The following is a 488,467-nucleotide window of genomic DNA, read 5'->3' as shown; positions in this document are numbered from 1 at the left end:
CACGACCAGGGCCAGTTCTTATTTGAATGGATAATTAATTGTCCACCCTTTTAGTGATGGGATAATGGGATACTTTTAATAATCGAATAACTTCCATCCGATTATTTAAATGATCGAATGAATAATTAATTTAAATAAACGAATGAGTTTCACATATCATTCAGTTATATCACACTGAATAATAGGATGCGTCATGAATATGTTTTTCGGTTTAAGTGTGTCGGGTAGACAATCTATTGAAATAAGCAAATAGATGAACTCTTACGAAAAAATAAAAATACGCCTGTTTTCAAACGAATCTCCACCTGTTGAAACTAAATGAGTGAATTAACTGACTTGATCTTTAATATCTCTAAATAAAATTCGCTGGGCGAGTTGGCCGTGCGGTCAGGGGCGCGCGGCTGTGAGCTTGCATCCGGAAGATAATGGATTCGGATCCCACTGTCGGCAGCCCTAAAGATGGTTTTCCGTGGATTCCCATTTTCACACCAGGCAAATGCTGGGGCTGTACCTTAATTAAGGCCATGGCCGCTTCCTTCAAACTCCTAGGCCTTTCCTTTCCCATCGTGGCCATAAGACCTATCTGTGTCGGTGCGACGTAAAGCCACTAGCAAAAAAAAAAAAAAAAAATCCTTAGTCAAGTAAATGCCGCCTTCTGGCCGCATAATGGAACTAAGCCCCAGCACCATACCTACTTTAATTTTATGTCGTCCGGCTGCATGCATGAATTGTTACCATGCTGGTCTTTGGTCCAAGGGGTCCAGGGTTCGATTTCCGGTCGGGTCGGAGATTTTAACTTTCAATAATGAATTCCTATGGCTTGGCGGCTGGGAGTTCGTGCCGTCTTCAGCATTAGACAGACGTGCAGGTCACCTATACTGCGTCATCTCTAAAGACCTGCACCAGACCTCCCCGGAGGCCACATGTCATTATTATAAATTTATGTGCAAGGTTTTAGCTTTAAGACAAGAGCAAAACTATTTAAATAATAATAATAATAATAATAAATAATTATTATTATAAAATAAATTTATTATTATTATTATTATTATTATTATTATTATTATTATTATTATTATTATTATTATTATTATTATACACCTCGGTCTCTTACATTCACCAGCCATTATTTTTCCCCTGTAGGTTGGTGTGGAAGAATAACATCCACAGTATCCCCTGACTGTCGAAACAGGCGACTAAAAAGGAAAGCATGACTCACCGCGCACCTCATCCCTCCTGCGGCCATCGCAAGCAACTGCTGTCCGGAGTCGTGAATTTTGAGACTCATTAGCATGTTTGCTTTAGATACCAGTTTGTAGTCGTGAGTTTTGATACTATTTGTCACTAATTTTAGCCCGTGAGTTTTGAAACTCGTAAGTTTTGAGACGTAACCTTTCAATCACGCTCGTAATCCTCCGGAAGGAAATGAGCTAAGCACATACGTGCATTTTTCACGTTGATTTCATCGGCACGCTTGCACCGCGATAACCATTCTCTCTGTGTCACTGCATCTTTAGGGAAACGATGATACATTATACCAGTCGTCTTACGGCCATAATTGTTGCAATTTGTAACTGCACAATTACTGTTATTTTTACTCACGGATGACAGCTTCTCTCACAGCGCTTCCTTTTTACTGGTTCCTCACGCACACTCACCAGTTACCTAGTTTTCACTCACTCCTAAGTCTGCCGGGGCCTCAGTTATCCGCCACATTACGTCACAGCGCGCAAAGCAGTGTGGGTAAATTCTCCGCTGAACGGGCGGGAGTGGCCTACCTTATAATAGTCTATTTACCTTGGGTAAAGGCTTCCATGGCATGTGATGGGGTAGAGTGGTTAGCTCTACGCCCGGCCCCCTTTGCCCCCAGGAATTAACCTGGTACTCATTTTGGGTGTAGGCTGAGTGAACCTCACGGCCATATGCACCTCCGGAAGTGGAGATCTCGTTTCTTAAATTTTACGACTTCCTGACGGGGATTCAAACCCATGTCCTTCCGGGCGAACCAAGCACGCCTTTACCGCCTCGGCCAGGCAGCTCCTGGACAGTGGAGTAGATGCTCAAAATTTTGAAACTGACACATTCATTGTTCTGGGTATCTTGGCATTACAGTTCTCACCTCATTAAGGGGTCTGCCAGACAGGTCACGATGTGAAATATGTGGTGCAGTTCCTTCCGTTGGACAATTCCAGTTTGATAGTGTAGACGGTTGCAGCGAGTATAGATTCCGAAGAATGCTTGAAGTGGCTGTAGCTGCCTTGATGTTATTAATAAAATTCTTCTATGACCTGAGACGATCGATCAATCAATCAATCAATCAATCAATCAATCAATCATCTGCATTTAGGGCTGTTTACAGGTGGCACATTCCCTATTATTTGTTTATCTCATCTTTTCTACTTATTTTCAAAGAACTTGGAAATTTATCGAACATTTCCTGTAAAATTATTCCAGTCCCTTATTCCTCATGCTATAAATGAATATGTGCCCCAGTTTGTCCTCTTGAATTTCAAATAATAATTTTAAAAGGTCCACTCAAGCTTATTCGTCTACTCATTCCACGCCATCTCCCTACTGGCAGCTTGGAACTTACTGTTTAGTCAACTAGCTCGTCTCCTTACTCTCAAGTCTTCCCAGTTCAAAGTTTGCGACATTTTTGTAATGCTACTATTTTCTCAGAAGTTACCCAGAACAAAACTATGATGAATTCCTTTGCATATTTCCCACTTCTCAAATCAAGTAATGCTGATGAGGGTTTCATACACTGGAACCGTACTCTAATTGGGGTCTCTCTTATTTGCCTTCTCCTTTAAATCCTTACTACAACCACTGAATACCCTCATAACCACATGAAGAGATCTGTAATCTTTATTTACAGTCCTGTTTGTGATTACCCCAAAAAAGATCTTTCATTATGTTAACACCTAGGTACTTACAGGGATCCCCATCAACACAGTAAAAATAGTTGAAAGGACTTCTCCACTTCATGAAACTAACAAACTGACTATTCACCCTATTTACTATCATACCACTGTCTTATCAATCTCACAAAATTGTTCAGGCCGTTTGGCGGTTGCTCACAATCTTGTAACTTATTTATTACCATATACAGTATAACATTCTTTGCAACAAAAGCTTTTAATCATGTATGTTGGGCATTCAGCCCGAAGGCTAGTTTGATCCTCTACAACTCCACCAACAGCTGGCATAGATAGCCTAGGTGTCACTGAAGAGGCATACTAGGGAAATGAGGAGTGAGGTAGTTTCCCGTTGCTTTCATCACTGAGCCAGAAGTTGCTATTACATATCAGTCTGCCAAGCCCACTGAAATGCATGCACCAACCGACCCTATGAGCGATATTTTTACACCATTCATAACAGGGACTGGCTGCATACGGAATGGCATTACTAGCATCGCTCATACCTCGGTCACTTTCATGTTGTCAAAGTCAAGGATGAGACTGAGACAGGTCAATGAAAGTAACAAATTTATTCTAGCCCATACCAGAGGACATAGTGCACTGTAAACACTACATCCTGCCAGCAAAGGCATCCTTTAATCATATCATTTATATTTACACAATTAAACATAAATGTCCAACTTGTTTATTTAGCATATGGCTACATTACTAAAAAATTAATATTTATAATAATTATTTCATAATGAAATTACGAACTAATATCCAGGCCACGAATGTACTCTATTGATCCCTACGTCAAAACTAGGAACTCTGTTGCATCGCCAGGGAAAGCTCTCAAAGGACATTCTTGGACTACAATGTGAACAGTCTGCTTTTCAGCGCCACAGTCACAACTTGGAGAAGTTATTTTCTTCCACTTGTGCAGGAAATCGGCACACCTGCCAGTGTTGGTTCTTATTCAGTTAAGAACCGACCAGATCTTGCGTGGCAATTCAAAGCCAAGTGGATGATCTGCATAGCATCGTAAGTTGTTACTTGAAATATTTAACAGATACCCTGAGGTTCCACCTATTCAATACAATTCATAATCTTATAGATTACATGTGTTTTATTCTCTTAATATTATAACATGGGACATGTTTCGTCTCATCTTTGAGACACCCTCAGCCGTAAAAGAAATCATTAAGATTAAAATATAATAATAGACTAGCCGTTGAGAGTTTTCTTATTATACATTTAGTATTTGTTTTTTTATCCTCCTTGTAGATTTTTGCCTCTGTGGAAAACGTCATTCTCACTTACTAGCACCTTAAAAACAATTTTAACTACACATACATATTTTAACTAGCAAGATACCCGTGCTTCGCTACGGTATTATACTGAAATTTGTAATTAAATGCTTAACGTTTTATATACAATCCGCCGAAATTCACGATCTGACTCGTTTTCTGAGAGAATCCACCAAAATTCGCGATCTAACTCCTTTTCTGAGAGATTACGGCAAAGTTCCTTCTATTTTTCAATCTTCCTTGCCAGCAATCGATTTCGTACTTCCCGGGCTAGGTCTAGGTATTCCACCCGGCCAGTTGGGTCCCTAAATCTTTGCCATCTTTTCCTATAAGCATTTTTAATCTGGATCAAATCCTTGAGGAGATCCGGCGTGGTGTCGTCTTGGGTGCCTTGGTAGTACTGAACCCGCGGCCGGACTGCATTCGTAGTTCTTGCCCGGCCAGGACCCGTTTCCAGTGCGGTCCGCACATTTTGACGACAGTCCAGAACATTTATTATTATTATTATTATTATTATTATTATTATTATTATTATTATTATTCTGGACTCCACAGCAAGATGCAAGACCACTACATGACGGTAAATTACATCTGCTGCCATTGTCATTGCTGACAATGTGACCAGCACCATTGTAGCGCGTGGGCAAGTGCGATACGAATGATATACTTCCGTGCATTATTAACCTTATTATAGAGGTGAACAATTGCACGCTCAATAGCATTCCTATCTTTTATTTCAAATGTGTTTAAACTGTTATTTCTTTGCCAGGAGAATCTACTGTAATATCTAACTTTAAGTTCTCCAAAGGAAAAGATGGTTCTTGAAAACGAACCCAGGAAAGATTAAAAATGATCGGTTTTTAATCATAATAAGTACATTATGAACAGTCAAATTTTCGTCTCAACTCCTTTTTCACCCCACAGCCGTTAAGTTGATTCCCCCCTCCCTTCCAAGAATAGTGATGATGATGATGCTTGTTTAAAGGGGCCTAACATCGAAGGTCATCGGCCACTTCCAAGAATAAGGAAGGCGTGTTTCTTTATGCTTAAAGTAGATTCCAAATATCAATGTTCCCGCCTGTTACCTTCAGTTTTGAGATATGAGTATCCCCATAAAAATAATTCATTTTTTTTACTTTCACACTCCCCCTCCCCCCGAAGTGAATATTCCGGCAAAAAATACTTGTTTCTTTAATAGTAAAGGATCTTCTAAATACCAATTATCACGACTCTAACATCTTCAGTTTTTGAGATATGTATCCGCATGAAAGGAATTCAACTCCCTTTCACCCTCGCCCCAATATGATTTCCCCCCCCCCCCCAAAACGCGTTTCTCTTTGTTTTTAAAGGCGATCCAAATACTAATTTTCACGTCTGTAACAACAATAGTTTTTATTAGATATAAGTATCCACGTACAATTAATTCAATTAATTTTTCAATTCTTTCGCCTCCGCACCCCCCCCCCCACACACACACATTCATTGGATTTTCCGAGAATACGTATTACGTTACTTTTAAAGCAGATTCCAAATACCAATTTTCACGTCTGCAAAATCTTTCGTTTTTGAGATAATTGTATCTTCATACAAATATTTCAACTAATTTTTCAATATCCCCCCCCCCCCTTAAGTGGATTTCCGAAAACAAAAGCTACGTATTTCTTTATTAAGGAGATTTCAAATACCAAATTTCACGTCTGTAACATCTTCAGTTTTTGAGATATCAGTATCCTAATTAAAAGAATTCCACCCCATTTTCAGTCACTTTTACCCCCCACCCAAGTGGTTTTTCTGAAAACAAAAAGTAAATGTTTCTTTACTTGTAACAGAGATAAAAAATATCATTTTTCACTTCTGTAACATGTTACGTTTTTGAGATAGATTGTAGAAATGCTCAATTTAAAATGTCACCCCCTTTTTAGTTACCCTTAATTGGAGTTTCCAAAAACAAATCACCTATGTTTTCTTACTTTTACAGGGGATTCCAAATACCAATTTTTACGTCTGTAACATTTTACGTTTCTGCGATATACTATAGTTATAATAATAATAATAATAATAATAATAATAATAATAATAATAATAATAATAATAATAATAATAATAATAATAATAATACACTGACTGACAGTGACAATGCAACACCAAGGAGGAGTGGTTCGAAAGGGATGAAAGTTGGGGAAAAAACAGAGACGGCACGGACGAATAATTGATGTTTATTTCAAACCGATATGCAGGTTAGACAATGCGCACGGCATCGACTCAGTAGGATGTAGGACCACCGCGAGCGGCGATGCACGCAGAAACACGTCGAGGTACAGAGTCAATAAGAGTGCGGATGGTGTCCTGAGGGATGGTTCTCCATTCTCTGTCAACCATTTGCCACAGTTGGTCGTCCTTACGAGGCTGGGGCAGAGTTTGCAAACGGCGTCCAATGAGATCCCACACGTGTTCGATTGGTGAGAGATCCGGAGAGTACGCTGGCCACGGAAGCATCTGTACACCTCGTAGAGCCTGTTGGGAGATGCGAGCAGTGTGTGGGCGGGCATTATCCTGCTGAAACAGAGCATTGGGCAGCCCCTGAAGGTACGGGAGTGCCACCGGCCGCAGCACATGCTGTACGTAGCGGTGGGCATTTAACGTGCCTTGAATACGCACTAGAGGTGACGTGGAATCATACGCAATAGCGCCCCAAACCATGATGCCGCGTTGTCTAGCGGTAGGGCGCTCCACAGTTACTGCCGGATTTGACCTTTCTCCACGCCGACGCCACACTCGTCTGCGGTGACTATCACTGACAGAACAGAAGCGTGACTCATCGGAGAACACGACGTTCCGCCATTCCCTCATCCAAGTCGCTCTAGCCCGGCACCATGCCAGGCGTGCACGTCTATGCTGTGGAGTCAATGGTAGTCTTCTGAGCGGACGCCGGCAGTGCAGGCCTCCTTCAACCAATCGACGGGAAATTGTTCTGGTCGATATTGGAACAGCCAGGGTGTCTTGCACATGCTGAAGAATGGCGGTTGACGTGGCGTGCGGGGCTGCCACCGCTTGGCGGCGGATGCGCCGATCCTCGCGTGCTGACGTCACTCGGGCTGCGCCTGGACCCCTCGCACGTGCCACATGTCCCTGCGCCAACCATCTTCGCCACAGGCGCTGCACCGTGGACACATCCCTATGGGTATCGGCTGCGATTTGACGAAGCGACCAACCTGCCCTTCTCAGCCCGATCACCATACCCCTCGTAAAGTCGTCTGTCTGCTGGAAATGCCTCCGTTGACGGCGGCCTGGCATTCTTAGCTATACACGTGTCCTGTGGCACACGACAACACGTTCTACAATGACTGTCGGCTGAGACATCACGGTACGAAGTGGGCCATTCGCCAACGCCGTGTCCCATTTATCGTTCGCTACGTGCGCAGCACAGCGGCGCATTTCACATCATGAGCATACCTCAGTGACGTCAGTCTACCCTGCAATTGGCATAAAGTTCTGACCACTCCTTCTTGGTGTTGCATTTGCTCTGTCAGTCAGTGTAATAATCGTATGGCCTCAGCTACTGTGTGCAGACATTTCAATTTGACGCCATCTGGCTGCCTGCTCGTCAATTTCGACGTTCCGTTTTACTCTAAGCCCATTAGATGACAGACCGAGTAAACCGAAACTCTCTTGGGCGTCTATGACTGAGATTTGACGAATTTTGTCGGGTAAACACCAAATGTGTCACCAGAGATCTTTTACATGCCGACATCGTACGACATGGAGTGTCAAGTGGACTTTTCTCCGCCCTTCAAAAATCCGACTACCTCTGCCGGGTTTGAACCCGCTATCTTGGGATCTGGAGGCCGACACTCTACCACTGATCCACAGAGACAGCTTATTATAGTTATAATCTTTCTAAAAATTCACCCCAATTTATCACTCCCGTTTAACCCCCATTAATTCGATTTTCCAAAAACAAAAAACCCCACATGTTTCTTTATTTTTAAATGAGATCTCAAATATCAATTTTTAGGTGTGTAATATCTTCAGTTTCTGAGATATAAGTATCCTCATTAAAGGCATCAACCTCTTTTTCATCCTTTTTCACCCCTCCTATTGGGATTTTCTGAAAACAAAAATACATGTTTCTTTATTTTTAAAAGAAATTAAACACCAATTTTTACATCTGTATACTTTTAAAGTTTTAGGATAAAGATACACTCATTTTAAAATAATCACCCCCCTTTTCAACCCCCCCCCCCCCTCCCACATTTCGTTCAAAGCAGTGTCCACTTTCTAGGAAATGGCAGGGTTAACCCACAGAGGACCAATATACTTGCCTGCAGAGAAAGAAAGTACCAAGGCAGTAGTTTATGAAGTTGCTTGACCATGTTAGCACGTATCGTAGTCCATTCCTGGCTCTGACCTTCATACTGACAGAAAGACAATGTGCTTTAAAAGTAACATACTAACAGAACTGGCTCAACCTTCTTAGTGCATCATTTAAAATGAGTAGATAGCTATTCAAATCTGATTTTAAGAAGTGGTAACTCCAGTCTGATCAAATTTGCGCAACTGCTCAGTTGACCGTAACTACTGTTAAGTAGAATAGTAGAGGGACTGAAGGTTATTACAGGACTGGATTAAATTAATAAAGAATTTCTTGGATTATCAATAGACTGCAATATATTTCTATACAATGGAAGAAAACAACAATCATAAACCAGATACTCCATATACATACAAAGCTTTAAGTACTAAACAAGGGAGGTACAGTATGCTACTAAAATAGATAAATTCACACTCATGGTCTCAGAATTCCTTCTTGCCACTAAATTGAGAAAACATGGCTTATATTTAGGAATTATTATTCCTGTGAAAGTAAATTTATCCAAACACTTGTGGTTTCAGCAAGGAAGTAACTAAGTCTAAACTACAATTTCAAACTAGTAGTGCATTACAAATTACACAATCACACACATACATACATACAAACAAATTATACATATAGAGAAAACAATACAAATGACATTTACATCGTTTAACATGAAGAACATCTCCAACAAGATTGTACCTTGCTTTGGGTTTACACAAAAGTTGCAAGACTTGTACATCAATTATATCCATTGACTCCAAATGGTCATGTGGTTTCCTTGCATAGTGTGCTAAAAATTAATGGTTGAAACATTATTAATGCACAACCAAATTAAATTTAAATCTTACCTAGATTATAGGTCATTAACATAATCAATAAGAAACAATACTGGATGATATGACTTAGAGTGCTATAACATGAGGTACTGAATGGAACATACTGTACTTCACACAAGGCATAGTTTTGAATAATTTTGAGGACTTATAAGATGATTTGGAAGGGGATTTTCCATTAATAGATTCGTATTTATCCAAATCTTCAATATGGTAGTAAATTCAGACAGTACAATGGTTTTGAAAAGCCACTATTTTACAAATATTACTGTACAAATAAATAAAATAGCATATGGAGATGAGGTGCACTCTGAAACATAACATAGCTCCTTACAGTACTTTGATGACTTGTTTCCTTTAATGAACATGTATGTGTGTTACAAATACATGACTCTATATTTATTCTTTGGATAACATAGATGTGGGTATTTGAGGACAGGGGGGGGGGGGGAAATTTTTCCCCCCTTTAAGAAAGAAACTTGTAAAATTCTTTTCAGGATATGTTGAGAGAAAGTATTGAAAGGATACATGGTAACTAAACTGAAAACATGAACCAAATCCTGGTATTCTAGCTCAGATTATCAGCAAAAGAGATGACCTAAAATAACTATTTGCACAATTTTCTCTAATCCATTAACTTGCTTGAACTTGTATGTTATCGTCTCATTCACTTCTCATAACATAATAATCTCCCAATCTCTGATGAGATATTTGCCAAATAATCCTGAGAGCTATGTTCTGGGTAATAGCAGGACCTCCCAATGTAAGGAGGCTGAAGTTGATGATTCAGATTAAAAGGAATCCTTGATCTTCTAATTTGACCATATGTTTTATAAAACTTTCATTTCCAAAGATTTTAAAAGATTTTAAATTGCAAGTTTTTCACAGCTGTTTTTTAGAATTAAAATCTCTAGGGGTCAAACATGCAGTATTAAATAACATAAACGTAATTATTGACATACACTGCCAGCCAGAAATACATAGCCATGTTTTATAATAATATGAATTTAATGAACCCAAAATTAAGTTATAAAATACAATAAATCATCTGCATATTCCTGTTCTACCTCTTTTCCCACACCCTGAAAGGATCACAGGTGCAAACTATGTCGCGTAAGTGGTCTGGGCTCTGTTTTATGGCTGGGTGCGCTTTCTGACACCAATCCTATGTGGAGGGATGTATTCAGTACTTGCATGTTTCTGTGGGGTCAGGCTCCGTGGCTAAATGGTTAGTGTGCTGGCCTTTGGTCCATTGGGTCCCGGGTTCGATTCCCGGAGGGGTCGGGGATTTCAACCGTCATTGGTTAATTCCAGTGGCTCGGGGGCTGGGTGTTTGTGCTCTTGCCAACATCCCTGCAACTCACACAACATGCATAACACTATCCTCCACCACAATAACACGCAGTTACCTACACGTGGCAGATGCCGCCCACCCTCATCGGAGGGTCTGCCTCACAAGGGTTGCACTTGGCTAGAAACAGCCACACGAAATTATATATATGTTTCTGTGGTGGTTGGTAGTTGGTACATTATTTGTATAGGAACAAGTCCCCAAGTCGGAAGAGTTAACCAGGAGTGGTTAAAATGCCCTATCCGGTTGGGAATCAAAACTGAGACCCTCTGAATCAAAGGGAACAGTGTTGACCATTTCAGACAAGGAGCCAGACATGATTTATAATTAATATAAAAATTAAATCTATATATATCAAGTCCCTATTCTGTCTGTCATTCACAACGATATTGACAAAATAAAATTGTTTCACCAGCTAAAACTGGTACCAGTTATAGATTGTTATGTTATGTCATCTTTACAAGAAAAATACAATGAATCTCTCATGACCACGACTTTTGTACCCTTTTTAAAGGAAAACATGTTTCTATCAATGAAGTCGTTGCATATTCGCCATGATGATGTAGATACACAGCTATATCTATGAGCATGATGTCGAACTGCGTACATCCGGGCTCTGTTGCCTTCCACAGATATATTTGAGAGAGAAACTGGTACCAGTTATGGGTTACAAGAACAAATCAATGATGACCACCACACCTGAACTATTCAGTGAAAAATACTATCTTTCAGTGAAATGAATGTATCTTATTTTCATTCTGGGGTTTATCTCTACCAATAAGCACGAGATAGAGCAGCCCACCTGGTGGCTATGGTTGTTGACACATCATGTCTATATGTTCTGACACCATGGTTAGCCGGTTTGAGACCTGTTCGTTAAAAATATTTTTACCATCAGAATGTTGGCCGGCAGGGTAGGGGTGGTGGTGGTGGTGGTATAGAATTTCTAATCATTAGAATGTGTGCCAAAAGCTTGGATTAAATTCCAAACCTCTCCACAGTGCTCATATGGAGCAAGGGTATATGATGCTACTGATGGTGATTCGTTTTGGACAGTTTTATGTAGCTTTATCAAGAGTACGCAGATTCATGCACATCGAAGTACAACTCCGAGCTACAACTGCACTCATTACCATTTGTATGGAAATGCTACAATATCTGATCCGTTTGAATGCCATATAAAACCTGGAAAGTGTAACTTTTATTCACGAGATGTATTAATAGTCCATTTAGAATTTCCAATTACTTTATAGATAGTAATTTTGACTGTCAAAGACAGGCTTATGTACTAGTAACAGTATAATGAACCTAATTGTAAAATGCATTTCAAAAACTTAATTTTTCCTATGAGTTATGCTTTTTTTTTGCCAACAGTGTATATTTCAGTATATACTCTACAGTTTCTTACTTTTAATCCCTGATCTTCAATGTACCTCAGATTCAGGATATGCAAGTCATTTCTTTTCTATTCCATCAGAATCACCATCCACAGAAGGATCAAGAGTAGCACATAATTATCTTTCTCACTTTACTTCTGCCAGACTTTTATTGTTGATTTTAATACTGCAATTCTTTTGAAGGGAAAGGAATATCTTTGGTCATCAACACTGCAAACTGGTCTGTTTGCAGAAACTGTCTGATAATGTGTGTTATTAATGAATCTGTAGAAAAAAAAAAAAAAAAAAAAAAAAAAAAAAAAAAAAAAAAAAAAAAAAAAAAAAAAAACTACAACCTGTTTCCCAGTCATTGACAGGGTCAGGGATGTAATGAATGAAACATATATAGGCTGTTATTCCAATGGGGTCGCCACTCCCAAGGTGAGTTATTAATGAGTGATAAATGCTATGAAATGATAATGGAGAGTGTTGCTGAAATGAAAGATGACAGGGAAAACCAGAGAGAAATGTATGTAATGGTATGGTAATTACTGTGGCCTGAGAATAGAAATACATTACCCCAGAATTTGAACGAATGTTTGATACTAAAATTTGCCCAGAGATTGAATGGAAGAACCCAGATGCAAACCACACTCTTCACAGCAGCTCAACTTTGGGAGAGTTCTAATTAAAAAAGCTTACAAAAATTTACAAATGTCAATATGTCAGTTTCTATGCCCTATTACACTACTTCATTCCTCAGTCAACAATTGAATAAGAATTACTAAGATTCCGCTGGAGCATTTGGCAAGATTTCTGTATAGCTCTTGCATGGCAAAGGAATAGACCACCATTGTCAATGACCTATGATTTTAATGAAACTTCTATTAGAAAATATTTTGTGCATGGACATATACTTGTTGGTTTATAAAGAACTACATCCATGTCCATTTTTACTTTCACAGCTTGACTAGTTCATATGGATGCAAGTCTTATCAGAAACAGTCAACTTATACCATTATATTTTCAGAATATCTGCTTCGAGCAATACTTTTTTCATAAAATTCAGTATATTTATAACTATATTCCCCATTACAGTGACATAAAGGGAAATAATCATTTTATAAAAACTCATGCAATCATTTAAAGAAGGGGACAATAATACATCAGGGTTCAAATAAGTGTATTCAATTGCTACGATCAGCCACATCTAACAAAGGAGAGAAAGGATAATGGCTATAGCAAAGACACAAAATTTTATTCTTCAACTCTACGAATATACATCAAACTCATGATATGAGTATTACATTTATAGCTTGCATTTTCACTGCATTGCATCACCCATTTAAATAAATTTTATTATACATGTGTACAAAACAAACACAAAAGTAATTAGGGCAAACAAATAAAAAAAGCATCCCTTGAAGAGATGGTACAGATATGTAGCATATACAGCTGCAAAATCACTGCCGTGCTCACATACATTACCTATCTATATCATACCTGCTGTCTGAACACAAAAGGCGGGGTGAAATAATAATGATAATAGATCATCATCATTATCATTGTCATCATTACAACTGCCAATATAAAAACATTCAGAATCATGAAATACAAAAGTACAGTTATGAGAGTAACATCAATGATCCCAGAAGCGACAGTGTAAGTCATATTTGTAAAAAAATAGCTGACAGTTTATTTAACCAGCTACTCCATTAAGAAAGAATAAAGCACAAAATTTGAGAAACTGGCTAACAAGTACCAACAGTAACATAAGAGAAATGGTACAGTGGCAAATGAATAGAACATAAATTTCTGACGGATGTACAGAAATTCAGAGTATAAAGATAAAGTCATTGAGATCAAAGGCTTGTGAAGTTCATAGAGCCTGCAGCAGCTGGTGATGCAAATGTGATGAACTAGGCTTGTCTGCTTAAAGAACTGCAGGTAAACTACTCAAATGTAAACTCTTGTCTTCTTCCTTAGGTGGTGCAGCTCTTTTCAGGTACATTCCCCCCCCCCCCAATGGGAGGTCAGCTGTATGTACCATTTTAACCACATACCAGCCCTCTTACCATTCTTAAATCTCTGGCAATACTTGGAATCAAACCCAGGCCCCCGAGGATGGCAGTTAAGTACAGTTATGAGAGTAACATCAATGATCCCAGAAGCGACAGTGTAAGTCATATTTGTAAAAAAATAGCTGACAGTTTATTTAACCAGCTACTCCATTAAGAAAGAATAAAGCACAAAATTTGAGAAACTGGCTAACAAGTAACAACTGTTACGATATGGAGGCAGAAGGCAAACTACAGATTTAATACATTATGAAAGAGTCCTGGAATTGCTAAGAATACTTGTACAGTACAACCAAGGACAGCTCCAAGAACAATAGGAGAAGAAAAGAAAAAAAAAACTGCTTCCTCAGCTCTGAAGCTCAGGCTTACTAAAAATTTTGGAAAGGGTGAAACAATGAATGAAATTAGGAATGAATTGCAAATAAAATTAGGACTTAATTTACTACTAAACAGAGTGAATCTGTATTTATATCAATGTTAAGATATCTTGTTAAGTGGACCTCACAATAAAACTCGGACTATCGATCTCAAACCATAATTAATCAATGCTTTGGTGTTATTCTATCATGACAAAATCAGGTTTTGTATAACATGCTTTCAGTGATAAATAGGAATAATTTAAATTTTTTTAAAAAAAGGAATAAGTTAGATAAAATAATAGTAAGATAAAACCATTTAAATTATCAAAATGAAAGAACCTTAAAATATAACAATGAACTGGCCTTATTGTCAGATGTATGACAATAGGGTTGCCATCTCTCCCCTACTTCCTGGGATCTCACGTACTTGACTATATTCTTATATGATCTCCCAGTTACCAATTCTCTTTGGGTTACAGGGACGTGAATTGTGCAATCAGACTTTTTAAAAATGTGTTCAAAGATTATGATGCATCCAAAAAATCTGTTGTTGATGAACAAAAGTTGAAATGATTGTAAAGAATATACCTATTAGTTTCAAGAAGTGTAAATGATTTTTTAGAAATGTTAAATGACACCAAGAAGTGTAGCATGTTCTTTTCTCTAGCAACAGATGCCTCCAATCACCTAAACAGGAAAAAGTTTCCAGTTGTGGTAGGATATTTTCACCCCTTTAGTAGAATTGTTGGATTTCATAGAACAGGCATAAGAAACGGCAATTGATGTCTATAGGTTAACTAACTCATTAAAGTCAAATAATATGAGTGTCAGTAATATATTCTCATATGGTGCTGATGGTGCCAATGTAAATTATGGCCATTATAATTCAGTCATGAAACTATTGTATTAAGTCATGAGAATGGAAAAATCCATGAAGCAAAATCCATTTGTAAGGTGTAAAAATAGAGGGGTTTTGTTTTTTGTTTTTTACAACAAACACTGCACTGGCTTTTTGTGAAATTTTGCTATGATCTAAATCTCTTTTAGTGTTGTGAGGAATATATTCCTTCAAAAATAGTTGGCAACCCTGTATGACAATGCAACTAGCACAACATGAGGGGGAAATAGAGCTTCCATGGTTGTTGTAATGAATACTGTAACTGTCAGCCCTTCAGTAAATTATAATACTTCATTATGATAATGATGATGATCATAAAAACGGAGGAAAAGATAAAACTCAAAACATCAGTTCTTCGGTAATGTCTCCTTAAAATACTCTTCTCTACAAGAGAAGTGTGAAAAAATGTTCAACTTTAGAAATAACTTAACAATTGCTCATAGACAAAATATATCTAGATGAGGGACAAAATAAACTTATAACATAGACTTGTACTCGAGGAAATGAAACAATGGGTTGTTGCAGTTCAGTCCTGGTTATTGCGGGAGAAGGGCCAGTGTGATCTAACAGTCCCAGAACCCATGCGTCCCTTACTACCTCCGCCTGAACTGTATGAACGTTCTCGGAATGTAGGCGATGAAGAAGAAGAGGCACAAGAGCTCAGACTTGTAGAAGGAGTCATACCAAAGATTTCTTGCACAGTTGGTCTATGGTACTCTGTGTTCACAGTTTCTGAAAGTAAAAATAAAAATAAATTAGTGCCACACAACTTATGTCAATTCCCATCTTTATCTCTAGAAGCAGATCTTTCAAAATAAGAGAAAATTTCTGTCTAGAGAAGAAAGCTGGTCTCCATTTTAATTCTATTGCTTGGTTTTCCATGAGATTAATGAGGTCAGTCTCACATAACTTCCCTCTGAACTGATGAAATCTTTACTTAAATAGCATAAGAGCACACACTATTCTTGTACAGATTAACTATCCCATGACATATAAAAGTAAGTAAACTCATGTCCTCATACCGAGGTGTTACAGTTTTTTCAGGCACACCATGAATGGAGGTGACTGCATGTACCATTTCAACCACTTACCAGCCCTCCTACCATTCTTACATTTCTGGCAGTACCGGGAATCAAACGTGGGGCCCCGAGGACGGCAGCTGATAACATTAACCGTTACGCTACAGAAGAGGACATTATAAAAGTAAACAAGACTATTACAATGACCTCTTTCTCGAAGGAAAGGAAAATGTTCCTGTCATCTCTCTTTTCCTCTTCACTAGTATCCTGTCTTTGATGTGGTTAGAGGGAGCAATAAAAATGTACAGCTAAGGGCCAGTTCAACCATCTACTGGTAAACAATATGGCAGCTATGCAGGAGGTAAACTACCCAGGGCTGTGAATCAGCTGGTACTTTGGCTCACATGCTACCACCTCCGTGTAAGTGCTATGTAGCTACCTGAAGCTAGACACTGATATATGCGGTTGCCTGGGCTGATTTTCAGCGACTTCCTGCTTTCGACTGAGGTGCTTTCTATCATCACATGTATGATGCTCATTTCGCTTGTCTTATTTTCCTGTGCTTGCACCTGCTAATTGTCACCAACGGGCCTAACAAAGGGAGTCTGTAGAGTTATGGACAATAATTTATGTCAAGCTTTCATGAGGTTAATATATGTATGAGGTTCAAAATCAATACCTACTTGGGCTTAAAATCTCGAGATTTTAACATTTACATTTTCTTACACCGGTCATAAGCTGTCAGGTAAGGCAACATTTTGGAAAGCATTCTCATAGTAGAGTGGTCAAGGGTCACGCTCCAAAACAAAAAGGTACACAGGTTTTCTTTGTCTTTTTATTTAGTTTAAGTTCAAATTTAATTTTGTTACTTGCCATCGTATGACAGGAGGCATGCAACAACAGCTAATTATAAAAATTTTAAAAATTAGCATAATGAGGACTCGCGCCTAGGTACCTCATATTACAAAGCAAGGTCCTTAACCATCATGCTAAGAGAACGCTTGGGGTGATCCAGCTACATACAATAAGTTATACCTGGTGTTTGAAAACTGAAAAATTAAAATTTGCAAATTAAAGCCCACTTGAGATGACTTTCAAATAGGTTTTGATTTCGCATCCTTGTAGAGTTTCTTTGTGAAAGCTTGACATATAATATGAATATGTGTCCCCAGTCCTGTACATGTGAGATGTTGGTGTGACCATTGCAGCACAAGGGATTCATTCATGTATAAAATCCTCCAATACAATACCGAAACATACTAAGCTGTATGTCACCAAAAATACAGCTCTTGAAACTTGCCCAGCAGTATATTACAAGTAATAATAAAGTTTTATCGGACCTTGAAGTGGCCAATAAATTATGTGCCAGGTAACTGCGATTATTGCTACCAATAGCGCTACATGAGAGTGGTCGAATGGAAATGTCCTTTTACGCAGAGGACAAGTTATGCGCTACTTTATCCCTAGGTGATAGAACCGGCCCTAAAACAAACAGAAACACAAAGAAAAACAAGGACACACTCTGCACTTTCACACATTGTGACAGCCTTTTTCTTAATCAGTCCTATATCTTCTAGTCCTTTCTTAACCTCTGATGAACCGAGCTCGACAGCTGCAGTCACTTAAGTGTGGCCAGTATCCAGTAATCGGGAGATAGTGGGTTCAAGCCCCACTATCGGCAGCCCTGAAGATGGTTTTCTGTGGTTTCCCATTTTCACACCAAGCAAATGCTGGCTGGGGCTGTACCTTAAATAAGGCCAAGGCTGCTTCCTTCCCATTCCTATACCTTTCCTATCCCATCATCGCCATAAGACCTATCTCTGTCGGTGCGACGTAAAACAAATAGCAAAAAAAAAAAAAAAAAAAACTCTGATGAGCCAGAATCTGCTTTCCAATTTCATCAGGGTGGGTGGACAAAAGGGAAAAGAAAGGAAAATGACTTCTATTTCCCTCTACGCTAATATCCTGTCTTCAATTAATATTTTAATTCATTCATTTGGTACATTATCTTTGTTTGATATTTAAAGGTAAATTTCTTTAATTTCCAATAATTTTTCTTGATGAAGTTGTCAGTTTGTATTAAGGAATTGTTATTGCAGAAATGGCAACTAGTAAAAAACATTCTTGTTCATTTTGGTCCTCTGGCCCCAGTTGGGATTCGCAGTAACTCCAACAATCAGGCATCATCCATCAACTCAAGATACTAAAGAATAACTAAACTAGTTTGTGATGTATTATTCATACTTGAATCTTCACAGAGAACTGCTATTTCAATACAATGTAGATGTAGTCAGTGCTAAAATTCACAGCTTTTTAAATACAAATGTGACATTCTCTTAAACAGCACGCCCATTCATTCTTCAATTAGTTTAAGATTTGTCCAACAGATGGAATGGTCCACAGCTTTCAGGGAATAAAGAATACAACCAAGGCCCTCTTATTTGTGTTGTACATTCCAATCAAAATGGAAGAAACTCAGACATGAATTAGCTAAAGGAGAGGCATATTAAAGGCTACTTTAACTCGTATACAAAAATTCGTAACCTTAGAACAGAATTCTGCTGACACTGACTTGATTAAAGCAAAACTTGAAAGACTGCTTTCAGTAAATGATGAATTTAAATTAGTACAAACTGAATTAGAAATTAACAATTATGATAATGATGAACACTTCCCACATTGTGCAGAGTTTGAGGATACAACTGATCTTCTCAAAGCCAAATTAAGAAATGCCATTAAACAAAAGGAAATAATAGCAAATGATGGCTCATATTCTTATCTTTCAAAGAAAGCAACAAGAAATAACTAAAGATCTTGATATTTGCATCAAAATCATCCAAACGAAGTCTTATTTTAAGGAAATTCAAAATCTTACTACTGGAAAATGTATTTATCCAGTCAGTAAGCTGAGGAGTTTGGATCCGATTGTGGATCAAAATGGTAACATACGTGTTGGAGGTAGATTATTAAATGCATTGATATGTTATGATGCTATGCATCAACTTATTCTACCACCTGATCATCACTTTACCAAGCTTGTAATAAATAACAAACATCAAAGATTACTTCATGCTGCACCACAGCTATTAATAGCATCCCTGGGCAAAGATACTGGATACCAAGAATATGTCAACTTGTGAAAACGTGTACTCACTCTTGCATTAGCTATTTTAAGTTAAGGGCATCAACTGCTCAGCAAATGATGGGTTCTCTTCCATAAGAACAAGTCATACCAACAGGGCCGTTGCTGTACACCAGTATAGATTATGCAGGACCTTTCCTGATAAAACTTAGGACAAGATGAAGTAAACAAGTGGGAAAGGCCTACATTGCTGTTTTCACATGTTTTTCTACTAGAGCTGCTCATCTCAAGGTAGTAACAGAGCTCGCAACCGAAGCATTTATGTCTGCCCTTCGTCGGTTCACATGACGAAGAGGATGTCCACTGAATATATACAGTGACAACGGCACCATTTTTGTCGGCACTTATAAACAACTGGAAGAAATTCAATCGTTCTTGATCAATCCAGAAGAAAGGAAGAGAATTACTGAAGCTACATCAATGAAAGGGATCACTTCAGCAGTGCTTGGGAATCAGTGGTTAAATCACTCAAGTATCATCTTTGAAGAACAATGGTCAATACAATACTCAAATTTGAAGAGCTAACAACCCTATCTCTCCAAATAGAAACCTGCTTAAATCCTCACCTGTTATCAGGAATCAGTGATGATCATCAGATTCTTCCTACCTTATTCCATCTCATTTTCTAGTTGGTGAACCAATTACTGCTTTACCCGACCATGACCTCGCTCACCATCCTGCCAATAGACTTACCAAATGGCAACACTTACAAAAGATGACATAACACTTTAGGCAGAAATGTTACAGTATAAGGAAGACGTAAGTGGTCTGATGAGCATCCCAATACCTGCCCTGGAGACTTTGTATTCGTCAAAGATGACAACTTATTACCGTTGCATTGGATACGAGGAGTTGTTAATGCGGTGTATCCCAGTGATGATGGTATCGTCCATGTTGATACAGTAAAAACAATCAAGGGTGTGATTAAACATCCTGTTAACCTGTGAGGGGTCGCGTCCAGTCGTTTTAACCATTTCTGTTTATTTTGATCAATCCTTCCGCGAACACTGTTTATAATACTTCCTCCCTCTCAGTACCTTCCCTCAATGGACTCCTCCACACTTCTGTCACACCACTGTTATCCCTCTCCACTCCTTCAGTGAGTGACAAGCTGGCTATCCGATCGTTTCATTCGCACACGACTCCTAACGTTACCTGTCTCTGGTCTATACAACCATACACGACTAATGGAATAGACTTATTTATAATGCGGAAATTGCAATGTTATCAATAATAATTGTTGAGTAGAGGGAGAAGATGCATTGTCTAGATGTGTATTAAATAAAATTAAACATTATTTTAAAAGTATTTTCCATAAACAGAATTTGAATTTTTATTTTCAATTTCATCAGCAAAAGGCAATCTCATTATTATAATTACGGTATTATGTTAAAAAGTGTTTGTCTATGCTTAAATAGTATTGCCTTATATTACTGTAACAACAAATAGCGTATTAAGTAAGCGTTTGGCGTTTTATTCATTTCCGGTCAAAACGACCACACACATCTCCTGGCGTTACACTTCGCACGCAACCCCTCACGGGTTAATAAACTCTGTGCACTTCCAAAACCAGAAGATGAGTAATAGATCATCTGTACAAGCGAAAGTTGACAATTACTAATTTATCTGTTTGTTCTAAAATTGGCAATGCCCCTTTTGGTGAGCAGTATGTTTGATATTTGGAGGTAAATTTCTTTAATTTCCAATAATTTTTCTTTATGAAGTATTAGGGAATTGTTACTGTAAAAATGGCTACTAGTAAACAACATTCTTGTTCAACCTTTGTGTATGAGATGTCAATTTAAACCCACCGCAGATTCTTCTTTTTTCTGCTTTTCCCACAACCATGAGTTTGCAGGTACAAACTGTTTTGCACATGTGAACTTAACCCTGTTTTACAACTTGATGCAAATCCTATATGGAGGGATGTATTCACTACTGTGTGTTTCAGTGGTGGATGGTAGTGTGGTGTGATGTGTGTTGTCTTCTGTGAATATAAAGAGGAGTGTGTTGGAACAAACTCAAACACCCAGTCCCTGAGACAGAGGAATTACGGTAACCAGATGTAATCAAAATTCCTGACATGGCTGGGACTTAAACCTACAGAGTACAGGTCCTTAAATACATTAACTTGAGACATACTGCAATACTGTTAAGAATATAATTAACCCATAAAGGGCCAATGTCCTTTTGAAAGCCCGTTTGGTTTCCGTCTGAAAAATGCCAACGTCCTTTCAAAAGGACGTTCAGTATTTATTTTTTATTATTAAAAGTAACAGTCATTTCCTTTCAGAATTTCCCAATATAGTTAGTGAAAGTAGTGGCAAAAGTGGCCTTGGCGCTCAGCGGTAGGAAAACCGTAATAGCACGCGGCGTTCAAAAGGTTAAACGAACACATGTTCAAATATAAATAATCAAAATTAAGAACTAGTAACGAGGATAAGAACACACAAGAATAAATACAATGACAGTTTAGCATGAAGAGAGAAAGTAACAGAAAGGAAAGAGAAGAATAAGCATGAAAGGACAAGGGCAAACTCCTCATCTTCATACAATGTTTTCACAGATGGTCCCTCTCCTCAACAGTCCCAGTTCTCCTATGTCTATCTTAACTATTTCCTCATACTTTTGCTATTGTTGCTAAATTCATAATAGCGTACTTCTTACCGCACATATAGGGAGCGTATTTGAACTAAGAATCAGCCGCGTGATGATTTTTCTATCGACCATTGTTGGCAGAGTTCAGTGTCAATGTTGCAACCATGCAATAGTATCATGAACTAAACATTAAGAAAAGAGATGCTTAAACTGGCTGCCTTCACTGTTCATACATCTGGCACCTCTTTAAAGAAACTATACATCACTTGCAACAGTCATGTTGCTTTATGTTGTAGATATTTTGTTTCAGTTCTTCTAAGGTGTGCATATTTGTCTAGAATTTAAGATTATATTAAACAACCTCAGAGATAAAAGTTACAGGGCTTAGGTTGGGCAACCAGGGAGGCCACAAACCCATATTAATAACTCTATCCTGCTGGAACACACTTTCAATTCCTCTCATCGAAATATTGGCAGTATAAACTGTAACAGAGTCTTGTTGAAAGAAAGGAAAATCAAGCTTCCTGTCAATTTATTCTCTACAAAGAAATATAGATTAAAGCAGTGTTAACATGTGTTGGAATCAAACATAAAAAATATTCGTCCTATGATTCGCTCACCACTCATATACCATAGTCAATTTAATCACCATGGAGGTGATCTTCATAATACAAATTAGGATTCTCAGTGCTCCAGGTACAATTATTTTGCATATTCACATAACCATGTATGGAACCAGGCCTCGTGTAATAAAGATATAAATTTTGGGGTTAATTTAATTTTGTATATATTCAGAAACCACGGACAAATGTGCACCTATGTATATGATCACCTGGTTAAAGAGCACATGTCTCAGTTATTTTACATAGTTTTAACTTAAAAAAATAAGTAGCCTTTCATGCAGTCACAAGAAATTCCTACTTGTTGTGAAAGATGCCTTAGGGATTTCTTTGGAGAATTTTCCAAATGATGACCAATGTCATCTAATTTTTCTTTGGTGAGAATTCTCTGCTGTCTGGTTTCTTAGGCTGAACACTTTCGTTATCTATAATTTTATTTAGATTGATGCTTTCACAGACCGTAATTGTAGACATGATAATATAGCTTAAGGGCTTTTGCCATGTCAGAATAAAAGGTGAAATTCTTTATATTTTGCAGAGTACTTTGCTTCGCATCTTCAGAAGAAAATCTCATCTGTTCATGACAAAGACTTCTCTAATAATGAAGTTCTGAATTTAAGAATGCTTCACTGTTGTTTTATAGTATTTTCTTTTTTTCTTTTTTTACAATTTGCTTTACATCGCACCGACACAGATAGGTTTTATGGCAATGGGAAGGAAGTGACCATAGCCTTAATTAAGGTACAGCCCCAGCATTTGCCCGGTGTGAAAATGGGAAACCACGGAAAACCATCTTCAGGGCTGCCGACAGTGGGGTTCGAACCCACTATTTCCCAGATTCAAACTCACAGCTGGCGTGGCCCTAACCACATGGCCAACTCGCCCAGTGTTCTATAGTAAGTGGTACTTTCACTCGTCACTTGATGGCTCATTGTGTGTTAGCCTTCTAACTTCCAATTAAGATTTTCTTGTCAGTAGATTCAGAGTGGGTCTCGACCCATAAGTGGCCACGCTGGTCCATGGTCCAACAGCTCTGCATTCTGACCGGTCAACCGAGCAGAAGAGGGGAGGCCACGGCTCTAACGTGGCTTTAGGCCTCTGCATTCGGGAGATGGGACAGGGCTGGCCCCAACCGTCAGCTGTCCCGAGAATGGTTTTCTGTGGTTTTCCATTCTCCTGTACTAAGGCACATGCCAGGACAGTTCCTAGTAGAGGCCACGGTCGCCAACCCCATCACCTTCTCTGAACGTCTCCTTCACTGTAACAAATCTCCCAGCCTGAAAGACGCGTCACCATCCAACAGGTCCGCCTCCCCCTTCAGGGGAGGAATGGAAACATGTTAGAAGTAGTAGTAGTAGTAGTAGTAGTAGTAGTAGTAGTAGTAGTAGTAGTAGTAGTAGTAGTAGTAGTAGTAGTAGTAGATTTGTCCGCCCCCGCGGTGTAGGGGGCAACGCGTCCGCCTGTCACCTGGCAGCCCCGGGAGTTCGATTCCTGGCCGGGTCAGGGTTTTTTAATTGTAAATGGTTAATATCCCTGGCCTGGCGACTGGGTGTTTGTGTCGTCCTTAATGTTCCTTTCCTCACATTCAATACTCTACACTTCTGCAATTACACTTACACGCAGGTTCCTATCATATGGTGAAAGTAGTGGCAAAAGATCTGCAGAGGTCGACACCACGAACAAATATATATATTTTTTAAAGTAGTAAATTTTCTTCTGAAGATGCAGGGCAAAGTTCTCTGCAAAACGTAAAGTCTTTCATCTTGTTTTCTGACACAGCAAAATCCCAAAAGCTTATTATCATGTCTAGAAATTTATTATTAAAAGCATGGATTGTTACATGACCTGAAACTTTTACAGCTGGGAATATTTCTTGAAATCGTGTATGGACTTAATAGGCTAACCGAGTTATCACATATGAATAATAAATAAACACATGTAGTGTAGCAGTAAACATAAACTGAGCTATGATACTCATTATAATTTAATTCTTATAGTGCCAGGCAGCCAATCTATCGGCCATGTGAGCCACTGCTGCCACGTTTTTCTTTCATTTTTACCTTCAATTCCAGCTGCACGATGGCAGCAAAAGTTATACCACCAGAAAGATTGAAGCTTGTACTCTCTAGAAATATCTATAACATTTGATATCAATATCAGTGAAATTTTCTTTCGACGCACTGCAAGTTTTGTGCGTGGTAACCCTGCACTCTGTTGCTTTGTGTCAGTTGCTTATTATCTTGCTTGTTTATACATTTGTTTATTTACCTCCAAGAGAGTAAAGATGGGTAAGTATGTGAAATTATAATATGCAATGTTTTAACATAAAGTGATTAATTAGAGAATAATTTATCGACTGACAAGTGTTCAAAGTAAGCAAGAGGTTGTTGTGTATTTAACATGCGTGTGCATAATTTTGTAAAATTTTGTCATTGTCAAAGTACTACCAAGAATTGCATAAAACTTAAGTTTCTTATTCAAAATTAGCTGAATATTCTCACAAACATACTCATGATAAAATTACACTAGAAAGGTAAAAATTACTTCAAATTTTGAAATACTTTTTTTTGGAAAAATAACCAAAAATTTGTACACTTTTAAATGAAGAAAATTAAACTCTATTACAATTACAGTCCCCTGACATGTTCTCTATTCACCTGTGTGCTACAGATGAAAAGAACAGGGCTTTACTTACAAAAATGTAGGTTAGAGAACGTTTTACCTTAGTATGTGTATTTTCATTAAAATTGTCTTGGCTTTCTTAGCACAACCACTACATTACAGTCTGGCATCAAAAGGATTAATACACAAAACAGAACAGCACACACCTCAAAAAATGCACCTTTAGATAGGTGCTCACACACTAACAAGCTTGTCTTGTCCCTAAGGCCACCACATGATTGCACATTTTCCATGCCTTGAATTCGGCAGACTGCTGTCATATTGCTGATAGGAAAAACATGGCATGGCTGGTTCTTAGTTCAAATACTCGTACTGTACAAGAATAGATGTATCTATAGGAATAAACTCACCAATAAGTGGAGTTTCATCATATAGTGATCCTTGCCGCAGCTGCCTAGTAAAGGAATGTCTGGTTGTGCCAGGAGATGGGATATCCATCAGTTTCTCAGCTGCGTGTTTCCACCTGTTCACAAACAACATACTTGCGGTTAACATGAGGAAAAAAAAGAAATCTGATTTCAAATTCATATTCTACCCTCAGATTAAAACAGACTAAACAAGATTATTATTAATTGTAACTACATACATACATAATCATTATAGACTGTTATGCCTTTCAGCGTTCAGTCTGCAAGCCTCTGTGAATTTACCAAACGTCGCCACAATCCTCGATTTGCAACTAGTGTTGTGGCATCATTTAGTTCTATACCTCTTATCTTTAAATCGTTAGAAACCGAGCCTAACCATCGTCGTCTTGGTCTCCCTCTACTTCTCTTACCCTCCATAGCAGAGCCCATTATTCTCCTAGGCAACCTATCCTCCTCCATTCGCCTCACATGACCCCACCACCGAAGCCGGTTTATGCGTACAGCTTCATCCATCCAGTTCATTCCTAAATTAGCCTTTATCTCCTCATTCCGAGCACCCTCCTGCCATTGTTCCCACCTGTTTGTACCAGCAATCATTCTTGCTACTTTCATGTCTGTTACTTCTAACTTATGAATAAGATATCCAGAGTCCACCCAGCTTTCACTCCCGTAAAGCAAAGTTGGTCTGAAAACAGACCGATGTAAAGATAGTTTCGTCTGGGAGCTGACTTCGTTCTTACAGAATACTGCTGATTGCAACTGCGAGCTCACTGCATTAGCTTTACTACACCTTGATTCAATCTCACTTACTATATTACCATCCTGGGAGAACACACAACCTAAATACTTGAAAGTATCGACCTGCTCTAGCTTTGTATCACCAATCCGACATTCAATTCTGTTGAATTTCTTACCTACTGACATCAATTTAGTCTTCGACAGGCTAATTTTCATACCATACTCATTGCACCTATTTTCAAGTTCCAAGATATTAGACTGCAGGCTTTCGGCACAGTCTGCCATTAAGAAGAAGTCGTCAGCATAGGCCAAACTGCTTACTACGTTTCCACCTAACTGAATCCCTCCCTGCCATTTTATACCTTTCAGCAGATGATCCATATAAACTACGAACAGCAAAGGTGAAAGATTACAGCCTTGTCTAACCCCTGTAGGTACCCTGAACCAAGAACTCATTCTACCATCAATCCTCACTGAAGCCCAATTGTCAACATAAATGCCTTTGATTGATTTTAATAATCCACCTTTAATTCCATAGTCCCCCAGTATAGTGAACATTTTTTTCCCTCGGTACCCTGTCATATGCTTTCTCTAGATCTATGAAACATAAACACAACTGCCTATTCCCCTCGTAGCATTTTTCAATTACCTGGCGCATACTGAAAATCTGATCCTGACAGCCTCTCTGTGGTCTGAAACCACACTGGTTTTCATCCAACTTCCTCTCAACGACTGATCGCACCCTCCCTTCCAAGATGCCAGTGAATACTTTGCCTGGTATACTAATCAATGAGATACCTCGATAGTTGTTGCAATCCTTCCTGTTCCCTTGCTTATAGATAGGTGCAATTACTGCTTTTGTCCAATCTGAAGGTACCTTACCAACACTCCATGCTAATTTTACTACTTTATGAAGCCATTTCATCCCTGCCTTCCCACTATACTTCACCATTTAAGGTCTAATTTCATCTATTCCTGCTGCCTTATGACAATGGAGTTTTTTTTACCATCCTTTCCACTTCCTCAAGCATCATTTCACCAACATCATTTTCCTCCTCCCCATGAGCTTGGCTGTTTGCAACACCACCAGGATGATTTCCTTTTACATTGAGAAGATGTTCAAAATATTCCCTCCACCTCTCCAGTGATTCCCTGGGATCTATTATGAGTTCACCTGAATTACTCAACTGTTCATTTCCTTTTTCCCTCCTTTCCTAAGATTCTTTATTACTGTCCAGAAAGGTTTCCCTGCTGCTTGACCTAGCCTTTCCAGGTTATTACCAAAATCTTCCCATGACTTCTTTTTGGATTCAACAACTATTTGTTTCGCTCTGTTTCTTTCATCTACGTACAAATCCCTGTCTGCCTCGGCCCTTGTTTGGAGCCATTTCTGATAAGCCTTCTTTTTACGTTTACAGGCTGCTCTCACTTCATCATTCCACCAAGATGTTTGCCTTTTCCCATATTTACACACAGTTGTTCCTAGGCATTCCCTTGCTGTTTCTACTACAGCATCCCTGTATGCCACCCATTCACTTTCTATATCCTGAGCCTGCTTACTGTCTACTGTTCGAAACCTCTCACTAATCATATCCATGTACTTCTGTCTAATTTCCTCGTCCTGGAGATTTTCTACCCTTATTCGTTTGCAGGCAGATTTCACTTTCTCTACTCTAGGCCTAGAGATACTTAGTTCACTACAGATCAGATAGTGGTCTGTATCATCGAAAAATCCGCGAAAAACTCGTACATTCCTAACAGATTTCCTGAATTCAAAGTCTGTTAAGATATAGTCTATTATGGATCTGGTACCCCTAGCCTCCCATGTGTAACTAATTCAATTTAAAACAATTAATTAACATAGTACCATAAAATCCAGAAGATAATATAAAGAGGAAAAAGCAGAAGAATAGTAAGGTAGAGGAGAAAAAAGAGGGGAATCGGAGATGGCTAATGTGCTAACAAAAGGACACGGAAGGATTATAGAAAGGCTTATAATACTGAAATGTTTTAAAAACTCTTACAAAGAATTGAAAAAAAGAAAAACGCGGTCGGAGAGAAATAAAGAAAATATATGTACACTCCCATTACAATTTTGACCTTCTGGTCTGGGAGGAAGATTGGATGAGCCTGTGTAGAAGGGGATAAGAAATAAAAACCACAGAAAGGGGAAAAAATAAATAAAAAGAGAGACATCAGGTAGACCGTCATAATAGCTACACAAAAAAATATGAATGAAAAAGAAAGGAAAAAGAAGTGGAAAAGGACGTGTAGAAACTCCATGTTAGTCAGCTCAAAAGATTTCATTCCTCTCAATATGCTTCTTTTCTTCTATATCTTTCTATGTTCTTCATTTTTAACGCCCAAATTGATTGATTAATCCCTTTTCTCATCTGTTATTATGCTCTTTTTTAATTATTGTTTTATCTGGTATTCTTTGTTCTTCCTAGGAAATGTGCAATGCTTCCCATTCTTATATACTATGTAGCATAAGCTTCTCCAATCATCCGCCAAGGTTACAGCCTTTACATCTTCACGTTTATTCCACAGTACCTGTCAGTAAACCGTTGTAACTTCCATAAGAGTGCACTGGCATTTGTTGAACTGAATAATTGAAAATAGCTGGCCGTGCTGTATTGTTGTATTAGCCTGCCTTACCCAATGTAACCACAGCCATAAAACCCATTATCTCCAATACCTTCAACAAAGTGGTGGCACATGACTCAAAAAGGTTTGTGTCGCACTGACACAGATAGGTCTTATGGCAACCATGTGACAGGAAAGGGCTAGGAATGGGAAGGAAGCGGCCTTGGCCTTAATTAAAGAACAGTCCCAGCATTTTCCTGGTTGTGAAAATGGGAGACCAAGGAAAACCATCTTCAGAGCTGCCGACAGTTGCGTTTGAACCCACCATCCCATATGCAAGCTCACACCTGCATGCCCCTAATCACAAGGCCAACTCACCTGGTGCTCACAGCCTGTGTTTCCCTTTTGGGTAAGTCCTAACTATTGATGCCAACATTTTTTCTAAGCTGACATTTTTATTTTCAAGGTTTAATCTTTTGTTCTGAATATATTTAGATTATATTTAGATATTCCTGGTATTGAAACTGAAATGAAATGAAATGGCGTATGGCTTTTAGTGCCGGGAGTGTCCGAGGACAAGTTCGGCTCCCCAGATGCAGGTCTTTTGATTTGACGCCCGTAGGCGACGTGCACGTCGTGATGAGGATGAAATGATGATGAAGACGACACATACACGCAGCCCCCGTGCCAGCGAAATTAACCAATTAAAGTTATAATTCCCGACCCTGCCGAGAATCGAACCCGGGACCCCTGTGGCCAAAGGCCAGCACGCTAACCATTTAGCCATGGAGCCGGACTTCCTGGTATTAATTTGCTAACAAACGTTTTCATTCTTGCTGAGGAAAGGAAATCTCAGAAAATTATATATGAAGCAGTAACAGAAACATAAGGACCTAATATGAGCTCCTTTCCTTTTTAACTAATGAAAAATTCTTCTCTTTAGTCACTGGGCTGATAAAGAAATAAACAACCTCATTTCAAAATGAAGGTAATCAACCTTCCTTATGCATAGTTATCGGGAGCTGCAAGTTCTGGTAATACAATGTTCGTTTACTGTACCTGAGATGATCTTTACAATGCTGAACAAGGTAACGGATCCATTTTTGTTGTTCTTCAGTTGATTTTGTTCGAATAACTGTGAGGTCTTCCTTGCCTTCACACAAGTTGGATATTGTAATTTCCTTTGAACCTGTTTTACTGGGTTGAACTAAGGAGTCCTGAAAAGAAGAAATATAATTGATTATGAATATAATAAGTGCAGTAGTGATTCATGGTAAGTTTTGGAGTACCGTCAAACGGGGCGATTTCGGACACAGAGGTGGTTTCGGACAGTATGGTAGATTTGCCGTATTTTGTCGCATAGCAACGAGCAGCCGGTGCTTTGCACTTCCGCGCACGTTGTAGTTTAATCTTGAGGTTATGTTTTCCGCATCCTATGCTTTTTATTACGAATCGACATCATACTTTGGAAAATTTCCCGTGTGTACTGGCAATGTTGAAAGTTCATGCATTATCATTAAGTGGATACTTTCGATTGTTGCAGTCGGAAGGAATGCGTTATAACTATGGTTTTTAGTGAGTTCAACTGACTGAAGTGTTCATAAACGATTGCTGTGGAATTTTGGTGTAATTTAGTGAAAAATAGTGTTTTACGCACATTTGACTGAAAATTGAAAGCAGTCCGGGTGATTTCGGACAATGCCTAGAAATTATCAGAGGCAGAAAGAAGCTGCTTTGAGGGGTAATTACGAACCAAAATTATTTAAAAAAGCCGTACGTGATATTTAACGTGGCAAGTTGTCTTATAGGAAAGCATTATTGATTTCTATGGTAGGCCTATGCCTTGGTCCACCCTACAAAATAAAGTGCGGAATGTACATCCTAAAAATGGGAAGACAACCTATGCTAAATGAGGAAGAAGGAAATGCTCATGGAAGCTCGTCACCCTCTGGCCATGCTCCAACCAAATACCCAACACAACCTGCTACTTCCCGCCGCCGTCGCAAATGAAATGTTCTACCTGGGAAGCCGATTTTTGGCCGTGACTTCCGTCGAGATGAAAGCAGTGCAGAAACAATTTATGGCGCTGGCAGGAGAAGTGAAAATGAATGCCATGAAGCACACAATGAATGTAATGACGTTCTGGTGGTGCAAGAAGAGGCTTTCCTTGTTGCAGATTATAAATACAAGTTGAGGAACAAAGAACATACAGGCAGTATTTTGGCCTGGCCTGAAATATTCGTTCAAGGGATGTGGATGTCAAATCTTGCGCCCATATAAAAAGAATAGAAAAGTGTTTGTCTTCCCTAACATCCTTGCTGATGATACAATAGCTTAAAGAACAAATTTCGAAAATACTTCCAGTCCAAGTTGAGAAGAGAGGAATGTTTATTTTCAAAGAAAATGTATTTTAGATTTATAGGCCGTGGCAACTACATGTTCATTGTGTCGATTTTTGCTCTGATATTTGTATCTTTTGTAAGAAAAATTATTAAGATTTCTCAGTAGGATCTCTGTACAGTTTATAACTATTAATATTTCAATTTAGACTGGAAAACTTTTACATTTACCTTGCCAGAAAGAAAGATTGATCAGTAACACATTACATTTATCATTACAATGATTTTAACCAGTTAGTCATATTTTGGACACCCTCTGAACACTTTAAATATCACAAAACTAAAGCAAAAAGAACGAGGAATTGAATAATGGACTATTTATGTCCGAAATCACCTAATACGCCTTGAAACTTCGGACAGTGGTTTAAAATGCATGTGAGTCCGAAATCACCCCGAAGTACGGGGTGAATTTGGACACTACGTTTTGTTTTATCAGGAAAACCTGTGTTGGCGTATATTTTTCATTTGTTGGGTATTGCATTAATTGGATATATTCCCCATTATTAGGATGATAAACAATACAATTTAAGATCCCCTTCGTGAGTTAAGACGAAAGTAACCTCAAAACCGTCCGAAATCACCCCGTTTGATGGTATATCCTGAAAATAAAAATCATCAATTATGAATAAACCAATTGCAAACAATACTCAGAGAAAATTTTGGAGTATATTTTGAAGGAAGGGTATCAAAGAAGGGGGTTTTCAAGGATGGCAACAAAGGTTGTGGATGCTCTATGATGGAACTAAGATGAGTTGACAGGCATTAATATCTGGCTTCTATAATGATTTTAATAACGGGTCAGCATTTCATCAAAGAGAACCAAAAAAATTGCAGGTTAGTCAATTTTCTATAGGGGTAATGTTCCTGCTTTTTATCCGGAGGCCCCGGGTTTGGTTCCCGGCCAGATTAGGGATTTTTATCTGGATTTGAGGGCTGGTTTGAGGTTCACTCAACCTATGTAATTAAAATTGAGGACCTATCTGGCGATGAGGTGTCAGCTCCAGTCTAGAAAACCAAGAATAACAGCCAAGACCACACGACACCTCATAATCTACAGGCCTTAGGGCTGAGCGGTGGTTGCATGGTAGGCTATAGGCCTTCGAGGCTGTTGCGCCATGGGGTTTGGTTTTGTTTAGTCAATTTTCACCAGCCACTAAAAAATTAAGAAAGTGAAACTGTTTACGATCTTCATTTTATTGTTGGCATCCTTTATAATGCTTTAAATTGAATGCTGTGATTTGTCACTTCTAATTAATATGCAGGAAATCTGCATCCCTCATATATAATTGCAAAATTCCAGTCAGAGATTAGCCAGGTTAATGGAACAATTTTTCTCTTCTGAGAAGTAGTGAAAAGATTACTACTCTGGTTGCTCATTTACAGCATAACTTCAATTAATTAAATCATGAGTTGAAAACAATAAATTGTAATCAGTTGCCCGACTTGCTACTTTGGACATGTTCTGTCATTGCTTCCCAATGAATGTTTCAGTTTAAAAGTGTTCGAGAAGGTGTTCCTACAGGAGGAAAGACTTGAATAACCTGATTGACAGATAGAAATGCTTCTTCCACAAAACTGTGGTGCTACTAGTGTAGCATTGTTTGCTTCTAAGGTACATGAGAAGAAGTCTATGAGTTAATACCAATAACAATACAGTAAACAAAGGTCCTAAATGTTGTAAATGTTTCAAATTCAGACATGTAGCTAAATACTGTAATGTTAAGAAGAAAGGTGCTGATCGTTAACCCAAACATAAACCTAATAGTACCATAGGTAATGCTTTTGTTATAGGTGAGCAGTCTATTGATCCTTTCAGTGAGTGGATCACTGATAGTAGGACATCTCCACATGACAAGCAACAGCCACTGTTTATGTCATACAAAAGCTTTTCGATGCCGATAGTTCTTTGAGTTGGTAATGAGTCGATCAATTTTATGGTTACGGTACTATTGTAGTTAAGATGTTTTCAGAGGAACTTGGGTAATAAATCATCTAAAGGATGTTTGGAATATCCTGGATGTATGCAGAAATTTATTTTCTGTAGCTCAGACCATATCTAAAGGCTCTGAATTTAAAGTTAAACACAACCAGTGTTTATTTATTGAAGATGGCCATGTAAAAAGTACACACTTAATATTTGGGTGGTGCTTCCAGATAAACCACCTGAAGTTAATGTCACTGAAAGCAGTGATACTTTGCAGTTATGGCATGATCGATTATTGTGAATACAATTCTTTAGCAGAATAAGAGATTCATCACTTGTAACAATGAACGATTATGTCATCAAAGTAAATGAGATATGAAGACTGTACTTCAAAAGCTTGACAATAAAGTAGATGTTTAAGATGAATTCTGCGATGGTTGCATTTATGGAAAGCAGCACAGAAAACCGCACACTGCCTGCTGTGTGATATTGTGGTGTTCCTTAAAATGCTGAATACAAAAGAATTACGATTCCACTCAAACTTACCAAATATGAAACACACTGTAGACGCATCGAAGTGAGTGAAAGTGCAGAAAGCTACCCCTGCACATTCTGGAAGATGCATTCTATCATGAGGTGGATAAATTTTGAATTTAAATTACTCTGCAAACTACTATGTATTTTAATGAAAAGTCTGAATTTTGATAATGGGACCAACATTGTTCTTCAAATTACAAACTATCCATACTTTGAATTAAGCAATTTAAATAACATGCAAAATCTTACCTCATGTTTCCGGGAACAAGGGCTTCTTCGAATTAGGGGGGATTTTGAACTAACCGATTTTGAATTATCAAGATTCTACTGTATTGTATTTGTTTCAAGGATGACTTCTCAAAATATACGCAAGTATTCTTTCTGAAGAATAAATATGACACTGCTGAAGCTTTGGAAACGTTCATTAATGAAGTTAAGGCTACAGGTCATACTACCGGTATTCGTCGGCTATTTTACAATGGAGGAGGTGAGTTTAACAATCAAAAGTTTAACTTGATTCTCAGGAAGAGTGGCATTGTTTATCATATGCCAGCGCCTTACAAACCTGAGCAGGATGGTGCTGAGGAGTGAGAAAATCTAATTTTAATTGAAGCAGCTCGTTCAATGATACATTCCAAGTATTTGCCTATAAAATTATGGGGCCGAAGCTGTGAATACGGCTGCCTTTGTTCTAAACCAAACGGAAAGTCTCTGATTGACTTGTGGTCAAACTGCCCTCCACTTAAAATTAACTATTTTAGGGTATCTGGAAGTGAATGTTCTGTGCATATACCAAAGGTATCAAGAAGAAAATTTTATAAGTAAAATTTTGTTGGTGATCATACTGGGACACCAAAACGAATAAAATAATGATTTCAAGAGATGTAATTTTCAAAGATGAGAAACTTAAACGAAAACTTGAAGTATGGTTTAGTTGAACAAGAGAAAGTACTAAATTACGAGTGGAGGGCAAAGCATCGTCTTCAGCGAATCTTACTCAGGAAAAGAAAACCCAGACAAAATTTAAACTGAAGAAGTGAAACGAAGTTCCAGACCTAAGACGAGTCCTCCATATATGCAGGACAATATTTTAGTTCTAGAAAGTGATGTTTGTTTCAAAAAAAGACAAAATCAAAACAGAAAGATGGAATGGGGTTCCCAGCCAGAAAGTCAAACTAATTTCCTTGACATTTCCCTGACTTTCCCTGACCAAAATACTGTATTTCCCTGACAAAAATTTTGGCATTTGTGCAACTTTTTAAGCCTTCTCCACCCCCATTAGCCATCCAACACACACCTGTACACAATATTTATTACTCAAATAGGAAATACAACCTTTTGAACAGTAAAGTACATAAAATTTAATGATGATCAGCCAGATAATAATAAATGTTAATACATTTTATTTATACATGAATAATGAAAGTATTACTACTGATATTAAAATTACTAATGAACACACAATGTTGGTAAGAATGTAAAAAAAAATGCAGCACAACATTACACACAACTTTTTCTGGTTTCAAGTAGGCAATTTTATCTTCAATTCTGTCTTCACATTATTATGACTGCATTCTTTTAACTTTTTTTTAATCATATATTCTTTGTTTCACAGTTATTTTCTGTCCTCTTCTGTGACGTTCAGGCGTGACTTCTCCAAGTATTCCTGGTATTTCTTATGAGTACATCTCACCAATATCACCATTCTATGATTAATTGGTACCCATCTGACACCTCCATAGTACAAAATGGAATCATACACTTGTCTTTGTGCAATAATTGACTCCTCATTCACGTTTTCTTCCAACATTGATTTATTTATAGAAAATCCACTCTCCAATGTAGCATTTTCATGAGACAGTATAAGACATAGCTTATTACTTGATAAAGCTCATTATACTGTTTGTGTTCTGGTAAAATGTAAGCAAAGAAAATGTATAAATCCACACTATCATCAGATATTGAGATATATTCTTTAAATTTAGTTTCCAAAGCTTCCTTTGATTCACAACACAGAGAAGTGTATTGTGCTTTAGCTCTATCGGCCACATTTTCAGTTATTCTGTTAGCTTCATGCAAAACTTCCAAGACATATTCCATTCGGGTCCGACCAAGACTTGGTTGCTGGTATATTATATGTTGGTTCAAACTCATAAGACCTTTCACTAATGTATACTTTGAAGGACTCTTATCAAAACGTTTTGTCACAACTGCCACTAATATTTTATGACATTCATGTTTAAAACCAAGAATTTCTTTCTCTGACAATTTTAGTTCTTTAAGTATGTTTTTTGTACTAAATCCAACATCAACTTTACCTACCTCAATTAAGTTTGTTGGGTCCTGTAGTTCAAGCAAAATCACACTCCTAATATCAATGGCATTTGCCATTTTACTATGCTTGACAAAGAGATTCATCAACTTAATAGTTCATTCAGATGGGAGTATAAAAATGGAGCAAGCAGTTTGTTACTTTAAAATCGCCTGAGAAAAAAGCTCACATTCCAAAGAAATGGGTTTGAAAAATGCTAATTTGCATTTTATTAAAGGGTCTTGGATTTGTTCTTTAATATTTTTACAGGACTTACTTTCTGACAACTTAGCATTTGCAACATATGCCTTGATATGGTGAAATACTTCTAGGGCTCGTTCCAGACAAAGAACATTTTCAAGCCATTGTACTGTACAATACTTCAGTGGGAACACTGTACTACCAGTCAATGCAGTGAACTGGGCCCGGTAAGCTGGTGGTCTTTGAATAAATAATACATGTTCTGAGGAATGAGTTAAGCTCCCAATTTACAGTATGAATTAGAGACACACAACAAATTTGAGTCAACTTCCCTGACTTTCCCTGACACATGGCAATTTTTAAAAGATTTCCCTGACTTTCCCTGACAATTTTGTAATTCCCTGAAAATCCCTGACTTCACCTGACTTTTTAGGTCGCTGGGAACCCTGTGGAAGCTATCCAAAATGAGCGATGTGATGATGATGATGATGATGATGATGATGATGATGATGATGATGATGACGATGATGATGATGATGATGGTTGTTGTTTAAAGGGGCCCAACATCTAAGGTGATCGGCCCCTTCCAAAGTGAGATTGAATCTCTTAAGGAGAATAACACATGGACCCTGGTAGACCCTCCACCTGATAGGGAGGTTATTACCAATAACTCTGATGCCTTTGTGAACTGTTACAAGGCACAGTTAGTGGCCAAAGGTTTTTAACCAAGAAGCAGGTATTGATTTTAATGAGCTTTTAGCCTGGTGGCTCATTTTGACATGATCGGAGCTCTTATCAATGCTGTTGTTCAGGAATCTCTTTACATAAAGCAATTTGACATCAACACAGCCTTTTTATAAGGTGAGTTGCAAGAAGAGGTGTATATTGTACAATGTATATTGTACAGGCCAGGTTTGCCAGCTGAATGCCAGTTTATATGGACTGAAGCAGGCATCCAGAAGATGGAACAAGAAACTTGTGAATTTCATAAAGAAAAATAATCTCTAGCCTAGTGACACTGATCTGTGCTTATTTTTTAGCACAGACCCTAATGTAAAATTGATGTTCAAAATGTACATTGACGATGGCTTAGCAGCGGGTGACAAATAAGCAGTTAATTTGTAATCTAAAGGAGGAATTTAAAATTACTGTTGGTAGTTTGGACGTCTTATTGGGAATGCAAATAGAGAAGTGTTCTGATCGTTTTAATTTCTTTTGTTGCATCAAGAGGCCTACACTAACAAAATCTTAAAGCGAATTAATATGGATTTAAGTACGGCTGTTGCAACTCCTTAGGAGAAGACAAAGATTAAAGAAGAAAAAAGAGGAATCTTTAGGTAAAAGTGTACCCTATAGAGTGGCTGTTGGATGTCTTATAACACTATCCATGTCATCACATCCAGACATAGTTCACTCAGTGAGCATAGCCTCCGAATTTGTAGATCCACCTAATTTGTCTGACTGGAAAGGTGTGAAGAGGATAAGGAAATATCTGAAAGGTACATCAAATTATGGAAGAAGAATCAGAGTCTGGATATCAAATGTTTCTGTGATGCTGATTTTGCAGCGAGATACTACCAGCGGCTGTTTGCGCACCAGTGTTGGCACACAGTTCGCTGGAGGAACATTGTTGTGGATTAGTAGGAAGCAGAACAATGTGGTATTGTCGACAACTGAAGCTGAATATGTGGCAGCTTCTGATGTCTCTAAGGTGCTTATTTGGATTGAGGGTCTTCTGGGGGAGAAGATATCAATAAAGGGACTTCCGACTTTGCATGTAGACAACACACGCACCATTAAACTTATCAAGAACCCACAGTTTCACAGAAGAACAAAGCACATTCGGGTAGGATCCCATTTCATCCGTGAGAAGTCCATTTCATCCGTGAGAAGTATGAAGAAGGATGTTTCATATCAAGTGTGTTATCACTTTATCTCAGCTGACATCCTAACGAAGGCTTTGAATGCGAAGTCTTTCGTCCACATCATACGTCTGTTGTGTTTATGTGGTCTAGTGAGGAAATTTAGTTTGGGGGAGAGTATAACTAGAAACAAGGGGGCTTTATTTCTTCAGGTTAGGCTAAAGCAGCGGTTCTCAATCTTCGAGAGACTGAAGTCCAGTAAACTGTTTGTCTACGAGACGAGGGCCCAGTCCCCAGAAATAAACTTGTAAATAAGTTTCGGACACAGATATCCTTTTCTTTTCCAGTTTCAAGAACACAGCATTTGCCGCTCCTTCTTATAATCGGCTTCCGGACAATTTTTATGACAAGTCAAGAAAATTCCCAGTGATTTGTTCAGAAAGGATTTTAGAATTTAGAGTTTAGACACGACCCAGATCTTCACTTTCCCACACAATCACGAAAATTATTCTCCTTGGAATATTTCCATATTTGTAGAAAATTCTAAAAATGGGGTAATTATTAAGAACTTCAGACATGCTGATGATACAGTCCTACTTGTTGATAGTGCACAAGGACTGCAAAGAATAGCTGATCAAGTAGTAAGTGTCATAGAAAGATATGAACTGCATCTTAACAAAATGAAAACCAAAATGATGGTCATAAGTAAAAGTTGTGACAAATATAATCTGATCTAGTCAGTGGGAAACAACTAAAAGGAGTACAGAGTAAAGATTATTTAGGCTGTTCACTAAATGATTGATGAGACCATTATCAAGAAATAAAAATCCGAATTCAGAAAGCATGGGTGGTATTCTATCGGATAAAGGAAGTATTATATTATATGAACTTAAACATTCATCTTAGAACCCAAATCCTTAAATGTTACGTCTTCTCCACTTTGTATTACGGTGCGGAAGCTTGGACACTCATGGCCGCAATAATTAAATGGTTAAAATGTCTCTGAGCTCTGGTGTTATCATTGTATGCTCAGAATATCTTGTTTGCATCCTGTAACGAACAATTTGGTTATGCAATGCATGAGAAAACAGCTAGAAATAACAAAGACCATGAAAGAAAGGAAGACAGCATACCTTGACCACATTATGCGTAATGAGTAATACCACCTCCAACAACTTCAAGGAAAAGAAAAAGAAAGAAGAGGCCCTGGGTGACGGCACATTTCCTGGTTGGGAATCCTACGCCAGTGGTCCAATTCATCATCAGCTGGCTTATTTAGAGCAGCTGTTAGTAGGGAGGCCTGGACCAGATTGACCATCAATGTCCATTGAAGATATTGAACTTCCAGAAGAAGAAGAAGAAGAAGAAGAAGAAGAAGAAGAAGAAGAAGAAGAAGAAGAAGAAGAAGAAGAAGAAGAAGAAGAAGATACCAAAATGGCAAATTCCAGAAAAAGATCTTGAGGTCCAGTAAAATTGATGCCAGGAACCATCAGTTGATAAACATTGTACTAAAGATCGTGTTCCTTGTTCTGGTGAGTATTAAAATTCATCCTTGATTCTTTCATACAAATGACCACTAAAATTAAAATTTTCTTCTGTGTTTGTTTCACAGCAACTATGAAGTTCATATAGTTAGTTTATAGTACATATAAAGATGTGCACATATGATTTTAAAAAAGTATATGATATAAACACAATGAATAACTTAAAATAATTTTTAAATGAAATCATTTTTGCATCAAAGAAACTGTTGAACTAACAGGCTTTGGAAGTTTGTAATACATGTTGCAATGTACCACTTCTAGAGTTAAGTATTTTTTTTTATTCAACATACAAGTAACATTGAACACTGAGCATGCATATTAGCATGATTCAAGTAACAATTTCTATAATACTAGAGACATTCAAAAGAAGCTTTACAGTTCCAAACTCCTGCTACAAAAGAGCATAATGAAGATAAAAATACGTATCAATACTACAGGAATCATGACTTATCATACCCTGTCTACGATAATGGATCGCACAGGATCCTGTCCTTGTTCCCAATGGTCACGCTTGTTCCAGAGGTCAAGGCGGAATGCTTGAAGTTGTCCCCACATACTGGTCCAGCTTCTCTCCTTGCCTGGCTCATTCTCTAGAAGATTTAAATCTCCCGAACAACTCTCCTGTGAGACACAGTCTGGCTGGGCAGCTAACCGGCAGCAGAAGTGACCAAACAGAGGAAGCTGATGATTTCGATTCTCTGGAATATTAAAACAGCAAAGTTAATATCCACATACAAAAGTTGACACAACTCAAGATACACAAGGATCACTCAAGATGTACACTGCTAATACATGTTATTCAGACCTGATAAACATTAAATTTAGACAAATGAACATAAAACTCTGTTAGTACTTAGCAACTCTAAATGCAGTATGGTATCACATCCTTTTGCACATTTGAGAGATGTTAATGATATTTCTGAGTGTTTAACCACAACCTTCAATAAAACTCTCAAGTAAGGAATAGTGTTGCCATCTACTTGATTTTCTTATGCATTCCAATATTGCCTGTAGTTTGTGTAAAATGTTACATTCCATAATGTCCTCTCACACTTACTAAATATGTTGCACTATATATGTGACCCATTGTACAGAAAGGGACCTGAAGTTGGCAATGGAAATTTTACAGCATTTCTATATTTTGACTTCTTGTGCTTCCTAAGGGTCTTCTTATGAAGCAGTTTGAGTCTTTGCCACTCAGTGTCATGAAAACTTTGTTCAATAGGTAAGAAAATTAGTGAAAACTGTAAATGTGTTTTTCTCAAAATACAGTTTTCTTAACAGGAACAGTTAATAATTAATATCTTCTGAAGTATTGCACCAAGAAGCATGAACTCTTTTTTAAAATGTTCATTATCTTACGCCAATTTTAGAACCATAAAAGGCTCAAAAATAAAAATTACAACTTTAAGTCCCTTTCCGCACAATGGGTCACATATGGTGATTAAAAGGTACTTAGTAGTAGTAGTAGTAGTAGTAGTAGTAGTAGTAATAATAATAATAATAATGATAAAATAATAATAATAATACTTTTTTTTTTTGCTACTTGTTTAATGTTGTTGAAGGTTTTCAGCAATGGGAGGATGGGAAAGGGCTAGGACTGAGAGGGTAGCAGCTGTGGCCTTAATTAATGTACAGTCCCAGCATTTACCTGGTGTGAAAATAAAATGAAATTAAATGGCGTATGGCTTTTAGTGCCGGGAGTGTCCGAGGACATGTTCGGCTCGCCAGATGCAGGTCTTTTGATTTGACTCCCGTAGGCGACCTGCACGCCGTGATGAGGATGAAATGATGATGAATACAGCAGATACACCTAGCCCCTATGCCAGACAAATGAGCCAATGATGGTTAAAATTCCCGATCCTGCTGGGAATCGAACGTGGGACCCTCGGAACCGAAGGCCAATTCAGCCAACAAGTCACAGACACCTGGTGTGAAAATGGCAAACTATGGAAAACCATCTTCAGGGGTGCTGAAGGTGGGATTCAAACCCGCTTTCTACCACATCCAAGTTCACAACTGCACAACCCTAACCGCACAGCCAACTTGCTTGTTATAATAATAATAATAATAATTGTATGGCCTCAGTTACCGTGTGCAGACATTTTAATCTGATGACACCTGGCTATCAGCTTGTCAATTTCAAGATCGTTTACATGCTGGAATCGTATCACATGGGCTTTCTTCTGCCCTTCAAAAATCTGACTATTTCTGCCAGGTTTGGACCCGCTATTTGGGATTCGGAGGCCAACACTCTACCACTGATCCACAGAGGCTGCTAACAGCTATTTAGATGGTGTAAATCAAAGATTCCTATGATTATATGTACTGCTATATTCACTTTTCTACAGAATGCATACATAAAAGACAATACTACACTCAGGGACACCAAGGGCTTCCTAGAAGTTGAATTTGGCAAGAGAAAGAGTGATACTGGATGTTATGGCTAATGTACCAGTAAATGAAAATATCTGATTGTAATTTTACCCCTTTTGCACTGCAACAAACCTCAACCGTTTCCAGCCGAGCTAAACAAAGCATTCAAAATTTGAATTAAGAAAAAAGGTCCAATAAATAGCTGATTAGCTGTTGTACCCATCTTTGACAGGAGAATCATTTGGCACGTGGATGATCCCATTTTTGTTGACCCCTCGAGTTGCTCCTGAGATTCTAAGGCAAGTACTGTATGTGGTCATATGGCTGTCAGCAGCATGTCATGATGCAGACTATTCACTTCCTGGCTCTCTGTGGCCCTACACAGTTTCATCCTTTTTTGCATTATTGCTATGTTTCATTTGATTCCTTCCTACTGATACAAAAATCAAGATGTATCAGACTAATCTCCAAAATGTGGACTACAGACAGACAAAGCCTCTAAACATTACCAGCATTTCCACAGGAACTCCCCACAGTGTTAGTTATCAGCTCTTGGACTTAAAACTTTCACATGACTGGCACTGATATTTTCCTTCTTTTCCGCTCTATGGGTAAAACATAGAAAAAATAATAAAAATAATAAAAATAATATTCTAAATATATTTTGACATGAGGAAGTGAGAAACATAAATGCATTGTACAATAATGCTTGCAGTAACAGCTGAAGGCAGAAAACTTCCACCATATGTGGTTCTAAAATGAAAAACCATGCCAAAAGTTACATTTTCACGAGGACCCCACATTTGTCAACAAAAGAAGAGGTGGATGGACACGTCGATCATACACAATTGGATATAAATGGTGTGAGGAAACTGACCTGGATCTCTCCTTCGATGTCCAACTCTTGTCTTATTGGACAGCCTTTTGTGGCCACTTGATGGACAATACCAAGACGTTACCGGAAATGATTTGGCAGTGACTGCTGGTGGACTGACCTTCATACTTTAACGCTAGGTCGTTTTAGTAAATAAGCCTTTCAAGGATCACATACAAAAGTTCTATCAGGGCTCAATGGTGCATGAACTTACTCTAGAAGGCCAGAAATGGAAACCATCTGTAGGACTTCTTTTCCAGTGGCTATGAGTGCTTGGGATATGATTTTCTTCAGAGATAATTGGAAACAGTCTCAAGGAAACGAGAATTTCTAACATGTTAGAAGAGAGTGAAGATGATTTGATCTGGAAAGATGCAAGTAGTGATGGCAGCAGATCTACCTGCAATAGCATCGGTGAACACCATATAAAGGTAAGGATTTTCTTCCTTTTACCACTATGCCATTATATGCAGATGCGATTGGTAAATTTGCTAATTTGTATTTATTTTGCTTCAGGTGCTATTATCAGCTTGCAATGGGAAGAATATGTTTGCCATACCCATAGTCTACTTCAAACCCATGTGTTTAAATTGCCAGATATAAACTTATGCTCTTAACCATTCAGAAGAAAACTGACATGGTAATTTTATGCCAAATCACAATCAATTATTATTGTTTAATTGTTGCGTACACTCAAGTGCACAAAAATTGGCTGGCAAAGAAACATTTAATTGTATACATTCTCAAAACACGAGGATGTTCATAAACTGTGGATAGCCGGTGGCCAAAGAGATGCTACCTAAAATCCTACCACCTGCATAATATGTTCATCCTATTTCAAACAAGAGGATTTTGAAAGGAATTCATCTTCTGCATCAGCCAATTTTTGTGGGGTTGAGTGCACATGCTTAATGTATCTACCTTTCTATGTAAATGTTTCTTATTTGTATGTCAGAATCATGCAAATAATTTATGAAGCCTGACTTTCTGCCTATATTTTTAGTCAAAAAAGGGTGTTAATTATGCGAGTATTAACAAACACCTTAAACACAATGCCTGAGTTTCACTTGGCTGCAGAGTTAACTCTTATATACAAAACCAGTTCCTCAACAAATAAATATGTAAATGCAAGTAATGTTTCCATTTACCTTCTCAAAAACAAGAATAGTAACAAAAAGATTTCTTTGAATTGCTAAATTTAACTACCATTAACTGGCCATGTAAGAGGGAAGCTCTTTATTTTCAGTTGTATTCATCATGTTTTTGTGTAGGTTTGCTCTATATTTAAAAAAAACCAATGGTGTGGTTCTTCAACTCTTTTGAACAATATTACAATTAAAGTTGGCTTCCCACCCAGAAGGCCAAGGTTTGAATCCCAGTCGATCCTGTGTCGAGATTTTCATCTCTAGAATCACATAGCAGAAGGAAGGGCATCCGGCCTTAAACCCCCGGCCAAAACCAAAATGGGCCTGGGTAGCTCCAGCGACCCCAAAATTAATTGGGATATAATGAAGAAAGTTTTCTTAAAGTTCATGTTTAAAATTTGTTTTAGCATGCAGAGATAAACAATATACTGTATTTACATTCATTTACAATAGTATTTTGTTGTATATTTTACATCTTGTTACTGAATAGAAAAAGGAAATTTGTATGAGCTGTAAAATGTTGTGCTTCCATCTTACAAATTGGGCAAATTTGAAAATGCAGGTTTTTGAACTAGAGATAAATTTCATTTCCAAAAATTAATAATGGCACTCTTCTAGATTCAAAACTATAGATATTTCTAAGGTTTGGAATGTTCCGGTACATAATACCTAGACAGCTATTCAGTTGTAATATATATAACAGTGTTTACTGTGTTATAAGAGACATTTGATGGTTCTGAAAACCAAATGAAAGCTTTTTCTATATTCATTAAATATAAGCTTGTCATTGTTGACTCTTTAAGCATAAGCACTGATGACATTTAAAATAAATTGCATAAAAGCCTTTAGAAAGAATGAATCTCCTTACCCATATTTTCCACTTGTAGATCATGAGTACGGATGCTATCATGCACATCGTCCAACGTCAGTCGAGCTGTAGCCATCAGCTCGAAGTGTGGACCACTGGAAAACATGAAGGATTATTAGTTTTCTTCAAAGAAATTCAGTGCCAGTTAAATGGTACAAATATGAAGTAGTCTCCTATTATATGAAGTACAGGCTAGGACCATTGTGATTAATGTTCCAATGCATGGAAATTTTGTCTCACAATTGCATTCCAATTACTGCCTAGGATTTACATTAACACAACACTTAAGTATATGCAATAAATTTAATTGCTAGGCCTGTATTGGTGGATGTGACGTACTTTTTTTTACAAATTTTAATTTATTCTTCCACCTAATCAATACATAGTTTATATCATCGAATAGAACTAATTTTGACTGTTCAATGCAGCCACTCAACTATTCACCATAAATTCGCCCTTATGGACGGATACGACTTGCTTTTTGAAACATCAGAATGTCCTTCAATAATTATAACTTAAAGAAGATTGAACCTTTTATTTATATAGTAGTCAGCATGTACCTCAACAAAACATATTTTACCTGTATCAATACTGTGATAATTTCATTCTTAAAATGATGCAGTCTTTTTAATATTCATACTTTTATAATGATTATCTAGCAGGAGAATGATATTTTTAGTCAATTTCATTTGATTAAGTGTCAGTTTGAATGCAGCTACACTGAATTATCTTTAAATATCAAGTCACATGAATTCTGTGACCAACTAGTCTCAATATGGAACTTTTTTTTGCTATTTGTTTGGGGGTTCAACACATGATGTGGATCTTTTGCCCCTACTGGCACCATATTGCATGAACCTGTGTGTAACTGGAATGGTGGTAGTGTGGAATGTTGTGTGTGAGGAAAGGAAGATTAAGGACGTCACATACACCCAGTCCCCAGGCGAGGGATATTAATCATTACAATTAAAAACCCCAGACCCGGCCGGGAATCGAACACGGGGCCGCCGGGTGACAGGCGGACGTGTTGCCCCCCACACTGCGGCACAAGACCATTACTCCAAGTGTTAAATGTTTGAAATTTTTAAATGTGTATAGATGTGTATTTTGTTTATATATTTTATAATCTTAACTTAATAGGATTCACCCCATTTGATTTTAATAATACTGTGTCCTTCTAATAATTTGCGGTGAGTAGCTGAGGATGGCTGTATTGAACAGCCGAAACTAGTACTATTCGGTGATATAAACTGTGTACTGATTAGGTGGAAGAATAAATTAAAATTTGTAGACAAGTAAGTACAACACTTAAGTGCAAATATTATTGATAATTTATATAGAAATACTGTAACAATAACTGAAAAATTGATCACAAGATGTATTTCAATAATTATGAGAAGAAGTTCTTCAGCATATTCTCTTGGTACCTAATATTTCTCACTGAATAATGTAGGACTTTACTTACATTTTGCCAGTATTTAACTCATCTCGAAGTGTAGCAGCCAGTTTCTTGCCTACCGTCCGGCTGATGGAACTGTGGATGGTTTTCTTAATCTTACGAGGCGTGCTTGCAATACTGAGGTCATCCTGAAGTATGTGACTGTAAACTTCCAGCTTGAATTCGAAGTCTGCTGGGATTTGGTTACTGAAAAACAAAGCAAAGTATTAAATTGGTTGTACAATTAAAATATATACTAACATTAGAGTATTGTCCGTCCACCATTCAGCAAAACCGAAATATTCCTACTTTGTATTGTAAGAAACATTCAAACTTCACCATCATCCAGTAGTTGGAAAAACTGTTAATGAATAAAGATTAACAAGGAACTTAATATTGCAATAAATTTTCAGTCTAATTTTAACAGGTCACATTATCAGCTTACATTTACTGTGTCACTCTAATGCCAGGTTTACACGGTGCTTCTTTTCTTGCTACTAGAGGCTAGAAGTAGAATGAAATATGCAGCGCTGCAGGCATCAATCTTGTGTGTATGGCTGAACAAAAGTAGTTGTGATAGCTTTGTGAGTGAAGTTAGGTATGAAGTTTGTTTGCAGTTGAAGTACAAACTTGCATTCGACATTTTTACATCTTACTATGGAGTCTGATATTTTAAACATATATAAGAGAATGATAGAAATCTCCGGTGGCTAAAAATCATAAAGTCGCAGTTAAATGTGTGTTTACTGAAAATGTTCCTCATGTTAGTATCGTGTTTCTTTATGTATGGTTCAATCAGTTGTAGCAGTAGCACCAAATCACTTGCTGACAACAGCTATCAGTTCCAACTTCACAAGGATACTCCATTTTTTATTTCCCAGGAAATCTGACATTTACAGTAATTCATTCACACTAATTGCCTGCCGTGAGTGGAACCTCCTTCCCTAAAGTATCAGACAGTTAAGCGATATTCGCACTTTCAAGGAAGCACTTTGGAGACATTTTATGCACCAGTAAGGATCATCTGTAAACTTGATGCTGCTACTCAACCATTCTATTGTTATGGATGCCATGGTAGAAGATGTTTAAAATTCTTAACTGTTTTGTTTTTCAAAAGTTATTAATTTTTATGTACTGGGCCTACCCCTTTTATACATGTAGGATATTAGTTTCAAGAATTTTTCCTTTTATTGTAACTAATTTATTTCACCTTAATTTAATTTCATCACTCATCATTCCTGTATTATTATCAATTTCATTTGTATTTAATCTATTTAGTGTAAAGTAGTACAGTGTAATACTGTATATGTATATTTTAGTGCCTGGTTAGATGGAAGAGAAGGCCTGAAGGCCTTAATCTTGTCATGTAAATTACATTACTAAACTAAACATCCATCTTTTTTTTTTTTTGTTATTTTAATAACCGCCTGGGCGGGCAGCAGTCGTCCACGGACCTTCATATGCTGTATGGGTCGGTCGGTCGGTCGGTCGGTCAGTCAGTCAGTCAGTCAGTCAGTCAGTCAGTCAGTTTCTCTGTTTTAAGGCTCATCCATTCTGCATTGGATGATCACTCTATGAAAACTTTATGAGCTAAACACTTACAAGACGAGGACATCGGGAAAAGTGAGGTCGGTGAGTGCGCGATCAACAGGACACAGTAGCGTAGTGTCGTAGATTTCGGTGCCGATACGGGCCAAACAGAAGACAGCGAAGCGGCGGTAGTCTCCTTTGTTCTTGAAGTGGTCTGTGTCCCGCCACATAAGCGGCATGCGGAGATCCGACAGCGACACACGGGCAGCACATGGTTGAGCGCTGTATCTGTAACAAGAATTTTGTATTATTCTTCAAGCATACAAAAATTACTACAATCCACAGAAATGTATAACAGTTTTCTAGTTCTACCTTGTAGTACGAACAAAAATATGCTCGCGAAGCCATGCTGTTCCCAATAACACGTTGAAAGTGGTCAAATTTGACAGCTATCGGTCCCAAATTACTTTTCGGAAAATGTGTTATCGACACTGAATATAACAATACAAAACAAAAAATCTTCCATTTAAGCCCTAAACGCTAGAATAAATCTCTCACTGCCGGTTATAAGGTACCTAATACGCTAACCAGGAAAATGAAAAGCAATACCTGAGAACTTTCAAAGTGGTTTATTTTGTTACAAACAAATATGCTTATTGTTACAGTTGCACTTGTAATTCATTTCAAAATAATCATGCAGATCGTCCAGACAGATAGGATACCGTATTTCGTAAGTTCCTTTTTCGGAAGAATCTGAACATTACTTAATAAGAACTTGTCTTTCTTTTCCACACAAAGCCGGTGAATTCCTTCAATTTTTCCTACATCCTTACCAAACTTCCAGCCGCTTCCAAATTGATGTTTTAACCTCCATCCCCTGAGACATAGTCCTAATAAACAACGAAACCTCCTTCTAGGAGAATGCCCTTCCACTGTTCCCTCAGGACTTCCTGCATCTCCTGCAGTCTTTGGATATGACGGTCACCTTCCTATTAAAAAGACTCACTGTTATTTGTTTTACGTCGCACCGACACAGACAAATCTTGTGGGATAGTAAATGGCTACGATTTGGAAGGAAGTGACCGTGAGCCTGATTTGCCTGGTGTGGAAATGGCAAACCACGAAAAAAACATCTTCAGGGTTGCCGAGAGTGGGGGTTTGAACCCCTATCTCCCGAATGCAAGCTCACGGTCACGTGACCAAAACCATGTGGCCAACTTGCTCGGTGATATTATAAAGACACCCATGTTTTCAAGTGGGTTGAGATCCAGACGGCGTTCTCGCAATTGCTTCAGTTCTGTCCCATCCTCATTGAGGTCCTAGAAGACATATAGCGCCTCTATGGACAGGAAATCGCAACCAATGAATGGAACAAAAACAACATGCTCTCCAGTGATTTTTTTAAAAGGTCGATGGGTTCTAAAACGACAACGATTCATTCAGCACAAAGATGAGAGCACCCGAAGAGCCCATACAGCCACTAAGGACCAACTAAATTATGCCTCCAAAGAATAGGTGCATGGAGAATAACTTTCTCTACACCCTTCCTCGTACCGTATATCTATAGATTTGAGAGTCTTCGTAGAACAAAACTGTTCGTCATTGTTCCCATCAAACAAATCAACAACACAATATATAGTAATTTGGTTAAAGTCTTGACATAATATATAAATTATAACTTATGAATATAAAATATAAATGTAGATTATTTGATTCCTTGGAGGTTCGTTTCGTATGATATATTTAATCACAAAGGCTCAGGCCTATGTAATTACAACTTTTATTACAAACTATGTGTTTTATTCGCAATTCCAGAAAATTCGTGTTTCTCTCATACAGGAGTTCAGTGAAGGATCTACAGTTATCTAGGTGCAAAATAAAATAAGTGCATACGTGTTGTGAACGAAGATTGGAAACCATAATATGTCGAACCCAGAGGGTAAAGAGATTACTTAATAGCATGCAGGTTAGTGAGGTACTGTAGACACAATTATGGCCATTGATTTTCTAGTTTTTCAAGCATGTCTCTCGGTCGTGACGACTCAATCGCACTTGGACTCTAGGAGTAATTAAACGTAAACAATGAGTTAGTTAACTCGACGAATGCCGTCAAATGAACTGCACAATGTGCAGATTGTTGTAAATAAAACTTTAAATGAAAACGATGGATTATTATTGTGTGTGTACGTTTAAAGAGCATTTTTGTGAATAAAAATTCGGAGTTGTACAGTATGTTAATGAAATATTAATAAAATACGTCAGAAAGATACGTTGGAGTAAATTTAGAAAAATAATTACAAAATAAATTGTCCAAGTAATGCTCAATTGACTTTTATCCTGAACTCATTGGTGGGTTGAGTATTTCATAATGAAACTAAATAATGCATATCCTGAATGTTCCTTAAACACATCATAACAAAAGGGTTCTGAACGAGTCACAATTGCGCAAGATTATGTCAAACATTGCTTTGAAGATAATTTAACATTCGGAAATCGTTAAAACACGGCAATATCTCGTTACCAATTATGAAACCACCGTCCGCCTTCGTAGCGTAACGGTTAGTGTTATTAGCTGCCGTCCTCGAATTTAAGACTGGCAGGAGGGCTGGTATGTGGTCCAAATGATATATGCAGCTCACCTCCAATGGGTGTGTGCCTGAAAAGAGCTGCACTTTTTACTTTATGAAACCACCAATTGAACAATGGGTGCGTAGTGCTGTAATTGATGCAACCGACCATTTCTTTTCAGTATTTATATTGTACACAAGCAGCATTGTATGCCAAAACTCAATACGAACACACAAACTTCTATTCGTCGTGCCCGAGCTTTACTGGGAAACGTACGTGATTTCGAACAGCCTCAATCTAATATCCATTCATTACAAACGCTCAAAACCTTCGGGACAATTCAATATACATGTAGCATATTATCAAATTACATACGATAAATTTATTCAACAGTGTTTGCAAGATTCGTGACTACTGAAGAACGAATTATAAAACGTCTCTAAAAGGAAGTGTCACCGTAGCCCAAAGTACACTCAAGACAGACAGTCTAATACTTTGAGGGATATTTTCTGGAAGTTGGGAATACATTTACCGGTTTTTATTAATGAATATCTGATTTAAAAGAACCATCTGTGAATCACAAAAACTATTTTTTCCTATTTGCTAATTTTTTATACATCGTGCCGACAGAGACATGTCTTACGGGTTAAGACAAGGCTTGGACTGGGAAGGAAGCGATCGTGGCCTGGTATGGAAATTGGAAACTATGGAAAAACTTCTTCAGGGGCTGCCGACAATGGGGTCCGAACCTACTATCTACCCAATGCAAGTTACCAGCTACGTGGTCCAAACCGCGCAGCCACCTCGCTCGGTCAAAGAGGCTATAATGAGCTCTCTCAACTCCATATGACTGAGTTCTTTAATAGCAACTTTCTAAATCAGAAATTAAAAAATATTGGTGTATGCATGGCAATCATGCGTAAATTTAATGCTGTCTAGAATTATTTTTGTTCCATGTGTGGTGTAAATTGGAAATGAGTGGGACAATGTAGGTTGTCGAGTTTAATGTTAGGCCAGTATTGTGAACAGCTCTTCGTCTCGATCGGCTTGAGTTCACTGACGAAATATCCCTTCCCGAGTGCATACAAATGTTCTTTCCCCGTTTGATAAAGGAAGAGGTTTGGAAATTAAAAATAGGTACTGTGTCTCGTATTACAACTTGTCCACAGGAAAAACAAGGTAAACGCATTGTATTACTCTTCAACTTTAAAGCAAGCAGTCCTTTCATGGGTATATACAGACTTTCAATGGTGCATCGACCATCGACTCCGCTGTCTGGCAGAGATTCTTGGCAACAATTTCGGGACGCTTGTGGAATGAGTCACAGAATCAGAAATGGGCCCAAAGAGAAAATCTGAAGTAGACAATGGAAAGTAATAAAAGACACGTGTAGGATGGTAGACCACACTATTCCTGCAACTTCATGTACTATTTAGAAACATCCTTAACTATTGTAGGCCTACTTGTTTGATAAGAATCTGACCGAACTCGATAGCTGCAGTCGCTTAAGTGCGGCCACTATCCAGGGGTTCGAGCCCCACTGTCGGCAGCCCTGAAGATGGTTTTCCGTGGTTTCCCATTTTCACACCAGGCAAATGCTGGGGCTGTACCTTAATTAAGGCCACGACTGCTTCCTTCCCACTCCTAGCCCTTTCCTGTCCCATCGTCGCGATAAGACACCTGTGTCGGTGCGACGTAAAGCAACTTGTGAAAAAAATAAGAAGAATCTGTGTTACTGAATGCCCTATAAGTAGGACAGATTTATCATAATCGTTCCAGCTGGCAGGCATAAACTGTTCTCATACCCAGAATAGATTTGGAAAATAAATCGGTCTTACCTTGCAAAAAACAATGTTTAGCTAGCAACTTCGGTAGACCTTTCCGTATAAGATCGTTTAACTCACTATTTGTTGTATCACCATGTAAGAAAACAACAAATTGTGTATTCAGATAAATTTTCGATGATAAACACTATGAAATAATTTAACAGAACATTGCTTGGATTGAATGTTAATGTGCGTTAAGCTTCAAACATGGATCACGTCTTCAAAGGGAATAAAAGGACACAAGCAAGTGTCCGTTTATTTATCACTGACATAGTAAAATTTACGTACTTCCCTTAAAACATTTTCTAATCGTACAACTTATAAGGCGCCGAAATGCTGCGCGGAAAATGCTGGCTAACTACAATACTAATAGCCTTGAGAGTCACGATTCTCTTGCATTTAAGCACACTTAGACAGTAAGAATGATATCCTTCTGTGGATCAGTGGAGGAGCATCGAGTTCAGGATCTTATGAACGGGAGCTCAAACCTGATAGAAGTAGTCGGATTTAAGACATCCCATGCCATGCGGTGCTTGCATGTAATATGTCTCCATATTGACACATTCGGTGTTAACTTAGCACAATTTAAAATTCAGAAATAGGTCGTCCATGTGAGCTACGGTTTCTCTGCTATCAGGCAGAGTAAAACTGAACTTGGAAAGTGACACGGAGGAAGCGTAAATGTCTTCAAATCAAAATGCCTGCAAACGGTAGCCGAGGTCATAAATGCTGATGATGATGATGCCATTATTATTATTATTATTATTATTATTGTTGTATGTCCGGCGCTTCCTTCTCGCTCCACCAGCCAGCTGCACGCGCGCCTGTGTATCATTCTGCTAGCTTCGACGCGCAGCCCTCAGTGCGCGTGCCTGACCATCGAGTGTACTATAAATAGGAGCTCCCTGTCTGCTCAATTGCCCACTCGCCCCGGTGTCCAGCTCCAGAATACACCCTACGTCGAGCACGGAGGCTACTCCTCTTGAAAATGTGCTTCGACCAGGTGGACTGAATTTCTGGCAGTACGAGGTTTCACCTCTGGTCACCGCTCCCTTACCTGTTTCCGCTGCCTATGTTCCGTAATTCTTTTACAAGCCATTTTCATTCCCTAATTTACGCAAGCTCCCTTAGTTTCGCTAGGTGGAATTTCTTCAATCAATTGAACTTGCTTTTTAGGAATTCAGGCACTTCAACAAACAAGGACTCTCAAAGACATTCATGTTAGTGTGCCAGATAGTTTTCGACTATCAACGTGTCAATTCACAAAGACTATCTTTTCAAGATAGAAGTGTATATAAAGACTGCAAACCTGTACATATTGTATAAAGACAGACTTTTCTCAAGATTCAATATTCCTTTTTGCTTCAAAATAAATTTCTGTTATTTGTGTAAATATCATAAAGTGAAGCAATAAAAGTTGTGTTTTGTAAACTTCAACCTTGGTTACAACAATTATTATTATTATTATTATTATTATTATTATTATTATTATTATTATTATTATTATTATTTCCTACGAGCTGGTGTATGATCATAATATAGCATTGATCCATTCTGTCAAATTGTCTTGTGAACGACTGAATAGCACTCGATTTCAAGCGGTTAATGGTTAAAAGCTCGCATTCCTACTATTTAAAAAATAAAATACCATATGAGTGTACTCTACCACGTGTACCTCGGAGTGCTACTCAACAATATCACGTTTTCTTCTGGTGCCAGTTGAGTGGTCCATGCAGAGATATATTTTGAAATTCTCTCGTCATCCATCTCGTAAACAGCAGAACTACAGATATTCGGCAGTCCCATTCTGATTTATTGATGAGCTTTGGTTTCAACAAATAATTTTTAGTTACTCTTGTCTCCGCCATATTGAAAATATTAACTCAAACTACGAAACTTCTGTACAGTTAAGCATAAATTGGTACCAGTTCACAGAATAGTAGCTCCGAAAATAAATTTTCTGCTACAACGTCTATCGATAAAGTTATTAATCTACAGGACCTTCTGTTAATCAGTTTAATGAACGTTGGTAATCTAACTCGCGTTTACGTTTAATACAACTATATAAGTTCTTCTGTATCTGTCTTTCAACAAAAGAGCGGAAGAACGGTGCTCCGTCAAGAGAAACGCCACGGAATTACTGTTTTTCCTACAATGACTGTGAATTTTCTCCGCACTCGTCTTACGCACGTTTCTAAATAAATGTACAAACAACATACTGCAACAAACCTGAGTCAGAGATCACCGCCTGGTGGAGGTGTGTATTTATCTTATATACGCATTTCCAGAAAAATGTGTCCTAAATAAAATATGAAGGCTCTCATTCTGACCTGTACACAATGTTTCTTGATGTATTAAATAAGGCCACTTCCATAGAAAAAATACGCTGGAAGAAATGACGCTTCGTTCATATTTCAAATATCAGACTAATTTTGCAATAGACCCCTTTTCACCTATAGAACACACAGTAATAAACAATTTCTTTGAAACTTGGCATAATAATAGAAGTACATAACTTGCTGTTTAAAACTTCCATAACAGGTAAAATAATAATAATAATAATAATAATAATAATAATAATAATAATAATAATAGTAATAGTAATACTGGGCGAGTTGGCCGTGCGGTTAGGGGCGCGCAGTTATGAGCTTGCATCTGAGAAATAGTGGGTTCGAACCCCACTATCGGCAGCCCTGAAGATGGTTTTCCGTGGTTTCCCATTGTCACACCCGCTTCCTTCCCATCCTAGGTCCTTCCTATCCCATCGTCGTTATAAGACCTATCTGTGTTGGTGCGACGTAAATCAAATTGTAATAATAATAATAATAATAATAATAATAATAATAATAATAATAATAATAATAATAATAATAATAATTTATTTATTTATTTCTTAATCCGTTTACCCCCCAGGGTTGGCTTTTCCCCCTGACTCTGCGAGGAATCCCACCTCTACCGCCTCAAGGGCAGTGTCCTGGAGCGTGAGACTTTGGGTCGGGGGATACAGCTGGGGAGGACAATCAGTACCTCGCCCAGGCGACCTCACCTGCTATGCTGAACAGGGGCCTTGTGGGGATACGGAGATTGGAAGGCATAGACAAGGAAGAGGGGAGGAATCGGCCGTAACCTTAAGTTAGGTAACATCCCGGCATTTGCCTGGAGGAGAAGTGGGAAACCACGGAAAACCACTTCCGAGGATGGCTGAGGTGGGAATCGAACCCTCCTCTACTCAGTTGACCTTCCGAGGCTGAGTGGATACCGTTCCAGTCCCGTGCCACTTTTTCAAATTTCGTGACAGAGCCGGAAATCGAACCCGGGCCACCCAGGGGGTGGCTGCTAAACACGCTAACCACTACACCACAGAGGCGGATAATAATAATAATAATAATAATAATAATAATAATAATAATAATAATAATAATATTGGTTGTACGTCCCACTAACTATATTTTATGGTTTTCGGATACTCCGAAGTGCTGGAATTTTGTCCCACGGGAATTCTTTTACGTGCCAATAAATCTACCGACACAAGGCTGACGTATTTGAACACTTTAAAATGCCACATTGGGCCCAGAAGGTCAGTGCTCTACCACCTGAGAAACATTTAAGAAAATGTTAAGTAGACAAGTGACAGGGAATCCTGCCACCTGGGTGGCAGAGTTAAATGCAGATCATTGATTGATTGATTGATTGATTGATTGATTGATTGATTGATTGATTGATTGAAGGTGTTGAAGATATATTCGATCACACTTGGCAACTATCACACAGGAGATATAACTATGGTGAACGGAACTGATGTGAGCTATAAAGACCACATTCGTGAAATACCGGATGCAAAACTCGACTTTCTTGCATTATACGTACTTTGTAGTTAACATTGGCGCGGCTCCATAGGAATTATAAAGAGACGGCAGCACAGTTCTCCATCACAATGCTAATGTTGGCACTAAGCACCGGAACGTCAAGCAATAAAACGTCATACGATACAGACTTCCACTGATTGTTCAATGCTGTCCCACCTTCTTGACGTCGTGACTAGAAAGAGAATGGTTGACACGATATAACGCTCAGGATTCCAGTTCTGTCTCAATACGCCAGTTGGATATTACGGAACAGGTTCGCTCAGTGAGGTGCGCTAGCTCTGTACTGGGGAGACAGGTGGGTTCGAATCCCCCCTTCGGCTATCCTATTGTTCTCTTTCATCTTTTCTATCCGACCTCTTGTTCTCTTCCAATCCCGACAGTATTAGGTTTGCGAGTTGTAGGTTGTGCTTCATTTTCGCGTCCTCCGTTGTTGTTTCCCTTCTGTTCTCAATACCCTCATTCTTTGAAGGATCGGATCTCTTATTTCCTCCTTTGATTAGTGTGAACAGAGGGCGGTTGCCTAGTTGCACTTGCTCTTAAAACAATAATCACCACCACCACCACCACTCGGCCTATGTACCTTGAGATGGAAGCCCTTGAGATTAAAATCAGATGAGTCGTCGAGGATACCTTCCAGTAGGGTAAGTTTCTCGCTCTGCCATGAATTAAAGACTACTCTGAGGGACTAGAACGATATGAACTCGGTTTCAGATAACATATGTGAATAGAGAAGAGGGTAAACTCCTACTTCAACTCCAGCCAAATGGTTTCTAACACCTCGCTCACGTCCGCTTCCTTTCCAACCCAATCTCCACTGAATGCCAAATGCACACACAAATTATAGGCACCACATCGACACAGGTCATTATACAAAAGTTCACACACGAAGGATACTGTAAACATGTTTGGGAAGCTCAAAAAACCTATCAGACGTTAAAAAAGTAGTTCAAGAAGAAGAAATTAATAATAAATTAGATCCCAATTGATGTCCAAGGCGTTTGGACCTATATAAATGCATTTCAGAGTATGCAACAGGGATAACTTTGTATGGTGCCTTACGGCACGTTAATATACTCCTGTGGGACAACATTCCGACATTCCGGCGTCTCTTAACAGCGAGCTAGCGTGGTTGGTGATATCGGAACCTCCACTTTTAAGTGGTATACAAATCACAGGGAGAAAAGGGCGTTTTAAACATGCCTGTGTCGAAATACTAAGTGAACATGCATGAATCATCAAGTTTTGACCTGCAAACATCTCTTCCTACTTCCTCTTCATCATTATTTCCCTCTTCCTTTCAAAGATCTTCTTATTCTTCTTACTAATCTTTCTCTTCACCTCTCAATTGAAGCCGATATCTCGGTATCTTCTTGAAATATATATATATATATATATATATATATATATATATATATATATATATATATATATATCTTGAAACTTTCATTCATATGTAGTACTCATTATTCATATATTTTTAATGTACTCTACGTACGATGTGTATTATATAGGTGATATGATTTGTTTTTATGTATGATATGATTCTTCCTTAATCTCACTACGTGTGAATATTTTTATTAATACTATTACTGTTATTATTGTTAACATTCTTTTCATATTATTGTCATCAGTAGTTATTATTAACAGTGTTCTAGGTTAAGACTGGTTATGTGTAAGGAAGGGAGTTCATTCCTAACTTCGCCAAAATAAAGAAAACGTTTATTATTATTATTATTATTATTATTATTATTATTATTATTATTATTATTATTCCTGTATAGTAAGGGACGTTGAAAAAGTATTTATTATCTATCAATCTATGTGCTTATATTCGTCCACCTACCTATTGACTGAGCAAGGAATCGAAGGAGACTTACTTTTATAACTCTGCATAAGCTCTGTTGGATAGTTAATGCTAGAACTTGGAGAGGAATCTCCTTTGTTAAGGCTGGAAAGAAACAGGTTCAGACTCATCTTTTCATGATTTCGATCAAGTATTATTTTTATTATTTTTCTCCTTTAATTATCTCCAATAATAAACATTCAGATAAGTCATCTTCCAAGTGCTTCTGTGCTACATTCATCACATGGATCCTAGCCGTGCTCGCCGGACTGAATGAGTCTGGATACTGAAATGTTTTTCTACTCTCTCAAGGCTGCACGTAACATGCGAATCCAAAAATAGATTCCTCTTTCCACCCACGCGGCTGCATGACATACGCTAGATCCTGTTTATGTTCATCGCAATGTATGAAAATATCCTTCCCTTTCCAGGGGTCACCGCCATCATTCATGGACATCCTTCCTTTCCTTTTCAATTCTTCAGTTGGCTACACATATGCTGACCAGTACTCTGGAAATATACCTCCGCTGGCGAGACTTAGTGTTTACAGTGCTAGAACAAATTTGTTACTTTCACTGACCTGACTCATTCTCAGCTTTATATTCACTTGAATTTGTACTCTGCAGGTGTAGGGTTTGCCGCAATTCACATATGTGGCGCTAAGAGCAGCGTCATAACCGAGTTGCGTACGAGAATGAAACAAAAATTCTCGAAGTGTCCATAGTTTGATTAATTTGTATGGATTATTGTGATAACAAGTCACAAGACTTAAGACCTGAAAGAGAGATTCATATCCCAGTTGTTCTTCTCAGCTACACCTTAAGATTATTTTTCCACATTACAGAGATGCAAGACTTATTAATCCTTGCATCCGATTTCAAGCTGTACTGTAGTCGTGATAACATTCTTCTGGGATAAAATGACAAACATGTAGGACGTACCTTGAAATATTTGCATATGTGTGGATAGAGGAGATAGTACTCGAAGTACCCATTCTATGAGTCGTATGTTCACAGATAAATAAAAACATAGCAGCAAGCTTTATACAGTAGAAGTCTAATAGTCCGGCACGTTCGGGACCGGCCCGGTGCCGGATTACCGAAAATGCCGGACTATCGGGAGGTACCTCTTACTACGATATAGGTTAAGGCGTACAGCGAAAAGAGCTGTAACACGGCGTTTTGCAGTAAAATGTTGATCGGCACAATCATTAGTTTAATAACACACTCCTCTTTTCAAACGCGTTGTTTCTTATTACCATTCCATAATAATGTCGGAGTTCGTCGATGTTTTTATCTTTAAATCTTCTTTTACCATTTAGCGTCTTTCCATCTACAACTCTTTTCCTTCTGCCCGCTTCAATTTTTGAACGCATATTCCCATCCGTTTTTGAACGCGACCCATACATTCAATTTTTGAAATCTGTTTTTTATCATATGGTTGGCTTTCCAGTACTTAGTGTAGCACACAGCCTTCTAGACTGAATATTTCCAGAGATAGAGATATTTCAGTAAGTCAGTGCATAACAACTGGACTGTATGAGATACATTTGCACTATTAACTTTGAAATAATAAAAAATACACTTCCAAAGGTTTCGACAAACAATGCATTAAATTGTTCAGAAGAGATCATTATTAAGAGATAATATTTTTAAAAATCCCGGAAAGGTGCCGGATCATCGGGCGTTCCGGACTGTCAGATGCCCAACTAATGGAATTCTACTGTACAATGTTAGAAGAGACCAGAGACGTTAACTTCCGTCGTTTCATACCATGATTCAACGTCTCATTGTTTTCATCACACTGGTATCTCGCCAGCATAACAAATTGCAAGGCTACACACATTAGACTACATCAGCTATCAATCAACGCCCCAGTTTTACAAAGTTAGTTAACCAACTCCATGCTACTTTTCTTGCCATTGTCTGTTCAGTGCACATTTCGAACATAGGACCTGCTGAGATACACAACCTGTGGCAATAAAGTTCGGCAAATGAAGTTAGAACGGTCGATCGGGCAACACTGGCGACACGTAACGCTGCACCTGCGTAGCAGCAGGTTTTGACCACCTGCTCCCAACGTTGTTCAGTTGAGCATTGTATGTGTGCTGTGTAAGACCTGTTTGACACAGTGCATGTTTAGCGCATTGGTTCTGAACTGCGAACAGGAACATGGACGACCAAAAGATCAATGACAGTTTTGTTTTAAGCTTGTCAAGGCACCGAAGGAAACGCATGCGATGCTGGTACGTGTTTATGAAGTGTGTGAACGAGTGGTTCGCCCGTTTTCGAGGAGGCCGGGGAAGTGTTTCTGACAACCCCCGTAGCGGAAGATTGGCGACCGCGCAGGGTCCGATTCAAAACTCAAAGTTCCCGGGTTCAATCTCGATTAGGTAGTAGATTTTTGAAGGACGTCAAAAATCGTGAAACTCCATGTCATTGTTGGCATGTTGAAGATCTCTGTTGGCTATACTACGAGGGTTGGGGCATAAGTCATGGGAAGTATTTTTTGGTACGAATGCGGGATCTACCAGACAAATGGAAGAATACATATGGGAGTGGGGAGCATGAGGTGCTATGAAATGTATGAATAATCCTGAGTAGATTGACCAGGTGTAGGATATAAAGCGATGGATACGTCTGCCATGAAATTCTTGTGCTACATAATGTTTATTCTCAGAGAGTACAGTAACCTTTACGGTAAACCCTCAAAGTAGTCCCCTAGAATGTCCACAACACGTTGCCAACAATTCGGGAAAACGTCGGATAGCAGTCGATTCACCATGTGTGAATTTTGTAATATCATATCTCACAGCGTTGGCGATGTCCTCTCATGTCTCAAAACAATGACTCTTGGGGAAAAGGCCAAAGTCGCATACATGGAAAAAGATGACATCATTGAGAAGATCGGGGCGTTTGTCCCTAACGGCACGACGAAACTGCCCCTGAAGGAAGGTTCTGCAGAACGTTGCTGTTACCGTTGTGCCATGTGGAACGAAGTAACAATCAATCACGCCTCAGACGTCGTAAGCCACGATGACCATCAGTTTTATGGGGTAAGGATTTTGTCGGAATTTCTGTCTTCGAGGTACCTCTGTGGGTTGAGGCGGCAGAATAACACCCACGATATCCCCTTCCCGTCGTAAGAGGCGACTAAAAGGGCCCCAGGAGCTCTGAACTTGGGAGCGTGAGTTGGCGACCACGGGGCCCTTAGCTGAGACCTGGCATTGCTTCCGCTTACTTGTGCCAGACTCCTCACTTTCATCTATCCTATCCGACCTCCCTTGGTCGACTCTTGTTCTTTTCCGACCGCGACGGTATTAGGTTTCCGAGGCCTAGGGAGTTTTCCATTTTCACGCCCTTCGTGGCCCTTGTCTTTTTTGAACGATGACTTCATCTTTCGAAGTGCCTGATCCCTTCCATTTTCCCCTCTAATTAGTGTTACTGTATATAGAGGACTGTTACCTACTTGTACTTTCTCTTAAAACAATAATCACCACCACCACTACCTGTCTTCGTGGTGATCCTGCATGTGGCCATTCTGCATATTGGCCTTTTTAACCCTGGCCCCCAAAATCCATTCATCACATCCATTCTGCACGGAGCCTAACTCACTACTGCAGTCCCATCGCCCTGTGCGTGGTACCTGCCCAACGCACCGCCATCTCGCGCTGTGTCCGTTTACTGTGAGTGCCATGTTTTCATATCTGTTCATTGTGCACCGCCATCTCGCGCTGTGTCCGTTTACTGTGAGTGCCATGTTTTCATATCTGTTCATTGTATCGTCCGCGCACTTTTTAGTGATAGATTTTTGTACTCGCTTGAGGAGTAGGTTCCGGTTCCGGTAATACTGCCAACTGAATGGAAATGAAATCTGAATTGAATCGATAATATGATCGATCCATATGAATTTTCTAAACCTTACGCCAACAACTATGTCACACACACAATATACAATACTATATAACATTTCTCGATGCGAAACGTGTTCCTAGCATGAATTCTAGTTTGGCTTTGCTGTGTAAATAACAACAGTACGAGTACGTAAAGTGTACGCCAGATGCCGCACAGCGATCATAAGCGATACAATAAGCGATTCTTAGTTTATGTTTCAATGGTTGCCAATACCGAAGTCGCTAAAAAGTGCGCAGATAATATGGTAGCATCGTTCAAACGCGCGGAAGAGATCGTTTGAATGACTTATGCCCCAACACCTCACACTTATGTTTATTTCAATGGTGCCCTCAGCGTCACCCGACAAAATTAAATTAACTCAGCCATATCAGCCGTCCAATAGAATTCCACTTTCGTTGCTAGACGGCAGCACAATCGGAATGTCGAAATTGGTAAGCAAACAGTCTAGATGGCATCACTTGTAGTTTTGATGTTTTGCCCCCCCCCCCCGTTCGCTTATCGCACAAACCCTTCGTTGTCTGTTCGCCGCTACTGGGTTCCGTAGTTCAGATCCCAGTCACTCCATGTGATGAGATTTGTGCTGGACAAAGCGGGGCCGGACAGGTTCTTCTCCGGGTACTCCGGTTTTCCCCGTCATCTTTCATTCTAGCAACACTCTCCAATATCATTTCATTTCATCTGTCGGTAATTAATCATTGCTCCAGAGGAGTGCGACAGGCTTCGGCAGTCTGCACAATTCCTATCCTCACCGCTAAATGGGGGCTTCATTCATTCCATTCCTGACCTGGTCGAGAAACTGGAAACAGGCTGTTGATTTTCACTTCGGTGGAAGCTACAAAGTCACGGTACGTAATTTGCAAACTCATGATGGTATCAGTTAGCGAAATGTTCACGCTTCAGCTCTCTGGGTTGGGAGTGTTTATTCTTCTCGACTATGAAGTTTACCGATCCCACGGTCTTCACTACTTGGCCCTGAATGTGCTTCAAAATCAAGGTTAAAAGAATAGAAATTAACTTTGTATGGTTACCAAATGAATCCATCGAAACCACTCACAAATTCGGAAAACGCTGAGAAAACTCACAACGATCGAATACTGTCATGCATTACTCACAACCACGAATAATAATAATAATAATAATAATAATAATAATAATAATAATAATAATAATAATAATAATAATAATATGGCGTCAGCTACCGTGTGAAGCTTCTTGATCTGACGCCAAATATGGGTTGCGGTGCGAGTCAATTTCGACATTCCCTTCTACTGTACCAGATGGCGGAAGAAGGGATCTCTGTTCGACAACCCAGAGCTGACTTTATTTAATTTTGTCGACTAAACACTAAAATGTGTCCCCATACATATTTTACATGCCGACATCGTACGCCATGGAATGTCCAATGAACTTTTTTCCTCCCTTTAAAAATCCGATTACCTTTGCCGAGTATGAACATGCTAGCTTTGGATGCGGACGCCAAGACTCTACTACAGTTCCAGAGATGGAGATGATAATAATAATAATAATAATAATAATAATAATAATAATAATAATAATAATAATAATAATAATAATTAGTGGACCCGGGTTGCTCCGCAGCATTCGTTACAAATAAGTGATACAACTCATCTTGATATTCCTGTCGTAGTCGCATTGTTTTGCCTGACCTTTTAATAGTTTTATGAAGATTTAATACCGGTACATACTAACTGATTCATTCGTAATATAGTTTATAACATTTCTTTCAATACAATGTTCACAATGTTTCGACCACTCGGGCGTATCTGGATCTTAGCATTTTCAAACTATCTTACCCGAGATAGTGCAACATACAACTGGCCGTGACTGAATGGGGTTCTGGTAAGTTGACACTCACTTTTCAAGTGGTTGTCTGTCCCCTTTATTACTGGTAATGGCCATACAGAAGGCTAGTCGATTTGATACCTTCCAGTCTACGTGCCTAGCTTCCAAAATGATTAACAACAAATAATCTGATTGAGTGATACAATTTTGCTTTACGTTGCACCCATACAGATAGGTCTTATAGCGACGTTGCGATAGGAAAGGCCTAGGGGTGGGAAGGAAGCGGCCGTGGTCTTCATTAAGGTACAGCCCCCTAGCATCTGCCTGGTGTGAAAGTTGAAAACCACGGAAAAACATCTTCAGGGCTGCCGACAGTGGGGTTCTAACCCACTACCTCCCGGATTCAAGCACACAGATGCGCGCCCCTAACCGCACGCCCAACTCACCCGGTAACAAACAATTTGGTTGCATATTTTGTTGTTGGTAATGATATTCCATAAGCAATCATTTAAAGAGAACTGTTCTCATAGTTTACGAATTACCATAAAAATGACAAACAAGAGTCAATACACTTTCCTATTTCCTTAATGTAGGATGAAATTCATAGCTTTTAAATGTTTCTGCAAGTGTCATACTTATGTCCAGACGATCACAAGCGGCAGACACAAAGTGCGAAAGTTCCTAAGCAATGCTTTATCAAGATCAAACCTTCGAAGAAGCCGTGTTACGAGAGAGAGCATCGCTGCCAAGTACGACCAACTAACTTCTGGAACGTGATAGCCAAACCATTATAGTACGAAAGAGACGGCGCCTGTTACGAGGTACGTGAATGACGTGAACGGGGTAGAGGTCGTATATTTCGGTTGTCTGTTACATCTAGAGCCCCGCACGGACGCATCCGTGGATGTCCGCGAAGTTAGTGTCTTGGCGGATGCAAACTGTATCGCAGTGCGGATAATTTTGCTTATAATTTGTAAATAATGAAGTTTGTTGATATTCACTCAGATATAGCCTACTCTCATTTTTGCTCGTGGTTAGGTGACCCTTGACATTGGTATGGGAGAATGGTGATATATAAATAACCTTGAGTCCATAAAGCCGTAAATCTGACTTAAGCCTAACAGGCTCTTGCCCGAAATTTATGGAAGAAAGGAACAAAGGTCAATACGTCGGTAGTTGTCGCAAGAGAAAATCCCTCATAAACCTGTGACAGTAGGGGTTCTGGTGCCAGGTTTCAGGTATATTTTACTTTGTTAACAGATCTATCCGTTTCAATACCTTGGGTGTAATATACTGTGTTATATATTTACAATATCCGCGGATAACGATCCGCGGATGCGGATAATATTTTGTATATCCGCGAGGGCTCTATAGTTATATCTGTCAAATGACTGACCAACGCTATTCGTTTTGTATTGTGTTTCAGCTCAACTTTAAGCCACATTTCTCACTGGAGTATAATATTTTACTTCGTTTATAGAAATGTTGGGATTTTTTTGACGCATTATCAGTAGAGTGATAGTATCAGAAAGGATAGGGCATAATAACACTGTTAAAACAAGAAATTGTTCTTGAGTTTGTAAATTTATCCTTTCCTTGGAATTTGCACTGTAAGTTTAAAGGTGAAAAGTGACCAAAGGGCACCAAGAAAGATTATTTTATTTTTTATTTTTACAATTGCCTTTACGTCCCACCGACACAGATCGGTCTTATGGCGACGACGAGATCGGAAAGGGCTTGGAGGTTGAACGAAGCGGCCGTGGCCTTAATTAAGGTACAGCATTTTCCTGATGTGAAAATGGGAAACCACGGAAAATAATCTTCAGGGCTGCCGACAGTGAGGTTCGAACCCACTATCTCCTGGATGCAAGCTCAAAGCTGCGCCTCCTTAACCGTAGAACACCTCTATACGCGAACATTAAGAATACATAAACCATGCAGTACTTGTTACGTTGAAGAAGGTAACTTTCCTTTTTCTTTCGTCACTTTTCCCGCAGTCTGGTGGGACCGCGAATGCGAACTTTGTCGCACATGTTCACTTGGTCATGTTATGCGACTCGATGCTCTTCCTGACGCCAACCCTATGCGGAGGGATGTACTCACTATTGCGTGTTTCTGTGGTGATTGGTAATGCGGTGTATTGTGTCTATACGAAGAGGCGTGTATTTAGACAAACGAAAACACCCAAATCCACAAAGAATTAACCAGACGCAGCTAAATTCCCCGTCTCAGCCGGAAATCGAATCTGGGACCCTCTGAACCGAAGACCGTAATGTTGATTATTTAGCCAAGAAGCTGTTCTACTGAAGATGTCAGACTGATTCTCTGAATTAACGGATTTTTCTTATAAAATCATTACAGATTCCTAGGTATTTTAAAAAAGTACGCAGGAATATAGATGGGGTAAAACACAGATAATTTATACGTTTTCAATGAATCAGTGGTCGAGTGTCAGTCTCTGGGTCCCGGGTCCAAACCCGGCAGAGGTAGTCGGAATTTTGAAGGGCGGAAAAAGTCATTTCGACACTCCATATCGTACGATGTTGTTATGTTACATATTTGGTGCTTATTTGATCAAATAAATTAAAACTAAGCGATAGAAGTCATAGACCACCCAACAAAGATCCGTTTCTCTACCATCTTGTGAAGTAAAACGGAACGTCGAAGGTGACACGCAGCAAGCTAGATGGCGTCAAATTAAAATCCCTGCACACGGTAGCTGAGGCCATACGATGATGATGATGATGATTATTATTATTATTATTATTATTATTATTATTATTATTATTATTATTATTATTATATGATGCATTTGCTAGCAGGACCTAGTGTTTACAGTGTACTATGCCTTCTGGTATGGGCTAGAGCAATTTTGTTACTTTCATTGATCCTTGGCTTTGACAATAATGAAAGTGACTGAGGTATGAGCGATGCTAGTAATGCCATTCCCCCTGCAGCCAGTCCCTACTATGAATGGTGTGAAAATGTTGCTCATAGGGTCGGTTGGTGCATGCATTTCACTGGGCTTGGCAGACTGATATGTAATAGCAATTCCTGGCTCAGTGAGGAAAGCAACGGGAAACTACCTCGCTCCTCATTTCCCTAGTACGCCTCTTCAGTAATGCCTAGGCCATCTATAACAGCTGATGGCGGAGCTCAAGACTGAACATACATTCCCATACATTATTATTATTATTATTATTATTATTATTATTATTATTATTATTATTATTATTATTATTATTATTATTATGATTAACACTGTCCTTTTTTTATCCCGTGTTAGAAGTATTGTCGGCAACTGTCTGACGTTTTACAGGAAAAACTGGTGATGAAAGAACATTAAAATACCATTCAGAGCTGCCGATAGGTAGGAATTCAAAGGAGAAAGAATGAAGAAAGCTCAGGAATACATTATTACAATCGTTAACTTCAACTCTTTCGCCCAAGATGACTGTGTTGCCTGTCCTTGGAGGAGACGAAGGAACATGCATATTTCATGGCCGCCTCTGAAGGAAGAGTAGGAAAATACTTCCATCCCTAAACCATTAGCGAAAGCCACCTTGGAAATGTCTATAGATAGGTCGCTTTCATATGCACAACTTTTTCTCTAGAAAATGTCTTACGCAAATAATTTATTTTCTCAATTACATTATGCGCATGTCTCCTAAATATTTACCCTGGAGGCTGGTTCTACACTCAAAAAGTATCACCAAAGGTTATTCGGTTATAGGGAAACGGCAAAAGCCGATCGCAGCGCCATAATGAGTAAGGCTATAATTTTTATGACATTTCATCTTTTTTCTGGTAGCAAAGAAACGTAGATGCTTTAATGTTCACATGTTTTATTATAAACAGATCACCTTAAGCTATATTTGGGGTGGGTTTTTTTAATTGTCTCTTAAGAACATTTTTGTTCATTTCTTTTATTTTTGGGGCATTTTAGTTTCATGTTGTCCAGATCCCCACTAATACTATGTTTTTTTTTTTAAGTGTTCCAATCCGCTGATATTTGTATATACTTGAATCCCTCCTTTTCTACACATTCAATATTTCCATTTAACCATCCAACCCCATGTAAAGGACAAATTCAATCACCCCTTCAATAAAGATTCGGAATGATACACTCCATATCCAATGTTCTATCAGGAGAACCGTTCTCACACTCTAAGCAGGAGAAGACAGTGATTTAGTGAGTGACCAGCCGACAATAGTCGGACAATCGTCCGAGGTCCAATTTTGAAAAATTACATAAAGCAACTCGGCAATGAACTAGTAGGAGTCCGACTCCTTGGTTGAATGGCCAGCGTTGAGGCCTTCGGTTCAGACGATCCCGGGATCAATTCCCGGACGGGTTGGGGATTTTAATCACGTCTGATTAATTCTTCTGGCCCGGGGTCTGAGTGTTTGTATGTGTCCCAACACTTTCGTCTTTGTATTCAGACAACACACCGCACTACCCACCACCACAGAAACACGTAGTACTGAATACACACCTCCATACAGGATTGGTGTAAGTAGGGGCATCCGGCCGCAAAAGAGGGCCAAATCATCATGTGCTACACAGTTCACACCCGCGACCCCACGAATGTGGGAAAAGCGGCAGAAGAAGAAGAAGCAATGAACTATGACTAACTGCTGGAAAATACGTCAGCTAAAAAAATCTGTGCAATCGTTCAGACAAATAATGAATTACCGTATATAATCGTGTGCGTTGGCAAATGAATTAAATTATGAGTATGATAATTTATTAATTACTATACTAGTCTAAAAAAATGCTGGGGCTATACCTTAATTAAGGCCGCGGCCGCTTCCTTTCAATTCCTAGGCCTTTCCTACCCCATCGTCGCCATAAGACTTATTTGTGTCGGTGCGACGTAAAGCAACTAGCAAAGTCTAAAACAATGAACACCTCTTTTTCTAATGAGAAAATTTAGATTTTACGTTTATTTTAGGCCATTTTTAGTAATTTTAGGTCATTTTTGAATGATTTTTAGGTTATAGATGCCCTATTTTTAGGACTTTTTTGATACCGTATAGGCCTACATATTTTACAATCTGCTTTACGTCGCAGCAACACATATTGGTCTTATGGCGTCGATGGGACAGGAAAGGGCTAGGAGTGGGAACGAAACGACCGTGGCCTTAAGTAAAGCCTGGTGTGAAAATGGGAAACCACTGAAAACCATCTTCGGGACTGCCGACAGTGGGATTCGAACCCAATATCTCCCGAATGCAAGGTGATAGCTACATGACCCAAACCGCACATCCAATTGCTCGGTACGTTGTAGTTCATCAAAATGCTAGACCTAATAATGAGGAGTACAAGGTTTCGTGAGGAGTGAGATAGTTTGCCATTGCTTTCCTCACTGGGTAAGAAAGTGCTGTTACAGTACAAATGGCAGATGAGTGGTACCTTTCGTAACTTCTAGACGCATTCCTCGTGCTTCAAATGCCATTACTCAGTACCACCCGTATCACAGCGGCTTCCGTACTGGCATAGCCATAAATGATACTGAGACTTCAGTGGAAGCTATATTTTACTATGGTCTTTACCAAGAAACAGGTGCAAAAATACTTCTATCAAGAACAGGAGGGGCTGCCTGGCCAAGGCGGTAAAGGCGTGCTTGGATCACCCGTAAGGACGTGGGTTCGATTCTCCGCCCGGAAGTCGAAAACATTTAAGAAACGAGATTTCCACTTCCGGAGGTGCATATGGCCCTAAGGTTCACTCAGCCTACACCAAAAATGAGTATCACGTTAATTTCTCAGGGCAAGGGCGGCCGGGGTTAGAGCTAACCACTCTACCCCCCCCCCCAAGTGCCGCGTTTACGAATAGTGGAAGATTTTACCTTCCACCCCTCCCAGGGCCTTCATGGCCTGTACGGAGATGACGTTGCTTCATCGAGGAATAGAAACAGGTATTACGTGCTTAACAAGCTAGAATGAAGCTCTTCGAATATGATGGACATAAGTCATAGTGAATTCCTTCTGTATTCCCAGCAATAAATAATTATAATAATAATTTAATAGTTAACAGTCCTAATTATTTTTTTTTTTGCTACGGGCTTTACGTCGCACCGATACAGATAGGTCTTATGGCGACGATGGGATAGGAAAGGCCTAGGAGTTGGAAGGAAGCGGCCGTGGCCTTAATTAAGGTACAGCCCCAGCATTTGCCTGGTGAGAAAATGGGAAACCACGGAAAACCATCTTCAGGGCTGCCGATAGTGGGATTCGAACCTACTATCTCCCGGATGCAAGCTCACAGCCGCGCGCCTCTACACGCACGGCCAACTCGCCCGGTAGTCCTAATTATTATTATTATTATTATTATTATTATTATTATTATTATTATTATTATTATTATTATTATTATTATTATTATTATTTCCTTTTACAATTTTGCTTTACGTCGCACCAACACAGACAGGTCTTATGGCAACGATGGGATAGATAAGGTCTAGGAGTGGGAAGGAAGAGGCCATGACCTCACTTAAGGTACAGCCCAACATTTGCCTGGTGTGAAAATGGGAAACCACGTAAAACCACCTTCAGTACTGCCGAATGTGGGGTTCGAACCCACTTTTATTAAGGCCACGGTCACTTTCTTCCCACTCCTAGCCCTTTCCCATCCTTCCGTCGCCGAAAACCTTCCAAGCGTTAGTAGGACGTTAAACAAGCAGAAAAATTATTATTATTATTATTATTATTATTATTATTATTATTAATATTATAATATTGTGTGGTTTTGCCTACCAGTGGCAGGCCTTCTGTAGTGGTGCCATGTAAGTGTTTTGAGTATTTCGACGCTCCGGTTCAGTGCTACTTAACAGCGAAGCGGAAATTTATTGGATAATTACCAAGGTTGAATTAATCTTGTCGGGTGAACACAAGAGTGTGTCAACAGTGGAAACATGTCTAGATTTCAGCCCACCTTATAAAACTTCGCTGCCTGGGCTCGGATCGACTCACGGACGTAGAATCACGAGAGGGACACTCGACCTTTGACCCATTGAAACAGCTCTCCTCGACCTCTAAATTAGTGGTCAGCTCTATTCCTGGCTGCCTTTGCCCCCAGAAATTAATATGGCCCACATGGATGTTGTACTGAATCCCAGGACCATATGTCTCTTCAGATATCTCACTACCTGAATCGAACCCACGTCGTTCCAGATGATCTAAGCACGCCTTTAGTGCCTCGATTAGTAATTATTTTTAAAAAGTAATGATTTGTATATAAACATGAAATGTCCTGTAATGTTTAGTTAAGCAAAGTATCAATCAACTTTCCATAAAAATAATATACAGTGAAACCTGCCTAAAGTGGCCACCAGTCGTTCTGCCGTTAGTACAGGTGATCGCTGTAAGTCACTAGAAAATACTGAAATAACGTGAAACCTTCCGTTAACAGTCATCTCAATAAATGGACATTTTTCTCTGTGATAGGAAAGGCCTAGGAATTGGAAGGAAGCGGCCGTGGCCTTAATTAAGGCACAGCCCCAGCATTTGCCTGATGTGAAAATGGGAAACCACGGAAAACCATTTTTAGGGCTGCCGACAGTGGGGTTCGAACCCACTATGTCCCGGATGCGAGCTCACAGCTGCGCGCTCCTAACCGCACGGCCACATCGCCCGGTAGAAGAGGATATCAGCGCAGGTTTTGTGGGAAAATCAATAGGTTCCAGATAAAAATGTCCATTTATTGAGATGAGTGTTAAGGGAAGGTTTCGCGTTAATTCAGTATTTTCCAGTGACTTACAACACTGCCAAGCCAGGATGAGTGTCGCAGACGATAGAGTTGTGGCTTTTTGAGACGAAGTTCGCTCAGTCTGGCGGTATCTGAAGGTGTCCAAACGAGCCAGCCTCATGTCGGCAGATTTACTTGCACGAAGAACTCATGAAGGGTAAAAGTTCTAGTAACTCAACTGCCTTAGACAACCGTAAAAAGAAGTTAAAGTGACGTAAAACCAACATTATTAATTAATTAATTTAATTAATTAATTGAAGGACATTAAACAAATAGCAAAAAGAGAAACATTATGAGGGGCATATAAAGTTGCCCCTGTCCTTATATACGAAATTCCTCCTCACTTACACATCAGATGGATAGAGACTGGTTGGTTTTCAGAAACTAGCTTCAAGCTTTCAAGCTTAAGATGACATTTTGCTTGCATGTTTACAGGAGATTTCTAGCATATTTGTCTTTTACGCGAATGATTTATCTTATATAAAACTCCCACGTGATTCTACTAGAGTAGAAAACTCTCTAACATGAAATATGTGCAAAAATGGAAATGGAAATGAAAAAAAAAACTTTTGCAAATCTTTTGGAATTTATGTACAAAAAACAGTAAGCTCTACTCCTGGCGTTCGCTGTCCATTCACGTGCTATGGAAACATTGCACATGAAGAATAAACCTACTAAGTTGGTTCAAACAAAGGAGTACAGTGTCTGAGCTCATCCAGAGAATAAATGATTCCATTTGACCTGCCGTGACCTCTGAGAGGGTCTCGCTCGCTCTTCCAGGAGCGCTTCTCTTGATAAACTGCGAGCAGCCGTGGGTATGTCACAACTTATCTACCCTTCCACTGGTTCCTGTAATGGCTCACATGATGTACGTTAATTATTCCCAACATTCCCAGACGAGTGATCCCTCCACTCGTGCAGTACACGATGTGAATAGACGCATATGCACCTGCTGTAGCTACTGCTGCTACTACCGCTGCGTTTCTACGAAAGCATTTTCTTTTTTTTTTTTTTTTTACTATAATGTCTAATGTTTCAAGTCATCACCAGTTACTGTAAGTGTTTTCGTTAATTAGTAACTACATTAGCGACTTGAGACAATTTTGATCTCCCCCCGTGAGAGAGAAAGAGAGTAGGGGTGGAGGTATAGTTGATATCCTGCATCTTTTGTGCCAGAATAACAAATTATTTGAGCCTAAGATTAGGACTTGTGCCACTAGCTGAATGGCCAGCGTTGTAGGCTTCGGTTCGATTCCCAGCCGATTCGGGGACTTAAAGTCACGTGTGGTTAATTCCTCTTACTCTAGGACTGGGTTGTGTGATTGTCTCTAGACACATCTCTTCGTAAATATATAACCCACCTCACTACCAACCACCATAGAAACACACCTTAGTGAATACATCCCTCCAAATTGGCTCGGCGCCAGGAAGGGCATCCGGCCATAAAATAGGGTGAAATCCACAAATTGCAGGAAAAGAAGAAGTATGAGGATAGATGCCATGGACTTAGGCTGAGGTATCATCACAACATATATTCTCGGATTGGGTGTCATTGAACTCAAGATAGCCGCTGTTAGAGCAAGGATTCGAAACTCGCATATCAAAGGATTAACACAAGCTCAAATTTTGATTTTTCTGGTTAATATCAGTAACCTAGAATATCATGATGCCGCCCACACGGTGGAGGGGTAGTGTGCCTGCCTCTTACCCGGAGGCGCCGCGTTCGATTTTTAGCTGGATCTGAGGTCCTTTCAACCTAAGTGATTACAATTGAGGAGCCATCTGAGGGTGAGATAGCGGCCCCGGTCTAGAAAGCCAAGAATAACGGCCGAGAGGATTCGTCGTGCCGACCACACGACACCTCGTAATCTGCAGGCCTTCGGGCTGAGCAGCGGCCGCTTGGTGGGTCACGGCACTTCGGGGCTGTTGCGCCATGGGGTTTGGTTTTAGATAATCATGGCCATCATCACCGTGCTGTAGTGTGAATTATTTTTTTTCTGGTAACATGAGTCAATATAGTAGACTATATTATTATTATTATTATTATTATTATTATTATTATTATTATTATTATTATTATTTTAAGAAGAGTGCGACTGGATAACAATCCCCTCGATGTGGTGTTTGTAGTATTGTGTGAACTAGGACTGGGAAGGAAACAGCATATTCAAATACCACTAGAAGAGCCGAATCGAACTTGCCAACTTGGGCTCAGTAGGCCATGTATGTCTGTATACGCTAGGTACAGTACCATCGGCATTCGTCTAGAGGGCGTCGGCCTCCGTACCGTAACGGTTATTGTAATCAGTTGCCGTCCTTGGGGGGGCCGGGTTCGATTCCTGGTACTGCCACTTATTTAAGAATGGCAGGAGGGCTGGTATGTGGTTGAAATGGTACATGAAGCGCGTGTGCCTGAAAATAGTTGCATCGCCTCGGGATAAGGATAGGAGTTTCGCCTCTGCCGTCCGCGGGGGTCCAGGCTCTCTTCCTGTTACATGCAGCTCACCTCCATCGGGGGTGCGCCTGAAAAGAGCTGTACAACCTTTACTATCTAGAGAGCGGGAGACAACGGAAAACTACTACTATGTCGACCGATCTCTCTTCTCAGTGACGATACAAGAGGCTGAGTGCACCCCGTTACAGTCTCTTAGATAAGTCAAATTCGTAGTAGTCTGAAATCGAATTGATCACGCACGGGAAGCAACTATGCTAACCATAGTCGAATTCTGTTATGCAATTCGTGAGGTAATGCATATCAAAATTGATTTTTAGATGTAATATGGTATGATATTAAAGTAATTTCGGGCCGATGACCTAGATGTTATGCTCCTTTAACCAAGCATCATCATTATAAAGTAATTTCAATTACGCATACTTTTAGGACACACTATTGTAACTAGACTGCTCATCTAATAGCTCAGGTGAGTACCAGAACTTTTCTTCCGCGAGGAGTTCTTTCCGAATGTAAAAGGGGTCGAGTAACACATTTCACTCATCTCTTGCACGGGAGGTCAAAAGTACGGGGAGCGTTACACGCCATAGTTCTCATTGGCCACAAGGTCAGAAATAATTCTTGTTATATTAATACAAACTATTCCATTCTGAAAAAAAATCTGACCTGGCTGAATTATCATTTAACCATGAAATGTGATGAATAAATAATTTATTAATTTGTATTTACAGTTTGATATATTTGTTAAGCTGTTCATCACTTCAGTATTTAGTACATACTGATCCATTTGTCAGTCAGATGGTCGTTGGCCTTTTGTTACCATGATCGCGAGTTCGATCTCGGTTGCGGTCAGTGGCATAGATACAGAGGTCAATGGCATAGATATAAAAATGCGAAAACTTCGTGTCGGCTTCTAACACCATAAATAACTCCTCCTGGGACAAAATTCCTATGCTGTCATGGCCGTCAGGAGTTAAAACGGAAGAAACATATTATTATTATTATTATTATTATTATCGAGGTGCCAGAATTTCGTCCTGCAGCAGTTCGTCTTACTCCTACTGTAGTATACGGCATCCGTACAACATCGCCATCCAGTTCTCTTGTTGGTTAGTCTCTTTACCTGGCTCCAGGCCTTTCCCACATTCCTGCATTTTTCTTCCAACGTCCTCTTCCTGGTCTTTCTCTGGAATACCACGCCTTCGAGCACACTGCTGATTCCAACCGACTGCTGATCTTAAGAGCGTCATATACATCGCCGGGCGAGTTGGTCTTGCGGTTAGGGACGCGCAGCTGTGAGCTTGCATCCCGGAGACAGTGGGATCTAATCCCACTGTCGGCTGGTGGTTTTCCATTTTCACACCAGGCAAATGCTGGGGCTGTACCTTAATAAAGGCCACGACCACTTCCTTCCCATCCCTAGGCCTTTCCTATCCCATCGTCGCCATAAGACCTATCTGTGTCGGTGCGACGTAAAGCAAATAAGAACAAAAAGTCATATCCATCGCTATTTCCGGACTTCGATTGGCTGTTGTACTGTTACCTCCCATAGGCCTACTTCTTCGCTAAATAGAACACCGGCCATCTTTTCTTGATAATTCGACAGGGGTTTATGAAGACTTTCAGCTGATTTGTAATCTTATGAGGAACTTTCCAAGTTTCGTTGCCATAAAGGAGACTGTAGTGACTTTACATTGGTACTGAAAAGTCAGATTTAGTTTCTCGATATGTTCTGATTCCTCCACACAGGGTACATTTTAACGTGCGATTATTATTAGTATTATTATTGTTGTTGTTGTTTAAAAGGGCCTGACAAGTAAGTCATCGGCCCCTATTTTAACAAATGTTCCGTTCGTTTTTCTTACCCGACTCTTAATATCCACCTCCGCCCCTTCGTCTGTGGTGACAATGCCACTAAGATTCGAAAAGGACACGTATGACCTGTCCAATATCCTGATCATAATCCCCGCCACCCCATGGCACTACAGCCCTGAAGAGCCTTAGCCTACCAAGCGACCGCTGCTCAGCCCGAAAGCCTGCAGATTACGAGGTGTCGTGTGGTCAACACAACGAATCACTTCGGTCGTTATTCTTGGCTTTCTAGACCGGGCCTAGTCATAATCAAGAACCTTATTTTTAAATAATTGAATTCACCGTTTTGCGTGCAAGTAATCTCTACCGACAAGAGGCTGGCGCACTTGAGCACCTTCGAATAATACTAGAGCCGGTTCGAACTCTGCAATTTGTGCTCAGCGCTGTACCGCCTGAAAAGCACAGACCGACTTCTTCTCCTTCTAATCACTAAACCCTTTCCTTTTTCGGTCACAGTAACAGCCCTGTCTACCGGCAAATATTTTACAAAATCTCCTCATTCCTTCGAGTCGTTCATTGTCTCTACCTGTAACCCCATGCAGAGCTACTGATGGATGAGACAGCCCAAGAGGGTGATTCCCTCACCTAAGCCTCTCCCTTTTTCAATCTGAGCTGAGACAGGGTAGGCAGAAGGCACTGATCAGATCACCGACTTTCAAGAAATGGATATGGGAATGATTTTAACTTCTTTTAGAAAATTTTAGTCTGAAATCCATACAGTGTTGCACGTTCATCCATGTGAGCTATTTCTACTACCTTAATATGGAAATGCCAAGAATGAAAAGAAATAACCCTTGATATTATTGCATGATGACGAAGGATTTGAAAATCTAAATGCTGCTGAAAAAACTGCATGTTCCATTCTTCGGATCAGAAAATTTCCGTCGAATTCCCTAAATTTATATCGGTAAGTACTCTATACAGGTCTTATGTATGAGAATGTACTGTATTTATATTCCTATACAGACTTATTCAAAAAAAAGTATAATCATTTTCCCTTGTGAAAAAGAAGTATGAGGAATTCTAGGAGAGTCAGCATATTACGTTTTTGGGACTGGTAATTTGGATATGAAAACAGCAATGCTCATCAGGAATGTCATCGATAGGACAAGGTTTACACATACGGTAGCCATATGTCACGGATTTTACGGACCATCCGCAATTTTATAGAGTAGGAAGAACGCCCGGGCCGAAAAACAAACGTCCGGTGTATTATAAGTTATTATTCAGAAGTTTTGAAAGTCAACTTCGCGTAACTTGCAAGCGTGACGGGAATCTTCGCTTTGACCCGGTTGTAAAATTGAAATGTATTTTGGTAGGCGAAGGTTACGAACTGTGAGAAAATGCCCAACAAAAAATGAGGAAAACTATTCCGAACTGCTTAAAATTATAGGGTATTCTTTCTCTGTTCCTGGTCAAAATGTGAATACAGAGAGCTTGTTAACCCAATGGACAGAAGAAAGCAATTAACACTAACATCTGTACAGGTAACGCTACAAGTACAACAGAATACGAAACCTGTAAGCTATTATTTCATACGCCCATTCAAATTCAAACCAAGTTTTCTTCTGCTTTTTGCTCTGGGAAGTACGAATAGGTATACAAATCCTTAGTGTATTGTAAAGAACACTTTTGTAATAATACATGTTTTGGTCATTAAATGAAGTTGATACAAACATACTGATGTTATTTTCTTATGATAAATGCTTCCTTATATGGGTAAATTATGCCCTAGTTTTGAACTTTTGGATTGTGTGAAGCGTACTTACCACGGTCCATCACATATTACGCATAACAGATAGGTACTGACCGGAAAAAGAGCCAATCATTACCATTCTTACAGATATTTTGTAAGAAATTGCGTAGTAATCCACTAAATGTATTGTTTCGAACCCCAAGAAATCGACTGGGAATCTCCTGGTATCGAAAGCGCCATGGGTTTTGGGTCTACTGACTGACAGCTGTCTTCTTGGAATGGGTGTCGTATAGTGGATGATGGAGTTGCGGGTGCGATCAGTGTCGGTCTTGGACCTGGTTTACAGGCATACGGCCATCCCGATGCCAAACCTATGTGGACGGATGTATTCACTGGCGCGTGTTCGTATGGTGGTTTGTAGAGTGATGTGGTGTATTGTGTTGATATGACGAGATGTGTATTGATTCAAATACATTCAGCTAGTCTCCGAGCCACAGGAATTAACCACATGCTGCTAAAACCAAAGACCCAACCGGAAATCCAACTCAATACCCTCTGAATAGAAGGTGGCGACGCTGACCACTCAGCCAAGGAAACGGACCTCAAGAGTCTGACAATGAGTGAAACTTATTAAACCAGTTTTAAATTCGGGACCACGACTAGGACTGAATTAGTAACCTCGTGAACGAACAACGCTAACAGTTACATTAGGGAAGAGGTTTTAAACTTCCAGTTATATTTTGATACATTGTCGGATTTGTAACATTAAGGCTTTGGCGTAGTGGAAATGTATTCATTCCAGAGGGTGTTAATATTTAAAGTGTGGAATAATCCTTGTAAATAACAAGCGAGTATGCCGCGTGGCTGTAAACTTGCATTCGGAATATGGTGACTTTGAATTTCTCCATCGGCAACCCTGAAGATTGTTTTTCCATAATTTCCTATTTTCAAACCAGGAAAAATGCTGTGGTTTTCCCTTAGAAATGCCATGACCGCTTCCTTCCCAGTCTTAACCTCTTCCTACCTCACTGTCGCCAAAAACCTATCCGAGTTGCCGCGACGCTAAACCGTTAGTAACAACAAAGGCCTTGTAAATTACAAGTAAGTTGGATTTTTCTTATAACATCTATTCGAGAAACGTAAAGCTGAAGGACTGAGTGACGGAGCTGAGTGCACCTCAAGATTCAAGCAAGTATTGGGACACACATAGAGAAGGCTGTAAACTTGCATTCGGAATATGGTGACTTTGAATTTCTCCATCGGCAACCCTGAAGATTGTTTTTCCATAATTTCCTATTTTCAAACCAGGAAAAATGCTGTGGTTTTCCCTTAGAAATGCCATGACCGCTTCCTTCCCAGTCTTAACCTCTTCCTACCTCACTGTCGCCAAAAACCTATCCGAGTTGCCGCGACGCTAAACCGTTAGTAACAACAAAGGCCTTGTAAATTACAAGTAAGTTGGATTTTTCTTATAACATCTATTCGAGAAACGTAAAGCTGAAGGACTGAGTGACGGAGCTGAGTGCACCTCAAGATTCAAGCAAGTATTGGGACACACATAGAGAAGTCATGTGGCTTACTGCCGAGCGTAGATGAAGAAACAGTGATTCTTAGGAACAATTAATTACACGTTTCTTGTTAAAATGACCTCCCTGAAATGATGACCAAATCAGTGGTGGAATCTGCCGGGCAATTATCGCGAACTCGATATATTGTGCGTCAGACATTTCATGTATTTTCCTCTATTTTTTAATGTTTCTCGGAAAGATTACAGAAAGGATTTTTAAACAAACTTAAGTGCTGGGTTTCTAAAAAAACGTGATGAAGCAGAAGCAGTAGAATCTGTAGTGAAGATATAGATTAAACAGACTTCTTATTACGCAACATTCTATGAACTATAATGAAGCCTTAACCGTGAAACTAGAATCTGGTGGTTACTTGGTTACTGTGAACCCTATTTACTGTTGTAAGTATTAAACAATAAATATTGTGCACTCAATCACACAAAAATTGGCCGGCAAAGAAATATTTAATTGTATAAATTCTCGCAAAGCGAGGATATTCGTAGACTGTGGATAGCCGATGGTAGAAAAGATGATACTTTTGAATACTACCACCTGCACAATATGTTCGTCCTATTTCAAACAAGAAGATTGTGAAAGACAGTCATCTTCTACGACGGCCAATTTTGTGCGGTTGAGTTTACAAAAGAGGTTTCAAGACTTCGTGTTGTTACATACTACCCTCTTACATATTTTATATTTATTTGGTTAAAATAATAATAATGAAATGAAATGGCGTATGGCTTTTAGTGCCGGGAGTGCCCGAGGACAAGTTTGGCTCGCCAGATGCAGGTCTTTTGATTTGACTCCCGTAGGCGACCTGCGCGTCGTGATGAGGATGAAATGATGATGAAGACGACACATACACCCAGCCCCCGTGTCAGCGAAATTAACCAATTATGGTTAAAATTCCCGACCCCGCCAGGAATCGAACCCGAGACTCCTATGACCAAACGCCACCACTCTAACCATTTAGCCATGGAGTCGAGCAATAATAATAATAATTGTACCGGGCGGTACACCTCCACGCCGCGAATTCAAATATTGCGCCAGTTGAAACCTCTCTACAGGAGAAACTCTGAACTTTAAAATCTGTATTAAATCAAAAGTTTCTCGGAAGATGTCTCTACTGTAAATTCTGAAGTGTTCTGAACTATGTCTATTTCGATTTATATTTGTTTGCTCTGTAGCCAGAAGTGTGGACATTCTCTTCTAGATGGCACTACTTAAGAACTATAACTGTGCACCCTAGTGCGAAGTGAAGGAACTGTTTTTTTTTTTTTTGAAGAAATTAGGTATTCATAAGTTTGTTCTTTGTTAAATTTCTTTTAGTCATTTTTTGGGTTGGCAGTATAACCCTTCTCTTTCCGCCAGTTTTGAATTTAACCAATCAGTAATTCCTGTAATTAATTTTCCTCCAATCATAGCCTTCTTCCTCTGGTTTCCATGTGTAATTCCTAGTCTACCAATAAAGTTGAAGGGGCGTGTCTTTTTCATTCTTGAAAGGTCTCGAATTTTCCACGAGGGTATAAAAACTGCTGATTTTCTGGTCTCGGGGCCACTTCAGTAACATCTTTCGCAGTGTGTGAACATATATAGCAGGGGGCGGGAAGCGCCTCTTTCTCCAAGCAGCAGTTCATCTACAAGGTAATGGCCTGTTAACATCTTCATTTCTTGCTAGCTCAGCAGTTTACCTCTCGGGGAGGGTTCGAAACCTTTAGTATGTAAACTACCCTTTTAAAATGTAAATTATTTTCTATCTATAAATTACAAATCTGTAAAGCGGGGATAGAGAGTGCTTCACCCTCTCGAACTCCCCTTCATTTTGAATTTGAGGTGACTATGTTTTCGTAACCGCTTTTCTCTTCCTTCTTAAAGTCTTAAACTTATTTGCCAACTAGTCACCTCCCTAGTATGGGATTAGCCCCTGTATAACTGGCCGAGTGCACCCTAGGTTTTAAGAAGTTTCATGTAGGAGTCCAAGCTACGCCTCCAGTCAATTTGGTGTTTTGGGCCATTTAATTAACCCAGAGTTTGTTTTCTTCATGTGAAGGCCCTGTAGGTAGGGTACAAGATACCCCCGTTTCACTGTTTGTGTGCCTTAATGGCAGTTAGGAATGAAGGTTGTTGTAGCCTTTGATAGGCTTGTAAAATTGAGAGCGGGTCTGCTCTTTTCATCTTAACATTGTAATTAGGAGCAAGTGCTCCTCGTACTTAGGGGTTTTCTGCCCTTTAGCTATTGTGGTGGTGAGCTGACAGCTCAGAAATTAATCTTGGGACTCGAAGCCCAAATCTTGTAACAATTGTAATTTCTTAAATTGTTTTCCTGCTACTTGCTACCTGTTACTCTGTTGTTGTTATCTGTTGATTTTGAAAAGAAAATATAACCTTTGTTAAAGTTTTAAATTAACTTTAATTTCGTAATTTGAGACCTATTCCCGCCCGCACCTTCTTTCACCTCTAACTACCACGGATAACTCCGTATCAATAATAATAATAATAATAATAATAATAATAATAATAATAATAATAATAACATGGCCGCAGTTACTATGTATAGGAATTTTGATTCTGACACCATTTAGCCTGTCTGCGAGTCAATTTCGAAAATTCCGTTTAACTCTACTGTATGACAAAGATACGGATTTCTATTGGGTGATCTACGGCTGCGTTTTAATTCATTTTGTCAGGTAAAACAAAAAATGAGTCGCCAGGCGTCTTTTGTATTCCGGTAGCGTGCAACAAGGAGTGACAAATGGACTTTCTTCTACTCTTCAAAATTAGCCTACTTTTGCCACTTGGCCAGCAGCTTCAAGTGGCAATAGACGAGACTTGCCTTTAATGTTGTCGATAAATTTCACTCTAGGTTTTCCTTTGTTCCTTCTACCTTCCATTTTCCCTTCGAACAGGTTGGTGCACCAGTCAGAATGACGAAGCAAGTGTCAAACGAAGTTATTTCTTCTTTTGCTCAAGGTTTCAACCAAGGTACGTGTCTCATTTGCTCCTTTGATAACGTTCTCGTGAGTGACTGTCAGTTCAAGGTATTCTTAATAGTCGACGCCAACACCACATCTCAAAGGCTTTGAGTTTCATCACTTCCCCTTTTCAAAACGGTCCATGTTTCCCAGCCATAGCTTACAACACTCCATTAAAAAACATTTCACGAAGTGTTTCGTACAATCACTCACTACTGATATGCATTTAGGGTAGTCGCCCAGGTGGCAGATTTCCTATCTATTGTTTTCCTAGCCTTCCCCTCCATGTGGATGGTCTTAGATGTTAGTAGAGGCTTTTTTTTTCTTTTTTTTTCTTTTTTAGAAAGTTCCCTTCGCCTATGCATTTACTTATCTCGTGCATTTTCCGTCAGATGTTATCAGACTTCCTAAATATCTGAATTCCTTTACTTGATCTAGTTTTCTCCATCCATCAGCACATTGGCAATTTGATAATTATCCCTTGTAAAGGTTCGTTCATATGATTTAGTACCTTTACCATATCGTGTTTAATTTTCAGGTATCAGTGCTATATCAACAGCAAATCGTATAGTACTGCACAGTTTGCCATTAACATGTATGCTCACAAGCGACAAAAACCAGCTTACTTTTCTTATTAAACTTATTTAATGCGACAAGCAGACACACTGTATTCTCAGACATGGAATTAAGGTATTAACTGGAATTAACTGAATAAAATAACGTATTCCGGGTTTTCTCTTTTCATCCGCGTTATAACCCAGGTATCGAGTCTGCGTGGTCCGATCCGTAGTAAACCGGTTCGAATCCTGTTGGTGGAATAAAAATCAGAATGTTGCCAGCAAGGTACGAGAGGCGGTGTTTTACAATTTCTCAACACTAGGTTGCGTGTCAAAAGCCAGGGTTTAACTCCGAACCTCTCCAATGTGCTCATATGAAGTGAGGGCACATGACTCTGTTGATGATGATTCATCCGTCGGATGGGAACGTTAAGCTTCGAGCAGACCCTCCGGTGTTATTCGACAGGAGTAGGCTATGTGCCAACACCGTGTTTCATCCTCTCCCACCTCGTTAGAATTACTAGGCCTCCCCGGAGACCACATACCACATCCGCATAATAACACAATTCCTCAACAGACGTGCACTATTGATCGAATATTGCCGTTGAAAGTGGTGTTACATTGTTGTTCTGCATTTTCAAGACGGTAGAGGTAATGTAGGTAATACAACTGCAATTGTTGTTCCTTAGCACCCTTATCTCTTCCACAACAATGCGCTGAGATGTTATGCAGGAACATGACAAATTAATTGTGCATTTTAACATACATTGCAATGCCATCTTCAGCATTTTTTGTATTGGACGCAGCCGCCCGTCAGTTAACTTCGGCTCCACAGCAAGTGACTATGCTACGATTTTCATTAAACAGCAAGTAGTCTATAAGATGAGTTTTCAATACGAAAGGGAACAATAAGTCTAAAACCCTCCCTTTTCAACATACTGGACCGTCAAAAAACAACTGCTAAATACGCCACTCAACAAGAATGATACGTACCCCATGGGCCGACTTGGTGGTTCTTTCTTCCGACGCTGTAACTCCGCCATGTATGCCGACATTCGTTCGTTGGATGTCAGCAGATTTTTGGCAGCCTCCATGGTCTGAGTTTGGTGCCGGCACGCAGCCAAGAGTTTGGTCGTTCCTTCCCTCATCTTGATCTCCAGGTCTATCTTCTGTTCCAAGTCATACTCCTGCAACAAGAAACACAAAAAGCACATGTGAGAAAAGTAGCTTTTTAAATCCTTTCTATATAAATGTCAGTCTAACTATTGAAAAAGATAGGGAATCTCACCATTTGGAAATGTTTTCTGAGGTGAGGTCCCAATAATATTTCGGTTTTCCACAAAGATTATGTTAAAACAAAACCCGTGAGAGTTGAAGATTCCCAACACTGTATATTTGAAACTCCTATATTCAAGATATTCAGAAGAACTACTGAGCGACGGCTTATCTCTTTATTATATAATAAACAGGACAAAAATAGGGAGACCCTAACAGTTTCAAGGCTGGCAAAGATGGACGTCACCCTAACAAACATTTTCGTAACTATCCATCTCTGCACCCAGAAAGATATCATGTTGTTGCTGTTCCCTGGATGATAATCGTGCCGAAGATTTTTTCGTGACTAAGGCTCAAATGAAATAACGAATATTCCATTGATCTGATGTGTATGATTACGTAGATACAGTCGTAGCGTTACCAGAATAAGTAAACGTTGTCTTTAGGTACTGATACTAACTGAACTGAATGGTTTAGATGGAAATAATACTGGCTTTGTGAGTCCAATGTGGTGGGTTCGATCCCGGTTCAGTCTTGTTGTATCTGAAGCTTTCAAATACGCCAGCCTTGTGTCGGTAAATTTACTGGCACGTAAAAGAATTTCTGCGGGAATACAGTATATCCCGGCAACTCAGCATCTCCTAAATCCGTAAAAGTAGTAGTAGCCGGGAAATAATAATAATAATAATAATAATAATAATAATTTAAAAAGGCATTTTATATTTTTATATTTTAAAAATTTAACAAAATTATTTTAAATTATTATTATTATTATTATTATTATTATTATTATTATTATTATTTAGCACTATCTTTAGCTATGAAAGACTAAATGCGAGTTTGTGACTGGAATTTCGCTTGCTATTATTTCCTTAAGACAGTGAATACTGAAGTTCAAGGGGTGAGTGGGGAGAGAAGAGTTAACGAGGTTGTCGAGTGTGTTGTGTTCTTAACAACACACCCACTAAGAACACAAGTTGAGAAGGGAGAATGGAACAAGTTAGCACTAAACTTATGCTTCGTAAGAGATCGCTGTATAGCAGTAAATCAAACTCGCTCTGTCAGATAACGTAAATAATGTATTATTCGAGTACAACGCTTTGTAGAAAGTGAAAGATGCATAACCGCGACTGTTCCCATACAGGGTCTTCATCAGAAAGAAATTTCGGTAAAGTGGAGTAGTGAATTACAAACTGAAATTGTACGATTGAAACATGTATGTCTAATCACTTTCTTGCTCATGTACTGTTTAGAGACAATTTAAGCGAGCATAAATAAGGAAAAAAATAGCAGGAGACACAATCGCTCAGTTAATTTTGCAATACTGACCTAAAGATATATTTCTCTTCATACCGTTCAAGTTCATAGCAAAAAAACAATTTCCCCTACAAGAACTTCGATAACTGATAATCTTACTAATTACACTGCTAACGAGGATTTCAAGACGCAGTAAAGTTCTGCGAAGAATATATCTGGTGCTAGTTCTGATATCTTCTATTCTTCGAAGTACAATAAAGAATAGTTTCATTATATTGCCTTCCCTGCATTAATTAAATCCCACTATAACTTAGGCTTCTGCTTACCAAGAAATTCAAATGACCATCCGGTCATTACAGGAATATTAACAGATATTTTAAGTGGCATTCAGTCCAATAGATAATACAGCCAGTTCTGCCTCGGGAGGTCAACTGAGTAGAGGGGAGTTCAATTCCCTCCTCAGCCGTCCTCGAAGTGGCTTTCCGTGTTTCCCACTTCTCCTCCAGGCAAATGCCGGGATGGTACACGGCCACGACCGCTTCATTTCCTCTTCCTTGTCTATCCCTTCCAATCTTCCCATCCCCCACAAGGCCCCTGTCCAGCATAGCAGCCGAGGCCGCCCGGGCGAGATACTAGTTCTCCTCCCCAGTTGTATGCCCCAACCTACTCACGTTCCAGGACACTGCCCTTGAGAGGACAGAGGCAGTATTCCCCGCTGAGTCCGAGGGAAAAACCAACCCTGGAGGGTAAACAGATTAAGAAAGAAAGAAAGAAAGAAAGAAAGAAAGAAAGAAAGAAAGAAAGAATATTATTATTATTATCGAGCAGAGTGGCCGAGACGAGTGGGTTCGAATCTCACCGTCGGCGTTCCTGAGAATGGTTTTTTGTGGCTTCCCATTTTTTTTAATTTGCTAGCTGCTTTACGTCGCACCGACACAGATAGGTTTTATGGCGACGATGGGACAGGAAAGGCCTAGGAATGGGAAGGAAGGGGTCGTGGCTTTAATTAAGGTACAGCCCCAACATTTTCCTGGTGTGAAAATGGGGAACCACGGAAAATCATTTTCAGGACTGCCGACATTGGGGCTCGAACTCACTATGCAAGCTCACAGCTGCCCGCCTCTAACCGCATAGCCAACTCGCCCGTTATTATTATTGATAGATAGGCCATACATCCTTGGCTGAATGTTCAGCGTAGTGGCCTTCGGATCAGAGGTACCCGGGTTCCATCCTCGACCAGTTTGGAGATTTCAGCCGCGCCTGGTTAATTCCTTTAGCTCGGGAAATATATATAAGAGATGGCACTAGCGGCCAACATAGAAACACGCAATAGTGAATATATTCCCCTACATAGCCTTGGCGTCAGAAAAGACTTCTGGCCGTAAAACTGGGCTTAATCGACATCATATGCCGACCCCAGGCAATTAGCCTTTATCCCACAGGAGTTCTTTAACGTGCCGGAAGGCAACGACATGGAATTGTCGTATTTAAATCCCCTTTCATGCCACCGACCTCAGGAATTAATGTTCATTCTCAGCATTCGACAGGTATGAAAAATCCATCTTCCAGACTGCTGACGGTCTAATACAAGCTTGCAACTACTCGTACCACAGAGTTCAGTAAACACGAATTATTACAAAACCAATGAACGGCAGTATTCCATGAGAATATGTAGCATGTATCTGAGTTCTGAATGGAGATAATCTCAAAGGTTTCTTCAAGCGAGGAACATGACATACGGTCGAGAACCTCCATTATCACACTGGCGTGACATTCTCTGATAAAACTCAACTTCGGTTATAGCTTGTAATAGCATTTGGACCGCTCGACTGCATCTCACTGCAGCTTCCATTGCGCTATTCTATTAGTGAAAACTGAGTGAGAGCAAATACAATCCACCTACACAGAATATCGGGTTGGACAAACACAACACTGTGCTGAGGTTCTCCTCGTTTCCATTCACCTGGTCGGCATTAGAGTAGGCCACCAATATTTAAAGTGGAAGTTATATTTTTAGTACCAGACACTTTTAATTTTTTTTTAACGGAGAACACGTCTCTTGGGAGGACCTACTTGATCAAAACCGACAGACGGACAGCACTATCAACAGCCATAGACAGCAAGCGTATACTCTGTCGTGGTTTTTTTTTTTTTGCTAGTGGTTTTACGTCGCACCGACACATATAGGTCTTACGGCGACGATGGGATAGGAAAGGCCTAGGAGTTGACCACCAGCGGTTGCCGACGGGCCTCCGTTTTTACGTACTGGCTTAGGTTTCAGCATTTTGCGGAGTCTGTTACCTATAGTTTAAACTATTTTCTATCAAATATTTTGGTCCACTTTTACGATCATTGTAACCATGAAAACAACCTATATACTGTACACAATTGTCAAGATGGTGCGCCCATGACTTGAAAAAATTTCTCAACATTTATACTGAGATTCATTATATGATGTGCGACATGAGTGACAAGCCCTGAGAATTATAATTCTCGATAATTATAGCAGTTTCTTTTATGCATCGCGTATTTCCTTGATCATTTGTAATAGTTACGAAGCTTCGGATCAAACAAATACATTCAATAATATTTATATTTGTGGTACTATCTGGCGGAAGTATACTTACACTAAACCTGCAGCTTTGTGAAGGGAGCAGGTATATCTAGGTGGGAATGAAGGGAAAACATGGTAGCAAACGATCTTAGAGGTCGACGCTAATTAGGAACTAATATTTAGAGGCCCCCATGAAGAAAAGAAGAAGATGATACACTATAATTCCAAACATGACAAATAATTTCTATGTACTTAAGTAAATATACCAGTGATATAAATATCTAATGAAGTCAGTCACACCGATAGTTGGAGTAACTAAAGCCAGTTTCTGATAACCCGTACAAAGACGGGGTACTTCCGCTAGTGGCAAATTTAATATGGGAAGGGCAGCTGATTCAGAAGGTGGTGGAACCAACTAGAGGGAAGAATATTCTAGATATGTTGCTGGTGAAACCAGATGGGCTCTATAGAGAAACCGAAGTGATAGATGGTATTAGTGATCATGAAGCTGTTTTTGTCGTAGTTCAAAATAAATGTGAAAGAAAGGAAGATATTAAAATTAGGACTATAGGCAGTACCATATGGCTGATAAAACAGGCATGAGGGAGTTTTTAAAAAGTAACTATGATCGGTGGAAAACGGTAAATAAAAAATGTAAACAGACTCTGGGATGGGTTTAGTACAATTGTTGAGGAATGTAAAAATATCTTTGTACCTTTAAAGGTGGTAAGGAATGGTAAAGATCCACTATAACAGAGAAGTAAAGAGACTAAGAAGGAGGTGCAGGTTGGAAAGAAATAGAAATGGCTGTGGAGTAAGGATAAGTTGAAGGAACTTACTAGGAAATTGAATCTAGCAAAGAAGTCAGCTAAGGATAACATGATTGCAAGCATAATGGGCGGTCATAAAAATTTTAGTGAAATGTGGAAAAGTATGTATACGTACTTTAAGGCAGAAACAGGTTCCAAGAATGACATTCCAGGAATAATTAATGAACAAGGGAAGTGTGTATGTGAGGATCTTTAAAAGGCAGAAGTATTCAGTCAGCAGTATGTACAGATTGTTGGTTACAACGATAATGTCCAGATAGAGGAGGTGACTAATACTAAAGAATTATTAACATTTACCTATGATAACAATGACATTTACAGTAAGGTACAAAAGTTGAAAACTAGAAAAGCGGCTGGAATTGATAAAATTTCTAGGAATATACTAAAGACGATGGGTTGGGATATAGTACTATATCTGAAGTACTAATTTGATCGTTTGCACGAAGGAGCTGTAGCAAATGAATGGAGAGTTGCTATAGTAGCCCCTGTGTATAAAGGAAAGGGTGATAGACAAAGCTGAAAATTACAGACCAGTCAGTTTGACATGTAAATTTTGGAAAAGCATTCTTTCTGATTATATTATACATGTTTGCGAAATTAATAACTGGTTTGATAGAAGACAGTTTGGGTTTAGGAAAGGTTATTCTACTGAAGCTCAACTTGTAGGATTCCAACAAGATATAGCAGATAACCTGGATTCAGGAGGTCAAATGGACTGTATCGCGATTGACCTATCTAAGGCATTTGAAAGGGTCAATTATGGGAGACTACTGGCAAAAATGAGTGCAACTGGACTAGAAAAAAGAGTGAGTGAATGGGTGGCTGTATTTCTAGAAAATGGACCTCAGAGAATCAGAGTAGGCGAAACTTTATCTGTTCCTGTAATAATTAAGAGGGGAATTCCTCAAGGCAGTATTATTGGACCTTTATGTTTTCTTATATATAAATCAATGATACGTGTAAAGAAGTAGAATCAGAGATAAGGTTGTTTGCAGATGATGATATTCTGTACAGAGTAATAAATAATTTACAAGATTGTGAGCAACTGCAAAATGACCTCGATAATGTTGTGAGATGGGCAGTAGGCAATGATGATAAAAGGGGTTAAAAGTCAGGTTGTGAGTTTCACAAATAGGAAAAGTCCTCTCAGTTTTAATTACTGCGTTGATGGGGTGAAAGTTCCTTTTGGGGATCATTGTATCTAGGTCTTAATATAAGTAAAGATCTTCATTGGGGTAAACACATAAATATGATTGTAAATAAAGGGTACAGATCTCTGTACATGGTTTTGAGGGTATTTAGGGGTGGTTGTATGGATGTAAAGGAGAGGGCATATAAGTCTGGTACGAACCCAACCAGTATAAGGTTCCAGATTATAGGATCCTCGCCAGGATTACCCGATTCAAGAACTGGAAAAAGTCCAAAGAAAAGCATTTCGATTTTTTCTGGATGATTTCCGACAAAAGAGTAGCGTTAAAAAAGTGTTGCAAAATTTGGGCTGGGAAGACTTGAGAGAAAGGAGACGAACTGCCCGACAAAGTGATATGTTACGAACTGTCAGTGCAGAGATGGTGTGGAATGACATCAGTAGACGAGTAAGTTTGAGCGGTGTCTTTAAAAGTAGAAAAGATCACAATATGAAGATAAAGCTGGAATTCAAGAGGACAAATTGAGGCAAATATTCGTTTATAGGAAGGGAAGTTAGGGATTGGAATAACTTACCAAAGGAGATGTTCAATAAATTTCCAATTTCTTTGCAATCATTTAAGAAAAGGACAGCAACATACAGGGAATCTGCCACCTGGGCGACTGCCCTAAGTGAAGATCAGGACTGACTGACTGACTGACTGACTGACTGACTGATTTATTTATTAAATTTTATACTAAGGAATATTAAATATCGCCGAGCAAGTGGCTATGCGATTTGGGCGTAGCTGTTAGCCGGGAGATATTAGGTTAGAACCCCACTATCGGCATCCCTGAAGATGGTTTTCCGTGGTTTCCCATTCTCACACTGGGCGAATGTTGGGTCTGTACCTTAATTAAGGCCAAGGCCGTTTCCTTCTCATTCCTAGCCCTTTCCTATTCCATCGTCGCCATAAGCCCTGTATGCGTCGGTGCGACGTCAAAAATAAAATATCTTCTGATTTACGTTGTACGAACGAACGAACAATGCTTTAGAACGTACCAAACTCTATCACATAGGTTATTAAAACACTAAAAAATTACGCTGAGTGAATAATGGAGAAAAAGTTGTTATAATAGTGTTATTAAGAAAGGTACCTTGAAAGTAAACGAACTATTAAGTACGTTGAGTATTTTAACAACCGACTGTGTTCTCTTCCTTCTATATACCTATGTCCAGTTCCAGAAGAACAGGTTATCTGAGGAAAATATTCAACGTTTCTTCCGACATGGATAAGCTTACAACACTTCTGTTGATAAATGACCTTCAATATTCGTTTAGGAACTACTTAACGTTGGAAGTATACTGGTTCTTATGCAGTAAAATGAAGAAAAACTCCCCGGAATCCTTCGAGCAAGATAGTAGACAAGTTGAGATATCGTAGTTCTGTGTTAGAGATCATTTTCCTTAACTATGCTCACATATTTACCTGTTTCCGAACCAAAGTACACGCTTAACAAGTTACACATATTCATCATAAAATCTATCTTATAATTTTCACCATCGCGATTACCTTGTCCTTAGTAGGCTGTCTCCGTGCTACCAGAAACTCTCCTGTTCACACTCATTTACTAAGCTCCATTTCGTGCATCCTGTGACTATGAGTTTAATAGCTAGAGTAATTACTCATCCTACCCCACGCCAGTGGTTCAATAACGGTAATTCGAACCCTATATTTCAATTTTGTACCAATTACTAAGTCACGGATGGAGACTAATTATAACAAATGGTCATAGACCTCCCACGGTACACTGTTCAATAACTCACCTGAGAAATTGGATTCAGGCACTCAGAGTACAGGAAACGTGAATACGTATCACTGCGGTACAACCTGAGGCTTAGTCAAAAGTAGCGGCTCTCGTCATCAGGGGGTTGGTTGTTCTCCATCTGATTATTATTAATTAAAGTGAATTTAAATGTATGTGATAGCACATTATTCTAAATACTTCCTAATTATTTCTTTTAAAGAATACTGAATAAGAATTACTACTGGAAACGAAGGAACGCCGTTCACAGGTGAAGTATCATCATGGAGATGAAGTGAATGTCTACGAACATCAAGACTGAAATGCAACTTCTTTTCCACAGATCTCACGACGATTACTGTACTCTGTTGAGCAAACATCGTACCTTGAAAGAGACACTGAGGAATGATTATCAAACTTCAACTTCAATAGGCTGGTCACGTCGCCTACTTGCCTAACACACGCCCCTCAAAGCAGGTGATGTATTCTTAACTGAAGGATGGACTACTCAAAAGCGAGCATAGCGATACAAGGACGTTGTAAAGACTAAACCAAAGAAGCACCAAACCTACTTCAGCAACTAGGAGGATGCAGCGCCTGATCGGTCGACATGACGGCGCGACGTATCATCCACTGGGACCCTCAACATTTCGAACAACAGCGACGGACGCATCAGTCTAATAAAAGAGATCAAAGAAAGCAACAATAAAATCAGAAGAACTGACTGCCGGGTTCTAGAACAACTAGGAACTTTGCTAGATCTGACGTACCAGCCAGCACTGAGGCAGAGCTTGTGGTTCTACAATATTTCTCTCTTCAGCCATCTAAGAACTCATTGTCGGCAACACTTATAAGCCTACACAGGGAAGACGATACATATATTTGTCAGAGAGTGAATGTGTACGATGATGACTTTGAACGGTTTATATTAGAGCGATCTTGTAATAATTACTAGCAATTTACCAAACATCTGTTTACGGAATTAATGCCCAATAAATAATAATAATAATAATAATAATAATAATAATAATAATAATAATAATAATACCGCTACGTAGCGCGGCTGGTTAGTCGCTTGTCTTCTATGTTCAAGGTTGTGGGATCGAATCTCAGAGTAGCCGATTGTCATTTAAGGGTGACAAAAGCAACATCAAGTATTGTTTGTATGGCTACACTACATTAGTAAAATATAAAGGCCGAAGAATTTTGTTCGCATCGGTTTCTTTTTTCAAAAGATTACTCATGATAATTGTAATAAATACCTTAATACTGATTTTTTAATTATTCTTTAAACCTATTATTGAGAATTACACTTACTTCTGTATTGTGAGTTATCTACGATGGGGCAGGAAAGGGCTAGGAGTGTAAAGGAAGCGGCCGTGGCCTTAATTAAAATACAGTCCCAGCATTTGCCTGGTGTGAAAATGGGGAAACTACGGATAACCATCTTCAGAGCTGCCAACAGTGGGGTTTGAACCCACTATCTCCCGAATACTGGATACTGGCCGCACTTAAACGACTGCAGCTATCGAGCTCGGTGTGAGTTATCTTGAACGAATGTTTACGTAACATAGTAGATTATCGGCTCTTTTCCTATGTTGAAAGTTCCGGGTTCCAACATATTAATGTGAAAGACCTGTGTCTGCTGATTTACTGTGCTTGCGTCTAGGTAAAAAGTTGTATCATAAGATTGTAGTACATTCAGAAAGCAGAAAAAAGGATAAAAATATACACTGGATGACATGTCTCAGTGACGCACTTTGAACCCCCTTATCCCTCACAAGTGCAGATCGTGCAGTGAATCCGTTCTGTATTAAGCTCTCCGGGCGTCTGCTCTGTGTGTTTCTTTTATCATTGTCCAGGTCATGATTCATGCATCCTTACTCTGTTGTCGTGAAATCCAGACCAAGCTTTTAAGAGAAGCATTGGAAGTGAGTGAGTAGACGCCTTTATGAGTTGCAAGCCGCTTCTTGATGTATTGCCGCGAGCTGAAACGAACAAGAAATGCACTGTACTGGGACACGTGGTGTACGGCACACAACAAACACACACTTCACTTGTTTCATATATCCGGGTGGTGAAGTAGTCAGAAGTGTCAGGTGATGTACATTACTGTGTCGTCCCGTTTTCCGAGATCTGTTCGATTTGATACAATACGGTAAATTGTCACCCCTGTTAAGTATCCTAACTTCGTAGGTATAAACACTCGGAACACATGTTCTGTTACGATAAGAACGAAATAACTACAGTAAAGCGATGACTGCGTGTTATTTATTCCTACTTGTTTAACGCTGCACAAGCACATAGATTATCGGCGATGGAAGGATGGGAAAGGGCTAGGATTGGGAGGTACCGGCCGATGCCTTACTTAAGGTACAGCCCCAGCATTTGCCTGGTGTGAAAATGGGAAACCACGGAAAATCATCTTCGAACCCATTATCTCCCGGATGCAAGCTCACAGCTGCGCGACCCTAACCGCACGGCCAACTCACCCGGTTAAAAATACAGTGCAATGTCGGAGGAAATTTGTTCGCAGTAGTTGTTTTGAATATTAGTCCGACTCATTGGCTGAATGGTCAGCGTTGAGGCCTTCGGTTCAGAGGGGGCCGGTTTCGATCCCGGCCGGCTCGGGGATTTTATCGCGTCTGATTCATTCTTCTGGCCCGGGGACTGGGTGTTTGTGTTTGTCCCAACACTTTCCTCTTTATATTCAGACAACACACTACACTACCAACCACCAGAGAAACACGCAATAGTAATTACATCCTTCCATATAGGGTTGGCGTCAGGAAGGGCGTCCTGACGTAAAACATGGCCAAATCAACATGTGCGGCACAGTTCGCACCCGCGACCCCACCGATGTGGAAAAAGCGGAGGAAGAAGTTGTTGTTTTTAATATTAATCATTATAACTACATCTTAATATTCATCATTTGTATTCTTTTTATTGATCAGCGGCTCGTTTCTTATGTTGAATGTTCAGGCATATAATGTAGGATGAAATACAATTTTATACCGCGATCATACAGGTTAGCAGACAAGGATATTTGCAAAGCATACGTGAAAACGATTTTTCGGACATAATGAATGTACTATGACGATACGTTGCAAAACGCAATACCTCCACATAAATACAGTAAGTAAGGACACCAGTCCGTAATTGACGAACAAAGTCACTCGTGTGCAGTGAGTACGTATTTTACAAACATTCGCCACGCGTGCTACTTAAAACAAAATGGGAAACACTGACTTTCGTCCTTCTGGACAATCAAAGGACGTTGCCAACTGTACCACATTGCAGCAAATATACTTCCTATACATCCCTAACGTTTCAGTATAACTTTTCCTTACACCCTGAAGATAATAATAATAATAATAATAATAATAATAATAATAATAATAATAATAATAATAATAATAATAATAATAATAATAATAATAATAATGTACCCGATGCATTTACTGGACGTATTAAAATGGCGCCTACGGAAGGTAGAGGCCAGTCAAGGCAAAGAAATGTATAATAGGATATCGATATTGATGTATGCTAGAAGGCCATGACTAACTTAAACCTACCACTATGAGGGCGGTGTACAATGGTGTAGAATCGATAGAATTGTTTTTAAAAAATAAGAAGGATCAAACAGATTATTATAAAAACTGACTTAAAAGAATTGACGTGGTGAGAACAAGATATCCCGAACATCGCTCTCAAAAATAAGCGAGATTGGCAATATTTAGCGTGAAGTATTAAGCTGAGAGGACGGAAATATTGAACGAATCGAGTAGTTAAACGTTGAAATACTGTAGAGAGGGAATAAAATCCTGAAGCTTTGAAAAATACGTCCAGATACTTAGACGCAAAGTCGTTTGAAAACCAGAACTTGATTGAGACGTGAGAGCTCGAGATTGAGCCACATTTAGTAAAAATAATCGCAAGGAAAACCTAAATAAAGAAGCGATCACCATAATAAAATATATATATTCTACGCAGAACCATGATGAGTTTATATTTTCCAGAATCAACGTATATTGTCTACTGTGTTGCTGAACAGATGATGGCTTGCTAAATCGGCATAGACCAACCTGGAAGGAGATGTCATCCTGGCCGTTAAAACCACCCGACCCGTGTGGAGGAGGTCACACTACCTGAAATACCAGTGGTGGAGATCCTGCCCAGTTCCCGATCCAAGGACTACGACCAGACCGAGGAGCAACTAAGGCCCGAGATATTGAATGGCGAGCTAAGTAATAGTATTAAGTAGTATAATTTCTTATGTAGAGTATTACCAGTATATACAATAGATCTGAATAGCCTAAGCGTGAGATAATTAAGTGTGCTGTGAATATAAGAAAGTGCAGTGTGAAATATTTATCTTGTTACAGAATGGTAACGTGTTTACTACATTATTTTATACAAGGATGAAGGAATACGATTTAAAAATGCGACATAGTGTAACAGCTGTTTTCAAAGAATCCCGGTTAGTCAGAAAGATCCATGAGTAATGTAGTACTAGTCAAACCCAGTTACGTCACAGAGGGACGCATGTTGAATTGGTTAAGTTAAGTTACCATACTCTTTGCTGTGTGATTATATTGAAAGGATAGACACTGAATTTGGGGTTATATACGGAATTGTATGATAAAATGCGTTTTGAGGAACGAATTCTGCGCTATTGATGAGATACGTATCGTTATGTTTAATTAATATTGGAGGTTAAACGCGGTAATTGTGAATGTTAAATGAATTAAATATGGGTTGAATTGAAGGTTAATAGTGAGATAATGGAAGTGTGTATAGTATTTTTAATGATATATTGCGCAGATTAACAGGAAGTATAACGTATATGATATATTTAATGTGTGATGTTGGAGCGCATGTAAAGCGACTACAGGATATAAGTATGCCCCAGGGAGGAACCATAGCAAGGTATGGACAATAAAATTACGCATATTTTAATGAAATGTGAAAGTGGTTTGACAATAATAACAACCGGTGACGGCTAAATGAATACATGATTATATCATATTCTGAATGAATGGTTATTGCATGGAAGATCAAGCTTGTATGCAAGTAGTATGATAATGTAGTGTTGATATATCTTTGTATAGGCATTAGCACACTTATATATGAAAAATGCTTACTGGCTACATGTATATTGAGCTGGAATACGATACATAAGAAATTATCTAGCTAGAGTAGGGAAATTATTTGACATTTACGTAGGATATCATCTATGTTTTGTTAATCTGAAATATTATTAGAGCGAATACTTAGTTAGGAGCCGTAATTTAAATGGCAATCGAACCGAGGAACTTAGTGCGTCATTCAATATTTCATTTTCTTCACTGTAGTCTGCACCAACGAACTCAGATAATTTTCAATGTAACTTAGGTCACTGATATTTGTATTCAGGACACTTTATTCAAATTCAGTTCATTTCAGCGGTAACTTGAACAATGTGATGGTTGTATTTTCAATGTAGGTATATAATTAACACCGTGAATGATGGAATAATTTATTGATATACCGAATTTTGACCGTGATCTGAAGACTGTGATGTAATACACTTAAGTGACCAGCTGTAAATTTTAATGGGAAGATAATTCATTTCAGGAATACGTGACCTAGAATGTTAAGATGTAAACTTAGTTTAGGAATAAGGCAGCGCTGACCTTAAATATTTGATTCAATAATTAAAATATTTATTTATTAGATTGATAATTGGAAACTTATGAACCATATTTGACATTAACCATTTCTTTTGCGAATCTTGAAAGTTTAATAAATGTGTTTCTCGATTAGTTTCTTATATAATGAAATGAGTTTTCATTTATACTGGTAATCAATAATTGTACTTAGTGAGTAAGGTTCTCGTTGTGCGGATATATATATATATTTTTTAAGGTTGACTGAAGTTTACGTTCACAAAAATTACTACTGGGCGTTGAATTACGTAATTCTGAACCGCGTATGATACCGTTATTTCTCTTCGAACACACGTTAAACCAAACATAGAAAAATTAACCATTTTTCTGGAGGCATGAATACCCTGAGATATATATAACTGACTAGTTGGGAATTACTGTGGTTACCCTGACCCGTAGGGTGCAATAATAATAATAATAATAATGATAATAATAATAATAATAATAATAATAATAATAATAATAATAATAATAATAATAATAATAATAATAATAATAGTAGTAGTAATTGTACCGGGAGGTACACCTCAACTCCGCACATTTAAAAGAAGCGTCTTAAGGAACGCTATCTCTCATACAAATCTTGAAACATCTAGTGCATGAAGTTGGAACATTAATCGGAAGATGTCACTCATAAATAACAGAGTATTGTGTTATTTTGATGTTTCCTAAACTGCCTGGATTTATTTTTGTTTTGATGTACAGCAAGAAGTTAGAACTTTTCTCCATAGATATCCTTACAAAAACTGTGGTCATGCACTCTGGTGCACGGTGGAAGAAACTAGTGATTTAAAGAAGTTTTGTGTTCTTATGTTTTCATAACTAAATTAACTTTCATTTATTTTGATATTTCAAGGTTTGCAACACTTCCTTCTCGTCCCGCCAGCTTTGACTCTGGCCAATGGGAAATTTTCTGTAATTATTTTTCAGCCAATGATAGGTTTCTTGTAACTTTTAAACTATCCAAGAAAAATGAGAGGGTGTATCCGGATTTAGTCCAGAGCCTTCTCGAACCATCCCCTCGTGTATATAAGCTGCGGCTCTTTTGAGCTATCTTGTCTTACTGATTGTCGAAGTACTGAGTGTGTGTGTTAAGACAGGAGGCGAGGTGTCTCATCTTTCAGCAGCCAGAACATCAGCCCAGGTAATGGCCACCAGCTTTCTATCTCTGTAGCTATCTCCGCAAACTTGCCCGAGGGTAAGGTTCTAAGCTTTAACTATGTAACCGTTTGGTTTCTAAAATGTAAACTTCTTCCTTTTCATGTAAAATTTCATAAAGTCTTAAACTGAAAATCGGGGATAGAGAGTGCGTTAACCTCTCGAGTTCCCCTTCAGTTTATCTTGAGGTGACTATGATTTTGTTACTGTTTCTTTTCCTGTAATGCATTAATTTATCCTTCCATTCTAGTCACCTCAGCAGTTTGGGAGTAGCCTCTGTATCATCGGGTCGCGAGCCCAATTAGGGTTTTATACTTGGTTTTCAAGGAGCGCAGGGGCACGCCTCCATACATTTTGTGTTTGGGCCAGTAATTTAACCTGTTCTTCTTTTCCGCGAAGGCCCAGTAGTTTGGGCAATAGATACCCCTGTGTACAAAATTGTAAATTGTAGGTTGGGCCTAAAGAGGCCAGGAATTGTAAGATTTTTTTTGTGTAATGTTGCCTTGAGTAGGCTGTAAGAAATTGGGAGCACAGCCTCCTTGGTTGAAGTTGGAGAGCATGTAAGCTCTTTTCTGAGATTGCTGAGATTACTGTAATATTGAGGGGTGCCTCTGGAAGGCTTTAAATTGTAACGGTTGGAGCAAAGTGCTCTGGAACCTTGTGTCGAAGTAAGCGCTACATTGGCGACATTGTAAATTTATAAATTAGGGGCTTGAAGCCCAAAAGTTTTAAATTCACTATTCTGGGGTTTTCTATTCTTATATCAAATATTTTAGAGGTTTATATTAATTTTGATATCGTAGATACACCCATTCAAGCCCGCATCTTCTTTCACGTCTCCGTGATCCACGAAACCCCAGTAACAATAATAATAATAATAATCATAATAATATAGATACCTAAATATTTTCTCCAGGATTACTTTACATGCCACATGTGCAGGCATCGAGAAATGTTTGAAATTTGACACGAATATTTCTCTAATTATATTATTAACAAATACATCTCAAATGCTAAATATCCCGGTAGCAATGGTCACTTACAGTAGTGTAATAAAGTGAAATTAACATAATTACACAACAAAAAACAAACAAACAAACAAACAAACAAAAACAAAGAAACAAACAAAACAAAACAAACAAACAAACAAGAGTACAACAAGCAATTCCACGGATAGAAAATGAAGGGCTAATGACTAGTATATGACTTGCCCGATTTGTCTTACCCGACTACAGCCTTTCTCAACGTTGTAACGAGAAATTGAACGCAGGTCCTTCTCGGTTAATCAACCGGAAGGCAACTGTTGCACCGGTGGTGGTGATTATTGTTTTAACATCGCTGAACTCCGTCGTATTTCAATTGATAATTCTACCTGTATAGTAGCAAAGCCATCACCGTACAAGCTATAAAGGCCTTCAGAGACTCCCACTATCCGTACCCTAGGTACTAAGGGGGATAGAGAGATCAGCTCTACGCGCGACGTCTGTGCTCCCAGGAATTACGCTGTTGCTCGCTTTTGGCGTGGGTGAGTGAACCTCAGGGCCACGTGCCTCTCCTGAAGCGAAAATCTCGGTTATACATTTTTCGACTTATATATCAATTATAGCATACTATTATGAAATTAAATTTGCTTTGGAGAGGTATTCTATAAAATACCTATGGGTCACTTGCTGTTTAGTATGCCGTCACTGTAAATGATAATTTGCATGTGTTCTAATTAAGGGCCTTTTAACGGGCTTTTACAATGTACAACACATACAAGTACCTTGTAATACATATCCTAGTCTGAGTTCCGTGTTCGAGGGAGTGCCACCTAATATCAAATGCGTCATTGTATCCAAATACCCCGTGGGAATTACACGTCCTTGCATCTAGAATCACCTCGGCAGGAGGGAATGAGTGCTCATATTAACGGAAATGACTCGATCCCCTTGTGCTAACGGCCAATGAAGAAGACCTCGTTAACTAGAACATCTTCAGTGGCAGGACACTAACTGTACTTGTCTTCAGTTATTTACAACATATGCGACACACACACACACACACACACACACACACACACACACACACACACACGAGACATACAGCGTAATATTACCTCCACACAAAAAGGCATCTCTAAGCTTACGAGCACTGTGCATTCTTGTGGGTCACGCAATTTGACATACAGGTATTATTACTTTCATACGACAAGCATCAATGTTAGCATCTCTAGGCTTATGATCATGGTATATTCTTGTGGGTATCTCCTCCACAAAGAATGCATCAAATCCACGCTTACGACTAAACCATATGTCCTAATGAGCTTCACACTTGGCATCGAGCATAATGTTACAGCATGTCTCAATTGCTACGGCGCTAGCCTTCCGAATCCAAGTAGGTGGGTGTGATTTGAGTTCAGTCCCGTTGCTCAAATACGCCAGTCTAGTGTCGGCAGATTTACTGGCACATAAAATAACTCTTGTGGAACAAAATTCTGGCATGTCGGCGCCTCCGCAAGCCCTAAAAGTAGTTAATGGGACACACAACCAAGAACATTTCTACTACACACTTTTGCCAGCGTTGGAGCTTCTGGAAGCCATTTTTTTTTTTTTTTTTGCTAGGGGCTTTACGTCGCACCGACACAGATAGGTCTTATGGCGACGATGGGATAGGAAAGGCCTAGGAGTTGGAAGGAAGCGGCCGTAGCCTTAATTAAGGTACAGCCCCAGCATTTACCTGGTGTGAAAATGGGAAACCACGGAAAACCATATTCAGGGCTGCCGATAGTGGGATTCGAACCTACTATCTCCCGGATGCAAGCTCACAGCCGCGCGCCTCTACGCGCACAGCCAACTCGCCCGGTCGTCATCATTGTGCCCCTATATACTGCTATTAGCACTGTGAATGTTTCCGAACGTGTTTCTTCCAAGCGGCGTCAACATTTGTTTCTACATCGTTCTTAAATATGTATATTTTTTAATTCGAAATACGAACACGACTAACAACAGAAAGAACGTAACCGCGACTGTTATCGGGCAAAAGTATGGACGAGAGGGACAGTGGGATGCATCTAAAACACCATTTCTTTAACTGTATGTTCGTGGTTGGTCGAATGAGCGGTGTCCAAACTTTTAAATCCTATTTGTTAGTGATACTTTCACCAAATTACATTCCTAGTAACAGAATAAAGCTATCGACCTCTGAGAAATACCCATACCCCTAACAGAAAACAAGTAATTAAGAGGCAGTTTTGCGATACTTACGAAATCGTAGTTTCCACTACAGACTCAAGCGCATGTGGAGAAGTGGTACATCTGGAAATTGGCTTCACGGCTTCTAACTTAACTTTCTTGCATGCTCACATCCCCTTCCTCAAAAAACGTCAATATGTTCTTCACTCCCGAGGGGTTACCACACCACGGAGACGACACGCAGCTGTTGAGACTCCCAACGCCCTCTCCCAGAGCAATTAGCTCTAGCAGCTAGGATTTCTCCGATAATAATCCACTTACCACAGAATTTCTCAAACAATGTGGTCCACTCAGCGGTTGCATTTCGTCTGGTTCGATGATGATAATTATGATAAACCGAGTCGATCAATGTTTGGTTAGTCAATAGAAATCATGTAAATGATCTGTACTACACTATTGTAATAACCTGCTAAAATGTTTTACGTATGCTTGTGAGTATCTTTTCAAAAATGGTATTATAAAGAATTCTGAGAGTACAAATAATTTATGCCATAGATTTATAAATCGCTGCTGAATATTTAGCAAACAACTGCCGATTTTTTTTCTCGATAAGAGTACCCCAAAGAAAATGTCATAACTTGTACATCTTAAATTGTACGACTGTAATATGTAAGGGAAGGCAGATTGATCAGCTAAAATACTGAATCACTTCAATAAATGAATACCACGGTAAAACTCAACTGTCGATTGCTGTTACTGTGGCCACAATGCTATTGAAAATACTTTTGGAATTGGGCACAACTTTAGGATTATAAATTATAAGATATTTGGTTCACTTCACCGTCTAGATATCGAGCGTGACTGATAGGCGTTGTACTTGACAAAGAGAGTCAGTTCAGTTAACTCCGGTTTTGCAGAACAATTGGCCATAGTGAATTTAAACCATTAGTCTTGGTCCGCTTCGCGTAAAATGTTAAAGCTTCTCAGTGAACCAGCAAATTCGGCTTCGATGAAATTAAAAGCTGAAGAATCCAATGAAATAAGTCCGTGTAAACATTAATAAACGTTCTTGCATAAACAAGACGATTAAGAAAAAGAACCTGAATTCTAATGTCAGTGGTACAGTACACAGAAGTGGGTAAAATTATGGAACCAGGAAATGAAACCATCTCTGAAAAAGTGATCATAGGCGGTGCAGCACAAAAGGAAAGAAGAATGAAGATTAGGAGAGTGTAAGGGATGTGTCACAACAGTGAAAAGGGTGGTGGAGAGTGTCAGGGCGGTACTGGGTAATTTAGAATTTAAGGACAGTGTAGAATTATAAGTACATAGGTGTATAACCGAATATAATATCTACGAAAAAGTTAGAACGATATCAACAGCCACACATAAACCTAAACTCGGCTGCTTTTACAATCATTTCCAACCGCATCATGATGATTGTTATTTTAAGGGGCATAACAACTGAGTCACCGTCCTCTGGTGTTACAAATGCACATCAGCGAAGGGGAAAAATACATTCACAACAGAAACAAGTGTTCGCAAGCTGACTTGAGGGATTAGAACATTGTCTCGTGTCCTGTACTATTTCGTTGCCTTGTGTAACGTAGCTACGCTGCCTTTTGTTTTATGGCGGGGGTGTACAGATACACTAGTTCCAAAACGAAATGAACAACATGAAGATAGCAGAGCTTCCATTCTCCAATATTGTCACAATAACACTACTTCGATCCAAAATATAACAGCCACATTTTGCTTTGTTTAATTTTTTAAAATTATTAACAAAATGGAAATATTTCCAAGAAACGAAAGTGTAGCAAAATTATAGAGCCAAAATGAATGTGCCTGTTCCCGAGAATTGTTATAGAAACTAGTATTGCAGTGTTCACAATGTCCTGAAGTCGTCCATTGTCAAACAGAAGTAAACACAAAGCTGAATAAGGTGTTCGGGTAAGGAACCTCGAGTACCAACTATCAGCTCATTCAAGAAAATATTGCTTTCTAGTAAAATATAGTTGATTTATAAACATATTTTTTCTTCGCATTTAATGTTTAGCGACACTCCAAACGCATTGCTGGATCCAAAATAAATCTGCTTTGGCTAATCCACTAAAATTATTTATTAAGGAACCAGTTTTATAAAATATTTATATGACCGAACATATTTTGCATACTCATTCAATTTGACTAAGCCCTGGTTACAGATTTTCGGATTACAGTAACTGAACCAATTATATCTCACATATCCAAAATGCGCTTACAGCACTGAATTCTCGCCTGGCACATTTCACACTGAATTACTGTAATGGAAATAGCACATTGCCGGGGAGAATTCTACCAGGACATGCAATGCAGGACGTATACTCTATCCTGACGAACTGCAGAGGATCAACGCTTCATCCACTTGGAATAATTAAAAAAAGATGACATTGTGACAGGCAGACGTGATGAGGTAACATGGGATGAGGGGGAGCTGACGGCACGCGAAAGTCTCTTAGTAGACTAGGGAAAAGAGTCATTTAAAAACTTATAACATTGAAACACTAAACCATAAAATGGAATAATATAAGTGATGTTAAAAACTAGTTAAAATACTACGTGGATGGAATGCTCAATAATAATCGTGAAATGGTTTTACGTTCCACTAACTATGTTTACGGTTTTCAAAGACGCCGAGGTGCCGGAATTTTGTACCACAGGAGTTCTTGTGCGTGTCAATAAATCCACAGTTACAAGGTTGATGTTCTTGAACACCTATAGACGGAACCGGGATCGAACCCGCCAAGTTGGGCTCAGAAGGCCAGTGCCCTACCGTCTGAGCAGTCAACCCAGCGCTTAAGACAATGAAGTACCGGAAATTTCCCATTAAAAAGGGCCATTTAATATTTACTGACTCGGTTCTCCCATTCAAATACCCTTTAAGCAAGCTGAGGGGCTGCCTGGCCGAGGCGGTAAAGGCATGCTCGGTTCGCCCTGAAGGACGTGGGTTCGAATCCCTGTCTAAAGTCGTAAAATCTAAGAAACGAGATTCCGGAGGTGTATATGGCCCTGAGGTTCACTAAGCCTGAACCAAAAATGAGTACCAGGTCAATTACTGGGGAAAAAGGCAGCCGGATGTATAGCTAACCACTCTACCCCATCAAATGCCGAGGTTACGAATAGTGAAAGCCTTTACCTTCCACCCCTCCAAGGGCCATCATGGCCTATACGGAGATGACTTTGCTTTTTAATGCAAGCTGACCGCACCGATATTCGATCCGGCAATATGAAAATTGGAAAACAAGAACCTAACAATGTACTTAACGTAACCGGTCAGTGGTTCAAACATGCCCAAACTGTGCATGATGGAATATTTCCTAATACACAATTTACAACAACAAAATATGTAAGAACATCCGTTCCCTGGTTGAAGTTACAAGGATGATTCGATTTCTATAATAATAATAATAATAATAATAATAATAATAATAATAATAATAATAATAATAATAATAATAATAATAATAGGAAGAAGAAGAAATGTGCCTTCTAATAAATAAAATGTACACACAATTGAATCGCAGCTACCTTCGCGAAAAGCAAATGACAATGCAATTCAGTTTTCACCGAGCGAGTTGGCCGCGCAGTTAGCGTCGTGTAGCTGTGAGATTTCATTCGGGATATGGCAGGTTCGAATCCCACTGATGGCAGCCCTAACGATGGTTTTCTGAGGTTTCCCCAGGCAAATGCTGCGGCTGTATCTTAATTAAGCCCATGGTTACTACCTTCCCAATCCTAAACCTTTTCCATCCTTGCATCGCCGAAAACCTTCAATGTGTTAGTGCGACGTTAAAAAAAGTGCGGCCAGTATCCAGTAATCAGGAGATAGTGGGTTTCGAGCCCCACTGTCGGCAGCCCTGAAGATGGTTTTCCGTGGTTTCCCATTTTCACATCAGGCAAATGCCGGGGCTGTACCTTAATTAAGGCCACGACCGCTTCCTTCCAATTCCTACGTCTTTCCTATCCCGCCGTCGCCGTAAGACATATCTGTGTTGGTGCGACGTAAAGCAAATAACAAAAAAAGATATAAAAATGCTGTCATATAGAGCCTACCTGACAAGCGAATCTACCATACAGGGAAGAAGACAGGAGAATCTATAGGAATCAAATTTATTTGACGCCATACTCTATCATCCGTCCTAATGAATCCTCGCCGTCTGCATGAAAATCCATTTGCCATTCAAATTCCTACAATCAGTTCTGGCAGTAAAGTAGAAAAATACCCTATGTGTCGACGCGAACCGCGTACTGTACTCATAAAAAAAAGAGGAGCGTGTGTATTGTATTAGAGGGGTTAGATGCATGTGAAGGTAAGCACAGATCAATACCACTCGCGGTTTAACAAGCAAGGCTATCATTAGAAGGGGTGCAGGGAGAAGTAGGTCATCCAAATAATATTGCATCTATAAAGCGCAAGCTAGGGCTATAAAAAAGGTCAACTGGGTCACCAGCGCCATCTTCCACCTCACCATGAGATAATAAATCAAGTCGATTCCGTCGCGACAAATCACAGGCCACGTATCACTACGCCTGAAGACCCTGCCTCCAGACCGGTCAAAACTGTATAGAACAAAACTGATCCCCTCAAGGCCGACATTGTTGAAGAAAAGTCGTAAAGAAAACCATCTTCAGGTTTTAAATCTGAATCCTCGCGGGCGTGAACCAGGCTGAGTGGCCCAGACGGTAGAGTAGTGTTTTTATGAGGAGCCCCAGATAGTGGATTCGATCCCGGCTCAGTCCACTAGAAGTTTTAAGGTGTTTAGCCTCATGTTAGTACTGCAGATTTATCGGGACGAAAATTAACTTGTGCGCGAAAAATTACGACACCTTGGCATCACAGAAACCCGTAAAGGTAGTTATTGGGACGTAAAACTATTATTATAATCATCATCATCCTGGACTTGTGTCGTTTCATCCGAACGACTACGTCTTAAAAGCCACATCACGACAGCTTAAGAGATATTTCTCACTAAACTTATCTAGAGCGCTCCAAACACAGCCATTCGTACATCATGAGATGGTAAGGTGAGGATTATGTGTATATGGTACCCTTCTCGTGAAATGAGAAGGCGGCCGTTTGGAGAAGCAAAGTCAAACTCACAGGATGACATTAGCAGGAGACGAAAATATATTTTTTACGGGGTGATAACGCATTTTACGATAAAAACAGTGAGAAAGATAATACTAAAAATACTGTAACTACTATTTTCACGTCCCACTAACTACTTTTGGCGGTTTTTTGGAGATGCCGCGGTGCCTGAATTTTGTCTCACAGGAGTTATTTTACATACCAGTAAATCTACCGACACGAGGCTGATACGTCTGAGCACCTTCAAATACCATCGGACTGAGCCAGGATAGAACCTGCCAAGCTGGGGTCAGAAGGCCAGCGCCTCAACCGTCTAAGCCACTCACCCTGGCGAAGGAAGAATGAAGAGGGCGTAAGAAATTATGTTTGTTGTGTTGTATGTTGGGTATTCATCCCGAAGGCTGATTTGATCCTCCGGAGCTCCGCCAACGGCTGTCGTAGATCACCCATATCTTAGAAAAGGAGCACGACATAGAAAGTTGGCAGACCACTGCTGCGACATACACATGGCTTTTACCAATGATGTCGTCAGCTCCTAAATTCAACGATAACATTAATTTCATCCCAAAATATTACCCATCAAAGTGATCAGATAATAATGGGACTATACTCGTAATTAACAAAACTTATTTCAATTTTAACGGAGCTAAAAAATATAAGAGTATAGATCGAGAGCGAAGGGAGAATGTGACTGGTAAAGGAAGCAGATCGCTGGCGAACATTTCGAAATATGATAGGAGATATTAAATATAACGAGCCTGTCCCTCAAGCTGAGGACAAGTGAAAGAGTTGGTGACGGACTAAAAGCGAAAGAAAAGAAAACGCAAGAATTCCACGTTTTCAATAGAAATCGATGCGAGTTAAAACAGACGCCATTAATTCAATTAATGGAATACTATTCGAATCCATACATTACTTCTATTGATTGGCACAGAATTTCCTAAAAAGTATGTGTGGAGAAAGACGACTTTGGATCTAGACTAGGGCTCGCATTTCTTTGGCGTGTCATATTTTTATCTTGGTCTAAGTTATATTAAACACATTTCCAACTTTTGTAAACACGATAACACGGTTTTTATTGGTCATATAGATTAATATTTTACTTATTTTATCACCGAGTCATATTTGATCAATATGGCGTAAAAGCTGCTTTACGGAGCAAGTGGCTGTGTGGTTTGAGTCATGCAGCTATCAGCTTGCATTCCGGAGATTGTGGGTTCGAACACCGGTGTCGGCAGCCCTGAAGATGATTTTCCGTGGTTTCCCATTTTCACACGAGGCAAATGAAACTTTTTCTATCCCATCGTCGCTATAAGACCTATCTGTGTCTGTGCGACGTAAAGTAGATTGTAAAAAAAAACTTTTTGGTCATATTATAACTGTTTTAGCCGTTCTCCAAGCACTACTCAAATGTTTTGTGTCGATAATGCCAAGTGATTTGTTTGTATATTAGTTTTCCTTTCCTTAGAAATATGTTGTGGTTAAATGAAGCCTCATGCGTTTCCCGAGCCTCATGTAACTTACACAAACATTTGAAGATCACAAGATATAAAGGAAAAGAATGTTAGGAATGCGACCAATTTGCTGCTTGTGTAAGCAAATTTTAGACAGTATTTAGGAGTCTTAATATCAATGTTTTTATGCCATATCTTGGTAATATTCAGGACATAATTGCACGCAGATTTACACAGTTTTAGGTGATAGAAATCCTGGCCCTAATACAAACATATCGCGTTCGAGGGAAGAGGTTAAAACGAGTTACCGAATAAATAACAACGTTGTGTCTGGGGTCGCAATAAGAAGTTTAAATTTATTACACGAAATTTTGTTTTTCATAATAGCAACCGATTATCATTATTGTTATTGCAGTAGCTGTTATACACTTTATGACAAATGTTATTGCAGCAGCTGTTATACACTTTATGACAAAAGACAGGGGCATCATCATTCGTGAACACTTCGCAGTAGGAGGATAATGCTTATCGCAGTGTCTGTAATCGGTAAGGATGGGAATAAGATGGTAATATTGCGGCGAAAATCAACACAAGGGGCATCCCAGCATAAATCATAACTGACTGACGAAATTCTGTGGAGAATTGCTCAGGATGGACATTCAACGAGAACGGCAGCGGCACGGCCTCGGTAGCTCCTAGTACTTACCGTGATTATTGACTTAAGAAACACTTCTTCGTAGTAAGCAATGAATACGTTCACCTAGGAAGTGAGAAGACACAGCAACAGCAATGAAGAAGAAGAGCCACTCAACAATCCGAATTACTTTTTTAGTTTACCTTTCCAACTAAGCAATGTAGTGCACCGTTTAACGGCTTGACGCGAGATCGTTTGGACGGGGACGGGGAAACTGATAAAAAAATTCCAGTCCATGTAAATACAGATAAATGTCTTCTTTGATATAAATCAATATATTAAAAGAGTTTACTAAAAAAAGCTTTGGCAAATCCGTCCGTCGATTCTACTGGACCGGTTTGCTTCAATTTTATATTATTCTCTCCGGAATTACCTGCCGGTGAATCATGATACATCGATAGGTCTCTAAGTTCAGCCAACTTTGAGTAATCATAAAATCAAATCATTAAATAATCATTCCAATAAATGCGGGCGAAGGCTTACCCTAACCCGCAATACATTCTGTACTTCGCAGGTTGCTAAGCGACTAACACTTTCATTATATTCTGATATGTGTGATTTTCATCCTTAGTAATGTCATTGTATGAAGCCATGCTTGATAACTACCTGTCAAGCCAGAGAAAACACTTCTTCTGATTACGGAAGAATATTATTCCCTGCTAGATACTTTGATTCTCTAACGTTTCCCAGCTTCCAAATATATTCAACAGATGACAGGGCGTTCCTAATAACTTACATGCTGCTAAGAGAAAAAATGTCTACGTACGAACAGACCCCATCATGACACACTCCTTAGACATTATCTGGGAACACCTCTCGAAGGATAATCTAGCTACACTAGAAAGAGTGAATGCATCTTTGAAAATTCCTCTCCTTCGAGACTAAGCTATGAGCTAACAAGACTACTGTTCTGTATAGGAGAAATGCGATTAAAAATACCATTGCCTTCTAAGACACAATACCAACCTTTACATCAAGAACTGCAGGATTAAGTTACTATATGAATAGATTTTTAACAAACAGACGCCATGATGACGTCATAATGGATTAATTCTGACTACGAACTGTGGCACACCATAACGCGCTTCTTATTAAATGTTCGTAAGACCACTGAAAAGGGCAGTCGAAACAAAATGACTACGACAGGCATAAAAAGACGAGTTATCTGACCTATTTATAACGAATGCTGCGGAGCAGCACGGGTCTTCTAGTTGTTATTATTATTATTATTATTATTATTGTTATTATTATTATAATTATTATTATTATTCCTGGTCTAATCACAATTACTTGGGGTTGGCACTACATATGAATTTAGTCCAATTAAACGGCCGCATTTCCGTCCTGACACCCATTAGCGGCGGCGATTAGGAGAGAGAGGGCGAGGCAGTTGCCCCCCCCCCCACCTACTTTGTGGCGAAAACATTACATTTTTATTCCATTTTAGCCGCCTAAAATTCAGAATTATTTTTAAAAAAAAGCAATTTGTACAAGTACTGTTTTCGTAACAGCTAATTCTTTCCTTTATTTTTTATAATTGTCAACAAAATTATTTGCGAAAATACGCACAAGACGTCATTCATAACGGCTAACCGATTTGTATAGCACCACAGCAAGTAGTGAAGACTCTGCATGTGCTGTGAGGAAGTGTAGCAGAGGTCATGGACAGTGAGGTATGGTACACCCGCTTGCCGCGCCCATTCGTCAGTCTGGCATTCTCTTTAGCGTATGTTAGTTCCTTAGTGTGTAGTGAAATACTAAATGATTTTTAATTTTATAATCTCGGCATACTTATATTTAATTGTAGTACGTTTACTATTGTTCCTTTGGTAAAAGTTTTATTGTATAGTTTTCAAACAAATCTCTACAAAAAAATTAAGACCATTATTACCGCACTTAAGTTGGTAAACTGTCAACCTTAACCTCTGCCGAAATTCGATCAGAGAGCATAATAAACTTACATTTTGTAGGTTCCCCCCCCCCCCTAGTTTTGATGCATACCCCCCTCCCAATAACATACAAACTCGGGTACTTTTGTCTGTACATATTTTTGCCCCGCCCCATTTCTAATTCCCAATCGCTACTGTGTGTGGTGCATGTACAAACAGCCACTCCCCGAGCTGGAGGAATAAACTAGACGCGTCTAAAATCCCCGGTCCAACTGGAAATCGAGACCAGGGCCTTCTGAACCGAAGACCACTACGCTAAACATTCAACCAAGGAGTTGAACAACAAGAATTACATTCGAGATATGGTGGGTTCGAATCCCACCGTCGATAGCCATGAAGAAGGTTTCCCGTGATTTCCTATTTTCACACCGGACAAATGGTGAGTGTACCTTAATTAGGGCCACGGCCGATACCTTCCCAATCTTAACCCTTTCCCATCCTTGCGTCGCCGAAAATCTTCGATATGTTAGTGCGTTAAAAACGACTAAAAATAACGAACTGATAATAATAATAATAATAATAATAATAATAATAATAATAATAATAATAATAATATATTAATGATGATAATATAATAATGATAGGAATAGTCATAAAATTTGCTCAATTCTATTTTATCATTACTCGGCATGACATAGATATCTTCAGGACATCCAAGTATGGATCGGGAAACAGTTTTTTCGATCGAACAATCCATTCTAAAATAGTAGACATTGCATTATCATAATGACAAAAAAGAAAAATTACTTTCCCTAGTCAGCACTTGTCATCCGCTGAAATATTTCCAGCGACCTCCATCCGTCATTCCTAATGCATTGGTCTGCACCGCGCGTCATTTGTATCCAGAGATGAGTTGACACTCCGTCCAGCCAGCTAGCCATCCATCCATCAAGATTGGAGATGTTAACTAGACCTAATTGGCACAAACTGCTTCCTCTCCGGTAATAAAAATCATTACACGTATCGATAACCACATGGTTCAATACTGTTATCTCTTCCTTGATAGCGATCATTAGCCTTTACAGATCGTCTATGTAGCTTAATGGTCTCTGAAGACCAATAGTGGTTGAAACGATGTTAACACACAGTTATTATTATTATTATTATTATTATTATTATTATTGCTGTCGTCCACCTCCTTGGCTGAATGGTCAGCGGTGAGGCCTTTGGTTCAGAGGGATCCCGGGTCCGATTCTCGGTAGGATCAGGGATTTAAATCGAGTCTGGTTCATTCCGCTGACTCGGAGATTGGGTATTTGTGTTTGTCCCAACTCACTCCTCTTCATATTCATATGACACCCCATACTACCAACCACCAGAGAAACACGAAATAATGAGTAGAGAGAGCCCTCCACATACGGTTGGGTTCAGGAAGGACATCCGGCCACCAAATCAACAGGTGTAACACAGATCGAACCGATGACCCCATCATGATGTAGGAAAAGCGGTGTAATAATAATAATAATAATAATAATAATAATAATAATAATAATAATAATAATAATAATAATAATATCATAAAACCCTTAGCCTCAACTACCGCGAGCATGCATTTTGATTAATATACACGCTTCCAATACGAATATTTCACATTAGGCCATGCTTTATACGGTCTCTTAGAAACTACACGAGTCAACTCCACAAGAGCGCCCGACTCATTACAGCATTGAAACTTGAAAGCTACAATTTGCTTTACGTAGCACCGACACAGTTAGGTCTTATGGTGATTGATGATGGGATAAAAAAAAAGGTCTAGGAGTAGGAAGCAAGCGACCATGGCCTTAACTAAAGTACAACCAACCCCAGCATTTGCCTGGTGTTAAAATGGGAAACCACAGAAAACCTTCTTCAGGGCAGCCGACAGTAGGGTGCGAACCCACTATCTCCCAAATGCAAGCTGATGGCTACGTGCCGCAAACCACACAGCCAATTGCGCGGCACCTTATATTGCCTTATTTTTACGTGACTACATTTCTGCATATTTATCTTCATTTTGTTGTTAAGTGCCTACTTACACAAAACTTCAAGTCTGCTTATAACAATAAATTGTTATGCTCAGAACTATGGAATTTATAGAATGCAATATAACATTTCAGTTATCTATTACCTGTAACTGGAAGTTAACTGGGTGTACAAACAACACTCACGTGTTGAAAATATACTGTGATAAGTGAGACTGAAATATCCGCAACTTCGTATTATATGTTTCTCAGTGAATGTTATTTATGTAATGGGTAGAGAAAGGGTAGGCAGTATCATGTGCAAATGACGATTATCTAACTTAGTAGTAAACTACGATACTGACTTCCACCAAAGTTTTTTTTTTTTCTTTTACTAGGGGCTTTATGTCGCACCGACACAGATAGGTCTTATGGCGACGATGGGATAGGAAAGGCCTAGGAGTTGGAAGGAAGCGGCCGTGGCCGTAATTAAGGTTCAGCCCCAGCATTTGCCTGGTGTGAAAATGGGAAACCACGGAAAACCATTTTCAGGGCTCCGATAGTGGGATTCGAACCTACTATCTCCCGGGTGCAAGCTCACAGCCGCGCGCCTCTACACGCACGGCCAACTCGCCCGGTCCCACCAAAGTTAAGAGTTAACTTCACAAAAGGAATACTTTCACATACTTGAATTATTCATATTTTAAACTGATAATCTTGAATAAACTTAGATAATTTATCTAAGAAGTGCAAGGAGATATATAAAAAGTAACACCAAGGTTGTTTTAAAAATAGTAAGTTATCAATATCAGTGCAGGCAGACGGATATTTATGACTTCCTTCTATAAAAGCTCTTCTTTCTGATTCCTAATAATAATCCGGCTCTTTGGTTGATTCCTCGGCGTAGAGACCTTCTGTTTTGAAAAGATTCTGGAGAGACAGTTGGCCTAACGTAGAAGGAGAGCTGAGGGAAGAACAGTGTGGCTTCAACCAGGTAAATCTGCGGTGGATCTCATCTTTGCCGTAAGACATCTACAAGAACAACGTTATGAATATGGATGAAATCGAATGATGGCCTTCTTGAATATTGAAAAGGCATATGATAGTGTATGCGGAAGCAAGATATGGAAGGTTCAGGAAAACTAAGCAGTTGGTAAACATTTATGGAAGGTAAAGGAGATGTAAGCTGTGTGACAGTAGGAGAGAAAACAGATTGGCTAGAACAGAAGAATGGTTTGAATCAAGAATGTGCACGTTCGCCATTAGTTTTCATTGCAGTGATGGATGATATCATGACGAGAGAGGCAAAAGAAAATTGAGAAGAAAAGTTGAAAGCAATGGTGTTCGTGGACGATTTAACGGTGTACGGAAATAGGGAGGGGGCAGTTCACGTTCATTTGGATGCATGGGATGAAACAGTACTACGATAAGGCATAGAATATTAGTATTAAAACAGGTCCTTTTTGCTATTTGCTTTACGTCGCACCGATAAGACGATGGGATAGGAAAGGCCTAGGAATTGGAAGGAAGCGGCCGTGGCCTTAAGGTACAGCCCCGGCATTTGCCTGGTGTGAAAATGGGAAACCACGGAAAACCATCTTCAGGGCTGCCGACAGTAGGGCTCGAACCCACTATCTCCCGATTACTGGATATAAAAGAGTGAGATGGTGCTTACAATCAGGAAGAAGAAGCGACCAATAACTGGAGTAACGAATGATAGGGAACAACTGAAAAAGTTGGAAAGCTTTAAGTACCTGGCAGCTTAATTAATACAGAAGGAAAGAAAGCGGTAAGGAAAGAGGTGAGAAACAAACATTCCCTGGTTTCCCGTGGTTTCTCATTTTTATTTTTACACCAGGCAAATGCCGGGGCTGTAGGCCTGTCTTAAATAAGGCCACGGCCGCTTCCTTCCAACTCCTAGGCCTTTCCTATCCCATCGTTACTATAAGACCTATCTGTGTTGGTGCGACATTCCTAAAGAAAGTTAGGAACTTGGCGTGAAGTAAAGACGTCTCCCAAGAAATCAAAATGAAATATATATATATCATATTCAAATACTGACATATGATTCAGAAATCTGGATAACAAGGGGAAGAGAGAAAAGCAGGATCCAGGCCAGTGAGATGAAACTCTTAAGAAGTAGAATAGGAGTAACAACAATGGATAAGATAGGAAATAAAAAGGTTACACAACTAGTGCAAGTGCAACCATTGCAGGATATAATAGAGGAAGCGAGGCTTAAATAGTACGGATTCGAGAAAAGAATGAAGAAGAGGATATCTACATGCGTGAGATGGGACTGGAAGCCAGGAGACCAAGAAGAAGACCAAAGACCAGATGGCTGTAAGGAATGGATGAGCAGGTGAAGAAAATATGGGAGAACTGCACCGACATGACGACAGAGAGATGGTGGGAAGACAGAACACAATAGAGAAGCGTATGCTTTAAACAGACCCGACCAGTTGTTGGGAGCTGTGCGAGATGATGATGATGATGATGATGATGATGATGATGATGATACAATACTGTCCTTGGAATGAGATCCTTTTAAAAATACTGTAATCAAAATGTTGCTATCACAATTGTGAACACGAGAGCTTAGGTCCCTTATCTTTTATGGAATCAAAGAAGTCATTTTGAGACAATTAGACCGTACTGCGTTAGCCTGTTGCCAGAGAAATATGGCCTGCTATCCGTTTCCTAAAGGAGAGGAATAATTGACGATCGTAAATGTTGTGAGAAGTAATGACGAACTTTTCTTTTTACAGTTTGCTTTACGTCGCACCGACACAGACAGGTCTTATGGCGACGATGGGAAATAAAAGGGCTAGAAGTGGGAAGGAAGCGGTCATGGCCTTAATTAATGTACAGACCCGCATTTGCCCGGTGTGAAAATGGGAAACCACGAAATACCATCTGCAAGTGCCGGCAGTGGGGTTCGAACCCACTATCTCCCGAATGCAAGCTCACAGCTGCGCGCCCCTAACCGCACGGCCAACTCGCTCGGTTCACGAGCAACTAATTCGGTGTTAAGGAAGACGACAGACCCTCTTGAAAACTTATCAGACCATCTGGCTGGGAACAAACAAATCATATGATATAGTGCCAAGTGATTTCCATGTTCCAGCACATGAAGGTGCTCAGTATGTCAACGAAAATTGTTTAGCCTTGAAAACGCGATTTTTATTAGAGTGAAATAACAAAGTAGGTTTCCCTGTACGCTAAGTACCTTAATCGTAGAAAATACTCATGAAGGACGAAGATTTCAACCGTTATAAAATATTTTATTTCCAAATTTTAATGGCTGATCGGTACTTAATGTTCGAGTACGCCCATTCAAGGAAAATGGGTATTTAGTTGGTAGAAAAGCTTCCCTGCTCTTACGAGTGATCAACCCCTCAATCCCCCACCCCCTCCAGCTCACTCTTGATCTGTTTTATCCCGCACAGCTGTATGATTATCACGAAACATTCTGTCATGATCACGCTTCAATAATTACTCCTTTTCTCTTCCTTCTCGTCCCTGTAATCAGGAGCCAGATTAAACACAGACCACGCGTACTCTGGTAAAACAACAATATGGTAACCCATCCATTATGAGCTGCATAATAGGTGCCGGAGACGAAATATACGCCAAAGAGGGTCTGATAATCTCGTCATTTTGTCCTTCCAAACAAAAACAATCACTGCCACCATACGTCCGAGATCACAAACGCTCTTACTTCGCTCCATAAACCAGCTGATTACCTCCACTGTATGCTCTGAAAGCAAAACAATTGTTTCAAAAAGTAAACATTATGATGCCTTTATCCTCTTCCCTACTTGCTGGTATAAATCTCGTAAACCCATAACACAACAGTTCGGTTTTGACAGAGCTAGTATGGAATTTCCATACTTCCTGTTATTTCTGTTGCTTCGTCTTTTTCATGGACACCACCTGCTTATAACTGCCCGTTCCTGTGTGGAATCGGGCTGTAAACCTGCGTTACTGTGGTGACGGGAGTAATTTATTTGTAATACATATTGTAAACAAGGATATGAAGGTAATTCAGGACTTGAAATGTGCAACTCTAGTCGTTTCTTATTGGGGGTAGCTTGGAAGGGAGGATATCTGGTATAAATGGCACACTCAGAGGAGAGGGGGTTTTGATAACATTTACTCTTTGGGGGTTCAGAAAAACTTTTATTCTTATGATTGCTCATGGGTTATGTTCTTCGGGCTTGTTTGCTTGACCTAATATCACTTATGAGCCTCTTGGTAGTCGGAGCATGTTGGTGAGAAAGGGTTTAATGAACTTTATACTTGCTTATCAGTTTTCGGGCGTAGTAAGCATTGGGAGTCACTGCTCGAGGTTGTGCGTTCAGGAGTGCACATTTGTGCAATCAGCGCTGACGTCGATATTTGGAATTTTGGGGGCAGTCTATATTTCAAACCTCTTAAGTAGTTCTGCCACGTAGGGTTGGGCAGACCGGAACATTCAGTTGTTCCGCAACATTAGGAGCTTGGAGGCGGAGCGTTTCGGTACAGAGTGCCGCAACATGGGACGCGGAACTGTGACTGCATAGTAGAGAGAGAGACAGACAACATGACATGCTCCGCGTCAGCTGGAATGTGCCTGTAACGAACGTGCTGTGTCGAAGGCGGCACTAGATAAACTAGTTGGCCTTGGCTGTGTGCAGTGGGCACTTCGGACGCGGGGCTGTAACTACGCACTGCGCAGTAGAGAGAACTTCGAGAGGCAACATTACATGCTCCGGGCCAGCGGGACTATGCCTGTATCAGTGTATCGAACGTACTGTGTGTACTGTGTAGTTTCTAATGGCCATGGCCAGCATAAAGCTGCACGAAACGCGAACGAACAGTTGGAACACTGAAATTCGCGCACAATAATCTCGTTTAAAGGCTGCGTTTAGGTCAAGATTTTTTCGGTCAATACGAAATACAGATAACACAGTTACAATGGCAGTACAGGTGTTTAAAAGTAACTAATCTAAGGATATTTCCACCAGTTGAATGTATCGGCAGGTATTGTAATTAGGGCCAGGATAAAACTTCACGGCACGTGAAAAACCAGTCGAAAATCTGAAATATGCACCCAGAAATATCATGGTCTAAAATATTTTTAGGATAAGAATGTCTTCATTCATTCTGAAATACACCTGTCATAATTACACTGGCTGTAGATGTGTTTACAAATGTCACAATGTTATTTTCACTAATTAAACATATACTCGCACAATTAAAGAGATATTTACCGAGCTCGATAACTGCAGTCGCTTAAGTGCGGCCAGTATCCAGTATTCGGGAGATAGTAGGTTCGAACCCCACTGTCGGCAGCCCTGAAAATGGTTTTCCGTGGTTTCCCATTTTCACACCAGGCTGTACCTTAATTAAGGCCACGACCACTTCCTTCCCACTCTTAGCCCTTCCCTGTCCCATCGTCGCCATAAGACCTATCTATGTCGGTGCGACGTAAAGCCACTATATATTCGTCAGTACCGGTACTCTATTTACGTACACGATATTAAAGCAGAACACTAAAATACAAATTAAACAGTATATACTATACAAGGAGAATACGGAAATAAAAATTAAACACTTTATTATACTGTACTAGGAGAACACGAAAATAAAAATCAAACACTATATTATACTGTACTAGGAGAACACGAAAATAAAAATTAAGTGAAACTACCGACAAATGTTAATCTTCCAATAGGCTACAACACTTTAAATGGTGCTCAAAATGTTCACGGCAAATTTGCATTCAGGAACATGATTTTAGAAACTTTGTCACTTTTCAGACGTGTACGGTTTTCTGTGATGGTCTGTCCCTGCTTTGAGAACACTCGTTCACAGGGAACTGATGTCGCCATAATGCAAAGTCTCTCCTTCATTAAGTCGTAGAGGGCTGGCAAGGTATCCTTGTTGTCATTCCACCATTGAAGAGGATTCTCTAACCTATGCAGAAGAGGCATATTTAAATACTTATCCATCTGTATGATACTTACTGTTTTTGGATTAACAGTTGGCGCTTGAACGAGCTCTTCAACGCCTGCATCAAAGTTTTTCCATAGTATGCTCGAAAATGATACTGTAGACCCATATGCCTGACTCTCATTTGATGAGGGCTCTTGTGTTCCACCTGATGTGTTAACAGCTGTCTGTTGGTGTGCAGTGCCAATAACGGTAGCGGCATCATTAATAAGTTTTTCCTTTATTTCTTTGAGTTTGCTTTCATCCTTCATAAAACCATACGTGGATCTAAAAGTGTTGCTTCCCACATTATATTTATATTGTGGTACTTATTGCAAATTTTACTTGTCAGTTCTTCACATATCTTGCCAAGGAGTCGAGAAATGGCCGGACTGTCATATTCCACCTCTCGCAGCTGTTGGTAATGAGTTCGAAGGTTCCTACTCATCAATCCAATTTTTGAAAGGATAACGTGCTTTTCACTGCTGACTTCCCTCGTCATTTCATCGAAGCACCGAAGAATTTCAACTGATTTCTCAATTATGTACCAGTCTTCATTGTTTAAAACTTCCACAGAATTATTGTTCATTATTGCAAGAGTACTTTGTAGTGGTTCTTTGGTCTGAATCACTCTATTCATCATCTTGTATGTCGAGTTCCACCGTGTTGGACAGTCCTGCTTTAGAGTCAGAACAGGATAACCCATCTGTTTTTAAGTGCTGTGAAGTTTCTCCAAGGATTGTGGGCTCCTTTTAAAGAATTCGACAATACGTTTTACCTTCTCTCCCGTTGGCCTTATTTCTTCCAGGCTTGATTGTGCTACTAGATTCAAACTATGCGCTAAATACGGATCGTGCCACCAGTTGCACTTCTGAACCGCACTAACCATATTTGAAGCATTATCTGTTGTGCAGACCACGTTTTTGTCCTGAAGATCCCATTCTATTACCACTTTCTTGAGTTCTTCGGCAATGTTGTCTGCTGTGTGTCTTCCTACAAACTTTGAGCAGGACAGAAGCTTTGAAGAGAGTGTGCCATCACTTTTACATATGAAATGAGCGGTAACTGCTATATAGTTTTCATTTTTCAATGAAATCCACCCATTTGTTGTAAGGGTACATATGAAGCATTTTCTGACATGTTAGCCTTGACATCTTGCAATGTTGTGTCATAGTTTATTCAAGAGACTATTCGAAAGTGTTTTACGGCTTGGGATACTATAATTAGGATTCAACATCGATAAAAACTTCTGAAACTCCTCAGCCTCAACTATATTGAAAGGTAAAAAATATTTTGCAATCCATTTCAACAACTGTTCGTCAAGTTTCTCTTAGTTGTTGACATAGGCCTGGATGAATAGGCTTGTATTCTATTTTGTTTCAATCTTTGTACCTTCCCTCTGCTTAATGTGCTTAACTCGAGTGTATGATCGGACGTACCTGTTGTAGTAGTAGCAGTAGTAGTGTTGGTGGTAGATGATGATGATGAAACAGCTTGCATTAGCGACGCAGGAAGATAGGTTTGTCCAGTTATTACTTGAACAGATGTGGCAGGCACAGGACTTGAAGCTTCAGTTGTTGCCTTTTCGTCTTCTGAGTCATGATGCACCGATAAGAAACTACTTTCATAAATGTCTGTTGTGGGATGTTTAAGTCTGAAATGTCTCGTCATTGTGCCGGTTAATTTAATTTCGTGTGGCTATTTCTAGCCGAGTGCAGCCCTTGTAAGGCAGACCCTCTGATGAGGGTGGGCGGCATCTGCCATGTGTAAGTAACTGCGTGTTATTGTGGTGGAGGATAGTGTTGTGTGGTGTGTGAGTTGCAGGGATGTTGGGGACAGCACAAACACCCAGCCCCCGGGCCATTGGAATTAACCAATGAAGGTTAAAATCTCTGACCCGGCCGGGAATCGAACCCGGGACCCTCTGAACCGAAGGCCAGTACGTTGACCATTCAGCCAACGTGTCGTACATTGTGCCGGTTGAAGATCCCTTTGCACACAAAATAGAAAAACATATATTGTATTTCACTCTGTCGGGTTTTATTCTAGTAAAAAAGTCCCAAACAGGACTCCGGTGCGTCGTCATGGAAAGTTTACCGTCCTTTGTACGGTGTATATTCCTAGGCTTCAATGAAAACACACTTATAGAACAGTTGAACACATTAAGTTATTCGCATGTACCGATTTACTACCGAAGGCCAGTGGCAGGCTGCAACGGAACTCACAGAACAAAGAGGATATGACAGAACACGGAACACTCCAACACGAGCAGCACATGGCGGGACTGGCGGCGGCACGGGCACACTTGCACTTCCGTCTAGCGCCTGACACTCAGGAGCCGTCATGAGCCGTCATCGGCTATATCCGCTGTCACTTGACTCATGGTGCCGAACGCATCGTGTCGTCACAGGTCCCGCTTACCTTTGATTACTTGCCAATCTCGAAGTGAAACCAATTAAACTAGTGTATTATTTAATTGTAAAATAGCCAAGTATAACTTCGTGTGCCCAGTATGTTGTACCCGTACTTCATTTTATTATACACAAGACTTTCTTTCTTTTCTTTCTTATAGTGTAAGCATTCTCGAAGATCCCGCGTGAAAAGATGCTTCCAATCAGTTAACTGTAGCTTGCGGTAATGAGGTGAAGTTTGTTAAAACGTGAGTTTCTTTCTTTCAGAATGTTCAGTGAAATCATCACTTAAGCTAGTGAAGTGTATTATTTAATTCTCTAATAGTTGTGAATAACTTGGTGGGCTCAGTATGTCAGAATGTTCTACATCCTTTAATTATAGGAAAACTTGAATTGTCATTTTAAGACGAAACATTCAGGTGAAGAAGTGATATTTACAAATCATGTAGATGTAAGTGTTTCAGAATAATATTAGCGACTTAGTTTCTCTTTAAGGTGTTAGAAATAATGAATGTGTACCTAGTAGCATTAGAACCGATTACAAATTGGGCAAGCGATAGCATTGTGAGCGTTCAATTATATCACTGAGCCTGTAATTCTGTTCACAATACACTCTGAACTCGAGGAAAGTGAAAATCATAAGTTCTGAAAAGCTCAAGCAGAGGGAGAGTGTGGTGGCTAAATATCCTGCTACGCGATCATGCACAAACTTAGCCGATAAAAATGAAATGGCGTATGGCTTTTAGTGCCGGGAGATCCCAGGATGGGTTCGGCTCGCCAGGTGCAGGTCTTTTGATTTGAATCCCGTAGGCGACCTGCGCGTCGTGATGAGGATGAAATGATGATGAAGACAACACATACATCCAGCCCCCGTGCCAGAGAAATTAACCAATGATGGTTAAAATTCCCGACCCTGCCGGGAATCGAACGCGGGACCCCTGTGACCAAAGGCCAGCACGCTAACTTAGCCGATGACGGCTCCTGAGTGTCAGGCGCTAGAACAAAGTGCACACGGCCGGTATCGACAGTCAGCTAGTAGGCGAAGGGGAAGGGCGCTTCTGACGGGATAGCAAGTCAATATCTCGGTCTCGCTTGAGAATGTTTCGGAGCAATTGACACTCTGTGTTCCGGAACAGCGGAACATAACGGTGCACCGGCACAGTGTCCCGAAACGGGGACATAGTGCCCAACCCTAGTGCCACGTACATAAGAACTGAACGGACTCTTTCATAAAGGAATCAGCGTCACACTTCTTTATATCTCGCACTTCCAACACCCCGTCCCCCGTCATTTCGAGTTATTTAATATTTACAGACTCAGAATCAACAAGGATGCCATCCACACCGTTGCCTGCACAGCACTAAAGGGACCAACCAAGATCTTGAGATATCTTCTACATGCATCCACATCTTAACCCACTCTAGTGCTGCTGTAATTTCAGGCAGATGAATATTTATAAAAATAGGTAGTGTTCCTTTTTTCAGCTCATTACGCTCCCTTGTCCTTTTATAATATCACCCTACTTATCAGTAAAACTGGAACTGCTTTCTGAACATTAACGGAGTTGCTTTTGATCATATCGTATACACTCATCACTAAATCACTACACGTCATCACCGCTGCTGTCAAATGCTGAACTGCTGTCCTGAGGATTGCTTTGATCACCTGCAGCACATGGATCACCAGGTTTCTTGTTCCACAAGATTTATTTTGATTTCGTTTTTACTGATACATGAAAATCATCCGCGGATCCCTTAATTATAAAAATTAGGGTGCGTGATATACAAGATTGCGAATAAATACTGTATATACCTCGTCCTCGTGCTTCTTTCATAATAAAATATTTCTTATATTATCATTTATTATACAATTATCCTACTTCTTGGCTGAATGGTCAGCGTACTGCCCTTCGGTTAAGAGAGTCCCGCGATTTTAATCTCTTCTGGCTCGGGGACTGGGTGTTCGTGTTTTTCCCAACATTCTCCTCTTCATATTCAGACAAGACATCACATATAGTACGTTTACATGGGGATTGAAATCAATTTGAGTACACTTACTGTATTGAACACGATCCCCGTTTACATGTAGTAGACTTTTTGGGTATCGTATTGAATCCGCCAGGCAAAATCGACGTATTCGAACGATGCAGAATTGTAGTAAAATCGATATCACCTCTTAGAATTTAAAAACGGCAAATGCAGTAGAAGCCCAGGAGATAACTTGCAGTTTTGAAAATGTGTGTGGTATTCCAAATGTAATTGGTGCAATAGATGGCACGCACATTCCAATTTTACCCCCAACAGGAGGTTATCGTGATTTTGTTAATTGCAAGGACTGGCCGTCTTATTATATTTGTTATTTCGACAAAACTTTGATGATGATGATGATGGTGATGATTTCGTCAGAACAAACATGGAGTGTGTGCGCAGTCGTTTTCAATACGATCTCAGTACGATCCGCGTTTACACGGAACTCAATTCGAACCGAGTACGATACGATCCCAGATTTTACCGTCTCGACCTTGAGACTCAATCCGTACTGAGTCCACGTTTACATCGACCTGAATCCTGCATGTAAACGTACTAATTATAAATACACCACCATCACGCCTACATTTACAAAAAACACACACGATATTGTTGTATTTTCTTGAAGAAACTTTCATTTTTGAAAATTTTGAAAATTATACCTACATTTATATAGGGCACGGTTGCTTCATCCTCTGTCCTAAACCCGGGTAATTAATAGTGCACCAAATCCTCAAGGTTGTCGGACTTGACATTACATACACGAGACTGTTGATGGCAATGATTCGAGCTCGGGTTCCAAGAGGAGTTAAAAAAAGAAACTTCCCAAGACTCCAGCCATGTTCTTTTTTCCCCCGTGATGTAACAAGTACTTTCGGTGATTACCTTCAAACCTCTTTACTAATGAATTGGATAGTACTCTCAAAGTTAGCTGTCCTCAGCAGCTGCGAACTTCCATCACCCTCTCTCCTCCTTCTTCGTTACAGCAACAAAGTTCAGAATTCAATCTCTCTCTCAATTTGTAACGACAGACTCAGCCTTCAGATGTATATCTTGCAATCCTCACTAATTTCTCACTGTTCCCTTTTACTAAATCTAATTCACAGACTAGTTTATCGTCTGTTCATGTCAGTCACAACACGCGTTTCCTAACCAATGCTACTCAGAAATACATTGCATAATAGTTTACGTCAAATTTAAAAAGAACTGATTCATTCCCTTGGATGTCTTAATGATTAATTGACAGAATCATCGAGAGAAGCTTATGTTTAAGGAGTCTAACTTAAAGCCCACACATTTCATTCACTGAAAGTTTCTATATGCACATTATGTACAGACTGCCTATGCAGATCAGTGGTAGTGTCGGCCTCCGGATCCAAAGATAACGGGTTAAAACCCGACAGAGGTAGTGGGAATTTTGAAGGGCGGAAAAAAGTTCCATTCGACACTCCATGTCGTACGATGTCGGCATGTAAAAGACACCCGAAAAAATCAATAAAACTCGGTCATAGACGTCTAAGATGGATTCGGTTTACTCTGAACTCTAACGACCTAGAATAAAATGGAACGTCAAAACTGACGAGCGGATAGTCATGTGGCGTCAAATTGAAATGTCTGCATACGGTAGCTGAGGCCACACGGTTATTATTATTATTATTATTATTATTATTATTATTATTATTATTATTATTATTATTATTGTTGTTGTGTGCGTATGGACCAAATGGCTCACGCAAAGCTCTAACGATTCTGTTTTCTGAGTTGCCAAACATCTCTCATCCTTTCTCCGTGGATCTTTTTTCGTTCTTCTGTCCACTTTGCTCCATTCTTCTTTTTCACTTCGTTCTCAGGTCGCACTTTCCATCCATTAATTTTTTTCCTATAGAGGTTTCTGTCCGCGGTGTCATTTGAGTTCATCTGGGCTTTTTCCAGATCCTTCTTCACTTCCAGTACCCATGGAATATTTTTTAGATGTTCTATGTAAGTGAGAATCTTGTGTGTCAGTCTACTTGCCGGCAGTCTGCGGAAGTGCCCATAAAATTTCAGACGTCTATTGCGGATGTCAGCTGCAATCTTGGAAAGCTCTTGTCACTCTGCGTGACCTCAGTCTATATCCATCTTCTGTTTTTCGGGAGCCGAGAATTTTCCTCAGGATTCTTCTTTCTTCTTTTAAAACGTTTTCTAGGTCACATTTCCCATTTAGTGTAAGGGTCTCGCTGGCATATAAGACTTCGGGCTTGATTACTGTATTATAGTGCATCGCGGGACAAGCACTTTTTATTGTATATGTTATGAACCCTACCGTAGGCTTTCCGAAATTTTTGTAGGCGAATTTTCTGGGCAGCCTTCTCTCTTCCCGTTGGTTCAAGCATTTCTCCCAAGTACTTGAAGTGTGGTACTCTGTTGATTTGCCCATATGTCGTGTTCAAATTTTGGACGCCAAGTTTTGAGCAGAAGAATTTGGTCTTTTCAAAGGAAATTTGTAGGCCAACCTTTCCAGCACATTCGCTAAGGGTTTCAGTTTGTTTGACGGCTGTGACTACATCATCTGTCAGTATGGCCAGGTCATCTGCCAAAGCGAGACAGGATATCTCAATACCGTCTTTGAGTCGTCCTAGTCGTATGGGGCGCCAGTATCCCATGTCTTTCAATGCTTTCTCCCACTTGCGATGACTTTGTCTAGGACGAGGTTGAAAAGAAGCGGAGATAAACCGTCACCTTGTCGGACGCCAGTTTTAATCGGGAATGGTTCAGGGATCTCCCCCGTGAAATTAACTTTGGAGATAGCGTCAGTGAGTGTTGCCTTGATCAGTTTACTCTCCAAGGTTGGTTTTTTCCCCGGGCTCAACGAGGGATCCCACCTCCACCGTCTTAAGGGCAGTGTCCTGGAGCGTGACACATTTCTTCGGGGATACAACTGGAAACGAGAAACAGTATCTCGCCAGGCGGCCTTACCTGGTATGCTGAACAGGGGCTTTGTGGGGGATGGGAAGACTGGAAGGGACAGACAAGCAAGAGGGAAGGAAGCAGCCGTGGCTTCCCGGCATTTGCCTCGAGAAAAATAACTGGGAAACGACTTCAAGGATGGCTGAGGTGGGAATCGAACGCCTTCTACTCAGCTGACCTCCCGAGGCTGAGTGGACACCGTTCCAGTCCTCGTACCACTTTTCAAATTTCGTGGCAGAGCCGGGAATTAAATCCGCCCCTCCGAGGATGGCAACTAATTACACTAACCACTAGACCATAGAGGCGGAAATAATAATAATAATAATAATAATAATAATAATAATAATAATAATAATAATATAACCATTATTGGTATGCCTCAGTTGTATTGACGTAATTTAGACTGCCTCCGCGTTGATTTCGACGTTCCGTTTTAGTCCACCAGATGGCAGATTAAACCGGATTTCTGCTGGGCGTTCTACGGTTGAGTTTTTAATTAATTTTGTCGCATGAACAGGAAATGCATCACCAGGGATCTTTTACAAGCCAACATCGTACGACATGGAGTGTAGAATGAACTTTTTTCTGCCCTTCAAAAATCCAGTTACCTCCGCTAGATTTGAACCCGCGATCTTTGAATCCGGAGGCCGACACTCTGTCACTCATCCACATAGGGAACTACATAATTCTGAAACAGGGCATTTGATGAGAATATGGAGTTGAAAATAACACCGTATGCTGCTGTTGCTGTATCACAGTGATTTCAGTTTCTTTCCCTTCGAATAAGTCTGAATACATCATACCGCTTTGAACTAGCTTGCTCCCCCTCGTCCCACAAAACATGTCTGTTCTGAATCATGCAGCGCAAGAGGTTGTCTATTTATAACTCTCATATTTATTTTGAAAATAAATGCATATTTATTCTGCTCTATAATATTCATGCTCTACTACACTTTCATGAAGTTTACGAGTTTCTAAGCGTCACAGCCATAAAACTGCTCCATAAAGTATTATTTTGGGTTCAACACTCAACAAAATCCTCGATAAATGTGGAGTTTGAAAATAACACCAGATGGTGGTGCGTTATATTTAGAACCCGTCCACAAAGTGGCAAATTGTGTGTTTTCAAGATGATTATTTTCAAGTTCCTTTAGGCCGCGCGGACACAGGTAGGTCTTATGGCGACGATGGGATAGGAAAGGGCTAGGAGTGGGAAGGAAGCGGCCGTGACGTTAATTAAGGTACAGCCCCAGTATTTGCCTGGTGTGAAAATGGGTGACCACGGAAAACCATCTTCAGGGCTGCCGATAGTGGGGTTCGAACCCATTATCTCGCGAATGCAAACTCACAGCTGCACCCCCCAAACCGCAAGGCCAACTCGCTCGGTCAAGATGACTGAGGGGTAGAATCTGCCGAATTACAGGAAGAAATCACAGTTCGCAGTAAATATTTTAAGTAAGAGAGTAATATCACTAGGATGGAGGGAGAAATAACTCCGTAATATCGTCACCCCCGGCTTAGTCCGGTGAATTTGAAGGTGCTGGAATACGTCAGCTTCGAGTCTGTAAATTATAAGAGAACTCTTGTGAGACATAATTCCAGCACCTCGACGTCTATTAAAGTAGTAGTAGTAGTAGTAGTAGTAGTAGTAGTCAGTGGGACTCAAAGCCAATTACATTATGATTGATAAAATTACCAGCTTCTCATAATTGCAGTCTTCGTTGGAATTCTGGTCAACGCATGTTAAATGTTGGAAATAAAATGTTATATCCCAGTGGGTAGTTCATACTTCGCATACAGTTGTAGGTCCCACGGCTTACGATCACAGCCAAGTAAAACTCAGGGCTATACTATATGGTCCTAAGTAAAACTACAAGCCTGAGTAAGTTTCTTTTTTTTCATTTTCATAGGGATGATGACTAAATATACAGTAACAGGTATGATGTCCGACTCGTTGGCCGAATGGTCAGCGTACTGGCCTTCGGTTCAGAGGGTTCCGGGCACGATTCTCGCCCGGGTCGGGGATTTTAACCTTAACTGGTTAATTCCAGTGATCCGGGGGCTGGGCGTTTGTACTGTCCCCAACATCCCTGCAACTCACACACCACACATAACACTATCCTCCACCACAATAACACGCAGTTACCTACAAATGGCAGATGCCGCCACCCTCATCGGAGGGTCTGCCTTACAAGGGCTGCACTCGGCTAGAAATAGCCACACGAAATTATTATACAGGTATGATAGAAGAAATATTAGTAACATACAAATTCGAGGTAGGAAAAACTGTACCTGCCTTCAATATGACGAGCTGTAAGAATCGACAAGCTGAATTTGAATGGTTCTACTTCGGGCCACGAATGTTCCCGAGTGTTCTCTCCCCAGGGGTTTCCTACAATCTCGCAAGACAAAAATATTCGGATGGAACTTGTTCTATGTCCCGTGTTGTAGCTGCTTCACTTTAACAACTTGGACAACAGTTCTATGATCATGGTGCGGATGAAGTTTTGTCTGATAACCAATGAGGATGTGGTTTCTATTCTGTTGAGTGTTCTGGAAGTAAATACGTCTGGAGGATTATGAAGGAAACGGCTGTGGCTTCCATGTCCAACAAGAGTGCGAAACCACGCAAAAGCACCTATAGGCCTACGTGTGGTGGCAGAGTGTGGGATAAGAACCAGGAACAAACTACACTCCTTAATTAGCCTCACCTTTCTCTGGCGCTTTTCTTCGTGGTGGTGTCACGGGTGCAATCTGTGTCCAGTTTTACGGCCGAATACCCCATGCGGAGGGATAATTTCACTTATTCCGTGTTCGTATGGTGTCTCATGTGTAAAGACAACATACAGTCTCCGAGCAAGAGCAATCCTCCTCGGCTCAGGACCATTTCTATGGAAGGTCGTTACGCTGATCATTGAGCCCAGGAATTGGATATTGAGGATACAAACTGCATAGTGGGTTGAGCATCCCTGGTGTGGTGAGTCTCGCCCTTCAATGGAACAGTTCTAAACACATGCTGAGAAGAGGGAGAACTTGCTTCTGCTGTTTCATGGTTCGTTTGCGGGAACGCGTCCCAGATGGCAACAACATGTCTTCAACGATCTGGAAGAAACATTAAGCTGAAGAATCGAGCGATTATTTTAAATCTGGCCACGGTCTTACTTGAAAGACATCAAATGAAAGTCTGGAATAGAAAAACTAGAGACCGAGCTATGGGATGCGTGATTCGGATTACGTAGCTATTACGTGATGACATATATGATCATAGCTTTGGCACCTCCAGTTTAGAATTCGAACCACTGATACGTGACTTTTCATTTCACAATTCACAAATGCATTGGCTTGGGTTCGAAACGCTGTCGCATTGGTGAGAAGCCAGCGAAAACGCCATTCGGTTAGCAGGCCATCCACTGAGGTCTATATTATTATTATTATTATTATTCAATATTTCACAACATTACAACTGGTGCTGAGTACCTCTTCGATACTAGTTAAAACGAAGAGGTTCTTTTTACACATTTAGCTTTACGTCGCTCCGACAAAGATAGGTCTTATGGCGACGATGGAATAGGAAAGGGCTAGGAGTGAGAAGAAAGCGGCCGTGGCCTTAATTAAGGTACAGCCCGAGCATTTGCCTGGTGTGAAAATGGGAAACCACGTAAAACCATCTTTGGAGTTCGAACCCGCTATCCAATACGTACATGTATAAACGAACGATCGTAAGAATTGCAATATCGTTAAAGAATGGCCCGAATTAATCCAAACTCGTTGGATGTGCAGAACAGTGTGCCATCAATAATTGATTAGGATTGCAGCGAGATGGGGTACACTTAGACCCACCAGCGGCCCTGTCTCGTGTGACCTACAAGGTAGAGTCACGCCAACTGTAGTCAGTATGAAATGAAATGGCGTATATGCCTTTTAGTGCCGGGAGTGTTCGAGGATATGTTCAGCTCACCAGGTGCAAGTCTTTTTATTTGACACCCGTAGGCGATCTGCGCGTCGTGATCAGGATCAAATGAAATGATGACACGATCCTGCCGGAAATCGAACCCGGGAGCCCTGTGACCAAAGGCCAGCACGCTAACCATTTAAACATGGAGCTGGACAAGTGTAGACAGTTAAGATCTGGCAAACAGGGTGGAAAAGTGAAAGTAAGTGCTAGTGTGCCTCGGCGACATCAAAAGGCGCAATATGGGCATGTAAATTCGAAAGGGATAGAATTATCCATCTCCGGGAAATGGGTTTTTTTATACCGTGATATTTCATCTTTTATAGGGCATGATGCTACGATAGTGATGCATGTGTGGAAGCATTGGAAAGAAGAGCACCATACGCACCAACAAGCGGGTACTGGACCACGCAATTTGACCACAATACGGGATGACTTCCATCTTGTCCGCATGGCAATGACGGGCCGTATAACTTCAGAATTCGACGCTGAAACAATGCAACAGGTGTGAACCTGTCTGCATCAACGGCTCGACACCGTATGGTGCGGACTGCACACATGCCCTGCATCGGCTTCCATTTTCCAGAAACCACAAAGCCTCAGACTGCAGTGGGCTCGTGAACGGAGTCACTGGCGTGATGAGTGGCAAAATGAAGTGTTTTCAGACGAGTTCCGCTTCAACCTGTCCTATAGTGATTGCCGCATACGTGTTCGACGCTACCGCGGTGAGCGCAATCTGGCAGCCTGCACTGTTGAGCGGCATAGCGGACAAACACCACGTGTGATGGTTTGGGGCGCCATTGGGTACAACAACCGATCGCCTCCTACGTACAGAAGGCAATCAGGAGAGCAAGCGGTACATGAGGGAGGTTTTTAGAACCCGAGGTACTTCCCCCTCCTTCCGGCAACTCCACTTGCCACATTTCAACACGGCATAGGCGAGGATTGTGCCTTCTTCGAACAACGACAGGTACCACTGCTTACCTGGCGTGCACGTTCGCCTGACATGTCACCCATCGAACATGTCTGGGGTTTGGTTGGTCGACAACTTGTTCGTCACGGTCCTCCAGCAACTAGAATTGATGATTTGTGGGACTCCATTTATGTATTGTTATGAACTTACTCTCTGGTATAAAGTTCATTTCACTCACGTGTTTCCTTTTTGGTGCTGCAAATCTATAAACGTTAAGTGTACATATTTATATATAAGCTATTTACAAGAAGGGGCTGCCTGCCCGAGGCGGTAAAGGCGTGCTCGGTTCGCCCTGAAGGACTTGGGTTCGAATCCCCGTCAGAAAGTCATAACATTTAAGAGAAATTAAAGAGAAACGAGATTTCCACTTCCAGAGGTGCACATGGCCCTAGGGTTCACTCAGCCTACACCAAAAATGAGTACCAGGTTAATTCCCGGGGGGCAAAGGTGGCCGGGCGTAGACTAACCACTGTACCACGTCAAGTGCGGAGGTTACGGATAGTGGAAGTCCTTACTTTCCACCGCTCCAAGGGCCTTCATGGCCTGTATGAAGATGACTGCTTTTTATTTACAAAAAATGTATACTTACTATTAATAAATAATAATAATAATAATAATAATAATAAGAAGAAGAAGAAGAAGAAGAAGAAGAAGAATCATAATGATAATAATAATAATGGCTTTACGTCCCATTAACTACTTTTACGGTTTTCTCAGACGCCGAGGTGTCTGAATTTAGTCTCGTAGGATTTCTTTTATGTGCCAGTAAAACTACCGACACGAGGCCGACGTATTTGAGCACCTTCAAATACCACCGGACCGAGCCAGGATTGAACCTGCCAAGTTGAGGTCAGAAGGACAGCACCTCAACCGTCTGAGCCACTCAACCCGGCTTACTGATTATATAGTCCGACTCGTTGGCTGAATGGTCAGCGTACTGGCCTTCGGTTCAGAGGATCCCGGGTTCGATTCCCGGCCGGGACGGGGATTTTACCCTTCATTGGTTAATTCCAATGGCCCAGGGGCTGGGTGTTTGTGCTGTCCCCAACATCCCTGCAACTCACACACCACACATAACACTATCCTCCACCACAATTACAAGCAGTTACCTACACATGGCAGATGGCGCCCACCCTCGTCGGAGGGTCTGCCTTACAAGGGCTGCACTCGGCTAGAAATTCCCTCTCCAAGAACTTCCGTACAATACGACAGCTAACTAAGAGCTGACTTTTACAGTTCCATATAGCTGAAGGGGTGCAGATTGAATTTCAGGCTGTTATGCAACGTATCTGTAATAAGTCCATTGCACGCTATTAATATTAGCATTGTGATTGCTTTCTTAACTCTCCACATTGTTTTAATTTCTACTGGATAATGGACGTATTATATATATATTTTTCTTTGTGTGTGTTACGTGCAGGTTGTGGGAGCAAGGATATTTGATATCAGTGATGTAGCAGATTTCTCTGGTCTTTCCAAGTAACGATATTTGGTTTATTGCGTAAGATTATTTTTATTATTTCCTTACCTCAAATCTGGTAAATTATCATAATTGCACGAATGTACAATTATCACGCACAATCATATTTCAATAAAACAATATACTATTTTCTAAATTATCGTTTAATTTTCTTGAGTAACTTGCGCATAATTCTGCAGGTGCCGATGGGACAACAGATTTCTGGATGTCCTCTAACAGACAGAAGAGCAGCGAAAACTTCTTCAAGGATCCTTTACAGTTTAAACAAAATGTATTTATGACTTTCGGCCTGGTGATGACATCATAGATACATATTCTGAAACACAGTAAGATACCCAGAAAATGTACACAAATCCCGGTGCCCTATCACAACTGATGGAATTGTTACTTGGACCATTCGCCAACGATCTTTAACATTCACTGGTAATACTTGATAATTCCGTATTTTCACGCCATAAGTTGACCGAATATTTGAACTACAAAGCACTGCAAAATCGACCGTTCAAAAATATTCGGCAGTGCCGTCCCATAGAGTAATATCTGGTCTGTTGGGATTTTTTTAAATTCGTTATGCCCAACTAAGGAACGCCTGTGAACTTATTTAGCACAACGTTTCTTCTTGTCTTCCCAGAATCTCTTCATCCTTTCGCTGTGCTTCTTTCTGTGTTCTTCCGTCCATCCTGTAGCTTGTCTTTTAGGTTGATCAGCAAATATGTGTTTATGAGATTTCCGATTTTCTTTCTGTCTTGCATGATTTCTTCATTCATACTAATTAGCTGACGATCTTTGTTTATTTCTGTAAACCGGTTATGATTTTTTTTAGTTACTGCGAGATTTAATATTTTCTTTGTTAGCCTATTGTTATCCATCCTGATCAGGTAACCATAGAATTTTAATCTTTTTTTCTAATGGTGTCCGTGATTTTTTCTTTTAGTGATATATTTCCTGTGATTTCCTTTTCATCCAAATGCCATTTTCGCATTTAGGTCCTAGAATTTTCCTGAGAATTTTCCTCTTGTTTTTAGATGTTTTTTTTAGTTGTGGTCTGCCACCAATTATCAGAGTTTCTGATGCATAAAGGGTTTCTGGTTTGATAACTGTGTTGTAGCGGCGTAATATTGCGTTTTGGGATATAGATTTTTTGTTGTATCTGCTCCAGACAATTTTGTATGCTTTTTGTAATTTTGTAATTCTTTCTTTATTTGCTTGCTGATTTATCCCGTTTGGTTGTATAATTTCGCCTAGGTATTTGAATATATCTACTTGGGAGATTTTCCCGTATCTAGTTATTAGAGGATGGCTGTTAAATCCTGATTTTGTACATTCCATACACTTCGTATTTTCATATGAGATTTGCACACCTGTTCTTGCCGCTATTTCATGAAGTTTTTCTACGGACTGGAGCGCTTCTTGTTTGTTGTTGGACAGGATTGCCAAGTCATCTGCAAAGGCGAGGCAATCAATGTGAATTTTGTTTTTGAGAAGTCTACCAATATTGATCCTTTTAGATTCATTCTTCCATTCTCGAGCCACTTTTTCCAGAACTAGATTGAATAGTAGTGGTGAAAATCCATCGCCTTGTCTGAACCCTGTTGTAATATCGAATGGCTCTGAAATTTCTCCTAAAAATTTAACTTTCGCTGTTGTGCCTGTTAGTGTTTGCTTGATCAATTCCCTTGTTTTCCTGTCGACTTGAAATTGCTCAAGTATGTTGAATAGAGTCTGTCGGTCTATTGAATCATAAGCTTTTTTGAAGTCAACAAAGGTAATTGTTTGTTTTGTTTTACGAATTTGTAAAATAGTTTTAAGGTTTAAGATTTGTTCTAGGCATGATCTTCCTTAAAGCCGTAAAGTAGCAGCCAGGAAACATTTTGAGGCAACCTCTAGGTTCAATATCTTAGCTGTATCCCTGAGTTTGACTTCTCACTATCTGCAACTTGTTAGCATGATGGAAATGTCAGTTGACAAAGCAATTACCCCAGGTCCTAATACAAGTACCTACTAGTTTATCTCGGTCGTCGGATTCTGGGGGACCGAGAACATCATGCGGGAATGAATTATTATTATTATTATTATTATTATTATTATTATTATTATTATTATTATTATTATTATTATTATTATTATTATTATTATTATTATTATTGCTATATTTCCAGATGAATATCTTGATGAACGCATCTGACGCCAGACTACGACCAACGGATAGAGATAACCGTACATCCCAGCACAGCAGCTGTAGCAGCACATCCTGAGGGAGGGAGCCAACCAGCCTCGCTCGGGTTCGCAATTTCCTCAATTAGCCATCAGTTTGATGACGGCTTCCTGCCACTGAGGGAACGCTGCGACCACAACTTGTCGCACCTTGTGTCATACAGCAACACTATCCGAAATTACGTTAGGAACACACGGAGTAAAGTACAAGGTTATATAACATTCAATATTGTAATTTTCATAAATTAAATTAACGTTATGTCTCATTATGAAAGTGGTCAGGAAAGTTTCTGTGGTTACAAACGTGAAGTTTTATCAGCTTAGTCGGTATTTAGGAAATATCTGACTGCTTGGCAGCTGCCCAGCATAGCTGCCTTCTGTAGTTTCTCACACATGGTGTAAGGTAGATTCAGCTGTCTGTAGCTGGTTTAGTACGACTCCAGTTGCTGAGACTACAATTTTAACACCAGTAACTTGTCTGTTGTTTCCAGATGCATTTCATTTTTCCTGCCAGGTCCACATACTTTCTGGGTTTATTATTATTATTATTATTATTATTATTATTATTATTATTATTATTATTATTATTATTATTATTATTATTTCCGATGAGGCCTGCTAAGGACGAGGTGCCAATTTCAATTCAGTTCTTCATAGTTCGTTGTTTTCTCTTCCGATCCTTCCAATATTCTTTCATCCTTTCACTATGGTGCTTCCTTCTGTCCTCGGACCACTTCGCACCAGGCTTCTCGTTCAATCTTCCTTGGAATCCTTCCATACTTATGCTCTCTTTCTAAAAATTTCCTGTCCATAGTTTCTTCTTTTCTTACACTCTTTCTAAATCTTTCTTTACTTCTTGAATCCAGTTAGTTGTTACCTTTTTGTCCCAAAGGTACTTGAAAATTAGTTTTATTATTATTATTATTATTATTATTATTATTATTATTATTATTCAATATGTTGAAAAATGTGTGCCTTAGTTTTAAACGCGCGTCCTTAAACCAACTGTGTGCTTTGAATTAGAGGAGGTCTTAGACCTTTGCATCAGACACTAGAGCGCAGACACCCATATCCCAATGGGGACAGAATGAAGGGGAGATGAAACAAATACTGTATGTTGAGGGCCATCAAAAGACAAGCACGTGGCACAATCATCAGCGGAAGTTCAACAGCTGAAGATCACACGGTATCCTTGATGATGCTGACGAATGAATCATGTTGTGTTGGGAGGCCTTGCCAACAGCCACCGGATGCATACTTTGATAGGACAGTGAGGAGCAAGGCCCGGCCCGACGCAAATGCGTTTCCGAATATATAGTGATATTCTTAGTAGAGCTGAAAATACTCACACTTCGTAGGACGGCAGGGACTCTTGGTAAACACAACATCCTGAAGTTCTTTACAATACTCTGTTCTAATGGGCCTACAACCGTACGACACTATACTGAATTTATTTTTTCTCTGAACATCGACATCAAAGTTAACGTGTGCAATTATCATCTACTAGATGTGCATTTATAATCTATGCAAAGCCCCGCGTACGCAGTTTGATTCAAGCGCCCGACTGAATGAGATTATGATCGGCAGTTATTCCATGATTTAAGGGGAAACTACGATATCGATAGTCAGACCAGGCCAGGGCCAGACTTTGATTATTTGGAGCCGAGGCTTTGTACTTTTTCTCAGCTTGCCATTAAAATACCTATTTCAACAGCCTCATCCCTAGCCAGTGCGAGTCATGTACAAAACGAATCAACTAAACAGATATCTTGTATATAAATTCTAATCAATACAAGTACACTGTTCTTTGACACAGCAAATGTAGCAGATGTTATATTTGCAAACATTTTAACTTGATGTGTGTGTGCCTGCAGTAAGAAGTGGTGTGGTTGATGATGATAATCTTGCTCCGCTTATATGACTATAAATCTGGACGTTTATAACAGAAAATTAATTGTTTATAAATTTACGGCTGTTCTTAATTGGAACAAAATGTATAGCCATAGGTATCTTCTGTTTCATAGTTCCCCTGCTGTCAGAAATGACAGTCTCCCATTGTTACGCCAGCCAAATGCTGGGGCTGTACCTTAACTACGGCCACGGCCGCCTCCTTCCTACTCCTACTCCTTTCCTGTCCCATCGTCGCCGCAAGACCTATCTGTGTCGGTGCGACGTAAAGCAATTGTACATCAAAACAAAAAAGACCGTTTGACTACAAAAAGTTTTCGGGTTGTTTCCAAGACTTAGCTCATTTATCGTGTCTAAAGAAGAAATACAGACTTAAAGCAGAGCTGAATAATGATACATTCTAATCTGATCCTCCTCTATCAGATACGGCACTGTCAATTCAAGCTCACTATAAGACTAGGAACAACTGTTTGAAAGATGGCTGAATTGCCGATATTGAGTATCACAAAATCATTCGGACAGTGTTTCATTACATAGCAATATAGGTGGACAAAATTCAAGCGATTGGTTTGTGCAAATGCAGACGTACAATCCACACAAAACCTCTCGAACTGGGTTGGATCGTCTACCAAAGGCATGTTCTAAGGCTTGTTCATTCGATATGAGTTTTAGTTCACCGAGCTCGATAGCCGCAGTCGCTTAAGTGCGGCCAGTATCCAGTATTCGGGAGATAGTAGGTTCGAACCCCACTGTCGGCAGCCCTGAAGATGGTTTTCCGTGGTTTCCCATTTTCACACCAGACAAATGCTGGGGCTGTACCTTAATTAAGGCTACGGGCGCTTCCTTCCCAGTCCTAGCCCTTTCCTGTCCCATCGTCGCCATAAGGCATATGTGTGTCGGTGCGACGTAAAGCAAATAGAAAAAAAAAGTTTTAGTTCAATTTAATCAAGTAGATAAATAAACTGTGTTATGCCAAAGGTGGATACTTGTAGATTTTAGTGGATGTTATACAGGGAGTACCGCTGTGTCAGCGTTTCAGGTTTGCGCTATTAGATGGGAAATTTAACCTAGAATTCGAATCTTCAAAGAGTCTGCGCATGACGTGCTTTGTGATAATTTTCAGAGAACTCGTGGGTTTTATCGAGAGTGGAGATTTTGAATTGTCTACGAGGAAGGAACATCGGAAAAAGGTGGAAACGAATTTTTTGAATACATAAAGTAAATATTAAACTTTGTTGCAGAAGAAGCCGAAATTAAAAACAATATGCCTGAAAAAATTAAAAGTAGCAGATGGCTGGACCGAACCCCTGACAAAAAAGTACACGGACTTGTCTGAAGAAACATCCATGTGTTCCATCTCAGAAGCACTCGAGTTGCTGGATGTTCAAAGTTCTATCTCCATAAATGAAACGGATAAAACCGAAAATGATTACATTACACAGTTCACGACTACGGGCGAGTCAGTTAATGAATGAACCTTGAGCCCTTTGCCCGTTTAAATAAACAGCCCTGGTTAATATTTTGCATAACATTTCGTGCTCCATATTACTATATAAATAATTACAAATTGTCACTTTGTTACCAGATTTCATGAAACGAAGCACGTTTTTTAAAATCATTATGTATTCTGTTTAGAACAAACGGAGGTCAAATAAAATTTCATCTCTGTGTATGGCACTTCTGTCTGCCTCGCCAATGTACCGTGATTTTAAAGTTACGCATATGGAAAAATATTTATTCCCTTCATGTCATAGATGAAGCCAGAAATTAATTCAGCGACTTAGACAACATAACAAACAGTCTTTGTAACGAAACATAGCATCTTTACACAGATTACTTTCTTCCAACTTTATGTTCGATTCGGCACACTGTGCGATGCTCTGATCTTATCAGTGACGTGCACTGAACCCCACTACCCCAGCGCTGTTGGAGTAAATCATTTTGTATTAACATTTTATTATTCCTTAGAACGCTTCCTACAAAGTTTAGAAAGACTGCGAATATCTAAGCCAAGTACAGCTATCTCGACAATCCGCTCGCACTACAGCTTTTCCAGCGAACTGGACTTCCTTGCCGGCGCGAAAGAGAGCTACCCCAGCGAAATTTAAGTCGCTTGGTTGACGCATGCACTTGAACCTTCCTTGTCCTGGGAGCGGAGCGGGGCTGTGGGCCCTCCCCCGACAGCAATTTACGGCGACAGGCCAGCTAGCTTAGGTAAGGGATGTTAGTTTTAATACTTCACACTTGAAGTGTTCAGCGCCTCACATTAGAGACTACAAGAAAAATATCAACATGTTAACAGTATAGCACATCATCTTACTAATAAAAAGAGAGCCAGTTTATGAAATCAATTGTAATATATAGAAGAATTTATTTTATTTTTGGATTTTGGCATGTATAAAGTTTTTTCGAGCAATTCATTGATGGCATGTGTAGAGTATGTTTTGACATAGTCGCAGAAAAATATTTAGGTTGCCCAGCATGAACACAGAGCTAAGCGCGAAGTGAAAGAATTTTGTATAGTGGTATATAGTGAATTTTTGTAGTGCTCCTCTTGGATTATAGGTGAAGTTTCGTGAGTTGAATATAACGTGTGTTACACGTCGTGACGAATATTTTCCCTCGTTTGTCGTTGATGCACATATACTCAGTAAGCGAGTGAAACTACAGAACTTCGGCGACGGTAAAATATCAGTCAAATTTTGCTGCTCAGTTTAGGTTAGGCTTTTTAATTTTAAAACAAATCTTTAGTCCCAGTGTATTTTTATGAAAATCATGACTGTACTATCAGGAAGCTTCACCGGATGAAACTGTAAGTACACTGTTTAAAATCTGCTCTAGGTTAAGTTATGATGGTATCGTCACTGCCGTGAATATCTATTCGGAAATACGTGCGAGTGTGTGGTTGAATATATTCCTGAAAGACCTTTCTCAGGTAGACATTTCCATGAAAAATGCAGCCTTATACAATGGTAATGTTGACAATTTAGAGAGTGTACTGGGGCTACGATTGCTTATATTTAAAGAAACATTTTAGCAGCAGGGATAACGAATGTGTTCACCGCACGCCACTGGATCGTATATTCCTTTTCTGCCGTTTCTTTTCTTCACATTCTAGTGGGGTTGCGGATTCAATGTGTCACGCATGTGGACTTGGCTCAGTTGTACGGCTGGATACCGTAGTCTTTCTGACGCCAACACCATGTGGAGGGGTGTATTCACTATTGCGCGTTTCTAGGGTCGTTAGTAGTGTTACGCGTTCTTTAAAATATTTCCAAAATCTCAGACTCAGCCAGGACTCGAACCCGAGACTATCTAAACAGAAGGCCTCAGTATCGAATATTCAGCCACGGAGCCGGACCGAAAGTCTCCGATAATTATCGATAATTAATCATGTTCTGAAAAGTGAATTCAGTTTGGAAGAACCTTAACATTTTGCATATTCATTTTTATTATTTGCTCCTAAAGCAAAAACAAAAAAACAAAAAAAAACAAGAAAGATCTTTCATATTTAATTGAACGTGGTTCACGCAACCTCGTATGGTTAACTTTTTTTTTACGTCGCACAGACACGACGATGGGACAGGAAAGGGCTTGGAGAGGGAAGGAAGCGACAGTGGCCTTAATTAAGGTACAGCCCCATCATTTCCCTGGTGTGAAAATCGGAAAACACGGAAAACCATCTTGAGTTCTGCCGACAGTGTGTTCGAACCCACTATCTCCCGAATACTGAATACTGACCGCACTTAAGCGACTGAAGCTATCGATTTCTGTCGTGTAGTTAACTGATGAGCCGTCTGGTATAAGAGGAAAGGACACGGTTAAAAAAGTCCAGAAAACAGATGAGGAAGTCATCACACTGATCACGTGCCATTCCAATATCTGCAGGCCGTCTTGGTCAGCAACAATCGTCATGACATTTTTGTTCTCTCTAGTGGTTTAACGTCGCACTAATACATTGAATGTTTTCGGCGACGCAAGGATGGGAAAGGGCTAGGATTGGGAAGGTAGTAGGCGTGGCCTTAATTAAAGTACAGCCCTAGTATTTGCCTATTGTGAAAATGGAGAACCACAGAAAACCATATTCAAGGCAGCCAACGGTCGGCTTCCAACTCTACAGTCCTGAATGATTTACGATGTTCCAACTCCCAGTCCACACGATTAAATTGCTTGGACTAGCCGGGAATCAACTCGAGGACGTACTACTCCTACGCTATGGAGCTGGTGGCCCAGGAACAATGATCAAATAATTGCTATGATTCTGAAATTTGGCTGAAGGCTTTATTCTCTCATACAGCCTACTGGATCTTAAGATAGCCGAACCTAACAAGCATAAAAATAAGAATAGACTAATGTTACTGGTTTTACGTCCCACTAAGTCAATCCGGTTCCATGGCTAAATGGTTAGCATGCTGACCTTTTGTCACAGGGGTTCCGGGTTTGATTCCTGGCATGATCGGAAATTTCAATCACCATTGGTTAATTTCTCTGGCTCAGGGGTGTGTGTGTGTGTGTGTGTGTGTGTGTGTGTGTGTGTGTGTGTGTGTGTGTGTGTGTGACGTCTTCATCATCATTTCATTCTCATCATGACGCACAGGTCGCGTACGGGAGTCAAATCGAAAGACCTGCACCTGGCGAGCTGAACATGTCCTCGGACACTTCTGGCACTAAAAGCCATACGGCATTTCATTTCAAGCAAGAAAACACCATTCATCCCATATTAATCCGTTATATTATCTTCTAAAATAGCAAACCTGCAGTGTCAGAATGTATCCTTCATTTGGTTTCTAAAGGAAACATTTGCCTGCAACCATCGACACACTTTTGCTGACGTATCTTTTGTTATTAGTTTCCATGCATTTCTGCGCGACTGCTGATGTAATTACATTGCTTCAGTGGTGATGAAAAGTGCGTTATCTCACATTATAATCGAACAGTACATCATACGCCTACCCGACAAGATCGGATGATAACACTGTTTTAATGTGAATGGTAGAGAGAAGGTACTGGTGAAATTCTCTTTTGTCTTATTGTTTGTGAAAAAATGGCGCTATCACTTTATTACGTCGGGCCAAGCAAATGTCTATTCAATAGTATTTTAATACACTTTTGTTTTGCCAAATGATTTTCATTTAATTCCTCAATTTAACTGGTTTATTTTCAAAACAAATGAGGAATACACGTTTGTAACTAAAGAACGTCAAACATGATAATGGCTGAAATACCAAGGTCATCGCCCTCTATTAGTATTAACCAACATTAACAGTTACTGAAACCTACCACTCTCACGGATGGATACGAATACCATGATACATTATTTCTTCATGTTTTATTCCAATAAGGATTAAAATCATTCATAGGATGGTTTAAAAGTAGTCTGCATAAGACAATGATACAAAAACAGAGAGAGGTAGTAATATAGTATGAGTCAAAACAAACATGTAAGGTGACAACGGTACAGCAAGTGCTCAAAATGTGCAGCCTCATGTCTCACGCATTGTTGATAACCTTCTCTCGTATGAAATAATCCGTTTTCCAGTCAAATGATCTACGTTGAAATCCTTCCGAACTGCGAGAGAAGACACAGTCATGCTTGTGTCCTTGCGACAACCTGTGTTCATCATGTTCAACAACTTACACGACCGTCCTGAGCGAGGTGTGAGGGTGAACATTTTGAACACATGCTGCACCGACGCAGTAAGATATGCGTGCGTTACAGTCGCCACCTTGCGTATCATAATGACGTATATTGATGTTCAGAGCATGTTTGTAATTTCAGTACTGTTTGCTTTTTCGCATACTGTACTAGTGCAATTAAATAACAACCATAAGAATAATCATTCGTTATTAGTTACATGACGACAGAGCCTCCGTGGCTCAGGTGGCAGCGCACCGGCCTTTCACCGCTGGGTTCCGTGGTTCAAATCCCGGCCACTCCATGTGAGATTAGTGCTGGACAAAGCGGAGGCAGGAAAGGTTTTTCTCCGGGTACTCCGGTTTACCGTGTCATCTTTCATTCCGGCAACACTCTCCAATATCATTTCATTTAATCTGCCATTCATTAATCACTAGCTGAAGTACCCGTGCTTGGCAACGGGACATAAATTACAATGCGAAGGATAGCTTACTCGCACAGGCTGATAGTAGCCAGCTCACTGAACACCTGCCCAACCCAACGACAAGTGCACGGCCGGCAGGTACGCGTGGAGGGGATAGGCGATGTGCCGCGCGGTGGCCGTGTTTTATAGCACAAATTTAGGTTTTACTCGCTAAAAGTTGGAGATACAACGGAAAGTAATAAGGACCTTTCGTATATGAAATTAAATTTTAAACCTCGTATATGCCATCAAAAGTTTGCTATTTATTAGCGTTCTCTTTTTATTTTAAATGGAATTATGAACGTTTGAAACCAAAGGGTGTAGTGACGTCACTAAAATGGTCGCCATCTTTAAATAATGCAAAATATCGAAATCAAAAGCAGCCTATATGTTAACCATGTAAATAAGTTATAATCATGCAAAATTGCATGTAAATCGGACCAGTGGTTCTTGCGTGATAAGGCCAGCCCCGTGGTGTAGGGGTAGCGTGCCTGCCTCTTACCCGGAGGACCCGGGTTCGATTCCCGGCCAGGTCAGGGATTTTTACCTGGACCTGAGGGCTGGTTCGAAGTCCACTCAGCCTATGTGATTAGAATTGAGGAGCTATCTGCCGATGAGGTAGCGGCCCCGGTCTAGAAAGCCAAGAATAACGGCCGAGATGATTCATCGTGCTGACCACACAACACCTCTGCCTTCGGGCTGAGCAGCGGTCGCTTGGTAGGCCAAGGCCCTTCAAGGGCTGTAGTGCCATGGGGTTTTTTTTCTTGCGTGATTGAGTAACACACAGACACACACCATTTCATTTTTATATATTAGTAGAAATATAGAATACCCCAGAGGAGTGCGACGGGCTTCGGCAGCCGGCAAAATTCCTACCCTCGCCGCTAGGTGGGGGTTCATTCATTCCATTCCTGACCCGGTCTAATGACTGAAACAGGGTGTGGATTTTCATTTTCATTCAGTTGCACGACGATCGGCAAAATGTTTGTAAAAAATAATTATCCTCAAAAGTGGTTGGAAACGCTTGAGACAGCCTATCAGTGTTACGATTTATATTTCAAACGAAACAAATCAACATAAAGCAAGGTGCTGAGAGTAGATACATACAGTAACGTCAGGATCGGCTAGAACAGTGTAAAGTTACACTTTTCACTGATGAGAAATTGTAATGCATAGGAAATTATTACAGTGAATCCGTATGAGTGATGGAAACTACAGTATTTACAACAAACAAATAATTAAAATTAATCCACAGAAAAACTTTGAGAGTGGTTATGTAACATCATGATCGGCAAAAAACGCAACTGCTGGAGCCTCCAAGAGGTAGGTCTACAATACCACTAAAACTGAAGTCTCGCAACTTCATATGCAGCGCTAGAGTTGACCGTAGGTGCAGATGTAAGATCTCGATGAAGCATATAATAATAATAATAATAATAATAATAATAATAATAATAATAATAATAATAATAATAATAATAAATCTCGCAGCAAGTGTTCATATGAAGAATTTTACATTGAAGCAATACTTATCAACAACGTTAGCCCCTGTGACATATCGATTTAGAATCCGAAAATTAAAAATTGTAAAGAAAAGTAGTACTGATAGTGGAGGTATTAATAAGAATGCAAATATTTTAGTTCCAGTGGCTTTGCATTACACACAGCGAGCAGAGGACACGAAAGTACTAAATAAACCACAATTGTTAGCAAGAACCTAACACAGTGAACCTGGGCGTGATATCGGTGGCCCTCGAGAGAAATCACTGAACTCTCTGACGATATTCTCGAGATTAAAATATTATTTCTCAGCTTCTACGAAGCGGACTGAGATAAAGTGAGAGTTAGGGAAATTCTGGATGTCTCTACTTTAATAATGGATGATTCATGAAAAATGGGTTAGTAGTTATTGCGGTTATTCCATTTAAACAGAATGATACGACAGACAGATATAACTTTCAAAAATGATGGATAACGTCTCCACACACGGGCAGATACTACATTCATATAATATCAGTAAGATAGTAGGCCTAAAATTACTTCTACTTTCTTCCTCTTAATTATTATTCTTCACATCCTGGTGGTGTCGTGGGTGTGAACTGTGTCACACATGTGGACCTGCACTGTTTTACGACCCGATACCTCTCCCGACGGTGATGCGCGTTTCAGTGGTGGAAAACGAGGACGTGCGTATTTTGAAAAACACAAACATTCAGCCCCTGAGGTAGAAGAATTAACCACACGCGGCTAAAGTAGCCGTCCCGGTCGGGCATCAAACCTGGAATCCTCCGAACCGAAGGCCAAGGCTGACTATTTATTCGTTATGTGAAAACCTACAACCTGTTTTCCAGTCATTGACCGGGTCAAGGAATATGGAATGAATGAATCATATATAGGCTGTTAGTACGATGGGGTCGCCACTCCCAAAGTGATTATTCATGAATGATAGATGCTATGAAATGAGAATGGAGATTGTTGCTGGAATGAAAGATGACAGGGAAAACCGGAGTACCCGGAGAAAAACCTGTCCCGCCTCCGCTTTGTCCAGCACAAACCTCACATGGAGTGACCGGGATTTGAACCACGGTATCCAGCGGTGAGAGGCCGACGCGCTGCCGTCTGAGCCACGGAGGCTCCCCTTATTCGTTATAGTTAAATCAAAATAAGATTGGCCACACTTATATAATTAATAAGGTTTGAATTACATAATTTAGAAGAGTGAATTTAAAATTCTGGCAAAAAGTGATAAAACGTATGACGAGGTCTGCTGACCGCTCGTCATCTCGGAGTATGAGGAACATGGTGTCGTTTAAAATTTTGGCCAGGTTTATGCACTCTGAGAAAATATGTACGATGAGCAGACGAGCGCCGCAGGTGTACATTTGATACATTTGAGGGAGGGGTTCTTCATGTACCAACAAGCAGGAGTGCGTTACTGGGAACCTCGAAAAGAAATCTTCATGCGTTTGTTATCCCTTTTATCGACCTCAGCTCATTAGAGGGAGCTATGGCCTGTCACTCCTCCTGCTAGTAAAACATTAGACCATGTCTTAACTGTGAACGAATGCCATTTGCTAGAACCTTGTTAACGTAATGGGGTCAGTGCGACTGCCTCTCCTGCAGCCTTTTCAGCTATAACCATGTGACTTGGAAGCCCACGAAGGTAATTCAGGTGCTCAAGACATATAACCTAGTCAGCAGGTTATCAATATGAATGAAATAGTGTATATATGCCTAATTTATACGTATTCCTAGAAACAACTGGTAGATGGTCTCAAGTTGCCTTCATTATCATGGTAAATCTTGGAAACAAACAAAAAATGGTCAATGTTGTGTTGAAGCCATGGCCATCGGGCACAGGTCTTCTGGGCATAGAAAGCGTCACGTGGGTGTTGGGTGGACGTTACGAATAAGTAAACGAGCTGAAAAAATGTATTTTTATCTGGGGTCTCTCTTTCGAATGTTGTAAAATCACACACTATTTCCAAACTTCATAGATTCGATTACATCTTCTTAAGTGTTTTCGGGAGTATCTAAGATCACAGGCTAGACAGGAGAAGTAGTCTCGGTTGCGGCGTTCGGCCACCTCGGCTTTCTTACCTTGTATATAGTATGCTTTCTTACGCTCAGCCTCGGATATTCTGAGCATGTTCAAGCAGAGTGCGCTTCGGCTCAACAAAGGCTTGTTTTATTAGCCCGGCAACACTGGATTCGGGAGGCGGAGGGGCTGGACCCCACCGCCGGATGTTCTGAGAACGGTTTTCCGTTGTTTTCTATTCTCCTCCACTAAGGCAAATACCGCGCCGCGGTCACTATCCCCTCACCTTCTCCGCACCTCAAATTACCACTTCAAACCCCCTTGGCCTGAGAGAGGGAGTAACCGTCTAGGAGGCCCGCCGTACCCCTTCAGGTTACGAAATGAAAACACTTTTAGTAGTAGCAGTGTTCGATTCCTTTCGACGTATTCCTTCGTCTTGTTTGTTTGTGGTTGGCTTGAACCTTGACATTACGGAAATGTTCAGAAAGTTTATGAACAATTCTAATATTTTCACGTACCTATTCACGTTTCCTCAGAAATATTATTGCAGGCATGAATAGATCCCGCGTAGATGAAACGAATGACGCCTTACAGTTATCAGGTCGCGGTCCCGAGTTATATTCACTTTGCCGCAGGCTCCGAGCTCCGACTTCTCCACAAAATGGTGGCCCGCTCACTACTGCGCCATTTGATATGGAAAGCCATTAGAGCAGAATCTTTGGACCTTCAATATTTCAAGTCAGTTAGATTTTTGCTAACGCTTATAGTTCTGACTTACTTTAAATCTCACATATAATTTAAATTTTTGGGATACATGGAATTTTACCAAAGAACTCAGTACTGAAACGACAGACTTATTCTACATCAAAAGTGTATAAGTTGGATTTCACCCTAGGTTTTAGGGGATCCTGTCCCACAAAATGACAGGTGTTCCCACATTTCGGTCGACCAAGAGTATGATGATGCTGCTGTCATTAGAAGCCCATCGTGTGATCAATGAAGCCGCACTTAACATGATGAAGTACGCAGCCTGGCTGACAGAGCGAATTACTGTCCAACTGAAAGATAATTACGTCCCATTGTCAGCACCTACCCACACGAGATCTGATCACCATCCTAATTGCACGGCCTCTGAACAGGACTCCCATTGTCACACGTTCTATCAGACTGTTTAAAGCCGTTCATTGCCAGCTGTACCTGCTTATGCTCTGGAAGGAAAGTTCTTGATCCTGAAGAGAGGTAATTATATTGCTGGATCACGAATGAACAAGTATGTGTCACGGCGGGTACATTACAGAGTTGTATTGCTTTGCTTAGAGAGAAGGTTATTAAATAATTGGTGCGCAGGAAATAATTGGTGCGCAGGAAATAATTGGTGCGCAGGCCACATTAGTCCTGTCGATTGGCTTTCACATTTAACATCTGTATTTCCCCTCGCCAGAATCCCCCTGTGGGTGGGAGTTGTAGAATACATCCACCGTATACCCTGTCTGTCGCAGGAGTGTGAGATGGCAACCATAGCTGAGACTGGCATTATTTCCATTTACTTTTACCAGGCTCCACCTCATTTTGATATTTCATGTCCAACCTCCCTTGGTCAACTCTTGTTCTCTTCGGACTCCGGCGGTATAAGGTTTCACTCTCACGGCCTCCGTGGGCCTCCCCTTTCTTTTGCCAATACCCCTATTCTTCGAAGGGTCATAATTTTTCCAGTTTTTCCTCTGATTAGTTACTACATAGGGGACGGTTACCTTGTTGTACTTTCTCTTGAAACAATACCCATCACTACCACCGCAACGAAGTGTATGATTTTTAATGTTTAAACATTTTAACTGAATAAAACAGTCCAGCTCTTTGGCTGAATTGTCAGCGATGCGGTCTTCGTCTCAGAGGGTCTCGAGTTCGACTACCGGCGTCATTGGTGATTTCAGCTACACGTAGTTCTCTGCTTCAGGAACTGATTGTTGGTGTTTGTGTTAATATACACATTTTCCGCCACATTACAATCACAAGTATCTCAGAAACAGGCAATAGTTCAATACACCCTTCCACACAGGGTTGGTGTCAGAAAGGATATCCGGCCATAAAAATGTAAGAAGTCCACATGTGAGACACAGATCGCACCCGTGCCTTTACCAGGGTTTAGGGAAAGAAAGAAAGAAAGAAAGAAAGAAAAAAAGAAAGAAAGAAAAGAAAATATTTTAACCAACTCGCATACAATACAGAAAGGCATGCATGGACAGAAAGAATGGTCGTAAATTTCTGTACATCATTTTAAGGTACATTCCTTGATCAATTCTACATAGATATAACCCAACATACATGTGTACTAATTGTAACAGTTTACGACAACGACGAGCCAAAAGTTAAGGACTTTGGCGGACGATTTCTGAGGAAGGAAATGTTAATCTTATTATCCTTATACAATATTTGCTGTAAAATAAATCGTTCTCGCAAGTCCCCAACTTTTGGCTTGTCTATCTCGTAAACTGTTAGAATTTATACTAAGGGGTGTGTTTTTTATCCTGTTGGTTTAACGCCACCCCAACTGAGCAGACTTTCTGGCGACGACAGGATAGTAAAAGAAATAGGACTAGGAAAGAAGCGAGCGTGGCCTTAATAATTATAGGACAGCCCCCGCATTTGCCTGGTGTGACAATGAGAAATCGCAAGAAAAACATATTCAGGGTTGCCCATAGTGGAGTACTGGAGTTTGCATCCACTGTCTCCCAAATACAAGCTAAAAGCTACATGGCCGAACCGCGCAGCCATTTCACTCCGTGTACTAAAGCATGTTGAGTAGAATCTATGTGAAGTTCAACAAGGAATATGCCCTTAAGATGATGCACAGGTAGTTACGAACAGCCGGTATATCACATGTAAAGAAAACTTCACTCAACTGCAAAAGAAAAAATGCGCACCATCAAGGAGCCATTGCAGGAGCTCGGGAGTGGGTACACGCACAGGAGATGGTAGTATAAAGAAAACTCCAAAATATTGCACCACACCAAGCATCTACTGCAAGGTAAGAAACACTTGCAGAATGCAATTAGTAGGGTGTTAGACCACCCGTAGCACGAAGACAGGCGGCGATGGGCGATACGGTCCGACATGGAGGCATACATACATCTGATGTTCTCCTTGGGAAGATCTTGCCACACCTGTCGCAACTGACCATGCATCTTAGTTGACGCTGTCCGACTCGTTGGCTGAATGGCCAGCGTACTGGCCTTCGGTTCAGAGGGTCCCGGGTTCGATTTCCGACCGGGTGGGGGGTTTAACCTTCATTGGTTAATTCCAGTGGCTCGGTGTTTGTACTGTCCCCAACATCCCTGCAACTCACACACCACAAATAACACTATCCTCCACCACAATAACACGCAGTTACCTACACATGGCAGATGCCGCCCACCCTCATCAGAGGGTCTGCCATACAAGGGCTGCACCCGGCTAGAAACAGCCATACGAAATTATTATTATTAGTTGACGCTGGTCGAAGTTGCCGTCCAATTTGGTCCGAAACGGTCTCGGTGGGCGAAAGCCTGGAACCTAACTGGCGAATGAAGCATGTCGACATCGCGAAGGCAGGCTAGAGATACTCGTGCTATGTGAGACCGGGCATTATCCTGCTGGAAAATGAGGTTGACGAACTGAACCAGGATGGCAAACACACACGGTCGTGGAATTTCCTGAACATATCACCGCGCCATCAGGGCTCCTCATCACCAGCAATTGGAAGCGGGAATCACAGAAAATGGCACCTCACACCATGACACCTCTTACCGGGTCAATGTGCTGCTCTACAGTGAAGAGTGGATCGTTGTGCTGGCCAGGGCGTCTTCACATTCGAATTCAGCGGTCGCCTGTATCCTGACAGAACCGTGTTTCGTCGCTAAACATCACTCACTGCCAATCCGCAAGCTGCCGTGCTGCCTGTTCCTGGCAGATGTTCAAAAATGCTCGGCGATGCACATGCCATAATTGAAGGGACGTCGCGACGACAGATCCTGGTCTGCTAACCGTCTAATTACGGTACCAGCGGACAGAGGCTTATCTCCAGTTGCCGTGATATGTCTCTCTGCCGGTGGAGTACTTACATACAGTCTGTCGCAGGATGAAAGGAGTCTCTCTGCTAGTGGTCCACCGGGGTGGATCCGAGTCTTCTCGATGAGTGTGTGTACCCTAACATCCCCACTGCGTCCAACATGGACGCGCAGTGTAGTCAGAACGGTTCAAATGGCGAACAATGCGGCGAAATGTCCAACCTGTCTCTCTTATTCATCTAGCCGATCCACGATTTGTCAAATGTACCGTTGGGGCATCCTGCATGTTCGCTCAACTTAGCTCTGTGGTTCACACTATTCACATTACTAGTAAGGCCTTATTCGGTGTCTTGCATCTATGAAAACAATCAACATTAAATGCAAGTGGTACTCATGTCAGCAACCTATGAGGATACTGCGTGGCAACCTTCAATGTACTTGCGCAATTTGTTCACTGTGTGCAATTTTTAAATTATTTTATTTTTCAAGTGATTATATTTCAGGAGCTGATTCAATTTTTCTGTTCAATGAAATGTGTACTTATATTACATGCGAAGGAGCATGGCCGTTTACCATATTAAGTATGACCACAGTATTGTTATATGACAATCACTGTACCGTACATCCATGCGCGCAAATGTTGAATTGGAATTAAATCCCATTCGTATTTTATCCTATTCCCAGCTCTGTCGCACTTTGAAACTCATACCGAGTCGCCAGACTGATAGTTTACTTTGTCCTCTTTCGATGATTATTAAAACTTCAACTCACATAACGCTTTATACAGGGTGTTCTGAAACAACGTGAACCTGGTATATGAGCGTTAGAGGGTTGGCCATGCTGATAAATAATTTGAAAGAAATAATTCGATATCTCGCACCGTTGCCATTTTATCAGTTGCTGGAGCTAGCCAATCAGATCACTTCGCGGGCGAATTCAAATGGACTTTGCGAGGCGGTGTTGCTAAATCTGTACGTGGCTTAAGACCGGAATGAGAGCACCAGTCGAAGAATGAAACTCCGCCAGGGGAGGGGTTCGAAAACAGACTTTCGAACTGACAGAATCGCGCCAAATCAAGTAAGCCACGGTCACACTGGCTGAAAACCACGGTGTGTTTGTGTTTGGTGCTGATTTCTTGATATGACTCTAAAGCCGTTCGTAAGTCACGTACACATTTAGCAACATCGCTGCGCAAAGCCCATTCGAATTCGTCCGGAAAGCGATCTGATTGACTAACTTGAGCAGCTGATGAAATGACAACGGTACAGGATATCGAATTATTTATTTAAAATTATTTATCAATATGACCAACGCTCTAACGCTCATATACCCTGTTCACGTTGTTTCCGAACACCCTGTATAAAGGTTTATGTGAGTTGAAGTTTTAATAATCATCCATACAACATCGGACAACGAAATTGTGTGGGGTCTTCATCTTGATCGTTCATAACGCAGTCAAACATGTGATACATTAGGGCATCCTCTCGAAGCGTACACTGTAAGACAGTGTTACAGAATAGTTAGACAGGCGACAGTGTGACGGGGTCGTAAACAGCTCACATAAATCTCAATTAGGTTTCATTCTGACCGCTCTAAGAGTCCAGGCGGCTTTAACTGCACCGCTGTTCTTCATGTTCAATTCGCATGTTCTGTATTGAGATTTTTTTTTTCACTACGAAACAAAATAACTCATGCAATAAGAAACAAGGACGTGTTTACTGTCTATCTGTGGTCTGTGGTTTTGTTTTCCTTTTCACTAAAAGTAGTGTTTTTAGTGTTTGGTTTGGTTCTCTTTCAATTTTGGTAGTTCGATTGGGCAAACCTGGAGAAATATACAGTACTTCTCTCTCTTTTTAGGAATTTTCGCGAATGTTCAGACCAAACAAATATCATATTTTACAAAGGATTCAGGATTATTTACTTCCTTGCAAACTATGTGCGTGCCTGCCTCTTACCCGGAGGCCCCGGATTCGATTCCCGGTCAGGTCAGGGATTTTTACCTGGACCTGAGGGCTGGTTCGAGGTCCACTCAGCCTACGTGATTAGAATTGAGGAGCTATCTGACAGTGAGATACCGGCCCCGGTCTCGAAAGCCAAGAATAACGGGCGAGAGGATTCGTCGTGCTGACCACACGACACCTCGTAATCTGCAGGCCTTCGGGCTCAGCAGCGGTCGCTTGATAGGCCAAGGCCCTTCAAGAGCTGTAGTACCATGGTGTTTGGGGTTTGGTTTGGTTTTGTAAACTATGTATGTAGATGTGACACAGGAGTGAATGCCGTCTAAATTAAATGGAGACATTTGATCTGAACTGTGTTCTAGGAGATGCTCAATCGGTGAACAGCTAGGGCTATGGCTGAGGAAGCCAAACAAGCATGAAATGAATCAGGTTGCTATGGAATGAACTCGCACCACAGAAAAAGGAAGTTCCTAGGGAAAATTTTTGAAAGAAGTAAAAAGAATGTATTTGTAATTAAACCTTCTGTACATAACGTAATTTTATATCCGTGTAAACGTTCAGTATGCACGAGAGGACGGATGGAAGTTTATGTGATCCCTAGTGTGAGATCGTATATGGGTATGAGTGAACTGGCCTAGCTGAAGTATACGTATGTGGGGATTCGCGCGTGTATGTAAGTAGAATTATATGAATGATGAACATATCCTGTGAATATTACGTAAGTACCGATATGTAAATATGGATATTGTATACAAGCACATTCTCTAGCCTGTAATTGTAATTATTTAATATTGTAATTTTAAGTGGGAATGAGGGCACCTTCGTGTATGTGGATCCGTACAATTCACCATTCCTGAATTGTATATACAATTTGTGGAAAATAAATACACAAATACATAAATAATAATAATAATAATAATAATAATAATAATAATAATAATAATAATAATCGTATAAGTACCAGTGTTTCGCCCCAGTACGGGTTGGGCTCATCAGTTGGACACAGTATAGCTTGCAATGGTGTCACCAAGTCTCTAGAATGATAATTTACTTTGTTCTCTTTTGATGACTGTAAACACTTCAACTCACATAGAATCTGGATATCCATATGATATCGGAAAACAAAATTGTGTGGGGATAACTTGCGGTGTGTCTTGAAGATGTGCGGTTTCCAACTAACTGATGAGCCCAAGCCGCACTGGGGTGAAACACTGGCGCTTTTACGATTGACCTACCCGAATTTATTTAATGTTCCCAACAGGAAGCGATTAATATAAGTCTCCTTATCAAGAATGTTTTGATTAAGCACGAAGTAATGTTTGCTAGACTGTAGTGTATTTGAAAAAAATATATAATGAACGAAGAATGATTTTTGTGCACTTTTCCCCTAAAATTAACGCCATCAACAGGGTAATATGCTCTTTCATCGTTGACATTCTCCGATTGTTCAATGCCCTGTTTAAACCAAATCGTACAGTCGATTACTAGTCCATATCTGAAAGTTTTGGAGTAAGTAATTACGTCCACACGACGCGTAGCGTTCGCACTAAGGTCGACGACTTCTTCATGCAAATTGAGAACTTTCTTTCTCAACGCAGAGGCTATCTCGGACCTAAGAGAATGATGATGAGAATTTCAGAGCTACAGTTTACGGTTGCACAATCCTAGAACATGTCCTAGAATTTCAGTCGCCGTGTACCAAGCCGGGACCCGTCAGGTAAACTCTTAACGGTTGCTACATTAACACTCATTTTCAGACAGGTTATTCATTCAGATGTCGAGGGAATTGCTTTACTTGAAATCGAACGGCTCATCCCTTCATTTCCCTGATGTTCCCCAAACAAAGAACGAATATTAGTGTTTGGTACTGAAAGTGTGAGAAGTGTTCTTGGGAATTATGAAAAATAATGTAACTTTCTTCGTTGACGGTGCATTTTATAGTTGTTTGAAAAAATTCAAACAGATATTCATCACCCATATTGATACTGGAAGTTGCCACAAGGAGACCAATGGTGTATGTCCAGTGCTATTTGCACTGATATCCAACAATACAGAAGAACGTACAACCGTGCTTTCTGCTTTCTGAAAAGCATTTACCCTGAATGGAAACCGCATTTAATGAAAGCAGAATTTGAAACTGCTCCCTGAGTAAAGTACTAATACACCGGGCGAGTTGGCCGTGCGTAGAGGCGCGCGGCTGTGAGCTTGCATCCGGGAGATAGTAGGTTCGAATCCCACTATCGGCAGCCCTGAAAATGGTTTTCCGTAGTTTCCCATTTTCGCACCAGGCAAATGCTGGGGCTGTACCTTAATTAAGGCCACGGCCGCTTCCTTCCAACTCCTAGGCCTTTCGAATCCCATCGTCGCCATAAGACCTATCTGTGTCGGTGCGACGTAAAGCCCCTAGCAAAAAAAAAAGTACTAATACATGGCTCTCTGGCTGCAACTTCCATCTCAATCAATGACTATAGAGGAAAATTCAATAAATTGGATTAACCACGGAGAACTGCAGAACTCAGATGTGCGACTTTTGTGCAAGATGTGTGCAATATTGGCTCTAGCACCAGCAGAAGTAGCTGAAGACTCCTGTTGGAAATTATGTCTACAACTCCACAGAACAAAAATTTATCAACATTTTTCGATTACTTTTTAGAGCAGTGGTTGAACAACATAAATATGCCGGCAGAACTCTGGAATGCTCATGGCAAACACCACCGCAAGAACAACGCTGTGAAAGGTTGGAATACAAAGTTAAACAGCATAAATAGAGTAAGAATGCCTAGAAACTGTCTCACTACTCACTTTCGTAGTAAGTCTCGTCAATGACACCTAGGCATCGTATGACAACTGATCATCGCACTGTTGGGGACTCAACCAATCTTCGAGCGGAGGATTTAGCAATAACACCTCTACCTACGTCTTATCGTCAGGAAGAATTTAATTTGAACTTCAATTTCCGAAATGCAAAATAGTCATGGCTAAGTCCACGAATAATCAGCCATAAGGATACCTGAGAACAGTGACCCATTTCCATTCAATGTTTCCACAACAAGCAAATTATAGTTTTACGTGACTGCTGATATCGTGGTCACACCCGCGGAATCTCCAGATTTTCGTGGAATACAAACTACAGAGATGTGACATTGCATTTCAAATATACCACATTCCTTGGATGGGATTCGAACCATGGATGCCTTGGTGAGAAGCCTATGACTGTGGCACTCATATATCACGTCCCCCACTCAATGTTTTTGGCTGCGCAAATGAGGAAAATCACAGCTTATTTCCCACTAGTACAAACTCTGGATGGAAATTAATTTTTAAGTTTCGCCACGTAAATCTGACAGCCACCACGGGTGGTATTAGGATGCAGTCAGATCAGGAAATATCTGAAGGTCAGCAAGAAGTATCTACAAAAATAGCCAGTCCGCATACATCGGCAGTACAATAGCCAGCTATTTTTGTCTCTCCCACGCAAAATCTTAACGACAGTAGCGATTTACAACACAGCCTCGAGAAGGTCAGGTCAGGTCAAGCCTGAAGCGGAGCACCCACACACATTGCTACAAATACACTTTAGAACTTGGTCACAATGTTCGTACTATTTAGCTTACATCACTACTAACTTCACGTTCTGACAGTCAAGTTTTTTCACTGTCTTCAAGGATGTTCTACTGAACCTGTTTCACATAAGGTGGTTTATTAATTCCACGCCTCCACTAGCCAACAGAATACAGTCATCCATCCATGTTCTAACCAGGATCAATGTTGTTTAACTTGGGAGATTTAGCTGGGATACATTTCAGCTTTGTTACGGCATGTTTTTACGAGTCACTAAATCACAGGTCAACAAAACTTGAAGATAGATTTCCTCTTATAAGCGTATTCGATCAACATTAAACGCCATAAGAACACGGTTTTTTCTGGGAATATTATAACCAAAAATGGCAAACCCCATAGCACAACAGCCTTGCAGGGCCATGGACTACCAGGCGACCGCTGCTGAGCCCTAAGGTCTGCAGATTACGAGGTGTCGTGTGGTCAGCATGACGAATCCCCTCGGCCGTTGTACTTGGCTTTCTAGACCGGGGCCGGCATCTCACCGTGAGATAGCTTCTCAATTGTAATCATGTAGGCTGAGTAGGACTCAAAGCAGCCCTCAGATCTAGGTAAAACTCTCTAACCAGGACAAGAATAGAACTCGGGGCTTCCGGGTAAGAGGCGGGGCCGGCGTAGTTTCAACACCAGAATTACATTTAACATTAATGACGCTATTTGAAGAGGATTTCCATTGTGCTACTTTCAATATGTGGATTGGGACATCTCGGTAAGCAGTCCCGTGTAATGATTCGGAACGGACTTGTTGGCTGCATGATACGGGTCGTGTAACCAGAAGCTTACCTGCAAGAGATAGAAGGTTCAAACCCCACTGTCAACAGTCTTGAAGATGGTCTCCATGATTTCCCATTTTCACGCTTGGAATATGCCTGGGCTATACTCGAGTTAACGCCACGGCCTTCTTTCTAGTTCTTTTTCCCAACTCCGGAAGCCCATCAATATTGGTGTCACGTTAAAATGCTAGCGTCAATATATGAATATCACCTGCTTTCAAAGGAAAGAAATAATTCATTATAGCATGAAACCACCAGGGGTTGCCTAGCTGATGCGGAAAAGGTGTACTCGTTCCCCCAGAAGAACGTGGGTTCGATGAGATTTACAATTCCGAAGAAGCACGTGGCCTTGAGGTTTACTCGGAGCAAACAAAAGTCAGTATCACGTTACATCGTGGGGGAAAGAAGCCAACCACTCGAGGTTATGAATAGTCAAAGCCTTTACTTTCCACACCTCCATGGGCCTACATGATCTATATTGAGATAGCTTCACTTTGCTCCACTTTCTACCGCCTATTGAACATTGCTTCAACTATCAAACGGTCCTTAGATATACCGAAATGCGGGCTATTCACCCTGGAAAGATGTTTTCAATCGTAACAATATATTAATAAGAGTCTCTCGTATTTAAGCATCCTTAAAATCCAGCCGGCTGAAACTGGATTCCATTCTACAACCCTGTGAAAAAGAGATGAGAGTCTAACGAATTAAGTTATGCAGACGACCAAAAAGAGAGATGAATGATAAAGCTAGGTTCAGGAAAAACCCTCTGCCCTTATGATAGGAAGAAGGAACAGTATTAAGGTAACAAATTTTTATTTTTGGTAGTGGCTTAGCGTCACATTGTCACTAGAAGATGTTATCGGCAACACAGTGATGGGAAAGAGCTAGAACTGGGAATATAGTAGCCGTGGACTAAATAAAGGCACAGCTCCAACATTTGCTTGCTGTGACAATGGGAAACAACTGGAAAGCATCTTCAGGGCTGCCGATAGTAGGATTCAACTCGAAACCAACACCTCCCGAACGCAAGCTCACAGCGGTGCGACTCAAAGCAGGGTTAGTAAAATAATGAGATTTTGCCAAGGGAAAGAAAAAGGTACTAGAAAGAAAGAAAGAAAGAAAGAAAGAAAGAAAGAAAGACTCCTCAAAAACAAGACGTATAGTCACGTACTGCGATTGAGAAAGGCAGAATGCTACTATACACTATTGGGAGTGGCAAAGAAAGTCAGATTACAGTGAAATCCGAAGGAGGAATGTGGTAGGAAATGAATCCGGAAGTGACCTTTGCTTTTATATGAGGGTGAATACGGTTATGATAGAACCCAATATTAGAAAAAAGACATGTCCACAAATAACAAATATAAATTAATAATAATAATAATAATAATAATAATAATAATAATAATAATAATAATAATTTAATAAAGAATATAAAATAAAGGAAACGGGGTGGTGGTGCTAGTGGTGGTAGTGGTGGTGATTATTTTTTAAGAGGAAGTACAACTAGGCAACCATCCTCTATACAACACTCATCAGAGAGAAAAAAATGGAAGGGATCCGACACTTCGAAAAATGAAGGTATCGGCTAAAGAAAGAGAATGGCCTGGAAGTGCACGAAAATGAAATACTCCCCAGCTCTCGAATGCTCTAATAGCATCAGAGTCGGAAAAGAACAAGAGTCGATCAAGGGAGGTCGGAGAGGTTATTTGCTTTACGTCCCATCTACTTTTACGGTTTTCGGAGACGCCGAGGCGCAAGAATTTGGTCTCGCAGGAGATGTTTTACATGCTAGTAAATCTACCTGACGTATTTCAGCACCTTCAAATACCACCGGATTGAACCAGGATCGAACCTGCTAAGTTGGAGTCAGAAGGCCAGCGTTTCAACCGTCTGATCCACTCAGCTCGGCAAAGATGAAACTGAGGAACCTGGCACGAGTAAGTGGGAACAATGTCAGGACTCAGCTAAAAGCCCCGTGATCGCCAACCCACGCTCTCAAGTTGAGAGAACCCGGGCCCCTTTTAGTGGCCTCTTACGACAGGCAGGGGATACCGTGAGTGTTACTGTACCCCCCCCCCACCCACAGAGGGGAAGGAAACGAAAACCCGCAGTCTCACCAGTTACATTACTGTGGACGTTGCTGAAAGAACTCTCGTCCTCAGGAACACTGCGTTAAGAGCTAAATGAAGTCAAACAGATGAAGAAGCACTTGTCGGTGTCTCTGTACACACTTCCGTAAGTGCCGTAATTATTAATGAGATGACCTCGAGAATGACAAGCTCGACAACAACCCACTCGGGTAAGGACAGGCCAGCAGCTGGGCGAGGCGACTGGCTGTAATATTGGGAGTGTCTGCACCAGCATCCAAGGTTTCAATGACCTCAAGACAATGAACTAATCCGTCATCGCTCATAGCACTAGCGCGACTTGCCCTAGATCACAAACTATGAGGTTAACAGCCTCCACTTGGGACATAGCGAAAAATTTGAAAGGTCATCTTTCAGTGTTGCCTGCAAGCCCTCATAAATTAAGTAGGCACCCCCATAATCCTACATTTGCAAATACAGTAGCTCAGTGGCCTTGTTTGATTCCACACCTGACCGAGCGCGTGGCTGTGCGGTTTGGGTCATATAGCTGTCAGCTTGCATTCGCGGGGTAGTGGGTTCGAATATCAGCGTCGATATTCCTGAAGATGATTTTTCCGTGGTTTCCCATTTTCACACCATGTAAATACCGGGGGTGTACCTTAATTATGGTTACTGGTCACTTTCTTTCCAATTCTAGCTCTTCCCTATCCCATCGTCACCTTAAGATCTGTGTCGATGCGACGCAAAACTAATTCTAAAAGAAGCAACTGCCTCTCTTGCCCTCCAAAACCAGAGTGCATTACTGTCCTAGATAACCCATCCTCCATTCGCCTCACATGACCCCACCGTGAAGCCAGTTCGTGTGTACAGCTTCACTCATAGAGTTCATTCCTAACTTAGCCTTTATCTCCTCATTCCGAGTACTCCCTTGACATTGTTCCCAACTGTTTGTACCAGCAATCATTATCGTTACTTCCAACTTATAACATAAAATCAATTTTATTTTGGATCCGTATTGACTATTATGTTATATAAATTGAAAAATTAGTATAATGGTTCCACCTAGTTAACACTTATAAGTTATTTACTATTTCAAAGTTGTAAAAGCATATTATTAAACTTACAGGACATGTTTCGGCCGCATTAGGCCATCTTCAACTGTTTAAAATAAACTTATAATCAATACACTAATAGTTGCAAAACATGGACAAATTTCAACTTACAAGGTATCCTGAACCTACCCAGTTTTCACTCTCGTACAGTGAAGCTGACTTGAAAACAGATCGACGTAAAGATAGTTTCGTCCAAGAGCTGACGATTTCTTGAGAACTCACTGCATTAGCTTTGTTTCATCTCGATTCATTTTCACTCAGTATAGTGTACTACCATCCTGGGAGAATACACGTCCTAAATACCCACTTGAAATGATCCACCTGTTCCAGTTTTGCCTTTCCGCTTTGATATTAAATCCTCTTAAGTTTATTCCCAACAGACTTCACTTTAAATAATATCATATAACGAACTTGCCAAGTTCGGTTACAATTCTCCACTACTACTACTACATGTTTTCATTCTTGCCCTTTCGTTGCTGGACAGCAGCACAACTGGAATGTCGGAATTTTTAGGCAAACCGCCTAGAGGGACTTCAGAAGGTCTACAACTCGTCACTGACGCTTACAATTGGCTTTACGTCGCACCGACACAGATGGGTCTTATGGCGACGATGGGATAGGAACGGCCTAGGAGTGGGGAAGAAGCAGCCGTGGCCTTAATTAAGATCCAGCCCCTTCATTTGCCTGGTGTGTAAGTGGGAAACCACGGAAAACCATTTTTAGGGCTATCGAATGTGGGATTCGAACCCAATATCTCGCGGATGCAAGCTCACAGCTGCGCGCCGCTCAACGCATGGCCAACTCGCCCGGTATTATTATTATTATTATTATTATTATTATTATTATTATTATTATTATTATTATTATTATTATTCAAATTGCGATGTTATTTATTATCTTTTTAGCCCGGACAACTCCCATCACATGACACTATGCCGGAAGTATCACCATCTTGTTTAATGGAACGAACAACTAGAAATGGGTTCTGACATTTTGTGACCAGGCTGTGAACTACTATGGAGTGTTGCATTGGCATGTCATTCGTTCATGTATCCCTCCGGTCATTCGCCATGTACATGCTCAATAACAACTTTCCTGATCAATCACTTCATGTCTCGCAATGCTGTTCAATTGATAAAAGTTTCAATCTAAAACTTGAATGAAACTAACTTTCTAATCTGCTTGCTATAAATGACCTTTCACACAACCAAATCTAGGTATGGAATAATACTTGTTAGGAATACAATGATCTTACAAATAATATTCAGAGATAACGAACTGCAAATTATATAAATCCCAGTACCAACAAACGATATCTGATAAGTTTGATATAGTCTACTGTATTGTTACGACGTGATATCACAAGCGTCATCCCTATGGAAGCCCACTCTGGTAATTCCTGGAAGGGATGGTTGAGTAGGCCGGCAGGCTTAACAGCCGGCTTAAAGGCATGTGACGGACTCTGCTTGTTTTGTGCTGGTATCTCCCTGGACTTTCCGGAAGACGAAACTAGAACTTTCCTATTCAGGACGCATCTCTAAGATATTAGAACTTCACCTGGAAGTATATGAAAGCAGGATCGCCACGGGCAGAGATAGTCCGTGTTGAGTAGGTGTCGTCGTAGTAGAATTGAGAGTTGTCTTCGTTATTTAGTGGTTAATGTTGAGCAGTGTTGTTTAGTTGTCATGCCAAGTGATCTGCGTTGAGTAATTTAGTGTGCGGAGCAGTCACGAGAGTTGGTTGTCTAAGATCGGTCTTGCCTTGAGTCGAGCACAGTGAACAGCAGTCGTGCGTTGTGATAGTCAACAGACCTATGTTCCAAGCTGTCAGCATGGAGCGGCTGAGAGGTAAGGTTGGTGCGTGCGAAGCCATGTAAAATGTGAAACCTATCGATCAAGATTAAAGAACGACGCCCGTTTCAGGTAAATACCGATCAGCCATAAACCTTCTGTGAGGACCAGATACTTTTATAAATAGCCAATAGCGAAGTGCTGCCATTCATTATCAAGTTTAATTGTGTGCGTGTACTAATTAAGTCATCTAAATTAAATTAGTCCAATACAAGAGAATAATTCATAACAGTATCCGTTACCAACTATTGGGATTGTTGTTATTACTGTCTTAAGAGGAAGTACAACGAGATAATCGTCCTTGCTCAACTCTAAAGTAAAGAATGAGACAGATTATATCATGTTATCGGTTTACGTCCCACGAACTACTTTTACGGTTTTCAAAGACACCGAGGTGCCAGAATGTTGCCACACACGCGTTGTTTTGCGTGTCGGAAATCTACCAACACGAGGCTGGCGCATTTGAGCACCTTCAGATACCAATGGACTGCGCCGTGATCGAAACCCCCAGCTTGGGCTCTACCGTCTAAGCCACCCAGCCAGGCGAAAAATGCAGAAGTACAACCCTCTGGAGACTGAAAGTATCAGCAAACAAAAGGGACAAGGCTTGTAAATGAAAGAGCCTTGGTCAACTCTTCTTTTCCGACCCCGACGGTATTGGGTATCGAGGCCTATGGAGTCTTTCATTTTCAAGCCCTTTTTTTTAAGTAGGTCTTATGGCGACGATGGGACAGGGAAGGGCTAGGAGTGGGAAGGAACCGGCCGTGGCCTTAATTAAGGTACAGCCCCAACATTTGCCTGGTGTGAAAATGGGAAACCACGGAAAACCATTTTCAGGGCTGCCGACAGTGGGGTTCGAACCTACTATCTCCCGAATACTGGATACTGGCCGCACTTAAGCGACTGCAGCTATCGAGCTCGGTTTCAAGCTCTTTGTGGCCCTTGACTTTATTTGGCCGATACCTTCATTTAGCAAAGTGGTGGACCCCTTCAATGTTTTCGTCTGATTAGTGTTAATAGATTATGGTTTCCTAGTTGTACTTCCTCTTAAAACAATAATCACCACCATCACCACCGCCGCCGCTCACGCAAAGTATAGTAAAGCAAACTAATTGCCTCTACCTTGAATATAACTGACTTACGAAATTATCGTAATATAGTACGCCTCTACTTTTAGTGACACGTTCACGGACTCAAATACAATACGTCAGATATAAAATAGTGAACAGCAGCTCCAATTAAATTAGGAGACCTGTGGTCATGCAGATGTTTTCTAAAGGCAGTAATTAGTGTCGGCACAACTCATGAGATTTTAATGAACAGCCAAGTATTTATATTACACGTGACAAATTGCATGAGTAAATCCTGGCAGCACGGTCGCTGCTATCATGACAATAATTTTAAACATCGCAATATTAACTTGCTTTAACGGTGGTGGTAACTGTTCTAAGGCGAAATACAACTAGGCAATCAACGTCCCTAACTCTAATTAAAGAAAATTGGAAGAGGGACGACCCTTGGAAGGATGAGGGTGTCGGTAAAAGAAAGGGAAAGGTCACGAAAGGACCAAAAATGGAAGACCCCCAAGACATCGCAAATCGAATGCCGTCGGGGTTGAAATTTTTCATTTTTTTTCTTTTTGCTAGTTGCTTTACGTCGCACCGACACAGATAGGTCTTATGGCGACGATGGGACAGGAAAGGTCTAGGAATGGGAAGGAAGCGGCCGTGGCCTTAATTAAGGTACAACCCCAGCATTTGCCTGGTGTGAACATGGAAAACCACGGAAAACCATCTTCAGGGCTATCGACAGTAAGGTTCAACCTCACTATCTCCCAGATGCAAGCTCACAGCTGCGCGCTTCTAACCGCACGGCCAACTCGCCCGGTCGGAGTTGAAAAAAGAACAAGAGTTGACTAAGGGAAGTTGTCGGCATAAGTGAACGTGAAAGCAGTGCCACACTCAGCTATGGGCCTCGAGGTAGTTAACCCATGATTCCAAGATGAGAACCTTTGGGGTTCCCCTCTTAATCGCCGCTTTACGATGGGGAGGGTACACCCCGGATACGAAAAAGAAGCAGGAAGTGAGGCAGGAATGTAGTTTGTCTTCCCTGCATTTTAGTGCACATATAGAGTAGGTAACAAAAAAAGAGTCGAAGGAATGTGAAAAGGGTGTCGTTATTCGGAAGAGGCGATTAAAGCTCTCAGATTTGTCGACGGTAGAGTAATATTATCCGAATCAGCAAAACGTTTGAAACAATCTTTGAATGGAACAAGAGTTTTATTTTTTATTTTGAGAATTTGTTTTGCGTCGCACCGACACAGAGAGGTCTTATGGCGACGATGGTATAGGAAAAAGCTAGGAGTGGGAAAGTCTGAAGGAAGCGGTCGTGGCCTTAAAATTATAGTACAGCCCCAGCATTTGCCTGGGAAAACTGGAAACCACGGAAAACCAACTTTAGAGTTGCCGATAGTGGGATTCGAACCCACTATCTCCTGGATGCAAGCTCACAGTTGCGAGCCCGTAACGACACGGCCAACGCGCCCGGTGAACGAGAGTAAAGGAATAGAGTTAGGTCAGGTGAAACATGTATAATAAGACTAGGAAATGAAATCATTAAGAAAGAGAAATTTTGCTACCTAGGATATAAACTAACCAATGACGGATTGAGCAAGCAGGATATAAATTATAGATTCGTATTAGCAAAGAAAGCCTTCATAAAAAAGAAAAGTCTGCTTACTAAAAACATAGATATACATGTCCGATTGTCATTTCTGCTCTGAAGGTACTTGTCTGGAACGTTACACTATATGGGAGTGGATCATTGACAATAACTGCTGTAGAAAGAAAGAGAATAGAGACCTTCAAAATTTGGTGTTACAAAAAAAAATGCTGGGTTAATCGAATCACACACGAAGGAATATTGCACCGAGTCGGTGTGAAGAGAACGATTTGGCGAAATTTTACTCGAAGGAGATACAGGTGGTTTAATCACATTCTGAGACATGAATAAACATGTACGGATTGATGTAGGAAGTTCTAGTTATGAAGCGATGATATTGGCCTAGGATAAGATACTGTAGAGAATTGCGTCAAACCAGGCTAATCGGGCACTATCTTAACATTCATGGTATCTCTTCAGAAGGCCGGGAGGGATGAACTTGGGTGTTACCCACCGGTAAGTCGTAGTGTGTGATAAGCATGACATCGGTGACCACGGAATGTTGATTCAACCTCAATTTCCTCGCTTCATCCCAATCTGACTTCCCTTCGTTAACTCTTCTTTGATTTCGATTCCGATATTATAACGTACTGAACACCTAGGCATTCCTGAGAATGCTTTACTTAGGCGAAGTGGAGAGGCTCAAAGAGTTGGGTACCAATTTAACTTTTAGTAGATCTAGAAACTGTATTGAGTGAAACTTTTTTTGTTTCTATTTGCTTTATGTCGCATCGACACAGATAGGTCTTATGGCGACGATGGGACAGGAAAGGCCTAGGAGTGGGAAGGAAGTGGCCGTGACCTTAATTAAGGTAAATCTCCAGCATTTGCCTGGTGTGAAAATGGGAAACCACGGCAAACCATCTTCCGGGCTACCGACAGTGGGGTTCGAAACCACTATCTCCCAGATGCAAGTACACAGCTGCGCGCCCCTAACCACGCGGCCAACTCGCCCGGTGAGTGAAACCGTCATTGCCTGTAGGCCTTTCAAGCATTGCTAACTCTCAATACCAATGAATTATGTGTAAAGGATGTTTCTACGCTCGTAGTGCGAAACCAGATTTCTCAAGAAGATTGAAGAAGTAGCAGGTTGGCGCCTATTCGTATTGGATTCAAGTATATTACCGAGAAAGTATCAAAAAGCAGAACGAGGTTTCAAATCAGGCTACGGCTGTATTCAGCCACTCTCTCCAGTGTATTTTTCTCTGCATTTTTTCACACTCACCGGAAATAAATGCAAGACAGGTACTATATTTCTAACTCTAAGCTCTAGAAAAGAACCAAAAAAACCCACTTAAACCTACTAATCGAATCTCTATAGTATTGCAGAATACTTAAATACTACAATGAAGGCCTCGATTTACCTTTTTTCTGAAATGGTTCCAGTTATCTTTTCTCTGACTAAATATACTACATTGATGGCTTCGATTTATCTTTACTCTGATAAAAATAACTTCAGAAAATATTCGTCCTTATGTGCTAGGATGTTACAGTCGGCTATGGCATCCAATGCTTTTCATGTGAGCATCTAACAGGGTGTAACGTGTTTCACCTGTATGGGAACGAGTTTCCACTTTTCGTTACTTAATTGTCGAAATGTTTGCCTGGATACTATTATTCCTTGAGTAGTTTTCATTCCAAAAATGTAAACATGAATTAGTCCACGAACTTAGCAACTATTTGTAGTCTAATATTTTGGAAATTATCCTGGAGTGAGTAGGAAGTCCTCAACTGCACACCGCGCACCTGCTATATTGCCTAATTATAGGACTTAGGCACCTATCTAAAGCAGACATACGGGTACCATTTACTTCTGCATGCGAACACCGCCCACAACCTCACAATGGCAAGGGCACCTAATGAAATACGAACCCCTATACTTTGACACAGCAGACAGCCGGTAGAGCGAATGACCTCTTATTTCATTTTGTACTCTAGCCTGCTTTTTCTATGTAAGCATAGTTGTATGCAATGCACGAACCAAAGTGGTGAGAAGTATGAGATAGTCATCATCTTTAAACTACCTTATGAAAAGATTTTAAAAAATGATGGCATCGGCAAAATAAAGAGTATGACCATGAAGGGCGTGTAAATGAAATACTCCCTAGGCTTCGCAAATCTAATACTCTCGGGTTCGGAAGGCAACAAGAATTGTTCAAGAGAGGTCCGATAGGAAAGGAGGTGAAAGTGCGTCACAAGTAAGTGTTAATAATTCCAGACTCAGCTGGAGGGGCAGGCTGAGTGGCTCAGACGGTTGAGGCGCTCAGACTCAGCTGGAGGGGCAGGCTGAGTGGCTCAGACGGTTGAGGCGCTGGCCTCCTGACCCCAATTTGGCAGGTTCGATCCTGGCTCAGTCCGGTGGTATTTAAAGGTGCTCAAATACATCAGTTTCATGTCGGCAGGTTTCCTGTTACGTAAAACAACCCCTGCGGGACTACATTCCGGCACTTCGGCGTCTCCGAAAACCGTAAGAGTAGTTAGTGGGACGTAAAGCAAATAACATTATTTCAGCTGGAGGTCTGGAGATACGCAGTCCACGCTCCCAAGTTAAAATTTTGAGTCGGAGAACTATTAGGGGGTGTGGGGGAAAGGCCCCCTTTCGTAACAAACGTTCCCTTTCAGGGTTTTAATTATGAGTTTCTGGAAATTAATCTCTTTTAGTAGTACGACAGGCAGGCGACACCGTGGATGTAGAGTATTGTGTTCCTCTATCACAGGCGTGAACCAAAAAGGCTGACTCCAAAATAAATTTGACCCTTTGCGCGGAAAAAGGACCCGACGTCGGCAATGGAAATTTTACAGTAGAGCTGTACAAAATTGTGTCTGAGATGTAAAAATTGCATTTCTATGTTTTGACTTCTTTCGCTACCTATTGGTCTTCTTAACAAACTAAAACACGCAAAAGTTCGAGTCTTCACCACTCGATGTCATCAAAACTTTGTACAAATGGTAAGAAAAATACACTTTTCTTAATAGCAGCAGTCAATAATTAATTTCTTCTGAAGTATTGCACCTAAAAGCATGAACTCTTTTTTTTAATTGGCTCAGTAGGCTATCTTATCACGATTTTAGAACCACAAAAATCTCTAAAATGAAACATTTGCCGGGCTGAATGGCTCAGACGGTTGAGGCGCTGGCCTTCTGACCCCAACTTGGCAGGTTCGATTCTGGCTCAGTCCGGTGGTATTTGAAGGTGCTCAAATACATCAGCCTTGTGTCAGTAGATTTACTGGCACGAAAAAGAACTACTGTGGGACTAATTTCCGGCACCTCGGCGCCAACGAAAATCGTAAAAATAATTAGTGGGACGTGAAGTAACCTTTTTAATTATTTAAAATGAAAAATCCGACTTTAGGTGTCGCGCAACGGGTCACACATGTGTTTCATGGGACCTTGGCTTATTAATTGACGGTTGGTTTCCTTGGGACAGTACCAGGTACCGTTTGACAAACCTAACCATACTGGTGATGACGTCAATGTGCGAGATCGTTGTCGCTGCCTTTCACATCCGATATTTTCTCCATTGTCCCCAGGAAGATGACAATGCCGTTCCAGGATCGAACAGGGAATATTCGAACATCAGCCACCACATCAATCGTTCGAATAGCGTGGTTTACACTCACAAAAGGTGTAAATCAGCGTTGCCAACCCACCGACGCAAAACTCTTCTATCATCATATAATTCTGATATGACCGAAACTAGTCTACTGCTTCCTATCAGTTGACTGAATATGAGGTATATGCAACGATAGTTTCAATTCGAGAAATAATTCTCTGACAGACTCCAGAATCCAACCCTTTCCTTTCAAACTGAATTGTTAAAAAAAAATTATTAAAACTACAAGGAACGTTTGCCCCTGACTTTGTAAAGAAAAGAAAAATAGATTGAACAAATGTTTTTCGACGACTGTATCTTTCTTTCTTAATCTGCTTACCCTCCAGGGTTGTGTCCTAGAGCGTGAGACATTGGGTCAGGGGTTACAACTGGGGAGGATGACCAGTACCTCGCCCAGGCGGCCTCACCTGCTATGCTGAACAGGGGCCTTGGTGGAGGATGGGAAGTTTGGAAGGGACAGACAAGAAGAGGGAAGGAAGCAGCCGTCGCCGTAAGTTAGGTACCGTCCCGGCATTTGCCTGGAGGAGAAGCGTGGAACTACGGAAAACCACTTCCAGGATGGCTGAGGTGGGAATCGAACCCACTTCTACTCGGTTGACCTCCCGAGGCTGAGTGGACGCAGTTCCAGCCCTCGTACCACTTTTCAATTCCGTGGCAGAGCCGGGAATCAAACCCGGCCCTCCGGGAGTGGCAGCTAATCACACTAATCAGAGGCGGAATGACGACTGTATCTTCGACTAAAATATTGGTTCGCATCTGGTATATGCAGTCAGTGGACTCAATTCTGGTGTACATGACAGAATTCTGCTACAATTGACAATGCTGATTTGAACCAGCAAACAGCTATAATAATAATAATAATAATAATAATAATAATAATAATAATAATAATAATAATAATAATAATAATAATAATAATCAGGAAGCTAACAAAGAAAGAACTGCTAAACTGCAAAGGGCTTACAAAATCACATGGAACAGATACAACAAAAGATGTATATCAAAAAATGCAAAATTACGACACTACAATACAGTCATCAAACCAGAGGCACTTTATGCATCTGAAACACTGATCATTGGCGGCAGGTCACAAATGAAAAGCATTGAGAAACAAGAGAGGAAAATTCTCAGAAAAATCCTAGGACCAAAGTTCGAAAATGGAATTTGGATGAAAAAGAAACCACACGAAATTTTTCAATTCACAGAAAAAAATCACAGATACCATCAGAAAGAGACGACTAAAATTCTACGGACACCTACACAGAATGGATAACAACAGGCTGACAAAGAAAATTCTAAATCTAGCTCTAACCCTGAAAATCCGCAACAATTGGTTAGCAGAAATACATGAAGATCTACAAGAAATGGGTATCGAGGACGAAACCATTCAAGATAGAATGAAATTTAGAAGCTTAGTAAACAAACATAAATTTGCAGAGAAACCAACAAGAAAAAATACAGGCTGGACAGAAACACGCAGAAAGGAACACAGTGAAAAAATGAAGAGATATTGGGAAGAAAAGAAGAAGAAACATTGTGCAAAATAAGTTCAAACGCGCTCCACAGCTGGGCACAACGAATCAAAATAATAATAATAATAATAATAATAATAATAATAATAATAATAATAATAATAATAATAATAATAATAATAATAATAATAATAATAATAATAATAATAATAATAATAATAATAATAATAATAATAATAATAATAATAATAATAATAATAATAATAATAATAATAATAATAATAATAATAATAATAATAATAATAATAATAATAATAATAATAATAATAATAATAATAATAATAATAATAATAATAATAATAATAATAATAATAATAATAATAATAATAATAATAATAATAATAATAATAATAATAATAATAATAATAATAATAATAATAATAATAATAATAATAATAATAATAATAATAATAATAATAATAATAATAATAATAGGTAAAGCTTCCGTACCCGGTGTGCGAAAGTGAGGTTAGACATCCAACATGCTGTGACACGGGCGACGTCACGTAACACTCGGGAGGCTTGCCAACTTACGCATTCTTAGTGACAAGACCAGAGCATGGCCTGGATTTGCAAAGATAGGTTAGAGCTGCTAAATTACTTTTTTTTTTTTTTTTTCTTGCCGTGCGGGCAGTATGCGCCGCGGCCATAGTTAAGAGCCTCTCGAAGGGAGTGTTCTCATGGCAGAGCTTGGCCCGGATTTGCAAAGATAGGTTACAGCGAGTTAGGAATTCATGGTTCTCTTACTTTTAGCGAATATGGCAGCCCTGTACTTGCACACGATGCGAGCTCTGTCAGAGACATTAGAAAGCTTGTCCGGCGAATAGGAACTCTTCGCGAACATTAGCCGGCCAATAGGAACACAGCACATGGTCGCTATCATATCATTTACACAGTCTCAGTTTTAGTTTTTCAGTAAAGAAAGAATATTTTTTTGGGGCGGGATGGTGGGTTTCTGGCAAGCATGAAGGAAGGATCTCTCCTTTCTGCTACTTAAGGTATCGTTGCACATCATTCTTATATGATTTTTATCATTCCTAAGTCTGCACACCGGGTACGGAAGCGGCACCAATAATAATAATAATAATAATAATAATAATAATAATAATAATAATAATAATAAAATTGGTCTTAAGTCTCACAAACCACCTTTTTTAAATGTTTTCGGAGACGTTAAGGTGGACAAATGTTGTCCAACAGGAATTCTTTTAAGTGCCAGAGTTACCGATAATGTCATGAAGTGACCGAATGGAATTACTTCCAGCTGGAATATTATTTAAAATGTATTAATTTCTACATTTTAAAATAAATAGGCGAGTTTGTACTTTTACGTGACTGCCGATATCGTGATCATAGCCAAGAGACCTCCAGTTTAACATGAAATTCGAAACAAAGGGATTTGTATTTTCACGATTTGTATTTTCACTTCATAAGTCCCGCATGTACTAACCGGGATTCGAATTGCGGCTGCCTTGGCGTGAACCAAAGACGGATACCATCCCCTTCCCCTCCTCGAGTTAAACGATTTATTGGCCCAGAAGCTGCATTTCAAATATATTCCGCAGGAAGAAACGTTTAAATTGGCTGCGAAAGCGTATGAATTCAAGAAGATTAGTTCTTTGGTGGTTTAAGAGGTGATTGTAGTTTGTTTAGGAGCCAAACAATGCAACAAATAGCTTCTCGTAATATTAGTAGTAGGCGATAGAGGAAGAGTTCATACTCCTAAAATATTTTATCACCGAGCTCGATAGCTGCAGTCGCTTAAGTGCGGCCAGTATCCAGTAGTCGGGAGATAGTAGGTTCGAACCCCACTGTCGGCAGCCCTGAAAATGGTTTTCCGTGGTTTCCCATTTTCACACCAGGCAAATGCTGGGGCTGTACCTTAATTAAGGCCACGGCCGCTTCCTTTCCACTCCCAGCCCTTCCCTGTCCCAATGTCGCCATAAGACCTATCTGTGTCGGCGCGACGTAAAGCAACTAGCAGGAAAAAAAAAGTATCAGTTAAATAAAGGGAGGAGTTATGAAAGATGAGAACATAAAACGTTTCCACCATCGGTATCAAACAAGATGTGAGAAGATGATCAAAGGGAGTTGTACATGAACGATGACAGGCGGGTGAGTTCGGCTAAGTGGAGGGAATGTGAGACTGAATTGACGACCTTGGTCTTACCGACATCTAACAAAATGCCATCACCTTGGAAGAGGATTATCTTTAGCGACCGTCAACACAAGTGCATAGAGAAGAGCTGGTCACAATTTCCGTACATTTTCACTGTCGGACTAGTCCATCATTATTCAATCCGAAACTAAAATACGAACCTAGGTGTTCGAGTCACTAGGGAATCACAGAGTTCTGTAATCAGGGAAGTGCATTTGAAGCATGAGCCAGTCTGCCTGTCTGTTGGAAGGGGAGGGGGGGCTTTATTACTAACGCCCTCTGGCGCCATCCGCTATCGATTGCCAAGTTAACTAAGCACGTGTTCAGCAAGAGGAACTGCTCACACAAGGGCTGACCTAAACTATAATTATACTGTAGAGACAGAGCGATAGATATTTCATCTACCTGTATCATATCACAAGAGAACACCCAATATTTCACTAAGTTTCGCACATGAATGAATCCATAAATTTATACCAGCGTTGTTTAATATTTAAGAGACGGCAGAGATTTTCGGATTTCCAATGAAAAAATGGTCCTTAACATGCCAATACCATGCAAACTTTACCACTCGGAAGCGCTCTTCAGTTGGTACCATAAATTGAACAATGGTGATAAAAAATATATTACTTTCAGGGTTTAATCCCCTCGACGTGCATATGAGTTGAAGTTTGTATGTGAATTTCAAGTTCTCAGCATGAATGTCCGCTGTATCCTGAATAGCTCCATCAGTATTCACTGACTGTCTAAGCATCAGTGAAGAGGTATACTAGGGCAAGGAATAGTGAGGTGGTCTCCCGCTGCTTTCCACCTTGCGCCAGAAAGTGCCGTTACATAATCAGTCTGTCAAGCGCACTGAAATGTACACCATCAGTATTCACTGACTGTCTAAGCATCAGTGAAGAGGTATACTAGGGCAAGGATGAGTGAGGTGGTCTCCCGCTGCTTTCCACCTTGCGCCAGAAAGTGCCGTTACATAATCAGTCTGTCAAGCGCACTGAAATGTACACAGTAGCTGAAACTACGAGCAACACATTCACACCATTCATGCCAGGGACTAGCTGCGTAAGGAATGGCTCATACCTCAGTCACTTTCGTAATGTCAAAACGAGGATGAGACTGACACAGGTCAATGAAAGTAACAAATTTGTTCCAGCCCAGCCACAAGACAAAAACAAATTAAGATCAGGTCACACTAGAAGATGTATCTAGGCAAAAGATGAGTTAAAAATCATTCAAAATAAATTTACTGATTTTTTTTGCTATTTGCTTTACGTCGCACAAACACAGGTAGATCTTATGGCAACTATGGGATGGAAAGGCCTAGGAAGGAAGCGTCCGTGGTCTTAATTAAGGTAGAGCCCCAGCATTTGCCTGGTGTGAAAATGGGAAACCACGGAAACCCACATTCAGGGATGCCGGCAGTGGAGTTCGAACCCACTATCTCCCGGATGCAAGCTCACAACTGTGCACCCCTAACCGCACGGCCAACTCGCCCGGTACTGAAAATTTTCGTACATGTTTCCTTACAGTCTGTTCACTGACCAAGCCTTTCGTACCCATCCTTCGATACCGTAAAGCAACTTCACTTCACTTCACTTCACTTCACTTCATGCCAACGAATTTTGAATCGGAGGTCACGGTTGCACTCAATATATTTTTATTTTAGGAACACATTTCTTGCAATGCCGATTCTGCTTTTGATTTATCTATCCAAAGTATATTATTATTATTATTATTATTATTATTATTATTATTATTATTATTATTATTATTCCCGCCCCCTTGGCTCAATGATCATTGAAGTGAACTTCGGTTCAGAGGTCCCAGCTTCTATTTCCGCCTCGGGGACTGTTTGCTTGTGCTGTTCCCAACACCCCTGCATTTCACACACCACACACAACACTATTCTGCACCACAATAAAACGCAGTTTCCTACATACGGCAGATGCCACCCACCCTCACCGAAGGGTCTGGTTTACAAGGGCTGCAAGAGGCTGGTAACAGACACAATAAATTATATTATTATTATTATTATTATTATTATTATTATTATTATTATTATCATTATTATTATTATTATTACTGACTCCATGGGCGAATGATTAGCTTCCTGGCCTTTGGTCCAAGGGATCTCATGTTTGATTTCCGGCCAGGTTGGGGATGTTAACTTTTATTGGTTATTTTCTCTGGCTCGGGGGCTGGGTGTCTGTGGCGTCCTCAATATTAGAATTAATTCATGTTAGGTGGGGCCCTATCCTACAGGGCGTGAAGTCAAAACTATGCTTCTCCAGAAGTCACACGCCATAATAATAATAATAATAATAATAATAATAATAATAATAATAATAATAATAATAATAATAAAATATATTATTATATATTATTCTAATTATATAATGTATTATTATTATTATTATTATTATTATTATTATTATTCATAACTTGGAAATGACCGACATGAAAGCAGTGAGAATTATTGCTGGTACAGACAGGTGGGAAGAATGTCAGGAGGGTACTCGGAATAAGAAGGTAAAGGCTTAGTTAGGAATGAAGTCCGTGGATGAAGCTATGTGTATTAACCTGCTTTGATAGTGGGATCATGCGAAGCGAGTGCAGGACAATAGGTTACCTTAGAGCGCAATGGAGTCGTCCATGGAGGGTAAGAGAAGTAGAGAGATTCCATGAATAAACTCGGCTTTTAATTATTTTATGATAAGAGATGTAGAACTAAATACCTGGAGCGTGAAGCTTGCAGACTGAACGCCGTACATGCCTCGCTCTTTTCTCCGACAAACCGGAGAAACATTTTTCATACCAAAGGGTGATATTCAAGATTTATTTAACTCTCTGGGGCGGACAGGGTGGCTAAGACGGAGATCACCAGTTTTCTGAGACAAAGTTGGAGGATTCGATCACGGCTCACTAAGCAAGCCTCGCTCCCCTTAGCAAATATGATTTTTCGTATTTTTCGGTGCTCAAAATCTTATTTTAGGTACCTAAAATAGATTCTGTCCCAATGAAAAACACGTTTCAAAGAGAAAAGTATGTTTAAAAAAATAGACAACTGTTGTAAATCATCACAAATTATTAAAATGAAATAATGGATTGTGTAATATACATTAGTACAATGCAGGAGAAATAAACATAAAACATCTGCACACTTCTTAATTTTTGTTTCATGTAGTTATATCGAACACAAGCTGATTTATGTTTTAAATTGGCAGAAAAATTACACGCCCACACTACTGTCTACAACCAGTTCACAGTAAAGAATATTTTTTTTAAGATTTTGCGAAGAAAATTACATCTCTCGTCTATTAACGTTAGCCGTAAGCAGAAAATGAGACATCCACATCAACTAATGTCACTAGAGCATAATTAAGTCTTGGTATGCGACGCGGGGGATTATATATGAATGTTGTGCAAATTTCCCATACAATTCATTACCCACAGTACAAAGTGTTCATAATCCTGTGGTTTTTTGAAGCACTGTATAATATTTATCACAAATTTTATCCCCAGGACGGCCAGGGGCCAATTTCTTTTTCTTTATTTCAACTCAGTTGCTTGTAGATAGGTTCTTCAAGATATTCATGTGCAGTAAAAATGTGATTAGATGTACTGTGTCATGGCAAATTGAAGAATTCTTCGATATATCTTTAGCTGAAACAATACATGCAGCATCCTCGTCTAGGCTTAGAAAAATGCCATGCTATAAATTTCCTCCAAATGTTCATTGCAATATTTTACAACCCGAAGTCAAGTTCGCCAGCCGATACGGATGGGTTGTGATGATAATAGTACACGCGGAAGCTTTCCTCAAACTAACTGAACCCTCGCAGGCGCCTCCACAAGATTTTTTAAAATTGTGAAAACAATTTTATTCACTGTAGGAAATTCAAGACGTATCTTCTCAACTACGCGATTCAGGATATGGCAAGACAAAGTATATTACAAGTACTTTATTCTCATCCATGATGTTTGAGAAAAGCACTTTGAGGCCATTATTAACAGAGATGGGGAATCTGTTTTTTATAAGCTCTGCTGCAGATTAACACGTCAGGATTTAATTTTCTGAAAATCGAATTAGCTACGTAACGATCAGGTCTCTCTCAACTCAGATCCAAATGTATGCATCATCTATAGCTTCCCTTATCCTATCCAATGTATCCTCATTTATTTCACTCTCCCGTATTTGAAATCTGGTTAGTTAAGAGTGGCTGAAACACGAATTACTTTGTGTATTCGCCTGATGTTTAACCCCTGTCACGTGTTAACATAAACGTGACCTCCATTCACAGGATACCTAAAACAATAGACTGTAATTAGTTTTATTAAATTCTTGTAATCAAAACTATTTAGAAAATTGTGTGCGCTTTAATAGAACTTCAATGCCGGTTGATGAAAGCACGAGAATTTACTATCTCAATCACATCACCACTATTTTTATCTCAATTCAAACTTCGGAAATAAAGTTAAAATATCAAACTATGAGCTTTCTACTAGTGGCCGTGTATAGATCTGGTAAGCCTACAATCACTCATCACAATCACCAACAATCACTACTAACAAAATAGTGAACATTCATGAAACATTTATATATTTACTAACCTCTTAAATATGTCACAATGGAGAAACCTGACGTCTGTAGACAAATGGGTAATTTCCATATCCACTGTCGAATTGATGATGCTTGTTGTTTAAAGGGGCCTAACATCGAGGTCATCGGCCCCTCACTGTCGAATTAATGACGACTTGGCTGCCGATATTTTCGGCATACGGACAATTTTCACAAATACATAACCGATCTGAAATCCTCTACTAGAACGGATGCGAGACTTAAAAAAATCCCCTTTAAAGCTTTCAACTCGTGGTGTTCACTGCGGGAGGTTAACAATGTATCATAGTCTGTCTGTTAGGTCATCAGCCCAGAGACTGGTTGGATCCTCAAATAACACCACCAAAGGTTATGCGGTTATAAGGAAACCCCAAAAACCAATGGCAGCACCAAAATGAGGCGTACTAGGCAAGATAAGGAGTGAGGTAGTTTGCCATTACTTTCCTCACTGGATCAGAAAGTACTATTGCAGCACGACTGACCCTATGAGCAGCACCTTTCATAAAACTCACATGCACTAGTCATGCTCTGAATGTCATTACTCAGCACTACCCATACCCCAGCAACTTCCATAGTGTCACAGCCATGGATGTTGACTGGGACTTCGGTGGAAGCTACACTTTACTCTGACCTGTGCCAAGAGATGAATGCAAAAGTACTGTATCCATCAAGAAATGACAGCAGGCAGATGTATCACAGAATAGTATTTAAAGACATTACCTGTCACTTCCGGGCCGTGCTCTTTTACTGTTTCCGATTTTTGTTTGCCATCTGCAATTAACTGCCATCCGAGTCGTTTACTGTAGCTTCGGATTGCAGTACAAAACATACTTTGAGTACTGTTGAATTTGAATAATTACTATTGCTAATAAAATGTTTATTTAGTTTTGTAAGATCAAACTGGTCCGCCTCTGTGGTGCAGTGGTTAGCGTGATTAGCTGCCACCCCCGGAGGTCCGGGTTCGATTCCCGGCTCTGCCACGAAATTTGAAAAGTAGTACGAGGGCTGGAACGGGGTCCACTCGGCTTCGGGAGGTCAACTGAGTAGAGGTGGGTTCGATTCCCACCTCAGCCATCCTGGAAGTGGTTTTCCGTGGTTTCCCCACTTCTCCTCCAGGCAAATGCCGGGATGGTACCTAACTTAAGGCCACGGCCGCTTCCTTCCCTCTTCCTTGCCTGTCCCATCCAATCTTCCCATCCCTCCACTACGCCCCGTTCAGCATAGCAGGTGAGGCCGCCTGGGCGAGTTACTGGTCATTCTCCCCAGTTGTATCCCCCGACCCAAAGTCTGAATCTCCAGGACACTGCCCTTGAGGCGGTAGAGGTGGGATCCCTCGCTGAGTCCGAGGGAAAAACCGACCCTGGAGGCTAAACAGATTACGAACGAACGAACGAAGATCAAACTGCATTTTTGTTCAAAATACGTAAAACAGGTAAAACTGGGTTCTAACAACAACTTAGGATCTTTAGGTACTGGTCATATGATTACGTAAGTCGTGTATATATTAATTTATCTTGATGTGTTTCATGATGAACAGAATAGGCTTTTACCTAAAATCCGATGTCTGGCCATGATACAGTACATTAAAATATTATCCCATATTCTGTAGAGTATCCTTTTCTTCTTGCTTTGTTTTTCCGTTTACTTGCAGTCACGAAGTACGTACGGATTTTAAAACAAATTAATTGCAATGCCATCAGAATTTACTGTTGAGAGTTATTGAAATCGGAGTTACTGTAGTACAAAACAATTCACCTACGCCCGATGAGCGGTGTTTTGGAGATAACGACTCGTTCAAAGCGTTGACTGGTGTGTGACTCTAGTCCATGTTGTAGCAATAATATCTCGTCCAGCATTGCAAAGGACTGTCCAATGGCGTTCATTCCGTTTGTGTAATTTAAAAATGGATTACAATAATAGAGTATTAAAATGAAATATGCAACAATAGCACGTCCTAATGGCGGCCGCATTGAGCATTAAAAAACCATAAAGCGGAAAACAAAATATTACTACATTAATGTGGCGTCATGTGCATGAGCAAGGATATCAGAGTGTACAACTGGATGTAAGCCATTCAGATGAAAATAATAATAATAATAATAATAATAATAATAATAATAATAATAATAATAATAATAATAATAATAATAATAATAATAATAATAATAATAATACCAGAGTGAGTGGCTGAACATCCCAGCTCAGTCAGGCGAATTACACAGATATGCCAGCCTCGTGATGGTAGATTTGCTGCCTCGTGAATGAGCTCCTGTTGGAAAAAAATCAGGTGCCTCATTGTCACTGAAAACTGTAAAATTAGTGGGAGAGACGGGCGTATTTGAATTGGGCTCATGAAGCTAACCACTCTGCTCGGCGTGTTTTTTTATAGTAAGTTTTTATCTTTTCGTGCTATTGTTATCTGGATTTCGAAACCGAACTTCTGGACCCCGAGTTGGTTCCCATAAGTTTTGGGCCTTGAATTATATTGTAGTTATATCGAGCGACTGAGTTGGCCACGTGTTTAGGATCGCGTAGCTGTGAGCTTGCATTCGGGAGATGGTGCCGTCGAATGTCATCGTCGGCAGCGCTGGAGAAGGTTTTCCGTGGTTTCCCATTTTCAGACCAGGCAAGTGCTGGGGCTGTACATTAATAAAGGCCACGGTCGCTTCCTTCCCACTCCTAGCAATTTCCTATCCTATCGTCGCCATAAAAAGCCCCCAGACGATTTGATTTGGTAAGGTAGTCAGGCGGTCGGAAGGCGCGGCCACCTGACTGCACCCGACAAGAGTTTTGTCGGACGACACAACTATCACACAACCTGACTTAGCGCCTGATCTGACGAAATCCACCTGACTGACTGACCAAATCACATCGTCTCTAGGGCTCTTATCTCTGTCGGGATGACGTAAAGCAAATTGAGAGAAAAATGTGTAGAAGTGTACTGAGAGATCATCTTTTACACTTTTATCATTCACATTATAAACATAATTTAGGCTTCATTTCATTTTTGTGTGTATATTTGCTTTATCTCGAAATTAGGAAATTAATTCTGATACTGTTGAACAGCATTTTTACCGTACCTACTGCAGTAGCAATAGATAGTTTTCAGTCTATTAGAATTCGGAAGGAAAAATGATGTTTACTGGAGAACCAACTCCTGTACTGACCATTCAACAGTTTGGGAACCAGTTCTAATGTCTTCTCGAAAATGTTGGGAATCAACTCCAGTCCACACTTGATAACGTTAACATTCCCATGGGACCTATAGTTTTACGTAGAATCCGAATCACTGGGACTTAGATGTTCATTTCAAAAGTCCCCCATGCATTCTCTGGATTTTTTATTTTTACAATTTGCTTTACATCGCACCGACACAGATAGGACTTATGGCAACGAAGGGATAGGAAAGGGCTAGGAGTAGGAAGGAAGCGGTTGTGGCCTTCATTGAAGTACAGCCCCAGAATTTGCCTGGTATGAAAATGGAAAACCACGGAAAACCATCTTCAGGGCTGCCGACAGTGGGGTTCGAACCCACTATCTCCAGTATGCAAACTCGCAGCTACCCCTGTAAGCACAGTTCATGGAATATGCTAGCGAAGCTATAACTGCGTTCATTAATCACATTCTGTACCACTGTCATTTCTGTACAATAACTGTCGGGTCCACCCCACGGCCTGCTAGCTCGGTGCATTGTCCGGAATTCGAATCGTGGCCTTCTTCATGAGAAGCAGCTGATGATACTCGGGTATTACTCACCAGACAGCGTTTGCAGTTCACTTTTGCGTTATGCAGCCTATCTATTCGTAATGAATGACAGTACTTTGATCACACTAGGTCTATCTTGTGTTAGATAATGTCGATATAACATGCACCCATATCCGACACACTGGCCCTCCTGTTGCTCCGATAGATGTCGGCCATTCACCTCTGCTTCTCGGCTTCAAATCTCGTTCACTGTTTGTGAAATTTGTGCTGGATAGTTAGTTTTATTTACCGTATGTCTTTCAGTGCCCGGAGTGTCCAAGGACATGTTCGGCTCATCTGTTGCAGGTCTTTCTATTTGATTCCCATGGGCGACCTGAGCGTCTCGCTGCGGGATGATATCAATGAGGTGGAGAGAGGGTAAAACCCGGTGTCGGCACAAAGCCTCCCATCCGACGGACGAATCACCATCATCAGCGTCATATGCCCTCACTCCTCTGCGGAGAGGTTTGGAATTGAATCCAAGCTTTTGGCTCACAATCTAGTGATTAAAAGTGTATAAAAATTGTCAACATTCTGATGGTGAAATTTTTTTCACCAGGCGGGCTGCTGCACAATGATAAGGCAGAGCAAATTTTCTCCTCAATATCAGCTTTACCTTGCCAATATCATTCCAGTAATTCTTAATGAGCACTTCTACGTCATCGCTCCGCACATGTGTCACAGGCCGGTGACTTAATCTGCTTCGCACTAAGGTGGTTGTTGTCGATACATCGTCATCATCCCCTTACAGGTGTATTAAGTTCTAATCAGCCGACTGCAGTTGTAGTGGAGAATAAATACTGAGTTGTATGACATCATACAGGTGTTAATGTCGGCGTATAGTCCAAGACGAACATCTTCATGCACCAGGCAATGAACGAAATCGAACGCGACAATATACGTTTAGAAGTCAATACTGTAAACCTGACCACGATTGGAATAAGTAGATACCGTTAGCAATGACAGAATGATGAATACTTCTGTATTCATGGCCTTGTCCACTGCGAAAACTAACATTCTGAAATTCCAATAACAATTTACTGGAATCCGTGAAAAAGAAATTTCTAACAGTAATGTCAGTAACATTTGGAAAATAACTGTCATTACATTTTTTTTTGTATTTCTTATGCGTGGTGTATGGTAATGAACATTGCAGGCGGTCATCTCATGCGGATATAAAACAATTTCTGCTCCCATAAGCACAGTTCATGGAATATGCTAGCGAAGCTATAGCTGCATTCATCAATCACATTTTGTACCACTGGCATTTCTGTATAATAACTGTAGGGTCAGCTAAAATACAACAGACGTGAAAGTGATCGGTAACATCTCTGGGCCCAGTTATAAAACAAGCCAACATCCGCCTACGTTATGTACTACCCTACTCTCAAGAGTGATGATATAACCCACCACACTTAACAGGCTGGAGCCTTAGTGATAAAGAGGAATCATCATCATCATCATCATCATCATTCGCCACCCTTCTTTCTGGCTTGATTGGGCACTAAGAAGGCTGTCTTTTATGGATAAAGATGGGCGTTTGTCACACAACTTTTGTTCCTCTTCCAGAATCCTTAAGAATACCATTCACCGTTCACATTTCTTGACCAAGTACATACAATTTCATCCAGCGATCTCACAGACGTTACACGAGGTTTCTACTGAATTTTCAATGGAATGTCGCTGGGATACGAACGTAAGACACGAGCTGCAACGTTAGTTCCTAGTCTACTGCGTCACAGCTCCAAGAACAACAAACAAAAATATACTACTACTAACGTCATATGTATCTTATCTTACTTTGGAGTAATGATCTGATGGGATTCAAAATATCAACGATCCGATCCAACATACTCACCTATTGTGTCGGGACAGAAATTTCAACAAAGAACAGCGACTCACCTGGAACAAACAGGAAGAAATCGGTAAAACATTTAATCAGCCAGTAGTACAAATCAATACATTTGGAAAACAAAGAGCTATATGTGCCAAGGCTATATTCTTAAGCAACCCTCGTCGGACGAGGGTTCTAACCAGGTTACAAATAGACACACAAATTTTGTATGTATAGTGACTCACGGTACACCCAGGTATATGTTTACTTTTACTGACGTAAAAGTCCACAGTTCTAACCCTTCGTGCAAACAACTCAATGTTGAAAACATCCTAGGGATATGAGCTACGAATCTTAGATGAAAAAACTATAATAAAGTATGATATTCTTTATTTCTAAAAATTGCAATCCTTTTCTTAATCATCGGTATCCGGTCGATTACATTAGCAGCTTGTCTTTTTCTGCCACTACGAGCGCTAATGTGAGTCATTCCATTGTTTCACTGAAGCACCACTACCAGCGTTAATGTGAGTCAATCCATTGTTTCACTTAAGCACCACTACGAGCGCTAATGTGAGTCAATCCATTGTTTCACTTAAGCACCACTACGAGCGCTAATGTGAGTCAATCCATTGTTTCACTTAAGCACCACTACCAGCGTTAATGTGAGTCAATCCATTGTTTCACTTAAGCACCAATACCAGCGTTAATGTGAGTCAATCCATTGTTTCACTTAAGCACCACTACGAGCGCTAATGTGAGTCAATCCATTGTTTCACTTAAGTATCACTACGAGGGTCAATGCGAGTCATTGCATAGTTTCACTTAAGCCCGTATAACCACATGCGGTGCGGACATTTTTCAAAAATAAAAATAAAAACTCTGAGGGTATTGAACCAATGGACACATTGCAGAAATAATTATATAAATAAATTAAGTTGGCTAGGATTTGAATAAAAAAGGAAACAAGTAAAGAAACAAGCGATTATAAGCTGTTTTCCCGGAACTGCATTTTGGCCGGAAGTGATTTTCGATTATTTTAAAGTTTGATAGAGCTATCCAAGACTCACAATTTGAAAATTTTCAAGGCCCTTTATCCCTCCAACTTTCGACACAATTGAGGAAATTGCTTAATTTTACGTTTTTCGTGGTATGGAGACCACTACTTTGTCTGCTGAGAAATGTTTCCAACATTAAAATTACACTGTATGCAATTTAATAATAATAATAATAATAATAATAATAATAATAATAATAATAATCAAACCCCATGGTGCAACAGTCCCGAAGGGCCTTGGCTTACCAAGATACCGCTGCTCAGCCTGAAGGCCTACAGGTTACGAGGAGTCGTGTGGTCAGCACGACCATTTCTCTCGGCCGTTATTCTTGTCTTTCTAGACCGGGACCGCTATCTCACCGTCAGATGGCTCCTCAATTGTAATCACATTGGCTGAGTGGACCTCAAACCAGCCCCAGGTTCAGGTAAAAATCCCCGACCTGGCCGGGAATCAAATCCACGGCCTCCGGGTGAGGGACAGGCACGCTGCCCCTACACCGCGGGGCCGGCAATTTAGTAATAATAATAATAATAATAATAATAATAATAATAATAATAATAATAATAATAATAATAATAATAATAATAATAATAATATTAATAATAATAATAATCAAACCCCATGGTGCAACAGTCCCGAAGGGCCTTGGCTTACCAAGATACCGCTGCTCAGCCTGAAGGCCTACAGGTTACGAGGAGTCGTGTGGTCAGCACGACCATTTCTCTCGGCCGTTATTCTTGTCTTTCTAGACCGGGACCGCTATCTCACCGTCAGATGGCTCCTCAATTGTAATCACATTGGCTGAGTGGACCTCAAACCAGCCCCAGGTCCAGGTAAAAATCCCCGACCTGGCCGGGAATCAAATCCACGGCCTCCGGGTGAGGGACAGGCACGCTGCCCCTACACCGCGGGGCCGGCAATTTAATAATAATAATAATAATAATAATAATAATAATAATAATAATAATAATAATAGTTTTTCGTCCGGCTAACTATTCTTTTGATTTTCGGAGATGCCGAGGTTTATCCCGTAGGAGTTATTTTACGTGCCAGTAAATCTACCGTGGCTGACGTATTTGAACACCTTCGAATACTACCGGACTGGGCCGGGTTCGAATCCGCCAACTTGAACTCAAGAGGTCAGCGCTCTACCCCCCCGAGCTACTCAGCCCGGCCATAATATAGAATTATGTTCTAACACCTCATCAAATTTCTAACCTGGAATCAGTACGCAAAAAATACACTACTCTAAAAATTCTGACAATTCTGTTTGTGTTTTATCTTCGATCTGGCAACAATGGGTGAGGGTTTCCTAACGAGTGCGAAAAGTAGTCAAGCCCTAAGGCTGGTCAGCTTATCCAGGAGGAGCGTATTTAAAGCAGGCGGGGCAAACAGAGGTACAGGTGCGGCTAGTCGCAGGTAGTGCCTCATTGTCCAAGCGTCATGACGTCATAGTTCCAGTGACTGATGATGAACCACGTGGTGGGAGCGGCTCGTGCTGCCTTTTACCTGCAAGGCAGTCCACCAGGCATACGCACCTTACTCTTCTGCTAGACACAATGTTACGAAGCTCAGATATTCATACAACAGACAAAGTACGAGTGTGTCTTTGCAATTAGAGGGCAGGCTTCTTTGTATTGCCAAACAGATTACTTCTTAAATTTCAAGGTTAACAGCCCAGTAACTAGTCTTTACACACAGCACCAATTACCTAAAATGAAAATCCTCATCCCCTTTCCAGTCATTCGACGGATCAGGTATGGGATGAATGGAGCCCTCCTCCCATCCAGCGGCGAGGATAGAAACTGTGCCGGCCGCCGAAACCTGTTGCACTCCTCTGGGGCAATGATTAATGTGACTGACAGATGAAATGAAATGATAATTGGAGTGTGTTGCTGGAATGCCCGGAGAAAACCCTGTCCCGCCTCCACTTTGTCCAGCACAAATCTCACATGGAATGACCGGAATTTGAACCACGGAACCCAGCGGTGAAAGATTGGTGCGCTGTCGCGGAGAGCCACGAAGATCTACCAATCACCGAATGTACAATATTCTTTCACCTGCTATGAATTCTATGCAGTAAACAGCCTATAGTTACCATGCAATTATAAATTAATACTTTTATCTCTAAGACAATGATAAAATTTTAGTTGCAAAGGCAAAACCTTACACCTGAATTAGGCTATCTTATGGTGAATGCAAATGTACTTTGATCAAACAATCACAAAGGAAAGAGGATCTCCACGAACATTCCAAGAGAACTTCCCTTTTCTAGCAATATTTAATTTTTTGAACTATTCAATTTATAAAACGCATATTAGAACTATATTTATTTAAGGACGTCTTCCTGAAGATAGGATGGTTAATGATTCTGTTGGTTTGGCTCATATTCCTCAACCGGCTCCACCATATTTTAGATTTTTGATATGGAGTGTGTGAGGAAATAATCAATGATATTGGCTTTAAGTCTCACTAACTACTTTTACGGTTTTTGGAGACACCGACGTGCTGAAATTTAGTCCCGCAGGAATTCTTTTACGTGCCAGTAGATCTACCGACACGAGGCTGACGTATTTGAGCACCTTCGAATACCACCGGGCTGAGCTAGGATGGAACATGCCAAGCTGGCGTCAGAACGCCAGCGCCTCAACTGTCTGAGCATCTCAGCCCCGCGAAATAATGTATAACAGTTATGAGGGTTAAGAACATATCTATTGCTCTGATAAGGAACACCTGAGAAAACCCGAATTGTTAATTCCAGCTGCTTGCATTTCTAGAGAGACCAAGATAACACCATCGGGCTATATCAACACTTACAATCTGGTTCTTGAGAGTGGCTACCAAATATTTTCTAACGTTCTACTAACTAATTACGATTGTGGAGGTGTCAGAAACGTTGTCCAGCAGGAGTTCCTTTATGTGCCGACAAATCTACCGACACGATGATGAGGTATTTTAGCATCTTCAAGTACCTCCGGACTAAGTTGAGATCAAACCTCTTGGGCTTAGAAAGCCAGCGATCCATCACCTGAGGCACTCAGTATGGCTATAGGAAAATGAGCAGTGGAGCAAAGTAGTTTCCCGTTACCTTTTTCACTATGCCAGAAGATGCTATTACATATCAGTCACCCAAGCTTAGTGAGACGTACACTCCAAGTAACCCTCCAGAAATAATTTACTACAGGGATAAAGTCACACATTAGACTGAGACAGGTTGATGAAAGTATGCTTCTTGAAGCCCATATCAGAAAATACAGTACACAATTGTATCGGGATGGCAATGAAAAAATGTGCATGTAAATTTTATGCAAAAGTTGTAGCCATAAATGTAGCCACTCCACTAAAGCATTCGTGGCATTTAGAAGACCGCAGCCACAACAATTTCAGTAGAATGAAGGGATCCGTGCACAAGTATAAAATAATACATTGATTTCACAACGTTGCATTCAGTAAAATGAAAGAATGCATATGCTTGTATTTAAAAAATGCTGTTACGATTCTGTTTCATTAACCTCGACGGTTATTGAACTATCGCTTCTATAGATCGCTTACAGTTCTAATAAACTAAGGCTTGAATGCGATAGAGGTTATCTCCGCTACGTTCCTGCTTTATGACCATTTCTTACGATTACAGCCTCTTATAGGCTTCAGTACCACACAGTTTAACTGCTATTTTATTCTTTGCCACAAATACTTTCGCATGAAATAGTTTACAGTCCTCAATGGATTTACTGGCTCACAAATCAGTAACAGAGTAGAGGATAAAACAAGCTATCCTGCCTGAATAGAATGAAGTAACAGAGATGGTAAAGTATAGAGAATCACAAGGACCGTTTTTAATTAAGTTGCAAGTGAGTGAACATAAAAAATTAACGTAACATGATAGAGATTACTAGAATTATATCAAAATTAATGAGGTAAGAAAAAAGTATTATCTGGAAAGTGCGATTACGAAAGACAACATACATGACGGAAGTGAGGAATAACCTCGTAAAACAGGCATTTATGTCAAAGGAAAATATAATCTGCGCACTTTTTAGTGATAGATTTACACCCTAGTGCTGAAGCGGTCGACTTTGGTTATCTTCGAGATTCGTATTGGCAACCTTTGAAACACAAACTAAGAATCGCTTATCATCGCTGTGCGCCATCTGGCGTACACTTTAAGTACTCGTACTGTTGTTGTTTACACAGCAAAGCTAAACTATAGAATTCATGCTAGGAACACTTTTCGTAACGGGAAACGTTATATAGTAATAAATATTGTGTGTGTGACACAGTTGTTTGCTTAAAATAATAAAGGTTTATAAAATTCATATCGATCAATCATATTATCGATTCAATTCAGATTTCATTTCCATTCAGTTGGCAGTATTAACGGAACCCTTCTTACTTCTCCAACGAGTACAAAAATCTATCACTAAAAAGTGCGCGGATAATACTTTGACCGGTAAGCAAATGAACATACAGATTAGGAAATATTTTGCAAAATTATTTGTATGTTGGGAAGTGAAGACGGGACGTTAGGAAAACAAGCGCAGAAGGCTTGAGGCAGCAGTGGATATGGCGCAAAATTCTAGGAACCAGCTGGACTGAAAGGAAAACAAATAAACAGTATTTAGAGAAGTAAATGAGGATGGGAGGTTGTTAAAAGAAATGGAAAGTAGGGAAATTAAATTTACTGCATATATCAGTAAATACAACATCTTCATTACTAGCATTTTATATTTCCGAAGGTGAAGTGTTAGGAAAGAAACACAGAGGCCGACCTAGGAAAATTAATCTAAAGGACATCACAAAGAGAAATATGATGTGAACTAACACGAAGATTATACGAGCAGCAGAAGTCAGAGAACAATGGTTGTACCGACAAGGCGTAGCCTTTAGAACTTTTGAACATGAATGAACAGAGTTAGTGAAAATGTGGAAATATATCTCGAAACTCTGGACGACGGTCGGTCATATAGTTTCGCTTTCAAGTTTTCTTCATTGAAACAAACACATTTCTTTTATTTTCATTTTGAATTAGGACATCACCGCAATGAAAATGAAAATCCACAGCCTGTTTCCAGTCATTCGACTGGGTCAGGAATGGAATGAATGAATGAATGAATGAAGCCCCCATTTAACGGCGAGGATAGGAATTGTGCCGGCTGCCGAAGCCTGTCGCACTCCTCTGGGGCAATGATAAATGAATGACAGATGAAATGAAATGATAATGGCGAGTGTTGCTGGAGTGGAATATGACAGGGAAAACCGTAGTACCCGGAGAAAAACCTGTCCCGCCTCCGCTTTGTCCACCACAAATCTCACATGGAGTGACCGGGATTTGAACCACGGAACCCAGCGGTGAGAGACCGGCGCGCTGCCGCCTGAGCCACGGAGGTTCATTCACCACTGCAATATCAATTTTAAAATGCACTCACCTACTGTCGATGCCAGATGCTCCTAAACTAATACAATATGTGCAAAATAATGCTATTGGTTTTTACGTCTCACTAATCGGATTGATCATTCCAAGTTCATGTTTAAAAAATCTTTATGCGGTGATTATTATTATTATTATTATTATTATCATGGTTTTTTAAAGTTGATTTACGTCACACCGACACAGATAGGTTTCATGGCGACGTTGGGATATGAAAAGCCTGGGAGTGGGAAGGAAGTGGCCGTGACATTAATTAAGGTACTGCCCCAGCTTTTGCCTTGTGTGAAAATGGGAAACCACGGAAAACAATCTTCAGGGCTATCGACAGTGGTTTTAACCCACTATCGCCAGAATACAAGCTCACAGCTGCGCGACCTTAACCGTACAGCCAACTCACTCGGTAGTTGTTTTAAAGCAGCCTAATATCTAGCTCATCATCTCTAGTCTTAACTCGTTAAAATACAAAGCGAGAGTGCAGTGTTACCTTATCAAGCACACTGAATTCAGAACGAGCGTAAATTAACAGAACACGAAATGAATGCCAACGTGGTGGATAGAAATTGATCGTGGCCTAATTAGGATGCTGGAAAATCAAAGAAAACCATCAACAGGGCTTCGGGCAGCGAGATTCCCATCTAAACCATTTCATAACTAAACTCGCTCATGGGAAGGAAAAATCCCACAGAAATTTCTAACATGAGATCAGCAAGGAAAACAAAAATCATTATATGCTAATTCGCGCGCTTTGCTTGTTTACAAAGGTATGTTTTTCCTCCAATAAAACCTATGGACATAAACTGTTTCTTAATCCATAGTCAATACGTTACGCTTTAGAATGAGAAAAAAGACGATCCCCTAATAAAGACCAATCGCTTTGAAATACGTCCTCTCTTTCATATTGCTTCAGTTTGTATTTTCGATAGCTTTGGAGAAAGATTTATGTCTGAAATGAAAAAATAGACATGGTCATAATTCACGGTCATTCACATACTTACCGTGGAGCGTAAAATCTGTTTCGTTGAGCACGACGCGGGCCATTAAAGCAGTGCTCTCTATATGTAAACAGTTAACAATACCACGCGGAAAGGAAAAGCACACGAAGGCTATATTATGAGCAGTGCATTTGACTTCAGTGTTCAGTGAACTCCTCAGGACAAACAGAAGCATATATATATATACAGTGCATAACAGTCTTGTTTGTACACCAACTTATTGCAAAGAAATAACGGTTAAACTTTTGTATACAATTATTGTGTTGTATTTTATTGCCCATATCGTAATAGATACACTAATAAACATTGTAAATAATAAAAAAACTGATCTGTGATCTTACAATTTAACACAAATTCAAGCAATGTACAAAAACCAGGCGTTTCATCATGCAACAATCTTGTTTGTACACTTACAGAAGATAGCAAAATTTTCACACAAAAACACTCGTTAATACCCCGATGAGTATCCTCTGGCCTTGAGAACTGCTTTACACCTTCGCTGCATCGAATGAACCAGTTTCTGACATATTTTTGGGTCGGTTTTACCCCATTCTTCGTTGACTGTACTTCTTAAATGCTCTAGTGATTGAGGTTTCCTTGCATGAACCCTTCTTTTTAGATCGACCCACAAATGTTCTATGGGGTTCAAGTCAGGGGATTGGGCAGGAGTTCGCAGTTGCGATGGTACGTTCCATATCAGCCACTGCTTGCAAATATCAGCTGTGTGTTTGGGATCATTGTCTTGCTGAAATATGTAGTAAGACCCCAACCCCATTTTTACTGCACTCTGTTTGACGCTGTTCTTTAAAAGGTTTAAATAACCCCATCTGTCCATGATGCCACTGATGATTTCCATATTTCCCATTCCACAAGACGACATGCACCCCCAAATGATAATTGATCCACCTCCATGTTTTACGGTGGGTAGCGTATTTGCAGGTTTATTGGCTGTATTAACTTTTCTCCGTACATAACTGTTTCCATCCGAACCGTATAGAGATATTTTAGTCTCATCTGACCAAATAACTTTGTTCCAGAATGTGCAATCCTTGTTTGCATACTCTCTGCAAAATTTCATTCTGGCTTGTCGATTTTTCTTAGTAACAAACGGCCTTTTCCGTGGTCGTCTACCGTGATAATCATATTTCCACAATACCCTACGAATTGTCTGACTTGACATTTTCTTCTTCGTACTTTCTTCCAGCATTACGCGGATCTTAGGTGCACTTAATTGTGGATTCTGCTTTACTTGTTTCACAATATAACGTTCATCTCGCCTATTCAGTATCTTTTCTTTTGCTTTCCTTGACAAATTCTTCGTGGTTCCTCTATATCTGAATTTATTCAACACATAGTGTATTGTGGAATGAGGTTTATTTACTTTGCGTCCAATTTCACGCAAAGAATACCCTTGCAATCCGAGAGATACAATTACATTTTTTAGTTCGTCACTTAACTCTGTTCTTTTACCCATTAGGCCTATGTAACACACGGTCTGGTCCACTAACTGCGAAACTATACACACTAGCACAGCACAGATACACACCAGCTAGCTAGGAGTGTTCCCGAGCGACGAGGTAGCTAACGTGTACAAACAAGACTGTTGCAAGCAAATAGGCCACTACACAACATATATCACTCATATTCTTTTAAAATGGTGTACCGAGACTTTTGATCGCTAACATGAAGTTCTCAACACCTTGTGCAATAACTTATCCATGTCTTGTGCATTGGTTATGTACTATTTAGAAATTATAAAGACATTATATCTGCTAAGTGGGGTGTACAATCAAGACTGTTATGCACTGTATATCGAATGTCGCCACCTGCACTTCCCAATTTCAATTTCAATTTCTTACAGCTAAATCTTGCAGTCCAGGATGTCAGTCGATTGTCGCACATAGTCGAGAAAGATTAATTTCACTACGTCCGACTCGTTGGCTGAACGGTCAGCGTACTGGCCTTCGGTTCAGAGGGTCCCGGTTTCGATTCCCGGTCAGGTCGGGGATTTTAACCTTAATTGATTAATTCCAATGGCACGGGGGCTGGGTGTATGTGTTGTCTTCATCATCATTTCATCCTCATTACGACGCGCAGGTTGCCTACGGGAGTCAAATAGAAAGACCTGCACCTGGCGAGCCGAACCCATCCTGGGATATCCCGGCACTAAAAGCCATACGACATTTCATTTCAATTTCACTACCAAAATAGAACGGCTATATAAAATTAATTTATTGAGGAGGAGTAAGGGATTAGAATAAATATCAAGGGAAATGATTCGATACCTTTCCAAGTTCTTTGAAAGTATTTAAGAAAAGGCTAGGTACATAGTTCAAAAAATTTGGGGAATATAAGATATATTGTAACGTCTGGTATGTGAACTTTAATTGGGTAAATGGGGTTCCTTAGCTATTCAGGGTATGTCAAATCGAAGTTATACTCCATCTGTAGGCGTAGCTATGCATTAAACAGTTAGGTGATCCCTCAAAACAAAAGTGAATAGCGGTGCGTCCGTGTGTCGTGAGGTATACAGACTACTGTAGTCTTCTGAGCACGTTGAACGTCAACCAGCACTTCCAACGAGACATCTTAACGAGGTATAAGTCGCAAGGGCCAGGAAGGCTGGACTTACCGTCGCGTTGCTGTGGATCTCAATGTCTCTCCGTCAGTTATTCACCGCTGGTGGAATCGCTACAATGAGAAAGGCCAGTTCACAAGGAGGGTTGGACATGGACGCATGACAACTCCACAGGATGACCGATATCTGACCATCTGTGCGTTGCGGCGTCGTTCAGCAACTGCCAGAGAACTGCAATATGACCTCAGAAGGGTCACTGGAGATACGATGTCTGACCAGACAGTAAGGAACAGGTTAAGAGAAGTTTCCTCATGACTCAGACGTCCTGTTCGAGTGCCCCGTTTAACGCAGCAACATCGCGCAGCTCGCCTTCTGTTTGCCCGTACCCACGTCAACTAGCAACTTCGCCACTGGAGACCTGTGTTGTTCACGGACGAGTCCAGATTTCCCCTGACACAGCGTGATGGACGTCAACGTGTATGGAGACGCCGTGGTGAGCAGTACATGCCAAATGTTGTCCAGGAAGGCGACCGATTCGGACAAGGTTCTGTGATGATGTGGGGTGGCATCAGTATTGTTGGCCGTATGGATCTTGTTGTCGTCCGTGGTAATCTTACCGCTGCAGGGTACATCGAGCAGATATTGCTACAACATGTGTTGGTTGCTGCATACGGTGTTGGCCCTGAATTCGTACTCTTGCACGAAAATGTCAGGGCCCATGTAGAGCGCATCAGCAGCGCTGTCTTGCTAGAACTGAACATTCAAGAGATGGAATAGCCAGCAGTGAGTACCGACCTTAATCCCATCGAGCATGCGTGAGATAGGCTTGACAGAAGTGTTCGTGGGCGTCCTGTTTCACCACAGAATCTCCAAGATCTCGAACAGACTCGCATTGAAGAATGGGACCTGATAACGCAACGTAGGTGCCAAGCTGTGATATATGCTCGTGGAGGACATACACCATACTGAAGCTCTCCAACTGTGATTAAAAAATCCACCCTGGAGGACTGTTATCACTTTGTTTTCGCCCCTATTTGGACATTTCCGTTAGTGTTTTGAAATTGAACGCGGATCCATCGATGTTCTTTTGTATACTTCAACGATAAAGAACAAAGGTTTAGTTGGTAATATACCTGGGTGTGAGGAATTGTTTTGTGGAGCATGACATGCGTTCAAAACATATTTCCCTAATTTTTCCTCCAATTCTTAAATTTCTGGCAGTACTGGGAATCGAACCAGGGCCCCCGAAGACTGCAGCTAATAACACTAACCGTTACGCTACTGAGGCGGATATTGGTTAATTGACTGACTGACACTGATTGATTGATACAGGTTGTTTAAGCAGTACTACCAGTCCACTAAAATGGGAAACTACCATGTTCGATAGCTGCAGTCGCTCATCTGCGGGCAGTATCCAGTATTCGGGAGATAGTGGGTTCGAACCCCACTGTTGGCAGCCCTGAAGATGGTTTTCCGTGGTTTCCTATTTTCACACCAGGCAAATGCTGGGGCTGTACCATAATTAAAGCCACGGCCGCTTCTTTCCCAGTCCTAACCCTTTCCTTTCCCATCGTTGCCATAAGACATATCTGTGTCGGTGCGACGTAAAGCCAATAACAAAAAAAGGGAAACTTCAAACTTTGGAAAGATAAATTTCAAATCTCATAAAATTCATATTCGAATTCATATTCGATATTCTTCAATAGTGAATTTTTACGAAAATGTAATATGAAGGCTACATTACTATCTTAAGTAAATCAAGCTTGTATTATCACTGCTGTGAGAGGTCTTCTTTGCAATCGGGGTAGCCTAACAGATTAACCTTTTGCAGACACGACTGCGTATCGTAGTTGGTTGAAGCACTCACCCTCAATGCTCTAAGTTTCAGAGTTAAAACTCATAACAGTCGGTTGACATATTATAATAATGCTCAAAATGTCACATGTACCTACCATTAGGCCTTTGTATACTAGCACATTAAAAGATCCCTCGTCAAGGCAAAATTCCAGCACTCCAGCGTCACTTACAGTCTAGAGCAGTCTGTACAGTGTGTCTAAACACACATCAAACTCTCACTCACAGACATTTTAGCAGTCACTTCGACTCCCGACGAATGCCAGGATGGTACTTAACATATAGGCCACAACCTTTTCCTTTCCCATACAATGCGCAATTAAATACGAATACAGATTCGTACTTACACTATAGTCGCGCAGGTTATTCACTATAATTCGCAGACACTAAGTAGGGCCTACACAAAGCTGTTGATTACGATGTCACAAGATTCTACACTGAAACATGAGATTACAACTACAACAGTAGATTATTACTCCAGGATTTGCAACCGATAAGAAGTCAAAACTATTCGAACTCTAAGCGAAGGAGTGTGGCGCCACCACCTGTTGGGTACGTTTTGAAAATAATTAATTGTTCTTTTCACAAGTCCTGAAAATGCAGTCAAACGACCAGATGTTAAATTTACAGCTCGGCCAGGAGTTCATCTAACACTGGTTTATTTCCAGATTTTTCAACTTTAATGTCCACTCCTATTGAAAATGCTTGAATAAAATTTCATTTTCCATAGTGAAAAGAATGATGTAGAACGAATTTGAACAAGGAATTATATTATAGAATATTTAGTTCATTGCTCCAATTACCTTCTTCTTTACCTGTTTACCTTCCAGGATAGGTTTTTCCCTCGGACTCAGCGAGGGATCCCATCTCTACCGCCTCAAGGGCCGTGTCCTGGAGTTTCAGACTCTGGGTCGTGGGATACAACTGGGGAGGATGACTAGTCCCTGGCCCAGGCGGCCTCACTGCTATGCTGAACAGGGGCCTTGCGGGGGAATGGGAAGATTGGAAGGGATGGACAAGGAAGAGGGAAGAAAGCGGCCGTCGCCTTAAGTGAGGTAGCATCCCGGCATTTACCTGGAGGAGAAGTGAGAAACCACGGAAAACCACTTCCAGGATGGCTGAGGTGGGAATCGAACCTACTTCTACTTAGTTGACCTTCCGAGGCTGAGTGGACCCCGTTCCAGCTCTCGTACCACTTTTCAAATTTCGTGGCAGAGCCGGGAATCGAACCCGAGTCTCCGGGGGTGGCAGCTAATCACAGTAACCACTACACCAGAGAGGCGGACGCTCCAATTACCAATCCTGTATAAAATATCAGGAACTTCAACCAATCAACAACTGTCCATCATCACCACATACGTTAACGTTACCAGCCAAACAGTTTAAATGCTTGTACTTCCATGCTGAAGGTTTTGTTCTCTGTCAGGTTATGAATATATATTTGATTTGTTTTACATTTATGTACAGTACTTTCATTGGCACTACTGCAAATAGAGGATTGCAGCGGCGTTTAGTAAATTCACAGAGGCTTTAAAGACTGAACGCTGAAAGGAATAACAGTATATAATGAAGATGTATGTTATTGCTGGGGCTCGGCAGTTGAAGACTATAAAAATACCTAAAAATATCCACTAACAAGCACCTAAACTGGCAAAATAGACGTAAAAATGAGATCCATAATTCATTCGTAACTTTTAAATTATATATTTAATGAAGGAATACAGTACCTTAAAATTTAAAATTCTGGAGGAATGCAACATACAGTGCAAAAATGTGAGTGGAATACCTCTTCTTTCAGCCATTATATATTGTATTTTTAGATTAAAATAATTAAAAAAGGAAATTCCGTGTTTGTTATAGTACTTGCAGAATCTAGAAAGAAATCTTTTTTCCTCCTACAATGAAATCAGCGAGCCCGCAATGGACAACCTGGAGAAAGAAACTGACATCAGTATAACTGGAATCATATTTGGCTTAACCACACGAGGGTTACAGGAAATGGAATTCGGAAGCCTTACCTCAGCTGGCTTTGCAATATACAACAATAGTCACTTACAGGTTCGTAGATGTAAGGGATCGTTCGTTTACAGACAGCACGTTGCAAGACATCGAGAAACTTCTCTCCACATTAACGGCTGTTAAGGGTTCATACTTGAATCAACTGAATCTCCCTCTTCAAAAACACTCACATCAATTTTTTCTCTTTTCAATAATGTAATTAACTTGCATATAACTTCATACCCTGCTTTCTTTCAAGCACATTTCATTTCATCTTCATTTCTCTCTTACTACAGAAAGGATGTTAAAGAGATGATGGATGAACTAACGATGATTCTAATTGAGAATGGGCAGTACAAATGTAGTCGAAACAAGGTGAATTCGCAGAAAAATCCGTTAAGACCTTGAAAAGGCTAAACAGGACCTATAATCCAAAAAAACGCAGAAAAAGGCGTAGAAGGCCTACAATGACCCAGAATGAACAAATATTATGTTGGGCCTCGTCTTCGGACATTCGAGAAGAAAAGGACTTTTCCTCAACTTCCGACCTTAGTTAATAATAATGTTATTGGCTTTAGGCTTTATATCCCACTAACTACTCTTACGGTTTTCGGAGACGCCGAGGTGCCGGAATTTAGTCCCGCAGGAGTTCTTTTACGTGCTAATAAATCTACCGACACGAGGCTGACGTATTTGAGCACCTTCAAATACCACCGGACTGAGCCAGGATCGAACCTGCCAAGTTGGGGTCAAAAGGCCAGCGCCTCCACCGTCTGAACCACTCAGCCCGGCCGAGCCCTAGTTATAAAGATTGATTATTTAATTCTGTAGTTATACGCTAAATAGTCAAAACAAAAATAACGTGAGCACCAGATTCTCTCTAGATAAATTCACTCGCAAACTACGTTGCTCGCGAATATAACAATTTCTGAAGCTCTCGTTGTATTACTACAGATAATACAGTTTGGCGCAAACGCAACAGACTAGGAACCCGGATGTTATGAATAGCCTCAGCTTGCAGATTTAGCAATATTTAAGAACTAGGCGCCTATAAAGAACAAACACGCTCCCCCACTGCCAAAAAAAATTACAAATGTGTACCTATGCATATTTCTGCTCTTTGTTTCTCTTCGTAGGTCTATCTCTTTGCTAGGTCTTATCAATTAAGATTAGAAACATGCATTCTGCAATGAGACGGGGTTATCGCCACGCTTCACGAATGACGGAGAAGTTGCCTACCTATAAGGCGCTGGATGTTTTGATCATAGAATTGATCATTCCGAACCATAGGCTCCCACCTTCAACATTTCTCATGGTCCTCAATATTACCCCTTCAAAATAGTAGAAGTACGATTTTCCCCAACCTGGTCCATAGGAAATGTTCACAATGACCCGTACATAATCAGCAAGTTAATGTGGTTCGTGATGGTTGGGGTTTTGGTAACTCTTTTATATCGGTTTCGTCAATGGGGTTTTTGAAAAAAGATTGGGATTGTAACGACCATAGTCATAATTCATGTACAGTCTGGCATTTTCAAGTACAAAAAGGGAAAATTACATAAACCCATCTTCGGGGTCACCGATGGTGAATTTTCAACTCACTATGTACCAATTGCAAGCTTATAGGTGCCGAATCAGTTCCATATAGGCAACCCTTCCTGTTGAGATATGATAAAATATGATACATGGCATTAGATTCTTAATGAAGCATTATGCTTTTACGTACGTTAGAACACAGAGGCGGGGCCACCTGACTTTGCAACATGTACAATCCCAATATTCTTTTAGAAAAGGAGGAAAAAGGGCTGAGCACGGAACATGTCCGAGAACAAGTTTCGAAACGTACACCACATGCCTAGCAAGAAATTTCCATTAAAACTCTCATTCTTATAACCTGAGGTATCCCAAGATGATGGATAGAAATAACAATGGTATAGAAACAAGCAGAAGTATACGCAGTCGTCCTAGTCTCATTTTAAGGGATACTGAGGCGAACAAACTCGAGTATCCGATTATAACCTGCCTTGATAATGTTCTGCATTAACGTGTGCATAAAATTAAATCACTTAGAATGTTGCGGTATATGCTATCAGAAAACTTTTCATTAGACTGTAATTAGGCTGTAGACGATTCCACTTTTTTCAAAACACGGTTGTCTTAAGACTGATTTTTTCTATCTTTTTTTTTTTTTGCTAGGGGCTTTACGTCGCACCGACACAGATAGGTCTTATGGCGACGATGGGATAGGAAAGGCCTAGGAGTTGGAAGCGGCCGTGCCCTTAAGGTACAGTCCCAGCATTTGCCTGGTGTGAAAATGGGGAAACCACGGAAAACCATCTTCAGGGCTGCTGATAGTGGGATTCGAACCTACTATCTCCCGGATGCAAGCTCACAGCCGCGCGCCTCTACACGCACGGCCAACTCGCCCGGTGATTTTTTTCTATCTATCAGTCATTTTGACTTTACTCGTTGTTCTAACAATTTCGGATCAACAAGGGGCCAATGCCTCATAAGTCACAGGCGATTAGGGCCTACATAGAGATAAGGTAATACAACATTAATAACGCTAAATTGTATGCTGATAGTTTTCATGATGGTTTGTTCAGTCGCTTCCAACCCCTCCCTTCATTATGTTTAGGCTTGGAGGAGGTATTTATTTACACTCTACAGAATATAAACGTCGTCTGCTAGCCAATTCCATCTCTCTCTCTCACTTACATACACACATGCACACGAGATTTCTCCCATTTACATAAAGCGGCAAAATACTGTAGAATTCAAATACTATGTAGGCGTTGTTATGTGCATAGCCGCGAACTGTTTACCGACCTATGTTATCCAGTCTCTTTTACCCAGCATTTGAGATCAGAATTTAGAAGGAAATGTTCGGTTCTATAGATTACTCATAAAGGACTATACTGATCCTATATTTCCTTGCCCTTAATTTCGGATTTAGAAAAAAAACAAAACAAGGAGCACTCCATTTATATACAGAACGTGACTAAGATGTTAATGAAGTACACTTGCGACCGCTCAGGCGCAGATACACTGTATATTTACACTAATATACTCGAATAACGAGCCCACTTTCCATATACAGCTGCTCACTGGCACTCCTTTCCCGTTGGCCTTGTTCGCCGGGTACAAGTGGAAACACATGAGGCGAAACATTTTTCCCCAGCCCAAGACAACACACGACAAGACATGGCTGTTCGCGAAATATTCACAATGGGCTGCAGTCAAGAACCACAGTCATGTTTGCTGGATTGTAAGTTAACTTTAAAAATAAATTTATTTCTTGACCGACGTATTAATTGGACGAACAACTTATTGTTTGTATAATAAGGAGAGAGAGATGTTGCGGTGAACAATTACATGGATCTAGAAGGAGAGAGAGAGAGAGAGAGAGAGAGAGAGAGAGAGAGAGAGAGAGAGAGAGAGAGAGAGATATTTTGTAATTAATTGGGAAGGAAGCAGCTATAATATACATGTTCGGTACCATCCCAGCATTTTCCTCCAGACTGAGAGCTTCTCAACTCAATTACATTTTCACGAATCTAAGTTAAATATTATCCAATCTCACGAACAATTATTAGCAGGGCTGGAAATTTAACTATAGTGGAAATCAAGTTTCTTATTACTAAACTCTAGTGGGAATCAAGTTTATTTCCTTCTTTTTCATCTCACTGACAGTTTTTCAGCTACTCTGGGAGCAGGGTTGGGAATCTTTCAGTCATAGCCTTAATTAAGATGCAGCCCCGTATTTTCCCGACATGAAAATGGGAAACAACGGAAAACCATTCTGAGGACTGCTGAGTATAGCTCGAATTCGCCATCTCCCGAAAGCACGCTCACAGCTACATAGCCAGTATCACAAACTCAACTCGTTTGGTAGACAAGCAAATATGCTACTGTATAAACCACAGTGGCGGAAAACAGCTATAAAATATCAAGCAAGCCATAGGGACGTGACTTTTCATTTCATAAATCCGGCTTCGAATCGCGGCCACCTTGGTGAGAAGCTAGTGATGATGTAGCAAAGATGAAAAATTAATAGTATTCTGAGATCAAGAGCTCCATCCCTCCTACGTTTCTGAATCTTAAAATAGCTAGATCTATAAATAAAAAATAGATGCATAGGAATGGATTGATAATAGGAGGCCCGAGGGACTTGACAGCGCGGTTCGGGCCGGGTAGCTCTTAGTTTGCATTCGAAAAATGGTGGGTTCGAAACTCACTGGCGGAAGCCCTGAAGATGGTTTTCTGCGATTTGCAATGTTCACACCCTTCCCACTCCTAGTCCCTTCCTATCCCAACGTCGCCAAAAGTCCTGCCTGTGTCGGTGCGACGAAAAGGAAACTGTTCAGTATATCCTTCGCTTAGAGTTCGAATCGTTTAAGCTTCTTATCGGCTACAAAAACCTGAAATAATAATATACTTTTGTTGTTGTTGTCGCCTCAGGTTTCAGTGTAGAGTCTTGATACACCATGTCAACGGCTTTGTGTACTTACAATTAGTGTCTGCGAATTACAATTAATAACCTGTGTAACATCCGGCCCCGCGGTGTAGGGGTAGCATGCCTGCCTATTTCCCGGATGCCCCGGGTTCAATTCCCAGCCAGGTCTGTGATTTTTACCTGCATCTGAGGGCTGGTTCGAGGTCTATTCAGCCTAAGTGATTACAATTGAAGAGCCATCTGACGGTGAGATGGCGGCCCCAGGATAGAAAGCCAAAAATAACGGCCGAGAGGATCGTCGTGCCGACCACACGACACCTCGTAATCTGCAGGACTTCGGGCTGAGCAGCGGTCGCTTGGTAGGCCATGACCCTTCGGGGCTGTTGTGCCATGGTGTTTGGTAACCTGCGTGACTATAGTGTAAGTACGAATCTGCATTCGCATCTAATTGGGCCTTATATGGGAAAGGACGAGATCGTGGCCTATATGCTAAGTTCCATCCTGGCATTCGAAGTGACTTTTAGAATGGCTGTGATTGATATGTCTGATGTTATGTTTTACACTGGAAAATGTTTTAAAGAATGCAATTATTTAATCACAGATGTAATAATTTCTTACATTGGCATGTTATTTATATTATAACTTTTGATTTATTTATATACGGTATTCTCAAAATAGTTTCAAAAATATTGCCGGACTGAGTGGCTCAAACGGTTGAGGCGCTGGTCTTCTGATCCCAACTTGGCAGATTCGATCCGACGCAGTCCGGTAGTATTTTAAGGTGTTGTCAGTCTCGAGTCGTTAGATTTACTGGCACGTGAAATAACTCTCGCGGGACTAAATTCCGGCACCTCGGCGTCTCCGAAAACCGTAAAATGTTGTTAGTGGGACGTAAAGCAAAGAACATTATTTATTATTGGTTTCAAAATGGTCTACAGGTTAAAATGAACAATCCGAAAGGGGCGTCGGAATTTGTTCGCAAATATGATCTAGTAGAAAAATACAGTAACCGGAATTTATTAGCAATTCTTATGACCTATTGGCATCAGACATACAGGAGGAAGGCTGTTGTCATTTGAAACAGTGTTAAGTTAATGAATGGAAATAAGTTCCAGCTACATCAGTGGTCGATATTAATCATGTCATCATCTCGCAGACATTTCCGACAACACTAATATGTATATCAGTGGGGGTAATTTCTTGAAGATTCAAAAATTGACTATGTTGAAACCTCATTTAGCCTGCATAGCTATCAGCAATTTTCCTCTTAAACAATGGAAAAACCAAAGACTCTTTGAATAATGGATACTATAGTACGCACGAAGAATCAAGGAGTGGCTGTCTGGAGGCCAAACCACTGGGAAGATTGTGGTAGAACAGAGCGATGAAGTCATTCTCTCATCACGTGCAATGGGACCAAACCACCTCATGTGTGTGGGACGCATTATTCAGAACATAATATGTCTTGAGGTACAGTTGTTACTGCGCTTCGTCCAGACCTGCGAACACTTACCACTTCTGTACATCCACATCGACCGAGGTCACTACACGAAGTATTTACGTGCCTTATCGAAAAGAACAGTGGGATCACTGGTAGGAGAGTTCGGCTCCATGGCTAAATAGCGTGCTGGCCTTTGGTCCAAAATATTTTGGGTTCTATTCCCGGCCGGGTCGGGGATTTTAAACTTATTTGGTTATTTCTGAGTGTGTGCCGCTTTCAGCTTTATAATTCATCACAGCTAGGACCCCACGCTTACAGACAGGCAGGTCGCCTATAGGTGTCAATCGAAAGATCTGCCGCAGGCCATTATTATATTGGCAGAAAAGATGGATGGAATTCAGAGCTCTAGACCAGATTTTCACTGTAGGCCTACAATAAGCAACTGAATAAAAGCATAATAATAATAATAATAATAATAATAATAATAATAATAATAATAATAATAATAATAATGTCATACTTTTGTGTCGGAGATCTAGAGAAGGTGTATGACAGTGAACCCAGGGAAAAGATATTCGCCTAACTGACATCTAGTGAAGGCGCATGACGGAGATGCAAGGGAAAAGGTTTTAGCTCTGCCAAAGATATGACGAGTTCAAGGTTAAGGAGTCAAGGGCAATGATGTTGTCACTCAGGCCACAATGAGAGCTGATGGCAAAATTAGTTCTTGGTTCAGAATACTGTAGTTACAGTTGATCAAGCAGAAGTAGGCCTACCCGTTCTTCGTACGGGTTATCAGAAACTGGCTTTAGTTACTCACACTATCGGTGTGAGCGACTTCATTAGATATTTATATCACTGGTGTATTTACTTAAGTACGTAGAAATTATTTGTCATGTTTGGAATTATAGTGTACCTTCTTTTCTTCATGGGGCCTTCATTCCCACCTAGATATACCTGCTCCCTTCACAAAGCTGCAGGTTTAGTGTAAGTATACTTCCGCTAGATAGTACCACAAATATAAATATTATTGAATGTATTTGTTTGATCCGACATCTCGTAACTATTACAAATGATCAAGGAAATACGTGATGCATAAAATAAACTACTATAATTATCGAGAATAATAATTCTCAGGGTTTGTCACTCATGTCGCACATCATATAATGAATCTGAGTATAAATATTGAGACATTTTTTCAAGTCATGGGCGCACCATCTTGACAATTGTGTACAGTATATAGGTTGTTTTCATGGTTACAATGATCGTAAAATTGGACCAAAATATCGGCACTAATAACATCAGTGGTCCTACTACTCCACGATTTGATAGAAAATACTTTAAACTATAGGTAACAGACTCCGCAAAATGCTGAAACCTAAGCCAGTACGTAAAGATCGAGGCCCGTCGGCAACCGCTGGTCGCTGTACTACGGAGATCTCCGGGGCTATTATTTTTATACTTCACTCCCTTTCCATCCCCGTCCAAAGGAGTGCTATGAGCGTCTTACACAACAGTTTATTTTTTCCAGATAGTAAGTCATATGTGTATCAATTTTGGTTGGCAGCTATGCCCAAACGAACATGCATAATCTAGCTGCTGTAGAATCCTGGAGCTGGCGTTGCTATGGTTACGGCTTTTCGTTTCTTTATCCGATTCCTAGGGCAGGGGTAGTGTGGTTCCAATATCTCCGTAACGGATGGTTTTAGGGCCTTAAAACATCGTTTTCGGGCCCGAAGGGTTTACCGAGTTTTGTTCTTTGCGTCAAGGGGTTTAAAATGAGCTTTGTCTCGTCCTTGTACGACAAATTCGATTTCGCTTATATTAGCCTATTATTTTCATATTTTTATATCTCCCCCCGTCGCCCCCCTCCTCGAATTGTTTTGAAAATAAAATACAGCCCATGTTACTCACTGGCAATGCAGCTTTCTATAGGTGAAGTAATTTTCAAAATTGGTTCAGTAGTTTTGAGTCTATCCGTTACCAACAAATATACAAAATTTTCCTCTTTGTAATATTAGTATAGAAGTATAGATTACGTTGCCGTCAGGAAGGGCATCCAGCCGTAAAACAGGGTCAAATTCACATGTGCGACACAGTTCGCACCCGCAACCCCACAGGTGTGGATGAAGTGATAGAAGAAGAAGATACTCATTTTAAAAATTCACCCGCTTTTTATTCTTTTCACCCCCTTAAGTGGATTTTCCAAAAAGAGTGTGTTCATTTTTAAAGGAGATTCCAAGTACCAATTTTAAAGCCTGTAACATCTTCATTTTTGAGATATATGTATCCTCATTAATTCTCCTTCCTCACTTCGTTTCATCCCCCCCCCCCCCCTTCCCCTTAAGTGGATTTTCTGAAAACAAATATTTGTGTTCTTTTGTTTGTAAAGGGGATTCCAAATATCATTTTTCATGTCTGTAACATGTTAGATTTTTGTGATTTATTGTAGATAATTTCGCTGATGTAGAATCCTGGAGCTGACGTTGCCATGGTTACGGCAGTCCATTACTTTAACCGATTTCTAGAGCAGTGGTAGCGTGGTGCCAATATCTCCGTAACGGTTGGTTTTAGGGCCCGAAGGGCTTACCGAGTTATGTTCTTTGCGTCAAGAGGATTAAATTGAGCTTTGTCTCGTCCTTATACGACAAATTCGATATTTTGCCTATATTAGCCCATAATTTTTATCTCCCTCCCCCCGTGCCCCCCACCTCGAATTGTTTTGAAAATAAAATAGAGCCCATGTTACTCACTGGCAATGTAGCTTTCTATAGGTGAAGTAATTTTTAAAATCATTTCAGTAGTTTTTGAGCCTATTCATTACAAACAAACAAATTTTTCCTCGTTATAATATTAAGTATAGATGAAATCAGAAACATTACAGTGGCAGAACTCACTCGCGTCAGCCAGCATGTGGTTACCAGATACAATGCCTGTATAACCCAGGAAGGACGACACTTCCAGCATCTTTTATAAGGTAAGATTTCATATAATATCGCATACACGCTTAAAGAAGGGCGGCCGCGCACGACATAACTTCAGCTGAGGCAGCTGCCATAGCGCAGAGTACAAACACCGTGCGTTCGGTCTGAGTTTATATGAGAGACCATGTACGGTAACTGTCGACATTAATTTACAGCAGCGGCCCCCGAAGTTGAGGGGGGGGGGGGAGGGGGTTGAGAGTAATGAAAGGGGCGCGGCTATGATCTCACTCTAATTCACCTTTAAAGACTGTTACTGAATACACTTTTATATTGTCCATGTTACCGCGTGTTTTGGCAATATTATTAATATTCATAAGTGATAAGCTTATAAATGTTAGAAACATTCTAATCGATCTAAGCAGCATAGATGTGAATTAGTAAAGAACTAATTAGTGACAAGGTGTCTGAAGTGAAGTGAACCAATTTCTTCATCCCCAGATTATCGTACATGCAATCATTAACATTTCCGAGTTAGCTGAAATATTAAATCGTCGATACCTTCGAGTAATACGAGGGTCGAGTCATAAGTCATGCCAACTATTTTTTTCTCTCGCGAATAGGAGACAAGACAAGATATGCATTTGGAAATATAGGGCATGTACAGTGCCTGAAGACAAATTCTGACTTCAGGAGATTCTCGTAGGAAAGTGACAGAACACGGGCCATTGGTAAACATTGTTTTATTATGGTATAGACAGCAAATACACAAGACTACGTACAAAGGACAGGTCTCCACTGGTTGCAGATCTTCGAAATAATCACACAAGGTTTTCGCTGTGCGTTGCCAGCGGTGGGACAGGCGCTGAATACCATTCGCTGCATGTGTATCGCTAACGTGTGACACCTCTCTCCGAAATGCTGTTACGATGTCCTCTTTGTTAGCAAACCGTTGTGCACGTAATGGCTTCCTGACTTTGGGGATTAGAACATAGTCACATGGGCTCAAATCAGGCGAATAAGATGGGTGTGGAAGAACCTCCCATCCCCACCGTTGTAAGCGACGTTGAACGATGGCTACTGTGTGAGCTGTCGCGTTGTCGTGTAGGATTATGGCGTTGTCCAAAAGATCTGGACGTTTGGTTCGCACTGCACGGCGCAATTGGTACAACAAAAAGGAAATAAACTGCATTGTGCCCCTCACGCACTGGATGACACACACGAACACCTTGAACATCGTATGCCAGGATTACCATAACCTTATTGGGCGACTGATTTTGGTGACCTTGTGTTTCCATGGTGACCCCTGACGACGCCATTCACTTGACTGCCTCTTCAGTTCAGGTTCATAAGCACATGCCCATGTTTCATCGACTGCAATAATGCGATTCAACATGATTTGTCCTTCTTGCTGAAACCTCTCCAGATCGATGCGACATGTTTCGTAACGAGTCCACTTCTGTACCTCAGTTAAGTGACGTGGCACCCAATTGGACCCATGCTTAGACCCACACTGTTCTTTACATACACCATCTAGTGGCATCATACGCAAGCACATACCGTAAGTTTCCAAGTGCATATCTTAGATTTTCCGTGTTATCTCCTGTTCGCGAAAAAAAAATAGCTGCCGTGACTTATGACTTGACCTACGTACAAATACAGAATTATTCTGCTAAAAAATGTTCAACTTTGTTGCGATCAAGGATATTATTTAGTTTTAGTGTAAGTGGATTTGCTCTTTTTTATTTGACGAATACATTGGCTAACTCTGTTTCATGGTCATGCATAAATATACACTGGGTGTTCTTCCTGAGTCCATGTGATTTTTCACGGGAAAATCTCAACCCCGTATCAAAGGTCCTCGAATCTCGGCCGCCGGAATGCGAAAGCTAGCAAAAAAAGCGACTGCGTTACTATGCCTCTCATATTATTATTATTATTATTATTATTATTATTATTATTATTATTATTATTATTATTATTATTATTATTATTATTATTATATTTATAGGAACAAGCAGTAGAGCAGTTTTTGTGCAAAATAAGAATAGTGTGGAGCAAGAAAGAATAAGGGAGGATTTAGCAATTTTATGTTCCCAAAGGGTGCCGGGGAGGGGGGGGGGGCAGGCACGACATAAAAATTGCAGACTATGATTTACACCTTGAACTAATTAATAGACCGTATTTTCGCGCAGTACACATTACGACATACTATATACTACTTTAAACTCATGTCTTGCTGAGCACGGCAGTGGACGGCAAGGTGTAAAAACAACTTTACGTTAGACTACAAAGGGTTCAAACATAATCACCACCCTCAAACGTCACTGACTTAAGTAAGGATCGAACCCACTATCTTGGAAGCAGAAGGTCAGCGACTAACAAACTGTGCTACTGAGGTTAGTACTGGACATATAATGTACGTATTACAGGAGGACCGCTTACCGTTCATTCAAGGGACAAAACAATAAAATTACAAGCCTACGTAAAGTACGGCGGGGATGGGGGGCGTATAACGTCATGTGGAATAAACCTACTTTAACAGAATGTAAGAAAGAAAAAAGACGGTTAAGTACTAGAAATATATCGATACTCTGGAAGTACAGTACAGGGATGCTGTTTCCGAAGCTCCTGTTCCCAAGAGGAAACCTCTTACAATCCTTTCTTTTCTTTCTTCTTTTTTTTTTAACCATCAGTCTTACTTGAAAGCAAGGCCTTTCAACTCATGCCTCTCAGATTTGGAAGATTCAACAGAATGTGTAAAAAGTAGATTAAAGATAATGGGCGCGGAGCAGGCTGCGGGTAATGCAGAAAGATTAGAAAAGTGGAGAAATACAACGGAAAAGTAGATAAAAAGAAGTACCAGACGTGAGAAGGAAGAATGAAAGTTGGAACTCTGGGAGAAAACAGCGAGAAATAATAACCAGATTATGGAGAGAGACAAAAAATGAGCATTATGTAAAAGAGGATAACGTTTTATTTGGTGAAAAATGCAAAGAAACGAAGTAAGGATGGACTATCGCGGCACGTGTTAGTTGAACGGGATTGCCTACGAGATAAGAAACAACTGTTGCCTACATAGAAATGCATGATCATATTTTTAAGTAAATGAGGGACAACCGGTAGGTCACTCATTCGATCTTCCACTCTGTAGCAATTTGTTTATGGATGCAGTATTTTTGCATCTCTTATCACAAACCTGTGTATAAAGGAAAGGGTGATAGACACAAAGCTGAAAATTACAGGCCGGTCAGTTTGACATGTATTGCATGTAAGCTTCGGGAAAGAATTCTTTCTGATTATATTAGACATGTTTGCGAAATTAATAACTGGTTCGATAGTAGGCAGTTCGGGTTTAGGAATGGTTATTGTAGGATTCTAGCAAAGTGTAGTAGATATCTTGGATTCAGGAGGTCAAATGGATTGTATCGCGATTGACCTATCTAAGGCATTTGATAGGGTAGATCATAGTGGACTTCTGGCAAAAAATGACAAAAGAGTGACTGAATGGGTGGCTATATTTCTAGAACTCAGCGAATTAGAGTAGGCGAATCTTTATCTGACCCTGTAATAATTAAGAGGGGAATTCCTCAAGGCAGTATTATTGGACCTTTATGTTTTCTTATATACACTGACTGACAAAGCAAATGCAACACCAAGAAGGAGTGGTCAGAACTTTATGCCGATTGCAGGGTAGACTGACGTCACTGAGGTATGCTCATGATGTGAAATGCGCCGCTGTGCTGCGCACGTAGCGAACGATAAATGGGACACGGCGTTCGCGAATGGCCCACTTCGTACCGTGATTTCTCAGCCGACAGTCATTGTAGAACGTGTTGTCGTGTGCCACAGGACACGTGTATAGCTAAGAATGCCAGGCCGCCGTCAACGGAGGCATTTCCAGCAGACAGACGACTTTACGAGGGGTATGGTGATCGGGCTGACAAGGGCAGGTTGGTCGCTTCGTCAAACCGCAGCCGATACCCATAGGGATGTGTCCACGGTGCAGCGCCTGTGGCGAAGATGGTTGGCGCAGGGACATGTGGCACGTGCGAGGGGTCCAGGCGCAGCCCGAGTGACGTCAGCACGCGAGGATCCTCGCATCCGCTGCCAAGCGATGGCAGCCCCGCACGCCACGTCAACCGCCATTCTTCAGCATGTGCAAGACACCCTGGCTGTTCCAATATCGACCAGAACAATTTCCCGTCGATTGGTTGAAGGAGGCCTGCACTCCCGGCGCGGCGTCCGCTCAGAAGACTACCATTGACTCCACAGCATAGACGTGCACGCCTGGCATGGTGCCGGGCTAGAGCGACTTGGATGAGGGAATGGCGGAACGTCGTGTTCTCCGATGAGTCACGCTTCTGTTCTGTCAGTGATAGTCACCGCAGACGAGTGGTGTGGCGTCGGCGTGGAGAAAGGTCAAATCCGGCAGTAACTGTGGAGCGCCCTACCGCTAGACAACGCAGCATCATGGTTTGGGGCGCTATTGCGTATGATTCCACGTCACCTCTAGTGCGTATTCAAGGCACGTTAAATGCCCACCGCTACGTGCAGCATGTGCTGCGGCCGGTGGCACTCCCGTACCTTCAGGGGCTGCCCAATGCTCTGTTTCAGCAGGATAATGCCCGCCCACACACTGCTCGCATCTCCCAACAGGCTCTACGAGGTGTACAGATGCTTCCGTGGCCAGCGTACTCTCCGGATCTCTCACCAATCGAACACGTGTGGGATCTCATTGGACGCCATTTGCAAACTCTGCCCCAGCCTCGTACGGACGACCAACTGTGGCAAATGGTTGACAGAGAATGGAGAACCATCCCTCAGGACACCATCCGCACTCTTATTGACTCTGTACCTCGACGTGTTTCTGCGTGCATCGCCGCTCGCGGTGGTCCTACATCCTACTGAGTCGATGCCGTGCGCATTGTGTAACCTGCATATCGGTTTGAAATAAACATCAATTATTCGTCCGTGCCGTCTCTGTTTTTTCCCCAACTTTCATCCCTTTCGAACCACTCCTTCTTGGTGTTGCATTTGCTCTGTCAGTCAGTGTACATAAATGATATGAGTAAAGAAGTGGAATAAGAGATAAGGCTGTTTGCAGATGTTATTCTGTACAGAGTGATTAATAAGTTACAATATTGTGAGCAACTGCAAAATGACCTCGATAATGTTGTGAGATGGACAGTAGGCAATGGTATGATGATAATCGGAGCTAAAAGTCAGGTTGTGAGTTTCACAAATAGGAAAAGTCCTCTCAGTTTTAATGACGGCGTTGATGGGGTGAAACTTCCTTTTGGGGATCATTGAAAGTACCTAGGTGTTAATATAAGGAAAGATCTTCATTGGGGAAATCACATAAATATGATTGTAAATAAAGGTTACAGATCTATGTACGTGGTATTGAGGGTAACTAGGGGTATAGTAAGGATGTAGAGGGGAGGGCTTATAAGTCTCTGGTAAGACCCCAACTAGAGTATGGTTCCAGTGTATGGGACCCTCACCAAGATTACTTGATTCAAGAACAGGAAAAAAATTCCAAAAAATAGCAGCTCGGTTTGTTCTGGGTGATTTTAGACAAAAGAGTAGTGTTACAAAAATGTTGCAAAGTTTGGGCTGGGAAACTTGGGAGAAAGGAGACGAGCTGCTCGACTAATTGGTATTTTCCGAGCTGTCAGAGAGATGGCGTGGAATGACATCAGCAGACGAACAGGTTTGAGTGGTGTCCTTAAAAATAGGAAAGATCACAATATGAAGATAAAGGTGGAATTCTAGAGGACAAATTGGGGCAAATATTCGTTTATAGGAAGGGGAGTTCGGAATTGGAATAACTTACCCAGGGAGATGTTCAATAAATATCCAATTTCTTTGCAATCATTTAAGAAAAGGCTAGGAAAACAACAGATAGAGAATCTGCCACCTGGGCGACTGCCCTAAATGAAGATCGGTAATGACTGAACGTAGCTTTCACCAATGTCACAGTCTTGTTCATGGCTGTGACAGTTTGGAAGTTGCTGAGTAACGACTAGACTCCGCATATTTAGGCAGCAGTAGGTTAGAATGCAAACTAATTTGGTTATTAGGAGTCATCGGGCCCATTCTTCCACTGTGTAGGAAGAGTAATATAAATTCTAGGGGTTATGATAGGGCCGTACTCCTAACGTTTACGCAATGCTCATAACACTACCGTTGTGCTGGTAGACTATATTTGTTATTCACTTCAATAAGCCTATAATAGCTTAAAAACCCGGACTCCAGCAATGACCGTACATTCGGAGCACGGTCAGTGAGTCTGGTTGGTGCGAAAGGCGTGAATGATACGGTCAGTACGCTGCAAAAGCACATTTCGGCGCAGTGAGGAAAACAATGGCAAATTACCTCATTCCTCATCATGTCTCATACGCTTCATTATGGCGCCACCATCAGTTATTTGGTGTTTCCCTATAATGGCATTATGTCTGGTGGTGCTGTTCTAGAATCTAACCAGCTTCAGGCTGAAGACTTAACAAACAAACAAACAAACAAAAAACAATCAAACAAACAAAACAAACATTCACAGTTCCAGCCCTTTAGGCAACCAACTCAAAGTCAAAACATCCCAGGGATATGAGCGACGAGTTTTAGGTAAATCTATATATATAAAATAACTTGTCCTGACTGACAGATTCATCATCGCCGAGCCAAAACTACTGGACATAAAGAAATGAAATTTTGGGGATACATTCATATTATCATGTAGGTGCTCGCTAAGGGAGGATTTTTGGATATTCCGTCGCTAAGGGGGGCCAAAAGGGCGGGGGGGGGGGTGAATTATTAAAATGAGGATATCCATATCTCAAAAACCTAAAAGTTTACAGACGTAAAAATTGGTATTTGGAATCTCCTTTAAAACTACGGAAACACGTATTCTTTTGTTTTCGGGAAAACCTTAACCGGGGGGTGAAAGAAATGAAAAAGTAGTTGAATTATTTGTTTAAATATATATAAACCAAAAAATCTAAATATGTTACAAACGTAAAATCTGGTATTTGCAATGCCCTTTAAAAAATAAAGAAACGCGCATTTTATGGGGGGAATCAACTTGGTAGGGGGGATGAAAATGGAGATGAATTCTTTTTACAAGGATACATATATCTCAAAAACTGAAGATGTTACAGTCGTGATAATTGGTATTTGTAAGCTCTTTTAAAGAAACGGGTACTGTTTATTTTTGAAAAATTCACTTGAGTGGGGAGTATGAAAGGAAGTAAAAATGTTCTTTTTTTTAGAAACTTATATCTCAAAACTGCAGGTTACAGACGTGGAAACTGGTATTTGGAATCTCCTTTACAAATAAAGAAACACGCATTTTTTGAGTGGGGGAACCCAACTTAACGGGAGGGGGTGGAGTGAATAAAGAGTTTAATTCTTTTCATGAGGATACTTATATCTCAGAAACTGAGGATGTTACAGACATGGAAATTTGTGTTTGGAATTTTCTTTCAAAGTAAAGACACGTAATCTTTTGTCTTTGGAAAATCTACTGAAAGGGGGTGAATTAATTGAATAATTAGTTGAATACTTTGTATAAGGATATTTATATTTAAAAAACTAAAGATGTTACTGACCTGAAAATTAATATTCGGAATATCCTTTAAAAATAAACATGCATGAGGGGGGGGGAATCAATTTGGGATGGGGCGGTGTAAAAGGAGTTTAATCCCTTTTTATGAGGATACACATAACTCAAAACTGAAGATGTTATAGTCGTGATAATTGGCATTTGGAAGCTCCTTTATAAATAGAGAAACAAGTTTTCTGTTTTTCGGAAAATTCACTTAAGGAGGAAGGTGAAAGGAAGTGAAATAATTTAATTTTTATGGAGAGACTTACATCTCAAAAATTTAAGGTTACACACGTTGACATTTGTATTTGAAATCTCCTTTAAAAATGATGAAACACGCATTTCTCTTTTTTTTTTTTTTTTTTTTTTGGAAAATCGACGTAAGGGGTGTGGGGTTGATAATAAGTAAGCAAGTAGATGAAATATTTTTATCCGGATACTTTATCTTAAAAACGGAAGCTGTTACAGACGTGAAAGTTGGTATTTTGAATTTTCTTTCAAAATAAAACGCATTTTTTTGTTTTCGGAAAGTCCACTTAAGGCGGGAGAGGGGTGGAAAGAAGTGAAGAAGTTGATTTATTCTTATACATTTATCTCAAAAACTGAAGGTGTTACAGACGTACAGGCATGAACACTGGTATTTGGAATCTCCTTTGAAAATAATGATACACGTATTCTTTTGTTTTTGGAAAATCCAGTGAAGGAGCCGAAAAGAATTGGAAAAGTGGGTGAAGTTTTAAAATGAGTAGCGGTTTATCTACATTATATGTCGCCGGGCTGAGTGGCTCAGACGGCAAGGCGCTGGCCTTCTAACCCCAACTTGGCAAGTTCGATCCTGGCTCAGTCCGGTGGTATTTGAAGGTGCTCAAATACGACAGCCCGGTGTCGGTAGATTTATTGGCACGTAAAAGAACTCCTTCGGGACTAAATTCCGGCACCTCGGCGTCTCCGAAGACCTTAAAAAGTAGTTAGTGGGACGTAAAACAAATAACATTATTATTATTACATTATATGTCATAACGTTAACATGTTAATTTGGAAAGTCCTTTAAAAATACAGACACCGAGCAAGTTGGCCGTGCAGTTATGGGCGCGCAGCTGTTAGCTTGCATCCAGGAGATAGTGGGTTCGAACCCCACCGTCAGCAGCCCTGAAGATGGTTTTCCGTGGTCTCCCATTTTCACACCAGGCAAATGCTGGGGCTGTACCTCAATTAAGGCCACGGCCGCTTCCTTCCCATTCCTAGGCCTTTCCTATCCCATTGTTGCCATAAGACCTATCTGTATCGGTGCAACGTAAAGCAAATAGCAAAAAAAAATACAGGAACCTGCACATTTTTGTTTTCGGAGAACTCACTTAACAGGGGGTGAAAGAAGCGAAAAATAGTTGACTTATTTTAATGAGGATACTTACATCCTAGAAACTGAAGATGTTACAAACGTGAAAATTGGTATTTGGAATCTCCTTTAAAAATAAAGAACACGTATTTGTGTTTCCGGAAAATACACTTAGATGGGGGTGAGGGTGGGGTAATGACTGATCAAGGGGTTGAATTGTTTTTATGGGGATACTTATATATATCTCAAAAATAATCTTTGGAATCTCGCATAAAAAACAACATATATTTATTTTCTCGACTTGAAAGAAGACTGTTTCTCACATGTGCAGTTGAATGTCGCATGGTCGTCTTAGCCCGAAAAGGTAATACCACAAACATGGTTTACAAAGAATTTCTGAGGTAAATGATACTCAGTTTCTAGGTGAGTTTATATACTTGAGGAATTTTCAGATAATGTCTTAGTACAATGCCGAAGAACGATTACTTTGATCAAATTACGAAATTCTTTATTCACTCCTAAATATTGCAATCCTTTTCTTAATCATCGTTATCCGGTCGGTTAGATTAGCAGTTTGACTTTTTCTACCCCTGTGAGCACTAATGTGAGTCAATGCAGTTTCACTTAAGCACCACTAAAAGCGCCAATGTGAGTCAAGGCAGAGTTTCACTTAAGCCTTTACGACTAAATTCGGTGTGGACATTTAAAAAAAGCCTTACGGTACTGAACCAAGGAAGGATACATTACAGAAAGGAGTATGTAAATACGTTAATTTGGCTAGGATTTGAATAAAAAAAAGATAACGAGTGGAGAAACAAGCGCTTTTAGGTTGTTTTCCCGGAACTGCATTTTGTCCGGAAGTGATTTTCGAATATTTTTCTAAAGACGCACAATTTGAAACTTTTCCGGGCCCTCTAGCCCTTCAACTTTCGGCACAATTAAGGAAATTGCTTAATTTTACGTTTTTCGTAGTATGAGGACCCTTACGTTGCGTGTTAAGAAATGTTTTCCACATTAACAAACAAACAAACAAACAAACAAACATTTTATCTTACTATTCGCCAATGATTTCAGCAAGGAAAGGACAGGTACAACAGCAAATACTGTACTGTATATTGGCCTTCTCACCTTGAAAACACCAAAAGCTTACGATGTTACTTCAGTGGTTCTTCGGTAACATATCGAGGTCGCAAATATTAAGAGCAGATACTGTATTATGATGATGGTGGTGAACTCAGAGATGATGGGAGAATACAAAACATGAACCTCAAACTACATACAGGACGAGTATCTGTTAGGTCATCAGCCCAGAGGCTGGTTGGATCCTCAAATAACACCACCAAAGGTTATGCGATTATAAGGAAACCCCAAAAACCAATGGCAGCACCAAAATGAGGCATACTAGGCAAGATGAGGAGTGAGGTAGTTTGCCATTGCTTTCCTCACTGGGTCAGAAAGTACTATTGCAGCATGACTGACCCTATGAGCAGCACCTTTCGTAACACTCCGATGCACTAGCCGTGCTCTGAATGTCATTACTCAGCACTACCCATACCCCAGCAGCTTCCATAATGTCACAGCCATGGATGTTGACTGGGACTTCGGTGGAAGCTACACTTTACTCTGACCTGTGTCAAGAGATGGATGCACAAGTACTGTATCCATCAAGAAATGACAGCAGGCACAACAGGACGAGTATGTACAAAAAAAATGTCAAAGCGAATTAGGCACCTAATACAAAAATCGCATATTGAATTTTGGATGAAACACGGGGGTGATAGCCGAACGGTATAGTTACTAGCTTATCAACAGAGTAGCCACGAATCGAATCCTGGCCAATCCATGAGGGACTTTTGAAATGAAACCTCAAGTCCCTGTAGCTCGGATTTTATGTAAAACTGAAGGTCCCGTGGCTATGATGATTTCAACAGTCACGTTTGCTTCCTTCCTTTCGATGAGACAGCAGTGTAATAGCAGTGATTCTCTGTTTTGTTGACTTCGCTTACTGGAGCACTCATTTCACTGACCAAGAATTCAAGAGTGACTGACCGGAACAGCTCAATCGTAGTACTGTGGGTCAAACTGAATAACATCCACAGCTACGAAAACAGATGGTTTAAATTTCATAACAAAGGCAAGTTGGCAGATTTATGCGACTGTTGATATCGTGCTCATAGCTACGGAAGCAATTTTACGATGAATCCGAACCTCGGGAACGAGACCTTTCCTTTTAATGATTCCACCTGACTGCCCAAAATTTGAAGCGCGGCCGCTTTCGAGAGAAGTAGTTACGAACCCACTCCGCTACAACGCCCCACGGTTCAGATGTCACTACTGTCTATCGTTGAAATGGTCCTTTGAGGTTTCAACATCTCCAGGCATATACTAGAATGCTTCGACTCGCATGCTCTTGAAAGCTTAGAGAGAGGGTAGTTACAACCTGGAACATGCTGTTATCAGAATGTTCTTATTTCTGTTTGTCTACATAGTCAAAGAGACTGTTCTTTATAAATTCTCTAACTTACGAGAACAGTGCTAGAGTTCATTTCTACACGAGCTCTGTTTATTTCTGAGGGGAGTGCTTCCTTCCGATTTCACCACAAAGATATTTTCTCAAGACTGCCATTGTCACACTACAAGATGATCCCCACACCCAAACAGTTTGCAGAGAACATCCTTCATGTGTTCGAAGATTCTACATACTGTACCAATCCACATTTAATGAGATTTGAATTTAAAATGTTCACAAATGAGTATTTTTTTCTGTCTGAATGGTCAGCGTTGTGCCCTTCGGTTAAGAGAGGCCCGGGTTCGATTCCTGGCCGGGCCGGAGAATTTAGCCTCATCTGGTTTTAATAATGTTGTTGGTTTTACATCTGGCCAGCAACTTTTGTGGGTTTTGGGGCCGTCGACCCACCGGAATATTGTCCCGGAAGAGTTCAAGCAAGCAAGCAAGCAAGCAAGCAAGCAAGCAAGCAAGTCTTTATTTTAATAATAATAATGTTATTTGCTTTACGTCCCACTAACTACTTTTACGGTCTTCGGAGACCACTGCTTTATTTTAGCTGGCAGGGCGTTCTCTAACCAGGCGCAGGAATATATATATACTGTAGTATTGCAACAATTAGATATATGTGCAGTATGAAGACAGTATTAACATATGGATAATAAAAACAGTCTTGAAAAAGGAAAAATTGCATAAAACTAATATCCTATATGTAAAAAAAAAGGTGGTGTGTGAAATTTAATAACATTTGATGAAAAGGATTAAGAATATTTCTTATACCAGGGCATCCGTGATAACAGAATGGTTGTGCGTATCAGCATAAAATTTACATAGGAACCTTACTCATGCATAAAATGTCTTCAAGAAGCATCTTTGAAGGTGCAGATAGCACGTATTCCTCTGATACTTCCAGGAAGGAGGTTCCACTCACGACAGGCAAGTACTGTGAATGAATGCTCGTAAATAGCAGTTCTATGGGTAGGTAAATCAAGGATGGAATTATTAGTGGATCTCGTGTTAAGACAGGGATAGGATGAGAGGTGATTGAAATATGAAGTAAGGTTATATGGCTGTGAAGAATGAAGGACATTATGGGAGAGGCAGTATTATTATTATTATTATTATTATTATTATTATTATTATTATTATTGGAGGATTCATCGTTTGTTACCATTCGATATGCTTCCATTACAGAGAAACGCACATAACCATGTTCTGATGGAAATAACGACCTTCATATCACCGATATTGTCGAGAACATTGCTTTTGAATTTTCTCTATGGGCCATGTTCCATACTGAATTTCAGTGACCAAAAGTAATGGTATATCAACAAAAATACATTTGTGAGAATTATTTTAATATTATTACGGTAAGAAAAATTTCTCGTAATCGAATCGGTCACTAAAAATATGGACGTGAAAGCAGGCTGGACACAGGATACATTATTAATAACCTAATGTTATTGGTTTTACGTCCCATTAAATACTTTTTTCGGTTTTCGGAAATGCCGAGGTGCAGGAATTTTGTCCCACAGGAGTTATTTTACGTGTCAGTAGATCTACCGGCACGAGGTTGACGTATTTCAGCACCTTCAAAAACCACCGGACTGAGCCAGGATCGAACCTTCTAAGTTGGGCTCAGAAAACCAGCGCTCTACCGTCTGAACTACTTATAAGTTGGAAGTAATAGATGTGAATTAAACTAGAATGATTGTTGGCATACACAGGTGAGAATAATGGCAGAAAGGTACTCAGAATGATGAGACAAAAGCTGTTAGGGATGGACTTGAAGGCGTCGGTGATGGGGTCATGTAAGACAGGTGGACGAAGACAGGTTATCTAGGCTAATAATGAAATCGACCATGGAGGGTAAGAGAAGCAGAGGGAGACTGAGGCGAGGATAGTTGCACTCATTTTTAATAAGGTAAATATATGAGGTGTACAACTACAGTCGAACCTCGATATCTTGAACCTACATTACTCGAACTTTCAGTATCTCAAAGTAACACATTTTTCCCGGCCATTTGTCCTATTCTTCACGTGAATTTATGCCTCTGTTACTAGAAATTCGGTTACACGAATTTCTCGATTTCTCGTAGCAAACATTTTCTCCCTTGAAGCAAAAACATACTCTGTAACTAGAATTTTGTGCAACATTAACTGTGCAATACGGCATTTGTGGTTTGTGAGGAACAGTGAACAAGTAAAGAAAGCGTTACAGTGATGCTGGGAGCTAATATGATGAGAACCGAAGAACTAAAACTTCTAGTGATCGGAAAATCGGTGAAGCCTTGCTGTTTCTCGGGTGTGAATTAATTACCGAAGTCGCGGATAACAAGCTATATTTACGAATCTCGGCTGCGTGGTATTGACGAGAAATTTGAACGTGAAGGTAGGAAAGGTTAACAGTATCAAACGGAAGAGACTAACGGATTTTTTCCAAAGATGTTAACGGAAGTATGTTTCTTGTTTTACTACTGTATCCTGTCTTCTAAAAAGTTACTATAGTAAGGGTTATAATTAAAGTGATGCCGTAAAGCAGAGTTTGTTTGTATATTTTTAAAATACTGTTAAAAATAATGTATTCGGTATAAGCCCGTAGACACTTATGGTGCTCAAAAACGGTGTTCTCTATATCTCGCAATGTCGGTAACTCGAAATAAAATTTAGCTCCCGAAGTGATTAGAGATATCAAGGTTCCAACTGTAAATGAGTCCTCGGAGCCAGTTACAATAATGGTTACTTCGGAGAGACCCGGTGCAGGTCTTTCGAATGACACTCATGGGCCACCTGCTTGTTTGTGAGGATGAAATCTAAGCTCCCGAGCAAGACGAATCAACAAATGGAGGTTAAAATCCTTGCTCCGACCACAAATGGAACTCGGGACCCCTTGGACCGAAGGCCGGCTACGGAGTTAGCTGAAAGTAGAAGATTGTTGAGGCGCGTAGTTAATTCACAGGGACTTACAAACTGAACGCTAAAAAGTTTAACAGTTCTATGATTAGGATGTATGTATAAAAAGGACGTAATCAGAGTACAGGAAGATTTTCAAAAATTTGAAATCTTAAGATTTCACATAACGAAGTATAACAGATTAATTCATTACGAGACGAGGTTTACGTCTTATATGATGGGGAGCAGTGAAGGTGGAATGTTAAGTGACACAATCTGGCTTAAGCAGCTGTAGTGCAAGAGACTAAACTGCTCTCCTGAGAAAGACGAGTCTGTGGTTTGACGAGCCGAGCTTGCAAGTTCGCTAACTTGCACCATTACTTAACTTGTGGTATGCTAACGGTAGTGGAGCGGTTATGAAATAGTACTTGTCATTACCGATCCATCGCCCTCTGTTACATCAGGAAGATGATATTTTACGTTTCATTAGTTACCCTGCAGCTATCCCTTCAGTAAACTACGTGCTTGACGCACTTTGCATGAACCAACACATGCTTTCACAAACGTCAGCAAACAACGAAGGAGCCGTGAAACATCATACGCATAACACTTGAGAAGGTACGAGATTATGAAGCTAGGTTCTTGACTCTTATGTTAAGGTAGCAAGGTCGAATCCTCACATAATCGGTTGGCATCTATGGATGTTTAAATGGGAGAGTCCCGAGTGAACAGATTTAATGTTGTGTTAAGAATATCTTTTGAGCACAAAATTCTGGCACTACGGCGTCCTTTAAAAACGACAGATGTTGAAGGATCGTTAAATAAAGAACATTATTATTATTACTTCATTATATTCAACAGATTCCAGGGCAGTACATTATCAGACTAAACTTTTGTTTTGCACAAATTTTGTTGAGAGTTCCATAGTCTAAAGCGTGTGTTCAAGGTAGTTTAAGGTAAATTAAAATATTCAATTTTATTCATGAATCTCATAAGATAAGTAATGCTACTTGAAATAAAAAGAAAATACGTAGGCCATAATAATTTAACATTTTTAAAATTTCCCATCGTGATCTATATTTTATTCAGGTATCAAATAAATAGCATACCAGAAAAGTCTACATTCTAACGATAAAAAATGTGAAGAAGTAACAGTCATTAGCAATTAATCACCATAGCCATGTATTCATGAAGAACATGTATGCTCCATGAAGACATCTTTGGAAGCGATACGTGAAAGGAAAAGGATGAATGAATCAGAGAGGTGTGCAATCAAAGCACGGTCTTTCCAGTGTAGTTCAGTATTTACAGTCATGTCGAGGCAAATCGAGTTAGACCACTGTCTCACTTAAGGAATGATCATGTATTAGGGGAACTGAACAAGCCTCATCATAGAATTCAATTTCGACGAAGTTGAGGAGTAATATTTAGTAAACGAATAACGTGAGAAGTGAAATCTCGTGGAAGAGAGAGGGATGAAAATGATCTTTATAAAGAAAAGTATTGAAAATCTCAATTTCTACTTTTTCTCAAGAAGATTCAGAGTCGACTCACTTCAAAAGACTGAAAACCACGTGTTTTAAAGTTCAATATTGTGTGAGATATTTCAAAGATTTCTCGCCCTTAATTATGTATGTGCTGCGGGTCAGTATTTCTTCCTTAACATTATCACATAGCGGTTTTCGCAGGCGCGACGACGATTTGTAGAATGCGTCGGACAAAAAGTACGCAAAACTTGGAACAGTGCATTAATCTAACATTTCTGGTCGGAGTTTCTACGTAATTTGTTGTTTAGGCATACACGCAATCATCACCATATGCATGTTAGGCACACCTACATCGTTAAGAACATCCCGAAATGAAAATAACCAATTCGGCGAATATTAACAGTTTAAGAATTGCAGTGATACAAAATTCTCTTTGTTTTCATAAAGCTTCACAAACACTCGGAAATGAAATGGGTCAATTTACTAACTATATGTAACATAGTGTACAAGCGCTGTTATGATGTGCGCAAACTTGATTCATGTGTTGTTAACTTAACGAGTAATTATCTTATGCATTCAGTGTCAACCAGCCATTCAACTTAATCAATATTAATTAATATCAATATCTTTAACACAGTTCATGATGTTTATCAGACAATATTCATAAGAATGAACAGATAACAATACGGGTGATGGTAGTAATTTACGATAATTCTGGCTTAATAATAATGACTCGTTTCTCACTTCTTTTAATTATTATCAAGAGAGCATTAATTAATAATTATATCATCATCGTATTCCTTATGCTGTCATGTGTAGGTATTCTGACTAGGCCTAGTTCAGCTTTTATTTAGCGTATGGCTTCATTTTAGTGCTGGGAGTGTCAAGAGAACATGTTCAGCGCCTGGTGCATGCCTATTTAGCGCCCATGGGCGACCTGAGAGTGAGGATGTGAAATGATGATGATGTAGGGAGAGGGTAACACCCGGTATCGGCACATAGCCTACTCCTGTCGAATAACAGCAACGGGTCGGCTCAAGGCTTAACGTATCCACCCGACGGACGAACAAATATCAACACCGTCATATGCATTCACTCAGTATGAACACTGCAGAGAGTTTGGGATGGAATCCACGCTTTTGGAGCGTAATCTAGCGATTAAAACTCGTATACCAACCACCTCTCCCACCCTGCCTCCAACATTCTGATGTTGACATTTATTTCCACCAACGGGACTCGAACCGGGTAACCACGGTGTCAGACCACAGAGAACAGGCGGGATACTACGGTTAGAGATACCCGGGTTGTCTTACCGACAGATATTCTTGTACATGTTCGTACAGTTTCCATACAAAAGTTCATATGCTGAAACACAGCGTTAAGACATGGGAAGTTGATTCCGTTGGGGCCGTTTTCATGAAGTAAAAATAGTATGTCCTGGCGCAAGTGATATTTAACGCAATAAAATTTTCCGTGGAGTGCACGCATGAATGCAATATAGCAGCAGCTTGACTAGACAATTCCGAGTAGCCCCTCGAGACTAAAAAGCTTCCCATTTGAAATGTATTTTTCTCAACTTCTTATTTATATTAAAAAACGAATTATATGAGATGCAGATATAAATGATAAGAGAAACAATGTGTGATTTAATTACAACAGGTGATCAATGAAGACAGACACACTGTGGTGGCCTTATCTAAACTCTATCGCCCAGCGGTCTCCTGGTGTACAATAGTCGAGGGCGCCGATGAGCGTCTCGCCTCTCAAGACGCCGGGAATAGCGGCGCCGAGTAGCGCCACGTGCCACCAGGAATTTCCGGCTCACATGGGACCAGCATCAGAACTTCGTTACAGTCCCAGATTCCACCTTACATCATTTTACGGCGCTCACAAAAGAGGTCATAAAATCTAACAATAGAGAAGGACAAACAGTAAAATAAATTAAATGTGGATTTTGGAAGTACTCGAGAATATTTATCACCAAGTAATGATATCCAGGATTACTACAGAATGAAATGAAATATATTCGCACTAATCTATCATGAGCAATGTAGTTTAACGAGTGGTAACGGCAATTGTTTTATTTATTTCTGTTTAACATCACGACAGAACACCAACTGAGAGAGGATTTTAGACCCTGATCATGGGGTGGGAAGGCAGTAGCCATAGATAGTACAACACCAGAATTTTCCTAAAACAAAGATGAAAAATACGGAGAACCACTTTCGGGGCTGCCGACGATGGTGGCGAACCTACCATCTCCTGAACTAAAGCTTACAGCTATTGACCGAAAGCGACGACTAAGTGGAAGCAATCTCAGCTATGGACCTTGTCGTCACCACCCTAGGCGAGAATTCCTGAGGGGATAATACATTTCCACAACTTTGTGGCCCTTTCCCTCTGTCATTCTCTGGATTCCAAGACCACAGATGCAAACCAGGCAAAGGTAGTCGAATGTTGAAGGGCGAAAACTAAAATTTTGGACGCTCCATGCCGTACGATGTCGGCATGTAAAAAGATCTCTTGTGACACAATTGGTGTTAACCCGACAAAATTAACTGAAACTCAGCCAAAGACCGCCCAACGGAATTTCCGTTTCTCTGCCATCCGGTGCAATCAACTAAAACGACGAAACTGTCACGCAGGCAGCCTAAATGGCATAAAAATAAAATGCCAGCAACAGGCTATATAATTGCAATAATAATAATAATAATAATAATAATAATAATAATAATAATATACATTATATATAATATAAATGGTTAGAAAGAAAATATATATCATCTCAAGCGACCACACATTCAAGTCAGTAACCCAAAGAGTGGAAAATAAAGGCTTTTGTAACCTGGGTATCAAGAGATCAAGCCCAATATACGACCGTTTTCGCCCCCAGGGATAAACTTGGTACTCAATTTTGTAAGGAACACGTGCCGCCCTCAAAGTAGAAGTCACGTATCTGAACTACTGTATTTCTTGATTTTAAAAATCCCACTCACATCCTGACAGGTGAACCAAACATATCATTACCGCTTCACTGGGTTGTCCTCTAAAAATGCTCGCGATCTCATAAATTTTATAGCTACATAGTTAACATGACAAAAATATTATTGATAATTCGAAACAGGAGGACAGAAGGCATATTTATGAGATGTCTTTCAATGGAAATATCAGGTACAGGTAGGCTACAAAGTGGAGGAAGCGATTTCGTTATACAAACAAATTTAATGTATAGTATTGGTCACCGACCGCAATCGCTATTTCTCATTGGATGCAATATTTTCGCATGTCAATTGGCACAGAAAAGCCTCCCTGGCTTAGGCGGCAGCGCGCCGGCCTCTCACCACTGGATTCCGTGGTTCAAATCCCAGCCACTCAATGTGAGATTTGTGCTGGACAAAGCAGAGGCGGGAAAGGTTTTTCTCCGGGGACTCCTATCATCTTTCATTCCAGCAAAACACTCCAATATCATTCCATTTCATCTGCTGACAGTCACTAACAACTGCCCCAGAGGAGTGCGACAGGCTTCGGCAGCCGGCACAATTCCTATCCTCGCCGCTGGATGGGAGTTTCAATTATTCCATACCTGACCCGGTCAAATGACTGTTAACAAGCTGTAGATTTTAATTTTTCCTGGCCAGATTAAAATATAGTTTCCACCGAAGTCTCAGCCTCATGCATGGCTGTGACAATATGGAAGCTGCTTAAGTATGGGTGGTGCTGCGTACTCAGATTTCTATGTGAATACATATTTGTTTATTCATCAACTACAGTGAAAATGTTGTCATATCTTTACGAATTAGTATATCTGGAGTGATTTAAAACCAGTTTTACATTCTATATTTGTCCATATTTCCAGCTTTAGTACATGTTTTTACATACAGTATTTGAGGAAAACTCTCACATATTTACAAATGTTAACGTTTTATTTTGAATATCATCCATATTTTAAGATTTCGAAGTTATATTCTTCCCAGAAAATAATTTAAAATGTATTTTTTCTAGTATCAATAATTCAAATCTGGATTGTGGTACAGTATTTTTATGAAATATGGAATGAATATTCTGTTCTATGCACATTTTTCCTTTCTTGCTGGCTTTGGCCTTGTCACTCAATCCGCTGTGATCCATATCGAAAAGCTTATATCCTGTGAATTTAATCCATTCATGTGTAAGCAACAAATCTTTAACTCTACCTTTTTTTTTTTTATAAGTATTACATTTTGACACAATATTATTATTATTTACATAAATTTTCACCTAGTTTTTACAAATTAATCCGTATTTCACTCCATATTTTGAAATTTGTATATATATATATAATTTTATTACATATAAATCCTAGCCCTGGTAATGAGTAATGACTATTGGGTCTACATGCTATGAAAGATACAATTCATAGTGCTGGTCGTGCTACAAAAGTATTACTGTGGAAAGCAATAAGATGCCTTGTACGCTTAACTGTGGCGCCACCAATTATTTCCTCTTTTCTTGTTTTATTATTATTATATTATTATTATTATTATTATTATTATTATTATTATTATTATTATTATTATTATTATTATTAAGCTGCTTTAATTCGCACCGACACAGATAGGTCTCATGGCAACGATGGGATGGGAAGGGGCTAGTAGTGGGAAGGAAGCGGCCTTAGCTTTAATTAAGGTACAATTTGGTGTGAACATGGGAAAGCACAGAAAACCAATCTTCAGGTCTGCCGACAGTGGGGTTCGAAACCAATATCTCTCGAATACTGGATACTGGCCGCACTTAAGCGACTGCAGCTACCGAGCTCGGTCAATTTTTATTAATAATAATATTATTAATAATATTATTATAATATTATTATTCGGTTTCCTTATAATTCACATTTGGTGGTGCTATCTGAAAATCCAACTTAGCGTTACGTTCTCTTTCCTTCCAAAGCTTATCTCCAAGGAAGTGTGGAGAGCTCAGTGCCTAAAGTCGGGATCGGGTTTAAAATTGTGTAAAAGCTATTATGTTATTTGTGACAACAAACCTTAATGCCGGAAGGTTTAAAGCTGGAACGACCTGTTGAATACACACCATGTCTAAGTATTACCTGTTGTTTAGCCGGCGGATGTAGTTGTATAAGCATCTTATTAGAATATTAAAATAAAAAGCTCGGAAGTAGCAAGCGGTCGTGGCTGGATCAAAGGGGAACACCTACACCGTATCCCCAATCAGTTCTCTTCACCTTGAGGTGGCCACACACGGTGAAGGAGGCAGCTGGACTACCGCACCTGCAAAAGCTTCCCTCCTGGCTCTGACAACCAGCAGCAACATATGCAGTGCCACAAGGAGTTGCGGGCAATGTTCAGGTTTACTTAAGCTTCTGAGGCGGATTGAGTGGCTCAGGCGGCTGGTTTTCTGAAGCCAAGTTGGCGGGTTCGATTGCAGCTCAGTCCAGTGGTATTTGAAAATGCTTAAATACGCCAACCTCACATCGGAAAAAATACACATGCACGTAAAAAGAAATCGGTGAATTCTATGTCTCCGAAAGCAAAACAAAACAAAAGTATTTAATGGGACGTAAAACCAATAGCTACATTATTATTATTATTATTATTATTATTATTATTATTATTATTATTATTATTATTATTATTCCTGGTATTCTTCCCGATTTCCTGGGATCGAAACTTCGCGTGGATTCGGCCCAGTATAACGGCCGCATCCCACTCCTGACGCCAACACTAGTGTATGTGGAGGAATGAACTGCGTGTTTCTGCAGTGTGTATATAAAGAGGTGTGCAAGGAGACGAACACCAACACCCAATCCCCAAGCAGAGTATTAAACCAAGCACAGTTAAAATCTCCAGCCCGAAAGGAATCGAACCCGGAGCCCTCTCAAGCGAAGATTGCTACCTGACCATTCAGCTGACGAGTTTGACGTAAAACCAGTAGTAGTAGTAGTAGTAGTAGTAGTAGTAGTAGTAGTAGTAGTAGTAGTAGTAGCGAGTTCTCCCAATATTGGAAAACGTTAAGCAAATAAATAAATCAATCAATTCTTCTGTGGGGTTTTTCTTGGGGTTCCAATAGGCTTCCATTCTTTCCGATAAGGCGTGTTTACCTCCTTCCAACCATTTTGTTCTCTACTGGTTTTGTTGTGGTTGCTCTGATATAGCTTCTCAGTTGTTTACTTAGTGTCTAAAGATGTCTTTTTCTAGAATGTCTGTTGAACATATGTTTGCGTTTTCGAGGTCCTTTCGAAGTTCGTTAAGCCAGGATGTTGAGTTCTTAAGTGAGGTTACATAATCGATTATCCTTTTTGCCAATCGATTTTATGGTAATCTAGCGAGATCAGCGAAGAATTTCATTCGTATTTTCCTAATGTCAATTTCGATGTTTGAGAACTTTTCTGTTGTTTTGATTGATTGTAACCTGTAATCGTCTTTATTATTATTATTATTATTATTATTATTATTATTATTATTATTATTATTCATCCGTATCCTCCTGCCCTCAAAAATATGAAAGTTTCACCGCCAATACCATCTAGGGGTTAGCAAAATAGGCTAATTCCTGGCAATTCCACCCTCGTTAAATTTCTAGCTGCACAAGGGAGAGGTAAATATCGTCGCCTGACAAGCATTACCTCGTAAATCACAATGATGCTCTTCCTGTCCATTAGTTCCTTAAGACTAGTTACGCCTCCCAGCTACGTATGGATATGCAGCCCATCAGAACAATTTTCGTTGCGTTCATTTTCCTACGGTTACGTGTAAAAGATAATGAACGTTACCAAACAGCAGGGCCTCTCAAATACCCAACATTTCACGCGTGCAAAGTGCGGCGCAGAGTTCCTGTGCACAGTGCATCGGTCCGACTCGACTCGGCTCGGACCAACGCTTCGTCTCTGGGCTACTCGGCTAAGCTCAGCTCAACTCGGCTCGGATTTGGAGCGCTACGGAGCAAGTGAGGAAAAGGGAGACAGGCGGAGCGAGTGAGATAGGCGTGGGAAAAGAGAGAGAGCGCTATTGCTCCAAATCGAGGAGTGGGGGTCTGCACTCTGGTCAACCAAGCGAAGTCGTCTTTTGCACCGTGCACAGTGCATGCACCCTGAGAGACTCTGCCATACAATACTGTAGGATGCATGTTTGCATGACATTTACGCACTTCTACAGTATATTGTACACAAGGTTCACTTAACTTTATACACAGGCATACCAAAATGAACACAACGGAAATTGTTCTAATTGACTGCATATAAGTATGGGGCTGGGAGGCGTGACCAGTCTTAAGGAAAATAATGGACAGGAAGAGTATTGTGGGATACGAAGAATTGCTTCTTAGGCGACGATATAATACTTTTGGCTAAAGGCGCTTTGGAAACTCTCTCTTCAGCTACCAAGTCCGCAAGACTCTTCTTCGGGACCAACATTTTTGGTCTAGCACCGTACTTTACTATTAATCTGGTAGCAATATTTTCCCTTCTTGTCTCAACAGCATTCGGTTTGCGAGCTGTAGATTCCTTAATTATGTTTCATGGCTATGCGCTCATTTTTGGAAGGGTCCGAACGTTTCCTCTTCTGCTAGTTGTCTTGTCCCTACGGACAACAATCATAGCTACCATTATTAAACGAGTAATACCCGAAATGTGAATTCTTGGTTGGGATCGTGTGCTATCCAAGAAGTCAGGCTGCACCTGGCATTAGAAGGACAGATGTTGCCACAGACAGCGCCCCTTGCTTAAAAGAATCGGCGCAGAAGACTGGGGATAGAATTTAAATAAACATCTGCTCCGAAAAATCAGGACCCCGTTACAAAAGTTATTGATTTCAAAGTTATAGCTTCGATCCTTTATCTTATGGATTTGAAATATCATTATGAGTATTTTTTTTTTTTTTGCTATTTTGCTTTACGTCGCACCGACACAGAAAGGTCTTATGGCGACGATGGGACAGGAAAGGCCTAGGAATGGGAAGGAAGCGGCCGTGGCCTTAATTAAGGTACAGCCTCAGTATTTACCTGGTGTGAAAATGGGAAACCATAGAAAACCATCTTCAGGGCTGCTGACAGTGGGATTCGAACCCACAATCTCCCGGATGCGAGCTCACAGCTGCGCGCTCCTAACCACACGGCTAACTCGCCCGGTAAATGATGAGTATTTATAGTAATTCTATCCTTTATGAGGTGAGACGTATTCAGTATAGCATATTTCTGTGGTGGTTGGTACTGCAGTATGTTGTGTGTTTGTGAGGAGGTGTCTATTAAAAAGAATCCCCGAGCCAGAGAAATGAACCAGATGAGTCTCAATTCTCCGAACAGGGATCGAACTCGTGATTCTCTGAATCGAAGGCCGTAACGCTGACCATTCAACCACGAAGCTCGACTACTATCTACGACCTACGATCATGTTGGTACGGTGGAACTATTAAAAAAAAAGGACAGGTGATCAGTAAATCGCCTAATACAGGCCATCAACAGTACTAAACTATTGAATCTATTTCATGCAGAAGAATTATAATCAAAATATACCTGCAAGAAGAACAAGAAATTCCAACCACCATCAGCCTTTGTGGCTACTCTGACCAATACTCTTATACCTTCATATATTCCACATAATATAAATAACATTTGTTTGAGCGCCAGTTGCTTTTTTAAGAAAAACAACAAAATTCGGTAGAGCATACCTCTTATATCAATTATCTCAAGGCGTGAGGTGATAAACTCACATATCTGGCAATATACAGGGATATGGATCAGGACAATATTAAATTACTGTTGCATTTCCACAATTGAGGATTGTACATGGAACTGGAATCACTTAATTATAATTAAAAATAAAACTGAGTTTATGACTAAATTTACGTCACAATGAACAATCATTTACGTCTTTTACTTTAACAAAAGAAATATATCGTGAGATTTGCGGTACAAAGAAAAGGAAAATTTAATCTAAACAAAAAAAGCTATTGGCATGAACTTGAAGTGAGATGTGATATCGCCGCTGATTACACTCTTCTTCATGTTATGAATGCATAACATGTCTGATGCTTTAATTACCTGTTGTCTGCATACACCGCTGTTGAACTTGAAATTCTTGGGAAAACCTGTGAGCTGAAGTCGGGAGCCGTCTGTTGTAATCTTCTTATATAACAAGGAGTTGGCCTACATACCATGTACGCGTGTAGGGAGCTCCAATGTAATTACGTCCACTCAATATATTTTAAATAATTGGAAAATATTATTGAAACATCTTGTGAAGTCCATCCTCACAAGAAGATGATGTTTCTTTATCAGCATAGTACCCGTCTCTGCTCGGATACAAGCACCACTTGTAGACTTCCTCGATGATTACCTCTTCAAACACAACTCTTAGCTCTGACCATCACACTAAGACCACTTCTTCCATTTGATACATCTGACTGTTACATATGCTCTGCACGATATCAACTGCTTATGAACTGAGTACTATCAACTGATTGATATCATCTGAATCTCTCACTACCGTTGCCTCGACTTATATCACCTCGCGATGACGACTCATCTCCCCACTCACTATTCATCCCTTCCACTTCCACATACAGTAGCTGGCGAATAATGACACTTGGTCGCAATCACGTGTCCACGCACTGATGTCATCAGTCATGTGTCGTCTAAGCGTACCCAAGCGGTCCGAGAATGACTATACCGAATGCGTCACCGGGAAATCTCCTTGTACACAACATTCCCAGTTAAACATAGCCTCGATTGCAAAATACTATGCCAGCTCATCTAGCCAAAGTTACAAGCCACAGCATGACAATATGAAACCAACAAATCTCACTTACTACAATACAGAATAATTACAAATTAATTTCACTTACCTATGATTAAATACAATAATATACGCGATACCTAATTATTACAGTCTAAATGATGAGAAACAGAATATATAAAATCTAATGAATCTGGTTAATAATAATAATAATAATAATAATAATAATAATAATAATAATAATAAATACAGAATGGAGTCTGTAACCCTGTTGTACGGTTACACCTTCTTTTGTGAGAAGCATTTAGAGTTCAGATGCTGAAGTCTTCATCATACGTTGCGCTGTGAGAGCTGAGTGCCTCGTAACAGCCTCAGTTATGCAATTGAACACATCTATCAATTACTGTCGTGACATCACTAACAACACGCTATTCCTGACACTCAAGACAAAGGTGTTCCTTTCTGCGAACACAAAACTCGCGGTTCATTGTCTTCACCTAGGTCAAAACTGGGGGATCATAATCTCTTATAGAAGACAGGGGTTATATGATTAAAAGCGATATTCATAATGGTATTGAACATTCCTTGGGAAGTTGTATTCTCTGATAGTTATACATTGCATTTCACCAACAATTTTATTACGGGAAAGAAGTAGAGGATACGGTTTTGGAACAAGAAGAGGCTATCGATTCTGATGAAATGGAAGGCCCAATTTTGAGGTAAAAACTGACTTTAATTCACTTCTAATGCTGAAACTCAAGTAAACGGGGAAGAGACTGAGATCATAATGATCCACTTCACAGCGGAGTACGAACCAGTAAGAATTTGATGATAAAGGCTGGCATCAAATTTCTTTCAAGTTACTTTACGTCGCACCGACATAGACTGGTCTTATGACGACGATGGGATAGGACAGTGATAGGAGTGGGAAGGAAGCGACCTTGGCCTTAATTAAGGTACAGCGTTTACCTGGTGTGAAAATAGGAAACCACCGAAAACCATCTTCAGGGCTGCCGACACGGATTCGAACCAACTATCTCCCGAATGCTAGTTCAAAGGTGCGCGCCACCTCACACCGAATGGCCAACTCACTCGGTAAGACTGGTATATATATAAAATAAGAGTTAAGAGTTTTGTCTGTACATTGCTCAGAATTTGAAATGAATGGTATTTCTGTATCGGGCATATGCATAGTAACAAGGAAATGCAATTTTTACTTTTCCGTAATTTCTGTCTGTCTGTCTGTCTGTCTGTCTGTCTGTCTGTCTGTCTGTCTGTCTGTCTGTCTGTCTGTACACGCATCACGAGAAAACGGCTGAAGGGAATTTAATGAAAATCGGTATGTGAAGTCGGGGAATGGGCCACTACAAACTAGGCTATAAATAATTTTACTCACGCTGAGTGAAATGGTAGTTTAGGGGAAGAGCTAAAATTGAATTCTAAAATATTTCTATTATTAGTGGCCCTATCGATAAATACTACATAACGAAAGTTATATAGAATTAAATTTCCAATCATTTCTGTCATACGTTGTTACCGTACCGGTTTTGATAACATAGATGTTACTGAATTTGTATTTTTGTTGCCAAGTCCATATCAACGCCGAGCCACGAGAAAACGGATTAACAGAATTTAATGAAAGTCGGTATATAGAGTCGGGGAATAAGAAACTACAGTCTAAGTTATAAACAATTTTATTCGCCCTGGATGAAATTGTAGTTTAGGCGAAGGCGCCTAAAATTTAATTTTTAAATACCAATGTTATTGGTCCTATCGAAAAGTACTACATAACGGAAGTTATAGAGAATACAATTTCCGACCATTTATGTTTTATTCAGTTTTACTACAAACTATAAGAGTGGTATTTCAGAGTCGGAAGAAAACTAAATGTGAACGCCTACAATACTGAAAGCGCATAACATTGATCAACAATAACATTACATTGACCATTGTTTGTTGTGATGTTCTTTGTTTCTTATGCTGCCGCTCAACTCAGATAGATGGGATTACTGCTGCGTACCGAGTATAACAGCCTGACTGAATATTGGCGGGATATAGCTGGGGAGTTGCAGCACTTTCTTATTTAGCATGCTATTCCTCTGGTTATACTTTTTCTGATACTGCCGGTACGTAGCCTAACAGACAGGTTCATCATAGTATTCCAGCTATTCGATACCTACTCCGACGCGCTGTTTTGAATGAGCAGTGTGCACACTTACGCCAGAGGCTCACTTAGTAGTAGTAGTAGTAGTAGTAGTAGTAGTAGTAGTAGTAGTAGTAGTAGTAGTATGAACTGGACCAGAATTCCAATTTAGGACCATAACAAATTATAGCACCACAATTCACTAAATAACTCAAAATTCAACCCTGAAGAGGGCTGTGTCCTAAGCTTCTTCCTCCTCACTTTTCTTAAATTCTACATTCATTTCTTTCCAAATTAGCAGTGAAGAGGCGGTTTCTCCTCTGGCTTGCAGGAAAAATTTTCCTCCAAGTCAGATTTTTTCGCCGCCGAAAACTGTTTGGTCGCACCTTATACCTTGAAAGAGACGAGGTTTTAGTCGATGGGAGGTTTTGGTTTTAATTCCAAGCTCATAATATGTAGTACGAATGTGTTCAGTTGCCACACAGTATCGACATAGACTGACACGTGTCCCGATTGCGTTTAAACCTTACTGCTTGCGCGGAAGTGTCATTAGGGTGCGTACACATCCCTCCCTAAATCACAGATTCAAGATTCCGAATTACGCCTTAGTAGCAGTGTGAACCACAGAGCTAAGTTCAGTGAAAACGCAGCATGCCGTGACGGCACATTCCACGACTTCGACCAGATAGGTCAGTTTGAGAGAGGTTACATCGTGGGACTGAGAGGTAGGTTGGATGTTTCGGCGCATTTCTCTCGCCACTTGAACTGTTCTGACTCCATATGCGTCGATGTTGGGCTCAGTGGGAACGTGAGGGTACCGAGAAGGTTCGGATCAACTCCGGCGGACCTCCGGCAGGGAGGATCTTTTTATCGTGCGGCAGGTTGTAAGCACTGCACAGGCCTCGCTACGCACCATTCCAAGGCATTTCGCGGCAGGTGGGGATACGCCTGTGTCCAACACGACCATATCCACGCGACTAGCAAAGCAGGCTTTATCGTCGCGGCGTCCCTTACGACGTCTACTATTACGACAGAAACATGCAGCATGACAGTTTGCGGGCTGGCGATGAGTAGAATTCAACTACGAACCACGCTTCCGTCTGGATACAAACGATCATCGAATTCGAGTCTAGAGAAGCTGATCTACGCTTCGACACAGAGCGACACATTGCCTCAACGAGAGCTGTCATGGGGTCGGACGCCATTTCCTAGGATTCCCGCTCCCAACTCAAAGAAACCTGAAGGCGCAGCGATAAAAATGAAACTCTGCAGCCTGTTTCCAGTCATGGAATGGAATGAATGAAGCCCCCTCTAGCGGCGTGGAAAACAATTGTGCCGGCTGCCGAAGCCTGCCGCACTCCTCTGGGGCAAAGATGAATGACTTACAGATGAAGTGAAATGATACTGGAGACTGCTTCTGGAATGAAAGATAACAGGGAGAACCGGAGTACCCGGAGAAAACTCGTACCGCCTCCGCTTCGTCCAGCACAAATCTCACATGGGGTGACCGGGATTTGAACTACGGAACCCAGCGGTGAGAGGCCGGCGCGCTGCCGCCTGAGCCACGGAGGCTTAATGCGCAGCGATACCACCAGAAAAGTCTAGGACCACGAGTGCAGCTCGTCAACACCATTTTCCAGCAGGATAATGCCCGGTCGAAGTAACAGCCTGCCTTTGTTTCCAATATTCTGGCATGTCTGCGTAATTGCAGTCGTATGATATCACAGTTGGCTAGTTTCTCTATTGATCTGGAATTTCCCTCTCCTCCCCTTGTCGCCGAGCTCCGCGAATACAGGAAGGGGATGACCTGTGCATTCTATTCACGATTTTGTGGGATCTCATTTGTGGACTTCAGTTTGTGTATACATGCGAGCGCGAGCAGGTAAGTAAGGTTCCCCAAGGGACACCGCGCCGTAGCGCCCTCAGATGGATCACAACTAATGCATTGTGCATGAACCAGAGTGCGTGGAGAGAGGCAATGGCTGGAAAAGTGCTCTTCGTAAATTCTTAACTCGCACCAAGTACACTCACGGGTAAACATAACTTGGCCACTTGTGTTACTATACTGAGAAGTCCGGTTGCTTTATTTCAAGACTAGGGACATCGTGAATACCAGCTATATGTAATTTATCAGTATGAAGTCTGTCTATTAACCTCGTTTTACTGTCTGCATGGAATTTTTTGGAACGAAGATTAGAGAGATATATGGGAACTAACTAGGATATTACCCTAGTACTGAGGAAAGATCTGCACCTAGGATAACCACCTTTAGTCGCCGAGGCCCAGGGCCGATCGAGTTAAGGGGATAAAGTTCGGAGACATAGCATTCATAAAGTAAATAATTTTAAACACCCGGTGATATATAATGAAATCTTGTTTAAAGCTGAACTTCTGAGCAGATACTGCGTCTCCTTTCGTTTCTAATACTGGTGAAGCTAGAGTAAATGAGGCAATCAGCACTGCATATTTTGATAGAAGGGCGGGTTAAGGTTTACAAACACACTTAACTGAAGATATCTTTTGACATTAAACGTCTAGTCGTAATGTCGACGTTAATATCTTGAGGTCAACGGATTAAATTTCTCAAAAAAATTATGGTAAAAGGTTTTACTTGAAAAAACCTTTTCAAATAGAAAGTTAAACATACAACATATACAGTAAAATAATATAATGTTATCTGTTTAAAATTATTTAAATCAAACTGACCTAAAATTACTATAATTCATGTCAGTCTTGTAAATGTGGTTGAGTTCGTGTAATAGTGACCTATATTTAATTAGGTTGAGGATAGTGTGGGTGAACAATAGTTCATAAGTATTTTTATAATATTTTAAAACATACTTAAAAGAAAGCGAAGAAGACCGTAATACAAACTTATCCTAAATAAACAAAAGCTCCTTACTCGAATAAACTACAGTACAACATTAATTGTCACTTTGTATGAAATCAATATGGTTTTATGTGCAGTGGTTGGGTTCCTAATTGTTAAGACAGGTATGAGCACTTGGGACGAGAGCAACAAACTGGCTGGATGGACATACACAAAGCATCATTCAGAACTTAGGAGGTAATATTGAAGTTTACAAACATATAACAATATACAATAAATACAAGACGAAGGAATCTTCAACATCTAATCAAATTAAAGCCATCTCCTTACAGGACATGAAGGTCCTTATTGGAGTGGAAAATAAAGGCTTCCACTGTCCGTAACACCGGTTCTATAAGCGAAAGAGCGGTTAGTCTAATATCTGGCCGCCTTTACCCCCAGGAATGAACCTGGTAGGCTACTCAGTTTTGACGCGAACCTCGGAACTATGTTCCTTTAGGAGTGAATATGTTGTTTCTAAATTTTTTGGCTTTCTGGCGGGGAACTGAACCCAAGTCCTTCCAAGAAAACTGAGTTCACCTTAACCATCTCGGCAAGGTAGTCAGCTGAGCTGAGTGGCTCAGACGGTAAAGCGCTGGCCTTCTGAGTTCAAATTTGTAAATTAAATCCCGGCCCATTTCGGTGGTATCTGAATATGCTCATAAACGTCAGTCTCGTGCCGGTAGATTTACCAGCACGTAAAAGGTCTTTTTCGGGACAAAATTCCGGCACCTCGCCATCCCCGAAAACCACAAGTGTAATTTATGTGATGTAAAACCAATACCCGCTTCTTCATAAGTAAAGAGCATGTTGCAAGTATCAGAAGTCACTATTACCCAGTAATACATTGAGCAAAAACTTCACGAAAGGAATGGAAAAGATACTAATACAGAGTAGGTAGCTGCACTTTTCAATTCTTTGGTAAGTTACAAAATTGTATGAGCTCTCCGTCCCAGTTTTCAAAAGAAGTCTAATCTTACCATAAACCCTGTGAGAATCTCGGCTGTCGACTACGATGATACCCTAGAAGCCTGGAGCAACCGTTGTTCTCCTTTCAGTACAATCCGCTTAACTTGAATGGAAAAAAGGAACATTTCAGATTGTTCCACTATAACTGAGACAGACAGCTCCACATCTCAGAGTTCTATTTTAGTGCCCTCAAGGAAAGACTGTCATCCACTACACTTCTTAAAGAGAACGGACGTACTGAGGTCGTAAGTTCCAACTTCACGGAATTATAGATCTACATCCAGTATTTCCTGCGGAAAACATGCGATTCAACTCTCCTGAGATACTTGTATACAACTACATATTTAACTTTAATAATAATAATAATAATAATAATAATAATAATAATAATAATAATAATAATAATGGTCAGCTCCGTACAGGTCAAGAAGGCCCTTCGAGAGAAGTGGAAGGTAAAGGCTTCCACTGTTCGTAACATAGGTACTATGTGAGATACACTGGTTAGCTCTATGCCCAGCTGCCCTTCCTGGTACTCATGTTTGGTGTAGGTTGAGTGAATCCCAGGAGTGTGTCCCTTTCCGGAAGTGAAAGTTTAGTTTCTAAATTTTCGATTTCATGACTTTCATGCAACTTTTATACCAGTTGTTCAAAGGGAGAAACATAAAATTAAAATATTCGTATACAGTAAGGTCATTATTTTGAGTTCTAGGCTGCCGTTCTGTCGGGCCCAGAACTCGAATAACCTCACGACAGTATTCAGTTATTCGTGGGTTGCATAGCATGTAGTGTAATACAGTACTTCCCGTTTTATAAAGCGATGTGCTAGCTGCGTCGTAATTTTCTCACCAATCCGACCGCAGTTCAAATCCTAGTCAATTAATGTGCGAGTTTTGAAGGTGTTTTTTTTAAACAATTTGTTTTACGTCGCACCGACACAGATAGGTCTTATGGCGACTATGGGGTAGGAAAGGCCTAGGAGAGGGCAGGAGGCGGCCGTGGATTTAATTAAGGTACAGCTCCAGCATTTGCCTGGTGTGAAAATGGTAAACCATCTTCAGGGCTGCCGACAATGGGGTTCGAACCTACTATCTCCCGGATGCAAGCTCACAGCTGCGCGCCTCTAACTGCACGGCCAACTCGCTCGGTGAGTTTCGAAGTGAAAAGTCACATCCCTATGGTTTCGATTCAAAGTATTGCTACTAATTTTCTAACTTGTGATCACAAGGAAAGTCACGAAACTTTGCTCTTGTTTCCCTATTGCATTTATAGCGACTGTAACCCTTACGGGTAATACCCCATATACGTCAATGACAATGTATTATTACTGGCCGAGGCGGTAAAGCCCTGCTCGGTTCGCCCGGAAGGACGTGGGTTCGAATCCCCGTCAGGAAGTCGTAATATTTAAGAAACGAGATTTCCACTTCCGGAGGTGCATATGGCTTGAGGTTCAATCAGCCTACACCAAAATGAGTACTAGGTTAACTAGGTTAACAACAACTATTACTACAAAATGATACCAATAACTGCAAGAATAATTTTAACAGCATTAGCAATCCCAACTAGACAAAGGCGGCCGGCCGTAGAGCTACTCACTCTACCACATCAAGTGCCGAGGTTACGGATAGTGGAAGCCTTTTACCTTCCACCCCTCCAAGGGCCTTCATGGCCTGTACGGAGATTACTTTGCTTCGCTTTTGCTTTATTATTACTGTAAGTACTACACTTACCTCGTTCAGAGGTAATATGTACCAATATACACTACGCATGCGATTCAGCGACATATCCGTGAATATTCATGTAATTCAACATAGTATCCTGCAGTCACACAACCTAACTCGTGACAATGTGCTAATTCTCACACTCCAGCCATTAATAATGAAGAGTTATGACGAAACGTACCCATAGTGCACGTGGTAATTAATTAAATTAAATTCAGCGTGAACTAGTAACGTCCGCGTGCAGTACACCGTGCACCCTAAGATAGGAACTACGGCAAAAACTTTGGTGTAGTTCATGTATACCAATAGTATTCAAACTTTCCTATTCGCGTACACTACCATCGGTCATGATTTTTACTTTACTTTATACTGCCACAGTCCTTAATGCATAATTGACCTTATCTACCTAGGTACATCAGAAAATAACATTACATTCCAACCCAACAAAGAAAATATTTATTAAGTAGACTGCATTTATGAGATCAAATCCGGACAGACAATAAATAATAATAATAATAATAATAATAATAATAATAATAATAATAATAATACCGAGCTCGATAGCTGCAGTCACTTAAGTGGGGCCAGTATCCAGTATTTGTGAGATAGTGTGTTTGAACCCTACTGTCGGCAGCCCTGAAGGTGGTTTTCCGTGGTTTCCCATTTTCATACCAGGAAAATGCTGAGACTGTACTTTAATTAAGGCCACGGCCGCTTCCTTCCAACTCCTAGGCCTTTCCTATCCCATCGTCGCCACAAGACCTATCTGTGCCGATGCGACGTAAAGCCACTGACAATAATAATAATAATAATAATAATAATAATAATAATAATAATAATGGAGCTGTGCCTTAAGGCCACGGCCGCTTCCTTCCCAGTCCTAGCCCTTTCCTGTCCCATCGTCGCCGTAAGACCTATCTGTGTCAATGCGACGTAAAGCCAATAGGAAAATAACAACAACAACAATAATAATAATAATAATAATAATAATAATAATAATAATAATAATATTTGGCTGTACGTCCCACGGACTACTTTAACGACTTTCGAAGACGCTGACTTCACATGAAACGAGGCTGAAGAAATTAGCATCCAAACTCTCGATTTTAAATAACAATGATGGCGAACACTGACACAATTTTGAATCCAGGGTTTTATTTACTTATTTGTCTTGTTTTGCTAGGCCTAGTTAAGGCTAGGAATCCTCCTCTTACACTAAACGAACATTAACAAATACATGAAACAAATACAATTTACAGTAAGTGGAAAATAATTAAAGAACTGACATATAAAACAACAACTACTACTACAAAATGATACCAATAATTGCAAGAATAATTTTAACAGCATTAGCAATCCCAACTAGACAAAACAAAGCAAAGTCATCTCCGTACAGGCCATGAAGGCCCTTAGAGGGGTGGAAGGTAAAGGCTTCCACTATCCGCAACCTCGGCACTTGATGGGGTAGAGTGGTTAGCTCCACGCCCGGCCGCCTTTGCCCCAGGAATTAACCTGGTGCTCATTTTTGGTGTAGGCTGAGTGAACCTCAGGGCCATGTGCACCTCCGAAAGTGGAAATCACATTTCTTAAATTTTACGACTTCCTGGCGGGGATTCGAAACCACGTCCTTCCGGGCGAACCGAGCACGCCTTTACAGCCTCGGCCAGGCAGCTCCTGAACTAGACAGATAACAAATATTTTTTGTACAGGTGTTTGAACGAAGAGCCCGACGTCAGCTTCGTAACTCTTTCAGTACGGAGTTGCAGATCCGCTCTGAGCGTGAAGGAGTGGGTATAGCGTTGGTTGAGTTTTACAACTCAGTGAATTGGAAGCAGACTACGTATGGTTTCTATTCTGCCAAAAAGCCTTGAGCTACATACACTAACCTTTACCCTCTTCAAACATAAGCGTAAATACAAATTCATCTTGGAGTATGATGCTGCAGTATCTTCACCAACATGATCGCCAATGTAATGAATGCCTTGTTCTGATCCAGTACGATAACGAGATAGTATAAATTAGTGGTAAAAATCGGAGGTACACGCACTCCTTCAGGAGTATGCAAAGATATATCTGAGAATGCATACACTTTTCAAATCATTATCGGTAACAGTGCACATCGCCGCACGTACAAATCTCAGCGAGTTTTAGAAAAATGCTGTAACGACAAATGCAAATTACTAACGGAATGGGCTACGGCCTTTGTACTAGGGCCTACTTCAAGTGTCAATGCACGTGTTCCTAAGCACCTTGTTTCAATAAAACTTATACCATATGCATATGTCCGGCTCTATGGTTAAACGATTAGCGTGCTGGACTTTGATCCAAGGGGTCACGGGTTCGATTCCCGCACGGGTCGGGGATTTTAAGTTTGATTGGTTAATTCCTCGCGCTCGGGGACCGGGTATATATGCCATCTTAAACATTAGAATATTCACCACATGCATGGCCCAATCCTCGTTAGACAAGCAGTTCGCCAACAGGCGTCAATTCGAAAGACCTGCACCAGGCCTCTCTGGAAGCCATACGCCATTATGTGCCTGGGTTAGCCCGACATTTACTGATCCAGACAGCACCGACCTCCCAATTAACCCGGAGTAATGATATTTACCGTGTACTGTACTGTCTGTACAGTAGTAGCAGGACTCCTCGCCTGCTGCCAACCTGCAAATGGAGATTTATTTATTCACCAATTATATAGTCTTATTCCGTTAATTAACTTACTACCGGAGCCACTTAGCTGGGCATTTCTAAACATTATTTATTTATTTATTTATTTATTTATTTATTTATTTATTTATTTATTTATTTATTTATTTATTTATACCTTTCTGTACATGGTGGTGCTACTCAAGCTATGAAACCTGATACTATTCCATATCATAAAATTTTACAGTACACCTAAATAAACTGAATGCAGTGTGCTATATAATTATTTAAAATTAACATAAAGTTTAATTTAACTGAAAGTAAAATTAACATAAAACTTTGAAATTATGAAATGAATATAGTTACTAGGATTTTTAAAAATGGACTGTAATATCACTAATCATACATTTTCATTATATTTATATAATAATCTAAATATCGAGGATGTGTCGTAGCCTTTAAGCTTATTTAGTATATCAAGGGCGATGAAAATCGTTAAAGTATGCAGCATTGGGCGAGAGAATTTAGCAGAAAACTTCTAAACTGGCAACAAAGCACAACGATTCCTATGACACCATTAACGACAACATTGTACAGCATGATCTGTATTCTAGAAATGTGCAGCACAGCAAGTGGCACAATAGCTCTCTGGTGGTCACGATGATAAAAGGAAAAGAGCCATATTATGAAGACAATAGAATGAGCCGAAGAGGTAGGTTACTGAGATCTCGAACAACCTCAACAACACGAATATATTGATAATATTTATGAGTTTCTATTAATCAAGCTGAACACGATGAAATGGGGCCAGACATAAATGCTACATTCGCCATAATATCAGAGGAATGAAGGGAAACTCACTCCTGTAAATCTTCCTATACGCAAATCATTTTCGTGTATGAGCTTTATGTAGGTTAGACGATGACAACCTTCCTCCGAGCAACAAGTGCAGCTCTTGGTCAATGTAAATGAAATAAAGCGGAGGCGGAACTGAACCTGTTACCCTTGACCCTTTCATTTCAGAAATATTCATTTCTCACCGTCCACTAGGTAACCATCGGAAGCGAGAATAATGCAACGCCACTATAATACTAGTAATGATCTTTCATCAGATCCAATTTTCAAGCAATCTACATATTTTCTGCAAAAATCTACAATTAAGACACATCTTCCCTCCTTTTCGTCGTTTCGTAGCTTGGTCTATTCAAAATCTTTACTGAATTACAAAGGAAACGGGAATCAGTTCCCATCTATGTTCAACAATATGCGAAGGGTAAAGAACATGTTTGAAAACAACATAATGTAAACCTGGAAGTTTCCTTTCTGACGGTAAAGGTACTGGCCTTCTGAGGTCTCTGGTGGATATTCTCCACACTCTTGCGAATTCTTTGTCCAAGTATTTATATATAGATTAATAAGGTGCTTTAGGCTCCTTGTGCCCATTATTAATTTAATAACTGTCACGAATTCCATAATCACGAGGGCCGATAAAGAGGACTGTATTGCTTGGGGCCAGCTGAAATAGCGAGCTATTTACTTATTACAGTATGTGTCTGTCAACTGATTCATTGGTTAATTAATGAAGTAATTCATAAATAAATAAATAAATGAACGTCAAGTTGAGTAACTGACGGTAGAGGTACTGGCCTTCTGAGGTCCATTTGGTGTTATTGTGAAGGTGCTCAAATATGTCAGCCTCGAGTCGGTAGGTTTATTGCACGTAAAAAGTTCCTGTGGGACAATATTCCGGCACCTCTGCGTTCCCAAAAACCGTACAAGTAATCAGTAGGATGTAAAAATAATAGCATTATTATTATTATTATTATTATACACAAGAAGGCTAAAAAATAGCATGCGGGCAGTAGTAACGACTACACTTTTTAGGGATCATAAGCTGTTTTCTTATTAAGGTGAACTGGTCTCTTTTGACAAATAATTATATAAACAATAAATAAATAAATAAATAAATAAATAAATAAATAAATAAATAAATAAATAAATAAATAAATAACATGTCTTAATTGAAACCGACTTTCAACCTATTAGGTCGTGTTACGTACATTTAGTACGTGTTGAAGAGATGTTAAGTACAGAACAAAAATGGCCAACCAGACACCAGTGGGATCCGAATCCACAACCTCCCGATTTCGTCGGGTGTTCTGTACTTAACATCCCTTCAACACGTACTAAATGTACGTAACACGACCTAATAGGTTGAAAGTCGGTTTCGATTACAATGCGGTCGTGAAAATTCAATATTCAATATCTTAATTATTTAACACTTCATCAATTGCTACAGATTTTAAGAGATGCCATAGAAGACATTTGGCGTTTTATAAGCCAACAACATGCAGCTGTCGCATTCTGACACCATAAAATCCCACCAATCTCATCCGGGATCGAACCCAATATGTTAGAAACAGAACGCCAACGATTAGTAGTTGCTGCGCCAGTAAGGCCTATTTTATGATAGGATCATGCGAGACGAATGAAAGCGAAAACATGAAGAAACTATGGTTAGATTTAGTGTGTAATATGCATTTTAGAGATTCGAGAAAGCAGAAGAAGCCACAGTGCTAGCTATGAATACATCTTCAAAGAAGAGATTGATTTATTCATAGAGACTTGTAGTTACAATAGTGATAGGTTTAACATTTAATAATGACGGTTCTTTAAATTTAAAAAATCTTAGGTGTATTTGCCGGGGTGCGAGCCGCTACGGCCTTGGTGAAAAGCCAGTGACAATACCATTCGATTATCAAGCCCGTTTGTATTTAAGGGCTCTTAGCCTACTCTTACATGTATGTATGTATGTATGTATGTATGTATGTATGTATGTATGTATGTATGTATGTATGTATGTATGTATGTATGTATGTATGTATGTATGTACCAAAACAAAATGACAGCCCGATTAGGATCGTGTTGAATAATTGTATTTTATTATGTCATCGTACTTGAACCGACTTGACCATGAACAATGTGGTCACCCAGTTCACCCTGGTGTCTTAAAACTAGCATGAACCTTTCACTTTATCTCTAGGCCACCGTTACCTACCACTAATCCAGTCCCCCAATTATTCAACAAGGTAATATTGCCGTTCATTCTTGTGGTTTGAGAGCTTCGAGAACATTATAGGCCTACAGCACGCTGACACTCACAGTTGCCACATAGGAACGAGATAACAGAACGGAGCCATCGGGGAAAGAACATGGCTTGTGATTCAAAGCAGATATGCTTTCAGATAAAGAATTATCCATAATATCGGGTCACAAGCATGGGTACAAGATAGTCTGTAATGCATCAAAAATAATAAATTTACTTCTTCCGATTAAACCTTCTACGAAATTCGAAGTAAAAAACTGCTTTTCGTTTTCTGGTAATCAGACGCTCTTTCATAGTAGATAGTTCATTTTGTAAGGTATTGAAATCTTCTGTAGAGAACAGTGCGCTTGAAAAACATAATGGATCAAGAATTTCGTCACTAGTCTAGTAAATTGTGACAGTAGTACTGTCAGATGACTTGTGCAAAATAGGTAACTGCAACAGTAATCATCGGAGCTTATATCGGGATGGTTGCTACCATGGGATTGGAAGTGAAGAAATGAGTGCATATCAGACCGATCGATGATCATATCGTCACTTCCAAATAACAAAATCTGTGAATGTATTCAGATAACAGCGAGTTTAGGCGGAGCCAATGTATATTACAAGCAGGAAGACAGGGTATTCCTTTAATAATATTATAATTATAATTATTATAATAATCATTGGTGGCGGATCTTTAACCAAAGACATTGAGAAACAAGAAAAGAAAGGTTTACGGAAAATTTTTAGCCCAGTTTGTATAGATGGAATGTGGAGAAAAGATCATCCCAGAAGATATATTGTCATTCTGAAAAAAATTCTCATTTTTCGGAAAAGACGATTGAAATTTTATGGACACGTTATCAGAATGAACACGAACAGGCTAACTAAAAGAATTCTCAACCTGGCCCTTTCATTAAAAACCAAGAACAGCTGGCTTCGTGAAATTGAAACAGATCTCCAGGAAATCAACATCTCAGAAGACATTGTACAGGACAGATGTAAATTCAGAACCAAAATCGACAATCACCACTTTGAAGACAAACCCAACACCAGAGCTACTATAACTTGGATAGAAGAACGAAGGAAGAAGCTCAGCGAGAGGATGAAGAGATTTTGGGAGGAAAAGAAGGCCAACACATCAGCTAAGCAAGTTCAACCGTGCTCCTGAGTAGGGCATAACGATGTAAAATAATAATAATAATAATAATAATAATAATAATAATAATAATAATAATAATAATAATAATAATACTTTCCAATCACGAGTTTTATCAAATTAGTTACTCTACTAGACGCTTCAGAGACTTTTCTCCGTCGTCATGTGGTAAAATTGTGACATAATTGCTGTTCTACTTGTATTCCTTGTAGGCCTATACTTGTATCAAGTAGAGCAGTATCATCATTGTAACACATGGTAACAGTTTTTATTATTTGATAAAGAATTAATTCAAGTCAGTGGAAAGACTTGCATTAAAACATGGTTGTTTTTTTAAAAAAAATTTACTTTCCAGTCCGCCGAGCGACTGCGCAATTTTTCCGAATGGGATGCAGTAATTGTATAAGATGAGGTTATCGATGGTACTTGCACCTGAACTGCGGCATCGCCAGATCTTAACTACATAAAGTGAGTATTTTTGCAAGCAGATAAGATAAATTCAGACGGAAGTATGTTGACACAGCTTCAAGGAATTTACAGTAAGAAAATATGAGATATTAACGTGGCGTATGTGGCGTACAGGGACACAACACTAAAACTAGCTAAGTTTCATCTTGAAGCAACAACGTGATAAGGGTATCCATTATCGTGGTGGCAGAATGAAGCGAGGGTAGCATGTAAAAATAACAAATACAAAAAGCATGTCAAAAATGACTTCAGACAAGAAATGGTGTAGATAAGAAACAGGAATATGTATTACAAATTCATGACTGCACTTCGGAAATATCCTGAATAAATTGTCGTTAGGCTGCAGAGAAAGAAACTAGGAGAAAATGAAAATGGACAGCGTTCATTTTGGATAAATCATGTCATCTCATAGTGGACACTGCTGAGGCGCTGGACAGACAGAAGGAATGCTGTGAATACCTAATCAATATAAAACAAAAAAAATCCGGTAATGTTTCGAACAGAGATTTTAGTGGGATAAAATGGAGATCAAAGTAGGCCTGAGCCACGGAGGATCTATGCAAACACTTATGTACATTTATTAAAGGAGAAAGGACAAGGTGCAATATCATCTCGCCAGGACTACAAATTTGGTGATGGTATGGGAAATTAGGCTGGGTGAGTATAGTTCATACAGAGAATACAGAAATTGAATGCAGCACAATGTTACGTTTGCTTCACTTAAATTAGGCTATTGTTTGGTAGCATACATATGAATATCATAGCTGCTTAACAACGACGGAACAGACGTGGAAAGGAGAAATTCCCGTTTTATAAGGGATGGATATAAACCGGTTTCTTGTGATTTATATTTAGTGCATCCTAAAATTGTATGGTTGCTTCTTGATTGGTATTAGAGGGACGTTATTTGCTTTACGTCGCACCGACATAGGTAGGTATTATGGCGACAATAATTGGGGACAATTTGGGGAGTCCAAGACATTGATTCTGAACAGATGGCTGGGGTGAGATGCTTGTCCAAGTCTCATTCTGATAACTGGGGTAATATATCGGCGAGTAAGGGATAGAATATTGAACCATGTTTTCTGTGGGATGTTTTTCCGGATAACAGCGTAATGTTTGTCTTTGATGAGTTGTGTTGTTGTTCAGTGATTTGACCATTCAAGACTGGTTACACACCTGCTCGTAGTAAATAGTTTACCAGACTAAAATAATTCATTTTTAATTTAAATGGAACGATGTTCTGTGATCAGTGCAGTGACTGGTTCATATTCGCTGCCCACTGTGCAATTATGAATCAAGTTTGATCATTTTTTGAACTCTGACGATGAGTATTTTGTGAAATGTAACTCGTACCGGCTATAGAACATCATCTTATTTAGACACATGTGCTTTTCTCACCATCCAACAGAAAACATTCCATCGTTCTCTTGTGAACAATGTTTTCCATTAGCAGCTAACATTACACACACGAACTAGACGCTGCGTGGTGATTTTAACGATGTAACAACATTGTGCTTTTCCGACCTTGATGTGGGATGGGTTTCTTGTATCACCATGTCGCCGTGGTCGGACATTCAGTCACTTAGTTTTGAGTCTCTGGTCCTTTCTTCAAAAAAACAGGACACTGAAGGCATTGAAAAAATAAGCGAGTTTCTCATTCAAGAAGCAATGAATGACACTGTCACAAAAAATATTAAGCTAATGTTTTAAATTAACGTGTCAATTAAGTTTCAGTTCATCATTTAATAGAACGTGGTTGAGAGAAATCAAGAGAGAGTTAAATGTTAGAGACGTAAGGTCGTGCGAACGTAGCCCACAGCATAGCATCCTCTACTATATAACACTTATCTTCTTTCTTGCTCTAGACTAGCCAGCCAAGATTACGTAAAATGTCAAGAGGTTAATTGTTTCTACCAGGACGGACATTGAATGCGTAAGAAGGTTTTGCTCCCGGTTCTGTCAGCAATGCTTAGCCTACCGCAGACTTAGGTTAGATGCAGGGGATAGAAGAAGAAGGAGAAGAATAAGAAAGAGAAAAAAAAGGAAGGAATTTTTCGTGTAGGTGTACGCTTGCATTCGAAGACTGCGGGTTCAAACCTCACCGCTGGTAGCGCTGAAGATGGTTTTCTGTGGTTTTCCATTTTCACACCAGGTAAATTACCTCAATTAAGGCCATGATCACTTCCTTCCCATTCCTAGCCCTTTTCCATTGCAGAATCGTCGAACGTCTGCCTGTGTTAGTGTGACGTTAAACTAACAGAAAAATAGTATTATTAGTAGATACTGGAAGAGAACAAAAACTGATCAAAGGAAGTTGAACAGAAAAGAACGCTACGAAAGAATACAAATACTGTTGTAGAATTTGCCTTACGTCGCACCGACACAGACAGGTCTTGTAGCGACGATGGCATAGGAAAGGCCTAGGAGTGGGAAAGAAGCGGCCGTGTCCTTAATTAAGGTACAGCCCCAGCATGCCTAATGCGAAAATGGGAAACCACGGAAAACCATCTTCAGGGCTGCCGACAGTGGGCCTCGAACCCACTATCTCCCGGGAGCAAGTTTACAGCTGACCAGAGAGACTGTTTCTAGCTAAAGGCTAACGTTGCGCCAACACTGAGAGGCTTTGGGCGACGATGGGATGGGAATGGGCCAGGACTGGGAAAGAATGGCAGAGGGAGATAGAAATTCAGTAACTGCTGTCTAAGTTTTATAGCATTCTAATGGAGTAGATAAATACAAATTTTATGTGGATTACCTTGTAGAAGAGAGATGTAATAAACTTCAGCTTGTTCTATATTGACAATGAACAGTGACAGACAGATATATATGACATATTTTATATCTAATAAAGATATTTGGTATTTAATCAAATGGTAGGCCTATTGAATAGGTGGACCTCCCTTCCTCTGTTTGTCACTAGCTCGTAAGTACAAAAGTTGGCAGCCTTGTGCACCGCGCGATCACATCGCCCATGAGAAATTCGCGAGAAAGAAACAAACGACAGTGAAATCGCACCTAGATGTCTACGCCAAAAAGGCAGCACTTACTGAACTTTTGCCCTGAGGAGTAACATAAACTACAGCAACAGCATTTGCCTGGTGTGAGGGTGGCAACCCGCGGAAAGCCACCTTTACAACTGCCAACGGTTGGGCTCGAACCCACCATCTCCCGAGTGCAAGCTTACAGCTACGTGCCCCGAACTACGCAGACGCCTCAGCCAACGTGCTCGGTGTCGTAATATTTTCCTTTGGTGCTTGTAACTGAATGAATCGTTGAATAAGGACACAAGCTTCTAGAATTGACCGAAGGAACGAAGGGTATTAGAAATTCTCAGATACTCAAAGCGTCGTTTACGGTAAAGAACACTGTGATACGATACTAGTCAATGTAAATGCTGAACAAGCTTTGCGATTTCAATGAGCACAAAACTCATGCATACGATATGCCTTCCAACTGCGACATGACACTCATGTTATATCGTATTTCAAAACATTGGGATGGCTACGCATAAATGAACGAAGGAATTTTCACCTAATGACACTTTTTTACCTACTGCTCTCGACGGACACTCCTGCTTACCTATCATCTAATTTTCGTTTCCTTCCTTCATTCCATGAAATTACTACCCGTTCTGGTTCCCTACGAAATTCCACTAAATCGACCGAATTCCTACAATCATTCCTTTTTAGTTACTGCATTGAAACTCTGGAATACACTCCCAATTGACATTCGGCACGTTACTTCCTCTCATAAATTCAAATCTGCCTGCCGAATTTTTTCCTGGGAACATATAACTGAGTTGTGTGAGTCATCGTGTGTTTGTTGTGTGAATGGGTTTTCTTTCATCTATTATGAACTTCAGTCATTATTATTATTATTATTATTATTATTATTATTATTATTATTATTATTATTATTACTATATTCCTCTTTATATTCTGATTATTAGTATTATGACTAATTGCCGTACTCATTTCTGACCTAGTCTTTGTGTATCTGTCCGTAGTATTATTTCTTTGTAGAATTACTATATCTTACTTTTGTTACATATTTAAATTTCATTGTTTAAACTGGTTAAGTGTAAGAGAGGGCCGTGACCCTAACTTCGCCAGAATGCAAGTCAGAAAAAGAAATAAAACACGTTTTGTCTCATAGCTTGTGAGTCCTTTGCAGAGAGCTTAAATATCACTTCAAGTTGGTTGAACTGTGGTCCCCACTGGATGTGCGTAATTGCTCTACTGACGGCAAAGCGTTAAGCATAAAGGATATAAATGACATTTTCTGAAGTCATGTGTCGTGCTCAAGCTGTAAACGTAGAAAATAAAGAGAGAGCATCAAAGTGAAATAAAAGGTAAAGATAACAGGTAGACGAGCCGAAGGAATGAAACGTGAGGTGGGTGATAAACACAACTTAGCTGGCGCCGTCAGAGAGGTAATAAAGGCGCACTACTCCAAGTTCCTCTCATTTCCAATTTGGATATTACAACAGCGGAGAAATGTATTGCAGCCGGAAGAGATGAGCTGTTGATACCTTGAAGCTGTGGAGTACAATGAAACGACGAGACTGGATCAATTCTGCGAAGGCTGGCTTGGGTAACTGAAACTGAATGGTCGAAGTTACATCCAGTCGGAAAGTGAAAGGAAGATGGGAGAGGAGAAATAAGGGCCCATTTAGACACCAGTGTTTCCAGGTCGTACGATAATTATCGGATAGAACCTATATCTGTGAAGTCTTTGATTTGATCCGTAGTTGTCTCAAGTTTTTAATAAATGTATCCTAATTTCCAGGATGCTGTTAGCCGAAAAGTTGAACTACTGAATTCCAGAAGAATATTCTCTGGGGATAAAGGCCGACCAAGATTTCGTCAGTACGTTGTTTTTCTATCTCGTTCGGCTTCTTGTCTGAATGGTTAGCGTACTGGCCTTAGGTTCAGAGGACCCTGGTGAGAATCGAATCCGCAACCTTCCAACGTCATCAACCCTTTGTTGTTCCATTACCGACGTGTATGTTCAACTGCCGCTCGGTGTCGCGAAAAAAAAAAAGGTTCACCAGAGAGAATCAAATAAGTCGGCTTACAAGGCATAAAAAAATAATTTAGATTAATAAGACAGTGATATAAATGCATACGAAATTGCACATCTAGAGACCATAAAAGAAAAGGAGGGAGGATTTTGGGGAGGCATGTTCCGTTGCGAAGCCCCCGACATCGTATTATCTGTCATCGTAGCTTGTTTGACACGTGATTGTTGTGACAGCGGAATAACGACGTCTGAACAGTAAACTTTACCAACCACGCGAGGGAAAGCTGATAACTGGCCGTAGTTTCCTGCCTCCATTACTCACGCCACTCTTTATCACTATCTCCCGCATTTCCTCCACGTTTTGCGTTCGATACTTCCAGCTGATAGGAGCAAACGCTTCCTTCGTCTGTACAGCAACTGTTGGGGGCCCAAAGCGACCGTAGATTTCACCAATCTAAATTTTAATTTGGCGCGGGCGAATAAGACAATTCTGCTTTCTTCAACAAAATAAGCAGGTTAAAAGAGAGAGAGAGAAAGGAAACTTCTCCATAGAGGCAATGGCGGATCATTTACAGTACGCGAAACTTGGAGTGATACCTGGGCTCCCTGGTGCTGAATCGGTAGGCCTCGGTTATCTTCGAGATTCGTATTGGCAACCTTTGAAACACAAACTATGAATCGATTATGCATCGCTATGGGACATCGGGCGTACACTTTACGTACTAGCACTATTGTCGTTTACACAGCAAAGCCAAAATATAGAATTCATGCTAGGAACAAGATTCGCATCGAGAAATGTTGTATAATTTTATATATCCCACTGTCTCCCGAATACTGGATACTGGTCCCACTTTACTTAATTCTAAACAAATATACACAGCAAGAGTTCCCAATCATTTCCCTCACATTGGAGCTAGAAAAATGCTCGTCCGAGGCAACAGCAGCACGGAACTCACCTTACAACGCTCGGCCGCCTTAAATTTGAGACGCTCTCAATAAGCCATTTGACGCTCGACGTTGGTGATTGAAGACTTTTTGTAATGCCGCACTATTCTCTCGAATGCGCCTTTGATCACTTTAAAATCATTATTATATTGTATTTTTACGTGCCACTAACTACTGTTGATGGCTTTCGGAGACGCCGAGGTGCTGGAATTTTGTCCGTCAGAGTTTTTTTTTACTTGCCACTAAATATATCGATACGGGGCTGACGTATCTGAGCACCTTCAAATACCACCGGACTGAGCCAGGATCGAACCTGCCAATTTGGCGTCAGAAGGCCAGCGCCTCAACCTATGAGCCACTCAGCCCGGCATTTTTCTTTTTTTAATATTGACCATACGCCGCGACATTTCACGGAAGAAACCAATAGTTTGCACTTACACCTTTTCTCAACAAGGTTAATAGGGCTATTGTTTTCTGTTTTCTTCGCCATAAGTTCAAAATTGAAAGTTAGTCTGCTTTTCTTTCGAATTCACTCTACGTTTGCTGTTTTATTTCATGTTTCGCACTGTTTGAAGACAAGTGCGAAAAAAATCTCTTTGTACATCTGTGTGTGTGCGCGCTTAAAACAAGATAAACACAGGAGGTATTTCAACCATAATTTATACACGATGTAGCAGTTACGTACGGTCAAACTTTCAGGACACATTCCTCATACGTAGAAGGAGAAAGTATGTTATAAGAACATGGGTCCGAAAACGCTTTATTTTCATATTAGAATTAATTTTCTACAACTCTATACAGAGTGTCCCCGAAAAACACCGACAAGGTTTAGTATGTTGTGCGGGAAGGCGGACTGATCGGTTTTCAAGGAGCCCCTGTACTGAAATGCACGTGGTGAGCGCTGGCGAGCGTCGAAGTCCAAACGGCTGTGACAATTTGTTCCGACTTGGTGTTTTAATACGGAAGGTATGCAACCCTTTAGCCATCTGTGTAATGCAGATGGACGACTTCTGCGTATTAACGTTCCTGCGCATGTGCTACGTTCCTCCACACAGTCCTTGATGAGCATCGCGCTGCATTACTTGTGTTCTGTAGTCTGCCAGTGCAGTAACGATGTTAAAGGCAGTGCGACGGTACCAGTTCACAGCTACGGAAGTGACCGGCATAGCGCTTGCATACGGCTAAGCGGATTGCAATGGTAGAGCTTCTGCAAGATTGTAAGCGGAACGTTCTCCAAACAGACGTACCCTACATCATTCCACGTTCGTGGCCATCGAGACACGACTAAGATAATTCGGATAGTTCCACGTAGGTAATATGAAGAGTATGGTGTATGAGACTCATGTAACGTCAGCGGAGGCCCTTATTGCGGAACGCACACCCTTCTCACAATTCGATCCGCTACAGCGTCCAAGCCGTGCGTTTCTGGGTATGGGTTCCTTCTTGAAAACGGATCTGTTTGCCTTCCCGTACAACATACTAAGCGTTGTCGATGTTTCTTGAGACACCCTATATAGTACATTAATCATGGGAAACACACTGGTACAGAACTTACCTGCATAACACATGAAAATCTTTCTTACATCAAATGTTCAAATTGATTTTATTTTGAAAATTTCATGAGAGAAAGAGTTCCATGACAGAGCGAGCTGGCTGTTCGGTGAGCTCGCATTCAGACCAGGCAAATGCTAGGACTGTACCTTAATTTAAGCCACGGACGCTAACTTTCCAATCCTAGCATTTTGCTCTGCTTGCGTAGGAAAAAACAAGGAAGTTCTATGTCGTATGCTGGTACGTTCTGTTTCTGTGTATTTCCCATTATTAATGTAGTATGTAGAGTTGCAGAAAATGAGTTCTTAAATGGAAATAAAGCGTTTTTGGACCCATGCTCTTATAACATATTTTCTTCCTGTGCGTGTGAAGAATTTGTCCTGAAAGTTTTACCGTCCCTTCTTGTTACAACCTGTATTTGCTGTAGAACGTACCAATTCAAAGATACGTTTTAGATGCGTATCATTTCAAAATTCCTGAATGCACAGTGGATTTGCAGGAACCATGAAACAAAAACAAAAAAAAATCCCAATATCCCCCGTCGATACTCGGTTTACGAAGGAAAGCCACAGAACAAATTATATTCTTTCTGTCACATAAAAAGTAATTCTCAGCAACTTTTGTCCCCTTATACTGACTACACCTTATGTATGAGTTCAAACAATTACCATTCACAGTCTGCTTTGCGATGACAATAAATAGATCGCAAGGACTAACAGAGATAACTGCAGCCGTTTATCTCCACATTCACTGCTTCTCGCACGGCCAGTTACAGTAGGATATATGTTACCTTCTCGAGGGTGAGCAACGGAAAAAAATGAGCTTTTGTTCGTGCTCCTAAAAATACAACTAAGAATGTTTTATATTCAGCGGTATTGAAATAATTTCATACACGTCAACGACAGGCACATTCTACTGGTAAAAGTTATCTTAGTTTATTGTCCCAGACACTTCTTACTTGGAAATACGCTAAGCTTTATTATTTGCCATGCAACACTGTCGCATTAAACCAGAGTAAAAAGTACAGACGAAACTGGTTATAACGGCTCCAAAGGGACCACCAATTAACGGTCGTTATAGGCGATAGTCGCAAAAACCGGTCGTTTCTTTTCTAAAAATCTGTAATTTTTAAGCTGCACACTGATGCAAGTGTAATGGAATAATGTAACTTGGAAACAATATTCTTTAACCCATGGGTAAATAATGCAAACATCGAGCTCGAATTATTATTATTTACGTAGTTATGTCCGGATTTTATTTGGTATTATCATGATCGTATTATTTGTGAGGTTATGTCATGAAACATCTGCTGTATGTATATTAATATGCGTTCATTTAATGTAAGAACACGTAATTAATAGTATATAATTTATTATTACCTGTATATATAATGTATAATCCGATCCTTCGTGGCTCAGGCGGCAGCGCGCCGGCCTCTCACCGCTGGGTACCGTGGTTCAAATCTCGGTCACTCCATGTGAGATTTGTGGTGGACAAAGCGGAGGCGGACAGGTTTTTCTCCGGGTACTCTGGTTTTTCCTGTCATCTTTCATTCCAGCAACACTCTCCATTAACATTTCATTTCATCTATCAGTCATTTATCATTGCCCCAGAGGAGTGCGACAGGCTTCGGCAGCCGGCACATTTCCTATCCTCGTTGCTAGATGACGGCTTCATTCATTCCATTCCTGACCCAGTCGGATGACTGGAAACAGGCTGTGGATTTTCATATGATCGCACATGATGCAATATCGTGTAACACACGGTAATAGTCCAGTACGACGCATCTTGTCATTAGAATTGTATAGAACATTATTTTCATTGTAAATAGGCTAATGGAGAGACTCAAAATTACGAGAAAACACGTTGTGTCATATTCTTCTAGAAGCCTGGCCAGGCAATGCATATAAGGAGGCAGTCTTGATGGTAGAGTTGAGTTGTTTTAATGAGACTTGTGTGGAAGTCGTGTTAGCCGAGTGTTTGAAGTATGTGAATTGGTTACGTTGGTAGTTCGTTGTGACATGCTACTATAGCCGTAAAATATTTGTCAAGATGGCGGTTCATTAGTGCGTGTGTGTAAAATATGTAAATAACTTGTAAATAAAACAGTGTACACAACTGACAGCATTTTGTGTGCGTCTTTGTGGCTACACCAACACTTACACGGTTACTTAAAAGAATAAAGTTAAAACTTCCAAAAAATAATAATATTGTTTTTGGTTTTACGTCCCACTAACTACTTATACTGTTTTCGGAAATTACCGAGATACCAGAATTTTGTCCCTCAGGAGTTATTTTACGTGCCAGTAAATCTACCGACACGAGGCTGATGTATTTGAGCATCTTCAAATACCACCGGACTGAGCGAGGTTCGAACCTGCCAAGTTGGGGTCAGAATGCCAAGCGCCTCAACCGTCTGAGCCACTCAGCCCGGCAAAACCTCAAAACAAGATAAGTGAAATAAGTACTGTATTTGCAACACAGTATTCTTGGACTGACACTGAGAGGAGTTTTCTTTTAATCTTTACACAGTACGTACAGCAACAATATGTCACAAAAGTATACAATAATAAATGATAAGAGAAGTAACAACAATATAAACTGATCAATAAAATCACTCACGATCCTGGCTAATAAACGAGATGTTCTCTTTGGCCTTCCAAATCGTAGAAATCGTTGAGTGTCGTACAACCAATTTCTCCGGGATGCTAACGTTTGTTTCCCCATTTTCTAATTGGTATATTATGTGCGATTTTTCTTCAATATTAAACACTTCGCTTTCTTTTGCGACATCTTTTCAGCGATGTTCGCCTTGACTATTTAGCAGACAGAATCATCTGAAATCTACACTTTACTGAAAATATAAGTTAGGAAACAAGCTTTACACTGTCAGCAATTTCCAAATACGTAACAAACAAAAATCAACATTGGACGTTATAGCCGATGATTTCTCCGAAAATGTGATAAAATACGTCGTTATATACGCCATGTCGTAATAACCGATGTCGGACTAAGCGATTTTGAAATACACTTTTATATAGTATTTAGACGGGATCGTTTGATTTCGCCGTTATATCCAATGTGTCGTTAAAAGGGATGTCGCAATAAATGTTTTCGACTGTATTCTACTTTGAGTTTGCTGATTCAACAGGAAAACACTTAAATAGAGCATGTGTGCTAATGAATGCTGGGGATAAATTATTAACTGTAACAGGCCCTCAAGTCCGCTATATTTTACTTACTTTTTGCTATTGATTTAATACTGCATTATCTCAGGTTTTCGGTGACGATGGGGTAGGGTTAGGATTGTGAAGCAATTGTAGCCTTTGTTAGGCACAGCCTAGAACGTGCTTGGTGTAAAAATGCGTTTCGAACCTTCGATCTCCTGAATGCAAGCTTACAGCCATATTGCGCGTACCGCTCAGGTAGCTCGCTCGGTAGTCTGATATGATGTTTACGTTTGTGAGATAAGAAACGTGTTGAAAACGAACGCCATCTCCCCTCGAAGCCATGCAAACAAAAATCTATAGATATCACATCAGGATTTGGAGGAGGGACACACGCAATTATTTGAAGCGTGGAAGTTTTAATTTGATCAGTCTAAAGCTTTCCTCATTACAAATAATTGAGTACGGATGAAATGACTCGATTTAACTTATTAGAAAAAAAAACTTAAAATAATTTCCTTGTTGAAAGCAAGAAGGATGCAGATTTTTCTTTTGTTCTTAAAAAGAAAGATCGGCTTGTCACTAACTTGCTACGTTTTAAACTTTTTATCTCGTGAAATCTTTGGGGTTAATCAACTTTAGATTGCCAATTACTTCGAATGGTGCCCAAGTAGTGAAACAGCGAAACAGGCCATACAAACGCTACTAGAAACCTCGTGGACTGGGGTGTAAGCCTAATCCTCTTGAGCAATATGGAAAGGTAATATGTGTGGTGCCAGATCGAACATACTGGTCGAGAAAAGGGTAAAGCAAATAAGCTTGTAGTTTTACACGATTCCTGATGTCGGCATTGTACATGGAAACCACAGGGTCATTACTTTTCATATAAGAACTCCCACACGCATTGACAGGGATTCGAACCACGGCCTTCTTGGTGAAAAATCTATGACTACTACTTGACTATCGCAAGTGTCGAAAATGGATGTAGTGTTTCAAACTTTTAGATGATACTACTTAAAATAACCGAATCCTGTCCTTCGAATTCTGTTGTCATATTTAAGAAGTAATAACACTGTGACATGAAGTAAACACAAAACACACTACTATTTAATGAATAGGCTAATATTTAATTAAGAATTGGCTTAGACGAACGTAAGTTTACAGTAGTAATTATATTATAAAGATAGCTTCTACACTGTATTGTACTGTAATAAATCATTGCAAGTTTGCTGTTATTGGAGTGTGCTACCCTGTTGTACACCAAAAATTAAAATATCCCAGGGACGACAGTTGTCACACTTACAAAACCATCAGTGTTATTATTATTATTATTATTATTATTATTATTATTATTTCTAGCTCCTTGGCTGAATGGTCAACGTAGTCGCCTTCGGTTCAGAGAGCCCCGGGTTCGATTCCCGACCAGGTCGGAGATTTTAACGTTTAATGGTTAATTCCCTTGGCTCGGGGACTATGTTAGTACTGCCGCCCACATCCCTGCAACTCTCACACCACACAAACACTATCCTCCAGTACAATAACACGCAGTTTCCTATACACGGCAGATGCCACCCACCCTCGTCGGAGGGTCTGCCTTACAAGAGCTGTACCAGGCTAGAAATAGCCATAGATTTTTTTTTTGCTAGGGGCTTTACGTCGCGCCGACACAGATAGGTCTTATGGCGGCGATGGGATAGGAAAGGCCTAGGAGTTGGAAGGAAGCGGCCGTGGCCTTAATTAAGGTACAGCCCCAGCATTTGCCTGGTGTGAAAATGGGAAACCACGGAAAACCATTTTCAGGGCTGCCGATAGTGGGATTCGAACCTACTAGCCATAGATTATTATTATTATTATTATTATTATTATTATTATCATCATCATCATCATCATCATCATCATCATCATACAGCATAGTAACTCTGTGATATTGCCGCTAGCTTCTCGCCAAAGCTGCTGAGATCGAATTCTGGTCAGTGCTCGTGAGATTTTTAAAGTCGCACACCGATCTGGCTCGGTGAGGAAAGCAACGGGAAACTACCTCACTCCCCATTTCCCTAGAATACCTCATTAGTGACGCCTAGGCTATGAAAGTTGACAGTGAATCTGTTGGGGAATCAGCAAGCCTTCGGGCTGAGGACTCAATATAAAAAGTAATATTTGTATACAACTTGCACATTGACGTGAACTGTGAACCAATATGTTAGCGGAAGGATATTTTACTCGGGATGTAGCAAGCCAGGGAGTGCCGCATTCTCCACAAATACCGGAAGAAGTGGTAACCGGGAATTCCTATTTCCCAGAACAGGTCATGCTGTCCATTTTCCTTGTAGGCGAGAAAAGTCATGAATCTTCGGCCGGTAACAAATTTAAACACATGATGGAAAAAATCGTGACCTACCTGCAATAAATCGTGAAGGATGTTATGTTACTAAGCCTAATTATTATAGGAACACGTGATGACAATAGATAGATAGATTTATTTATCATCAACAGGTTAACTTGTGGCTACTCCGACCACTACTCTTATACTTTCATATCTTCCACACAATATAAATAACATTTGTTTGAGCGCCAGTTGCTTTTTTAAGAAAAACAACAAAATTCGGTAGAGCATACCTCTTATATCAATTATCTCAAGGCGTGAGGTGATAAACTCACATATCTGGCAATATACAGGGATATGGATCAGGACAATATTAAATTACTGTTGCATTTCCACAATTGAGGATTATACATGGAACTGGAATCACTTATTATAATTAAAAATAAAACTGAGTTTATGACTAAATTTACGTCACAATGAACAATCATTGACGTCTTTTAATTTAACAAAAGAAATATATCGTGAGATTTGCGGTACTAAATAAAAGGAAAAATTTAATCTAAACAAAAAAAGCTATTGGCATGAACTTGAAGTGAGATGTGATATCGCCGCTGATTACACTCTTCTTCATGTTATGAATGCATGACATGTCTGATGCTTTAATTACCTGTTGTCTGCATACACCGCTGTTGAACTTGAAATTCTTGGGAAAACCTGTGAGCTGAAGTCGGGAGCCGTCTGTTGTAATCTTCTTATATAACAAGGAGTTGGCCTACATACCATGTACGCGTGTAGGGAGCTCCGATGTAATTACGTCCACTCAATATATTTTAAATAATTGGAAAATATTATTGAAACATCTTGTGAAGTCCATCCTCACAAGAAGATGATGTTTCTTTATCAGCATAGTACCCGTCTCTGCTCGGATACAACCACCACTTGTAGACCTCCTCGATTATTACTTCTTCAAACACAACTCTTAGCTCTGACCATCACACTAAGACCACTTCTTCCATTCGATACATCTGACTGTTACATATGATCTGCACGATATGAACTGCTTATGAACTGAGTACTATGAACTGAGTACTGTGAACTGAGTGATATCATCTGCCTCTCTCACTACCGTTGCCTCGACTTATATCACCTCGCGATGACGACTCATCTCCCCACTCACTGTTCATCCCTTCCACTTCCACATACAGTAGCTGGCGAATACTGACACTTGGTCGCAATCACGTGTCCACGCACTGATGTCATCAGTCATGTGTCGTCTAAGCGTACCCAAGCGGTCCGAGAATGACTATGCCGAATGCGTCACCGGGAAATCTCCTTGCACAGTTAAACATAGCCTCGATTGCAAAATACTATGCCAGCTCATCTAGCCAAAGTTACAAGCCACAGCATGACAATATGAAACCAACAAATCTCACTTACTACAATACAGAATAATTACAAACATATTCACTTAACCTATGATGAAATACAATATACGTGATACCTAATTATTACAGTCTAATTGATGAGAAACAGAATATATAAAATCTAATGAATCAGGTTAATAATAATAATAATAATAATAATAATAATAATAATAATAATAATAATAAATACAGAATGGAGTCTGTAACCCTGTTGTACGGTTACAAACTTCCCAGTCAAAGATGATTCAATAAAACAGAGATTCCCTGCATATGTAATGTCCTTCACTCTTATTCTTAAATATATAGGGTAGGCCTACCTATCGGTACCCTTTATTTTCCCCACGACAGCCGACTAAAAAAAAGAAAATCTACGACTCTCAGGGTAATGAACATCGCACTAACATGTGGCATTTGGAGGACATTCTTTCGAATCCCAATTGATAATAATAATAATAATAATAATAATAATAATCATAATAATAATAATAATAATAATAATAATAATAATAATAATAATTCTCCATGGCTAAATGGTTAGCGTGCTGGCCTTTGGTCACAGGGGTCCCTTGTTCGATTCCAGGCAGAGGACATAGTGCACAGTAAACACTAGGTCTCGTCAGCAAAGGCGTTATAGCACACATACACTCAACACACACATATACTGAGAAAAAAATTATTAAGACACACAAATATCTTGCATTTGTAGTTAAGCAACATCGGGCTTGGCCACTCACTGGATGGGTGGGCAAACGTCCGCATATTTACTGTTTACTAAAAACCAAGTAAACTGGCTCGAAATTACACAGTAACACACAGCAGTTACACACTGACTACAGACCGACAGAGGAGCGCAGAATAGCGCACCGGTATCGGCACGACACAAACCACCTATCTCCGGATATATCCAGGGACAACACGCTCGGTATGATGATTTATTTACCATGTTATTAACTGGACAACCATTCATATTTAAGGCTACATTTTAAATTTCTAGTGGGCGGATGATCTAGCTGTTAGGCCCCTTTAAACAACAAACATCATTATCATCATAATCATCATCAAATTTCTAGATTTGCACAGAAGTATTTTAATGGTATGAAGGATGTTCGTTCGCTAGAGCTCGGGTACTGAGAACTACGTCGCGTTTGGTGCTGTAGTAGCAGTGGTAGGCCTATTAATAGTATTAGTAGCATTGTGATACAATTTATGGATGGCAGATCCAAAAAGGGTTTTCTAAGAACCTGAGGGGCTATTTTATCAAAAGCAACATTCGAACTACATACGGAAGAAATATCCTTCGGATAATAATAATAATAATAATAATAATAATAATAATAATAATATACGTGTGGACCGTCCGGCTCCTTGGCTGAATGGTCAGCACTGATGCCTTCGGTTCAGAGGGTCCCGGGTTCGATTCCCGGCCGGGTCGGGGATTTTAATCGCATGTGATTAATTCTTCTGGCTCGGAGACGGGTATTTGTGTTCGTCCCAGCAATCTCCTCTTCATATTCATACAACACACCACACTACCAACCACCAAAAGAACACGCAATAGTGATTACATCCCTCCATATAGGGTTGGAGTCAGAAAGGGCATCCGGCCGTAAAACAGGGCCAAGTCCAGATGTGCAACACAGTTCGCACTCGCGACCCCACAAGGTGTGGAAAAAGCGGTAGAAGAAGACGAAGAAGAAGATACGTGTGTACCGTGACATCAATTTAAAATATCACAAGCGAAATACATTAATTAAAAATAGAGCAAGCATTTCCTATTGCATTATAACGGTTATACCTGTCACTGTAGAAAAATGGGTTGAGGAGGCACCGGCGTATAGGGATTTTGTTCTGCAGTTGTTTAACGTACTGGAAGTGAACGACATGAGGTTGTCGTATTTGCATGTCACCGACGTTAGGCATTATCGAACGCCTAAAGATCAGAAAGACAGTGACTAACCAACCGCGTCAATGATGTATTGCTATATTTTTGCTATAATGTGTCTGGGTCTGACCTGTGCTACAGTAGGTGAGTGCCAGGGTAACCAAGGTAACCATTGAGTACAAAACACTCTGAGATCATTTGTCTGGAGTGAATATGTAAACTAAGCTGAGCAGTTCAGATGCTAGAGCACTGACTTTCTGAGCCCAAACGGTAGATTTGATACCAGCTGGAATTTGAAGGTGTTCGAATACGCCTCCTCTGTATCAGTTGATTTACCAGAGCTCATAAGATACAAAATTCCCGCCTCATCGACGCCTTCGAAAATCGTATTATTTAAAAACTGTGCCACAACAACCCATTAAGTGTCTTGCCTGCCAAGAAGACTGCTGTCCAGCCAAATAGCCTGTGAATAGTGGAGTGCCCCCTGGCCACTGTGCAACACACAGCCATACTGCTTGGCTTTCGTAATCGGATCCGTCGCCTTTCATATCAAGAGCTCCTAAATGTCTCACAAGTCTTAGTGAATCGCTTTCTCGTCGCATCGACTCAGACAGGTCTTATGGCGATGATGGGATAGGGCAAGACTAGGACTGAGAAGGAAGCGTCCGTCGCCTTAAAGGAACGACCCCACCTGGAGAGGAAAAGGGAAACAGCGGAAAACCACCTTCACGGATGCCGCCAGTGGGGTTCGAACCCACTATCTCTCGAGTGCAAGCTCAAAGCTACATGACCCAAACCACGTAGCCAACTCGCTCGGTAATAAATACAAATAAACAAACAGATACATAAATAAATAACGATTGATGTCAAGAATGACAGGTGTGCTATACGTCCACCAATATGGCTGCTTTGTATTCATTCGTTTTCTTTTCTGATAGTTACAGTATCTTAGTTACGCGATGTGACGGTGTTGTAAAGCACGCCAATACAACACTTTTTTAAAAATTTGCTTTACGTCACACAGACACAGATAAGTCTTACGGTGACGATGGGATTGGAAAGGGCTAGGTGAGGGAAGGAAGCGACCGTGGCCTTAATTAAGGTATAGCCTGGTGTTAAAATGGGATAACAATATTTTTGAGTGTCCAATGTTACACTTTATGACAATTTAAACAAAAAAATGTTATGGGACTAATAACATCATTTTGGGAGTGGTAATATCATGGTTAATTAATTAATTAATTACGTTCATGATAATCATTACAAGGGCAGGGTTCGAATCTCAGATCTCCAGAGAGAAAGGCTCTCTCTGACAGGGTTACCACATAGCTCTTCCCGTGGGCAAAAGAAATGTGATATCACTGGCGGATATCAGGCTATTTTTTAATGTATTAGTTTTATCTGATGCAGTAGTTGAACCCTTGTCGCGGAGTCTCATCTCGATCCTTAGATTAATCGTGAAAGCACGTCAATAAACCGGTGTCATCAAGGATCATAAATGTCAAAGCAGAATAAAGAATTCTTTCTCGCAGAACTCTCTTTTTGCTTTCCCTATAACTTGTTAACAGACAAGCCTACCGAAAACATCAGCAGACTGCCAACAGCAAGTAGTAAACCCAGCCAGCTGTGGTTTAACATTACAATACGACAGCGGTTTGATGATGCACGCAGAATACATGAACGACAGAACCTCCTTTTCATGAATGGTAAACATCCGAATAGCAATGTAAGAATACAGCAACGGTAGAATGTCTTCTGAGTTTATTTATTCACCTCCCACTAAGATGTACAAGCTGAGTAGTGTTGGCTACTGAATGTATGATTCGAAGCAGTGTATCGATTCATTCAAGTGTCCGAGTGAATCGATTCACAGGAACGGCGAGCTCACGGCACATGATTCAGTTTACTCCCAGCGGACAGTGCTGAGTGGCGCACTCACTGGACGTTGACGGGGAGCCGAGCTTCCGCTGCAGCGAGACAGTGAATCAGTGAATCATGGCACATCGAAAGAATCGTGAACGAGCGCGGCTCAGTGAGACACATGATACACACGGCTCCTTATCGGCTCACTGGACACGCGGAGAGCCGAGCTTCCGCTGCAGCGAGACATACAGTGAGCCATGGCACATCGAAGAATCGTGAACGAGCGCGACTCAGTGAGACACAAGATACACACGGCTCCTTATCGGCTCACTGCAGCGAGGCATACAGTGAGCCATGCTACACTGAAATAATTGTATGCTATAATGGACTCTCGAGCTCAGCTCATTTGAAAATAATACCCATTTGCATTCACTGTCCTCTTCTTACAGGGAGGTTTAAATAATAGATGGATTTATTTGCAGTGTTAAAAAGGTAGTCACAACATAATTCTGAAGTAGCTAGTAAGTAGGTAGGCTATTAGGTTATACTATTTATTAGTTTAATGAATCTTAGTATTATAACTTAGTTGACATTTGACAATTAAACTCGACTCTAGCCTGCCCTATGACTATGAGTCATGCTCATGACCACTCAAAAGTACCTGTTTTATATTGGGAAGAACGGTTCAGTATTCTCTCAGTTCATATGTCACATCGTTGCACAAGACTTCAATCATATGTGGACAGACGCAATAACAGTATGTTGAATCAGAAAACCAGCGGGCTACTGTACATCTCGGGTAGCCTATACAAAATATGACTATTAAAAAAAAATCCTCAGCTGATAGAAAAATATTTTTTTTAAATGACTGAGCGAGTTGTCGTGCGGTTAATATCGCGTGGCTATGCGCTTGCATTCGGGGGATGGTGGGTTCGAAACCCACCGTCGGCAGCCGTTAAGATGGTTTTTCCGTAGTTTCCCCATTTTCACACCAGGAAATGCTGGGACTGTACCTTAATTCAGGTCATGGCTGCTACCTTCCTAATCCTAACCTTTCCCACCCTGCGTCACCGGAAACCTTATTAGAGTAACTAGCATTTTTTCTAAGAAAGGAATTCATAGTATGAAGACCAGATGGCAGCTGCGAGCACTAAATGCTGTTGCTGCTGTCTTACCAGCACATACTACACAGATGCAGTAGGAGCGGTGATCAATGAGCCGTGAATCGGATCACTGTATCGATTCAGTAACGTGAACGGAATCAAATGAATCGATTCAGTAAAATGAATCGAATGTCCCATCACTAAAGCTCAGGAGTTGAGCGCTTGATTTCTCCAAATCCGAACTTCAATCAGAAGTTATCAGCTATTTATTTAATTACATAAACGTCGATGAAGAGTTAAACAAACAACCGCATTCGGTTGCGGAGTATGACTGCTGTTCAGCTGATCCTGGGTTTGATTCCTAGCCGAAACTAGGGCTTTTCTTCGGTATATAGTCTGAAAACAACTGAAAGTTTGCAAGTTGATATTGTAATCAAAAACAATTGATCTCCCAGATTTACAAAGAATTCGAACCAAGATGAATCAACTTCTCATTTTAATTCCACATGGACTGACCGGGACTCGAACACCCGTCACCTTGACTATGTCACTCGGCTATTATGCCTATATGCCATGGACTGACTCTATGCAATGTGCACATAATTGATCAGTTGGAATGACAGGTTCCGACTTCTGCCCCAGAGATCAATATTAACTGCGGTGGAATCCGTAGCACTGATCACATGACACTCAGTTTAGCTCCACGAAAATCAGTCGTTGGCCAACTGGCCATGTCAGTGAGAACTACAGTACCAACCCCTTGTCTGTTGATTCGAAGAAATTATGATAGAGGTGAATACGGTATTATATGCACCTCTGAAAAGCAATGTAATGGTTTATTCATGTAACACAAGAGTTTACAAACGATGAGCATTTGTTCCGGTGATTTTATAGTTTCTCTAACTACTTCGTTTGTGAATTCACAAGCATTCCTCTCAGAACCTCATGGCCCCAGTTTTTAGATTGTCAAGTCGGTCTCATTTACTATAAAAGGCCGTTTGTACTGGCAGAATTAAGAAAGAGTTGGTAGGGCAACCCTACCAGACATCTTCAAAGTAGAACAGAAATCAAAGCAAATGGTCATTAAGGCAAATGAATAGCAGAATACGTTTGGCAATACGATAATTATTAATGGTGTAACGTACGGGAACACAAGAATCGAGCGCTGTTAGAGATACCGTATATTTTTTGTAAACTAGTTTCCATTCTGAGATTGACATTGAAAATAAAGTGCAGTGTTTTCAAAGCGAAGAGTAAATACCAGAAATATCTGCCCTTGTGTCAAATACTGTTGTTGACAGTCTGTATTTAAGTTTTAAATCGCCACTTTCACGAATTTCCTGTCAAATTCAACAAGCTGCATTCGCTAACAGACAGCCTCACCGTAGTTAACTGATGCCAGAATTCCTAGTAATGACGCATAGATATTTACATAAATGGGTTACAACATCCGAGAGAAAATGTTACCGAATGGACACCTGATGTGTTTAACAGCGTTTTTTTTTTTTTTTACATGCTAATCTCTCTACCACAGATCGGTTACTTTAAGCAGAAACTCGGCATTATTTCCACAATTGGAAGTCTAATTCAAATGCTATCAAAATCAGTATCAGTATTTCCTCCACCGGCAGCTTATCTGTTTTGCTGACCGCACTGGCTTCCTCCAGTACTAGATATCAAGGATATGTACACTCGATGTCACAAAAGTTGGCAGCAGTGAAATATTTAATTTTATTCAATCAAGAAAGGCGAGGATATTCGTGAACAGGCCGAAGAGATGATAAATGGAATCCTGCCACCTACAGAATACGTTCATCCCATTTCAAAGAAGTTTTGAAAGAAAGTCATCATCTACTATAACTGATTTTTGTGCCTAACGATCACAAAGGAAATTGAAGCATTTTAATTCCCTTGATTTCCATAAGCAGAGAAAAAAATTACATCTGTTGATTATGATAATATATTGTGAAATATATACATAAATACATAAACATTACGATCAACGATAATTACAAAAAATACAATTAATAATAATAATAATAATAATAATAATAATAATAATAATAATAATAATAATAATAATAATAATAATCCATGGTACTGTACTGTGGCTCGATGGACCTTGTCCTCACAAGCGACCGCTGCTCAGCCCAAAGGCCTGCAGATTACGAGGTGACGCGTGGTCAGAACGACGAATCCTCTCAGTCGTTATTCTTGGCTTTCTATGCCGGGACCACTATGTCAACCTTAGACGGCTTCTCAGTTGTTCTCACGTAGGCTGGGTAGACCTCGAACCAGTCCTCAGATCCACATAAAAATCCCTAACCAGGCCAGGAATCCACCACCAGGAATCCGGGTAACAGGCAGGCTCGCTACTCTTAGACCACGGAACCGGCTATAATAATAATAATAATAATAATAATAATAATAATAATAATAATAATAATAATAATAATAATAATAATAATAATAATAATAATAATATGATATAAAACGTCCCTTCAACTACTATTGGTCTCATGAACCCTTTAGAGTTCCTGAAAAGGCGTTGCTTTAATATAGGAGTTGGTTTACTGACACAGCTCTTTCGCATTTAAGCCCTGTCGAATACAAGCCGACTATATCGCTATATCAGCTGAACTTTGAGCCCTCAGAAAAAAAGTTATTACTCATAACAAGCTGACATCTCACCTACCTTACCCGTAGGCCTACTTGAATATTTATTTAATTTATTTAATTAATTTATTATTTATTTATGCTACTGATTTAACGTCGTACTAATACATCGATGGTTTTCGGCTGCGGAAAGATGGGAAAGAGCGAGGATTGGGTAGGCAGCGGCCGTGGCCTTAATTAAGGTACAGTCCGGCATTTGCCAGGTTTGACAATGGGAAACAACGGAAACCCTTCTGCAGGGCTGCCGAAGGTGAGATTCGAGCCCACCATCTCGCGAACGCAAGATGAAAAGCTGCGCGACTCTAACCGCAAGGCCATCTCGCTCGGTCTTAAATGAAAAAACTGAAAGGAAAGCTCACTATCAAATTTGATTTAACAAGTAGGATAAAATATAATAGAATTGAATATGAGCTAAGATATATTATTATGCTCCAATTATCTGGCAATTACGAGAATTGAACCTACTGAACATCGTTGGTTACAGGAAACATGTGCCATGAAATATTACAGTACTGTAACCATGGCAACAAAAGACGCCTTAAACCGCACCGTTTTTGGGCTTATTGAGAAAATCTACGGGAGGAACAGCGTACAAGTCCCAAGGCAATACACGGAGAGGATGATGTTTACGGACACTCGTGTATTTGCTCTACCCGTATACGTGAGCCAGGCGCACAGTAATTATTATACTATTAGATTGCCTTTGTTAAATGCAAATTACATCGGGTACAAAATCATCCAAAAGCCATTAGCTCAGACCACAAAACGAAATTCGAAATATCCACTGCCATTACATATCTATAGCTACTTTGTGAGAAATCTAGAAAATGAATCTGGGAGGGGCGGGGGGGGGGGGAGAAGTACAGGCACTACAAGCGTAAAGTTGCTCAATTCTTCTGTTTCGTCAATTTATGGATAAAACATAAGATACTTAATCTGTACGACCTCATAAAATTAATCCTAGGTTATCAATATGAAGATACGAAAACACATTAATAAGCGATTAAGTAATTTCAATATTAATTTATTTTCATGCTAAATTATAGAACAACAGAATTCGTAAAAATAAAAAGTAAAAGAGAATGCATACCTCAATATGGACTTCATCGATAAAAATAAATACATTGATTTATATGTGAAAAACGTGATAAAAAGTTATAATTATTTTTAAAATGTATGTTTCGCCATCCAGTGAGACGCACTGGCATGTCTCCTTTTTAATGTTGCCTTGGAGAAGGCGATGAGAGATGCAAACCTCCTGAATAGGGTAAGAATTTTCTACAGATCAGTGCAGATACTTGCTTATGCCGATGATATAGATAAGGTGGCAAGAACTCGAAAGGCAATGGAAGAGACTTTCATCGCCCTTGAACAGGCCAGTAGGAAAATGGGACTGAACATCAAACAGCAGAAAGCTAAATATATGGCTGCTGGGAAAGCACGTAAGGAGAACATGCCAGTCTCAATTACCGTGGGCAATTACACTTTTGAGAGAGTTGAGCAGTTTAAATATCTGGGATCGACAGTCACCTACTCAAATGACACCTCTCATGAAATTAAACGGAGATTAATAGCAGCCAACAGAGCCTATTTTGTTCCAAACTAGGCTTCTCTCCTCAAGGCTCATGACCCGTACCACTAAATTAACCATCAATAAAACACTTATAAGACCTGTGCTTACGTGTGCCTCGGAAACTTGGCCATTAACAGCAAAAGATACTGAAATGCTGGATGCCTTCGAAAGAAAGATACTTCGAAGAATCATCGGCCCAGTCTGTGAAAGACGAACATGGAGGAGGTACAATCATGAATTGTACAACATTTATAAAGACCCACCTATTAAAAGAATAGTGAAATCAGCCAGATTGACGTGGGCCGGGCATGTAGCACGGATGAGTGATACAGAAGTATCCAAAAAGATATTAAATGGAAATCCTAGGGGACAGAGAGGACGAGGTCGACCGAGAACCAGATGGATGGATGGATTTATTGAAGATCTTCTGGAAATGGACTATAGGAATTGGAAAGTTTTAGCGTTGGATCGAGATAAATGGCGGAAGATTGTTTAAGAGGCCAAGGTTCATAATGAACTGTATAGCTATAGAAGAAGAAGATATTTTGCCATGAGAAACGAAATGTAAGAACTGCTGACTAATTAAAGACGATGTAATGTAGATAACGTGTACTCAAGATGCGAATATTCCTCAGGGAGTATAAATATTCTGTAGTATATCAACAGCAACTAGTTATCCGAACGTCTAACAGTCACGGACCTTGGTAACTATGACGGACAAATTTCTAGCCCTGTTGATAACATACCAGCCATTTGGTAGCCCTAGCAGATTACGAGTACCAAGAGACATGTCTAAAACAACAAACTCTTTGGACAGCTGCAGTTTTCTCACGATTTATGTACATTAGTTGGTAAGGGAGAGTAGGAAATTCCCGGAAGAAGAAGGGGTAGGACGGGCCTACCCCTTAGAAATAAAAGAGAGATATATACGAACGAAGAAGGGAGAGGCGGGGTACAGTAGGAGAGCGGTTACAGCCTCACGAGGTAAACCGCTAATGGAATGGTGAGAAAGCTGCAATGTCATCTGGTAGGGATGGTTGGGGGCGTCTTACGGGCCCCACGGATAGGGCCGGTCATGTCATCACGGGAGGGCGGTCTTTTTCTCACCAGGGATGATGACATGGCCGGACAGCAGCAGTTGACGCCGGTCTCTCCCACTAAAGTATTCTTAAATGCCAACTACACCGTAGTTTGATCCCACTAGCTTAAGGGCAGAGATGAACGCCTTTACACGGCTCTCCCAACGCGTTACATTAACAAAGATTGGCGAAAGTATAGCGGGGCTTGAAATTAAGTGCCTTCTCAGTATTCTGGAATTCGAACCTCGCTATCTCCACAACGTGTAATTTCGATGTTATATGCTTTTCAGAGTTTCTACTGTAGGGAGCGCGTTTCTAGGAGTTGAAGCTACCACAGTCTCCTGAACAACTACTATTAGGACTAAGTTATTGGACCGTGTTGTTATTTTATACAGGTGCTGACGTCGCTAGGTAGTTGACGGTCCCACCCGAAGAACGTAACAGTGAACATGTTAATACTTTCTCACATGGATGAGGATGATTATAATGATGATGATAGTTGTTTTAAGGGGTCAAACTTCGAGAGAGGGGGAAGGGGCGAATTTTACGAGCTTTTCAACCATCCAGTAGAATTAACAGCTGCCATCTAATATAATTTAAGAACGGCAGGGGGGTTAATACGTGGCTGAAATGGCACATGCAGCTCACCTCCATTGGGGGTGTGCCTGAAAAGAGCTGCACCACCTCGGGATGAGGACACGAGTTTACTTGTTTACCTAATGTACAAGCTCTGGTGGGATTAAGAACTTCCAGTATACTAGGCCTTCGAATAACCCTAGATCCACCTCCGATTAGACATATTTATATTATAGGCCTGCTATATATTCTGGTAGGGGCAACAAGAAGTTTTACTGATCTGCCTCTGTGTCAGATTTGGCTTTGGCAATATGACAGCGACTAAGGCATACGCGATGCTCACACCATAATTCCTTATACAATCAGTCCATATGATACAAGGACTGAAATTATACCATGTAAATTGTTCGGTGTATACGTGTCATTGGGGTTGGAAGGTGAATATGTAAAATCACATTCTGGATCAGAAAAGGAAGTAACGGGAGACTGGCTCACTCCTCATTTCCCCAGTAAGCCACTTTAGGAACGCCTGGGTTTTCTACAACAGCTGATGGTGGAACTGTTGGGATCTAAGTATCCAAGCAGTCTCCGGGCTAAAGATTTGACATTCATACATCGAAACTACAGAAGGTTCCATGCAAGTATTGCAGAACACATGAGGCGCATTCTATTCTTACTGAGGCCATTTAACATGAATGACCTCGCAAATGCGAGTTCAAGGCGGAGAGCTTCATTAATAAATCATTAGATTTGACGACTCATTCATACGTAAATTAGAATAGTCATCGTACATGCAGCTATGAGAGAAAACGAGACCGTCGAGCTATGTACACAGCATACGGTGCATTTATAAAGCATAAATAAATGTGAGATATCCCGCAATGTACGTTACGTATCCAATTTGAAAATTAAACACATTTATAATTCAAGTACCGGTACATAGCTTCTTTCGTATCGTCGAGTAATACAAATCAAGTGAAAAATAACATGATTTACTCAACCGGCAGTCGGAATAAATGACCTGGATATTTTTGACACTTAAAATAGGTACATGTTGAATAATAATAATAATAATAATAATAATAATAATAATAATAATAATAATAATAATAATAATAATAATAATAAAGCTTTCGCTGGCGACAGTAGTTCAATCCCGGCTGAGCTTGAAGGATTTTTGAGGACAGGGAAATTCAATTGCAGGCCATGTTCATTCATGCTGGCATGTAAAAGAACTCTTGTGATCACATCCGGGGTTCATTCGGCTAAATGTTCTCAGTAATCCAGTAATCTGTGAAATTAAAGAGTTTTATTTTCGCTCACAGGAGCACTAAATATAGTCAACAATCGTGGTGCGGCATGTTGGTGAGACCAGTACTTCAAATCTCACATACTAGACCCCCAATCGAGGTCATTTAGCCAACCAGAGGCTACACGATATTATTATTATTTATTACGTAACAATAATTCTCTGAATAATAAGCCATTTAAGAAGTTGCCTTAAAAACATGCCGAATACAATATAAAGGAATCAGGACAGTTAATTTGATTGCAAGAAGAATACAACTGCGTAAGCTTCGTCCTTGTTCCTTTCAGCTAGCGTAGCAGATGTGTTCTGAATGAGGAGCTATACCTAGATCGCTCAATTATGACCACATGCTAGTTTCAACATGACATCTTTCAATGTTAATCACAGGAGACCTGATGAAACACATGATGACGCATCACATGTTACGATCGGCGATTGTACGACCCGAACAGCTCCATATCATCTTCTACATTAAATAGGAATCTTTGAGGTAGTGTGTTTGCTCACAGCATTTCAGGAAAAAACCCTCTCTTCTTTGTGTTAGTGAAAGAACTTCGGCCTCTGAATTTGAAGATCGAGGATTCAGGCCAGTAGAGATAATCAGAAGAATAGAAAAAGTCCATTCTGCATTTCATGTCATATGACGTCGGCATGTAAAAGATTTTCGGTGGCATATTTAGCGTTAAGCCGAAAAGGAAAAACCTCAACCACAGATCGCCTAATAAATTTCTCTACCATCTGGTAGAGTTCAACAGAAGCTCAATATTGACAGGCAAGTAGCCTAAATGGTGTGAAATTAGTATGTTAGCAACTCGGTAGCCGAGGCCACTTAAAAATTTCTTGTCTTACAAAAATGCTGAATGTAAAATAATCAGGACGGTTAATCTGATTTTTTCCATTTGCTTTACGTCGAACCGACTCGATTCGATGTTATGGCGACGATGGGATAAGAAAGGGCTAGGAGTGGGAACGAAGCGACCGTGGCCTTAATTAAGGTACTGCCCCAGCATTTGCCTGATGTAAAAATGGGAAACCACATAAAATCATCTTAGGGGCTGCCGACAGTGGGGTTCGAACCCAGTATTTTCCGAATTCAAGCTCCATAGCCAAAATATACAGTTATCTGCTTGAGATGAAAAGGTCCTAGCGTCTTGATGCCTGTGTTTCCACAAGAGAACGGCAGGACGCATTACAACTACACTTCCTCTTAATGCCATCGACTTTGTAGAGGACTAACGGCGTCGAAGTTTGTTAGTTATCTGAAGTTAAGACGTACTGAACGTGACCAGTATTTGTGTAAGTGACCATGTCCTGTTGGCTGGCAAAAGAGGGGAAACGACCTATGCACACCACCATAGAAGATTGATTGGCAAAACAGGAAATACATTATAGGCCTATATCAAGCCACCTAAGATCACACGCAATAAGCTTTTCAGGCACGGCATAATGTGAAAATCATTTTAAAAGTTAATAAAGATGGGGGACTATAGGCAATAGCCATGTTAACCCTTCACAATTAGTATTGTTTCTACCCGTCGTTGATGGGCTGCTTTTATACACTTGCAGCAGTAATGTCATCTGGCGGAGGTGAGTGAAAGCGGAAGAGACAGAGCACACGTCAATTAACACTACTCCCTGTGGGCGGGGGCGGTAGAATAACACCCACGGTATCCCCTGCCTGTCGTAAGAGATGACTGAAAGGGGTCCCAAGGGCTCTGAACTTGGGAGCATGGGTTGGCGTCCACGGAGCCCTTAGCTGTGTTCCGGCATTGCTTCAACTTACTTGTGCCAGGTTACTCACTTTCATCTATCCTATCCGACCTCCCTTGGTCAACTCTTGTTATTTTCCGACTGCGACCGTATTAGAGAACTCGACGCCTAAGGAGTCTTTCATTTTCACGCCTTTCGTGGACCTTATCTGTATCTGACCGATTCCTCCATTTTTTCGAAGTGTCGGATCCCTTCTATTTTTCTCTATTAGTGTTATATATAGGATGGTTGCCTACTTATATTTCCTAAAACAATAATCAGCACTACCACCACCGTCAATTAAAACCAGTCAGAGTATTGTTATTATCGATTATTTTCAGGGGTCGGACGTCTTCCAATTTTTCCGCTGGGTATTATTATTATTATTATTATTATTATTATTATTATTATTATTATTATTATTATTATTATTATTATTATTATTATTATATAATTCGCTGGGGCCATCAAGGACCACGTTAAGTCTTGTTGCATTTGACACTGAACTTGGCCTTCTTTAGAGCCCAAATTTCCCTCATTCTTTGTGAGTGGGCCTGCTTACGCTCCCCTGTCCAAGGGGCACCGTGTCTTCTCTTCGGTAGCTCATCTCCGTTTAGCCCGTTCGTCAATATTTTCTTCCGGAAGCGATCTCTGTTAAGGGCGTCTTCAGCTGAGATATGTAGCATTTGCAAGTCTTCTTTGGTATTTCTAAACTAGAGAATTGTGGTTTTGGGGTTTGAATCAAAAAAGTGAATGATCTCTTTAGTTAACTTTCTTCCGTCCATTCTTTTCACATGACCGTCTTTTTGGATTGTATCGGTAATTTTCTCTCTTTTGCTGTACACTTCCTCGTTGGATCTCTGTTGATGGATTCCATTTCTGTACTTTGATCCGAAGATTCCTCTCACAATTTTGCGCTCTTTTTTCCCGGTTCTTCCAGTTGATATTATTATTATTATTATTATTATTATTATTATTATTATTGTTACCGTGTTTTTGCGGTAGTTAGAGGTGAAAGAAGGTGCGGGTGTGAACGGGTCTCAAGCTACGAAATTAGAATTCATGTAAAATTAACAAGGTTATATTTTCTTTTCAAAATAAAGAAATAACAAGCATGGCAGGTACAGAGTAGCAAGGCAACAAAATGTAGTTACAATATTTATCGGATTTGGGCTTCGCGCCCCGACTTCACTATTCATGGGCAATCAGCCCAACCTTACTCCAAAATAAGTTTTAACAGAGGGGCAGAAAACCCCATTCATGCCCAGGAGCACTTGCTCCAAATTACACAGAAAAGCCTCCCCGAGGCATACAACACTCAATTTTCGAGAAAGAGCCACTCGCTCTCAACATTAAGCCTATTAAAGGCCATACCAAACTCCACCTTCAAGTTGTCCTCTGAGGACATAGATACAGGGGTAAAATACCCAACCTACTGAGGTCTATTAAGTAAGAAAAAAGGTTAATTACATGACCTCTAAAATAACCACTTGAGAGGAGGCGACCTGCACTCCTAATACATTTGTTTAAAACCTACTTGGCACTAGGCCATTAATGCAGGGGCTAATCCCATACTAAAGAGGTGACTTTAGAAAGGAACAATTTACAGTACGTTAAAGAAGAATAGGTTGAGAAAAAAATAAGTTCACCTCAAAACAATATGAGTGGGAGCTCGAGAGGGTTAAGCACTCTCTATCCCGATATGCAGTTTAAAGATAGAATAGATACCAAGGGTCTTTACATTTTAAGGAAGGTTACATTATGGAAAAACTTCGGACCCGCCCCGAGAGTTAAACTGCTGAGCTAGCAAAGAAAGAAGTTATTAATCGGCCATTACCTTGTTGTTGACCGCTGCCGAAGAAAGAGGCGCTTCCCGCCCCCTGCTATGTACTTTACACACTAAAAGATGGAACAGAAGTGGCGCAGAGACCCAAAAATCAGCAGTTTATATACTCTCGCGGAAAGTTCGAGGCGTTTTTGGAATGAGAACACCCTCCCACCAAAACTTTATTGGTTAGGGATACGCAGCATATTCAAGTTGGGGGAAGATACATCAGATTGGTCAGAAATTAATTAAAGAAATTCGGGATTGGCTAAATACAAAACAAGGGGAAAGAGAGGGGTATACAGCCAACTTAAACAATAACAGAAAGAAATTTAACAAGAAACAAACTTTTGAAATAAAAATTTCTCCAAAAACAGTTCTTTCACATCGCACTAGGGTGCACCATTGTAGTTTTTCAGTAGTGTCCTCTAGAAGAGAAAGTTCACACTTCTTACTACCGGTAAAACAAAAATACATCAAAAGTGGCACAGTTCAAAAACTCCAAACTTTCCAAGTAGTGACATCTTCTGAGAAACTTGAAAATTAATACCGTCGATAAAGTTCAGACTTCCTCCAGCAGAGGAGTTTCAACTGGCGCACATTTTAAATTAGCGGCGTGGAGGTGTACCGCCCGGTACAATTATTATTATTATTATTATTATTATTATTATTATTATTATTATTATCACGAGAGAATAGTTTCTCAGTTGTACTTCCTCTTAAGACAATACCACCATCATTACTACTAACATGAAGAAATTCGCCTGCGAGAAACCATCTCATTTCCCTACAACACGTCTTCTGTTACTCCTACGCTATCTGTGACAGCTGATAGCGGATCTAATCCAGCTAGCCTTTGGGCTGAGTACTAACAATATATTTAGGTAAAAACATGCGATAGGGTGTAAACTGCTGCCCTTACACGCAACCACGCAATGCCGCAAACTCAACAGATGCCTGAGTGTCAGAGCAGCTCTGAACAGGTTTGAGAGAGTGTTATATACCAATGAGGTAACAGTGGCAGCTGTAGCAGCTGGCCCCATACCACACCTGTCGGGCAGCAAGCCAAGGCCTGGCAGGGCGCACGAGCGAGCCGGCACAACGGAGTGAAAAGACTCTTCTAGGCCACGGACAATAACCTAGCCATCGGTAGTAACAAAGGCCAAGTAGCGCAACCTTTAAACATTACTTTCCCTCCAGATTATATGAAGGATGAATTTATGGACAGCTAACAGAATGGTATATCCCCTGCGTTAGAAAAATCTAATAAATGTATATTTAAATATCAATATCATTAACAAATATCCGTACACAATATTATTAATAATAATAATAATACCGAGCGAGTTGGCCGTGCCGTTAGGGGCGTGCAGCTGTGAGCTTGCATTCGGGAGATAGTGGGTTCGAAACCATTGTCGGTAACCCTCATATCGTGTCCTTGTATCGAGGTGGTGCAGCTCTTTTCAGGCACGCCCAAAATGGAGGTGAGCTGTATGTACCATTGTGACTACATACCAGGCCTCCTGCCATTCTTAAATTCCTGTCAGTACCGGGAATCGAACCCGGGCCCCGATGACGGCAGCTAATAATGCTAACCGTTACACTACGGTGGTGGACGTCGGTAACCCTGAAGATGGTTTTCCGTGATTTCCCATTTTTACACCAGGAAAATGCTGAGGCTGCAACTTAAAGCCAGGGCCGTTTCCTTCCCACTCCTAGCCCTTACCTATCCCATCGTCCCCATAAAACCTATCTGTATCGATGCGACGTAAAGAACATGTAATAGCCTACATAAAATAATAATAATAATAATAATAATAATAATAATAATAATAATAATAATAATAATAATAATAATACTGTAACCTTCGTAGTGCAATCGGTTAGTCGTTGACATAGTGACACTGTGGCCGGGGAAGTCGTGTTTTACTGTCTTTTACTGTGGTGGGTACAGTATTATGAGACTATGTTACCGGACGATTCCGGAGATAGGATTGCATCACATGTTCCTACACGCTAAACTAGAACACACCCTGACAAAATCCAAAATCCGAACGGACTGTTGTACGGAAGAATCAGTGTCAAACATCGTATATCTCGTCCCATGTTATGGTCTTCAGTAATTAAGTACTGTATTTCTTGTCTTACAAGCCTCCGTGGCTCAGGCGGCAGCGCGCCGGCCTCTCACCGCTGGATACCGTGGTTCAAATCCCGGTCACTCTATGTGAGATTTGTGCTGGACAAAGCGGAGGCGGGGCAGGTTTTTCTCCGGGTACTCCAGTTTTCCATGTAATATTTCATTCCAGTAACACACTCCATTATCATTTCATTTCATCTATCAGTCATTTATCATTGCCCCAGAGGAGTGCGACAGGCTTCGACAGATTTCCTATCCTCGCCGCTAGATAGGGGCTTCATTCATGCCATTCCTGATCCGGTCGAATGACTGGAAACAGGCTGTGAATTTTCATTGCTTGTCTAACACTTGAATATACATCTGTCCATTTCACATCTTAGCAACAAACGAGTGTAGTTATATTACGTTAGCAAAATGACCAGCAGCGTTTAGGGCAATTTGAAGGGAATGCTAACATTTGAATTTCTTCTAAAAGGGAAGAAATCACCTTTTTATTGGTAAAATGTAGATGAACCTTGTTGCATTAGTGAGACAAATCTTTACGATAAAGCACTCCTTCCTTCGGTCGAATTTGTGCTCGGGGACTCAAAAAATGTTCAGCCAATCACATTTTGTGTCAGAAAGTGTACCCGTCAAGGATCAGACTGTTATGAAGTGGAACTTTATGGGACTCGAAATGGTGCTGAATTTCGCTTTTGAGAGCGAAGAACTCTGACTCTAGAGCTATACGAATGGAAGATGTCCTTTGTCAGATTGTACCTGTCTATGGATCAACACTATTTACAGGTTTGTATTCACTGTTGCGTTTTTCTGTGGAGGTTGGTAGTGTGTTGTGCGTAAATTAAAAGAAACGCATGAAGACGAACATAAATACTCAGTCTCCTTGCCAGAGGATTACTCATTCAAGTTAAAATTCATAACCTGGGTAGAAATAGAACCCGGGGTCCTCTAAACCATTCAGTCAAGGTGCCAGGCACATTCATAAAAACGACTATAGTTGTAAATACCGAAATGTTGCTAACATGTTGGCCAATACAAATCCGTATGGTGTATGATTTCAGCTGCACAGACAGAACTGTGGACTAATACGTATCGGATCTTTTGAAGAGGCAACATCTGTCACGTCCATAAGCGCGGCGGTAAGGATTCTTTGAAACCAGTTTGGCGGTGTTAGTAAAATACTACGCAAGCAAGTAACAGATACAAAAGGTAAACCGGAACTGAAAGCTCGCAGCTAACAAAGGCGATTATTCAGACTGGTCTTGCAAGAGCGATACAATATAGTAACAGCTGCTTGAGGGCGCACACAGTACAAGTAATGAAAAGTATTTCTCTTATAAACAAATAAAACCTACAAGGCCATATTCATACACAGAATCCGAATTTTTGGACCAAAAGAAGTTCTAAATTATGAACCAAATTAATGAACAGAATATTGCGTACCATGGTGAATGACTAAACATTTCCTAAATGCCTTTTTGTGCTATAATTTCATGGATATTAAAATCGTAGCATCTCATAGTATTAAGGCAGCGCGCATGCCTCTTACGCGGAGGTCTCGGATTCGATTCCTGACACGTCTAAGTATTTCGGAATGGGGTTCTATCAGTGAGAGCGTGTACAGGGTCTCTCATATTAACTAAGTCGAAGCGGCGTTTTTTACTCTCCGATCCGTAAGATGCAGTATGGAAGGTACGCGCATAGTTCTTGACCTTACAAGCAGCCTGCATGTTTTCGACCTGGCAAGCATCAGTCGCCAGTCTAAATCTCAGCTGTTAACATGGTTAGACAGTTATCATTGCAACTATGTATTTTCGGATGTAAAAGTGCTGGTTTCATCATAATGGTCGTGTGAACAGCCACAACTCTCGCTATTGGTGTGCAGAAAATCCTAATTGTGATTTTGGGCCTATTTTTTTCGAGACGACACTAAATGTTGAAAGGTACCAAGATGACATTTTGACACCGTTCTTCCATCAGTTAACGGAATAAGATAACCCGCGTGGGTGGTTTCGACAAGATTCACCCCTGCTCATACAGGAGAAGGCTCCCTTTTTACAATCTCGGAAGTGTTTGCAGATAGAGTGATCAGTGCTGGTGTATTTCCCCCTTATTCTCCAGATCTAACAGTGTGTAAGTTTTACTAGTGGGGTAAACTGAAAGAAAAAAGTACTGACCAAATCTTCACACATTGGAGGAAGTGAAATAAAACATTACGAATGAAATCAGAATTATTACAGTGGCAGAACTCACTCGTATCATCCAGAATGTGGTTACCCGATACAATGCTTGTATAACCCAGGAAGGACGACACTTCCAGGATCTTCGAATCCCGGCTCACTCCAGTGGTCTTTGAAGGTGTTAAAATACACCAGCCTTGTGTCAACTGATTTACCGACATGCAAAAGGACTCCTGAGAGACATTATTTCAGCATCTCGGCGTCTCCGAAAACCGTTAAAGTATTTAGTGGGACAGAAAACCAATAGCATTAATAATCCTCGTGAGCAGGTAAATGAAACCAATTATCATGTTGCTTCAACCTCTTGTATAAGTGTGGGAAGCTGCAAAGAATAATCGGCGAGCTTCATCTGTAGCGGAGAGCCGCAATTATTATTATGTCATGACCCTTTTTATCTAATTATTATTATTATTATTATTATTATTATTATTATTATTATTATTATTATTATTATTATGGATAATATCACGGAAGACAAGATAGTGCAGTAGCGTTGCTACTGGCTTCCCAACTGGACAACCGGGTTTCGAATACCTGTCATATGGGGATGGGATTTTCCCGTGGGAAATCATACATCCTCAGCAAGGGCACCCGGTCTTAAATTCCCGGCCAAGTCCAAACTGAGCAAGACTGGCTGCCCTAGCCTCAGAAATGCCTGAGAACAACATAACGTAAACATTTCTGTTTATAATAATAATCATCATGAAATGGAAGAATTCCCTGCCTGGATTCCACTGTATCGAGAACCTGCGAACAGCAGTAACTGTTCACAAAAGATATGAGATTTGTAACATTACCCGATATGAACTTTTCATCACAGCCGCGTCCCCTTATATTACTTTCGGCACCCCCCCACCCATCAGCACCTGCCTCTTTGCGGACCACATGTCTACAAAACGAAAGACAAGGTACCGTAACACATAATTTTACTCCGGAGTGAAAATGGAAACAATGGAAAAGTGAAAATGGGTCACTTGCCAAACAGTATATTACAACATCATTTCGTACCTGAAAAGTAAGCTGCAATAATAATAATAATAATAATAATAATAATAATAATAATAATAATAATAATAATAATAATAATAATAATAATAATAATAATAATAATGGCGTAAGGCTTTCAGTGCCGGGATGTGCCCGAGGACTTCGGCTCGCCAGGTGCAGGTCTTTTGATTTGACGTCCGTAGGCGACCTGCGCGTCGTGATGAGGATGAAATGATGAAGATGACACATACACCCAGCCACGTGCCAGAGGAATTAACCAATTATGGTTAAAATAACAGACCCTGGCGGAAATCGAACCTGGGAATCAGCAAATCTGATAAGACATTTATTCCACTTGACGATGAAACGGTCAGTCCAATTCTTGATGAAGCTTGTCAATGAGAAATTACAATTCGGGAATGCTTTTTTTATTTAAAAATTATATGCTTGGCAGAGCTTTGTTTGCTCATTTTCAGGAAAAGTAGCAGTATTATTTTTAACATTAATTATGTAAGGCATGTGAATCAGAAGGAAGGAATTAGATTTATGCGACGTATATAGCTTGTAACAACTATTACTCACCGAACGGCCAGCAAAAAATTCAACGACGACTTACCTGAAACAGAACAAAATCGAACGTTAAATATGATCATTGTTACACGTATTATAAAAGGGTAAAGCAAGGTTTGAATTATATAGGACCATCAACTATCCAGTGATGATACAATTTCACTATACACCTTCATGACAGGAAACAAAACAACAAAGGAACTGTCTTGGTTGATAAATATACAGTACATTTTAATGAAATTTGGATGAATACTAAATCAGCATATGATTATAAATTTAGTGGTTATAATTATTTCGCCGTAAAATTAACGGTGGGATTTTAATTAACTGCCGAGAAACAGTTGAACGTATCGGAGCAGATAATTGATGACGGGGAATAACCTTGCGTATGCACTGTAGAAATACTTCAGTTTAAAAAATATAAAAACACGTTATACCGAAAATGAAATTTTGACAACAGGAAAAGAATGTCACGCTCAAAAACCTCCCTTACTAACACGTACAGTAAAATGTATTTATTTATTATTGTTTTTATATTTTTAAAAATATATATTTAATGGAGGTAGCCCCAAAGTACTCAGTGTACGCAAAATACAGTAATAATGAGCACTGAGCAAGTGTTTGCACGGTTTGGGTCAAGTAACTATCAGCTTGCATTCGGGAGATAGTGTTGTAGTTGCAAACCACACCGTCGTGTCGGTAGCCCAGGCAAATGCTAGGGCTGTAGCTTAATTAATGCCACGGCCGTTTCCTTCCCACTCCTAGCGCTTCCCTGTCCCAACGTCGCCGTAACACCTATCTGTATCGGTGCGACGTAAAGCAACTAGCATAATAATAATAATAATAATAATAATAATAATAATAATAATAATAATAATAATAATAATAATAATAATCGTATGGCCTCAGCTACCGTGTGCAGACATTTCAATTTGACGCCATCTGGCTGTCTGCTCGTCAATTTCGACGTTCCGTTTTACTCTAGACCCACTAGATGGCAGACAGAGTAAACCGGATCTCTCTTGGGCGTCTATGGCTGAGATTTAATGAATTTTGTCGGGTAAATACCAAATGTATCACCAGAGATCTTTTACATGCCGACATCGTACGACATGGAGTGTCGAATGGACTTTTTTCCGCCCTTCAAAAATCCGACTACCTCTGCCGGGTTTGAACCCGCTATCTTGGGATCCGGAGGCCGACAAAGAGGCAGCTATTAAAGAATGGTGATACGTACAAACAATAACATTATTATAAGCGCCCTCTACCGAGCTGGATAGCTGCAGTCGCTTAAGTGCGGCCAGTATCCAGTAATCGGGATATAGTCGGTTCGAACCCCACTGTCGGCAGCCCTGAAGATGGTTTTCTGTGGTTTCCCATTTTCACACCAGGCAAATGCTGGGGCTGTACCTTAATTAAGGCCGCGGTCGCTTCCTTCCCATTCCTAGGCCTTACCCATCCCATCGTCGCCATAAGACATATCTGTGTCGGTGCGACGTACAGCAAATAGAAAAAAAAATCCCTGTAGTAATCTCTCTCCTTTCCCGCGCGACGGGTTAAGACCAGTACCCGTAGACTAGGCTGTCAAGAAGTGTATGGAGTGGATTTAACCTCTTTTCTGGATCACTCGCCTGCTTCCTTCCAACAATCTTCTCTAATTCAGAATAGGTTAAACGTGGATAGCATCTATGGTTTCCCGAGTTAGATCCAGCACTGCTTGTTCTTAATTGTCTATCTTTCGTATACACCGTCCGACATATGTTTATTAACTCAAATATTCTTTTTAAACTCTTGCGTTATTAGACTTTCTAGGGTCGAGAGAACAAGTCGGGGTTCCTTCAGAAGCCAGTTTTCTGTGTAAAGTTCAGCGCCTAACATGTGAATATGCAATAGATACATAAAAACATTTAATTAGTAGATCGTAAGACGTATTGGAGATGCATACAAAGCGAGGTAATAATGTAGAAAGGTGGTCAATCAGCTGATCTCTATCAATGCGGGTACCGTGCCAGCGGGCGAAAGAGCCAATGTCCTGGGCACGGTCTGTCGGGCAGGCAGACAGCACGAGCGGCTGGAGAACATCCTCCTGACAGATAAGGTTAACAGGGGCCTCGCAATATGCCGCTAGCTCTGTACCAGCTGTGACAGACTAGCATCAGCTTTACGGACTCCTCTTAATGAGGATGGGGATATATCATAGATCATCATCGTTGGGGGCCGAATGGTAGCTTCATGACGCCAAGACAGAGCGTTACAACCCAGTAACCGTCAGCGAAGTTAAGATCGGAAAATCTACGGAAAACATGTCAGAGTGATTAAGGGACCATTCCAAATACATTAGGTGACTCAGGTTATCTTTTTATTTTATATTACGACTAATAAAAAATGACCGAGCGAGTTGGCGTGCGGTTAGGGTCGCGCAGCTGTGTGCTTGCATTCGGGAGATAGTGGGTTTGAATCCCACTGTCGGCTGCCCTGAAGATGGTTTTTCATAGTTTCCCATTTTCACACCAGGCAAATGCTGGGGCTATACATTAATTAAGGCCGCGGCCGCTTCCTTCCCACTTCTAGGCCTTTCCTATCCCATCGTCGCTGTAAGACATATCTGCGTCGGTGCGTCGTAAAGAAAATTGTAAGTTAATAATAATAACAACAAATACAATGCACATGGGAGATATTCCGGTGGCAAGGTCTGCTTATAACAGTATAGGAATAAAATTAAATGAATCATTAATTACATAACAAAAAATGAAAATACAACGAACAATGACACGAAAACAAAATAAGAATAAAAAAGAAATTCATTAAAACAAGAGAAATATACTGAGCTTAAATATGCCTTTCCAGAAATGTGTTGGGATGAGTACTAAAATAGCACACTAAGAATCGAAATAAAATATCGGAGTAAACAATCGAAAGATCTCCAGAGTTCTCGCACAATCCACATGTCGTAAAGGTAGTTACTAAAACCAATAACATTATTATTATTCTTATTGTTATTATTATCATTCTCTTATTGATTTTACATCCCACTAACTACTATTTGACGGTTTTCGGAGACAACGAGACGCCGAAATTTTGTCCAGCAGGAGATTTTTTTTAACGTAAATTTATAGACATGAGACTGACGTACAGAGCATCTTCAAATGCAACCAAGCTGTGACAGGATTGAACCTGACAAGTTCGGGTCAGAAGACCAGCGCCTCAACAGTCTATTATTATTATTATTATTATTATTATTATTATTATTATTATTATTATTATTATTTGTATGTTAGGTCATCAGCCCAGAGGCTGGTTGGATCCTCAAATAGCACCACCAAAGGTTGTGCGGTTATAAGGAAACCGCAAAAACCAATGGCAGCACCAAAATGAGGCGTACTAGGCAAGACGAGGAGTGAGGTAGTTTGCCATTGCTTTCCTCACTGGGTCAGAAAGTGCTATTGCAGCACGACTGACCCTATGAGCAACACCTTTCATAACACTCAGATGTACTAGTCGTGTTCTGAATGTCATTACTCAGCACCACCCATACCCCAGCAGCTTCCATATTGTCACAGCCATGGATGAGACTGGGACTTCGGTGGAAGCTACACTTTACTCTGGCCTGTGCTAAGAGATGGATATTATTATTATTACTATTATTACCAAGCAAGAGACTGCGCGGTTTGGGTCGCCGTAGCTATCAGCTTGCATTCAGGACATAGTGGGGTCGAACCCCACTGTCGGCAGCCCTAAATAGGGTTTTCCGTGGTTTCCTCACTTTCATACTAGGTAAATGCCGGGGCAGTACCTTAATTAAGGCCACGGTCGCTTTCTTCCCCCCTCATAGCCATTTTCTGTCCCATCGTCGCCATTAAACGTATCTCTGTCGGTACGACGTAAAGCAAATTATAAACAAAGAAACAAAAATATATTATTATCCAGAGCCTCGTTTATTTACTGTATGCTTTCGCGTAAACTCTGGTATCCTGTGTTGCTGTAGAATCTGTACTGGTATACGTTCTCTGTATTAGACTATGGTTGAGAAGGAAGTGGTTGTTCCGTTTAGAAAATTAACACCCTAGAAATTACCTGGAGTTGAGAGAGAAAATTACAGTAAACCATTTTCAGGATGGTCGACATTGGAAATCCTTGAGTATTCAATGTTCTGACCGGTGCGCTAACGCGCTGAGTTACACTAGCTGGAGACTACATTTTGAATGTTAACGTGCTTCAAACCAAAGACTGAAAGACAGTCAATGAAATAAAAATCCACAGCCTGTTTCCAGTCATTTGACCCATCTAGCGGCGAGGATAGGAATTGTGCAGGCTGCCGAAGCCTATCGCACTTATGTGGGGAATGACAGATGAAATGAAATGATATTGGAGAGCGTTGTTGAATGAAAGATGACAGGGAAAACCGGAGTACCCGGAGAAAACCCTCTCCGCTTTGTCCAGCACAAATCTGACCACGGAACCCAGTGGTAAGAGGCCGGCGCGCTGCCGCCTGAGCCACGGAGGCTTATAGAGAGAACAATAATAATAATAATAATAATAATAATAATAATAATAATAATAATAATAATAATATTATTATTAATACTTATTTAATGTCATTAATTTTCTTACAAGGAAGTCAAAATTTCATCGTTCACATTCCTTTGTACAAATTACCAATCTAAAAACTGCTTTCTTATCTGTCTTTACAATAGAAACATTAACCCGTACGGTACGGACTATTACGAGCACTTGATCTATCAATTCCTTGACATGGTCTCTAGAACAAACGAAGCATTCTATGTAATCTGATACTACACGAAGCCGTGACATAGGGCAATTAAAACTTGTTCAGCGAAGGTCAAACTAATCTTCAATGGACAATGATCTCAGAGAGGGAACTAGTTATACTTAGAAGTGACGAAACATATGTGGATAATGTCAACTAGACAAGTTATTGGAAAGTTAAATGACACAGTCATCTCGGGAGTGGCGCTGAAATAAGATGCCGTTCCTATCTCAACGTGGACATGACATCAACCACACGGGCAATAGCACCAGTGAACTGTACATGCTGCGCTGTAGCAACTAGATAAACACCTTCGCGGACCTTCGCTATAGTTGTTCTCCCCAGGTATTTAAGGAAGAAACTACTGATAGCAGTTTTGTCCAAGTACCCTGGAAGCAGCACCAGCTGTACAAGCCACTAGTTACATGAAAATTTACGTAAACGATTACCCACCAATAATTTAATTAACATTAAAAGGCCAAAGACGATTAATTCTGTCCTTCATTATAATGCATGCTCCAGAAAAGTTCGTCAACAGACTTCGATGAATGAGTATCCACTTACTGTACTGTTATTGAATACGACGGTTCATTTTAGTTCAGTACTGATAACAATAAAAATGAAGACATCAATAAGTTTCTATTTAAAAAAAATTTACATAATAAAGGGAAAGTGTTCATTCCTGAATTATCAGGTGGGTTATGTGATGGTCGGGTAAGACAACTCCTGTGATTATTGTTTATTATAATGGAGCTCCGTAATTAGACCGTGTTAACAGATTATGGTTTTTATATTTTTTCTTTTTTTTCGCTAGTTGCTTTACGTCGCACCGACACACAGATAGGTCTTATGGCGACGATGGGAGAGGAAAGGCCTAGGGATGGGAAGGAATCGGCCGTGGCCTTAATTAAGGTACTGCCCCAGCATTTGCCTGGTGTGAAAATGGGAAACCACGGAAAACCATCTTCAGGGCTACCGACAGTGGGACTCGAACTCACTATCTCCCGGATGCGAGCTCACAGCTGCGCGCTCCGAACCGCACGGCCAAATCACCCGGTGGTTTTGTATCAATGGTAGGTTATTGCAATACATATGTTAACCATCAAGCTACAGTGAGAGTCGGTAGCAGAGTGGGCTGACTGTTTCAAGAAGTTACAGGTGTCAGACAAGGAGGGTTTATAGAATGTATATATGATTTTACTGAAAGAGAACTGCAGTACTAAAATATCAATGAAGAAACCAAAGAAAAGTGGAAACATTGTAAGAAATGTAAAACTGGAATAGACGAACAATTTCTAATACTTAGCCTATGAATTTTCCAAAAGGTCTTCTGGTACGGGGCGAGAACAAATTTGTTATTCATTGTCCTGTATCAGTCTCATCCTTCGCTTAGACAATAGGAAAGTGACTGAGGTATGAGCAATGGTAGTAACACCATTCCTTATACAGCCAGTACCTGTTATGAATGGTGTGAACCGGGCGAGTTGGCCGTGCGGTTAGGGCCGCGCAGCTGTGAGCTTGCATCCGGGAGGTAGTGGGTTCCAACCCCATTGTCGGCAGCCCTGAAGATGGTTTTCCGCGGTATCCCATTTTCGCACCAGTCAAACGCTGGGGCTGTGCCTTAATTAAGACCACGGCCGCTTTCTTCCCACTCCTAGACCTGTCTTATCCCATCGTCACCATAAGACCTATATGTGTCGGTGCTACGTAAAGAAAATTGTAAAATATATATACAGTGTGAAAATGTCGCTCATATGGTCGGATGGTGAATGCATTTCAGTGGACTTTGCAGACTGGTATGTACGGGAAATTTCTCGCTAGGAGAGGAAGCAACGAGAAACTACCTCACTTCTCATTTTCCCTGGAACACCCCTTTAGTGACGCCGAGGCCATCTGTAACAGCTGATGGTGGAGCTGTTGAGGATCCAGTTAGCCTTCGGGCTAAGTTCTCAGCAAACATACATACAGTACATACATAGCAAGAAAAATCAGATCATTCCGGCAGGATAACATAGGTGATGAAAGATGCAATCAATGTTATTCTGCAAGGAAATAAAAGTGATTCTGAAAATGATATAAACACTCCATCACTCCAGTTTTAAGTCAACCTTGGTGCGAGAACAAAAGCTGAGTGCACATTTGATATCTTACACATAACCCGAATGCTAGTGTGCTGGAATTATTTCCTCAGAAAGGATTATTTAAAATGCTGGTAAATCAATGTAACACTGGGTGAGATGTCCCGTATTTGAGACAGGAACGAATGGCAAGAATACGTTAGGCTAGCATCTCGTCCCACAGCACAGAAAACACAAAGCAGCTCAGCCTACGCTGAGAGAGACGCGGCGTTAAACTCGGTATTCTGCTGGCGAACATCGTGCGTGTACATTACGGTGAGCTACCTGGAGACATTTCCATCAGTACCGTGTGCAGGTAATGGAAGGCGCTTCCTTCCCGCCACGTTCAATGAATGCAAACCGGAGTTGCCATGCTGCAGATCGTTCATTGTTCGTGGTAAAATACTTAAGGAAGGGAGAAAACTCACCCCTATTCATGTAAGCTACCCTTACTACACCTAGGGATCGTGGCGGCAAGGGGACTGCTGTAAAACTCACCTGGCTAACACGAAAGCTCTTCCGAGAAATTATTACCGGAAGGACGACGTGACGACCCGACCACTCGAAATGGACTGCTGTAGTATAACTTGGTGGGAGAACAAGCAATACTGCTTTACGATCTGTTACTTCTTTTAACAATGCTTCGTAATATTTACAGTTATCAACATTACCGGCAACCGAAGAGCTTTAGTGTCAGGTACACCTGTTAACACTGTCGTGTTAGCACGTACACCAACACAGTATCCACTTTGCGCTACTTTGCGCCACCTTTTTTTTTTTCCTAGTTGCTTTACGTCGCACCGACACAGATAGGTCTTATGGCGACGCTGGGACGGGAAAGGGCTAGGAGTGGGAAGGAAGCGGTCGTGGCCTTGATTAAGGTACAGCCCCAGCATTTTCCTGGTGTGAAAATGGGAAACCACGGAAAACATTATTATTATTATTATTATTATTATTATTATTATTAGGTTATTAAAAAAAGTCTGATGTAGGTTCAGTTCAGTCGGTTACATTACGGGAAAAACGGCTGAATAGAATTTCTTGAAACTTGGTACACAAGTTCAGGGATAGCTGGGTTGTGCACTAAGCTGTATAGTATTTGATTAGCATATACCGGTATATTAAGGAGACCAAGACAGGAATCGAAATTTCTCCGTTAATATTAGCTGTATCGAAAACCTGTAGGCCTACATAATAACAGCTATGCAAAATATTCCAATATTTTAATATTTCATGCGTTTTTACCGCACCAGAAATAATACCGGAGATATCGTCATTTACTTCTTTTAACAAACTTCCAGTTATCTTCGGTATTAATTATATCTAAATAGTCGTCATCACCATATTCTAAAGGTTTAACCTTGTCGCCGAAGCCATAGGTATCTTTTCAATTCAAAGTAGTCTTTGAGATTCGTCTTCAGAAGCAGGTTATTGAAGACACTCTGGGCCACCATCTTTCTCTTTTCGTGGCAATTCTTCCTTCAATGATGTCGTATGACTGCCTCACAATGCGATCAATAAATTAAATTTATTTTCAGTGACCAGACTTTTTTCTCCTATCTCGCAAAGGGCTTCGGTACTGCTCTTCATTTCAGTCCAACTTTTCCTCTGTTTTCTCCTCCAGGTCCACATTTCAAGTGTTCCTAACCTTTTCTTTTCCTGTTCTCCTAACGTCTAGCTTTAATGACCGTACAGAAACACGCTCCATACAAAGTTTTTCGCAAAGCCTTCGAAGTTTAAATATCTGTATGTTTGTTGGCCAGCAGATGCTCTCTTTGCCAGTGACTTCACTGCTGTCACTCTTAAGTTTCCAATGTAGCAAAATTGTTTCACATGTCAGATGTTATCAGCGCCGATTTTGTTATCTGTTAAAGGCGTTTACCTGGATTTACTTAATGTTATGGTTTGTTTTCTTTGAGATTCCATTTGCGTAAAGTTTCTATTAGTATGTCCCGTATTCACTGCATACCATTACCTGTCTCTGCCAAGATGGCAATATCATGAGCGATTCTTATGGAGTGTACTTTTTTACCATTAGTTTTGACCCCAGCTGTTTTCCTCTTTCATAACTGTGATGGTTTCTTCGATGAACACACTGACGAGATACCGAAAGACTGGACAGCCTTGTCTAACTCCTCTTACTATTTTGAGATTTCGCTCTTTTCCATTTGTTTCAAAATCAATGTTCTGCACAAATTTAATATGAGGCGTCTATCCTTCCAATCTAAATAGCGAACAAAGGAAAAATTACAGAAAATTCATTTATATCTGATATATTGTCAATACGAGATATAATACTGATGATATTAAGGAATTTTAATACAGAGTCCATAAGCGGAGAAATGAAGTCGTGATGGTAATGCAATACGTGGTGGTGGTGGTTGCTGTTGTGATTGTTTCTATATGAGCTTCAAAACCGCATGGTCATCAGCCTCTGCTGATTAGAAAAATAACGAAGATGACCAAACCATAAAGGAGGAGTTGAAAGCCTAGGCCTCAAATGTCCTAATATCGCCGAACATGAAGAAAACAAAATGTGAGGGCCTACAACTTCCTACGCCCCTTGTCAACAATAACATTGCACTAACTGACTGTTGTTATATAGTAGAGGTGTGTTCTATCGATGTTGCTGCCATCCACGTTTACAATTACTACTGCAGTTACGAAACATTCTTAAAAATCTATATGAATTCTTCTAATATGCTTAATTTTATAGGTACGACTTCCGACATAACTTGTGTTATAATGAGAATACAATAGGAATATATTAATCATCAACTGTATATAGGCGTGCAATCAACATATTACTTCATCAGTATATTATCTGGACAACAGTCGTCCACAATTTTTTTAAAATATATATATACTCACTGTACATAACTGCATATTTGTCTATAGGTCATGAACTCAATAATTTGTAATCTGTATCATATCTCAAATAAGTGAAAATAAATTTAAATACAAATGTTTAAAAGGCAGAAAGAAAAACCTTAGCTAAGAGACCACATCTCCCCTCCCCCCTCAGGTACCTACAATTCCATATTACCACTATTTTAACCATCTCCCACTTCTATAACCTCTTCCACAACACGCCACAATCTCCTGGTTAGAGAGAGGGTGTTTCCCTTTAAGTGGCCCATCCCATCTCCTCAAGATAGGGAATGCAAACTTCCAATAGGCTAAGACAGCAAAAGGATGCAATAAAACTACCGAAAACAAAGCAACGTTTTGCAAGATGCAGAGAATGTACAACACCAATGAAAGGAGTGAGATTAATAATTGAAGGAAAAGGGATTCTTCTTGTTCTTCTTCTTTATTATTATTATTATTATTATTATTATTATTATTATTATTATTATTATTATTATATTGGTTACGTCGCACCGACCCAAATAGGTCTTACGGCGGCGAGGGGATACAATAAGGTTAGGGCTGTGAAGGAAGCAACCGTGACCTTAATGAAGATACAGCCCCAACATTTGCACGGTCTGAAAATTGGAAACGACGGAAAATCATCTTCATGGTTCACCATTTCCCGAAGGCACTGTTACAAATACACGGCCTGACATGTGAAGCTAAATCGCTCGGTAGAATTGTGCTCACAAAAAGCATCGTTGATCAACAATTATACTATTCTAGGTTATCAATTATATCTGATCCTCAGTTGGGATTCTACTACTACATGTTTTCATTCCGTACCCTGAAGGGGTACAGCAGGCCTCTTAGAAGGTGACGCCTTCTCTCAGGCCAAGGAGATTTGGAGCGATGAAGGTGAGGTTTTCTGAAGGTGAGGGGATTGGCGGCCGTGGCCTACACTGGTATCTGTCCCGGCATTCGCCTCAGTGCAGGAGAATGGAAAACCATTCTCAGGACGGTGGGGACCAGTCCTACTTAATCTTCTGAATGCAGAGCTGTCGACCCACGGTCCAGCCGTGGCCACCGGTACAGCTTAAGACTACTCTGCAGCGACCGACCCGTATGTTATAGGAATTGTAATGCTCACAATATTAGTATATTCTTTCTTTGTAAATTGAGGATTAAAATGACATTTGATATAACCGGCGTTATCGCGCAAGTATATTCTCTCAATAACATAATAATGTTATTGGTTTTATGTCTCACGTATTACTTGAGCACCTGCAAATTCTACCGGACTGAGCCAAAAACAAATTCGCCATCTTAAAACATCTGAAACACTCGGCCTGGTTATTCTCGGAATGGCACATGTTTTCAGTTCCATAATGGAGCGTAAGTTGAAGTACGTAAATGGAATCTCGGAAAGAATTGCTGACCACCCTGCCGGCGATTTTTAACATTCTTGAACATGCTGTGATCATGATTATAAAGAAAGTGATAACAAAAGGCAAATATATGCCTTAAATCCTGGACACATCTGGGCCAAATATGCTGATACTGGTTGATTTTTGAGACAAGGACTTGGATCTAAAACGAAGGGAATCGACAGAGAGATCAATGAAGAGACGAGGTAATAATCGCATCTTAGGAATGCTTCAGGATCGACACCTTCCGAACCCACCAAATGACAGCATCTGATGGCTTGATGAAAGACACCAAATGGTAGTGGGTAAGACTCATTCTGACAATGCTGTCTTTTTTTTTACCTGTTTGGCCAGCTGTTTAACGTCGTACTAATCTGTAAAGATAGTGGCTATGATCTCAATTAAGGCACCACCTGCACGGTGTGAAAATAAGAAAAACATAGAAATCCATCTTCAGGGCTGACGATGCTGGGACTCGAACTCACTATCCCCTAAATTAAGCATACAACTATACGACCCGCACCGCACAGGAGACACATTGGAGTATTCGAACCCTACCCGTGTAGGATCCATCGTTAGAAGAGGGGTTCAGATATACACACTTTAGTCTTTCCACCTGAAGCTTCTTCAAACATAGTCCCAAACAAAAGAACAAAAAACAGAGTAGCTGCAGGTAGCCTACTAATTGCAAGGTAGACTTAGTTTCGTGGTGGCAGTTCTCCAAGGTTCCCTCGGCCTGGTGCTCGACACTGAGATAACAATACTTGGATGTGTTTGAATATCTGGCAAAGTGTCTGACAGCCAAAATAAACTGCTGGTTGGCCTTCAGCCACAGTGAAGTGGTAAACTCCACACCATACCAGTCAGAACGTAGGCTACTTTACATGCGAGACAAACATTAGACTTGCACATGGGCACACACACACATCCTGTATAAACTACAGCCATATATGGAAATTCCAACTTGCTAAAATACTTCATACGAAAACCTTTTTCAAGGTTTCACTACTTCCAGAAGTAACAGAGAATATATCTTGAAACTTGCCCTCCCAGTCCTCCTGAACCACGTATTGTGAAGTATATTCAGTATACTGACAGTAGTGGGGGTTTGCAAAGTAACCAGTCAAACTAATATGACCAAACTCTCACGCAAATATGCCTCCTTACATTTTTGCTAGGGGCTTTACGTCGCACCGACACAGATAGGTCTTATGGCGACAATGGGATAGGAATGGCCTAGGAGTTGGAAGGAAGCGGCCGTGGCCTTAATTAAGGTACAGCCCCAGCATTTGCCTGGTGTGAAAATGGGAAACCACGAGGCTGTTAATAATAATAATAATAATAATAATAATAATAATAATAATAATAATAATAATAATAATAATAATGCGCTGGCCTTCTGACCTTTACTTGGCACGTTCGATCCTGGCTCAGTCCGGTGGTATCTGAAGGTGCTCAAATACGTCAGCCTCGTGCCGGTAGATTTACTGGCACGTAAAAGAACTCGTGCGGGACAACATTTCGGCACCTCAGCGTCTCCAAAAACAGTTAAAAGTAGTTGATGGGACGTGAAAAGTAATAACATTAATTATTAATAATAATCCTTCAATTCCCTTATCAATTGTTATAGATTTTAACACACGCCGGGGATGCCGGAATTTTATCTTGCAGAAGTTCTTGAACGTGTCGGAAAGCAATGACACGGAGTTGTAGTATTTAAGCACCATCAAATGCCCATTGGCCTCAGTTGGCATAGAGTTCGGCATCTTGCGGACAGAAGAACAACGACTAACTGATTTCACCACTGGGATAGCTTTTTGTGTCGGTGTGACGTAAGGCAAATTTTAAAAAATGACAATAAAAACAGGACCATACTAAAAATTCTGAACACCATAACGTTTGTGCAGCGTTTCAGTATAATCAGGATAAAACTGGTTTGTGGGGAGTATTTTGATTGAATTCTACAGTAAGCTGAAGTTGGATATTCCAGTTAAAGGAACGAGCAAAGTGTGTTTCAAACATTACTGCAGGATCTTTAAAAATTGCTAATCGCAAAATAAATAAATAAATAAATAAATAAATAACTAAATAACTAAACAAATAACTAACTAACTAACTAAATAAATAAATAAATAAATAAATAAATAAATAAATAAATAAATAAATAAATAAATAAATAAATAAATAAATAAATAAATAAATAAATAAATAAATAAATAAATAAATAAATGCCCTGATGTTTGAAATTTCTACTAAAAACCAGATAGAACGTTCAAGCTTTTCAGTCTATCGAAACACGAAATGTAACACTTAGAACACTAACACACCTGTAAAAATTGGACATGTTTAAAAAAATACACGTTTACGTGTTTCGACAGAATGAAAATCTTGTAAGTTTTATTAACCATGTCGAAACTGAAAAATGACTTCCCTCCTAACAAAGCACAACAAGAACTAGATTTTTTTTCTGTAAACTTACTGGGAATGAAAAACAAAGAAAATAAAATGGAACCAAGATCCTCTCCTTTTAGTACGCAGAGTGGTCAAGGCTACATCTGTTACTGGTAGAGTGTTTCACGAGCTTAGGAAACAGGAAGACGAACGCATGGAGCAGCACCACGAATGGAGCCACAGGAAAGAGATTAAATGAATAGGCTCCTGATACCGTAAAGAAAAAAACCTTGAGCGCGTGTATGGCTACACTATATAGCGGGGGAGAACGTCTGATGAAGGGCAGATAAGATGTAGACTTGAATGAGTTCATCAGCCACAATAGCATGGTGTGGGATGTAGGTTCCGCAGATCAATCACCCGGAAGTGGCCCGCACACGTGACCACCCAGCCAGTCTTGTCACACCTCCTAAACAGCTCGGCCTATTGCAGAACAGCTGAACCATTCTCATACTGAGGAGTGTATCTCTTTTACCAGCTAGTGATGAGTCTCACGTCTCGACAATGTAAACGGATTCAGTTCTGTTCAGGTGGTAATCAAGATCGAATACCTTTAAGAATGTTAAGTTAGTAATTAGTTTTGATAAAGATGGTAAAAAATGATATGGCGTACGGATTTTAATGCCGAGAGTGTCCGAGGACAAGTTCAGCTCGCCAGATTCAGGTCTTTTGATTTGACACCCGTAGGCGACCTGCGCGTGGTGATGAGGATGAAACGATGGTGAAGACGTCATATACACCCAGCTCCCGTGCCAGCGAAATTGACCAATTATGGTTAAAATTCCAGACCCAATCGGGAATCGAACCCGGAACCCCTATGACCAAAGGCCAACACGCTAACCATTTAGCCATGGAGCCGGACATAAAGATGGTTTCATTTAGCATTAAGAGTATGGAGGTCAGGTGCCTTGAGTTCTCTCTCTCTCTCTCTCTCTCTCTCTTCAATCCATATACCCTTGACACAGTGTGGTGAGATTTCATGAGTTTTTATTTTTTATTAGAGAAGTTTTTCTGGTGAACAGACGAGATTTTTCTGAAGACGCGGAGCACAGTTCTTTGCGAAACGTACAGAATTTTACCTTGTTTTACTGACACAGCAAAAGCCCTAAAGCTAATAATCATGTCTATTTCATGACTTAGAGGAAATTATACGCTATTCTGTCCGATTTTGTGCCAGCTGTGTCGCTTCATGGAGTGTAGTTACTCCTCGGTAACAAGTGTTACACTGGTATCTGTTTAGTTTACAATTAATCGAGTGTAGCATTTTGAAAGACTATGGCCGAGGCTATATAGAACCATCCTGATACTTGTCATGAGATGTAAGTGGATGGGCTTCGGCAGAACCGGTATGCACTTGTTTCCCTATTCCATAGGTACTCACCATACAGAACTGCTGAGCTGAGTCATTCCATGAGTGAACATTCCGAATTCAGAATTTAAATAGCTGATGTTTGTCATTCTAATGAGAGCAGAGAGAACTCCACCTTGAAATTGAGTTGTGTCTCAGCAGTTCACGCATTATATAAAGGCGTAAATATGCTTTGGAAGGTAACACCCTCGAACGAATTGACCGAAACTTCTACCCTCTTAAACATATGCTCTACATAATGCTTACCTTTACATTAACGATCAAGTAATTTGTATGCGCCAGACGACCTACATATCCGGTCACCCATAAACGAAGGCCGTCATTTCCTTTTATCACCGAAGGCACTTCCCTGGATGAGACTTTTAGTTTACGACAATGCAGGCACGTGGAGGATTATATTCACTTCCAGCCGCAAAATCTTCGATCAATACTGCTTATATTGTATTGTCTTGCCATTAAAACATGAAAATGTCGTAAGCTAATATTGATAGCATTTTGTAATATTAAGTGAATGATGTGCTTCTTAGACACACATTTCGCATTTATTGTGCATCTGCTGTGTCACGCAAGCTTATAATGGCAGGCTAAGTGGCTGCCCTGTTCTCTGAGCCACAGTTGGCGGGTGATATCCCAGCTCAGTCCAGTAGTATTTGAAGGTGCTCAAGAACACCACCCTCGCGTCGGTAGATTCACCAGAACGTAAAAGAACTATTACGGGACAACATTTCTAGTACTTTGCGTCTCTGAAAACCGTAAAGGTAGTTGGTGGGACAAAAAACCAATAACATATTGAAAACATTCGGGCTCTTTAGGCGTGAAATAACCATCGTTTCGCCGCAGTGACATGAAATGGGCGTATGGCTTTTAAGGCGGGAGTGTCCGAGGACATGTTCGGCTCGCCAGGTGCAGGTCTTTTGATTTGACTCCCGTAGGCGACCTGCGCGTCGTGATTAGGATGAATCGATGATGGAGACAACACACACACCCAGCCCCCGTGCCAGAGAAATCAACTAATGATGGTTAAAATTCCCGACCCTACCGGGAATCGAACCCGTGACCCCTATTACCAAAGGCCACACCTATCCATGATTGGGTAAGGTCTCTGTCTCATACTCGTTTAAAGATGTTAATCGTCGTTGGAAGGTTAGGACAGTGTTTACACAGGCTATGCGAGCAATTCAGGAGTTTGATATAAGAAGCAGGGAATCCGATGGCGGATGCTAAGTAATATGGCTTAGGGACTTGTCACGCGGACCATGTGTGTTCAGAACCTGGGCAGTAGTCGTATTAGCAGGTCCAGTGTCAGCCATATGTTAATCAAAGAGGAGATATTTTATATGAGAAAGGTATAAATTGTATATCAGTTACAACGTAACTGACTACATATTTTGTACGTTTCAAATTTTGCTCGTAAAATAGAGAGTCGAAGCGGTGTTTCTGGCGAAACGTTATTATACGTGTTTACGAGGGCCGTGAATAAAGTATTGGCAATATTGATAGGACGCAATATTTAATTAACTCAGCCTCCGTGGCTCAGACGGCAGCGCGTCGGCCTCTCACCGCTGGATACCGTGGTTCAAATCCCGGTCACTCCATGTGAGATTTGTGCTGGACAAAGCGGTGGCGGGACAGGCTTTTCTCCGGGTACTCCGGTTTTCCCCGTTATCTTTCATTCCAGCAACATTCTCCATTCTCATTTCATAGCATCTATCTGTCATTAATTAATCACTTTGGGAGTGGCGACCCCATCGCACTAATAGCCTATATCTGCCTCATTCATTACATCCCTGACCCGGTCAAAGACTGGAAAACAGGTTGTAGGTTTTTTCATTTAATTAACTAACAAGAATAATAGCATAACATTTCTTCAGTGTAGTCATCCGCAAAGTCTGTTACCATTTGCCAAACGTTGGCAAGGCGTTCTCTGTTGATGACAACGACGGAGCACCCCACTGCGCGAAGTACAAATGCCACGTCAGGAAATCGGTGCGGCCTCAGAGGGATTCCTTCAACTTCGGAAACAGTCGCAGTCACAATGACTCTCGTCTGGTGAATACAGAGGGTGTTCCAAGACCGCCCAACGCCACCGCTGCAACAAGAGCTTGACATTGTGGACGTTTGTGCCGCATAGCTGGACGCAGAGATCGCTCCAGAAATCGGCAATAGTAGTCACTGTTGACGGTTTGTCCCTCAGGCAGAGCATGCGTAAGCGTAACACTCGCGTAGTCGTATGCCACAATCAGCATAAACTTCACGCGACTGGGTAATGCCATTCATTCGACTGACACTTTAATTAAGGCTCGTGTCCACGTCTCATCTAATGGCGACAATACCCTGCAGAAATCAGTCTCCTTCGTTGCAGTATCTGTCCGGGTGGATGCCAGCCATTTTTGTGCGTCGGTGAGTAGATGTGGAACCCCCAAGGGACCCAATTTTCCTCATGTTTTCCTCAGTATGTGCCACACCGTTTGATGACTGAGACCAACCTCTCCGGATAACTCCCGGACAGTCCATCGACGGAAACGAGACCACTCACGTTGTCAATCTGATCTTGAGGAATAGAGGACCGATCTGTGCGCTGCAAATCCGCAGTCTTATTTCGACCCACACGAAACGCCTTGACCCATCGTTCAACCGTCCTATACGGTCATGCATTCTCGGCACGGGCTTCACGTAATCCTCGATAACATTCTGATACATTTTTGCCATGGGTAACCTCGATTTTAATCCACGAAAACATGCTTTAGAACGGTGAAATCGACACACACTATTTCAACGTCCGGCTCCATGGCTAAATGGTTAGCGTGCCGGCCTTTGGTCACAGGGGTCCGGAATTCGACTTCCGGCAGGGTCGGGAATTTTAACCATCATTGGTTAATTTCTCTTGCACGGGGGCTGGGTTTATGTGTCGTCTCCATCATCATTTCATCTTCATCATGACGTGCAGGGGGCCAACGGCCGTTAAATCAAAAGACCTGCACCTGGCGAGCCGAACTTGTCCTCGGACACTCCCGGTAAATAAAGGCCATACGCCATTTCATTTTTTTTTCATTTCAACTTTACGCACCAATAACACTTCCAACTGGATGCCCAACAAATGAACACTATACATCAACAACAGCGCCACCTGACCGCTCCCATATTACATTTGCGCATGCCCGATTTCCTGCGAATGTGTGGATTACGTTGTCACTACAGGTACTTTATTTACAGCCCTCGTAGAAAACCTATGGAATTTAATTTAACCTTGTCAGAAACAACTATTTTAGGAAATATTTCCTCAAAAATATCATTTCTAAGTAACCTATAGCCTCAATTTCTATATCATATGAGGTGTCATCGTCTTGTTTCGGAGTGCCCCGAGCTCATCAGTCTCCCACATCCCCGGTGATGGATGGGAAATGGGAACTTGCATTAAATTACCTCACCTCTGGTCACTGAAGCTGTCGCTACTCATCCATCATTCACACAGGCACACCAGTTTTTGCACTTACAGTATCTCTAACAATGTTTAGTGTATGCAACCAAGACATTTTGTCTTAAATTTACGGAATAAGAATACCGTTGATAAACCTAACACTATATTTAGTCCCCAGTAAATTGATTTTCTTCAATTACATAATAATAATAATATCGTTGTCTCGGTGGATCAGTGGTAGTGTTCGACATATGACCCAAAATACTACGGTTTGACCCCAGCTAAGGTAGTACATTTTTGAAGGGCGGTCAGAATTCTTGACGTTGCATGTCACTGTTGTTAGCACGTTCAAAATCTCCGGTGACGTACTCGGAGTCATCCGACAAAATTAAAATTAACTCACCCGTAAGATCCGTCCAAAGAATTCCGCCTTCCTTAAAAGCAACAGCACAACCGGAATGTCGAAACTGACAGGAAGATCGCTTACGTGGCACCACTTCATGTCTGAAACTCCGTAGCTGAACCAATACGATTATTACTATTATTATTATTTACTGGAACGTAAAAGGAGCAACCTCAATGAAGTGCCAAAAATACGTTCCTTCATTTCTCGTCCCATTTGAATATGGGTGAAAATGCGAGTTAAGAGGGTTGGTTCATATCCTCATTTTAAGTGTCCTGATCCCATTTTTCATACCTGTGGTTAAAATATTTCAGCCTCGTGTCAGTAGATTTACTGGCACGTGATAGAACTGTGGGTACTAAATTCAGGCACTTCGGCATCTCCGAAAACCTTTAAAGTATTTAGTGGGACATAAAGCCAATAACATGCGAGTTAAGAGGGTTGGTTCAAATCCCCATTTTAACTGTCCTAATTGCATTTTTCACAGCTTCGTATTATTGGACAGAGTTTTACCAGCACCCCGTATATTGCCAAAGATACACCTGGGCTTGGAAAATATACATCGCCTCGTTAAAATAAGTTTCAATCAAATCCTCGTGGGTTGGATTGATCCCTAGATTCGTGATAACCAAGACCAAGTCCGACTCACTGGCTGAATGGTCAGCGTACTGACCTTCGGTTCAGTGGGTCCCGGGTTTGATTCCCGGCCGGGTCGGGGATTTTAACCTTCTTTGGTTAATTCTAATGGGTTGGAAGCTGGGTGTTTGTGCTGTCCCCAACATCCCTGCAACTTACACACCACACATAACACTATCCTCCACCACAATAACACGCAGTTACCTACACATGGCAGACGCCGCCCACCCTCATCGGAGGGTCTGCCTTACAAGGGCTGCACTCGGCTAGAAATAGCCACACGAAATTATTATTATTACCAAGACCACGTTGTTTCAATTAGTACTCTGTGAATAGCTTTCTAATTACAATGTGGACATTATAGGTAGTCTTTAGTGTTGTCATAGGAATAATATTCTGAATGGCTGCAGAGAGGGGAGAGGATACACAGTGGGAAGGATAAAGCGGTCCAGTCCACATCTGTTCTGTCCGGTCCACAGACCCTAGGGGCCGGATGCGGGTGACGCCATCTCTTCACCTTCCTTCCGGACCCGTCTACTCCCTAGGGATGTTCTGAGCTGCAGTATATTATATGCTCTACTCTCGCCTTAACTCGCTTAATAAGTTGTAATTGCTCTAACAATTCACACACTTGTGAACTTACCATTGCTGGTCGCTCTGCGTTTCTTCCACATACGATCACAATCTCGTAACTACTGGCGTTTACGTTTAGTAGTGAAGCTTGCTTACACCTGTGTGCTCGCAAGTACTCTGATTATTTTGGTAATGAGACTGTCTGGCATCTCACTCTCACGGAACTACATCTCCATGGGATTTTTGACCTCGGCCAGTGTTCGGATTAAAAATACAGAGGGTGTGGGTGGTCTTTCTTCTCTAAAGTTTCTTGTTCAAATTTTCGGTAGTATATAAGGTTTGTGGTCCCTTATTAAGACGAAAAAAATCTCGCACAATCGTATGATATAAATAGAGCCCGGAAGTTATGCCATTTATTTTTACTAGAATAGGCAGGCAAATAAGCACTTTATACTGTAGAATCCCGCTTAACCGAACTTCGCTAAACCGAAACCCGGCTTAACCGAAATGCTCTGGCAAAATTGTATTTTCATATTTTATTTTTACCCTCTCGTTCTTAGCCGTCGATATTAGTACGTCTCTCGCTATATGTGCTGAGAGCTACTAGGCAAATCCTATTTTTATATTATGTCTTATGCCAGAATGCACGTGTAACATAAAACAAAACAGTTTCTTACGTTCTAGTTCGTTCCATGATATTTTTTTCAACAAGCAGGAATAATAATAATTATAATAATAATAATAATAATAATAATAATAATAATAATAATAATAATAATAATAATAATAATTTATTATTGTATTATTCATCATGAAGATTACGCAGACGACTCCGACCTTGACAATGACAATTTTGAGAATCGAGTTACAACAGATGGATTTAATGCATTGGAGGTAAGATTGATTTCGAAATTTTATTAAAATACATTACTACACGCTTAAATTACAATACTGTAATAACATTACTGTATACGGTATTCAGTTGAGTAGTAAAAAGTAAATTGTTTCATTATTTCAGATTATTTTCCGCTTTGTTGAACAAAGCCAGCTAATATATTGTTGATTAAACGGTGGCGCAACATAGCTGCACAACAACACTGCACAAAGAACATTCAGAAGAAAATCACTGATTTTATACAATGGGTGACATTATGTAAACATTTTAATGTTAATATGCAGTATGCACCTTTGCTTAACAGAGTTTATGCATTTTTATTTCGACATTTAACTTCCGAAAATATTTATACCATGTGTTATCCGAAAAAACGCGTCAACCGAAGTGGCTCCGCCCTCTTTATTTCCGATAAACGGGGTTCTACTGTATTCAGGAAATAGGCAGTAACATAATTAAAATAGGCAATTATAACGACACGAATGGGCACTAAAATAATAAAGATGCTTTAATGTAAGCTAAGTAACGCACATCTGCATCACATTTCATCCCGATGTAGGTGGGGATGATAGAATAACGTCAACGGTATCCCCCCCCCCCCGTCTGTCGTAAGAGCCAATTAAGGGGGGGGGGGGAACCAGGGGCTCTCAACCGTTAAATGTGGGTTGGAGACCACGATTCCCCCAGCTGAGTCTGGCGTTGCTTTCACTTACTTGTGTCAGGTTCCTCGAGCTTATCTTTCCTGTCCGATCTCCCTTGATCAACTCGTGTTCTTTTCCGACCCCGACGGTATTAGATTTGCGACCGAGCTCGATAGCTGCAGTCGCTTAAGTGCGGCCAATATCCAGTATTCGGGAGATAGTGGGTTCGAACCCCACTGTCGGCAGCCCTGAAGATGGTTTTCCGTGGTTTCCCCATTTTCACACCAGGCAAATGCTGGGACTGTACCTTAAATAAGGCCACGGCCACTTCCTTCCCACTCCTAGCCCCTTCCTGCCCCATCGTCGCCATAAGATCTATGTGTGTCGGTGCGATGTAAAACCAATAGAAAAAAGTAAGATTTGCGAGGCCTAGGGAATCTTTCATTTTCACGGTCTTCGTCGTCCTTCCCTTTCTTTTGCCGATACCTTCATTTTTCTAAGTATCGGACCTCTTTCATTTTCCTTCTGATTAGTGTTCCAACACAGGATGGTTACCAAGTTGTTCCTCCTTTTAAAGCACTAATCACCACCACTAAATATGACATAACAGGAACGGGACGTGACAACACTCTCGACCATTTGGCTTGTGGAGTTTCCAGTAGAGATTTATGTAATATGAAAATATCGTTTGTGTAGTCCGTCTCCATGGCTAAATGGTTAGCGTGCTGGCCTTTGGTCACAGGGGTCTTGGGTTCAATTCACGGCAGGGTCGGAGAATGTAACCATCATTGGTTAATTTCGCTGGCACTGGGAGGTGGGTGTACATGAAGGGTACAGAGAAAGAACGCACAGAGTCAGGGAAACCACATTTTCAAGGAGAGCATTTTTAAACTTTGAAACGCTTTTATAATTGTAGTTTTGAATATATCACAGTTTAAAACATATTGTTGGGTGTGTGAACTTGTTGGTGATAAGCTTTTAGTAAAACACATCATTATTGGAAGTTCATACAGTACAAAATAATTTTTTTTGTCCACCTCTACATTGACTCTGATCGTTCTTTCTCTGTATCACTAGGAATAGAGATTGTAGATCACTCAAAATACTAGCAATAATTTCTGTTATTATGTTAATGATAGCAGTTATAAACTGAGGAGTTGACTACATATATATTATAATTTGAATGTTAAATTTTCCTTGAATGTCCAGTTTTCTTTCTTTCTTACTACTGTTTTAGAAGAGACGTCTTCATTTTTGTGTCTGAAATGGAAACAAAAATTAATATTACTTTTTATTATCTGAGAAGTTCCGAGTGATGAAGAAGTGAAGAGTAACGTAAAATTTTATGCCTCTAGTAATCGCTGTCCCTCTCCTCTGGGTGGTTCTTCTCAGTTCCGACTACTGGAAGTGTGTCGAAAAAATGTTGTGCTTCCTGTCTGCAGAATTTCTTCAAGGATTGAATGTCTCTGTATTTTGCTACATTCAAAGGAATACGTTCTTTATATAACATTTCGGGTTCTATGTGCCGTAGGTGATCAGGTTGTTTGTTACTTTGTTTACCTGTTTTCTTTACAATGACTGTTGATCTGTATCCACCATTGTACGTGTCCCGATGCTGAATTGTTTGAGTATTTTCAGCTGTAACCACAATCTGCTTTATAGGGCGTGTAGCAACTGCCAACTTCTTGCTGTAGTTCTGTTGTAAGGCATTTCCCCAAGCTTTGAACATTTCCGAAGAACATTCCACGACCCCAAAGGGTGTTGGTTTGACTCTGGCACTAGAAATTGCGTCCCGCCAGTCTCCTGGAGTTTCGGCTGGCGTCTTTTGGTTAATGAGGGCCATATTCCGGTCACACTCCATATATGAATGCCCTCGCACAGGGTAAGTCACTGTAATTTTGTCAAACCTCTTTAACACAACCGTTGTGTAATGCAGAAACCGAATAACTGTAAAATTCTTATTCTGTCCACTACAGGCATCGCAGAAAATGTGTAATTCACGGACTTCAGGGCTTAGAAAGTTTGTAAAAAAGTGGTGAAGCATAGATACCACATCATCACTTCCCTTTCTGGCAACTGTTTGATCATAAGTGTAAAAAACAGCTGATCCATTGGAAAGAAGGTGTACATTAAAAAGATAAAAAGACAGTTGTCTTTTGTAGTACACATCATTCGTCGTTATATTTGGAACAGGCAAGTTTTTACCAAAGTCTATAGTGATTGCTTCGTATCCTTCAGTCTTCTGTGCATGCTTTCTGGCATTCCGTTTCACACGGTAAAACCAGTCAGCGTTGCTCTTATGAAGCTGCATCTCACTGTGAAGGGTTTTCAATTGTTGATCGAATTCCTTAATTTTCTCTGGATCTGCAGAGTTACTTTTGGCTTTTTCTGTATTAACTTCTTGTGCCTTTTGAACATCACAGCTGCCACAGGTGTCGGAACGTGGGTACCCGAAGATAAGTTGTAATGCGTTACAAAATATTCTCTAAATTTTTCGTATGAAATTTGAATACTAGGGTTACTTTGAAGAAACATTCCCAAAAGCTTTTTGACAGTTAAATCCTCAGGTAGGTATACCTTCTGTGTGTCACTAAGACTGTAGTGTGCTTTACGCCCTTTCAGAGATTTGAAAAATGTGTCCATTGCCTCATAAGTTGATTGAGGTAATTTATTCCCCCCTCGATTCTCATGTTTTCCCCTTTGATCCACTGGAGCTCTTCCAGTCCTTGATAATGATGTTTTAATTGTATGAAGCCGACGGGGTGTTACACCAAATATAGACAAAAACCCCTTAAAAAAAACCGGAATCTCAGCAAGTTCTTCATCTCGGGAAATTCGTACCTTGTAAGTGTAGGAGAAGCTGTTTAAATGGGCATTCTGTTCATCCTGCCTAGGTCGCCTTTGTTTAACTGCATTTACACTGATCAAACCTGATAAGTAAGCGTTTTGAGAATTTCTATCTCCAAGTGCATTAAAATCCCTAATGAGGGCATCTCGCTCACATTCTGAAACATTTTTAAAACATTCATAACGCTTACAGCCGCAGTCACTGCCTGTTTCATGCGTTGTGTCTCTTAACTTTTTTGATGCACTAAATATACTGCCATATTTATGTTTCTTTTTGGAAGAACCACTTATGTAACTGACATTACACAGTTCACCATCACTTGAGCTTGCACTCATCTCTGCGAACTTTTACAAAACTGTGTATAAACAGATTAATGAACACGGTCTCTAAACAATGACTTTTCACTTCACAACCACCATAACCTCAGAACGAGTTTCAACTGGCAAGCTATGGCGCCACGTGCAGTATGCAGGGGCAGGCTAGGCAATATCGTGACTCTGTGCGTTTCTTCTCTGTTTGAGGTTGACTCTGATCGATACTTCTCTGTGCACAAAATCTTTTCCAGCGCATAACATGGACTACGTTCGTTTATTCTCTGGGTTGTCTGCACGTGGTTATGCCTTACATGGTGATGAATCCAATGGTACCAATAACTAAAAAATAGCTTTCTTTGACTCTGATCGTTCTTTCTCTGTACCCTTCACATGTTATCCTCATCATCATTTCATCTGCATCACGGGCATAAAAAAGACCTGCACCTGGCGAGCCCAACATGTCTTCGGACACTCCCGGCACTAAAAGACATACGACATTTCATTTCTTCGTTTGTGTAAATGTTTAATACATTAACCAAAAATGAAATTTCTTCTTTATTATTAATACCGTACATTGGAATTATATTTTCCATCCTTTCCACTGATTAATTTTAATCTATAAATAACAGCAGAATATAACCACAACAACTCAGAGAAGACAGTACCCTATCAAATAAGCTACGGAAGCTAAAATAGGCAAGAAAAAGGCAAAATAATAACCGGTCCTACCGTTCTCAAACTTGCGGAAACATACTTGTCTCTATCTGACACTTCGATATATCCTGCCAGATAAAAAAAGGGGCAGTTTTCCTAACTTCTGTGCTCTAAGATATAAACATACAGAATCAAGTATTACGCCAAATCAGTTTATCATGATTTCCTTATGTAGTATTGGGAATGTTGAATTTTGTTTAGGGGCACTTCATGGTGTAAGAATCACGATCCATATCTACAAAATCTCCAACTGTGAAACTCCTATCGGGTCGAGAGTAACAATAAACAACATATAAGACACTTATAAGCTACATATTTCATTTTTGTTCCGTATTCAAGTGCAAATATAAGAAATATATTGACAAGAGTGTTCACCTTTTCAATACAATATACACAATTATTATTATTATTATTATTATTATTATTAACAAATACATCGCAATTGGGAAATATCCCGGTGGCAATGATAATTACAGTAATGTGATGATAAAATTAAAACATAACTACCCAACAACAACAAAACAACAACAAGAGTACAACAAGCAATTCCATGGAAAGAATTACAATATACAATAATATATTGCATTGAAAATTTGTCAATTTATTTCTTATATAAGACACTTGACAGGTTGCGATCGAGATGTGTACATCTAAGCTAAACATGATGGAATATAGTATTCGTTGTAAATCAACCCTTTGTTAATATGGAACAGAGCGGTCCACAGGTCACCTAATGAACTGCTGTTCATGCCCACCCACGCATACAAGGAAGGGTTCATTATGGGCAAAACCCAACGAGTGTGAACAGATGCCTTCTGTCTGTTAGGTCATCAGCCCAGAGGCTGGTTGGAATCAAAGGTTATGCGGTTATAAGGAAACCCCCAAAACCAATAGCAGCACCAAAATGAGGCGTACTAGGCAAGATGAGGAGGGAGGTAGTTTGCCATTGCTTTCCTCACTGGGTCAGAAAGTACTATTGCAGAACGACTGACCCTTTGGGCAGCACCTTTCATAACACTCACTAGTCGTGCTGTGAATATCATTACTCAGCACTACTGGGACTTCGGTGGAAGATACACTTTACTCTGACCTGTGCCAAGAGATGGATGCAAAAGTACTGTATCCATCAAGAAATGACAGCAGGCAGTCAGATGCCTTACTACTACAATTTACTGTGGGTTGTGACGTTTGAAGTACTTTTGTTTTGATCAATTTATATTTTACAACTTCCGTTGTTTCTGGCAAGAATCTTTTTTTTCTTCTTTGCCTTTTTCCAATTACCAGACGTTGGCACTTTGTATGAATTCAGCCCAGTTTCACGGCCTGATGCCTTTCCTGTCGCCAACCCTATGAGGAACGATGTATTCAGCATTACGTGTTTCTGTAGTGATTTGTAGTGTGATGTAAACGAATCTATGTATTAAGGCGAATGCAAACGCCCAGCTCCTGAGCTAGACAAACAAAATGCGATTAAAATCTCCGACCTGGCCGGGATTCTCTGAACCGAAGGCCACTATGCTGACAATTCAGCCAAAAAATCAGATTGTTTCCAGCAAAATAAATAAATAAATAAATAAATAAATAAATAAATAAATAAATAAATAAATAAATAAATAAATAAATATACATACAGTCTACGTACTGTTTTTAACTTGAACGGTCACAAAGCGAGTAGTCGACCCTATAACCTCAGCTATGACTTTCGATGACACAGTATTTAGTGAGACTTCCTTAGTACTTGCCAGATCCAGACACGTAAGAAGTTAAAGGTATGCGAGCATACGTCTGCTTGGTCTGAGATAAGACGTTCACTCTGAAATTCGACCGATGAGTAATAGAATAAACATGAAAGATGAATGTTGCATAAAATGTAGAACAGGATAGGGCACAAATTATATACAGTAATTTTCCAGCACTCATCAAATACTCTACATTTGAAGGGATTTTCTGTCACTGGCTGAGATTTAATACAAAAATTCAAACCTCGGAAAAATATGCAGGGACATTCCCACACTTTTCTCTCCATTTAATCCGAACTCCCTTCCATCAAGAGTACTATGTATAATGTTCATCAATTAAAGAACATATTCCTTGGTGAATTCTACATGTACAAACAAAATAAACCCGTGGCGCAACAGCCCATTAATGGTCTTGGCCTGCCAAGACAACTGCTGCCCAACCAGATAACCAAAAGATAGTGAGGTGACAAGAGGTCAGCGTGGTGGCATATTCAGCTGTGTTTCTTGGCTTTATTGGCCGGGTTCGCTGCCTTTCATATCGGTCAACTACCCAGTTTATCTCACGAGGCTGAGTGAACCCCGCTTCAACTCTCAATCCAGAATCAAAATGCTTGGGCTAGCTAGGAATCGAAACAGAGACCTCTGAGCTAGAGGTACACGCGCTACCTCTATAACACAAGGTTGACAACGACACATAGGCCTACCTTGGTTGAAATTCTAATAATTTACAAGAGAGACAAGCCTAAAATAGGAATCATTAGAGGCCGATTACTGTGATAGGAAATTACACAATATGACAATAATAATCTCAAGACATACTGTATGGCAATAATCTGTATGCTTTTAAGAATTAACAAAGGGCTGCTAAAGTGCAACTTGAAAAGGTATAAATGACTATTAAAAAATCAGATCATAAGATTTTTAAAAAAGGCAGAAAAGAAAAGAGAATAGTGACCAGCGTAATTTACTTTTCACTCTGTCACACTAGTAATAAGGTGTCAATGACAACAGACATCATCTCGGTGGGAATTAAAAAAAACACAGTGCGTTCTTGTACTGTATCTACTGGGGCAACTACTTTTCTATATACCGGTACAGTGTACTGTACACGGTGACCGTACACGTTGTATGTATTAAACAGAGCTCAGCTGGCGGATTAGAATGGTTCACTCCATCACAACAAATGTGAATACATGCAATCATTAAATTGTCATACCTACATATACCGAATTCAAAGCTACATCCATGCAGGTCAAGGTGGTTCCTGAAGGAGTAGAAGGGAAAGCCTTGATCCATTTTAAACCTCAGCATGAAGTGGAATAGAATGAGTAGTTCTCTGTCCTGTTGTCTTTACCGCCAGAAATTAAACCTTTTGCCCACTACTTCTGCTGTGGGGTGAATGAACTCCTTTGCGATGCGCCTTACCAGAAGCGGAGTCGTCTATACAGAAATATCTTATCTAATGCTATTTTAGAAACAGAGACGTGCTCTCGGTAGGAAATAGTCAGGTCCAATATTCCGAAACGTTGTCAATAAAGACCGAATATTTTAGACAGGCTGCATGCTTATACCTTCCTACAATAATAAAATTAGCTATCGATCATGTCAACCTCTGTACCTCTGTGGTGTAGTGGTTAGTGTGATTAGCTGCCATCCCTGGAGGCCCGAGTTCGATTCCCGGCTTCGCCACGAAAACAAACGTGGTACGAGGACTGGAACGGGGTCCTCTCAGCCTCGGGAGGTCAACTGAGTAGGGCTCGATTCCCCGCTCAGCCATCCTCGAAGTGGTTTCTCGTGGTTCCCACTTCGCCACTTCTCCGGCATTTGCCGCGATGGTACACAACTGAGGGTCACGGCCGCTTCCTTCCCTTTTCCTTGCTTATCCTTTCCAATATTCCCATTTCCTCACAAGGGCCCTGTTAAGCATAGCAGGCGGGGCCCCGAATGGGCGATGTACTGGTCCTCCTCCCCAGTTGTATCCCCGACCTAAAGTCTTACGCCCCAGCACACTGCCCTTAAGGCGGTAGAGGTGAAATCCCTTGTTGAGTCCGAGGGAAATACCAACCCTGGAGGGTAAACGTATAAAGAAAGAAAGGAAAAAAAGCTATCAATCATACTTATTATATATTAGTGTCCGCCTCCGTAGTGTAACGGTTAGTGTTATTAGCTGCCGTCCTCGGGGGCCCGGGTTCGATTCCCGGTACTGCCAGGAATTTAAAACTGGCAGGAGGGCTGGCATGTGATTGAAATGGTACATGCAGCTCACCTCCAATGGGGGTGTGCCTGAAAAGAGCTGCACCACCTCAGGATGAGGACACGAGTTTATTATTATTATATTATATATTAGTAAAAAAAATTGGTAAATAACGAGTATCACAGATGATCACAGCCAAATAAAAAAGAATATTTATGGAAATATACACTTATGAGAAACTGAATTACAGACACCTGGCTACCAACAATAACTTTCGCCTTGATGACGGCGGTGATGCGACGTGGCATATACTCCACAAGATGCCCGGAAGCGTTAGGGAGCCATACTGATCCGTGATCGCTGCACACCCTCCCAAAATCCACGAAGACTTGTCGGAACACGTTCCTGGGCACGCACAACCATCTCTACAGCACACTAGAAGTACTTAAAAGGATTAAGATTGGGGGCGAGGTAAGCATCTTCACATCCGTGGAGTGCTCATCGAATCAGTCAGCCACAATTCAGGAGCAATGGGCTGGAGCACTGTCTTGCTGCAGGTACAGGTCACCTGCAGGGTGCTGGAGGTGAACGAAGGGGTGAACATGATCTGCCAGCAGGTTCCTGTAATGTTCTCAGATGAAGAACGGTGTCAGATGTAGCGCTGTTACTCAAAGAACTGTCTCGATCGCTGGCAGAACTGAATCCAAACTGGACCACTGAAGCTCATCCGACCTGCCTTATATAGAGAGGCCGCTCCTACAATATTGTTCGCGAGAGTAGAAGACCCTAGATTTGTATGGAACCAGAAAGTTCCGGGTTCCTCTCGCACCGTCAGGGAAGTCTGCGATGAGATCGCGGAGCGCTGACAGTAGTGGTGGCAGAGGAGGCTGGCCTTGTGCACTTGCCTCTTCTCCGACTGGTTCTTGCAGTGGTGAGAGGGCGGAGCCCTAACTCGATGAAGTCACTCGCGGTTAGTCAGGCTAGCTTGTTCCTCTCAAGGCCTGACATAAAAATGGCGGGCACCGTCACATTATTATGGCAATAATTTAAAAAAAAAGATCATATTCACCTTGCTGCGTTTATGCCATTATTCACACAACGCCAACCACCACTCAGTGTCGTCTTACAACTGGCGTGCGGAAAGACTGATCCTCGGGCTCGGTGCATGAAGAATTATAAGAACAAGCTTGTGCTAAAACGACAGCGACCGGGCGAGTTGGCCGTGCGCGTAGACGCGCGCGGCTGTGGGCTTGCATCCGGGAGATAGTAGGTTCGAATCCCACTATCGGCAGCCCTGAAGATGGTTTTCCGTGGTTTCCCATTTTCACACCAGGCAAATGCTGGGGCTGTACCTTAATTAAGGCCACGGCCGCTTCCTTCCAACTCCTAGGCCTTTCCTATCCCATCGTCGCCATAAGACCTATCTGTGTCGGTGCGACGTAAAGCCCCTAGCAAAAAAAAAAAAAAAAAAAAAAAAAAAACGACAGCGAAAGCCACTAGTGGTCAGTTTTGACAACGCTGAATTACACCTCTTGGTTTGGCCATATTGAAAGATTTTGAACGAAACCTCAACCTGCAACTTTGAATATTTGACTGTTGAATATTTAAAATGGTGCTTTCACGGTCCATAATTGTAGACATGGTAATAAGCTTTTGGGCTTTTGCGTGTCAGGAAACGTGAAGAATTTCACCTTGCTTTCTGACACGGCAAAAGCCCAAAACCTTATTATCATGACTATTGAATATTTTTTGTATATATGCTGTATTTACGAAGACACACTTTGTAACATTAATTTTCGATGTGTCTAGTTTTTTATTATTTTTAATCAATACCAGCTTTCCACGTTTCAGTGGCGTTGCTGGAGCACCCAGACTTAATTTTGGACTTGGTCAGGTGTTTTAGACTGGATGTCCTGTTATTACGTGTTCGCCGTACTGAAAATCCAACCGAAAATCGCCGGGACTCATGCCCGGGGGACACTGGCAGGAATGTAAATGGCTGCGTCACCTCTCCTCTAGACAACAATTTCCTCTGCGAAGTTGAAAACAACTGCGCTCACGGGGCATAATCAAAATATTGCTCGGGGTAGAAGTATAGCCACACATGTCTGCGCGAATGATGGATGCGTTGAGGAAACTTCAGTGACCTCAGTAATTTATTTAATGGAGACTTCCGTCCGTCACTAAGAAAATACTCGAGACTGATGAGCTGTTGGTCACTTTGCAATACGGAAATTGGAGTGCTAACTTCAACGTTTCTGTACAGAACCGAGGAACATCGCTCATGTCTGTTATAACACTATGTAGAAAAAAGTAATTAACCTAGGATTTTTTAAATAAATTAAATGCAGTGTCATAATGGAACATTCTGATTACTTTTAAATTACTCCGCAGTTAAAATTAAAATACAGCTGCGAAAGCATCTGCGATTACTCACTATTTTTTCAATCTCTCAGGATATAGGGGTCGATATTATGATAGATAACGCAACGATAAACTGAAACGCTTGTAATTCTTCACTTTTTTCTTTTTGTTACTTGTTTTGCGTCGCACCGACACAGACATGTCAAATAGCGACGATGGGATAGGATAGGGCATGACTAGGAAAGAAGTGACCATGGCATTCATTAAGGTACAGCCCGAGTATTTTTCTGGCGGGAAACTACGTAAAACCAACTTCAAGGCTGACGACAGTGGGGCTTAAACCCACCATCTCCTGAATGCAAGTTCACGGTTATGTGACCCGAACTGCGCGGTCAAGTCACTCGGTTTAACTCTCCGTAGCAAGACAGTTAGCAATCGTATCCACCTAAATATTGTCCATTCATTCATGGCGGTTTGCATGAACTGTCAGATCTTTCAAGCACAGTAATAGTATTGTCATAGTGTCCGCGTTTACTAATCCCCATTTTTTTCATTCAATCTGATGTGAGAACTAAAAAAAAATCAAATAAAAATAACTCAGTATCACATTTTTATGATACTATGGACAAGATGTAATATTTGACTCCTTGGCTGAAAGTTCAACGCACTGATTTCGGTTCAGAGGGTCCTAGGTTCGATTTCCTGCTGGGTCGAAGATGTTAACTCGTCTTAATACACACCACGGAAAACACGCAATAGTGAACACTATACATCAGGGCCTCTCAGGGTGCGTGCACCGGTGCATTGCGCGGCGCAAGGTACTAAAAACGACTTCGCTAGGTTGACCAGACTGCAGACCCCCCACTCCTCGCTTTTGAGCAATAACCTGTCTCAATCGCTCCGCCTGTATTCCCCTTCCTCAATTGCTCTTGGGTCAATGACCTAGATGTTAGGCCCCTTTAAACAACACGCAACAACCTCACTAGCTCTGCAGCACTACATCATCCGAGCAGAGCTGAGCCGAGCTTACCCGAAACGCCCCGAGACAAAACGCTGGTCCGACCCGAGCCGAATCGGACCGATGCACGGTGCACAGAACATCTGCGCGTCGGTTTGCACGCGTGAGATTTTGAGCGTTTGATAAGCCCTGCTATACATCCTTCCACATAGGGTTGGCGTCTGGCACGGCATCCTGTCGTAAAACTGGGCCAAATCTTCATCAAATATTGACCTGAATAAATTGAAAAAAAAGGCCAAGTAGAAGAAGTATGTGACGTGAAATTAAGTAAAGAATTTTGCATGACGTGCTGCGAAGACTTGAGAAGAGAAGGCTAAGGGAAAGAATCGTAACAAAGATATAACAGAGCGTAACAAAAATAAACTCTGAACATAATAAACATTTGCATTCGTAGCACATACCGTAAATTAGTTGAATATAGAATTTACTGTTCCTTCATACAGATAACCTGGAACATCTTCACTATACACTGTGCGACTGCAATGTATGTACTGTTGTGCGTATTTGTAATTTATTGCAGACAAGGACGAATAAACTTCGTTTAACACACAGTCACTCAAAAAAATGAATATATGGTGTTGTATGCTCCTCGCGTTTAATATTTTTATCACATTTAATTTTAATTACTGTGTTATCAAAATGTAATTCACCTCCTATGTAGGTACCCCAAAACAAACATACCTATACATACCGGGGTTCTCACCTACAAGACGTCAGATACCTTTTCTCTGATCTAGAGGAAGCTATTTTCAATTTCGCATTTGTAATGTGCAAGTAGTGAGCCCAGACGAAGACTAGGTACTCATCAGCTTCATCGTGTGACGTCCAGTGCCAACGGAAAATGTCATTTAGCTTCTCACCGCAAACTAAATTTAGTTTAAAGTGTAATTTTATGTGCCCAATCGATAGAGCAGCCTCAAATTATTCTGTTGGGGTATTCCTTTCAAGGATATTGATGGTGATAATAGTACAGCTTCGTTGGTTACACTACTGTCATACAGAAGACTCACTCAACCGCTACTGGTAATACTATTCTTCTTGCTGTATTGGTAATGGTCTTAACGGACGACGGGGTTATGAAATTGTCTCGTACGTTAATGACAAGGGACTGTCACATTTAAACATTATTAACTGCCTCCAAATTCAGCTGGGATCGAACCCGATATCTAGGATATAGAAGGACTAACCGACTGCGCCACTCAGTTCGACCTTAAAAAATTTAACCTCTATTTTTTCAGATTATTTTTAAAAGACATGACTTTACAGGTTAATTTAACCATTGCTATTCTCCGTTTAGTTACCTCTATATCTGCATTAATGTCTACAAAACCAAACCTTAATTTGCCCAAACATGTTGACTGTCTACTTTGCCAAACTCCATCGCCTTGCTGTAGGGTTGCACGACATTACAGTGGAAAAACTGTATGCACACTTTCTGGCCCTAAAACTGAGCGGACTCATGAATGAAAAATTCAGTGTCAAACTGTGGACACCTGGTCCCTTGTTACAGTATTTCTTTATAAAATGTGTGTCTTTATCTTTTAATGTGCATACATTTATCCAATATACACTTCTTCACTAAAACTGCTCTGCATGATTTCCGAATAAAGTGTAGTGATACAAAAATTGGGCTGGGAAGACTGGGGAGAATGGAGACGGACAGCTCGAGAAAAGGAATGTTCGAGCTGTCAGTGGAGAGAAGATGGCTTGGAATGACGAATAACCTTGAGTGGGGTTTGTAAAAGTATGAACGATCATAATATGAAGATAAAGATGGAATTCAAGAGGAACAATAGGGACAAATACCCGTTTCTAAGAAGAGAAATTCGGGACTGGAATAATTTACCAACTTCTTTGAAACCATTTAAGAAAAGACTAGGGCAACAGCTGGCAGGGAATTTGCCGCCTGGGCGGCAGCCCAAAATGCAGGTCAGTGGTAAATTTATAATTTCGTGTGGCTATTTCTAGCCGGATGCAGCCCTAGTAAGGCAGACCCTCCGACGACGGTCGGCGGCATTTGCCGTATTTAGGAAACTGCATGTTGCTGTAGTGGAATATAGTGTTGTGTATAGTGTGTCAGTTGCAGGGATGTTGGGGGCAGTACAAATATCCAGTCCCGGAAGAAAGTTTCAGCCGATCACTTTTTTAAAAAGTTATTATTTTAATATCTCCAACCCAGCCGTGAATTAAACCGGGGGCCCCTGAACCGAAGGGCATTAAAGTGACCATTCAACCAAGAAGCCGGACATATCAGTGGTGACTGCGGTTGATTGACTGATTGATTGATTTATTGATTGGTTGTGTAGTTCTATTACTTTAGGAAAGCCTCAAGCAGCGTTTAAAGCAATTTGTAGCGACTATTACAAATTAAACTCGTTCTAAAGGCTCAGAAGAGCACCCCTTTATTGGCAAAGTGTAGATATACCTGCGTGTATAAATTTGCAAAGAACTCTATATGAACGAGCGACATGACAACACGGCTCGGGTAGCGTAGCTCTAACAGCCCTGAAAATGTTTTTCCGTAGTTTCCTATTTTCACACCAGAAAAAATTCTGCTCCTGTGATGGCATCTCTCTGGTCGCTAATTCCAGTTCTTATAATTTCCCACCCTTACGCCGCCGACTTTCAATGGGATAGTGAGAAAAAAATCTGTACGGTAATGTGCTCCAACCTCCCGGCAGGAAATTTTCAGCCGATCACTTTTTAAAAAGTTATTATTTAGAAATGGAAACGACCTTTAAAAGTGCCCAATCGATGCGGAATACACCGGTCAAGACTTCCTAACATATGCGATGGTAAACAAAACCAACGAGCCTACTATACGACTGCTCCTGAGATGGCATCACTCTGGCAATTTGCTTGAGGAGTGAATAATAATACCAAGGAAAACCACCTTCAGGGCTGCCGACAGTGGAGCTCGAACGAATAATAATAATAATAATAATAATAATAATAATAATAATAATAATAATAATAATAATACAACCTCCGTGGTTCAGGTGGCAGCGCGCCGGCCTCTCACCGCTGGGTTCCGTAGTTTAAATTCCGGTCACTTCATGTGAGATTTGTGCTGGACAAAGCGGAGGTGGAACAGGTTTTTCTCCGGGTACTGCGGTTTTCCCTGTCATCTTTCATTCCAGCAACACTCTCCAATATAATTTCATGTCATCCATTAATCATTGCCCCAGAGGAGTGCGGCAGGCTTCGTCAGCCGGCACAATTCCTATCCTCGCCGCTAGATTGGGGCTTCATTCATTCCATTCCTGGCCCGGTCGAATGACTGGAAACGGGCTGTGGATTTTCATTTTTTCAATAATAATAATAATAATAATAATAATAATAATAATAATAATAATAATAATAATAATAATAATAATAATAGGAACTGGCTAGGAATGGGAAGGAAGCGACCGTAGCCTTAGTTAAGGTACAGCCCCAGCATTTGCCTGAAGTGAAATGGGAAACCACGGAAAATCATCTACAGGGCTGCCGTCAGTGGAGTTTGAGCCAACTATCTCCCGAATGCAAGCTGATCCAAACCGCGATGCCACTTGCTCGGTAATAACAATCATTGGATTAGGAAGAAATTGTGAAAATGAGGGATGTTCACGAGAAACTACTTGTAAGGCAACGAAACACCTTGGTGGAAGACTGGGAAAGGAGTAAACGACTTACGGAACTTGCGCAGGAGCGCAAAGAAAATAATAATAAAAATAATAATAATCATGGTATTGGCTTAACGTCCCAGTAACAAATTTTACGGCTTTCGGAGACGACGAGATGATAGAATTTAGTATTGCAGGAGTTCTTTTACGTGCCAGTAAATCTACCGACACGAGGCTGATATACAGTGGCTCAAAAAAGTATTGGTCTGTCGAGATATGCTACATGTGAAGACGAGGAATCGAATGGAATGCTAATAAAAATTGACTTATACTAGAATCCTTGGTTATTTACCATCTTGTGAAACATGTGCAATGTAAAAAACATAATTCTTCCATGTCCATATAACTAAAAACCATAACTTAAAACAATGATTTTCACTTGCCACCAAAAAAGTATTGGTCTGAATTAACATAAGGCAGTTTCTTGATCCTTCGTGAACGTTTCAGTACTTGGTAGGTTCTCCTTTGCCCTGTATAATATCATGTAACCTATTTGGCATCGATCGTACAAAGGTTTCCGTAGTTTCCTTTGGTATGTTATTCCATTCGGTGGGTAAGGCTTCTTTCAGGTCAGCTTTGCGAGATATTGCATGCTTTCTCACGTTTTGCTCCAAAATAGTGCCACAAATTCTCGATGGGGTTGATGTCGGGAGACTGTGGTGGAGTTTTTATCCAACGAGGTGTATTGTGTAACAGCCATAGCTTGGTGTTCAGGGCTGTGTTTGGGGTCGTTATCCTGCGTAAACGTTCACTTGAGGAGGATGTGTCTTGAGGATGTTCATGTATGCTTATGATCCACAGTCCCTTCAATAAAGGCTAATTCACCTACACCATTCGCACTCATGCAATCCCACACCATCAAGGGAAACACCTCCATGTTTCACAGTAGCTGTCAGATTCTTCTCTTCCACACAGTCACTCGTCTGTCTGACCTGAAGAGGGTAAATTGACTCTCATCGGTTAAAACGGCTGACTTCCAATCATCATAGGTGTAATTTTTGTGCTCTTTAGCGTATGCAAACATCTTATTCCTGTTAGCCTTTACTGCTGTACGGCTTTCTATGGGCTGTTCTGCCCACATATCCTCTTTCGCGTAGCACATTTCGGATGGTTTCAGATGACGCTTGCACTTCTACATCTTGTTGTAGCGCAGTAGCTATCTTCGGCGCACTTAGTTGAGGATTTTGGGCCACTTCACGCACAATTTGCCATTTGTCTTGTACTGATAACTTCGAGGGGTGGCCACTTCTTGGTCTATTTTCTGTTGTCTTTGTTCTTTTGAACCTGTACACAATATTTTTAACAGTTGTAACAGCCCTTCCATTAATTTCACATATGTCCTTGAAAGATTTACCTTTTTGAAATAGTCGCACTGCAGTCCTCCTTTCTTCCACTGTTGTTTCTTTCATTTTCCTTTTCATTGCTAGCTGAACGTGGAAACAATGCTGAATATTACCTTCCAAGGTGTCAGCACAGACATAATGAGCTCGAGTTGCGGCAGACAGCACGATGTCACGATGATATTGTTTACTAGACCAATACTTCTTTGGCGTGTAATGACGCACGCCGTTGTATTACTGGTCCGTTTGCAAACAGCATGAATCTCCTTGGTTCCAAATTCAACCTATTGATGTACTTGACTGTCCTACATATCTACATACGTGTAATTCCATTATATGTACCAGTATTTGTACTATACTGTTCTGTTCATACCATGGCTATGGGCAGACCAATACTTTTTTGAGCCACTGTATCTGAGCACCGTCAAATACCACCGGACTGAACCAGGATCGAACCTGTCAAGTTGGGGTCAGAAGGCCAACGCCTCAACCATCTAAGCCACTCAGCTCGGGGCGCAAAAAAAAAGGCATAAGTCTGGAGAGGAAGAAGAAGTTCCTGGGATTCACTCAGTCTATATCAAAAGCGAATACCAGATACTGCCAAATTTTCGTAGAGTAGACTAAAGCGATTTTTAACAGTTATGTAGTGTATTCTGTAATTCCGGGGGGCAAAGGCGACTGGGCATTGAACTAATCACTTTACCGCACTAAGTGCCGAGGTTACTTTCCACTGCTTCAGGGGCTTTCGTGGCCTATACGGAGATGACTCTGCTAGAAAGGAATACGCCACACAATGAATAACATTTGTTGTTTGAATACATTGAAATAATAATGGCGTGTGGCCTCCAAAGAAGCCTGGTGCAGGTCTTTTTCTAGCAGACGGCCTATTAGGTGACCTGCATGTCTGTGAAGATGAGGGCCCTACCTAGGACGATTTCTAATGTTGAATACGCCACACACACTCTGTTGTATGTCCTTCGCTCTCTTCGCTCAGCGCCAGCCAGCCGCACGCACGCAAGCGTGGATCATTCGAGACTCGACGCGCAGTCTTCAGTGCGCGTGTCTGTTACGTCGTGTGCAGTATATAAGGAGCTCCCTGTCTGTCACTCATGAGGATTCTCCCCAGTGTCCTGCTCCAGAATACACTGAACGTCGAACACGGAGGCTACTCCTCTTAAAAATGTGTCTCGACCAGGTGGACGGAATTCTGGTAGTATGAGGTTTCACCTCAGGTCACTACTCCACTTTCCCGTTCTTTCATCCATGTCGAGCCCCAATGTTGTATGCCACACATCCCCAAGCTCACTCAAGCTCCGACACACACATTAGATTCTCTGATTGTGAACATAGCTTTCATTTAGTACAAGCTTATGAACTCAGAACACTTCAAGTTAGAAGGAACTCTCTTAGCTAATCTATGCTAGTGCAAATGATAGTTTTCAACTATCACGAACTATATCTTTCCCAAGAACTATCTTTTCAAGATAGCAGTGAGTGTAAATACATTCAGAGTGTACATAGTGTATAGAAACAGAAACTCTCTCAGGATTAATCATCTACTTTGCTTCAAGACAATTTTATGTTTTATTCCTGTACATACTGTAGAATTCTGTGTGAGCAAATAAATAAGTTGTGTTCTTGTAAACCTTATCTTGTTTACAACACACTCAGCCCCCGAGCCATTGGAATTAACCAATTAACGTTAAAATCCCCGACCCGGCAGAGAATCGAACTCGGGACCCTCTGGACCAAAGGCCAACACGCTAACCATTTAGCTATGGAGCCGGACAAAACACTGAAATGAAAGGCATAATAGGATACGCTAGATAAAAACGACACATAACCAAAAATCACTCTGTATTGGTTGCCCTCCTCTTCTACGCTCTGTGGCATACATTGGTCAGGATTCGAACACAGTCGCCTTAGTAGACAAATATTCGATATCACACAGTCGTCACACCCTGGCAGACGTAGGTTGGGAAAAACAAGAACTGTCCAAGAGAGATCGGACAGCATTGATCTGGAACGTATTTATATGCTGAGTCCTCAATACGAAGTCTGATTGGATCCCAAACAGTTCCACTATCATCTGTCAGGAGTGTCACTCATGAAGCGTACAAGGGAGAGTGGGGAGAGGCAGATTTTCTCACAGCTTCCCTTACAGCCAGAAGGTCCTATTGCATATCAGTCTGCCAAGTCTATTGAAAGGTACACACCAAGTGAGTTACACCTTCACACCAATCATCACAGGGACTGCTGCATAATGAATGGCGTTACTGTCATCGCTCATACCTCAGTTACTTCCATATTGTCAGTCAAAGATGAGAGTGAAAAAAATGAAAATCCACAGCCTATTTCCAGTCATTCCATCGGGTCAGGAATGGAATGAATTAATGAATGAATTAATTAATTAATGAATCTCCCATCTAGCGTCGAGAATAGGAACCGTGCCGGCTGCCGAAGCTTGTCGCACTCCTCTGGGGCAATGATTAATGACTGACAGATTAAATGAAATGATATTGGAAACTGTTGCTGGAATGAAAGATGACAGGGAAAACCGGAGCACCCAGGGAAAAACCTGTCCCACCTCCGCTTTGTCTAACACAAATCTCACAAGGGGTGACCGGGATTTGAACCACGTAACCCAGCGGCGAGAGGCCAGCGCGCTGCCGCCTGAGCCACGGATGTTAGAGCTGAGAGTGAGTCATATTTAAAAAAATACTCCAGCCCATATCAAAAATTACCGTGTACTGTGAATGCCATACTGTAAATATATATAAGAAGAAAAAAATGGATGCCATAGCGGAGTCCCGTGATAGCCACTTTGCATCGGCACGTGTGGGTGGGTTGTTGTACGGCCCAAGGTAGTGTTCGAAATAATTTGGGTGCAGAACTGGAATATATAACATTCAATAGTTCAATGCTTCGCTGCAGGAATTGTGTGTCAGGGTTAACCACTTCTCGGAAAAGAACAGCGAGCTTGGAATTCTTCTCCTCTAACTTCCTGGAAGTTCAATTATAACAGGTTGCAAACAACCTTCCGAATATCGAGACACTAGTTTCCCCACGTGAAGTGTCGTCACTGATGATCTCACACCGAGTGACACAGCTGTCCGGCGTAATCTTCTAATTCTGTCAGCAACGGTATTAACAGCACGCAAATACAGAAGGAAATTAAGTTGGTCAACAATTATTGCACTTGTCTCTTCAGTCACGCATTCAGCAGCGTGATTCATATAATAAAACAAGTGATGATCATAGTAAAAATGACTTCTTTTGTAAGGAACTCATAATCATCGACTTTTGAAAGGTAAGAATAAAAGTAAAACACAATTCATTTTAAAAATGCCCGGATACAAAGCACAAGTAGAGGTAGACATGTCTGTTTCCAGGTGTCTTCAGTGGTAGGGTTGCAAATGCTGAAATGAGGACATCACTCTTCACAATGAATGGGTCACTACGCAAAGCTTGAAAGGTCAGTAGGCCTACACATTGTAAATAATTAATCACAAGGAATCGTGGGCTTTATTGTTACATATAAAACAAGTTGAAAGAGTTGTATGTACCATTATAAATATAAATAAAAACCAAAAGACTGGAAACAAAATTTAAAGTATAATCTTAACTATTACATTTACGCTTCTGTATGAGAAATGGGAGCCCTTGCTGGCAAGATGTAGTGTTTACAGTGCTCTAGGTCTTCTGGTATGGGCTAGAGCAATTTGTTACTTTCATTGACCTGTCTCAGTCTCTACCTTGGCTTTGACAATATGAAAGTAACAGAGGTATGAGCGGTGCTAGTAATATCATTCCTTATTCAGCCAGTCCTTGTTATGAATGGTGTGAAAATATCGCTCACAGGGTCGGTTACTGCATGCATTTCAGTGGGCTTGGCAGACTGATATGCAATAGCAACTTCTGGCTCGGTGAGGAAAGCAACGGGAAACTACCTCACTCCTCAATTCCCTAGTACGCCTCTTCAGTGAGGCCTAGGCTGTCTATGATAGCTTTCGGTGGATCTGTATAGGATCCAACTAGCCTTCGGGCTGAATAGCCAACATACATACATACATACATACATACATACATACATACATACATGAGAAATGGTATCTTCAACGAGATATTTTGCTTGTAATTATTTTTGAGTATATTTTATGGAACACACGATGCACGGATGCAAAGTGATATCACATTACCTAGTAAGCTGGGTCAGGAAAGGGCGAGGATTGGGAAGGTAGTGGCCATGGCCTTAATTAAGTTACAGCCACAGCATTACCGATGTAAATAAGTTTCATCGGAGAGCTGACTTCTTTTTTACGAAATACCGTTATCGCAACAGCAAGTCTACATTAGCTTTGCTGCTCCTTGATTCAATTTCACTTACTGTAGTGTACTATCATCCTACCTCCTCCTCCTCCTGTTCCATAATAATAATAATAATAATAATAATAATAATAATAATAATAATATGTCCCACTAACTACTTTTCGGTTTTCGGAGACACCGAGGTGCCGGAATGTCGTCCCGCGGGAACATTTTTAAGTGCCGCCTTGCTTTTAATGTACACTAGTGTCCAAAAGTTAAGCATAATCACTTAACGAGGCCATACCGCCTGATAGGAATGTCAGACGGATTGCTGGGAAGCTGACTCACACACCACTTGTCACACAACTTGTCCAAAAAAAAAAAAAAAAAAAAAAAAAAACCCACACAGTGTCAGAAAGGTTCTGATAGCTAAGGTACACCTTTGACAAGAACTAACAACACTTGGCAATATCTTCAACAAAATATGCTGTAAATAGGGTGTACGGTTACCCCTAACAGCCACACATGCTTCGCAGCGACGTGGCATGCTCTCTATCAGATGGCCCAAGAGCTCTTGTGGCAGTCGATCCCATTCCTACGAAAGGGCAATGCGAAGGTCTTTGAAGGTCTTTGGTGGAGGCTGACAATGAATGTCCAAACGGCGTCGTTATGCCATTATGTTGTCACGTTCACCACGAGGCTACACTCCGCACACTACAACAGGCCAAACACGACTGAAGGAATATGGGGCGCAGGCACTGGCTATGTTTACCTTGGTGTTACGCTGCTAGTCAAAGCAGGGAACACTCCTTTCCTATACAGCGCGAACACGTAAGGTTGGTAGGTGCATATGTCGTGCGATTTGTGGTCTATTTACTGTTGCCCTGCTTATTCGTAACTTATGCTTAACTTTTGGACACTAGTGTAGTTGACCCTCAGCTGCTTCCTTACGCGTGAGGCAGGCGAATACGGAAACATCAGTCTCTTCGATAGTTCACCACCTCTTCTGAAATACAGTATTTTGTTTCTTGAACTGCTCTTCGCAAGATCTCTTCCTTTACCAGGTTGCAGTCGTTCTATTCTCCAGCCTCGATAGCCCAGATGGTTTTCAGATTTTCGTTGGCCATGACCGTACCATTTTGTCAATATCAGTGACGCCCACTGACCCTCGTACTTGATCCGATCTTTGCTGGTCACATCCATTTAACAACGCAACATCTGCATTTCGGCAACGTGCATTTGCTGATGGTGACTGGCTAGCCTTGTCCATGTGTTGGCACTTGCTAAGGAATGCTGACCGTGTGATACAATAGTTAATAGGTAAGCAGGACTGACAGAGAAGGAACTGCCAACCTATCTTCTCCAGTCACTGATTCGATTATCAGATCGACTGAGGTGAATGCAAATTGCTTTAATCGCAGAGAAAAAAGTGGTGATTGTAGTTTTTGTAGTGAAATAACGATCATATCAGCCCCAAATAAAGGACAAGGAGGCAAGGACCTGATCTCTTCTTAAGACCAACAATATTCAAAGAGAGATTAATCAAATTGCATTCACGATGCCCTGAAATATGTCTACAGAGATTGTGCTTAGCGTCAAACAAGGCCACTTCCACATCGTTCCCGAGGATCAACAACTGCCATGCCCCCTGTGGGTGGGGGATGGAGACGAAGAATACACCCACAGCATCCCCTGCCCGTCGTAAGAGGCGACTAAATGGGGCGACCAAGGGATGATCGAATTAGAACCATGAGACTACTTGTAATTAGTACCATCACGCAGGGAACACCGTGGGTCGCTTTTACTTGCGCGTAGTACCACTATGTTAGGTACACAATAGGTTTGTGATTAGTAGCGACAGTGTGTGCTTGCGGCCGGGTTTTATAGTACCTGTGATTAGTACCACTATATGAGCGATACCATGGGTGAGCGACACCATGGGTCTGCCTTGTCTATGATTAGTACCCAGTATATATGTTGAACACCATAGGTTTGCATTGCCTGTGAGAAACACCATAGGTCTGTGTTACATGTGCGCATTACATTACCTGTGAGTACAACCATAATGTGTGGAATACAGTGAGTCTACGCTACTTTTGATTAGTACCGCAACATGACAAATACCATGGTTCTACTTTCCTAGCGAAAAGTACCATTATGATGGGCCAATGACCTGGATTTTGCAACCCTTAAGACTACAAGCATCATCGTTTCAGTACTGTGCTTTAGAAGCAGTTCCTTGGTCAGTAATACTATTGATTAACGCTAGTTTCTGGGAATGTGGGGCATCGCGGGTCGGATCCACTGATTGTTTTAAATTCATGTCCATCCATTCATTCTTCGTCCTCACGTTCTGCATTCTGGTCAGTGGAGGATTTTGGACTTTTAAATTGCCATTACATTTCATCTAATTTCGTACCATCAGGGGCCGATGACCTAGATGTTAGGCCCCTTTAAACAACAAACATTGTCATCAACAACAAGCGTCACATTAAACAAGCAAGTCCTTCCACACCAACCTCCATTAATTGCGAAATACTTCAATGGAAACCTTGTATTTACATGTGTACACTTTCTTTGAAACTCGTTCACCTTCCATTAATATCAACAGGCTGCCACTACACAGATTTAGTCCCTGAACATGTCCCCGCTCTGATGTAGCGCCATGGAGGTCGAGGAAATGTAAAAATTCTCAAGTGTTTGTACAAATACGTGATTTGAACGCATATTCATTCAGCTTTCCTTTAATATGGATTTCGGCAGAATTGCTGTATACAGAACATCGAAGTAAAAAAAACGAATGCGTCTCCAAAAAACCGTTAAAAAGTGTTTAATGAGACGTAAAGCCATTAACATTATTTTTATCATTAACAAATCTTGTACGTCCGTAAGTCTTTAAAATCATCGGTATGTTCGGAGTGTTATCGTGAAAGGAGTCCTTAAATGTGCAACTTGCTGACACTAGTCTCCTGTATTTAAGCACCTTAGAATTCGAAGCGACAGAGGTGGGATTCGATCTTGTACCCTCATATATAGGAAGCAAACTCCTAACGATATGTGTCATACTCTAAAACGTTTGTCGAAAATGTGGACCAAGGATTTACTCTTAAGTAGCACTTTCTTAGAAAGTATGGAAGTCACAAACTTTATTATTATTATTATTATTATTATTATTATTATTATTATTATTATTATTATTGCCGGAACCACGGTCTAGAGGCAGTGTGCTTTCCTTTCATCTGGAGGCTCGGGGTTCGATACCAGCTCCAGCTCAGGGATTTTGACTTTGTCCTGAGGTTGGTTCAATGTCTACTCAGCCTACTTGATTGCAAAGGAGTCTAATGCTGAAGAGCGATGTTGTCTGATTGTATCACTTTACAGTTCATTATTAGCCACAGATCCTTCCTCTTCACCATCCTGCAATCGACTTGCGACAAGCACTGCAATAACTGAGGAGCTATCTGACGGTGAGATGGCGACCTGGGTCTAGAAAACCAAGAACAACGGCCGAGAGGATTCTTCGCACTGACGATGCGTCACATCGTAATCTGTAGGCCTTCAGGCTGAGCAGCGGTCGCTTAGTAGGACAAGGCCGTCAGGGCTGTAGTCCATGAAGTTTGTTTTTATTAATATTATTAGGCCTACGATTATTATTAGTCAATAACAATAAAGGAGCTGCCTGGCCGAAGAGGTAAAGGCATGCCCGGTTCACCTGGAAGGACGTGGGTACGATTCCCCGTCAGGAAGTAGGAAATATTAAGAAACAATTTTTCTACTTCCGGAGGTACACACAGCCCTGAGGTTCATTTAACTTACGCAATAAATGAGGACTACGTTAATTTCAGGGGGCAAAGGCGGCCGGGCTTAGAGATAACCACTCTACCCCACCAAGTCAACAAGTGCCTAGGTTACGGATGGTAGAAGCGTTTACCTTCCAGCCCTTCAAGAGTCTTCATGGCATGTATGGAGATGGCAATTACAGTAAGGTTCAAATGTCTCTCAATTTATAGTACAAGCTAGTAAAAAATATATATATATGCTCTTGGTTACCGAGCGAATTGGCGTGCAGCTGTGAGTTTACATTCGGGAGATAGTGGGTTCGTACCCCACTATCGGCAGCCCCGAGGATGGTTTTCCGTGGTTTCCCATTTTCACACCGGGCAAATGCTAGTGCTGTATTTAACTAAGGCCGCGGCCACTTCCTTACCACCCCTGGCCTTTTTCTATCCCGTCGTCGTCTAAGACCTATCTGTACAGGTGCGACGTAAAGCCAATTGTAGAAAAGAATAGTCTGTTTGGCGGCATTGCCAGGTGGCTAAGGCATCTGAATGATCCGTACATCCTGGTGAAACACCAGGCTCCTGTTGGTGATCTGCCTTATAACGTGTGGAGGACACTGAACTGTAGTATGAGGGGGAGAGTAACGCGATTTAAGGTCAATCTAAAGAAATGGAGCTTTCTTCCAGACGAAACAAATACCCTGTGGATCAGAACCACATATTAATTTGCCCTCCCCTCGATCACCTATGCACAATGGAGGACATTTTGCAAGCAACTGTCTCGGCTGCTAATTTCTTGGAAAGTCTTAGTTTGACCGGATATAAGGAGAAGGAAAGGATGCAACTGATTATAAAATTACAATCAAGAACCACATCCGCTCGGTAAATCACACCACTTGTGGCGAGGTTATGAATCAATGTAATCTTAATAAGTTAATAATAATGATCAACAATCAGTGAAATAATTTGCAAATAGATATCAGCATGCTAATTTCACAGACTTATCATCTCAAAATAATTCCTGTGACAAAGTTGACAATAATGATAAGAACAATAATTCGAAACTTTCCCTAAGTTGGTAATAATAATAATAATAATAACAAAAATTCATACCCTACTGAGCGAGCTAACCTTGCTGTTAGGATCGCGTAGCTGTAAGCTTGCATTCGGGAGATGGTGGGTTCGAAATCCACCGTCGGCAGTCCTGAAAGTGGTTTTCCGTGGTTTCCAATTTTCACACCGAGCAAATGCTGGGACTGTACCTTAATTAAGGCTAAGGCCGCTTCCTTCCCAATCCTAGCCCTTTCCCATACTTGCGTCACCGAAAAACTTCGACGTTAAACCACTAACAAGAAAAGTGAAAATCAGACGCTGTACATTGCGGAGTAGTATAGTGCGTGTGAAAAGTAAGGAGACCGAGCTCGATAGCTGCAGTCGCTTAAGTGCGGCCAGTATCCAGTAATCGGGAGATAGTGGGTTCGAGCCCCACTGTCGGAAGCCCTAAAGATGGTTTTCCGTGGTTTCCCATTTTCACACCAGGCAAATGCCGGGGATTTACCTTAATTAAGGCCACAGCCGCCTCCTCCCACTTCCTAGGCCTTTCCTATCCCATCGCCGCCGTAAGACATATCTGTGTCGGCACGACGTAAAGCAAATAGAAAAAAAAAGTAAGGAAAGTAATAAGAAAGCGTTTCATTCCTTAGTATGCCTCTTCAGTGACGCAAAGAATGACAAATGGTGGAGCTATTGCCTACCCGACCAGCATTCAGGTTGAGAAGCAACATATGTAATTATGGGCTCTCTGGAAAGAAATTTTGCTCTTGAGGTTGTATATTTTTCGTAACAGTAAGTACTAAGTTTGAAATTCTTTAACATATGATCGAGGCGTCGGTCTGGCAATAAGCACCGCTGATTGCCGACGTCCGGACTGCATTAAGTAAATCTTACAATGTTTATAGGCAGTGCATTTTCACTTCATTTACCAAGAACTTCGTATATTAATCAACGTTATTTAAATACTGTGTACTGGCGCAGGGGAAAATAATTTTTCCGTGATCTGTTTTAGTAATATTAAAGCTCAAATGGAAAACACGTTTAATTGCTTTCGTAGAAAATTATTGCTTAAACCTTCTACTCGCTATGCTCAAACCTTCCCATACTTCCTATTCTCTAAATTTAAAATTTAATTTTCACCCTGTCTAATACTAATGTAAACCCGTGGATACAGAAACCTAAAATAACAACTTACCCATTGTATTTATAATGGCATCCCCATACAGAGAGCGATGTTTATACAGTCGAGTTTCAAGAAGCTAACCTGTTGATAGATCACATCTCTTAACCGTGAATGAAGTGTCCGTGCAATAACAAACATCAGATAATTCACGGATGAACGCAAGACCGATTTCTGACTGCGTTTTGCGTTGCGTTTAGAGACCACGGAAAAACATTTCACGTACGAATTGGAATTCACATTTGTCTGAACTCAGGAATAGTCGCTGCACTGTTTTTGACACTGCGTTTTCAAGGTTGGTGTGCCCTCATGAAATAATTTATTCAGCTAGCAGTACACATCAGAGAGAAAGGTCTGTTCCTCATCTCCTGATATTCAGCTAATGGAAATTATACTGGTTTATTTTGCAGTCTCCTAGATCGTAGCAGAACAGGGAATCGAAGCTGTCTCCACAACCAACGACACACTGAACAAATGCAGATCTCGTTTAAGTAAAGTATATCAAATACATAATACTTCGTAGGTTCAAATCCCACTGTCGGCAGCCCTGAAGATGGTTTTCTGTGGTTTTTCATTTTCATAACTAAGCAGTTGCTGAGGCTGTACCTTAAGGCCACGGCCGCTTCCTTCCCACTCCTAGGCCTTCCCTATTCCATCGTCGCCATAAAACCAAACTGTGTCGGTGCGACGTAAAGCAAATTGTAAAATAATAATAATAATAATAATAATAATAATAATAATAATAATAATAATAATAATAATAATAATACTTCGTCTTGGATGAAATTCAACTTCAAATAGTTCAAACACAGCGTAATTTTCTAATTCTGAGCCCAACAGTGTGTAAACAAGCGGCGCCACGCCTCAAAGTGTCAGTATGTTTATCTTCCTTCATGAACTAATACAGCTATCTTGTAAAGTCATTCAGGCTGTGAAGGTTCTTGAACGAGTGAATAGTAAAAGGTAAATATCCGATGCCCTGCACACTAATTTACTGTGCAACCTTCCGGCGTATGTCTTGATTTACAAGCGAGCTGTGTTGTCTGTAATATGCTCGATCACCTGTGTACCTTACTGCGGTATCCTATTCCATCACAGTCGGCCGATATTTAAGAGAGAGCAAACGCGAGGGGCTCTTGTCTGTACACTTACTATGACGTCAATTAATCCTTCTAACAGAGTGGATATCCGCCGTCTCTTAGGACTGACTGGCTACGTACCACAGATATTTACTTACAAGGTTGCGGGACCGAATTCCGAAGTCGTCGGTTGACACTGACAAATGCTAAATACCAAAGATTCCTGTTGATTAACAGTCACGTCATAGAAACATTTTACGGTGGAAAAATTCGACATCCGTCAAAATCTATGGCAAATAAATAGACAGGAAAGCCCTATGGAATAAAGGTAGCATGCCTGCCTCTTAATCAGGGGTTCCGGTCTCGATTTCCGACTAGTGCAGGGGTTTTAATTATGGGCTAAGAGCTGGAATGGTGTTCACTCAGCCTCGTGAGACCAACTGAGGATATTTTGATACGAGAGGTAGCGGACCCGATCACGAGAGGCAACCAATACACCTGAGGATATCGTTGCGCTGACCACGTGCATTCCAGTATCACCAGGCCATCTGGCCGGATGGTAGACTAAGACCCTTAATGGGCTGTTGTGCCACGGACTTGTTTATTTTTATCATTAGCCTTAATCCCAATGTAATGGAGTCGCCACCTGATTTGGATTTGGCCCAGTTTTAAGGGCCGAATACCCCTTTCTGACGCCTACTACATGTAATAATAATGTTATTTGCTTTACGTCCCACTAACTACTTTTTACGGTCTTCGGAGACGCCGAGGTGCCGGAATTTAGTCCCGCAGTTCTTCTTTTACGTGCCAGTAAATCTACGAGACGAGGCTGTCGTATTTGAGCACCTTAAAATACCACCGGACTGAGCCAGAATCGAACCTGCCAAGTCTGAGCCACTCAGCCCGACTTACTACATGTAAAGGGATGTATTGGTTATTGGGTATTTCTGTGGTGGTTAGTAGTGTAGTGTACTGTCCACACATATACAGTATACAGCTGTCTCTGTGGAACGGTTGTAGAGTGTCGGCCTTCGGATCCCAAGATAGCGGGTTCAAACCCGGCAGAGATAGTCGAATATTTGAAGGGCAGAAAAAAGTCGATTCGACACTCCGTGTCGTACGATGTCGGCATGTAAAGGATCTTTGGTTTACTCAGTCTGCCTCTAGTAGGCCTGGAGTAAAACAGAACGTCGAAACTGAGAGCCAGATGGGGTCAAATTGAACTTTCTGCACACGGTAGCTGAGACCATACGATTATTGTGCATATATGAAGAGAAGTGTATTACGATTAATAAAAACACGTAGTCCCCTAACCAGGGAAATTAGCCATACGCACTTAAAATTTTCTGCCCGAGCGGGAATCGACCCCGGGCCCCTCTGAACCGAAGTATGCTGACTTTCAGCTAAGGAGTCGGATGGATTCGATGATTTTATTTACTGAAGCCAAAACTTCAAGAGCATGTTCTGGATCCTGGCCAGCTGTCACGCAATGGTCCCAGCAGGGGAGGACAGCTGCACATCTCAGGGTGATAATGGACGTTACTCACATTGTGCAATCCAGTGCTTACTCTACGTCATTGTTGACCATTCATATGAATGAACTGGGAATTTATTTACCGGCCAGCTGTTTGTTTCTGGGAAGGTAACAAGTTACAAAAACTATTCGCACTACAGCATTTTCAGAAAATAAATACAGAGACTAAATTGAAATATCATACGAAATTGTATTCACGTTGAAGGCAGCCGAACTACCACTCTCCTCCTGATCGAGCGAGTTAGCTACGCGGTTTGAGTCACACAAGTGTGAGCTTGCATTGAAGAGATAGCGGGCTCGAACCCACTGCCGGCAGCCCTCAAGATAGTTTTCCGTGATTTCCCCATTTTCACACCAGGCAAGTGTACCTTAATTAAGACCACGGTTGCTTCCTTCACAATGCCTCTCCTATACCATCGTTGCCATAATACTTGTTTGTGTAGGTGCGACATAAAACTAACAGGAAAAAACCTCTCCTCCCGAATGCAATACTCTAGGATTGACAGAACGATCGTAAGGCTGCACACGGTATGAATAGACGTTTCACTAATGATGATGTTGTTTCGACAGGCCTTAACAGCTAGGTCATCGAAGTGCAACGAAATTAAAATTAAAACTAAATTATATCCACTGACTACAATCTAAAATTAATGATAATGAAAAATGACCATGAATACAAAACAATCAGTGGATCCAATTCACAATTCCTTATTTTCTGAGATGATGCTTGTTGTCCAAATGGGTCCAAAATCCAGGTCACCAACCCCTCATAATGGTACTAATCACTAGTAAAGAACCATGGTGTTCCTCTTATAGTGGTACAATTCACAGGTAACGTAGACTCATGGTGTTTCTTGCATGGTGGTACTAATCATAGGTAATGCAGACCCATGACTTGTCACACATAATGGCATCACTCACAGGTAACACAGACCTATGGTGTTCCTCACGTAAGGGTACTACTCACAAGCAACGTAGACCCATGGTGTTCTTTACATTTAGTACGTTTACATGCAGGATTCAGATCGATCTGAGTACACTTCCCGTATTGAAAACGCCATGTAAACGGGAACTCAGTTCTGATTGAGGCCCAAGGTCGATACGGTAAAATCTGGGAACGTATCGTACTGGGTTCGAATTGAGTTCCATGTAAACGCGGATCGTACTGAAAACGACTGCGCACACACTCCATGTTTGTTCTGTCGAAATAAGAAATATAATAAGCCAGTACACATACAGTATTTACCTGTATAAATGATCAACAACTGCCATCATATTGTAAGACGGCCAACCCTTGCGATTAACAAAATCACGACAACCTTCTGTTAGGGGTAAAATTGGAATGTGCGTTCCATCTATTGCACCAATTACATTAGGAATACCACACATACTTTCAAAACCGAAAGTCATCTCCTGGCCTTCAACTGCATTTGGCGGTTTTAAATTTAAGAGGTGATATCGATTTTACTACAATTCTGCATCGTTCGTATACTGTACGTCGATGTTGCCTGGCGGATTCAATACGCTACGCAAATGCTACATGTAAACGGGGATTGTATTCAATGCGGTAAATGTACTCAAATCGATCTCAATCCCCATGTAAACGTTACTAATTGTGAGACTAATCACGGGCGCCGCTATATCCGTGCTGTACCAAGCACAGGCACGTATACTTACAGTGTTGCTCACAATGTTAATACAGATTTAGTATATAATATGATGGCACTTTACTCATATAACTGCGATACTTCGTGCTCAATGGTTTTCAGAACACATGACTGACTGGGGACATAACCACGTAGTTCCTTGGGAGCTTCTGGCCCCGTCGCACCGACACAGACATGTCTTACGGCGGCGATGACAGGAAAGGGCTACAATCGGGAAAGAAGCGACTGTGACCTTCATTAAGGTACACTTAACTGGTGTGAGAATGGTAAATCACGGAAAAACCCTCTTCAGGACTGCCGACAGTGGGGTTCGAACCCAGTATCTCCCAAATGCAAGCTGACAATTGCATGACTCAAACCGCGTGGTCAACTTGCTTGGTGATATCATAACCGGACTGATTTTCAAGGGTAAATCGATATGACAGCAAAAGTGGTAATATATATATATATTCTTGAGCCTATGAAGCTACTTACATTCCCCAACTCTTTTATTTGAAAGTCGAGGGATCATATCCTGACGCAGTTGTTTGTCTTTTAAGAGAAACTTAAATGCGAGAACCATCCAGTATCACCGGATTTATGAATGCTAGATAATTACTTCTCAGGGCATAATTCTAGTTTAACGGCAGCAAGTGAAGAGACGTTTACACACATATTATTATTAATTTTATAATCTAGTGTGGCAATTACAGCGTGATGTAGCCCCTGTAAGGCAGACCCTCCGATGAGGGTGGATGGCGTCTGCTATATAAGGAAACTACGTGCTATTTTGATGGAGGATAGAGTGGTATGTGATGTGTTAGTTGTAAGAATGTTAGGGATAGCACAAACACCCTGCCCCCGAGCCCTGGGCATTAACCTTTTAAGATAATAATAATAATAATAATACCATGTTTATATGATTACGTTATCTCAACAAACATCAATACAAGGAATGTCACTGGCATGATTTCACTGCAATATTTAGTCATAGGGTAGGCTACATGCCGGTACATAACCTTACCTTGAGGTTATGAGCTATCTGGCGGATATAGTAGAGATCCAAATCTTGTAAAATCTCGATCTTGCCGTAGTTTTCGTGTTCCACTGCCGACTGTGATGAAGGTAAACGGCCATGGCTGTGACGATTGTTAGTGGCACCAGTGGCTTGTTGGTTGCTGGAGGACTTTCGGTGGTCTCGGAGGCTGAGCGCCGCCAAAGGCGGAAAACACGAGTCCATCGGAACAGTTATAAAGAGAACACTTTCAACACTCACACACGAACTTCACAGTTCACAAAACATTTAATTCCAAAATCCGAAGAAATACCGGCACACTGTTTTACGAAAGGTTCCTGCAGGGAATTTTATCTTACGTAATTATATAGGTGTAATGCTTCCATATTTATTAACAGTCTTATTGGATCAACAGCATTTTCCAGGTTGCCGGAGTGAAAAAAACAAAAAGCAACAGCAGCGTGTGAATTCTAGCAAACGAGGTGGCGGTTGTAGTTCTGAGTCAGAACAGAAACCGGTCCCAGCAGATTCTCTGTTAGCACGTGCTATGGTCCGCTCGCGCATGCACTCTTAATGCCCAGGCGTGGGGAGGTCTGTTGGCCGTGAGGCTTCTGCCTAATAGCAGCTGTGCCTACAGATCAACGGCGAGACAACTATGCTGGGTATTACACCGTCGTACGTTTATGATTCACATTAATTTCCAGAATAAGCGAAGATTGTAAACGACATCAAATATCATGAATAAATACTGACAATTTCGCTATAACGGGGCAGAACGAAAATAGCTACACAACTAATAACAATTTAAACAATTAATGCTGTTCGTTACAACGCATCACGATTGTGTTAAAATGAACAAGGGATGCTTATTCAACAAACATTATTTACCCAAGTATTATGATTATCTTCCTTGAACAAAAGCGATACCTGTTTAATTTTGTGTATGTTCATTCTAATCATGCCACAAAGGCATGGTTAAAAGCTCAAGAGAACAGCTGCTTTTTCTACAGCAGCAGCTGTTACTAAAATGTATACGTTAACGCTTATAAAACTGAACACTAGACGTGTTTTAGAAAGCACTTCCTGCACTCTTTAAAAATTCTGATATTTGTAGTACTATATCCGATTCACACGCTAGATTTTGAGAGCTTTTTGTATTGTCTGCTGCTATTTTCCACCCCCCTTATTATTCCTGACAGTATACCAGTTAATGTTAATTATTTAATAACAAATTGCACGCATTCTCTGGAGAGAACGGATTTGTAGGATAACTGCCGGTAGAAAATGTTCGCGCTACATAATTGAGTTGGTGAACGCTGTGAAGCACACACACTCGAGAGTTCCAGTCGGCGCGGCGCTGCGTTAGCGAAACACAAACCGCTCGCTTGCTACGAGGTCTCCCGTTCAACTGATGGGAGTAAGCAAGGCCCTCTGCTTCATTCAGCCGCTAAGCGCTGTTGCCATGACACCGTGCGCGAACTCTCCCTATTCGTACCCCCCTATAAAGTAATAACTGTTAGCAAAACAACTTGATTACATCAGGCCATGGAAAACAGCACTACGTGGACAATTGAACTCAATTCAAGATGGTTTATCATCCGCTTTCCTCCATCTTCTCACTTAACTGGAATTTACTACCCCAGGGATGTGAAGAAATATACCTGCTTCTAACTACTTAGAAAGAAAATAATTTAAAAAGGCATGCGCTATTGTTGTTTCTCTTAGGAGGTCTGGCCTATTGTGGTCATCACAGAGAGGGAACTTACTAATAAGCAGGTCCAGGTTTTGATGACCTAAACATGTTTAAAAAATGATCTATAAAATGATGGCAAAAATCCAGTAATATGATACAAATACTTTTAACAAATGACACATTTTAAATGAAACTTTACAGTCAATTTGCTAATCAAGTTTGTATATCCTATCTTTATGTTATATACATTATAATAAGCTTTTAGGCTTTTCCCGTGTCAAGAAAACAAGGAGAAATTATTTACGTTTCGCAGAGAACTTAGCTCCGCGCCTTCAGAAGAAAATCTCGACTGTTCACGAGGAAGACTTCTTCAATTATTGGTGGTGACTCTCCTGGAATGTGGACATTTCCAAGAAGTAAGTTAGGGTCGCGCAGCTGTGAGCTTGTATTCGGCAAATAATGGATTCGAACCACACTGTCGGCAGCCCTGAAGATGGTTTTCCGTGGTTTCCTATTTTCAAAGCATATAAATGCCGGGTCTGTACGTTAATTAAGACAACAGTCACTTCCTTTCCACTCCTGGTCATTTCCTATCCCACCGCTGCCGTAAGACCTATCTGTGTTGGTATGACGTAAAGCAAATTGTAGAAAGAAAACATACTGGGGTGGCTGGTTAGTATCGCCGTGTCAGGTGGTTTTACAAATTTCTAGTTGATTAATATTTTGTTTCTGTAACAGTTCATGAACAAGTACAAAGAAATAAAGGAACTGTAAAGAAAAATTTCTTCCACGACCGGGACGCGATCCCAGTGCAGCAGAAGAATGCTGACGAGGTGGCTGTGGGAATATAATACGAATAAAATTGCCTTATACCATTTACTTTTTCAATTGTAATCCTTATTTTCTTGTGATTGGCACAGGGGTAAAGTATGTTTTATTACTTCAACATTTCGTGATACCTAATAGACCTATCTGCTATTAATAGACGAAGTATCAATAAACATCGGTGACCTGAACATCTGAGGGTCTCCTTGTGAATGAATTCCATCTGACCCTAGATCCACATCTGATAAGACACAGTGTTTGTAGTCAAACCATGTATCGGCTAGAACAAATTAGTTACTTTCATTGACCTGTCACGGTCCCAACAGTACTAAAATAACTGAGGCATGAGCGACACTAGTAATGTCATTCCTTATGCAGCCAGTCTTAGCGACGTTGGTGCAATAGTGTCGCTGATAGGGTTAGCTGATACTAATTTCAGAGGGCTTGCAGACCAGTAAGCAATGGCGATTTCTAGCTCAGTGAGGAGAGCAACAGGGAACTAAACCACTCCTCATTTCTTTAGTACACCTCTTTAGTTTCGCCTGGGCTGTCTATTATATTATAGTGGATCTGTTGAGGATCTAGCCTGCCATCAGGATGATGACTCAACACAGATACAATATTTAACCCATTTATAAAAATTAAACAATGTCCGCCTCCTTGGCTGAATGGTCAGCGATGAGGACTTCGGTTCAGAGGGTCCCGGCCGGGTCGGGGATATTTTAACAAGTTATTTTACGTCGCACCGACACAGATACGTCTTGTGGCGACGATGGGATAGAAAAGGCCTAGGAGTGGGAAGGAAGCGGCCGTGGCCTTAATTAAAGTACAGTCTCAGCATTTTCCTGGTGTGAAAATGGGAAACCACGGAAAACCACCTTCAGGGCTGCCGACAGTAGGGTTCAAACACACTATCTCACAAATACTGGATACTGGCCCCACTTAAGTGACTGCAGCTATCGAGCTCGGTATTATTATTATTATTATTATTATTATTATTATTATTGTTATTATTATTATTATTATTAACAAATCCACCTAATTACAGGTAATGAAGCCAATTATTGAAGGACTGGAAGGAAAAGGCTTCAATCATTCGTAAACTCAGTGCAAAGTGGGATAGAGTGATAACTTTTACGCCCAGCCACGTTTCTCCCCCAAGAATTAATTTGGTACTCATTGTTTGTGTATATAAAGTGAACTTCACGGCAGTGGAAATAATAATAATAATAATAATAATAATAATAATAATAATAATAATAATAATAATAATAATAATAATAATAATAATAATAATAGAAGAACTCAGAGTGGACACGAAGACCAGAGAACTAATCCAGCAAACTCTCACGATTTCGACTTCTAGAGTGAATTTCCTTGGGGAAATTTCTGAGCCTTTTGAAATATGTACGGGCGTTCGTCAAGGTGACTACATCTCCCCTATTCTGTTTAACGTAGTTCTAGACAAAGTCTTTGCAGAGTGGGATAGGGACGTCAAAGTTGTGAGAATCGGAAACTTGGGAAGTAACGTCGAGGTGAAATATTTAGTCTTTGTTGATGACCGAGCAATCATTACTAAGACCAGAGATGAAACCAGAAACGCCGTACAGATATTACACAATATAGCATCAAAGACAGGCCCCCAGATATCGTACGAGAAAACCCATTTCATGGAAAACCTACATCATCATAGCAAAACAACTACGCTAGAGATGGAAAACGGCACAATTTCACAGGTGTCCTCCTTCAAATACCTTGGATAAATCATACTACCATCGGGACTAGACAGTAGGGCAAACATAGAAAGAGGCACTAAACTCCACAAGGCGTACAGACTAACGTGGAATTACTACAAGAGAGTCATATCGCGTAATGCAAAATTACGACATTACCACACAGTTGTTTTGCCGGAAGCTTAATACGCCTCAGAAACCCTATCCCATGGGTGAAATTATAGAAATTGAAAAACAAGAAAAGAAAAGAAAAGAAAAGAAAAGAAAAGAAAAGAGAAGAAAAGAAAAGAAAATTCTCCCACGAAAATGGAATGTGGATTAAGAGGAGAACTGCGGACCTCTTCTCATTAACTGACAGGTTCACTGATGCCGTGCGCAAAAGACGCCTGAAATTCTATGGCCATTTCTGTAGAATGGACAGCAACAGACTCACTAAAAGATTACCTATGTAAAGTAATCAACTCAAAGAAGGTCAAATAAATTGGCTAGAAGAAACTAAGGCGGATCTACATGAAACAAATATCACGAACGACATCATAGAAGATCGTGGAACCTTTTGTACAATAGTAGCCAAGCACAAATTGGTGAAGAAACCTAAAAAAGAAAACTGGTAGGAAGTGGTCCACAGAATGTAAGATGGAACACAGTGCATTTGTGAAGAAATTTTGGGAGGATAAGAAGGCGAAAACCATCAGGCCAACGAACAAGTTGAAACGCGCTCTTTGAATGGGCATAACGAGAAAAGAATAATAACAACAAATCAGTACTGAAGAAGGGAACTGAACTGGGATGTACGTGAGGCATAATTGTCAAGTTTTTTCAACATCATTACAAACAGAACCTGGACGATAGCCTGCATTGATGTAATGTGATGTCGTGTGGTATCCAAAGTGGCCTGGTGCAGGTCTTTCCAGTTGACTCCCATTGGTGGCCTGCGTGTCCGGGAAACCTACGTTAACTAGTATGGAATGTAAACTGAGAAGTGATTCTTCCTCTGACAAACAGTGTTATGGGAGTACGAACTACTTCGTGAAAGCTTCTGCATTCAGTGAAGAATCAGAAAAGATTATAATAGTCATACTGAACAACAATATTTAACAACAAAACCACGTGATCCCCAGTGTGGAGGAGCTAAATCCCTCGTGTGTTTCCGGCCCTAGTTTATGAAGAAGTCTCATCAAGAAATATGAAACTAATAGTTCAGTACAACTATTGAAGTAAGCAGGAAACGTAATCAAGATGTAATGTAAGTCAATTACAATATCTCACCAGGAACACGTGCACGAAGTGTGCTTGACAGTAGAAAAAGAAGACAGGAAGTTGCAGCAGTGGGGCGGCCCCGTATAGCAGTGGTTGAAAATGATTACTTCATTCTGGGAGCTGTGGTAGACGCGACCACAAAACGTTCCTTCCACCTCGGTTCACATGAGACCCGCTGTATGCTATACCATATTATGTCTGGTTCTTACTCCAGTGGTCTATTGCTTACACATATGGAACCTCAGAGTAAATCTAAAGTCGAACTTGATGGCTCTTTCATTTTAACACCTGTAGTTCATCTTCTCATTCCATACCACAGTTTTGCGTGCTTTTGTGCAATCAACGTCCGACTCCTTGGCTGAATGGTCAGCGTTGAGACCTTCGCTTCCGAGGGTCCCAGGTTCGATTCCAGGCCTGGTTGGGGATTTTAATCACGTCTGATTAATTCTTCTGGTTCGGGTACAGGGCGTTTGTGTTTGTCCCAACACTTTCCTCTTCATATTCAGATAAGACACCACACTACCAAAAACCAATAGTGGATATATCCCTAAAGATGAGGTTGGCGTCAGGAAGGGCTCCACATATGCGACGCAGTTCGCACCCGCGACCATACAGCTGTAGGGAAAGCTGTAGAAGAAGAAGAAGAAGAAGAATACAAAGTGTCTTTATAACCAATATATTTTAATTTCATTCGGTTTATTTCAAAACTACAGTACGTGAGCGTAAAGACGAGGGGGACATGAACAAAGAGACGGAAGGAGTAGAGAAAAAAGAAAAGAAGTATATAGAAGTGAATGAGGTTAGGGAAGAAGAAAAGAAAAAAACCACTTCTGTGGTGTAGTGGTTAGCTGCCACAACCGGAGGCCCGGGTTCGATTCCCGGCTCTGCCACTAAATATGAAAAGTGGTACGAGAGCTGGAACGGGGTTCACTCAGCCTAGAGAGGTCAACTGAGTAGAGGTGGGTTCGATTCCCACCTCAGCCATCCCACTTCTCTAGACAAATGCCGGGATGGTTCCTAACTGAAAGCCGCGGCCGCTTCCTTCCCTCTTCCTTGCATATACCTTCCAATTTTCCCATCCATCCACAAGGCCCCTGTTCAGCATAACAGGTGAGGCAGCCTGGGTGAGGTACTGGTCATCCTGCCCAGTTGTATTCCCCGACCCGATGTCTGACGCTCCAGGACACTGCCCTTGAGGCGGTAGAGGTGGGATCCCTCGCTGAGTCCGAAGAAAAAACCGACCCTGGAGAATGAACACATTAAGAAGAAGAAGAAGAAGAAAATATAGAACCAAGCAGAAAAAGAGAGGCGAAGAAAGTACAAGATGAGAGAAGAAAGGAGAGGACAGATGAGAAAAACAACCATCTCCTTGGTGTAGTTGTGTTTCTCTGCCTTACCCTAAAGCCCCGCTTTCGATTCCCAGCCAGTCCAAGAATGTTAATCCTCGATTGAGGGATGGAATGGGGTTCACTCAGCATCGTGAGACCAACTGAGAAGGTATCTTAGACGAGAGGCAGCGGACCCGGTCACGTCGTCACGCTGCCCACCTGGTAGTCTATTATCTGGCTCAACAGCAATCGTCTTGGGTTGGATGTGTTACAACGGTCTTACGTGAAGAAAGATACATTGGAAGGAAATAAAAGAAGAAGACAGTATAAATCTTCCTCTTGGTCTTTTCCCAATTTTTTTGGTGTCGTCACTTGATGTGGATATGGCCCAGTTTTACGGCCGGGTGGCCATCCAAGCTTCAACCCCACGCGCAGCGTGTATTCATTAATGTGTTTTGCTATGGTGCTTGTTAATATAATATGTGGCGTTTATATGAAGAAGAGAAGAGAAGAGTATTAAGACGAACACAAACACCCAGGGACAGAGGAATAAATCATACATAGTTAAAATCCTCGGGCCGGCTGGAAACTGAACCCGGGACCCTCTGAACCGGAGACGAATACACTGGCTACTTAGCCAAGGAGCCGGGCAAAAAGAACCGTAGAAGGAAAAGCAAAAGGAAATTAAAAGGTAGGATAATAATAATAATGCTATTTGCTTTACGTCCCACTAACTACTTTTACGGTCTTCGGAGACGCCGAGGTGCCGGAATTTAGTCCCGCAGGAGTTCTTTTACGTGCCGGTAAATTTACCGACACGAGGCTGTCGTATTTGAGCACCTTCAAATACCACCGGACTGAGCCAGGATCGAACCTGCCAAGTTGGGGTTAGAAGGCCAGCGCCTTAACCGTCTGAGCCACTCAGGTAGGATAGGAAAAGAGATGTAAATAAGAGAGATAAAGTGGAGTGAAGCAGAAAATGAAGTCATCGATGGTAAGAAAAGGGAAGTAGGTAAATATATAGACAAGGGCCTAAGAAAATAATTATAACAGTTGAATAGGTTCAGGAAATACACGAAATAAATTAGGGAAAGGGGGATGAGATATATGAAAATCAGTAAAGTAGAAGAGAATGAAGGAGATGAATGAAGAAGAGCAGATAACGAAGTAACCTAATATATTTTTGTTTCACTGAATTAATGACACGCTCCGAAGCGGTTGCACTATGGCAAGCTATTCCCTGCAGTAAGAAGTTTAACATTAAGATCAATAAATTAGTGTTCCCCACCAACAGCAGTCCATGAACTCTCCCAAAACCCAGAAAATCATTACTCTTGAGTCTAAATTATGTTCTCCCAGAAGCTACCCTCGCACTAAAGACCCCGCCTGAAGGATCAGGTTTACGAGTATGGAAGACCGTAGCTGTTTCCTGAGTCCCCTAACCTACAGCGGCGGCATCAACTCAAAGCTGAATGAAGGTTCGAAACCAATCGCTGCAGTCCAGATTTACGAGTCTTCGGTTCCTGGAGAAGCTTTTGTTACAAATAAGAGTACGATCGTACAGTTGACGCTAGAACTCGCACTTTATTTATTTAAGATACCCAGGATCCCAAGTAGAACGCTGTAAATTGGCTTTAAAACCTTTATTGCTTTAAGTTCTGAAGTCAGTGAAATTCAACCCGAAATGCAAGTTCCACTTAAGTGGCTTAAAGGCGGGCGGCTTGATTTTATTTACTTCCTCTTATTGTTCTCTCTCCTAGTCTACGAAGTAAATTGTTGTCCTTAATACCTGGACTAGGGTTGGTTGAATAATAATAATAATAATAATAATAATAATAATAATAATAATAATAATAATAATAATAATAATATTAATAATAATAATAATAATAATAACAGGAAAAACAGCACCCGAGATTCTACAATACATTTAAACGCAACCTCACAAACATACCCCACCAAGCTTGTACTTCAAAGGCTGATAAGTTGAGGATGACAAGGACAATTGTCAGATCCCGGCAAAGGACACTCAGCCCAACAAAAATTGATCATCGCAGCTGATAGCTTTCTTTCAAAATCCTCTTGTTTGAAATAGGATAAACATATTGTGCAGGTGATGGGATTAAGTATCATCTCTTCGGCCCACCTGCTATCCACAGTTTACGGACATTTCTATGCCGGCCAATTTTTGTTCGGTTCAGTGTACTTTGAGTTTCTTCTCAACTTCGAAGCTCCAAAATCAAATTTAACTTTCGAAGAAACCACCCACTCATCTCCACCCACCTAAGAAGAAATCCGACAGATCACCCAGTCATTCAAGAACTACAAAGCACCTGTGGGACTCATTTATCGCCAACCTCAGAAAATATGCAGGGGACAAGGTGATCTATAAATACTAAAAAGGTGATGAAAGAGATGTGAATAACTACCGAGGCATCTCACTACTCTCAAGTATGTAGGCCTACAACATCCTCTCGAATGTCCTCCAAATCACGGCAGAAAAACAACTAGATCTGCAACTTCGAGACTACACGAAGAGGTTAGGAAAGGATGCTTGAATGTCCAACATATCAAAATCAAACCAAACCCAATGGCGCAACAGCTTACCAAGCGAATGGTGCTCAGCCCAAAGGTCTGCATATTATGAGGTGTTGCGTGGTCAGCACGACGACCCCTCTCGGACGTTATTTCTGGCTTTCTAGATTGGGGACGCCGTCACCCGTCAGATAGTTCCTCAAATATAATCACGTAGGCTGAGTGGACCTCGAACCAACCCGGGGCCTCCGGGTAACAAGCAGGCACGCTACCCCTACAGCACGGGGCCGAACATATCATGAACGTTAAATCCATTTCTTTCATGTCTGAGATTTAGGAATGCAATATTCGCCGTGACTTTCGTCGATTTTAATAAGGTCTACGACTCAACTGATCGAACCATCTTCATCAAAATTCTGAAAGAATTGGGCTTGGACAATAAAACAAGAGGCAGTGACTTATATGATGTTCGCGTGTAATATTGTCGCTTGGAACTATTGAATAATCGGTCATTCTAAGCTAAAATTTACCGTCTGAAGCACCAGAGTGAAGCTGCTAAGTACTTTTGTAGTGAGTGTGGTTTTAAATCTGCGTTGTGGAGATTAGTGTTCATTAAAGGATCACTCTCATACCTATAACCTCATCTTGTTAGCTAACCGATAATGGCCGCCTCTGTTGATGGAGGTCGGCAAGTTTTTTCTAACTCAATGAATCTAAATAATGAAAATCAGCAAGTCTCAAGTAACCTCACGAATGGACAGAATAAAGAAAGCATAATTCCCACCCGTACCGGTGAACCAGGTAACCTCATGACAACCTCTATTACTGTTCCTAACACATTTAATCAATCTCCTAACAACCCAAGGTTAAGTTACTCTGCAGCAATGCAATCCTACCCTACCAAAGATCAAGCTATTGTTATTGAATCTTGCGATGGTATTAGTATCCGAGATTATATACTAGCAATTGGAAAAGTCACTAGCCCTAGTAACATCCGATTTGTCTCACGGATATCTAATGGAAGAATATGTATCTTCCTAGCAAGTCAAAAGTGTGTTGAAGAATTAATTTCAAAACACCCTAAGATTCTCATAAATAATGTCTCCTTGGAAATAAGACCTCTCCTAACTAAAAACAAACGAGTTATTCTATCCAATGTTTGCCCTGTGATTCCAAATATTGTTATTGAAGAAGAATTTCTCAAACTCGGCATTAAACCAATGTCAAAGATATCACCTATTAGAGCAGGTTTAACAATCCCCGGATTTTCTCACATTCTCAGTTTTCGGAGACAGATTTATATTCAAAATGAAGACTTTAACAAACTTCCAGACTCACTCCAAATCGAATATGAGGGTACCAATTACTGGATTTATTTATCCTCTGACACACCCACCTGCTTTCTTTGTAAAACTGAGGGGCACTTAGCTAGAAACTGTCCTGATAATGATGAGATAATAAATGAAGGCTCCTCATTAAATCAAAACAGTCATTCTCGTGGCAAGATCAATCTAACAGAATTTCCCCAACTAGTAGAGGATACACAAAAAATTGAAACAAACTGTCAAGAAAATATTACCTGTACTCCCTCACAAACTACTGTTCAGACAACTGCTACATCTACATCTCTTCAGTGTTCTCAAAATCTAAACTGTGGGCCTTTACCCTCAGGCGAAACGACTCTAACCTCTCATTTGGAATGCCCTCAAAACCCCTCATGTGTTCATCTTGCTGGATCAAAGAGACCAATATCACTATCTAGCAGTGAAACTACAGACAGAAAAGACCTTGATTTTAAAGAACCTCCCCTAACAACTGAACCTAAGACAAGTGAACAGACAGGGAAACACAAGACAAAACAAACTTACAAGAAACCAAAGACAGAAAAAGAAAGCACAACTATTAGTGATATGCTTAAGCCAATTAAGCAAGTTCTAGAAGCCAACCCTCAGTCCTTTCCCCTCAATTACAACTCCAATCCTTTTTTGAAAACAGTATTGGAGTTAATGACATTGCAGCAATAGCTTCCAATTACACCCAAGATCTAGAGGGTTTAGCCCAAGCCCTTCAAAAACTATATCCATACTACACTGAAAAATCCATTAAGAACAGGAGTACTCGAATAGTCAAGAAACTGCTTAAGGCTAGCAGTGAAAACCGAGGTGAAGCAATTAACAGTTTAGTTCCAGATTACTCCAGCGATGACTCTACTTCCCTCACATAATAATGATAAAATTCCCTCTACACTTGTTTGTCATTCTTATGACTATATCATTACTTCAATGGAACCTCAACAGTTTTCGATCACAGTGAGAGTATTTACAACTTCTACTAAATAAACATCAGCCTTCAGTTGTCTGTCTACAAGAAACTAACTTTAGAGACAACTTTGTTTCCCATTTAAGACAGTTCAACGTACATTATAAAAACCGAATTAATCCAAATCATGCAAGTGGAGGCGTAGCCACCTATGTTAAAAATAATTTACACCATCAAGAGGTTCCTTTAACTACTGATTTAGAAGCAGTCGCAGTTTTATTATACCTTCCACAAGCTATATGTGTATGTAATGTTTATTTCCCTACGAATAGTAGATCTCACGCTGATGATTTAAGAAACCTAATACACCAACTCCCCAAACCCTTCATCTTGATGGGTGATTTTAATAGCCACAACAGTTTATGGGGTAGTCGCAATACTGATGCAAGGGGGAAAGAAACAGAGAAGATACTAGATGAATTTACTCTAGTATTAATGAACTCAACTGCTCCAACTCGTTTTGATATAGCACACGGAACATACAGTAGCATAGATTTAACTATATGTACGCCAGACATAGCTGCACTATTTAACTGGTCCATTTATTCAACTCTACAAGGAAGTGACCACTTCCCCATCATAATTAATGATGATCAAAGTTCTTCAGACAACGCATCAAAACTCCAATACTGTAAATGGAATTTAAATAAGGCAAATTGGCAATCATTTAGAAAGATTGTAAATAACTATTTAAATGATCTAACTCCAACAAATAAATTTTCTTCTAAGCACATCAATGATATTGTTCAAGACTTCACTGAAGTAATAATTAAATCTGCTGACCAGAGCATCCCAAAAACAGCTCCTATGCCCTTCAAGAAAACGGTTCCCTGGTGGAATGACTCCTGTAAAGAGGCTATCAAAAATAAAAACCGCGCTTACTACCTATACAAAAGAAATCCTACGCCTGAAAATAAAATCAATTTTCAAAAACACCGAGCAATAGCACGAAATAAAATAAAATTAAGTAAGAAAACCTCCTGGTTAACATTCATCTCCTCCTTAACCTGCCAAACTTCACAAAAAGTTATGTGGAATAAAATCCAAAGAATAAGTGGCAAATACAATAAATTCTGTATTACCTCTCTAAGAGATCCAGTCGCTGGGTCAATTGTAAATGAACCTCAACAAATAGCTGATCAACTGGCTAAATCATTTTCAAAAATCTCTAGCGATAACAATTATGAACCTGAATTTCTTCGCATGAAAACAACTCGAGATCCAATAGACTTAAGTGAAACTGTACCTACACCGAACTATGCTTATAATGATACTTTACAGTTACAAGAAATGGTTACAGAACTCAACAAATGCGGCAGATCTAGTCCTGGCCCAGACACCATTCCATATGAATTTTTAAAACAGCTTCCACATAGTGCACTCAATTATCTACTTGCTATTTTCAACTACATATGGAGTTCCAAACTATTTCCAGATCAATGGCGTTGTGCTATTGTAGTGCCTATACTCAAACCAGGAAAGGACATTTTGATCCCAGATAATTATCGTCCCATCGCCTTGACAAATACAATGTGTAAGCTACTGGAGAAAATTGTTAACAAGAGATTACGCTGGTATTTGGAACATATACACTTTTTTAGTGATGCACAAAATGGTTTTCGTCAAGCACGTTCAACAACAGATACTCTGATATGTTTAGAATCAGAAATCCGAGAAGCTTTCCTAAATAATCAGCACCTCATAGCTGTTAGTTTAGACATTGAGAAGGCATATGACATGGTGTGGAAAGACTATCTAATTGAAACACTGATGAAACATAATATTTCAGGAAACATGCTTCACTTCATTTATAATTTCCTTAAAGATCGCCGAATTCAAGTCAGGACAAATGGAACTCTTTCATATGAAGTAACCATTGACAATGGAGTTCCCCAAGGATCAGTCATCAGTGTCACATTATTCCTCGTTGCAATAAATGGCATTGTCTCCAACATTCACCTACCAGTAAAGGCTTGCCTTTTTGCCGATGATTTGACTATACTAAGTGCAGGAAGAAATAAATTAACTACTCAACAGTTACTTCAAGAATCAATTGATAATATCCAAAAATGGGCTAAAGTTACAGGGTTCAAGTTTTCCAAAACTAAAACCAAATGCATACTCTTCTCCAAATGTAAACATAATGTACAAGACCCTGAGCTGTACATGGACAATCACAAAATTGAAACTGTAACAACTATGAAAATCTTAGGAGTTTTATTTGACACTACGTTAAGTTGGATACCTCACCTGAAAAACCTTAAAGACGACTGCTTGCGAAGGCTGAACATAATGAATATCCTGGCAGCAAAGAACTGGGGGGCAGACTACCAAGTGCTAATGAACACGTACAAAGCCATTATTAGGGCTAAATTAGACTATGGCAGCATTGTATACAATTCCGCAAGAATGTCTTCACTCAAAATCCTTGATTCCATCCAGTCCTCAGCTCTTCGAATTGCTCTAGGAGCCTTCCGTACCAGTCCAGTAGCCAGCATTCAAATAGAAGCAAATGAACCACCACTCACAATTAGACGTAGACAACTAAGTTTGACTTACGCGCTCAAGGTAGCAACTATGAGTGAATCAAGAATTAAGTTGTATGCTTTTCCTAACAAGCATCAAGGTACACTCATTAAATCAGGATCACAACCACAGCCTTTCAATGTCAGAATAGCCAAGTTTCTTGAAGAACTAAATTTAAATATCCCTCCAATACTCCTCACAGACAACGCTGTTAATGTCCCACCATGGACTATTACCCTTCCAAAAATTAACTTTGAAATAAATTACAGTGTCGAAGATGAAACGGACAGATCTCACTACCATCAATTATTTCTTGAAATTTCTAATAAATACCCAAGGCACACTGCAATCTATACTGATGGATCAAAATGTGAGGAAAGAAATGGATGTGGGATTATATATCCTGAACGTACCATGCTATACCGATTGCCTGACTACTATACAGTCTTCTCTAATGAGCTGTACGCAATAAAGCAGGCTATGCTATATATTTTGAAAACCAGCACCTGTAATAACACCATCATTTTTTCTGATTCAAAAAGTGCATTAAACGCAATAGAAAGTCCATCATCGAAACACATCCATGTACAAGAAATACAACTGTTGTTTAACAACATCATGAAAGAAGGCAAACAAGTCATCTTTGTGTGGATACCCTCTCATAGAGGTATTCAAGGCAATGAATCTGCTGATCAAGCAGCTAAAGACGCTACTTACCTCCCGCTAGGCGATCTAACAATAGCTACCCCTCACACTGACATTATTGCCTATGCTAAAACAAAATTATACCAACAGTGGAAGATAAAATGGCTTCAAACTTCGAACAGCAAACTCCATGAAGTAACAACGGAATCTACAGTACAACACTATCTTCACAACCTTCACAGGCAAGATCAAGTCCTAATAACTAGAATACGGATTGGCCACTCCAAGATAAGTCACAGCTACCTCCTTGAGAAGAAACTGCCTCCCATCTGTACAACATGCAATAGTGTGCTGACTGTGAAGCACATCATAACAGACTGTTCACTGTATGACAAATGGCGCCAGTACCACGGTATACCTAAGGATATTAAGGGGACACACTCATCTCCTTCACTGTGCAAACAAATTATCAAGTTTTTCAAAGACACTGGTCTGTATTCAAAAATTTAACTGTTCAGTTTAAAATACCACTTTTATATTTTTTTTTTTCAGTCTTCACCCTAATGTAATTTAATGTAAATTATACAGTTAGAAGTCACGATAAGACCTTAGGGTTAAAGTGACTCTAAATTATCTTAATAAAAAAAAAAAACAAGAGCGATCATTCAACAAACCCTGATGGATACCACATCCAAAGTGAAATTTAGAGGAGAAATTTTTGACATGTTTTGGTTAGGCAAGGAGACAGGCTCTCTCTTGTTGTCTTCAACTGTGTACTTGATAAAGCTATCCGTGAGTGGCACAAAGAATTGAGTAGATGGTATTGAAAGTGGTGATACACTAGGCTATAAGAGTTAAGAACGTGACAATCGACTCTCTAGTACTTGAAAATGATTGTGGAATTTTTCCTATTTTACTGACAGCAAAACATTTTCAATTGTATTTTATTTGAAGTAAAAGCATACAACAGCGATCATGTCTCCAATTACAATATACTTTACAAATTTAAAATACAGCAGAACATATACTAAATAATATTGCATTACTGATGATGATCATGACAATGAGATTGGTTTAATGATAGAGTGAAATGAAGAAATTAACTTAATGATGGCAAGGATGGTAACAATATGTGTGATAATGATGACTAAATTACTACGCAATTGATCAAATTTGAAACTTATTTTTAGTGCCTAAATTATGAGCATGAGCTGATGGAGAAAATTTTTCTTTTTTGCAGCCGAGATCTACTTAGCTTCATATTGTTCATCTATCCCAGCCTTCAATTTCTCCACGGTAAATAAACTTCTCCTAAAGACGTACAATCCACATAAAAATACACAAGAGAGAGAGAAAATGTGTAAGGAAAATAGTGGAGCTCATATATCTAGAAAGTAAAGGCACATTTTCCAATCCTAGATTTTAGAAAGGCCTGGAAACATTTATCAGAATAAAGTTGAAGAATTCGCTTTAGAACTATGGAAGAAGCAATTAAGGCCATATTCGGGTAAGAAAGCCTCTTCTTAAACATTATTCAAAGCATTCTACGTCCGTGCTCGGCGATTTGTCTTCATTCATCTCTTCTCTAAGGCATCTTTCAGGATCACTTCTTTCATGTAGTTACCGTTTTTGTCAAACTTCTCAACAGTCTTCTTTCTCCAACTCGTCCTTTATGCTTTACAACTTAACGAACGATCTTTATTTTATAACAGACTTCGGCCTCACGGGGACTCATTTATGCAAATCTACTCTCTTTGCATTTATACCCCGCTGCATTTACAGCTTTTAAAGGGATTTAAATCCTTTCACATGCTCTTCCGTCGTTAAAATAAGTTCATAGTAATTCCTCAGAGATGAGGTGCGGGTGGAACGTGGACCTTCCACTGCAGGCAACATAAGAACAAGAAATTACGAGTGAACGACATAGTCATTGTTATTATATGAAGATGAGGTATGAACAAAGCGGATAAGTGACGATGTTATTTTAATGATAGAATATTATGAACTACACTCATGAACTACATACGTGAAGGTAGTTATACTTTCCTGGAATGTTGTTAAATGAAGGTAAGCCACTTCGTACGACTGTCTGAATGCCTGATAGTCACAATTCTTTACTCATGGGGATACTGTACTTAGTTTGGAAAAAATTACTTTATTTTTGCACAGGGGGTGATAGCCGAGTGGCAGCGTCGCTGTTGTCCGACTCGTTGGCTGAATGGTCAGCGTACTGGCCTTCGGTTCAGAGGGTCCTGGGTTCGATTCCCGGCCGGTTCGGGGATTTTAACCTTAATTGGTTAATTCCAATGGCCCGGGGGCTGGGTGTTTGTGATGTCCCCAACATCCCTGCAACTCACACACCACACATAACACTATCCTCCACCACAATAACACGCAGTTACCTACAAATGGCAGATGCCGCCCACTCACAAGGGCTGCAATCGGCTAGTAATAGCCACACGAAATTATTAAAGCGTCGCTGTTTGTCACCAAGGTGGCCATGGTTCGATCCCGGTCAAAGCATGGAATAAAAAGTCACGTCTATGTCGTTCGGACTCCACGTAAAACTAGAGGTCCAGTGGTTATGATCATGATAGGGACGGTTACGTAAAACTACAAGCATGCATTTGAAAACCCACAGCCAATTTTCAGTCATTTGACCGGGTCGGGAATCGAATGAATGAAGCCCCCATCTAGCGGCGATGACAGGAACTGTGCCGGCTGCCGCAGCCTTTCGCACTCCTCTGGGTAATGATTAATGACTGACAGATGAAATTAAATTATATTGGGGAGTGTTGACGGAACGAAAGATGACAGGGAAAACCGTAGTATCCGAAGAAAAAACCTGCCCACCTCCGCTTTGTCCAGCACAAATCTCACATGGAGTGACCGGTTTTTGAACCGCGGATCCCAGTGGTGAGAGGCCGGCGCGCTGCCGCCTGACCCATGGAGGCTTACATTGAAGCATGTACTTTACTATTATACAGATAGGTTTTCGGTGATGTTAGGACTGAGGGAGAAGAGATCGTGGCTTTGTCACTTCATGGTACCAGAACTGAGCGGGCTCTTGCACCGGTAAGGAATAATCCACATCAAACTTTGTATATACTGTGCTATGATCTTTCAGAATAAAATATTTCCTTTATTACTCTTACATAAACATTATGTAAGTACTTAAGTGTTACTATAAGGGAAGATCTTCATCAGGGTAATCACGTAAACGGGATTGTAAATAATGGTTACATATCTCTTCATATGGTTATGAGGATATTTAGGGATTGGACACTTTCGAACACTTCGGGCATCGATGGCAACTTTGTTCCACGCGATACCCAATATCTGTAACGGTATGCCTGGCACCAAACTCAATCCTAAATACGAACTCTGCCCCCCGTTCCAGCTAATAACTAAATCATGCTTTGCTCGTAAGCGAAAGGCTGTAGGGCATATGTTCATAGGGACTTTCTGCATTGCTTTGGGTGTACTATGCATCTCCCGATTACTTCTCACATGATTTGGAACACACTGTATAAGCATTTGAATCTGAGCAGGTGGTGATTATTGTTTAAAGAGGCAATACCATAAAGGAATTTTGCCACCTTGGTGACAGCCCAAAATGCAGATTAGTGGTGACTGATTGAATGAGTCTGAATATTCGATTTAAATTTATTTGCAGATATAAAGTTACTGCGCCGGGCTGAATCACTCAGACGGCTTAGGCGCTGGCCTTCTGACCCCAATTTGGCACGTTCGATCCTGGCTCAGTCCGGTGGTATCTGAAGATGCTCAAATACATCAGCATTGTGTCGGTAGATTTAGTGGCACGTAAAAGAACTCCTGAGAGGTTAAATTCCGGCACCTCGGCGTCTCCAAAAACCGTAAAAGTAGTTAGTGGGACGTAAAGCAAATAACATTATTATTATTATTATTATTATTATTATTATTATTATTATTATTATTATTATTATTATTATTATTATTATTATTATTATTACTTCTAAAGTGAATTGCTGTGGAGAAAAGCGTTTTACATAGGAAGATATATAGTAGCGATACGACATATAATTAAAGCAATGTACCGAAGCCCAGATCTGGGAAAGTCAGACTGAAGGTTGCAGTCACTAACAGAAAAAAAAAAAAAACCAAGCGACGCCCAACGCGAGGAGACATCAGCAGGGTCCCACTCTATTTTTAAAGCTGTCACGATCACAACCCAACGGAATCTTAAGTGTCGAATGACAAACACAACAAAAACAACAACATTCATATTTTTTCTGTCAACATCAAGGAGTTTATCTGAATTGTCTTCAGTCAGTTTCGATCCTATGTTTGTAGCGAGAAGTTCTTTTATGTCACCGTGTTTATTTTAATTGCTCCCATTCGTGAGAGCATGATACACAGACAGGACAGCCCTGTCTATCAACAGACCTCTTCATGACAAAACCTATGTTATAATACTTTCCAAGTCGCGTTACTTTCTACAGGATTATACATACATACGTGGGAATAAACATATTCCTCAGAAATACGAGTATACAGGATGGTTGGAAACAACGTGAGCCTGGTGTATGAGCATTAGAGGGTTGGTCATACTGATAAATAATTAGAAATAAATAATTAGATACCTCGCGCCGTTGTAATTTTATCAGCTGCTGAAGTTAGCCAATCAGATCGCTTCGCGGACGACCTCAGATGGGCTTTGCGAGGCGGTGTTGCTTTATCTGCACGTGGCTTATGACCGGCTTGAGAGCCCCAATAGGAGAAATAAACTTATCCAGGGACTTGAACAAGGGCCTCCCTGCTGATAGGCTCGGCCCATAGTAAGCACGCTACGGTGGTACTGCCTGAAATCCACGATGTGTTAGTGTTTGATGTTCATTTCTCGGCATGGTTCTCCAGCCCGACCAAGTCACTTGCAGGTTTACCAACACCGCCTCTTCAAGCCCATTTGAATTCGCCCGCGAAGCGATCGGATTGGCTAATTTCAGCAGCTGATAAAAGGACAACGGTGTGAGATATCGACGTAATTTTTTGAAATCACTGATCAATATGACCAACGCTCTAATGCTCATATCCTCGGTTTACGTTGTTTCCGACCACTCTGTATATACCGGTGCATATAATTAATTTCCTTCTTTCACTTGAGTTTCAAAGAGTTTACATTTTTATGGTATTAATTAATTTCAAATATTTCTTAGAAACAAGGTTCTGTAGGATGGATATTAGTACTAACACGAAGTATGCCCTCTCCTCACCACCACCACCACCAGAAAGTTACACGTTGTACATCACTTCCAACTACCGACCTTTTAAGCTACTATGGAGAGCCGGAGACCGAGGTGAGTCTCTTGTACAGTGGACTCTTTTTTTAATTCGAACTCCAAAGGGAATCAGAAAAATAGAATTATCCAAAATTCGAATTAACAAAAAAATGATTATTTTGAAAATATAGTACGGTAGTGTGTAAACATCTGTAATGAATAATTATTACAGTATTATGCATTCTACCGTACCTTAACAGCTGTGCTGTATTATAGATGAACATTTTCACACGAAAGTATATTGTACAAACACTTGTACAACAGCAGCATTTACATATTTACACACAAGTTAGCACATGTAACAATATATCTCATACATTGCTCACTTAAAAAGTTAGTGATTTTTGTTTGTTTGGGTTTCTTTAGTTTAAACTGACAGACAAGATCTTAATTGATGATTAACTGTCTGGTGGGCATAGGGTATGGAGTCTGGTTCTGGGCAAGATGACGAAGAGGCAATCACGACGTCATAGAAGAGTCTGTACGGACCACGTCAGAAACTTTCAAAATGGTAGGAAGTTTAGGATAATTTGTTGAAGTTCAGTCAAATTAAGATCTTCAATTTCATTTAAAGCCTCCGTGGCTCAGGCGGCAGCGCGTCGGCCTCTCACCGCTGGATACCGTGGTTCAAATCCCGGTCACTGAGATTTGTGCTGGACAAAGCGGAGGCGGGACAGGTTTTTCTCCGGGTACTCCGGTTTTCCCTGTCATCTTTCATTCCAGCAACACTCTCCATTCTCATTTCATAGCATCTATCATTCATTAATAAATCACTTTGGGAGTGGCGACCCCATCGTACTAATAGCCTATATTTGCTTCATTCATTACGTCCCCGACCCGCTCAATGACTGGAAAACAGGTTGTAGGTTTTCATTCACTATTGCGTAATTACAAGGTGTACAACTTTGCTTCCGACGTTTTGTCCCCAACATTGGAGGCTTTAATGAAGCAGATTACTTACACATGTATCATTCAAAGTAGTGTCCATCGCTGGCCTCAACTTTCTCCCATCTTTCGAGCAGTGTTCGAATCCCGTGTCGAAAAAATTGTTCATCTTTTGAAGCGATCCACGAATCGATCCTATTTCTGACTTCTTCATGAGATCGGAAGTGTCGGTCAGCCAAGCCATGCGCCATTGATCGAAACAGGTGATAATCAGAGAGAGCAATGTCTAGAGAATACAGCGGATGGGGTAGGACGCCCCATTTTAACATTCCCGGGTATGCTTTGACCTCTTTTGCAACGTGGGGTCGAGCGTTGTCGTGTTGCAAAATCACTTTATCGTGCCTCTCGCTGTATTGCGGCCGTTTGTCTTTCAATGCTCTGCTCAAACGCATTAATTGCGTTCGATAACGAGCACCTGTAATTGTTTCACCGGGTTTTAATACCTCAGAGTACACGACGCCGAGCTGGTCCCACCAAATGCAGAGCATGATCTTGGAGCCGTGAATATTCGGTTTTGCCGTCGACGTTGAAGCATGGCCTGGATATCCCCATGACATGATTTTTTGCATTGAGGGTTATCGTAATGATCCCATTTTTCGTCCCCGTTCAACATCTCTAGGTTTCAGCTCATGCGGGACCCAAGTTCCTTCTTTCTGAATCATGCCCATGGTCTTGAGACGTTGTGAAATGGCTTCCTGTGTCACTCCCACTGATCGTGCCAATTCTTCTTGAGTTTGACGCGAGTCTTCCCTCAGCAATGTCTCCAATTCTGCATCTTCGAAAACTTTCTCTCTTCCACCACTAAGCCGGTCTTCGACATTAAAATCACCGTTCTTGAAGCGTTGAAACCACTCACGACACGTTCTTCCACTAATAGCGTCCCCACCATACGTAAGTGAGAGCATTAGATGAGACTCAGCCGCTGTTTTCTTCATATTGAAACAAAACAGTAACACCTCCCGCAAATGCCGAGAATTTAGCTCGTACACTGCCATGCTCAATCGAGAACAACTTTATGATGCAGACACACATCGACTAAGTTTGAATGGGGTTATGTTGACCGAGGTCCAAGCTAACTGCCTGACGTCTGCGATCTGTTTCGTTCGACCGCTACGTACCGTTGTCGCCATCCATCGGCAAACGGCGGAAGCAAAGTTGTACACCTTGTATTTCAGAATTAATGTACGGAGGAAGAAAAGAAAAGGATACATTTTACATTTGCTACTGAGTGAGTTACCTGTAAATTAGGAAAAGGGAGATAAGAAAGAAGTGGAATATTACATTTGCTATTGTCGGCCCCTGCCTCTTAACCGAAACCCCGAGTTCGATTACCTGGTTCCGAGGGCTGGGTCGAGACTCATTCAGGTTACATGAGAACAACTAAATAGCTATCTGACGGTGAGATAGCGGCCCCGGTCTAGAAAGCCAAGAATAACGGCCGAGAGGATTCGTCTGCTGACCATATATCACCTCGTAATCTGCAGGCCTTCGGGCTGAGCAGTGGTTGCTTGGTAGGCCAAGACCCTTTACGGCTGTAGTGTCATCGGATTGGTTTAGTCTGAGTTTTCTGAAAATCGGTACTAGGAGAAAATAAGAGGTGGAAAAAAGCATTTTAAATATACAAGGGCTGTTTTTTTCAACCTACGATGGGCTATAAAAAGGCACATTGACATACCAAAACTATTTTATCACTAAACGGTTTGTAGTTTCATACTTATTTTTCCACATAATCGCCAAAACGATTTAGGCATTTGTCGTATCGTGGCACTAGCTTTCCGATGCCCTCTGCAAAGAATTCTGCCGCCAGTGAGGCAATGTGCTTCTGGACAGCCTCCTGCTCTATAAAGTCCACCATCAAGACACCTTTATGGTCCCATAAAACGGCAGCCATTGTTTTCCTGTTGCTGAGTAACAGTTTGAACAATTTTGGCCTTTTCGTTTTTTGGAGAAGAAGGATGCATCCACTGCTTAGGTTTCTTTGGTTTCTGGAGTGTTATACAGGACCCAAGTTTCATCGCCAGTAACGATTGACTTTAAAAACTCTTCCCCCTTGCTATGGTAACAGGTCAGAAACATTACGGCTGACGCCATTCGCTGAGTTTTGTGATCGTCAGTCAACACTGTTGGGACCCAACGCGAACAAAGTTGCCGGTATCCTAGGTGTTAAGTCACATTTGTGTACAGAGAAGACCTTGAAATGTCTGGGACTGTTGTAAAAAGTTCACTGATCGTAAACCTCCATTTGTGGCGTACAAAAGAAGAACTTGAGGAGGCTGTGCAGACGCACATTTCCTCGCTGACGGCAGACTTCTTTGCAGAGGGCATCGGAAAGTTAGCGTCACGATACGACAAATAGCTAAATCGTTTTGTCATGTCAATGTGTCTTTTTGTTATAGATCATCGGAAGCTGAAAATAAACAGCCCTCGTACTATCACATGCTTTACCTGACATCTTGGTAATTGGAGAAAAAGCAAAGAAGTGAAAGAAGAAGACATTTCAAATTTACTATTGCCCGAGTTATATGGCAATAAGTCAAATCTCCAAGGGAGAGCATATAGCTGATGACACGCTTTTGCCTATGTTCCGTTTGCCAAGTTCGAACGTTGTCCTGAGAGTTGTCAAATTAATTTTCTTAATGTTGAAACAAGCAATGGGCACGTGCTCTGTCATAGATTGAGTATTCAAGCAAGCATCAGACTGTAGCGGCACACCTGTCCGGAGACATCATAGTACTAATACGAGAAGCCAAAACACGAGCGGACCAAGGGAATGAGATGTAGGAAACATAGTTTCCTAATGGACTTCGAACAATTTTCTTTTATATAAGGGGTGAATCACCGAAAACTACCTGAACAGTGTTCAGTGAACACCTTCAAATACCACTAGAGAGGGGCGGTAATGAAATCGTCATCTTGGGCTCCGAAAGCCAGCGTTCTACCATCTGATTCACTCACCTTGATTGTTCAAACTATGAGTACTTCCGTAAGAGACTTGGGACAATTTCATGGAGCCATCACGCCCTGATAAGTAATCGAGTAACGAGTGATGTTAAATTACGAAGGCCCGGGATTTTGTATACTCTGTGGCTTTCTAATTTTAATGAGCTTCTTTTTACGAACATACTACAAGAATAATCTGTCCGACTACTTGAATGAATGGTCAGCGTTGAGATCTTCGGTTCAGAGGGTCCCGGCTTCGATTCCCGGGTCGGGGATTTTAATCGCGTCTGATTAATTCTTCTGGCTCGGAGACTGGATGTTTATGTTTGTCCCAACACTCTCCTCTTCATATTCAGGCAACACACTGCACTAGATACCACCACAGAAAGACGTAATAGTGAAATGAAATGGCGTATGGCTTTTAATGCCGGGAGTGTCCGAGGACATGTTCGGTTCGCCAAGTACAGGTCTTTTGATTTGACTCGAGTAGGAGGAGGAGAAATACCGATAGAAAACATCTCATACATACTTTTTGCCTGTAATTGCAGTAAACAAATCACACACAACCAAATATTCCGGCGCAAAGATTTCCTATTATTTCACACCACATAGTTGTAAGGCGAAAACATAATTTCAATGGAATATGACGACACAGGAGCGTACTCGATTGTAGCCAATGCTGCAGGTCACAGGGTTAAATTTCCTTTCAACTTGTATCTCTCTGCATACCCTCAATTCCAGGATTGCGTTGAATAATTCTCAGCAGCTCCGAAGCACACGTAGCTCCTACTGGTTTGGGTACTTCTTCTCTGGAAACACTGCGTATGCCATTGATATTGTTGTGAGAGGTGTCTTTGGCTAATTCTTCTGGTTCGGAGACTGGGTGTCTGTGTTGTCACAATACATAACTCTTTCTTTACAAACAGCACGCTCCCTGATAACCATCGTACAAACACGCAATAATGAACACATCCGTCCACAAAGGGTTGGTGACAGAAATGGCACCCAACCCTAAAACTGGACCAAATACACATTTATTGTCAACCCAAATAGTTATGAAAAGGCCAGGAAGAATAACTGCGAAGACATTTGATTATTATTGTTATTATTAAAAAAGCCAAACAAGCAGTTTAGGACATGTTACGCATATTTAGGTATGCATGTCTGTCTACTCCCCGCCCTTGGTTTTAATTTTCCGGATACGGAGGTGAGATGAATTCATATATTATATTTCGTTTAAATGAAATTCACACATTTTTCTTCGAGAAATGTGAAATTTGTACACACTGTAAACTTAGATTCTTAAATATGAAGGAAAGATAGGCTCAAATATAAAAACCAAGCCGTATTTGCGAGATATTTAGTAAATTTAGGAAGTAGGTACAATTAGGTAATATTTATAGTGCGTTAGCAATTGACAATGTCATATGTCATACTTTAAACAAATTTACGTAATCGCTCAACGTGCAGCTTAGCCATGTGACAGATATATAATAGTAGGCATGTAGGCACTTCAAGTGAGGATGTTAACAATATAAATAAACGGAAAGACTGGATATGTTCCAATCATATTTTCGTCACTTTTAATTAACGGAATTTGTTACGGCAACAGGACCATGAAATGTCAGGGATGTGAGTCTCTTTGTTATATTCTCGTGCTGTTGACTCAGGCTGGAGTGACTCTCTGAAGACAGTTTATATTAAGTCCGCGGCCTCGCCCTTTTCTCAATTCCAGAGGGCAATGCTTTTTCTATTTACACTGGGCTGAGTCTGTTTTCTTTTGTCTTATTCGCTTCTTTGTCTATCTTACCTCACTCTTGTTTTCGGCTCATATTTTGGTCACGTTGTAATACAAAAGCTACTACACGGGAAGTATACCAAAACCAATTCTGAAACTGTACAATGAGAGTAGAATAAAAGTCAAGACAAGATGTTTTAAAGTGAGTGATATCAGTTACAAGTCTTTTGGTTCTGTGTTGTTTCACTTTTCTCATGTGATCATGTCAATATTACTGACCAGTAACAGTTTATTTATTTATTTATTTATTTATTTATTTATTTATTTATTTATTTATTTATTTATTTATTACCGAGCTCGATAGCTGCAGTCGCTTAAGTGCGGCCAGTATCCAGTATTCGGGAGATAGTAGGTTCGAACCCCACTGTCGGCAGCCCTGAAAATGGTTTTCCGTGGTTTCCCATTTTCACACCAGGAAAATGCTGGGGCTGTACCTTAATTAAGGCCACGGCCGCTTCCTTCCCACTCCTAGCCCTTCCCTGTCCCATAGTCGCCATATGACCTATCTGTGTCGGTGCGACGTAAAGCAACTAGCAAAAAAAATATATATATATTTATTTTATTTATTGTATGGCGTAAGTATGAATGGTCGACGATTATTAGACAAATAGTACTGAATCTGTGACAAGAACATTTCAACAATTGAATTTCCTCATCCACCAATTTCCCACGGCCAAATAACCACCGAACCGACCCCACACATCACTTCTGAAGAAATTATTCGAGCGATAACTCCAAATGGCATATTTAAATATTCCCAACTATTGGAGAAGTATCGGGAAAGGAAAAATAAAATAAACACTTCACCTGGCCTTCCTTGTCATAGAAGAGGTTTTCGATAGTGTTCCGCATCAACTGAATTGGTATGCTCTTTCCGATCATGAATTTCTGAAATTCAAAATGCTGTATGTAAATACCACGAGTTGAGTTCATTGTTCTGTAGGTCTATCAGATACTTTCCCTCTGACAGTCGGCGTACGCCAGGGATCAGCACTCCCAACACTTCTATTCATCTTGGTCATTGACAGCATTACGTGCGATCTCCAGAAAGGCGTCCGACTCGTTGGCTGAACGGTAAGCGTACTGGCCTTCGGTTCAGAGGGTCCCGGGTTCGATTCCCGACCGGGTCGGGGATTTTAACCTTAATTGGTTAATTCTACTGCACGGTGGCTGGGTGTATGTGTTGTCTTCATCATCATTTCATCCTCATCACGACGCGCAGGTCGCCTACGGGAGTCAAATAGAAAGACCTGCACTTTGGCGAGCCGAACCCGTCCTGGGATATCCCGGCACTGAAAGCCATACGACATTTCATTTCCAGAAAGGTGTTCCGTCGACCCTCCTGTATGGCGACGGTGTTATTATTACTACCAATCACCAGGGTTGATTTGTAAGATCAAGTTGAAGCATAGCATGATCACCCAAGTAAGGCTAAAATTGAAGAAACCGAATACTAGAAACCCGACCATCCCCAGGTTCTATAAACGTTAATGGAGTTCCTCTACCCAAAGTAGATAGTGTTCGGTATCTTAGATCCTGACTGAAGAATGATAGTTGTATTGACAAAGAAGTAAGGATAAGGATTAGTGTTACATTCATGCGATGGAAGGAGGTCACAGGAGTTCGATGTGATAAGTGAGTGCCGATCCCTCTAAAGTCCAAGGGGCAAGGTGTATCGGACAGTTACTCGACCAGTTACGCTTTACAGCATTGAGTTCTGGGCTTCCAAAAATGTGCAGAACATCCCTTCCATTCCACGTGCGAGTGCTAAGATGGACCTAGGGTGTTTAAAGTCTTGAGAACAAAACCATCTGACGGCAGAATGGCGTAGCATAGACAGCGAGAAGTTACAGTGACTCATAATTATTCGGACACGTTACTAATTATAGCCTTTGCTACACACTGTCCCTATATTTCAGAGAAAATATTGTACACCCAGACTAGTTTCTGACAGAACTCAGTTTGACAGATGCAACACGGCGTCGAAATGTGTACTTTTAGGAAAGAGGAGAGAACCAATGACGCTGGAACCTCAGAACGCAGTTAACGTCCTTCAACAAAATTATTCGGACACAAGTCAGTTGCCATACAGAGGTCGTGTACAGAAGAGCCACGGACAGTATGAACGTAAACATTCAGTGAGTTAGAGTACTGTGTACAACTTAAGAGAAAATGGGCCGCAGAGGAAGAGAGAGCACAATCGAACAGCGGCAGCTAGTAATTTTTCCACCATGCCAAAGGTAAAAATTATCGTCAACTTGCTGAAATGTTACAAATGAAGAAAAGTACAGTCTCTGATATTATCACAAGATTCCGGGAGGAAGATAGAATTGAGCATCTACCGCATACGGGACGTCCAAGAACTTTCTCTGTGAGAGAAGAGAGTTATAACCCCAGAAAGACAAAAAAGGAACCCAAGTCAAGTGCTCCAAAACTCGTTACGCAGATTGCCGCAGACACCGGAAAGAAAGTGCATCCCTAAACAATACGGAGAGTGCTCAGAAGAGGTAACTTTCAAGGCCGTATTGCAAAAACGAAGCCCTTCACAAATCAAATACATTGAAGAAAGAGAATGTTGTTTGCCAAAGACCATGTTAGAGAGGACAATGAGTGGTGGAATGATGTTATATTTGCTGATGAGAATAGATTTAACATATTTCAGTCTGATGAGAAGATAACAGTTTGGCGGCGTCCTAATACTGAGCTTCAAGAGAAAAATCTGAAAGCAACTGTGAAGGATGGCGGTGGGGATGTAACAGTGTCGGGGTGCATGTCGACGAATGGAGTTGGTGAACTGGGTTTCATTGAACTTCATGAATTTCATTGACTACTTACAATACCTTAGAATACAGAGGGATAATATGAAAAAAAAGCGCCGAAAATATGGGGATTGGTGAACATTTTAAGTTTTATCAAGATAACGACCCAAAGCATATGATCTGGAATGTAAGGATGTGGTTATTGTTTAATTGCCCAAAGGTGCTTCATCCTCCCCCTTAATCACCGGACTTAAATGCGATTGAGAACCTTTGGGACAAACTTGATAAAGAAATAAGAAAAACAACAATCACATCTAGTGAACAGCTGAAAAATCGACTTCAAGAAGAGTGGCAGAAGATATATCCCGAGTACACCCGGAAATTAATAGAGAGCATGCCAAATCGACTCAGGGAAGTAATTAAAATGAAAGGAAAGACAACCAGGCGCTGAACCTTTAGGATTATAAGTTAAAAGGAAAGTGTCCGAAAAATTTTGTGCAATATTGGTTTTGGTTTCATTTTGTTTTGTTTTTAATTATTATGTTGACAGTGTTCATTAGAAGAACGATGGACGTTTAGTTTTTATATTTACCGAGCTCGATAGCTGCAGTCGCTTAAGTGCGGCCAGTATCCAGTATTCGGTCGATAGTAGGTTCGAACCCCACTGTCGGCAGCCCTGAAAATGGTTTTCCGTGGTTTCCCATTTTCACACCAGGCAAATGCTGGGGCTGTACCTTAATTAAGGCCACGGCCGCTTCCTTCCCACTCCTAGCCCTTTCCTGTCCCATCGTCGCCGTAAGACCTATCTGTGTCGGTGCGACGTAAAACAACTAGCAAAAAGAAAGTTTTTATATTACTTACGGAAACTTGTATTCAATTTATATCAATGATTTATTATTAGTGAAATCACTAATACAAAGGAAAATGTAATAAATCATGTCCGTCCGAATAATTATGCGAGTCACTGTACGTGAATGCTGGCTTCGCCTGGCAGCGCCGAACTGTGTCACAAGCACTACTTCCCGTCTTGATGCACTAGAAAGAAGACATCTTTGGCGTAGAAAAATACGATGGCAAGACGTAGATATGAGAGAAGTACAACTGCGACCCAATAAACAGAACCAAGTGGCGTTCAAATATCCGTTAAGTGGACCGCTCACCTGCAGGACATCACTAAGAAGAATAAGAATTAATAAAATTATTGTGTACAAACTAGTTACATTGCCATATGACAAGGAGGGTTTGAAGCCCCAATTCTAGTTAATTGATCCACTCTAGACTGGTGCTGCCAACAAAATTGGGACAAGCTCCTTGATATGCCTTTGTCTTGCATTAAACACAAGTTGCGAGCACAGATATGATATTTTCCCCCACCTGTAACGGTATTCAGCACAGATTACATGATTGGTCCCAATCCTATAAAGAGTAGTTCTTGTTTTCGTTGCGATATCAAAGCCATTAGTAGAGCTCTTTCTTTTTAAATCAGTCAAATGCTCGATGACACCAAGAGAGCCTGATTTACAGCTCACTTGGTGACAAGGAGAGTGTTATGTGTACAAACATGCAGTGGAGGTACAACTGTAGGTTTTCAACTCCGGTAAAATATCAAGACGTTGAAAAAGTCTAGTGTCAACCTTAAAGTTAAATGTAACAAAATACTCTACATACCGATAGTGTACTATGGTGTACTGAGAACATCTTATGAACTGAAGTATTCAAGCATATCGAGACCCTAATTGTACAAGAAATTAAGTTAAATTGAACACTTCTTAGTATTCTGCCAGTGTAATCGCGGTAGTATAATTATATGAGATGTTATTACATATTTAGTTTTATATTTCGCCCTATGTAGGCCTACTTAACAAAATACACATTTATTAATGTAAGTACCGTACAGAAAAATGTATCTAAATGCACAAAACATCATAAATTTAACGCAATTAAACTTCTCTCTTAATGCCTTGTTATTGTACTTTCATAATTTATAAAATATTATTACGTATTTACTTCTACGGTAATAAATTGCAAGAGTCGCCGTTACAACATGCCGCCGACCTCATGGTCTCCGTTCTACTCCTGAACTGGATCAGTGCGCCTGCTGTGGCCTTCTCAGTGGAATAACGCAGCACTCCGCCCACTATAAGGGGGAGCCGGTGATGACTAAAATAATATAGCTTACATTGTCATTGTGTTTTTTGGGGCATCAGTTCACATAAACTGATTTGATGCAGCTCCATACCACCCTATCCTGTGCTAACCTTTTCATTTTTTTATTATTATTATTTGTTTAACGTCACACTAACACATCGAAGGTTTTCGGCGACGCAAGGATGGGAAAGAGTTAGGAATGGGAAAGAAGCGGCCGTGGCTTTACTTGAGGCACAGCCCACCGATTGACTGGTGTGAAAATGGGAAATAATATTTTCATTTCTACGCAACTGTTACATCGTACATGTACTCTAACCCGATTGTCATATTCATGTCTTGGTCTACCCCTACCATTCTTCACTTCCCTCAAAAACTAAATGAACAAGCCCTGAGTGTCTTAAAATGTGTCTATCGTTTTTATTTCTTCTTGTCCGCGGCTCCATGGCTAAATGGTTCGCATGCTGGCCTTCGGTCCAGAGGGCCCCTGGTTCGTTTACCGGCCGGGTCGGAGATTTCAACCTTCAATGCTTAATTCACTTGGCTCGGGGACTGGGTGTTTGTGCTGTCCCCAACATCCCTGCATCTCACACACCACACATAACACTATCCTCCACCATAATAACACGCAGTTACCTACACATGGCAGATGCCGCCCACCCTCATCGGAGGGTCTGCTTTACAAGGGCTGCACCCGGCTAGAAATAGCCACACAAAAATATTATTTCTTCTGATCAAATTTTATAAATTGTTCTCTTCTCACCAATTCGATTCAGGATATCTTCATTCATGATTCGATTTACCCATCTCACCTTCAGCATTCTTCTGTAACATCACCTTTAAAAAGATTCTGTTCTCTTTCTAAACTATTTATTGTCCATGTTTCACTTCCATACAATGGCACGCGTCCGCCTCTGTGGTGTAGTGGTTAGTGTGATTAGCTGTCACCCCCGGAGGCCCGGGTTAGATTCCCGGCTCTGCCACGAAATTTGAAAAGTGGTACGAGGGCTGGAACGGGGTTCACTCAGCCTCGGGAGGTCAACTGAGAAGAGGTGGGTTCGATTCCCACCTCAGCCATTCTGGAAGTCGTTTTCCGTGGTTTCCCACTTCTCCTCCATGCAAATGCCGGGATGGTACCTAACTTAAGGCCACGGCCGCTTCCTTCCCTCTTCCGTGTCTATCCCTTCCAATCTTCCCATCCCCCACCAAGGCCCCTGTTCAGTATAGCAGATGAGGCCGCCTGGGCGAGGTACTGGACATTCTCCCCAGTTGTATTCCCCGACCCGATGTCTGAAGCTCCAGGACACTGCCCCTGAAGCGGTAGAGGTGGGATCCCTCGCTTAGTCCGAGGGAAAAGTCAACCCTGGACGATAAGCAGGTTAAGAAAGAAAGAAAGATGCAATGGCACGCTCCAAACAAAAGTCTTCGCAAAAACATTTCCAGTTCCTGGGTATTAATGCTGGAAGTGAGCAAATTTATTTTCTTAATAAAGGTCTGTCATGCTTGTGCTAATCTGCATTTCATGTCCTCAATACTTCTGGGATCGTTAGTTTTTCTACTACCAAGTAACATTACACATGTACTTCATTTCCTAAGCTAATATTTCCTGTATCACCGGACTTCATTCAGTTGCCTTAACACAGGGCCTTCCAGGGTGCATGCGCTGTGCACGGTGCAAAAGACGACTTCGCTTGGTTGACCAGAGTGCAGACCCCCCCACTCTTCGATTTGGAGCAATAGCGCGGTCTCTCTCTTTCCCCACGCCTGTCTCGCTCGCTCCCCCTGTCTTCCTCTTCCTCGCTTGCTCCGTAGCGCTCCAAATCCGAGCTGAGTTGAGCCGAGTTGAGCCGAGCTTAGCCGAGTAGCCCAGAGACGCAGCGTTGGTCCGAGCCGAGCCGAGCGGGACCGATGCACTGTGCACAGGAACTCTGCGCCGCTGTTTGCACGCGTGAGATTTTGGGCGTTTGAGAGTCCCTGCCTTAACATAAGAATAAAAGCAAGTTTTCTGGTTGGAATTTCCTCACTTGTTGTTTGAATTAAATATATACAGTACGTATAGCAGCAAGCAGTTCTTCAGTGAAAGCTATATCGTCGCTGATGCGCCAAAGCCGCGAATGTCACAGTGCTCTACCTACCCATTATTTCCCTCAAGACTGGTCACGCCTCACAGCCATATGCTGATATGCAGTCCATCAGAACAATTTTCGTTGAGTTCACTTTTCTATGCGCGTGTGTAAAGGAAAAAGAATCTTACTGTGCCGCACTGTAGGGATGTGTGTTTGCATGACATATTTACCCAATGCAAAGCAAAGTCATCTCCGCACAGGCCATGAAGGCCCCGGGAGTGGTGGAGGGTAAAGGCTTCCACTATTGGTAACCTCGGCACTTGATGGGGTAGACTGGTTAGCTCTACGCCCGGCCGCCTTTGCCCCCAGGAATTAAACTGGTACTCATTTTTGGTGTAGGCTGAGTGAACCTCAGGGCCATACACACCTCCGGAAGTGGAAATCTCATTTCTTAAATTTTACGACTTTCTGACGGGGATTCGAACCCACGTTCTTCCGGGCGAACCGAGTACGCCTTCACCGCCTCGGCCAGGCAGCCCCTCGACATATTTACCCACTCCTAGAATATGATGTATTTAAGGTTCAATTTCCTTTACACACGCGCATAGGAACATGAACTCAACGAAAATTGTTCCGATGGACTGCATATCAATATGTGGCTGGGAGGCGTGACCATTCATGAGGAAAATAATCGATAAGAATATTGTCACATTCACGGTTTTGGCACAGCAGCGATGATAGGTAGTTCAAGAGCCTGTTATAGTGGTGATTATTTATATTCATTAAACTTGAAACCTTGAAAGACTAGAGATAGGAAATTCATATTCACCGGACATGTTCATTAGTATGTTCTGCAGAAACGATTAGCATTTCAGTCACCTAGGTTCAGCATGTGTCCTGTTGCCTAGTAGGCAGTGGGTCCTCCATGGGTACTGATAACTTGCTCTATGCGCGAATGCATCGACGCGTATAAGACGCGAATGGCGTCCTGGGGTATAGCCATCCATGCTGCATTCACCTGGATCATCTTTGGTGGTTGGCAGTGGGTCACAGCGCTGCACCCGTCGTTTCACCATATCCCACACATTTTCGATTGGCGACAAGTCTGGTGATCGGGTGGGCCAGGGAAACAGTCTGACATCCTGTGACAACAAGAAGGCATGTGTTCGTTCATCAACGTGTGGTCGCACATTGTTCTGCTGAAATGTGGTGTTTGGGGCGTCGTGCAGAAAGGGTATAGCTACGGGTCACAGGATGTCATTCACGTAGGTCAAACTGGTCACAGTGCCCTGGACATGCATTAACTGTGATTTTTAGTTGTTCCCGATAGCACCCCACACCGTAAGTCCTTGAGTTGGCGCTGTATGTCTTGTGCGAATGCAGTCAATGTGATGCCTCTCCCCCTGTCTGCGGTGAACCAAAATGCGGCCATCATTTTCAAACAAACAGAACTTGGATTCGTCCGAAAACACTATCTGTTGCCATTCCTCTCCCCAGTGACGTCGTTCTATACACCATTTCAGTCTAGAATGTTTATGCACGTTAGTCAAAGGTAGGCGGAAAATTGGACGACGCGTCGGTAACCCAGACCGTAATAAAGGGAGACGGACTGTCACTCCTGATAGTGTACGATGTGTTACACTGTTCCACTGTTGCGCCAGAGCCGAGGAGTACGCGGATCTGTCCTGCAATGCCATGCGGATGAGGTGTCGATATTCTCGGGGGATGGTCTGGGTGGTGCCACCACCCCATCTCGTCGTATTCTACGGCCTTCTGTGAACCATTCTGCACACACCCGTCGCACTGCCGACACACTTCGTCCCACACGAGCAGCAATTTCCCGGATGGATGCATCACGTTCTCTCATGCCAATAATGCGCCCTCTTTCATACTCATTTGACGGTACGGTTCTCGCATACATCTGCGAGGCATCCTATACGTCTGCTCAAGTCACACTGATTACCTTAGGTTTATAGCGACAACGAGAGCCACAGGCACATTTTACCAGTCGGTGGTGGTGCGCCGAGATATCGATGTGGACCTTGAACCTGAGGGCCACATTGTTCAAATGCTAACAATTTTTCAGAACATACTAATACACACGTCCTATGAATATGAAATTCCTATCTCTAGTCTTTCAAGGTGTTCCGGATTTTATAAACATTAGTGTATCAACATTTATACGTGAAAATAGAAACGTGACGGGAGCTATTCCGAAGGTCTCTGGGAACGACAAAGTTCGAATTCGATCTTCGAAATATTCAATCCTTCTCCAATACACTGTTACTGCTAGCTCAGTTACAACAGTGGGTGCCAAACTTGTCTCTGGATCTTTCATTATTATTATTATTATTATTATTATTATTATTATTATTATTATTATTATTATTATTATTATTATGCTAGAAGTTTCACGTCGCATTAACTCAGGTAAGTTTTCGGTGACGATGTAATAGGAATTCGAAGGAAGAGGCTGTGGCCTTAACGAAGCCCAGCATTTGCCTGATGTGAAAATGGGAAACGACAGAAAATCACCCTCAGGGTTGCCAATGGTGGGGTTCGAAACTATCATCTTCCAAATACAAGCTTGCAGCTATACGACTCGCAGTCCGCTGCCAAATAGCTCGGTTGTATGATTCTTCTTTCGAATTAATTCATTATACAGTAGACTAATTCATTCCAGTTATTTTATCCTTATACTTTATTTTGTGAGCTTAGGCAGTTTTATATTAATATCACTGCTGACATTCGTAGAAATCTCCATTATATTATTCACTCAGATGAAATTGGGTCAATATGTAAGATTGAAACATATGGTTGACTAACGTAACGACATGGACTTCAATTACGTATGGTAGCTAAGAGACGCAGTTTAGAGGTAGCGTGCTTGCCTCTTACCCGGAGGCCTCGGGTTCGATTCCCGGCCAGGTTATGGAATTTTACCTGAATCTGGAAGGCGGTTCGAGGTCCACTCAGCCTGCGTGATTAGAATTGAGAGGCTATCTGATGGTGAGATAGCGGCCCCGGTCTAGAAAGCCAAGAATACCGGCCGGGAGGATTCGTCATGCTGACCACATGACACCTCGTAACCTGCAGGCTTTCGGGCTGAGCAAAGGTCGCTTGGTAGGCCAAGGCTCTTCCGAGCTGTAGTGCCATGGGGTTAGATTTTTAGTTTTCTAGCTAAGAGACGAAAGAATCTCACATCGTGAGAACAGTTCCACGGGAAGGTGTTTCTAAGTTAAATATCCTACTTAAGATGTTTGATTGCGGAGAGAGTTTATAATAGTGGTTAACAGAGACGTGTCACTTTCGAGGCGGAGCTACTTGTTAAATAAACAACTTCCCATATAAGACTTCCCTCCCACCAGGTAGTACCTTGTTACTGGCAACAGTGTGTGTGTTTCCAGATCTAATTTACACCTCACCAATTCCTTGGTCAACTTATAGAGTAAATTAAGGACGCCCAAGAGTGCTGAATATTTTCTTGTCTCTACGACATTCGACCTCTTTGTCTTCATGGATGTTCACAGAAGAGCTGAGAGTAGTTTTGCGGCCCTTAAACAAACAGTTTAGAGTATATGACAGTATATTATTTTATTCAGATTATTCAACGTACTTTTTTTCTGGAGCCACTGCGACTGGGATTCTTTCCAGACGCCACGTGGATTTTAAGGTGAATATACAATGTCGGCCGTCCAGGTGGAAAACCGATAGCTAAGCCACTGCACTAATCACGTCCACACTAAATATTACCAAGAACCGTGAAAGTTAGTGGTACGTAAAACCATTATTATTATTATTATTATTATTATTATTATTATTATTATTATTATTACAGTCCGGATCCTTGGCTGAATGATCAGCAGGCCAGTAGGCCCTCGGTTCATAGGATCCCGGGTTCGTTTCCCAACTGGAACAGGGGTTTTGATGATGATAATGATTATGGTGATGATGTTTGTTGTTTAAAGGGGTCTAACATCTAGGTCATCGGCCCCTAATGGTACGGGGTGAAACGAAATGACATAAGTAAAAACTTAAAATATATCCACTGACTAGAATTTAAAACAAACGGTGATGAAAAATGATCATAAGTTTAAAACAATCAGTGGATCTAATTCGCAATGCCTTATTTTTTGATAAAATGATAGAAAATTACAGATTACGGTACAATATGGCAATGCCTTGGAACGCAGTAATATATACGGTATTCAAATTAATATTTTAAAACATTAAAATATACAAACAACGACTAAACAGAGTCAATAGAATAAAATGTAGTAAACTATAATATACAGACTTATAGGAAATACTACGTTTATATACGACAAAACAGCCCACTATCCCTCATAATACGGATGACGAGGTCATCTCGTACGATGAGGGGAATGATACTAGGGAGTTTCAGACTACGGCGCAGATCGGCCAGGTCACGCACTCCGCAAATGTGTGTACCTCGATAAGATGATCGCCGCAAGTACACACCGGGGGGCCCTTCGCCCTTCAGTAAATAGGAGTGGGTTACTACACCGTGGCCGACCCGAAGATGACATAATACCACTGCTTCCCTCCGAGAAGCCCGAAGGGAAATCCTCCATACCTTCGTTGTTGCTTTTATCGCTCTCAGCTTATTTGGCGGAGAGGTGGCCTGTCATTCCATCTCCCAATATGTTTCTCCTGAGAGCGAATATCACTGGCTGGAACCTTGTAAGGCAACGGGGCAATGCAACAGCCTTCTTGGCACCCTTATCAGCTAACTCGTTTCCCCCTAAATCCATGTGGCTTGGGAGCATCATAAACGTGATTCTGGTGCCGACATCCGAATATCCGGCCAGCAGGTCCCGGATCCACTGTATTAGAGGGTGCCGAGGGAAACATGTATCAACAGATTGTAGCGAGCTCAAGGAGCCGTACACAGCAGAAAGTGCCAGCGCTCATCAAACAGCGTGTAGGCCTACCGCAGAACTTCACAGACAGCATTGAGCTCTGCTGTGTACACACTACAAGCTTCCAGTAGAGGAAAAAGAAAGCGGTTATTATCGACATCGAACGAGCAGCCTACTCCCGCTTCTGCCCTCGAACCATCCGTGTAAACAATGACCGAATCGGGGTACCGGCCAACAACCGACAGGAAGAGTCTGCGATAAATAGACGCGTCCGTGTTCTCCTTCGGGCCGGTGTGCAAAGCTAGAATTATTTCAGGTCGTCGTACTATCCTCGGAGGTACCATACTTTGTCGTCTGGCAAGACAAGGAACCGGAGGTACATCAAACAATCTGTGACTGGTATCCAAGCGTATTCCAACCGGCTGCGTTGCTCGAGAATAAGCAGCGTACAGCCGACGGTTTCCATTGTTGCTTGGATGAAGTGGCATATGTCGCAAATTTGCAGCAGAGGACAGATGCATTTTCTGGCGCCTCAGGTGAAAAGGCGGCACAGCACATTCAGCGAGCAGGCTAGCAGTGGGGCTTGTACGAAAATCTCCCGTTGCCAACTTATATCCGCTGTGGTAGATGCTATTCAGTTTCGTAAGGACGCTTTGCCTTGCTGATCCATACGCTGCGCTGCCGTAGTCTAAACTGGATAAAATATGTGCCTATAAAATCGCAGGAGCACCGTGCGGGCTGCCCCCCCCCCCCAAATAGTGCCGTTAAGAAACTTCAAAATATTCAGCTTCTTAGCGCATTTCGTTTGTAACTGCCGCACGTGTGGCTCGCGCGATAATTTACTATCGAAAGGAACCCAAGAAATCGGTGCCAACTAGAGGAAGAGAGACATACCCGAAATGAAGCTCAGGATGTGAGTGAACAGTGCGCTTCCGGCAGAAGTGTACAACAGAGATCTTTGCGGTTGAAAACCGAAAGCCATGTTTTAAGGTCCACTCTCCCATTTGCTTGCTGTAATTGTTGCTCGGCGACGGCCATATTTTCCGAGCTATAATCCATATAGCGACGGTACTTCTGCTGAACCAGCAGCAGCGACAATACCGTTTATGGCAATCGCGAACAGAGTGACAATGAGAACCGATACCTGTGGGACTACATTTTATTGAATGTGGTATTACGAGACAGATGTTTTAACTATGAATGATTAATACTTCTGGCTCGGGGACCGGGTATTTTTTCGTCTTAATACACTTCTTTTCATATATATACACCACACATCACACTACCAGTAACCACAGCAATACGCAAAAACGGCATCCGGAATGGCATCCGACCGTAAAACTGGGCCAAATCAATGACATGCCCAATAAATTATGTAACGGCCAGAAATATTATTGTTATTATTAAATATCATATCTGATGTGACAGGAAATCATTCGCGCGTACACTTTCAGAAAATTCCACCAAATTAAGAACAAATGGCGAAATAAAAGGCCAGGAGGAAATGAAAATGACTGAGAATGGTAAAGACTTGAGCCCGGATTTTTATGCATTAATAGGTTAGAATGAAAACTTACTGAAGCGAGTAGCAAGTATAGTCTACAGTACCTTCGCAACGACTGTGCTATGGGGTTTGCATAAATATTAGGGGTACGGCTGATCATAACCCCTATAATTTATGTTACTCTTGCTACATTCCTGAAGAGCGGGTAGCCGACACTACCTACTAACCAAATTAGTTTTGCAATCTAACCTGTTACTGCATAAAAATCCGGGCTTTAGTAATGGCAAAATTAACAGCAAACTCCATAGTTTTGCGTGACTACTGATAACGAGATCATAGCTACAGGATCTCCAGTTATACGTGGACAGCAAACCTCAAGAACTTGAATTTTCATTTAAAATCTTACATTTATTGGCAGGGGCTCAAACCATCTTAGTGAGAAGCCACTAACGCGGCTATCACGCCCCTAATGATAAAATTAACTGTAATGTTAGACTGAAACGAACACTAACTTGGCTGTCTATTTGGATGTTGAGTAATGAATGTTGATCTGGTGCTTTTTTAACTGGTAAAAATAATCACAGTAACATTTGTATGCATTTCGATTACAGAATTGTTTTTATTTATCACCTTTGTTAAAGAAAAATATAACTCTATACAAACTGTTTTCTTCGAACTCCAAATGCATGTTAAATATACTGTACTACAATATTTATTATTTCTCCTTCTTCAGTGTTTGCAACTATCTATGCCTTTATTGCTCCAATATTTAGCCTATACAATGAATTTCAAGTTAGTATACCATTTTGTGCGCCTGTGGCTATCCTTTAAATGCAGTATTTTGCTGCCTCTTGGCACAGGCCAGACCAACATGTAGTTTCCATTGAAGTTCCAGTCTCTTTTATCAGTATGGCCTCAGTTGAGATATGGGTGGTGCTGAGTAGTGACACTCAGAGAGGATTAGTACGTCTCGATGCCGTGAAAGGGGCTACTCACAGGGTCAGTGGTGCTGCAATAGCAATTCTGGTTCAGTGAGGAAAGCAAGGGCAATCTACTTCACTTCTTGTCTTGCCTACAACGGATCCCATGTAACTGCATATTCTTCGGTGGTGTTATTTAAGGATCCAACCATCCTCCAGGCTAATGACCTTCCAGACAATTCATTTTGATGATAAGTTGAATTCTCCTTAAACTTTTGGAATACTCGCTCCCTTCAAGAAAGATCTGATTTTAAAGTTACTTAATCGGATGATGGTGGTATCATAAGGCGTGATTATCACATTGGTTTAACAGCGTATTCTCCCTCCGGACGGCCGAGGTTCGAATCTTGGTTTTGAATTCTTACCTCAAAAATAATATAGTGCAGGGAAGGCTACGACAACTCATTTTGGGTATTTGCTAGAGGTTTAAGGCGGAATGCCTTTGCTGACGCCACGTGATTTCTTTTTCTATATCGGTGATATCACAGCTTTTAACTCTGTGTATGCTTTCATATAAAAAGTGTTTTAAAATTATAGTTACAACCTTCAGGGATGAATAGTGGATACTGAAACAAGGAGAAACGTCCTAATAAACGTAGGTCCACAGAACAACCAATTCCAAGATATGACAATCACACTTGCATTTGTTACAATTTTGTTCGTGTTTAAATGTTCCAAGGACAATGCTATAAATTGGATGTCAACAGCGTCTTGCTTTTGTGGCAGCTGTTACAGCACCTCACACGTTGGCACGCCCATATGAGAAATGCATGTTGGACATCCCTTCTTTAGAAAACGTAGTAGATGCCAGGAAAACTGCTTCAAATTCCACTACAAATACAAGATGCCATTGACATCCAGTGTCGAGTCTGGTACCTGAAATATAAAACATAAACAACGTTGTAACGGTTACAAATGTTATTACGTCATATATTATATCATAAACGGTTGATTTCCGGGACAGTTTATTCCCATTCATTGTACCTATAATTTTTAAACACGTTGTACAAACGGATTATCAGATCCTGCCCTCGAAAATTGTTGGTGTTTTTCACTCGGCGGGTAGGAGTAGGAGTAAGTGAGAGAAATCGAATTTGTTTGTTTAATATTCAGAATACTGTAAACCAAAGTGTACTGTATTGCTGCCTTATTTATTTGGCCAGTTTTAATTCCTTTAATCCCATTATGAATTTTAAGATTAAATGCTGATTTTAAAAAATAATGACAAATTATTTTGCAGCCTTCGCGCCTTGCCTAGCTAGATTTGGAGTGTGTGCTCTTGTGACCACTGACATGGTGGAGTCTTGGCGAGAAATGCCACTAACGCTATAGCCGCACAAGTGTTGAAGTCTTCTAAGGGTGGTCCATTTACTGCCAACTGCATGATACCTCTTAGTGCAGTGATATCCCGAGAAAGTCTCTACTTCCTTCTTTATCCTGTTAATGAAGCAGAATCCTCGTTTACAAGATACTGCAATGCATGCAACTACGTAAAACACTTTTTTTGTTTCACTGTTTTGAACATACTCCTACAGTTTGTATTTATAATTTTTTGTATTTCTCACTCGCCAGAAGTCCGGAGAGGAGTGGGGAGCTCGAAAAAAATACTTTGTTTAATATTTAGTTCACAAGAGACTGCAATGCACGCGAAGCAAATCAAAGCAAAGCAAAGTCATCTTCGTACAGTCCATGGAGGCCTCGGGAAGGGGTGGAAGGTAAAGGTTTCCACTATCCGTAACCTCGACATTTGGTGGAGTAGAATGGTCAGCTCTATGCCCGACCGCGTTTGCCCACACGAATTAATCTGGTACTCATTTTGGTGTCGGCTGAGTGAACGTCAGGGTCATTGGAACCTCCGGAAGTGGAGATCTCGTTTCTTAAATTTTTCGTCTTCCTGACGGAGAATCGAACCCACGTCCGTCCGGGCGAATCGAGCACACCTTTAACACCTCGGCCAGGCAGCACCTACTGTAATGCATGCGGCTCGGTGAAACACTTTCTTCAGCTCATCTAAGTGCTCATAAAACTTGAGTTGAGGTTTTAATAGTTCACCTAACTAAAGCTAAGTGAATTTTATTGAAATTAGGTTTGTTCATTGTTCGTACGGGAAAAGAAAATTTTAAAGTACATGGCTGGATATCTTTCCCTGGTTAGCGTACGATTCTGACACAGTGAAATGAACTATGTGCGCTACATATTTGCCACACAACAACTTAAAATTGGCTGTGGAATTTTGTTGTTCCTCGAAAAAGAAAACCTCTGTGTTTTATGGTAAAAGTCAAATATATTAGGTGAAGATATGTTACCTTCCTTAACTACCTTCTGTAGTTGAAGTCTTTCTGATAGCAGAAACTCCCCATTGCCATATACTGTTGGGGTGTTATTTTGAGGTTTCAAATTCCGTACTAGGATCGCCACTCGAAGTCTGTATCAAACTAGTTTATGGACATATATATACCCGAACATTACAGACGAAAAATAAAAACTCATGCATTTCTGTTGAATACTGTATTACATATTCAGCCTATTGTTATGTTTTCAACTGTTTCTTTCTTTCTTCCTTTTTTTCCTCGTCTGAAACTTACTCGCCACTGGCGAGTCGGAGAGTGCAATTTTCGAGGACTGATCAGATGTTATAGTAATTCTGGAGTACCAAGAAAAACAAATGTCACAAGAAATAGTCTCTCCTATAAACATTACGACTCAGAGTCCTGGTGGTACGCGCGCTACAGCTTAAAAACCTCCTGAGCTAGAGGAATCAATATTCGATTTCATTGTTCCATTAATTGGAAGCCTCCTTTGTTGCAGTCGCCATGATCCTTCAGGGTTTAGACGGAGATAAGGTGGGTGAAGGGTGATGCGTACATTTATATGGAGAAGTATTTCTGCACAATTACATACTAGAACAAAATAGGACAGATAACATTAAATATAAAGTGAAATGTCTGTATTTTGAATACCATATTTCTTAAGGAATCGGGAGAGCAGTCGTTCCAGGTGTCAGTATCTTCAGAACTAAAACCAAAATTCCACCCAATGTAATGTTTCCTTAAAAAGTTACTGAATGTAACGGTAAGCAACGCGGTACTCATTTTGGTGTCGGCTGAGTGAACGTCAGGGTCATTGGAACCTCCGGAAGTGGAGATCTCGTTTCTTAAATGTTTCGTCTTTCTGACGGAGAATCGAACCCACGTCCGTCCGGGCGAATCGAGCACACCTTTACCACATCGGCCAGGTAAGCACCTACTGTAATGCACGCGGCTCGGTGAAAAACTTTCTTCAGCTCACCTGGTCCAGTGAGAGAATAGAACTGAGAGCGAGAGGGCACATAACACGTTGACATTACACATATTTGTACAACTGTTGGTCTTGAAACAGAGAACATTTCAAAATCTGAAAACAAAATATGCTTCATACCGAAAATACGAGTAGTAATATGTTTTAATAACAGGCGCATCACACCAGAGTTTTGGTTTGTGTTCTGCAGATCTGGATTATGCATGAATCGATTTTAACGGCTGCTTACGTTTTGAGATTAGCTACGAGGGGTGCACGTGCTGTAAAGCTTCGCCCTCTCCAGAGTGATGTCATGCACGACCATAGTATTCCAATTTCTTTGAAATCATTTAAGAAAAGGCTAGGAAACAACAGATAGGGAATCTGCCAGCTGGGCGACTGCCCTAAATGCAGATCAGTATTGATTGATTGAAATCTACACTAAATGTCCACAGATTCTGTGTACGGACTTATAGTTCAAAATCTTATTGTTTCTGCATGACCAAAGGGCAGAATAAATTGTAGTTAAAAATAATGCTCATATCCTTTACAGAGAACAAATGTAGCGTACAAAAGTACTTCCAGAAGGTCAGGTCGAGCCCCCGTACGTTCTATAAAATACAATCAGTCAAACACACTACACTGGAATCCCTTCCAATCAGAGTTTCAATTTAAATTCAGGGCAAATTACTGGAAATGCACGTTTGGTCCACGCCATTCCCTTTCTAGAGACGCGGCATAACTTTAAATGAAAAAAAAAATCCAGAAACTACTGTTACAGAGGTTATAAATCTCTCTCTCTCTTTGTAAGAAAGGATCCTTAAATCTTGATGTCTCAAGTCCTTAAATGAAACAATTGACATTTTTAGGAAGAGATGATGCATGCATTAGAACAGCGTCTAATAAAATGCAAACCCACAGTCTTAATGTACAGGAGATGAAAGGATAACCAGCAATGCTACTGGGCTGCTAGAAAAACCACCCCCCACCACCACCACCACCACCACCACGTCAGACTTATTACACTACGGGCAAAAAAAGTTACAGTCGTATACTATCATGTTGATATCCGTTTGCAATTGATTGTATTGATATTATTTTTTCATTTATTGAATACAATTTTTCAAATTTAATTTCACACGTGCCATCTTTACAATAAGTGTTAAATACGAATTAAATCAGATCATTAAAAGCCTTTGGAATGATATACTGTATTTCTTTAATAATCTTGGTTATTCGCTGCCATTCGATAACATCACAAATGTCTCTTCTAAGTTAGTGTCGTTAGTGAAATATAGCAAACTCATAGGCACTTTAAACTCAGCTATGAAGTAACCATTAGCTCAAATAAACTGAAGCGGGACCGATCTTTTCATGCAGATTTCAGGCTTAGAATGCTACAAAAGAGAAGAGACAAGAAACACCACATAAGACATGTGATTTATGAGGTACACAGCGGGATGCTCACGATGGGATGGGAGCACAAAAGAAATGAAGACGAAAAAGGAACTGAAAATAGAACATCTATTAAAGTTCATGGAGATGTTAAGAAAGAATAAATATCATGTCAACACAATGACAAGGGAAAGCGTTATAAAGATCCTGCGATACTATCCACAGAAATATGGCTTAATGGACACCCATCAAGGAAACAGATCGAAGAAGAATAAGAATAAGAAGAAGAAAGTAACTAGCTTACTGTAATCAGTAAGGAAGTCGAAACACACACAGACCCCAGACTCAACTGTAACGTCCGGTTTAGCTAGCATTAAGTTGTACTGTTCACCATAGCGCGAAAACTGGAAATAGGAAAGCGTACGTTGAGTCTGTAAAAATACATACATATACATACATAGAGGGTGAATGGCTCTAGAAGCTCAGAGAGCGCTGACTTTCTAAACCCAAGCTGGAGGGTTCGATTTCTGATGGTATTTGTAAGAGCTGAAATGTCGGTAGATTTACCAGCATGCAAAATAGCTCCTGGTGGACAAAATTTCCGCTATCTTGGCGTCCACTGACACAAGAGTGGCGTATTGATAACCTTCAGATGTCACCGTCAGGATCGAATTGGCCAGCTTGTTCTCAGAAGGGCAGCGCTCTTCCATCGGAGCTACTGAGCCCGGCAATATTATAAAGATGAGAGCATTTTTAGGATTAGAGACGGATTTTATAAAGGGTGACTCTACCTCTTATCGAAAGATACCGGGCTCGATTGCCGACACATTAAAATATTTTAATCCCGATCTGGGTGCAGAAACGAGACCTACTTCTTAAGATTTTTTGTTTTGTTTTACAGTTTTGCTTTACGTCGAACTGACACAGATAGGTCTTATGGTGACGATGGGATAGGAAAGGGCTCGGAGTGGCAAGGAAGCAGCCGTGGCATTAATTAAGGTACAGGTTGGTGTGAAATCTGGAAACCACGGAAAACCATATTCAGGGCTGCGGACAGTGAGGTTCGAACCGAGTATCTTCCGGAAGCAAGCTCACAGCTGCATTCCCCTAATCGCACGACCTCTCTTAAGATTAACTGACCAGTGGACTCGGTCAAGAAAGCTACGTAATACGACTAAGGAAGTCGTTATGCTAGTCACCCTCCAATACCTTTCCGGCCATCTGGCTGTGCAGCAGCCATATTCTCAGGAACAAGAACGGTAATGTGATGTATGGGCCACCTGGGATAGTAAATATTGGCTGTCTGAAAGAAACGTCTTTAAATCAAGAACCATCGTACACTGAAAGCACAACGGTATTTTATTAGTTCCCACACAGTTACGGAAACATCGAGAACCTGTTAGTCACGCCGTAGCGGAATGTGATGCGTGTGGGCGAAGTAGTTAATGTCTAATGAGCCTATCCATCAATATCTGCAACTCGTATTCACATCACGAAGCTGCAATGGTGATGAAATCTCCAGCTTATTTCTCCTTTCACATTACTACTACGTGTCTCTCCATTCTAGTGGCACTCACCATGGGAAAACACCTCATGCTATCTGGTTTTCATGCATTAAATCACGCGGTAGTTAGGCAGTACCGTACCTAACTCTAGTAGGAGGTGTTGTTGTTGCTTCCGTTGGAGACTAAGGATATCGAGATCATCAGATCGTTCATGCAAATGTATGAATACACGTGAAAAGGCTTCTTCATCGCCTTTTCACATAATAATAATAATAATAATAATAATAATAATAATAATAATAATAATAATAATAATAATAGTTTTACGTCCCAATAACTACATTTACGGTTTTCGGGTGGTGCTGAGGTGCCGGAGTTTGTTCCAGAGGAGTTGTCTACGTGCAGTAAACCTACCAAGGCTGACGTATTTGAACAGCGGGGTCAGCATCGAACCCGGCTACTAGAGTTAAGAAGGCCAGTGCTTTGCCGTCTGAAGTATTGAGCCTGGCCTTTGCAGAGAACTCTTCGTTACATTAAACACTTACGGTGACGTAGGGCTAGAACACGAAAACTAAGTGGAGGTAAGACGCGAAAATGTAAAATACTGACATCATCGATTGCTTAACCGTCGTGTTGATACCACATGGTTACACGCCCACCCAGGGGAACATCCTGTAACAGCAATGGTAGTTGGTCTTGAAGAAACTGTAGGTACCGGGCTTCTGTCAAATGATTCTCAAAGAAATATGGTCCAATTACGTGATCACCCAGTATACCACACCAGACATTTACTCCCCACTGTGCCTCAAATGCTGCCTGCCTTACCCAGTGGGGATTTTCAACACTCCAGAAGTGCACATTATGACGATTCACAGAGGCATTATTATTAAATCGTGCCTCGTCCGAAAATAAAATGTGAGATACAAACGTTGGATCATTTGCCACTTGCGTCAGTATCCACGCACACGAGTTTCAAAATTTCGTCCGTGGATTTCTTGATGTAGTTGCAGATGATACGAAAAGAAAAAACTGCAATGCAATATCCTTACAACAGACGACTGGCTGATGTTGACCTGTTGTGCTACTGCCCGGGTACTCGTGTGAGATTTCTCCCGAAAAATGTCCAAAACCATCTCAGCAGTTTCACCGGACGTAACAGGTGCTTCTCTAACAGGACGTGTTCGGGAAAGTGACGAAGTTGTACGCAAACGTCGCTCCACCCTCCTGAACGCATTTGCGTTTGGTTTTTGTCTGTGTGGAAATCTTTCCTGGTACAGACGCTGTGCTTCCTGTGCGTTCTGTCTTGCTTCACCGTAGATGAGGAGCATGCCAACATACTCATCTGTTGAATACATAACGAAGAAATGACTAGGACTGCTAGGCTACACCAAGTGTCAGGTCACTACACATTCAACATGCATGCTGTTGATCAAATAAGGCACGAATTACCTCTTATTTGATCGTCAAAGTTTAAATATGAATAAAAATTTATCGTTCGTGGGATTCGAACCCACCTACAAAGGCAACTTGCGTCAAAACGTCTGTGGTCAGTCCACTACACCATGGTGACTGTTGCCACCAGTTTTACAGAAAGCTGTCCGGCTCCATGGCTAAATGGTTAGCGTGCTGGCTTTTGGTCACCATAATTGGTTAATTTCGCTGGCACGGGGGCTGGGTGTATGTGTCATCCTCATCATCATTTCAACCTCATCATAACGCGCAGGTCGTCTACGGGCATCAAATAAAAAAAGGCCTGCACCTGGCGAGCCGAACATGTCCTCAGGCACTCCCGGCACTGAAAGCCATATGCCATTTCATTTTCTTTATCAGAAAGCTTAACTGGTGTAAAATTACGTCCCGCTTCACAAACTCACACACGTTTTTAGCGATAATTTCATAACCAATCGAAAGCTTATAATTGGCACGTACATTTTACATAACCGTATGACAGTTTGATGTATTGTGCAAATATCTGTCGCATACACGTTTTTGCAAAAGTCGTGCAGTGATGACGCAGTAAGTGCTTTAAAAACGACTGTAGGTTGGTATACGGACCAGCACCCCACTGACGTTCGTTGTGATGTTTAAAAGCAGAAACGTCAGGCGTAGTGGACTCACCCGGTATTTTCATTCGAACGTATTAATATCCAACGGCAAAATTATAGTAAGAATGGCATCCAACACAGTTTAATGTGAACAGTGAAGCTGATTTTGTATAACTAGCTCGGCACGGTTGGGTTAATGTCTGATAATGTCAATGTCAATTCAATGCCGACTTTATTTCTTAACTTTGTCTTCAAATACACGATATGGGATAAAGCAGTTTCATACAAATTAGTGGGGAACACAGCTAACCACCTCAAAGATTTCCTTCGATGTTTAGGGCAGCCAATCATGACACAGACTATAACAGAAAGTCAGTTAATTGTAATTGGGAAAGCTGTAATTTTAATGAATTGTCTGCTGACAGTTCTGCTAAGGAATGCTAGCGTAAAGGAAGGTCGTTGATAGCCCATCAGCAAATTATTGTTGCATCTAGAATAAAGTGCTCTGTGATAATATTTCGGCTTGACCTCTGACCAGAAAGTTTCTGTCATTTAAGGTTCAGTACTGCACGAATTATATCAACGAATTTTCGTTCAAAGTGGTGCTGCGGGTCAGTATTTTCCCCTCAGGATTTTCACATACCGTAACGGTATTTCGAGGTGCAACAGCGAAATGAATTCCTTAGTTAAAAGTGCAGTTGCTCCAAATGTTCCTTAATAACGGAGAGATATCCTTTGGAGAGTTTTCTCCTGACCTCCCCCCCTCCCATGGCACTACAGCTCTTGAAGGGCCTTGGCTTACCAAGCGACCGCTGCTCAGCCCGAAGGGCGGCAGATTACGAGGTGCCGTTTGGTCAACGCGACAAATCCTCTCAGCCGTTATTCTTGGCTTTCTAGACCGGCGACGCTATGTCGCCGTCAGATAGCTTCTCAATTCTAATCCCGCAGGCTGAGTGGAGTCAGTGGACCTCAAACCAGCCCTCAGGTTCAGGTAAAAATCCCTGACCTGGCCAGGAATCGATCCCGGGTCCTCCGAGTAAGAGGCAGGTACGCTACCCCTACACCACGGTGCCGGGGTTTTCTCCTGACACCTGGACGATATCTGCCATGGAAGTGACTTGCCTGAAGATTTCAGGGTCTAATATCTGAATTCACATCTTCTGTTTTCTTATTATTCCCTCCAACATCAACACATTGAGAAAATGACAAATTATTCTATTTTTTTTCTTAAAAGTGTCTGCGAACCCCCTCAAATATCGCTGCAGATCCCCAGGGATCCGCAGACCCCATTTTGGGAACCTCTGCTCTAATCTGTCTTTATTCGCCTGCGCCCTCACAGTCTGTGACCAGCTCCTCACAAGTGGTCACGTAAAGAACCAACCGAGACAAACACATAATATTAGAGATAGTGGATTCGAGCCTCACTGTCGGCAACCCTGAAGATGGTTTTCCGCGGTTTCCTATTTTTACAGAAGGCAAATGCAGGGGCTGTACCTTAATTAAGGCCACAAACACATTTCCCACTACTAGCTCTCTCCTATCCCATCGTTGCCATAAGACCTGCCTGTGTCGATGCGACGTAAAACAAATTGTAAAAAAAGAATATTAGAAGCACTTCTAAGACAGCCTCTAATCTAGGCTATGTCAAGAAGGCAAAATGAAACCAATTTTCTTGAAAACAGTTTTAAAAATTGGTGTCACATTATTACAGCTAAAATACGGTGGTGTGCAATAAATATGTTGAAAAATCATTTCGTTATTTATGAATAACGTAAGCCAGAGCGAATGGAATAATGAATGATTCTTTAATTCTTCTGACTCCACAAGTTTATTTAACCTTATGTCGTAGAAACACCTTTCATCTGCATCTAGTGTAGATAAAAACTGATTTTTTAAACACAAGATTCTGAAATAAATCTTCGACTCTTACTTGTGTAAGAGGAGAGTGTTAATAATATAAAAATAGTCAGTGAATGAAAGTTTTAATAGCCGGGATGAGGGGCTCAGACGGTTGAGGTGCTGGCCATCTGACTCCAACTTGGCAGGTTCAATCCTAGCTCAGTCCAGTGGTATTTGAAGGTGCTCACATACGTCAGCCTCGAGTCGGTATATTTACTGACACGTAAAAGAACTCCTACGGGACAAAATTCTGGCACTTCGGCGTGTCGAAAAACCGCCAGAAGGTATTCAATGAGACGTAAAAACAATAACATGGTATTATTATTATTATTATTATTATTATTATTATTATTATTATTATTATTATTATTATAAAGTTATAATACTACGAAATTATATGGGGCAAATTAGGTGTAGTGGTTTTCGAATTTGTATAGTGCCCCAGTTTTCGGCCCGATGGTTTAGGAGTAGCGTACCTGCCTCTTACCCGGATTTCTTGTCAGGTCAGGGATTTTCACCCGGATCTGAGGACTGGTTCGATGTCCACTCAGCCTACGTAATTCAACTTAGGAGCTATCTGACTGTGATATAGCGGCTCCGGTCTATAAAGCAAAGAGGATTCGTCGTGCCGACCACACGACACCTCGGAATCTGCGGGCCTCTGGGCTACGCAGCGGTCGCTTGGTTAGACTGTCTTAGTTACCAGACGATTCATTATTCTAACTTAGTAACCTTTGTGAGTTCAGGCTCACTCACATTTCATATATTTATTGTTATATGTATTAATACACGGACTTCAGAATGTACTTCTTTTCCTCTTGCGGTAAAAGGTGAAATGTTTCACAACGCCAACGTGAACGCCGACACCGTGCTTCGCATGTGGGGCGTGAAATGCGATTAGTGACCCAAGGTTTGATGTGGTCTAGGAAGCTGTAAAATGAGCCACCGCCTCCACTTCCGACAGATATGGCGAATGTCGTTATAAGGCCACTTGTTACACCTTCTAAGTCAATATTAACTTTAACAGATTTGTGTTAATATATTTAAAGAGACAGTTTAGATCGTATTATTCCTAAGGACGTGTTCTATGTTAAGTAATGTGCAAATGTGTCTTTTAGTCGTTAATAATAATAATAATAATAATAATAATAATAATAATAATAATAATAATATCCTATTCCTTTTTTCTCTGTCCGGCTCCTTGGCTGAATGGTCAGCGTAGTGGCTTTCGGTTCGTGGGACTCTGTGTTTAATTCCTGGCTAAAACGGGGATTTTAGTAGCGTCTGGTTAATTCTCCTAGCTCGGTAGCAGAGTGCTGTGATCGTCTTAATACGCATCTTCATTTACACACAACACAACACAACACAACACAACACAACACAACACAACACAACACAACACACTACAAACTTCCATAGAAACACGCAATAGTAGATGGATTTGGTGTCGGGAAGAGCTAGTCGTGAAACAACGCGTGATCCACAGAGTTGTCGAAAAGGTAAGAAAAAAAGAGTTTCGCACCTTTCTGTCTCCTATCGATTCGTTATTATTTTGCTATTTGCTTAACGTCGCACCAACACAGATAGGTCTTATGGCGACGATTGGATAGGAAAGAGCTAGTATTGGGAAGTGTGTTTGTGGCCTTAATTAAGGTACAGCCCCTGCATTTGCCTTCTGTGAAAATAGGAAACCACGGAAAACCATCTTCAGGGTTACCAACAGTGGGGTTCGAACCCACTATCCCCCGGATGCGAGCTCACAGATGCGCGTCCCTAACCGCACGGCCAACTCGCCCGGTTCCTATCGATTCAAAACTGTATAAAGAACAAGAAAACCTACGAAGCTTCAAGTCTAAATGCAGGTAGCACCTAATCGGAAAGTGTGGGGGACAGATATTTCCCCCTGGAGTCCCAAAAAGGGAGAGAGGAGATCTGCAAAAAGGGAAAGTATTACGGAGCTGTGTCGAGACACGACCGCAAGTTTTTTAAGCATAGAATACTTCTAACAATCTATTGTAGTAATTGGACGGGAAATGTTTATTGATTCATTTCACACATTATTATATTTACTTTTTACTGTTGTAAGTACTCGTATTACAAACTAGACAAATCACATTCAGAAAATCTTGTAAACCAGGCAGGTTACAAAAATAATATACCAGTAGAATGTGAAATATCGATAAACGGAACGATTAGAACTGATTTAAATGACGTCCAGCACAGCTTAGTTATCACCGGTGTGTGGTATGAGAAATAGCAGACGTACGCTAACAACTCGACATCGATGTTCCTACTGAAGGTAAGGTCCTGCCTTAACTAGATATTTACAATTTCCCTAGTACCGGTTATCTTAAATGCATAAAGATTGATTTAAAATATTCTTGCTTTTAATTGTTTTTAACATTAAAAACGTAATGGCAGAAGCAGTTCCATGACCAGTCAACTCACATGCAATGAACCACAGGCAGAAACTGTTTCAAGACTATAAACTCAGATGCCACGAAACCCAGTCACACACCGGTTCTATTTCCCAAGCGTTGGCAGCTCTTACGGAACTACGGTATAAGCGAACGTCACTTTTCATCTCATGGCCCTTTAAGATAACCAAACAATACATAGTTTCCTTTGCTTCACGTTCCACACAGTTTGTGAGTTTCCCGGATATTCGCGAAGTTAGTGTCTTGGCGGATGCAAACTGTATGGTAATGTGGATAATTTTGCTGATAATTTCTGAATAATGTTTATTGATTTTCACTCAGTTATCCTCTTATTTTTGCTTGTGGTTAGGCGATCCTTGACAGTGGTATGACCAGAAAGCCGTAAATCTGATCTAAACTGGCTCCTGCCCGCAATTAATGGAAGGTAGGAACAAAGGTCAATAAGTCCGTACTTGTCGCAAGAGAAATCCCTCATGAGCCTGTGACTGTAGGAGTTCTGGTACCAGGTATCAGGCCTATTGTATTATATTGACAGATCTATCCGTTTGAGTACCTTGGGTGGTGTAATCTTCTTGTTCTTGTTGTTCTTCTTCTTTTCCTACCGCTTTTACCCACACCTGTGGGATCGCGGGTGCGAACTGTGTCGCACATATGGATTTGGTCCTATTTTACGGACGGATACCCTTCCTGACGCCAACCCTATATGGAGAGATGTAATCACTATTTCGTGTTTCAGTGGTGGTTGGTAGTGTAGTGTGTTGTGTGAATACGAAGAGGAAAATGCTGAGACAAACACAAACACCCAGTCCAGAAGAATTAATCAGAGGCGATTAAAATCCCCGACCCGGCCGGTAATCGAACCCGGGACCCTCTGAACCGAAGCCTCAACGCTGACCATTCAGCCAATGAGTTTGACGGTGAGTGTATATTACGTAATAATATGATAGGCAACCCCCACTTTCAATGAACGCAAAATTCTAAAATAGTAGAGGATGTAGGTAGTTCAAAGTAATACGCATGCAGATAGAACCTAATCCAAGAAAGAGAGAGAGCAGGAATACTGTTACACTCGTCAGAACGAAGTTCGGAGAAAATTTAAAGATTTCCATTCGGACAATTAGAAGGCCATACACTAAAGAATTAGAGAAATACTTACAAAAAATATTGTTTATAAATAAAATTTAACTGGATGCCTTTTTACAATCGAATGAATATTTCCTGCAAGATACTTCAAAGGAAAAACACTTCTGATTCCCTTTTCTATCCCTGAACAAATGCTAATGGGTCAGATTAAAAAGTCATAAATAAACTTTTGATCTTGCGGTGGGTATTATTATTATTATTATTATTATTATTATTATTATTATTATTATTATTATTATTATTATTATTATTATTATGTTATTTCTTGGTTCGACAGAGCACTTAGGCTGAGTCTGGGACTCAGTCGGGTGTTGAAAATCTTACCAGACGATTCTTGGATTTGAAGGCAGGACATTCAGGTTGGCAACGAAGCAAATAGACTGCTGCGAAAGCACAAGAGTTCTTTGGAACACCACATTAAATCTTCATACAAAAAGTTCAGTATATAACCAGCAATGTTACACTTTTAGTAGCCAAATAAGACATATTAGAATACCATACAGACCATTTAAAAACGTTGTGGATTCATCGCTGCCTCTTAACTTGTAGTCCTAGGGTGAAACATTTAAAAAGAATGACTCAGACTTTATCGTCTATAACTACAATTGAAACACAGCATTTGTCAAGATAAACAAGCTCTCATACTCCAGGAGTTTAGAGATCTCCAAGGCCAATGTTATTATGTTTACCTTTTGGTAAGCCGCCACACGAAACAAAAGATTCACTACTTTGAATTCAAAGTAGATCCAGGCTCTTTTTAGTTTTGTTTGCGAAGTCAAGTACGTATGCTAATCAATTCACTTGAGCATCTGTTTGCCATTCAATAGAGATGTTTTCGGCCTTGATGCTAATATTCTTGGGAAAGAACGGGCATCTTTATCTCCATTGTCCGACTCGTTGGCTGAATGGTCAGCGTACTGGCCTTCGGTTCAGAGGGTTCCAGGTTCGATTCTCGGCCGGGTCGGGGATTTTAACCTTAATTTAATTCCAATGGCCCGGGGGCTGGGCGTTTGTGATGTCCCCATCATCCCTGCAATTCACACACCACACATAACACTATCCTCCACCACAATGACACGCAGTTACCTATACATGGCAGATGCCGCCCACCCTCATCGGAGGGTCTGCCTTACAAGGGCTGCAATCGGCTAGTAATAGCCACACGAAATTATTATTATCTCCATTCAAAATCTCAAAGGCCCTCTGTTATTTTTATGAACATAATATTCGGAATTCTGAGCAGGGGATTATAAGAACTGTGTATAGTAACCTCCATTTGTTGTTTATGCTGTAGGCTGTAGTACATTAGCGGTTGTATGTTCGACTGATCTTGAATTTAACTGTAATTGCTACTGAGAACGTCGCTAATAAGCCTACCAGTATAGTACCATAAGCGAGCTGCAAAATCAATATTCCGACACGCGAAGATCAGGAATAGTTGAGAAATTAACTGAATGATTAACGTTAGTTTTGATTTTTAAAAATCTGATTACATTAGCGTTAATTCCAGATTCATCTCTGGTGAGATAAAGTGTTTACAGTGCAGTCTATCTTCTGGTATGGGCTATAACAAGTTTGTTGTTTTCGTAGACCTGTTTCGATCTCATCTTTAGCTTTGGCAATACAAAAGTGACAGAGGTATGATCGATGCCAGTAACGCCATTCCTTATGCGGCCACTACCAATGCTGGATAGTGTGAAGGAGTAACTCACAAGGGCAGGTGGCGTATGTCTTTCAGGAGGCTTAGCAGACTGTTATGCAACAGCAGCTTCTGACTCTGTGAGGAAAGCAGCGGGAAACTGCCTCACTCCTCATTTCCCTAGCACGCCTCTTCAGTGACTCCTGGACTGTCTATATCACCAGATGGTGAGATGTAGGGGTTCCAAGCAAGCTTTGAACTGGGGACTCGACATACATTAATGTTATAAATGATTTTCACGATTAAATTTAATTAAGATACAAATCAATTTCTTGATATCGCGTTTAGAACTATTGGGTGCCTGAGAAACTATTTCCTTCTCACCCTTCTTTCCGATTAATGTAGATAATTACTTCTTTGCTGTGTTTTTTCTCTCGAACATGCATAGAGTGCTTCAGACACATACTCCGCAATAGAAAGGTTTGGTCTACGTGATCCGCTATGGAAGCTTTCAGTGTGGTTCACGAAATGGCTGCTCGCAACAACGGAGGAGTAGGCGATTGTTGCAGAGGTTGCAGACTAATCCGAAACTCAATTTGATGAAATGCCACGTGAGGCCTCTGTGCAAGACGAGAGGCAACTGCCGTTTATGCACAGCAATATCCAGATAAACGATATCCAAATCGCACTATGTTTCAGTATGCAGAGAAAATAGCATCGTTTTGTCTGAGTTTCAACAAATCGACTTCCCGGTTAGTATCCAGCCCCTGCAATACTCGGCAACTTCTCCAACGTCACGTTATTGCGTGCAGCCGTTTTGTATATCACAATGAAAGCTTCTGAAGTGGACTAGATACACCACCCATTCTGCAGCAGAGTATGCACCTGAAGTACCCGGCACATCTAAACTAAAACGGTCCAGTGCTTCGGAATATACTGAAATATATAATCCATTCCTTATGCCCCACGTTATATTAATCTGAATTGCTTTTATAGCCAGCCACTAACCCTGGGGCCTCGAGCTCGATTCTCGACTAAATCACGGCTTGGAACTCTGAACTGAGGCCTGGAACGAGGTTCAATCAGCGTCTGACACTAGGCAGGGTTGTTGTTTTTGTTGATACAAGGTACACAGATTCCAGTCTCGAAAGCCAAGCAATACGACTGAGAAAGTCACCACGTTGACCATGTAACACTCCATTATTTGCAGACCATTTGGCTGGGTGCAACTCGTCTTGGTAGGTCACTCTTAATGGGTGTTTTTTACTGATAATATATATTTTTTAAATTACTTCCCAATGTATGGGTTGCCATTGCGGTAAAGTAATTCAATTCCGTGGTTAAGGTTACAAAATATATTTACAATGTGATTTTAAAAATCTACTACAATTGTAAAATAATTTCTTAGTATCTGAAGGAAACTCTTCATAGTCTGAGGTTTACTTACACCGAAGAGGAAGTCATAGAAAAAACGAATGTGAAACAACGCAAAACAATTAAGCTTGTAGGTTAACGAGATTGTTGATATCGTAGTAATAGTTACAGGAACTACAGTTTTACATGGAATCCGAACTACAGTGAAGTGAGTTTTCGTTTCAAAAAGAAGTCATCGAAGAATCTCGGAATTATTTCCCCGCATGACACTAGAAGCTCTATAATAGCAACGTCTTTGAAGGTATACTGGACACATAAAAATACACATAAATACACATACACACAAAAATACACTTTAAACAACATTTTGTTTGCAATGGGACCTAAATGAAGATTTCCGTTGACACTGGATGTCGCTTGGCGTGCCTGATGAGCAATCTTCGTGTGACCTGACTCTACCTACACTTGACAAAAACGAAGTTGAGATTACCTTCCAAATTAACAGAGAAAAGTCACCTGACGACTCTTAGGTGGATTCGGGGGATAGTGGGTTCAAACACTACTGTCGACAGCCCTGAAGATGGTTTTCCGTTTCCAATTTTCACATCAGGCAAATGCTGGGGCTGTACCTCTTAAGGCTACGGCCGTTTCTTTCTCACACCTAGCCGCTTCTTGTCCCATCGTCGCCATAAGAACTATCTATGCTGATACGACGTAAAGCCACTTGTAAGAACCTCTTAGGTGAGACACCCGGTATATTAGAATAACTATATATCCATACAAATTGGCGGCTTGTTTTCAACTTCAAGATCAACACTACATCAAAATTAGGTTGATAATTTGTGAGCTAAGAAGTGATATATTGATTGATAAAGTTCATTGCGCCAAAATATTTGCCTTGACAAATTAAACAACAGTCCGTTATGCCAGATTCTGTATGGAGCAGGAGCAGTTTGTATACACTATGGCCCCACCCTCATGGTCTAACGAGCTTGTTCTCTTTCAGAAGGGTGCACTCCTTGACCAAAGAATACACAGTAATTAATGGATACACCTACGGTACGACAAACCATTAATCATGGCTTCCAATTTCATGTCTGTCAGCGGCTCCAAAGTGACCGCTGTCTGGGGTCTAAGAAGCCCGAAACTCCAGGCGTCTTTCAGTGGAGTGACAAGGTGAAACTGGGAGGAGTGAGTAAATACCAAGAGGGGATGAAGTTCGAGAACAAAGAGAAGAGGAGGGAGTGTATCTTAATGTTGGGAGATGAAGTTTTGTAGAGTTGGATGTGCTTCAGCAAGTAATTTTGTAGAAACTTGATCTGCTTTCGTAAACATTATTTTAGCAACACTTTTCTCTAAATTTATCTGTGATAGCAGAAGGCTAAATTTTAACAAACACTTTCAGTACAAATACATTGTTGAAGTACCGAGCGCGGTATACCATGCAGCTGTGTGCTTGTATTCGGGAGACAGAAAGTTCGAACCCCACAGTCGGTGGCCATGACTTTCCATACTATCCGTCCTCGGACACTCCCGGTACCAAAAGCCATACGCCATTTCATTTTTCCATATTATCCAATTTTCACACCAGAAAATTTCTTGAGCTGCATCTTGACCAAGGCCAGTACCTCTAGCCTGTTCTATCCAACCGTTACTGATAACCTGTACATGTCAGAGCTACGTTAAACCGCTAGATAAACCGCGAAGTATGCTCTACTGTGCCATTTTCCTTATTAATTAGTAGTTAAAGTATTACATTCTATTAATTATATGCAATTTAAGATATACCTTCAACCGAGAGAATTGGCCATGCGTTTAGGGTTGCGTAGCTGTGAGACTGCATTCGGGAAATACTGGGTTCGAACCCCACTGTCGGTAGCCCTGAAGACGGTTTTCCGTGGTTTCCCACTTTTCACACTGGGTAAATGCTGGAGCTTTAACTTAATTAAGGCCACGGTAACTTCCTCCCTACTCTTATCGCTTTCCTATCCCATTGTCGGTATAAGACCTATCTGTGTCGGTGCAACGTGCCTCAAAATCGTAAAACAAAAACAAAAACAAAAAAAGATCAACCTGCACGCACATTTTAACCAATTAATGAACTGCATTAAGTGTTCTTATAAAACTACTAATATATAGAACAAGTGACATTTAATTATTTATAATTCACCATCTTGGTCATAATATAGGCTCACTGGTCAAATTTTCACTAACATACGTTCAACTAATCATACTTCAGGACAATTAATACTGTATTTCATAAGCTAGTATGTCCACCGTTATGGATTTCAGAAATATTCTTACTGTCATTACTACGTTCATTATGCCAAATATATTTTGGGTAGACGGGCTGAGTAGCTCAGGCAGTAGAGTGCTTGTCTTCTGAGCCCAAGTAGGCAGGTTCGATCTTGGTTCATTTCGATAGTATTTGAATGTGCTCAGATACGCCAGTCATGTGTCATAGGATTTACTGGCAAGTAAAGGAACTCATGCGGGACAGAATACCGGCACACTGACGTCTCCGAAAACAATAAAAATATAGTTAGTGGGACGTTAAACCAATAACATTATAACTATCTTTTGACGTTAAATGAGTTGATTTACAAAAAAGATCGTTTGAGCTCTATCGAAAGACAGTAAATTAAAATGAATACTATACAATGCATTATTGATAGACGATAGGACCCGCTGACTGAAGTCTTGGCTACAATCGATTCACAAGATCACAAGATATACAATTATTAAGTTTGAAAAAGAATAGCAGTATAACAGGATAATAAAAGCCTATAAAATTCAGAAAATGACGTTCTCGACATTATTTTGGAAACGAATTTGGGTCTAAAGGTGCGAGTAAATCTTTGCTCTCGTCGAACACTGTAATAGCAGATACATCTCAAAAATCACAGTGGAATGATCTACCACATACAGACAATTTTAAGCCGGGAACAAAAGAGTCGAGTACAGTGTTTCTACACGAGCTATTGATTCTTATGATTGGATACCCGCCGTTTCGATCCCAGCTCAGTCCAGTGGAAGGTGTTCAAATACTCCAGCCTCGTGTCTATAGATATATCGAAAGACCGAACGAGTTGGCCGTGCAGTTAGGGTCGCGCAGCTGTGAGCCTGCATTCGGGAGATAGTGGCTTCGAACTCCACTATCGGCAGCCCTGAAGATGATTTCCCATGGTTTCCCTTTTCACACCAGGCAAATGTTGGGGCTGTACCTTAATTAAGGCCATGGCCGCATCCTTTCCACTCCTAGGCCTTTCCTATCACACGGTCGTCATAAGATTTGTCTGTGTCACTGCGACGTAAAGCAAAACATTGTAAATAAAAATTATCGACACGTAAAAGAACTCCAGCGAGACAAAGTTCTGGCACTTCGGCATCTCTGAAAATTATTAAAAAGTAGGCCTAATCTGTGGGACGTAAAGCCAATAAAATCATGATTAAATATTATCCGTATTAAGGCACACAGGAGAACTGAGGTACTTTAAATCAATTTAAATATTTTCCTTGTACGGGAGAAGTGACAGGTAAAATCTTCTCTTATTCGTATCCAGTCGTGCTCAGTGACTTAACTGGTGAACTCTGGCTCTCTAAACTCAATTTAGTGGGTTCAATCCTGATTCAGACCGGTGGTATTTGGAGGTGCTTAACTACGGCTGCCTGGTGGTGATAGATTTACTGGCACGTAAAGGAACTGCTACGGGGATAAATTCCCGCACCTAGCCGTGCGTGAAAACGGTAAAAGTAATTAGTAGGGCTAAAACCCATAACATTCTCCTTCTTCCTGGTTTTTTCCCAATTTACTGCGGTCGACAGTTGATGTGAATTTGACAGAGTTTTACGGCCGAACGTCCTTCCTAACGCCAAACTTTTGTAGACGGATATATTCACTGTTTCGTGTTTCCATGGTGGTTGGTAGTGTGAACGAACACAGGGCCAGAGGAATTAAATATACAAAGTTAAAATGCCCGGTCTGTCCGAGAATCGTATCGAGCCAGTACGCCGACCATTCAGCCAACGAGGTGGACACTTAAAACCAATAACATTATTATTAATATGATTATTAATATTACTATTAATAATAACAACCGGCGCCTTGGCTGAATGGTCAGCGAACTGGCTTTCTGTTCAGGGGGCTCCGAGTTCGATTCCCGGCTGGGTCGGGGATTTTAACTGCGTATGGTTAATTCCTCTGGCTCGCGGACTGGTTATTTTGTGATCGTCTTAATTCACATCTTCATACAACCTCCACGGAAACACACAAAAGTTAGTGCATTACTCCACATATGGTTAGCAAGCTGACTACGCGGTTTGGGTCACGTAGCTGAGAGACTGAATTCGGGACATGGTGGGTTCCAATCCCACTGTCGTCAACCATGAAGATGGTTTTCTGCGGTTTCCCTCTTTCACACCAGGCAAATTATGGGACTGTATGGTACCTTAATTAAGGCCACAGTCGCTTCCTTTCCATTCCTAGCCCTGTCCTATTGTCACCGCAAGACCTACCTATGCCAGTATGATGTAAAACAAATAGCAAATAAAAAAACTGGTGCCAGGAAATGCATCTGGACGTATAACGGTGCTGACTCCAACAAACTAAGAAAAGGTGAACTCGAAAATAAGTGAGATACAGTGCTAAGCTTAACACCTGAACCACCTCTTACCCCCAAGAACTAAAATGATAGTTATTGCTTTCTGTAGCACTGCGAGGGAGCCCCAGGCGCACGCACAGTACTTCATCAAACGTGGTAGTCTACTACATCGTAGTCTACTACTGTAGTGTACTACATCGGCTACGCGGTAACTGCATGCTGTCCCTCCCACCACACACAAGAGGTAATGATATTACATTCTTTCAACGTGTACAATGTCCGGCTCCATGGCTAAATGGCTAGCGTGCTGGCCTTTGGTCACAAGAGTCCCGGGTTCGATTCCCGGCAGGGTCGGGAATTTTAACCATAATTGGTTAATTTTGCTGGCACGGGGGCTGGGTGTATGTGTCGTCTTCATCATCATTTCATCCTCAACACGACGTGCAGGTCGCCTACGGATGTCAAATCGAAAGACCTGCATCTGGCGAGCCGAACTTGTCCTCGGACACTCCCGGCACTAAATGACATACGCCAATTCATATAACGTGTACAATGTTAATAAAGATACAACACGCTTACACTGATCATTTTATTCGAACAATAACATATGCAGCGTCATTAATGGGAGTGGAAATGTAGATACCCTATGTATCGGGCGCAGTTAATCATGAAGAAAATCTGATTTGAAAGCAGAGTTAATTAAAATATATCTAATCGATACGGAATGTATTTGTTTCCGCAGTGATTTTCGTGATTACTAACGCGTAATCAGCCAACTACACTGTTCATGTATACACTGTACAAAAAGGGTAAAAACAGAATACAAACCATGGCCGTATCAATCAAAAACAATTTAATTTTACTCAAAATTTACTGACATCGCATTTGAAATTTGTAGCAATAAAGCGATCAGTTTTATGCAATGATAAAACCAAACATGAATAATTTATGTACCTTGCTCCGATACGCAAATTTAAAGCTTTCTAGATTGTCGAGAACACTAGCCCGCCTGATCGTTAAGGCGTTGAACGGTCAGACACCGTGGTTAGCAGGTTCGAGTCCCGTTGGTCGAAAAAAATTTCACCATCAGAATGTTGGCCGGGAGGGTAGGGGCGATGGTGGTATACAATTTCTAATCACTAGATTGTGTGCCAAAAGCTTTGATTACATTCGAAACCTCCCCGCAGTGCTCATATGGAGTGAGGGCATATGAGGCTGGTGATGATGATGATTCGTCTGTCGGACGGCGACGTTAAGCCTAGAGCAGACCCCTTTGTGCTATTCATTTATTTCATCTCATTAACACCTCTGATGAGGTTGACGTCAGGAAGGGCATGCGGTCACTAAAACCCTCCAGGAGAGATTCAACTCACCTCATACCCGACCCCGTAGAAAAGCGGGACAAGGGTTGGACAAACAACAGTCTGTCGAAAACACTAATTATAACACGTATAATACTATAACGTCCACTTCTGTGGTGTAAGGGTTAGTGTGATTAGCTGCCGCCCCCGGAAATCTGGGTTCGATCCCCGGCTCTGGCAAGAAATTTGAAAAGTGGTACGAAGGCTGGAACGGGGTCCACTCAGCCTCAGTAGGTCAAATTAGTAGGGTGGGGGTGGGGGTGGGGGGTTCGATTCCCTCCTCAGCCATCCTCGAAGTGCTTTGTGAAAACACGAGATTCAAGGGTATAAATCATTTCCTTACCCTTTCTTAGTCACCAGAAATTGTTCGTCAGGTTGCTTGGTCACGAAAGATATTAACCATATGTAAGAAAATTTACGATTTTTTTATGTAATCACTTGTGGGCTTCTATCAGTCTGACAATAGAGAATACAGGCATAACAGCTTCTTGAAAGTTGAAATGATGACTGATCATCCAAATCGGCAAAAATCCACAGGCAACTCAATGTTGAAAGCATACTAGGGATATGAGCTACGAGTTTTAGGTAAATAAAATATAATAAAATACGATAATATCGTCTTTATTTATTCCTAAAAATTACAATCCTTTTCTTAATCATCGTTATCCGGTCGATTAGATTAGCAGTTTGCCTTTTTCTCCCACTAGAAGCACGAATGTGAGTCAATGCATTGTTTCACTTAAGCACCACTACGAGCGCTTATAACTACATTCGGTGTGTATTGAAACAAGGATTTGAATAAAAAATAAAACGAGTAAAGAAACAAGCGATTTGAGAAAGTTTTCCGGAACTGCAGTTAGACCAGAACTGATTTTCGAAATTTGTTTTTTTAAGTTTGATAGAGCTATCCAAGGCTCAAATTTTGAAACCTTTCCGGGTCCTTTATCCCTTCAACTTCCGGCATAATTAAGGAAATTGCATAATTTTATGTTTTTCTTATTATGGGGACGCCTACTTTGTCTGCTAAGAAATGTTTTCAGCATTTAAAATGTGAGAGAATGCAAAATAAAAACGTGTTATTGTCGTTTCTTCTTCTTTTTCTTCTTCGTTTAGGCCTACGATGGAAGACGTGGTTCATAACTCTGGTGAGCTCTTTTCTTCCTCTTAGTCCAGTATTCCTTCATTCTAGCGCTATGGATGTCTTTTCTTTCTTGAGTCCATTTCACTCCCACTCCTGGACGCAGTGATTTAGCTGCTAGTGACTGGAGAGAGTCAGATGTCTTGATTAACTTTCTGAACTTATCTCGGTTGTAAATGTCATTGTGATCAACGTTTAGGTATTGTGCGTCTTTCAGTCGTTTGTTATATCGCAGAATGAATTTCATGTACTACTGAGCAACGTCCTAATGCAAAGGTCAAAAAGATGACATTTCAACAAGAACTGTCCCATAGACATTGGTAATCAAATAAGCTAGAGTGGAGGTTGTAAGAGTAGGAAAGGTCATAATATGAGGTTAAAGTTAGAATTCAAGAGAAGAAATTGAGGCAAAAACTCGTTGATACGAAGAGAAATTTGGGATTGGAATAATTTACCAACCAAGACGTTTGATAAATTTCCAACAACTTTCAAATCTATTAAGAAAACATAGGTAAACATCTGGCAGGGAATCTTCTACATAAATGCATATTTGTGATGACTGACTATCTGATTGACCTCCGTCATCATCAAGCAATGATTTCCTCCCAAAACTGGCACCGATTAGTTGAAAATTTTAATAATAATAATAATAATAATAATAATAATAATAATAATAATCATAATAATAATAATGCTATTTGCTTTACGTCCCACTAACTACTTTTTCGGTCTTCAGAGACGCCGAGGTGCCGGAAGTTAGTCTCGCAGGAGTTCTTTTACGTGCCAGAAAATCTACCGACACGGGGCTGTCGTATTTGAGCACCTTCAAATACCACCGGACTGAGCCAGGATCGAACCTGCCAAGTTGGGGTCAGAAGGCCAGCGCCTCAACCGTCTGAGCCACTCATCCCGGCAGTTGAAAATGTTCATACAAGAATAAGAATAATACTGTATTTCCACATACAATAAATACATGAGTCTGATGACCGTGATTCGAACACACCTTACAATGAATCAACAATTAAAACTTATGGCACGTATTCGGCTAACGTAAAACTTTTATAACTTATCTGTCTCCCATATCGAAATTATTAGGCGATATTAACCTACATCACATTCCCACGTTTATGAGGGGTCGAAGGAGCTCCAATGCACAGTTTAGGGCTTAATTCACCGAACACCCCCTGTCGGCAGCTCTGAGAGTGGTTTTCCGTGGTTTTCCATTTTCACTCCGGGCAAATTTTGGGGCTGTACGTTAATTAAGGCCACGGTCACTACCTTCACACTCCTAGCCTTTTTATATCCCATCGTCAGCGTAAAACGTATCTGAGTCCTTTCTTATTCCATCGTTGCCATAAGACCCATTCGTGCCGGTTCGACATAAAGCAAATTTTTAAAAAATCACCTATCCGTGTCGGGGCGACGTAAAGCAGATTGTAAAAAATGGCTTAATCCGGAGTTCCAGCACGGCTGCCTTTCCTGTCGCCACGCACTAGTCTTACGGAAAATTCCATAGTAAATCGTCGGAATACGAAACTGGGACTCCCAGATAGGGAGTCCTCCTTGGTGAAGATGATGATGATGCCGTCAACAAAAATGGTTAAGAACCACTGCTCTACAGAGATTTAATTTGCCTTGATACACATCTCTTCGTTTACATGGAGCACACTGCACTACTAACCGTCACAGAAAAAATAATAGAATACTGTAAATAGGTACATTTCTCCACCTTGGCATGAAAAACGGTATCAGGGCGTAAAACTGGGCTAAGTCCACATGTGCAATGCACATCCCATCGGATACCTGTATGGTTATTTGCAGTGAGTTCCCGCGGCACATTCAAGTACAAGTCGGCAACAATGCGCGAGAGACTCGTTCTTATGATGATGATGATGATGATAATGATGATGCTTGTTATTTAAAGGGGCCTAACATCTAGGTCATCCGCCCAGACTCGTTCTAACGCGCACATAGTTTGCTTTCAGTGGTCTATTTGTAGGCTTGCAATCTTAACACCATTTCGTCCGTATCCTGAAGTATTTTGAGGTCATCAATTTGTCACGTGTTATACAAGATATTCTGTTTATTTTCCTTCATTTTAATTATAATTTCAGAACGGATAAGTTTCTAATTAAAAGAACTGAAGATGAGTCAGGGACAGAACCCAACAGTAAAAAAAAGTGAGAACGAACCGATTCTAACTGTAATTTATCGAGTAAGCAATATAGAGGGGGGGGGGGGGGGGAAGAGGGCCAAGAAACGCGAAAGACTTCTATCAGTTGAACAGAAAATGCGTGTGTTTTCCTTCAATTCCGCTACGAATTCTGATAATTTGTTTCTCTTTATAAATCCAAATACGTTTTTTTTGCTAGTTGCTTTACGTCGTACCGACAAAGATAGGTCGTATGGCGACGATGGGATAGGAAAGGACTAGGAGTGGGAAGGAAACGGCCGTGGCTTTAATTAATGTACAGCCCCAGCATTTGCCTGGTGTGAAAATGGGAAACCACGGAAAACCATCTTCAGGGCTGATGACAGTGGGATTCGAACCCACTATCTCCCGATGCGAGCTCACAGCCGCGCGCCTCTAACCACACGGCTAACTCGCCCGGTCCCAAATATTTCGCTGGAGGACGTAAACTAACATATCCCCAAAAATACCTATTTAAGTTCTTGTATATGTTCTTGTATCCTTAAAAAGTATTCAGTGTCTTCAGTTTCACAGGCAGTATCTCTAATTTCTGGAAGTTTCGTGACATACCTAGCGAATCTCGCAATCTCGCTGCGACACACTCACTGAGAACCACAGCTCTAACAGAAATTAACTAGGCACGATTAAAATCCGTGGCCCGGCGAGGAATTGAATCCAAGACCATTTGAACTGAAGGCCACAACATTGAGCAATTGGCGAAAACAGACGGATAATAATAATAATAATAATAATAATAATAATAATAATAATAATAATAATAATAATAATAATAATAATAATAATAATAATAATAATAATAATAATAATAGACTATGTAAATACTGTACTTGGCGTTACAATATTCGTTACAATGCATGGATGTTAGGGGATTGTCTGAGGGTACGAGTATCGTTACTATCTTCTCACCAAGGTGGCGCGTCTCGAATTCTGGCCAATACAAATGAAAATTTTGGCAGTGCAAACGGAAATTTTGAAGTGAAAACTCACGTCCCTGTGATTCAAATTCTACTTAAAACTGGAGGTCCCTGGCTATGATAACGAAATCAATTGTTACGTAACATCATCAAGATGAATATTGAATTTTTACGACCACATTGTAATCGAAAGCGACTTTCAACCTATTAGGTCGTGTTACGTACATTTAGTACGTGTTGAAGAGATGTTAAGTACAGAACAAAAATGGCCAACCAGACACCAGTGGGATCCGAACCCCACAACCTCCCGATTTCGCGTCGGTTGCTCTACCAATTGAGCTATGGTGGCCTAGGCCATCTTTGTTCTGTTGGAAAGGATCTAAGCTACAGGTCTGGTACTACCACCATCACACTGTAGAGTGCGTTTAAGTTGCCCGTTGAGGGCCAAGTCAATGAATATTGAATTTTCACGACTACATTGTAATCGAAAGCGACTTTCAACCTATTAGGTTGTGGGTTAGGATCCCACTGGTGTCTGGTTGGCCATTTTTGTTCTGTACTTAACATCTCTTCAACACGTACTAAATGTACGTAACACGACCTAATGGGTTGAAAGTCGCTTTCGATCATAAACATGCTTGCATGTTTTAGAGCAGGGCCTCCCAGGGTGCATGCGCGTGGTGCATGCACTGTGCACGGTGCAAAAGACGACTTGGCTTGGTTGACCAGAGTGCAGACCCCCCACTCCTCGATTTGGAGCAATAGCGCTTACTCTCTCTTTCCTCACGCCTGTCTCGCTCGCTCCGCCTGTCTCCCTCTGCCAAACTTGCGCCGTAGCGCTTCAAATCCTGGCTGACTTGAGCCGAGTATAGGCGAGTTGAGCCGAGCTTAGCCGAGTAGCCCAGAGACGAAGCGTTGATCCGAGCCATGCCGAGCGGCACCGAGCGACACCGATGCACAGTGCACGGAGCTCTTGCGCCTCTATCTGCACGCGTGAGATTTTGGGCGTTTGAGAGGCCCTGTTTTAGAGGATTGTCCATGGTGCTTGCTGGGGTGATCTCGACCACATTTGAATAATCACCCATGATCCACAGTCTGGCGTAAATGAAAAGGTACTTCATCTGTGCTGACGATAGTCTGCCACGGTAACTATCTTAGTATCACGGGTAACATGCCCGTTATCTGCATTAAAAATAAAACCACTTTGTTGTTTAAAACGTCGTATTGATCCCGATCTCATTTAGGGTACGTTGCAATGGTCTTTGCAGACAGCTACTGACGAGTTATTGCGCTGTCACGTAATTTCGTAGCACAACCACATCGAGAATATTTTACAGTTAATTAACCATCCTTTTGGTTTCTTTGTGTTCAGTGCTAAGGTCGTACGATGAAATGCAGCGTTTGCGTAATCAGCATCAAAGGGAGTGTTTAAATATTATCGGCATCAACCTGTATCGTAGTATCGGCCATAAACCAAAATTGATAGTAAGTTGATATCGAGCCAGGCTTTTTGTCACAGGCCCATCGCTGCAGTCTAGCAGTAAGCATAGAAACGTATAAATGTACTTATTTGAAGTTAATTACAATTACATTTAAGGTACATGTGAATTTGTATATGACGGTGTCGTAATGTTAAGCTAGTAGTAATCATTGTACTGCAAGCTGCCTCTGTGTATCAGTGGTAGAGTGTCGGCCTCCGGATCCCAAGATAGCGGGTTCGAAGGGCGGACAAAAGTCCATTCGACACTCCATGTCGTACCATGTCGGCATGTAAAATATCTCTGGCGACACATTTGGTGTTTACCCGACAAAAATTCATTAAACCTCAGCCATAGACGCCCAAGAGAGTTTCGGTTTACTCGGTCTGCCATCTAGTGGGCCTAGAGTAAAACAGAACGCCGAAATTGACGAGCAGCCAGCCAGATGGCGTCATTTTGAAATGCCTGCACACGGTAGCTGAGGCCATACGATTATTATTATTATTATTATTATTATTATTATTATTATTATTATTATTATTATTATTATTATTATTATTATTATTATTGTACTGCACAACCTATAATATTATAAACCGTATTGTTAAGCACTGGAAATACTTCAGTATACTTCAGTTGTGTATGAATTTGTATATGGTGATGCTATATTGTAGTAGTAGTAGTAGTAGTAGTAGTAGTAGTAGTAGTAGTAGTAGTAGTAGTAGTAGTAGTAGTAGTAGTAGTAGTAGTAGTAGTAGTAGTAGTAGTAGTAGTAGTAGTAGTAGTAGTAGTAGTAGTAGTAGTAGTAGTAGTAGTAGTAGTAGTAGTAGTAGTAGTAGTAGTAGTAGTAGTAGTAGTAGTAGTAGTAGTAGTAGTAGTAGTAGTAGTAGTAGTAGTAGTAGTAGTAGTAGTAGTAGTAGTAGTAGTAGTAGTAGTAGTAGTAGTAGTAGTAGTAGTAGTAGTAGTAGTAGTAGTAGTAGTAGTAGTAGTAGTAGTAGTAGTAGTAGTAGTAGTAGTAGTAGTAGTAGTAGTAGTAGTAGTAGTAGTAGTAGTAGTAGTAGTAGTAGTAGTAGTAGTAGTAGTAGTAGTAGTAGTAGTAGTAGTAGTAGTAGTAACTTTACTTCATTATCATACCTCTGCAAGAGATCATTCCCACCGTGATATTTCCCAATTGCGATGTATTTCTTAATAACAATGATAAAAGTAGGACCAGAGGTCCCTTTGCCTGTAGGGCCGATGACGTAGATGTTAGGCCCCTTTAAACGACAAGCATCATCATCATCATCCTTTGCCTCTAACTAAGCGCCACTATAACTTACATGTATCAGTTACAGCTTCGAAATTAATGGAAATGGTCGCCATTAATTCCATTCTTAAAAGGAGCGTCATGTGTGAATTTAGTTTGGGAACCGTTGATTGAAATATGAATTTGGTACCGAGCGAGTGACTATGCGGTAGTCAGCTTGCATTCAGGAGATACTGGGCTCAAACCCTACTGACGGCAATCCTGAAGATTGTTTTTCCATAATTTCCCATTTAGTTACGGTGGCATAAACAGACATGAACGCTAAAAATCACTGATAGGGTCTTGAATTGACTTGAAGCAGATAAATATCCTAAAAAATAATTGCAAAAGAAACGAATGTACAAACAGATGATCCTATTCAATGTAAATAGATTAGAACAGATGAAGTGTGAATTTGACATACATCACACAATTTAGAATCACGAAACAAGTGTGATTGAACCAAGCCTTAAAGAACTAATTTTGAATAGAAAACAGATCTTCCTGAACTTTTCCAACTCTGCAGCACTCTTCTCATCAAGTTGCAGATATTAAATTAAGTTTGTACATATAACTTTTTTCAGGAATAATAAATAAATAAAAATAAATAAATAAATACATTAATTAATAATTTCCTATGGCCAGACTAGGGCATCCCATGGCAGACCCTCCGACGACGATGGGCGGCATCTGTCGTGTATAAGAAACTGTGTGTTATTGTGGTGGTATATACTGTTGTGTGTGTGTGGTGTACTGTATGAGGTCCAAAGACGTTGAGGTCAGCGAAAACATCCAGTCCTTGGCCTGGCCTGGCCGGGAATCGAACGCGGAGCCCCCTGAACCGAAGGCCACTACGCTGTCCATTCGGTCAAGGATCTGGGTAACTTTCTGAAATGTATACGATGTTTAGAGCATATTTGCTTCAGTTATCCTGAAATCTCACTGCTACCGGGCTGAGTAGCTCGGACGACAGAGCCCTGGCCTTCTGAGCCGAGCTTGGCAGGTGGTATTTGAAGGTGCTCAAATACGTCAGCCTCGTATCGGTAGATTTACTGGTACGTAAAAGAAATCGTGCGGGAAAGAATTCCGGCACTTCGGCTTCTCCAGAAACCGTAAAAGAAGTTAGTGGGACGTAAAAACTAATAACAATATTATTATTATCATTATTATTTCAAATGAAAGTGACTTTCTTACCTTTCTAAATAGGCGGCAACGCAACTTTAAACTGTAAAATGTGGTGGATAAGGCTTTCATTACACTGCTCACCTACCTGAAACAAGGAAGAGAAGAAAATGGTCACAGTAAATAATAATAATAATAATAATAATAATAATAATAATAATAATAATAATAATAATAATAATAATAATAATAATAATAATAATAATAATATAATTTTGGTAACTTAAGGTACAATGTTGAGTAACAATAAAAATCGACATAAATAGGGAATCACAAAACAAAATAGCAAAAATTACGAATTAAGAAGTTTTGGTGCAAAGAAAATCAGAGAGACTATACAATACGCGTTGAAGATAATGAAGTGGGGACAGAAGACCAGGGGATAAAGAAACAATTAACATAACAGTAACTTCTTGTTAATAATTTACAGGAGGAGATGTAATAGGTTCTTCTCGTTCCTGCTCTTTCCCCAAATACTAGGGGTAGACTGTTTCTAGGCACTAAGCACATTTTTACGGCCGGATGCCCGTTCTGACGTCAACCCTATGAGGGATGTATTCACTATTGCACGCTTTGGTAGTGATTGGTAGTACGGTCTGGTATATGCAGATGAAGATATGTGTATTAAAACGAACACAAATACCCAGTTCCCGAGCCAGATAAATTAACCACACGCAATCAGAGTCACTACGCGAACTATTCAGCCACGGAGCCAAACAAACAGCTAACAACCGTTAATGTTAACATCGAAATAGGCACGATTTAGTAGCAAAGTACCTTTATTTCCAGTAATATCGATGCTCTCTCTTTCATATCGGAAAATAAATTTTGTGTAGAAATTCTGAGATGGATATAAATGAAGTATATACCATAAAAACACCGGGCGAGTAGGCCGCGCGGTCAGAGGCGCACGGCTGTGAGCTTGCATCCGGGAGATAGTGGGTTCGAATCCCACTGTCGGCAGCACTGAAGATGGTTTTCCGAGGTTTCCCATTTTCACACCAGTCAAATGCTGGGGCTGTACCTTAATTAAGGCCACGGCCGCTTCCTTCCAACCCCTAGGCCTTTCCTATCCCATCATCACCATAAGACCTATCTGTGTCGGTGCGACGTAAAGCCACAAGCAACAAAACATAAAAACTTGAGCCAAGCGAGCTGGCTACGCGGTCTGGATCACGTAGCTCTCAGCTTACATTCGAGAACATAGTGGGTTCGAATCCCGTGGTTTTGCAATTTTCATACCAGGCCAATCCTGGTAAAACCTTAATTAAGGCAACGGTCGCTTCGGTCCCAATTCTACCCCATCGTCGCTACAAGACAAGTCAAGAAAACCCGGAGCAAAAATTTTACAATGCACAGATACAAATGCGGAAGTCCTAATATCTAATAATAATACGAATGATATTGAATTATAGGTTAGATTAACTTGAAGTATTAGAAAGAAGAATGGTTAGGAAAATCCTGAATCAAATGAAAAGTAGAGAACTGTAGAAATTAAGAAGTAATAAGGAAATCTAGCAGAACAGAAAACAACGGAAACAATCAGAAAAGGGAGATGGTCTTTTTACGCGGCCGATGACCTAGATGTTAGGCCCCTTTAAACAACAAAGCATTATCAATATTTTTTTAGGCATATATTTAGGAAGGATGGAAACAGATTACCGAAAATGACATTCAAAAACCTGTGAGAGAAAAGGTCAACAACCTGAGTTAAAGAGGTCCAGAAACTTTCGAAACGAAATACTGTACGGTAATATAACAAGAGAAGAAATCAAGGAAAGAGGTCATTTTAGAAATAAATTGTTAAATATGGAAGGAATCCATGGCAGAACGTAAAAGAAAACTGGTACAAAGTGGTCTGAGGATAGAGAGAGTATCGGTAAGAAAGGAAGAGGGAACATTAAAGGCTGAGAAATTGAAATTGGCACGCGGTCCCTAGCATGTCACAACGGGAAGAGAAGAGACGAACGTTATTGGTTTTATGTCGCACTAACTACTTTTACGATACACCGATGTGCTATAATTTTGTCCCTCAGGAGTTCTTTTACGTGCCAATAAACTACTGACACGTGGCTAACGTGTTTGAGCACCTTCAAACACCACCGGATTGAGCCCGGATGGAACCCGCGAACATGGGTTCAGAAAGCCAGTACTCTACCGTCTGAGCCATCTAGCCCTGTCCTCGAAGTATAAGTGAGAAGCTGTTTAAGTATCCACTGTAGTTAGAGTTCATCCTGTCAGGATGCTGTACCTACTGCACCCGGTATTGTTGTACATATCAGGCTGTGTAATTTGCAGTCTTTCCAGGATTACCTTACTTCTTTTACGATCGAGTGAGGAGTCACCTACAGACTTTATAAATATAATGTCTTCTGTTGTCGGTCTCCCTTCAGCTTTCTTCTCGATAGTCCAAGCCACTTTCACAATAAACCTAAACATCTGAAGGAAGTGTATAATTTCGATAGGCAACAATATATTGTATTTTAAATATTTCATATTTCTGGCTTTGTATGTAATTCTCAGACTGTGAAACTTAACTGAATTATGTTTTTTTTTTACAAAACATCATATCATGTGCCTGTTAAAAATTAAAAGAAGAATGTTTCTGATTATTATCACATCCTGAATGTAATTTCATGCGCGGAGACCTTTTAAAAATCACCTCACCTCATCATTAATATACGCTGTACCATGAAATGACACTGATTTGTTGTTTCATACATTGACTGGAAATTAGAAAACAGTATTCGAGAGCAAGAATTATTATCAATTTGTTACTTTTTTCGATTATTCCAAGCACCGTCGTAACATGCTGTAACAGACCCGCGATACTGAATTAATAACACTACTTTCGGAAACGCCGAGGTACTGGAATTTTTATTCAATGTGCTGGCATGTCTACCAACACGAGGCTCATGTGTGGCACCTTCAAATGCCACTGGACTGGGCCGGGATCAAACCCAACCACCTCGGATCAGAAGCCAACGCTGTATTCTCTGAGCTACTCAGCCCAGTGCTCACATTGAAGTCCTCCGATCTGATTATTTTGGGGGCTATTATTATTGAAAATTAAAACCTACAGCCTGTTTTCCAGTCAATGGCCGGGTCAGGGATGTAATGAATGAAGTAGATATAGGCTATTAGTACGATGGGGTCGCCACTCCCAAAGTGATGTATTAATGAGTGATAGATGCTATGAAATGAGAATGGAGAGTGTTGCTGGAATGAAAGGTGACAGGGAAAACCGGAGTACCCGGAGAAAAACCTGTCCCGCCTCCGCTTTGTCCAGCACAAATCTCACATGGAGTGACCGGGATTTGAACCACGGTATCCAGCGGTGAGAGGCCGACGCGCTGCCGTTATTATTATTATTATTATTATTATTATTATTATTATTATTATTATTATTATTGCTCAAATAAGTGAGGTTGCAAAATCTAGAGAGAATATCATACCAGTTGAAAGGAAATGCATTTTTACCACAACATTGTAACTAGTTGCTTGTCAGGGATTTAGCGTTACATTTAACAATGGTGTTTGTAAACTAGCAAACTATGATAGAAATTCGAATCAAGCAATCACAATAATTGTGGAATGAAACGTAAAACGCCCAGTGCTGTGATTTACAGTCCACAGCTTCCGCTATAAATTATGCATGAACAAACCACCTTAATGAGCCAGATAGTGATTTTATTTGTGATGCATATAATACATGGATACCATACCAAACAAAGAACAGGATTTTTAATCTAGTTATGTGTTCGTTGGCTCTCAATATACCTATGCATTCTCTGATAACAAATAGAAAAATGGAAATTCTTTGCGATGACCTGGAAATTAATCCGCCTTAAAGCGACGTGAAGGGGAGTGTGGAGTGAAGCGTGTGAACTGTTTGTATTTATTCGATCATAGGAAGTAATGAGAAGCTGCTTTGGTCCTAGCCAACGGCATTTCAACGGTAGTGCAAGGTGCCGATTCGCTCTACTTTCTCCTTTCGGGAGGATACAGAAAATTTAAAAAAACTTTCGCATACGAAGCGCGAACGACTGCAAACCGCCTCGGAATATTTATTGATATAAACCGAAACAATGAAGTAAACACGAACAGATAGAGCGTCGTCAATGTATCATATTTACTGTAACTTCAACGCTATCGATTGCAGGATATGTGTCGAATACAATGTTTACAGGTTTTACCCACACTGCTCGCAAATACTATCGTATTCCAAATTCCGGTGAAATCATTCAATCCTAGACCTCAAATCCATTTAATTCTATATATAATCACTATTGCAAACTATACAGGGACTGGTTATCAGAAGAGTTATCAAAGATATGAACATAAACCAATGTACCGAATTTACTTTAGCTTCAATGCTATCGATAGTAGAATATGTATCCAGTTCTTCCTCACATTAGTTACCACTGAAACTAAGTATCACGTTGAGAATGAAGGTACTATTAACGACCGATAGACAATAGACAAACCTAAAGGGCGAGAGTCTCCTACCATCGCGTACGGCTTGTTCTGAGTAACTATTTATTTTTGATATTTTTTAATAATTGGCTTTACGTCGCACCGACACAGATAGGTCTTATGGCGACGATGGGGTAGAAAAGGGGTGGGAGTGGGAAGGAAGTGACCGTGGGCTTAACTAAGGTACATCCCCAGCATTTTTCTGGTGTGAAAATGGGAAATCACGTAAAATCATCTTCAGGGTATTAACAATATTCTGACATGTTTAGTTCTATAATATCCTCAGATTATTTCAGATCACTTATTTGCCTGCGTATGTATGCATAATATAACTTACGCTGTGTAAACTTGTCACTGGTTGTGAATGAGTGATATTATCAATAAGTGCTTTTATTTTTGCTAGTTGTTTAACGTCACACTAACACATTGAAAGCTTTCGGCAAAGCGAGGATGGGAAAGAGTTAGGATTGTGAAGGTAGCGTCCGTGATCTGGTATGAAAATGGTAAACCATAGAATCATCCTTCAGGGTTGCCGACGGTGGGACTGGAATCCACCCTCTCCCGCATGCAAGCTCACCTCTACGCGCCCCTAACGTTATGACCAACTTTCTTTTTACATCACTCTATCTTACTCCCTTAGCCCCTTAGCCTAGTGTATATTATCCGCGCACTTTTTAGTGATAGATTTACACCCTAGTGCTGAAGCGGTCGACTTCGGTTATCTTCGAGATTCGTATTGGCAACCTTTGAAACACAAACTAAGAATCGCTTATCATCGCTGTGCGCCATCTGGCGTACACTTTAAGTACTCGTACTGTTGTTGTTTACACAGCAAAGCCAAACTATAGAATTCATGCTAGGAACAAGTTTCGCAACGGGAAATGTTATATAGTATTAAATATTGTGTGTGTGACACAGTTGTTTGCTTAAAATAATAAAGGTTTATAAAATTCATATCGATCGATCATATTATCGATTCAATTCAGATTTCATTTCCATTCAGTTGGCAGTATTGACGGAACCCTTCTTACTTCACCAACGAGTACAAAAATCTATCACTAAAAAGTGCGCGGATAATACTATTCCCTTGAATTACTGAAAAAATATTTGTCATGGGCGTCCCTCTCTTCCTTTTTCCTAGCCTCGGATCGCATATCGTTGGGATATACGCCCACCTGAATAGAACGATAGTCTTCAACAACTGCGTTTCAGGTGCTGGAATTCACAAAGTAATAACTAAGGTTTGGTTGGTAAAGAAAAGTCAAATTTCTTTTCTGAGGCCACTTTACTGACATATATTTATGTGGTATATAAATGTGTATTCCGGCCATTTTTATTGCTTTGGTGATATATCGCTCATTTTAGTTACATAAGGTTATATGTCCAGAATATTGAGGCGCCTTTTTTTTTAACAAGGGAGGCACATGTTTACGTCGAGTGTCAAACAAAGGATAAAAGACAAAGACACTTCCGTACAGGCCATGAAGGCCCTTGGAGGAGTGGAAGGTAAAGGCTTCCACCATTGTTAACCACGGCACTGATGGGGTAGAGTGGTTAGCTCTACGCCCTGCCGCCTTTGCCCCCAGGAATTAACCTGGTACTCATTTTTGGTGTAGGCTGAGTGAACCTCAGGGCCATATGCACCTCCGGAAGTGGAAATCTCGTTTCTTAAATTTTACGACTTCCTGACTGGGATTCGAACCCACGTCCTTCCGGGCGAACAGAGCACGCCTTTACCGCCTCGGCAGGGCAGCCCCTTGTCAAACAAAGGATAACACAGGATTTCAAAAGACTGTAGTAGATGTATTTTTTTCTTTTCCCGAAACAGATAGGTAGCAGGTTGAAAGGACACGATTCCGAAAAACGAGGAGGTACAAACGTACGCCGACAGATACTAACAAGCATGCTCATACTTCATTTTTGGTTCTTTTTCTGGAAAACAGAGTGAGAACTGAGCCTTAGGGCTGATACTGAGTGAGTGTACAAAGTTTTAGCGCATTTACTGTAGCTCTGTCAGCCGGAATGGTTAAATGTGTCTGCTGTTTAATCCCTAATCAGTTTTCGGCAGTTTAATTTTAATAATACTCTAATACTTGCTATCTATCCCTAAAATGCTTAAGTCATATATTACAATTTTTGAGTCATATTTAGCTAGTATTTAGAGCATATTTGCTTCTTATTTTGTACTTATTTAGGTGATAAATTTCCAAATCCTAGTAATAAAGTAATAACATACCTCATGCAACTCTGCAGCTGGATGTCCTTCTGACAGAACAGTATATCAGGAGCCAATTATGACAAAATTGAATCATCATCAAAAAAGTGTACAGGATGTGATAAACAGTGCGGAGTGATTTTAACATTATAGTTAGAGAAATAAGATTCTGTGAGTCAAGTTGTGACTACTCTCTGAAGTTTGAATTGTGGAATCAATTTCTTATTGACTACACCGTATGTTTATTGGGAATGATTAATCACATAAACACAAGGATGAGGTTAGAGGCCGGAAATGCTTGTGTCACGGATGCTTTATAGCACCAAGAGGGTAATCACACCCCTTTGAATGCTCGGATGTAATAAGACCTCCCAGTGCATGCCTCCTGCAGGGGAGATCCATCACTCTCCACAATAGTGATGTGCTTGAGCCCGGCTCGAGCTGCTCGAACAGATGACGTCAGAGCTCGAGCCTGTTCGAGCTTTGCTCGAGCTTTTGCGCGCACCGCAACCTAGCGCCTTGCTGTTACTAACACCCAGCAAACTTGAGAAGGATATGTAAGAGTATTTATGCTGGACAGTACCGGTTCGTCCTCTCTACTGTTACTTCCGTGTATTTTGTACATAATATAATTTCGACCCATACCTACATATTAGAGACAGTCAAAATTTGTATTTGTGCGATGATTCGTTACACATGCCTTCATCCGAATAAACCAATTCTCTACTAAAATGTGTTGTTTGGGCCGTATAAAGACAGAAAAAGACAGAAAAAGGAAACCATTCACGTGTCGTAATAGTTACATATTTAAATGGTTACAAGACTAAAAATGTATATTTTACCTGCAGTTGTTGTTGACACGTTTCTCGCTCGGGTGCATGGCTCAATGGTAAGCGTGTTGGCCTTTGGTTACAGGGGTCCCGGGTTCGATACCCGGTAGGATCAGGATTTTTAAAACCATAAGATGATGACTTGTTTTATTTGTTCCAGATGGGCTCGAAAACTACTGAACCGATTGACCTGAACTATTGTAAATGATACAGCTTGAAATCGCGAGTCACGTTTGAGTTTCATATAGCCTATATTTCACGCAATCATACAGTAACATTGCTGCACCATAATATTTATACATGTATTTGTGTATACGATTGATGAGATGTCAATCCTTTCTTACTCAAAGTCTTCTATACGAGCAACAAGGGTAATACTCTCCCAAGGAGTGGATTCAAACCCCCAACATTGAGGACAGAAAAATGACCTCGCCTGAGGCGCTGCCAGCTGTCTTAGCCGCCCAAAGCATCGTATTGTAAGAATAATATTACCGTATTCATAATTTTGCACGGTCTAGAAAGCCAAGATTAACAGACGAGAGGATCTGTCGTGCTGACCACACGACACCTCGTAATCTGCAGACCTTCGGGCTGAGCAGCGGTCGCTTGGTAGACCATGGCCCGTCGGGGCTGTTGCGCCATGGGGTCTGGTTTGGTTTTTTATTCATAATGTTGAGTCCAACGTGCAGTTGTTACACGGCACACAAGTACTGCCTTGGGAGGAAATACTTCTGTTAATACGCGGGGAATATTATGGGTACATCCTTTGTCATTTTCATTGCATATTATCATAATCTAAGCCTTCTAATTTTATGGCCAACCTTTATTCCTCATAAGACTGAATGACTGAGGGAATGTAGTAATATGTGAAAGCACGCACCTTCGTTATAAATATTATACACACACATGTGTGAAAGGTGCTTCACTTCATATGCTGTTTGCTAATCTGCACGTTCTATCTGTAGCCCGAGACAGACTCCGCCTTCGATCACGTGACTGCTCGAGCTTGCTTCGAACCTCGGCGCGTATCGGGTCGGCTCGATCCAGCTCTCTACGCGTGTGACGGGCAAACGATACCCGTGTTCAAGCGGGATCGAGCCGACCCGTTACGGGCCGAGGTTCGAAGCAAGTTCGAGCATTCACGTGACCGAAGGCGGATTCTGACTCGGGCTACAGCTAGTGATGGACAAACGATACCTGTGTTCTAGCGGGATCGAGCCGACCCGATACGCGCCGAGGTTCGAGCCTGTTCGAAGCAAGCTCGAACTGTCACATGACCGAAGGCGGATTCTGACTCGAGCTACAGCTAGTGATGGACAAACGATACCTGTGTTCTAGCGGGATCAAGCCGACCCGATACGAGCCGAGGTTCGAGCCTGTTCGAAGCAAGCTCGAACTGTCACATGACCGAAGGCGGATTCTGACTCGGGGTACAGCTAGTGATGGACAAACGATACCTGTGTTCTAGCGGGATCGAGCCGACCCGATACGAGCCGAGGTTCGAGCCTGTTCGCAGCAAGCTCGAACTGTCACAAGACCGAAGGCGAAATCTGACTCTGGCTACAGCTAGTGATGGACAAACGATACCTGTGTTCTAGCGGGATCGAGCCGACCCGATACGCGCCGAGGTTCGAGCCTGTTCGAAGCAAGCTCGAGCAGTCACATGACCGAAGGCGGATTCTGACTCGGGGTAGAGCTAGTGATGGACAAACGATACCTGTGTTCTAGCGGGATCGAGCCGATCCGATACGCGCCGAGGTTCGAGCCTGTTCGAAGCAAGCTCGAGCAGTCACATGACCGAAGGCGGATTCTGACTCGGGGTACAGCTAGTGATGGACAAACGATACCTGTGTTCTAGCGGGATCAAGCCGACCCGATACGCGCCGAGGTTCGAGCCTGTTCGAAGCAAGCTCGAGCTGTCACAAGACCGAAGGCGGATTCTGACTCGAGCTACAGCTAGTGATAAGCAAAAGATACCTGTGTTCTAGCGGGATCGAGCCGACCCGATACGCGCCGAGGTTCGAGCCTGTTCGAAGCAAGCTCGAGCAGTCACAAGACCGAAGGCGGATTCTGACTCGGGCTACAGCTAGTGATGGACAAACGATAACTGTGTTCTAGCGGTATCGAGCCGACCCGATACGCGCCGAGGTTCGAGCCTGTTCGAAGCAAGCTCGAGCTGTCACAAGACCGAGGGCGGATTCTGACTCGGGCTACAGCTAGTGATAAGCAAACGATACCTGTGTTCTAGCGGGATCGAGCCGACCCGATACGCGCCGAGGTTCGAGCCTGTTCGAAGCAAGCTCGAGCTGTCACATGACCGAAGGCGGATTCTGACTCGAGCTACAGCTAGTGATAAGCAAAAGATACCTGTGTTCTAGCGGGATCAAGCCGACCCGATACGAGCCGAGGTTCGAGCCTGTTCGAAGCAAGCTCGAACTGTCACATGACCGAAGGCGGATTCTGACTCGGGGTACAGCTAGTGATGGACAAACGATACCTGTGTTCTAGTGAGATCGAGCCGACCCGATACGAGCCGAGGTTCGAGCCTGTTCGAAGCAAGGTCGAACTGTCACAAGACCGAAGGCGGAATCTGACTCTGGCTACAGCTAGTGATGGACAAACGATACCTGTGTTCTAGCGGGATCGAGCCGACCCGATACGAGCCGAGGTTCGAGCCTGTTCGCAGCAAGCTCGAACTGTCACAAGACCGAAGGCGAAATCTGACTCTGGCTACAGCTAGTGATGGACAAACGATACCTGTGTTCTAGCGGGATCGAGCCGACCCGATACGCGCCGAGGTTCGAGCCTGTTCGAAGCAAGCTCGAGCAGTCACATGACCGAAGGCGGATTCTGACTCGGGGTAGAGCTAGTGATGGACAAACGATACCTGTGTTCTAGCGGGATCGAGCCGATCCGATACGCGCCGAGGTTCGAGCCTGTTCGAAGCAAGCTCGAGCAGTCACATGACCGAAGGCGGATTCTGACTCGGGGTACAGCTAGTGATGGACAAACGATACCTGTGTTCTAGCGGGATCAAGCCGACCCGATACGCGCCGAGGTTCGAGCCTGTTCGAAGCAAGCTCGAGCTGTCACAAGACCGAAGGCGGATTCTGACTCGAGCTACAGCTAGTGATAAGCAAAAGATACCTGTGTTCTAGCGGGATCGAGCCGACCCGATACGCGCCGAGGTTCGAGCCTGTTCGAAGCAAGCTCGAGCAGTCACAAGACCGAAGGCGGATTCTGACTCGGGCTACAGCTAGTGATGGACAAACGATAACTGTGTTCTAGCGGTATCGAGCCGACCCGATACGCGCCGAGGTTCGAGCCTGTTCGAAGTAAGCTCGAGCTGTCACAAGACCGAGGGCGGATTCTGACTCGGGCTACAGCTAGTGATAAGCAAACGATACCTGTGTTCTAGCGGGATCGAGCCGACCCGATACGCGCCGAGGTTCGAGCCTGTTCGAAGCAAGCTCGAGCTGTCACATGACCGAAGGCGGATTCTGACTCGAGCTACAGCTAGTGATAAGCAAAAGATACCTGTGTTCTAGCGGGATCAAGCCGACCCGATACGAGCCGAGGTTCGAGCCTGTTCGAAGCAAGCTCGAACTGTCACATGACCGAAGGCGGATTCTGACTCGGGGTACAGCTAGTGATGGACAAACGATACCTGTGTTCTAGTGGGATCGAGCCGACCCGATACGAGCCGAGGTTCGAGCCTGTTCGAAGCAAGCTTGAACTGTCACAAGACCGAAGGCGGAATCTGTCTCTGGCTACAGCTAGTGATGGACAAACGATACCTGTGTTCTAGCGGGATCGAGCCGACCCGATACGCGCCGAGGTTCGAGCCTGTTCGAAGCAAGCTCGAGCTGTCACAAGACCGAAGGCGGATTCTGACTCGAGCTACAGCTAGTGATAAGCAAAAGATACCTGTGTTCTAGCGGGATCGAGCCGACCCGATACGCGCCGAGGTTCGAGCCTGTTCGAAGCAAGCTCGAGCAGACATCACGTGACCGAAGGCGCAGTTGACTCGGGCTACAGCTAGTGATGGGCGAACGATACCCGTGTTCGATCAGGATCGAGCCGACCCGATACACGGCGAGGTTCAAGCCTGTTCGAAGCAAGTTCGAGCAGTCACGTGACCGAAGGCGGAGTCTAATCGGTCTACAGCTAGTGATGGGCAAACGATACCCGTGTTCGAGCGGGATCGAGCCGTCCCGATACGCGCCGAGGTTCGAGCTCAAATACGTCAACCTCTTGTCGGTAGATTTAATGGCACGCAAAGAACTCCTGCGGAACTAACTTCCGGCACCTTGGCGTGTCCGAAAACGGTAAAAGTTGTTAGTGGGACGTAAAGCCAAAAAATTATTATTCTTTCTTGGCCCTTATATTTTTCTAGCCCGATTTCCCCAGCGCTTTAAAACGAGGATGTAAGGGGTGTTTATTTCCTGTTTGGGGCCATAACCATAGAAGTAAAGAAACCCATTGTTCATTATTGGCTTTACGACCCACTAGCTACTTTTTCGGTTTTCGGCATCATTTTCTTTAATTGCCCATCTTCTTCTTCGTCTTAATCTGCTTACCCTCCAGGGTCGGTTTTTCCCTCGGACTCAGCGAGGGATCCTACCTCCTCCGCCTCAAGGGCAGTATCCTGGAGCTTTAGGCTCTGGGTCGGGGATACAACTGGGGAGGATGACCAGTACCTTGCCCACGCGGCCTTTCCTGTTATGCTGAACAGGGGCCCTGTGGGAGGATGGGAAGATTGAAAGGGATAGACAAGGAAGAGGGAAGGAAGCGGCCGTGCCCGTAAGTTAGGTACCATCACGGCAATAGCCTGGGGGAGAAGTGGGCATCCACGGAAAACCACTTCGAGGATGACTGAGGTGGGAATCCAACCCACCTCTACTCAGTTGACATCCAGAGGCTGCGTGGACCCCGTTCCAGCCCTCGCACCACTTTTCAAATTTCGTGCCAGAGCCGGGAATCGAACCCGGACCTCCGGGGGTGGCAGCTAATCACACTAACCACTCCACAACAGAGGCGGACTAATTGCCAATCAATTAATAAATTGATGGTTTCATAACGTAATGCTTACGCACGTAAAATCGGTATAAACTGTATACCTCAACAGTAAACTATGTAGACCCTGTCTAGGCGGACATTCTGAGCCTTTCGCCAGTCAAATGCGAGCGGCCGTCCACTGTGCTATTCATGAAAAACAAAACGGAACATATTAAGAATATTTTACCTGCATATGTCGACGTCGTTTACGTGGAGGTGTCTCCCCCTCATTTGGAATGGTGTCATTCGACGAAGGACGAATATTATGAATTTTTAAGTATCTTATCATCGTCGATGTATTTTTACTATCGTTTTAATATTTTATCACATCGAGTGCATTTTACTCGTTTGTGTTGGAAGCTCTTCAAAGTAGTCCCAAGTCCATGACCTTTTTCTACCGGCCATTGTCTGTTCTGTCTGAAGTAATAACAAATTCGTCTATTATAATAATGTATTTTCTTTCTTTCTTTCTTAATCTGCATTCCCTCCAGGGTCAGTTTTTCCCTCGAACTCAGCTAGGGATCCCACCTCTACCGCCTCAAGGGCAGTGTCTGGGAGCTTCAGACTCTGGGTCGGGGGATACAACTGGGGAGGATGAGCAGTACCTCGCCTAGGCGGCCTCACCTGCGTAGCCTTAAGTCAGGTACCATCCCGGCAATTGCCTGGAGAAGAAGTGGGAAACCACGGAAAACCACTTCCAGGATGGCTGAGGTGGGAATGGAACCCACCTCTACTCAGTTGACCTCCCGAGACTGAGTGGACCCTGTTCCAGCCCTCGTGCCACTTTTCAAATTTCGTGGCAGAGCCGGGAATCGAACCCGGGCCTCCGGCGGTGGCAGCTAATCACACTAACCACTACACCACAGAGGCGGACATAATAATGTATTATTGGGAGATAGTGGGTTCGAGCCCCACCGTCGGCAGCCCTGAAGATGGTTTTCCGTGGTTTCCCATTTTCACACCAGGCAAATGCTGGGGCTGTACCTTAATTAATGCTACGGCCGCTTCCTTCCCAGTCCTAGCCCTTTCCTGTCCCATCGTCGCCATAAGACCTATCTGTGTCGGTGCGACGTAAAGCAACTAGCAAAAAAAAAAAGCCTGCAAAACACGACAAAGTTATACAGAAACGTATTTCTGAAGAGCGGACAAAATGTAAAATGCAAAGGTACATATTAACGAAATAAATATTACCAATCTGTTGTTCGTACTGCCAGAAAGACTTAAACAAATGCTCTTTCCGTTCACTGAGAACGTTGTGTTCACCCCCCCCCCCCACACACACATAAATATACTGAGTGTACCTAGTAGTAATCTAATAGGGCGAATTTTCCGTCCGCGCTCCGCTTACCTAGTCGATATGTGGTGTCGCCTGACAGTTCGAACAGGTTCGATACGGCATCGAGCCTACGTAGCGTATCGGGCCGACTCGAGCCTGCTCGAACTTCCGTATCATTCGCCCATCACTACTCCACAATACGCTGAGAGGCATCTGTACCACCATCACCACGCACGTTAGCTGAGCATTGTAGAGAGGTTTGTTCCCTTGCTGCGAGCACTAGTACTGTTCTTATTTTCTTTTCCAGTTTGTTGTAAAATTTGCCATCAATTTCGTGTTTAAATATCTCACATCAATGTAGCGATAAGTCATCATACATTTGTGCATTTGCTGTGGATTTCATATCCATAAACTATCCCTCACATTCCTAGCGTTCCAGTATGTCGATACTTCTATCAACTTTAGGCGGCATTTTAAGTTAATTGTTTGAAGGACTCAATGCTTTGGGTTTGGTACAAATGTTCCGTTAAAACAAATGAGCACTATTAAGCGTACTTATTTATTATGTGGCGGCATCTAATTTTTATGTTAGGAAAATGGACTGATCTTGGAAATTTTAAGCACAGAAATGATCAAACATTTCTCAAAGAGTTCAGTAATAATTTGCCTTTCTATCAGCGGCAGCACCAGAATAACGCAACTTTAAATCATACATGTAACTTGTCAAATTTGAATAAGGCTTACAACGTCCATACAGTGTTGCCAACTTATATTTTCGGGATCCGCTACATACTACTAGTAATCCGCTAAAATTCCGCCAAGAAATCCAATCTCAAATAATGAGTAATAAAATGAGCAATAATAATAATTGATAATAATAAGTAATAATAATAAAAGTAAATGTCTGCACTCACCTGATCTGTGAGTTTCACTGGGATTAACCCCCTGCCTGCGAGCCGGGGAGCTAAAACTTGTAAGCGTTTTACTGCCGGGTGCAAACTAAGTCAATCTCCTACGTCAAGGGCCTCACACAGATCAGGCCAGCTCATTAAACGGTCTTCCTTCATAGCAGAAAATAAATGCTGCTCTCTCACAGTTTCATTATAAGTCGTCATTCGTCAACTAAGAGATAAGTGACCTTTCCACATGCATTACAAATTTATGATTCCATGATTGGAGCCCTGCGCGGATATACAAAATAGTATCCGCATCCGCTCCGTATCCGCACTTCCTTCATCCGCATTCACATCCGCGAAAGGTTATCCGTATCCGCGAATGCTTATCCGCGAATAATGGGAACATTTAACTCCCGTGCAGTATATTACACCTACGGTATTGAGAAGACTAGATCTGTTAACATAATACAATAGGCCTCATATCAGGCACCAGAACCCCTACAGTCACAGGTTTATGAGGAATTTTCTCACTTTTACTGTATCCTTGGAGAATGAATTTTCCTCTCATATCGTTCGAATCAACTTTATACGTTGAATATTTCTCTTGCTCAGCTTGTAAACTACAAATGGGGACAACGTCACTCAACGTCCGTAGGTTTAGCCTTAAAGTACCCTACACGTATCCTCTGCGGGGTGCTAATAGAGCAATAAGAACAATAAGATGCCGCCTTACTGCCCTGCAGGGCCTCACGGTTATGACAATCGAGAAATCAACTTAAATAATAATAAAAACAGTCCTTCTGAGGACTGGCATTTTTCATACCCGAACATTCGGCTCTCAGTTAACAATCTGCCAACTTAACATCGAAGGAATCAGTAGGACAAAAGTGAATACTTATCCAAAAACCTTCTGGATCACTCCGTGGATGTACTTGTGCTTCAGGAAACTCATACAGAAGAAGACCTTTAACTGAACTGCAGGGGTAAAATTCCTGGATACCAATTAGCATCAGCAGTAAATCATCCTAAATATCGCATTGCCTTTTTAGTCAGGGAAGATATAGTGAACTATGATGTTCTGTACTTGAAAATGTTGTGTCGTGCGGTTAGAGGCGTGCGACTGTGAGCTTGCATCCGGGAGATAGTGGGTTCGAATCCCACTGTCGGCAGCCCTGAAGATGGTTTTCCGTGGTGTTCCATTCTCACACCAGGCAAATTCTGGGGCTGTACCTTAATGAAGGCCACGGCCGCTTGCTTCCAACTCCTAGACCTTTCCTTTCCCATCGTCGCCATAAGACCTATCTGTGTCGGTGCGACGTAAAGCCACTAGCAAAAAAAAAAAAAAAAAAAAAAAGTTGTGAATCAAAATTTCTTCTCCTGATCTATACATGTGCAGAATGTTGTGATAACCAATGTATATAAGCCATCTTCAGTCATTTGGGCAGATCCCATCGTGATGGTACCTACAGAAAATAACCTAATCATAGCAGACTTCAAGGCCTGCTGCCATTTCTTGATGGATACAGTACTTTTGTTTCCATCTCTTGGCACAGGCCAGAGTAAAGTGTAGCTTCCACCGAAGTCCCAGTCTCATCCATGGCTGTGACAATATGGAAGCTGCTGGGGTATGGGTGGTGCTGAGTAATGACATTCAGAGCACGACTAGTGCATGAGTGTTATGAAAGGTGTTGCTCATAGGGTCAGTCGTGATGCAATAGCACTTTCTGACCCAGTGAGGAAAGCAATGGCAAACTACCTCACTCCTCGTCTTGCCTAGTACGCCTCATTTTGGTGCTGCCATTGGTTTTTGCGGTTTCCTTATAACCGCATAACCTTTGGTGGTGCAATTTGAGGATCCAACCAGCCTCTGGGCTGATGACCTAACAGACACAGCAGACTTCAACAGCCACCACAATTTATGGAGATATGATGAGTGTGATGAGAATGGTGACAGACTGCTTGAAAGGATGGACGAGAGAGACCTTAAGCTAGTCTACGATGCTAAGGGCATAGGGACATTCCACTCTGGCCGTTGGAATAAAGACTATTCACCCGATATCTGTTTCGTTTCTTCCAATCTCATGGCAACTTCCCCAGTACACAGACAGGTACTGAAAAATTTCCCTCGAAGTCAACATAGACATATAATTTACAAAAACCTCGCTGGAACTTTCAAAAACCTGGTTGGAATGCTTACCGTATGCATTGTACGCAGATGTCAATATTAGACGGATAGCTCCAACTTCAGAAAATTACGGTAGGTTTGTTGGTCTAATAAAATCTGCCGCAAAAAGAACCATTCCTCGAGGCTATCGGAAGGATTACATTCCAGGTTGGAATGAGGAAAACAGTCGCTTGTCCGCTGAATATGAGGAAGAATGTTGTCAAGAGAAAGCAATCGAACTCCTAAAATCCCCAGATAATGCTAGAAGAGAGAAGTGGGTAACAAGTCTAAGGGATCTTAACTTCACACATTCCAGCAGAAAAGCATGGTCTCTCATCCGCAAGCTCGACCCAACTTCCACACCACCAAGAAATCACTCCTCAATTAATGTGGAAACCATAGCTAATCACCTCGTCTCAACATCGCGGATTTCAGGGGATAAGAAACTCGCCAAATAGGTTAAATCGGAACTAGGCAGAGAAAACAAGACACCCAGCCAAATGACCAGTATACAAGTCCATGATCTTCAGAAGAGGTACAAAGAGGTTTGGACACACTCAGAACTGGTAAATCTGCAGGACTTGATGGCATATATCCAAAACTTTTAAAGAACTGTGGTCCGGCAATCAAACGATGGCTTGCTTCTTTGTTCAGTGGTTCTGCAATCGGGCCGCTTGTCCCCTCTGTTCAAAACAGCTAAAATTCTTGCTATCTTGAAAACAGGCAAGGATCCCAAATCACATCAAAGCTATAGACCCATAGCTCTACTAAGTGTTACATATAAGCTTCTAGAAAGACTCATCTTCAATATAATATCTTCTGCAATTGAACACCTTATTCCACTTGAGCAAGCTGGTTTCCGGCATGGTCGAGACTGCGGTGATCAGATTCTCTCTTTGAATTCCTTCCTTGAAACAGGATTCGAGAGGAAAATGAAAAATCTATCTGTGTTCCTTGATCTCACAGCTGTTTACGACACCGTTTGGAAAGAAGGCCTTCTCCTGAAAATCACCAGGGCTATTCCATGTCTTAAAATGTTCACTCTGATAAAAATATGCTCAGTAACAGATTTTTCCAAATCCATACAGAACATGCCCGTAGCAGATTCCATAAACTTAATAATGGCTTGCCATAGGGATCAGTATTGTCTTCCATTCTCTTCAACTTATAAATCCATGATCTCCCAGAAACCGTATCTCGCAAGTTCATCTATGCAGATGATATCAACCTCACCATACAAAGAACAGACTTCAATGAGGCAGAAGACATTCTATACAAAGACCTTGACAAGATGGGTGATTATTTCAAAAAATGGCGCCTGAAACCTAGTCCACTAAAGACAGAGGTAGCTACGTTCCACCTAAATAACAGGCAGACAAACTATCAACCTACGATCAGGTTCGGAAACCACACACTGCAGTGTAATACCAACCCAAAATATCTAGGTATAACTTTAGATAGCCCATTAACCTATCGACGCCATCTTGAAAAACTGGCTGCTAAGCTTAAAAGCCGTAACAACTTGTTGGGTATACTAGCTGGTACTTTATGGGGCGCAGATGTGTGTACACTACGAACAACTGCTCTAGCAACAGTATATTCACCAGCTGAATATTCCTTCTCTGTATGGCTCAGTAGCTCCCACACTAGACTGGTTGATGTCGAACTGCACAATACAATGAAAATTATTTTCGGTAAATTACGCTCTACTCCTATTCAATGGTTACCATTACTGAGCAACATTCAGCCTCCTGACATCAGACGACAAAGCGCCCTTGTTAGACTGTGGACAAGGATAGCGAAGAACAGTTACCTCTCAATACATCAGGATACAGATGAAACTCAAATCAAGGAAACCTGCCTGGAAGACGACAAAGGAATTAGTTAATTCACATTTCAAGCCTGATGAAATATGGAAACACGAATGGTCTCAATCACACTTTCATGGCATTGTCAACAACAGGGTTCCAACTATAAAGCTGCCTGGGTTCAACCTTCCTCGCTCCACCTGAATCACACTCAACAATATACGCTGCGGAGTAGGAAGAAGTGCTTCTGCTCTGCATCAGTGGGACTGGAAAGACTCTCCAGTTTGTGACTGTGGTTCTGAAGTGCAAACTATCGTGCACATTCTGAAGGACTGCCCTATGCGAGCTTTTGCTGGTTTCATGGAGAACATTCATCGAGTGACCCCTGAGGCACTCTCTTGGCTGGAAGAGCTGGACATTCGTCCATAAGAGTTTGAAAGACCCCCACATTAACCTTTTTAATGTGGAGTTTGTGTATATATATTTTATGTATATAAAGTCAATTGTTTTTGTGCCTGTTAAGAACTTGTACATAGTCGATTGTCAACTGTACGCTAACTAAATAATAAATGGATCATTCATCCGATCTGATTATTATATTTATGCTTACAAGACTTCGTTATGGGGGCTCATAAATACGTACGGGAGAATCGGCTAAATCCGCGATATTAAGGCAAAATTGAACGTAATACGCATAACTGACACCAATTTTCCTGCATAATTTGATCGAAAAATTCGAAGGTCCTACCCTATCAGTTACATAATACCTACATATTAATTTAAAAGCCTATAAAATATCTCCCTCTACAAGGGGAGAAGTCGCGCCGAACGTAGATCCTTTACATGTTGATGTTGCAGCTGTTTGGAGACAGTATCATCTTGACAGTTCAGAACGGGGTGCCAACCCCGAAAACTAAATTTATCGTTGCTGCATAAGGTTTCAATGGGTGGTACTAGATGGCGCGCAGAACAGGAGTAAGAAGGGTAAACTACTGCAGGGACGGCCGTAGATCATATCATAATCACGGCTACGTCAAGTTTTGGAGTTCCTGCTAAATAGCACGCAAGATAAAAAGAAAGAAGGATAGACTAAATCCAGGGGAGGCCGTGTTTTCATGTTACAGTGATGATTTTGATGATGATGATGATGATGATGATGATGGTAATGATATTAAGTTTCCACCCTGTGTTTGAACGACTATTTGCCCAACGTTCTGCAAGTTGCCGACGTTTCGAATACAATACAGTATTGTTTACCAAGGCTGCGGTAGCCCAATGAGGCTGATTGCCGTAATAAAGAACAGGCCCATTGTAATGTATTAAAATGTCAGTATCCTGTACATAATATGAATAGAATAATAACATGGGCCAACCCAGATTAAAAACACCAGAGTCTTGGTATTTGTCTCCAAGGTGTCCTTCAACGTGCATGAATCCAACAATGTAAAGGTAAGGTAAGGGTTATTCTGCCCGAAGGCAGGTCCGAACCTCCGCAGAAACTCGACAGAGATAGTGGGATTTTTCATGAGCGGACTAAAAGGCCATTCAACACCCCATGTAGTACGATGTTGACAAGTAAAAGATCACGGAGCCGGAGTTTACGTGCGGTAGGGTGGCCAATTCCTTTCCGCTCCTCCATTCCCGTACCGCCCACCAACAGCGCGTGGCAACCCATCCAACTCCTGACCACGCCCAATGTCGCTTAACTTCGGAGATCTCACGGGATCCGGTGTTTCAACACGGCTACGGCCGTTGGCTTCCAACAATGTAAAGCTGTCAAATTTAAACGCCTTCAGATACCACCGTCTTCAGCGGGAATCAAACCTGCTTTCTCTTGGGAACGGAAAGACAATGACCAGTCGACTGCATCACTGGCATCGGCCAAAAATGAAGAAATCCAGTGAATAAATGGCAGAAATCTATAAGAAAAACACCGCTTACATGCAAGAAGAATGCTATAAATCTTTAAACATTTTCAATTCGACGGTGGAGAGCGTGGTACTATAGTATAAGCAGGAACATGACAATCCCTTTAGCACTCTTCCACAAGCATACGTATTTAGCTCTGGAAGAGTGGTGGAGAGTTGGCCTCCAGATTCCAAGACTGCGGGTTGAAACTCGACAGAGATAGTGGGATTTTTCATGAGCGGACAAAAAGGCCATTCAACACCCCATGTAGTACGATGTTGACAAGTAAAAGATCACGGGTGACATACTTGGTGTTTATCTAAGAAACTCAATTGAAAGTGGGCCGACGATCTAGATGTTAGGCCCTTTAAACAACAAGTATGAAGCATCAATTAAAACACAGCCAAAGGTCGCCAAACTGAATTCTAGTTTTTCTACCTTCTGGTAGAGTGAAATGGAACGTTGAGACTGACACGCAGATAGCGTAAATGACGTAAAATAAAATATCTGTAACACGGGTATCTGGGGCCTTGTGATGATATTTTATTCGTCCATACTCACTGAATCAGTCAGTGCATCGTCTGATTATCCTCTCGTTTTCCGAACATGTTTAATGAGGAGCTTTCTATTGCAAATCTTTTATTCCTTCCTGATTTGAACTTATATCTTTGTTCTAACTGTCATACTTACTTTCTATAAGGACGTAATCGTATTTCTGATTCCTGTTCTCAAGTAATTACTGGCAAGATGTAGCGCGGGAGATCGCTCTCAGAGTTCTCGGGTGTATAATTACAACGATTAGGACACGGAGAGTGGGTTAACTAGGTATTGTATTTCTTTTAACGTATTCATTACAAGCTGGTGAGAAAAGGTCAAGGTGTCTGCCATGAGAAAGAGGGAAGAAACTCTCATATATGCCTCGCCTAATAATAAACCTTGAGATCAGCTGTGAGCAATGACAAGAGGTATCAAAGTCAGAGCATAATTGGTTTAAATTAATATTTCTTACTGTCAGACAATGGAGCCACCACTGCTTCCTGCAATGTCAGGTGCTCGAGTGTGTGTTTGCGTGTAATGATCGTGACTAAAAAGTGTGTGAAGTGGAAAATTCAAACTTGTAAATAACTGTAAATGGTAGTTTAATAAATTTACTGGATAGTAAAACACGCTGTGAGTGGTGACTTTAGTTTTAAAGACCCTAATGACCCACCTCAATACGTCGTGACTCTCTCATACCTACCCCTGCTGATGAATAAAATCCAACGTACGTGCCAAGTTTGAAACAGAAAAACAAAGAAATGGCTGTACGTGGAAAACAAGTACACCGCTGAAAGCGCAGAACACTACTGTGCTAGTGGACATAAGTTGTACAAATCCATTAAAAGGGGGAAGTTAGTGTTGATATGTCTGTTATTCATATTAACACGGAAAAGGGAAGCACACTGCTTCTGTAGCTCCTTAATATAATTCAAGAATACGAAACTAGAACGTCAATATTTTTAAAGGATCTGGAGATATTTGCGATGGACGTTCTTACTGACTCGCCTTGTATTTTTTTTTTTTTTGCTCGTGGCCTTACGTCGCACTGACACAGATAGGTCTTATGCCGACGATGGGGTAGGAAAGGGCTAGAAGTGGGAAGGAAGCGGCCGTGGCCTAATTAAGGTACAAATCCAGCATTTGCCTGGTGTGAAAATGGGAAAGCACGGAAGACCATCTTCAGGGCTGCCGACAGTGGGAACTCGCCTTGTAGGCCTATATTGATTTAACTAGGGGTTGCATTAGAAGGTAGAGATTGTTGTTTTAAGTGAAACAGCTGCTTAGTTAGCTTATAGACTTAACTATGGATAGTATTATAAGATGGTTACTACCGTTTCGTACGGTGTAACTACTTACCTATTGATCCTGACAAAAGGAATGAAGTTCGTGACTTATGACTCACCTAACAGAACTAGGGACAGTATTAGAAGATAGTTATTTCTGTTTTAAGGGACACAGCTGCTTAATTTGTGAGTTAACTAGGGATAGTCCTACTTTTTCAAGAGACATAGCTGCTTAATTTTTAAGTTAACTAGGGATAGAATCACATTATGGTTATTTCTGTTTAACTGGATATTACTGCTCAGGAATTGGTCCTGACAAAAGGAATGAAGATGATGATATATGCCTCATCTAATGGTAGACCTTAACATTAACTTTGAATAATGAGACGAAATTTCGATGTTGATGAATAGTTGGACAAAATTTATGCTCCTTACTGCAAAATAATAGCGATTTATTCACCAGTGATTCTAAGGTTAGGTTGGCTTCAGTTCATTAACTTGGACTACAGAAATGTCCAGTGGCGTGCGGTGAACATATTCATTACCCCAGCTGTAATTTGTTTAAATATAAACAATCGTAGCCTCACTACACTATCTAAAGTCAACATTATCATTTTACAAGACTGCATTTTTCCTGGAAAGGTCTACCTGAGAAAGATATTTCAAGAATATTTTCAACCACACACTCGCACATATTTCCAAATAGATATTCACGGCAGTGACGACACCATCATAACTTAACCTAGAGCAGATTTTAAACAATGTGCTTACAGTTTCATCCGGTGAAGCTTGGTGATAGTACAGTCATGGTTTTCACAAAAATACACTGGGACTAAAGATTTGTTTTAAAATTAAAAAGCCTAACCTAAACTGAGTCAGCAAAATTTGACTGATATTTTACCGTCGCCGAAGATTTATAGTTTCAATCGCATACTGAGTTTACGTGCAACAACGACAAACGAGGGAAAATATTCATCACGACGTATAACACACGTTATATTCATGAATAACGCCAAGAACTCGCGAAACCTTCCCCTGTAATGCAAGAGTAACACTACAAAAATTCACCATATACCATCACAGACAACCAAATACAAAATCCTTTTACTTCGCGCTTAGCTGTGCGTTCATGTTAGGTAACCTAAATATTTTTCTGCGGCTATCGGAAAACATACTCGACACGTGCAATCAATGAATTGATCGAAAAAGCTGTATACATGCCGAAACCCGAGAATTAAATATGTTCTTCTATGACACAATTGATTGCATAAAATGGCTCTATTTTTTTTATCAAGACGACGTGCAAGTTGCTATACTGTTAACTGTTAAGTCTCGCTGGAGAACCTGAACTGCGATAGTGCGAACGGATTGTCGAGACAGCTTAGATCTTCGCAATTTTTTTAACATTATAAAAAGAGTTATAATGAATAATTACAAAATGTTAATACAAAGTTATTTACCCCAGCAGGGCTGGGGTAGATGAAGTTCAGTGCACGCCACTGGAAGTGTCTTAAGATTATCTTAGATAATTGGGAACATGCATCATTTTCAGAAATATTTTTTTTGAAAAGTACACCAATGAAATAGTACGTAAACGTATTACATTGTGGTATGTTGCCTTGTTTTCTACCATTAAAAAAATATTTAATAGTGCCTTTCCGCAAGGCGAGTGAAACGGCCTCTGACGTAAGCGGCGCGCTGTGACGTCACGATCCCGTATCGCATGGAGCTCTACCAGCAGTTGTGCATCAGCCGTTGCTAAAAGCCGATTGTTTATTATTCATGATCGCGAATAACTTCAGAATGACAGAAGAAAGGTTCAAAACAGCACAATCAGACAATCTATCATGTGTAGATGTCATCATTCTTGAAAAATAGTGACTTTTGTGGCCGCAGAATTTCGCGGATAAAAAGCAAGTTTGTAAGTGGCATCTTTTATATACGTGCAATGTACTGTAACCCATAGTATTAGGATAACAACTGAACCTGGATAGATATCACATCACTTTCAACATTTCCTTCTAGACAGATTCCCCTATTAAAGAATAACATTACATTTTCGGGCTTTCAGCATTAGTAAAGTAAGAAATCGTATTTCAGCACTAACATAAACATATAGGTAGCATTATAGTACTAGTCCGCTTCTGTGGTGTAGTGGTTAATGTGTGCCATTCCCGGAGGCCCGGTTTCGATTCCCGGCTCTGCCATGAAAGTTGAAAACAAATAGTACGAGGGCTGGAACGGGGTCTACTCAGCCTCGGGAGGTCAACTGAGTAGAAGGGTTTCGAATCCCACCTCAGCCATCCTCGAAGTGGTTTTTCGTATTTTCCTACTTCTCCTCCAGGCACCTAAGGCCACGGCCGTTTCCTTCCCTCTTCCTTGTCTATCCCTTCCGATCCTCCCATCCTCCAACAAGGCCCCTGTTGAGCATAACAGGTGAGGCCTCCTGGGCGAGGTAATGGCCCTCCTCACCAGTTGCATCACCATACTCAAAGTCTCACGTTCCAGGACACTGCCCTTGAAGTGGTAGAGGTGAAATCCCTCCCTGAGTCCGAGAGAAAACCAACCCTGAAGGATAAACTGATTAAGAAAGAAAGAAAGAAGGAAAGAAAGAAAGATCATAGTACTATAGGGCTATAATCTATCATTCCCAAAAAAAAAATATATTTATGGTTGGGACAACTGGCCTACCCACTTCCGAGGCCCATGAAAGAGAATTAAATATCTTTGTGGAGGGAAAAAGTTAAACATGATAAAGGTAAATATGACTTCATCTAGTTTTCACAAGTCGGGCTGAGTGGTTCAGACTGTTGAGGTGCTGGCCTTCTGACCCCAACTTGGCAGGTTCGATCCTGGTTCAGTCCGGTGGTAGTTGAAGGTGCTCAAATACGTCAGCCTCGTGTAGGTAGATTTACTGGCACGTAAAATAACTCCTGCAGGACTAAATTTCTGCACATCGGCGTCTCCGAAAATCGTAGAAGTAGTTAGCGGGGCGTGAAGCCAATAACATTAATTACATTTGGCTTTTAACAAGCTGAGCATATCAGGAAAGAAAAGTGTCCTGGTGACATTTTAGTCGTTCAATACAGGAATGTCTTTGGGTGCTGTTACTTTAATTTTTTTTTTCTGTTTGCTTTACGTCACACCGTCACATAATGGCGACGATGGGACAGGAAAGGCCTAGGAATGGGAACAAAGCGGCCGTGGCCTTAGGTACAGCCTCAGCATTTGCCTGGTGTGAAAATGGGAAACCACGGAAACCATCTTCAGGGCTGCCGGCAGTGGGGTTCAAAACCCACTATCTCCCGGATGCGAGCTCACAGCTGCGCGCTCCTAACCGCACGGCCAACTCGCGCGGTATTTTTACCCTTCGGTTTATTGACTTGGCTTGTATAACCTAAAACTTAGGCTAAGTTGGATTATATTTTAAACACCTACATCACTATTTTCACCTGTGTGCAATTATGTTATTTATTTCATTAATATTATGATAATTATTATAATTGAGCATTGTTAACTTATAAGACTCCAACAGACAAGCATTGGTTTTGTGTAGAGTTATACATTTGTTAAATTCACGTCGTTTCCTTTCATGATGTACACGCCTATTCTTTGCTACATTATAGGGTATTTAGATATAGCCTAAATTTCTTTACCAATTAAGCTCTTCAATAAAGACATACATAACTGTCCCATGCCAAGATATATTGGTAGAATTAGAGCTGTCAAAATGGTTCATAACCCCTTTGATTTATTATCTTGACATGGATCACCCAAAACATAGGTTAGGTTTGGAGAATACTTTAATAATCAGCATTATTTAATGCACCGTTTATTACTTTCATATTCCAAGATGTAATTGAAGCATTTAAATAAAGCATCATACATTAAAATTTAAAGTTTTACCACTAGAACAGCTGACATGGAAAAGAGATTTGAAAATTCAAACAAATTCATCTTACGTTAAAATTTTCAAAAAAATAAACTGTAGACTTTTCCGATATATCACCAGCATTTCTCCAGCTCGCCAAAATCCATTTCTCCCTAGTTTTAGCGTCTTTGGAACGTTTATAAACAATTTGTTTGGGATGGTATGCGATGTGCTATTGCACATCGGAACTCTACACCATTTATAAGTTTTCTGCCTCACTGTCTGCGCAGGATTCATTTTAAGTCTAAAATATACCACTCAGATTATTATCCAATGTATAGACCTCGAATTTAACCATACTAGACACTAACGTAAAGTAGAAATACGCGAAGTGTATCCTGCTTCTCACAGCACACTACGTGTTATTTCCTCTGCTAATTCAGTCAACCTGTACGATGACGTCAGGCCAATGAGATCGCGTACTTGCGTGACGTGACATTTTCGTAGATTTTTATCATGTTTGGAGTTATTATTTGTACATTCTGATCACATTTTTGAATTCTGCATGCAATTTTGTATCAGATTAGCATATTTTTAATTAAAACCCCGGATCATGCATGTTCCCTATTCTGGGGTCGCTGGTACTATCCTGGCCAATATGGCTTCCAGATGCCATGAGATATTTGAGGTGAAAATTTCTCAAATTAAGTAGGGATAGTAATAGAAGATAGCTATTATAGTTTGAAATAATGGTGGGCACAATTTGGCACAATGAGGAGCGCTCCACCTCAGGCAGGTAAAGGAGCACAGTATGCGCTCTGACGGAAGGTACAGCCTAGCAGTGTATCTAAACAGATTATACTTTTAGCAGTTTTATTGTGCCTAATGTCTCGTTCTATTCAGTGCATTAGATTAGGGTGAGCGAAATGATAGGTAATTTTGCATATAAACACGTCGTACTAAGTAAATAGGTTTAATTACCGTATATTAATTTGATTAGATTACGCGTAGGAAAACAAAACGAATTATTCTGACATGCGATAACTAATAATACTCTTTGATTGCTTACTACCTCTCATAGAAATACTGCAGGGCAACATAAAAGCTTATTTAGGAAAATATCATAAACAATGAACGACAAACGAACTTTACGACTGTATTGCGTAAACATAATACACTCAGCCAGGTACATTGTTGTAGCTTTGTTTGCGCCCTAACTCCGCATATCGCCATCTAGTCTGTACAGCACACACTAGGCTCTAGGATCTTCTCGCACTCATACCGTTAGCTTAAGGAAAGGGACTCTCGTTCCCCACCTATGGTTTAAAATGACATAACTACTTATTATTTGATGCTCACAAAGCGATGTTGCGCGAGAGAAATAAGCGCTCTGGATCCTCGATGACTGAGGTTTCTGCACTAGAAGACCAGGGCAAAAGGGTAAAGAGACGCAGTCGGACAACGTACAACGTCCACCTCGAATATACTGACAAATGAGCCGAACATACCCAGCTCAGGAATTCCTCAAGATTGCCAATTCTGTCAGCCACACATGCGAGCCAAAGAGCGTTGATCATGGTGCACTACACGCATTTCCACTTTTTGAACTGCCTGTACACTATACGACTAGAAAATCATCAAATAATGAGCGTTCCATTACTAACCTATAAAAGATACCCACGCAAGTGCAGATACAACAATACTGATTAACATACACTTAAATTCAGGAGACTGATGGCAACGTTGTCCCTAGAACTTTGAAGGTGGAACAAGAATGAAACAAGCTGAGCTAACTCTGAAGAGACACTTCCGTGAACAATTCACCGTCATAATTCACTACATGACAGGAAACAGGGTTATCTTCACTAATTTACTGGATATGGTCACAGATAAGACACGAGCGGGAGAGCCTGTGAATATCTGGAGGCTAAGGGCAGTCGCACATAAAGATAATGCATGGCGTAAATAGAAAAACGTTTAATTATTTTATCTTGCGTATTTTACAACTTCGAAATGAAGATTTTTTAAATAAAAATTATCTTATTCTCTTCTTGATTTAGGAGACTATGAGACAGTTCAACAATATTATGAACACTGTTACATTGTCGCTTAATTCAGGAGATTACGACAAACAATCAAACGATAACACGTTCATCATTACGTTGTTGTTTAAAGACTATGAAGATTTTACTAATTTAATCTACATTAATATTATTATTTTGTTTAATGTAGTAGACTACAACCGAAAGTCGAACGATATCACGTCCAGTATTACAGTCTTGTTTAATACAGATGACTATAAAGACAGTTGTTGTCACTAAGTTGTTGTTTAATTAAGCAGACTGCGACAGACTGTCCAAGTGTTTATCAACATTAGTTTTTTAATATGCTATTGTTTATTTCGAGAGACTTTCGCAGATTGTTCGGTAAATTCATGTACTGTTAGCTGCCGGAATCTTCGGCCGTGTTCAAGGAGTCATGCCATCTCGCGCGGTGTGAGAAGGGCAGTCTACCTGCTTGTGTCAGCCTGACTACGGCATCGTGTTGGGGTGGCCAGACTTACGGTGTGCTGTTCGTGAACATTCGGGCTATGCTTTCCGTTTGGGCAGTTCCATGCTGTCACCAGAGAAAGCCCCCGTGTTCGTCACCAACTATTTACCTTTCCGCACGGCCAAAGATTCCAGCAGCTTACAGTACCACGGTTATGTTGTCATAGGTGAGTACATCAGACAGACAAACAATAGCCTATCACGTTACTGCTCTGAGCATTCCAGTCTGAGATCTGTATTAGTATCTGTAGGATGATTTAGAGGGCGTTTCTTCCTGTTTTTAAAGACGTCTTCATCGCATTATTATTTCTGCAGAGACCACTCTATAATAATATTAATAATAATATTAATAATAATAATAATAATAATAATAATAATAATAATAATAATAATAATAATAATGGTTTTACGTCCCACTAACTACTATTTTGACGGTGCTGGAATTTTGTCCCGCAGGAGTTCTTTTGCGTGCCAGTAAATCTACCGACAGGAGGCTGACTTATTTGGGGACCTTCAAATACCACCGGACTGAGCCAGAATTGAACCTGCCAAGCTGGGTCAGAGGGCTAATACCTTAACCGTCTGAGCCACTCAGCCCGACATGAGATATGGCCATCTCATAGGTCAGCTATCAAATATCACTGAAATCAATGAACGTTGAGATCTAGGATCAGTCCTATCAATGAACATGTCTTACGATGCTCGGTCACGAAGATAAGTTTCTCTGAATAAGCCATGTCGTTAACAATAATGATAATAATAGTCACTGGTAAGACTCTGAGATAATTTTTTTCTTTAAACAACAATCGCAATATTCTGATACTACAAATAAAACAGGAATAAAAATATAGACACAAAACCTCACTCAAAGAGGCCACCAAAAATAAGCAACAAGCTGGTGGATATGGTCATAGCCGTAGGAAGTCCAGTTATACGTGGAATCAAAACCTCAAGGAAGTAACATTTCATGCCATTTCATTCAGCTATCGCATCATGAACATCAGGTACATCAGAACTAGAGGATGTATGGGTGAAAGAGACAACAAAGGTGTACTCAAGAAAGATAGTAAAGGTAAATGATTGTTTTAAACTAATCTTAAAATATGTCTTTCTCCAGTGTCTACCCTCTCGTATGTTAATCATATCACTAGCCTCTGCATTACAAATTCATGGCCAGTTTCCAGCACAGTGCGAGGTATCGTGACTGAAAGTAAGCACTCTGGTTGATTCATGCCAGCAGCCACAGAGAGCTACTTAAAACGAACTCGTACCTCTAATGACTATTAGAAGGGGAATAATCTGATTGTATATCAACCGCTGCACGACACAATGAGGGAGCACTGAACTTGATTCTCACTAGTATCCATTCTCGTAAGGAAGCGGGCGTTGAACTATCAAGGTCATTGAGTTACGTCGTGAAAAAGATAAAATAATGTCTTAACATATTATTATTACCGTAGAATACGTTTTTCTGGGGGATCTACTTGATCAAAACCGACACATGAACAGCAATATCAACAGTCGCATAGCGAATGCGTGTACTTTGTCGCGGACTTAGTTACCTTAAACCATTGTGGAATATAACTTCAGGGGGTGAAAAATAAGACAAATATACCGCGTGGATTTAATTAAACCTTCCTTAGTTAACTGTCTCTATGCTGAAAACAAGCGCTTGTATGAACATGAAACTAAATCCAAACATTGCCAAGAAGATGTGGAAGGGAAATAATGCATAATCAAGTCCAATGAAGGGCTTTTAATCCGTTGCCATATCATGAAGTATGAGTCGTTGGTATGGACGTATCATCCCTTAGGCTACATAGTGTCCAGGACAGTCTGAAAGCATAGGAGAGCCTGCTGCACGACTGCGCAAAAAATCTCCACGGATATGCGTGCTACCTCTCTTGATATACTTCTCTTCAGATCAGCACATGTTCGAACATTCTCCTGATAAGCCCTGCCTTTCAGGTACGGTGAACTACGCAAATCTTGTAGTGCATAATCTGGACGTTATTCCTACTGAGTTTGGTTCCCGTAACTATGAGCTCCTGTCTAGAGTGGGAGTCGGAAAAGTTTATTTGCAAGCGACAGTGTAGCTGTCGGATTCAGGTACGCTGCAATCTCTGACTGGTGATCACCAGCCCACAGCCTGCACAGCACCAAGGGAGGCGCCAGTGCGCGCCAACAGCACGGGAGGCCATCCGGCCTCTCATCGCAGTTGCCCGGTTTACAGGGCCATGGCCCGGGTGGAGAGGAAGGAGGCCCGGCGTCACGTGCAAAAACCATCCAGCAAGTTCTCGCCTCGGCAGGCATGGCCTCATTCTCAGGGTTGGGAAACTGGGTACCAGGGACCCCAAGGGGACCGGGTGGTGCGGCAGGTCTTACGGTTTCTCGCCGCATGGCTCGGTAACCGGCAAGGCTCGCGTTAGTCACAGCAGTGCCCAGAAGGAATCATCTGAATAAATGGGCTGGTGTGGAACGGGCTAATGACTTGTGCATGATACCTGTTCCCAATTAACAATATCACCTGGACTTTTCCAGCCTACATCCTTGTATGTGCTATCTACAGTATGTGAATTTTTACAAGTAGAAATTTTCTATTTCTGACTACGTGGTTTTGTTCTGACACTACCCGTATACAGTTATGACACCTCATCACGTCATCTTGCCTGACATGCTGGACATGAGGACGGGCATATAATTCCTTCAGTATCACTTACTCCCAATCCTCCCTGCTGTCAATTTATCTTCTTTGAATTAACAGCATGTTGGAGGTGATGTAGATTGTGCTGATCGCCACGTGGGTGGGGGTGGGTGGGAGAGATTGACGGGAAAAAATAGCATGAGTTACACTGTATTTCCTTCGGGCACTGTCAGAATTGCCCGCTTGAGGAACCTTAATGTCTGCGTTCAATGCAATTACGAAATTAAATTTTCCTTTACACTTTCAAATTTAGATTGTAAAGCAGGATCCCTCTATGTAGTTCGTTACCACATTAAAAATTAAGAATTTTATTGATCATACTTTCTAATGTTGAAACACATTTCTTAGCAGACAACGTAGGGGTCCCATACTAAGGAGAACGTAAAACTGAAGCAATTTCCTCATTGTACAGAAAGTTGAAGGGCTAAAGGGCTCGGAAAGGATTCAAATTGTGAGTCTTGGATAGCTCTATCACACTAAAGAAAAACATATTTCAAAAATCACTTCCGGCCTAAATGCATTTCCAGCAAAACAGAGTTTCTTTACTCGTTTTCTGTTTTATTCAAATCGTACCCAAGTTAATTTCTTTGCATAATTCTTTCTGCAATGTGTTCTTTGGTTGAATACCCTCACGAGTTTTTTTATTTTTTTTAAAAATGTCCTCACCGAATGTAGTTATAAGGGCTTAAGTGAATCTCTGCATCTCGACAGCTGCAATCGTTTAAGTGCGGCCAGTATCCAGTATTCAGGGGATTGTGGGTTCGAATCCAACTGTCGGCAGCCCTGAAGATGGTTTTCCGTGGTTTCCCATTTTTACACCAGGCAAGTGCTGGGGTTGTACCTTAATTAAGGCCACGGCCGCTTCTTTCCCATTCCTTGCCCCTTCCTGTCCCATCGTCGCCATAAGACCTATGTGTGTCGGTGCGACGTAAAGCAACTTGTAAAAAAAAACTCTGCATTGACTCACATTAGCGCTCGTAGTGGTGCTTAGGTGAAACAATGCATTTACTCACATTAGCGCTCGTAGTGGCAGAAAGAGGCGAACTGCTAATCTGATGGACCGGATAATGATGATTGAGAAACTTTTTTAGGATTAAATAAAGAATATATTCTCATAATTTATTATATTTTATTCACCTAAAATTCGTAGCTCATGTCCCTAGGATGTCTTAAACATTGCGTTGTTTGCCTGAAGGGCTACAACTGTGGATTTTCGGAGACATACTTTGTACAGCATTAAATCTGAATCCTTGGAGAATCGGGCCGCGTTTAACAGGACTTTCACTCTACATATATATACTCGGATATTTTTAACACGTCAATAGACACAAAAAAATATTTAGACACGAATTACTTAAGTAAATTAATGCACTGTGGAAAGCTTCGCATGGCCGATGGATAACGTCTCTTTCAATCGATATAATTCTCCACTAAATAATCGGCGAATGGAATAGTCAATTTGGTAGCTCTGACATAAGGTATCCTGCATATCTTGTACCTCTGTGGGAGGCAGTAAACACAATCCAAAATATAAATGCAGCCATTTTCTGCATTACAAATGTTTGTCCTTGTGCATTACAAAGCTAGCCGGTATACTATCGCTGGCAGTGACCGTGTGAGCTATGTGACTATGCGACCACGATGGTTAAAATAACCGGTGTACTGTACGCTATGTGACCGTTCGAAATGTTAATATATTATAACTAAAGCCCGGATATTTATGCAGTAACAGGTTGGAATGGAAAACTAATTTGGTTAGTAGGTAGTGTCGGCCACCCGCTCTTCAGGAATGTAGCAAGAGTAACATAAATTACAGGGGTTCTGATCAGCCATACCCCTAATATTTATGCATGCCCCATAGCACTGTCGTTGCGAAGGTAGACTATACTTGCTACTAGCTTCATTCTGACGTATTAATGTATAAAAATCCGGACTCTACTTATAACTGTGCACAATGTGTCGCCACTGACTATAACCATTTACGTTCATCTCATTATCTCGAGGATTTCAGACCTGTCCAGTAATAGAGTATAGGGGTTGTTCCCCTGGGACTTCAAATAAACAATAATTATTCATTACTATTACATAACACTGTTCTCGACAATCGAAATTACTATCTATAAAATAATCGGTAAATCTAAATAGATTCGAAGGGAATCAAAACCGATATTGCAGTATTTCAGTAAAAACCACTCTGAGTGCAGATATAGCTCCGAGTTTTACTTTGACGTCTATGGATCTGTGTACTCTTGAGAGAGCTACATACAACTGTCCAAACCGAATCACCATCAACAACGGCATATGCCCTCCCTCCATGTGAGCACTACGGAGAGGTTTCGAACTTAATCCAGACTTTTGACAAGCATTCTATGAAAATGAAAATCCACAGCCTGTTTTCAGTCATTTGACTGGGTCAGGAATGGAATGAATGAAACCCCCTGCTAGCGGCGAGGATGGGAATTGTGCCGGCTGCCGAGGCGTGTCCCACTCCTCTGGGGTAATGATTAGGCCTAATGCTATTTTGCTATTTGTTTTACGTCGCACCGACACAGATAGGTCTTATGGCGACGATGGGAGAGAAACGCCTAGGAGTTGGAAGGAAGCGGCCGTGGCTTTAATTAAGGTACAGCCCCAGCATTTGCCTGGTGTGAAAATGGGAAACCACGGAAAACCATCCTCGGGGCTGCCGACAGTGGGATTCGAACCTACTATCTCCCGGATGCGAGCTCACAGCTGCGCGCTCCTAACCGCACGGCCAACTCGCTCGGTAATGATTAATGAAATGAAATGATATTGGAGGGGGTTGCTGGAATGAAAGAGGACTGGGAAAACCGTTGTACCCGGAGAGAAACCTGTCCCGCCTCCGCTTTGTTCAGCACAAATCTCACATGGAGTGACCGGGATTTGAACCACGGAACTCAGCGGTGAGAGGCCGGCGCGCTGCCGCCTGAGCCTCGGAGGCTCTAGAGATAAACCCCAATATGGAAAAAGGATTCATTAATTTCACTGAAAGATAGCATTTTTCACTAAATAGTTGAAGTATGATGGCCTTCATTGCATTATTTTTGTAGCCCATATCTGACACCAGTTTAACTCTCGAACGTTTCCGTTCTTTCCACAGACAGTGTCTGTGGAAGGCAACAGAAGTCGTGATATATACAGTACGACTTCATGCCGATAGCTCCGTACCTACAACATCATGGCAAATGAGACAATAACTTCGCCGACAGAAATGTATTTTTCTTTAAGGGGGGAGACCTAACTAAACACGGGGAAAATATGCCAATATTCATACGATTGTTATATATGCTACAAACGTTGTTGACAAATTCTGCACATATTGGCATGCTTCAGAGCACTCAGAAGCAACTTCAATAATGTCAAAATTCTAATTGTCGGTGCGACGTAAAGCAACTAGCAAAAAAAAAAAAAAAAAAAAATCTAATTATAACATTTTCAAATAAAATGTTCAAAATTTCCCGCCTTTTTAACAATATATCACGGTTTCCTTCATAACCCTCTTAATACTTTCGGCCATAGACAAAATCAATCAGGATCTAACATCATTTTCTTCTTGGTCTTTGAGATGTGGGCTTAGGTTAAACCCAGCAAAACCGCAAGCCATCATCCTTGGATACCCGAAACTACTCGCGAAGGTCAATCGATCAGAGATTCCATCTATAAGGTTGTGTAATACTAACATACCATTCACGTCATCAGTAAAAGTCCTAGGCATTACTTTCGATGATGACATGTCATGGAAAAGGCATATCACGAACATCACCCAGAAAATGTTCTCTGCATTGCACATGCTGCGCGGATATAAATACTTATTTCCTGAAAAACTACAAAAATGTTGGTAGAAAGTTTGGTTTTCCCTCATTTCGACTATTGTGACGCGATTTATAGAGACGGTCGAGGTAAGTTACTGAGCAGATTACAACGTGGTCAAAATGCTTGTGTGAGATACGTCTGTAACCTACGGTACTATGACCACGTAACTCCTTCATATAACCATCTATCTTGGCCCCGACTAGAGATCCGTCGCACTGTGCATTCCCTATGCCATCTCCATAATATCCTTCATTCTTCACAACCATTTTACCTTAATTCATATTTCAAATACTTATCCTCTTATCACAGACTTAACACCAGATCCACTAATAATTCCATCCTTGCTTTACCTACCCATAGAACTGCCATCTATGATAAATCATTCACAGTAATTGCCTGCCGTGAGTGGAACCTCCTTCCCGAAAATATCAGGGGGTTAAGCGCTGTTCACACTTTCAAGGAAGCACTTTGGAGACATTTTATGCACCAGTAAGGATCATCTGTAAACTTGATGCTGCTACTTACAACCATTCTATTGTTATGGATGTCCTGGTAGAGAGTCTAAAATTTTTATCCGATTTGTCTTTAAAATCAAATTTTATGTACTGCCTTTTTTTACATGTAGGATATTAGTTTTAAGAATTTATCCCTTTTTATATCTGATTTATTTAATATTAATTTAATCTTAATTTATTAATTTAATCTTAATTCATTTCATCTTAATGTAATCTCACCATTCTTGTATTATTATTAATTTGTATTAGATCTAGTTATTGTAAGTAATACAATGCAATATATGTATATTTCAGTTCCTGGTTAGATGAAAGAGAAGGCCTGAAGGCCTTAATCTTGCCAGGTAAAATAAAACATTACTAAACTAAACTAAACTAAACTGATTCACGGATAATTATGAATTTTTCAGTTTCCTCCCATTGTGTTGTACTACAATCTGTACCTCGTTCAGATCAATAGGATTTAAATTAGATTTTATATAACATTTTTATTTAAAAAACTATAAATATTTTTGGTGCTCGGAATAAAAACACGACGAAAAAATCCAAATCACAGTCTATGTTAATGATTGAGGTTCATTTTATAGTTGGAGTTTTGATACACACTTTAAAAAAGGAAAAATGCGAAAATTCTTATAAACTTGGAATTTATAAGGGCATTATTAAAGTTGCTTCTGGTTGCCAGGAAGCATGCCAATACTGGGATATGTGCAGCAATTGTCAACAACAATTGTAGCATATTTAACAATCGAATGAATATTAACCTATTGTTTCCTTTGTTACGTCGGTCTCCCCTCTTAAAAAAGTACAAAATCGTGGTCATGAGATGTTCATTGTATTTTTCTTGTAAAGAAGACATAACAATCTACAGTATAACTGGTACCAATTTCATCTTGTTTTCTCAATATAGCTGTGAATGGCAGACAGAATTAGGGATTTATATATATATATATATATATATATATATATATATGTATGTATATTCAGGCAGTCATTGTGTTCAATAATTGAGCAACTCATCTCTTAGTTTTAGAACCACGGACTCAAACGATTCGCTATGGCGGTACAATCGTATCAGAAAGCAATGAGTAGGTGAGAAAGTGGATATGACGCATTTCCTCCTTTTGTACGAAGCGTACGTACGAAGAGATAAAAATAGCACAAGCCGGAACCTACGTTTAAACAATGACCAAACCAGAAGAACATGCGATAAGATTATTTGATTTACGTCGCTAAAAGTACAAGGACATCTCTGACTAGAAGTCCGTCCACATCGAGGTCGGGAACGCAACGTTGTCGATATCGCTAAAAGCGTTACATTATGTCTGATACACTTGTGCACCATAAGTTGCCGCGCTGAGTGGCTCAGACGGTTGAGGCGCTGCCCTTGTATTTGAAGGTGCTCAAATACGTCAGCCGCGTGTCAGTAAAAGAACTCCTGTGGGACTAAATTCCGGCACCTCGGCGTCTCCGCAAACCGTAAAAGTAGTTAGGGCAATAACATCATTATTACTGCAAAGCTTTTCACAGGTGAGCGATGGAATGTCCATCTTCAGGTGGTGCGAAAAGGATCTGCATCCGAATAGAAAGATGATATTCAGGAGATAAGAGTTGCAATTCACAAATTTGTCTCTGATTCCAGAAGGAACAATACATTTTTAATCCCTTGAGAACTGTTCAGAAACGTACCTAGCTCTCGTGGTCTTAATTATGGTAAATGCGGCATTTTCAAAACTGAAAACAGGAAACCAAGAAAAACTATCTTCAGTGCTGCAGATGGGGGGGGGGGGATGGGGTTCTTCTAAATACAAGCTTAACATCTGTACTCCACGTCGGGCTGAGTGACTCGGACGGTTGAGGCGCTGACCTTCCGACCCAACTTCGCAGGCTCGATCCTGGCTCAGCCCGGTGGTATTTGAAGGTGCTCAAATATATCAGGCTTGTGTTGGTAGATTTACTGACACGTAAAAGAACAGCGGGACTAAATTCCGGTACGTAGGCGTCTCCGAAAACCGTAAAAGTAGTTAGTGGGACGTAAAGCCAATAACATTATTATTATTATTATTATTATTATTATTATTATTATTATTATTATTATTATTATTATTATTATTATCTATACTCCACACACCACGTGGCCAACTCATTCGCTCGTTTACAAAAGTACAATAAAAGAAAAATTCATTATCATCCAGGCAGTGGTTAGTGTGATAAGCTGGCATCCCCGGAGGCCTGGGTTTGATTCCCGGCTCTGCGACGAAATTTAAAAAGTGGTACGAGGGCTGAAAGCGGGTCCGCTCAGCCTCTAAAGGTCAACTGAGTAGGGGAGGGTTCGATTCCCCCCTCAGCCATCCTCGAAGTGGTTTTCAGTAGTTTTCCCACTTCACCTCCAGGCAAATGGCGGGAAGGTACCTACTTAAGGCCACGGTCGCTTCTTTCCATCTTCCTTTTCTATTCTTTCCAATCTCCCCATCCCCTCACAAGGCCCCTGTTCAGCAGAGCAGGTGAGGCTTCCTGGGAGAGGTAACTGGTCCTCCTCCTCAGCTGTATCCCCCGACCCAAAGTCTCACGCTCCAGAACACTGCCTTTGAGGTGGTAGAGGTGGGATCCCACGCTGAGTCCGAGGGAAAAAAACACCCTGGAAGGTGAAAGGATAAGGAAAGAAAGATCATCCTACAGGCAATGGAGACCTATAAAATAGTGGGAAGTAAGGGATTCCGTCATTCTTACAGCCGGCTTGAAGTGAGAAAGAGTGATATGCAGAATGGTTTCCCGCTTTTACCACCAGAAACTACTCTAATAATAATTTATATTGGCCGAATGCTCCGATACAATTCAGAGCGTTTTTCTAAATACCGCACCTCGATCATCTGATAGGAAAACCAGCCTTCCTTCTTCTAGCTAAACCAAATACGACTTCACCGCCTCGATTAGGCAGCTTCCAGAAGAGGAAAGCAGTTAGGTGAAGTAGTTCACACTGTCTCAAATTCCACCGGTTGAGGCACTGGCCTTCTGACCCCAACTTGGCAGGTTCGATCCTGGCTCAGTCCGGTGGTATTTGAAGGTGCTCAAATACGTCAGCCTCGTGCCGGTAGATCTACTGGCACTAAAAGAACTCCTGCGGGACTAAATTCCGGCACCTTGGCGTCTCCGAAAACCGTAACAGTAGTTACGAAAGCAAATATATTATTATTCCGCAGGTGTCCACCTCCATGGCTAACATTGGCAATATTATCAGGGGATCTATTCTGAGACAGATCATATCTTTCTTTCTTTCTTTCTTTCTTTCTTTCTTTCTTTCTTTCTTTCCTTCCACCTGGCTCCAAGGCGAAGTGGTTAGCGTGCTGGCCTTTGGTCACAGGGATCCCGGGTTCGATTCCCGGCAGGGTCGGGTATTTTAACCATCATGGGTTAATTTCGCTGACACGGGGCTGGGTGTATGTGTTGTCTTCATCATCATTCCATCCTCATCACGACGTGCAGATCGCTTACGGGCGTAAAATCAAAAGACGTGCACCTGACGAGCCGAACATGTCCTCGGACTCTCCCGGCAAGAAAAGCCGTACTTCATATTCCGCAGGTAGGAACGATGTAGTCCACCTCGTCTCCTCCACCCACTGTAGGACTTAACCTCTAGGAGAGGGTTTTAAGTGCTCTTTATCTCGTCCCAGGTGTTACTCCAGCGGTTAATAAAGGTGAAGAGGAGAGAGCATGGAGACCTCGAATGCGCTTGAAAGAGGCTAACGGCTTTATAAAGAGAGAGGAAACGACACTCTTGTAGGTATTTCTTTATGAAAGTCCAGCTCTTCTGAGAATTATTCTTTTAATAGTTTTTCGGGTCACATTTAAAAACAGTAAAGCATTAAAATATACTTTGCTTTATATATGGCATTGTACTTTCTTTTTCCCTCGGACTCAGCGAGGGATCCCACCTCTACCGCCTCAAGGACAGTGTCCTGGAGCGTGAGACATTGGGTCGGGGATACAACTGGGGAGGATGACCAGTACCTCGCCCAAGCGGCCTCACCTGCTATGCTGAACAGGGGCCTTGGTGGGGGATGGGCAGATTAGAAGGGATAGACAAGGAAGAGGGAAGGAAGCGGTCGTGGCCTTAAGTTAGGTACTATCCCGGCATTTTCCTGGGGGAGAAGTGGGAAACTACGGAAAACCACTTCCAGGATGGCTGAGGTGGGAATCGAACCCACCTCTACTCAGCTGACCTCCCGAGGCTGAGTGGACCCCGTTCCAACCCTCGTACCACTTTTCAAATTTCGTGGCAGAGCCGGGAATCGAACCCGGGCCTCCGGGGGTAGCAGCTAATCACACTAACCACTATACCACAGAGGCGGACCATGGCAATGTACTACTAGACATTTCATTCCTTAGTTCTGTATTCTGATGAAGCTGCACTAAGCGGAGGCCACTGTACAAGTACATAGGAATTTCGGGACAGCTTTTGGAAAGTCAAACTTTCCTGGAATGATGTTCCCTCATTTTAATTCCAGGATAGTTCTGGGATTCTACCTTTCACAAAGCTAATCCTATCTCCACTTAATTACACATACACACTTCAGAGAAGGCATCACAAACACAACCCACATTATGAGATGCGGGGCTAAACAAAAATAAATCCACCACCATTACTTCCCAGACTTCTTTTTTATAAATTTGACGCAGGTCTTAGGACATTACTAATCGTTTCACAAATGTGAATTTTATTAAAATTCCGATTCTTGTATTTCTCGCCGGGCTGAGTAGCTCAGACGGTTGAGGCGCTGGCCCTCTGACCCCAGCTTGGCAGGTTCAATCCTGACTCAGCCCGGTGGTATTTGAAGGTGCTCAAATACATCAGCTTCGTGTCAGTAGATTCACTGGCACGTAAAATAACTCCTTCGCGACTAAATTCCGGCACCTCGGCGTCTCCGAAAACCGTAAAAGTAGGTAGTGGGACGTAAAGCCAATAATATTATTATATTTATTATTAGCACCTTTTACTCCACTCAAAAGAGAAATTCTACGCACCAGTTACAACCACATTCTCAGCAGTAGAAGACCTTCACATTGCTCCAATACGGTACCTGATCTGGTTTGAAAGGAAACTACAATGAAATAGGAAACAATACACGTTCCACTGTCGGCAGCCATGAAGATGCTTTTCGATTTTCCATTTTCATACCAGACAAATGCTGGGGCTGTACCTTAATCACGGCCACGGCCGCTTCTTTCCCATTCCTAGGTCTTTCCTATCCCATCATCGCCGTAACACCTATTTGTGTCGGTGCGACGCAAAGCAAACTGTAAAAAAAAAATATACAAATTTGAATATTATTGAATTTTAGATAGCGAAATGTGTACCTCCTCACTCAAATAAATAAACAACACTTCAAGGAAATAAAGGCGAAGTGTGTGAGTTCGCAATTAATGTGTACAGCACGTCGATGGAAAGTTGTCGGTGTCCTGCGCTTGACTCACACACTGAGGCTAGGTCCATGACTCAAAACATGACCTGCTCAAGGAAGAGAAGGCGGCTGACTTCCGGGGAACGTCTCTTGCACACCCACCCACAATCCTGTCATGCTGCAGGTGATGATTTGTAATATTTATATTTGCTTTTCTGCGAGCTCACAACACTTCCAACCCACTATGCTGTACGTGAAACATTCTGGCGGAAAAAAAAATAAGCCGCTAGAAGTGTTGTTTCAGGAATAACAGAGAAGCTTGGGTCGGGAACCCTGGAGGCTAAAACGAAAAATACACGGTTGTGTAACACGAAAATACCTATATGAATAAGCCAGCTTCGGCAAAGTTGAATAATCGACTAGAAAACCCGCAAGTCAAGTTAGAGGTGGACCGCAAAAAACAAACTGTGGTAAACATGCCTTTGTAAATCGAGAAACTGATAACTCGAATGAATTAACTATAGCAGTTTTCGATCCTTTCTCCAACCTGTTTGTGGTGAAGGTGTTTGCCTAATTTATTAATTTAAAAGGAGTTATTTCGGTATGTTTCCGCCATTTTATTTCATCAACAATTTCGCTAAATTGTATTTTAACTTTTCAGAGATAAAAGTTAGACCAAAAGATACCGGTAGTTGATAATATATCTGCAATAAATTATCATAAACTACTTTTACATATCTACAAGTCCGCCTCTGTGGTGTAGTGGTTAGTGTGATTAGCTGCCACCCCCGGAGGCCCGGGTTCGATTCCCGGCTCTGCCATGAAATTTGAAAAGTGGTACGAGGGCTGGAACGGGCTCCACTCAGCCTCGGGAGGTCAATTGAGAAGAGATGGGTTCGATTCCCATCTCAGCCATCCTGGAAGTGGTTTTTGCGTGGTTTCCCACTTCTCCTCCAGGCAAATGCCGGGATGGTACCTAACTTAACGCCACGGCCGCTTCCTTCCCTCTTCCTTGTCTATCCCTTCCAATCCGCCCATCCCCCACCAAGGCCCCTGTTCAGCATAGCAGGTGAGGCCGCCTGGACGAGGTTTTGGTCATCCTGCCCAGTTGTATCCCCAGACCCAATGTCTCACGCTCCAGGACACTGCCCTTGAGGCGGTAGAGGTGGGATCCCTCGCTGAGTCCGAGGGAAAAGCCAATCCTAGAGGGTAAGCAGATTAAGAAAGAAAGAACATATCTACAAGAAACATGAGAGTTATTCTTCTGCTGAAAACACATACTGCATATCTGGACGTTAGATGTAAATTATCGTCAGTGCAAAAACGATGATTTTGAGGTTTATGTTGTATGTGATTTGTTCTGCTTGTGTCTTCTTTGTGGGTACACTGTTGTGTGTGTATGTTTCACAGGAATGAAGATCAGCTATGTGATACTATCGTATGTGCAAGGAGAACCCGGCGCCAAACAATGGTACGTTATCATACAACAGTTCAGTGTTATATCGTCCGCCGCACTGCTTATGGTATTGGTCGTTACGATAGTTCACCAGAGTCAGAATTGTTGATTTGACCTGCCTTGAAGGTAGAAAAATATGCGCCTCAGCAACTTCTTTCTGCTCTGCTGTAAACTTAAAGAAATGTCACTTACGATAGCTAACCTTTGATGTCCAGAATTATGAGTGAACCTTTGGGTGACTGCCTTTAATCAGGTTACGCTAAATGTAAATAAATCAGCAATAAATTCATATTAATTCTATGAGATTATTCGTAAGTAATTGACTAATTGTTAATTGTCATGTATTTTCATTTCTTGTTTAAAGTTTTTGTTTAAAATTCTTCCTCTTCTTTCCTTATCAAACGTCTTCTTTTGGTATAATTCCTTGTAATATTTTGTTTGCATTGTTAAATCGAGTTTCAATTTTGTTGTTGTTCTTGTTGTTGTTGCGTAATTTGTTTTAACGCTGTTATCCTACTGTACTTTAAGTAGACATTGTTAACGGGATATACTATTGCAAAGTGTTTATGAATAATAATATATCACCACCATCTCTCTATGAGGGGCAGAAATACAGTATCCCATCGGCGCCATAAGACCTATCTGTGTCGGTGCGACGCAAAATCAATTGTAAAAAAAGGAAAAGAATAAAAGATACAGTATATATTATATTATATATTATATTTTTGAGAAATTCTGATCTCGGCACTGACATACAGCCAAAAACCACATTCACCGGCTGCTCGAACCAATCTAAGAGCCGCACCCAGCCATAATGGAAATAAATATCTTAATATTGCATCACCGTACTCAGTCAGCCTCTTACATTACATCAGTCTACCGGTACCGTATTAAGTTTGTTTTCCGACAAGTGAATCGAACACCGGGCGAGTTGGTCGTCCAGCTGTAGCGCGTAGCTGTGAACTCGCATCCGGAATGTAGTGGGTTCGAACCCCGCTGTCGGTAGCCCTGAAGATGGTTTTCCGTGGTTTCCCATTTTCACACCAGGAAAATGCTGGGGCTGTGCCTTCAATTAAGGCTACGGCCGCTTACTTCCCATTCCTAGGCCTTTCCTGTCCCCTCGTCGCCATAAGACCTATCTGTGTCTGTGCGACGTAAAGCAACTAGCAAAAAAAAAAAAAAAAAAAAAAAAAGTGAATCGAACATTATGTTGTTGTTTTAAAATACTAGGTTGTTCGGAAAGTTAAAGATTTTGAGGTATTAGCATAAAAGAGAATGACTATATCATCTATCATGCGAAAGAGGCTCCATCAGCAGCTTCACATATGTACCAGCGATTGACGAGTGAGGTGCAAAACGAAAGAGGTTTGATTAACTGGAGGTAGCTATATCCAAAAGAAGTAATTCTTAAATCCTCAATCTTTCTAGAGATTTCGACGGTTCAGAGTAATACCATAGCAACTAATAATTTTCAGATTTTACATTAAAGCAAAGTAAACGCCAGAAATCACCCTGGAGACGTACTGTTGTCAGCGTTCTGGGCAATACTAACAGCCATACGTCTCCAGGGTGATTTCTGGGATAGACGGTAACTTTTAAATTGCTTTAACGTAAAATGTGAAACCTGATCTGAATCGTCGATTATTTCTCGAGTCAATTGCTGAAGTTCATAAAAAGGTACGCGATATGTGAGGGTAATAAGAAAACTGTACGATTGCTTAGCTCAGAACATGTAGTCTTCCTTATTTTGTTCCGCTAAGGTGTGGGTCGTTATCATCATTCAGAAGGAAAGATCTTTTCTTATATTCTAAGAATGACTGTTAGTTACAACATGACCGGGCGAGTTGGCCGTGCGCGTAGAGGCGCGCGGCTGTGAGCTTGCATCCGGGAGATAGGGGGATCGAATCCCGCTGTCGGCAGCCCTGAAGATCGTTTTCCGTGGTTTCCCATTTTCACACCAGGCTAATGCTGGGGCTGTACCTTAATTAAGGCCACGGCCGCTTCCTTCCAACTCCTAGGCCATTCCTATCCCATTGTCGCCATACGACCTATCTGTATCGGTGCGACGTAAAGCCCCTAGCAAAAAAAAAAATAATAATTACAAAATGTGCAGTCTATTCTGTAAAATTACTGGACAGTAAATGCATGCAGTGATGATTTTACCAAACATTCACGAACCCTCATTAGGTAGGAATGTCAACAGTACTTAGAGGTGAACTTCCATTTAAGTATGGTCTCGGAAGATAACGAAGCTCGACCCACTACCCAGATTCCTAAGGGTTTTTCAGTGATATTGGTATAGAAGGAGACCTGTGTAAATATCAAACTGACGTCATTTCTGACACTCTGTTAGTGAGTGTTAGCTGTCGCAGATGTTCCTCAAGGGAACATTTTTACTTAGGAGGAATCTAGCATATTCGCTGCTGAGAAAGCACGACGTTGTCGATAAGATCGACGTCTTCATGTAACATCCACTGTAGTTCGCATGGTCAATGGAAAAAAAACAACCTAGAACCTGTTTTCCAGTCATTGACCGGGTCAGGGATGTAATGAATGAATCAGATATAGGCTATTAGTACGATGGGGTCGTCACTCCCAAAGTGATTTATTAATGAGTGATTGATGCTATGAAATGATAATGAAGTGTGTTGCTGGAATGAAAGATGACAGAAAAAACTGGAGTACCCGGAGAAAAACCTGTCCTGCCTCCGCTTTGTCCAACACAAATCTCACATGGAGTTACCGGGATTTGAACCACGGAATCCAGCGGTGGGAGGCCGACGCGCTGCCGTCTGAGCCACGGAGGCTTCCGCTCGCATGGTCAACATTACTTGATAATGGAAAATGTAATCCACAGAACGACGGAAAATTTACTTTCAGGTGGAGTGGAATACACCTGCTTCTGAGTTGGAAGATAATCTATGGGAAATACGAATTATATTTTTAACTATGTTGTCACCGTCAGTTCAGCTCCTTGGATGAATGGCTAGTAAACTGATTTTTGGTTCAGAGGACCCCAGGTCCGATACCCGGCCAGGACAAAGATTTTAATTGTGTAGGCCTAAACTAATTCCTGTAATTTGGGGACTGGGTATTTTTTTTTTGCTAGGGGCTTTACGTCGCACCGACACAGATAGGTCTTATGGCGACGATGGGATAGGAAAGGCCTAGGAGTTGGAAGGAAGCGGCCGTGGCCTTAATTAAGGTACAGCCCCAGCATTTGCCTGGTGTGAAAATGGGAAACCACGGAAAACCATTTTCAGGGCTGCCGATAGTGGGATTCGAACCTACTATCTCCCGGATGCAAGCTCACAGCCGGACTGGGTATTTGTGATCGTCTTAAAACATATCTTCATTTATATAATACACCTAATTTTACCAACCAGTGCAGAAATACACAATAGTAAACACATCCCTCCACATAGGGAAGATCATCCAGTCGTAATCCACATTAGTGCCGACACCAGATACCTGGGAAGAGGCTACGAAAGAAAGAAAAGTCACCTTCATCAGAGTTCAAAAGCTTGCTTTTAACTTGCATCGTGTGCAGAGATTGTAGAACAAGTTACTATAATTAAAGAAGCTAATACTATCTAAATCAAACGCGAATTCTTATGATGTGGTAAACCATTAAGGACGATCACATATGTACGGCGTGGTGATTCAATGTGCTATTTTCAGGAGCAATTACATTGATCGTCCTGAAGAAGTTCGTTTTTGATAGAGATCTAGTGTACCTCTGTGTTGTGTGCTGTGCTATTCGCTGTCCATAATACAAGTTAAGTGTCTTTTACCATTCTATGAACTCTGACGCTGACCAATTTATACTGGGAGAGGCAGCGAAGAGTTACCACATACTATGTAGGAGATGTCGACGGGGAAGATTGCCCCAACCCATTGCTAAACTCGCCTGTAATCTGTAGCAACGCGGACGGCCGATCAGTTGCATTACGGTAGGCCTAAATTTTTAGTTAATAATAGAAATAAAAATATAAAGTTGAATACAAGTAGGACCAGAGGTCCCTTTGGCTGTAACTCATTGCCACTTTAACTTATATGTATCAATTAATATACACAATCTAATAAAAAGAATACATATAAAGCGTAAGATACGTTTTCCTACTGAGGATATAAGAATAAGATTAAAAACTAAACATCTAAGATATTACAATAATACTTTTACCATTTCATAAACAAAGACTATACTAACAAGGAAGATAAGACATAAGAGAAACCTAAGAATTTTAAAGCCAAGGATGAATTAAGAATAAACCTGAGCAACTAAAATGTATCTAGGAGATTATGATATTTCGTACTATTTAATTAATTTGGTGAAAATTCACTTACGTGACTTAATAAGTGGAAATGTAGCGGTATTTAAGACATTTTTCTGAGTTCCGAAACTACTTTGCAGTATTTCATAAAGTTTAAGATCATTGTATAATTGAGAGACAGTGACAATGAACGACTTACTGAACTTCACCGTACGACACTGTGGAACCTGAAGAGTGTTAGCTGTGAACCTATTGTCTTGATCATGCACTTGACTCATCTGAACAAAGGACTTGGCTAAATATGAGGGAACATTAGATTTTAAAATTCTCAGCAGTAAGCAAGTAGCTGAGTATGATCGTCTATCCCTGAATTTCAACCACTCTTCGGCTTTGTAGTAAGATGTTACGTGACAGTCTTCACGAATATTGAAGACGAATCGCACACAGGTATTCCGAATACGCTGGAGTTTGATTTTATATTTCTCTGAGATATCACTGTAAATCAAAACGCCGTAATCTAAAATAGGAAATACCTTTTACAGTTGCTTTACGTCGCACTGACACAGATATGTCTTATGGCGACCATGGGAGAGGAAAGGGCTAGGAGTGGGAAGGAAGTGGCCGTGGTCTTACTTAAGGTACAGCCCCAGCATTTGCCCGGTGTGAAAATGGGAAACCACGGAAAACCATCTTCAGGGCTGCCGACAGTGGGGTTCGAACCCACTATCTCCCGAATACTAGATACTGACCGCGCTTAAACGACTGCAGCTATCGAGCTCGGTAAAATAGGGAATACATAGTTTGGATTAACATCTTTCTCACCGAAAAAGGAAGATACGGCAAGTTTCGTCGAAACTAATGCAATATAACAGACACTTTTTTGACCGAATGCTTGGCGTGGAAGGTCCAGGACAATTAAGAAATTAATCTCCGCGCGGGACTAGGCAAAAAGAAAGCACACCAAAACCAGGAAACCCGAAGACTTTGAAACCTTTCGCATCTTCCATAATAAAACCAAACTTGCGATCCGAGATGCCAAAGTCAAACACATGCATTCTTTGTTCAGTAAGAAATCAACTCCGTCTGCTTTATGGGGAACTATAAAATCACTAGGTATTGCTACGAAAAATTCACAACTTAGCTCACATGTATAATTTCTGTTTATAATCAGGAGTCTTTCCAGCTGTATGGAAAATGGCCATTATCCGACCTTTCCTAGGGGCGATATGCATTCTTGCTTGAATATCTGCAAGCTTTATCTCTCTTATTGTGAGTCTCTATTTTTGTTTAAAACAGACACCATTCATCGCTATTTTCTAAATAGTTTAGTCATAGCAGCGAAACAGAAACGACAAAAATGTGCGAACATCTGACGTACGATTCCTTGTTTAGGGGAAATGTCTCAGCTAGAGATATTCGTTGTCTAGTACTGGAAGTCATATTACTGCCAGCTAACACTGAGTATATATATTTAACAGCAAGTGTAGGAATAGAACACTTATTACGTGCGTTCGTAAACCAAACATTCATTCTGTACTCTTACCGCTAATCATACTCGCAGCACTGCCTGACCGCGCACTCTATCCCCATCAGCATTTCCCCAGTCTAGCTGCGCGGCAGTACCGGTCAAAGTGCCGGTAACTTTTCACTGCCTCTCCCTGTACATATAAATGTAACTCCTTTCTCCAACACATCATCTTCGTATTTAGTGACTGATGCGTTTCGTATGACCCAAACATTTACTTTCCATCGTTTTCATGTGGATACATTTTTCCAATCCTTGGTAGAAAGGAAGGCCAGTGAGGAAGTCCACAACATTTTAAATAAGAAAAAAATTCTGACAACCATCAAGGAGTGGAAGCTCAGATATATCGGGCACATCATTAGAGGTGAACGATATGAACTTCTCCAAATCATCATCGAGGGGAAAATTGAATTATAACGAACTGTGGGAAGACCGAGAACTTTCTGGCTTAAAAAATTGCGCTGCTGATATGGACGAATCTCTATTGAAATCATTCGAGCGGCTGTTTCACGAGTAATCATAATCCATTAGATCACAATCTTCGTAGAGAGACGGCGTCCTACAAGCAGAACGAGAAGAAGCAGAGGAAGATGACGTTCCGTGGTGTTTTGAACAATATCAACTACATTACACTTTCGCGACCTCAAAGTGGGACAAGTTCGTCGTTAGAGGTCAAATGAGCACTGACATGCCAGAATAAGATTTTGGTTTTATGTCTTTTCGTTTCTGTGAATCTGTATTCACTTCATATTCAATACATAACTTGGTATAGTAAATTCAGTAATCATAATGTAGATTCTAATAAGATAAAGCCTATTCAATTTCTCAAAAGCAAGTCATCATCATCATCATCATCATCATCATCATCATCTGTTTACCCTCCAGCTTCGGTTTTTTCCTCGGACTTAGCGAGGGATCCCACCTCTACCGCCTCAAGGACAGTGTCCTGGAGCTTCAGACTCTTGGTCGGGGGATACAACTGGGGAGTATGACCAGTACCTCGCCCAGGCGGCCTTACTTGTTATGCTGAACAGGGGCCTTGTGGAGGGATGGGAAGATGGGAAGGGATAGGCAAGGAAGAGGGAAGGAAGCGGCCGTGGCCTTAAGTTAGGTACCATCCCGGCATTCGCCTGGAGGAGAAGTGGGAAACCACGGAAAACCACTTCCAGGATGACTGAGGTGGGAATCGAACCCACCTCTACTCAGTTGACCTCCCGAGGCTGAGTGTACCCCGTTCCAGCCCCCGTACCACTTTTCAAATTTCGTGGCAGAGCCGGGAATCGAACCCGGGCCTCCGGGGGTGGCAGCTAATCACGCTAACCACTACACCACAGAGGCGGACCTCAAAAGCAAGTACTGCATCAAAACTATCGTTTTCCCCTGTTGTTCGAAATAGTCTCAATATTTCAAAGAAATCTACTTTCAGAGAGTGTAAGGCCGATAGTGCTATTATTGTTTTCTTCTTTCCTGTTCCCCCTTCATACTAAGGAAGTCTGCACGGTCAGAAACTCTTTCCGCACTACTTCAGTTAACTTCCAGTGAAGCATTACGATGCAGTTACTTACTGCAGCCAAGACGACGCCGACGAGCGAACAGTGGACCCAGCAGGCCAGCGCAGCATTATTATTCAACTTACGAGAAAATAGGAAGACTTTGATTATCTATGGTTATTTTACTCAATGGCTGAATGGTCAGCGTACTGGTCTTCGGTTCAGAGGGTCCCGGGTTCGATTCCCGGCCGGGTCGGGGATTTTAACCTTAATTGCTTAATTCCAATGTCTTGGGGGCTGGGTGTGTGTGGCGTATTCAGCATTAGAAATCATCCTAGGTAGGGCCCTCATCTTCACAGACATCAGGTCACCTAATAGGCCGTCTACGAGAAAAAGACCCGCACCAGGCCCCTCCGGCGGCCATACGCCATTATTTTTAACTATTTGTTGAATTATACATGTTGGTCTATTTAAAAGTTCTGCCCATATTCTTTTCATAAACCAACCTCATTGCATAGATTTTTTTTTTTTTGCTTAACGTCGCACCGACACAGATAGGTCTTATTGCGACGATGGGATAGGAAAGGTCTAGGAATGGGAAGGAAGCGTCCGTGGCCTTAATTAAGGTACAGCCCCAGCATTTTCCTGGTGTGAAAATGGGAAACCACGAAAAATCATCTTCAGGGCTGCAGACAGTGGGGTTCGAACCAACTATCTCCCGGATGCGAGCTCACAGCTGCGCGCTCCTAACCGCACGGCCAACTCACCCGATCATGGTATAGAATAACATCTCCTGTTTGAATAACGTGAATTCGATTCCCGTCTCATCCTGCTGTAAGGGTTAGTTTTCAATCAACTTCACGGGAATTGATGAACTGTCAGATATGAATGGCAGCTATTATTGTAGTATATTCAGATGATAATAATCATTATCATCATCATCATCATCATCATCATCATGAGCAGCGAATTGTGATCGTAAGTCGAACACCACTGATCCACCGAGGCAGCTATGATCAGGTCATTTGGTTGGGAAAGTCATGAGCGACAGGTTAACAAAACCCGTACATTTTTTTTAGTCCTAACGTTTTATTTTATTCGATAATTTAAAATGATGTCTCATGAATTTCGTTCCGATATTTCAATTTAACATCCAGTGGCAACTCTTCACCTTTGTCAATCGGTACTGAACGATCTTTAAATGGAACGGCGTTAATTAGTCTGTAAACACTTTGTCGTGCTAATGGTCCATTTACTTAAGCTCAGTCGAGCACTTCACCGGAAGACAGGTGACTTGAGTAAGCAGACGAACATGTTGTAATGAAATTAAGGAGTGACGTAATTCGGCCGCTCCAAGTCGTTTGAGTCTTAGTTATCACTACCTTACGATTTTAAGGGTTAGGTTCACATCTTAAATACCCTTCCCGATGAGAAATATCATAAGGAATATTGCAGCCTACTATTACATTTATCCGCACTTATCTACTAGAATCGATCGGATTTGAATGATTGATTCCTTTTTAAATAGGTTTTACCACTTTTACGATTTTCGAGAACGCCAAGATACCGGAAATGTTGTTCCCCAAGTGTTCTTAAAGTGCCGGTAAATCTACCAAAATGAGGCTGGCATATTACAATGGACTGAGTCGAGATTGAACTGTATCGTGGATATCGTGGTCAACAGTTCCGTAATGTTAACGTGTGTAAAGTCTTTCCGATACTACGCAGCTGTGATGTCAACACCGGCTTGAGTAGCCATTCGTAATTACTATAATAAGGGTTTATTTGAGAAGGAAGGGCTGTGTGGCCCGTTTAATATTATTGGAAAATAATCGTAATACTTCAAACAAAAGGAGACAAGACGCTGTAATGTGGGATGTTCCATTCTAGTAACAATATTACCGCATTCATGATCGTTATTATTTCAAATTATTAACGTGAGACAATTCACTTAACCCAACAGCGCCCGTTTGATTGAATCTCTGACTTTCCGTTATTTTAAAATTTGTTCGATTGTGGCTCGTTTTATGTAGACAAGAATATTTTCCACGAAATGCATACGACCATGATGAAAAAAATCCAAATGGATACGGAATAAACTTAAGTAAGAAGTGATCAGGTACGAACTCTGACACATTCATTATGTGTATTTAATGGGTGAATCATACACGAAGAGGCAAAGTTCCAGTGAGGACATAGGCCTACTGGCTCTTATTTACAGCGATGTCTCACCGAATCTCACAATATTACCAGGGGATCTATTCTGAGACAGATCAAATATTTCTTTCTTTCCTTCCTTCCCTACGGCTCCATGGCTAAATGGTTAGCGTGCTGGCCTTTGGTCACAGGTGTCCCGGGTTCCATTCCCGACAGGGTCCGGAATTTTAAACATAACTGGTTAATTCCGATGGCACGGGGCTTGGGTATATGTGTCATCATCATCATTTCATCCTCGTCACGACGCGCTTGTCGCTTACGGGTGTCAAATCAAAAGACGTGCATCTGGCGAGCCGAACTTGTTCTCGGACACTCCCGAAACTAAAAGCCATACCTATTTCTTTCTTTCTTTCTTTCTTTCTTTCTAGTCTTATTATGTTTTATTCGGATGTATAGACTTCATATACATGTCGAAGATAAGGGAGCAAAATACCACCAGGAAGGCATTTGTAAGTAGCACCAAATGGACCATTCAATAATGTGACTAGTATTTCGTACAAACCTGCTCAACAGCCTATTAAGGACCTTGGACTGCCAAGAAGGATGCTGTCGAGTCAGATGACTGCAGATATTGGAATGGCGCAAGGGCAGCTTGCTGACATCGTGAGACTTATTGTTTTACTTTTTATGACCTGCCCCGCTGCCTCCCATAGAAGAGAGTTTCTTAGTTAATTTCAAGAGGCACTTCGTTCATGCCCTCGGTCAGAAATAACTTCTTTGACCTAGACGGGAATTAAACCCAGGGCCTTCGGCACACTACCCCTACGCAACGAAGCTGGCTGTATTTCTTATACCACAGTAATTAGAAGAAAGCATCCGGGAGATGGTGGGTTCGAATCCCAATGTCGGCAGCCCTGAAGATGGTTTTCCCTGGTTTCCCATTTTCACATCAAGCAAATGCGGGAGCTGTACCTTCATTGAGGCCGCAGCCGCTTGCTTCCAACTCGTAGGCCTTTCCTATCCCATCGTCGCCATAAGACCTATCTGTGTCAGTGCGACGTAAAGCCAATAGAAAAAAAAAATTAGAAGAAATATATGTAGGCTATATACTGTATGCATGTATGTATGTTACATGCTATTTTATGCCAAGTGAGGCCGGGCTGAGTGGCTCAGACGTTTAAGGCGCTGGCTTTCTGAACCCAAATTGACAGGTTCGATCCTGGTTCAATCCGATGGTATTTAGAAGGTGCTCAAATACGTCAGCCCCGTGTCGGTAGATTTACCGGCACGTGAAAGAACTCCAACGGGAAAACATTCCCCCACCTCGGCGTCTTCGAAAACCGTAAAAGTTGTTAGTGGTACAACATTATTATTATTATATCGAGTGTGGAGGGTTGGATGTGCTTTCAGATGAGTAAATATTTCAAGGACCAAAGACCGTTCTACGGAGTATTCATTTTTAGTAGACAATTTTTGACCAAAGCTCTGTATTGTCCTTGCTTAAATAACACAAACATGAGTACGAAAGTCAGATATCTATTAGTCACAAGAGAGATCCAATCTAAAGATTACTCAGAGTACGCTGTTCAAATCGGCCGGTCTTTGATGTAGCTTATGTCAAGTGTTTATTAGCGAGAGAACACGAGGTTAACTCTCGTATGAGTCATATGTTTTCCTCGTTTAAATGTACTCTGTTTAACTAGATAGCTGAATCATCAGAGTTTAATATCTGGGATGAAACAATCCTCTTTGCTGCAGACATCATCTTATTTCTGACCGCCCAACATTGATCTCGCATCACGTCACCGCACCCGCCCGACACTTGCGTAGTCTCTCTAAGATTTAGTATAAGCGGGGTCAAGCTTATTTTAAGTAAGTCACGTCACAATGGGGTCACTAAACCATCTGAGTAATTAACACGCTGTTATTTCCTCTGTGGGTTGTTGACATTGTCGGTTACGTAACAATTTATGTACACTCAACTCCCAAAAATTTGACTATAAGAGAAGAGGCCTTTCTTTAAAAGTCCTATTGTTTGCAAACGGATGAACATATTGTGTAGGTGGTAGGATTCATCTCTTAGGCCATCGGCTATCTACAATTTACGAGTACCCTCGCGTTTCGAGAAAGTATAAAATTAAATATTTCTTTGCAGGCCAATGCGTTAGTATATTTGGACTAGGGTCCGACTCCTTGGCTGAATAGTCAACCTTCAGTTCACAGGGTCCCGAGTTCGAATCCTGGCCGGGTCGAAGATTTTACCCGGTCTGATTGATTCCTCTGGCTCGGGGACTGGATATTTGTTTGTCCCTACATACATCTCCTTACATAAACACAATATACCACACTACCATCTACCACAGAAGTACACAATAGTAAATACATCGGTTTACATAGGGTTGGCGCCAAAAAGGGCGTCCGACCGTAAAACAGGGCTAAGCCCACACCTGCGACACTGATCTCACCGACGACTCCATTAAGACGAAAAGGAACGAAAGAAGAAGAAGAAGAAGAAGAAGAAGAATAAGGGTATTTGAAGTAGAGGTTATTTCGGTAGTGGGCTGAAAGGCTCAGACGGTAGAGCGCTGGCCTTCAGAGCACAAGTAGGCAGGCTCGATCCTTGCTCAGATCACAGGTACTTGAAGGTAAATAGGATTGGGGAGAAACAAGTGGGCCTCGGTCTCCCACTACAATAGAGATACTAGGAGAGGGTTGTGACAAGCATGGTAGTCGTGAGCGACTACTGTCACGTAAAAGATGTACGGGACACAATTCTGGTACTTCGGCTTCGAACAGGGGCACCATTTCAAGTACTGAGGATGTACATTCTCTGAAGACGGGTTTCTCATCAGGTTGGCACTGGTTCGAATCCCAGTCAAAGCATATGTGAATTTTGAAATAGAAAACATGCTATGGTTTTCATAACCATTTTCATTTACCACTGATCTACACTTCGCCTAGATGGCAGATTTCCTATCAAATGTTTACCAGGTCTTTTCTTAAATGATTAAATGTGCATTCCATTAAGAACTAATAAGTAAAATATGTTACAAATGGCAGAACAGCTAATAATAATAATAATAATAATAATAATAATAATAATAATAATAATAATAATAATAATCATGGTTTTATGACGAAATAACAACTTTTACATTTTCGCAAGTCGTATTTCATAACTTACTTTTTAACTCCTTAGCCTCGTCTTGCTAATCTCGTTTCATTTCGAAGAGTTCAAACATTTCTGGGCCATGCTTTAGACTCTTCTGTCAGTCTGAGAAAGAAATGAGTGCATTTCAGTCTACTTACGACGTTCTGAGCCAACGGAATATTATGGAGTAGCTAGTCGGCTAACTCACTTGTGTGTTACTCATGGCTTTCGTTTCACGGCTTATCACTCAGAAACCCCATTGTTTTAAACTTACTGAAGAAGACGAGAAAGAAGAAAGTTATTCTAACACAAACTAGCAGCTGTCCACAACAGATGAGATAGCAATCTCGATCCCCTTCCTCATTTATAACCCCTTTGCAAAAGTCATCAGACAGGGAGGAAGAATGTCATTCCTAACGTGTATAATTAGAAATATGATGTCCAGAGTCGTTGTCTTTGATCAGAGCGTATTAGACGTTTTATTCCAGTTCCTCGCAAACTAACAAGGGTTGCCTCCATAGGTGGTTAATTATTCGACTTTGTTAGTACAACGCGATCGATGCGACGAGGGGATGCGGTGAATATTATTGTAAGTCCCCCCTCTGTGGTCAGTCTCATTTTTCCTTTACTCAACAGCTAGGGCAGATGGTTCTGTTATGGGGACCAGGTCAATACTGACTTAATTAACTTATGTTCTATATTAAACCATTCGTTGGAAGTTGTAATCTTTATCGGGATACTAGATGATGTTTTTAGAATAGAATATAGATTTATATATTGACAGAACGTTATGGAGCGTCCGTGGCTTAGACGGCAGCGCGCCGGCCTCTCACCGCTGGATACCGTGGTTCAAATCCCGGTCGCTCCATGTGAGATATGTACTGGACAAAGCGGGGGTGGGGCAGGTTTTTCTACGGGTACTCCGGTTTTTCCTGTCATCTTTCATTCCAGCAACACTCTCCTTTAACATTTCATTTCGTCTGTCAGTCATTTATCATTGCCCCAGAGGAGTGCGAGAGGCTTCGGCAGCCGGCACATTTCCTATCCTCGCCGCTAGATGGGGCTTCATGCATTCCATTCCCGACCCGGTCGAATGACTGGAAACAGGCTGTGGATTTTCATGTTCATACTGACAGAACGTTAGTTTACGAAGGTCGCTGGTTTCAAGCTACAGTCTGTGAATTACCAGGATCTACCGATAATCAACATGTGCTCTGGAACGCGTGCTTCAACACGTATAGCGGACATTTTCTGGAGAACCATTCGGGTTACAAAGAAAATGGATAATTTATGTTTTTTTACAAAAATAAAAACGCAATTCTGAGTACACATACCAAACCAAACTCCATGGCGCAACATTCCCGACCGCTGCCCATCCCAAAGGCGTGCAGATTACGAGGTGTCGTGTGGTCGGCACGACGAATCCTCTCGGCCGTTATTATTGGCTTTCTAGACCGGGTTTAAATACATACTAGCGAATGTACCCGTGCTTCGCTACGGTATTCTACATTGTATTCGAATATCGAAGTAAATAGTGTGCATGCAGTAAATAAGATTGTTTTAAAATTGCATGTCTCTTAGCGTTATCCGAGAAAGAGCATGGGGAGGTCCCCGTACGTTGTTTCCAATGTAAAGTGTTTGTTATGGATTTGTGATATAACGGCAGGCTCACTTGCCTACTGCCATTCACAATCGAGTTGGGAAGTTTACATTATAATTGCAGGCCCCATTGCCTACTATGCGGACAGAATCGATTTGGGGAGTTTTCGTTAAAATGGCAGCCCCCCTTTCCTACTTCCACACAGATTACAGTTTTTATTATAATGGCAGGCAATTACCCTACTATCACTCGAAATTGAGTTGTGCCGTTATCATTATAATGCCAGGCCCATTTTCCTACTTCCAGCCAGCTTACTGCCAGTCACACCAAGTTGGTGAGTTTCCATCAAAATAGCAGGCCACTATGCCTAATGCCAGTCACATTTTAGATGAGGACATTTCTTTATAATGGCGGGCACCCTTGCCTACTGCCAAACACAATCGGGTAGGGGAGTTTTAAACAAAACTGCATGCTCACTTGCCTTCTGCAAGTCAAATCGAGAAGTGAAGTATTCATTACAATTGTAGGCCTTCCTTACTAATGACAGTTACACAGGAGTTGGAGAAGGAACCCTTTCATACTGCCAGTCAAAGTCGGTGTGGGGAGTACTGATTACAATAGCAGACCCACCCTTTCTCGATCGCTACAAATCGACATCAGTGAATATATATAGATCGATATACGAAAGTATATGCGTGTTTACAATATTGAAGACCTTCATTTACAGATTAACTGCTACTAAACGTACGTCATATCGACAAAGGATTATACCATAAGACACGCCGGATTTAGTGGCCTAAATGGCTGGTCCTATGATATGTCATCTATTCTTGGGTCAGATTGAGTTAGAAACGTGGAACAGGGTAACGTTCTTGTAAGATTATCTCACATTACATTACTTTTCGGATAATTATGTGACAGCTACATACATAGCATTTGACTCATATATGGCTACTGGGTGGGCCAATTTTCGTGAAGAGTTTGATGATTCTGTATTTCATATAAGTAATCGAAGGTATGAATTATGCATGTGAAAATTTCAAATTGACTTAACATCCATTAATAGAGAAAAATCAAACGTAAAAGGGATACAGATACGGCAAAAAGTCATAAGACCAAGGTTGTAGATCATTCCAAATTGAACGGAGATTGTGCAATCTGTTATGTGACAGGAATTTCCGAAGGTCTGCACCACATTAAAATTGCCTGCATATTTCGATATTCTTCGGGGATAAAAAGTGAAAAATTTAATGATCTTCGATGTTTTCCGTTCGTTACAGGCAAAAAACGCATAATTTTGTCAAATTTCAATTATCTTCTTTTTCTTCTGGCAGATTATGCCGCAATCTGGATTTTGGGCGAGGCGGGTAAAAATTAGGACTTTCAGGAAACTAAACCAAAAATTATGCAGATGGTCATTATTACCCCTTAAACGGAAAGCTGTACGAAAATTTCGCCAAAATAGTCAGTGTAGAGGCACACAGTCGTCACGATTGGATTTATATAGATAAGGAATCTGCTCCATGTAAAACACCTTTTTGGCTATGTCCGCTGGACTTAACCTGCAAAACTGACCATTCATGATATCTCCCTTATTAATCCTCCTGACGAAAAAATGCACATGAAAAAAAGGTTTAGAGGTGGAATTCCAACACGTTTGGTCGATTTCCAGTCAGGTTGGTCTTGTTCTGTATATATTGTGGAAGAATAAAATCACCATTTCGGTTCCCTATAAACCGCCAGTCCATTCCGGAACATGAAATGTTATTTACGTTTAAAACCTACATTTGGACAGGTGGATGCTAAATATGAATTTTGGTTCGAATGTCTTCAGTAGTTTTCAAGTTGTAAGGAATACGCTTTACACGCACCCGCTCGTGAGTTAAGTCCGATGGGACTTGTACAAAAAAACGGTCCGTTAATGATATCTGCCTTATTAATCCTCGTATCGAAATGATGGGCATGAGAAAAAAGGTTTAGAAATTAATTTCTACCAAGGCAGGTAGATTTAAATTAACGTTGGTTGTGTATATTTTGTGGAAGTGCAAAATCACTGTTTCGGTTTCGTATAAACCCCCAGTCAGTTCAGGGATTTAGAAACAATATTTGCCTTAAAACCTATCAAGGACAGGTGTATTCTAAATATGAGTCATGGTGGAAATACATCCAGTAGTTTATAGCACTCGCGTACATACGGCGTAATTAAGGAAGAAATAATACAGTTAAGAAAGTTGAAAGTAATAGAAAATGGATTATAACTGAGTACAGCCGGATAACGACAAATTTGTAAATGCCAAGTTAATGTATTGGAAAATCAAATGCCCCTCAATAAATTATGCTAGTGTGAGTTATGGATATAATAAAGCGGAAACAGAGGAGAAAATCAGGTCCATTGTTTCCTAGGTAAACAAATAATAAGAAGATGACTAATGGTGTTATTACTTAATCTATTCGAAGGCGGTTATAACATCCAACGATATTCCGCCAATATCCCGCAGATAGGCCGATTGACGTCTCTCTTGCCTTCTACCCAAGGAACAACCACGAATTTAAAAGCATGATGAGGAAAATGGCAATACGTTACTTCCCTGCTGGCATGCAGTCAGAGACGTTGCCATGGTAACCTGTAGGTTCGTTGTCGGTCTGTTGGTCACTCAATGCAGAGCATGTTACCAGCAGAAAATTGTAAATTTCTCCGTCATGTAAAGAGTAAGGTAAATTATGAACATAACGAAAGTTGTTTATAATGAAGAGACGTTTCACGTACGGTAAACTAAGTTTACAGAAAATCAATAGTACAAGAGAAATTGGAGGAAAACCATTCTGGTTTTCCTATAAACCCCCGTCTATTCAAAGATTTTAAAATGATATGCATATCTAAACCTTCCCCGGGAGGAGTATACTCTAAATATGAAGTTTGGTTGAGATCTATCCAGCCGTTTCGACGTGATGGTGGAACAAACAGACAAACAGACACGAACAATTTTATTTATATAGATGTTGCGATTTAATATACGACAGAACTAAATATTTGTCCATTATTTTCTTTTTTCGCGGATTAAACATTCATATGTTCAATAGAATAAATACCTACATATTAATTGCCACCATTTGGGAACGGTTAATTATTGGAAACTCAGAATACGCCTGTGTATGAACTGAGTATCTGAGATATATCAGTATTAAGCTTCATTATCAACTTTTCTTGTAGTTTTGACATGATTGAAAGAGAAAGACATCAGTTCAAGCTTTTATACGTTTTTGCATATAATTTCGCAAATGATGTAAAAGCACTTCCAGGGCAGTATTCTGAAGAATGTTTGTGCGGGGTTTCATGAAATTCCGCCAAGAAATTTAGATGTGATATCGACTTGACAGACAGACAGACAGACAGACAGACAGACAGACAGACAGACAGACAGACAGACAGACAGACAGACAGACAGACAGACAGACAGACAGACAGACAGACAGACAGACAGACAGACAGACAGACAGACAGACGTCATTTCATTTCTATAGATATCATATTATGCACAACAGATATAATCAAGAAAATATAAACCGAAAATATTCAGAATAACATGTAATTTAAATATACAGGGTGATCCAAAAGTCCGTTAACATTTGCGAGGAAATACTTCACGGAATATTGAAGGTAGAGAGATAATAACTGACACACACGATTGGCATGACATGGGCTTTTATTGACACCAACATAAAGTACACAAAATAACTAAAATATGGCACTTCATACGATACATAAGCAATAATTACCATAACAATCGAGGTTTAGTAAAGACGAAGCTCTTAATAACACACGCCCAACATGTAAAACGCCATTCATCAACAATACCTGTAGTCGAGGGACAATGTTGTGAGCAACACTGTACAGCGTATCCGTAGGTATGGTGAGAAATTGCCGTCGGGTGTTGTCTTTTAACATCTCTAATGAGGTCGGATGATCGCGTTAGACTTGCGATTCTTGTGTACTTTATTTTGGTGTCGATAAAACCCCATGTCATGCCAGTCATGTATGTCAATTATTACCTCGCTACCTCTAATATTCCATGAAGTATTGCGTCGCAAATGTTAACGGACTTTTAGGTAACACGGTGTAATATACAATCATCGTCTCTGAACATATCTAGCTCTATAATTTCAACATAAAATATTAATAATGTTATTGGCTTTACGTCCGACTAACTACTTTTACGGTTTTCGGAGACGCCTAGGTGCCGGAATTCAGTCTCGCGGGAGTTCTTTTACGTGCCAGTAAATCTACCGATACAAGGCTGACGTATTTGACCACCTTCAAATACCACCGGACTGAGCCACGATGGAACATTTCGAGTTGGGGCCAGAAGACCAGTGCCTCAACCCACTCAGCACGGCTACATTCGGCATAAAATGGCATGTAACATACATTCATACATATATAGCCTACATATCGTCCCCACTATGGCAAACTATGATAAACATGAATCATTTCTGAATATGTCGCGGTCTGACATAGACTGAGAGAACGCAGCGGCATATAAGAGAAAATAGCTTGGTATAGTCGTCATTTGGAATAGAATTACAACCAGACACGTTCAATCATGTGTTGGGAAGGCGAGAGCGTTCCGGCGAAATGGTATTGCTCTCGTTTCGAGAATCGGGACGACTAATCGCTTTTCCAGCTCATTTCGGTTTGGAAAGCAATTTTTCTCCATGTGAACAGTTCTTTTAGAAGCTATGGGGTCTGGAGTTTATATGCGTACATAACTGGTACCTTTCATTTATTACAACGAAACTGCTCGATGTAAACAGTCATAATACCTCCCAGATTTCTCCACTTTTTTATCTACGCATGCTTCAACAGAGAAAGAGTTCTCATTAACGCAGTGATTCTGTTCGGCACAAACAATTTGTCGCGTAAATGCACTCCCGTCTCTTTCAGAAAACACGTCCAAATATAAAGCAATATGAGAATCGTGTTGATAATCTGTTACAGTCATTGCTCAGTCACCAATTGCTCTCTTATATTTCTTACCAGACCAGCAAAGAAAAAAAAAAAAGCTACATATTGGATTAGTGAATATGAAATTACTTTTGAGACAGATAGTACCTACTCGTCCCACGAGTGCTAATGTCCTATCACAACTTGCGACCACATTCCTTTTCCGTCGTAAATATATGTGTTGCGTATGACAAAATGTAATAAAGTTATAACGAGTTCTTTTGTTCTACCTTTCATACCATTGTGTCTCCCGTAATAATATGACGCATTTCAATCCCTCCGAGACGTGTATGTTGCTACGCATCAATGCACCGACTGATACCGCTGTTTCATTCTTACAGAGGAAGTACAGTCTAAAATAGAGCTTTATAACTACACGTTTTGAAAATAATTTTTACCATATCTAAAGACAAATAAAATGCCGGCTTGGAACATTTATGCATAAAAATGTACCGGGAGTGTCCGAGGACATGTTCGGCTCGCCAGGTGCAGGTCTTTTGATTTGACTCCCGTAGGCGACCTGCGCGTCGTGATGAGGATGAAATTATGATGAAGACGACACATACACCCAGCCCTAGTGCCAGCGAAATTAACCAATGATGGTTAAAATTCCCGACCCCGCCGGGAATCGAACCGGGGACCCCTGTAACTAAAGGCCAGCATTTAGCCATGGAGCCGGGGAGACACACACACACACACACACACACACACATACACACACACACACACACACACACACACACACACACACACACACACACACACACACACACACACACACAATAGTGGAATCACCTACGAGGTGGACGACTCTGGGCATCTAGGCTGATTCAGTTTTTAAGCGTGTCTGTCTAGAAAAACTTAAAATTTTTCTTCTTCTACTTGCTTTACTTGTTTTTCCTCCTTTCACTTTCGCTTTTCTACACTACTCCTTCCCTTCATTCATCTCTATTATTATAGCGAACATCTATGATTATATGCAGATATATTTCATATCTTACAGAAGTTTATGTTAATGTTATCTTAATTTATATTTGCGACTCAGGCGGTGGTGCGCTTTCTTCCCGAGTCCGAGCTGGCATAGTGGATCCCGTCTCCGTGCGATGGTATTTGAAGATGTTCAAATACACCAGCCTCGTGTCAGTAGATTTATTGGCAAGTAAAAGAACCCCTTCAGGGCAAAATTCATTCACCCCAACGTGTCCAAAAATCGCAAAAAGTTTATGGGACACAGAACAAATATTAAAAAAGGTATATTTGAGTCTTAGTATTTATTATTAAATTTATAATTCTCACTCGATATTTTAACGTATGATATGTTTTGATTGTTATTATCGCTATATTAGAATAGTTTTGCAGTAATCGGTTGTATATAGAAGTGATGATTTTTAGCGTTTTGAAGTTAGAAATTTAGTATTTCGGTTTGTATATGTAGTATCTTGTAGCGTTTTGGAGAAAACTACAGAATTCCAGTTCATTCTGATCAATATGTGTCTTGACAATATTAATGGGAAATTAATATCGCTTTTTTTAACAAGTTGCTTTACGTCGCACCGACACAGACAGGACTTATGGCGACGATAGGACAGGAAAGGGCTAAGTGTGGGAAGGAAGCTTGTTGTTGCTATTTTGTTTTACTTCGCACCGACACAGATAGGACTTATAGCGACGATAGGACAGGAAAGGGCTAAGTGTGGGAAGAAAGCTTGTTGTTGCCAATTTGTTTTACGTCGCACCGACACAGATAGGACTTACGGCGACGATAGGACAGGAAAGGGCTAAGTGTGGGAAGAAAGCTTGTTGTTGCCAATTTGTTTTACGTCGCACCGACACAGATAGGTCTTATGGCAACGATGGGACAGGAAAGGGCTAAGTGTGGGAAGGAAGCTTGTTGTTGCTATTTTGTTTTACTTCGCACCGACAAAGATAGGACTTATGGCGACGATAGGACAGGAAAGGGCTAAGTGTGGGAAGAAAGCTTGTTGTTGCCAATTTGTTTTACGTCGCACCGACACAGATAGGTCTTATGGCGACGATGGGACAGGAAAGGGCTAAGTGTGGGAAGGAAGCTTGTTGTTGCTATTTTGTTTTACTTCGCACCGACACAGATAGGACATGGCGACGATAGGACAGGAAAGGCCTAAGTGTGGGAAGAAAGCTTGTTGTTGCCAATTTGTTTTACGTCGCACCGACACAGATAGGTCTTATGGCAACGATGGGACAGGAAAGGGCTAAGTGTGGGAAGGAAGCTTGTTGTTGCTATTTTGTTTTACTTAGCACCGACACAGATAGGACTTATGGCGACGATAGGACAGGAAAGGTCTAAGTGTGGGAAGGAAGCTTGTTGTTGCCAATTTGTTTTACGTCGCACCGACACAGATAGGTCTTATGGCGACGATAGGACAGGAAAGGGCTAAGTGTGGGAAGGAAGCTTGTTGTTGCTATTTTGTTTTACTTCGCACCGACACAGATAGGACTTATGGCGACGATAGGACAGGAAAGGGCTAAGTGTGGGAAGGAAGCTTGTTGTTGCCAATTTGTTTTACGTCGCACCGACACAGATAGGTCTTATGGCGACGATAGGGCAGGAAAGGGCTAAGTGTGGGAAGGAAGCTTGTTGTTGCCAATTTGTTTTACGTCGCATCGACACAGATAGGTCTTATGGCGACGATAGGACAGGAAAGGGCTAAGTGTGGGAAGGAAGCTTGTTGTTGCCAATTTGTTTTACGTCGCACCGACACAGATAGGTCTTATGGCAACGATGGGACAGGAAAGGCCTAGGAATGGGAAGGAAGCGGCCGTGGCCTTAATTATGGTACAGCCCCAGCATTTGACTGCTGTGAAAATGGGGAACCACGGCAAACCATCTTCAGGGATGCCGATAGTGGGATTCGAACCCACTATCTCCCGGATGCGAGCTCACAGCTGCGCGCTCCTAACCGCACGGCCAACTCGTTCGGTGGGGAGGAAGCGACCGTGGCCTTAATTAAGGTACAAGTCCCAGCATTTGCTTGATGCGAAAATGGGAAACCACGGAAAACCATCTTCAGGACTGCCGACAGTGGGGTTAGAACCCACTGTCTCCCGAATACTGGATAATGGCCGCACTTAAGCGACTGCAGCTACCGAGCTTGGTAAAAAATCGCATTTCAATAGAGCTAATAGGAAAAAAAATATGCATGTAATATAATACAACTGTGCATAAAGCATAACAGATGCAACATTACAATAATAAAAATAAAACAAAAAATCCGAAGTTATGTTCATGAATCAGTGACAGTGTTGAAGAACATACCGAAACTTTTTTCCTGTCATTCGTGTTCTACTATCCCTTACAATTAAATGGTGTTTTCTGAAACATGTTTCAGCATTTACAATATCGCCAGCCCCGTGGTGTAGGAGTAGCGTATCTGCCTCTTACCCGGAGGCCCCGGGTTCGATTCCCGGCCAGGTCAGGGATTTTTACCTGGCCCTGAGGGCTGGTTCGAGGTCCACTCAGCCTACGTGATTAGAAATGAGGAGCTATCTGACGGTGAGATAGCGGCCGCGGTCTAGAATGCCAAGAATAACGGCCGAGAAGATTCGTCATGCTGACCACACGACACCTCGTAATCTGCAGGCCTCCAGGCTGAGCAGCGGTCGCTTGGTAGGCCAAGGCCCTTCAAGGGCTGCAGTGCCGTGGGGTTTGTTTATATTTACAATATCGGCAGGACATCATATACATTGTAGAACTGCTTGGGCAAACTCTGTGTGTTTGAGCTTAACAGCCAACAGAATTTGCAGGAAATTCAAGGCTGCACAACTCCTTAGTTTAAGTTGTATGTGAAGAATAAATAAAATTTGTAATTGAAAAAAATGCTAGTTTTGTGTTTATATCGCTTTCAGAATAAATTTCGCATTGTATCGCAGTTTCAAAACACATTACAAAGTGGTGAAAAATGAAAATACAGAAGTGCAGGCCTTTATAAGTATTTTGCGTAGTATCGTTTCTGCGGAATATCACCACCCTATGTTAAGTCTAGTTGTTACTAGTAATTGTTTTAAGTGTAAGAAAATGAATATATGCTTAATTTCACCAGAGTAAAAAAAAAATCATTCTAAGAGTAAAGATCGCACGGTTGTAGTTTATTTTAAAGAAACATATTGGTGTTTTCCTTTTCATATGAAATATAAATACAACACATTTCTAATTCTGGTGCCATAATGCCATTAAATTATGGTTTATTCTACAATATTTCTAGTTTTGATGCCATAAAGTCATTATGATATAGCTAAATATGTTTTTATGCAACTCGCATTTTCGATGTGTTATTCATAAAAGGATTCAAATATTTATGGATTCTTTCAGGCTAAGTGGAGTGGACATTTTTAATAATTAAATCTGCTCGGAGGAAATAATTGTGCTTGTCACATAAAGAACAATCTTATAAAACTTCTTGCAGTTTTATATTTATTGATGAAGAGAATAATAAAAGAAGATTACATCAACGAGAATACGTTGGCCCTTGATACTGTGCTGTCGACGTTTACCCTACATCAGCGCACTCCGTATTGGCCCAATCGGTGACGCGGGGAACTTCTTTCCAAGATCAGAGCAGTTTTTCTACGAAGGTTGCTGCACCCAAGCTGACACTTAGCGATGTAAGAGTGTAGGCTATTAGAACGTAAACACAGTCATTTCTCAAGACCTTCGAAATCTTTACAGAGCCTGTACTTGACTCGTTAATCTTCGCATGTTTTGAAACTAAAATCAGGCCGATGACCTCGATGTTAGGCCCCTTTAAACAACAAGCATCATCATCATTGAAACTAAAATTCGGAACTGGAGTCATTCCACTGCGATACATTGCGATATCGGCTGCTTTAATGGATAACACGAGACTTACAGTGTAAAACCGTGATTTTAGAAGCAGAACGCTAGCGACTAATCAATAGCCGTTCAGCAAAAAAGGTTATAATGTATTATCTGCGCACTTTTTAGCGATAGATTTACACCCTAGTGCTGAATCGGTCGACTTCGGTTATTTTCGAGATTCGTATTGGCAACCTTGAAAAAAAAAAAAAAAAGAAACTAAGAATCGCTTATCATCGCTGTGCGACATCTGGCGTACACTTTAAGTACTCGTACTGTTGTTGTTTACACAACAAAGCCAAACTATAGAATTCATGTTAGGAACAAGTTTCACATCGAGAAATGTTATACAGTATCATATATTGTGTGTGTGACACAGTTGTTGGCGTAAGATAATAAAGGTTTAGAAATGAAATGTCGTATGGCTTTTAGTGCTGGGATATCCCAGAACGGGTTCGGCTCGCCAGGTGCAGGTCTTTCTATTTGACTCCCGTAGGTGACCTGCGCGTCATTATGAGGATGAAATTATGATGCAGACAACACATACACCCAGCCCCCGTGCCATTGGAAATAACCAATTAAGGTTAAAATTCCCGACCCGGCCGGGAATCGAACCCGGGACCCTCAGAACCAAAGGCCAGTACGCTGACCGTTCAGCCAACGAGTCGGACAAGGTTTAGAAATTTCATATCGATCGATCATACTATCGATTCAATTCAGATTTCATTTCCATTAGGTTGGCAGTAATACCGGAACCGGCAGTGCTCCCTTCTTACTCCTCAACCGAGTACAAAAGTCTATCACTAAAAAGTGCGCGTACAATATTTAATGGAAACATAAGGCAAGCAATAAGCGTGTAACTCGTCAGCTAGTGGAAATTTAGACTGAGTACTGTGTGCAAGTTCTGGACAATTTTAATTAATAATAAATGAAATATCATTTTTGAGGAGAATAAAAGGATTACCTAGAACATGTAACTAAATTTTCAAAAAATTGGGCACAAATTCTTCTGCAATAAGCACCTAATCCAGGAAACAAGAACAGTACTATAACTTCGTGAGAACTATGAATCTGTTTCTGTCTAATACTTTCGAGAGAGCTGCTTCGTGATAAAATCGAATCAAGAACTCCCCCAACTTCAACACATGAAAATCACGTGAGAATAACTTGCCTTACCCATGTTTATAAACCACTATGGCTAGGTACGACGTACAGTACATTGTCGGAGTACACGTCGCTACAGGAAAGAGAATAGCTTGGAGGAAGGGGAGAGAGGGATGTTATCAGCTTTTACCTCGCCAGAATAAACACACGTAAATCACAGCCCTAGGAGATAAGCTTCCAAGTCCACTCCGACCACCAACGCGATAAGAACGTCGCCACCAGCAAACTACATTTTAATTATGCGGAAATAAATGGTATCCCCTGAAGAATACATTCAAGAGTGTTTTACAACAGCAGAGCCTTTTGTAAGAGAACAAAACTCCATCTTCATCAAAACGACCTTTTATACTTTTCCTTTATACTTTTCTTTTGTTATGTCCATTAACGTTGTGCTAACTCATTTAGGTTTTTGGCGACGACGAGGTAACGAATGGCTAGAAGTGGAAGGAAACAGCGATAGACATAATTTAAAAATGAGAAACCACAAAGAAGCACTTTCAGGGTTGTTGATAGTGGGAAATAATAATAATACTAATAATAATGGCCGTGCGGTTAGGGTCTGTACCTTACGCGGCCACGGCTGCTACGTGCCCAATCCTAGGCCTTTCCCATCCTTGTGCCACCGAATTGCGACGTTATACCACTCACTGACAAAGAAAACATCTTCATCGTCGAATGTTTTGGTTTTCAGTCTGCAAGTCTCTTTGAATGAACTTATCACGCCCACATTACTCTATTTACAACTAGGTCTGTGCCATCAATAGTTCCATACCTTTTACCTTCAAATCATTACGAAATGAACCTAGCCATCGTCGTTTTGGTATCCTTCTGCTTCTCTTACCCTTCAAAGCCAGGTCCATTGTTCTCCTCCATTCGCCTCACATTACTCCGCCACTAAAGGCCGATGACATGCACAGCTTAATTCATCGAGATCTTTCCTAAATACGAAGTAATTTCAACATTATTATTATCATCTATTGCTGACTGAGTTAATATTGCAGCCTGCTGACTGCTCTGACATGGACAAATTTATAAATCTGGTGACTAATCACTTAATTGTTGTTCTTCTTCTTCTTCGTCGGTGAGTGGTTCCGCGTGAACTACTGCAAACTCTTGCTTCATACAATCGAACTAACATTTGCATGTTTCTCACGTTACGTTGAATTATAGTACATGAAATGTATTCAGTTCTCGAGCTACAATCGTAAACAGAATTTTACATTTCAAATTATTTCGTTCCTGTATTTCTTTGCCATATTAAAACTTTTTTCTGGTCGTATCTTCTTCACATGTAAACTTCGGTTTTGTTCCGAGTATCTCATACTTACGAGCTACACATTCATTGGAGAGTTACACTCGAATACCAATGAAGAATAAAATAAAACTCATATTTCTAGTCTTTCGGCGTGATCTCAGGATTAGAATATTACCTCCCCGCTCGACTATTACGAGTTCGATTGCCCGCTAAGCCAAGTACGGTTATGAGGTGTGCAATGATGTGGATTCAGACTCGTGAAGAAAATTCAGAAGAGAATGAATTTAAAATTCCTACCCAAACATAACCCAGAGAATGTTAGGATAATAATTTTGAATTTCTGCTAAGTCACCAACGTGAAGGGTGGATGTATCCTCAAACAGCTCCACCGAAAGTTATACAGGAGAACCGTAAAAGCCGATAGCAACGTTAAAATGAGGTGTAACAGGAAGCTAAGGAGTAAGGTACTCTGCCATTGCTTTCCTCACTGAGCCAGGAAGTGCTACTTCAGAACAACTGACACTGTGAGAAACACCTTTCGTAACAGCCAGCCACACTAGTCGAGCTCAGAATGTATTCAACAAGAAATGGCAACAGGTAGTTTCTGATGTGAAATTAATCCTAATTTTTTTATGTCATATAATTTCAAAATGATGCCTTCGCTCCCAAGGCCTACTGTTTAGACTGAACTATGTCTTCTGATGTGGGCTAGAACAAACTTACTACATTCATTCACCTGCCTGAGTCTCATTCTTGGCTTTGACAACACGAAAGTGACCGAGGTATGAGTGATGCCATTCCTTGTGCAGCCAGTCCCTGTTACGAATGGTGTGAAGATGTTGCTCATAGAGTCGGTTGGTGCGGGCAATTTAGTGGGCTTGGTAGACTGATACGTAATAGCAACTTCTGACTCAGTGAGGAAAGCAACGGGAAACTACATCACTCCTCATTTCCCTAGTACGCCCTTTCAGTGACACCTTGGCCACCTACGACGGCTGATGGCGGAGCTGCTGAGGTCCAAACCAGCCTCTGGGCTGAGCACCCAACATTTTGAAAATGTGCGTTGCAAACTGTTAGACATAAATTTTAAAGGTAAAAAAAAAACACAATATTTTTTTTACTTGTCTAACATAGTTTCAACATTATTAGATCTCGAACTAATTAAATGATTGTAAATCTTTTTGTAATCATTAAAATAAAAAGAACGGGTTTCATTCTTCTTAACTTCATATTTTGTCACTCATGCAATAAGCACCCCTAAAATAACAAATAACGCTAGCGTTCTAGGGTTAAAATATCCAACTCCTTGGCTGAATGGTCAGCGTAGTAGCCTTTGGTTTATAGTAGAGGGCTCCGGGTTGGGTTCTTGGTCGGATCGGGGATGACAGACACCTCTAGGTGACGGAATGGGTATTGTGTTTGTCCTAACACATATCTCCATTTATATTAAACACATCACACTACTCACCAACACGGGAATACGCAATAGAGAATATAGTACATCCTCCCCATACGGTTGGCACCAGGAAAAGCATCAGCCGTAAAATTGGGCTTAATCGACAAATAGTGCCGACTTCAAGTAACTGAGAAAAGGCCAAGAAGAAGAGTTCTGGGGTTGATATAATTACATCCCAAATTAATAGTCTGATTTTCGATCTGGTATTGCTAGTGTCCAGACTAGAAAGCCAAGAATAACGGCCGAGAGGATTCGTCGTCCTAATCGCACACCTCATAATCTGCAGGTCTTCGGGCTAAGCAGTGGTGGCTTGGTAGGCCATGGCTCTTCAGGGCTGTTGCGCCATGGGTTTTATTGCTAGTAGTGGCAAATGTACCCGTGCTTCGCTACGGTATGGTACACTGTATACGGATATCGAAGTAAATTCCTGTATATGCAGTGAATAAGATGTTTTATTGCATGTCTCTTAACGTTATCCGAGAAACAATGTAGGCCTAAAGTGTGAGTTGCGGAAGCTCACTTGCCTACTGCCATTCACAATCGAGTTGGGAAGTTTACATTATAATGGCAGATCCCGTTGCCTACTGCGCAGTTCACAATCGATTTGGGGAGTTTTCGTTACAATGGCAGCTCCCTTTCCTACTTCCACACAGATTACAGTTGACGAATTTTTATTATAATAGCAGGCAACTTCCCTACTCCCAGTCAAAATTGAGTTGTGCTGTTATCATTATAATGACAGGCCCCTTTTCCTACTGCCAGCCAGCTTAATGCAAGTCACACCGAGTTGGTGAGTTTCCATTAAAATAGCAGGCCACTATGCCTAATGCCAGTCACATTTTAGATTGGTACATTTGTTTATAATGGCGGGAAACCTTGCCTACAGCCAAACACAATTGGGTAGGGGAGTTTTAAACAAAACTGCATGCTCTCTTGCCTTCTGTAAGTCAAATCGAGAAGGGAATGCCAGTTACACAGGAGTTGTAGAAGGACCCCATTCCTACTGCCAGTCAAAGTCGATGGTTGGGAGTACTGATTACAATAGGAAACACCCCTTTCACGATCCCTACAAATCGACCTCAATGTATATATATATATATATATATATATATATATATATACTGTAGATCGAAATACGGAAGTATACGCATTTTTACAATATTGCAGACCTTCATTTACAAATTAACTGCTGCTAAACTGTACGTAATATCGACAAACATATCGTACCATAAGACGTCGTATTTAGCGGTCTAAGTGGCTGGTCCTATGAAATTTTCTCGTATCTCATCTATTCATGGGTCAGATTGAGTTAGAAACGTTGACTAGAGTGACATTTGGGTAAGGTTGTCTAACAGCGCATTACTTTTCGGATAATTATGTGACAGCTACACACATAAAATTTGGCTCACATATGGCTACTGGGTGGGCCAATGTCCTTGTAGAATTTGATAATTCTATCTTTCCTATAAGTTATTCGAAGTATGAATTATGCGTGGAAAAAGTGAACAATTTACCTACAATCGAGAAACAGAGACAAATCTGACGTGTAAGGGATAGAGATAGGAAAAAATGTCATAGGACCAAAGTTTAGATCACTCCAAATTGAACGAGACTGTGCCTTTCGTTTCGTAATACGACTTACCATTTAGACACCAAGTACCTCGAAAGGAAGCTCTGCACCGTCATTAAAGTTGCCTCCATATTTCGATTCTTTCCGGGGGTAAAAAATAAAAAATGTACACATCTCGTAGTTTTACCGTCGGTTATAGGCTAAAAGCTATAATTTTTCCAAATTTCAATTTTCTAGCTCGTCTTGCTGATAATAAACAAGTACGTTCTCTATTAACTTTTAGTTTCTGTACAGGTAATGAATTGTATGTTCAGTAACGACAGCTAGGCAGGTAAGCAGTCGGTGATTCAGCTGACTTAGCACGTCATATGCTTATCGCACGCCGGCCACCTGACTCGCATAGATAATGGGTAGGGGGACAAAACATAATTTGTATTGTTGTCTTCCGTATTTGGAACACCCTAGCTGGTTTATATGAACTTACACTCTCAAATACAGAAAGGCTGTTACTTTGAAGATAATCTGATAATTGAACAGTTTACTGCCTCGCATTTATAGTTTAGAAACGGTTTACGTGAGTATTATGTATAGAAATATTTAAATACTGAATACAAAATCTTAATTCAAGTTGCCCTGTTGAATGTTTGTTCTTGGAGATCAAGGGCAGGGTGGCCTCGCCTTCCTTGCGAACATTTCCTCTGTGAGCATGAGTTAATGCGAAGTCAATCAGTGTTACTGCAATTTTTCATCGTGATATTGGAAAAGAAATGCTGCTGGATTATCCCTACAATATTATTCCCGAGGATGAAAAATTCAGGAAAATATAAAATTTGCGATAGGTTGAATCTTAAAACTTCCGTTGTGAAACTTCCACGGGGGTATCATGAAGTTCAAAATTCAAACGGGAACCGAATGTTCTATAGAAAATAAGACATTCTTGTATTTTCAATCTCCTCGTACAGAAACGTGTCATACATATTTCACAGTGATATTTCAGTCGATATCTATCGATCACAAATATGTCTGTAGCCAATGATACTGTCTGCCATTTAAGTCATCATGATAATACCGAGCAAGCTGGCTACACGGTTTGGGTTACGTAACTATGAGCTTGCACTTGGGAGATAGTGGGTTCGAACCCCACCGTCGGCATCCCTCACTATGGCTTTCACATCAGGCAAATGCTGCCGGTATATATTAATTAAGGTCTCGGACGCTTCCGTACCAGTCCTAGCCCTATTCTAACCCATCGTCACCATAAGTTCTCTGTGTTGGTGTGAGGTAACAAACAAACAAACAAACAAACAAACAAACAAACAAACAAACAAACAAACAAACAAACAAACAAACAAACAAACAAACAAACAAACAAACAAACAAACAAACAAACAAACAAGAAACAAATAATATCTGTTGATAATGTTCAAGCACTTCAAATAGTGTCGTTATGACTGTGATTAAAAAATGGATAGAGAATCCATGTATATAGAATACTCAGCCCGAAGGCTGGTTGGATCCTCAACAGCCCCACTAACGACTGTCACAGACGGCCTAGGCGTCAATGAAGAGGCTTAGTAGGGATATGAGGAGTGTGGTAGTTTTCCGTTGCTTTCCTCATTGAGCCAGAAGTTACTATTATACACCAGTATTTCAAACCTACTGAAAGGTGCGCACCAACCAACCCTATGAGCGACATTTTCATGCCTTTCATAATAGGGAGCTGAGTAAGTAGTGGCATTACCAGCAATGTTCATATTTCAGAGAATTATATTTTCAAAGCCTAGGATGAGACTGGGAGAGGTCAAGAAAAGTAACAAATTTATTCTAGCCTATACCAGAAGACATAGTGCACTGTGGTAAGCAGTATGTATCAACAAAAGAGACAGAGAAAGTACTTACGAGCACAAAAATGAATAATACGTAGAACGGAATAATAATAATAATAATAGTCTGGGTCCTTGGCCGAAGGTCGTCAGCGTACTGGTCTTCGGTTCAAAGGGATTAACACGTAGAAAGGAATAATAATAATAATAATAATAATAATAATAATAATAATAATAATAATAATAATAATAATAGTCTGGGTCCTTGGCCGAAGGTCGTCAGCGTACTGGTCTTCGGTTCAAAGGGAATAACACGTAGAAAGGAATAATAATAATAATAATAATAATAATAATAATAATAATAATAATAATAATAATAATAATAATAATAATAATAATAATAATAATATAGTCTGGGTCCTTGGCCGAAGGTCGTCAGCGTACTGGTCTTCAATTCAAAGGGCCCTCTGAACTGGAGATGTAACATTTGGATACAGGCACTCGTATTTAAGCATCTTTAAACAGCACCCGAAGGTGTTGGGATTCGATCCAGCAAACATGAGAATAAGCGATGAGTACCTATTCATTTACATCATGCGGCCAATCACACACAAAAATCTTATAAATAAAGTTGTTCGTGTCTGTTTGTCTGTTTGTTTGTTTGTTTGTTTGTTTGTTTGTTCCACCATCACGTCGAAACGGCTGGATAGATCTCAACCAAACTTCATATTTAGAGTCTACTCACCCCGGGGAAGGTTTCGATATGCATATCATTTTAAAATCTTTGAAAAGACGGGGGTTTTATAGGAAAAATATAAAAATAATAGGCTAATATAGGCAAAATATCGAATTTGTCGTATAAGGAAGAGACAAAGCTCAATTTAATCCTCTTGACGCAAAGAACAAAACTCGGTGAGCCCTACGGGCCCGAAAACCATGTTTTAAGGCCCTAAAACCAACCGTTACGGAGATATTGGCACCACACTACCTCTGCTCTAGGAATCGGATAAAGAAATGAACTGCCGTAACCATGGCAACGTCAACTCCAGGATTCTAGAGCAGTGAGATTATGTATGAACGTTTGGGCATAGCTGCCAACCAAAATTGGTACAAATAAGACTTAATATCTGGAAAAAATATACTGTTGTGTAAGGCACTCATAGGACTCCTTTGGGCGAGGATGGAAAGTATAAAAATCTTACTATATATAGAAATGGAAGTGTGTGTGTAAATGACACATCTCCTCCTAAACCACTGGAGCAATTTCAACCAATCTTGGTACACGTATTACTTACTATCGGGAGACGATCACTGTGGGGGGTAAGCCATCCCTAGCGCCCTTAAGGGAGAGGGTCAGGGGGGGGTAGTTACAATAATAATAGAGAATAGTGTCGAATTCATAGTTTTCGGGGTCACTGAGTTGAAAAGTAATACTCTAGAATTTTTAAAAGTCCAGTCCCCTTTTAGGTGGGGAACAAAGGATGGGTGAGATATAGAAATAATTAAAAACAGTTTCGAATCCATAGATTTCAGGGTCTCTGAGATGAATAGTATTACTCCGGATTTTTGCAAGTCCAAGTGGGGAGCGAAGGGGGTGAGATATAAAATTAATCGAAAAACTACATATAAAAATCTTATCTTCTTCTTCTTACTATATATAAAAACTGATGTATGTGTGCGTGGGTGTGTGGGTGTGGGTGTGTAAATGACACATCTCCTCCTAAACGACTGGAGCAATTTCACCAAACTTGGTACACTTATCAATTAGTATCAGGAGACAAACCGCGTGATGGTAAGACACCCCTAGCACCCTTATGGGCAGGGGGCGAGGGGGGTGGTATAAAAATAATCTAGAATATTATCGAATCCATAGTTTTCGTGGTAGCTGAGATAATTAGTGACACTCCGATTTTTTTAAAATTCATGTTCAGCCCCCTTTGGGGTGTGGGTGAGGGGGAGTGAGATATAAAAATAATCGAAAACAGTGCCGAATCTACAATTTTCTGGGCCACTGAGATGAATGATGACAATCCAGATTTTATATCTCTTAGTGGTGGTGGGCGGGAGGGGGGCAGTTTCATTGACAGTTGAAATCCTGTACATCGTATCTATAGTGCGACGGCTAAATACATATAGTTATCGCTTATTAATTTTTGGCAGGATCAAATACTTCCCAGTCGATTCGAGCTTCCATAAGGACGAAGTTTTACTCGAAAATTAAATAATCTAAAACTTGAAATCAAACAAATCTAAATAATTTTAAAACTACATAATAGGTCATAACATACCAATCTGAAAGTCAAAAAGGAATTCTATAAAAATTCACATCACACATAACTAACTGGTAATGCAAATCTTAAAGGTAAATATTCAGAAACTATCCGGGCAACGCCGGGTACTACAGCTAGTATTTCAATAAAGTGGCCAGAGAACATCAATTCAGTGGATGTCTCTGTTCACAGTGGCAATCCTTAATCTCACGACTTTATATTTTCGGTATGTGCTGGAAATGCTTCATATTTTAAGTATCCATGGCTTGCGTGACTGCCGAGCAAATTGGCTGCGTGGTTTGGACCGTGTAACTGTTGGCTCGAATTCGAGGGATGGTAGGTTTGAACTCGGGGGCTGGGTGTATGCCGTCCTCAACATATTCATCACAGGTAGCCCTATCCTCACAGACGCACAGATCACTTATAGGCGTCAACGAGAAAGACCTTGGTCCTCGGAGGCCATATGCCATTTTTTTAATAGTTCGGTTTGGCAATATCTAAATGGAGACCTATCAAAGGTAATACTGGGCCAATCTCAAAGTTGAGTAAGTTTCAACGTTCTGTAGTGCTGTCTATGAAAGGATATCTCATCCTAACAGCCGGCCCCGCAGTGTAGGTGTAGCGTGCTTGCCACTTACCCGGAGGCCCCGAGTTCGATTCCCGGCTAAGTCAGGTATTTTTACCGGGATCTGAGGGCTGGTTCGAGGTCTACTGAGTCTACGAAATAACAATTTTGGAGCTACTGACGGTGAGATAGCGACCCCGGTCTAGAAAGCCAAGAATAACGGCCGAGTGGACACGTCGTTCTGACCACATGACACCTCGTAATCTGCAGGCGTACGGGCTGAGCAGCGGTCACTTCGTAGGCCATGGCCCTTCGGGGCTGTTGCGCCATGGGGTTTGGTCTGGTTTTGATTTTTCTCGCCCTAACAATGACAAACGTTTTCCTGCGAAGAAAAGTATCCAGAGGTCTGGATCAACTCTCTTGATGATGATGATGATGATGACATATCACTCTATCTCATTGTTAAATGATCTTCTAGATAGCACTGCGGAATATTCGGTCTTCAGATGATAAACTTTCTACTATATTTCAAGAAAGTTCTGTTTGTTAAGGAACTGACGCACAATAATGTGATTTATGAAAGCCACGGGCAGATGTCTGATTAAGGACGATCAAGTGATATAACGAGGAAAAATAGGAAAGTTGCAATGTTCATAACTGTGTGCACGACAGCATTCAGTTCGATGTGTTACGAAAGTGAGGAGAAGGATAAGACTGTTGCAAATCATGTATTAATAACGTTATTAGTATTACGTTCCATTAAGTATTCTTACGGTTTGCAGAGACGATGAGGTGCCGGAATTTTGTCCCGGAGAAGGTCTTTTAACGTGGTAGGGCATCTAGGCACCTTCAAATACTATCGGACTGAACCCTCCAACTTGAGCTCAAAATGTCAGGGCCCTTCTGTCTGAGCCACCCAGCCAGGCTGTCACAAATAATTCACCCGTTATATGTCCGGCTCCATGGCTAAATGGTTAGTGTGCTGGCCTTCGGTTCAGAGGGTCCCGAGTTCGATTCTCGACCGTGTCGGAGATTTTAACCTAACCTTAAATGGTTAATTCCCTTGGCTCGGGGACTGGATATTTGTGCTGTCCCCAACATTCCTGCAACTCACACACCACACATAACACTATCGTCCACCACAATAACACGCAGTTACTTACACATGGCAGATGCCGTCCACACTGGAGGGTCTGCCTTACAAGGGCTGCATCCGGCTAGAAACAGCCATACGAAATTATTTCAATCAATCTTACTGCTACTGCTATGGAAAAATTCTCACACTTTTCCTAAATTGTCGGCACTTGGCAGGGGATTGCAAACAAGTGGGACAAGCAGATGTGTATTTACTTCTGAAACACACTGTATTACGTTTTATGTTCGTCACCCTCTATATAACTCAAGTTATAAAGCGCATAACAGCGGAGTGGGGGTGGAAGTGCGTGACAGCCGAGAGGCACAGTCAAAGACTTCTTACTAAGACGGCCACGATTCGAATCCCGGTCAATGCACTTGGGGTTGTTGAAGTGAAAAGTCACATCTGTATGGTTAGGCCACGTACAAATTAGACGTTCCGTGACTCCGATCACGACATAAACTCTCTTAAAACTACAGCCTAGCTTGATTTGCTCTTTTACAGCACATGGCAGCTGCGAAACTCCAGTTGTTTGCCACGTTCGAGTTTCGATTTCCAATTTCAACAGCAAGGGGTTGTTTACCTAAGCGGCGTTTTCCGTGACTCTCACCCTCTTTTACACAAATGATATACAGTTAAACACACAAACACATAAATAAGTGTCACTTCCCTCTTTCGCAACATTCTGCCTCGAAGAAGGGAATGATTAAGTTTAACAAAACCTGTACTTTCACACTAGTTTGTTCTCTCTTAAAAACCTGGATGACAAAGTCTACATGCTTCACCTACCTTAAGACTTTCCTGCACCATGTCAACACATACAGCTTCTTGTATTTGTACAGCCACCGCCAGTTCAAACAAGCGACCATTCCTTTTCTTATCATCTTCACCGCTATTCAGAGCCATCTGCATTACGAGTGTAGTACACGATGCAGAGTTCAAAGTAAACGATGGTAGCAAACAGAGTAGATTTATTTACACCTCCAAAATACTTTAAAAATTACATCAATCGCAGTCGAAGTGTTGTTCTTTTCTCGGTCGTTAATTGGGGGATAGTATTACTTCAGTTAGGTTAAATAATGTTGAAGTAACGTGGAATGAGCTATTTTATTAAACCAGTATATTTACAAAGTGTATTCTTCGCGAAGATATTCAATAAATATTCTTTTAGCACTCTGAACTCATATACAGCAAACACGAAAAAATCCTTCAACAAACGAATGATACCTGAGCTCCTTGCTAATACCGTATTGCCGAATTATTTTCTTTTAAAATTTAAAATTAACGCACTTAACACGCACACTCACTACACTTTTTTCACTTCAATATTTTACGCAAATCCCACAAGTTTGATACTAATATTTTTTATTGTACGTTAGTAGATACAATACACTACAGTGTGTCGGCGGGCGTATTACTTCCCAGTGAGGGCAGCACGCCTTGCCGGTCGTACGGTCAGCTAACTACTGGCACATTAAGCGCCTATGACACAATAGCCGGTGCAGTACACCTCTCGCACAACTAATTAGGACATTGCTCACAAACTGATTAGTCGGCCCGATGCAGACACGGTACACAACACTTTATTTAAATATACATCCGTAATGTCCTCATCAGAACTCCACCACTTTAACGGACGGCCTTCATCCAAAAACTGAGGACACTGGTCAAAATAGGCTTAATAATTAATGTATTATTTAGACAGATTCCTGTCTAAAAATATATGAAAAACAATATCAATAAACCTAAAGTCATGATCCACACAACCCACGATGCGCCTTAGGCCTCTCAAACGGCTGTCTAATCAGAAAGTGAATAGATATTGCTGAGTAATGTGTTCAGCCTAGCGATTTCCTCGAGCACATTAGGCTAGAAATAGTTCACAGAAGGCCGAGCTGAGTGGCTCAGACGGTTGAGGCGCCGGCCTTCTGACCCCAACTTGGCAGGTTCGATCCTGGCTCAGTCCTGTTGTATTTGAAGGTGTTCAAATATGCCAGCCTCGTACGGGTAGATGTACTGGCACGTAAAACAATTCCCGCGGGACAACATTTCCGGAACCTCGGCGTCTCCGAAAACCGTCAAAGTAGTTAGTGGGAAGTAAACAATAACACTCTTCTTATTATTATTATTATTATTATTAAATAATGAAGGATGTACCAATATTCAAACAGTGGAAACAATCTAGAGATACTGCATGTTATTTACAACTGTTACTAACTTACATAGTAAACACATCACTGTCAAAAGTTCAAGTACTTACTATGTGCATAGATGCTGCGCACATTATAATGTTTGTGCAGGGATCTCAAAGTAATACGTTACTGGTACTAAACCAACTAATTCAGTAATTAGCAAAAATAGTTGGCGAGCTAGTTGGCCGTGCAGTTAGGGTCGCGTAGCTGTGAGCTTGCTTTTGAGAGATGGTGAGTTCGAATCCCACCGTCAGCAGCCCTGAAGATGGTTTCCCGTGATTTCCTATTTTCACATCAGGCCAATGCTGGGACTGTAACTTAGTTAAGACCACGGCCGCTATCTTTCCGATCTCACTCCTTTCCCATTCTTGTGTTGCCGAAAACCTTGAATGTGTCAGTGCGACGTTAAACCACTAGGAAAATTTAAACAGTTTGTGGGATGGAAAGAAGAATATTGCCCACCCTTACAATCTGCACATATTGGAGTCTCCCCCGCAGAAGGCCAAGTGTGGGCGACTGCTATTGGGCAGGGTATCCCAGGAACATACTAGAGGACAGTGTGCAATACCTTTGATCATACATACATTCTGCAATCTGAAGAATTGCCCGGCTGAGTGGCTCAGACGGTAGAGTGCTGGTCTTCTCAGCCCAAGAGTATGGGTTCGATCCTAGCTCATACCACCAGTATTTGAAGGCGGTCAAATCGGCAACCTAGTGTTGGTAGATATAACGACACGTAAAATAACTGCAGGACAAAATTCCGGTACGAAAGCGTCTCGAAAATCCGTAAAAATTAGTAGTTTTAGGACGCAAAACAGTAACATTCTTCTTATCCTTCGTTTGAGAAATTGCACTAAAATATTTAACAGAATGGAATATAATTACTAATTAGAGAACAGAGTCATGTTTTCCATCATGACACTGCGTCTTTAGTCACTGCACTAAGTTATCCTACACTAACGTTATTTCATTGCCACAAAGAACTTTGATGATTTTTTCGTCTTAACGTTGGATAATTCTTTTTTGAATTTTGGAGAAGTTCGTCTCAAGTCAAGGAAGGAATGGATAATAGCTTATGTTATAAGTAAGAATCTTTTTCCTGAGGACGAGCCGCTAGAGACATATTCAGTTAAAGTGAGCGTACCAAGAGAGAGAGAGAGAGAGAGAGATAGGGAGAGAGAGAGAGAGAGAGAGAGAGAGAGCACTGAAGAACACAATGATGATAGAAATGTCAAGCGGATTTGCTTCGAATTGACCTTTCGCATCAAAACGGTGTGCGCAGTAGAGATAGCAAGCTTTATGCCATTCTAAACGAGTGTACAATCCATTTTACAGCAACATTTATTGTCAGCCGTAGAAGAGAACAATAACTAAACGTTTGTACTGAAGGACTAGGATAACATTTCTGGACAATAACAGAATAAACGTGATTGTTTTACAATCAAATTCACATTGGAGGCAAATGAAAACAGCGTCTCATGCATACCAATGGTGAAGAAATGTTTTATATTACCAATTACCTTTCAGCTTCAAGTTCATTTGTGTTTATATCACAGATTTACAAACGTAATTTCCCTTCCTGCGATTGATGAAACAAGTTAGTCCAGCTCTTTAACAAAATAGTCAGCGTTGTAGTCTTCAGACCGCTGGGGTTTTGGGTTCGTTTCTTGGTCGAGTCATGCGATTTAAATCACGTGTGGTTAATTCCCGTGGTATAGATAAGTTATATTCCAAACATACCTTCAAGAATACACTTCCCTACACTATAATGACGCCCAATTTACATCCCACAGCAAAAAACCGAAAATCCTCACCAACCCTCACCAGAGATTTTGCCTTTCAAGGTCAGCACCCTTTTGCAAAAAAAAAAATAAAAATAAATAAAAAGCAAGAAAGTTCGCGGATTTGACAGAAAATCAATAGTAAAGAGAAAATGGTAGAAAACTGTTCTGATTTTTCTATAAACCCCCAGTCTGTTCAGAGATTTTAAAATCATATACCTATCTAAACATTCCCCTGGTTGAGTATACTCTAAATATGAAGTATGGTCGAGATCTATCCAGTCGTTTCGCCGTGATGGTGGAACAAACGGACAGATATCTGAAAAATTGGCAAAAAAGAAAAAAACCGAAATTACAGACAGCGGACCCCCAACTTTATTTATATAGATGAATAAGGAGGTGACTGCATTGCTAAATCAAATTGGCTAGAAAAAGGGACTACTAATCCTGTTTCTAAAATAAATTATTGAATTACAGGAGAACTATAGGAATGAATATTGTT

The 488,467-nt window shown here is 40.9% G+C and overlaps 1 protein-coding gene across 2 annotated transcripts; it reads right to left on the bottom strand.

Annotated features, from left to right (window-relative positions):
• Window positions 1-13,368: 13,368 nt before the first annotated feature.
• Window positions 13,369-484,842, bottom strand: LOC136857150 (rhotekin). 2 transcript variants are annotated; one of them, XM_067135570.2, is made up of 9 exons: window positions 484,782-484,842; window positions 83,902-84,095; window positions 48,297-48,512; window positions 46,722-46,901; window positions 45,257-45,351; window positions 40,450-40,691; window positions 30,275-30,432; window positions 25,874-25,986; window positions 13,369-16,194 (listed from the first exon to the last, which is right to left on the bottom strand). In XM_067135570.2, exons 1-9 carry the CDS (start codon window positions 484,800-484,802, stop codon window positions 15,989-15,991), a joined length of 1,425 nt encoding a protein of 474 aa, XP_066991671.1. In that variant the 5' UTR covers window positions 484,803-484,842; the 3' UTR covers window positions 13,369-15,988. The 2 variants fall into 2 exon arrangements, with proteins under 2 accessions (XP_066991671.1, XP_066991669.2); XM_067135568.2 differs by lacking the exon at window positions 484,782-484,842 and adding an exon at window positions 334,844-335,225.
• Between the last annotated feature and the right edge of the window lie 3,625 nt (window positions 484,843-488,467).

The sequence above is a fragment of the Anabrus simplex genome, chromosome 1 (assembly GCF_040414725.1).
Source record: "Anabrus simplex isolate iqAnaSimp1 chromosome 1, ASM4041472v1, whole genome shotgun sequence".
NCBI lineage: Eukaryota > Metazoa > Arthropoda > Insecta > Orthoptera > Tettigoniidae > Anabrus > Anabrus simplex.
The sequence above is the reverse complement of the archived record's forward strand: the minus strand, read 5'-3'. Positions and strand labels throughout refer to the sequence as shown.

What these genes read in the sequence shown, in the direction of transcription:
- LOC136857150 (XM_067135568.2), bottom strand. Translation starts at nt 335,059, where the DNA reads ATGGACTCGTGTTTTCCGCCTTTGGCGGCGCTCAGCCTCCGAGACCAC. An exon ending in AGATAGCTCATAACCTCAAG is followed by an intron (nt 84,096 to 334,843) that starts GTAAGGTTATGT and finishes TTCTTGTTGCAG; the next exon opens with GAGTATGACTTGGAACAGAA. An exon ending in TGATGAAACTCCACTTATTG is followed by an intron (nt 16,195 to 25,873) that starts GTGAGTTTATTC and finishes TTTTACTTTCAG; the next exon opens with AAACTGTGAACACAGAGTAC.